At 49.5% G+C, this 512,317-nt stretch overlaps 17 protein-coding genes, 1 long non-coding RNA gene and 5 pseudogenes across 37 annotated transcripts; 15 read left to right on the forward strand and 8 right to left on the reverse strand.

Moving 5' to 3' along the window:
- Positions 1-12,291: 12,291 nt before the first annotated feature.
- Positions 12,292-181,372, forward strand: TCF20 (transcription factor 20). 4 transcript variants are annotated; one of them, XM_012741805.3, is made up of 6 exons: positions 12,292-12,353; positions 130,811-136,516; positions 163,831-163,924; positions 172,588-172,637; positions 173,741-173,867; positions 180,042-180,263. In XM_012741805.3, the coding sequence occupies exons 2-5, from the start codon at positions 130,847-130,849 to the stop codon at positions 173,822-173,824; spliced, it is 5,898 nt and encodes a 1,965-aa protein (XP_012597259.1). In that variant the 5' UTR covers positions 12,292-12,353; positions 130,811-130,846; the 3' UTR covers positions 173,825-173,867; positions 180,042-180,263. The 4 variants fall into 4 exon arrangements, with proteins under 4 accessions (XP_012597259.1, XP_012597260.1, XP_075863061.1 ...); XM_012741806.3 differs by lacking the exon at positions 12,292-12,353 and adding an exon at positions 35,364-35,503; XM_012741804.2 differs by lacking the exon at positions 12,292-12,353 and adding an exon at positions 80,316-80,605.
- Positions 181,373-186,960: 5,588 nt separating this feature from the next.
- Positions 186,961-192,279, forward strand: CYP2D8 (cytochrome P450 family 2 subfamily D member 8). The gene is made up of 9 exons (XM_012741828.3): positions 186,961-187,249; positions 188,313-188,484; positions 189,018-189,170; positions 189,258-189,418; positions 189,860-190,036; positions 190,220-190,361; positions 190,580-190,767; positions 191,772-191,913; positions 192,013-192,279. The coding sequence occupies exons 1-9, from the start codon at positions 187,061-187,063 to the stop codon at positions 192,189-192,191; spliced, it is 1,503 nt and encodes a 500-aa protein (XP_012597282.3). The 5' UTR covers positions 186,961-187,060; the 3' UTR covers positions 192,192-192,279.
- A 6,179-nt stretch (positions 192,280-198,458) lies between these two features.
- Positions 198,459-202,766, forward strand: LOC105858588 (cytochrome P450 2D17-like). The gene is made up of 9 exons (XM_076006949.1): positions 198,459-198,781; positions 199,476-199,647; positions 200,116-200,268; positions 200,358-200,518; positions 200,978-201,154; positions 201,339-201,480; positions 201,699-201,886; positions 202,274-202,415; positions 202,515-202,766. Exons 1-9 carry the CDS (start codon positions 198,593-198,595, stop codon positions 202,691-202,693), a joined length of 1,503 nt encoding a protein of 500 aa, XP_075863064.1. The 5' UTR covers positions 198,459-198,592; the 3' UTR covers positions 202,694-202,766.
- A 6,156-nt stretch (positions 202,767-208,922) lies between these two features.
- Positions 208,923-213,232, forward strand: CYP2D93 (cytochrome P450 family 2 subfamily D member 93). Its single transcript, XM_020287808.2, has 9 exons — positions 208,923-209,237; positions 209,938-210,109; positions 210,578-210,730; positions 210,819-210,979; positions 211,438-211,614; positions 211,799-211,940; positions 212,159-212,346; positions 212,740-212,881; positions 212,981-213,232. Exons 1-9 carry the CDS (start codon positions 209,049-209,051, stop codon positions 213,157-213,159), a joined length of 1,503 nt encoding a protein of 500 aa, XP_020143397.2. The 5' UTR covers positions 208,923-209,048; the 3' UTR covers positions 213,160-213,232.
- A 6,302-nt stretch (positions 213,233-219,534) lies between these two features.
- LOC142861015 (cytochrome P450 2D17-like) lies at positions 219,535-223,867 on the forward strand. Of its 2 annotated transcripts, XM_076006947.1 has the most exons (9): positions 219,535-219,835; positions 220,532-220,703; positions 221,237-221,389; positions 221,474-221,634; positions 222,077-222,253; positions 222,429-222,570; positions 222,789-222,976; positions 223,371-223,512; positions 223,611-223,867. In XM_076006947.1, the coding sequence occupies exons 1-9, from the start codon at positions 219,647-219,649 to the stop codon at positions 223,787-223,789; spliced, it is 1,503 nt and encodes a 500-aa protein (XP_075863062.1). In that variant the 5' UTR covers positions 219,535-219,646; the 3' UTR covers positions 223,790-223,867. The 2 variants fall into 2 exon arrangements, with proteins under 2 accessions (XP_075863062.1, XP_075863063.1); XM_076006948.1 differs by lacking the exon at positions 222,077-222,253.
- An 8,642-nt stretch (positions 223,868-232,509) lies between these two features.
- Positions 232,510-241,948, forward strand: NDUFA6 (NADH:ubiquinone oxidoreductase subunit A6). The gene is made up of 3 exons (XM_012741830.3): positions 232,510-232,717; positions 240,857-240,972; positions 241,751-241,948. The coding sequence occupies exons 1-3, from the start codon at positions 232,579-232,581 to the stop codon at positions 241,880-241,882; spliced, it is 387 nt and encodes a 128-aa protein (XP_012597284.1). The 5' UTR covers positions 232,510-232,578; the 3' UTR covers positions 241,883-241,948.
- Positions 241,949-245,341: 3,393 nt separating this feature from the next.
- On the reverse strand, positions 245,342-248,867 carry SMDT1 (single-pass membrane protein with aspartate rich tail 1). Of its 2 annotated transcripts, none has more exons than XM_076006956.1 (3): positions 248,531-248,867; positions 246,942-247,082; positions 245,342-245,660 (listed from the first exon to the last, which is right to left on the reverse strand). In XM_076006956.1, exons 1-2 carry the CDS (start codon positions 248,702-248,704, stop codon positions 246,945-246,947), a joined length of 312 nt encoding a protein of 103 aa, XP_075863071.1. In that variant the 5' UTR covers positions 248,705-248,867; the 3' UTR covers positions 245,342-245,660; positions 246,942-246,944. The 2 variants fall into 2 exon arrangements, with proteins under 2 accessions (XP_075863071.1, XP_012597286.1); XM_012741832.3 differs by having other exon boundaries at positions 245,342-245,603; positions 248,531-248,862.
- Positions 248,868-249,055: 188 nt separating this feature from the next.
- PHETA2 (PH domain containing endocytic trafficking adaptor 2) lies at positions 249,056-265,646 on the reverse strand. 4 transcript variants are annotated; one of them, XM_076006954.1, is made up of 6 exons: positions 262,985-263,460; positions 262,000-262,116; positions 260,822-261,156; positions 253,859-253,938; positions 252,179-252,277; positions 249,056-252,071 (listed from the first exon to the last, which is right to left on the reverse strand). In XM_076006954.1, the coding sequence occupies exon 6, from the start codon at positions 252,055-252,057 to the stop codon at positions 251,278-251,280; it is 780 nt and encodes a 259-aa protein (XP_075863069.1). In that variant the 5' UTR covers positions 252,058-252,071; positions 252,179-252,277; positions 253,859-253,938; positions 260,822-261,156; positions 262,000-262,116; positions 262,985-263,460; the 3' UTR covers positions 249,056-251,277. The 4 variants fall into 4 exon arrangements, with proteins under 4 accessions (XP_075863069.1, XP_012597292.1, XP_012597294.1 ...); XM_012741838.3 differs by lacking the exons at positions 260,822-261,156; positions 262,000-262,116 and adding an exon at positions 265,445-265,646 and having other exon boundaries at positions 262,985-263,200; XM_012741840.3 differs by lacking the exons at positions 260,822-261,156; positions 262,000-262,116 and adding an exon at positions 264,356-264,408 and having other exon boundaries at positions 262,985-263,200.
- A 10,759-nt stretch (positions 265,647-276,405) lies between these two features.
- On the forward strand, positions 276,406-284,646 carry NAGA (alpha-N-acetylgalactosaminidase). 2 transcript variants are annotated; one of them, XM_012741855.3, is made up of 10 exons: positions 276,406-276,502; positions 276,855-276,945; positions 278,065-278,200; positions 278,822-278,993; positions 279,467-279,644; positions 279,987-280,081; positions 280,822-280,983; positions 281,898-282,095; positions 283,286-283,429; positions 283,999-284,646. In XM_012741855.3, the coding sequence occupies exons 2-10, from the start codon at positions 276,930-276,932 to the stop codon at positions 284,128-284,130; spliced, it is 1,233 nt and encodes a 410-aa protein (XP_012597309.1). In that variant the 5' UTR covers positions 276,406-276,502; positions 276,855-276,929; the 3' UTR covers positions 284,131-284,646. The 2 variants fall into 2 exon arrangements, with proteins under 2 accessions (XP_012597309.1, XP_012597310.1); XM_012741856.2 differs by lacking the exon at positions 276,406-276,502 and having other exon boundaries at positions 276,539-276,945.
- Positions 284,647-284,670: 24 nt separating this feature from the next.
- LOC105858484 (large ribosomal subunit protein eL30 pseudogene) lies at positions 284,671-287,673 on the forward strand (annotated as a pseudogene).
- Positions 287,674-290,556: 2,883 nt separating this feature from the next.
- On the forward strand, positions 290,557-299,903 carry LOC142873321 (large ribosomal subunit protein uL30-like 1 pseudogene; annotated as a pseudogene).
- Positions 294,906-296,287, reverse strand: LOC105858601 (lipid droplet-associated hydrolase pseudogene; annotated as a pseudogene).
- Positions 299,904-300,121: 218 nt separating the features above from the next.
- Positions 300,122-349,073, reverse strand: WBP2NL (WBP2 N-terminal like). Of its 4 annotated transcripts, none has more exons than XM_012741859.3 (8): positions 348,990-349,073; positions 336,606-336,714; positions 336,220-336,361; positions 335,768-335,860; positions 330,580-330,684; positions 306,194-306,621; positions 301,991-302,076; positions 300,122-300,210 (listed from the first exon to the last, which is right to left on the reverse strand). In XM_012741859.3, the coding sequence occupies exons 1-6, from the start codon at positions 349,049-349,051 to the stop codon at positions 306,257-306,259; spliced, it is 876 nt and encodes a 291-aa protein (XP_012597313.1). In that variant the 5' UTR covers positions 349,052-349,073; the 3' UTR covers positions 300,122-300,210; positions 301,991-302,076; positions 306,194-306,256. The 4 variants fall into 4 exon arrangements, with proteins under 4 accessions (XP_012597313.1, XP_075863074.1, XP_020143388.1 ...); XM_076006959.1 differs by lacking the exon at positions 300,122-300,210 and adding an exon at positions 301,120-301,208; XM_020287799.2 differs by lacking the exon at positions 300,122-300,210 and adding an exon at positions 301,120-301,208 and having other exon boundaries at positions 301,991-302,119.
- On the forward strand, positions 310,511-312,070 carry LOC105855748 (spermine synthase). The gene is given in 2 exon segments (XM_012736853.2): positions 310,511-311,218; positions 311,220-312,070. Coding segments are annotated over 2 exon segments (1,101 nt in total). The 3' UTR covers positions 311,613-312,070.
- Positions 317,491-320,079, forward strand: LOC105858479 (ubiquitin-ribosomal protein eS31 fusion protein pseudogene; annotated as a pseudogene).
- A 2,587-nt stretch (positions 349,074-351,660) lies between the features above and the next one.
- SEPTIN3 (septin 3) lies at positions 351,661-373,683 on the reverse strand. 4 transcript variants are annotated; one of them, XM_012741850.3, is made up of 11 exons: positions 372,134-373,683; positions 365,395-365,586; positions 361,590-361,718; positions 361,060-361,141; positions 360,560-360,697; positions 359,188-359,305; positions 358,145-358,240; positions 355,961-356,057; positions 354,299-354,350; positions 353,905-353,998; positions 351,661-351,749 (listed from the first exon to the last, which is right to left on the reverse strand). In XM_012741850.3, exons 1-11 carry the CDS (start codon positions 373,668-373,670, stop codon positions 351,684-351,686), a joined length of 2,601 nt encoding a protein of 866 aa, XP_012597304.2. In that variant the 5' UTR covers positions 373,671-373,683; the 3' UTR covers positions 351,661-351,683. The 4 variants fall into 4 exon arrangements, with proteins under 4 accessions (XP_012597304.2, XP_012597305.2, XP_012597307.1 ...); XM_012741851.3 differs by having other exon boundaries at positions 355,961-356,060; XM_012741853.3 differs by lacking the exon at positions 372,134-373,683 and adding an exon at positions 369,644-369,945 and having other exon boundaries at positions 355,961-356,060.
- A 12,195-nt stretch (positions 373,684-385,878) lies between these two features.
- Positions 385,879-390,193, reverse strand: SMIM45 (small integral membrane protein 45). Its single transcript, XM_076006961.1, has 2 exons — positions 389,909-390,193; positions 385,879-387,126 (listed from the first exon to the last, which is right to left on the reverse strand). Exon 2 carries the CDS (start codon positions 387,110-387,112, stop codon positions 386,906-386,908), a length of 207 nt encoding a protein of 68 aa, XP_075863076.1. The 5' UTR covers positions 387,113-387,126; positions 389,909-390,193; the 3' UTR covers positions 385,879-386,905.
- LOC105858485 (V-set and immunoglobulin domain-containing protein 1 pseudogene) lies at positions 389,894-393,753 on the forward strand (annotated as a pseudogene).
- A 2,228-nt stretch (positions 393,754-395,981) lies between these two features.
- CENPM (centromere protein M) lies at positions 395,982-411,978 on the forward strand. Of its 3 annotated transcripts, XM_012741770.3 has the most exons (6): positions 395,982-396,107; positions 396,642-396,721; positions 402,877-402,969; positions 405,559-405,638; positions 406,697-406,788; positions 411,545-411,978. In XM_012741770.3, exons 1-6 carry the CDS (start codon positions 396,051-396,053, stop codon positions 411,683-411,685), a joined length of 543 nt encoding a protein of 180 aa, XP_012597224.1. In that variant the 5' UTR covers positions 395,982-396,050; the 3' UTR covers positions 411,686-411,978. The 3 variants fall into 3 exon arrangements, with proteins under 3 accessions (XP_012597224.1, XP_075863077.1, XP_012597225.1); XM_076006962.1 differs by lacking the exon at positions 406,697-406,788; XM_012741771.3 differs by lacking the exon at positions 402,877-402,969.
- LOC105858552 (uncharacterized) lies at positions 397,811-418,557 on the reverse strand. Of its 2 annotated transcripts, XR_012921365.1 has the most exons (6): positions 418,517-418,557; positions 418,175-418,296; positions 408,448-408,516; positions 407,289-407,428; positions 402,753-402,826; positions 397,811-398,080 (listed from the first exon to the last, which is right to left on the reverse strand). It is a non-coding gene; the product is annotated as an uncharacterized LOC105858552 (long non-coding RNA). The 2 variants fall into 2 exon arrangements; XR_012921366.1 differs by lacking the exon at positions 402,753-402,826 and having other exon boundaries at positions 407,273-407,428.
- An 8,478-nt stretch (positions 418,558-427,035) lies between these two features.
- TNFRSF13C (TNF receptor superfamily member 13C) lies at positions 427,036-429,089 on the forward strand. The gene is made up of 3 exons (XM_076006963.1): positions 427,036-427,236; positions 427,431-427,742; positions 428,605-429,089. The coding sequence occupies exons 1-3, from the start codon at positions 427,101-427,103 to the stop codon at positions 428,787-428,789; spliced, it is 633 nt and encodes a 210-aa protein (XP_075863078.1). The 5' UTR covers positions 427,036-427,100; the 3' UTR covers positions 428,790-429,089.
- An 8,391-nt stretch (positions 429,090-437,480) lies between these two features.
- SHISA8 (shisa family member 8) lies at positions 437,481-441,937 on the forward strand. The gene is made up of 4 exons (XM_012741774.2): positions 437,481-438,026; positions 440,389-440,522; positions 441,106-441,252; positions 441,339-441,937. Exons 1-4 carry the CDS (start codon positions 437,497-437,499, stop codon positions 441,704-441,706), a joined length of 1,179 nt encoding a protein of 392 aa, XP_012597228.1. The 5' UTR covers positions 437,481-437,496; the 3' UTR covers positions 441,707-441,937.
- Positions 441,938-444,475: 2,538 nt separating this feature from the next.
- On the reverse strand, positions 444,476-506,671 carry SREBF2 (sterol regulatory element binding transcription factor 2). Of its 2 annotated transcripts, XM_012741773.3 has the most exons (19): positions 506,434-506,671; positions 476,296-476,736; positions 475,099-475,280; positions 473,753-473,899; positions 472,661-472,882; positions 470,734-470,848; positions 470,413-470,594; positions 468,741-468,933; positions 468,025-468,206; positions 466,407-466,683; positions 463,593-463,762; positions 455,747-455,915; positions 454,056-454,173; positions 453,149-453,258; positions 451,876-452,008; positions 450,170-450,338; positions 447,827-448,012; positions 446,588-446,699; positions 444,476-446,236 (listed from the first exon to the last, which is right to left on the reverse strand). In XM_012741773.3, exons 1-19 carry the CDS (start codon positions 506,519-506,521, stop codon positions 446,016-446,018), a joined length of 3,417 nt encoding a protein of 1,138 aa, XP_012597227.2. In that variant the 5' UTR covers positions 506,522-506,671; the 3' UTR covers positions 444,476-446,015. The 2 variants fall into 2 exon arrangements, with proteins under 2 accessions (XP_012597227.2, XP_075863079.1); XM_076006964.1 differs by lacking the exon at positions 506,434-506,671 and having other exon boundaries at positions 476,552-476,681.
- Positions 506,672-512,317: the final 5,646 nt, after the last annotated feature.

The raw sequence follows: 512,317 nt of genomic DNA on the forward strand, positions 1-512,317 counted from the left end.
GCCAGGAAGAGCGTGGCGAGCAGGGGAACAGGATGTGCAGCGGCGTGGGGCCTCTTCCCGCAAAGCTGCGTCTCCCCAACCCCTCCCCCAGTGAGCAAAGAGGCAGGGAGGACGGCGGCCATGGGGTGGCCTGGGCTAATTTCAGCTCACACCGAGAAGAGCTTTCTTTCAGGGGTGCTCAAAGGTGGAGTCTCAGCAGGAGTGAGCTCCCCATCACCACTGGAGTTCAAACAACCTCCGCATGCAGGGGAGGAGAGATTAAAGAAGAGCCGCTGTTGGACTGAGCAGTCCGGGTCTCTTTGGCCTCTCCAAGCCTCAGTTTCCTTATCTGTGAAATGGAGATATTATTACCCAGCTGTCAGAGGTCCTGAAAAGCACCCAGCCCGTTTCTGGCCCACAGAAGGTGCCCAGTGCCACTTCCCCGCCCCTGGTCCTCGGAGCTTCCCCTCCAACAGTCAGGCTCCGAGGGCAGAGTGGGGAGGGGCCCTCCCACAGCCCTGCCCCTGCAGAGCAGCCCCGAGGCCCCTGCTGCCTCCTTGTCCGCAGAGGTGGAGTGTCCAGGCCCCAGGTAGGCTGGCCTCAGGCGTCTGCCTCTGGGGCTCATCTGTCAGCTGGGCTGGGTCATGGCTGGCTCCGTGAGTATTTGGGAGCTCTCGCCCCAGGCCCCCGCAGCCCCACTGACACTGGCCTCCAGGAGAGGCAGGGCTCGCTAGGTATCTCACCGCTCTCGTCACAGTCTCACCTGGCTAAGGTGCGAGCCTCCCTGCCCTTTGGAGCTTTCTGGCTCCTTGGCCAGGAAATGGCATGATGCCAGGGGCCGGTGGGATCTGTCACAGTGCTCTGGGCCATTGGTATTTGTTGGGCACCTACTCTGTGCCAGGGACTTTCCTTACACTTACTCGAATAATTCTTGAGGTACAATCTCATTTCATAGGCGAGAGAGCCGAGGCTTGGGGAGAGGAAGCAACTTGGCTTCCAGAGCCAGGGCTCTGACCCAGGGCTGTGGGACTCCAAAGTGAGTGGGCATTCTGTGTATATCCTGCCATCCCCTGGGTAGAGCGTTGGAAGGAGCACTGGCTTTAGCTCTGGAGTGTGATGGGGGACCACAGGCTGAACAGGAATGCAGATCCAGGCACAATCCTGACTCTGTCCCCATGTCTTTGCACATTCCGTTCCCCCTTCTTACCATGCTTTTCCTGGCAGACTCCTCCCTACCCTCAGTCTCTCCAGGCTTCAGTCGCTTCCTCTCAGTGAGGCAGGGCACTGTAGCAGGAAAGGATATGGTTGGGAGTCCAGCAGGCCTTTTTTCAAATCCTGCCCTGCCACCACTGAGCCTGGAGGGGAGACCAATAAGGGGAACAGTATGTGAACAGGAAACAGCATAGGCAAAGGCAGGAGGATATGAGGACCTGGGAGGGTGGAGCCAGGATCTGGGCAGAGTAGGAGGCTGTCCTCCCTGCTTCCCCTGGCCTTCTCCTTCTCCTATCCAAGCCTTCATGCCTGTGAGTCTCTGCTCCTTGGTGCCCCCTGTCAGTCCCTCCCTCAGCCACCCTCATCCATGCTGCTCCTTCCCCAGTGTTCCTGCAGCCCCGAGTGCTGCCTCCATTTGAGCAGCTGATGTCCTGCCTGCATGTGGTGGTAAGATCCTCGACTCAAATCCTGGCTCTGGCCCTTGCCTGCTGGGTAACTCCGGACGAGTTGTGTCACCTCTCTGTTCTTCATCTGCAGGATGACAGCAGCAGCTCCCAACTCAGTGCGCTCTCGGGGATTCAGTGAGGTTGTGCTTCTAAAGCAGCACACCACGCTGCCTCAGAAAGCAAGCCAGCTGGGACACACACACTCACGCACGTCATTATTGTGATTTGTGAGTCCCTTAAGGGCAGGGCCTGTGTCTGGCTCCCAGCTCATGGTAAGGCAGAATCGGGGCTCGGCGATTGCTTCTAGAATGAAAGCACAGCCTATTCTGCTCAAATGTGATTTCTAATAAAACTAGCAACAAACTCAACTAAATGTGATCATTTATTGGGTGTGTACCTTACTTTGTTTAATCCTGATGACTCTGTGACGTGGGAATTATTAGACCCATTTTACAGATAATAATTGAGGGTTAGAGAGACTAGACCACCTGAATGAAATCCAGTAAGTACTTGAGCAGTTGGGTTTTGAGCTTGGGTTTGGGTAACTTTGCTGCTCTGTGTGTTGGCCCAGACTCTGTCCTGTTATGCCCACTGTTGAATAGTCCAGACACCTTTTTCTCTCTCACGGGTAACTTTCCCCATCTCTGGGCCACCCCTCGGAGCTGCTGGGGTGAGGGAGTGTGAATGTGGGGGCCCATGAGTCATGTGCCCTATAATACACACACATGCACACACACATGCACACATACATGTACACACACGCATGTGACCCTGTGCAGCTGACAAGTTCTTCCAGGTCTCCAGAGCCACATCTGACTCTTGTCCACTCCACACGAAGTCCCTGTGAGATGCTGCCATGGGGCTGTCACCGGTCGTACATTCTTTGGTCTCATTCTCCAAGCTGCCAGCACCCATGGGGTGGGATGGGGCTCAGGATGCCCCCCCAGCACAGTGTCCCAGCCCAACGGGGTGCCAAGGGAGGAGCCAGCCAGCACTCTCTGCTCTGTCCAGTTTTGTCAGGCAGGGGTGCGTGGGGCTGGGGGGATTGGGCAAGCAACCCATAGGATCTTGCTCCTTTCTTTCTCTGTTCCTACAACCCACCAGGCCCACCCTGTCTGCCCGGCCAGGCTGGATTTGAGGCTCATGTAGGAAAGTGCGTGTGGGGAATTGAAGGAAGAGCAGGAGAAATGCAAAGTGGCAGTGGCTGGGAGTGGCCGTCAGAGGAGCCCTGGCACCTGGGCCTGCTGGAGAAGGTGGTCCTGAACCAAGTGGGGGACGGGCCGTCTGCTGTTGAACTCAACTCACTCTGGGGCCACCTGTGGCTGTGCCCGCCTGGCAGCCTCTGAGAGCCCTCAGAGGGCGCACTGGAAGCTGGGGTCAAGGGATAGAGGCAGCAATGGGGCCGGTGGGACTGCGTGGGGCCTGAGGCAGGCCAGCCCAGGAGGAGCAAGTCTGGATCCCAGAGGGGTTCATTCATTCATTCACTCATTCATTCATTCTGTACGTGTTTATGGAGCACCTAATATGAGCCCTATAGGCCGGGTACTCGGTGCTGGGAAACAGCAGTGGACAAGACGGACAAAAGCCCTGTCCTCACGGAGCTCGCATTCCAGCGGAGGGAGACAGATCAAAAACCGTAATAAGGAAGGAACATACACTGTGGTTAAGAGTAATAGTGCTAAGGAGAGGAATCAACCAGAGAAGGGGGTTGGGAGTGGATGTTTTTTCAATTATAAATAGGTGCCCAAGGAAGATCTAATTGAGAAAGTGACATCTGACCCAAGCCAGGCGTCAAGGAATAGCAGGAGGCCAGCGTGGCTGGAGGGAAGGGAAGGAGGGGACATGGTAGCAGATGAGCTGGAGAGGAAACAGGCCAGACGGTGGGGCCTCCTGGACACCCTCTTTAAAATGGTCCCTCTGGCTGCCCAGGGTAGCTTGGGGGAGGGGCAGGGCAGGACGGGGACGCAGAGGCGGCTGGCTGCTGAAAGCAACATAACAGGATTTGCTGATGGATCGGAGTGGGAGAGCCAGCGCAGAGGCATCCAGGATGACTCCAGAGAGTTCTGGCCAATTTGCTGGAAAGGCTGGCTGGACCCAGAGGCTCAGCTGAGGCCCTCAGGGAGGCTGGAAGACAGAGTGGGCTGGGACAAAGACCCCAAACCATCAGATACCCATGGCTGAGAGGGGGCTCCAATTGGAAGGCTGGGGACCCCTGCACCCCAGCAGCTTGTGGGGCCATGTGGATCACACACGGGCCCCAGAAAAGGCCATCCTCTCTGTGCTCTGGACTGGGGGCTGGGCGTAACGTGGCCATGAGCTGGCATGAACCCTGCAACGGATCCTTTCTCCTCGTTCTTCCTCCCTCCTTCCCTCCTCCCTCCTCTCTGTCCACCATCCCTCCTCTCACCCTCCCATTCTGCCTCGACTAGCGGCGAGCTGTCCCAGGCACTGGGGCTGCATCCGTGAACTCGGCAGCCAGGCTGGACATCCCCATGCCTGAGCCCGAAGCAACCTCCCCAGGGCAGGGCGTGAACCAATACAAACTCTTGATTTGCTCCAATTTAAGGACACTGGACAAGTTTGTGACTACATGTGATTTGGTTGTTAAGGAGTTTTGAGTCATTTAGAATAAAGTCACTGTCAGAAAAAACTCCTGGTCAGGCCATGTCCCCCGGTTTGGGTTCCAGAAAGGACTGGAGGAGTTGCAGGCTCCGAGGAGGCCGCCTTCCCGCTAGGCAGAGAAGGGAAAGGCTGTCCGGTGGGAGCCCGGCACGGGCAAAGGCCCTGCGTGGCCGGGGGTGGGGGGTGGGGGAGTGTGTGGAATGGGAGGGGCGTGGGGCATGGGGGGCTGCAGAGCCAAGTGTGCAGACAGTGGAGGCTCTTGTGAACCTGGTTGGAGCATCTGGACTTTGTTCAGAGAGCAGTGGGAGCCATTGAAGGTTTCTGAGCTGGAGAATGACCCACCTGTGCTGATTTTTAACTGGTGGCACCATAGAGGATGAATGAGGGCAAGTGGTCGGAGGCCAGTGAGGTGGCTGTGGCCTTGGCCAGGTAGGGAGCACTGAGACCTGCCCTTAGAAGTGGGTGTCAGGGGACTGGATGTGGAAAGGGTCACAGGGTGAGTGAATGGACCTGGTGAGTGGGGTGGCCCCACAATCAGATACCTCAGGTGACCTCATGCCAGGTGTGCTCCTCTTATAGTGCCCCACATCAGGAAATGTCCCCATCCCCACTTAGCCTTTTGCACCACCAGAACCTGGTGCCATCCTGGGCTCCCTTCCCCCCACATTGGTGCCATCTCCAAGTCACTTTGATTGTGGTTTCCAAACTCCTCCCATGTGCCCCTCCCCTCCTCCTGCACAGCCTCTGCCCCAGGCCTGGCCTGCCTCTCCCACGCCTCCAGCCTTGCACTGCCGGCCCAGCCCCTGCAGAGGAGCCGAAGGGATCCTTCTAGAACCTGAGCCGGGCATGCCACCCTCCTCATCCTCGTGGTTTCCTGAGTCTTGGTGCAGATGTCCACTCCTGCTACAGCCCACACCCCCGGTAAGTTGTGCCTCAAGCCGAGCTGCCGGTTCTGCTTCACCCCTTGGCTGAGGCTCACTGTGCTGAGACCCAGAGCGTGAGCAGGGAGGGGACAGTGTTTCAGGAAGGAGGTCTGGCCAGAGGACTGGCCTGAGGCAGGGGGAGCTGGCCGTGCAGTGCCCACAGCAGGGCACCCACTGCCTGGTACCCCCCTCCCATTGTGGTCTCATTGTCCTAGGATGGTCACTTGGGAGGGGCAGGGGCTGAGCCTGGGCAGGTGGCAGACCTGGCTCCTGGGGCCTATGGGGTACACTGGGGTGTGAGGACTTGACTTTTTAATATGGCTTTATTGAAATATAGTTTATATTCCATAAAATTCACCTTTTTAAAGTGCACAATTCATTGGTTTTTGATATATTCATAGAGTTGTGCAACCATCACCACTATCTAATTCCAGAGCATTTTAACCATCCCCAAAAGAAATCCTGTCCCCATTAGCAGCCACTCTCCATTTCCCTGGCCCCACAGCCCCTGGAAGCCACTAATCTACAACACTCTGTCTCTGTTTATTTGCCTGTTTTGGACATTTCATATGAAAGGAATCAGACAATATGTGACCTTCTGCGTCTGGCTTCTTTCACTTAGCATAATGTGTTTTTAAGATTCATCATGTAATAGCATGAATCGGCACTTAATTCCTTTTTATGACTGAATAATATTCCCTTGTATGGATACACCACATTTTGTTTATCCTTTCATCTGTTAGTGAACATTTGGGTTGTTTCCACTTTTTGGCTATCATGAATAATGCTGCTATAAACATTTGTATACCAGCTTTTGTGTGGATATATATTTTCATTCTCTTGGGTGTGTACACTTAGGTGTGGAATTGCTAAGGTAATAGAACAATTTGTTGTTTTAACCTTTTGATAAATAGCTAAGACTGTTTTCATAGCAGCTGCACCATTTTACATTCCCACAAGCAAGACACATGTATTCCAGTTTCTCCACATCTTCACCAACACTTGTTATTGCCTATCTTTTTTTTCCTTCTTTTTGAGACAGGGTCTTGCTCTGTCACCTGGGCCAGAGTGCAGTGGCATCAGTGTAGCTCACTACAGCCTCAAACTGCTGGACTCAAGCGATCCTCCTGCCTCAGTCTCCCAAGTAGCTGGGTCTAGAGGCCCACACCACTACACCCGGCTAATTTTTTCTATTTTATATAGAGATGGGGTCTCCCTCTGTTGCTCAGGGTGGTCTCAAACTCCTGGCCTCAAGCAATCCTCCCGTCTTGGCCTCCCAAAGTGCTAGGATTATGGGTGTGAGCCACTGCGCCTGGCCATGCATGTCTCTTTGGTATTCCAGTAGGGTATGAAATGGTATCTTATTGTGGTTTTGACTAGTGATGTTGAGCATCTTTTCATGTGCTTATTGGCCATTCATATATCTTCTTTCGAGAAATATCTATTGAAATCTTTATCCATTTTTAAACTGGGCTATTTGTCCTTTGATTGTTGAGCTGTAAGAGTTCTTTACATGTCTGGACACAAGTCTCTTCTCAAGGGGAGGAGCTGGGACACCAGGCCAAGGAGCCAGGCCCTGGGGCTGCCGGGGCTCCATCCTCCCCGTCCTGGGGGCTGTGGACTCAGAGGTCTCACAGAGGGGATCCAGCATCCCTGTGGAGGGTGGACACACACCCCACGAGTCACCTCCAGTTCCCTCACTTCCTCTGCCTCAACTGGCTTCAGACACCAGGGTGAGCACTTCATGGGGACAGCAGTACCACCCCTGCTCCCAGCGCCCAGGACCTGCAGCTGGTTTTCACATAAAGGAAAAGGGGAAGAGCGGATCCTTTCAGAGGTGACCACAGAGAAGCTGCCACCTGCTCCACACCCACCATGACACCACCACAGCTGCCACTGTGATAGCCCAGCCGCCTCTGCGGCCCAGAGGTCAAGCCCAAGGCTTACCCAGCAGGCTGTGGGCGGGAGGCCGGCCAGAGCAACCGCAGCCCCCTCGGGCTGGGCCCTCCCTCACCCTGCTTGTTTAAACTTTCCTGAACTTTCCATGGTTTGTAAGTTGAGCTCCTACAACTTTGAGAATCAAGGGAAATGTAAAAAAACAAACCCCAACCACAGCCACTGGCTGATTCAGCCCAGACATTTGGGGATTCTTTCTCTGTGGCTGCCCAGGGTTGGCGGCTGGGCTGGAAACACAGGAACGGCGCTTGCTGGGCCTGTCACCTGGGCCCTGGCCTCCTCCTCCCCCAGGGTGGGGGATCCCCTCATGTCATTGCTGTGCCTCTGTTGTTCACTAGCAGGCACCCCTCTGCGTGCTGGGGGCTCTGGGCCACTGCAAAGGCAGCAAGATACAGCCCCTGCCCTGGGGCACAAGGTAGAGAGTGGGAAAGGGATTTGACAATCCAGGGAGAGGGGACTCAGGAGCAGGTGGGCCCAAGGTGTGGCCCCTGGAAGCTGGGGAGGCATCTACTGGTGAGGGTGTTCTCAACTGTCCTTCTGAACTAGGACTTTGAAAGGGCAGTAAGGACATTGCCGGCAGAGACAACAGGGTGCCCAAAGGCTGGCACATCAGGAGGCCGGTTGAGGGGAGCCCACACAGGCTGAGGGCTGTTTTCTGGGGGTGAAGAGAAACGGAGGTGAGAAGCCAGTTGGGTCTGATGTTCCAGGGCCCCAAAGTGCCAACACCTCCTCCAATGTTCCTAAGTGCTAATGAGCCCCCAGGTCCCCTTCCTAGCCTTTGCCCTGCCCTCCTGCCCAACCCTTCCCCACAAGACCTCAAGACCAGGCTCTTCCACTAGCCATTCTGGGTTGAGGCAGTGTTTTTCCCCGCTTTAGTCTTTGCAGGGTTGGGCCTCTGGGCCCCGCTCCTCCCTCCCGCCGAGCCCCAGCTGGGCCTGCCACCCGCCACCTGCCACCCGCCACCTGCCACCCGCCCACGTGGAGCCCCCTCTGCCCCTGCTGGCGCGCTGCATCGGCTTTGGCAGGCTCCGGGCCCTGAGGCCTCTCTGCTCGCTGATTGCGCAGCAGCCGGTGGGCTCCGGAGCCAGAGCGAGAGATTTATTGTGGTTTTTAGGGGGCGTTTAGGAGCCGACGTGATAATGTCTGTGAACGCACTTTGTAAACTGTAACGGGGGAGTGCCGTGCACACAGAAGGGGCTGGGGCTGGGGTGGGACGGGAGCCCAGCCCCCAGCTGACATCCTGGGGCTCAGCTGGGAAGCCCCCCAGTCCTGGAGGTGGGCGGGCTGGAGAAGCCCTGCTGGGCTCTGGGGCGGGAGTCCCCGGCTGCATCTGCTGGAACAGGCCTCCCTGGGCCTGCGGGGGCCGGGGCGTCTGTGTCACCAGGCAGCTCTGGAATGAGCTGTGAGCCAGAAAATTGCCCAGGTCCCTCCCTCACCCAGGAAGCCCAGATGCACTGCAGTGACAGTGACATGCTTCCCGCTACAGAGTGACAATGACTCTGGGCCTCCTGACCCCTGCTGTGGGGCGTGGAGATAACCTGGGGCAGCATCGGGACTGGGCTGTGTCCCAGGAAGGGGAGCTGCACAGGGGCAGGGGCGCTCTGCTGTCCCATCCATCCTTCCAGCCAAGTGTTACCATTGAGAATTCTCAGTCCGTGCTTGGCACTGCTCTAGAAGCCGGGGCTACAGCAGGGATCAGCACAGACAAAAATGCCCGAACTCATGGCCCTCAGGGAAGGAGTGCGAAGCCAGACAATCCACAGGTGAAGAAAGATGATTTTAAACAATGCTCGTTACTACAGAAACGGTAAAACAGGAGGATCGCGAACTGCGGAAGCTGAGGGCTCAAGAAAAGCCTCTCTGAGGGGCCCTTGTCTCTCTCTCCAGGTGGGATCCTTCCATGCCTTCCAGAACAATCCTGGGCCCTGAGGGGCTCAGCTGGTCCCCCAGCCACCTGCCAATCACCACTACCGAGGCTTGTGGTCCAGGCAGCCTTGGGGCCCCCAGACCAGCGGACAAGGGCTGCCCTGGGTCAAGTGCTCCCCACCTGGTCACCGTTGGGGCTGTGGCCAGGGTCCCTGGCTGGACTGTCTTCACTTCATCCTAGAGCTGGTGAGAAGCAGAGGGAGGATAAGGCAGGTGCTGCTATACCCCTGTTTTACAGTTGAGGAAACCGAGGCCTGCACGGAGGGCCCCAGCTGGCAGAGGCACAGGTGAAATTTGCACAGGCAGAGGTGGAATTTGAACATAGGTCTGTCTGATTATTTTCTGAACAAAAAATCAGGCCTCTGGTCTCCTGGAGACTGCAGGAGAGTCTCCTTAGCTTGGGACTGGTTGTCTTTACAATCTCGAGAGTCATGAGAAGCAAACTGGTGCTGTTTGAGGATTACTGGTGCCAGGTGCTGTGCTAAGTACCGGACCTGAGTTATCCAATTTTAGCCCCAGCACAATGTGATAAGGTGAGAACTGTCATTGACGTTGCCATTTTGCAGACAGGGTAACTGAGGCCCGGTGAGGTTGAGTGACTGGCCCAAGGCCACACAGGGTGGGACAGTGGGGCTGGGATGTGAATGCCTCAGGGTCCACATGTTTAACTTCTTTCTGTTCCTGTCTCTCTGATTGGGGTCATAAATCTTATGATTGCCAGGTTATGCTGAGGGTTCTGCATGCATTGTCCCATGTCAGCCTCATTACACTCTCTTAAGTCATCGGTCTTCCTATGACCCTCCCCTACACTTTTTACAGATAAGGAAACTGAGGCTTCAAACAGGTGAGTCATAGCTGGGAGGTTGGGAAGTCAGGATTCAAACCCAGACCAGCTCACCCCAGAGCCCAAGTACTTCACCTCCCAGTTCTCCTTGCCAGTCTAATGTATTGTTTGTACCCCCCAAAGCCCACAGAGGCTGGGGGTGTTCCCCTGCATCGCAGATGGGCACACTGAGGCCCAGGAAGGTGTTCAGTGTGACTTGCGCGGTTGCCGGCTGTTGAGAGAGGCCTGCTCCCCTGCCCCCTCACTGAGGAGGGCACCTGGCTGGGGTGTGGTGACAAGGGGGTGGCTGAGGAAGTGGGGACAGGGTCCTGGGCGTGTCTGAGGGCTGTGCAGGGCTCCAGGGGGAAGACCAGCTCTGGGACACAGGAGCCTTCATCTCCCTCCATGACACACCTGGACTTGGCTCTGGATCCAACCCTGACGGGGGTCTTACTTCCCTTCAGGGCAGGGGCTTAGTGCCCTACTAGCCTTGTGACCTTCTCAAGGTCACCCTCTCTGAAGCTGTTTCTTCTCTGTGAAACAGGGTCCTGGTGTCTGGCCGGGTCTGCGACACAGACGCTTATTGAAACCTGCGATGTGTCTGGTGGCTGGAAAGGGGCAGCTCTTGCCTGGCTCCCCCTTGTCCTCTGCTCAGGAGGCAGCAGGATGAAGGGGTACCCCAGACACCTGCCTGGGGGGTCGGCAGAGCTGTGTGGCGGGGGGGGGGGGTGGCCTGTCTGGGCTACTCTGTTCCTCTCCCCCACCCAGGGACAGTGGCCAGCTGCTGCCCTTAGACCCGGGTTGGGGCCCTGAGGTCTGGCCATGACCTCACGGGTGCCAGAGAAGCACAGCCGGGCCCTCCCTGGCCCTCCTGGACACTGCCCTGGGTGACTGCACCTCCTGGGGGGGATTTGCTGTCAGTCTGAGGGCAGTGGCAGCAGAGGCCCAGAAGCCTTGGCAGTGGGATTAAGGTGGAGAAAAATGAAGCGTGGAAATCATTAGCTTCCTTGGTTGGCGAGAGCCGCCCTGAACGAACATTTGGGGCTTTTAAAATGAACATCAGCTGCAGGGACTGGTGCCCTGTGTCTGCCACAGCCCAGGCCGCCTTGTGGAATCCCAGTCCTGGCCCTCCTTCTTCTGTTGCTGCTCAGCCAACACTTACTGAGCACCTACTGTGGGCCAGGCCCGCAGCCAGGATGGAGGCAGACTCCAGCCAGAGAGCAGCAGCCCTGTGGCGTGAGCGCAGCCGCAGAGGCCCTGGTGCCAGCAGGGGAGGAAACTGGCTGGGCAGGGCGGGCCCCACCACCTCCTGGGGGGCTGTGGGAGCAGGGAGGGGCTGGGGGGGCAGGGCTCCCCAGAAGAGGGGCCTTAAGGGGTGGGATGGGCCCTCCACAGAGAGGGACTTGCAAGGGCACTGGGGTAGGAAAAGCTGGAGCAGGAGTGAGAACACACACGCCTCAGAGGCCAGGCAGGTGGCCTGGTGGGGACCAAGGCCAGCTGCAGGACAGTGTTCTGTCAAGAAGGCTGCCAAGCAGCAATGCATGGCGGGGGGAGGCTTCTGCCCGAGCCTCCTCTTTTCCAAACTGAGCTGATATGCGGATTTTTATGGGAAAATTCCCGATTTTTAAACGATGGGAATTAATTCTAATTAAAAACAAAAAATGCTATGGTGTCAAACCAAGCACGGCTTCGGGCTGGATTGGGCCGGTGGTGGGCCAGGAGTTTCTGATCTCCGGTGGCGGCGGTGGTAGGGGGCGTGGGGAGGCGCAGGCCGGTTAGAAGGGGGGCTCTGCGGAGGGAGGAGGTCGGGCAGGCTAGGCCGCGGGGCGGTGGGGTGTTTGCAAGGCGTGGGTGGGGCGGGCCTACCCCCGCCAGCGGCGCGGTGCGTGGGGGCTGGGCGCGGTGGGCGGGGGCTGGAGGCAGGGCCCCCCCCCCCCGCCCGGCGCGCCGCGGCCGCCCGCCGCCTCCATCCGGGCCTCTCCCCACCTCCCGCCCGCCCGCCCCCGCCCGCGCCCCTCCCCCGCCGGCGCGCACGGCTCCCGCCGCCCCTCCTCCGCCCGCCCGCCCTCCGCCCGCTCTCCCCGGCTCCCTCCCGGTCTCTCTTAAGTGCCATCGAGGGGCGCCGGGAATTGCAGCCAGTAAATCGCGTCCCACCACTCAGCAGCGGGGCCACCGCAGCGGCGCCGCCCGCGCCCGCCGGGAGCCCGCGCCGCCCGGGCGCCTCTCCAGGGCCCGCGAGGTCCGCCCCCCACCCGGCGCGGCGCTGCGCAGGGCCTGCCCCCGGGCCGGCCGGGGCGCGCGGGGCCCGCGCTGGAGGCGAGGACGCGGCGGCCGCGGGGCGCACGGCCCGGAGCGCGCGGCCCGCGCCCCCGCGCGCCCTGCCCGCGCCCGCGCCCCGCGCTCCGGAGCCCGGCCCCGCTGCCCGGGCTCTCCTGCGGGACCGATGCCGGCCCTCCGGCCGCCAGGGTAAGGGGACAGCGCGGGCGCGGCGGGGGGCGGGGGGTGGGCTCCCGCCCCGGGAACCTGGTGCCCGCCCCGCTTCTGCGTCTGGCACGTGGGGGCGTCTCAAGTTCCCTCTGGAGGCCGGACAGGTGGCGAGAACGCGGGGGTGTGATGCTCTAAGGCTGGCACTTACTGCGTGCCTACTGTGCGCCAGCCGCGACCGCTTCGTCTGAAGTGTGGGGGGTGTTTGTCCCCATTGTACAGATGAGAAGACGGAGGCTGAGAGCGGGCAAATAGCTCGCTTAGGGTCCCCAGCTAGCAAGTGGCAAGCAAGGATTTGACCCCGGGGCTGCTCGATGCTGTAGCTGGAGCTCACCCCTCCATGGTACACACAGCAACAGTGACAGTATGAATATTTCATTGTAGAAAAGAAGAAAAAAATCATCCATTGTCCCACCACCATAATGCAGCCAGTGTAAGCGTTTGGGTTTTTTATTTCGGCCTTGTTCTTTTTCCTCCTTTTCTTAAGAGTGTGTGCTTTGGAATCAGTCGGACCCTGGTTCCTTCCTGATTAGTGCCTGAATCTGAGAGGTTTTAAACAAGTCTCCTAGCTCTCTGGACTTGGGTCTCCAGCCTAGGAAAAAGGGGACACTCCCAGGGTTCCCCAGGGGAGTAGATGAGACCTAGTAGGTAGCCTTGAAGGAGGGGGAGGAGATGGGATGGTCCAGGGCCTGGAGGAAGGGACCATCCATCCAGCGGGCATTGATAGAGCACCTAGAAAGTGCAGAACCAGTGCTGGGCTGAGATGGGGGCAGCCCAGCCCATGTGCTTGCGGCAGGAGGGCTCTGTCCAGCATCCTGGCGCTGCCTAGCCCCATGCCCTGCCCTGCCAAGCCCCTTCCTCCCAGTGTCTGGCAAGGGACCAGCCCCCTGGCTTCACTTCTGCCCAAGGAAATGAACTACCTCCAGGAGGACAAGTCCAGTGCTGCTCAGAAGTTTGAACCTGGGGCCAACATTTGGGTCCTGGCCCTGCCGGCCCATGCCTGGGTTTTGTGGCCTGTTGGGCCCTTCCCAGGCTTACAAGTTTAGCATCAGGCCCAAATCCTTATCCTACCCCAGGCCTGTGACATCACTTCCACCCAGTACCCAAACTGGAGACCCCAGGCCTGTGGCCTCCCACATACCCCTACCTGCCTGTCCATCCAGTCAGCCCTGGGGTTCTGTTGGTCCTGCCCTCTTCCCTCCTTTCCCCTTCTGCCCTGGACATGCCATCCGTCCTCGGCCATGGCTGTCGGTCTGGGACACCATTGCCAAAGCTGTCTTTCTGAATGCAGCTCTGAGCTTCCAACATCCTCAGCTGTCCACGGACCTAATCTAGGCCAAACTCCTGAGCTCTCTCTTGAGGCCAGGCCTCTCCGTGGTCCCCGGGTCCACCTTTCCAGTCTCACCCCCTGGGAGGTGAGTAACCCTGACCTTAGAGCCCCTGAGGTCTGGGTCTTCCCTGCCTAAAATGGTCTCTCCCACATACATCCCCTTCTCCTGTCTTCTGACCTTCTGAGCTCCAGGACCCAGCCACCTCCCCCACTCCCTATGGCCCTCCCATACCCCACCTCCCTCTCAGGCGCCTCCCTCCCATGGGCACCCCCAGCTCTTGGCACATGCTTCCATCATGGCTCTCAGCATGGTAGGCTGCTTCCATCTTGGTCTCCCTCACCAGGCTGGGAGAGCTGGGGCCCGGGCTGATGTGTCCCCAGGGTCCAGCACTGGGCCAGGCCCAGAGTGGCCAGTGATCTTTGAGGAGTGAACGCTGGGGAGTCTGGCAGAAGTAGATGGCTCTCACAATCCCATCGGGCTGGACAGGAGCCTCCTGCCTCCAGGGGTCTCGCCTGTGAGCAGGGTGCCCTGTATTGAGGAGCCCAGGACTGGTTTTGGTCCCAAGTGCCTGCAGACCTTGACCCTCAACCTTGGCAAGTTCAGGGGGCCAAGGTCCTCTCCCATTTGGATTTGCTGGGGCAGTAATGAGGGGGAGGTGCTCAGGGGGAGGGGCCCTCTCTGCCCTGTCCCCCCGGACCCCCAGCCTCCTCTGCCCCATCAAGCCCACCCCATGTCCTCCCGGGGAACAGGGAGAGTTATGTCAGGCCCTCTGGCCGCGTGCCAGGGCTCCCCATGGAACTATAAATTGACCTGTCGGGAGAGGGAAGAGATTAATGTCGGCCATCTTCATTAGCGCGTCCCCCGGGGTGACGGCGTCTGCCCTGAGCTGGCTGATTGGAGAGGGTGTGAGTGAGTGTGGGGGTTGGGGGGCTCGCACCCACCCCCAGAAAGGCAAGGGGCAGGGGCCAGGGCCTGCGGAGAGCCACGGCCTCCTCCCACTGCTAGAAGGGCCGTCCCTCTGGCCTCTGCTCCTGGCAGCAGGCGTGCGCTTTGATGGAGGACCTGTGTGCTAATTGGGAGCAGAGATGCGCGCCCCGCAGCTCCGCGGGGCTCCCAGGCTGACACCGCCAGCTCAGCGGCATCTGCGGGGCCTTCATTAGAGGCTTTTTCCCTGACCAGAAAGGAGCCCGCTGCGGGCTGGGGGGGGCTTCTCTCCTCCCCTTCCCCCTCCCTTCCCCCTCCCCCGTCCCTTCTTTATTGCGTTGATGGAGAAGGAGGCAGCTCTGCGTGCGGAGATGATGAGGGATTGGAGGCAGCCATCTGAGTTTGAGACGTTGTGCGTCCCGATGACTCTGTGACCTTGGGTTAGGCCCTCGGCTGCTCCACATCTGAAGGTCCTTGTCCATGGAATGGGCATGGTTGCGCCCCTCTGGGTGGGGTGGGGGTGGCGGTGGGACAAGTGAGTTCATGTGCACTTGTCTTTGGAAATGAGGACTGGGCAGCGCCTGCGGCTGCCTAGGTTCAAATCCTGGTGCTGCTACCTCCTGTGAGATCTTGGGCCCTCTGCGCCTCAGTTTCCTCGTCTGGCGATGGCTGAGGTCCGGGGCTGGTCTCAGGCGGTGGGGTCCCTTTCAGCAGATGGAAGCAGAGCTTCTGTGCTGGGTGGGGGCTGCTGTGGGAAGTGATGCAGCAGCAGGTTGAGTGGCATTGGTTTGTTTCATCGTTTATTCACTCATTCATTCATTCATCCAGAATAGCCTCCTGTACCAGGGTTTTGTACCCACAGAGGTGGTTCAGAGTTGGCCTTGCCCTCTGACAGCCCCCTTGGAGAAACAGACCCAGGAACAGATGGGGACAGCCTGCATGAGCTGCTGGGACCCTTAGAAGGGAGTCTCCCTGGGCCTACGGCTATCTGGAAGGCTCTAAGGGGACCGGTGAGGTAGACATGGTGCAGCCTTTCCTTACAGACGTCGTTTGCACCAGAACCTGATATGGAGGGACCCAACTAGTCCCTGAGTTCCTGACCCACTACCCATCCCCCCCTGGGCTGTTGAACAGGGTGAGAGCGGGAGCTTTGCTGAGTGTGCAAAGACTGAGCCCCCCACCCCCCCAGGCCCACTCTCATTTCCTAGCCCTGAAGCTCTTCTGTGCATCCTGGGGTGGAGGGAGGGGGGGAGTTGACCTGATACCTGGTAGCACTGGCCTCAAGTTGGTACTCAGACTGGCTCCAGGGGCACCTGGCTGGTCAAAGGTCTGCATGAGGCTGGAGGTGGGCAGCAGCAGGCCAGGACTACCCTGTGGGATGGCTGAGAGTCACTCTCTAAGGCATGTGGTTTTGCTTTTCCAAGCCTCAGTTTCCTCATTTGTCCAACGGGGATCCCATGGTCCTAAGTGCCTAGCATACACTGCCACAGAGTAGAAGCAGATCAAGCATTGTTTTCATGGTCACTTCTATCCTTAGCTGCTTCAGCTCCTGATACAGCCCTTCCAGTAGTTTGCTGCCCAGAGAACCCTGGTTAAGTGAGGCATGGGCTTCTCTGTTGCCCTGAATCTCCCCATCAATAAGCAAGGAGGTACCAAGCACCCATCGTGCCCTGCAGAATGTTTGAACAAAAGGTGCATGGTTTTGGAATCTGAAACCCCAACTCTAAGTTTTGCTGTATAGCTGTCCAGCTGTGTGTCCTTAGACAAATCACTTAACTTCTCTGTGCCTCTGTTTTCTCACCTGGAGCTGCAATGAAATGTTGTAAACTTTAAACCACAGTGCAGATTGCGTTGACCAGTAAGTACTGGTGTGAGGACAAGCAGTAGACCAGGAGTGCAAGCCCTGGGTGGAGCTCCTGCCCCCTCCTGCCTTGCTGGGTGACTTTGGTCTAAACTCTTTGGCGGCATCTGTTAAAGGGGACTGTAGCATCTGCCTGCTTCACAGAGCTGTTCTGACAATAAAAAAGACCTGTGGTGGGAAGGACAGGGGCTGCTCGTGGGTGGTCCTCAAGGGCTGAATGCTTTCTGGAACAGCCCTGGCTGCTGAGGCATGTGACCTCCCGGGCCCCCCAGTTTCCTATCTGGAAAATGGGACCAGACACCCTGCTTGCCCTGATCCTTAAATCTCTGAGATTCTGCGTTTAATCAGAATTTTAGCCATTCTGTTTCTAATGTATCCGAATGTACTCCAGCCCAATTTAATAGGAGATGTGTTGAAATATACTGTCATCTGGACTTTGATATATAAAGATTGCCCTTTGAAAGTCACGTGTTGAGAGGCAGATGATGAAGAGGTGCCTATTGTTGCCGCCTCGTGCTGTGCCCAGCCCGTCCCGCCTGGCAGCCTCGGTCGCAGAAGCTGGCAACATGGCTGTCTGCCTCCGCCTCTCCCGAGCAGGCAGGAATCACTAACGCGTTAGCAGTTTCATTAAGCCTCTCGCCAGCCTCCCCGCCTCCCTCCTGGGCCTCCTCGGTAATTATTTTCCCAGCCCTTCCACTCGCAGCCCCTTAGCAAGCTCTTCGGGATTGGCCGAGTGGCCCCCCACAGGCCGGGCTGCTGGGACTGGGCTCTGCGGAGGGCCCCCTGGGCACCCCCCTCCTGACTTCTCCTCCTTGCCATTTAAGCTTTGTGTCCCCCTGAGGCCTCCGTGAAAATGCAGATCTGCTGCCTGCCAGGGGTGACGGTTAACCCATTACTGCACACCCAGCACGGGAGTCTCTGTGCAGCCAGCCTCCATCCAGTCGGCCGGAAAGTTTCTCAGGCCTTCTAGGGCTGTCACGGAGTGGGCGCTGGGGGCCCGGCTGTGAGGGAGACCGAATACCTTGTGCTGCAAAACTGAACATTCGGGGTGGCGGCGAGTGTCGGGGGCCGTGTGGAGACCGAGGGAGGTGTGCACAGAGGCCGGAGGGGGTCATCTTCCTGGGACTCACGTCCCCACCTCTTAGGGTGAGCCAGGCGGGTCCCAAACGCCCCATTCCCCTGCCACAGTGACTGGCTGAAAAATGAGCACATGGTCCATCTGAGCCAATCAGAGGCTTCCCTGGAGCGTTACCTTAGAACTGAGCGTGCAGGGACTGAGACCTGCACCCCAGGCCTTTGGGCGACGTGGCTCTGGTTGCTGAACCTGGAGGGTGAACGTGGGGCTGCCGGCTGCCCTCTTCCACAGCCGCGTCTAGGGGTGGGAATCCTGGATAAAGTCATCCCGTGGAGGGAGGCAGAGCCAACACGGAAGGATAGGTGACTTTATCCGGGCCACTAGATCCAGCTATGCCTGAAGCCACCCCTGGAATTTTTAGTTCTCTAAGCTGACACGTTCCCTTTTTTGCTCAAGCTGTTTCGAGTTGTGTTTCTTTCTCTTGCACATCCTCTCCCTGGATGGCCTCAGCTTTAACCAGCAGCTCTAGATGCCCCTGGAGCCCTCCAGCCAGAGGTCCTCCAGCTTAGCGGGGAGTCCTGACTGATGCAGGAGAAGAATCAGGCAGGATTTTACAAAAGAGGTGACTTTTGTTTTTTTTTTTTTTGAGACAGAGTCTCGCTTTGTTGCCCAGGCTAGAGTGAGTGCCATGGCGTCAGCCTAGCTCACAGCAACCTCAAACTCCTGGGCTCAAGCAATCCTCCTGCCTCAGCCTCCCGAGTAGCTGGGACTACAGGCATGCGCCACCATGCCCGGCTAATTTTTTCTATATATATTAGTTGGCCAATTAATTTGTTTCTATTTATAGTAGAGGCGGGGTCTCGCTCTTGCTCAGGGTGGTTTTGAACTCCTGACCTTGAGCAATCCGCCCGCCTCGGCCTCCCAGAGTGCTTGGATTACAGGCGTGAGCCACCGCGCCCGGCTAAGAGGTGACATTTTTGAGTTGGGTCCTGAAGGATGAGTAGGAGCTTGTCCAGCAGAGAAGAGGAGAAAGAGCTCCCAGGCACAGGGAACAGAGTCAAAGGCTGGGAGGTGCGAAAGCACAGAACGAGAGGGGCAGACGCCAAGTTCTTGCTGTGGCACCAGGGCTTATAAGCGGAAGTGACCGGCAGGGAGGTGGAGGGTGGAAGCTGGCGGAAGGCCGTGAATGCCAGGGGACGAGGGGTGTGGGCTGAAGGTGCTGAGGACTGTGGGAGGGACAGGCAGGGAGAGGAGGTGCCAGGGAGAAGAGAAATGGGAGGGAAGGGGCAGGGAGGCATGGTGGTGCAGGGTGGCTGTGGGGGTCGGGGAGAGGAGGAGGGAGGGCCCGACGGCAGGGGCCGCGGTTGCGAGGAAGCAGCACCCGCAGAGCCACAGGAACCCCGGGAACGTCAAATCTGACGGTGTCGTGGAGATCGGCAGTTCCTGCAGCCATTCACTGAACGGGTGTGTGGAGTACCTGCTAGTGCCATGCTCTGAGGACACAGGAGTGACCATGCACACACGGCCACTGTGTCTGCCGCTCCCAGGCTGATGACACGCAAGGCCGAAGATACCTGAAAATGGGAACAGAGTCGAGTCGGGTGCTGTGCGGTGGTGGTCAGGGTGGGGTGGACGCGTGGGCACCACAGGCCTGGGCGCTCTGGGGAGGCCTCCCCAAGAGGAGACGTTTGAGCTGAGACCTGAAGGACGGGTGTGCCAGCCGTGGGGAGAGTGGGGGAAGAGAGCGGCAGAGGCAGGTCCGAGTTCGGCCTGTCTCGGGGCGGAAAGGAGGCCAGCGTGGCCGGCTGGAGCACGGTGCATACAAGGTGCGTGTGGGCACGCAGGGGCCAGATATGGGTGCAGGAAGGGCTTGGGGCTTTATTCTCCTTGTGGTGGGGAGTCTTTAGAGGGTCTCAGGTAGGTCTGGAGGCAGAGGCAGGGGAAGGAGGGAGATGGCAGTGGGGCCAGCTGGGAGAGTCGTGTAGTGTAGGGAGGTGGGGGAGAGAGAGGGCCCCTGGGGCATGAGGTGCCAGTTGTGGAGATGGGGTGATTAGGGCAGGCCTAGGCTGAGGGACCTCTGGCTGGAGGCCTCCAGGGGCATCTGGAGCTGCTGGTTAAAGCTAAGGCCATCCAGTGGCAAGGGAAGTGGGAGCCAAGGTCCAGCCTGGGCCCTGGAGAGGGGGAAAGGGAAGATATCTGGGATGGTTTTCCCCGCCTGACCACCTGAGCCGTGCCAGGTGGGTGCAGCGTGGGGTGTGAACGCTGTTTGTTGCCCTGGACACTGGCAGTTCTTGCCGCCACCGCCGCTGCCCGCACATCCTGGCTGGAGCACGTTAAGTGAGACGGTCTGCTGCTTGCAGCCGTGCTGCCCTCTGCAGCGAGGAGCTCACCCAGGCTGCTCTGCTTTTTGGCGCCAGCTGGTTTGCTCTGCTGGAGGAGGCCGTGCTAACAGGGCCAAGGTCACAGGTTGCAGCCTGCACGGGTGGCAGGCTGGCTCCCAGACCTGTGGGTGGGTGCCGGGATAGTGCTCCTGCGCCTGTGGGGAGGGGAGGGGTCCTGGCTGGCCGCAGAGCTTGGTTGCCCACCATGGGGTGAAGGTGGGTGGGGGCCAGGCTGATCTGGGTGGGGATAGGGAGTGGTCTGAATGCTGGGGGGCCCCACCTCAGAGCTGGAACCCTGAAAGGCTTCCTGTTACCCCCTCCACGACCGGGCTGCCTCCCAGTCTCACATCCTGTGCTCCTGCCACACTCAGCAACTATACCGAGAGGTCCCCAGGGCCCTGTTATTTCTTGCCACCAGGCCTTTGCCCCTGCTGTGCCTTCTGCCTGGAACGCTTCCTCATCTCCCTGCCCCGCCACTCTCTGCTCAGGGTCAGGGGTAACAGATGCCCCCACTGTGTCCCTGTAACCCTCTGCCAGTCAGCGTTCATTCAGCAGATTTATTCAGGGAACAAGGACATTGCAGCCCTATTCTGCACGGATACGGCGCTGGGGGCAAGGTGGGAGGCACACATTTGTGAATAAAGCAGACCAGGCCCTGCCCTGGAGGAGCTCACCGCAATAGGAACGACAGTGTGTGGTGTTGGCTTATTGGCAGAGCTGTGCAGAAAAGCTGAGGGTGCTGGAGAGAGGGTGTGTTGGGGTGGGGGAGTGGTGTCAATGGAAGCAGGGTGGTCAGGGAGGCTTTTGTCTGAGACCTGAGGGAAGAGAAGCTGCCAGCCATGGGAGGTGTAGGGGTGAGTGAGAACATCCAGGTGGGGCTGTTTGCTTTCTTGTCTGTCTCCCTTACTCCTCGTGCCTAGTGGGGGCCCACACAAAGCTGGGATCTTTGCTGGGCTGAGCCGATGTGGGCAGGGCCGGGTGCCAGTGTCCCCACAGAGCCCTGATCCTAGGAGTGTAGGCAGAAGCCAAAGCCGGCTGCATTATGCGCCCAGAGACGTGCAGCTCCGGCTACTGTGTCCAGCCAGGGCCTGAGATGTGGGACGGGCACGGAGTCTTGGGCCCACAGGTCTGGGCCCTGCAGGATTCACTCTTGCTGAGCGCCAGAGTAAGGGTTCCCTGAGATGACTCGTACGAGGGGCTAAAACTCCCACCAGATGGACAGACAGACAGGGCCAAGGAGCCCTCGTTCCTGGGGTCAGACCCTGCCCCCTCACAGGCTGTGAGACCAGTCTCAGGGGCGTTACTCAGTTTGAGCCCCCGTGTCCTCACCTGTAAAGTGGGGGTGACAGTGCCCCCCTGTGAGGCTGCTCAGTGATTAAATGAGGTGACACTTAGGGTAGCACCAGGCTCAGGATAGGCGCTGGGCGTGTTGCCGTCACCGCTGTTGTCATTCTTGGCGTCTGCCGAGTGTGTAGCAGACGGGGCTGTTGTTGGTTCGGAGTCTCGTCCCTGCAGCCCTGTGCACTGCTGCCCCTCCAGCTTCTAGAGCAGCGAGTGTTTGCTGACTGGCTGAGTGAACTGGCTGCGCCAGCGAGCAGCTCCCAGGCGGTGGGGAGGACGGGGCACAGGCCAACCAGCCTGGCTTCCCCCGGGTGGGCCGACCGTGGGGATTCCAGCCATGCGTCTGCCCCCTGGCCCTTCACCGGCTGGTCCTGGGACACCAAACCTCTTGTGGCCTCCGTTGCCTGCTCTGTAAAATGGAGCCTCAGATGGTCCTGACACACAGGCGCTGTCCCCAGGGCATTGGAGAAAATGATACTAAAGGGCCCTGCACTGTCAAGGGGAATGTTATGTCGAATCGGCTTTGTCTGGCAGCTGGTCCAGGGCCTCTCGGAGCCTGTTCCCACAGGAACCTGCCTTAAGCTCCAGCCCCCGGCAGGGGCCGCCCCTTGGCCTGGGTTCCCACCGTGCTTGTGCCTGTATCCCAGTGGGCCCCTGGAGGAGCCGCCTTGGTGGGTTGGCACTGCCCCCGAGGGGAGGCCCTGGGCCAGGACTGGCACGCAGTAGGTGAGCAGGAAGGGTCTGATTCAGGGGCACCTGAAGGCCTAGCCTCGGCCTGGCTTCCGCTGCTGACCCCTGTGTGTAGCCTTGGGCAGTGAGTCGCTGACCCAGCACCTACTGTGCGCAGAGCTGGGAACAGCACACTGTGTGCTCTCAGGCTTGTGGCTGGGGGCAGGCAGGCTCGCAGGGGCCTGGGTGTGAGGGCTTTTATCCCTTTCCCCCATTTCTTCTGAGGCAAGTGGAGATCTCTGGCTCTTTACGGATAGGGACACTGAGGGCCAAAAAGGGCCGAGGTGTGAGGGAAGCCAGGTGCTTTTGTGCGTCTGTGTGACCTGCGTTCACGGCGCAGTGGCCGCCAGCCAGGCCTGTGCACAGCCTGGCACGCGCCATCCTCTCAAACCCGCCGCACACTGAGGCTGCTCCTGCCACTGTCTCTCTTTTGCAGATGCAAAAACAAAGACGAAGAGAGGCGGAGTGATGCCACCAGGCTTTTGTTCTCTTTTACTTTTTCTTGGAGGTGTAACTTAGTACAGAAAAGTGCAGACGTCCTGTGTGTACAGCTATAGATAGCTGTGTGACCTTGTCCAGATCCAGACCTGGGACGTCTCCAGTGTCCCTCCTGTCATCACCCACCTGCCTCCAGCAGCCCCCTGCCTATGCCCCTGGCATTTAACAGCAGAGGTTGGCTTCTTCTGTCTCTGCATGTCGTGTAAACGGAACCGTGTAGCATGGCTCCTTCCTGTTAGCGTGACGTCCGTCTGTGCTGCAGCTGTGTCAGAAGTTGGCAGAACTGAGATTCGAACCCTCCCGCCCACTCCCCACAGCACCCAGAGTGATTGTTCCTGCTGACAACCCTCTAGTGGCTCCTGTCACCCTCAGAACGAGACCCAGATCCTCCCCCTGGCCTGGCCTGCATCAGCTCCTGCATTCATCGCTACCTTCCAGCCCCATGCATGGACCTTTTGTCCTCAAAAGCCCTAAGCTCCTTCCTATCTCAGAGTCTTTGCACATGGGGTTCCCTCGTCAGCTTCCCTGTGCCTGGCTAATACCCTCAGGGCCCAGCCAGCGTGTCACCTCCTCCAGGGAGCCTGCTTGGACCTCCCCTGACCAGGTGGGGCCCTTCCCGTGGATGTTATCAGGCTAATTCCTGCTTTTTCTATTAAAACATTGCCCATGTCATTTGTAACTAATTATCTGTTAAGCGTCTGCTCTCCCACTAGACAGTGAACTCTGGGAGGCAGGGATGGTGTCTGCTGAGTTCACGGCTGCGTCCCCAGCACCGTGCATTGATTCATTCACTCTTCCTCCCGTCATCTGTTCATTCAGCAGATACCGAGTGCCTGGTGTGTAGCAGCATCTTGCTAATATTTGTTGAGGGAATGAGTAGATGGATGAATGAATGAAGGTCCCTCTTGCCTCTAAAGCCCATGTTCTTCTACTACATTCCACTGTCTTCGATACCTCTCTCTCAGCCTCGGTTTCCCCAGTTGTTGAATGAAGGAGCTAGACCTGCCCCTTCTGGCCGAGTTGGGGTTCTGAGGACGTGGAGCAGGTGAGCTGGCTTTGGCCGGCAGACGCCTGGGGCAGCCCAGCTGAGCAGGGAGGCGACCCCAGGCTATAGGCAGGGTTTGCCCTCACACAGCAGTGTCCGCTGGAGTGCTGGCCCCAGTGCTCGGCAAAGTGCGCTCCATGCTGGCGTTGCCAGAGCCCCCGACGCCCTGTTGGGGTGCGGGACTCCAGGCCTAGACATATCAAGGGACTGGCCAAGGCCATTCTTTTGACCCTAGCCTCAGAGCTCCAAGCTCAGCCTCCTGGGCCTTGAAGGCAGAAAAAGGGGCTGCCTGGGTGGAGGTGGCACTGGGAGTGGGGGGGTGATGGGGGCCCTGGTAGACCTGGCTTCAGGGCTGGCTTAAGCCCACATGGCTGTGTGCTTTGGCTGGATCACTTCTCCTCATGAGCTCGGTTTCTCCAGCTGGAAAAACGGGAATGACTTTTGTGATCCTCCTCTCCCCCCACCCCCCAGGCCCGCTGAGGCTCACAAGCTCTCAGGGAGCACACAGTAGGTCTCTGTGGGGCCAGCTGTTTCCAGGGCGCAGCCAGCCCGGGCCTTGGCTGGGAGCTGTGTAGCGCGAGGTGGCTCAGCGGCTGAGCGGCTTGTCAGCCTGGCGGGCGGGTGTCCTGGGGCTGGGTTTGATTAGTTCAGGTTGACAGTCGCGCTCCGCGGCACTGCCGGGAGGGGAGCCCGTGATTACCCTAATGAAGCTTGAACGCAGTTTGTCATCCAAACAGCTGGTTCGTAGCTGCGCTGCTGCCAGCTGCCCGGCTCAGCCGTGCAGCCGCATGCCCAGTGCCTAGGGCTGCCCCAGCCCCGAGCAGCCCTGCTGCCAGGGTGACCAGGGCAGGAGGCGGTAGCTCCAGATAGGCTGTGGGGCAGTCCCAGGGGAGTGGATGGGCCACCTGGGGCGGGGGGCTTGGCAGAACCTTGAACTAATGAAGCAGGGAAGCTTCTCAGGTCACTCATGGGCACCCTGTGATCCTAGACCTCAGTTTTCCCATGTATAAAGTGGGTATTGGGGATGTTACAGCTTTAAGTTTCTGATTTCAGGCTGAGATGTCACCTCCTCTGGGAATGTCTCCCAGACCCTATAGGCTGGGTCCAGGGGCCTCCACAGGCACCCACAGCCTTCAAGGCAGGCCCCTTTGCCCCCAGTGGCCCTGTGTTGTCACTGATGGTCTAGAGAGTTGGCATGTCTCATTCATTCACTCACTCACTTATTCATTTGTTCAATAAATATTTAACGAGAGCACACAGCAGTGGGCAAGTGAGTCACTGCCCTGCCTTTGTGGAGCTTGCAGTCTGATGGGGAGTCTCATAGGGCCTTGACCTCATCTTGGGGGCTGGGGGGCGCCTCCCGGAGGATGTAGCATCTGAGCCCAGAAGAGCCGGTGGGGAGAGGAGCACAGGGAAGAGTGTTGCAGGCATGGACAAAGGCCCTGAGGTGGGGGAGACGGTGTGGAGTTGGGAGGGATGTTAGGTGTCTGGACGCACTGAGGTGCTGGTGCTTCCCAGGGAAAGGGCTTGTGTCACAGCCTGTGCTGGCAAGTTCAGTGTGTTCTCCCGTCTGCCCTCTCCGGCAGCCCTGGGAGGAAGAGTCATTGCTCCTTGCTGATGATGAGGAAACTGAGGCCCTGGCGCCAGGGGCTGTCTGCCCAGCCTGGAGTGAGTCTGCAGGGCACTCAGATGAGGTGGGCGGACCTCTGGCCTCTTCCAGGGCCGAAGGCCAGTGAGGGGCCTCCACTGGATGTCTGAGTGGGTCTCTGGTCACTGTGGGCCAGGACCTGTGTTTGAACTTGGTGCCCCCTGAGTCTCCTCGTTCCACTGCCCGCCGTGCTCACAGCCTGTTTGAGGCCACTCTCTTCCTCCTGGCTTTGCTTGGGGGTGAGGCAGGCAGGGGGAGGAAGGGGCCTCACGTGGTGGGCGGTGGGCACTGGCCCACACCCAGGAGCCCCTGGCCTCCCCGACGGCCACCCCTGAGTTGCTTCCTGGTCTCCTGTGCCACCGCCCGTGGCTGGCCCACCGTCTCCACCCTCCCGCTTACCATAGTGGCCTCCTGGCCGGCATTCCAGCCTCTGTCCCCTACCGCCATCTGGTTCCCACCCCGCTTTTGTATCTTTGCTCCTTCCACCCTCTGCTGCCTGGGGCTCCCTGTGACCCCAGCGCAGAGCCCGGTGTTTACGGCCTCCCAGCCTTGACCCCCTCCTCACTTAGCCTGCGTGACCTCCTAACTCCTGAGTAACATGGCCTCTTCCCCCTGGAGACGGGAGCATGGGACCCTGTGTCCTACACGGCCCTCTGCCCTGCGGCCTTGTCCCAGAGGCTGTGTTCACGGCCGGTGCCAGACAGCAGCGCTCACCCGCACAGCTGGGCAGGCGGGAGCAGCCCTTGGCAGCAAGAGCGCCGGGGAGGAGGGATAGGTTTACGGTCTCTGCGGGAAGGGAGGAATTCCCACGGCGCCGCTCCCTCCTCATCTATTGCTGCTCCGTGTGCCTGCTGCGGCCGCCTGCCTGAAGAAGCGGTGGCTCTGGAAGAGAACTGGCTTATCTGATGCCCCTGCTTCTCTGGGGCTCTCAGAGACCCCTGTCCCTGCCCTGGCTCAGACAGGGTTGGGAAGGTGAAACTGCCGAACTGGAGGTGCAGAGCGAGTGGGGGTGGTGGGAGGCAGGTGTGGGCACAGTGGGCACCAGCAGGCCCAGGCCTGGGTCGCTTGGTACAGGCGTCTCAGGCCTCCCTAATGGTGGGCGGGGAGGCGCAGGGCGAGACCAGCCTTGGCCAGGGCTGGCGAGAGAGCACGAGATGCCTGTGGTCTGCCCCCGGCCCAGCCTGTGCCCTTTGTCCTACCCAGAGTTCCCTTCCCCGGCCGAGGCCTGAGTCAGGGGCGTCCTCCAGGGCCTGGACCGGCCTCGGCACGGGGATTTGGTGAAAGAGTGAACAGTGACGCCCCCGAAGCTGCGTTGGGCCCTAGGGGGCTGCGCTAAGCTTGTCACATGTGTCACCCCCTTGACTCCACTGTGTGAGGTAGTGTGGTCCATCTCCCATTTTGCAGATGAGGAAACTGAGACGCTGTTTAAGTGACTTGCCCAGGGCCACACCGCTGGGGAGTCAGGGGGTGGGGGGCTGGAGTTTCATCCTGGGCGCTGTGAAGCTAGAGACTCCGCTTGTAACCAAAAGATGGTTCGGACTGGGGCTGGACAGGTGAGCGGACCGCGTTCAAGGCGGGTCGTAGGCGGGAGCGTGCGTGAGGACAGGCCCGAGCGCTGCGGGACTGGGCGCCGCCCCAGTCTCAGGGCGGAGCTGCCTGCACACACCCTCAGTGGGCCTAGACCTGGGGCCGTCAAGCGACTGGATCTGAAGGCACCAGCCTGTCATCCTTGCCTCGGGGAGCTCGCCACGGCGCCCTCGGGGAGGCCGGGGCTGGTCGCTTGTTCTGGAGAGCTGGGCCCTGCGGAGGCTGTGTCCAGTCTGGCTGGGGTGAACACTCGGGCAGAACGGCTCGAGGGGTGTGGCTCTCCTGCACAGGGAGTGGCCCACGACCCCTCCGTCAGAGGCTCACAGAGGCAAAAGTAGCACAGCGGCTGAGACGAGGGCTGTGCAGACTGAGGGGGGGTCAGGGAGGCTTCCTGGGGGAGAGGCCCAGAGCTCTGATGGGAAGTTTGGGTAGGAACTAAATGCGTGGAGACCAGGAGCGGTGTGTGGCTGAGGGACAGCCTGTGCAAAGGCCCCGTGGTAGGCAGTGCCGTGCTTTTGAGGAAGTAGGAGGTGGCAGGTGCGGTTGGTGCGAGAAGAGCTGAGGGCAGGGATGTGGCACCTGAGAGCTGGTGCCCCTTGGGGAGTGGTCACATCAGGTGTCAGACTTGGACTTGAGGATTCTGTGAATCTGCAGTGTCTTCAGAACCCGGGCCTGGAAATCTCAGGGTTCACAGTGCAGCGCCCCTTCTTCCTCTGCGTGCTGCCTTGGGCAAGGAAGGCGCTGTCTCTTTACACGTTTTCCCACGTGTAAAAGGGGTTGTCCCCCTGACCAAAGCCGGGCCGTGAGGACTTGCATGTGTGTGAGGTGACCCTGGCCTGAAGGTCCCACCCCATTTCCTGGGACTCCCACTCGCCCTCTGGGCCCGTCTGCAGGTCGGAGGGGAGGCCTATGCCCTGTACCTTTGGCGACCGTCCCCTTGGCAAGTTGAGGGAAGGCAAGGTCACGGCCAAGGTCAGAGGTGCCTTCCCTCAGCAGGGTCTTTTGAGGGCCATGGCAGGTGTCCCCCCGTTCCTTCAGGACAGGTGTCTCCCCACCCGGGGTGCTGTCAGGAGGTGCGTCCGGCAGCACGCTCAGGTCCTGCGCCAGGCCGTCCCTGCGGCCCCAGCACGGGGCCAACCCCAGAGCCGGAGCCCCGGGTTGGGGTGGACCCGCTCTCCTCACACACGCGTCTCAGGAGCTGCCTGGCATACAGTGGTCGTTATGGCATGCTCATCCCTTTTCCTTCCCGAGCCGGTGCCGTGGGGCGTCGTGCCAGGCTGTGGAGACCGTCTGCACTTTCCTCGCTGGAAAAGACACTTGATAAGCACTTGCTAAAAGACTGACTGAAGGACCGGGTGGCCGCAGTGATCGCGCCCAGAGCCCCAGCTCTGGGGTCACCTGGCTGTGTGACATTGGGCAGGTTGCCGCTTCTCTGGGCGCTCCTGCAGAGGTCGGCGCCGCTCTGGCGAAGCCCCCAGAGGGAATGGACGTGGTGGCTCCTGGCCGCTCAGAAGCCTGGTGCAGACCACAGTGAGGACGGTTTACAGCTGAGGGAACCAGGACCCAGAAGGGCGAGGTGCTGGCTCAGGCGGCCGGTGAGGAAGGACGGGGCTGGGGCTGCTGCCCCTCCGGGAGGCTCTGAGTCCAGTGCTCTCGGTGGCGTTGCCCATCCTCGCCCAGAACCTGCCCTGGTTGAAGAGCAGGTGTTTGATGCACACCGCAAGGTCTGTCCGAGGTGCTGCTGGCAGAGGACCGTGTGGCGATGGTGCCGTATCCTGTGACCGCTGGGAATTTGCCGCAGGGCCCTCCCAAGAGAGTCACGATGTGGGGGAGGGGCCTTGTCACAGGTTGGCGTCACCAGAAACAGACTCTGGGGTGTCCTGCGGGGTTTATCAGGGAGTGCTCTTAGGAGCCACGGCTGCAGGGGCAGAGGGCACAGTCAGGCCGCAGCGCAGTCGAAATGGAGGCCTGGGGTGACCCCGTGGGCACTCGGGGGCCGGATGGCCCTGCAGAGCCGTTCCAGACCAAGGCAGGGGCCTCAGCCAGCCTACCCTGTGTTGACTGGTCGCTGGTGCAGCTGTGCCTGGCACTGTGTGGGGGGGGATGCCTGTGGTCCCTTGCCCTGAGCGACACAGCCCTCAGCAGCTGACACCCCTGGCAGCTGGGGAAGCCTGTGTCTCGGTCTCGAAAGGGGGTCTGAGTGGCACACAGGACAGGCGTCCTGTGACATCAACAACCCGAACAAGACAGATGCCGAATGTCAGGGAGAAGCCTGTGGCTTGCTTGCCTCGAGGACAGCAGTGACAGCAGCACCCGGCCCTCCTGTGCCTCTGACCCCAGCCCTGCGAGCTAGGGCCTCCGATTCCCACCGAGACGGCCCCCGGGGGTGCGCAGCCGCTCCAGAGCGAGTAGGTGGCAGGATCGGGCTTGCAGGCGCCGTGCCCGCACCCCACGGGTTCCGTTGCTCAGCGCAGACCCGCGCCTTGCCCCCGTGGGCCTTCTGCCCGGAGTGCCCTCCTGTGTCTGCTCGGGCCTCTGCCCCTCGGCTTCTCCTGGCGGCTCTGGCAGGGCATTCCCTGTCCTTTTAGCCTCAGGGCCCCGTCCTCAGGTTCAGGCCAGCTTTGACCCTGGTCTGGACTGTGAGCTGTTGGGTGCAAGGATGTGGCTCTCCTTTGTGTCCCGTCTGCCTGGGCCTCCTGGCATAGCGCCCAGGCCTGCGGGTGCCACACAGCTCGGGCAGAACTGAATGAGATCTCAGGCCTGCTCAGCCCACGCTGGTGAGACCTGCTGCCGAGCGTGTGGCCGGGGCTGCTGCCAGCCTGCCGCAGCGGTGCCCTCAGGGAGGAAATTGGGGTTTGCCGGGCAGGAAAGGGCGGTGTTGCTGCTGCAGTCAGGTGGCCTTGGCCCCAGGGGCCCCACCTGTCGAGGGGAGAAGAGGCTGAGGATTGGGGGCACTTCTCCTGGAGGTTTGGCTCTCGGAGCAGCCTGGACTCCCCGGGGAGGAACACCCCCTTGCCTGGCCTGCCCGGGACAGCAGGGGAGCCCAGAGCGGCTGCTGTCCCCAGTATCATGGAGGACGGCTGGGCTCAGGGTAGGGAGGGCCGGCCGGGAGGCCTGAGCGTGGGGAGGCGTCTGCAGCTGGGGCTGCCAGTGTGAGCTGTGACCCGAGCTGTGACCTCGGGGACGAGGCTGGAGACCAGGAGAGAACCCAGTACAAGGTGAGTCCTGCATTTGGCATCTGAGCCTGGGATTCTTCTGGTCTCATCGTGTCCGCAGACCTTGGGCCCTTTGCCCCCCTGGGCCTTGGTGTCCTCACCGGTCAGGTGGGGATGACGATACTCTCCGGGTTGCCGGAGACCCTGAGAGTCCGCGGCTGTGAAAGGACATTAGCAAACTGCGCGACCCAGAACAAATGGTGGAGGTTATTTTCTCAAATTGTGGAGATTATTTTCCGATACCACTGCTTCCTAGTTTCCATTTCTCTCAGCTCTTATCAGGCCTAGTGAAGTTAATTAATGTTCACTTGTTACTGGTGCGGGTTTATTCGCCCCTCCGCCCTCCCACATCGGCATTTCCCAGAGCCCTTCCCCTTCTGATAGCAGCGATAACCGCGGACGCGGCCCTGGCACCTGCTCCACGCGCACGTTGACTCATTTAATCCTCAAAGCCACCTTGAGAAGTACGTACAGTGTCATCCCATTTTACAGATGAGGAAACTGAGGCTCAGAGCTGGCAGTCTCTGCTCTGAACCACGGCGCCCACTGCTTCTCGGCTTCTCTGCGCCTCTGCTCGGGCCTGCCTTAGCAGCGTCCTCCGCCCGGTCAGCTGCTCAGATGCGCCCCCACTGTCATTCCGTGCCCTCACTTGAGCGGCCCCTCCCTCTGATGCTAATAGCCTGAATCTGGTGACCTCCGAGGGCCTCCCCGCTCCAGCCACAGTGTCCTCAGACCCAGCTGCTCCTGTCTGCTCTTGAGTGACGCAATCCTGAGCCTGGGGTGGCGAGTCTCCCACTGCTGGGAGGCACAGCTTCATTCATTCACTCACTCACTCACTCGTTCCCTCAACACGGACCACACACTCCATGCTTAGCGGACGCTCATCTGCCTCTTCCCAGCCTTTCTCAGCCCAGCGCAGGCCCCGCCTCCCTCATGAAAGTCCCTCCCCAGGGAGAGCCTGGACCCTCACTGCTGACGTTTGATCTCATGATCGAGGAAGGGGCTCGTGTGTTGCTCTGACATCCTCCAGCTGACTCTTCTCCCTCCCTCTCTGGTGGTGCTGGGAAGCCCTGTGCCAGATTTGCAGCCAGCCTCTAACAGGACCTTGTGATACGTGCTGGGACTCACTCCCCAGGGTCCTCTTGTATCTTCTATCTATCTATTTTTATTTTTTAAATTTGCTTTAGACAGGGTCTCACTCTGTCACCCTGGCTAGAGTGCAGTGTTGTCATAACAGCTCACTGCAAGCTCAAACTCCTAGAGGCTCAAGTGATCCTCCTGCCTCAGCCTCCCAAGTAGCTGGGACTACAGGTGCAAGTCATGATGCCCGCTGGCTAATTTTTCTATTTTTAGTAGAGGCATGGTCTGGCTCTTGCTCAGGCTGGTCTGGAAATCCTGACCTCAAGCAATCCTCTCGCCTCGGCCTCCGAAAGTGCTAGGATTATGGGCGTGAGCCACTTTGCATGGCCTCTCTTGTATATCTTCTGAGTGTTCACAGCTACCCCTCCAGGCCCAGAATGGGGCCTGACACACAGTCAGCCCTCAGTAAATCTTTGCTAAGTGAATGAATTCTTTATTCCATTTCCCTCACTTAAGTGCCACTGTCTGTTTTGTGTTTCCGGGGATTCTCTGTGGGTAAAAAAGGAAAACAATAACAATGGCAACATTAATAACAACAACAACTGCTTTTTTTTTTTTTTTTTAAGAGACGGGATCAAATTCTGTCACCCAGGCTGGAATGCAGTGGTGCAATCATAGCTCACTGCAGCTTCCAACTCCTGGCCTCAAGCGATCCTTCTGCCTTGGCCTCCGAAAATACTGGGATAACAGGCGTGAGCCACAGCGCCTGGTCTCATTGTTTGTTTTTACTGAGCACTTACTATGTACTGGACATAGTTCCAGATATTTTACATATTTTATTCACCTGATTGTCCCAGGCCTGTGAGGTAGGTGTTAGCCTCCCTATTTTACATGAGGAAACTGAGGCCCCAAGGTTGCAGGGCTCTGGAGTGTGGCGTTGGAATGGAAACCCAGCCAGGGAACTATAATGTAATGGTAATTATAGGAAGGAATCCATTTTGTTGAGGAGGGGACAGGAGCCCTGGAGAGCTGCCCCGTGGGTCCCGCCTTTGCGGAAGGAAGAGTGAACAGAGTGAGCTGGTCACAGGAACCTGGCGGGCAGGGTGTGGGTGGAGTGGGGGCCTGGCTCCCAGGGCTGTGGGCAGGGTCCTCCTTCGTGTCCCCAGAGGGGCTGTGTCCAGTGAGCCACATGGCCTGAGTTGCACGTCCCTGGTGCCTGTGTCCCTCATGCCCTGAAAGACCGTCCGTCTGAGGCCTCTCTCCGTCACTGGGAGGTCAGGGTGCCGTAGCCCCCGGGTCTGCCTCCAACTGAGAAGGCCTTAAATCCATGCCCAGCCCTTGCTCCTGAATTGCTTGTGTGGTTTTTACAGTTGCTTGGGGAACTGTAAGTCTGCATTGCCTGACTCCTGTGTATTTAAATTCTCAGCCATAATGTTATATTAACTCATTTTTTGCAGTTTCCTGGGAGGCTGTGTGTACATTACTGGGCGGTGGGGGAGTGGGGACGGCCGTGCCTGTGGACAAACACAGCTGTGAGTGCACCCGGCCCTGGGGGCCGAGCCGGGGCCCCCACCCCAGACAGGCGCACCGTGGGAGGCATTTCCTGCAGCCAGGTGTTCACAGTGCCTGAGTCCCCCTTTCCCCCGACCCCCCATGAAGTTTTGGATGCTGCCAAGTGGCTGATGAACTGGGAATCCCAGCTCGGGGTGGCTTTGGAACTCCAGAAAGGCCTGGGGGTCACGTGTCTATTGTTCATTTATGCACTAAGTGTATCCATGCCCTCTCAATCCCCACGTACCTACCGTATGCCCAGCCTGGATACAGCAGGAGTGCAGCTGACTGCTCCGTCCTGCAGATGATGTACCAGGGGAGCGAGACGTAACCGCATGGACAAATAAATACATAGTGCAAGCTGGGGGCTGCGACGGCCTTGAGAGGCAAGTGAAGCCAGTATGGGGCTTGCAGTGAGGGTCGAGGTAGAGGAAGGGCACCCTGGGACAGAGACCTGAGTAGGAGGGAAAGGGCTGGCTCCGAGGTAGTCATGGTAACAGTAGCCAGTCGTGACTGGCCAAGCACCAGGCCTTCCTCTGCCCGTTAACTCAGCTACATGACAAGGCCACGAGGGTCACTGTGCCCATTTCACAGATGGTGCCCAAGATCAACAACTGCTAAGTGGCAAAGCTGGCATCAAACCCAGACTATCCGACTTCACCATCCACATTTTCACTGCTTTATTCTGTGACTGTCTGGGGAAAAAGGCATATTAAGCAGGTGGAACAGACATGTAAAGGCCCGGAGGCTGGAACAAGGTTGGTGAGCCTGGGGAGTAGCCGGGAGGCCAGTGTGGCTGGGGCGGAGTGAGCAGGGGTGAGAACAGAAGAGGGGAGGGGAGAAGTCAGGCTGATTTTGAGGGCTGTGAAGAGGAGGTGGGAGCTCAGCGTGCTCCCTGGAGCTGTTCCTGAACCAAGGCGGCAGTGGGGGGGGGGTGGGAAGCAGGGGAGGGCAGAACCTCGGGGTGTGAGAGTGGGGCAGGACCCAGGGGCCCCTGTGGGTTGGGGTGAAGGGGAGAGGAACTCCGGGGAGAGTCAGGGCTGCAGGCGCCCAGGGGCTGGGGTGGGAGCGGGAATGAGACTTGCTGGGAGAGGGACTTCTCAGCTGGCTCCCTACCTGCGCTCCGTAGAGTCAGCCAGGCCTCCGGGGGGTGTGGGAAGGGCTCGGAGCTCAGCCCTGACGTTTTCTGAAGTTGTTCACTCAGTGCCTCAGTTTCTTCATCCAGAAAAGCAGGATCCCGATATTCCTGAGAGTTAGGGGTGATGGTTGTGAGGTTCCGGCACTGGCGGAAGTTTAGAACCCTGCTCTTGGAGCACTTGCTTTCTCGTTTGATTCTCTGGAGTCAAATATTGTCACTGTTTTATGGGGTGGGAACTGCAGGTCAGAAAGGGAAATGGCTGGCCCAGAGCCCCCGCCGGGTCTTCGTGTGGCCAGGCCCAGGGGTCTGTCAGCTTAGGGGAGAGAGAAGCCTGGGATTAGCTCTCCTGCCTCCCCCCACATGCACAGGGAGGGCCCCCACGGATTGGGGCTGGGGTAGCTTGAAGCACTTGGGGAGTTCAGAGCACCAGCAGGAAGGTGGCCTGACCCTCAGGACCCCCTGCCTGGAGGAGCACCCCTCCTGGCTTTCAGGCTTTCAGGCCTTCATCGTGGTGAAGGCCTTCATTATCTTACTGCCTGGAATGCCCTCCCCCACCCCCAGCCAAGTCCTCCCCATTTAAGCCTTAGCTCAGGCCAGCGCCTCCTTCAGGAAGCCTTCCCTGACTTTGCCTCTGATGGTCACATACCTTCTTGGTGTCCCTGTAGCCCTGTGCTCATCTCACTGTTGGAGTGGACCTTGCTAGACACTGTGATCTGCCCTCGCACAGCCAGCGTGGGGGGCCCTGCTTGTGGGCCGTGTCTGAGCCCCTGCCCCAGACACCCAGGGCTCCTCACAAGGCGTTGCACAGAGCAGGTGTCAGTGGGTTCTTGTGGGACAGAGCTGGACAGAACTCAGGTCAAGGGAGTGCCAGGGGCCTGAGCCTCACTGGGCAAGTGCCACCACTGGACGATCTCATGGCCCCAGGCCTCAGCTGCTGCCACACAGCCCATCGGGGCACCCCACACACAGGTGTGGAGGTGGCCAGTGTCCCCAGTATTGGGATAGCTATGAGCAGCAGGTCTGATGGCATCCCTGTGTGTGGAGGTGCCAGGAGCAGGACCAGCTGAGATAGCAGGGCCCTCACAAGCCCTGGGGTCTCACAGAGCAAGACTGGTCACCTGTGGCCTGGTGGCTTGGTCCAGAGTCATCTCATGGTCCTGATGGAGGCTTGGCCAGGCAGTGCTGGGGTCACCGGACACAGGGCCCCTGCCAGGCCTGAGCCTGCTCCCTGGAATCATCCCCAAGTGCCAATCTCTGTTCTTCCTCTTAATGAGGAAAGCTCTTCTCTCCTCCCTGCCTTCCCCCCTTCTTCCAAAATGGATTTACCGTTCCACTGCGCCGCACTCCTCCCTCCTCCTCCTCCCCTCTCTTCTCACAGGCCACCGAGGGAAGTGGAGGGTGTTATTGTATATTTTAGCCGATTGTTCCCCGTACGCCCCAGTCTCTTTGGGGTGGGGCTGGGGGGGATGGGGGAGTAAGTAAATTATATATTGAACTCCTAACTGGAGCTGAGGCCTTGTGGTTTCCATGGCAACTGGGCTGGAAATAGCTCGGCGTGACATCAGCACGGTACAGGTATAGCCAGATCCAGCCGTTCCCCAAACAAGCTGGCTCCAAGGGGAGCAAGGGATGTGCGGCTAATTAGCATATGCAAATCAGACCTGGCGAGCAGGGTGGGGCCTGGGATGCCCCAGCAGGGCCTGTGGCCATGGCCAGGGCCCCTGGCAGGTAAGCGGGCTGTGGGTGCTGGTGGGGTCAGGGCCTAGGCCGCCCTTGGCACACGCCCATGTGCTGCGGCTTGTCGGGGCCTACAGCGAGGGGCCTGGGCCGCCTGGGCCTGCCTGCCCCAGGGGGCTCTGGGAGTGTCGCCAGCAGGGCTGCCAGGGGATGGATGGGCATGCATGGCAAGGAGCCCGGTGGTTCCCTGCCCGGGCTGGAGTGGGATCTGGCTCTTCTTGGCTCACGGGTGCCTTTGAAGCCAGCTACCTAATTGGGCCCTGCTGGCTGGCTGCCATTTTTCTCTCCAGCTCTGGGAGGGCGGGAGCGCCCTGTGCCCACCTGGGCTGCTTCCTCCACCCTCCCACTCTGGGGCGTGGGAAAGGCCCTTGGAACCCCCTGCCTCCCCGCTGTTCTGCCACTGAGTCCAACACCCCTGTCCCACCCCGCCCCCAGCCAGGACGGACAAGCAGAGCCTTCATCTGTGGGTTGACACCACCCTGACCTGTGGTGCTGCCTTTGGGCCGGTCGCTTGCCTTCTCCGAGCCTCACTTTTCATGCCAGTGAAATGGGGGTATTTTCCCTGCCCATGTACCTCCCAGGGCAGTGAGGGGTTAATGGGGCGACACTTTGGAAGGGCCTGGGTGAGCTTGGTGGGCCAGACGTGTGTAAATCTAAGCTCCAGTCACCCAGCACCGCCCGTCCCCCCCAGCATATGCGCGCGCACACACATACACACTCTCTGGCGAGATTCAAGAACTTGCAGGAAATTTCTGGCCGAGGTGAAATATTGCCACCTTCATCGTGGTGATTTCCACGCAAGGGCTCTTGGCTGAGCCACTGCCAGTCAAGCTTGGGTGTGCTGTGTGGCTAGATGAGATAATTTATTCATGTCAGCGAATGTCGAGGGCGTGCCGAGTGAGAGCGAGTGTGGGGTGGTGAGTCAGACAGGGCCAAGCACGCCCAGGGGGAGGAAGACAGGCAGTGTAGCCAGTGCTCTCTGGGGGACTCGGAGTATCTGGGAAGATCGTTGAGGATGTGGGACCTTTGAGTAGTGCCTTACGGGCAAGCCAGAGTCCACTTGGCAGCGAAGGGGGCAGGGAAGGGCATTCCAGGGAGAGAAGCAAGTGGGCTCAGAGGCTCAGAGATGGGAACAGACACCTGGCCTTTGGAGGAAGGGGAACACTTGGCTGGAATGAAGTGATGGAGATGAGACCAGAAAGTTCTGGCTCCAGCAGCTTCAGAGGGGCTGGAAACCAAGGAGTTCGGATGTGATCCAGGCGGCAGCGGGAGCCATTGATGGCACTTGAGCAGGGGAGTGATATGATCAGACCCCTGCCTCAGAAAGAAGAGGTGGGCTGGAGAGGGCCCGGCACGGTGCAGCTCAGCTGGAGGTGGTAGTGGTCATGTGATGGTGTTAACAGCAGGAAAACTAGTTCTGGTCCCTGTGGGGATCCTAGAGTTCCCTCTTCCATGGGCAAAGGACCAGGAAAGATGCTTTGTCTTTGGGCCTCCATTTCCCCAACTGTCAAAGGCAGCAATGAATAGTACAACGTTATGGTGTCTGTATGTAAAGCTCTTAGTGCAATAAATGTGAGCATTTGTTCTCCTGGGCGCTGGGATCAGTGGGCAGCGCTGGGAGGAAAGGGCCACTGACTGCCACATGTACCCTGGAAGGAGGGACCGCAGAGATGGGTAGGGGTGCTGATTTCCTGCTGGGGGCCTCTGGGTGTGTTCTGGCCCTGGCGTAAGTGTGGCTTTATGTTTGGGGGGCAGGGTAATTCTGCCTGGGCTGCCCTGAGGCTCCTGGAAGTCTCACCACCATTGTCATCTAAGAGTGAGACTGGCATCCTGGCAGTGGGGCTGGGAGGGACAGGGAAGGGGCCCCTGTGTGGCCAGTGACGTTTCTGCAGCCTCAGGAACTGCTAGGAGCCAGCCAGCACCCTGGCTGCAGCCTTTTGGTCTACTTGGCCCCTGGCAGTTCCTGCAACAGGCCTTGCTCCCCGACGACGGGTACCTCGAGTTGGAGATGTGATGGCCAAGGTGATCTCTCCTTTCCTCTCCACAGACCCCGTTCCCTCCCGACTCGCAGTTTCAGAGCCCCTGCTTGGTGCCAGGGTTGGACGGGGGGCCCTGGGCACCCGGTGATGGCTAGGTGTGGCCCTGCCCTCGAGGGGCTCGTCTGCAGGACTGGAGGTGCATACATGAATAATGACCCTATCTAGGGGTCAGTGCTGGGGTGGGGTGGGTGCCAAGGGCTGTGGAAACTCCCAGGAGGCCTACCCAGCCCTGGGGTCAGGGGAGGCTTCCTGGAGCAGGGGACATTTGGGGCTGAGTCTTGATGGAAGAATTGGCCACACAGGCAGCATGGCAGCAGCGCAGCAACCAGGGGTGGGTGGTGTCGACAAGGTTTGGCTGGGGCAGCCCCCTCGCCCTCCTAGCTCCTCTAGGCCTCCTGGCTCTGACTGGTCAACCCATAGGCCAGTCAGTCTGTTTTAGTTGACTGCACGTGGCGTGCCCTGCTAGGTGGGTGAAGTGAAGGCCCTGGGAGCCCAGGGGACCTTCGGGCCTGGGCAGGGACCCCCACACTCATGCCTTCTGGATGTTGCGTGTTCACAGAGTCAGCATTTGGGGGCATCTCCTTATTGCTACTGTGACCCCAAAAACCTGCATGGCGCCTGAACACGTGGCTGGGTCACTCCCCTCTCAGAACATGCCAGGGCTCCCTGGTGCTTGGATAAAGTCTGAGCCCCTTGATGTGGCCTCTTGTCTTCATGTGTTTATCATGCTGTTCCCTCTGCCTGGATGCCTTTCCTCTCTCTTCCACCTGGCTGCCTCTGGCTTATCTGCCACTCTCTGTTGACACCTCCTCTGAGGAGTCCTCCCTGACCAGCCCCATCACTTATGTGCTGCTCACCTGGCCCCTAGGCTCCCTTCATTCATCACATTGCCTACATCTTCCTGTAGCCGCCAGCCCCTGGCCCTGCCTCTGCCACCACCCTATGGAGCAACCCGTGAGGGTGGGGGAGTCTCATTCAGTTTTGGCCCCATGGCCAGCCCAGGAGCTTGCCCAGAGGTGGAGTCAGTGAGTGTTTGTTGAGTGAATAAGTGAATGAGTGGCTGTTACTCTTGCTGCCTTTGTCCAACCCATCCCTCCTGCCTGGGCTGCCTTCGCCCTCCTCCCTTGGCCTTTGCACCTGGCCTGGATGTCACGGCTTCGGGATGCCTCTCCCCAGAGAGCCCTTCCTCTCTGAGCCTGTCCTCACCTTTGGCCCCCCCTTCCACCAGGCCCTTGGGCAGGGCCCGCCAGGGGTCCCCCCTTCCCCCAGCTCAGTGTGGGCACCTTGAGGCTCCCGCCGGCTTCTCCCACTTCCCAGTGCCTGTGGTTGGTGGTCACTGATGATGGACTGAACCGCTCCAGAACCTTCCCTCTCAGGCAGGACTGTGTCTTGCAGGAGTCTCTGGAGGTGCCCACAGCCTCGCATCTGCCCCCAGGTCTCCTCGGGCCACTCCTTGATTCCTGGGGTTTGTGAAAAATTATGTGGAAACTGGCTTTGTGTCATCAGATCCAATTTCCTTCCACCTTGTACGTTTAAAAGGAGGCACAGCCAGTTTAAAAAATCCCACTGTGGTGTGAGCTGAAGACTCCGGGCCAGGAGCGGGGGAGGTGGGTCCTGGCCCGGGCTGGGTGGAGGAGGCGTCCCATTCTGCACCCCCATTCAGCCGCCCCTCCCTCCCCGGGCAGGGGGCAGATGGGTGGGCGATGGTGCCCAGAATCCCGTGCCCCTTGCCCTTCTCGTCTGTTTGGTGAATCCCTTCTCCAGATGCTGCTCTGGAGTCCTCTCTGAATCTTTCTAGAATTATGTGCTCATTCATTCAGCCAACATTCACCGGGTGCTTGTGCTGTGCCAGCCCTGCACTGGGCTTGGGGGTACAGAGCGGATAGAAGAGGTGCAGGGCAGGGTCCCCCATTCCAGCATGGGGGAGGCAGGGCTCCCTGCTGTCCCTCCGCCCCTTGGCTCTGGCCTCCTGGGTGCAGGCCCCGCAGGCTCCTCTAGCCGCCTGGCAATTGCCAGCTCCCAGCCCTGGGAAGCAGCTGGGCCAGGTGTGGGCTGCCTGCCCGCCCGCCTGGCTGCCTGCCGCGGGAGGCGTCGCTGCCTGGGATTTGAGCTCCTCCAAGGGCCTGCGACGTGGCCGTGGGGAAATCGTTTTCTGACAACGGCCATCAATTTTGCTGAGAGCCCATCGGCGCGCTGGCAGCCTGTCCCTCGGCAGCAGCAGCTGGTCCGTGTCAAGCCCCTGGGTGTCTTCATGACAGAAGCGATTCGCATTAGGGGTCTGCCCCAGAGCACACGTCCGGAAGAGACGGATTCCGGCCAGTTCTGGATACGCACCGCGTCACCTCCAAGTTTATCTCCAGGTCCCTGGGGTGGCCATGCGAGGCACCTATCGGAAGGACAGCCCCCACAGGAGCCTGGGGGCCCTCAAGAATGGGGTTCCCTGCTGTGCCCGTATCTGCCTGGTTGCAGGCACTGTCTGGGCACGAAGGACGCAGCACTGGGCGCAGCAGATAGCCCTGCCGTTGCCCTGAGGCGAAGGACAGGAAGGAGCCAGCGTGGAGAGAGCTTGGGAAACAGCGTCCGGGCCGAGGGAGCAGCCTGCGCAAAGCACCTGCGGTGGGGCTGAGCCCCTCTGTCGATGGGTGGGAAGAATTCTGTGCAGGCTGTTTAGGGAAGTCACCAGGGCAGAGCCAGGGTCCCAGCGGGGCCCGTCAGAGGGAGGTGAGGTGGTTCTGGCAGGTGACCAGGGAGACCCCTGGAGGAGGTGGGTTGGGTGTGAGACATGATGGGGGCAGGATTTGGCCTGGGGGAGCGAGGTACGGGGGAGGGAGGCCTAGCCCTAGGGGTGGAGAATGACAGAGCACGCCAGGCTGGGCTCTGTGGGGAGGACACCATATTGGGTTGGAGGAGTCTGGGCCACCTTGGGCTCTCAGAGGCCTTTGGTGACCTCCCCTTGTTGGTGCTGTGGGATCAGCAGTATTGGGTTGAATGCTGCTGCCCACCAGGGTATTTCTGCTCACTGTAGGCCTACCAAGTGCCAGGCACTGAAGAAGCTCTCGGTGCGTTGCATGACAAGCCCACAGGTGAGCATTAGCACCTGTACTCCCACGTGGGGAAGCTGAGGCCCAGAGAGGCTGGGGGCTCGTGCAGGAGCCACAGCATGGTGACTGTGTGAGCCAGGCAGCCTGCACGGGCAGGTTGCAAGAACCCGGTTGCCCTGAACACTCCTGGACGGGGAACGGTGAACCATGCCCAGCACTCACGCCAGCTCCCCAGGCTCCAGCTGTGCTCCTCTGGGCACCTTTCCCCGGGCTATGCAGATGTGGGCATCAGGCACGTGGGGCAAGGGCACAGGGAGGTTGGAGACCAGAAGCTGGACTCCCCACACTTTTTCCCACTGCTTGGGGAATGGAGGGAGGAAGCTGTGTGAGGTTCCAGTGGCCTGCACGCCTGATTTTTCATGGAGGGATGACCATCCATATCTTCTAGACAAGCAGCCTGAGGCTGAGCAGGGGTGGGAGGTGACCAGGGCCTCAGCCCACTCCACACATGGTGGAATAGGCAATGGTGGAGGTGGCTGTGAGCATGGGCCATTGCCTTAGGCCTTGGTGTTGACAGTTTTGCAGGGAGTGTGGATTCCAGAATCCAACCTCCCCAACCCCGGTCCCCCCCTGCCCCTCCCACTTGCACAGCTCCTTTCATGGATTCCTCTGAGGCCTAGGCCCGGCTCCATCCCACCTCCTCCATAAGGTCAAGTCCAGCCAGGGAACTCCTCTGTCCTGCTGTTCCCATGAAGATCCAGTTCCCAGCAGAAGCTGGGCTAGACAAGACAGGCCCACGGCTATATGGGCTGTCCTGGTGCCAGGCAGTGGCTGTCTGACCAGTGGGAGACCAACCAGGAATTGCTTGCTTGCTCATTCATTCATTCATGATGGCACCTTCTAGGCATTGGCGATTCTCCTTGTTCTGTGGTCCCTGCATCTGGTATGTTAGCCATATGGCACATACCCTATAAATACTGCCCATCTCTACAAGGGGATTTCAAAGTCCTGGAAAGGGCCTCCCCTCCCCTCAGTGTCTTCCTCTTGTGCCTATTGCTTGTTGGCAGAAATTGTACCATTTGTGATTCATTCCTTTCGCGTAACTATTGCTCTGTCCAGCTAGAGTCTCAGTACCCCTTCCAGGAAATAGACCCTTTTGAGTCCCGGTTTCTGGGTAACCCATGTGCCAAGGCTGTCTTGAGTATACAGGGCTCTGGTGCAGGGGTTTGTGGAAGACACAGGGAGAACAGGCAGAGTCAGGAGCACAAATGGCAGATCTGTGTGCCTGCAGGGTGCCTGGGATCACACTGTTATTGCACTTACTGTAACAGCCTTGGTGTTTTTATCTGCATTTTGCAGTGGAGGGGCCTGGGGCCCCCAGCAGGTTTCCCAGCTGGGAGGGGATAGGGCCAGGGCTGGGCTCTGTGGGGCTCCTGGGCTTCTGTCCATCTGTTCGGCTTTACCTTGTTCCCGCTGGCAGCATGGATGTGTGACACTGGTGAGCCCCCTATAGGGCATCGGGCAGTCCCTCTGGTTTACAGCTGCTCAGGGAGGGCCTGATCCTCACAGCCTTTGGTACTTTTGAAAGTTGATCACATCTACAGCCTGGTTGAGCCTCAAATCACTTTCTGGGGCAAAAATGCCCCCATTTCTCTGATGAAGAAAGTGAGGCATGGAGAGCACCCACTCTACAACGCACCATGCAGTGCTCCCCAACCCCCAGAACAGGCCAGGAAGGGTCTCAGGCCTGCTCTTAGTGCCAGGAGAGGGAGCACTCAGGCAGCCCCTGCTGCCTCCCTGAGCACATGTCCCAGTCCCCAGCCCTGCTAGGACCCCTGCCCAGAGCTGCTGCAGGTCAGAGAGCTGGTGTGCGGGCCCTGTGGGGGCGGCTGCATGTGCCCCCCATTCCTGACTCACGTGTCCATCTTCCCAAGGGGAGTGACCCATGGCTGCTGCCCCGGCCAGCCCTGGGTCAGCTGTGCTGGTCCTAATTGGTCCATCCTCCAGGCTGTATATTCTTGGGTACTGATGAGCCATGGTCACTGGAGGCTCAGCCAGAAGCTGGGCTACACTCAAGAGGGGTGGGCCTGGCCTCCCTCTGCCCGCAGTCAGCGGCTCTGCCAGGGAGGAGGCACTTGGACCAGGCAGCTGCGTGCGGGCCGGGGCTGGGGTCCCGCAACGCTCTGTCAAACCACAGAGCTGCCTGCTGGGATCGACCTGCCGGGCTGGCTCCCTGTCCAGCAATTCGCAGGGTAGCCAGGGTCTGGGAACCTCTAGTTCCAGGCTCCTGGCCTGGCCACCCATTGCCTGGGAGATAAAAATCTAAGCTGCTCACCACGGCCCTTGGGCCAGTCCCTCTGCACTCCACTGCCACACAGGTCCCTGTGTTGGGTTCCAGCCACACGGGCTGCTGCTTCCTCCCACAAGCCATGCTCTTCCCTTCCTCAGGGCTTCGCCTGAATGTTCTCTTCGTGCCCTGTCTCCCAGGCCTGGCTGAAAGGCCATGTCCTCTGAGCTCACACACACAGGCTGGAGTTCTGTTCATGCCAGTGGCCTGTAGCACCGCTTACCTCTCCTGCCGAACCCGCCGGGAGTGCGTGGTGAGAGTCTCTCACTGTCCTCCCCGGGAACGTGGGCTCTGTGGCCCCAGCAACTGTTCGTCTTGTTGCCAACTGTATCCCAGCACTTGGCACATAGTAGGCCTTCAGCAAGTGTCTGATGAAGGAATATCATGTGACTATCATTGCCCTAATTAGAAACTTTCCATTTCCTACCCCGCTGGGACGAAGTCCATGTTCCTCAGTGTGGCATTCATGGCCTGCAGAGTCCAACTGAAACAATTCCCCCTGCCTGGGGTTTCCTCCTCATCTGGTGAACTCCTACGCATCCTTCAAGGCCTGAATAGACGCCACCTTTTCTGTGAAGCCTTCCTGGCTGCTCCAGGCAGGGTTGGCTGTTCTGCGCCCTGATTCGGCAGCTGCTGGGTGCTGGGGAGACGGGCGGGGAGGATGGAGAGCAGGACCAGCGTGGAGTTAGCCCCATGGACAGCAGCCTCGGGGCATCCTGAGGGTGGTGATGATGAAAGCAATTTCCCAGGCAGTTTCCTTAAGTTTTTCTTATTTCATCCTCAGCACAAGACTGTGAGGCGCTGGCATCACCCACATTCTACAGGTGAGGGCAGCAAGGTTTGGAGAGGTGACATGACTTGCAGCTCGTCCATGAGAAGCTGGACTTGAATTCGAGCTGCATTCCCTGTCACTCGCGGCCCTGCCTCGGTTGAGGGGTTGTGAGGGCTGCGGGAATGTGGAGGGCAGGCGTCGCAGAGAAGGTTTCGGAGGGAAACGTGTGAGCTGAGACTGCGAGGGGAATCACGTTTGCTGGCAAGGGGGCGCCGGGAGGAGCTGCGGCGTTGGGAATAGGAACTGTGCGGGCAGAGGTGTGGGGCGCGGAGCAGGGTTGGGGTGGCAGGAGGTGTAGATGGGGGTGGGTCTTGCATGTGTGAGGGGCTGAGTGTGGAGGCCCAGGAGCTGGGGCAGCAGGGGGGAGCTGGGAGGCTGGGGAGGGGGCTGGCCCAGGGTGCGGAGGCCCAGGACACGGGGCCCTGGTGGGGACTGGGTGATGGATTGAGGTCCTGTCATGTGGCAGCTTCCAGCTCTGTAGTCCCTTGTGCTTGCTTGTCCAGTCTCTGCTCTGTTTCCTTAGGCAGCGTCCCCTGCAGAGGGCCAGGACATGTGGGGGCTGCTGGTATTGGCCTGTGGGGAGGCCCCGGGGAGCATTTGCTGTCTCTAAATCCCTGGGGAAAGACATGACAAGGAGCCCAGTGACTGTCCCTGGGGGTTGCCGGGCCCCTCTTATCTGTCTCCTCATTTGCAGAGTGGGCATGTGATGCTGCCCCCCAGGTCAGCCGGGCCAGCCTCTGTGGCCTGTTGTCCATGCTTCTACACGGCCTCCCTGCCCGAGTGCCCTGTCAGGCTGGGCAGTCCCAGCCTGTTTCATCCTCAGCGAGGCGGGTGTTACCCACCATTTCTGCAGAGATAGAAACTGAGGCTCAGAGAGGTTAAGTAATAGCGTGTGATCACCTGGCCAGCGAGGAGAGCCAGCATTTGCACCCAGGGCTGGCCGACCCCGAGGTCCTACTCCTGCCCCTGGCCTACCCAGGCGGATCTCCCTCCCCTGTCCTCGCCTCATCTCTGCCCACCAAAAGCCAGGTCCTACTTGGAGGGACCAACTCTGTTCTGGCACGTGGGAGAGGTTCAGTGTTGATTCATTCATTCACTCATTCCCAGACATCTTGTGCTCACCAGGTACCCTTCTAGGAGCTGGGGACCCTACACAGAGGTGTAGCCCAGACTTGGGGCTTGGATTTCATGGCTTTACCCAGGATGCTTTGGGACCTTCAGTAAATTACCTCCTTGAGCCTCAGTTTCTTCATTTGTGAAATGGGGGTGACATTAGTGCCTGGCCCTGGGTGGTTGGGAGGGTTAAGTGAATCCGTGTACATAGAGTGCTGAAAGCAGTACCTGGCACCCAGTAGGCTCTCTGTGCACATCACATGTTACTGTCTGCATTCCCAGTGTTCATGGGCCCCCTTCTCCAAGCAGCACCCCCAAACCATCTAGGTGGCTGAACATCTTTCTCCTCTGAGCTCTGTCTCACTTGCTTCATGTTCCAGTGGTGGAGTCTGAGGGTCAGGCAGGTCCCCTGGATGACTGTAGGCACCTTGGGTGCTGGGGCTGCCCCCCCATGCCCCCTTCCCCCACCCCTGCTACCAGACCAGGGCTCCACACATAATAGACACTTAATACATGTTTATGGAATTGAATTAACGATAAAACGAGATAATGGCCTGGAAGGAGCCTGAGTTGTTAGGAGGGAATGCACAACGTAAAAACCAGGCATATTTTTTTAAGCAGATTAATCTGGTCTTAACTCATTCTAATAGCCTGCGCCCCTATTGGCCAAGGCCATTATAATAATATACGGCCAGGGCCGAGGAGCTGGGAGATAGCAGTGTCTCAGAGTTCGCCTTCTGGAGGATACCACGGCAGGCTGCTTCCCAGCTGTCCAAGCTGGAGCCCAGAGAACCTGAGGGACCTGCCTGGGGTCACACAGCTGGGTAGGAGAGAATATGTAGCAACCAAGGCTCAGAGAGGTCAATGTGCTTACCTTAAGAGGCACAGCCAAAGGGATGTGAGCTGGCGTGGGAGGCCTGGTCTTCGACTTGGATGGTGTGCTCAATGCCTGATGCTGGGGCCAGAACGTCCAGATTCCCATCTTAGGGGGCTGTTCACTCAGCTCCTCACCCCTGTAAATTGCCATCTTCACTTGGGAAGTCGAGTTTAGTGCCTTAGAATATAGAAACCCTAGAGGAGGAGGTACGAAGCTGGTATCAGTCATTCACTCCTTAGTCCAAATTTGTGTCCTGGTGAGGGCCAAGATCTGAGGGAGCTGGAGATCACTGGGCTATTGGAAGGAGGGAATGGTCCGGCTCCAGTCTCGGTAGGTGGGGCAGTGGAACTCCAGAGCCACCCTTCCCGGCTGTATGTGACCCTAGGCCTGAGCACAGACGGAAGGCTGGGAATTGGGACACGTGGCTTGATTGGGGAAGGAGAGGCTTAGGGTGGTGACCAGGCACGAGGGTGGTCATGTCCAGGGTGTGCTGTCGCCAGAACCAGTGTTGCCACCACATGGCTGGGGTTGGTGCCCCTTCCTGGCTCTCCCTCACCTCAGCTTTGGGCAGGTGTTGCCTTCTTGAGCTCCATTCCTGGAGGAAAATTCAGGAAAATGGCTGTGATGGCTCCAGCCCGTGGCGTGGAGGACGCTCTCGGTGAAGGCGCCCAGCACAGCCCAGGCATGGGTGAAGCTCCCTTGGTGCCGTTTGCCTGACTCTCCACCAGCCTCCTAGGAAGCCGGCGTGCGGTGCGGCTCCTGCCCTGTAACCCGCTGGGCTCCCTGGGTCACAGCGAGGCCCACTCACTGCCTCTGGATGGAGGGAAAAGGGAGTTTGTCTCCACTGGAGGCTTCCCCCATGTAGAGGTCCCTGGGAGGGGCTGCCTGAGGGGGGAGGTGTCCCTGGGGGGGGTCCCCTAGCAGTGCCCCATTGCAGGCGGATGAGGTCCTCAGTGGATGGCCCAGCCTGGCAGGACGGCTGCGGCTTTAATCAGCCATCGCGCCACTTTCCTCGGAAGGAGAAATTGCAGGTGGCAACTCATAATTTCCCAGGCTTCTCCCTTTCATTAATTTCTCCCTGCAAAATGGAGGCGTTCTGCTGGGGTGGGGAGTTGGCAGCGTGCGCTGCGCCTCCGGCCCAGCCATGCGCCAGCTTGACGTGGGGGGTGGCAGTGGGGGCCCAGGCGGCCGCCATGCCCACGCTGTTTGCCGTGCCCCTCGCAGAGGCCAGAGGTTCAGGCCGTGTGCAGATTGCCTCGCCGAGCCCCACTAGGTCCGGAAAATTGCTTGTGCCCTGCGCCTGCTGCTCCTCCGCGGTGGGTGGGGAGAGGAGGCGGGGCGGGATCCGCCAGGCCTTCGCTGCGCCCGAACAGGGGGCAGAGGTCTCCAAGGCCCCCCAGGTCCCGCTGCCCTCCAGGGCTGCCAGTGCGTGACTCCTGAGGGGCCCTTCCTGCCTCCAGTGCCAGAGGCCTCTGAGTGCCAGGCCATGGTGTCTCAGGCAGCTCCCAGCCACCGGGAGGCCGGTGGGCACACTGATGGACAGGGCTCACCGTGGGACAGGCCACGGGGCATGGAGACCAGAGCGTGGGCAGCCTGGGGAGGCCAGAGTCTGGAAGGATGGATGGGAGTTGGGTGGGAAAGAGGTCCATGATCCTGGAACAGCGTGTTCCGAGGAACAGCAACTTCGCCCATCCATTTGTCCCACAGCCATCGGTTAAGCAGCTGCTCGGGAGATCGCGGTGTGGATTACGGGGTGATCCAGGTACCCAGGGCGAGGCTCCCCTGGGGCCTGGGAGAGACTTGGCCAGATGTGCAGTTCACCGCGACCCCCGGAGTGGCCAATGTGGGGAGTGTTTGGGAGGGGGCCCAGGAGGAACGCTAGGGGTTGGGAGGGGTGGGACGGCCCCAAGTTTCCAGCCCCAGCAGGGTGACAGTGCCACTCCTTGAGGAGGGCCAGGGAGACAGGGGAGGAGGAAGATAGTCCTCACCAAGAGGAAGTGGCCAGTCACCACTCACATGAATTAGGGAATCGGGCCGGCTCCTTAACTAATTCTCACCCGCAGCCTTGGGGACCAGGAGACAGGTGGGTGAGGCAGGTCTGACATTTAGCGGCTGTGTTTACAGTGCTGGGGGCTGCATGGGGGTTCCAGCGGGTATTGTGGGCCATGAGGGCGCGGGTCTGCTGTGTGCCGAGGTCTCTGAGCCTCTCTGAACCTATTTCCTGTTTGGAAAGAGCTTGTGTGTGGAGACAAACAGACCCCAGAGGCCGGCCGCTGACAGAACCTGGGGCCGGGCTTGGCTGGAGCCCCGGGGACTCTAGTCCTCAGCCTAGAAGAGGGTCCAGGGCCCACCCCTGGCTCTCCCCTCCCCCTGGGGGAGACTGACACTGGGTTCACCTCCCCCAAGACCACCTGCTCAGCATCAGGGGCGTCCCCTGATGTCAGTCGAGCGCCCCAGTACAGAGGAGTGGACATTGGGCAGCCAGACCCCACAGCTCCTCTCCACCCTGGGCAAGTCCCCCAACTCCTCTGTGCCTCGGTTTCCCCAGCTAGAAAATGAGATGATTCTGCCCACTTCACAAGGTTGCCGTGAGACTTAAGTGTTCAGCAGAGTGCCTGCCTGGCAGAATAGGCACAGATTGGTCCCCACCACACACACCTCCCAGGACGTGGAAGTTCTCCAAGTGACACGGTACAGACACAGTGCGACAGGCTTGGGGAGCCCAGGGGATGGTGCCTAGTCCTGCTGAGTTGGGAGGGCTTGCGGGGCAGGCTGAGCTGTGTGCCTCCCCTCCCAGGCCCAGGACTCTCCCCGTGTCCTGCCCAGCCCCCAGCACCCACCCAGGAGCCTGGTCCCTCCTGCACCCAGCCCAGCCTCCGCACCTCCCATGGTCACCACCTACTGGGCTCTACCTGCCTCTCCCCCAGTCTGTGTTCTATTTATGGAGTTTCTAGGCGGGAATCTAGCACAGCTTTGATCTTTTCCGTGGAATGGGCAGCTGAAGGGGGGAGCTGGCTGTATATTTTCTCCCTTAATGGGGTATTAAGTAGACAGCCCAGATGGGGATCTCCCAGTGGGAGGGGGTGGGGCACAGCCTGCTTCATATCAGCCTGAAATATGGCCCCATCACCGCCAAACCTCAAAGGATGCTACCTTTGGGCTGGCTGGGGACCAGCTTTGATGTTCTCGCAGCACGGGCGGGGGCAGATCTTCCCTGGCACAGAAGGGCTGCAGCCTTGGCCCCAGCTGGACTGGAATGTGGTCTGCCAGGCACCTGGGAGAGAGGGGCCCCCTCCTCACTTTCTTCCCTTCCCTCTCCCCCTCCCTCCCCTCCCCTGCCTTCTTTCCCCAACCCTTTTCCTTTCCCACAGCCCTTCCTCCCTGTTCCCCCTCCCCAGTCCTCTGCCTCTCCTCCTCTCTCCTCTTCTTCCTCCTTCTCCCTTTGCCCTGAGCCATCTCCAAGCTGTGCACACCTCTGCCATCCACAGATCCATCTCCTGTCCTCCACGAGGGTCCCTCAGTGAATGCATGGAAAGGGCGCAGCTGCAGGGACCAGCGAGGGTGGGAGTATGACTTACTTTCTTACCTGACTTGCCCAGCACCTTGAAAGGTGGTTAAGCGTGGGGCCAGACAACCTGGAATTGGTTCCCGGTTTCTGTGCTTATCAGTTACTTAGATTCTCCGTGCATTCATACCCTCATCTGGGAAATGGGGGCGTGGTAATGGCTGCCTGCAGGGTGTTGTGCAGGTTAAATGAGCAAATACTGTGAAGCGCTTGGATTCCTGCCCTGTACTGAGCAACCGCTCTGAGTGTTGGCTAGGATTAGCTGTTTGTGTCTGATCTAGGGCAAGAGGCTGGACTGCTCAGCCTCAGTTTCCTCCTCTGCATAATAGCATGACTAACCCCCAGCTCATGGGGGGGAGTGGTGAGGATTAAACAAGAGCACACATTACAGCACCTGGTGCAAGGGGCACCCGATAGATGGCTGCAGTGGGAGTTCCCATGAATAATCCTACCCCCTCCCCCGTGTCTGTTAAACCCCAACTGTGTGCCAGGGCTGGGGGCTCTCCACAACCAGGTGGGGCCCCAGCCTGAATTCGTACCCAGGCAGGTAGATCATGCGTTCAGGGAAAGAGGTCGTTCCAGAGCCACAAAGTGGAGGGCCCTGTGTGACCTATGAGTGGGGTGGACTGGGGGGGGGCGGGGGGTGTGTGTCCTGGATAAGCCCTGCTGGGGCAAGGCCATGGCCAGGCCAGTTTCCTTCCTTCCTTTTTCCTTTCCACTTCTGCCTCCACCCGCCATACGAGACATGCAGGAATCCCACCAGCCGAGGACTTGGAAGCAGAGGGCCAGCCCAATCTCTGCCACTCACTGGCTGGTGACCTCCCTCAGCAAAGCCTCCTCTCCTGGCCTTGGTTTCTTCATCTGTGAAAGGGGCACGGTTAGTGGCCTCCCCGCATGGCTCGGAGGCTGGTGGGTGGGTGGCAGCTCTTTGAGCTTGGAGATCCCTGGTGAGCCTCTCACCCCAGCCCAGGCTGCCTGTGTCATCTCCGTCTCCATACCCTCAGCCCCGCCCTCAGCTGTCTGTGGCCAGGATTGAGAGTGAAGGCCACCCACTCTCTGCCACCCCCCCCCCCAAGACCTTCGGCTTTGTCCCAGAGACCGCAGACCTCAGCCTTCACCAGCCTGAGTGCCGTCTGGTGTGAGCCCTGACTCTGCCATGGGAGCCCTGGTCTCAGTTGCCCCATCTGGAGAATGGGGCTCATGATACCTAAGAGTGCCATTATTGATAGCATCAGTGAGCGGTGCCCCCCTCAACACCCCCCAGCCTGGCCCCTTTCCCTCCTGTCCTGTTAGATGCCCTTCTGGTGCTGGCTCTGCTCCGGGGTAAGGGGTGGGTCAGTGCTGTGCCGACATCATGGGGGTTCTCTCCGGGGACCCCAGTGACTCTTACACAGGGGCCTTTCCGCAGGGGCTCAGGTTGAGGGACCCGCCTGAGTTCGTCTGACTGTAGCTGGGGGCCCTGGGCCTGGAATGCAGGTCTGCCAGCCCTGAGTCTTGCTCGCACCAAGCCGTGTGGCCACCCAGCCCAGGGGCTCTGTTCACTGGAATGTTCTTCCTTGACTGGAACTGCAATCTGCCAGGGGAACGGCTGCCCATCTGCTCAGGTTCTGCCGGTTGGCAAGGAGGAAGGGAGTCCCCCTGCCCCCATGACAACCTTCAGAGAACCCAGGGCCTCAGCCAGGCCATCACACCCCACGAGCGCCTGTTCCTACGTTCGCTCCCTCGTTCCCCCCATCCCTCTCCAAGGTCCCCATTGCCCTTGAGGTACAGGTGAGAAGCTCTGTCACCCTGTGGCATGGCTCTTGGCACTTTGACTTATAAAGACCCTTCTTCCTCTCACCTCTGGGCCTCCGCTGGGAACAGTCCCCCTCCTGTTCCCACCTTGCAGGGGGATTCCTCTTTGGAGGGACCAGGTGCCTGCCTTGCCCAGTCTAGGTGCCATCACAGCCCTTACCATGTGGTGGTGTGTGTGGTGGTCATGTCTGCTGCGCCAGCCAGCATAAGGGCGGGCACCTTGTCTGTCTGGCTCACCTCTGTCGCCCTGGGGCCTGGCACAGAACAAGTGCTCAGCAAATACTTGTTGAAGGAACCAGTGATTCCAGCTCCATGTTCTGACGCCCTCAGTGAGGATCTGAGCTGACCTCTCTCCTGCTCAAACGCCTCCAGGGGTTCCCTAGTGCCCTCCAGACAAACATCCCAAGCTTCTGAGTCTGGTTTTCAAGGTTCCCCACATCTGCCTCCCACCCAGCCTTGCCTCTAGCCACCAGCAGCCATTGACACCCCAGCCTGGTGAACGCAGTTGAATTCTCTGTGCCCTACCCCGGAATTCCTTTGGGGATACCCGGTGCCGTCGCCCCGCAGAGGCAGCTGCTCTGTCCTTGCAGGTCACACTGCTCTATCCAACCGCGGAGCAGCACCGTCCCCTGCCCTGCCTTTCCGATGGGGCCAGGGCTGATGGAGGGTCTTGGGGAGTGGACAGGAGAATGAATGGTTGGGTGGATGACTGTAAGGGTGCTTGCTCCAGGTGGGTTCGGAGGCGTGGGCACTGCCCGGGGCTTGGTGAGGTCAGGGTGGAACGTGAGAGGTGGGCAGGGAGGAGGGACTGAGCAGGGTGGCAGCAGAAGGCAGACCCGGCTTAGTTCAGGTGTGAGGAATGGGGCTGAGTGGTGGGCGTGTTGGCCTGGGCTGGACGTGGTGGGAGTGGCTCTGGGACCCTCCCCTGCCACTAACCTGCCACAGCTCCCTTTCCTCAGTAGTCACAGCCTGGGTGCCTGACCCCGGGATGCTCCAGGCCAGGGAGCCTCAAGACCCCAGGTTCTAGCCCCGAGCCTTTGAGTGCCCACCTGTGACCTTGCATAAGTCCCTTCCCCTGCCTGGGCCTGTGAGACAAGTAGGGTGGAGCTCATAGAAGTGTTAGAGCCGCAGAGGTCCTGCCCCGAATCAGGGCATGCTCTATTTGGCCTATGTTGTTGTTGTTTGAGCCAATATTAAAATAGGGAAGCTTTCCCATAAAACTCCAGATTTCTGGCTTCCCGTGATAACTGGGCTGGCCCAGCCACAGGCTGTCACGACGTGGGTAGCCGGGTGGTCTTCGCTCTTGGCCACCTGCCCAGCTGCAGATCGGAGGCCCCTTCTGCTTGGACACGCTCTGTGAGGGCACACGTCCCAAAACCTGCCTCCCCATCCCCTGCCTTGAGATAAACCTGCATCCCCGCAACCCCCAGTATTCAGTCTGCCTTGTTTTAACATTCCTTCAGCAGCCCCAGGCCCAGCAGCTTCTCCCAGCAAAGGAAGGAAAGGAACCAGGCCGCACGTGACTGTGCTCTGCGGCTGGGGAAGGCTTTGATGTTGCGGTGATTTCAGCGCGCCCCTCCCCCTCCCTCCCTTCCCCCTCCTCCTCCCTCTCCTCCCCTCCCCTCCTTTCTTCCTCTGCTGCTTCCCCCTCCTCCTCCACCCCTTCTGCATTTCCCTCCCCCTTTCTCTCTTCCCCTCCTCCCCCTTCCCCTCCACTTCCTCCTCCTCCGCTGTTCTCTCCCCCTCCAGCTCCAACTACCTGCTAATTACTCCCGCTCCTGCTGATCCTTACCTGGCTCTGCGAGACCCAGGCCAGGTCACCCTAGGAGGTTGAAGTGCTGGGGGGCCTGTCGTGGAGGGAGAGGTGCCGAGGTGGGAGTTTCTGGCTGGGAGGGAAGAGTGACTGCTGAGCAAAGGGGGTTGTGCCCGCTTGGGAGCTTGGGAGGAGTGACACCGACACCCTCCACCCACGACCCCCATCCCAGGGCGTCCCTGGGTGGCTGGCCCCTGCCAGCAGTGTTTTATTCGTGAGGCCCTGGGGCCAGGGCTACCCAGTTCAGGGCTTCAGCCTTTTTGTCTAGGGCAGGAAACTGAGGCCCCAGGCATTGGAGGCTGGCTAGCAGGAGAGAGGGGGAGGGAAGAGGGCTGAGGGGGAGAGCGAGGGGAGGAACGGGAGTGGGCAGCACAGGGGGTGTGGGGGCTGGTATGTGAGCAGCTACGGGGGGAGCTGGGGCAGGACCCCCATTAGAGCCTGGGAGAGGGTTGGTCCTGGGACCTCTGGTAGGTTGCCCCTCCCCACGTTCCCCCCATGCCTTCTAAAGGCTGGGATCCTCAGGGCCACGTCCAGATCGATGGATCGATCTGGTGACCCCTCTGAGTCTGTCTCCTCCACAGAGGGCAGGCGGTGGGTGTGGAATCCCCTGGCATCTGCGTTCGCTGTCCTGGCCTGTCCCCATCCCTGAGGCTGAGAGCACACCAGTGGGTCGTCCCTCCTCTGTGTAGCCCTGGTACCCAGGGCTTCCCTGCCCTGGCCAGCTTGTCTCCCCACTGGCCTTAGGGATGGCGTGGGGAGTCCAGGACATGGGGCAGGCTGGTCCAGACTGGCCTGGGGAGGGCCCGGTGGGCCCCGTGCCATGGGGAGGGGCCGTCCCTCTGACCTGGTCCTGCTCTGCTTTCTGTGGTCTGGTTTGTCCTGCCGGACACAGCCACGAAAGGCAGGTAATTGCCCCGGTGGAGGCAGTTAGGGCAGGGTTGTGACCGCACCAGCTGGTAGGCCCACTGTGTGCCTGGCCGTTCACAGGGGATGGGAGGGTATTATCTGTCCTGCTGCCCCCTGCCCCAGCGCTCTCCCTGCTTGGACGAGGAGCCCAGGCTTGGGCTGCTGCTGCTGTGGGGTTTGGTATCGGCCCGTTTCCCGCCTTGCAGCCTTAGTGGCACTCGGAGGGGCTCTGTTGCTCTGGGTGCCCTCTCCTCAGCAACAGCTGCCGTTGAGTGCACACCCACTGGGTGCCCCAGCCAGAGTTAGGCTCTCAGGTTCACCACCCCTGTGCCGACCCTACCCCCTCTCCAGGAGGACCTCCACCCATCCAGACCTATCCGTCCCCATCCGTCCCCTCGCCCTCAGCTCCTGGATTCGTTTTTCTGGGAGCTGAGCCTTGGCTCTGAGACTGAGGGCTTGGACCTCCCCTGGGCTAGGGGACCTGCTGACAGGAGTGCCAGGAGCCCTGGGGCCCTGTTGTGTACCCTAACCAGCTGTGTGACATTGGGCAAGTCACTAGCCTTCTCTGGGCATGTGAAAATGGAGACGGTAGTAGTACTTTCTCTCTCATGGGCTTGTTTTGAGTATATTTGAGAAGATAGATGGTGGAAAGCCCCTAGCACTTCATAGAGATGTGAGCAGCTGGGCTGAGCCGTTGCCTTGGCACGCCCAGGCCCCAGCCCTGAACCCGGCACATGCTCACCCATGTCCACTCTGTGTGGGGACAGTGACACAAGCCTTGCCTTGAGCCCTTGGCACTTCCCCTCCCACCATGGGCTCAGGCGCCTCCCCAGCATCCAGGAATCACGGGCCCTGCCCGACAGGGACCCCAGCTCCTGGGAGGACAGACCTGAGCCTTTCTGTTGTGGCCTGTGGTCTGTGGGGCAAGGGAGGGGTCCACACATGTTCATCTGAAATACTTGCTCACAACTCTTTCTGGGCAGTGTTTCCTGGGTCTGCCTGATCTGGGTGTCCGGATGGGGGTTATAAAGGGGCCGCTCCTGGGGGCTGAGCCTCAAGGCTCTGGCATGGAGGGGGAACGGCCCCTCCCCAGTGCCTGGTCCCTCCAGCCCTGCCATGGAGGCCCCTCCAGCTATGCCCAGGGAGGGCGCTCAGGAGGCTGTGGGGGTGGGGGCAGGGTGGGAGAGGCCCCTCATTCCTGCAGCTGCATCAGTGTGACCACCCCCCACCCGTGTTTCAGGAACACGTCCTTTGGCCAGGCCTGGCGGGTGGCAGGCAGCGGCTCCTTGCCTGTTTTCTGTCTTCAGCCTCTGGTCAGTTCTTCAGCAAAGCCCTCTCTGATTATGCTCATTTTACAGATGGGCAATTTTCGTGCCCAAGGCCACCTGACTGGCATTGGTGTGGGTATGAGTGCTAGGCCTGCCCGAGTCCGTGGAGCACAGGGGTTGGGCCAAAGGTTCTGGCTTCCGAGTTTAAGTTGACTTCTCCAGCGTGCTGTGTGGTTCTGGGCGAGTTATCGCACCTCTCTGAGCTCATGTGCCATGTCTGGGGAGGGGCGATGATGATAGCATCTCCCTGCAGGAGTCTGGCACAGGGTGAGTGCTTGTTGAATGGCAGTTATAGTTGCTGTTTTTATTATTATTTGACTTGAAAATCTCTTGCTCCATGTGCTGCTTCCTCATTCTTGAAAAGCTGAATAAATGAGGACGGGGTCTCCTGGGTCCCCGCCCGGCAGGGTCACGTCCTGAGTTCTGCTCAGGGCTGGCATCAACAGGGCCCCTCCGTGGCTCTGGCGGTGAGGAGAAATGTGGCTCTGTCCTGGTGGCCTGGCCAGGGCCCCATTCGGGGACGGGGGTCTCAGCCCTGCCTGGCCTGCCTCCCGGCTGACAGCTCGGGCACCGTGAGCTGGCCGCCAGCCAAGCTGCTTCCTCTCCCGGCTGGCTGGCATCCCGGGCCCGGTGCCAGGGGGCCGGCTGGTGGGCAGCAGCTCGAACGCCGCAGGGCTGCGATCCCAGCCAGAAGACTCCAGGCAGGGCTGGGTGTTGGGGCCTCCAGCCGCCCCTCACGGCCCTTGGGGAGCCGGGCACAGCTGCGCCGACTCTCGGCGCCGCCCCCACGTTGGCGTCTCCGCAGGGCTGCGAAGAGCAGATTTGCAGAAGCAACAGTGGAGAGAGCCCAGCCAGGGCAGTGGGCCCAAGCGCAGAGCTGAGCCTCTGCGGCCTCCGTGGCCTCATCCTGGTGGGGCCAGCTCGTGCCCCCATGCCTTGTCTCACAGGGTCAGACGTTGAACCCGCACACCCTGAGTGGCCACGTGGCCAGGGCCTGTGCCGGGGACAAAGGTCGTGGTTTCCTGTTAGCTGAGGAAGGCCAGGGGAGGCCAGGCTGCTGCCGGGGACCATGGCTGTGGCCGTGATAATGAGACCACACCGCCAAGCACTCACTCACTTGCCAGCGCTGTGCTAAGTCCTTACAAGCATTCGCTCGCTTGGTGGCCCGACAGAACTCCCGTGAAGTGAGGACTGTTCCTGTCCCATTTTATAGATGAGCAAACAGATTCACTTGCAGCTAGTCAGTGGCCACGGCAAGGTCCCAGCCCTGAACTGCGTGGGGTGCTGGCCATGCCAGTGGACGAGGGAGGCCTGCAGGGGAGGGAGGAAGCTGCACAGGGCTCTGCCGGCACCACCCTGCGCCTCTGACAGAGGAGGCTGAGGTAGGAGTTCTAGGAAGGCTTCTCTGAAGAGGTGCCCTGCGGCCTGAAGGACCTGAGCCATGTGTGAAAATGGGAGGGAAGAGCATCCCAGGGAGGGAACAGCCAGGGCAAAGGTCCTGAGGCAGAAACAGGCCTGGCATGTTGGAAGGGCTAGAGGAAAGGCCCGGAGGGTGAGTGGGGCCGAAGGCCGGGCTGGCTCTCAGGGAGGGGGAGGCTGCATTGAGAGAGGAGTTCGGGGTTGCTGGGGCAGAGGCAGCCCCGCGCTTCACTTCAGATGGTATCTTTTCTCTCTGCCAAGGAGGGAGCGCCAGGCTAGGGTTAGGAGGCTCAGGTGCCAGGCTGTGTCACACCCTCTCCTGCTGTCCCCTCCTCACCCATGCCCCAAGTCATCTCCCTCAGTGGTAACGGGGGTTTTGTCGCAAGGTCTCTGGGTCCCTTTGCCCCACAGCTGGTGGTGTCGGGGCAGCCTCAATCCAGCCAGTGCCAGGCTGTGCTGTGTTCTGGAGCCAGCACATCTCACTGCACAGACGCCATCGAGCACTTTTGGACCTTAAGGGGGCCATGCATGTGCCCTTGGGCCCTCCATTCACCCACATCACAGGTTCCTATTTCCTGCTGCAGGCAGCTGCGTGCTCTGCCTGATGCTGGTGTAACTGGACAACCCAGGCCTGGCTGTGTGGCCCAAGCGAGCCACTACCCCCGTCTGAGCCTCACTGTCCCTGTCTGTACAGTGGGAACGTCAGCATCTCCCTTGTGGTTAGCTGTGAGGCTTACACAAGATAATCCCTGTCAAGTCCCTGCCAGGAATCTAGCCTGGCTTCCGTCAGTGGCCGCTGTTGCTAATATGAGTCCTAAATCCTTATGACCGCTGGGCCCAGCACCCTGGACAGCAACAGCCTGGCCCTGCCCTCTCCCCGAGTTGGAAGGGAGGTCCCTTTCCCAACCTGCCCGCCTGGGAGCAATGCCCGCCTGACTTCCCTGCCTCTGCCACGCTGACCCCCAGCAGCCTCCCCTGGCCTCCCTCCCACTCCTGGAGTCTTTCGTCTTCAGCACAGTCTGGTAATTAAAAACCTTCAAGGGGCTCTCTGGGAGGCCGAGGCGGGCGGATTGCTCGAGGTCAGGAGTTCGAAACCAGCCTGAGCAAAAGCGAGACCCCGTCTCTACTATAAATAGAAAGAAATTAATTGGCCAACTAATATATACAAAAAATTAGCCGGGCATGGTGGCACATGCCTGTAGTCCCAGCTACTTGGGAGGCTGAGGCAGGAGGATCCCTTGAGCCCAGGAGTTTGAGGTTGCTGTGAGCTAGGCTGACGCCACGGCACTCACTCTAGCCTGGGCAACAAAGCGAGACTCTGTCTCAAAAAAAAAAAAAAAAAAAAAAAAAAAAAAAAACCTTCAAGGGGGACTTTATTGAGTTAGCATTAGTTATTTTGTCAGGCTGGGAGAGCGAGAGAATTATCTGTCCTCGGGGAGAGGGGGCTGGGTCGGGGTCGTGGGCTGAGATTGGCAGGTGCCTGCCAGTGCAGTGCACGTGGCCTCTGTGCTCGGGTCACACAGGGCCCTGCAGGTGCAGGGGAGGTGGCCAGAGGGGAGCAGGGCTGCTGGAAGGAGGGGGTGATTCCCCACTGGGAGGCTGGCCTTGCAGGGATGTTCCACCTCCCAGGCTCTTCCTGGCTCCCGTCCTAGGGCTCCATGGGCTCCTGGCTTTCGGAACAAGCCCCTGCCAGAGCCCAAGATGGGGAGATGGGCTGAGGGGCTCTTTTCTGCATGAGCTGTCCTTGGGCTGGGCTAAGCCTCTCGCCTCCAAGGTCTGGCTCTCAGGCTGCGGTTGATTGGGTTGGTTTGCCCTGGGCTTCCTCTATACCCACCCCTTCTCATGGCTTGAAAGCGCCCCCTTCCAGAGTCAGGTAAGGCACACTTGGGATTTGGAGCTCTGTGACCTGGGGCCAGCTACCTCACTTGTCTGCCCTAAGATTCTCATTCATAAAATTGGAACAGTAGTCCCTCCCTCTCCAGGTTGTCGTGGGCAGTAAAGAAGGTATAATGTGGACTCCCTTATCGAGGAGCAGACCTGTTTTTATTCCCCTGGGTCTGTTTAGTTGCGCAGCCCTAGAGGAGCCAACATTTGCCCCTCTGTTTGCCATTCATTTTGTGACAACTCTGAATCCTGGCAGTAACCTGTAAGCTAGATGTGGTTCACTCGTGTTTCAGATGAGCAAACTGAGGCTCGGAGCAGGGAGGTGGTTTGCTGAGAGTCACAGGCAGGAGTGGAGAGGCTGGGTCCCAATCTGGGTCTTACCCTGTTCGAGGAGCTGAGAGGGCAACACTGTACACCATGGAATCTTCGGGAGAAGATGCCAAGGAAGGATGCTGGTCAGCTCCCTCCGGGACTCAGGCCTGGTCAGGAGGCCTCCTGCTGGGGGCCTGGCTCCTGGTTCGCACAGGCTTTGTGTCCTGCACCTGTCTTGCTCCAGAGCCCGGCCCTAGTCCTTGGCCTTGGTGCCCTGCCTGCAAGGCCCAGCTCCTGAGATCCACGCCCTGCCAATCCTGGCAGGCAGCGCAGAGTGGGAGAGGGGATGTGACATCTGGAGCCCAGGGTTGGGGAGAATGGAAAGAGGACACCAGCTGTGTGTCTGTGCCACTCATGCTCAGACCACATGCTCAGTAGGGCTGTCCCAGCCTGTGCCTGTCTCCTTTGTCACCGGGCCCTGTCTCCCATGTGTGGTGCTTTGCAGCTCGAAGGAACTTGTCCTCCAAGTTCCTGCCGAAACACCTCTTCTCTGGGAAGTCTTCTGGGATCTTTCCAGGCCAAGATACTGCCCACTCTCCTGGAGTCTCACAGCCCACTCTGGTTATTATTGAGACGCTGAGACAGTCCCTCCTTGAAGGCAGGGGTGAGCCCTGGTTGTGTCCCCAGTCTCAGAGTATCTGCCAGGTCCCAGCCAAATCCCAGCTCTGCCTTGGGTTCCTTGTCTGTAAAGCAAATCCAAGGCACAGAACTAGTGCTTGGGGACCATAGGGCAGGACAAGGGCAGAAAGGGCTGCTTGTGCTGTGCCCTCAGACCTGTGCCCTGGGGCCTCGGGGAGCAGGTTGCTGAATACCCAGGCCCAGACCCGGCGCCATAAGGAGAGGCCTCTCCTGCCTGTGGGAGCCGGGCGAGCCCCGCCTTTTGAAATGGAAGTCTTGACCCCACCTCGCCCTGTGAGATTATGGGCCGGGAGCCCAGCATGTGGCAGGTGCCCATGAATGTCTGTGGGTTGTCTCTAAGTCTCAGCTTCTTTATCTGAGAAGCAAGAGAGAGGCACCTGCCACTTGCCCAGGTCAGACACCTCAGGTCTGCAGGGGCAAGGGGACAGCTGGTGTCCCTCAGTCTGGACAGGAGCTGTGGTAGAGGGCTGTGGAGCCAGGGGCCTGACCTCCCTTCCTCACATCTGTGGTTTAAACTTCCATTCTCCTAATCTGTGCTGGAAAGGAATTGGGTTGCACCCCAAATCTTCACACAGCCCCCTTCCACTACTTTAGGCTGGGCCCACCTTTGTGTGTGTTCTGCTTCCCACGCAGATCTCGGGACAGGATCAGGAGACCCCTATGGCTCCAGGGTGCTACCGTCACCTAGCCTGAGCCAGCCCAGGCAGCGGGAGTCAGGGGCTAGCTCAGCTGACCTGGGTCCACACCAGCCCCGGGTCCCTGCGTCACACCAGGCCCTGCCCTGCCCACCGCGCAGTACTGCTCTCAGCCACACCCTTCCTGCTCGCTGCTGACTCCCCGTGCAGAGGCCGCCTCCAGCGCATGCTCCGCTCAGGAAACCACTCTCTTGGCAGGTGCCCAGGGGTGGCACTGGCGCTGGCACTGCTACTCCAGGGTGAGGGTCTGGATCATTGGGCTGCTTTGCCGAGGGGCAGCCTGGGGGCCTGGCCAGTCAGCTCAAGCCCTGAGGCCTGTTAAGTGGCAGCGGGCTCAGGACACTGCTCTGTCCACTGTGGTCCAGACTCTAGTGTAGAGACCCCTTCTCCTCCACGCACTGGCTTCTCAGTGACTACCTCCTCCTGGAAGCCCTTTCTACCTCCCAGGGCTGTGGAGAGGGATCCTCTCCTGGGGCTCAGGCTGGACTGTGGGCATTTTTTACCTATTTTTTCCCCCACCAGACCGTGAGCTCCTTGAGGAACATTATGCATTTCTGGACCCCTGGGCTGGGCACACAGTAGGCTCTCGATAAATGCTTGTGCTTGTTGGACAGTTGGTGGGAACTGGGAGGACCTTAAAGATCACTTTGGAGAAGACATGGGGTTCCCTCCAGAGAGGAGTGTGGAACGAGGCTGCATGGTCAAGAGGAGAGGGCCCTGGGTTCTAATTCTGTCAGCCTGGGGACTGATGCGGCTGGGCCACTTCCTTCACCTGTGCCTCAGTTTCCTTATTTGTAAGCAAGCATGTTAAAGCTGCCTTCCATGGTTGTACTGGGAATTGAACCACCAGGCTTGCTTGGAGCTCCCTGAGTACGGGTCAGTGCCTCACCCCGCCTTCTTCCCCAGGCGCGTGGTGTGAGCCCCAGAGCGGACAGCTGGGGGGCGGTCCCTCAGTGTGCACTGCAGCCGGAGCCGGTGGGCATGGGACAAGCCAGAAGCCTTCCCCGCCCGGCTTTCCCTGGGCCCTGGATATTACTGACCACACCGGGGAGAGGGTCAGAAAGGGAGGCCGGCTCCATGCACCCAGCCCGCCCCTCAACTGAGCCCCGGCTGCCTTCACCAGGGTCCCCTCTGCCACGGACATTTTTATATTTGAGTAGATGAAAGATTTTCACTCCTTTTTGTGTGTGTGGGTGTTGTTGTTGTTTTTTAGTTTTGGGGGCTAGGATTAGCTGGTCTCTGGCTGCAGGTTCCTTGAAGCTCTGCTGTGAGGAGAGGGCGTCAGAGGGCCTGTGCTGTGCCGCTGGGCCCTGATCCTCCTGCAGGTCCTGGGCGGGGGCTCAGCGGCAGGCCTGGGAGGAGAGTGGATGAGGGGTCAGGCCCTGCTGCAGGCACGAGCCCACCTCTGGCTCCCTGCCTGGCTGGGCCTGGCCCCCAGGAGGGTCGGGCCTGGCCCTGCCTCCTGCTGTCAGTCCCCTGTCCCCCGTCCCCCGGGCCGGCCTGGCTGCCCGGGCAGCAGCGGCAGTGCAGGGGCGCATGCGTGCGGCGGGAGTGAGCTGGCTGTGGAGAATTAATATTCCTGGAACATCGCCCCGGCCGCCTGCACACGCCGAGGAGAATATTACGGCGATTAGCGGTGGGAGTTCGGCCTGCACGCAATATCTGGATGGAGAATTCGGTGTGATTAATCTGGCGCTAAGTAGCAGCCTCCGGGGTCCGCAGGGCTCTGGCATGTTTGGAATGGGAAAAAAGCTTGGGAGTGCAGCGATTCTTTGGGGGGCTCTTTGGGGGTCTGCCAAGGTGGCAGCTGTGCCCGGGGCAGGCTGCAGGCTCCTGGTGGCCCTGGGTGGGCGGATCATCCCTTGTTTGTGGCCCTGGGCAGACTGCCAGCAGATAGAAGGATGTGCGGTTCAGGATCTCAGCCTGACATTCGCCCTCGGCCTTTCTGCCCCTTTAGCCTCCCGTGCTCAGTGTCCCTGCCCCGTGTTCCACTTGTAGCTTCACCGCACACTTCATGCCGCCTTTCTGGGCCTCAGTTTCCCTATCTATAAAACGGGATGCGTGATTCCTGCTCTGCCATCTCAGGGGAAAATAACCTATATTTCCCATTTTATGGAGGAGGAAACAGGCTGTGAGCATTTTGCACAGCCGGGAGTGGCACTGTAGTATGCAGATGTTGGGGATTATTGTTAGTAATTCTACTAACAACTTGATTTCAGAAGCCACCAGCTCCTCTCGCTTTGTCTCTGCTCTTTCGGCTGTTACAGATCTGGTGTTTGGAACCTTCCAGAGTGTGTTGGTGGATGTAGTAGCAGGGAGAGAGTTCTGATTATCTTACAGATTTGAATCTATGGGTCCATCTGTAAAATGGGTATAAAATACCTCATGTCCCTGAAATGGGGGCCCAAGCCAGAAAAGCTGATTCCTGTTTTAAGATCTTCATTCTGGGGATGTTTTACAGTCTAACTTAAGAGTGCTTGCTGGTGGAGGCAATATGAAACTGGTGGTGGTGTGGGTCAGGACATCTGTCTGCCTGGTCTTCCTCTCACTCCCCAGCCTCAGCCTGGCCCCTTGTCAGAGGGAAGCACTGAATGCCAAGGCTGGAAGGGAATTTCCTGATCTACCGGGTCCTGGAGAAGGAATGAGGCCTGCCCAAGGCTGCACCAAAGTGGTGATGTTGAGGGAGGAACGCAGTCTTTGGAAACAGTCAGGCCTGCATCGACCTTGGGCAAGTCTTTCTCTGAGCCTCAGTTTCCTTATCTGCAGAATGGGACAGTTGCACCAGCCTTTTGGGGTGGAACAGTGTACTGCTCTCCTAGCAGGAAAAGGTCTGGTTCTCCTGGGAGTCCCAGAGGGCTTTCGGAGGGGTGCCCAGCACAAATGACTGGCCTGCCTCCTCTTTTCCCCACGGGCTGGATTTGCTGAAAGCTCTTGTGGTGAAGGAACTCAACCATTGCACTTTTTCACTCAATTGCTTCAAGCTCTGTGGGCTGAATGTTTCCAGATCTGATTTGCAGGATTTTTTTTTTTTTTTTTTTTTTTTTTTGGCTAGTGAGGCCTCAGACCTCTATGCAACTCACCATTCTGCCCAGAAATGGATACTGGATCAATTGTCTTCACTCCCTCTTTCCCACGCAAGCGATGTAATGGCCTTTGAAAGGGGGTTGGTGTGGTTTCCCAGCAGTAGAGTTATCTGTGGTCTTGAGCAGCTAAATTTGCAGCCAGGCTTTTCAGGAGGACTGATTTTAGTGAGTCCCTGAAACAGCTGGACACAGTGCAAAGCAGCAGGGTCAGGGAGTGGCAAGTGAGGCTCTGTGGGTTTGACTTCATTCACTGCTGAATCCTTGGTGCTTACAACAGTAGGAGCTCAAATCAACACTGCTCGAATGAGTGTGTGCATGCATGTTGAGATGGATGGGTGTGTGCATGCATGATGGGATGGATAAGTGCATGCATGCATGATGGGATGGATGGGTGCGTGCATGCATGTTGGGATGGATGGGTGCATGGGATGGATAAGTGCATGCATGCATGATGGGATGGATGGGTGCATGCATGCATGCATGATGGGACGGATGGGAGCGAGCATGCATGATGGGATGGATGGGTGCGAGCATGCATGATGGGATGGATGGGTATGTGCATGCATGATGGGTTAGATACATGCTATGATGAGAAGCAGTAGAGTGTGTTGGTTAAAAGCCCAGACTCAAGCTAGACAGCCTGGAATTGAATCCTGGCTCTGCTCTTTATTGGTTGTGTGACTTTGGTAACTCAGTTCAGTTCCCTGAGCCTCAGTTTGCTCATCTGTAAAATGGACCAGATGATTCCAATCTCCCTCCTAGCTCAGTTGTTCTGGTCTCTGTGTTATTGCCCTTTATCCCCCAAAATAATGTGAACAGAGAACAGAGGCTTGGTGCTCCTTGATCCCTCCAGCTCAGCCACCAGCCTCCCAAAAACCTGTGCTCCTAAATGGAAGCAACAGGACCTCTCTACCCAAGTGTGCCTGGGAGTAACCACCTTGGAAATGTGCATTTTGCCTTTGGGGGCTGGGTGCCCATCCCCCCCCCATGCATTTGCTCCTTCCTCCCTTCCCCCAAGCAGTCCTGACCCAGCTTACACACCCCCTCCCCCAGGAAGCCTTTCCTGATGCCTCCCTGCCAGTTACACTCCCTTCTAAGCCCTTCTCTGCATCTTCTGCTCTTGGCTTGTGATCCCACCTCACCCACGCTGGATGTTTGTGAAAAGTTATTGATGTCCTCCGTCGTTCAAGGGGACTGAAGAGAACCTACCTTTATTGCACATCTACTAAGTGCCTGGCCCTGTGCTAGTAGGCACATTTGTCTTCCTTGTCTGAAATTACCCACTGAAAGTCTCAGTGAAGTAAAGAGTGTCACCTTCCAAGAGGAGAAGACTGAGGCTTGGAAAGGTTATGTTGGAGCCCAGTCTCTGATGCCGTGGAGCTCACTTCCTTCTTCCACCGCTCACAGCATCTCTCGGCCTTTGCTCTGTCCTCTGAGGCCCCTTGTGTACCCTGACCAGATATAGTAGTGACAATGGAAGCTCACTGGGATCTGGCTCCTGCTGGCAGTCCAAGAAGCTTGCATCCCTTATCTCCCATAATCTTACAACTACTCAATAAGGTATCTTATATAAGGTATCTTATCCTCATTTTATAGGTGGAGCATAGGTGGCTCAGAGAAGTTGAGTAACTTGCCCAAGGTCACACAGGAAGCAGTTGGTACAGCCAAGATCTAAAACCAGACAGCCTGATGAAGGCGCCTGCCAAATTGAATTAAAATTCTCCAATCTACTATTTCAAGCAACCTCACCTGGCCTCCTCAGTGCTTATTTCTTGAGCGTTCGCTGTGTCCAGGCCCTGTACCAAGGGTCGGAGGACAAGACAGACCCATGTCCTCAGTCAACTGGAAGCCCCACAGTGGGACGGGATGGGCAGATGAATGGGCAGGTACAGTTCTGCTGGGATCTGATGAGGGTCTACACTGTGCTGAGATCCTCCTAGGGACACTGTTGTTACTGATCCCAACTTCATATAGGGTCAGACAGCCTCAGAGGGGCCAGGTGGCTTCTCTGAGATCACGCAGTTTGAGCGCCGGGGTGGGAGGATCTGCACCCCAGCAGTGTGCCTCAGAGCCCCGCCCTCCACTTCTGCCTGCCTTCCAGGACACTGGGTATAAGCTGCAATCCGGGGGGAAACGTGGGAAGTGGCGCCTAACTTGGATATGGGGGTCAGCTTCTCAGAGGAAGTGATATCTAAGTGGACTTAGGGGAAGTGATGTTTAAGGGTCTCCACTTAGATGGGGTGGGAGTAGGGTGAGGAGAAGGTGTTCCAGGTAGAGGGAATAGCATGTCAAAGGCCCAGAGGCAAGGGAGAGGGTGTGTAGAGAACTGGATGGAGGTGTTTGTTATAGGTTTCCTCACTGGCACTTGCAGTTGCAGGCACATCTTCCCTGAATGGAAATGTATCGAGCAAGGTTTACTGAGTGCCTGGTGTGGATTCTGCACCCCCTTAAACATAGTCCCAGCCCTTGGTGGGGAGAGGAGCTGGTGAAAAGCATCGTGGGAGTCCCAAGGACCGTGGCAGGAACACTCGCTCCAGGAGCTAGGAAGGACCAAGGAGAGTGGAAGTACTTTCCAGACAGCGGGGGTGGCCTTGTGTCCTCACCTATAACCCTGACGTGCTAGACCTGGGAAAGATAAAAGGAAAAACCCAGTTGCAGGCACGTGCCAAGTTTGGGGCAGCCAGTGATCAGCAGCCCATATGCCTTGTGGCATCAGGGAAGAGGAGAAAGGTGCCACCATGGAGCTGGTGGAGAAGGGTCTGGAGGGTCCCCAGGCCAGCCTGGGGCCTTGGGCTGAAGTAAGCATGGCAGAGTGAGCAGAGGCTGGAGCACTGGAGCTTTCTGAGTGGAGGTGGGCCTGGGACGGGGAGGCCCCGCCAGGTCAAAGTTGGCTCAAGCAGCTGCAGAGTGAAGGCTCAGGCTGAGGTCATTGCAGGGCCAAGGATCTGGCCATGGTCTGGAGTCCAGGTGCTGGGCACCCAGGTCTATTTCATCCCACTGCTTCCTGGGCCTTGGTTTCCCCATCTTGACTGGGGCACTGGTGTTTACCTCTCAGGTGTTTCCTGGGAGTAAGGAGGGGAGTGTGAGGTGCCTGGTGCTTGTCTGCATATAGTAGGTGCTCAGCCCCTTGGAACTAGGGATGCTCTTTACCCTGAGGGGCAGAGCCGGGACTCCAAGCCAGTCCCCCTCTTGCTGCAGCCTCCCTGAGATGGGATTTGAGGTGCAAGGGTGGATGGGCTGCTCTGCCCTGCCCCTGCTGAAGCCCCGCTTTGTGAGTTGTCAGACCCCAGCCAGGCCTCACTGCATGGCCTACAAAGGCTTTGAAAAGCCCTGAGGCTGCCCAGCTGGCCCTTTAGGCTCTGGGCTCCTTTGCTGGCCCTGACCAGCCCTTTGCTACCACCTTTGTGACTCATGGCTTCAAATCCAAGCTCCTTTCCCTACTGCACAGCCTCAGGGATGGCCTTCCTTCTCGGAGCCTCACCAGGTAAAATGGAGCCCTCTCTGGTCTTTGTGACCACCACCCACGGTGCTGGGTGTGAGTTCTCAGCGCACAGTAGGTGCTCTGTGAATGGTCAGGGTTGCCTTTATCCCACGGTGTCCAAGAGCAGCAGTGAGCTGCAATTCTCACCGTGGTGGGCGTTCACCCCTTTTAAGCCATTCACTCTGGGGCCAATTACAAATAGACACATAATCACCCCTATCTATAGAGATAAAACATATTCTTCCGATGAGCCCGCCCCTCCTCTGCCCCCCCCCCACGCTGGCATGGGCTCTCTGCAGTTGAGGGCCACAGAGGGATCCAGTGCTCCCCTCCCTCCTCCATCCATCCCCCCTCCTCCCCGCTGCTCCTCTATCTCCACCCTGCAGAGGTGAGAGCGGCAGGGGCCGTGATGTCAGAGGCTCAGCTGATGTCACCGCCCCGGCCCTGTGACTTCACTTGCGGGCTTGGGCAGGAGGAGCCGAGAGGAGGCTGAGAGCTGGGAAACTACCCCCCTTCCTTTTCCTTCTCCCTTCCCCTTTCCCCTCCTCCCCAGCTCGGCTCAGGAGTTGTTTTCCTCCCCGGTGGTCGCGGGGCTGTCAGGGGGTCTGGGGCAAGTGCCAGGAAGGATGCCGCTGCAAAGGTAACGGTGTGCGTGCTGCCTCTCCCGCGGTCGTGAAAGTTTGCTCTGGCATGCGAGGCGTGTCCGCTGGGTGCTCCCGGTGCCGCGCTGCCCTGGCCCGAGGCTCCTGGGGGGCGGGCAGGGGCAGGGTGGGCCAGGGCAGGGCTGGCAGGGGCCTCCTGGGCGGCCTTCACTGCCTTGTCCCCATCAAAGGCCACAGCTGCTCAAGTGGCGGCTGCAGCTTTGAAACTGCCATAAAGAGCGATGGAGGGCGGGGAGCGCGGGGACGTTCAGAGCGGTGCCCGGGAGGGTGGCTGTGAGAGGAGGAGGGGCGAGGGCGCTGCTCTGAAGCAGCAGCAGCAGGGGTGTGGAGTGCAGGTCCCTGGGTCAGAGTCCCAGGGGCTGTCTTGTCCCGCGTCCCTGTCCCCCTGGTCCAGCCGCTGTGTGTGGCTGGGACCCCAGCCGGGAGGGTACAGAGGCGGCGGGGAGCGGGGGCTGGGTTCTCCCTCGCACCCCCTGGTTCCCGGGCATCTTCTCCCCCCTCCAGCAGGCCATTTGTCAGCAGTGATGCGGGACAAAGGAGGGGCAGTGGGTGGCCTGCTGCGAGTTGGGCGATGGGCACGGAGCAAGGGCTGGAGAGAAAGCCGACAATGAGAGGCAGACCGAGGGCTCTGCTCGCTCCGGCTGTCGAGGGAGCCGTCATTTTGTGTTAGCGTGTGTGTCTGAGGTGGGAGGAGGAAGAGAGAGGAGAATGACAGGAGAAGGATTATGACATTGTGTTGTCTCTGTTTGTGGTAAATGCAGATTTGGCACCAGTGGTTTCCCGGGAAAAGCAGCAGCAAGTCACCCAGGCCGAGGCCTTGGCCCAGACCCACAGAGAGAGCCCGTGTGGGGCGGGTTGGGGCTTTATTTGTTCCTCCCTTTTTTTTCTGTCTGGCGTGTGCTTCTTCCATTTGTTTTACAGTGAAACGCTGGAGACAGGCCGGCGTGGCAGGAGGAGCGGAGCCCCCTCCTCCTGGCATGCCAGCCCCTCTGCACCTTGCCCTGCAGGAGTCCCCGGCAGCTCCATCCTAGGTCTCTGCCCCCAGCCAGGGTCACGCTTGCATCGTTCACTGACCGGGGCGGCCGGAGCTCTCTCAAGGCTACTTCTGCCCACAGCTGCTCCCGTGGGCAACCAGAGAGGGAGAGCCCGGGGCCGGGGCTGAGATGGGGCCAGGACTGGGCACACCCCGGCTACAGTGCCGGCCTAGCCTGCCTGGTGGTTGGCAAAGAGCCCTACAGCCAGGGGCTGTTGGTAAAGTGTCCTGGGACTTTGACTCCTCTGACAGGTCCCTGAGGGCAGGGAGCTTGAGCCTGCCTTGGGCCAGGAAGCAGCCATAGCCCAAGGCTCTGGGCTGCCACAGTGCTCAGGCAGGTGCAGTGACATGGACACAGGTGGTTAGTGTGTCTGGAGCAGGCCTCCCCGAAGAACGCGGGGTGGGGTGGATTTTACCAGGGCCAGGCTATGGCTCAGGCCCCAGTGGGGACGGAGAGTTCTGAGCTGAGAAGCCAAGGCAGGAGTGTCTACAGGTGGAGGGGCGGGGAAGGCTGGGCCTCAGGCTATGGCCCTCCTTCTAGTCTCTCTTGCCCTGAAGCTAGTGCTTTGCCTGGACCTTACCGCCTCTTCTTTTGCCTGGTCAAGTCCTCTGGACTTGGTTCACCTCTTGCAGGCAGCCTCCCCTGCTTGGGTGGGCTTTGGGGCCTGTGCTGTGTCCACTCTGTGACCTCTCACAGCCCTGACCCACTGTGGACGTCTGGGTGCAGAGCCGGCGTGGGCATCCTTGGGTACCAGGACTTTTAAGGCAGCCCCTCTGCATCCCTGGCGCCTTCCCAGAGCTGCGCATAGAGGGGTTTGTTCCTAGAGCTCAGAGGAACAGACCCAGACTCAGGTCCCCAGGAAGTGGGACCACCAGGGTGGAACAGCCTCCCCTACCCACATCCTAGATGGTGTGATGGGCTCACTTCCTTTGGGCAGCCCCACTGCAAGGGGGTTTTCCCCATGGAGCCTGGCATGGGGGGCAAGCTGAGCCACAGCCATGGCTGCGAGGGAGGACATCTGCCGTGAGCTAGGGGCTATTTGTGAGGAGCAGCTGCCTGCCTTTACAGCCTTGGCCTTGGGGCTGAGCCAACCTGAGGGGCTGCAGGGCTCTGCTGACCCCTGGAGCTCCGTGTGCGAGATAGAAAAGGAAGGAAGAGTGGACAGGCTCTCTCCAAGGCCAAGATGTTTGGTCCATTCCAGACCCTGGGCTCAGGACCCTCTTGGGAGCACCAGGCTGGGCAGCCTACTCCACCCAGCCCAGGTCCACAGTGCCTGGAGCTGGCACTCTCCTGGCCCCTGGCAGAGACGGGAGAATCACACACATACCCCGTCCCTCCAGACACCCCCAATCTGATGGCCCCACAGGGTTGAGAGTCAGGCAGTCCTTAGTTGTAGCCTTCCTGGCCATGCAGGCTTTACAGACATGCTCTACCTGTGTGACCCTGCGCGAGTTACTTAGTCTCGCAGAGCCACAGTTTTAAAAGGCAGTGACCTAGCAGTAGTAATCCTTTCCTGAGGCTTATTATGAGGATTAAGGAGACTGCAGGTGCATCATCTGCACATAGCAGGTGCTCATTTAATGGCAGCTGTGGTTAGGAGGGAGCTGGCTATGCCAGAAACTGAGGCAAGATGAAAAAAGTTCTCCTCGGGTGAGTTCTGTTCTGATGGGGCAATCAAGAGAGGCTTCACAGAGGTGATGGCATTTGAAGGCCTTGAAGAGTGCGTAGGAGTTTGCCAGGCTAAAGCAGGGGAGGGGTGTAGAACAGAGTGTGAGAATAGAGTTTCTGGGGTGTAAGAGGCAGGTTATACTGTGTGGCTGAAGCCCACAGAAGGGAATAGGGGCCCTGTTTCCCTTGGCAGTGGGAGCCCGTTCTGGAGGAAGAACCTGACCTGATGACAGACTGGGCAGGTTCCACACCAACATCTCAGTCACTGCAAACGTGCCTTCCGCATGTGTTTACATCTTAGCACTTCAGACATTCTCCAGGATCTTGCAAAGCTGGCTTGTTCTAGCTCCTCCTAAGCCAGGCCTCTCAGGCCACTTTGTAGTGTTGGGATTCCCACATAGCCTTATATTTGACTTTAAGGACCAGCTTGGGTCTTCCTTTAACTCAGAGTCTCAGGGCTTCTAGGGCCCAGGACCAGCCCAGGCCACATTCTGAGCTGGAGCCAATGCTGCCAGGGAAGCAGTTTGGATGCCCAGTCAAGTCCCTGACTTGGATGAGGGGTCCTGGAGCAGCTTCTCCAGCCTGGGCCCGAGATGACTGGGAGCTCCTGCAAGAGGCTGAGGTGGCTAGTCCCCCAGACCCATCCGCGATGGAGCACAGAGGGGTGGTTAAGGGCTTGGGGCCAGACAGCCTGGGTTAGATCCTGTCTGTTATTTGCCAGCTGTGTGGCATTAAGCAAGTCACTTGCCCTCTGAGTCTTTGTGTTCTTGGGCAATAATAATGGCTGCATTGCAGGACTGTGGTAAAGATTTCATGAGAAATTCTCACAAAGTAGTCAACCCAGAGCCTGGATCCCAGGTATACCCAATAATTGTTAGCTTAAAAAAAGACAGCCTAGCAGAGTGAAGGCTCTGGCACCTAGTCTCTGTGGGCTAATCACTTAATTCCTTAGTTTCCCTAACTGTAAAATGGAGATGCTAATTGTGGCTGGTAATAATAGCCAGACTAAAGAGTACTTACTGTGAGTGCTCTGTTCTAATTGCCTAACCATGTATTAGCTTATTTAATACAACCTCTCCCCACTCAGAGCTACATGTGGGGGCAGGGTGGGGGCCCAGGCATCCCCGGAGACACAAGTGTGCAAGGAAGAGCCCCAGATATTTGGCATTTTCTGGATGAGGCCGAACTAAACCTCTTGGTCAGTGAGGCAAGACCAGAGGGAAGTGGATGGCTGAGTGTGAGGTGTGAAGATGAGGAAGGGCCCACCCACTACTGCAAATGGGCCTCCTGGGGTGGGACACCCCTCACACATGGCAGAGCCACCTACACACAGGGCTGTGATTCTCTTGTTGCTTTGATTTTCTTGGTTTCCATGTAGGTTGTGACTTGGGTGGTATCATCTGCCCATTGATTTTTCCAGAAAGGATGCCCCCCCATTCTGTAGTCAGCCCACAGATGAGTGACCTCTGCCTAGCCTTCCCACTGCCCCTCCTGTCCTCACCTGGTCTGAGCTAGAGGACCCAGAGGGTCTGGCAAGGTAGCAGCTCCCAGGAGGCCCCCAGAGGGCACAGGGCTGCCCAACGCCATGCAACGCACCTCCACCTCGTGCAGGGAGTGCACACGGGTGGTGTCTGCAGGGCGGGAGCGCCACATCCAGCCCACTCCTGGCTGTGTGAGGCTGATGCCAGGGAGGACCGAGCAGCTCATTACTCTCCCTCCTGCCCTCAGCACAAGCTTTGGAATCAGACAGACGGGGCTCACTCCTTGCTCTACTCTGTCTGTGCTGGGTGATCTTGGGCACCTCACTTCCCTGAGCCCGTTTGCCCGTGGGGAGAATGATGCTACCTCATGGGACACCTCATGCTGGAATAACGGAGGTGGCACTTAGGTATGCGGTCGCTGAGGCAGCGCTTGTGTGGTTGCAGCCTTTGTGCTGGGCGACGCTAATGTCCCCGTTCTATAGGTGAAAAGGCTGAGGCTCCAAGAGCTGAGGGAGCTTGCTCAAGGTCGCAGCGCCCTCTGCCCTTCCTTGCTGTTTTACACCCTCCTGCTACCACCAAAAAGGAGCCAGCAGATGATAAAGCTGGGAGTCTGGCTGGGGTGGGGTGAGCAGGACGGGGAAAGGGAACCCAGAGACCCCTGGGTGAAGAGGCTGGGGAGACACATGGTAACGCCCTGGTGACCACAGTGGTGAGGTGGTTTTCATGCAGGCCTGGTTTGCTCACAGAGGGATGTATTCATAATGGGAATAGTGTCGCCGGGTATGCGAGGACGGGGGGGGGGGGGGGGAGTGCAGGGGGCTGCATTTCTGCACATGCCATTTCTGCTCCCCCTCGCTCAGTGGGAATGTGGGGGGTGCTTACTGGCACTGCACGAGTTCGGATCCTGGCTCTGCCGTCACTAGCTGTGTGGTCTCAGGCTAATTATTTATTGCCCTGAGCCTCAGTTTCCATACTCGTAAATTGGGATAGTTCTTGTACTCAGTGTCGTGGGGATATGAGCTCGTGCAGGTAGTGTTTGGCACACAGGAAAGCTGTAGGAATGTTCTCTGTTGTTATTCTCTCAAATCAGCTCAGCCTCCCCTCGCTCCCCCAGCATTTATTTACTCAGCACCAAGCCCAGCAGCCCCTCCTGCGCCCTGGGCCCTGCCTACCGCCAGCCTCAGGGCCTGGGAGCCGAGGAAGTGGAGCTGACGCCTCTGAGAATTGGTGTGTTGGCTCCCACTGCTGGCGTGACAGACATCCTGAGGAAATATGTCAGTTTAAAATAGTTCTGAAAGAAATTTCTGGAAAACTCTCTTAACACCATGGGGGCCATCCGTAGCCTGAACTTTGGTCAGGTTCTGGTCTTGGTTTTGCCACGATTTGCTGGGGACTCTCCCTTTCCTGGGCCTCAGTTTCCTCATCTGTAAAGTGGGGAGCAGTAACTCTACCCCCCCTCTCAGAGGGCTGACTATGAGACTGCTCATGTGAAATATGCTTTGTAAACTCAAGAGCACCTTGCAGCTGTTGGGAGCTTTTGGTTCCGTTTCTGGTCATTCACAAGACGGCCACCGGCAGCTGCCTGTGCACTGTCATGCCGTGTGCTGACTCTGGGCTTGGATGTTGATGGAACAGTGGCTCTGCTCCCTGAGTTGTGGCCTCACTGAAACCCTTGCTCCTTCTAGGAGACATGCCGGTAAGTGTCTTGTCCCGTTCATTAGTTCATCCTACACATTTCTGAAGCAACTCCATGTGTTGAGCCCTGGGCTGGCTTATGGGGTGAGGCCAGAGAGCTGGTGGTCAGCCTGCTGCCGAGAGCTCAGTCTAGGAGGAGGGGATGCGAAGACTCACACCCAGATGACCAAATGACTGAGGTTCAGGGGTGACTTGACACGGAGCCAGGGCTTCGTAGAAGAGGGACAGCCACAGGGAAAGATAGCTTACAAGTGAATGTTAGCTTGTGTCTTCTGCTCGGAATCCTTCAACAGCTCCTCCTTTTGCCCTGAGATGAAGTCCCAAAGCTTCTTGTGGCCTATACCATCTTGCTGCAGCTGCATCTCCAACTTTCTCATTTCACTTAAGTTACACTGGCCTTCTTCCCCTTCCTGGATGTCTGCTTGCTCCCTCCTGCCTCAGGGCCTTTGCCACGGCACACCGCTGCCTGGAGCTCTCTTCCAGCCTCATTATGTGGCTATTTTCTATCTGTCCTTCAGGTCTCACCCCAAATGTTCTGGATCCTTAAGACTCGGGTCCCAATTATATACCTGTGCACCTGCCATATTTCTTACTAATGCATATCAGGGCTGTTATCAAATGATTATTGATTTGATGATTCTTTCTCTCTCTAATCACCCCATGGGATCATAAGCTCCATGACAATAGGGACCCATGGATCAATGCCTGTCATATGATAAGAGATCAATCAATGTTTGTTGAATGAATATATGATGAGTATTAGGGTAAGGCTTTGTGGAGGAGATGGCATTTGGGTAAGATTTGAAAGAAGGTATAATGTCCATCCGTAGGGAAGTGGGAAGGGCATTCTTGCTTTGGGGAACAGACAGGCACACAACTCATTAGGTTAGTCAGAGAGGCAGAGGAGACATAGGAGAGAAGGTTGGAAAGGTGAGCAGAGCAGAGATGAGGGTTTTGTATTCCAGGTGGATGGAAATAAACTTGAATTCTGAAGCCACTCAGGACCCACCGAAGACTTTTGATCCAGGGAGAGTCAGGTCGAAACTGGCTTTGGATAACTGTAATGAGTCTGCAGGGATAGCTGGGCCAGAAAAGAGGCTGCAGTCAAGAGGGCCAGTTGAGAGTTGGAGACTCCACAGCTCCTGCTGCTTTTTGTTCCCTGGAATCACACGTGCTTTGGCAGTTGTCCTCAAGAGCTCGCAGGGAGATACAGGGCAGTGGTGAGGAACCTCACAGGTGTGGCTGCTTCCAGAAGACAACTGCCTTGGTGGCAGAGTAGTTATTCCTAAGTCACTTGAGGGAGAGACAGAGTGGAGCATCTGTCCGCATTTCTTAGCTTCCCTTGTGAGAGGGCAGCATCCAGCTCTGCATCCTGGTGCCTTCTAAGTGGCCCAGGAATCTTGATACTGAAGGGCCAGCAGTCCATAGCAAAAGATGAGCAGAAGTATTTCCTTCCATGCCTCTGTAGGGAGGCAGTAGATATGGTCAAGAGTCAGGATTCTCAAGGACCTGAGGACAAATCCCAAATCTACCACTTGGCAGCTGTGCACCTTTGGGCATCTTCTTAGCAACTCTGGGCTTCAGTTTCTTTAGCTGTGAAATGGGGGCTGCTCTGGTGTTGTGAAGGTTAAGGTTAGGTGACACATACTAGCTCCAAGCACTGGGAACACTGAAGGCTCAGGAAGTCGTGGCCGTTATCATGGCTGCATTTTTCTCCATGGTTTGAATTCATAGCAGGAAGCTTGGGTTTCAGGCTTAAAAATGAAGAGCATGTCAACAAAACAGGATGGAACAAAGTCTTTTCCCAGCATGCCTCAGCATGTGGCACTGCCTTCCCGTGGAGCTCAAACAATGATGTGGCTAAAAGTCTTGAGCTTTCAAGCAGAAATAATCCCGATGGAAAAGGAACCTCCCTATTGTTATCCCATGATAAAACAAGGCAGGGGCTCTGTAGCCTGAGAAATTCCAGCTCTGCCCCCTCCTACCTGCTCTGTGCCTCAGTTTCCTCATATGCAAAATGAGGTAAGAATAGTACCTATTTCCTAAGGTTGTTGTGAGGATTAAGCGAGTTCATGCAGGTAAAGTGCTTTAGAATGTGCCTTTGTCACTACTATTGTTAGATCACTTCTTCTTCACTTTAACTTTTTGTAGTGCCCAGTGACTCAGTGGGGGCTCTGGAGCCAGAAGGCCGAGTTCAAATCCCAGCCCTGCCTCTGGCTAGCTGTGCGACCTGGGCAAGTCTCTTAACCTGTGTGTGAACCCATTCCGGGCTCTGTACAATGAAGATGACAGTCTTTGCCTCAGGGTTGTTGTGAGGCGTGAATGAGCACCCAGGTACAGCCTGACTCCCTGGAGGCAGATTACTCACCCCTCCCCCTACCTGTCCCAATTTGCAGATGAAGGAATTGAGACTCTGAGCCATTGGATAATTTGCTGAAGGACACATATTGGTGAGACCAGGCTTGCCCCCAACTCAATGACCTGTGCTGGCACCACCATGCTAGTGGCTGCCCAGAGAGAATCCAGGGGCAGTGAGTGTGGAGGTGGGAGTGTAGGGTGATCTGGGTGACCAGGCTGCAGGGGCTTTGTGAGTGAGCTGATATGCAGCAGCTGCTGCTTGGTCAGCAGGTTGTAGTTTTCCAGGCATGGGGTCTGAGGCCCCCAACTGCCCCCTGTGGGAGAGGCTAGCACTGACCCTATTGTCCTCTAATGTTTCTTTCCCTATATGCCTGCAGACTCTTGGACCCACCGATTTTCTATGTCCATAGCCATCTTTTTATTGTTTACTGAGTGCTGGGAAGCTTGGTGGTTAAGTGTGCAGCCTCTGAAGACCTGGGTTCAAATACTAGCCACGTGACTTGGGATAACTCTTTGCACCTCAGTGGTCCCATCTGTAAAATGGGGGGGGGGGTGATAACAGTACCAACCTCATCAGGTTGTTGCAAATATTAAATAGGATGATAAAGGCAAATCTGCACAGTGCCTGGTTCATAGTAAGCTTGGATTCCTCTAGGCTGTATCACCATGATTAACATGATTTTGGGGGACATAGTACCCCACCTGCATAGGATGCTGGAAGACCCAAGGGAAACAGAGGTCTCTCTGCCCTGCAGATGCTCATAGTCCAGTGGAACAGATGGACACATTCACAAATAGCCCACTGTGATCAATGGGAGTTCAGATGAAAGAGCTACAACTTCCACCCTGGAGGGCAGAGTAGAGGGGCAAACTTGGTGAGCAGAGGTCACCGTGAGACTCTGAAACAAATTCATGCCAAGCCTGTCACAGATAAAAAGCCTTGCAGGATCCCACCCTTGCCCAACTCTGCAGCCTCAGCCTTCCTCCCCTCACTCTCCATAGTGTACCAGCCCTCCTGGGCACAGTAGGTAGCTGTTCCCCACACCCCCTAAGTCTTGGCATTCCCTGGCCTTCCCTTAGCTTAGAGCCTTCCCTGATCTTGTCCCAGAAAGAATTGTTCTAAGCCCCCAGGCTTTGCATACAGCAGGGGCTCTATGTGGAATGGAAGTCTGCCCACAAAGGATTCCCCACTTTGCAGTTTGTGCACTCTCAGCATCCTTGTGCTTTGCACTGGGAAGGTGCCCGGCTTGGGGACAGGCTCAGTGGGATGCTGTGGGGAGTCTCCCACTCTGTTAACCAGAGCCTTTTGTACGTTGCCTCCTGGAAGACTGAGCCCTGAGTTTGTGAGCAGGAATTCTAGGCTTCACTCCTGGTGTGCCAGAGTTAGCAGGCAGCCCTTCCCAAAGAGGAAGGAGAGCTGGGGCTTGTTGAAGGATAAAGGTGAGGGCTGTACGTGTGCTCAAGAGAGCCAGCAAGTGAGAGAAAGGACATCTGCCTGCTGCTGAAGGCGCCGACACCCGGCTCACTTCGCACAAGTCACTGATCTGCTGAACAGGGCCAGTCTCCTCAATCAATCCATGCTGACAGATGGTAGCGGAATCAGTGACCTAGAGGCAGAGGCTCCATTTGTAATCCCGGAGTGGCCCAGGCGCCTGGAGGAGGGCAGAGGAGTTTGTAATAAAAGGAGTGACACAGGGTTTCCAAAAGCCATCTTTGAGCCAGAGAGGAGGGAAAGGATTAATTTTGCTTCTGGAATTGATACACTGATTCAGTTCAATAAGTATTTTTTTAGTAGACTGGTTTAGGAGAGAGGGAAAAAAAAACCTAACTGGTCTACTGTCCTTTCCTTAAAGAGCTCAAGTGTGGTAGGAAAAATATAATCCATACATTTGAGGCAACGTGAGAACAAAAGAAGATGCTAATGTGATCAAAGAGGAAAGGGAATCTAGTTATTAAGCTCCTTTCACCATGGGATCTTGGGCAGTAACTTCTCATCTCAGAGCTGCAGTCTGCTTATGTGTCATTTTGTGTCCACATCAGAACGGTAGCTGGTGTTAATGTGTGCCTAGTACTGTCCTGAATTCTTTATGCAGATCTCTTTAGATTGCTACACCACCATCTGAGTAAGGTTATAATTACGCCCATTTTACAGCTGAAGAGGCCACACAGTATAAGAGTAACTCAAATCTGTCTGTTGGCCATGACACCCATGCATGTTCTTTTTCCAAATGGCACCAAAAGGGAAAGAGACAGGCCACAGGGACAAAGAGGACTGGCTGGCCTGGTCCTAGGATTGGGGAAGTTTCTAGGTATAGGTCAAACGGGCAATGTTCCAGTAGGATCTGAAAGGGTTCCGAGAGGGCTGTAGGATCATGAGATGCAGGAGCTGACAAGAGCCTAGACTCCAGTTATCTGTCTGCATTCTTTCCCTTTTAAATGCAGTTCTGCCACAGATTGTCACCATCCTCCCAGCCCCCATGTGAGACATGAGTGAGCTAAGGAAGAAGGGGAAGAAGGGAGATATAATGGGGCAGGAGATTATAAAGAAAAGGGCTTCCTTTTTCTTCATGAATTCTCTTCAAGAAATTGAAGGTGCCCCCAATAGTATTCAGGAAGCTCCCCTCTATTCTCTCATTTTTGTCCAGAAAACATGGATCTGTGCCGAGAGTCCCTGTATCTTTCCCTTTGCTTCCCTGAACTAAGCAGAAGCCAGGCACTGGTCTTTTGAAAGTCTTGGGGCCTGAGAATTTGAAAATGAAACTCACAGTTAGAAGAACAATGGAACAGCCAGAGGGCAGGGCTTAGTAGCCTGCTCAGCTCTGCCCCGGAAGAGCCTGGCACCCTGCCTGGCATGTAGGAGGTGTTGAGGACTCAGGTCCTCAGGAATAGTCCTGACCTGCATTGCAGCAGCCCTCACTTTAAAAGATTGGACAGAAGCCAGGGGAAATCACTGCCTTCCCCAATCATATCCTCCTGCCAGGGTCCCAGAATCACCTCAGCCCCTGCCTAGGATCCTGGGCCCCTCCTTGAGTGGCCTGAGATGAGGCAAAGCATTAATGCCTCTGGCTAGGTGGGGTGAAAGGGTAAAGCCAGGCCCAGGGGAGTAGTATTCCTCAAATATACTGAAATCTGGACCCCAGGCCACACCTGGTTCCTGTCAATCTCCACCTGCTGCCTGAAGCACTTTTCCCATCCCAATTTACTTTCAAGTTGGATGTTGCTTCAGGAAAGAAAGCTACATACTCCCCTAACATCTAGGACAGATGGGAGCCTAATTTAGAATCAGCAATTTTAGCCAACATTAGGACATCTAATCCAATTCTCCTCATCAACAGGAAACTGAGGCCCAAAGTGGGGAGAGAATTTGGCCAGGTCAAAGGTCAGAGGCAGGATCACAAACACTCCAAAGCACATTCTACCCTCACTGGCCTTCTCACTAATATTTTTTGGGGGGGTTGAGGGACAGGGTCTTGTTCTGTTGCCCAGGCTAGAAGGCAGTGGCCTCATCATAGCTCACCATACCCTCAAACTCCTGGGGTCAAGGGATCCTCCCACCTCAGCCTCCTGAGTAACTGGGACTACAGGCTCATGCCACAACACCTGGCTAATTCTTTTTGCTTTTTGTAGAGACTGGGGTCTTGCTATGTTGTCCAGGCAGGTCTTAAACTCCTGGCCTCAAGTTATCCTCCTGAGTGGGGCCTCCCAGAGTGCAGGGATTACAGGCCTGAGCGACTGCACCTGGCCCTTCATACTTTTGATGGCAGTGAACCACATGGCACCAACACTCACACAGTGATGGTTCTGTAACTCAGCTTTTGTCAAGAAAACAGTCAAGCCCTTCCTTTATTCTATAAATGTATCAGATTTGCAAAGGATGCCTGGGACCAGGCTGAAGCCTTGGCACCACAAATCCTCTGCTTACCTCCAAATTAATTCTGGACCAAGGCATTGCAGCTTCTTAATGCAGCTGCAGAAATGCAACTGACATTTGTGGAGCGTCTATTTTATACGTGAGATAGGTAGGCCTCCCTCCTCATCGTTTTTTTATTGCTGAGGAAACCGAGGCTCTGAGGGAAACCGAGTCGTGCATCCAAGGACACTGGGCAGCACGGGCGCAGGCCGTGGAACCAGAGGACCAGGCCGGCTGCCCCAGGGCCCAGATGGGTCTTGGCAGGCAAGAGTCACCCCATGCCCGGCCCGACTAAAAAGGCCACCAGGAAGAGGCCCGGCCCTCGCCCACGGCTCTCGGCTCTCTGGGCTGCCAGAGGCGCGATTCTGGCGTTGGAGGCTCCAGGGAACTCCAGAAATCTCAGTGAGAGATTCCGGGCCACCAACTCCCCAGAAAGTTGGCTTGCGGCCACCCCCAAGACGGCCCCAGGCGCGGGCAGACAAGGCACTGGGCGGGCGGCGTGCTGCGCCCCGCGGCTGCCGAGAGGATCCCGCGGGACTCGGCCGCTGGCCTGGGGTCTGCGCTACCCCGGCCCAGCGCGCGCTGGCCTCGACGCCGCTGCACGCGGGTGGGCACGCGCGCGCCCGGCCCCGCCCCCTGCCGCCCCGCCCCCGCCGCGCGCACCGCCCCGCTGCGCGCCCTCCCGCCCGCCCGCGCGCTGCGGCCCGGAGCCTCCCTATTGGCCGCTCGCCGTCACCTGACGCTCTGTTATTTCCTGTGTGTTGGGAGAATGGAGAGAAAAAACCCCGAACCGAGCCGCTTTCGGCCCCTGCGAGGCGGCCGCGGCCTCCGCCAGGGGAGCCCGCCCTGAGGCGCGCCTGACTGGGGAACGAGCGCGCGGGCCGGAGCGAGCCTTGAGGGGCCGCGGCCCCGGCCCGCCCGCCGCCGGCCGGGGCGCCCGAGCTGGAGGCGGCAGAGCCACCCCCACCCCCACCCCGCACAGCGCCGCCCGCCGCCGCCGCTCCCTCCCCTCCCGCCCCCGGCGGAGGCCGAGGGACGGGGCGGAGGGCTCCAGCAGGTAACCGCCGCCCAGGCCTGAAGGGGGAGGGAAAGGGTTGGGCCTGAGGGGCTGGGGTCAGTCCAGGGTGTCCGGCCCTGGGGCCTGGGAGCAGAGGTCCTGGCCCGACCTGGGAGTATTGAGCCTCCTGGACTCCGAGCCGGGGCTTAAGGTGCTGAGGAGAATGTTCCTGCCCGGCCAGACCCAGGAGTGCGGGGCGGGGTCCTGGGCCGGACCTGGCCTAGGGGTGCCAAGGCGAAGGGGTCCGGCTTGGCGTCAGAGGGCTGAGGTGTCTCGGTCCGGCCTGGGAGTGCGGTCCTAGCTTGAGGGGCCCGAGGAGAGGTACCTGCTTGTCGCGGCCTTGGGTGCAAAGGCGGCGGGGTGTGAGCGGGGTCAATCAGCGCCGCCTGCCCCGGGGCCCTCAGCAGCCTCCGGGGGGCTGACGACGCTCTCCTCTTCGCTGCGGGCTGGAGGCAAGGCCAGCGGGGCGGAGGACCCGGCTAGTGGCGGGCGGGAGGGAGCCGCGCTGGGGCGCCCTGGAGTAGGAGCGCGTCCCAGGCCGCGGGAGGGATGGGGCCGTTTATTGCCATGTGAACACCTGAAGCCATGTGGACGCGGTTACTTCTCGCCTGTTGGAGGCGGAGGGCAGGTACCCGCTGGCAGCGCGCAAGGTCTCGGCGCGGGGAGTGGAGCACGGGACACACTTCCTGTGTGGGGCTTTCTCCCCTCCCCCGCCGCGGTGAGCCGGGCGGGGTGTGGGATACGGCGGACTCCGTGCGCGAGGGAGTGCTCGTTTGGAGACCTGAGGCGCTAACCTACTCATCCCTCGTTTTGGGAGGTGGGGGAGTGGTGTTTGACGGATCCAGCCGATTCATCTCGGGCTACGGCGGTAGGTGCAGTGTCTTCTGTGCGCTGGGATGGGAGTGGAATTTAGTGAGTTGGGGGTGGGGGGCGGTGCCAAGGAGCGGCCGCCTTCCCCGATTTGTGGGTGGGGATTGTCTGTTTTTGTGGTTGTGAATACTAGCATAGTCTGTATTCAAACCTTTAGTTTGACTTAGGGGTCAGGTCAAAATTAGGATTTTTTTCCTCTTTCATCTTGGCTTTTTTCCCCTCGAAGATGGATGGAATTTTCGAACTATTATCTCACAGGCTGATCTTTGAATGATAATTAGACCCTTATGTTAACAGCCTCAGTGAAGAGTTTTCATAAGACATCTTACAAGGGGTAGCAGCTTGGTGGATGAGAAACTGCACTGAATTCCGACCCAGGAGATCAGGAATCTACTTCCAGTTTTGCCACCAAATATGAAGCTCTGGGCAAGTTACACTTACCCTCTCAATGCTCCAATTTCCTCATGGTAAATGAGGACTCCTGCCAGGTCAAACATTACAGGAGCTTGTTTTTTTGTTTTTTTTTTGTCTCTCCCATGTTGTGCTCTCGTTTTAACTGTAGGCAACTTTCCTGAGAAATGCAGGCTCTACCTTAGCTGAGATGACTTAAAAGCCTATCCTCTAGTTTCCAGCCTCTTCCTTCTCCAATACAGCATAAAACTTGGTCAGGGTATGGTCTTCTGTGAAATTCCAGGTGCTGTTCTGTGCTTCAGAACAGACTGTATTATATTATTCTAGCCTATGTGGAATACACCTTACTTATTTATTTATTTATTTATTTATTTTGTCTTTGTGGAAGAAGTTATCAGAAAAAAGACTTCAGAGAACGTTTGACTACTTGGGAGAATGTGGGTAACTTTTTTTTTTTTTATTATTAGACAGAGTCTCACTCTGTTGCCCTGAGTAGAATGCTGCAACCTCAAATGCCTGGGCTCAACCGATCCTCCTGCCTCAGCCTCCCAAGTAGCTGGGGGCACCACAGGTGTGCACCACGATGCTGGCTAATTTTTCTATTTTTTGTCGAGACTGGTCTTGCTCTTGCTCAGGCTGGTCTCAGATTTCTGGCCTCAAGTGATCCTCCCCTCTGGCCTCCCAGAGTGCTAGGATTACAGGCCTGAGCCACCTAGCCCAGTCAATGTGGGTAACTTTTGATTAGGTCTGTGTCTGCTGCTTGGCTCAAAGGAGTTCCAACATCGTCCTCTTCCGGTAGATTATGGAGGGATCTTATTAAAAGTTCTTCCGAGGGATATTTAGCTAACTTGAAATTTCCAGCTTCAGTATTCTCAAAGTAGGAGAGTGAATAGAATGCCATAATCTCTCCTGTGAGATGGTGTGCTAGTAGAATTAACTGTCACCTCAGGGTGCACTAATTATCTGCATCCTCAGATTATTCCTTAATGGTAGCTGGATGCTCGCTCAGATGCTGAAGAACCCCAATTAATTTCACTGATTTTATGGTGTGTGAAGGCCTTCGGCCATGCTTTTGACTGGTGAGTATTTCTAGACCAACCACAGAATTTGTTTTAAATTTCTAGTACTGTGATGTTTGACAGACATGTGCCCAATGTAGTGTAATATGTCTGTCACTCTTAGGTCACTTTTTGTTCAGTCTTTTCAAACAGTTTCCAAAAGGGTCCCAGCATGGGCAGGGTGTTGTGCTCATAATATTTACTTTGGAGATGGTTTGGTTGAAGTTTTGTTGTATGTTAACATCAGGCCTTTTACATAGGTATACACTTTTATACAGCTACACAGATTATTTGAAGTTCCTGAAATAAGCATTTCTTCTATATCAGGATTTGAGTTACAACCTTGTGTTCAGTGTGGGATTTTAAAAACCCTAGTTACTCAAATTGTAAGCAGTTATCCCATTCAAAGTATATTATGCTTGTCTTGTAACTTATGAGAAAAATAGTATTATAAAACTTTTGTTCTATTGAGGTGATTTGTGTGTGTGTGTGTATTTATGTGAGAGAAGGTTGGCAAAATTGCTAAGATGTTAGGAGACATGGCTTTTAGGTTCCATAGCCTTTTAGTGGTATACTTTCTTTAACTCTATAAAATAAGATGGAATGTAGTTGAAATATCATGTCTATTTATACCAAGAAATTAGAGTTGGACTACTTCTGGTGAGTTCAGCCTACTCTTCCTGTAGATGGGAAAGGATGCTAACATTTGTATAAAAAACATGCCTTTATGCTGCACTCAGTCCAAGGCATTTTATATTATCTTAACAACATACACCCAGCAAACCTGGATCATCTTTCCTTTCCCTGAGAGGTCATAGAGCTAGTGAAAGTCAGGGTTTGGATGTGACTCCTCCCCTTGACATCAAACCCTGTACCGTACTAGGTCTGTTTACAGTTCACTTCCTGCTCAGGGCACAAAAGGGCTAGTGGTAGATGTAGCCCTGGAATCCATAGCTTCCTGTTGTGCCCCTCTTTTATTTTTTTAAAGCTGAAATCTGGATTCAGGTAAAATACTGGAAAGCATGACTTTTGTGGCTGCTTGTGCCTTTGTGAGCTTGGGGATTTTCTAAACTTTTACTTTCTCCCTACCTGGTCAGTTTTGCTAGTGTACCTGAGATTTAATCTATAAATCTTCCAAACCCAATTCTGGCATTATGACTTGAGCTGAAATATTTTGTATCAACTCAGTTATATAATACATAAGGGGCTGTTTCTTCCTGTCTGTTACTGGTTTTCAATGCACAGGAAACATAGTATGTGTGACTGCTCTCAGTTTGACCAGGTGAGACTCAAAAGATATATTTACCATCTTCCCCAGTATCCTTTAAGCACCCTTCCTCAAGGGGGAGAGTTGTAGTCAAGGCACCTTAGTATTCATTAGATCTGTCTGGGGCCGCTGACTCTGCTGCCTTTATTTTCTTTTTTTTGGAGATATAAAAAAGTAACAAAGTAAAGCCGTATTTTATTGGAATAAAATGGTACATCAGATTTACACATTTGGAATACAATATACTGAAATCAGAGCTTTCATAGTTAGAGCATAATTTGGTCACATGGCACCACATTGGGTAGTTTGATTATTGGTTAGGCTGTTGAACGTCCTTTAATACCCATGGCACCTGCAGTATGGGTGAAAAGGTTCTCATGGTAATAAACAACAATCAGTACTTTTCTGCATTATAGCTGTGTTTGCTTTGTAGGTAATGCATACAGCCCAGCAGGAAGATGAACTATAACATGAGTTATTGGTGTATCTGTGGCTTATTATCTGATGTTTCATTGTGAGGAATTAAGAAAGAGAAAACATTAGCTACTGGGGAAAATATCCTTATTGCAGTATGTAAGCTATTCTCTAGGAAAGGGTAGGAATTCATTGAACACTTGAATGTCAGGTTGATTGGAAGATTGTTTCCACATTTGAACATCACATCCCTGAATGTGGATTAAGGTCCTCCTGTGTGTTTTTTTAATTTTCATTAACAAGTGTTTATAGGCACTGTTTTAAGCATAGGAGATGCAGTGGTGGGCAAGAAAGAGCCTACTTTTAGAGACTGTAAACAGTAAGTAAATAAAAATGTTAGATAGTGATAATAGCTTGAAGGGAATAAAAAAACAATAGGATAGCGACTTGGGGGGTGCTACTTCAGAATGGTCACAAAGATATTCCCTGTTATGAAGCCTTTTCTGCCAGGAGGGCAGTTGAACTGGATCTGTGGGATGGATGAAAATGGCATTAAACTAAGTAAATAATTTGATTTAGCCTTGAACATCTTGAGAATTTAATGCAAAGGATGGAAGTGGGCTGAAGTTTTTCCTGTGTTTATATAATATCTTCATGCTTTGTGAATAGGGACCTGGTTCAAAAGAGCTTTAGGGAGATCATTAGTGGTACCTTGTGAAGGCTAAGAAAGAGGAATGTTGTCTGGTTTTTAAAAATTCATCCTGATAAAAAATGTAGAGATGTGTTATAATATTGGTGAGTGCTAGGCAATATGGGAAACATTCTTTGGTTGTGTTTATGTTACTTGGGGAGTTGGATTAGGTTGTTAGAATCATTGTACTTTGTTATTGCTTCAAATAGAGAAATCCTGAGTGACTGAGTGGAACTTGGGTGTGGGGATGTCAAGGGAAGCAAGGATAGCTCCAAGCAGAGGCTCTGGCCAGGCAGGGAACAGTGCAGGTCACACAGGCTTTGTTAACCGTAGCCAGGAGGGCTCGTCTTCTCAGTCTTTCCCAGCCAGCTGGCATCCAGCGTGCCTTCTCCCACCCTTTCCATACTCTCTGATCATAGAATTTTAGAGGTGAGAGAAACCTAAGAAGTTGCCTAGTCTAACTCTTTGGCTTTGCAACTCAAGAAAGATACCAAGAGGGTGATGACTTTTCCAAAGTTATGTAGCTTTATATTGACAGAATCAAGGGTGGAACCCTGTTCTTTGCCAGCTATACCCCATGCCCTCACCAGAGGATTGATATTTCACGGTGGCTCCCGATTGGACAAAGGAAGGAAGCTTCTGTGTGCTAGTGTATTCACTTAGTGTACCACTGTTACTTATCACACAGATGTGTATTGTCGGCTTCTTAGTCCTTACTGGTTTCTCTCCTGATTTTGTCTTGGTCCAGAAAGGATGATGGAGAAACTCTTCCTTTGCCACATTCAGTATTAGTTGTTCAGTTAGAGTGAGGCCTTTTAGATGAAGGGGGAAAGTTCTGATATGTGACTAAAATTGGTTTCTAGAATTAAAAAGTTAAGGCCCCAGAGTCATAAGTTCTTTTACCTCCAGATCTCAGTTTCAGGGAAGCCCAGATCTCACTGCTACGTTTAGAAGTGCGCTAACCATGAAGCATTGCTTTGAGAGTCTGGGGAATGGTCACTGTGCCTGGTGAGTAGGGATTCTCAAGAGAAGAGCCAAGGTATTTGCCTGGGCTTTTCCCTAACTTAGTGCTATGGCAGGCCAGTTACCTGGGGACAGATGCCATACCCTTTAGCAGTAATGTGAGAGAGAGCACTTTTGCTGTAGGAAGTCCATGTGGTGGGCTTTATGGAGGCAGCAGATCCTCCATAAAGAAAGAGGATATGTGCCCTCATTCTGGTTCCGTCCCTTAGTATGAGCGACTCTGGACATTTTGCCTGAGCTATTGGTTCCTCATCTGTCCAGTGGAGATGCAACTTCCTCTGGGCTGTTGGGAAAAGGAACTAAAGTAGGAAAAGTATTATGATGGAGTGCACTGCCTGCACGTGGTGATCAGAGAGTGGTAGCTGTCCATTAAACCAACATTCTGTGTTATGCTATGTACCAAGACACTGAACTAGAGCAGGGCTGGTTCCTGCCAATCCTGTTAATTTTATGTCCTCAAATACTGCTGAGTAGAGAAGGGCAATTAAATGGGCATCAAAAGTATGAGGGAACTACTTGGAAGGCTGTGGTGGGAAGATTGCTTGAGACCAGGAGTTTGAGACCAGCCTGGGCAACATATTAAGACCCCTGTCTCTACAAAAAATTTTTTTAAAAAGCTAGCCAGGTGTGGTGGCATACACCTATGATCACAGCTACTTGGGAGACTACAGCAGGAGGATTGCTTGGGCCCAGGAGGTCGAGGTAACAGTGAAACTATGTTTGCACCACTGCTCTCCAGCCTGGGCAATAGACTGAAATGTCCATCTCTGGGTAGAAAAAAAGAGTCTAAAACACAAAAGGGCTCTGACAAGGGGAATACAAGTTGCTGTACCAGGTGTGTAACCCTGACTTGAAAAGTCATCGGAGGCTTCTCAAAGGAGAACCACGTACCCCCTCATCAACTGGCTCATCTTGGTTGTCTCATCCCACTTTTGTGGCCTCTTCTTACCTTTCTTCTGGTGAATCATTGGCATTCTCCAGGTCCTCTTTTTTTAAAGGTATTCTCTCTTTGGGTGATTTCGGGTATCCCTAGGCTTTCATGATTGTCCATAAGCTGATGACCCCCACATTGATATCTTCTGCTAGGTCTTTTCTAGTTCCTTTGACTCCTGCTTGACACAGCCGCTTGAATATCTCACTGCTATCTTGAGCTTTATAATTCAAAAGCTGAACACTGATTCCATGTAAACTCTTTCTTCTCCATTTGTCCCCTTTTCCGTAAATGCCTCTGCCATCTACCCAATATCTCAAATCAGATTCTTCCTTTTCTCTCACCACTCTCTAATATATCACCAAGGTACTGCAAGTACTATTTCTATAGTGTGACTTCCATAATATGACACTTCTTTTACCTCTGCTACCACTACCTTCTGAGCCACCACCATCTCCAACCTGGGACACCATGATGGCCTCTTTTTGTTTTTTTTTGTTTTTTTTTGAGACAGAGTCTCACTCTGTTGCCCCGACTAGAGTGCTGTGGCATCAGCCTAGCTCACAGCAACCTCCAACTCCTGGGCTCAAGCAATCCTTCTGCCTCAGCCTCCCGAGTAGCTGGGACTACAGGCATGCATCACCATGCCCAGCTAATTTTTTGTATATATATTTTTAGATGGTCAATTACTTTCTATTTTTAGTAGAGAGGGAGTCTTGCTCAGGCTGGTTTTGAACTCCTAACCTCGAGCAATCCGCCCACCTCGGCCTCCCAGAGTGCTAGGATTACAGGTGTAAGCCACCACGCCCGGCCGTTGTTGTTTTTTTTAAATACAGGTGCTCCTCAACTTACAAAGTTAACATCCTGACAAACCTGTCATGAGTCCAAAGTACATTTAATACGCCTAACCTACTGAACATCATAGCTTAGCCTAGCCTACCTTAAAAGTGCTCAGAACACTTACATTAGCCTACAGTTGAACAAAATCAAACACGAAGCTTATTTTAGACTAAAGTGTTGAATATCACATGTAATTTATTGAATACTATACTGAAAGTGAAAAACAGCATGGTTGTATGGGTACTCAGAGTACGGTTTCTAGTGGATGAATGTGTGTCATTTTCACACCGTTGTAAAGTGAAAAGCGTAAGTTGAATCATCTTAAGCTGAGGACCGCCTGTATATGACAAACTGGAGCAGTGTAAATCCTGATGAAGAGCGAGCACAGAGGACAGTGTTAAAGATGCAGGAGAGAATGTGTTGGACTGAGGACCCTCCTTGGGCACTCAGGACCCACTGTGATCCGGGGCAATTGGCTTTGGATAGTAAGAATACCCCCATCCCAGAGGGAAGCAGAGGTGTGTAGGCAGGAAACAGGATGCATGCACACGGAGGAAATGTAAGGAGCGCTTTTCCCTGTGTGCTAAGGTCCTCTGCCAGCTGAGGGTGAAGGAAGAGGTGGAGAGTTGGAATTTTGAAGAAGCAAGAAAGATTTGAAGAAACTGCTGTGGCAAGCAGAGCTGACTATCTGAAACAAGAATTTCAGGGGTAAAGTAAAAAGTAGTTAAGATGAACTTTTTATCTCATGGAATTTTGGAGAAACTGGTCAGACCTTTGTAATTCCTTGTCTGGTTTTGGATTCTGGTAATTTGGACCCAGCATTTTATGCCTTGTGTCTGGCAGTTCTACTCCTTCCCTGTACACCTCTGCCATTCCCCTTCATTAGACCAGTGACTTGTAAATTACTCCAGAGCCTTATGTTTTATTTAACAAATACTTATATAGCTCTAACTGTGTAGGTAGGTGGCAGTGTGCTAAGTGTTGTATCAAAACATCACAATAAGGCACGGGGTGGTGGGGGACGCACATACTCTCATTCCTTTGGTGCTGGGCTGCAGAGGCATCCCGGGGCCCAGGGGGCCTGGCTGGGGCAGAAATGAGGGTCATTCTCTTCCTAACTCCAGCTACAGCAACTCATCATCTCTGTTATCTTTTGGGTATATCAGCGTAAGATTTTTGCAAAAATAATAATAATAATAATAAAAGACTTGCAAAATATTTTCAAACACCACTTCACTGGGCTCTAGGGGCCTTATAGTTAGGGCTGTGTTTTGCTTTATTTTATAACGCCACATCTGCTTTGCTGCCTGTCAGTGCATTGAAAGTGAGTGTCCCATTTTTCCTCTGAGCCTCTGCTTTGGATTGCCCTACCTTTCTCCCCTGTTTCTACCTGTGTATTACTGTTAAGGCATGTCATATATATTACAGCTAATGTAGAATGTGTCTATGTGTCTATTTCATGAGTGTGTATATTCTTAGATGACCACCATGCACTGTTAATCTTTATGTCCTCTTCACATAATAGGTATTAAATAATTTTGAATTTTGATTAATTGTATAAAACTTACAAAGTGCTCATAAGAGTAACTAAAATTGGTAAAGAATGGGGAAAATACAGAGGAAATATAAGCCAAAGAACTGAGTTAATTTAGCCTGATAAAGTACTCTATGCAGTGAGTTGAGAGTCTTGATCGCAGAGTGTGTTAAAGAGCCATTGGAAACTGTTCCTCAGCTCTAGAAAACAGCAGATGGGGTTAGATGGAGTATTAGTGGTTTGGGTGAAGAACCTGGACAACTCCTTGCCCTGTGAGGAGCATTGGGAGTTTCTCCTGCTGCAGAAGTTTAGGACAATAGAATAGACTCATTTGTGTTCAGTAATTCCTACTTGATGGCAGAAATATGGAGAAATGCCCTCAAGATTCCAGCCAAGTGACTCCTATGAACTCACCATACCCAGTGTAAATGAATCTAAACAGGTTTACCAGTACCTGTACATTAGTGAACAGGCAATAAATGAAAAGGTAAACATTGCATTGAATTTGGTGCTTCTGGTTTGTTTTGTTTTTTCCCAGTGGACATACAAGTTTAAACATAACGAGAGTGGGACTTTCATCTTCACTCAGTTGAAGAAGACCTTGCGGAAGTGGATTTAAGTTCTAGCATACTCAGTAGTAGAAATTTGAGTCGGTGTGAAGGACATCACAGCCTTCATAATTTGTCAAGTGTTTCTTTAAAAAAAAACAAAAACAACAACAACAAAACTTTGCTCCATCAGCTAGCACATGTGCTAAAAGTTGGCTTCTCCTAAACATAAGGGACACAGGCCAAATGAAGCCTATGGGAATGAAGCACATCAAAGTAAATAAATAAAAAAAAGAAAATTTCTATTTCAATTCAGCCAAGACTGCTAAGTAGATACCATGTTAGACACAAGAAAGACAAAAATAAATAAAACATCTTCCCTTTGCCTAGAGTTCAGTGTCTGTGGGAGAGTCAGGCATAGAAAATTAACATTTATCAACCCCTATAAAGGATCTATAGGGTTATGATAGTGGTGTACCCAGAGTGCTGGGGAGAACTAGGGAAGAAGCTGTTACTCCTGATTATGTATGGGAAGAATATTGGAGAAGGCTGTGGAGGAGGGGGCATCTGGATAGACTTGATGGATGGATAGGAGAGAGCCAAGTGGAAGAGTGGGGAAGGAGCATTCTAAGGAGAGGTCCTTCAGGAACCAAGGCTCAAAAGTATTGACGTGGCATATTACCTAGCAAAGCATGGGCTCTTAGGGGGCCCAGAGATGACTGGGAGGGAAAGGTCAGAAGGGAACTTGGGTCAAATAGTTCTGGGGCAGGGTGGGAATAGCTTGGTGATGGGCCTTGAACCTGGGGCTAGGGCACTTGAGTCTCATAAACACAACAAGGTTTTGTGAAGAGAGGTGTGTGATATAAGGTTGAGAGGATTGTTCTGATGTGGAGGGGTGGAAGTGGGAAGGAGACTGTGAGGGCTGGACCCACATGATGAATTGTTCATCTTTGCCTCTTCCTGTTCTGGTTTTCCTATGGCCAAAGCCGTAGTGTACTTAATGAGTAGCTGTAACATTTAGCAATTGGTTTAAATAAAATGGATTTTACAGGAAATTTTGGCATCGACCCACTTTGATTCCAAAATAGATAAAGATATTTTATCTATCGAAAGCTTTAATAGTAATACATGATATAAATAAATATTTTTATACAAATAATGTATTCTAAGTGCCAGACATTGCTCGAAACACTTTACAGATATGAAATCCATTCTTATAAGAATTATGAGGTAATGTTTTTACCTCCATTTTTCAGATGAGAAAACTGAATCACAGAAAGTTGTTGAGTGAGTCATCTAAGGTCAAGCAACTAGTAAGTGGCAGAGCTAGGATTTGAAATTGGGTAACCTGATTCTGTGCCCTTAACCTGTACCCAGTTGAATCTTGTAATTTAAATGAGTGGGAAGATAACTTGCAGGATAAGTTTGTACCAACTTTGAAGGGGAAGAGTTTGGTTTTAGATTATACAAAGAGTAGGGTGGAGCCCAAGAATTGCCTTTCTGTAGCCTACTTAAGAGAATATCAGCTGTGTAAGGGCAAAGACTTGTCTGTTGCCCATATCCCCAGTATCTATTTATAGAACAGTGCTTGGTATGTAGTTAGTGCTCGACAAATATTTTTGAGTTAATCACAAAATAGAATTTTGCTGCTAGCTCTCTAGAAATATGCCATGGAAACTTCAGTTGCTTTTTTTCCCCTTTGGTTCACTGTTTCAGATCCTTTCTGAATTAATGAGATCCATAAGTTTATTACTTGCTTGTATCTTGCTCAGCTTTCAAAAGATGTTGGCTCACTCTCTTGTTTTCTGGATTTAAAAAAAAATCAACTTCCTCCCTCCCTGTTGCCTGGGTGAGTGCAGTGGTGTCAGCCTAGCTCACAGCAACTTCAAGTGATCCCTCCTGCCTCAGCCTCCTGAATAGCTGGGACTACAGGCGCATGCCCGGCTAATTTTTCTGTTTTTAGTAGAGACTGTGGTCTCACTTGCTTTTGCTCAGGCTGGTCTCAAACTCCTCCTGAGCTCTAACGATCCTCCCACCTTGGCTACACAGAGTGATAGGATTACAGGCATGAGCCACCACGCCCAGCCTCAACTTATTTTCAGAATTCAAAATTCAGGCATTAAGATTCCAGAAAAATCTTTTTATGAAAATAAGATTTCTTTTGTTGATGCTTTTGGTTTTTCACATGCCTTTATTTAAGATGTAAACTTTGGGCCGGGCGCAGTGGCTCACACCTGTAATCCTAGCACTCTGGGAGGCCGAGGCAGGCGGATTCTTCGAGGTCAGGCGTTCGAAACCAGCCTGAACAAGAGCGAGATCCCGTCTCTACTATAAGTAGAAAGAAATTAATTGTCCAACTAATATATATAGAAAAAAATTAGCCGGGCATGGTGGCACATGCCTGTAGTCCCACCTACTTGGGAGGCTGAGGCAGGAGGATTGCTTTAGCTCAAGAGTTTGAGATTGCTGTGAGCTAGGCTGATGCCACGCCACTCACTCTAGCCTGGGCAACAAAGCAAGACTCTCTCTCAAAAAAAAAAAAGATGTAAACTTTGCAAATGTTATTAAAGAATTGGAATTGGCATCTAATTATAGTAGTTGAGATGATGTATTTCTGTAATCCTTTTTAGAGAAATTTAATAAATATTTCTCAACATACCAAGCATTATCTCTACTTTCTTTTACTTTTTTGCTAGTATTAATATTTGATACTGGCCTATCCTTTATCTGTTGAAGAAGCTTCACTGATTCTTTAGTGACTTGTTAGGGAATTATCTTCCAGGAACCTAATAATAATACAACTCAGGTAGTGTCTCTACTAATATAAAGTCACAACATTGATCATGTAGATGTCATATATCTGATTTCATTAGCAAATTAACAGCTGGTGTAGCTTCCTAAGGAAGAGGGAACTGATGTTTTCTCTCTGCCTTAGTTTATTCTAAATTAAATCATTTGGGAATAAGAAAATAGGAAATTTTTTCTCTTTCCATCTATAAATGAATAAAGATTTAGTTTTATAAACCAATCCAATATCTTGTTCCTCTTATTGACCTAATTCACCTTGTTAATCTTTTATTAAAATAAATACCTCATAATATTTAGAGTTAAATGGCCATATGAAAATACTTATTTAGTTGAAATAGTTATACATGGAAATAATTATATATGTTAAAGAAAATGTCATAGGCCGGGCACTGTGGCTCACGCCTGTAATCCTAGCACTCTGGGAGGCCAAGGCGGGTGGATCGCTCAAGGTACAGGAGTTCGAGACCAGCCTAAGCAGGAGCGAAACCCTGTCTGTACTAAAAGTAGAGAGAAATTAATTGGCCAACTAAAAATATATAGAAAAAATTAGCTGGGCGTGGTGGCGCATGCCTGTAGTCCCAGCTACATGGGAGGCTGAGGCAGAAGGATTGCTTGAGCCCAGGAGTCTGAGGTTGCTGTGAGCTAGGCTGACTCTACGGCACTGTAGCCTGGGCAACAGAGTGAGACTCTGTCTCAAAAAAAAAAAAAGAAAAAGAAAATGTCATGACTGTTAGCCTGATGTTTTAGTTAACACAGCATTTAGAACTGTTTTATGTGTAGATAAAGGTGATTCTTAATACTGTTTTACAGTATATTACCCAGATTTCTGTTTGTTGGTGGTACATCTCCCAAAGTCTTCTTGAGTGTTTGTTTCAGATGGGTTTGGGCCATAATCCTGAAAGATAGAATCCCTAATGCACAAATCCCAAAAATATGATTTTGGAAAAAATAATTTTTAAATGCTTTAAAAGACATTTACTTTTTATTTTTAAAAAGATGGTTTATTTGAGAAACATCAAAACACAACAGAACACTTCATAGGTCATCTTACACAATAAAATAGTTAATAATGTAGATATTTTTACAGGCATAAACACTCTGATATACTAACAATAGTCACACAGGTATAGCAGTTATGAACAAACTATATTCACAAAGAAATAGATCAAAAAGCAAAATGTGTATTACTATAATTGGTCACTGTGTGCACCCAGCTCTCTGTGGTCATCTGTAATGCCTAAGTCTTTTGATAAGATTGATTAAAAACCAGAATGGGTCACCACTGCATATGCAGTTACCCAAGTAGCAGAGATCTCAACATATTTTATCTTCATAGATGCATATGTGCAAAAACAGACATTGCTTCATTTATTGAGGAAGTTTTAACTTTTTTTTTTAAGAGATGGGAATCTCACTGTGTTGCCCAGTCTGGAGTGCATTGGCTATTCACAAGCATGATCATCACCCACTGCAGCCTCAAACTCCTGGCTTCAAAGTGATCCTCCTGCCTTAGCCTCTCTAGTAGTTGGGACTACAGGTATGCAACACCATGTCTGGCTGGCTTCAGTGTGTTTTCATATACACACAATGCTTATGTATGAAGTCAGCATTGTGATAATGTGTTTTCAGGGAGGAGTCAAATTTGTTAAAAAAAAAAAAAAAGGCATAAAACAAATTAGAACTCTCTAAAAATGTTTACAGGATTTACACCTCCAGTATTGGAAATGATGCAATGATTAGATACATAGTATCACATATTGGCACTATGTGTGAAGGGGCAGGAGTCACACACCATTGAGTAAGTTGGCAGGGGAGTCCCACGACCAGCCGTCTGCAAGCTGGAGACCCTGGGATTGGGATTACGGGTAGCAAGGCTCAGTTCAAGTCTGAAGTCCTCAGAACAAGGGAAGTCGATGTGTAACGTTCAATCTGAAGCTGAAAGCCTTAGGACTGTGGGGGTGGGGGTGGGGATGGGGATGGGGGCACTGGCTAGGTCCTGGAGTCCAAAGGCCAGCAAGCCTGTAGTGCTGATGTCCACGGCAGCAGATGAAAAGTCTGTGCCAGCTCTCAAAGACCAGTTTACCTTCTGTGTTCTCTCTGGGTCCCCAGCCAATTGGATGGTGCCATCAACTCTGAGGACAGATCTTCCCCACCTAGTCCAGTCAGACTCACACTCTAGTCTTCTCTGGAAACATCCTCACAGACACACCCAAAATCACGCGCCACCAGGTTTCTAGGCATTCCTTAAGCCAGTCAAGTCGACACGTAAAATTAAGTCCGCAAATCTTCCCTCTGCCTGCTTGGACCCCATACGCATCTCCTCAAATCATACTTAATTTCCAAATGAAGACAATAACAAGGTAATAATAGTTTTGCCTAACTTGATGGAACTGTCCTGTGTACAGCTGAAAGTACATAAATCCTTCTCTCAGAATTTGGCTTTCAGGATTTTAGCATTTGGGATTTAATTTTTCAGGATTGTGATTTTCAAGATTTTTTATTGTAGGTATTTTTTAAACTTTAGGGATTTTTGTCTTTTGGATTTTAACATTTAGGATTATGGCATTCAGGATTATGTCTTTTGGGATTGATTAGCACCAGTTTCAGACAATTTATGCTAAATTTTTATCTAATTTTTAGATATGACAGCAAAATAATTTGTATGTATATGTAACCACTGATCTAATAAATCAGTGGGTAACATAATCATTTATCAAGTGCCAGACACAGTGCACAGTATTTATATTCATTATTTCTCACAAAATAACCCTATAAAGTCAGTACCTTATCTATGAAATGAGGATTGAGAAACAGATTCAAGAGAGATTCAGTGATTTGGAAGCAGTCACTAAGTGATGGAGCCAGGCCTGGAATGTAGCTCTGTGTGGCTCCAAAACCTGTTTTTCCCTTTTAATATAAAAATGTATACTTCATAAAAATGCATACCACGTGGCTGCTTCTTTCTCCCCACACAGAGAGGCCTGCGCTGCCCACCTAAGCTCAGGCAGCCTCCACATTCATGCGTGCACTCTCCCTCTGACCCACTCTCTTCACAGCATTTACCTTACATTTTGGTCTTTTATCTGTTTCCTCCACAAAATGTAGTAAGCTCCATGGGAAACTTTGCCCCCTGCATCCTTGTTGCCTAAGGTAGTGCCTGGCACATGATAGGAGCTGACATATTAATTGTAAAGAATATGAACCATAAGATTGTATCAGTCCATAATATTCATTTTTAATCACTTTTGAAAGACAAACTATCATTTTTTTCCTTTCCAGTCAGCAATTTAAGTGAAGGAGTTGAAGAGGAGTACCTTGAGATGCTGAAGAACTGGTTAAGTAGGAGACAGTCAGAGGCTGTTGTAGAGGTTAGAAGTGGTTTAGATGAGCATGGGGGTATACCTGCCCAAACTGTTAAACTATAGCCTCGTGAATAGTAACCCTTCTTTCCCATTTCCTGGTCTAGTCTCTTCCTAGCTAAAATCTTCCAAAATACACTCTCATCACATCCCTCCCATTTGTGTACTGAATTAATTATTGATGCCTTGCCTTGGCATTCAGGGTTCCACAGCAGGACCCTGCCTGCTCTCCAGCCCTATCTCCCAGTTTCCCCATGTGTATCCCCTACTGCCGCTCTCTGTCCCTAGGGGTGTCTTATTTCCAGGCGTGGGTCCATCCTCACTGTTCCCATTCTCCATCTTTTGAAATCATTATCTTTCAAGCTTTTCTCAAATGTTCTTTCTTCCATGAAACCTAACATTCTCATAACTGGGTGTTTTTCTCTTGGCATTTTATAATATTCTTATGTACCTTTAATTTTCACTTTTTATTATACCTTTCTATAAACATGTTCTTGTCCTCCTTCCCCAGTCCTCTTTGAGGGCAAGATTGTGGCATTATCACTCCCTGTATCCTTTGCAATGCATTGAACACATGAAAAAAATGAATAATTTTTGAGGTAGAAAAGAACAAATGTAGAAAAAAAGACAAAATTAATAGTATCTAGTTTGGGCACAGGGAAGGCTTATCCTTAGCCACAGATTGTTTTGGTGGTCAGGAACCTTTTTGAAGAAAAGCCAGGGGGAAAAAATGTAGGTAAAGAATGAAGTAGTTGGTCTAGCGTTTTACAGTAGAAGACAAGAAACCAGATGGGGAGATGACTAGGTGAGTAGCATCATTTTCACAGTTGAGGGATGAGTCCCACAACTTGTCCTCAGGGTGTTCAGTGGTATAGTGCAGGAAACAAACAACTAAATCAGTGATAATACAATGTAAAAATTTGGGAAGGTGCTAGAAAAAACATTGGTTAATTTGAGAAAAGTGATAAGAGTAAGAGCTAATGGTTTTATAGCAAGATTGAGGTCCTGAGTAGGTAGGTGTGCAGAAAAGTTGGCATCATGCAGGAGGAGGCTGTCTTAGGGTCAAGACGTGAATTGTCCTGTCTCTCTTAAATGAGCATCACAGAAAGTGTCACAAGGATATTTTAGGGAGATGATAGTGAAAAGTTAGTTTTTAGTATTTGCACTCAGATCTTAAGGGAGAAGTGGATCAGTGTTCAAAGAAACAATGGTGAAATTAGTGTTTGAAACCCATGTAGCATCTTGTTCATCATGTGTTTACAGGGCTGAGCTTAACCTTCATGGGAATGAAGCCAGGAGTAAGGAAGATAGCCAATGAGGGAAACCGAGTAATTACTCACTCTTGGGATTCCTAGGTTCTTCTTGATTAAGATATCTTTTTGGAGATTTTTTTTTCTTTTTATTGATGTGAAATTCATATAACAGAATTAACCATATTTAAGTGAGCAGTTGGGTGGCATTTAGTACATTAACAATGCATGTACCCACAACGTCCTGTCTCATTACAAACCATTTTCATCACCCCCAAAATAAACCTGGTACCCATTAAGCAGTTAACTCCTCTTTTCCCTCTTCTCCCAGTCCTTGGCAACCACTGTTCTGCTTTCTATCTGTAGGTTTACTTATTTTGGATATTTCATATAAATGGAATCATACAACCTATGAGACCTTTCATGACTTAGCATAGTGTTTGGAGGTCCATCCACATTTTAGTGTGTATGAATACTTTGCTTGTTTTTATGGCTGAATAGTATTCTACTGTATGTATATACTACAATCTGTTTAACCATTCATTGTTCCATGGACATTGGTGTTTACAAGTCCTTTTGGCTATTTTGAATAGTGTTACTATAAATGTGTGTACATGTACTTGTTTAAATACCTATTTTCACTTATTTAGGGTATATACCTGGGAGTAGCATTACTGGGTCATAGTAATTCTATATTCAACCTTCTGAGGAATCACCAGACTTTCTCAGTGGCTGAACTATTTTATATTCTCACTAGTAGTATATGAGGGTTCCTGTTTCTTCACATCCTCACCAACACTTGTAATTTTTTGTTTTCTTTATTACAGCCATCCTAGTGAGTATGAAGTGATATCTGATTGTGGTTCTTTTTTTCTAATATAGTAACTTTTTAAAAAAATTAGTAGATTTTATTTCTTAGAGCAGTTTTAGGTTGACAGAAAAAATGAGAAGTACCTATTTATCCCTCCCCTAACCCCAACCATAGTTTCCCCTATTATTAATATCTCACATTAGTGTGGTGCATTTGCTATAATTAATGAACCAATATTGGAACCTTATCATTAACTAAAGTTCATAGTTCATGTTTGAGTTTACTTTGTTGTACATTCTGTGGGGTTTGACAAATGCATAATGTCACATACTCACCATTACAGAATCATACAGGATAGCTTGACTATCCTAAAAGTTCTCCGTGGTCTCCATCTTATTCATTCCTCCCTCTCTCCCCTTGTATTCTTGGCAACCACTTATCTTTTACTCTGTAGAGTTTTGCCTTTTCCAGAATGTCATACAGGTGGAATCGTGTAGTCTTTTCAGACTAGCTTCTTCCACTTAGTAATATGCACTTAAGGTTCTTCCATATCTTCTTGTGGTTTGTTAGCTCATATCTTTTTTCAATCACTGAATAATATTTAATTGTATAGATGTACCACGGTTTGTTTATTCATTTATCTATTGAAAGACATCTCTGTTACTTTTAACTTTTAGTAGTCACAGATAAAGTTGCCATAAACATTAATGTGCAGGTTTTTGTGTTATAAGTTTTCAACTCATTTGAGTAAATACCTGGAAGCACATTGCTGGATTATATAAGACTTAGCTTTGTAAGAAACTGACAAACTGTGTTCCAAAGTGGCTATACGCTAACTTGTGTGCGTGTGTGTGTGTGTGGTAAAAATACATAACACTACATTATATATGTAGCAATTGCCATTTTAGCCATTTTTAAGTGTACAGTTAAGTTGCATTGATTGATTACATTCAACAGTGGCCTTTAACCAACACCACTGTTTCCAAAAACCTTTTTATCAACCCAAACAAAAACCCTACCCAGTAAGCCATAACTCCCCATTCCCTCCTCCCCAAGTGCCTTACAACCTCTTATCTGCTTTCTGTCTCTATAAATTTGCATATTCTAAAATTTTCATGTAAGTGGAATCATACACTATTTGTCTTTTTATGTCTGGCTTATTTCACTTAGCATGTTTTCAGGGTTCATCGATGTTGTAGCATATACCAAATGTATCCATTTATCTATTGATGTACACTTGGGCCATTTCTACGTTTGGCCTTTTTTTTTTTTGAATGTCAACAAAGGTCAGGAGTTTAATTCACAAACTAAATTATCTGAATACAGTTACAATGAGTTATAATAAAACCAAAACTAAATAATTGAATAAGAAAAATTGACATAGCCACTGTGACTCACACCTTTAATCCTAGCACTCTGGGAGGCCAAGGTGGGAGGATTGCTTGAGGTCAGGAATTCAAGACCAGCCTGAGCAAGAGTGAGACCCTGTCTCTACTAAAAATAGAAAAATTGGCCAGGCATGGTGGCTCACACCTATAGTCCCAGCTACCATGTTTCTCCAAAAATAAGATGGGGTCTTATATTTATTTTTCCTCAAGAAGACACCCTAGGGCTTATTTTCAGGGGATGTGTTATTTTCACCTCAAAGCCTCAGCTTGCAGCACGCACAGGATGGTTGGGACCTGATAGGGAGCTGACCTTGTTGGTGGGTCTGCCGGCACCTTTCCAGTCACCTCTGGGATAGTAGCTATCATGATGAGGCAGATGAGAAGGGCTGCTCATCGTCTTTACTGCTCCGCAACAAAATGCATGGGTTGTGCAGATATACTGCATATAGCCAAGCCCATCACTAGATCTTATTTTCAGGGTAGGGCTTATATTGTGCAAATGCTTAGAAATCCTGCTAGGGCTTATTTTATGGGTAGGTCTTATTTTCAGGGAAACACGGTACCCATGAGGCTGAGGCAGAGGGATCGCTTGAGCCCAAGAGTTTGAGACGAGCCTGAGCGAGACACTGTCTCTACTAATAATAGAAAAAATTAGCTAGGTGGGATGGCACATGCCTGTAGTCCAGGCTACTTAGAAGCTGAGGCAGCAGGATCACTTGAGCCCAGGAGTTTGAGGTTGTAGTGAGCAATGATCATGCCCCTGCACTCTAGCCTGAGTGACAGAGCGAGACTCTGTCTCAAAAGAAAAATAGAAGGCCTGACGCGGTGGCTCATGCCTGTAATCCTAGCACTCTGGGAGGCCAAGGTGGGTGGATCACTCAAGGTAAGGAGTTCGAGACCAGCCTGAGCAAGAGCAAGACCCAGTCTCTACCAAAAATAGAAAGAAGTTAATTGGACAGCTAAAAATATATAGAAAAGATTAGCCAGGCGTGGTGGTGCACACCTGTAGTCCCAGCTACCCGGGAGGCTGAGGCAGAAGGATTGCTTGAGCCAAGGAGTTTGAGGTTGCTGTGAGCTAGGCTGATGCCATGGCATTCTAGCTGGAGCAACAAAGTGAGACTCTGTCTCAAAAAAAAAAAAAAAGAAGAAGAAAGAAAGAAAGAAAGAAAGGAAGGAAGGAAGGAAGGAAGGAAGGAAGGAAGGAAGGAAGGAAGGAAGGAAGGAAGGAAGGAAGGAAGGAAGGAAGAAAGGAAGAGAAAGGAAGAGAAAGGAAGAGAAAGAGAGAAAGAAAGAGAAAGAAAGAGAAAGAAAGAGAAAGAAAGAAGAAAGAAAAACTAACCTACATCTCAATATGTTAAAATTTAAGGCCGGGCGCGGTGGCTCACGCCTGTAGTCCTAGCTCTCTGGGAGGCCGAGGCGGGCGGATTGCTCGAGTTCAGGAGTTCAAAACCAGCCTGAGCAAGAGCGAGACCCTGTCTCTACTATAAATAGAAAGAAATTAATTGGCCAACTAAAAATATATACAAAAAATGAGCTGGGCATGGTGGCACATGCATGTAGTCCCAGCTACTCGGGAGGCTGAGGCAGGAGGATTGCTTGAGCCCAGGAGTTTGAGGTTCCTGTGAGCTAGGCTGATGCCATGGCACTCACTCTAGTCTGGACAACAAAGCAAGACTCTGTCTCAAAAAAAAAAAATTTAAGAAATGTACTTCCTGGTAACCACTTAGTGATAGAAAACTCTATTATAAAAATTTATCATGGGCCGGGCGCGGTGGGTCACGCCTGTAATCCTAGCACTCTGAGAGGCTGAAGCGGGTGGATTGCTCAAGGTCAGGAGTTCGAAACCATCCTGAGCAAGAGCGAGACCCCGTCTCTACTATAAATAGAAAGAAATTAATTGGCCAACTAATATATATAGAAAAAATTAGCTGGGCATGGCAGCGCATGCCTGTAGTCCCAGCTACTTGGGAGGCTGAGGCAGAAGGATTGCTTGAGCCCAAGAGTTTGAGGTTGCTGTGAGCTAGGCTGATGCCCTGGCACTCACTCTAGCCTGGGCAAAAAAGTGAGACTCTGTCTCAAAAAAAAAAAAAAAAAATCTATCATGGAGAGTCTATTATATAAATACGAAGACTACGTAAGAACCAGAAAAGAAAACCATGACATTAGTAAAAGAATAGCAAAGTAAATCCTAAAAAGGAAACAAATGGAATTGATACAGTTAAAAGCAGAAATTCCTAGAAAACAACCAAAAGATAGAAAGGAAAAGCAAAATCAAATGTCAGTTCTTTGAAAAGGATATTAAAACCAAGAAACCTCTAGTGAGACTGGATCATTCTGCAGAAGGAAGGCCCCAAAATATCAGAATTAGAAAATGTTTAAAAGAATGATAATAGAAAAGCTGCAAATATTAAAAAAGAGATGCCATTTTGTATTATGCCAATGCATTTGGAAATTTAGGAGATATAGGAAAATTCTTAGAAGTCTTATTAAAAAAGATAGAATAAAACACATAAATGTGCCACAGTGTTCTCCATGATTGAATAGTTGGCAAAAATCATTCCAAAAGAAATCCCCAGGAACACTTTGCTGGTGAAGTATGCCACACATAGAAAAAATACCTAAAAAACGCTTCCTGGGGATAGAAAAAGAGAGCATTTGGCTATTTTTGAACAGTGCTGCAATAAACATTGGCATACAAGTATCTGTTTGACTCTGTTTACATTTCTTTGGGGTATATACCTGGGGTAGAATTGCTGGTCAAATGGTAATTCTATGTTTAACCTTTTGAGGAACTGCTAAACTGTTTTCCAAAGTGGCTGCACCATTTTACGTCCCTACCAGCAGTGCATGAGAATTCTGGCTTCTTTACATCCTTGTCAACACTTTTAGTTTTCCATGTTTTGATTGTAACTCTTTTCCTAGATGTGAAGTGGTGTCTCATTGTTGTTTTGATTCCTGTTTCCTTAGTAAGTAAAGCTGTTGACATATTTTCATGTGCTTGTTGGACATTTGTGTGTTGTCTTCAGAGAAATGTATATATGTCCTTTGCCTATTTTTAAAATTTGGTTGTCTTTTTGTTGTTGAATTGTAAGAGTTCTTTATATATTCTGGATGCTAGACCCTTATCAGATGTCAGATATATGATTTGCATTATCTGGAAATTTGGAATTCTTTTCTGCTAATATCATTTGAACAAGTTAGTTTGTGAATAAGTCTTATGTGAGTTTGGACAGTAGTGGAATCCCAGGGCTAGAAGAAATTTTGATGATTTTGAAACTTGTTAGGTGCCCTTTTTTGTCTTTGTATCTTTTTTTTTTTTTTTTCCCCAGATCTCTTTGAAGCTTACACAGCTCACAGAGCGACAAGATCTGGAAAAACGAAGTTTTGAAAGCCTGTCCCAGCATACATAAAATTTTATAAGCTTCTTTATTCCTAAAACCTCAAGCAATCCTCTTGCCTCTGCTTCCCAGAGTGCTAGGATTACAGGTGTGAGCCTGGCTAGATTTTTTTTCATCCTTTATTAGTTATGGATGGGGAAAATATAAAGAAAAGGTCCTTTTTTGAGTTTCTCATGCCAGGGACTTTCAGGTGAGATTGTTGGGTATGCTTAACACAATGAAAGGAATGTAAATATGGTAACTTCTAGTTCTGGACCATTGGATAACATTTTAGTATCCCTACTGTTACTCCTACAGATGCCTTTTAGTTTTATAACTTTTTAAGTTTAACCCCCTTTCCTTTTAAATACTTCACTCTAGCATTTTTCTTTTTTCTTTTTACTTTTGTTGTGCAATGGTAGGAAGATCATTATAGTTTCTTCTAAGTGTTTGACTTTGAGCTTCTTATTTGCTGGGAGCATTATAAATTTGTCCATAGAGTAGGATCACAATAGATACATGTTTAATCATTAATAACTGATGCTGTATTTACAGAATAGGTTCATGTCATTTTTAGAAGACATTTGGGTATAACAGATAACTTACTTTGTGTTCTTCAAGCTGCTTTTTTTTTTCTTTGAGATAGGGTCTTGCTCTATTACCTGGGCTAGAGTGTAGTGGTGTCATCATAGCTCACTGCAACCTCAAACTCCTGGACTCAAGCGATCTTCCTGCCTCAGCCTCCCAAGAAGGTGGGATTACAGGCATGCGCTACCACACCTGGCTAGTTTTTTTTCTTTTTTGTTGAGAGGATGGGGGTCTCACTATGTTGCTCAGGCAGGTCTTGGACTCTCAGCCTTAAGTGATCCTCTGGCCTCAGACTCACAAGTGCTAGGATTACTGGCATGAGCCACTGTGCCTGGCATCACTAAGCTTCTTGAGTTTGTGGCTTGATATCTCTTATTTGTTCTGGAAAATTCGCAGCAGTTCTCTTAATATATTGCCTTGCTCCTATTCCCTTCTCATTCTGAGACTCTACTATATAGGGATATGTTAGATCTCACTGTATTCTTTTAGATACCTTCTCTTCTGTATTTTTTATCCTTTCTGTTTTTCATCCTGAGTAGCTTATTTTGATCCATCTTCCAGTTAACCAGTTCTCTCTTTGACTAATCTGCTTTTAATTTAAATTAAGAACTCAGTGCATGGGTTTATTATATTTTTAAGTTTTGATTGTTTTCAAATCTGCTGTGTTGCTTTTTATGGTTTCCTGTTCCCTGTTAAATTTTTCAAGGTTGGCTTACTATGTTACTAGAACATAGTAAATATAGTTTTTTTAATAATCTGGTAATGCCGGTATCTGGAATTGCTTTGGGTCTTTGTTTATAATGGTTCTTACTCATGGTGTTTTGTCTATTCATATGTTTGTGTGTTGGTATTTAAAATATTATTTCCTTTCCTTTCCTTGCCCCCCTCCCCCTCCCCTTCCCTCTCTCCCCCTCCCCCCCTCCTCTTTCCCCTTCCCCCTTTCCTTCTCCGTTGCCTGGAGTGAAGTGCAGTCACTGCATCCTCAAACCCCTGGGCTCAAGCAGTTCTGCCTCAGCCTCCTGAGTAGCTGGGACTATGGGTGCACGCCACCACACCTGGCTAATTTTCTTTTCTTTTTTTTTCTTTTTGGTAGAGACAGAAGTCTTACTGTGTTGCTCAGGCTGGTCTCAAGCTCTTGGGCTCAAGCAATCCTCCCACCTCAGCTTCCCAAAGTGCTAGGATTACAGGCGTGAGCAATCTTGCCTGGCCTTCTTTTTTTTTTTTTGAGACAGAGTCTCACTCTGTTGCCCAGGCTACAGTGCCGTAGAGTCAGCCTAGCTCACAGCAACCTCAGACTCCTGGGCTCAAGCAATCCTTCTGCCTCAGCCTCCCGAATAGCTGGTACTACAGGCATGCACCACCATGCCCAGCTAATTTTTTCTATTTATTTTTAGTTGTCCAACTAATTTCTTTCTATTTTTAGTAGAGCCGAGTCTCACTCTTGCTCAGGTTGGTCTCGAACTCCTGAGCTCAAACAATCCACCCGCCTCTGCCTCCCAGAGTGCTAGGATTATAAGTGTGAGCCACCACGCCTGGCCCTTTTTTCTTTTTTCTTTTTTTTCTTTAAACAAATTAAAGATTTGTGACAATCTTACATTGAGCACGACTATCAGCACCATTTTCCCAATAACATCTACTCACATGTTTCTGTGTCACATTTTGTTAATCCTCCCAGTTTCAAACTTTTTCATTATTATATCTGTTATGAAGATCAATGATCTTTGATATTACTTTTGTAATTGTTTTGGGGTGCCACAAGCCACGCCTGCCTAAGACAGTGAACTGATTAATGTTATGTGTGTGCTGACTGTTCCACTCCACTGTTCTCTGTCTCTCTCCCTCCACTCGGGCCTCCCTGTTCCCTGAGACACAACAGTATTAAAATCAAGCCAATTAATAACCCTGCCATGGCCTCTAAGTGTTCAAATGAAATGAGGGGTTACATGTCTCTTACATTAAATCAAAAGTTAGAAATGATTGAAGCTTAGTGAGGAAGGCATGTCAAAAGCTGAAGTAGGTTAAAAGCTAGACCTCTTGCACCAGTTATCCAAGTTGTGAATACAAAGGAAAAGTTTCTGAAGGAAATTAAAAGTACTACCATTCCAGTGAACACATGAATGATAAGAAAGCAAAACAGCCTTATTGCTGCTACGAAAAAAGTTTAAGCGGTCTAGATGGAAGATCAAACCTGCCACAACATTCCCTTTAGCCAAAGCCTAATTCAGAGCAAGACCTTAGCTCTCTTCAGTTCTATGAAGGCTGAGAGAGGTGAAAAAGCTGCAGAAGAAAAGTTTGAAGCTAGCACAGATTAGTTCATAAAATTTAAGGAAAGAAGCCATCTCCATAACATACAAGTACAAAGCGAAGCAGCAAGTTATCCAGAAGATCTAGCTAAGATCATTAAAGAAAGTGACTACACTAAAGAACAGATTTTCAGTGTAAGTGAAACAGCTTTCTATTGGAAGAAGATGCCATCTAAGATTTTCATAGCTAGAGAGGGGAACTCAGTGTCTGGCTCCAAAGGACAGGCTGACTCTCTTGTTAGGGACTAAACACCTGGTGCCTTTAAGATGCAGCCAGTGCTCATTTGCCATTCCAAAAATTCAAGGACCCTTAAGAATTATGTCAGATCTACTCTGCTTGTGCTCTGTCAGTGGACTAGCAAAGCCTGGATGATAGCATATCTTTTTACGGCATGGTTTACTGAGTATTTTAAGCCCAGTGTTGAGACCTACTGCTCAGAAAGAAAGATTCCTTTCAAAATATTACCGCTCATTGACAATGCACCTGATTACTCGAGTGCTCTAATGGAAACGTACAAAGAAATTAATGTTTTTTTCATGCCTGCTAACACAACATCTATTCTGTAGCTCATGGATCAAGGAGTCATTTTAACTATTTTGTGTGACTTGTGGTGGTCTGAGTATGCCTATGGCTGATTTTCCATAAAATGTTTTTGTCTTTTTTGGCTCTTTTATTTTTGAAATTTAGGATTGCAAATGCTGATACCCTCTCATTAGCTCCCTCTTCTCTGTGGGCTTATTTCAGAGGAACTAAAGTTAGAGTGTTTGCTAATTATTTATGCTAGTGGCCAGGGAAGGAAGAGGAACTTTTGCACTTTAGAGGCTGTCTGCCTCCAAGTGGGGCTCCAGCAGTCAGGCAGTGGTCCCTCAGTGGGGAGGGGAGGGATTGGTCTTGTGGTTCTTGCCATGTAGAATAAGAATGTGCTCTCCTGGCATTCTTGAATGTGAATTAGAGGATTAATGAGGATTTAACTCTGCTGTGATTTTTATGAATGGGCTGTAGATCCCAGTGTGTGTAAGCTTTCTTAGAGAATGACATAAAAGTTACCTGTCACAGAATGGTTCTACCAATCAGTAGTTATTTATTGTGTTTTTTAGGGTTTATTGTTTTGTTTTGTTTGTTTGACTGGTAGCCAGTCTCTTTTCCAGTTCTTTTCCTTGTTTCTTGTCTTTTGCCATTTTGTCATTGGTTCAAATTTTTACCTGGGAAAGGGAAAGAGGGTGGTAATATTAATAATGATAATTTTAATTTATCTGTACTTAGCACTTTACAAATTTATCATGGGACATTTCCTGTGAGGTGGCAAGGTTAACTACATTTTTGCAAATGAGGAAAGTGGGACGTGTGTTTTAAGTGACTTGCCTAAGTCACAGAACAAGTGGTAAAACTAGTAAGTATTTAAACTTAGTTTTCCTGATTCTAAATACAGTATTTTTCCAATGAATCACCCAGGAGAATCAATAGAAAACAAGCTTAATAGGGGAAGCAATTGTACTGTGCTAAAATAAAATTGTATTTTTGCTCATTTTGCTTACTAAAATAAAATTCTATTTCTAGATGATTTTTTAAACATACTTTTCTTGGTCTTTTTCTTCATGTCATTTAGTTTGACTGTAGGCAAGACAGGAATGCCCATTGTCTTTCTGTCCCTTAAGGAGAGAGATGTTATGTACTTTTTGGTACCGAGTAGTCCCTGCACTGTATTATATCCAAGGAGCCCCCTAGTTGAGGAGGGATAAGGAGGGTTTTATGGTTATTGCTCCTCAAATCTCTTGGGAAAGACAGGAGATAGTGGTCAGGAGTAGTTTTCTTTTGTCTCTGTCTATTATAGTTAATGTGCCACCCTTCTTGCTACAGTTATGGCTTGTCCCCACCCAGCACCCCTTTAATAAAAGGGAATGAAAACCTAAAATAGGGCTAGAGCTAAGGCCATTCATAAAGATCTTATGCTACTGAAATGATCTGCCTTTTTGTTTCTTTAACATTTTCTGACTCCAAATTAATTTGCTAATTCTTTTTTTTTTTTTTTTTTTTTTTTGAGACAGAGTCTCACTCTGTTCCCCGGGCTAGAGTGCTGTGGCGTCAGCTTAGCTCACAACAACCTCAAACTCCTGGGCTTAAGCAATCCTTCTGCCTCAGCCTCCCGAGTAGCTGGGACTACAGGCATGCACCACCACTAAGCCCGGCTAATTTTTTCTATATATTTTAGTTGGCCAATTAATTTCTTTCTATTTTTAGTAGAGAACGGGGTTTCACTCTTGCTCAGGCTAGTTTCGAACTCCTGAACTTGAGCTATCCACCTGCCTCAGCCTCCCAGAGTGCTAGGATTACAGGCATGAACCACCGTGCCCAGCCTTAATTTGCAAATTCTTGATGCTCTTCTTGGATACTTAGAGGTGACTATTTCTTCTTAGTTTAGAGTTGGATTTTTCATTTTGCAACATGTTTGAAATAATCCTTTGAACTATTTATAGGTGTGGACTTTTGCTTTTTTAGGTTTTATTTTGTTTTTTAAGTGGGAAGCTCAGTCTTTAGAAGGACATTTAGCTTATAGGTGTTTTCAACAGAACTAGAACCAACATGTTGTTCCTCATTATTTTGGAATTGTGGTGAGTTTGAGGCAACAAGTGGACATTGTAAGTGTCAACTCACCTCCAATCTTCCTGACTCTTATGTTCATTTCACAGGATTTAATCGTCCAGACAATATTCCTTCCATGCCTGCATCCCCAGCCATATGGAGAGGACCCCATAAACTGTAAAAAGGTCCATTGGCTTTTATCTGAAGTGGACTGTACCCATAGAACTCAGTTCTGCCTTTTGCTTCATTTGACAGGTTGACCTATGATGTTGGTACTTCCAATAAAATCAAGTCTAAATGCTTTGGTTGACTGCTTTTCTCATTGCTTTGCCCAAGAAGGCCAAGGACGCATTAAAATGTGTTTGTCCCATCATGTATTTCCTTTTTAAGGTTGTTGCCTGCACTTTTGTTTTATAGTATGTTATTTGTTTTGATTCAACTTCTCATAAATTCAAATGTGGTCAGTTGATGCTAAAAGAGCTCTTTGAATTTTGAACATGTCTGTTTCACTGGTTCTCTGTATCACTGGGTTTATGTATATAAACTTGAGCTATCCACCTGCCTCAGCCTCCCAGAGTGCTAGGATTACAGTGCTAGGATTATGTATATAAACCCAGTTATATAGTTTAAAAATACTAACTAAAAGTATTTTAACATTTCATTGTACTAAAGTTAAGTGCTTTCTTTCAAGGGTGAGACTTTGGAAAGTAACTAATTTTCGATACTCTTTAAAAAGCCTTAAAGAAACCTTTTGACTCACATTATTTACTTTTTTTCGAGACAGAGTCTTGCTCTGTTGCCCAGGCGTGAGTGCTGTGGCATCAGCCTAGCTCACAGCAACCTCAAACTCCTCCTAGGCACAAACAGTCCTTCTGCCTCAGTCTCCCAAGTAGCTGGCACTACAGGCATGCACCACCATGCCTGGCTAATTTTTTCTATATATGTTTTTAGTTGTCCAGCTAATTTCTTTCTATTTTTTTTAGTAGAGATGGGGTCTCGCTCTTGGTCAGGCTGGTCTGGAACTCCTGACCTCGAGCGATCCTCCCGCCCAGTCTCCTCAGAGTGCTAAGATTACAGGTGTGAACCACCAAACTCAGCTCATTATTTACATTTTTAATAGCAGTTTAAAAACTACAATAGCAGTTTAAAAACTACATTTTTAATAACAATTTAAAAACTACATCTTAAGTAGTTTTTATTCATAGAAAGTGGTGATCTGTTATGCTCAATCATTTTGTGGAAAAGGTGAAAATTAATTTGCCTCTCCTTATGCTTTAAAGAGAGGCAAGGTTGGCCGGGCGTGGTGGCTCACGCCTGTAGTCCTAGCTCTCTGGGAGGCCGAGGCGGGCGGATTGCTCGAGTTCAGGAGTTCGAAACCAGCCTGAGCAAGAGCGAGACCCCATCTCTACTATAAATGGAAAGAAATTAATTGGCCAACTAAAAATATATACAAAAAATTAGCCGGGCATGGTGGCGCATGCCTGTAGTCCCAGCTACTCGGGAGGCTGAGGCAGGAGGATCGCTTGAGCCCAGGAGTCTGAGGTTGCTGTGAGCTAGGCTGACGCCACGGCACTCACTCTAGCCTGGGCAACAAAGCAAGACTCTGTCTCAAAAAAAAAAAAAAAAGAGAGGCAAGGTTCAAAGCAGAGAATGAGGGGGGGAGGGATTATAGAAACCCTTTCTTGGTATGGATTTCTCTCATAAATGAAAACTTTTGGTCTTCATCTGTTTTCTTTACTTTTGTCAGAAGGAGAATTTATGTTGTCAACCTCATTCATCCAACATTTGAATGTTTGCTAGTACATGGCAGTAGGAGAACCAAGACCCCCACACTGTGGTGGAAATAAAAGGGTCAGTAACTCTTGATAATGCTGACCATGGTTTTTGCTGCAGGGAGATGTTAGGGGAAATGTGGCATTACACTTGAAAGATAAGTGGTATGTCAGCAAAGCTGATATTCAGATAGAAGGACCAGCTCAAACAAGGGACAGGCTGTAAATGGTGCATGCTGGGTATACTGGTAAATACATAAAACATTACTGAGAACAGTAAAGTTAGGAGCACATTCATCTGTTCTCAGTAGATTAATGAATATTGATCTCTTTTATTTTCATCTTTATGCATTTTTTGTTTGTTTAGTCATGCCTTGCTTAACAATAAGGACGTGTTCTGAGAAATGCGTCATTAGGCAGTTTCGTGGTTGTTTGAATGTCTTATGGTGTACTTACACATGCCTAGATAGTATAGCCTGCTACATACCTACACCATATGGTATAGCCTATTGCTCTTAGGCTGCAAACCTGTACAGCATGTTAGGCTACTGAATACTGTGGGCAATTGTAACACAATAGTATTTGTGCTGTACCCCCATAATATGCCAAAATAAAAAAAAATAAATAAAAAAAAATAGTATTTGTGTATCCAGATATACCTAAACATAGAAAAGGTACAGTAAAAATATGGTATGAAAGATAAATGATATACCTGTATAGGATACTTGCCATGAATGGAGCTTGTAGGCCTGGAAATTGCTCTGGATAAATCAGTGAGTGAGTGGTGAGTGACTGTGAAGGTCTAGGACATTAGAACATTACACTACTGTATACTTTATAAACACTGTACACTTAGGCTACACTAAATTTATTTAAAAATTTCTTATGTTTTCAATAATAATTTTTTTTTTTTTTTTTTTTTTTTTTGAGATAGAGTCTCACTCTGTTGCCCAGGCTAGAGTGCTGTGGCGTCAGCGTAGCTCACAGCAATCTCAAACTCCTGGGCTCAGGCGATCCTTCTGCCTCAGCCTCCCGAGTACCTGGGACTACAGCTATGCGCCACCATGCCCAGCTAATTTATATATATGTGTGTGTATGTATGTATTTTTTTTTTTTTTAGTTGTCCAACTAATTTCTTTCTATTTTTTTTTTTTTTTGAGACAGAGTCTCGCTTTCTTGCCTAGGCTAGAGTGAGTGCCATGGCGTCAGCCTAGCTCACAGCAACCTCAAACTCCTGGGCTCAAGCGATCCTCCTGCCTCACCCTCCCGAGTAGCTGGGACTACAGGCATGAGCCACCATGCCCGGCTGATTTTTATATTATATATATTAGTTGGCCAATTAATTTCTTTCTATTTTTATGGTAGAGACGGGGTCTCGCTCAGGCTGGTTTTGAACTCCTGACCTTGAGCAATCCGCCCGCCTCGGCCTCCCAGAGTGCTAGGATTACAGGCGTGAGCCACCGCGCCCGGCCTATTTTTTTTTTTTTTTTTTTGAGACAGAGTCTCACTTTTGTTGTCCAGGCTAGAGTGAGTGCCCTGGCGTCAGCCTAGCTCACAGCAACCTCAAACTCCTGGGCTCAAGCGATCCTTCTGCCTCAGCCTCCCGAGTAGCTGGGACTACAGGCATGTGCCACCATGCCCGGCTAATTTTTTTTTTTTTATATATATATCAGTTGGCCAATTAATTTCTTTCTGTTTATAGTAGAGACGGGGTCTCGCTCTTGCTCAGGCTGGTTTTGAACTCCTGACCTTGAGCAATCCGCCCGCCTCGGCCTCCCAAGAGCTAGGATTACAGGCGTGAGCCACAGCGCCCGGCCCCTATTTTTTTTTAGTAGAGACAGGGTCCTGCTCTTGCTCAGGCTGGTCTCGAACTCCTGAGCTCAAACTATCCTCCCGGCTTAGCCTTCCAGAGTGCTAGGATTACAGGCATGAGCCACCATGCCTGGCCTTCAATAATAAATTAACCTTACTGTAACTTTTTTTACTTTATAAACTTCTTTATTTTTTAAAATTTGACTCTTTGTAATAACAGCTTAAACCACACATTGTATAGCTGTACAAAAATATTTTCTTTCTTTATATCCTTTAAGTCTATAAGCTTTTTTCTTTTTCTTTTTTAAAGTTTTCTGTTGAAAACTAAGACACAAACATACACATTTCACTGTCTTCCACCCCTACATTCTGTGGTCTTCAGGGCAGTAACATGCATGGAGCTGTCATCTCCTGTAATAAGAGTGCTTGCTTCTGGACTACCTCCTGAACGACCCGCTGGAGGCTGTTTTATGGTTAACTTTTTTTTTAAGAGACAGGATCTAGATATGTTGCCTAGGCTGGCCTCAAACTCTTGGCCTCAAACAATCATCCTACCTCTACCTCCTCTGAGTAGCTGAAACTACAGGCATGCTCTACCAGCTACTGTGCCAGCTTCAGTTAACTTTTTTTATAAGTAGAATATAGAGTATATACATAAACACAGAATACATAGAAATCCATGTAGAATACATAGAGTACATAAACCAGTAATATAGTTTATTATCAAGTATTATGTACTATACATAATTGTGTGTGCTCGACTTTTATACCACTGGCTGCATAGTAAGTTTGTTTATACCAGCGTCACCACGAACATGGTAATGATGTGTTGCATTATGATGGTTATGATGTCACTAAGTGTTAAGAATTTTTCAGCACCATTATAATCTTATGTGACCACCATTGTATATTTGGTCCATTGTTGATTGAAAGCTTTTAAGCAGTGCATGCATGACTATTTGTTTTGATTGCCATTCCTCTCGCTTTAGAGGGTTTGGGAAAGGGAGAAGGCTATGTGGCATGCCTGGAAAATAAGACTGAGTAGTCTGCATGCTGTGCTAATAATTAGGAGCCAAGTGACAGTTTTAAGTGGTCAAGGGGTGAATTCATCAGACTGGTTTCAGTAAGGTGCTAAAATGTAAGTTGGATTGGGGATAAGTCTTATAGCAGGGCAAACAAGTATTTGCTTAGCACCATTAGAGGTAATCTTGTATATGTTAGACATGTTTGTTGGGCACCTTCAACGTATGGCCTAGATGGGGGCATGAGGCGTTTATACAAAGTAAGGAAGTAAGGACAGGGGACAAGGCACCAGATAGGTGTATGGATGAGAAGTGCCATTTAGGGAAGGCACAATCATCAAGTTGAGCAGTTTCCTGGAGGCTTCATTGAGGAGGCCAAATGGCCTTGAAGAATGACTCAGATTTGGGAAACATTTTTAGGAGGGGCCAAGGACACGTCAGGAGGTAGGAATGCAGGTGTTGAGTACATGGTCTGTATGGAGAGGTGGGTTTGGGTTGGCCAGTAATGAGCAGTACGGTTGGAAAGAAAAATGACCAGTGGCCTCGCCAAATGTGTTACACACTCTGTCTTGTGACCCTGATCTCACTGTATTGCAATCGTTTTCCTTTTGCAGAGTGTGAGCCTTTCAGGACAGAACAGTGTCTTAGGGCCCAGCACACAGTAAATGTTAAAACATATCAAATGATTGGATACTTATGTAATTTACAGACAGGATATTCTGCTGCCCCCTCAAACTTAGGTCTAAATTAAAATCCTAATCTCAGCTTTCTCCTTCTCCTTTTCATTCTGTGCTCAATTTAAACAGGTCACCCTCCCCACTGCTCTGAAGCTATGTGCTTGCCATCCCATAATTACGTACAGCTCTCTTGTGGTCATGCTGCATGACTCTCACCAGAATGTCACATTCACTCGGCTCTAAAGCCCCACAATGCCTTTCTTCCTTGCTCACTAACTTTCTTCATTCTCATTTTCTGGCTTCTTTTCCTCTTTCCCAATCTCTAAATGTTGGAGTGATTTGGGAATCAATCCTACTTAATCCCTAAACCAGTAACTTTGTTCAACCATACAAATGCCAGCCTAGTACAAACACATTACACCAGCATATGCACACAGACAAAACTGAAACAAAAATTTTGTAAAACAGTTCTTATATTTCATCTTACTATGAGCCATGGACTCTGTTATTTTCCATTTTACTCTTTCTTTTTTTTTTTTTTTTAAGTGCTGTTCATGACCCACTAAATTGATTTCATAGCCTGCAGTTTGAAAAAGTGCTCTGAGTGATCTCGTTTACACTTCTGGCTTTAAATACTATCTCTTTGCTAATGACCTTCCCTTTTTTATCTCCACTCCACCTTTCCCCTGAGATTCAGTCACACTAGCTGTCTACCTGATGTCTCCACCAGGATATCCAGTGAACATCTCAGATTTAAAGTGTCTGGCAAAACACTCTATTCCCTTTACCATCATCATCCCTTCACAAGGGATGCCATGTTCTCAGCTGTTCCACCAGGCATGGTGCTGAAGTGCAAGCTCCGAAGCCCACTGCCTGGCCTCAGATCCCATGACCAGCTTCAAGGCCTTGGGCAATTACTAAACTGCTCTCTGCTTCATTGTCTCCATTTTAATAAAGTGGGGTTGTTGGCTCTGTCTACCTCATGGGATTACTGTGAAGATTGAATGAATTTCTACCATTAACAAACATGGAGTGGTGACTGGCACATGACTGGTACTCAGCTAGTTAGGGATGACTGCTGCTGTTTGTCATCATTGCTGTGTTCCTCACATCCACTTCTGATCCATTAGCAATTTATGTTGGCTCTAACTTCAAAATGTGTCCTTTATTGACCACACATCACTACCTCTATCAGCAACACCCCATTCATGCATGCAGCCAGCATCCTTTACCCAAACTACCAAAATAGCTCTCCACTAACTCACTCCCCATTCTGCCCAGAGTCTGTTTTCTACAAAACAGCCAGAGCATTTGAGAACTGAAACCAGAGCCTGCCACTCTGGCTCAAAACCCTCCAAAGGCTTCTAATAAAATCCAAACTTCCCATGTGGCCCTTAACTTTTACAAGGCCCTTCACCAATACTTTCCAAACAGTACCATATGTGTGACTTGCTGATGACCTTGTTAACATGTAGAATCTGCTTCTGTAGGCCCTTGGGGCCTGAGACTCTGTATCTCTAATGAGCTTCCAGGTGACATCAGTGCTTCCCATCTGTGGGCCACAGGAGAGCGGGGCCAGTGTTGTCAAGGCCCCTTTCTGTGACTGCGTCTTCTTCTGTTGTCCCTGCACTTGGTTTTTGCCATGTCAGCTACTTTGTTCCTCTCACCAAACTCATCCCTGCCTCTGGCCTGTACTCCTCTCCCTCAGGTCTTTGCATGATCTATTCTCTCACCTCATTTGGGTTTCTGTTCATATCTCCTCTACGAGGCTGGCCTTGCCCATCCAGTCCAAATTGTACAGTTTTTCCCACACCTCTCTCTCTGTCCCCTTAGCCTCCTTTAGTTCTCTCTTTGAGCATTTCTTAGTCCCCAGTGTATGTTTATTTGTTAATTGTCTTGTCTCTATTTGAATGCTATTATATTTTCACAGGACCGGCTGTTGGAATTTTGTCAGTCTTATTCACAGCTATGTCCCCAGAACCTAAAATCAGTGCCTGGAATGTAGTATTTGCTCAAATATATATTGAGTGACAAATTATATGTGTATAGATGTGTTTCCTGTTAGACCATGGGGCTTTTGGAGTTTTTTTGGGTTTTTTTGTTGTTTTTGTTTTTTTTGCATTTCAGATGTTTAGTCTGAATCCTAACTCTGGTCCTTTCCTAGCCCCTTTCATCCTCTTTGCTTCAGCTCTTACTGATTGTTAGCTGTTGTTTCTCACGCTATTCTGCTAGGGGCTTTCTATAAATCTTTAGTTTTTCTTTTTAAAAAATTTTACATAGGTAACACATGACCATAGTCTCATTTTTACAAAATGAAACAAGTAAAAAGTCATCCCACCCTGAATTAAAGTTTTGTTATGTATCTTTCCCATCCATTTCTGGATTTACTCATTGTTTTGAAATTTACCAGTAACAGAAGAAAATATAGAGCTTGCTTCCATGATCCTAAGAGGTCTTAGCAAAACAGTACAATGTATCATTAGCCTTAACTACAGAGGCATTTCTCTTTTATGGTTAAGGAAACTGAATAATTTGCTGAAAATCTCACCTAGCAGTGAGCTGCAAAAGCCAATTCGGACTTTGAATGTGTCTGGGTTCAAAGTCTATGCACACTCTTTCCACGACTCCATGCTGCTGGGAGCCTTGGGGACTGAGACAGGAGTGATTAACTCAGTGGAAGAAGGCTCCTGAAAGAATGGGCATTTGAGCAGGTCTTCACAGAAGAGTCTGGGTTAATCATATGATGAAAGTGGGCACAGTACACTAGCATGCCAGACATAGGTAACAGCATGGGCAAAGACTTGGAGGTCTGAAACACATTTGGGGAATGGAGAGAAGTTTGGTGTCACTGGAGCAGGAGGTATGAAGTGAAGCATGAGAGGTGAAGGTGGAAATTCTGCTGGTATCAGAAGCTGAGGGGTCTTAAATTCCATGTGACCTCTAGTGTTTTCTCAAACTGGTTAAATGGGGAACCAGAATTTTGGTTTTTTTGCAAAATATGTCAAACATACAGAAAAGCTTAATAAAAGATTAATAGCACTTATGTACCTATCACTCAGATTTAATAGATGTCACAGGTAGAGCCTCCTAAACACCTTCCTCCCCTCCTACTCAGACCCACTCTTCCAGACACCATGTTTTTTTCACTTACATTGTTTATAAGATTTATCCTTGCTCATGCACACAGCTGGAGAGCTGGTTTGGAAAATTTCTATTATAAATGCAATCTATTACAGTTAAAAAAAGAAACACCACATACACAAACCTGGTCTTACAAAATCACAATTTCCCCCTCAGGCTGGTTTGCTCTCTCTCCATCAGACTGAAAGCGTATCATGGCTTTCTGGCTCAGTGCTCAAAGTACCGTATACTTTGCCTACCCCTTGGAAAACCAGCCATTTTTCCAAGAAGCCCAGGTTCTATTTAGTACAAAATGGTATGTAGAAACTCAAAATTGAATGCCATCTTGGTCCTTAGGATTAAGTGTTTTGTGATTTCTTCTAAAATTACTATGCTTTTTTGTGGTGATGTTTAGTTCTTTAATTCACTTGTAAGTTTATCGTTATGGATATTGTGAAGTGGGATCTAACACAAATATTTTTCACCCAGAAAGGTAGCGTGTTATCCTAATACCCTTTGATTTATTTTAAGTTCCATATATAGTAGGGCAAATATCTACTGACTTTTCACAGTTTTCTAAAATTTTTTGACTAGTTTTGCACATTTTTCTTAGATTTTCTTTAGATGAACTTTAGAATTAGTTTATCAAAACCTAATGGGGCCAGGCCCGGTGGCTCACGCCTGTAATCCTAGCACTCTGGGAGGCTAAGGCGGGCGGATTGCTCAAGGTCAGGAGTTCAAAACCAGCCTGAGCAAGAGTGAGACTCCGTCTCTACTATAAACAGAAAGAAATTAATTGGCCAACTAATATATATGTAGAAAAAATTAGCCGGGCATGGTGGCACATGCCTGTAGTCCCAGCTACTGGGAGGCTGAGGCAGCAGGATTGCTTGAGCCACGGAGTTTGAGGTTGCTGTGAGCTAGGCTGACGCCATGGCACTCACTCTAGCCTGGTTAACAAAGCGAGACTCTGCCTCAAAAAAAACCCCAAAAACAAAAAAAACTCTAATGGGAGGCCAGGCGCAGTGGCTCACGCCTATAATACTAGTGCTCTGGGAGGCCAAGGTGGGAGGATTGCTCAAGTTCAGGAGTTCGAAACCACCCTGAGCAAGAGTGAGACTCAGTCTCTACTAAAAATAGAAAGAAATAAATTGGCCAACTAAAAATATGTAGAAAAAAATTAGCTGGGCATAGTGGCGGATGCCTGTAGTCCCAGCTACTCAGGAGGCTGAGGCGGAAGGATTGTTGGAGCCCAGGAGTTTGAGGTTGCTGTGAGCTAGGCTGATGCCATGGCACTGTAGCCGGGGCAATAAAGTGAGACTCTGTCTCAAAAAAAAAAACAAAAACAAAAAACCTAATGGGAGCATGCCACAGCGGAGAAAGTGGTGAGCCCCATGGCCAAGGAGGTGATGGGGAGGGGTGTGAGGGACGAGACCTAAGAGCTCAGGAGTTTGGTTACATTTAGCAAGCAGGTAAGCATATATTGAGATAACAGGAGTCAGGGTTTCTTCCTGTCTTAGGAAGGAATTGCAAACGGAAAGATGGAAGGCTGCAAGGAAACCTAAGGTTTTGGATTAGAATTGGAGGTATCAGTGTGAATTCCTGGTTCTTTAACATATACACTATATATACAGAAGTAGTTATAGGTGTGGAAGTTTCATGTATGTGCATATTTTCTAGCTAGAAGCAGTGACATCCCAGCACCAGTGAGCAATCCTAGCACCTGGATCTTTGTTTCTAAATATTCTCCTCCTCTAAAAGGAATCAGGTGTTCTTAGAGAAATGTCTGGTTAATGGCTGGTTCCAGGAGTTGGGGCAGGGAAAGTATAAGATGAATCTGAAGCATCATGTGCCAGGAAGTAAGAGAATGCTGAAAGACTGGAGTGTGTCAAAAGGACACAGAAGCCAGTTTGAAGAGGTTTTTACTGGCCAAATCTAGGACAATCTGAGCATCAAATAAATGAATTAATTAATGAATGAGGAGAAAAAGGTCTGCCTACTAATAAATTTGGAAGGAATGATGGATAAAATATAGAGTGTCAACATTTGGCAATCATCGTAGAGATGATTGATTCACATGGGAGCCATCAATGGATGCTGACGGTGGCTGGATGTTTGACAAAGAGCAGGATATTGGTGTAATCTCATAATTTCTCCAACAAAATACCAATTAAAAAGAGGAAAATGGGCCGGGTGCGGTGGCTCACGCCTGTAATCCTAGCACTCTGGGAGGCCGAGGCAGGCGGATTGCTCGAGGTCAGGAGTTCGAAACCAGCCTGAGCTAGAATGAGACCCTGTCTCTACTATAAATAGAAAGAACTTAATTGGCCAACTAATATATATAGAAAAAATTAGCCGGGCATGGTGGCGCATGCCTGTAGTGCCAGCTACTCGGGAGGCTGAGGCAGCAGGATTGCTTGAGCCCAGAAGATTGAGGTTGCTGTGAGCTAGGCTGATGCCATGGCACTCACTCTAGCCTGGGCAACAAAGCAAGACTCTGTCTCAAAAAGAAAACAAAAAAAAAAGAGGAAAATGATAACTTTATAGGGACGAAACCTGGTAAACATGGGTTTGACCAGATGAATGTAGTTAATTAACGTCATCAGTGGTGGCTTGGTCTCCTTCAGTCCTTTTCCGATACGGTGCTCTAGGAAGAACACTGCACCATGTGTCTGGAGTTCCTGTCCAGAAAGCATGACCTGAGTCTGGTCGTGAGGGAGCATAGACTAGACTCAGGCTCAGGGTTATCCCACAAAATGAAAGGACCATACTCTGGCTGGGACTTGGAAGTCAGGAAAGACTGAGGAGCTATTCCAGATTAACAGACACTCATGAGACATTCCTAGTTGGAATCCTGGACCACAGAGAAAAAATACATTGTTGGAACAGTTGACAAAATTCAAATGAGGTCTGTGTATTGGATTGGTAGTGTAGTATCAATGTTGATTTCCTGATGTGGAGGCTTGTATGCTGGTTATGTAAGAGAGTGTCCTTGTTTTTGGAAATATTCACTGGTATTATTTAGGGACAGTGGGGCTCCTTTTCCTCAGCTTGCTTGCAAAGGGGTCAGGAAATGGTAGTGAATCAAATGATATAAAACAATGTCAGTTGGGGAATTTTGTTGAAAGGGATATCTGAGCACTTTGAACTATTCTTGCACTTTCCTGAACATTTGAAATAATTTCAAAAAAAATTTTAATGCCCTATCAATATTTTGACTGGAATTCTGTTAAGAGTTTTATAAACTAATATGTGGAGACTTAACCTCTTTTTTTTTTTTTTTTGAGACAGAGTCTCGCTTTGTTGCCCAGGCTAGAGTGAGTGCCATGGTATCAGCCTAGCTCACAGCAACCTCAAACTCCGTGGCTCAAGCAATCCTGCTGCCTCAGCCTCCCGAGTAGCTGGGACTACAGGCATGCGCTACCATGCCCAGCTAATTTTTTCTATATATATTAGTTGGCCAATTAATTTCTTTCTATTTATAGTAGAGACGGGGTCTCGCTCTAGCTCAGGCTGGTTTCGAACTCCTGACCTTGAGCACTCCGCCCGCCTTGGCCTCCCAGAGTGCTAAGATTACAGGCGTGAGCCACTGCGCCTGGCTGAGACTTAACCTCTTTATAATATTGGCCTTTGTTGTCTGGCTACACTGTGTGTTCTTCTGGTTCATTCTGTTTTGTTTTAAGCTCTTGGGTCCTTCAGTAAAGTTTAAAATTTTCATCATATAGATTTTGCCCACTTCTACTTTGGATTGGATCGTTGGTATCTTTAGAATTTTAATTCAAAATTATATTTGAATGAATTATAAAATGAACATCCTTCTTGCCTATAATTGGCAGCACTAATTACTTTCTGTGATTGTTTTATCTTGAAGGTTTAGAAAGTATGTATTCCTATACCCATTAAGTGAGAAAAAATATTCAATGACATATTAAAAGCCCTTAAGCTCCACAGTTAAGAAAAACCCTCACAGAGCCCCAGCTATCCCAGAGATGCCACTGGCCCACCCTTCTCCTGCCCACTTTTTGGAAACTATGTGGCCTTCTTGATCACAGATGAGGTCATCTGAAGTGATCTTGGGATGTCCATATGAATATAAGACAGGTAGCCGAGTGGAATGGGGCCCAGACTCCTTTGGTTTGGTCCAGGAGCAGATTTATGGCCCTCCCATGCAGAGTTAGAGAAGCATTCAGTTGATCAGATGCTGCAGCGTCTTGACTGTTTGAGATTATGTCTAAAAATAGGCCTACTTGTCTTGGGGTGGAATTCAGCTGGTTTTAAGCCTGATTCTGAAAAATAGCTCTGAGCCAATGATACTGTATGTACACTTGCTTGGGCACCCTGGCATCCAATATTCTCTGCATGGTGTTGGCTCCAGGTTTCCTGGAGCAGAGGTTCTGTCTGGCAAGTTCTTCCCTCTGCCTCTTGCCTCTGGGCCTCTGGGCCTCTGGGGTTTCCTGTGCCTCCCTTTCTTCAGCCCTTGGGCAGAGCAGCACTTTACTCTCAGTAGAAACAGATAAAGCAAAGATTCTGTTGAGCTAGTATAAGGGCTATAATTTTTTACAGTGATTAATTTCTACACAAATATTATAGAAATCAAAAGGGAGAAGCTACATCTATAATCCTGCCACCATGGATAGTCAAAAGGTTTTCATTTTTCCTTATTATTCTATTAGGCCCAGGACTAAGTGAATTTGTTGTTTCAAGATAGTTGTAATCATAGTACAGGTATAAGTTTATATGCTCCTATATTTGATGTTACAGAATAAGCATTTTCCATGGTGCAAGAATCTTTGCAATCATTTTTAGTGATTATGTACTATCTCTTTGAGTGGATATACCGTAATTTGTTTAATCATTTTCAAGTGATTGACAGTTTTTCCTTCTCATAGATTTCACTGAAGTGAATTTATTGATATTTTGTTTTGGTTGGTTGGTTGGTTTGAGATTTTATTACCAATTTGCTTTTCCAAAGAATTGTGATAATTTATGCTGTTTTGTTATTTTTCATACCAGCTTGAGCCTAACCTCACCAGATAGGATATCATCTCTTAAATCTTTTTAGAAAACTTAATGGTTATGAATTTATGCTCTTACTTTTTCCCTGCATATATTTGATCATGGTTGAAGGTGGATATTTCTTAACAGCTCACATGGCTGACATAAGGGTTTTGATCCTCAGAGAGCAAACTTAGATCTGCAGCATTCTGGTGGGTTTCTTTTCCTCTAGATGAGGCGTCCTCAAACTACTGCCCTCAGGCCACATGCTGCCCACCTAGGACATTTATCCGGCCCGCCAGGTGTTTTTGCCGCTGCTGCCTGTCCTCCTTAGCAGCCGACTTGTCCTGGGCCCACAGTGCTGCACTCTCCAACGGTCTGAGGGACAGTAAACTGGCACCCTGTTTAAAAAGTTTGAGGACCCCTGCTCTAGACAATGTTGCAGATTCTGTTTGAGTTGGTTCCTTAGGTTCAATTCAAGTTCCATTCTAGGCTCCCAAATAGTCAGGGGCAGGCCAGAACTCTCAGCACATCATCTAATTCTAAAGGCCTAATTATATTGAGAAAAATCTAGGCTCTGTCCATGTGTAAACAGGACATAGAATATGAAATATCAAATCAGGTCACTGGGCCAATCTATGTGCCTGATATACTTAGGAAGATCCCACATTTGTGCTCACGTAAAACAAATGGCTCAGATATATCCAGGTACTAGCAGTCAATTCTAGCAAACTTCAAAATTCCCTTCTAGAATACTTCCCAATCTGTGATAGTAGCAGCATTGTTCTGCTGCTGGTTAAAGGAAGGCTTCTGCCAAAAATATAGACTAGGTTCTGGGGTGGGCATTCCATATTCTACCTCTGTTTACTTTGACTGTTTTGCTTATTTAATTTCTCTGAGTCTCAATTTACAAAAAGAAGTACCAACACTTCTTAGGTCATGGTGAGGATTAAATACATTAACATTTATGTAAAACACCTGGTAGAGTGTGTGGCATGTGTTAGGCATGCAATAAATAAGAAATAACTACAGCTATTATAGGTCTGATGCAAGTGCCAGGATTTTCAAAAACATGGATTTAGATGCTTCTTGCTCAATTTGTGGTGCAGTGAAGGAAACGATCATGGATTTTGGAGTCAAAAGAATCAGAGTTATAGAATATCAGCTTGGATCACTTGATCCAAGGAGTTTGAGGCTACAGTGATCTATGATCATGTCATTGTACTCCAGCCTGGGCAACAGAGAGAGATTCTGTCTCTTAAAAAACAAAAAGAAAATCAGCTCCAACTTGTCCTAGAAGAGTGACTTTTGGAAAATTACATAATTTATCTGGGGTTTTCCCCCATCATTCATTAATTGAGATAATATGTAAAACCACACAGTGGCTGACACATAAAAGTTGCTTAATAAATGGTGATTATTACAGCAATAGTACACACCTTAGATACTGGTCAAAGGTAAATGCACTTTACTAAGTTTGTTTTTACTAAGCAAGGTAAAGCCAACAAATTCTCAGCTTTAAGGAAGATTTGTAGAAAAGATCATTTCAAGAGCTCTTCAGATTCTGAGGACCGCATAACCTGACATGACACAAAGGAATGTATAGACCTATGGATGCTTCAGAGAAATCTCCAAGTTGAGACCAAGTGAAAGTGAGAGAGCACAGAGGGGACTGGAAAGGCTTGTTTGAGAGGGTAGGGAGGAGCAGAAACTGTATTGGGAAGATGCCAGAGGGCTTCAAGGCCCATGAAGAGGGAAGGTTTCGAAGAAGGTGCTGGGAAAGAGAATTTCTGGAGGTGTTATTCCAGCCCAAGACAGGTGAGAGCAGTGAGGAGGATGGAGTGGGAAAAGGTAAATACAGGGAAGAGCAGTGTCATGATTAGGTGACATCATGAGTTATCAGAGAGTTAAAGTAAGAGATGAAGTTATTCTAAAACTTCTTGCTTGGGATGATTGTGGTTTTCCTTGAGGACAGAAAGTTGGGTCAATTGATGAAAGAACCACATTATCTTTCGTCATTGAAAGTGAATTGGTGACTGCCTAAAAGTAAATGTTTTGGCATCTTTATAGAAATTATTTCAGCCACAAGTGACACTGGCCAGAGTCCTTATGTGTAGAAGTGACTATCTCCCTACTACCAACTGGAGAGGGCCTGGGGCCTTGTCTCTGTGTCTGTCTCTACATGGTCATCAAAATCTTTCCTGTATGATTATTAAGTCCTACAGAGACCCTACCTCATCACTTCATCCCTAGTGTTCAGAGCCCAGCACCTGCTTGCTACTCTATTTATAATATCTTATCCAGTTTTTAACCCTGGGCATTCCTTACTTTCCTGCAGCTTAACTGTGCATTTTGTCTGACATTTCTAGGTGTTTTGTTGAGGGAGAAATTTTAGTCCCTGTTGCATGCCATATTGAGTGAAATAGAAGTCTCTTACTCCCCAAGTGATAATAGTCTACTCTGAAATCGTAAGAATACGAGAAAAACTATATCAGTCAGGGTCCCGGTAGAAAACAGATGGCACACTCAAGCTGAGTAATTTGAGGAGCACTTAATTGAATCATTCAGGAAAAGAGAAGCTTTCTATTCCAGGTATGAAGGGTTTTGATATAGGAATTGAAGCTTTGTCCAACCTTTGGAAGAACTGGATTGGAAAGGTCAAGCCAGGATGTTCCCAATCTCCAGCTGTAGCACTACAGGGTAGCTCTCCTGAGCTCTGAATCCATGTCTGCCGTAACTATGTTTCCTTTCCTCTACCTTCCAAATCTCTCTTGTGTTTCTCTTGCAAAGTCTAACCCAGAACCATTCTGGAAAAGGGTTCTGGAACAGTAGTTCATAGCTTTTGATCTACAGAGAAGAACCCAGAAAGCAGGTGATCATGGATGCTGAGTTGAGATAGCACTGCAAAAAATTAATAAAAGGACTGTTTGCAAAGAGTGAGCAGGGCTTGGGAATACCAACAGGAAACATGTAGTCTTCTCGGCTGGCAGTAGCAGGGAGTTGTTACTACCTCTTAAGTCTAAAGGGCGGAGGAGGAAGTGGTTCCTGGAGCTTGGAGAAAGTGGCTAAGTGTTCAGGTTGCCCGGTGGAGCTGCAGCCATTGGTGAAGAATTTCAGCCAGCCTTAGTAACCACAGGTGGGAGCTAGGAGAGTCAGTTCTTCTGTCTTACTTTCCTCCTGCCTCTTACCAGCCAAACTGAGCCAGAAGCCAGGGGGTAGCAGGGCCTGTCGATAGTCCCTACAATGCCCCTCCCAGGGCGTAGAGTAAGGTGGGGACGGGTAAGGAGTAGGCCTGGGGGCAAACAGTATCCGCACACAGGGGCCATGACTAGATGCATATATGTCAGTGTCTTGAGGATTTAAAGGCAAGAAAGGATTAAGGAGAAAATCAGTGTTTAAACCTGAAATGAAAGTGAACTAAGGTACTTGAAAAGATGAGAGGAAACTGTCTTGAAGACAGTTTGGAGAACTTTGAGAAGAAGAGAATGGATTGGGGAGTGGGATAATGTTTGACATGTGGAGGAAGGAAGGCCAAAGAAAGCTGAAGTTGATTTTCTGTAAGATAGCAAGCAAGATTGTTCATCCTCCAACAGGATGGAGAATGCAGCCACAGCAGGGAGACAGTGGTTGTGAGTGAGGTGAGCGTGAGTATTCTGGAACTTATAGGCCTGAAGTTCTGGACCTAGCTAGCACACCTCACAACCCTTCTAAAACCATTCAGAAAGTTAGAAATACATGGGAAAATCAGGAGAGGGAAAGTCGGGATGGAAAGTACATTGGTAAATAACTTTTTCAAAGTATGTATGCAAGTTCCTGTGGGTGACTCAATTCCTTTGGGATATCAGATTTTCTTTACTACATATTTGTATTCATTCAAACAAGGAAATTCAAGCATCTGTAGTTATTAATTACAACACTTTAGGCCAGGCGCAGTGGCTCAAGCCTGTAATCCTAGCACTCTGGGAGGCCGAGGCGGGCGGATTGCTTGAGGTCAGGAGTTTGAAACCAGCCTGAGCAAGAATGAGACCCCGTCTCTACTATAAATAGAAAGAAATTAATTGGCCAACTAGTATATATAGAAAAAATTAGCCGGGCATGGTGGCGCATGCCTGTAGTCCCAGCTACTCAGGAGGCTGAGGCAGCAGGATTGCTTGAAATTGCTGTGAGCGAGGCTGACGCCACGGCACTCACTTTAGCCTGAGCAACAAAGTGAGACTCTGTCTCAAAAAAATAATAATAATAATAATAATTACAACACTTTAAAACTAATTACATTGGCTGGGCACCGTGGCTGACACCTATAAACCCAGCACAGGGCAGGAGGATCACTTGAGGTCAGGAGTTCAAGACCAACCTGGACAACATAGTGAGACCCCATCTCTATAAAAAAAAAAAACTTAAAAAAAAATTAGCCAGGTGTGGTGATATGTGCTACTCAGGAGGCTGAGGTGGGAGGATTGCTTGAATCCAGGAGTTTGAGGCTGCAGTAAGCTGTGATCACGGCACTGCATTCCAGCCTAGGTGACAGAGTGAGACCCTGTCTCTAAATTTAAAATATATATATATAAGCCAGATATGGTGGCTCACACCTGTAATCCTAACATTCTGGAAGGCTGAGGCAGTGGAGGATCATTTGACAGGAGTTCGAGACCAGCTTGAGCAAGAGCGAGACCCCGTCTAAAAATAGAAAGAAATTAGCTGGACAACTAAAAATAAATAGAAAAAATTAGCCAGGCATGGTGGCACATGCCTATAGTCCCAGCTACTTGGGAGGCTGAGGCAGGAGGATCACTTGAGCCCAGGAGTTTGAGGTTGCTGTGAGCTAGGTGACGCCACAACACTGTAGCCCAGGCAACAGAGTGAGACTCTGTCTCAAAAAAAAAAAAAAAAAATTATAGGGCTAGGCGTGGTGGCTCACACCTGTAATCACAACACTTTGGGAGGCTTAGGCAGGAGGATCACTTGAGGCCAGAAGTTCAAGAGCAACCTAAGCAATGTAGTGAGTCCCATCTCTACAAAATTAAAAATTAAAAAATTTTTTTTAAATTATAAATGATTACACTGATGCTTTTACTAAAACAATAGGGTAATATTGGAATGATCTCTATTGTTGGCTTATTTTATATGCTAATGGTAAAATTACAAAGTCCAGGTTTACATTTTCTGTTGCTGATAAGATACTATTAATCCTTGGTTTTCCTAATTGGTTTACTTGGAGCTCCTAAAAAAGAAACTTGGAATCACTTGGTATTCAAATACTTCAATATACTAAAAATATTAGCTTGACTGGTACCCTGCAGGATTTATTTGGCTGTGGATTTTTTTTTTCTTCTAGTCCATAAAATTTAACAATAGGGAGAAGGGCATCATACAGGACAAGGAATCTACAGGAAAGGGCTGAGAACAGACCTGAGAAGGAAATGTTCCCATATCTGTTTCCCTGTTTGGAGATAGGATTCTCTCAGTCGGCAGGCAGCCTGAGGCCAGATGTGCTGATGTTTAAAGTGGTCTTTAGCTCTTGGTGGCTCCTATTTAGGAAAAATATGGTACAAGCGGCAGCATTGTTTATACACGCAGAGGCCTGATTTTATTTCCAGAAGGATTAATTAAACAACATGTAAAGTATTTATTTATAGAGAGAGCATCTCTTGAGGAAGCTTTTCATTAGTTTAAACTGCCAGATTTAGTGTTTTTTATTTAATTTAGCCCCCATTCAGCCTTGTTTTATCATCTGGAGAAGGCCATTGACACCAAGAACTAGAGTAGAAGCACATCACAAACAGGAAAAATACATGCATGGACAGAATTGTTCTTCAGAGTCCTAGAAATGATGAAGAACCAGCTGGAACAGCATGGAAATTCTTGTGAGAGGGCAGCAGAGAAGGGACTTACCCAGAAGTATTGTTGGTGGCCACGTGCTTTCAAGGCCCACCATTGGTGGGACAAGTGGCATCTGTACTGACTGTGTAGAAGAGCCTCTGAGCAGTCTGATGTTAAGAACATGGCCCATGGGGGTGGCCATGCTGGGCCCTTGGCCCTGCTGCATAGGAGCATTGTGAACTCTGCCTCCATTTCCTCATCTGTAAAATGAGGATGTTAGTATTGTGAGGATTAAATGAGTTAGTGCATGTCAAGTGCTAGAACAGTGTCATGCATTGTAATATTTAAATAGCTATTACCTGTTGCCCAACAGAGTCATTGGAACACAGAAATAACAGTCTGTTACAGAGGCTTTTTGAATAGGAGGAGAAGCAGTTTCCTTTAGATTTTCACATTATATATATGTGAATGTTTAAGATGGCTTTGGGTCATGTGACTATAATCAAATTTAATATCAAAAAAATAGACTCTTGTCTAGCTATTTTAGACTTAAGATATCTCAAGAAGTGGGTCAAGTTTGCAGAATTTGGGATTACCATCTTCTGCTATGATCCATGTTTACTTTCTGAAATCACAGTTCTCATGTGGAACCCAAGCTGGGTCTTTTCCCTTAGAACTAGACCCTGAGGATTTTACAGGCAAGGTCTTCAGCATCCTCCAGCTCTGCTTTTAGCTTGATCATACTCTGTTTTTCTCTTCCTGCAGTTCTCTGATCTTACCACCACAGTCTCTGAATATGTGAGTTCTAGTTTAGTTCTCTGAGGCTTAGTTCTTACATCATTTAATCATTCACACAGAATGCCTGCTGTGTGTTCCATACTGTTTCAATGACATGAGAATTACAGCAAAGAATAGGCAGTGTCTGCTCTTTAAGGAGTTTACATTCTAGGGGGCAGAGACAGTAAACAAGTAGCATATATTGGGAGTGAGGTGGATAAACAGGGGAGGGAGATAGGGCCAAAGTGGAGGTGTGGAATTAGCTGGTTTTAGTAGGATGGTCAGGGAATAGGTGACATTTGCCCAGAGACTGGGAGGAGGTGAGAGGCGCAAGCTGTGTGGCTATGGGGGAAAACAGGGCAAGTGAAAGCAGAGTTCCTATGTAGAAATATGGTTGACCTATTCCAGGAGCAAGAAGGCAGTGGGGCTAGAGCAGAGGATGGTAGAGGAAGAGGTCAGAGAGGTCATGGGGTGGCGGCAGGGCCTCTGAGACCAGCTTCCCAAGGAATGAGATGGGAGTACTTTGGGCTTGGAGATCATGAATCCGATTTATTGTTTAAAAGGATCGCTAACTTTCTTGCAGACAACTCCATTTTCAGCTCCCCTTGAGAGGAACTAAGGAACTGGCTTCATAAACCATTGTAGGAAAACTATCTATTAGTACCTAACTCTAGCCCATATGAGTTTCATAACTTCCTTTTTATTTTTATTTTTATTTTTTTGAGACAGTCTCGCTTTGTCACTGGGGCTAGAGTACAGTGACATCAGCCTAGCTCACAGCAACCTCCAACTCCTGGGCTAAAATGATCCTCCTACCTCAGCCTCCCAAGTAGCTGGAACTACAGGTGGGCACCACCATGCCCAGCTAGTTTTTTTCTATTTAGTAGAGACAGGGTCTTGCTCTTGCTCAGGCTGGTCTCAAACTCCTAACCTCTAGTGATCCTCCTCAGCCTCTCAGAGTGCTAGGATTATAGGCGTGAGCTACCATGCCTGGCCCATAACTTCTTTTTTAAACAATTGGTTTTAAAGTCATTTGGAGCAGTTTGGCCTTATTCTATTCATCTCTGACTCTGGTAAGGAGACAGACCCAGGCAAAAGGAAAAATAAAGGAAATTAATTGTTTAAGAGGATGATTCATTAGCAAAGGTAATGCAAAGTAGTGGCCCAATCAGATAACTTTGGGAAGCATCTGAGTCCTAGGCTTAATGAATTCTTATTTTCTTCTCTAGTTTTTGCTACACTCCAAAGTGATTGCTTCCATTTCTTCTTTCACAGTAACGGCCAGTAATAACTTTGTGAATACTAGATTGGCAAATAAAAAACCACATGGGGCTTAAAGGTTTGGGAACTTCTTGCATATCTCCAAAAAGTATCTAGAAGAATAGTCACTGCTGCTCCCTGACTTAAGTCTAGCCCTTTGTACCTGGTAATTCAGGGTGGGTGGTTGAAAGGGGTACCTGGGACAATATGTAAAGTAGAGGTTGACTCCAAAGTTTGTGTGGATGACTGCAGCATAAGGAGTCCATAGAGTGATAAGGGTTGAGTGTCCTGGGGTCACCAGTCATTACAGGTCATTGATGAGTATAGTAAACCTGCAGTAATATGCATGTGGGAATAAGGAACTGGCTTCTGTTCTCAGGCCAGCTGTTTCTTAGTGTTGGGGATGGGGATGGGCAGCCTGTGGAGTGACAGCCTCATCATTATTTGAGACTCTCAGCTCAGTGATCAGTCTAATACATCAAAGCAAAGAAATGAAAGTGGTTTTTCTCCTACCCTACCATAACTGGAATACTCATTAAAAATTACTGTCTTTCATTGATAGTAATGCATAGCCCCATATTTTAACCTAGTTGAATTTTGGGGGTTCATTTGTCTAATAATGAAGTTTTCACAGTACTGAATTTGTATACACCCAGAATGTTTCTCTTCATTCTACCACAGACTGCTACCTCACTCTTTGGGCCATTTTTCTTTGCATATTTGCATTTTCAGAAATGGACAGGATAAAAAATAAAAAGAGATGAAATTCAAACCACTCAACTTTATCTGGGTATCTGAATTATCTTATCCCTTCTAGACTATCCCTATCATCTAGACTTGATTTTATTTATGCTGAGATGCATGTCTAATGTTTTTCTTTCTTTTCTTCTATTTCTAGGAGGGCTGTTGGCCTGCTGCTGTACTGTTGAACAGTATGCAGTCCTTTCGGGAGCAAAGCAGTTACCACGGAAACCAGCAGAGCTACCCACAGGAGGTACACAGCTCATCCCGGATAGAAGAGTTCAGCCCTCGTCAGGCCCAGATGTTCCAGAATTTTGGGGGTGCAGGTGGCAGTAGTGGCGGTAGTGGCAGTGGCAGTGGTGGTGGACGACGAGGAGCAGCAGCTGCTGCTGCAGCGATGGCTAGTGAAACCTCTGGCCACCAAGGTTACCAGGGTTTCAGAAAAGAGGCTGGAGATTTTTATTACATGGCAGGCAACAAAGACCCTGTGGCTACAGGAACCCCACAACCTCCTCAGCGAAGGCCTTCTGGGCCTGTGCAGAGCTATGGACCCCCCCAGGGGAGCAGCTTTGGCAATCAGTATGGGAGTGAGGGTCATGTGGGCCAGTTTCAAGCACAGCACTCTGCTCTTGGTGGTGTGTCTCATTATCAACAGGATTACACAGGGCCTTTCTCTCCAGGGAGTGCTCAGTACCAACAGCAGGCTTCCAGCCAACAGCAGCAGCAGCAAGTACAACAGTTGAGACAACAGCTTTACCAATCCCATCAGCCTCTGCCACAAGCTTCTGGCCAGCCAGCGTCCGGCTCATCCCATCTCCAGCCAATGCAGCGGCCTTCAACTCTGCCATCCTCTGCCACTGGTTACCAGTTAAGAGTGGGTCAGTTTGGCCAACACTACCAGTCTTCTGCATCCTCCTCCTCCTCCTCCTCCTTCCCTTCACCACAACGTTTTAGCCAGTCTGGACAGAGCTATGATGGCAGTTACAGTGTGAATGCTGGATCCCAGTATGAAGGACATAATGTGGGTTCTAATGCACAGGCTTATGGCACACAATCAAATTATAGCTATCAGCCTCAATCTATGAAGAATTTTGAACAGGCAAAGATTCCACAAGGAACCCAGCAGGGGCAACAGCAGCAGCAGCAACAACAGCAACAGCAGCAACAACAACAACAACAACAACATCCCTCTCAGCATGTGATGCAGTATACCAACGCAGCCACTAAGCTGCCCCTGCAAAGCCAGGTGGGGCAGTACAGCCAGCCCGAAGTTCCTGTAAGGTCCCCCATGCAGTTTCACCAGAACTTCAGCCCTATTTCTAACCCTTCTCCAGCTGCCTCTGTGGTACAGTCTCCGAGCTGTAGCTCCACCCCATCTCCTCTAATGCAGAGTGGGGAGAACCTCCAGTGTGGACAAGGCAGTGTGCCCATGGGTTCCAGAAACAGAATTTTACAGTTAATGCCTCAACTCAGTCCAACTCCATCAATGCTGCCCAGTCCTAATTCTCATGCTGCAGGCTTCAAAGGGTTTGGACTAGAAGGAGTGCCAGAAAAGCGATTGACAGATCCTGGTTTGAGTAGTTTGAGTGCCCTGAGTACTCAAGTGGCCAATCTTCCTAATACTGTCCAGCACATGTTACTTTCTGATGCTCTGACACCTCAGAAGAAGACCTCCAAGAGGCCCTCATCTTCTAAGAAAGCAGATAGCTGCACAAACTCCGAAGGTTCCTCACAGCCTGAAGAACAACTGAAGTCCCCTATGGCAGAGTCACTGGATGGGGGCTGCTCCAGCAGTTCGGAGGACCAAGGTGAGAGAGTGCGGCAACTGAGTGGCCAGAGCACTAGCTCTGACACCACCTACAAGGGTGGAACCTCAGAGAAAGCTGGCTCCTCACCAGCACCAGGTGCTCAGAACGAACCCCCCAGACTCAGTGCCAGTCCCGCAGCAAGAGAAGAGGCTACCTCGCCAGGTGCTAAGGACACACCATCGTCATCCGAGGGGAACCCAAAAGTCAATGAGAAAACAGTTGGGGTGATTGTCTCCCGGGAAGCCATGACAAGTCGGGTAGAAAAGCCTGGTGGACAAGATAAAGGCTCCCAAGAGGATGACCCTGCAGCCACTCAAAGGCCACCTAGCAATGGTGGGGCAAAGGAAACCAGCCACACCTCACTTCCACAGCCAGAACCTCCAGGAGGAGGGGGCAAAGGAAACAAGAATGGAGATAACAACTCCAACCATAATGGAGAGGGAAATGGCCAGAGTGGCCACTCCACAGTGGGCCCTGGTTTTACAGGAAGAACTGAACCTAGCAAATCTCCTGGAAGCCTACGCTATAGTTACAAAGATAGTTTTGGGTCAGCTGTGCCACGAAATGTCAGTGGCTTTCCTCAGTATCCTACAGGGCAAGAAAAGGGGGATTTCACTGGCCATGGAGAACGAAAGGGTAGAAATGAGAAGTTCCCGAGCCTCCTTCAGGAAGTGCTTCAGGGCTACCACCACCATCCTGACCGGAGATATTCTAGGAGTGCTCAGGAGCATCAGGGGATGGCTAGTGGCCTAGAAGGAACCACAAGGCCCAATGTCTTAGTGAGTCAAACCAATGAATTAGCTAGTAGGGGCCTTCTGAACAAAAGCATTGGGTCTCTATTAGAAAACCCACACTGGGGCCCCTGGGAAAGGAAATCAAGCAGCGCAGCTCCTGAAATGAAACAGATCAATTTGGCTGACTATCCAATTCCCAGAAAGTTTGAAATAGAGCCTCAGTCATCAGCCCATGAGCCTGGGGGTTCCCTCTCTGAACGAAGATCAGTGATCTGTGATATTTCTCCACTAAGACAGATTGTCAGGGACCCGGGGGCTCACTCACTGGGACACATAGGTGCTGACACCAGAATTGGGAGGAATGAACGTCTCAATCCAAGTTTAAGTCAGTCGGTCATTCTTCCAGGTGGTTTGGTGTCCATGGAAACAAAGCTGAAATCTCAGAGTGGGCAGATAAAAGAAGAAGACTTTGAACAATCCAAATCCCAAGCTAGCTTCAACAACAAGAAATCTGGAGACCACTGCCATCCTGCTAGCATCAAGCATGAGTCTTACCGTGGCAATGCCAGCCCTGGAGCAGCAGCCCATGATTCCCTTTCAGACTACGGCCCACAAGACAGCAGACCCACACCAATGCGGCGGGTCCCTGGCAGAGTTGGTGGTCGAGAGGGCATGAGGGGTCGGTCCCCTTCTCAGTATCATGACTTTGCAGAAAAATTGAAGATGTCTCCTGGAAGGAGCAGAGGCCCGGGGGGAGACCCTCATCACATGAATCCACACATGACCTTTTCAGAGAGGGCCAACAGGAGTTCTTTACATGCTCCCTTTTCTCCTAACTCAGAAAGCCTGGCCTCTGCCTATCACACGAACACTCGGGCTCATGCTTATGGGGACCCTAATGCAGGTTTGAATTCTCAGCTCCATTATAAGAGACAGATGTACCAACAGCAGCAAGAGGAGTATAAGGACTGGAGCAGCACTTCTGCTCAGGGAGTAATTGCCGCAGCACAGCACAGGCAGGAGGGGCCACGGAAGAGCCCACGACAGCAGCAGTTTCTTGACAGAGTACGCAGCCCTCTTAAAAATGACAAAGATGGTATGATGTATGGCCCACCAGTAGGGACTTACCATGACCCCAGTGCTCAGGAGGCTGGGCGCTGCCTCATGTCCAGTGATGGTCTGCCTAACAAAGGCATGGAATTAAAGCATGGCTCCCAGAAGTTACAAGAATCTTGTTGGGATCTTTCTCGACAAACTTCTCCAGCCAAAAGCAGTGGTCCTCCAGGAATGTCCAGTCAAAAAAGGTATGGGCCACCCCATGAGACTGATGGACATGGACTAGCTGAGTCTACACAGTCATCCAAACCCAGTAATGTTATGCTACGGCTTCCAGGTCAAGAGGATCATTCTTCTCAAAACCCCTTAATCATGAGGAGGCGTGTCCGTTCTTTTATCTCTCCCATTCCCAGTAAGAGACAGTCACAAGATATAAAGAACAGCAACACTGAAGATAGGGGACGCCTCCTTCACCCATCAAAAGAAGGCACTGATAAAGCATTCAATTCCTATGCCCATCTTTCTCACAGTCAGGACATCAAGTCTATCCCTAAGAGAGATTCCTCCAAGGACCTTCCAAGTCCAGATAATAGAAACTGCCCCGCCGTTACCCTCACAGGCCCTGCTAAAACCAAAATACTGCCCCCACGGAAAGGACGGGGATTGAAATTGGAAGCTATAGTTCAGAAGATCACATCCCCAAATATTAGGAGGAGTGCATCCTCGAACAGTGCAGAGGCTGGGGGAGACACGGTTACACTTGATGATATCTTGTCTTTGAAAAGTGGTCCTCCAGAAGGTGGGAGCGTTGCTGTTCAGGATGCCGACATGGAGAAGAGAAAAGGTGAGGTAGTATCTGACCTAGTAGGTCCAACAAACCAGGAGTTGAATGTTGAGAAACCTCTTCCAAGGTCTTCAGAAGAGTGGCGTAGCGGTGGGGACGACAAAGTGAAGACAGAGACACATCCAGAAACAGTTACTACTGGAAAGGAACCCCCTGGTGTCATGACATCTGCAACCTCACAAAAGCCTGGTAGTAACCAAGGGAGACCAGATGGTTCCCTGGGTGGAACAGCACCTTTAATCTTTCCTGACTCAAAGAATGTACCTCCAGTGGGCATATTGGCCCCTGAGGCAAATCCCAAGACTGAAGAGAAAGAGAACGATACTGTTACAATTTCGCCCAAACAAGAGGGTTTCCCCCCAAAAGGATATTTCCCATCAGGAAAGAAGAAGGGTAGACCCATTGGTAGTGTGAATAAACAAAAGAAACAACAGCAGCCGCCACCTCCGCCCCCTCAGCCCCCTCAGATACCAGAAGGTTCTGCAGATGGAGAGCCAAAGCCAAAAAAACAGAGGCAAAGGAGAGAGAGAAGAAAGCCTGGGGCCCAGCCAAGGAAGCGAAAAACCAAACAAGCAGTTCCCATTGTAGAACCCCAAGAACCTGAGATCAAACTCAAGTATGCCACCCAGCCACTGGATAAAACTGATGCCAAGAATAAGTCTTTTTTCCCTTATATCCATGTAGTAAATAAGTGTGAACTTGGAGCCGTTTGTACAATCATCAATGCTGAAGAAGAAGAACAGACCAAATTAGTGAGGGGTCGGAAGGGTCAGAGGTCACTGACCCCTCCACCCAGTAGCACTGAAAGCAAGGCACTCCCAGCTTCATCCTTCATGCTGCAGGGACCTGTTGTGACAGAGTCTTCTGTTATGGGGCACCTGGTTTGCTGTCTGTGTGGCAAGTGGGCCAGTTACCGGAACATGGGTGACCTCTTTGGACCCTTTTATCCCCAGGATTATGCAGCCACTCTCCCGAAGAATCCACCTCCTAAGAGAGCCTCAGAAATGCAGAGCAAAGTGAAGGTACGGCACAAAAGTGCTTCTAACGGCTCCAAGACGGACACTGAGGAGGAAGAGGAGCAGCAGCAGAAGGAGCAGAGGAGTCTGGCCGCACACCCCAGGTTTAAGCGACGCCACCGCTCTGAAGACTGTGGTGGAGGCCCTCGGTCCCTGTCCAGGGGGCTCCCTTGTAAAAAAGCAACCACTGAGGGCAGCAGCGAAAAGACTGCTTTGGACTCAAAGCCCTCCGTGCCGACTACTTCAGAAGGTGGCCCCGAGCTGGAGTTACAAATCCCTGAACTACCTCTTGACAGCAATGAATTTTGGGTCCATGAGGGATGTATTCTCTGGGCCAATGGAATCTACCTGGTTTGTGGCAGGCTCTACGGCCTGCAGGAAGCGCTGGAAATAGCCAGAGAGATGGTGAGTAGGAGAAATCTCTTACCAGCTTGGGATTTTTGTTACTTCATTTTGATTACATTTCTTCCATCTTTTTATTCTTACATATCATATGATTATTCCTCCAAATTAAAGTCTCTAGTCGCAAATGATAGACAGAAAATGAAGTAGGTAATCTGGAAGATTTGTTTAACTGTTAACTTTCATCAATAAAACATGTCCATAAATTACAAAGTCATACATACTCGTCTGTAAAGCTTTTTAAAAAAAACAAAGGTCCCCTGCCTTACCTCCTCTCCAGCCTGATTCCCTTGCCAAGAGGCCTTCACTGTCAACAGGCAAAAAAGTTCCTTCCCCTGCCAGTTTCTTCTGTTTTTTAAGCTTTTACTGCTATTTATATTATTTATTGACCTTTTTTATCATTTTTCATTTTTTGAAATCTATAATAATCATGAAGTATACTGTAATTAATATTTCCTTTCTTTTAAAACATTTTGTTTCTCTAGGATCACTAATTCATGTTTTCATACTGCTTTTTAGTTTCTTGGGCCACATCTTTCTGATCCACACTTTCCAATTGGGCTATTTATTCCTCAAGTCTATTTGATAGCTCAATCCCTTGTGCAGCTCCTGGTCTTCATCATTTTCTTCTCTCCTTTATTGAATGTGTCCTGAATCTTGTGTCTCCCCTTTCTTAAAGTGGGCCTTCATTTAAGAGAGCTTATCATCCCTTATTGGTTTCATGAAAAAGAGTACATTGATCTTGTATATCTGAACATGTCTTTATCCCACCCTCATGCTTCATTGGGTGTCATCTGGGTATGGAATTCTAGATTTCAAATAATTTTCTCACACTGTATTGAAGTCATTGCTCCTGACTTACCTCTAGCTTCCAGTGTTGTGTTTGGGAAGACCGGAGCCAGGAGCCATTCTGATTTTTCAGTCATTTATTTGTTTCCTGTTTTTCTCCTCTGGAAAGTTTGAAGATCTTCTTGTTTTCCCTCAGGCTCTGAGATAATAAAAAAACGGTAGGTCTTGAGAAGGTCTCTTTTCTTCATTGTGCTAGCTACTCTATGAGATCTTCCCATCTGTAAACTTCACATCTTTCAGTTTAGGAAATTTGTCATGTGTTAGTTTTTTAATAATTTCCTTTCCTCTGTTTTCTCTACTATTTTGTAATTCCTGTTAATAAAGTATTATACCTCCTAGATTGATCCTCTGGCTTTTTATCTTTTTATTCTGTATTCTGTGTCTTTGTCTTTTTGTTATTATTTCTCCATGCCTTCTTCAACTTTATCACCTGACCTTCTATTTACTTTTTTTCTCTCATATTTTGAAAAGCTGCTGCTTCTCTGGATGTACTGATTTTTTAAAAATAACTAGAACCTGGTTTACAATTATTATAGTGTCTCTTGTCGAACACATTATAATGTGTTTTTTTGTAATTTAAAATCCTCTTGTCTATTTCCTATTTCTTCTTTCTTGTTAGAGGTTCTTCAAATTCCAGGTTATCCTGGTTCATCCACTTATATTTTTAGGAGAGAGATGCTAAAAACGAAAAAATGATTTGAAGCTCTGTGTTATAGTATGGGTAAGGCTTGTTGGCCTGTGGTCCTTTTTATAGAATGATAAGGTGGCCAGTTAACATCTATAGGTCTTTTTCTGAGTGTAGTTTTCCCAGAACACTCAAGATTTTCTAACTAGAGGTAAAAGCTTGGCTGCCAGCATCCTCAAAGCCAGGTAGAGAAGGAGATGGTAGGGTTGTGGGGTGAGGGTATGGTCTTATAATTCAGTGTGTAGGCTTTGACGTCCTTCCATCTGTTTGAGTGTACCTCGTGCTCCTCTGATGGGCACAGTTACTTGGTTAAATTGGGTGGGCTTGGGTATCTTAACTCTTCTTTCAGACTTGGAGCTGGTGCTCCATTTTCCAGCCCCATCTTGCACTCCCCCTTCCTGAGGCACTGGTGCCTTCCCAGGCTCTATGCCATAAGGCTGTTGGCTTTCTGGTGGCTGCTCCACCATGCTCCTCACTCTCTGCTTCCTCTGTGCACTTAATCACTCTTACCCTTCATCCATTCTGTTCCCACCTTCCAGAATTTGAATACCTCTAGTCTGTTGTTTGTCTCTTCTCTCATTCTTCATGTTCCAATGAGTTTATCCCTTTTGCGGGGGGAAGGGACCAGATGTATAGTATAAATCAGTAGTTTGCCATACTTAGTCAAATGAGAGTTTTTGTATTAATTTATATTGAAAAATATATAAATTATTTTCAATCATAGTTAATAAGGATTTTGTCAGTCAGGATCATGGTATTCTTGGATACTTCATATTAGACTCTCCCTTCCTCACACACCTCCCCCAAAACACTATATTTTATCAGTGCATTATTCCTAAAATTTATAACAGTCTGGCAAAAAAAGAACTCTAATAAAAAATACAGGGCCAGACACAATGGCTTGCACCTGTAATCTAGCACCCTGGGAGGCTGAGGTGGGAGGATAGGCAGATTACAGGTGTGAGCCACTGCCTGGCCAACAATGACATTTTAAAATGCAAACATCCTAGAGGGATATAACATTGAAGACCTTAGGTGGCGTGTGCCTGTAGTCCCAGCTACTCAGGAGACTGAGGCAAGAGGATCACTTGAGCCCAGGAGTTTGAGGTTACAGTGACTTATGATCACGCCACTGCACTCCAACCTAGGCAACACAGTGAGACTCTGTCTTTAAGGAAAAAAAAAAGAACAACAAACAGAAGACCCTAAAGAACAAAATTCTCTAAGTAGTCTAATTTAAGCATTTATTATAATCCATTAATCGTTATCTTGACTAAGTTGACTGTGTGCTTCCCAACTTTCCTCTGAAAGTTACAGTATTTAGTGGGTTTTTTTTGTTTATTTCAGCATTTAATTTTTTATCTGTAAACTTCTGGACATTCTATAGCAATAATTAGTAACCAGTTATTAGGGCATATCCTGCCCAGCAAATCTCTAGATCATGTGTCTCAATCCAAGTCTAGTACAGAGAAGGTAAAAGGCTCCCTATAATGATGCAACCACCCTATATCACAGCTAGCTCCATCCCCTTAAAGGTTGGTGAACAGCAGGCCTACCTTTTAAAATGCCTAGTCAGGAATACATGTCTGCAGAAAGTGACTGTTCAGTCTACTGTTTGTCGGATTTGATCCCAAAATCTGGAATGTTATAATTGTAACAAATACACTGAATAAGATAAATGAGTCTCTTCCCACCCTCCACAGCTTTCAATGGCTGAATGGGTAAAATAACATAGGACACTTTAGGTAATGAACACTGAAAGGACTTTTTGTTTTTTAAGATACTAGTTGCTGTCTCAGCTATTTCAAAAGTGCTTTAAATTAATTATATTATCTAAGGGATAAAAAGATGGAGAGCTTCATTTATAGCCCAAAGCTATAAAAACAGGAAGTTTGACCCTACACTGTTTCTGTATGGCAGAGGTTCTGCCACTGCCTCATCAGGGGCTGTACATTGCACCATCTCCTTTACAGGTTTCAGAACACGAGCAGTTGACCAATTTTAAATAAATCTCATATGCAGCTTTAAACTTATTTCCTTATATTGTACTCACTGTGCCAGTACCCTTAAGAATTTTTTTAACTTTTTTCCCCTGTATCCTATTCTATTTTACATCCCTCTTTAAGCTTAGAATACTAGCTTTATATTTTGAATTTACTTTTCCAAAACACTTGTTACATGTGTTTTATTCTCATAAGCCACTCAGTGAGATAGGGTGGGAGAACATACTCCATTACCCTTAGAATAAAAAATGACGTACTGGCTTTAGTGACATATGCTCAGTATAGCCCAGTGATGTGCTGAATATAAAGATGGTTTCAAAAGTTAGATTTGTGGGCTCTTTGAGTTGATGTTTTACTATGGCTGCTGCAAGATCCTTTTGTTTTATTTATCTAGCTTTTATTCTCTTTTTCTTAACGTACTCAACAAATTAAAATTACACTAACTTGCCTTCTTTTATTTAATTTGATAGATGATGTTTTAATTTGTCAAGGTTACTTTGAGTCTAGTTTTATCTTCCTGGGTTTTAGCAGATGCATTCAATTTTGGTCTAGCTTAATGAGCATGCCTGCAATCCTATCATGTAAGATAAGGCCACATATATTTCATTAGAAATCCATTTTGGCCTAAGTATTTATCAGGTGTTTTGACAAGCATAACGTTATAACAAAATAATATGAAATTCTCAAGAGACACTAGCTCCTTTCCTTTTAAGTGTCACACTACTCAGAAAATTGCTGAAAACAAATATAGAACATTCCTATATTAAAAAATGGGCTTCCGCCTGGCACAGTGGTTCATGCCTACAATCCTAGTGCTCTGAGAGGCCCAGTGGGGAGGATTGCTCGAGGCCAGGAGTTCAAGACCAGCCTCAGTGAGAGTGAGACCCCATCTCTACTAAAAATAGAAAAATTAGCTGCATGTGATGGTGTGTGCCTGTAGTTGCAGCTCCTTACTCAGGAGGCTAAGGCAGGAGGATCGATTGAGCCCAGGAGTTTGAAGTTGCAGTGAGCTATGATGACACCACTGCAGTCTAGCCTTGGAGACAGAGCAAGACCTTGTCTCAAAAAGTTGTGGGGGGTGGGGGGTGGGGCGGAGAAAGGCCTTTGATTTCTTTTCTGAGTGTGGGATGTGTGAATCCATCCATTTCTGCACATTCCCCTTTGCTTCTGTCCACCTTTGAGCTCTGTTTATTTGCCTGGGAATAATCATGTATGTGAATCCACAATGACCTCTGACATAACTGATGTTACAGAGGTAAAATTGCCTCTCAACAGGCATAGGTATAACTTGGTATGTACAAGTCACATTTGAGACATTGAGGAACACTTGCAGGGTTCTGGCAGAAGATGAGGATCTGGTGGCCATGGATCCCTTGAAGCAGCATGCCAAGTGCTGTCCTACTGGTGAGAGAGCTGGCCTTTGCCTGTTCTCTTCCCCCATCCACTGCCTATAGGAAGGTGCTTCTCCGAAATATATTCTTGCCAACCTCTTCAGAGAATTTTTTAGTCTTTTTTTTTTTTTTTTTTTGAGGCAGAGTCTTGCACTGTCACCCAGGCTAGAGTGCAGTGGCGTCATCATGCCTCACTACAGCCTCAAACTCCTGGGCTCAGTGGATCCTCCTGCCTCAATCTCCCGAGTAGCTGTGACAACAGGCACGTGTCACCACACCTGGCTAATTTTTCTAACTTTTGTAGAGGCGGGGTCTTGCTCTTGCTCAGACTGGTCTTAAACTCCTAACCTCAAGCATCTTCCCACCTTGGCCTCCCAGAGTGCTAGGATTACAAGTATGAGCTACAGCCAGTCTTTTTTTTTTTTTTAACCCAACAGTATATGTTAAAGAACTGGTTTCAGGTTAATGTTTTTTTAAATTTTTGAATTAGTGTATTAAAAATTATACTTCAGGTTTATTTTTAATACAAGTTTAAATAATATATAATTATTTCCTCTAATAAGCAGCATCCTCCTTAATTTACTTTAAATTGTGATGAAAAACATGATTTGACAAATGTAGAAGTATTAATAGATAGACTATCATATGGAAATAAAACTGCATGTTAAAACATTAAAAACAGCCAAGTCAGAGAGTAGTCTCTCTAGTTAAGTCTGTAGTAAAGCCATCATCATATGCTCTCTGAATCCCCATCTATGTGCTCCTTAAAGTTGGTAGTTTTCAAAGCCTAGCAAAACAGCCGCAATCCCCCTGAAGGCTCCCTTCACCTCTTGTTCTCTGCTCTTAACTCCAGTATCGCTTCCTAATACACACTCATACTCTGTCTCACTCTCACTGACTCACTACCACAGACACACACACACTCCCACACACCCACATGATCAGTCCTGCTCTGCACTCCTTGTCCTACCGTTTCTCTCTTCCCCTACCCCAACATTCTCTCTCTCTTCATATTCTCCTTTCCCTCCCCAGTGCCCTTTCTGGCAGTCACTTGCTCTCTGTCATTTTTGCTCCTACCTCTCTCCCTAAGGCAGACACCAAGGCCTGTTCATCTGTCCATTCCTATGACTTTCAGCATTTAGGAGAAAGTTGTATAATTATCTCATTACCTATTTTGCTTAACACTGTATGTGTATTTTGTGTGTGTGTGTGTGTATTGCTACATCATGACAACGATGTTAAACTTCTAGAGAAAGGTTTCTTTTAGGATTTTGTTTTTTCAAATTTTAAGGAATCTTAAGTGAAATTTTCAGTTTTGAATTTTTTGCATATAACAAAATACATCATGACAAATTGAAGGACTCTAATTGTACTGCAGCCTAGTTCTGGAGTTACAGTGCTGTGTGGGAACTTCCTGGATGAGCCAGTATAAGCCGCATGTCCCTAGCTGGTGCGTAGCTAGAGAAACATATGTCAAGTCTCCTGAACTGTGTGGGAAAGTGCGTGATTCATGTAGAAGGCAACACCGTGCCCTTCTCAGGTCCTGTGCAAGGGCTTTGAGTTTTCCAGGAGATATAGCTTCCATTATCCAATACTGTTAGAAAATGGAAATACCTCTTCCTCACCCAAATCCAAGGCCAATTTTGTGGGACTCTGAAGGCCTGTAGGCCAATTTCTTCCCATCTTGCCCTTTATTGCAAAGAAGTATGATAAGGGAAAATCACATCAGTTTAAAATTTGCCTTCAAAGATCTTCCTCACCTCTCTGGCTTTTGCCATTCTGCTCAACACCTATGCCGTGTGGAGGCCTGGGTGGGAGGCCTGGCGTGACACTGCTTTGTATGAATTCCAGCACTGGCCATTTCCTAGCTGGGTCACTTGCTCAAGTCACTTAACGTCTGTGCTTCATTTTCCTCATCTACGAAACAGAAAAAATGACAGCACCTACTATAAAGAGGGTTGTTTGGAACATTAAATGAGTTACTCTTTGGAAAGTGCTTAGAGAAATGTTTGGCTCATTTCAGCAGTGGAGGTGGTTTTAAAGGAAAATGTACACTGTGGGCTGGTGTCTGCCCTCAGACAGTGTCCTCACACATTCTCAGTGAAGATGTGTTCCTGTTAGTAAGCTCAGTCTGGAAGCTGTAGCTTGTATGAGAGTTCCAGCCTAATGCAGTTAGTGGATCTTCCCAGGAGTTTTCAGAACTTATTCTGAAAAATTGTCCTGCATATGAAATATTTTCTCATTTTTACTCTTGTCGGAAACTCAAGTTTGGGAGGGTGGCAAGGTATAGGGTATTTCAAGTACAGTATTAGTTTATGTCTTAAGAAATAGTATCAGCCAACATGGACACTTTCAGGAATTCTTCAAAGGAGAGAAGGCAAAAGGAAAGGAATAAAATTTGCCTTGCACATAAAGTAAAAGCATTAATAGTCGTGTGTGTTGGTAAATTTTTGATAGTGATTACTTAAAGCCAAAGTTAAGAGTCTGCCTAATAATAAAGTTGATGGGTTTTTTTTTAAGTTATACTGCACTTACAAGGGAGACCCACAATAATTAAGAATTCTGAGTTTGTGTTGTATACCCACAGAATGATTCATAGCAAATACTTTCCTACAGCACTCCACTTCCCTCCCAAAATAGTATACAAAGAATATGTGAACTCCAGAGTTGCTCTATTGTATTTGAAGGATTTAGCCTTTAATTTAGGGGCAATGCAAAACCATCAGCCATTTCTAAGCATGTAAATCACACGATCAGGTTTGTGTTTTATAAAGGAAACTCAGGAAAGAAGTAGGGAGAGATGAAAAGCAAGCAGATCAGTCTGGAGGCTGTGGGATTAATTTGTGCAAGAGCTGATAAAGGACTAAGTATCTGATGGAAAAGGGAATCAGAAGGAGGGACAGATTTGAGTAACTATTTTCAGATTCATAGTTGACAGGAATTAAACACTGATCAGTGTTGTGCAGGTAGAGAAAAGTGAAGAGGAGGAGGTCAAGGATGAAGCTCAACAAGCAAGTCAGTGGATGGAGTAGGGGGGTTGAGACACCAATGACAGATGGGGATTGAGGAAGAGAAGGAAGAAATTTAGATTTGCAGTTAACGCATAGCAGACAGAAATAAATATTAGGTGTGAAGGCAGTTCAGTCTAATACACATGTTTAGTCAGTCAACAATAGATTCTAGTATAGTATTTTTTAAAATAAAGACTGGATGATTTTTATTCAGCTTTTTTTTTTTTTTTTTTTTTTTTTTTTTGAGACAGAGTCTCGCTTTGTTGCCCAGGCTAGAGTGAGTGCCATGGCATCAACCTAGCTCACAGCAACCTCAAACTCCTGGGCTCAAGCAATCCTGCTGCCTCAGCTTCCCAAGTAGCTGGGACTAACTACAAGCATGCACCACCATGCCCGGCTAATTTTTTCTATATATATTATTTGGCCAATTAATTTCTTTCTATTTGTAGTAGAGACGGGGGTCTCACTCTTGCTCAGGCTGGTTTCGAACTCCTGACCTCCAGCAATCTGCCCGCCTCGGCCTCCCAGAGTGCTAGGATTACTGGCATGAGCCACTACACCCTGCCTTATTCAGCTTTTCAAATGTAAAACTGTTAAACTTGAAATCCAAATTGAAAGAAAATGGAGAGAAAAATAGGAAATCATGAAGTCTGTGTCACATTTTTTTAAAAAATCACATGCAGAGAACCTTGAAAAAATATCAAAGAAATTAAACTATTATAATGATTGCATAAAATACAGTTAGAGGGGGAAACAGAAGGGTTAATTTGTTGGTTTTGCTTTTAATTAATTTTCCCAAGATATCGACAACATAATAACCAAGACTGCATTTAATTACACCAAGAAAGAGCTGATATGAAACATTTTTATGGACCTAAAAACAAAGCCTGTTCACAGTAGCACCCTGTTTTCTCAGAGTTTCAGAATGCAGCTTAAGGCCTTTGAATTGAAGCTAGACAAAATGCATGCATTTTACTCTCTTGTCAAATGGCTCTGAAGTGCAGATTGTCACTCCACTCACAGGAAGTGACAGGAAAGGTGGGAAAAGACATTTTGGCTGCAGGGTCTAGATGAGGTATCTGGCCCAGTAGTGGTGGTTGAGGTTCATAGTTGTACTCCTAAGTCATGAAAAAGATGAAATACCTTTTATAAAGGCATTACATATTCTTAAGTAAAAATATTATTCATATTGTGAAACTAATGGAACTGTTAGTAAAAGAAAGTCACAATCCTGATAACCCAGCAAATTTGCCTCTTTTCTAGATTTATTCCATATGCTTATTATTTTACTAGATACAGTTATATAATAGCCCTCCGTAGCCATAAATTCCACATTTGTGGATTCAGCCAACTGAGGATCAGAAATATTGTGTTTGTACTGAACATGTACAGACTTTTTTCCTCTTGTCATTATTCCCCAAACAATACAGTATAATAGCTATTTTTGCATAGCATTTACCTTGTATTAAGTATTATAGGTAATCTAGAGATTACTTAAAGTATACAGAGCTTGTGCAGGTTATATGCAAATACTGTGCCGTTTTATATCAGGGATTGAGTATCCGTGGAGTTTGGTATCAGGGGAGGTCCTTGAACCAATCCCCCACAGATACTAGGGATGACTTTAAAGACTACTAACATATATTGAGTGATTTCTAAGCACCGTATGTGAATCATCACACTTAAACCTCAAAACAACCCTCTGTAGTGGGTCTCATGATGTTCTAGATGAGGAGACTAAGGTCCAGAGAGGAACTTGCCCAGGAGTCAAACCCAGTGAATCTCCATCATTAATTAAACTGTAGATACAATCTGGGAGTTGCTTTTTTTACTTAATTTTGTAATTTTAATTTTCATATTCTGTGAATTGTTTTGTGTTTTAATTTAATATGGGTATAATGCAATTTATCCAAGTGTCACACTTTTGGATTTTGAGGTTGTTTCCAGTTAATTTACTACTTTTTATGCAGTACTAAACATGTCTATTCTTGGACCTTTCTTGTATTTATTTATTTATTCATTTATTTATTTATGAGACAGAGTCTTACTCTGTTGCCCAGGCTAGAGTGCCGTGGTGTCAGCCTAGCTCACAGCAACCTCAAACTCCTGGGCTCAAGCAATCCTTCTGCCTCAGCCTCCCGAGTAGCTGGGACTACAGGCATGCACCACCATGCCCGGCTAATTTTTTCTATATATTTTTAGTTAGCCAATTCATTTCTTTTCTATTTTTAGTAGAGACGGGAGTCTCACTCTTGCTCAGGCTGGTTTCGAACTCCTGACCTTGAGCTATCTGCCCACCTTGGCCTCCCAGAGTGTTAGGATACAGGCCTGAGCCACCGCGCCAGGCTGTTGGACCTTTATTTAGAGAAAATTTTCCAGCTGTTGAACTGCTAGATCAAAAAGTGCAAACAGGCCGGGCGCGATGGCTCACGCCTGTAATCCTAACACTCTGGGAGGCTGAGGCGGGTGGATTGCTCAAGGTCAGGAGTTTGAGGCCAGCCTGAGCAAGAGCGAGACCGAGACCCGTCTCTACTACAAATAGAAAGAAATTAATTGGCCAACTAATATATATATAGAAAAAGTTGTCAGTAGTATCTCTTGAGCCCAGGAGTTTGAGGTTGCTGTGAGCTAGGCTGATGCCATAGCACTCAAATAAAAAAAAATACAAAAAAAAAAAAGTGCAAACATTGTTATGGTTTTTGATAAAGCACTGTCTTGTGGTTTAACCAAAAAAGGGTCATACCAATGTATGCTCATCTATAAGAACATGTAAGCCTACATTTTATTGCAACCTTGATGGCATTGGATCTTCTTATTGTTTCTTCTTTTAATTTTATTTCTTATTAGTGATATTGTTCCCTGTTAATTTTGTGTTTAATGTCCATTAATTACTAATTTGGAATTTTTTCTCCTCAATTTGTTTTCTTCTGTACATACTTTTCCTAATCTGAATAACTTTAGTTCTCTGGGAAATTCAGGTGTATAAATCCCCTTTCTTCAGAGTGCCCCTGAATGAGGGATTAGTAGTAGAGCTCTTAAAGTTTTTCGTCTATAAATTGGATGATGACAGAGGACTGTTAAGGATAAAAGTAACTCTGCTGGAGACCAAGTAGGGTGAACACTAAAGTATTCCTCGAGGCTTTTGAGTTGATATGCCCTTAAAGAAATAAATATTTTGGCTGGTATCAACCTTAGAAAGTATCCTCATATTTTGGTTTAGTGAAGATGTATTCCTGTCACTAAGCTTACTGGGTAGGAACCAAACTGAAGAGAATATTCAGCACTGTATTACCCTGTCTCAGTAAACCAGGTACAGTGGACTCGTTTTGGCCGTATGCACTTGAGCTAATGCTTAATTTCAGAATGTTGGCAGCACACTGCTATCAATTAAGGTACCTTATGAAAATAGAACTGAAGAACTGCCAGGTAAGCAGATGGACAAGACCGAGGTCAACAGAATGACAAATTTCCAACTCAAGTCTGAAGTGGTGCTAGTACCTTCTGATGGGAGTGGGATCTGGTTGCAGTGACATTTTTGAGCTTTGGAGGCATTTCATCTCTCTAACGTGTTTTACTGAGCAGCTAAGGGAAGGGTTTCTAGGGAAATGCATATTCATTTAAAAGGTCTCAGGGGGATGTTCATTGTAGCTGGCCCCTTGGAGGTGCCAGGTGGTTCCAGACTTTGAAAACTGTGAAGTTTAAATCTTGATTCATTTGGGTCAGGTGAAGGCCTCTGGTTTGCTTGGAAGTTATTCTGTTTTTTTCCATATAAAAACTAATTATAGCTGGTCTGCTAGGGTAATACTGTAGTTAATTAAGATAAACAGTAGGAAATTGACAAATGATTATTTTTGCTTGTTTCTAGGCAGAGTTTCTTATCGAAGGAATAAAAATATATTAATGCTTTGGAAAATGAAATGTATTTGTTTGCTGGCACAAGACTTTGCATACCTCCCTTCTCCTCACAGCAGGCCTGGGTATTTAATCCACTATTATTGACGAAAAGCACGTGGATTTTAAAACCAGCTCACCTGACCCCTGGTCCCTAGGCAGCCAGTACTGTTTCAGCACTCCCGTTTTACCTGTTACACCACTTAGCATTCACTCTTTAAGTGCTCTAAGTCACTCCAATAGTGGCAGGTCCAAATTCCTCATGACTGGGCAGGGCAGGCCTCTGAGGCCTTACTGACTCATCCCCTTGTCCAAGGTAAATGCAACTACTTGGTGCTTACACAGAACCACAGCATCCAGAGGTTATGGCCTCACAGTTCTGTGTCTCAACGTTCTTGTACAGGTGCTCATCTGAGCTAAGTTAGACCTGTTCTCAGTGTGACTGCCTACTTACCTGATGGTCTTCCTCACCAGATTAGCTCCCCAAGGGCTGAGTTGGTCCAGGGCCCAACCCTAGTGCCTGGCATGGGGGTGATCAGTATAGGGTGAATCTATAAGGTGGCTGGTAGGCTCTCTCTTAAAGAGATACACATAAGGAGCAATGTAATGTCTGGTAAGAGGTGGGCTTTTGGATGCCATTTAAATTATGTATTTTTAAATGTGTATAATATTGGAAGTAATTTGTGAAAATGCTGGTTAGAATTTTAATCTATGTAAAAAATTAAAGAGATGTTAAAATGTGTTTTGGTTATGAAATTGAGTGGCATTTTTTTCTATATGCTACTTTATAGTTTCAGGGGAAAAATTAAAGGATGAGAGGTGAGCAACCGGCAATAATCTTAATTCCTTATCTGTATGGTTCTTTGTGAGGCATAGCGTACCGGGGATAAGTTCTATCTTCATTACAGAGGGCATCTGTGTAAGGTTTCATTGTTCATGTCTTTTAAGTGTATGCCTTTTGGGACAAAAATGTGAGTTGACACTAGGTGAATGTAGTGCCATTTCTTGAGGCAGGAAATCTTGGAGGAAGAACAGGAGTTGTATTTTGTTTATGTTAACTCTAAGATGCCTCCCTCCTAGACATCTAAGTGCAATATAACCATTTCAGAATGAAGGAATTTCTAGTGGATAGTTTCTTGCATCTAAGAGCAGCTCCAGCTCAGTCTAGATGAGCACCTGTGTAAGTATTTTGTGGCCATGGTCTCTGGATGCTGTGGGTCTGCGTAAGCACTCAGACCTGCCACTATTGGATTGCCTTGGGGGGGTTGAAGAGTGAATGGCAAGAGAAATAGACACATCAAGATTCACACCTTCCAGCTTCCCTAAGCCTTTCCGCCCTGCCCTCTGAAACTCAAAATCCACCAAGAACACACTCTTAATTCTCCACTCTGAACAGCTTCTTCACCTGTCTCTCTCAGTGGCACTACCTCCCCTCCCCTTGCACTCCTTCCAGATGAAAGAAGAGTCATTTAGCCCACTCACTGTGGACCAGATACCCTTGAAGAGATGACTTGCTCCTTCACTGCAACACATCAGGGCAGGTTACAAGTAGAGACTGGGGGATATCATGCAGGGCAGCCATGGTGTGCTGTGGTTGTTGATAGGTATCTAACACTGCTGGTGTTTCAGCTTCACCTCCTCAACAGGCAAGGCTATTAGCAGTGCTGCCGAAACTCTTCCGTGTTAAAGAGAATCATCTCCCAGCAATGGCATCTCAGTGATTGCTGACCCAGCATTCTATTCTCCCAGACCCACCTCATCCTATCCCTCCTTTAGGGTAAAAAGAGAGTTCCATTTAAAGTCAATATGCCAACAAGATCTTGTTGCTCAGCTTTAGAAAACTCTTATGTTCAAGACCTTCCAAATTAGTTCTAGAAAACTCTAGGAAATGATCCAGCTGCACACAGACTTTCCCCATGACCCCTCAGGGAGCTCTGACATGACCAGCAAACACCAGTTGTTGCCCTCTGCTCCTTAATTTGACTTGAGAACTCTGAAATCCCTTAATCATTTATTTATATTCATATATATATTTATTTCTCCCTTCTCCCCCACCCCAAGACAGAGTCTTACTCTGTTGCCCAGGCTAGAGTGCAGTAGCATCATCATAGCTTGCTGCAACCTCAAACTCCTGGGCTCAAGTGGCTCTCCTGCCTCAGCCTCCTGAGTAGCTGGGACTACAGGCACATGCCACCACACCCAGCTGATTTTTTTTTTCTATTTTTAGTAGAGATGGAGATCTGGCTGTTGTTCAGGCTGGTCTTGAAAGTCATTGATATGTTTTTAGACAATTTTGATAATTTCGCTAATCCTATCTTCTGCTTTTTGGTTCTTTCTAATTTCACTCATGGAAGAAAACCCCTGTGATGGAACCACCTTTCCTCAATAACCACCATGCACCACCCATGTTTCCCAGAGACAAGGACCAGGGGGAGAGAGCCCAGGAGGCTCCTGGATTTACCCAGTAGATGTCTTTGATGACACTAGAGATTGTTAGCAAAGGAGAATGATTACACAATCTTGCAGATCTCATTTTATCCTTTGTCCAAACATTAGTAGGTATTGGCTTTTGGAGAACTTTAATGTTACTTAGCCTCTCAGCCCAATTGCTTAACCTGTAAAATGGGGATAATAACTGACTACCTGGTCAGGTTGGTGGATAAATGAGATCTGTCCAAACAGATCTGTCCTAACAAAATTGGAAGTGGAGGAGGAGACATACTAAAATTATTCCAGATTTCTAATCTTGGTCATATTATTTGCAAGTCTCCCTTATCTTTTCTGTTGAAGTAAGGATTAGATTCTTGTTGAATATCTTCCTACTCTGACTGTAATCTTCTAAAACAAATGAAGAATAAGATTTTCATATCCATAAAGGTCGATTGAACCAATAGTTCTTAAACTTTTTTTAGGATAAGAAACATCTGGAATGCTGCCCACACAGCCTCTGCTAAGGTGGTGCACTCAGTCTGCATTTTTAACACGAGCTTTGGATGATGCTGGTGCAGGTGACATAGAGTTACACTTTGTAAAATGCTAAAATCAGTTCATAAGCTAGTCATAGATCTAGATGCCAAAATTTTCATTCTAGATTTGGACCAAGTTTTTCCTTCCAGTACAGGGTGTCCAGGAAGAAAAGGCCCCAGATTGAGCATGACCTATGAAAGTGAGAGTGACCTGACTTGGTGCTGTGAAGGGTATGTCTTATTACATTATCACCTTATTAAGTGGCCCCCACTGAAGCCTGGATGTGAGATTGGGGGCACTGGTCTTAGGATATAGGGGCCAGTGACCCTGTATATAGTTGCATTGGCAGTAGCTTAAGTATGCCAAGACATCCTAGTGTTTTAAAGTTCCTTTCTGCACCTCCTAAATATGCCTATGTCGTCTCTCTTGTCAGGCTGTCCTTGCCCTTGAAAAACTCACCACCCTGAGGAGTAGAGTCAGACAGTCACCTGTTTGGGAAGAGGGACAGATAGTGAGGTAGAAGTGGATCTAGGCAAGAAAGGGGAACTTACAAATGCCAGTAGAAAGACCTCCACAGCCAAGTATTTGGAACAGCTTTGAAGATTTCCATTTCAGTATGATCTTCACAGATTTGAAATCTTGTTAAAGGAATCCTATTGTGGCAGACAGCAGGTTTGTCGTTTCTGCTGCTGAAACTATAAACATTTCAGTATGGGTGCCTCGTGAATAAGCAGCTTCCAGTAATTGGCTTTCTGGAAGCACAGACCCAACTCCTGAGTAGGATGAGCCATGGAGAGAAGCAGCTTATACCAAGAGTCACTTCCCGGGAGAGTAATTTCTTTAAAAAGATGCCTTTTTAGATTCAGAAAGTACAAATTGTAATCATTTCTCTTTATAAGCTAATCCACTGTTTGAGCAAAGGGTAAAATAAAAATAAGCCAGTACATGATCTTGTGCAACTTAAATTTCAATGTTTTAAACTCTTGTCTATAAGCATTTTTCATCTCTTTGTATTTAGAGAAAAAGCTGTTCTCTTTCTTCTTCACAGGCTGCTGCAGGGCTCCGGCTCCTGCTGGGTTCAGCCTTTTCTCAGGTTCTCTGCTCTTACTCAGAAAAGTGCTAATTACTGGCTTAAACCTGGTCCTGGACTCTAGCACTCTCTACTCTTCTTTTCTTCTTAAAGAGTACAAGTCCCTTTTCTTCTTAGCATGGACAAACTTCCTTAGACAAAATATATAATGTTTTCAGCAAAGTTGCACAGTTTTCTTCTGGGGCTATAAAAGAAACCCTCAGATTAGAATTATTTTAATGGAGTGTATATACCTGTGGATAAGCTAAAATATACATTGTTTCAGGGAAAAAAGCAAGTCTGCTTGCTCCCCTGAGAAACGTCATTACTGAAACCTGTGTTGTCTTTTTGAGTTATGAGAATATATATTGACATTACAACAAAGAATATGTATACATTTTGAGCAAGGGAAAAATGATTAAACCAAGCCTTCTTGAGTTATGCTTTAATAATCTAGAAGGGGGATGAAGAATAGTTTTAACTTAAATTGTGGCAAGGAGGTCGTTTTTATTTGGTAACTTGCTTTATATTGCTTGGTTTTGTCTCTGTAAATTTATTGCTGAACCTGAAAGCTGAAAACCCATGAGAATTAGAATTTGGGAATTATAGAATATTTAAGACCCACATGGCCAGGTGCAGTGGCTCACACCTGTAATCCTAGCACTCTGGGAGGCCAAGGCGGGCAGATTGCTCAAGGTTAGGAGTTCGAAACCAGCCTGAGCAAGAGCGAGACCCCGTCTCTACTATAAATAGACCTACAGACCATCCATTCCACGTGGGAGTGAAAAGTAATAGAAAATGACTAGGGATCACTACTGGTACTCATTTTTCCATTCTATTTTTATACAGTGTCTTAGGAATGGCCTAAATGTCCTTTTAAAAATACTCTTCCTTTGTTGTGAAGCATGTTCAGGTTTTTTGCAGTCATCTGTATATCGTTAAATAACAAAAGATCCCCTGACCTTTCCCCCAGCACCACTCCCTAAATCCCCCTTGTGCTGTTGAGAAAATCAAGACTTAAAGAAACTAACTTGTCCAAGCCCCTGTAGCTAGTGAGAGTGAGGGCCAGGCACGGGTCTCTCGCTTTCTCCAGGAGCAACTCTGCTGCTGTTCTGCCTCCACAGCAGCTTCTGTGATGGACAGCTGTGCTCCAGTGAAGAACTCCAAGAACTTCCTTTCTACCTCAGCTTTCTCTCTGTTTTTCTTATTTCATATTGTCTTGTCTGTTTTTAGACTGCCTATATTTTTGAGGTAGAAACCAAGAAAGATACCCCTCGGAATATAAGGAAGACACATACAGTAAATGTCATTTAAACTAAATCTTCTTTGACTGGATTTTTATTTTCTGCCCTCTGCTTTAGGAGAAACAAAATGATATGGAGAAAAGCTTGCTAGCAGAGATTTATTATAAAAAGCAAGTTCTAGGTTGTATCCTAGAGTCACTTTGATAAAGCCTAGTTTATTCTAGTATCTTACAAGGATACTCAGTATAGAATCAACTCTTAGGCAATGGGAAATAATCTAATTAAAAATGCTGAGGCATGTCCGGGCAGATTGCTCAAGGTCAGGAGTTCTTAACCAGCCTGAGCAAGAGCGAGACCCCATCTCTACTATAAAAAGAAAGAAAGAAATTGGCCAACTAATATATATAGAAAAAATTAGCCGGGCATGGTGGCGCATGCCTGTAGTCCCAGCTACTCGGGAGGCTGAGGCAGGAGGATTGCTTGAGCCCAGGAGTTTGAGGTTGCTGTGAGCTAGGCTGATCCCACGGCATGCACTCTAGCCTGGGCAACAAAGTGACACCCTGTCTCAAAAAAAAAAAAAAAAAAAAAAAATGCTGAGCCATTTACTGAAACAGGAAGATAGGTTGTTTTATAGTTTCTAGCTTTACCTTCAGTTACCTAGAAAATGTCATTTGAAATTAACTTATTCCTGACCATGCCAGTTCGGATTTTGCTATAAGTCTAAAACATTCTAATCTGTAAATAAAATGTTCCTAAGGGAAAGTTGCATTTTAGAGCAGGTGACACTTGTACTTAGCTCATCAGAATCCTGTGGTGCTAATACCCCAAGCCTCCGGTAGGGGTGGAGAGCCTGTGGCATTAGGGTCTTATGTGGCCTTCTGGATCCTTGAGTGCGGCCCTTTGAATCCAAATTTTACAGAAAAAAATCCCTTAAGTAAAGGGATTTGTTCTGTAAAGTTTAGCTTCATTCAAGGGGCCACACTTGGGGATCTGAAGGGCCACATGTAGCCTTGAGGCTGCAGGTTCCACCTCTCAGAGGGTTCCCCTTCCACCGTGCCCATTTATACCACCAGACAGCCTGGCTCACTGCAGCCTATCACAGGGCAGTCTGTCATCAAGTCCTGTCAGTTTTATGGCCAGAATATCTGAATGCAGCCTCTTGTATGCATTTCCACCAATACCTAAACTCTTCCTGTCATCCCTAACCCAGCAACAGCCTTTATTGGCCCCAGGTTCTTGCACATGGGTTCCTCACCTCTTCACAATCCTTCTCGGTTGTCTCCCGCACCCCATGTGCTTATATAACTCCACAAGGCAGTTTGTTCCCCCTTCCCCTGGGTAGCTCTTACTCATTCTTCACAACTTGGTACAAGCAACACTCCCTCAAGAATGCTTTCCTGACCTCTGTAACTAGGTTGGGGACGTTACCTCTAAGCTCTGAAGTACTGTTTGCGCCACAGTTTAGGTTTTGCTTTACTGCCATATCATTCTGTGTTCCCTGAGGGCACATACTAGGTGAACTTTGACTCCCCGTTTCAGCCCTACACATAGGCATGCGATAATAATTTGTTGAATCAATAAAAAGAAAAGATTATTATACTCTGAAGTTGATGCTACCAACTCATGAGGAAACTTAAATATTAAAAGAAAAACCACTGAGAATAAAAGGCACCTTGATCATACAGTCTCTTACAACTTTTGGAAAAAACTGAGCTGAGAAGGGCCAGACTGGCCAAGTTCTTGTTAGTTTTTGTCCAACCCCTGTTTCTACTTTCTGAACATTGCAGCTTTATGCTATGGAGTCAGGATGGACATGTTAATAAGGCAAATCAAAAGTCCCATAAACAGCTCATTAGGAAGTCAAAATGCTTTCCTTACATACAGTAGAATAACCTGGATTTCATGATTCTGTAAATAAGCACCAGCCTGGCTTTTTGTCCTTTGTTAGACAGTGGTTACCTTCACTGTACAACAGTTATACCTTGCTTTCAACTTACCTGACTTGTGAACATCTGAATTCGTAAAGCAGCAACAACAAAAAAGGTGTATATGTAATAGAATCTTTTAGAGAAAAATCCTTTCCCATTTCCATCTTAGACATATTAACCTTTCATTATTTGTTTGCTGAATGATAAAATGAACAAATCCATTGCATAAAGCTATGTGTATTCTAAATGTATTCTTTATGTGCTCATGGTTGTGGCTAAATTCTGGTGCCCTCTGTTTGGCAAATGAAGTGTAGAAAGACAAGGAAGGATAGATATTATTACTAAAGGAGAAAAATCCTTTAATCCTAAACCTTCTAACCTGATTCAGAGCATCATCACTGTAAACTATAAGACAGGCTGGCCTCACTTGTGGGTACAAAGACACGAAGAAGGGAATTAAAGCAACAGGCTTTCCTCATGGATCAAAACGGAGGCCAGGGATGTAGCTGGGAGAGGCTGCCAAAGCAGCTGCACTCAGGTATTTTGACCTTGGTCATGCTTTCTGTGCATTTTGCACCTCTCCAGGGCCAGCCACCACCCATCCCCCACTCAGCCACAGAGACACTTGTTATATTTATAATGTGATTTGAAAGGCTTTCTCAAAGAAACAGATACTTCTTGGGGTCAACAGCAGAACTACTTTTTGGTTGGGGGTTTTATGGGAGGAGAATGGGGATCTAAATGGACAATTTTATTTCAGATTATATCTGAAAGGTGACCAGATTAAAGAAAGTTTATGCGAGTATGGTGGGAAACAGATGACTGTGTCCCAAGAAGCAAAGAAGATGCGCTGTTAGGCTCTAGGTATGTTGTGGAGAACAGTACCATCAGCTGGGCCTCAAACCCCTATGGCAGTAGAGGGTCTAGAGTCAGCTACAGTAGATTATTTTAGATTATTCTAATATGAGCGGGAACAGGTTGGGAGATCTGTGGCTAGGAGCATGTGGCAGATGACCGGTGCAGGCAGCAAAGGAGTCACTGTGCCCAAGTCTGCTCACCACCTAACACACAGGGCAGTGTCTGGAGTGCAGTAGGCAAGCTGTTGGGGCACTTTTTCTTATTCTAATTATGCTCAGTGTGCCTCTTTTGGGTGGTTTTCAATGCTTTCGAACTCCTGCTAGTGTTTAATTTGTGCACAGTTGTGTGTAGCTTTAATCTCCATTTAACACCTTCCCTCCCAATGCAAAACATGTCAGAAAACTTTAAAAATAGTTCCTGTTAATCTGTATTGGTCAAGGTTAGAAGAATCTAGGGAAAATACGGTGAAAGTACTAGTAAATAGTAGCTAAGAGGTGAAGTGTCCAGAGGATTTGGCCAAGAGCTGACCATCCACACCGTTGGAGATAAACTGCTAATGAAACATACAAGAACTATAAACAACTGTGGCAGGCCCACCTAGGATCTGCTTGTTACAGGCAGTATTCCAGGAGAAAAAAAATTCATAAATCCTAACAATTATATAACTTTCTAGTTTATGAAACACTTTCACAGTTATTTCATACAACAACATTAAGAGGAAGGCAAAGCAAATATTGTTATGCCTATTTTACAGATGACAAAATTGATACAACTTTTGGCTTTCATGTATGTACTGACACCCCCAGTTTATTTCTCCATTAGCCCTGTGCTGTATCACACCTGGATAATATTTACAGTAGACCATACACATTTATTCTGAAAACCAGTCAAACCTGGAACTTGGGTCTTTAAGTACACATGATTAGGCTTTAGCTAGTTAATCACTGGCTGATGTTTCATACTGGTATCACCAGAATTCATTAAAATGCGTATTTCATGGTTTTAGTATCTAAAATTGGCACTGGAGCAGCTGTGGGACCTAAGCGCAACTTTGAAATCTGTGCACTATATGCCTTGAGTAGCATTGAAAAAAATGGACTTGAAAAGAACTGGGCATCTCTCTGGCTTTCAGAGGTTGGTTGAGAAGCCTCAGTGGTACTGGTCTCTAGTGCAGGTCCCAGAGCCTGCCTCCCAACTTTTTGTGAGAATGGCAAGCAGCAAAGTGATGAAGCCAGTTTCAGGAATTTTCATGGGAAACATAAGGAGATTGGCTAGCTCTAAGGAAGCAAAGATCAAAACATACAGGGTTATATATATATATATATATTGTTTTGGCCAATACCTTGAAGTGCTCTTGAAAGAAGATAAGATGCAGAGTTGCATCAAAGAAAGACATTCCCAGTCCCTTAAAGAGTAGCTCCTTGTATATAGGTCTGATTGCTGCCACATAGTTGGTGTACATAGCTAGGACAGCAGAGGCTTCTGTCCTAGATATAGGAGGCATTATTAAAAGGGGAAAAAATCTCTTGCTGGTGGGCAAAAATTAACACATGCCTTGTCCACATTCTCCAAGCTCTACCAGCATCAGCTTTTTAACTCATGTTGAAGAGTATCCTCATTATTTGTCTCCAAGCTCTCACATTTGTCAGACATTGAATTCATTCCATCAGCCCACATTTACAGTGTGCCTGGGGATGCAGGAATGAATCTCACAGTTTAGGGGAGATAGGTGGACATGAATAAGTAAATACTATAAGCATGAGCAAAAGTGTGTGCAGTACTGGATAAAAGTCATCCAGGACACAGTAGTAGCAAAGTGTGTGATCTACAAGGTTTGGACAGAACCAGTCATCGGTACGATAATAACATTCTGGCCCAAATACTTTGGCACTCTGAGGCTGCTGTGAGGTGCTCATTAAACAGAGTGATTATTCAGGTCGCTGTTACGTCTCATAGGAAAGAGCCTTTCTGTGAATGACAAAGCATGTAGACTTCTCCTTTGGAGCATCCCTCAAGTAAGTCTCTTAGTTGATTCAGCCCCTGTAGTTTGCCACCTCAAGTCATCAAGCCCTGCCTCTGAGACAGGGACTGGTGAAAGGTTCAGGTTGGGTGTCTGGCCGCTTTAAACATGCCCCAAAACTAATACATTTTACAATTTATTTCCCAAGTTTATAGTACCAAGAAGTGTAAGATTCTTGTCTGAGTTTCTTAAAAAGTAGTTTTTATTCCCCTCCTTGATAAATGGAAAATTCACTATTAAAAGACCATTCTGTCATCAGAAGTTTGGGCTGTTGCTTGTTTGAAAAATATACCTTAGTTTAGAAACTATGCTTGAAGCCCCTACTGTGTCTCATTTTGCATGGGAGTAGTATTGTGTGGACTTAGCTCTCCTAGGAATGAATATTGCTAAATCTGTAACAACAATGTAGTTAAACACAAAAGACATTTAGCTGTGCAGTGACTTTATTATATTGTTTACAGTATAAGAGAATGTGAGTATAAGTAGTTTCTTCAGGCAAAAAGTAAAGAATAAAAATCTAATTGGAAATGGTACAAGCCTGGGTATTGATTTTTTTGATAGAAGATAAGAACAGAGGAAAATATTATAGAGATAAGTTTTTATAGTCTATCTTCAGCACCTGGCACTTAGGAAGTACTTTCAAATGTTGGGCAGTTGAGGGAATGAAGGGGACTAAAACACATCAGAGTATGCTATGAAGAATGTTGACCTTGAGGTTCAGAAGAGAAAAGGCTGAAGTTCTAAATTCTGTTACTACCTGTGTGATCCTCTGCAGGTACCTTTGCTTTAGCCTCTATTTCTTCAACTAGAAAAAAAGGACATTGAGGACAGACCCAGAGTCCCTTCTTCAGTGATTTTGTGATGCCAAAATTTGCCTAATGAAAAGTGAGACTGGGTGCAATGGCTCATGCCTGTAATGCCAGCACTTTGGGAGGCTGAGGCAGGAGATCACTTGAGGCCAGGAGTTCAAGATCAGCCTGGGCAACACTGCAATATCATGTCTCTATAAGAAATTTTAAAATTAGCCACATGTGGTGGCACATGCCTCTAGCCCCAGCTACTTGGGAGGCTGAAGCTGGAGGATTGCTTGAGCCTCAGGAGTTTGAGGTTGCAATGAGCTATAATAACAGCACTGCACTCCATCCTGGGCAACACAGCGAGTGAGATCCTTTCTCCAAAAAGAAAGAAAGAAAAAGAAAAACAAAGAAAAGTGAGTGAAATTGTAGGTGTTTCCATGAGGGAGAAATGTGTTACCTTGAAGAATGTAAAAGGGGAATGAGCAGTCACTTCTCTTATTATGAGATTCTTGGGAAATCCCCATGTGTTAGTTTTCTATCATCATTAAAACACATTGCCACAAACTTGTTTTATCTTACAGGTTTTTTTTGTTTTTTGTTTTTTTGGGTTTTTTTTGAGACAGAGTCTCACTTTGTTGCCCAGGCTAGAGTGAGTGCTGTGGCGTCAGCCTAGCTCACAGCAACCTCAAACTCCTGGGCTCAAGCAATTCTTCTGCCTCAGCCTCCCGAGTAGCTGGGACTACAGGCATGCGCCACCATGCCCGGCTAATTTTTTCTATATATATTAGTTGGCCAATTAATTTCTTTCTATTTATAGTAGAGACGGGGTCTCACTCTTGCTCAGGCTGGTTTTGAACTCCTGACCTCGAGCAATCCGCCCACCTCGGCCTCCCAAAGAGCTAGGATTACAGGCGTGAGCCACCGCACCCGGCTATCTTACAGTTTTTGAAGGTTAGAAGTCCAACATAGGTGTCTCACTGGGCTAGATTAAAGTGTGGGCTGAGGCCAGGCGCAGTGGCTCCCACCTGTAATCCTAGCATTCTGAGAGGCCGAGGCGGGAGGATCACTCAAGGTCAGGAGTTCGAAACCAGCCTGAGCAAGAGTGAAACCCCGTCTCTACTATAAATAGAAAGAAATTAATTGGCTAAAAATACAGAGAGAAAAAATTAGCCAGGCATGGTGACACATGCCTGTAGTCCCAGCTACTCGGGAGGCTGAGGCAGAAGGATTGCTTGAGCCCAGGAGTTTGAGGTTGCTGTGAGCTAGGCTGACGCCACGGCACTCTAGCCTGGGCAACAGAGTGAGACTCTGACTCAAAAAAAAAAAAAAAAGTGTGGGCTGAGCTGCATTCCTTTTTAGAGGCTCTAGAGAAGAATGTGATTCCTTGGCTCATGACCTTCTTTAGTCTTCAAACCAGCAGCATTGCATCTCTCCTACCCTGCTCCCATCATCACATCTTTCTAAGGCCTGTGACACTGGCTCCCTCTGGGAGAGGTTCTTAGCTTTTATGAACCCACATGATTAGATTTGGCCCACCTGGATAAATCTAGCATACTCTTCCCATCTCAAGGTCCTTAACTTAATCTCATCCGAAGAATGGGTCATTTAAGGTCACAGGTTCTGGGCATTTGAATGAACATCTTTGGGAAACCATAATTCTGCCTACCACACCCCATGATCTGTAGATTGCTCTGTGGGAGATGGAAGTATAGTGGAGAAAGCACTAAATGGCTCTCAGGAAAACTGGAATCCTAGCTCAGCCAATCATTATATAATATCTCTCTGGGTCTCTTTCCTGCATCTAAAAAGTTGGGGAGTTGAATTAGACCAGTGGTTAACTTCACTTTGCATCAGCATGGACTGGAGGACTTGTTACAACACAGATTGAGGTGGGACGCAAAAGTCGGCATCGCTAACAAGTTGTCAGGTGAAGCTGATGCTGCAGGTCCAGGGACCACACTTTGAGAACCACTGAACTAAACTGCAGGGTTTTTCCTCTTTGGATGCAACATAGTAAATTAGTCGTGCTTTTTAATAGAAGCAACCATCATTATTGATGTGATTTCTTGCTTGCTGAGTTGAGGTGGGAAACAAATGGACATTGTTCAGCTCCAAGCTCCATGTCTTTTCCTCCCTCCTATAAAGTAGGGTGGTGGCAAGGTCTGCTCATGGGTGTACCTCACGAGATGATCTGTGCAGAATGTCTAGTGTGAGTCTGGCATGTGGTCATCTTCAGTCAAATTTACTTGGCACCTTTGATCCACCTTTGATCCACTTGGCACCTTTGCACCACTGTTCTAAGCCTGGACTGATGCATTTAACCCCCACAACATTTCTGTGAGGTGAGTGCTATTGTTAGTCACTTTGTTGAAGAAACAAAGGTTGGGAATTTGGCCAAGAAGGTATAGCTAAAAAGTGGTGGAGTCACTTACCAAGCAGTTATTTAAGTTCCAGAGCCCACATACTTAACCTTTATACAGCAGTGTCTCCAATAGTAGATCTCTACCTATATCAAGTAGAATATTTGACTGCAGGTTATAAAATTAAGTTGAAATGGGTTTTTTGGTGTTTTATTATTATTAATAAGTTTCCTATAACAAGTCTGGATGTGGGGTGGTCCCGGGGTCAGGTGATTTAGTGCTTGGTGGTGTCAGGGTGGGTCCAGGTCTCTCCTCCTTGTCACTCTGCCATCCTCAGCATGTTGGCTTTGTCTTCAGGACTATCCCCTTGTACTGATACAATGGCTGCCACAGATCCCACCATTCAGTCCTCACAGAGGCTGAGTGAGAAGATGGCCTTTTTGTCCCTCTTGTCCTCCCCACCCCCCTTTTTTTAAGAGATGAGGGTCTCACTATATTGCCTAGACTAGTCTCAACCTTCTAGTCTCAAGCGATCCTCCCATCTCAGCCTCCCAAGTAGCTGGGACTATAGGCGCCCACGCCACTGTGCTGACTTCTTATCCTTTTTTAAGAGGACTAAACTTTTGCAGAAAGCCCCTTTCCCAGAAGGCTTTCCTACCAGAAATGCTTGACTCACCTATTCCTAAGTGGCCACCACTAAATGAGACTCACCCTTCAGGGTGGAGAGAGTTGGGAATGCATGCCCTCTGGATGGCTGAGTCTGGCCTTGGCTCCTGGAGCAAGAAAGGTAGGCGGGCCGCTTTATTCTCTCAGATTGATGGCAACTCTTCTTTTTCCGGAAGGTGCTCTGTGACACTAATAAAAGTAGATAAAATCTAGGGCTATCAGGAATGCTGTTAATTGTCCCTGGTTTAATCTAAGCCAAGTGATCTCTCCTTTCTTAATGAGGATGTGAGGACACCCAGAAGGATCTTGGTGTTCTGAGAGGAGGGCAAAGCCCTTGAAGGACTTGCAGCCCTGTTCCTGCCCCCATTTGTCACTGGAGGGTACCAGAGGTGGTCAGCCTCAATCTAGCTCTAACCAGGAATAAGTTACTTTCCCTCTGGTGCCTTATGTATCTCATCTGTAATGTTAGGAGTACCTACCCGGTGGGGTAGTTCAGAGGACTGGCTGAGTTAGTCCATGTCGTTGCTGCGGCCCTCCTGACTCATGGTAAGCACTTGGGCTTCAGTGTTGCTGGCATTAGTGTGGTTTTCCATCTGCATCGGCGTTAGGGGGGCTTGAGCCAGTTCAAGTGTAACTGCCTAGGGAGCACTTTTATTTTTCATAGGCACAGAAACAAGTGTCTGTATCTTCCTGTTAGTCTTATCTGGGCGTGCCTCCACTACCTGAAGAGTCTGCGTCCTTCCTCAGTAGGGCCACATGCGGTTGTGTTTTACAAATATGATTGTCGTTCATAAGACACACGTTTCTTATACTGACAGGATGCGCACTCACAGCAGCCACATCACAGGGATGACAGAGATGTGCCCCACTTTAAGAAAACCTGACTATATAAGGAGGAGTGTCTCGATTACAGAAAAATGTCTCACTTAGCTAGAAATTCATGGCAGGTCTTCTAGTGCATTTAAAATAAGATTCGGGTATAAAAATAACATTTGCACACAGGAGCCCATATTTTCTGAAAGGGAAATATACTTGTATTGGGCATTTGGGGTAAGTAGATCAAAAATAAAAATAAGTCTTCTTACAAATATAAGAACTAGAAACCAGATTCTACTTTTAATTCTAAAAGATTTATATATAATTCTACTACCTTACCCTTTTCTCCTACCCCAGTTTTTCTCAGCTTAAGTAAACAGGGAAAATCTGCAGGCAGCTCACAATAGCAGTGAGGAAATGACCAGCAGAGCATGTGGGTGGGTGGACAGTAGGGACACCAGAGGCAGGGCTGGATGCCCCACCTTCTGGCGTGTTCACACATGCACTGTAGGATTGCTTTTCTCACCCTGCTGTGTTGTTCTGTTTGATTTGACAACATGTGTGAGGCTTGGCCTAAAATATTATTGGATCCCTTCCCATGGTGTGGTCAGTGAGTGGCAGTTAGAACTTGACCAGTCCATCCTGCCACCACAAATTCCTCTAACCACAGAGACACATGCTGCTGAGGTCTAACCAATGGGGACCTGGAGGAAAGGGGGGAATCTGGGATACCAATATGCCTGACTTTTTCCTTCCTTTCAGAAATGTTCCCACTGCCAGGAGGCAGGTGCCACCTTGGGCTGCTACAACAAAGGCTGCTCCTTCCGATACCATTACCCGTGTGCCATTGATGCAGGTAAGATGGGACCCCACAACTTTGTCCAGAGCATCTGAAGAGTTAACACATACAGAATCCAAAAGGCTAGGACATAACAGTTTCTCTTCCTTTTTTCCCTTCTTTATAGTTTGCTTTTTTGTGGTTGGTTGGTTGGTTGGTTGGTTGGTTGGTTGTTTGTTTGTTTGTTTGTTTGTTTGTTTGTTTGTTTTTGGTCTCTCTTGATCTTGTCCTGTATGTATTATCCTTTCTGCATTTTTTTTTTTTTGAGACAGAGTCTCGCTTTGTTGCCTAGGCTAGAGTGAGTGCCGTAGTGTCAGCCTAGCTCACAGCAACCTCAAACTCCTGGGCTCAAGCGATCCTTCTGCCTCAGCCTCCCAAGTAGCTGGGACTACAGACACGCGCCACCATGCCCGGCTGATTTTTTCTATATATATTAGTTGGCCAATTAATTTCTTTCTATTTATAGTAGAGATGGGGTCTCGCTCTTGCTCAGGCTGGTTTCAAACTCCTGACCTCGAGCAATCTGCCCGCCTCGGCCTCCCAGAGTGCTAGGATTACAGGCGTGAGCCACCGCCCCTTTCTGCATTTTGATAACAGTTTTATCTAATTTATGTATGATTCACCTATTTAACACATTGACTGCCACACTAGAAAACGAGTTTTTTTCCTTTGGGCCATGATGTTTTATTATGAAAATAGAATAAAAACTTTGAAAACAAAACGATCCTTTCTAATTTAATGAAAAATTTGTTACTTTTTATTGTTTTCTGTGTGTGAGTTATATGCAATTTGACAAATAGTTCTCGAGGCTCCCAAGGTGAAGAAATGTGAGTTACATGTCCTTCATGAGGCCCCAGGCTCAAAACTAGCATGAGTTGAATACAACTCACATGGCAGTTAATGTGTTAAATGTATAATTCAGTGGTTTTTAGTATAGTCACAGAATTATGCAACTATCACAATAGGTTTTAGAACATTTTCATCACTTCATTAAAAAACTCCTAATGGGTAGTCACCTTCCTTCCCCTCCAGACCCTAGCAGCTGCTGATCTGCTTCTATCTCTATGGATTTGACTATTCTGTACATTTCACATAAATGGAATCATACAATATGTGGCCTTTTGGGACTAGTTTCCTTTACTTTGAGTAATGTTTTTAGGGTCCATCCACTTTGTGGCATCTATCAGTACTTTGTTTTTATTGCCAAATGATATCTTTTTGTAAAGAATATACCATATTTTTGGCCGGGCGAGGTGGCTCACGCCTGTAATCCTAGCACTCTGGGAGGCCGAGGCGGGCGGATTGCTCAAGGTCAAGAGTTCGAAACCAGCCTGAGCGAGACCCCGTCTCTACCATAAAAATAGAAAGAAATTAATTGGCTAACTAATATATCTAATATAAAAAACAGCCGGGCATGGTGGCTCGTGCCTGTAGTCCCAGCTACTCGGGAGGCTGAGGCAGGAGGATCGCTTGAGCCCAGGAGTTTGAGGTTGCTGTGAGCTAGGCTGACACCACGGCACTCATTCTAGCCTAGGCAAGAAAGCGAGACTCTGTCTCAAAAAAAAAAAAAAAAAAAAAAAAGAATATACCATATTTTGTCTATCCATTTATTGGTTGATGGACATTTCGGTTGTTTCTACTTTTTGACTTTAATGAGTAATGTAGAACATTTGCATACAAGTCTTTGTGTGGATACATTTTCAGTTCTCTTGAGTATATACCTAGAAGTGGAATTGTTGGTCATGTGGTAATTCAGTTTAACTTTTTGAGGAACTGCCAGACTGTTTTCCAAAGTTAGATGCACCATTTTACATTCCCACTATCAGTGTGTGAGGATTCCAGTTTTTCCACATCCTCACTGACACTTGTTATGCCTTTTTTTTTTTAATTATAGTCATTCTAGTGAGTGTGAAATGGTATATCATTGTGGGTTTGATTTGTATTTCCTTGATAGCTAATGATGTTATGTGTTTATTGGCCATTTATCTATCTTCCTTGGAGAAGTAGCTATTCAAATCCTTTGCCCATTGTTATATTTAGTTGTCTTTTAATTGTTGAGTTTTTTAAGAATTTTTTGTAATTCTGGATATATGGCTTGCAAATATTTTTTTCTTCCATTCTGTGAGTTGTCTTTTTACTCTCTGATAGCATCCTTTGAAATAAAAAAATTTAATTTTGATGAAGTCCAGTTTATCTTTTTTTCTTTTATTGTTTATGCTTTTGGTGTCATATCAAAGAAATCATTACCTAATCCAAAATCAAAAAGATGTACACCTATGTTTTCTCCTAAGAGTTTTATAATTTTAGCTCTTACCTTTAGGTCTTTGATCCAGTTTGAATTAATTTTTGTATGTGAAGTAGGAGTCCAGATTCATTCTTTTGTATCTGGATATCCAGTTGTCCTACCACCATCTATAGAAATGACCATTCTATCCTCATTGATAATCTTGGCACCTTTGTCAGAAATTAGGCTACCATGGATGTATGGACTTATTTCTGGACTCTCCAGCACTATGCTATCTTGTTTACTATTGCTTTGTAGTAGGTTTTGAATTGGGAAGTTTGAGTTTTCCAATTTTATTTCTTTTTTTCAAAATGATTTTGACTATTCTGGGCTCCTTGCTATACCCATATGAATTTTAGAATCAGTTTATCCATTTCTGTAAAACGAAAAAAGGCTATAGACATTTTGATAGATTACATTGAGTCTGTAGATTAATTTAGGGAGTATTGTCATCTTAATAATATTATGTCTTCCAATTCATGATCATGGGATGATTTCCCATTTATGTCTTTAATTTCTTTTAACAGTTTTGTAGTTTTCATATTATAAGTTTTGCCCTTTTTTGTTAAACTTATTACTGAGTATTATATTTAGTGCTAAGTGGAATTTTTTAAATTTTTGAATTGTTCATCATGAGTATATAGAAATAAAATTGATTTTTGTATATTGATCATGTATCCTACAAATTGTTGATTGGTTCTGATAGTTTATAGCATATTTTATATACAAGATCATGTCATCTACAAATAGATACACAGTTTTACTTTTTCCTTTCCAATGTGATGCCTTTTTTTTCTTTTTCTTGCCTGATAGCCCTGACTAGTACCTCCAGCAAAATATTGGATAGAAGTGTCCAGAGCTGACATCCTTGTCTTATTCCTCATTCATTAAATATTAGCTGTGGGTATTTCATAGATGTTCTTGACACAGCTGAGGTAGTTCCCTTCTAGTCCTAGTTTGTTGAGTGTTTCTATCATGGAGGGTTGTGTATGAGTTAGAAAAAAAACATAGTATTTTTTCTACTCTCACACCACTCAACACAGTACTACACACTTCTATGACCCAGATGTGTAGGGGTTTTCCCCACACAAACCAAACAGTTCTCCAAGAGACACCAATTAGGTGTCCTACAGTTTAACTCAATTCTGATACTAACCAGAGTTAGTGAAGTAGTGCAGACTTCACAGGTTAAGGACTCAGCCCCACAAGACTACTTCCCACTTCAGATGCCAGTCTCAATGCCCAGGTGGTGACCTGTGCTTCTGAATGACCAGCTATCAGTCAGGGTTCCCAAGAACCCCTCCTCAGGCAAGAAAAAGAAAAAAAAAAGGCATCACATTGGAAAGGTACAGAGGATAATGCTTCTGCCCAAGTTGGATAAAAGTGTGTGTGTGTGCAGGTGCACGTGCGTGCTGCACATGCACTGGAGAGCAATTTGGTGGCCAGGGCACTGTTTGACCAGAGAGATAAGCAGGGAGTGAGACGTAAAGAGCCTTAAAATGTCAGCTCAGAGAATTTGGGTTTTAGTCTGTCCCATCTGCTCTCTTCCTTCCTCTAAATGTTGCCATGTTGAGTCTATTCTGTAATTTACCCAGGGTCATGGTTTGGCATATTCCATAGTACAACTGTTAAATCCTTTATTCTTAAGAGCCAACCAGTTGCCTTTTCTCATTTTCATTATACTGCCCCTAGTTAAATATCTGAATGTTTTGTTTTCTTTTTCTAGTTGAAGCTTTGTGGTTTTAAATGGGGGGTGTTTGGGGTTTTTGTTTGTTTGTTTTTGTTATTTTAAAGAGACAGGATCTCACTGTGTTGCCTAGGCTGAACTTGAATTCCTACGCTCAAGCAATCCTCCTGCCTCAGCCTCCCAAGGAGCTGGGACTACAGGCCCAGCTCTAAATGAGGATTTTTAAGTATTAAGTTTTTGATAGTTTGTTAGTTTTATCTGGGAAATACAATATATTGGCTCTCCCAGTTGGGGAAGAAGTGGTCTTCCCCACTGAGGCTCTGCTAAGAAACATAAGGGTGAGTAGGCAAGTAGGTGGCACACAGTCCCAGCCAAGCACACTCTGTGTGTGCACTGGGGCACCAGCCTTGTCAGTGACAGGTTCACAGCAGCAAGGGTCCATCTTGGAGGCCACTGTCTGCTCCCACTTACAGCCTGCCGCCTCGTACAGCTTCTCAAGGGAACTCTCTGCAATGGTAGAAATGCTCTAGCTCTGCATTCTCCAGTATGGTAATGACAAGCCAGATGTGACCATCGAGCATGTGAAATTTGTCTACTGGAACTGAGGAAATGAAATTTTTTTTTAAATTTAAACTTTGGCCATGTATAGTTAGTGGCTGAACACAGGTGTAGAGCCACCTTGATCAGGTTCAGGCAGTGTGGTTGGGATTCTTTGGAAAGGGCCATGGGGCACTGGGACATCCTCTACTCTGATGGAAGCTTGTCCAGACTGCCCCACTGGCAGGGAAGCAGGGCCTTCTTTATTAGCTAAGGGTTTATAAGTAAATGATACCTGTCACTTTTTCTTTTTGAGCCTGTGTTGGTGGCCTGCCCAGCTAAGCTAGTAATATCTCTATTTAACAGAAGTTGGTGGCCAAGTGTCTAGTGAAAGGGAGGCCCCAGGTCAGGAGTGGTGAAGGTGGGGCTTTCGGCCCTCTGGCTTCACCACCCTTACTGCTGCACACTCTGTCCTTCTGTGTGGAGAGCTGGGACCAAAGAAGCAGTTTCACAAGATGGCCATGTCTCAGGCACTGTGGTCTTTTTGTTGACCCAAATCACAATGACCCAGAGACCTGTACTCCTCTGCAGGGATGGATATCTGTATTTATTCCACACAGTCTTCTCAGGAATTCTGCTCTATATATGATATGTCTTTATATCCAGGAAAGGTGTTCATTGATTGACTTTTCTTTCTGTTCATAACAAAAATAAGTCCTTGGTTTCAAGAGTCCCTAATCTCTCTGTGGAGTAAGGAGCAGTTTAACATTTTCATCTCTGGCCTTGTCGTCAACCGCCCAGATCTTTAAAGAGCTGTTGATGTCTCAGAGAAAACTTTTATTACTGGGACGTCTCCATGGAAACAGAATCTGTTTCACGAGGCTATGTGTGGCTCCTACAGCTTCCCCCACTTGATGTTGCCTGCATTTCTGATGTCACAGTAGCTGTTTATGCTGCTTGTGTCACAGGAACAGGGTTTGGCTTCAGGTGGGGGGATACGGTAATAAGAACATGAGCTCTGGCTAAAAAAAAAAAAAAAAAGAATGTATTTAATACAATGAGCCACAGCAATTAAGGCAGAAGGAAAAAAAGGCTTTGGTAGCTCATTAATAATTCCACTGTGCATAAAGAATCTTGCCTGGAGGGGATTTTTCTTTTACTCTCATGAAGAAACACAGCTGAGAATTTCACTTTGTGCAGCTGCCCTTGCACAGCAGCATTTTAGAGCTGCTGTCTCTACTGCAGGCTTTGATCTTGCCGTGGTGGGGTTAGAGCCCTGGATGGGTCATTATGAAATGCTGTTGGTCTGGCTCCTCCCCAGAGGGCAGCTGTCTGCGTCACAGAAAATAGTCTCAGTGCCAGGAGCCCTATCATTCCCCTCCCTATGCCCCAGGAGCCTGAGCCTGCCCCTCAGCAGGGCAGAGTGGGGCTGGCAGGCTCCTGTGTCCCAGGCCCGCCTTGTGCCAATATTAGGAATGACAGCGCTGAGCCAGGTTATAGATGAGACAGTGTCTGGTGCCCGGCAAATCCAGAAGACACTAGGCCCTTCTCTTCTCAAGCTCATTGTCCTCAGGCTGAGGGTACATGGATGCTATAGATCCATATACCTCTATATATCCATCTGAACTGCTATAGAGCTTGTGAGGAGCTCAGCAAGTCTGCCTGCCTTTGGAAGTAGCCTTCTCTTCTTGGGGGTTGATGTTTATATCTGGAAGGCCTCTTGTTGACTAGGGCAACTTGTCTTTCAGAGCTTGCTTGATGATACAGTGAGCTGTGTACTTTGACCTCACCATGCAGAAGTACTGACTGGTCCCTTCAGATGGCGTAGGGCAGTGCCCAGGCCTTAAAGAAAACAAATTGGGAGACTGTGCTGGCCATGTTGGTGGGGGCCAGACGCCTCCTCAGAGTCCTCACTTCTTGCTCTTCACTCTCCCCAGTTGGGACTAGTTGGAGAAAAGGCTCCCCTGTGCCCTTGTAGGTTTCTAAGCTCTCTTGCTGTGGTTCTGACCCCTGTCAGGATTATGAAGTGCAGTTCTTGATGGTCTATGGATATATCCAAGAACAGACGAGAGCATTTGTCTGCACAGTGTTCTTGCACAGGAGGCCTTGCCAAAGGTGGATGCTGTCTCTGGCAGATTCCTTTAGGAGACTTCCATTTCCAGAAGTACCTGGCACTAGTTCCAAGTTGCCTTAAGTTGATACTCAAATTGTTTTACATCTTTTCTGCTTTTAACTCAGAGGGCATACGTTTCCTACCTTTAGATGTATTTTACTAATGGTCTGTCACAGTTGGTCGCTGTTCCATGACTATGAGGGAAACTGTGAGCCATCTATGCCTTTCCAGTGGCACCCTTTACCACTCACATGGTCCTCATTCTCATATGTATAAACCATGCAGCATAAGCATAGCCAAGCCATACACGTGCTGTGTTGTTTCTCTTTGGCCCAAAGCAGTGCTGCCAGCGCTAGGGAAGGAAGACATGCTTCCCTTGAGTTCTAGTCATGTGTGTCCTGCTGCTCATAGACTCTATGATTGGAGCAGCAGGAGTCTTGGTCACCTGTGCACTTGTACATTTTAAATTAATGTGTTTCATTTACTGCCACTAGCTGCTGCTGGGGGAGGGGTTGGAGGTTAGTGATGACTTGCTGAGCTCTTGGGCCCTGGGAGCAGAGAAGGCTGCCGCTCACTTTCTTAGATACTCAGGGACTCCAGCCAAAGACAGGTAGCAATATTCCAGGGTTGGGCAAATAGGACTTTTTTTGTTTGTTTAGGACACTGGGACCTGAAGAGTTTTTGTTTGTGTGTTCTTGTTTCCTTGCTTATTACCATTGCATTTGAAATCTGTGGGTACACAGGCTGCTAATCTGGGTCTCAGTTTAAATTTAACAAGGATAAGTACCATGGCTGCCTCCTGCCATGGTGCCTGGGAGCTCTGAGATGTGTGATCAATATTTATTAACATTCTGCCACCACGTCTTGCACCAGTGACCTGGCTTTCATTCCCCAGGAGCTGTGGTGTGCAGAGTGAACTCATTAATTAGATTTCCTTGCCCCAATCCATGCACTACCCTTGCACCATAGAGCTCGACTCACCTGGAGGCAAATTCGTCCTTGCTGTCATCGAGGATGCTGTCACCATGTTAAAAGTTGGAATGAATCATTTTTCCTCCAAGGAGTAAAAGCATCCTCATGGGATTGTACTTTCCTCCAAAGCATTTAGTACAGATTATGTGATTTATATCGGGGGGCTTCTGTTGTAGGGCAAAGGTGACAGTGGGGCTCTCAGGCCTGGGTTCTCCTGGACAGAGGAGAAGAAGTGTCTCCAGATTATAAAATGTTTTTACAATGAGTCTTTGGCTTGAGCCTGGGGAATGGAGTTAGCCTATAATTGAGGATTTAAAAAATAGCATTTGGCCGGGCACGGTGGCTCACGCCTGTAATCCTAGCACTTTGGGAGGCCGAGGCGGGCAGATTGCTCGAGGTCAGGAGTTCGAAACCAACCTGAGCAAGAGCAAGACCCTGTCTCTACTATAAATAGAAAGAAATTAATTGGCCAACTAATATATATAGAAAAAATTGGCCAGGCATGGTAGTGCATGCCTGTAGTCCCAGCTACTCGGGAGGCTGAGGCAGTAGGAGTTGAGCCCAGGAGTTTGCTTGAGCCCAGGAGTTTGAGGTTGCTGTGAGCTAGGCTGACGCCACAGCACTCACTCTAGCTTGGGCAACAAAGCAAGACTCTGTCTCAAAAAAAATTAAAAAAATAGCATTTATTAGAGATTATCTCTGATTTTTAAAATAATATGATATCATTATGAAAATACAGAAAAATTTTTTAAATTAAAATCACTTGTAATCTTACTACCCAAAGAGAATCAATATTATATATATTTTGGTAAATTATATTTCAGTCTTTTACCTGTGTGTGTATATATATATACACACACACACATTTTAATAGAATTAGTGTATTTATACAAGTGGGTAATATTCCCTTGTGTTAAGGTATCATAGTTTATTTGGGGTGTATCTAATGTTTTCCTATTAGAAATGACAATATGGGGACCTCTTTCCTCCCTGTCTGGCCTTGTCATTTCCAGCCAGAATGGCCACACCCACATCTAGCTGTGTCAGGTTGAGAAGTCTCCATCTGACTGTCTCATTCTATCTTGCAGATTGTTTGCTACATGAAGAAAACTTCTCGGTGAGGTGCCCCAAGCACAAGGTGAGTTGGGCCCCAAGAGCCTGTGTTCCCAACAGAGCTGGGGTCGAGGGTGGCTAAAAGACCTAAAAACCAGGCATTGGAAGACCTCACCCATGCCTGTCCCTACTTGTGCCAGCCAGCTCCTGGGTGCCAGCCAGCTCCTAGCCCTGGGAGGGTGGAAAGGCATGATACTGAAAAGAAACCTGTGGCAAAGGGTCAGCACCCTGAGTCATATGAGGGGGCTGGGAGAAATGAGTGTTTGGGGTGGGGGTTGTGTATTCTAAGGGAAATGAGAAGATCAAACTCGGTAAAACAACTAATTTCCACTTTTGTTTAATAGAACCCCAGTTGCAATGTTGGCATTTGGTAAGATTGGTTCTAGGCCTTCATGTATAAGCAAAGACGTTTTCCCAGACTAAAAGAAATAGAGTTGATTCCAGGGCTTTGGGGAAACTCACGTTTTCTTCCAGATAGTGATTCAGCACGAGTAACCTGCTGGTTCGCAGGGGGATGGGCTGCCTCGGCACCGCTTCCCAGTTTCTTTAAGAGGTGATCTCATAGTTGCCTCTTTTAGGAGAGGGCAGAAGATGAGGGCTGAACAGCCTGTTTGAGATACCACATGTGTGGGGAGGGGAGGATACAGAAAAGGGCCCCCAAGAAAGACTGGAATGGAGACAGCTGCCACCTGTTGTTTCCTGTGGTGGCCATACTCTCTGGCTGAGGTCACACTGACACCTGGTGGTCACTGGCCGCTCAGTCTTTGGTCTCCAACTAGGACCAGAAAGGACTACAAAGAAGTCGAGAGAGGTCTGCTCTCAAAACGCTCCTGAAAGACACTTACTTAACGCTTCTCTTAAAAAGTTATTTTCAGAAGTAGATCATAGGATGTTAGGGTGTTCTCTTCATTTTCACTGAATTTAACTGTTACTTCTAAAGCTCCCCTGTTTTAATGGCTACATTTTGCCTGAGAGAGCCTTGTCTGAATGTCTCCGGTTTGTCGGTCAGTACTGACTCTGCCTTTTCTTTCCTTTTCCATGTGCTGCTCCTGTCCCCTCTGCCCTCCCTGATTCCATGCTCTCCTCTGTCCCTCCTGTCTTGTCTCCTTTTGGCTTTGCCTGTGGCAGCCTCCCCTTCCGTGCCCTCTCCCCCCCTTGCAGAACAAGACCGCGAAAGGCAGCCTCAGCACAGAGCAGTCGGAGCGGGGGTGAGGGGGGCGTGTGCTCGTGGGAATGGAGAGGACAGCAAGCACAGGTGAGTCGGGGCCACCCGGCTCCCAGCGTCACCTGCCCGCTCTCAGCGGGTGTTGGTGCCTCTGCCCTCCTGCTTGCCCCAGGCTGCACCACCAACGTCTAGTCACATGGATTACCAGCACCAGGTGGATAAAGTGTTTTCCCGTTTGTGACTTAGCTCCCAGAATGTTCATGGGAAAGTTGTGGGGCCTTCAAAACTGCCCGCTGCTGACAGGAGTTCAGGACAGAATTGGCGAGGGGGTCCTTGTGAGTGGTGCTTCTGAAGGCAGACATCACCAGCTCCTAGGATGGACCCTCTAGGAGAGGGTGCTTCTGCCAGCAGCCCCTGCTCTTCCCTGTCTCAGAGAGGGTTTTAGCCAGAGGTCTCTTCTTTTTAATTCACTGTATTTCTGTGAAGCTTATAGTATGATTTCCTTCGAAAAACACAAAATTCTTCAGGTTTTAATATTTGAAGTACTTTTTTTCATACTACTATGAAGGATTCCTTTTCACAGAAGTACAAAGGAAAGGAAAATCCTCTCAAAGATTTAGTAGACTTTAGTATCTGATTCAGTTTTGCTCTTTAAAAAATCTCAAGAGATTGAGCTATGCTTTTGTGAGTGTGTGGGTCATAGTTGGGGCTGTCCAGCAGGTGTCTATGAAAACTTATATTACTTGGGTCTCTAGAAGCTGAGGTCTCCACTGCTGTGCATGCTCCTCTGACTGCCCTGCCTGTTGAGGGGTCTCTGAGGCATGAGGGGAAATAGGTTATGAAGAGAAGAGAAGAAAAATGAAAATGTAGCTTGTGGCACTACAGGATGGGGTAGGGAGACTAGCTGTCTCAGAGATGTCCCTTGAGGGATCATTTCTCTCAGCGGAAGGGACTCCTGCAGCGTCTGACCTACACAGCTCTGGCTGTACCAGACCTGTCCCTTAGGCAGCACCACACCCGACTGCCCTCTGTGTTCTGTGCCCTCCTCCTAGTTATAGCTGGGAGGTTTCCTCGTCTCTCTGGAATACCCAACAGTAATTTGGGGAAAAAATCTAATTCATCTCAGAATGTGGTAGTTTTCCTGCTCTGAGAAGACACTTGTTTCTTAGGTGGGTCCCAGTGCTGACTTCTGGTGATGGCCTTGTGTTCCCCACCATGTCTGGGTTTCGAGTGCTGCCTTGCTGGGGTGCTAGGGAGTGCCCTGCAGTGCTGCTGTGCTCTTTTCCTCTTCCAGGGAGTAGGTTTGGCAACAGAGGGGTCAGAACAAAGCTGGACAGGTGGCTGGGTGCCATCTTGTGTGTTCTTGGGTCACAGGAACCAAATGAGCAAATGGAGCCCTGTGGACCATCAAAGTACCGTCGCTGTTGTTCCTTCTTCACATCCCTGGCTTGCACGTGTTGCTGTGTCTGCGCAGGCTCTGCTATCTCACAGCAATGCCTCTGCCTGGCCCAGATATTGGAGTAAAGTTCGGTAGGGACCTACAAGTGTTCCCGGAACATGGACTGAAAGACTTGGCGTGGAAAGAACCATTGTGATTTAGTGCTTCTGAGTTTTGTCCTGGAATTCCAGCTTGTGTTTGAGAAAAAGGGAAAGTTTGGACCCTGGGCCTGGTGGGCAAATCTCTTGGGGATTCTGTTCATGGTCTTGTTCTTCTGCTTATTCTTGGGCCCTTCCACCTGTCGGGGCCCTCGGCTCTTGAGCAGAACAGTAAGCTCAGTGTCAGCTTCTCCTAAGGTTGAAGTATGGAGTAATTAAGCAGCTGGACCCATCATGGAGGTAGTCTCAAGTCCGTTGACGTTGGACCACTTGCCTCTTGGTGAGAAAGGATGGACTTGCTGTGTCTAATCTTGTCCATCTGAAATTGTTTTCTTCATTTGTTGTTCCCACCAGGTGGGGGCCTTTCTGGTTTCTCAGTTCAGGAGAGTTGCATTGAGGATAGTCACTGTCCTTCAGGCCCATGGTGCACCATAGGACAAGAGCCCCAGTGACTGGGGACAGAAACACACCTCTGCCCTAAAGGAGTGCTTGTCTTGGTGTCCATGCTGGGGACAGAGAGTCACCATTATTGGGTGCTCCAACAAGGCAGGGAGGAGATAGTGACATGCGTGTGTGTCTGTTTCCTGGTGCCCCACCTTCTCAGGCAAAGTGCTGTGGAAAGGGCCATGAGACCAAGGTTGGGCCACTTCATGTCTCTGTGCCTCAGTTTCTTTTCTAAAAAGAAGAATACCAATACCAACCTTGCAAGGATGCTGTTAGAAAATGTGTCTAACGTGCCAGCACAGAGACACACTGGGCACACTGGCTCACAGCCTGCAGGTCTGCTATGCCTGGCTATGCCTTGCTACTAGCAGGAGCTGGAGGGGTCAAGGCTGCAAATTGGACCCTGCAGCTGCCCTGTCTAGCAGAAGATACCCAAGGCTGAGGGTTAAAAAATGCTGCCCCTGCACCTCATGTGGGAAGTACCTGGTGCTTGTCCCTCACCAGGCCAGGAATGCCAGAGAGAAAAGGTCCTTGGACCTCCTGTCTCCTGCCCATTGCCGAGGACAAGTGTGGCAGACCTGTGGGTGCCACTCTTTGCTTGTGCTGAGATTATTGTTGTCTTGCTGGCTTCTGTGTGGCTGGTGGGCAGGGCTTTGACAACAGGACCCTATACCCAGCTCCTCTTATCACATAGTAAATAGGGGGCCTCAACGTCCCCTGCCAGGCCCTGTGATCCAGGGACAGGGAGCAGTAACCTTCATCCAGGCTGACACTCTGTCCTGGGTGCCTGGAGATGGCATCTGCCCACTCACCTTGTGCTGAACAAGACAGGGAAAGGGAGGCATAGCCTCCCTGCCCCTGGAGCTGGACATCAAGTAGTCAATCCATGTAAGAACAAGTGTCACTTTTAGAGTCCCTCTTCCCACAGGCTGGGCCAGGGGAAGCCCCAGGATTACCTATCCAGAGGAGAATGAAGCTATCTGCTTTCCTCCCCCACCAGCCCCAGCCCAGGCACGTGAGGCTCCTGCAGAGTGCCTTGCTTCCATACCATGCTGCTGCCAAAAGCCCTGCCTCAGCAGCAAGCGTAGTCTCCACCAAGCCTTCCTGCTATCCTGTCTCCTCTCTACCTCATAGGTTCTCCCCGCATTTAGAATGAAGTCCAGACTCCTAACCTTGGCCCAAAAGCCTGTGGAAGTCTCAGGCAAGGGTCTCCAGGCTCCCGGTCTCCTTCAGCTCCTCAAGGGCTGGGCTTCCTCTCTCTGGCTTTTGCACACTCAGCTCCCTGTGCCAGAAGCATTTTGCCTGCCTATCTCCGTGTGACAGGCTCCATTTCATCTTCCAGGTCTCAGCTTGAGTATCACTTTCTCAGAGAAGCTTTCCCTTTCTTAATCACTGTTGAAATTGCCTCATTCTCCCCACTCTGCAGCCAGTTCTTGGCATCCCTGCAAGTTCAGCTTGTTCACTGGATGACTGCCTGTCTCTCCACCAGGCTTTAGGCCCCTCAAAGGCAGGGACTACATGTGTCTCTGCACCGTGCTGATCTGGCCCAGAGCAGAACTCAAAGTGGTGCTGAGTGAGTCTGTGTTAAGGGATGGACGCAAGCGTCTAAGAAAGAAAGGCCTCTTGGGCCTTGATTGCAGATGCCCTAAGTCAGTACAGATTCAGAATCAGATTCACCTCCACACTCTCCCTCTCCGGGTGGGAATTACATGTCTATTTTAGAGACAAGGAAATGGGCTCCGGGCGAGTCCTGGCCAGGTCAGGTGGTGTTGAGATGGTGGATTCTTGCTGCAGTTGGGAAAGACGGGAAAGACAAGCTTGGAGTCTGATGTGGAAAGACACAAGGACTGTGTCCCAGGGTCATACTGCAGGTATAGAGGGGTATAGCCAAAAGCAGGGAGTGAGCTAGGGAGCATGGGGGTGAAACCCTGTACATGGGCAGCTGAGCATGAGGATGCCTTTGTTTAAAGGGAGTTACCCGCCTTCAGCACAGGCATGGCAGGGAGTGTGCTCCACTGTGGCTGCTACTGGGCTCCCTGCCTGGAGCACAGCTCTCTCCTCTCAGCCACATCCCATACAGGCATGCACAGTCCCTGCAGCCCAGCCAGGAGAGCTTTGCCATTTATGAGCCCCAGTCCCACCTCTAACCAGCCATGTGGCTTCGGGCCGCATGTGTCACCTCTCCAGGCTTTAGCTTTTCATCTTGGACACGGGGTTCACAGTCTCATTGCTATTATGAAATACCACCTGTAAAGCCTCTAACACAGTGCTTGGCACATAGTAATAGCTGAGAGAATTTTCCTTCCTGTTCTTCCTACTGAAGGAACAGTTTTTAAAAGGTCACTCTTGGAAAGCTGGGGTCCCATCACATTCAGGATGTGTTCGGGCCAGTTTAGTCATTGAGTCATCAGACCCTGGGGAAAGCCCATGTTGGGAAGGCTGGAAGGCAGAGCCCCAGGCTGGGGTGCTGAAGAACTTGGCACTGCCTGGGCTACGTGGCGCCCCCAGGAGGGGTGCATGGTCAGCAGCACAGACCTGGCCAGGCCTGACCCTAAGTGCCAAAGCATGCTTCATTCTGACATGGGGAGCTGGTACGGGCCTGCTGTTCCGAGTAATTAGCGAGATTGGGGTGCAGGCCCAAGACTTCCACTTGCTGGCAGAAAAAGCAAACACTGTTCTGTCCTTCCCTCCATGAACAGAGCCTGGCAGGGCGCACGTGGGCATCTGGCCTTGCTTCACACAGACATCCCACATCCCCCACAAGATGATGTCGTTCTGGTTGATTGTTGAGGTGCCCATTAGCTCAGCCCAGGTCATCACATTTACAAAGGGCCCTTGGTTCCTGGGGGTGGCATCAGAGACGACACAAGGACTGATTTTAATACTGTTTCTCTTCGCTTTCCTGGCAGCCTTAGCCTCAGGAAAACCAGAGTGAGCAGTGGAGAATCCCTGTGCCACCAAGGAGGAGGACACATGGATTGTGAGGGATGGGTGACATCTGGGGCCCACAGCCACCTTCAGAACCAGGGAGGCCACAACGTGGCCATGGATATACTGGGAATATGTCAGGATGGCTCAGCCATGGGGTCTGTCTTTACATGCGTGTGGTGACAGTGTGCTGTTTCTGTGGAGTGTCTTCCTGCTCATTGGTGTTCTCTGCCAAGCAGTCAGGAACCTCCCGGGCGAGGGTGTGTGTGCACGTGTGCTTGATAATAGCACGTTCCTCACTCCCGCAGGCCCAGCCACCTTAACTGGTCTGCATGTGAGCTTTATGGAAGCAGACAGGGATTGGTGGTGCCTGGCTTCCTGGGGTTTATTTATTGGTAGAGGGCACTAAAGAGGGCTTTGAGGAAGCAGCAAGGTGAGCCCCAGTGACAGTCTCACAAGCTGTGTGATTGGCAGAAGCACGTGAGGGGCCAGGCTGCTGCCGCTCCTGACTCCTGGTATAATTTTTCTGGACTGAATTCCTTGGAAACTATTGTGTCTGAAACCTTTGCACATGGGTAACCCTTACATGGGTTGTTGGAGTCACCTTCCTGACCTAGGCTGGAAGAGAAGAGAAGCCAGGCAGCCAGGATGGGGGGCCCTCCGGCTCCTTAGGAGCCAGGAGGATTAACATCCTCCAGCTCTGTGCCAGACTCGGAACTGAGCAGAGGCCTGTCTTCCCCTGTCCCAAGCCATGGAAAGAGTGTTCTTTGCTAAGTGTAAAAAAACTGGCTGTATCAACTGGAGGCAGATGTGCAATTGCCCTAAGAAGCTGGAGTTTGAGAAGGTCCTTCCACACATTGGCTGGATGCTCTCAACCACCTCTAAGGACCACGCCCTGCCACCAAGTGCTGAACCACAACTGCAGGGGTCCCAAGCACTGCTCACTGTGCTCTGGTGAAGCTACATGAGCTACCCCACTTGAAGTCAGGGAATCCTCTCCTGGTCTCGATTCCTTCTGTGTACTGGGAAGGCAACCATGCCCTGAGGAGCCCTCAGAGTTCAGCCCCAGCATCCTAAGTAAGGTCATTGCTGCCTTTAACCACGTTCTAGGTGCAAAGCCACATGGTGGCAACAACATTGGTCTTGGATGTGTCCCTCATCAATAGCACATCTACAGAGGGGTCTGAGCTCCAGTTCCCTGCCGAAAGCCCTATCCAAGGAGCACCACAGAATGAGCTGTTGGCAGCAGACTATGTGGAGGTTCCTGGCCCTCAGTGTCTGTTCCTTGTCTTCCAGGTGAGACTGTGGAGATGAGAAAGAAGGTGGTGTGGACACTCATGTTGGAAACGCTCCTACCTGCAGCCCCACCCTGCCCCGCCCTGCGTGCCCACCCATGCCAGCACTTCCTTCCTAAGCTCTCACATCACATTCAAACCAGTGACACCACAGGAAAGAAAGACCAAGAAGTTGGAATGGCTGTTTCCATGGACACAATCTCCATAGTGACAATGTGGGGGGAGGGGGGAGGGGTGGGTGGAGGGGGACGGGTGGGGGGAATTAAAAGGGAGGGATAAAAATATATATATATAAATCTATTTTTAGTCTGGAAAGACTTTGTTTAAATGAAAGGTGCGCTATCCCTTTTGATTCTATTTTAAAATTATCTAGTTAAGGAACTCCAAATTTCCAATGACAGTGAAAATTAAATGTGAAATTGAAGTGAACAAACCCTCATCTCATAAAGGACAGGGTGTGTGTGGCTTTGATCTTTAGTCTGTCACACACCAATTCAGAGAACACTAGACCCGGGATTGAAAGAGCAGACAAACCACACCTGAACCATCCTTTTGTCATTAATTTGTCTAAAAATGGGAAGGTTTTAGGGGGAGGGAAGTGGGGACAGTTCATGTTTTCAAGAGTGGGGGAATGATGTCTAAACACAAAAAATAAATTCTTTTCATTTCCAGAAACACTATTTATTATTTTTTTTAATTTTTATCTTTTTGGAGGGTGAAATTGGTAGGTGCCTAAGGTGTCATAGCTATGTCCTGGGTCACTATGGCTGGGAAGGACCCCAAGGGTCCCACCAAGTGTACATAGTGGCCCTGCAGCAGCAGGCAAAATCAAGGAATGACCCGCATGTGGGGCCTTCTGTCCTCAGCACATTCCAGGCAGCTGTGCCCTGACCATGGGGACCCACAGGGATAGGAGGTGGCCCAGGCCTCTGCTGCCAGCATAGGCAGTATGAGCTGTGGGCAGTGACAGGGAGGGACTGTCAGTGTGATCAGTGTGGGTTAAGCTGACCAGGAACACCCACTTAACTCTTTCCTTTTTGCTTTTATTTTTATAAAGGAAAAGGGGGCCTGTCACATAGGCAGCCCCATGCTACATGATTCTTTATTTTGTTTTGTTGTGTTTTGTTTTGTAAATTGTATAATTTTTAAATATCTGAGTTTTAGAAAAAGAAGAAAAAAGTACAAAAAAAATCTTAAGGCCTTAAGAAGGGGTTAGTGCATCTTTCAGGGGTCACTCTGCCATGGGGATAAAATAGCTGTTTCACAAACAGTTTTATTTAAAAAAACAAAAACAAAAAATCAAAAAAATAATAAACTTCATTTTAACCTTGTTTCCTTTTTTGTGTAATATAAACTGAATGTGTCTCTTCTTTCTCTCAGTCTGACTTTCAAAAGGTGTCTTTGGTGCTGCAGAGGAGGCTGCCCAGAAACCTGGTCTATCCCTTCCCAGCCTCTCAAAGGCCAGGCGGCTTGTGCAGCAGAGCCTTGACCCAAACAAAACCCAGGACTCCCCCCTGCCACTCATGGGGTGGAGGGATCTTAGGCAGTTTAGGGGGACAGTCAGATTTACTTATGTTGGTATGAGGACATATTTCCAATCAACATAAATTTTAAAGGTTATTAAAAAATAATGCAATGTTAATGGGCTTTTTTAGAGGGCAGTAATACTGAAAGAAATGTTGTGAAGTAGAAATAAGCAATTATAAATGAGTTCTCATGTGCTCATCAATTTGGGGCTGCAGAAATGGCAGATTAATTTCATTTTAATGGCTGCATCAAGTAGTGTGGTCCATTTTTCATTTCGCTTTGCCAGGATGGAGGTGTGGGTGGGTGCACTGTGTTGGCCATGGCACCACGCTCAGGCAGCTGAACAGACCTGCATAGAAATAAGGGCTTCTGAGCTGGTTGGCTTCCCGTTCTGGTCTTTGCTTGGCATCAACACAGTTAAAATGAAATTGATTTCAAGTGTCAAGAGGTAAACCACGAAACTTAAAAAATATGTATCTTGAGGAAAATATGATATTTTCCTGACAGCAAATATTGCTTCATCATTTGTCTTTTATTCTTTTGTCCCCTTTTGATTTGCTAATGATCCTTGAGTCAGGGGCATTTGTGTTTGTTCTAGGTCTTTCCTTAAACTGGCTTCAGAAATGACCTTTAACTGGGGAGTGGCATGTTGTACACCCCCTGCTCCAGCTTCCTGCCTTCTGCAGTAAGCCTCAGCTGCTCGTGTGCCTTGCTGCAATCGCAGCTTTTGAGTTCAGTGTGTGTTTGATTTTTTAATAGTGTTGTCTTTTGGTTTTTTGTGTGTTGCCCGGGCTAGAGTGCAGTGGCGCTATCATATCTCACCATAACCTCAAACTCCTGGGTTCAGGCGATCCTCCTCCCTCAGCTTCCTGAGTATCTGGGACTACAGGTGTGCAACACCACGCCCAGCTAATTTTTAAATTTTTTTGTAGAGACAGGATCTCACTATGTTGCTCACGCTGGTCTCAAACTCCTGAGCTCAAATGATCCTTCCACCTCAACCTCCCGAAGTGCTGGGATTACAGGCATGAGCCACCATTCCCAGCCATAACACTTTTTTTCGAGCAGTTTTAGGTTCACAGCAGTATTGAGCAAAAGGTACAGAGTTCCCATATTTTCCCTTCCACCACTGTTATTTGTTAGAAGTGATTAACACATTGTTATCACTCAGAGTCCATAATTTACATTGGGAGTTCATCTTGGTATTATACATTTTATGGCTTTTGACAAATGTATAAAATGACACGTATTCACTGTTATGGTATCATCCAGAATAGTTTTGCTGCCCTAAAAATTCTGTGTCCCACCTGTTCATCCCTCCCTTCCCCAGCCCCTGGCACACTGATCTTTTTACTGTCTCCATAGTTTTGCCTTTTCCAGATTGTCACATAGTTGAGATCTTGGAGTATGTAGCCTTTTCAGATTGGCTTCTTTCACTTAGTAATATGCATTTAAGGTTCTTTTCATGATTTGATAGCTCATTTTTTTCTAGTGCTGAATATTCCATTGTCTGGATGTAACAGTTTATCCATTCACCTGCCGAAGGACATCTTGGTTGCTTTCAAGTTTTGACAATTTCAAATAAAGCTGCTATAAACATCCATGTGCAGGTTTTTGTGTGGACATAAGGTCTCAACTCCTGGGTAAGTACATACCAAGAAGGGTAATGGCTGAATCGAAAGGTAAGAGTATATCTAGTTTTGTAAGAAACTGCCCAACTATCTTCCAAAGTATCTGTACAATATTGCATTCCCACCAGTAGGGAATGAGCTCCTGTTGTTCCACATTCTCATCAGCATTTGGTGGTGTCAGTTTGGCCATTGTAATAGGTGCCCCCCACCCCTTTTTTGAGACAAGGTCTCACTCTGTTGCCTGGGCTGGAATTTAGTAGCATCGTCATAGCTAACTGCAACCTCCAACTCCTGGCCTCAAGTGATCCTCCAGCCTCAGCCTCTGAATAGCTAGGACCGCAGGCAAGCACCACCACATCCTGCTGATTATTATTTTGTAGGTACAGGGTCTTGCTATGTTGCCCAGGCTGGTCTTAAACTTCCAGCCTCAAGCGATGCTTCAGCCTCAGCCTCCCAAAGTTCTGGGATTACAGGCATGAGCTACCTTTCTTGGGTGCAATTTTTTAAAAATAGTTTTTAAAAATTTTAATTGTAAAAAAAAAAACAACCATGAGGCCGGGCGCGGTGGCTCACGCCTGTAATCCTAGCTCTCTGGGAGGCCAAGGCGGGCGGATTGCTCGAGGTCAGGAGTTCAAAACCAGCCTGAGCAAGACTGAGACCCCGTCTCTACTATAAATAGAAATTAATTGGCCAACTGATTTTATATATATATATATGAATAAAATTAGCCGGGCATGGTGGCACATGCCTGTAGTCCCAGCTACTCAGGAGGCTGAGGCAGGAGGATCGCTTGAGCCCAGGAGTTTGAGGTTGCTGTGAGCTAGGCTGATGCCATAGCACTCACTCTAGCCTGGACAACAAAGCGAGACTCTGTCTCAAAAAAAAAAACAACCATGAAATTTACAGTCTTAACGGGTCAGTGGTGGTAAGTATATTCACATTGTGCAACTGGTCTCTGGAACTTTTTCATTTTGCAAAAAACTACTTCCCTGCAGGCTGTCCCTGCTCCTTGAGTTTTCCATTTGTTTCTATAGAACAGCCAGCCCTCCGTATCCACAGGTTCCACATCTGTGTGTTCAACCATGGATTGAAAATATTTGGGGGAAAAAATACAGCAGTAAAAAATAATATAAATAGGCCCAGCACAGTGGCTCCCACCTCTAATCCTAGCACTCTGGGAGGCTAAGGGAGGAGGATGGCTTCAGATCAGGAGTTCAAGACCAGCTTGCGCAATAGTGGGACCCCCATCTAGTAAAAATAGAAAAAATTAGCCAGGCATGATGGTTTGCACCTGTAGTCCCAGCTACTTAACGAGGCTGAGGCAGGAGGATTGCTTGAGCCCAGGAGTTTGAGGTTGCTGTGAGCTAGACTGATGCCTGGGCAACAGAGTAAGACTCTTATGTCTCAAAAATAAATAAAAAACCATTCAGTATCAACGGTTTACATTTTATTAGGTACTGTAAGTAAGCTAGAAATGATCTGAAGCATACAGGAGGTTATATACAAATACTGCACCATTTTACTTAAGGGTCCTGATCATCATTAGAGCCCCTGGAACCCTCACCCACCAGGATACCCGGAAACAATGACTCCCTTGCTCCCTGCCTGTGGAACTTCAGATGCCCTGCTGCTGGAAGGCCACCAACCAGGCACCCAGACTCCCTCAGCACTCTGGGTCACTGCCCACAACCTGTCCCTTAGGCAGAGCAGGGATTCCGGAGGTTTCCTCCAGATGGCACCGCTATGAGGGGGCAGGGAGGGCAGTAACAATGAGCAAAATGCTCAAACTTGCCTACCCTTCGAGTGCAGTCCCCTCCTGGCTCTGGACCAGCTGGGCGCTACACCTGCCTAACTGGTTTCTAGAATTCTCACTAACATGTTTTGGTCTGTGTACTACTGTTAACCCCAGGCTCTCTTGAAGACCAAGGGCCTAGAGCTTCCTACATATTTCTAAATGGTATCTCATGTGCCAGTGTTGCAAGGCCAGTGCACAGTGCATTTTACACTGTGACATGGGCAGTCCCACTATTTGGGACGGACAGGCTGGGTGTGTTTTTATAAAATAATAAATCCCAGGAACTTCTATACTGGTCATTAATAGAATATAATGTTGGCTGGGCGAGGTGGCTCACGCCTGTAATCCTAGCACTTTGGGAGGCCGAGGCGGGTGGATCACTCAAGGTCAGGAGTTCAAAACCAGCCTGAGCAAGATCCTGTCTCTACCAAAAACAGAAAGAAATTAATTGGCCGACTAAAAATGTATAGAAAAAATTAGCCGGGCATGGTAGTGCATGCCTGTAGTCCCAGCTACTCGAGAGGCTGAGGCAAGAGGATTGCTTGAGCCCAGGAGTTTGAGGTTGCTGTCAGCTAGGCCGACGCCACAGCAGTCTAGCCTGGGCAACAGAGTGAGACTCTGTCTCAAAAAAAAAAAAAAAAAAGTAGAATATGATGTTGAAAGAGTGTAGAGCAGTTGCTCAGAGCATGTGTTTTGGACGTGGACTCTGATCCTGCTCTGTCACTTTGACCTCATTACATAACCTCTGAGACTCAGTCTCCTCTGTGCCACAGGAATCATTATTGAAGGTTCCCCTCACTGCCCATGCTGAATTACAGGCCTCTGGCATCAGGAGGGCACTGCCATGATACAGGCCTGTCTGCACCCTTCACACCTCCATTAGGATGGCTACAGGGTAGGCCTGACACCTCAAAAAGCGAGGGGGGCCAGGTGCAATGTCATGCCCATAACCCTAGCACTCTGGGAACCAAGGCAGGATCACTTAAGGTCAGGAGTTTGAGACTATCCTGAGCAAGAGCATGACTCTGTCTCTACCAAAAATAGAAAAAATGAGCCAGGTATGGTGGGGCAAGCCTATAGTCCCAGCTACTTGTGAGGCTGAGGCAGGAGGATGTTGAGCCCAGGAGTTGGAGGTTGCAGTGAGCTATGATGATGCCACTGCACTTTAGCCAGACTGAGACCCTGTCTCAAAAAAAAACCCAAGGGGAAATAAAGGCAATTTATCAAGAGCCACCATATGAAAAGCACCCACACCAACTTGCAACCCTGCACCTTGATACTCTTGATAGTCACAAATAGAAAGCTGCTGCCATTCAGCTGAGGCCAGATGGGAGGCCACAGTTGGATCTGAGACTACCCTGGAGGATAGATGGGTCTTGCTCTCCAGGACAGTCCAGTGGCCTCAAAACTCATTCTCCTGCCTCCTGTTCTCACATTGAGTCGTCAGCCAGGCTTGCAAACCCCCAAGCTCCAGCCACCTTCTTCCCACTGCCTGTCACCCTAGTGCACAGGATGTCCCAGTGTTGCCTTAGTCCTATTGCCAGGGCCTTGCCCTGCAGTGCCTTTCAGTCCCTCAGTCTCTGCTAGCCAAAGCTTTCCTAAAACCCTTCCCAGAAAGTCCTCTTCAAGCCTGAGCAAATGTCCTCATGACCCTTGAAGCACTACTGGCTTGTCATGTTAGCTATCTGACCTTCCTACTCTTTGTCATGAGTATCTTGGAGCAGAGGCCCTCTTCTTCCAAGTCCCTGTGCACCACCAAGCACAAGTGGCACATCCAGCTTGAGTGGAGCGCTCTCTCCAGGCCTCATCAATCACCCCCCCTACCCTGGATAAGCAGCAGGGGCAGTCAGGACCTCCTAACCAGTCCCTGGCCCTGGCCCTGCCCTGGCCCTGAACCCTCTGGCAGCACAGTACATGGAATGAGTTGGCTAACTGCACAGGGCAAAGGCCAGGACAAGGGTCTTTTATACAGAAACAACACAGTGTTCGGGCACTTGGTGTGCCTAGACCTAGGTGCTTGGACTGCTGGAGTGACAGGAGTTAGTGGAGTCCAGTGGACAGGCAGCCATGGGATTGATGACAGGGGACCTGCTGGCACCCCTGGGTTTGGCCGTGGCCATCTTCCTGCTCCTGGTGGACTTCATGCACCGGCGCCCACGCTGGGCTGCACGCTACCCGCCAGGCCCCATGTCACTGCCGGGGCTGGGCAACCTGCTGCAGGTGGACTTCCAGGACGTACCCTACTGCTTTAGCCAGGTGAGGGAGGTGGTGGTGGAAGGGTGCAGGGGCCTTGGCACCCCCCCCCCCCAGCAGGAGATGTGGGTGGTGGGTAAGACACAGTCTGCATAAGGAGCTGGGCCCAGAGAGGAAGCAGGTGTGAGGGTCTCCCTGGGGAGGGCATTTGTGCAGGCCCTGAGGGACAGTCTGGATTTTCCAAAGGAAAAGGTCTGGGAGGGCAAAGGCCTAGAATTTAGGCGGGACTGGGCAGTAGGTTTGCAAGCCCGTTGGACAGCACAGAAAAGGGAAGCCCCAAGTCCCTTCTGATGAAACAGAAGGAAAGTTCTGGGGAATGGGAGGGAGGTCAGTGTCCTAGGCACCATTTAAATAAGAAAACTGGGGTGGATGGCCGGGCGCTGTGGCTCACGCCTGTAATCCTAGCTCTTGGGAGGCCGAGGCGGGCGGATTGCTCAAGGTCAGGAGTTCAAAACCAGCCTGAGCAAGAGCGAGACCCCGTCTCTACTATAAATAGAAAGAAATTAATTGGCCAACTGATATATATATAAAAAAAAAAAAATTAGCCGGGCATAGTGGCGCATGCCTGTAGTCCCAGCTACTCGGGAGGCTGAGGCAGAAGGATCACTGGAGCCCAGGAGTTTGAGGTTGCTGTGAGCTAGGCTGACGCCACGGCACTCACTCTAGCCTGGACAACAAAGCGAGACTCTGTCTCAAAAAAAAAAAAAAAAAAAAAAAAAAACTGGGGTGGAGAGAGGTGCAGGGACCCAGTTGAAATGTTTTGTTGCTGTTGGTCCATGGGCCTCAAGCTCACCTCCTTAACCCTCAGTTTCCTGATCTGTAAAATGGGATGATAATGGGCCTACTGTCAATTTCGGTCATTCTTTCGGGTCAGACATAGCTGGGTTGTTGGATGCAAACTGAGCTCCTCAAATGTAGAGAATGTGACCCCCGGATCTGGAGTGCACATTTTGTTCTTGAAATGGTGGGCTACCACAGGCCCCAGGTTCTCACAAGGCGTTATGGTGAGCCCCGAACCAGCAGCCAGGGACCCTGGCTTCATGGACGCCCCACCCTCGTCCTACAGCTGCGGCGCCGCTTCGGGGACGTGTACAGCCTGCAGCTGGCCTGGACGCCGGCGGTCGTGCTCAACGGGCTGGAGGCCGTGCGCGAGGCGCTGGTGAAGCACAACGAGGACACTGCCGACCGGCCGCCTTCGCCCTTTTACGAGCACCTAGGCTACAGGCCACACGCGGAAGGCAAGTGACCGTGGGGACTGTCGCGGCAGGAACGAATCCAGTGAGCAGGTCCCAGAGATCGCCCTGGGCGGCTCCTGACCGTGGACCAGGGACGCAGAGAAAGGCCAGCGGGTGGGTTTGGGGGCGGAGGGTGAGGGAACAGCCTGCGCGTGGGTGCGGGCCCTGTGGGCGCAGAGGGGCGGGACTTACCCAGAGGGGGCGGAGCCCCACGAGGCGCCTAGGAGACCCTGAGGCAGGGCGGACCGGAGTGGGGACTCACGGGGGCCACGCGGGGGCGTCGCACTCGGTGTGGGCGGGCGGGGCAGGTGCGGCCTCCCCGGGTGAAACCGTGGTCAGGGCGTGCAGGGCACAGCTGGGGCCCAGGCCTCCCCGACCAGGGGACAGAGAGCAGGCGACCAAAGTGGAGAAGCAAGAGCGAGACCCCGGGAGGCAGGGTCAGAGTGGGCGGGGCCACAGCCCCTCGGAGAGGAAATGGGACAGTGGGCGGGGCAGAGTATTCGGGCCACGCCCACCCTCCCCTGCCCCGCCCCCAGGGGTCATCTTGGCGCGTTACGGGCCCGCGTGGCGCGAGCAGCGGCGCTTCTCCTTGTCCACTCTGCGCTTCTTCGGTCTGGGCAAGAAGTCGCTGGAGCTGTGGGTGATCGAGGAGGCCGCCTGCCTCTGTGCCGCCTTCGCCGAACACGCTGGTAAGAGACCGGGGCAGGGGCAGGGTCGACCCGGGAGGTGGGGCCGGCCGGAGAAGAGCAGCCTCCCTGACCCGCATGCCGCCCCAGCACAGCCCTTTAGCCCCAACGCGCTGCTGAACAAAGCGGTGGGCAACGTGATCGCGTCCCTCACCTACGGGCGCCGCTTCGAGTACGACGACCAGCGCTTCCTCAGGCTAATGGAATTGGTGGAAGAGGGACTGAAGGAGGATTCCGGCTTCCTACGAGAGGTGCGGCAGGGAAGGGCTGCGGGAGTCTGTGCAGGGTGAGCTCCAGGCAGGTGCCTCCACCTACAGCTGGGCCTCCAAACATGGGTGATAGGAAAGGCCATTCCTGGAGACCCCACTGCAAGACGCAGGGCACCGAGGAGTCGGGAAATCTCAGACAAGACTAATGGAAGAGGTGCACCCATGGTCAGTAGAACCACAGAGAGGGTCAAAGAGCCCGGCCCTCCTGGGCACATTGGGAGCCAATAAGCCCATGAAATTTACATCTTAGGGTTGTCCTTGTGTCAGCCCAGGGCCAGGAGACAGTGTGGAGATTCCCATGTGGGGAGGGACCAGGTCAGTGGTGGGGACGGGCAGGTGGTGCATCAGCTCTGGAACTCGATACTGGTGCAAGTGAATACTGAGCACAGGATGGACCGAGGCCCCTTTTTGTGACTGTAACAGGTGCTGAATGCTGTCCCAATGCTCCTGAGCATCCCAGGACTGCCAGGCAAAGCTTTCCCTGCACAAAAGGCTTTCATGACTCTCCTGGATGAGCTGGTGACCGAGCACAGGATGACCCAGGACCCGGCCCAGCCACCCCGAGACCTGACTGACGCCTTCCTGGCTGAGGTGGAGAAGGTGAGGGCCACTGACAGGGACAAGGACAGGATCTACAGCTTGTGGGATCCATGAGGAGTGAGGCGAGGCCAGGCAGGATGGAGCTGGTGTACCACATTATGAGCAGGGCTGACAGGTGCAGTGTGGGGGGTCATTGGGGCCTTCCTCCTCTGCCCACTGAGCCAACCCTCTATACCTGGTCAGGCCAAGGGGACCCCCGAGAGCAGCTTCAACGATGATAACCTGCGCCTGGTGGTGGCTGACCTGTTCTCCGCTGGCATGGTGACCTCCTCGACCACGCTGGTCTGGGCCCTGCTGCTCATGATCCTGCACCCGGATGTGCAGCGTGAGCCCGGCTGCGGTCTGGTGGGGCGGCCGAGGGAGGAGAGGTACAGGCAGGGGCCCCTGAGCTTCATTCTGACACCCCAGGCCCAAGCACAGCCTGAGCCACGCTCTGTAAGAGTGACCTTCTCCTCAGGTGGCCCAGCCCCCCGCACAGGACTCAGGAGAGGGTCAGGGTCCAGATGCCGAGTTTTGACCCTTGTGGGACACTTGTCTATCCAGGCCGTGTCCAACAGGAGATTGACGAAGTGATAGGGCAGGTGCGGAGACCAGAAATGGGTGACCAGGCCCACATGCCCTACACGACTGCTGTGATTCACGAGGTGCAGCGCTTCGCGGACATTGTCCCCCTGGGTGTGCCCCACATGACGTCCCGTGACATCGAAGTGAAGGGCTTCCTCATCCCCAAGGTAGGACTGCGGCTTGGGCCAGGCTGGGAACACAGGTCACCTGTCCTAGCTACCACGGGCACAGCCTGCCCAGCCTGGGTGTGGGGTACAGAGCAGGGACAGGGCGGGCCTGACTGCTTGGACCCCCAGTCCAGTGAGGAAGACAATCCAGAACCTGTCCTAGAGAATCTGTCTCTGCAGGGGTAGGTGGTGGGGAGGGCACCCATGGGATGCATGACTCAGCCCTGCCTCTGGGTCAAAGAGTTAGGAGAAGCTCCTAAGGCCCAGGGTTCCTTGAAAGTGTTCAGTGGGACTGCAAACTAGTTCAGCCTCTGTGGAAAGCAATATGGATATATCTTAAAGAGATACAAGTAGATCTACCATTTGATCCAGCAATCCTATTACTGGGCATCTACCCAAAAGAACAAAAGTCACTCTGTGAAAAAGACACCTGCACTCGAATGTTTATAGCAGCACAGTTCACAATTGCAAAGATGTGGAAACAACCAAAGTGCCCATCAATACATGAGTGGATTAATTAAATGTGGTATATGTATACCATGGAGTACTATTCAGCTATACGAAACAACGGTGATATAGCACCTCTTGTATATTCCTGGATAGAGACGGAACCCATTCTATTAAGTGAAGTATCCCCAGAATAGAAAAATAAGCACCACATGTACTCACAAACAATTGGTATTAACTGATCAACACATAAGTGGACATATAGGAATAACATCTATCGGGTGTCTGGCAGGTAGGGGGAGAGTGGTGGGTATATACATACATAATGTGTGTGATGTGCACCAACTGGGGGATGGACACGCTTGAAGCTCTGACTCGAGGGGGGAGGGGGCAAGGGAAATATAAGTAACCTTAACATTTGTACACCAAAAATATGCTGGGGAAAAAAAAGTGTTCAGGTGAGTGCTAGGCAAGGTGTGTGCCCCATTCCTTTGGTGGCAGGGGTTGCAATATACTACACTCCCAGTTACCACTCAGGCTAGGCATCTCTTTCCCAGGGGACAACACTCTTCACCAACCTGTCATCGGTGCTGAAGGACGAGGTGATCTGGGAGAAGCCCTTCCGCTTCCACCCCGAACACTTCCTGGACTCTCAGGGCCGCTTCATGAAGCCTGAGGCCTTTATGCCCTTCTCAGCAGGTGCCTGTGCGCTGCCCCACCCCCTGCCCCCTTCCTTGGAGTCATGGGGGGGTGAAGCCCAGGACCCAGGCTCACTGATCCCCCCTTGCCCACACACAGGCCGCCGCGCGTGCCTCGGGGAGCCCCTGGCCCGCATGGAGCTCTTCCTCTTCTTCACCTGCCTCCTGCAGCGCTTCAGCTTCTCAGTGCCTCCAGGGCACCCCCGGCCCAGCGACCACGGTGTCTGTCACTTCCTGGTTACCCCCTGCCCATACCAGCTTTGTGCTGTGCCCCGCTAGAGGCCCAAACCAAGCCCCAACCTTCTCTCCACCCAGGGTCCCTGATGTCCAATAAACCAACGTGCTTTGCCCACCTTGGCCCCCTGAACACGGCTGGCTGTCATGGGGCCTCACAGCCTCTTGGGGACAGCCCAACCCGTTTAATCCATGCTGATCTGACCTTCAAGCCACATTTGACAGATGGATTTGTTGAGGTTCAGAAGATGTCAGCCAATCTCCACCTTTACCCCAACGCCCTGACTGACTCAGCTGTGTCCACACTGGTGACAAGGACTCTGTGGTCCTGCCTTATGGGGGAGGGGCCAGACTGGGCTGCCCAGAGGCGGACGTCCGGACATGGGGGGCAGAAGGCAGCACTCTGCCTGGAGAGCCACATTTCAGGCCCTGCTGGGCCCACCCGCCCACCTGCCAGCAGCCCTGCCAGCACCGTCCCGTTACCTCCCTTCACGTTTGACACCCCAAGAAGGGAGAGAAGTCCAGGAGGGCCACAAAGTGAAATGCCAGGGTTACCAGCCACGGCTGAGTCATCAGGTGCCAGAACATTCTCTGGGAAGACCTGATGCAAGCCCAGGGGTCAGCCACCTTCCAGAGCGTCTCAGTCACTCCACGATGGGAATGGCCAGCTTCCTTGACCTTCAGGGACGCTGTGTCCAGACCCTGAGCAGTGAGCAGTCACCACCCGGGGCCAGGCTGGAGCCAGCAGATGACAGTTGTCTGAGCTGCAACCCACGGCGCCATCCTCTCAGTGTCTGGGTCATGCAGGGCCCATGGGTTTGGCCGGGGCGGGGAGCCCCGTGGGCTACAGGCCTGCCCTAGGGGAAGGGGTCAACCAAGGAGCAATGTGGCACTGGGGTGGGCAGAGGAGAAGGAGATGGGGGCAGCTGAGAGGATGAGGCCCTGGCTCTAGTCCTTGTTCTGCCACTGCCCTGTGTGACTGCCGGCTCCTGCTTCCCTGTCCCGGCTTCTGTTCCCTTTCTGCCAGGGGGAAAGTTGTGCCAGAGGGCCACCCAGCCCTGTCTTCCTTCTCTGACCTCTGCGACTGACCCTTGCTGGCCTGGAGCCCTCACCAAGGCCAGAGACCACTGTCTTCCACCTCTGTGCCTACCCCCAGCATGGGCCGGTCTAGATGGGCACCTGGGCAGCGCCCTGGTTTCTAATGACCGCATGTTTCCTGAGTTCAGGGCAGACCCTCTGGGGCACTTAGGGTACAGGCTGGCACAGAACCACAGACACTCAGAGCAGAAGCCACCCCAGGGCTTCTTTTGCCAGAGGACCCCTAGAGCATCGTGACCGGTTCCCACCACCGCTTTCACAAATGCCCTCGTGACAGGGGGCTGCCCAGCTCTCAGCGCTGCAGGGACCTTAGCCTGTCCCCTGCTCCGAGTGGGAAAGCTGGCCAGGCACGAGGTGGTCTTGCTGCCGCTGAGGGGCAGGGAGTGCACATGTGGCCAGGCTGCCTTTGTCTGAGGAGACTGGGGTTGCTCGCAGGAGGCAGCGGACCTTGCAGAAGCAGCAGGACTTATTGGACACCTTTGATTCGTGGCTCTGAATCTCGGGGTTGTCACAGGCTGGGGCCCTGCTCAGCCTGAGCTTCCTCAGGAATGGGGAGACCCAGCCTCTGGACTTTTGCTCCTTGCTCTCCACGTGAGAGGCCTCTGGCAGCCACAAACAGGCATTCTCTGTGGGTACCGTGCCGCGAGGAACCTTGTCCCAGGCCAGGGATGAACTGCTCTCCTAGGCCGCCTGGGGGTCGGGCGAGCTGTGATGACAGGGCGCAGGTATGCAGGCAGCCCAGGGAGTGACCAGGCTTCCTTCAACCCCAGGAGGCTCATGGGAAGGTCAAGGCGTCCCACTGACTGGCTTTCGTCCCCCTGTATTGAGCCTGGCTTCTTCATCTTAGGCCTGAGTGTTGATGGCTGTTAGACATTTTCCTTCCTTCTTGCCTTGTCCCCGACATTGGGACAAGCTGAGAATTATCCGTGGGGCTCTCTCACAGGCCCTAGCCAGACATGCAGACCTCCAAGGCCCTGCCTGCCTGAGCAACCAGCCCCATGCAGCTGCAGGACAACACAGTAACACCCAGGCCAGTCTCCCTTCCCTTCTCTCTCAGGCTGTCTGGGACCTGCCGGGCCTCTGGCCTGCTGTCCCCTTGTGCACTCATGACGAAGGAAGAAAGCTGTGCATTTCCCCTTGGTGTGTGGATGGCGTCATAAGTGCTGGCAGCCACCCTGAATGATGAGCGGGGCTGTCTCTTGCTTTTGCAGTGTGCCCCTAACAAGCATTCCAGGGTTTATAGAAGCAAGAAGTGTCAGTTTGAAAAATTCAAGTAGCATCAAACTTCCCAACAGCGGCCCCTAAAGGGTGACATGATTAAAAACGTCTAAGGGCCCAGCTTGGTGGCTCACACCTGTAATCCTAGCACTCTGGGAGGCCAAGGCGGGAAGATTGCTTGAGCTCAGCAGTTCCAGACCAGCCTGAGCAAGAGCCAACTGCCGTCTATACTATAAATAGAATGAAATTAGCCAAACAACATAAAATAGAAAAAATTACCCCAGCACAAATGTGTGTGCCTGTAGTCCCAGCTACTCCGGAGCCTGAGGCAGGAGGATTGCTGGAGCCCAGGAGTTTGAGGTTGCTGTGAGCTATGCTGACGCCACAGCACTCTAAGCCAGGGCAAAAGAATGAGACACTGTCTATAAAAAAAAAAAAAGAAAGAAAGAAAGAAAAATGTCTTCAAACTTCCACAGGAAAAATTACATGAATGTAGAATTCAATACCCAGCCAAACTATTAGTCATGTGTGGATCACGACATTTTCAAACATTGTGGGTCTCACCAACACTCCTCAGACGGGCAGTGAGGTCTGAAAATGGCACGTCTCCAACAAGTAACCATCCACTGGAGCCACAAGAAAAGGAAAAAATCTTCAAACTCCCCTTGCAGGACTCCAGAAAGTAACCAAATCTCAACGCACATGAGTGCTTATCCAAGAAACATGGCTGTGTCTCAGAAAGAACAGCAGCCTCTGGGGTATTTTCACTTGGTCTTTTCATGTCTCCCAGTGTGCAAGTGAGAGATGGCCATGAGAAAGGACAGCCCGCTTCCAGGTGATGCCTGGCAGCAGGCAGAGGGAGCCCCTGGGGCGGGAGCATTTTCAAAGCCTCATTGCCAAGAATTGTCCCTGTTTCACCTGTGTGCAAGTTCCCAGGAGGATGCCACTTGCAGGGATGTCTGTATTTGTCCTGAGCACGTTCCTCAAGAGAGTTCAGTGACAGTAAATCAGGGCCATAGGCCGGGCGAGGTGGCTCACGCCTGTAATCCTAGCATTCTGGGAGGCCGAGGCAGTTGGACTGCTCAAGGTCAGGAGTTCAAAATGAGCCTGAGAGAGACCCCGTCTCTACTAAAAATAGAAAGAAATTAATTAACCAACTAAAAATACATAGAAAAAAATTGCCTGGGCATGGTGGTGCATGCCTGAGGTCCCAGCTACTCGGGAGGTTGAGGCAGGAGGATCGCTTGAGCCCAGAAGATTGAGGTTGCTGTGAGCCAGGCTGATGCCACAGCACTCACTCTAGTCTGGGCAACAAAGCAAGACTGTGTCTAAAAAAAAAAAAAAAAAAAAAACCTCAGGGCCATGGATGAAACCTGGAGCCACCTGAGGCAATGGATACCAGTTGGGGCAAACAGTACACAAACCCAAAGCCCTGAAAGAAGAAACTGGGGCATGAGGTGTCCATAGGCGCTTTGAGAAGCTCTGTCCCCTTCCTGGGACCGTAGGAGGCCACATACCTTCGGAAGGTGGCATGCAGCTGTGCGCATGATCAGGAAGACCCGGGCGCTGAAGCACTCACCTCTGGCTGAGCCTGAGCGCCTGCGCCAACAGGAGGTAAAGGCGAAGGGAACATTGTGAACGGCCTGGCTGGGGGCTGCCAGCGTGACCCCACAGACACAGCCCCGCGGCCAAGATGGGAGGTTTAGGGTTCAGCCATCCAAGGAAATCTCGGACAGGGCATTGCTGACCACTGAGTACACACTTCAGTGGCCACAGCTAACAAGGAATGCAGGCGTTACCGAATTATTCAGAAAAGTCACCAAGCAATGACACGACTACCATTCAACAACCACCCTGGTCAGGGAAGAGAGTCTGACTGCAGAGGTTCCACATTCGAGTATTTGGAATGTCTACTTGTTAACAAAATGTTTCGAGCTTTGCAAAGGAACAAGAAAGTTTGGCCCATACACAAGGGAAAAACTAATCAGTGGAAACCATCCCTAATGGCGAAATTACTAGACAAGACGTTAAATCAGCTCATTTAAATCTGTTCACAGAGGCCAGGCACAGGGGTCATGTGTGTAATCCTAGCACCCTGGGAGGCCGAGGAGGGAGGATCACTTCGGGTCAGGAGTTGAGACCAGCCTCAGCAAGAGGGAGACCCCACTACACCCAAAAGAGAAAAATTAGCCCGGTTTTCTGGCACACACCTGTAGTCCCAGCTACTTGGGAGGCTGAGGCAGGAGGATTGCTTGGGCCTAGGAGCTTGAGGTTGCTATGGTGATATCAGGGCAACAGAGCAAGACTCCCTCAAGAAAAAAGAAGAAGAAAGAATGAGTGAACGTGGAGATGGGTCAACTTAGAATGTCCCCTTTGAGGAACGGACAGAAGAATGAAACACCACAGTCAGAGCGTGGTGAGACACCATCAAACATTACAAGAACACACATGATGTGAGTGCCAGCAAAGACGACACATGTGAAGCACTAGAAGGAAAATTTGAAGAAATAATGGCTGAAAAGTTGCCCAAAATGAGGAAAAACATTAATGTACACATCCAAGAAGGCAGGGCGTGTTGGCTCAGGCCTATAACCCTAGCACTCTAGGAGGCTGAGGTGGACAGATAGTTTGAGCTCAGAAGTTCCAGATCAGCCTGAGCGAGAGCCAAACTCCATCTCTACTAAAAGAAAAATAGAAAGAAATTAACTGGACAAGTTAATATATATATATATTACACAGGTTTGGTGGCGCATGCCTCTCAGTTATTCAGGAGGCTGAGGCAGGAGGATTGCTTGAGCCCAGGAGCCTGAGGTTGCTGTGACCTAGGCTGATGCCACGGCACTCTAGCCTGGGCAACAGAGTGAGACTCTATCTCAATAAAAAAAAATTATATAAATCCAAGAAGGTCAAAGTCCAAGGAGGGTAAAGTCAAAGCAGTCTACACCTACCCACGCCATAAACTGTCAAAGGACAGAGAAGTCTGAAAGCAGCAGTGCCTCACAGGCAAACGTCGTCAATAACATGAACATCACATTGGTAATCAAAACCATGGAGGCCAGAAAGCAGTGGAGGACAATATCCACAGGAAGTAACTGGGATCCAGTAACTGTAGGATCCTGTGTAATCCCGGCTCTGGCTCCGCCAGTTGGCCTGTCAGGGTGACTGGGGAGCTCTGCGGACAACCATGTTGCCTCCCGATGGCCAGATTCAGACTTGGCCCAGCCAGGCCAGAGCACAGGGTTCTGGGCCCCAGCATAGCCGGATGACAGCGCTGAGACTCCCTGACAACAACCTCCAGATGGCAGAGTTCCCCCCAAGAAAACTGAGAGGCGGGACACTGTGTGCTGGGGCTGCACGTGTGTGTGTGTGTGTGTGTGTGTGTGTGTGTGTGTGTGTGTGTGTGTGTGAATACATGTGCCTTGAATCTGAGTTGGTGCTCATGTATTGTCTGAGTGTGCATGGTTTTGAGAGCGTAAATGTGTGTGCCTGTGTGTGAGCACGTGGGTAAGTATCTGGACGAGTAACAGGGTGTGTGATCCGGGTGTCTGTGCGTGTGCGTGTGCAGCATGGAGTAAAGGCACTCGCCCCTTGGTCCCTCTGAACATCACACCTCTCTAAGCCCAAGGTAGGTGCAGATGACAGGCAAGGGGGTGGAGGCCTCTCAGAAACAGGCAGGTGAGGTGGGCTAAGGACAAGGACAGGTTGTGGGGGGAGCTCATGAGCACACGATGGGGAGAGGTGGGTGGCAAGGTCCAGTCAGACCAGGGCTCTCCCAGGAGCCTGTGCAGAGCTGGGGAGTTGGAGGTGGGGAAGGGGGGCTGCTCCTCCTGCCCGACCTGCTCCAGCCCCTGCCCTTGGGTAAGCACCTGGGGACGGGAGCAGCGACAGGACCTCTGGATCCATCCTCGCAGCTACCCTGCCCTGCCCTGGCCCTGAACCCTGTGCCAGCACAATCAACACAACGAGTTGGCTCACAGCACAGGGCAAAGTCCAGCGTCACCTGCCTTCATAAGGAAACAGCACAGACTGCTTGGGCACTCAGGGTGTGCCAGGAGGCTCCTGCCTGGGCCTAGGAGCGTGGACTGCTGGAGTGACAGGAGTTACTGGAGGAGTCCAGTGGACAGGCAGCCATGGGGCTGCTGACGGGGGACCTGCTGACACCCTTGGCTTTGGCCGTGGTCATCTTCCTACTCTTGGTGGACCTCATGCACCGGCGCCCACGCTGGGCTGCACGCTACCCGCCAGGCCCCATGTCACTGCCGGGGCTGGGCAACGCGCTGCAGGTGGACTTCCAGGACATATCCCATTCCTTTGGCAAGGTGAGGGAGTTGGTGTTGGAACACAGCAGGGCCCTGGTCATCCCCCAGCAGGAGACATGCTTGGTGGGTAAAACACAGTCTGGATTAGGAGCTGGGCCCAGAAGAGGAAGCAGGTGTGAGGGGCTTTCTGTGGAGGGCATTTGTGCAGGACCTGAGGGACAGTCTGGAATTTCCAAAAGAAAAGGTCTGGGAGAGCAAAGGCCTGGAGGTGAGGCAGGACTGGGCAATAGATTTTTAAGCCCGTTGGACAGCACAGAATCTGTGGAAGCCCCAAGTCCCTTCTGATGAAACAGAGGGAACGTTCTGGGGAATGGGAAGGTCAGTGTCCTAAGCACCATGTAAATAGAAAACTGGGGTGCAGAGGTGCAGGGACCCAATTCAAATGTTTTATTGTTTTTGGTCCGTGGGCCTCAAGCTCACCTCCTTAACCCTTAGTTTCCTCATCTGTAAAATGGGATGATAATGGGCTACTGTCAATTTTGGTCATTCTTGCTAGATCATAGATACCTGGGTTGTTGGATGCAAACTGAGCTCCTCAAATGTAGAGACTGGTACCCCCAGGATCTGGAGTGCACATTTTGTCCTTGAATTGGTGGGCTACCACAGGCCCCAGGTTCTCACAAGGCGTTATGGTGAGCCCCGAACCAGCAGCCAGGGACCCTGGCTTCATGGACGCCCCACCCTCGTCCTACAGCTGCGGCGCCGCTTCGGGGACGTGTACAGCCTGCAGCTGGCCTCGGAACCGGCGGTCGTGCTCAACGGGCTGGAGGCCGTGCGCGAGGCGCTGGTGAAGCACAACGAGGACACTGCCGACCGGCCGCCTTCGTCTGTCTCTCAGCACCTGGGCCACAGGCCACACGCGGAAGGCAAGTGAGCACAGCCACTGCGCTGCGAGAACGGGGCAAACGAGCACTTCCCAGATACCGATCTGGGCGAGTGGGGACCAGACCGTGGACTAGGCACGGAGAGAAGGCCAGTGGGTGGTTGGAGAGAGCAGGGCAGGGAACAGCCTGCTTGGGGGGGAGACCCTGGGGGGGGTGGGCCAGAGGGGCGACTCACAGCGGCCACGCGGGGGCGTCGCACTCGGTGTGGGCGGGCGGGGCAGGCAGCGTCCTCCCTGGAAGGAACCGTGGTCATGGCGCGCAGGGCACAGCTGGGCCCCAGGCCTCCCCGACCCAGGGAACCCACAGCCGGCGACCAAAGTGGAGAAGCAAGAGCCGGACCCCAGAGTCAGGGTCAAGGTGGGCGGGGCCACAGCCCCTCGGAGCGGAAATGGGAAAGTGGGCGGGGCAAAGTATTCGGGCCACGCCCACCCTCCCCTGCCCCGCCCCCAGGGGTGATCATGGCGCGTTACGGGCCCGCGTGGCGCGAGCAGCGGCGCTTCTCCTTGTCCACTCTGCGCTTCTTCGGTCTGGGCAAGAAGTCGCTGGAGCTGTGGGTGATCGAGGAGGCCGCCTGCCTCTGTGCCGCCTTCGCCGAACACGCTGGTAAGAGACCGGGGCAGGGGCAGGGTCGACCCGGGAGGTGGGGCCGGGGCGGGAGAAGAGCAGCCTCCCTGACCCGCATGCCGCCCCAGCACAGCCCTTTAGCCCCAACGCGCTGCTGAACAAAGCGGTGGGCAACGTGATCGCGTCCCTCACCTACGGGCGCCGCTTCGAGTACGACGACCAGCGCTTCCTCAGGCTAATGGAATTATTGAAGGAGCGAAGTCAGCAGCACTCTGGCTACCTGATGCAGGTGTGTGTGGGGGGCGATAGGGGCTGTTGGATTCTGTGCAGAGCTAGCTCCCTGCAGGTGCCCCCACCTGCAGCTGGGCCTCCATGGAGGAGGGTTGCACACAGAGGCCAGGGAAAGGGCATTCCTGGAGAGCCCACTGCAAGAGGCAGAGCAGGGAGGAGGCAGGAAATCTCAGACAAGGCTAATAGGAGAGGTGTACCCAGGGTGGTGGGACACCAGAGAGGACAAAGGAGGCCGGGCTTCCAGGAAATATCGGGAACCAACAAGCCCATGAGATTTCCATCTTAGGGTTGTCCTTGTGTCAGCCCAGGGCCAGGAGACAGTGTGGAGACTCCCATGTGGGGAGGGACCAGGTCAATGGTGGGGACAGGCAGGTGGTGCATCCTTTGGGTTTGGAGACTGGTGCGAGTGAATGCTGAGCACAGGAGGGACCCAGACCCCGTTGTGTGACTGGCACAGGTGGTGATGGCTCTCCCAGTGCTCCTGCGCATCCCATGGCTGGCTGGCAAGGTGATCTCTGCCCAGAAGGCTTTCATGGCCCTGCTGGATGAGTTGGTGACCGAGCACAGGATGACACGGGACCCGGCCCAGCCACCCCGAGACCTGACTGACGCCTTCCTGGCCGAGGTGGAGAAGGTGAGGGCCACTGACAGAGACAAGGACAGAGGCTGCGGCTACTGGGATCCCTGAGGAGTGAGGCGAGGCCAGGCAGGATGGAGCTGGTGCACCACCCTATGAGCAAGGCTGACAGATGCAGCATGAGGGGTCATTTGGGGGCTTCCTCCTCTGCCCCCTGACCCCACCCTCTGTGCCCGGTCAGGCCAAGGGGAACCCCGAGAGCAGCTTCAACGATGATAACCTGCGCCTGGTGGTGGCTGACCTGTTCTCCGCTGGGATGGAGACCTCCTCGACCACACTGGCCTGGGCCCTGCTGCTCATGATCCTACACCCGGATGTGCAGCGTGAGCCCGGCTGCGGTCTGGTGGGGCGGCCGAGGGAGGAGAGGTACAGGCAGGGGCCCCTGAGCTTCATTCTGACACCCCAGGCCCAAGCACAGCCGGAGCCACGCTCTCTAAGAGTGACCTTCTCCTCAGGTGGCCCAGCCCCCAGCACAGGACTCAGGAGAGGGTCAGGGTCCAGCTGCCGAGTTTTGACCCTTGTGGGACACTTGTCTGTCCAGGCCGTGTCCAACAGGAGATTGACGAAGTGATAGGGCAGGTGCGGAGACCAGAAATGGGTGACCAGGCCCACATGCCCTACACGACTGCTGTGATTCACGAGGTGCAGCGCTTCGCGGACATCGTCCCCCTGGGTGTGCCCCACATGACAACCCGTGACATCGAAGTGAAGGGCTTCCTCATCCCCAAGGTAAGACTGCGGCTGGGGCCAGGCTGGGTACACAAGTCACCGTGTCGTAACTTCCACGGGGAGAGCCTGCCCAGCCTGGGTGTGGGCTGCAGAGCAGGGGCAAGGTGGGCCTATCTGCTCGGATCCCCAGTCAACTGGGGAAGACAAAGCAGAACTTGCCCCAGAGGATCTGTCTCTGCAGGGGTGGGTGGTGGGGAGGGCGCTCATGGGATGCGTGACTCAGCCCTGCCTCCGGGTCAGAGAGTTAGGAAAAGCTCCAGAGGCCCAGGGTTCCTTGATAGTGCTGGGATGAGTGCCAGGCAGAGCATGTGCCCCATTGCTTTGGTGGCAGGAGTCTGGGCGTACTATGCTCCTAGTCCCCACTCAGGCCAGGCATCTCTTTCCCAGGGGACAACACTCCTCACCAACCTGTCATCGGTGCTGAAGGACGAGGCGGTCTGGGAGAAGCCCTTCCGCTTCCACCCCGAACACTTCTTGGACTCTCAGGGTCGCTTTGTGAAGCCCGAGGCCTTCATGCCCTTCTCAGCAGGTGCCTGTGGGCTGCCCCACCCCCTGCCCTCTTCCATGGAGTCTTGGGAGGGTAGAGCCCAGGACCCAGGGACACTGATCCCCCCTTGCCCACCCACAGGCCGCCGCGCGTGCCTCGGGGAGCCCCTGGCCCGCATGGAGCTCTTCCTCTTCTTCACCTGCCTCCTGCAGCGCTTCAGCTTCTCCGTGCCTCCAGGGCACCCCCGGCCCAGCGACCACGGTGTCTGTCACTTCCTGGTTACCCCCTGCCCATACCAGCTTTGTGCTGTGCCCCGCTAGAGGCCCAAACCAAGCCCCAACCTTCTCCCCACCCAGGGGCCCTGATGTCCAATAAACCAACGTGCTTTGCCCACCTTGGCCCCCTGAACACGGCTGGCTGCCATGGGGCCTCACAGCCTCTTGGGGACAGCCCACCCCACCTTATCCATCCTGCCCCATTTGACACATGGATTTGTTGAGGTTCAGAAGATGTCAGCCAACCCCCCATGTACCCCAATGTCCTGACTGACTCAGCTGTGCCCAGTTGTGACAAGGACTCTGTGGTCCTGGCTTCTGGGGGAGGGGCCAGACTGGGCTGCCCAGAGGCGGTGGTCCGAACATGGGGGGCAGAGGGCAGCACTCTGCCTGGAGAGCCACATTTCAGGCCCTGCTGGGCCCACCTGCCAGCAGCCCTGCCAGCACCGTCCCGTTACCTCCCTTCACGTTTGACACCCCAAGAAGGGAGAGAAGTCCAGGAGGGTCACAAGGTGAAGTGCCAGGGTTACTAGCCACGGCTGAGTCATCAGGTGCCAGAACATTCTCTGGGAAGACCTGATGCAAGCCCAGGGGTCAGCCACCTTCCAGAGCGTCTCAGTCACCCCACGATGGGAATGGCCAGCTTCCTTGACCTTCAGGGACACTGTGTCCAGACCCTGAGCAGTGAGCAGTCACCACCCGGGGCCAGGCTGGAGCCAGCAGATGACAGTTGTCTGAGCTGCAACCCACGGCGCCGTCCTCTCAGTGTCTGGGTCATGCAGGGCCCACGGGTTTGGCCGGGGCGGGGAGTGAGCCCCGTGGGCTACAGGCCCGCTCTAGGGGTAGGGATCAAGTGTGGATGCATGTGGCACTGGGGTGGGCAGAGGAGAAGGAGATGGGGGCAGCTGAGAGGATGAGGCCCTGGCTCTAGTCCTTGTTCTGCCACTGCCCTGTGTGACCGCCGGCTCCTGCTTCCCTGACCCGGCTTCTGGTCCCATCTGCCAGGGGGAAAGTTATGCCAGAGGGCCACCTAGCCCTGTCTTCCTTCTCTGACCTCTGCGACTGACCCTTGCTGGCCTGGAGCCCTCACCAAGGCCAGAGACCACTGTCCTCCACCTCTGTGCCCACCCCCAGCATGGGCCGGTCTAGATGGGCACCTGGGCAGCGCCCTGGTTTCTAATGACCGCATGTTTCCTGAGTTCGGGGCAGACCCTCTGGTGCACTTAGGGTACAGGCTGGCACAGAACCAAAGACACTCAGAGCAGAAGCCACCCCAGGGCTTCTTTTGCCAGAGGACCCCTAGAGCATCGTGACAGGTTCCCACCACCGCTTTCACAAATGCCCTCGTGACAGGGGGCTGCCCAGCTCTCAGCGCTGCAGGGACCTTAGCATGTCCCCTGCTCCGAGTGGGAAAGCTGGCCGGGCACGAGGTGGTCTTGCTGCCGCTGAGGGGCAGGGAGTGCGGATGCGGCCAGGCTGCCTTTGTCTGAGGAGACTGGGGTTGCTCGCAGGAGGCAGCGGACCCTGCAGAAGCAGCAGGACTTATTGGACACCTTTGATTCGTGGCTCTGAATCTCGGGGTTGTCACAGGCTGGGGCCCTGCTCAGCCTGAGCTTCCTCAGGAGTGGGGTGACCCAGCCTCTGGACTTTTGCTCCTTGCTCTCCACGTGAGAGGCCTCTGGCAGCCACAAACAGGCATTCTCTGTGGGTACCGTGCCGCGAGGAACCTTGTCCCAGGCCAGGGATGAACTGCTCTCCTAGGCCGCCTGGGGGTCGGGCGAGCTGTGATGACAGGGCGCAGGTATGCAGGCAGCCCAGGGAGTGACCAGGCTTCCTTCAACCCCAGGAGGCTCATGGGAAGGTCAAGGCGTCCCACTGCCTGGCTTTCGTCCCCCTGTATTGAGCCTGGCTTCTTCATCTTAGGCCTGAGTGTTGATGGCTGTAAGACATTTTCCTTCCTTCTTGCCTTGTCCCCGACATCGGGAGAGCTGAGAATTATCCGTGGGGCTCTCTCACAGGCCCTAGCCAGACATGCAGACCTCCAAGGCCCTGCCTGCCTGAGCAACCAGCCCCATGCAGCTGCAGGACAACACAGTAACACCCAGGCCAGTCTCCCTTCCCTTCTCTCTCAGGCTGTCTGGGACCTGCCGGGCCTCTGGCCTGCTGTCCCCTTGTGCACTCATGACGAAAGAAGAAAGCTGTGTATTTCCCCTTGGTGTGTGGATGGCGTCATAAGTGCTGGCAGCCACCCTGAATGATGAGCGGGGCTGTCTCTTGCTTTTGCAGTGTGCCCCTAACAAGCATTCCAGGGTTTATAGAAGCAAGAAGTGTCGGTTTGAAAAATTCAAGTAGCATCAAACTTCCCAACAGCGGCCCCTAAAGGGTGACATGATTAAAAATGTTTTAGGGCTCAAGTGGTGGCTCACACCTGTAATCCTAGCACTCTAGGAGGCCAAGGCGGGAAGATTGCTTGAGCTCAGGAGTTCCAGACCAGCCTGAGCAAAAGCCAACTGCCGTCTATACAATAAATAGAATGAAATTAGCCAAACAACTCAAAATAGAAAAAATTACCCCAGCACAAATGTGTGTGCCTGTAGTCCCAGCTACTCAGGAGGCTGAGGCAGGCGGATTGCTGGAGCCCAGGAGTTTGAGGTTGCTGTGAGCTATGCTGACGCCACGGCACTCTAAGCCAGGGCAAGAGAGTGAGACACTGTCTAAAAAAAAAAGAAAGAAAGAAAGAAAGAAAAATGTCTTCAAACTTCCACAGGAAAAATGACATGAATGTAGAATTCAATACCCAGCCAAACTATTAGTCATGTGTAGATCACGACATTTTCAAACATTGTGGGTCTCACCAACACTTCTCAGACGGGCAGTGAGGTCTGAAAATGGCACGTCTCCAACAAGTAACCATCCATGGGCGCCAAGAAAAATGGACAAAATCTTCAAACTCCCCTTGCAGGACTCTAGAAAGTAACCAAATCTCAACGCACATGAGTGCTTATCCAAGAAACATGGCTGTGTCTCAGAAAGAACAGCAGCCTCTGGGGTATTTTCACTTGGTCTTTTCATGTCTCCCAGTGTGCAAGTGAGAGATGGCCATGAGAAAGGACAGCCCGCTTCCAGGTGATGCCTGGCAGCAGGCAGAGGGAGCCCCTGGGGCGGGAGCATTTTCAAAGCCTCATTGCCAAGAATTGTCCCTGTTTCACCTGTCTGCAATTTCCCGGGAGGATGCCACTTGCAGGGATGTCTGCATTTGTCCTGAGCACGTTCCTCAAGAGAGTTCAGTGACAGTAAATGAGGGCCATAGGCCGAGCGCGGTGGCTCACGCCTGTAATCCTAGCATTCTGGGAGGCTGAGGCAGGTGGACTACTCAAGGTCAGGAGTTCGAAACGAGCCTGAGAGAACCCCGTCTCTACTAAAATTAGGAAGAAATTAATTGACCAACTAAAAGTATGTATACAAAATATTAGCCGGGCACGGTGGCGCCTGCCTGTAGTCCCAGCTACTCGGGAGGCTGAGGCAGGAGGATTGCTTGAGCCCAGGAGATTGACATTGCTGTGAGCTAGGCTGATGCCACAGCACTCACTCTAGCCTGGGCAACAAAGCAAGACTCTGTCTCAAAAAAAAAAAATTAAAAAAAAATAAAATCAGGGCCATGGATGAAACCTGGAGCCACCTGAGGCAATGGATACCAGTTGGGGCAAACATTACACAAACCAAAAGCCCTGAAAGAAGAAACTGGGGCATGAGGTGTCCATAGGCGCTTTGAGAAGCTATGTCCCCTTCCTGGGACCGTAGGAGGCCACATACCTTTGGAAGGTGGCATGCAGCTGTGCGCATGATCAGGAAGACCCGGGCGCTGAAGCACTCACCTCTGGCTGAGCCTGAGCGCCTGCGCCAACAGGAGGTAAAGGCGAAGGGAACATTGTGAACGGCCTGGCTGGGGGCTGCCAGCGTGACCCCACAGACACAGCCCCGCGGCCAAGATGGGAGGTTTAGGGTTCAGCCATCCAAGGAAATCTCGGACAGGGCATTGCTGACCACTGAGTACACACTTCAGTGGCCACAGCTAACAAGGAATGCAGGCGTTACCGAATTATTCAGAAAAGTCACCAAGCAATGACATGGCTACCATTCAACAACCACCCTGGTCAGGGAAGAGAGTCTGACTGCAGAGGTGCCACGTTGGAGTATTTGGAATGTCTACTTGTTAACAAAATGTTTCGAGGCTTGCAAAGGAACAGGAAAGTTAGGCCCATACACAAGGGAAAAACTAATCAGTGGAAACCATCCCTAATGGCGAAATTACTAGACAAGACGTTAAATCAGCTCATTTAAATCTGTTCACAGAGGCCAGGCACAGGGGTCATGTGTGTAATCCTAGCACCCTGGGAGGCCGAGGAGGGAGGATCACTTCAGGTCAGGAGTTGAGACCAGCCTCAGCAAGAGGGAGACCCCATCTACACCCAAAAGAGAAAAATTAGCCCGGTTTTCTGGCACACACCTGTAGTCCCAGCTACTTGGGAGGCTGAGGCAGGAGGATTGCTTGGGCCTAGGAGCTTGAGGTTGCTATGGTGATATCAGGGCAACAGAGCAAGACTCCCTCAAGAAAAAAGAAGAAAGAATGAGTGAACGTGGAGATGGGTCAACTTAGATTGTCCCCTTTGAGGAACGGACACAAGAATGAAACACCACAGTCAGAGCGTGGTGAGACACCATCAAACATTACAAGAACACACATGATGTGAGTGCCTGTAAAGACGACACATGTGAAGCACTAGAAGGAAAATTTGAAGAAATAATGGCTGAAAAGTTGCCCCAAATGAGGAAATACATTAATGTACACATCCAAGAAGGCAGGGCGTGTTGGCTCACGCCTATAATCCTAGCACTCTAGGAGGCTGAGGCGGACAGATAGTTTGAGCTCAGAAGTTCCAGATCAGCCTGAGTGAGAGCCAAACTGCATCTCTACTAAAAGAAAAATAGAAAGAAATTAACTGGACAAGTTAATATATATATATATATTACACAGGTTTGGTGGCGCATGCCTCTCAGTTACTCAGGAGGCTGAGGCAGGAGGATCGCTTGAGCCCAGGAGCCTGAGGTTGCTGTGAGCTAGGCTGATGCCACGGCACTCTAGCCTGGGCAACAGAGTGAGACTCTATCTCAATAAAAAAAAATTATATAAATCCAGGAAGGTCAAAGTCCAAGGAGGGTAAAGTCAAAGCAGTCTACACCTACCCACGCCATAAACTGTCAAAGGACAGAGAAGTCTGAAAGCAGCAGCGCCTCACAGGCAAACGTCGTCAATAACATGAACATCAGATTGGTAATCAAAACCATGGAGGCCAGAACGCAGTGGAGGACAATATCCACAGGAAGTAACTGGGATCCAGTAACTGTGGGATCCTGTGTAATCCCGGCTCTGGCTCCGCCAGTTGGCCTGTCAGGGTGACTGGGGAGCTCTGCGGACACCTGTTGCCTCCCGATGGCCAGATTCAGACTTGGCCCAGCCAGGCCAGAGCACAGGGGTCTGGGCCCCAGCATAGCCGGGTGACGGCCTTGAGACTTCCTGACAGCAACCTCCAGATGGCAGAGTCCACCCCCCCCAGAAAACTGAGAAGTGGGACACTGTGTGCTGGGGCTGCATGTGTGTGTCTGTATGTGTGTGTGAATACATGTGCCTTGAATGTGAGTTGGTGCTCATGTATTGTCTGAGTGTGCATGGTTTTGAGAGCGTAAATGTGTGTGCCTGTGTGTGAGCACGTGGGTAAGTATCTGGACGAGTAACAGGGTGTGTGATCCGGGTGTCTGTGCGTGTGCGTGTGCAGCGTGGAGTAAAGGCACTCGCCCCTTGGTCCCTCTGAACATCACACCTCTCTAAGCCCAAGGCAGGTGCAGATGACAGGCAAGGCAATGGAGGCTTCTCAGAAACAGGCAGGTGAGGTGGGCTAAGGACAAGGACAGGTTGTGGGGGGAGCTCATGAGCACACGATGGGGAGAGGTGGGTGGCAAGGTCCAGTCAGACCAGGGCTCTCCCAGGAGCCCGTGCAGAGCTGGGGAGTTGGAGGTGGGGAAAGGGGGCTGCTCCTCCTGCCCGACCTGCTCCAGCCCCTGCCCTTGGGTAAGCACCTGGGGACGGGAGCAGCCACAAGGACCTCTGGATCCATCCTCGCAGCTACCCTGCCCTGCCCTGGCCCTGGACCCTGTGGCAGCACAGTCAACACAACGAGTTGGCTCACAGCACAGGGCAAAGTCCAGCGTCACCTGCCTTCATAAGGAAACAGCACAGACTGCTTGGGCACTCAGGGTGTGCCAGGAGGCTCCTGCCTGGGCCTAGGAGCGTGGACTGCTGGGGTGACAGGAGTTACTGGAGGAGTCCAGTGGACAGGCAGCCATGGGGCTGCTGACGGGGGACCTGCTGACACCCTTGGCTTTGGCCGTGGTCATCTTCCTACTCTTGGTGGACCTCATGCACCGGCGCCCACGCTGGGCTGCACGCTACCCGCCAGGCCCCATGTCACTGCCGGGGCTGGGCAACGCGCTGCAGGTGGACTTCCAGGACATATCCCATTCCTTTGGCAAGGTGAGGGAGGTGGTGTTGGAACACAGCAGGGGCCTGGTCATCCCCCAGCAGGAGACATGCTTGGTGGGTAAAACACAGTCTGGATTAGGAGCTGGGCCCAGAAGAGGAAGCAGATGTGAGGGTCTCCCTGGGGAGAGCATTTGTGCAGGGCCTGAGGGACAGTCTGGAATTTCCAAAAGAAAAGGTCTGGGAGAGCAAAGGCCTGGAGGTGAAGCAGGACTGGGAAATGGGTTTTTAAGACCGTTGGACAGCACAGAATCTGTGGAAGCCCCAAGTCCCTTCTGATGAAACAGAGGGAACGTTCTGGGGAATGGGAGGGAGGTCAGGGTCCTAAGCACCATGTAAATGAGAAAACTGGGGTGGAGAGAGGTGCAGGGACCCGGTTCAAATGTTTTATTGTTGTTGGTCCCTGGGCCTCAAGCTCACCTCCTTAACCCTTAGTTTCCTCATCTGTAAAATGGGATGATAATGGGCTACTGTCAATTTCGGTGATTCTTGCTAGATGATACATACCTGGGTTGTTGGATGCAAACTGAGCTCCTCAAATGTAGAGACTGGGACCCCTAGGATCTGGAGTGCACATTTTGTACTTGAATTGGTGGGCTGCCACAGGCCCCAGGTTCTCACAAGGCGTTATGGTGAGCCCCGAACCAGCAGCCAGGGACCCTGGCTTCATGGACGCCCCACCCTCGTCCTACAGCTGCGGCGCCGCTTCGGGGACGTGTACAGCCTGCAGCTGGCCTCCAAGCCGGCGGTCGTGCTCAACGGGCTGGAGGCCGTGCGCGAGGCCCTGGTGAAGCACAACGAGGACACTGCCGACCGGCCGCCTTCGTCCGTCTCTCAGCACCTGGGCCACAGGCCACACGCGGAAGGCAAGTGAGCACAGCCACTGCGCTGCGAGAACGGGGCAAACGAGCACTTCCCAGATACCGATCTGGGCGAGTGGGGACCAGACCGTGGACTAGGCACGGAGAGAAGGCCAGTGGGTGGTTGGAGAGAGCAGGGCAGGGAACAGCCTGCGTGGGGGGGGAGACCCTGGGGGGGGTGGGCCAGAGGGGCGACTCACGGCGGCCACGCGGGGGCGTCGCACCCGGTGTGGGCGGGCGGGGCAGGTGCGGCCTCCCTGGAAGGAACCGTGGTCATGGCGCGCAGGGCACAGCTGGGCCCCAGGCCTCCCCGACCCAGGGAAGCCACAGCGGGCGACCAAAGTGGAGAAGCAGGAGCCGGACCCCAGAGTCAGGGTCAAGGTGGGCGGGGCCAAAGCCCCTGGGAGCGGAAATGGGAAAGTGGGCGGGACAAGCATTCCGGGCCACGCCCACCCTCCCCTGCCCCGCCCCCAGGGGTGATCATGGCGCGTTACGGGCCCGCGTGGCGCGAGCAGCGGCGCTTCTCCTTGTCCACTCTGCGCTTCTTCGGTCTGGGCAAGAAGTCGCTGGAGCTGTGGGTGATCGAGGAGGCCGCCTGCCTCTGTGCCGCCTTCGCCGAACACGCTGGTAAGTGACCGGGGCAGGGGCAGGGGACGACCCGGGAGGTGGGGCCGGCCGGAGAAGAGCAGCCTCCCTGACCCGCATGCCGCCCCAGCACAGCCCTTTAGCCCCAACGCGCTGCTGAACAAAGCGGTGGGCAACGTGATCGCGTCCCTCACCTACGGGCGCCGCTTCGAGTACGACGACCAGCGCTTCCTCAGGCTAATGGAATTGGTGACGGAGCGAAGTCAGCAGAACTCTGGCTACCTGATGCAGGTGTGTGTGGGGTCGATAGGGGCAGCGGGAGTCTGTGCAGAGCTAGCTCCCTGCAGGTGCCTCCACCTGCAGCTGAGCCTCCATGGAGGATGGTTGCACACAGAGGCCAGGGAAAGGGCATTCCTGGAGAGCCCACTGCAAGAGACAGAGCAGGGAGGAGGCAGGAAATCTCAGACAAGGCTAATAGGAGAGGTGTACCCAGGGTGGTGGGACACCAGAGAGGGCAAAGGAGGCCGGGCTTCCAGGAAATATCGGGAACCAACAAGCCCATGAGATTTCCATCTTAGGGTGTCCTTGTGTCAGCCCAGGGCCAGGAGACAGTGTGGAGACTCCCATGTGGGGAGGGACCAGGACAATGTTGGGGACAGGCAGGTGGTGCATCCTTTTGGGTTTGGAGACTGGTGCGAGTGAATGCTGAGCACAGGAGGGACCCAGACCCCGTTGTGTGACTGGCACAGGTGGTGATGGCTCTCCCAGTGCTCCTGCGCATCCCATGGCTGGCTGGCAAGGTGATCTCTGCCCAGAAGGCTTTCATGGCCCTGCTGGATGAGCTGGTGACCGAGCACAGGATGACACGGGACCCGGCCCAGCCACCCCGAGACCTGACTGATGCCTTCCTGGCCGAGGTGGAGAAGGTGAGGGCCACTGACAGAGACAAGGACAAGGGCTGCGGCTACTGGGATCCCTAAGGAGTAAGGCGAGGCCAGGCAGGATGGAGCTGGTGCACCACCCTAGCAGCAGGGCTGACAGGTGCAGCATGGAGGGTCATTTGGGGGCTTCCTCCTCTGCCCCCTGACCCCACCCTCTCTGCCCGGTCAGGCCAAGGGGAACCCCGAGAGCAGCTTCAACGATGATAACCTGCGCCTGGTGGTGTCTGACCTGTTCTCCGCTGGGATGGAGACCTCCTCGACCACACTGGCCTGGGCCCTGCTGCTCATGATCCTGCACCCGGATGTGCAGCGTGAGCCCGGCTGCGGTCTGGTGGGGCGGCCGAGGGAGGAGAGGTACAGGCAGGGGCCCCTGAGCTTCATTCTGACACTCGAGACCCAAGCACAGCCGGAGCCACGCTCTGTAAGAGTGACCTTCTTCTCAGGTGGCCCAGCCCCCAGTACAGGACTCAGGAGAGAGTCAGGGTCCAGCTGCCGCGTTCTGACCCTTGTGGGACACTTGTCTGTCCAGGCCGTGTCCAACAGGAGATTGACGAAGTGATAGGGCAGGTGCGGAGACCAGAAATGGGTGACCAGGCCCACATGCCCTACACGACTGCTGTGATTCACGAGGTGCAGCGCTTCGCGGACATCATCCCCCTGGGGGTGCCCCACATGACGTCCCGTGACATCGAAGTGAAGGGCTTCCTCATCCCCAAGGTAGGACTGTGGCTTGGGCCAGGCTGGGAACACAGGTCACCCGTCCTAGCTTCCACGGGGAGAGCCTGCCCAGCCTGGGTGTGGGCTGCAGACAGGAGCAGGGTGGGCCTGACTGCTCGGAGCCCCAGTCCAGGGAGAAAACAAAGCAGAACTTTCCCCAGAGGTTCTGTCTCTGCAGGGGTAGGTGGTGGGGAGGGCGCCCATGGGATGCGTGACTCAGCCCTGCCTCCGGGTCAGAGAGTTAGGAGAAGCTCCAGAGGCCCAGGGTCCTTGATAGTGCTGGGATGAGTGCCAGGCAGAGCATGTGCCCCATTGGTGGCACATGCTTTGGTGGCAGGAGTCCGGGGATACTATGCTCCCAGTCACCACTCAGGCTAGGCATCTCTTTCCCAGGGGACAACACTCTTCACCAACCTGTCATCAGTGCTGAAGGACGAGGCGGTCTGGGAGAAGCCCTTCCGCTTCCACCCCGAACACTTCCTGGACTCTCAGGGCCGCTTTGTGAAGCCCGAGGCCTTCATGCCCTTCTCAGCAGGTGCCTGTGGGCTGCCCCACCCCCTGCCCCCTTCCTGGGAGTCTTGGGAGGGTGGAGCCCAGGACCCAGGCTCACTGATCCCCCCTTGCCCACACACAGGCCGCCGGGCGTGCCTCGGGGAGCCCCTGGCCCGCATGGAGCTCTTCCTCTTCTTCACCTGCCTCCTGCAGCGCTTCAGCTTCTCGGTGCCTCCAGGACACCCCCGGCCCAGCGACCACGGTGTCTGTCACTTCCTGGTTACCCCCTGCCCATACCAGCTTTGTGCTGTGCCCCGCTAGAGGCCCACACCAAGCCCCAACCTTCTCCCCACCCAGGGGCCCTGATGTCCAATAAACCAACGTGCTTTGCCCACCTTGGCCCCCTGAACACGGATGGCTGCCATGGGGCCTCACAGCCTCTTGGGGACAGCCCACCCCACCTTATCCATCCTGGCCCCATTTGACAGATGGATTTGTTGCGGTTCAGAAGATGTCAGCCAACCCCCACCTGTACCCCAACGCCCTGACTGACTCAGCTGTGCCCAGACTGGTGACAAGGACTCTGTGGTCCTGCCTTCAAGGGCAGGGGCCAGACTAGGCTGCCCAGAGGCGGCGGTCGGGACATGGGGGCAGAGGGCAGCACTCTACCTAGAGAGCCACATTTCAGACCCTGCTGGGCCAACCCGCCCACCTGCCAGCAGCCCTGCCAGCACCGTCCCGTTACCTCCCTTCACATTTGATACCCCAAGAAGGGAGAGAAGTCCAGGAGGGCCACAAAGTGAAGTGCCAGGGTTACCAGCCACGGCTGAGTCATCAGGTGCCAGAACATTCTCTGGGAAGACCTGATGCAAGCCCAGGGTCAGCCACCTTCCAGAGCGTCTCAGTCACCCCACAATGGGAATGGCCAGCTTCCTTGACCCTCAGAGACGCTGTGTCCAAGCCCTGAGCAGTGAGCAGTCACCACCGGGGCCAGGCTGGAGCCAGCAGATGACAGTTGTCTGAGCTGCAACCCACGGCGCCGTCCACCCAGTGTCTGGGTCATGCAGGGCCCACGGGTTTGGCCGGGGCGGGGAGTGAGCCCCGTGGGCTACAGGCCCGCTCTAGGGGTAGGAGTCAGTCAAGAAGCCAATTGGCACTGAGGTGGGCAGAGGAGAAGGAGATGGGGGCAGCTGAGAGGATGAGGCCCTGGCTCTAGTCCTTGTTCTGCCACTGCCCTGTGTGACTGCCAGCTCCTGCTTCCCTGTCCCGGCTTCTGTTCCCTTTCTGCCAGGGGGAAAGTTGTGCCAGAGGGCCACCCAGCCCTGTCTTCCTTCGCTGACCTCTGCAACTGACCCTTGCTGGCCTGGAGCCCTCACCAAGGCCAGAGACCGCTGTCCTCCACCTCTGTGCCCACCCCCAGCATGGGCCGGTCTACATGGGCACCTGGGCAGCGCCCTGGTTTCTAATGACCACCTGTTTCCTGAGTTCGGGGCAGACCCTCTGGGGCACTTAGGGTACAGGCTGGCACAGAACCACAGACACTCAGAGCAGAAGCCACCCCAGGGCTTCTTTAGCCAGAGGACCCCTAGAGCATCGTGACGGGTTCCCACCACCGCTTTCACAAATGCCCTCGTGACAGGGGGCTGCCCAGCTCACAGCGCTGCAGGGACCTTAGCCTGTCCCTTGCTCCGAGTGGGAAAGCTGGCCGGGCACGAGGTGGTCTTGCTGCCGCTGAGGGGCAGGGAGTGGGGATGCGGCCAGGCTGCCTTTGTCTGAGGAGACTAGGGTTGCTCGCAGGAGGCAGCGGACCCTGCAGAAGCAGCAGGACTTATTGGACACCTTTGATTCGTGGCTCTGAATCTCGGGGTTGTCACAGGCTGGGGCCCTGCTCAGCCTGAGCTTCCTCAGGAGTGGGGGACCCAGCCCCTGGGCTTTAGCTCCTTGCTCTCCACGTGAGAGGCCTCTGGCAGCCACAAACAGGCATTCTCTGTGGGTACCGTGCCGCGAGGAACCTTGTCCCAGGCCCGGGATGAACTGCTCTCCTAGGCCGCCTGGGGGTCGGGCGAGCTGTGATGACAGGGCGCAGGTATGCAGGCAGCCCAGGGAGTGACCAGGCTTCCTTCAACCCCAGGAGGCTCATGGGAATGTCAAGGCGTCCCACTGCCTGGCTTTCGTCCCCCTGTATTGATCCTGGCTTCTTCATCTTAGGCCTGAGTGTTGATGGCTGTTAGACATTTTCCTTCCTTCTTGCCTTGTCCCCGACATCGGGACAAGCTGAGAATTATCCGTGGGGCTCTCTCACAGGCCCTAGCCAGACATGCAGACCTCCAAGGCCCTGCCTGCCTGAGCAACCAGCCCCATGCAGCTGCAGGACAACACAGTAACACCCAGGCCAGTCTCCCTTCCCTTCTCTCTCAGGCTGTCTGGGACCTGCCGGGCCTCTGGCCTGCTGTCCCCTTGTGCACTCATGACGAAGGAAGAAAGCTGTGCATTTCCCCTTGGTGTGTGGATGGCGTCATAAGTGCTGGCAGCCACCCTGAATGATGAGCGGGGCTGTCTCTTGCTTTTGCAGTGTGCCCCTAACAAGCATTCCAGGGTTTATAGAAGCAAGAAGTGTCAGTTTGAAAAATTCAAGTAGCATCAAACTTCCCAACAGCGGCCCCTAAAGGGTGACATGATTAAAAACGTCTAAGGGCCCAGCTTGGTGGCTCACACCTGTAATCCTAGCACTCTGGGAGGCCAAGGCGGGAAGATTGCTTGAGCTCAGCAGTTCCAGACCAGCCTGAGCAAGAGCCAACTGCCGTCTATACTATAAATAGAATGAAATTAGCCAAACAACATAAAATAGAAAAAATTACCCCAGCACAAATGTGTGTGCCTATAGTCCCAGCTACTCCGGAGCCTGAGGCAGGAGGATTGCTGGAGCCCAGGAGTTTGAGGTTGCTGTGAGCTATGCTGACGCCACAGCACTCTAAGCCAGGGCAAAAGAATGAGACACTGTCTATAAAAAAAAAAAAGAAAGAAAGAAAGAAAAATGTCTTCAAACTTCCACAGGAAAAATTACATGAATGTAGAATTCAATACCCAGCCAAACTATTAGTCATGTGTGGATCACGACATTTTCAAACATTGTGGGTCTCACCAACACTTCTCAGACGGGCAGTGAGGTCTGAAAATGGCACGTCTCCAACAAGTAACCATCCACTGGAGCCACAAGAAAAGGAAAAAATCTTCAAACTCCCCTTGCAGGACTCCAGAAAGTAACCAAATCTCAACGCACATGAGTGCTTATCCAAGAAACATGGCTGTGTCTCAGAAAGAACAGCAGCCTCTGGGGTATTTTCACTTGGTCTTTTCATGTCTCCCAGTGTGCAAGTGAGAGATGGCCATGACAAAGGACAGCCCGCCTTCCAGGTGATGCCTGGCAGCAGGCAGAGGGAGCCCCTGGGGCGGGAGCATTTTCAAAGCCTCATTGCCAAGAATTGTCCCTGTTTCACCTGTCTGCAAGTTCCCGGGAGGATGCCACTTGCAGGGATGTCTGTATTTGTCCTGAGCACGTTCCTCAAGAGAGTTCAGTGACAGTAAATCAGGGCCATAGGCCGGGCGAGGTGGCTCACGCCTGTAATCCTAGCATTCTGGGAGGCCGAGGCAGTTGGACTGCTCAAGGTCAGGAGTTCAAAATGAGCCTGAGAGAGACCCCGTCTCTACTAAAAATAGAAAGAAATTAATTAACCAACTAAAAATACATAGAAAAAAATTGCCTGGGCATGGTGGTGCATGCCTGAGGTCCCAGCTACTCGGGAGGTTGAGGCAGGAGGATCGCTTGAGCCCAGAAGATTGAGGTTGCTGTGAGCCAGGCTGATGCCACACTACTCACTCTAGTCTGGGCAACAAAGCAAGACTGTGTCTAAAAAAAAAAAAAAAAAAAAAAAATCAGGGCCATGGATGAAACCTGGAGCCACCTGAGGCAATGGATACCAGTTGGGGCAAACAGTACACAAACCCAAAGCCCTGAAAGAAGAAACTGGGGCATGAGGTGTCCATAGGCGCTTTGAGAAGCTCTGTCCCCTTCCTGGGACCGTAGGAGGCCACATACCTTCGGAAGGTGGCATGCAGCTGTGCGCGTGATCAGGAAGACCCGGGCGCTGAAGCACTCACCTCTGGCTGAGCCTGAGCGCCTGCGCCAACAGGAGGTAAAGGCGAAGGGAACATTGTGAACGGCCTGGCTGGGGGCTGCCAGCGTGACCCCACAGACACAGCCCCGCGGCCAAGATGGGAGGTTTAGGGTTCAGCCATCCCAGGAAATCTCGGACAGGGCATTGCTGACCACTGAGTACACACTTCAGTGGCCACAGCTAACAAGGAATGCAGGCATTACAGAATTATTCAGAAAAGTCACCAAGCAATGACACGGCTACCACCAGAAAACAACAACTACCCTTGTCAGGGAAGAGAGTGACTGCAGAGGTTCCATGTTCGAGTATTTGGAATGTCTACTTGTTAACAAAATGTCTTGGCAGGGCGCGGTGGCATACCTGTAATCCTAGCACTCTAGGAGGCCTAAGTGGGCAGATTGCTAGAAGTCAGGAGTTCGAAACCAGCCTGAGCAAGAGTGAGACTCCGTCTCTGCTATAAAAAGAAAGAAATTAATTGGCCAACTAATATATATAGAAAAATTTTTTTCTTTCTATGCTATAGAAAGGAATTAATTGGCCAACTAATATATATAGAAAAAATTAGCTCGCCATGGTGGCACATGCCTGTAGTCCCACCTACTCAGGAGGCTGAGGCAGTAGGATTGCTTGAGCCCAGGAGTTTGAGTTTGCTGTTAGCTAGGCTGACGCCATGGCATTCACTCTAGCCTGGGCAACAAAGTAAGACTCTGTCTCAAAAAAAAAACAAAACAAAAAACAAACAAAAAAAAACACAAAGAAATCAAAAAGAAATGTTTTGAGAGTTTCAAAGGAACAAGAAAGTGTGGCCCATACACAAGGGAAAAACTAATCAGTCGAAACCATCCCAAATGGTAAAATTACTAGACAAAGACCTTAAATCAGCTCATTTAAATCTGTTCACAGAGACCCAGTACAGGGAATACGTGTGTAATTCTAGCACCCTCGGAGGCCAAGGTGGGAGGATCACTTCAGGTTTGGAGTTTGAGACCATCCTGAGAAGATGGAGACCCCGTCTATACCTAAAAGGAAAAAATTAGCCCGGATTTCTGGTGCGATCCTGTAGTCCCAGCTACTTTAAGGTTTAGGCATGAAGATTACTAGAGGCCAGGAGTTTGAGATTGCTATGGTGACCCCAGGGTGACAGAGCAAGACTCCCTCAAGAAAAAAAAAGAAGAAGAAAGAATCAGTGGATATGGAAATGGGTCTACTTAGATTGTCCCTTCTTGGGAACAGAAACAAGAATTAAGGACCATGGACAGACACAGCGGCGAGACACTATCAAACATACCAACACACACAATGTGAGTGCCAGGAAGGAAGGGAGACGTGAGGAACTGGAAGGAACATTTGAAGAAATAATGGCTGAAAACTTGTTCAAATTGAGGAAGACATTAATCTATACATCCAAGGAGCTCAAATCCAAGGAGGATAAAGTCAAAGCGATCTACACTGACACACGCCATAAGCTGTCAAAGGACAGAGAAGTCTGAAAGCAGCATTAAAGCAGCAGCGCCTCACGAGCAAACATTGTCAATAACATGAACATCAGATTGGTAATCAGAACCGTAGGGGCCAGAAAGCAGTGGAGGACAGCATGCCACAGGAAGTAACTGGGATCCGGTAACTGTGGGATCCTGTGTAATCCCGACTCAGCCAGCTGGCCTGTCAGGGTGACTGGGGAGCTCTGAGGACAACCATGTTGCCTCCCGACGGCCAAATTCATACTTGGCCCAGCAAGGCCAGAGCACAGGGGTCTCAGCCGCAGCATAGCCGGGTGACAGCCCTGAGACTTCCTGACAGCAACCTCCAGATGGCAGAGGTCCCCCCCCCAGAAAACTGAGAGGCGGGACACTGTGTGCTGGGGCTGCACATGTGTGTGTGTGTGTGCGTGTGTGTGTGTGTGAATACATGTGCCTTGAATGTGAGTTGGTGCTCATGTATTGTCTGAGTGTGCATGGTTTTGAGTGTGTAAATGTGTGTGCCTGTGTGTGAGCACGTGGGTAAGTATCCGGACGAGTAACAGAGTGTGTGATCCGGGTGTCTGTGCATGTGCGTGTGCGTGTGCAGCGTGGAGTAAAGGCACTCGCCCCTTGGTCCCTCTGAACATCACACCTCTCTAAGCCCAAGGCAGGTGCAGATGACAGGCAAGGGGGTGGAGGCCTCTCAGAAACAGGCAGGTGAGGTGGGCTAAGGACAAGGACAGGTTGTGGGGGGAGCTCATGAGCACACGATGGGGAGAGGTGGGTGGCAAGGTCCAGTCAGACCAGGGCTCTCCCAGGAGCCCGTGCAGAGCTGGGGAGTTGGAGGTGGGGAAGGGGGGCTGCTCCTCCTGCCCGACCTGCTCCAGCCCCTGCCCTTGGGTAAGCACCTGGGGACGGGAGCAGCCACAAGGACCTCTGGATCCATCCTCGCAGCTACCCTGCCCTGCCCTGGCCCTGGACCCTGTGGCAGCACAGTCAACACAACGAGTTGGCTCACAGCACAGGGCAAAGTCCAGCGTCACCTGCCTTCATAAGGAAACAGCACAGACTGTTTGGGCACTCAGGGTGTGCCAGGAGGCTCCTGCCTGGGCCTAGGAGCGTGGACTGCTGGAGTGACAGGAGTTACTGGAGGAGTCCAGTGGACAGGCAGCCATGGGATTGATGACAGGGGACCTGCTGGCACCCCTGGGTTTGGCCGTGGCCATCTTCCTGCTCCTGGTGGACCTCATGCACCGGCGCCCACGCTGGGCTGCACGCTACCCGCCAGGCCCCATGTCACTGCCGGGGCTGGGCAACCTGCTGCAGGTGGACTTCCAGGACGTACCCTACTGCTTTAGCCAGGTGAGGGAGGTGGTGGTGGAACGGTGCAGGGGCCTTGGCACCCCACCCCCAGCAGGAGACGTGGTGGGTAAGACACAGTCTGCATAAGGAGCTGGGCCCAGAGAGGAAGCAGGTGTGAGGGTCTCCCTGGGGAGGGCATTTGTGCAGGGCCTGAGGGACAGTCTGGATTTTCCAAAGGAAAAGGTCGGGGAGGGCAAAGGCCTAGAATTTAGGCGGGACTGGGCAGTAGGTTTGCAAGCCCGTTGGACAGCACAGAAAAGGGAAGCCCCAAGTCCCTTCTGATGAAATAGAAGGAAAGTTCTGGGGAATGGGAGGGAGGTCAGTGTCCTAGGCACCATTTAAATAAGAAAACTGGGGTGGAGAGAGGTGCAGGGACCCAGTTGAAATGTTTTGTTGCTGTTGGTCCATGGGCCTCAAGCTCACCTCCTTAACCCTCAGTTTCCTGATCTGTAAAATGGGATGATAATGGGCCTACTGTCAATTTCGGTCATTCTTTCAGGTCAGACATAGCTAAGTTGTTGGATGCAAACTGAGCTTCTCAAATGTAGAGACTGGGACCCCCAGGATCTGGAGTGCACATTTTGTCCTTGAATTGGTGGGCTACCACAGGCCCCAGGTTCTCACAAGGCGTATGGTGAGCCCCGAACCAGCAGCCAGGGACCCTGGCTTCATGGACGCCCCACCCTCGTCCTACAGCTGCGGCGCCGCTTCGGGGACGTGTACAGCCTGCAGCTGGCCTGGACGCCGGCGGTCGTGCTCAACGGGCTGGAGGCCGTGCGCGAGGCGCTGGTGAAGCACAACGAGGACACTGCCGACCGGCCGCCTTCGCCCTTTTATGAGCACCTAGGCTACAGGCCACACGCGGAAGGCAAGTGACCGTGGGGACTGTCGCGGCAGGAACGAATCCAGTGAGCAGGTCCCAGAGATCGCCCTGGGCGGCTCCTGACCGTGGACCAGGGACGCAGAGAAAGGCCAGCGGGTGGGTTTGGGGGCGGAGGGTGAGGGAACAGCCTGCGCGTGGGTGCGGGCCCTGTGGGCGCAGAGGGGCGGGACTTACCCAGAGGGGGCGGAGCCCCACGAGGCGCCTAGGAGACCGTGAGGCAGGGCGGACCGGAGTGGGGACTCACGGGGGCCACGTGGGGGCGTCGCACTCGGTGTGGGCGGGCGGGGCAGGTGCGGCCTCCCCGGGTGAAACCGTGGTCAGGGCGCGCAGGGCACAGCTGGGGCCGAGGCCTCCCCGACCAGGGGACAGAGAGCAGGCGACCAAAGTGGAGAAGCAAGAGCGAGACCCCGGGAGGCAGGGTCAGAGTGGGCGGGGCCACAGCCCCTCGGAGAGGAAGAGGGACAGTGGGCGGGGCAGAGTATTCGGGCCACGCCCACCCTCCCCTGCCCCGCCCCCAGGGGTCATCTTGGCGCGTTACGGGCCCGCGTGGCGCGAGCAGCGGCGCTTCTCCTTGTCCACTCTGCGCTTCTTCGGTCTGGGCAAGAAGTCGCTGGAGCTGTGGGTGATCGAGGAGGCCGCCTGCCTCTGTGCCGCCTTCGCCGAACACGCTGGTAAGTGACCGGGGCAGGGGAGGACCGGGGAGGTGGGGCCGGGGCGGGAGAAGAGCAGCCTCCCTGACCCGCATGCCGCCCCAGCACAGCCCTTTAGCCCCAACGCGCTGCTGAACAAAGCGGTGGGCAACGTGATCGTGTCCCTCACCTACGGGCGCCGCTTCGAGTACGACGACCAGCGCTTCCTCAGGCTAATGGAATTGGTGGAGAAGCAACATCAGCCAGAATCTGGCTACCTGATGCAGGTGCAAGGGGCGACAGGTGGTGCGGGAGTTGTGCAGTGGAAGCTCCAGGCAGGTGCCTCCACCTGCAGCTGGGCCTCCATGGAGGAGGGTTGCACACAGAGGCCTGGGAAAGGGCATTCCTGGAGAGCCCGCTGCAAGAGGCAGGTGACAGAGCAGGTGGGAAATCTCAGACAAGGCTAATGGGAGAAGTCACCCAGACACAGTGGTACCCAAGAGAGGGCAATGGAGTCTGGCCTTCTGAGCACATTGGGAGCCAACAAGTCGGTGATATTTCCATCTTAGGGTTGTCCTTGTGTCAGCCCAGAGCCAGGAGACAGTGTGGAGATTCCCATTAGGGTAGTTCTGGGTGAATGGTGGGGACAGGCAGGTGGTGCGTCCACTCTGGAGACTGGTACAGGTGAATGCAGAGCACAGGAGGGATCCAAGCCCCGTTCTGTGACAGGTGGTGATGGCTCTCCCCGTGCTCCTGCGCATCCCATGGGTTGCTGGCAAGGTCTTCTCTGCTCAGAGGGGTCTCTTGGCCAGGCTGGATGAGCTGGTGACTGAGCACAGGATGACCTGGGACCCAGCCCAGCCACCCCGAGACCTGACTGACGCCTTCCTGGCTGAGGTGGAGAAGGTGAGGGCCACTGACAGAGACAAGGACAGGGGCTGCAGCTTGAGGGTTTCCCAAGGAGTGAGGCAAGGCCAGGCAGGATGGAGCTGGTGTACCACCGTATGAGCAGGGCTGACAGGTGCAGCATGGGGGGTCATTTGGGGGCTACCTCCTGAGCCCACCCTCTCTGTCTGGTCAGGCCAAGGGGAACCCCAAAAGCAGCTTCAATGATGACAACCTGCGCCTGGTGGTGGCTGAGCTATTCTCCGCTGGCATGGTGACCTCCTCGACCACGCTGGTCTGGGCCCTGCTGCTCATGATCCTGCACCCGGATGTGCAGCGTGAGCCCGGCTGCGGTCTGGTGGGGCGGCCGAGGGAGGAGAGGTACAGGCAGGGGCCCCTGAGCTTCATTCTGACACTCGAGACCCAAGCACAGCCGGAGCCATGCTCTGTAAGAGTGACCTTTTCTTCAGGTGGCCCAGCCCCCAGCACAGGACTCAGGAGAGGGTCAGGGTCCAGCTGCCGCGTTCTGACCCTTGTGGGACACTTGTCTGTCCAGGCCGTGTCCAACAGGAGATTGACGAAGTGATAGGGCAGGTGCGGAGACCAGAAATGGGTGACCAGGCCCACATGCCCTACACGACTGCTGTGATTCACGAGGTGCAGCGCTTCGCGGACATCATTCCCATGGGTTTGCCCCACATGACGTCCCGTGACATCGAAGTGAAGGGCTTCCTCATCCCCAAGGTAGGACTGTGGCTTGGGCCAGGCTGGGAACACAGGTCACCCGTCCTAGCTTCCACGGGGAGAGCCTGCCCAGCCTGGGTGTGGGCTGCAGAGCAGGGGCAAGATGGGCCTGACTGCTCGGAGCCCCAGTCCAGGGAGAAGACAAAGCAGAACTTTCCCCAGAGGTTCTGTCTCTGCAGGGGTAGGTGGTGGGGAGGGCGCCCATGGGATGCGTGACTCAGCCCTGCCTCCGGGTCAGAGAGTTAGGAGAAGCTCCAGAGGCCCAGGGTCCTTGATAGGGCTCGGATGAGTGCCAGGCAGAGCATGTGCCCCATTGGTGGCACATGCTTTGGTGGCAGGAGTCTGGGCGTACTATGCTCCTAGTCCCCACTCAGGCCAGGCATCTCTTTCCCAGGGGACAACACTCTTCACCAACCTGTCATCAGTGCTGAAGGACGAGGCGGTCTGGGAGAAGCCCTTCCGCTTCCACCCCGAACACTTCCTGGACTCTCAGGGCCGCTTTGTGAAGCCTGAGGCCTTCATGCCCTTCTCAGCAGGTGCCTGTGGGCTGCCCCACCCCCTGCCCCCTTCCTGGGAGTCTTGGGGGGTGGAGCCCAGGACCCAGGCTCACTGATCCCCCCTTGCCCACACACAGGCCGCCGGGCGTGCCTCGGGGAGCCCCTGGCCCGCATGGAGCTCTTCCTCTTCTTCACCTGCCTCCTGCAGCGCTTCAGCTTCTCGGTGCCTCCAGGACACCCCCGGCCCAGCGACCACGGTGTCTGTCACTTCCTGGTTACCCCCTGCCCATACCAGCTTTGTGCTGTGCCCCGCTAGAGGCCCACACCAAGCCCCAACCTTCTCCCCACCCAGGGGCCCTGATGTCCAATAAACCAACATGCTTTGCCCACCTTGGCCCCCTGAACACGGATGGCTGCCATGGGGCCTCACAGCCTCTTGGGGACAGTCCACAGCACCTTATCCATCCTAGCCCTTTTGACAGATGGATTTGTTGCGGTTCAGAAGATGTCAGCCAACCCCCACCTGTACTTCAACGCCCTGACTGACTCAGCTGTGCCCAGACTCGTGACAAGGACTCTGTGGTCCTGGCTTCTGGGGCAGGGGCCAGACTGGGCTGCCCAGAGGCGGCGGTCGGGACATGGGGGCAGAGGGCAGCACTCTGCCTGGAGAGCCACATTTCAGGCCCTGCTGGGCCAACCCGCCCACCTGCCAGCAGCCCTGCCAGCGCCGTCGTTACCTCCCGTCCCATTTGACACCCTAAGAAGGGAGAGAAGTCCAGGAGGGCCACAAAGTGAAGTGCCAGGGTTACCAGCCACGGCTGAGTCATCAGGTGCCAGAACATTCTCTGGGAAGACCTGATGCAAGCCCAGGGGTCAGCCACCTTCCAGAGCGTCTCAGTCACCCCACGATGGGAATGGCCAGCTTCCTTGACCTTCTGGGACGCTGTGTCCAGCCCCTGAGCAGTGAGCAGTCACCACCGGGGCCAGGCTGGAGCCAGCAGATGACAGTTGTCTGAGCTGCAACCCACGGCGCCGTCCTCCCAGTGTCTGGGTCATGCAGGGCCCACGGGTTTGGCCGGGGCGGGGAGTGAGCCCCGTGGGCTACAGGCCTGCCCTAGGGTAGGAGTCAATCAAGGAGCCATGTGGCACTGGGGTGGGCAGAGGAAAAGGAGATGGGGGCAGCTGAGAGGATGAGGCCCTGGCTCTAGTCCTTGTTCTGCCACTGCCCTGTGTGACTGCCGGCTCCTGCTTCCCTGTCCCGGCTTCTGTTCCCTTTCTGCCAGGGGGAAAGTTGTGCCAGAGGGCCACCCAGCCCTGTCTTCCTTCTCTGACCTCTGCGACTGACCCTTGCTGGCCTGGAGCCCTCACCAAGGCCAGAGACCACTGTCCTCCACCTCTGTGCCCACCCCCAGCATGGGCCGGTCTGGATGGGCACCTGGGCAGCGCCCTGGTTTCTAATGACCACCTGTTTCCTGAGTTCAGGGCAGACCCTCTGGTGCACTTAGGGTACAGGCTGGCACAGAACCACAGACACTCAGAGCAGAAGCCACCCCAGGGCTTTTTAGCCAGAGGACCCCTAGAGCATCGTGACCGGTTCCCACCACCGCTTTCACAAATGCCCTCGTGACAGGGGGCTGCCCAGCTCTCAGCGCTGCAGGGACCTTAGCCTGTCCCCTGCTCCGAGTGGGAAAGCTGGCCGGGCACGAGGTGGTCTTGCTGCCGCTGAGGGGCAGGGAGTGGGGATGCGGCCAGGCTGCCTTTGTCTGAGGAGACTGGGGTTGCTCGCAGGAGGCAGCGGACCCTGCAGAAGCAGCAGGACTTATTGGACACCTTTGATTCGCGGCTCTGAGTCTCGGGGTTGTCACAGGCTGCGGCCCTGCTCAGCCTGAGCTTCCTCAGGAGGGGGGAGACCCAGCCCCTGGGCTTTTGCTCCTTGCTCTCCACGTGAGAGGCCTCTGGCAGCCACAAACAGGCATTCTCTGTGGGTACCGTGCCGCGAGGAACCTTGTCCCAGGCCAGGGATGAACTGCTCTCCTAGGCCGCCTGGGGGTCGGGCGAGCTGTGAATACAGTGTGGGTATGCAGGCAGGAATTACTTCAATAACATTTACATGTGAAATATCAAAGCAAACAATCACAGACAATGCATCCTATTCTATATTTGGAGGCAAAAATGAAAGGCTACAGCCACAAAGGTAGGAACCCGTAAAGATTCTTACCTGGAATCGGTGGTGAGGTGGGGCAGGGCCAAAGGCAGCTTGTGTTTTAAGTCTTGTGAAACTTCAAGCTATGCACAGTGAGTCCTCATTTAATGTCATGCATAGATTCTTGGAAACTGTGACTTTAAGGGAAACTAATTTTACCATAGGCTAACTGATATAAATAAGAGGTAAGTCCCTAATGGCATATTTGTTGTCATAAAAACATCACCGAACTCCTAAATAAAGACCAAAACACTTCTAATATTTAGCAGTGTAATAAATACAAGTTTTACATACATTTAAGAAAGATTAATAAAAACAAGATCATAATTTACGCAATTTTTTCATGAATCAGTGAGTGACTGTGGTTGTAGTGATGCAAATTGTGCGGAACACCTCCTGCCACCATGCAGTTCAAAAACAGTCACGGATATGGTGACTCACTGAGTGCTTTTGGACTGCATCCTTTATTGTCGTGCATCTGTACGATGATCATCTAACTTTGTGAGTTTTTATTTAGCAATAATTTGTATTTATCAATTCATTCATTTTCCAACCTGCTTATTCCAGTTCAGGGTCACAGGTGGCCAGAGCGTCTCCTGGCAGCTCAGGTTGCAAGGCAGGACCCAGCCCTGGATGCAGCATGCACTCTCACACAAACACACACACTCACACTGGGACAATGGAGACACACTGATTAACCTAACACGCACATCTTTGGGATGTGAGAGCACACTGGAGGACCCGGAGAAAACGCATGTAGGGGAGAACATGTGAACTCCACACAAACAGGGGCCCCACCAGTAATCGATTGTTTTTGTCATCAACATTATGATGAAGGAATGTTGGGGCCTGAGGCAAGATGGCGGCAGAGAAAAACCACCAGCCAGAGTGTCTCTGCAAGAAAGACAGATTTTAGAAGAAAGTGAAAAAAATAAACAGTCAGACAAACATACATCAGATGAGGGGCGGAAGGAAGGGTGCCTGAAACCACAGGACACTCTATGGGAAGAAGTTGTGGAAGAGAACTCGAAGGAGAAAGGCCTCTGAGAGGCGTGGAGAACAACGACAACAGTAGGTAGGGTAGTTAACTTTCCCCTTTTTTGCCTCTCGGACTGCTGGTGGCTCCTGGGCAGTTGGAGACACCTGCCAACACCAGCCTAGTCACAGCTGCTGCCAGTGAGCATGGAGCCTCTTAGTGACAGGGCTTCAGGCTCCTAGCTCCCTCGGGCACCTCCCGGCACGCAGACCTGAGCCGGTTGGCAGGTGCCATATTGCCTCATTCTCCCCTTCCCGTTCCCTACCTGCAGCTGCCGATAGAGACAATTGAGCCTCCAGGGACATCAGCAGGACATGGGACCTTTCCTTTTGGGGCCCTCCAGCAGACTGAGGGGTACTCAGACTGTGAGCCCCCTACTCTCTAGCCCTCCCAGGTGCCACTTGCCTGGTGACTCTTTGAGAGTGGGGCAAATCCCAAGATGGATAGACATCAATCCAGCTTGGGCACCCCATGGGTGACTTGAGACCAGCACTCCTCTCCCTGGCGGATTCAGAGATTGATCTCCAGAGGACAGGCCTGAAGTATACCCAGGTCTCCATCACATTGCTGTGGGGCACAGAAGGGATATTTGTGAGCGAGCCTACTGTGTGTGCCTTCAGGGGCAGAACAGCATGCTTGAGGGGCAATCCTCCTTCCACAGGAGGGCCTTGCCCACAGCTCAGGCTGCAATCCTGGGAAGGGAACCCCCTTGGCCCACATCACAGCCAGGGGAGATCCACTGGCTTGAGGTCCTGCCTCCTGGAAGAGTTTAGGCCCAGGAGAAACCACGGAATAGGGGAGAGTGGAAAGGAGCAAGGCCTTCTCCAGACTGCAGGTCTCAGACAGCCTCACCCCCACACACTTTTTCAGCTGAGTGGGGCCACGTCAGCCCCTCCTTGGCAACTTTGCCCAGGAGCACAGAATAGACCTTTAACCCCTGCTAGCAGCATTTGTTGTGCTTGAGGGCAGGCTCACCCAACCCAGCTCCACCCAGACTCTCCCCCACCTGCCCCCACTGAGGTGGAGAATAAGGACACACTTGGAAGTCCCAGAGCCCCACCTCCCACCTGAGGCACTAGAGTGCCTCTCCAGAGGAAAAAGAGCTGGTTACAGGACCCCAAAACAATACTGCAGTCTGCTCATCCCAGCAAGCGCCACTGACAGGGAGGTCATTCTGCACACACTTTAAGTGCAACTATTGACTCATCATACAAGGTATGGTCACCACCTACCACCACAAACACCACCTATTACTGGCTCAGACACTAAACATGGTGTGTCATTATTCAAATGAAAATCTAAAGATAAGAAGCAATAGCTGATCCAGATGGGAAGGAATCAACAAAAGAACTCTGGAAGTATGAAGAATCAAACAGAAATTTCCCCAAAGGAAAATACCAGCTCTTGAGCAATGGACATCAACCAAATTCAGAACACTAAAATGACAGAAGAAGAATTTGGAACATGGATTGTAAGAAAACTCAATGATATGCAAGAAAAAATGTATAACCAACATAAGGAAACCATACCTAAAAAAATCCAGGACTTGGAAGAAAAATTCACTAAAGAAATTGAAATATTAAAAAATCAAACAGAACTTCTGGAAATTAAGAATTTATTCAAGGAATTACATAACATAGTGGAAAGCCTTAAAAACAGGGTATATCAAACAGAACAAAGAATCTTAGGGATTGGAGATAACACCTTTCAATTGAATAAGTCAGTCACAAAGAGCAGAGAAATAAGAGAAAAGAGCAAAGCCTACGAGAAATGTGGGATTACATGATAAAGCCTAATGTGAGAATCATAGACATCCATGAGGGTGAAGAAGAAAATACACAAGGGTTCAATAAGCTATTTGAGGATCTAATAGAGGAAAACTTCCCAGGCCTTGCTAAAAATCTAGATATCCAGGTACAAGAAGCTCAAATGATTCCTAGGAGATTCATCGCAAACAGGAAGACACCACAACACACAATCACCAGACTGACCAAATTAACCACTGAAGAGACCATCCTATGAGCTGTAAGGTGAAAGAAGCAGGTAACCTACAAAGGAAAACCTATCAGAATAACAGCAGACTTCTCAACTGAGACCTTACAAGCAAGAAGAGACTGGGGCCCCACTCTCACTCTTCTCAAACAGAATAATGCTCAGCCTAGAATCTTGTACCCTGAAAAACTAAATTTTGTATATGAAGGAGAAATAAAGACTTTCTCAGACAAGCAAAGACTGATGGAATTCATCAAGACAAGACCTGGAGAGGAAGTACTCAAAACAATGTTACACATGGATCAGCACAATAAACTCTCACGAATGTAAAATCATTCAAAAGTCAAAGTCCAGATACCACAATGGCTCAAGAGAGAAAACAAAGCAACAAAGTTCAACTCAACAGGATGAACTGAAATTTGCCCCACTTATCAATTCTCTCAATAAATGTGAATGGCTTGAACTGCCCACTAAAGAGACATAGGCTGGCCAAATGGATAAATATTCACACGCCAAGTATTTGCTGTACTCAGAAAACACATGTAACCCAGTCTACAGGATGCATTTAGACTCAAAGTGAAGGGATGGAAAACAATATTTAAGTAAACAGAAGCCAAAAGAAAGTCAGCGTGGCAGTTCTGATTTCAGATAACTTAGTCTTCAAATCAACAAAAGTAATGAAAGACAAAGAGGGTCACTATATATTAATGAAGGGTACAATTCAACAAGAGGACATAACAATTCTAAATATTTATGCACCTAACTCAGGTGTACCCAGATTCATAATGCAAATTATACTTGATCTAAACAAAATGATAAACAGCAACATCATAATAGTTGGAGACTTCAACACCCCTCTGACAGAACAGGACAGATGCTCCAAACAGAATATAAACAAAGAAACAATAGATTTAAACAGAACTCTAGAACAAATGGGGCTAACTGACATTTATAGAACATTCTACCCCAAACCACTGAATATATGTTTTGTTGTCGTTGTTGTTGTTGCTGTTGTTGTTTTTTGAGACACAGTCTCACTCTGTTGCCCGGGCTAGAGTGCCATGGCGTCAGCCTAGCTCACAGCAATCTCAAACTCCTGGCTCAAACGATCCTCTGGCCTCAGCCTCCCAAGTAGCTGGGACTACAGGCATGTGCCACCATGTCTGGCTAATTTTTTCTATATACTGTATTTGGCCAATTAATTTTCTTTCTATTTTTAGTAGAGATGGGGCCTCGCTCTTGCTCAGGGTGGTTTCAAACTCCTGACCTTGAGCATTCTGAGCATTCTGCCTGCCTCAGCCTCCCAGAGTGCTAGGATTACAGGCATGAGCCACCGCGCCTGGCCACTATATATTTTTAGTTGTCTGGCTAATTTCTTTCTATTTTTTTAAGTAGAGACGGGGTCTCACTGTTGCTCAGGCTGGTCTTGAACTCCTGAGCTCAAATGATCCACCTCCCTCAACCTCCCAGAGTGCTAGGATTACAGGCATGAGCCACTGCGCCTGGCCACTATATATTTTTAGTTGTCTGGCTAATTTCTTTCTATTTTTTTAGTAGAGACGGGGTCTCGCTGTTGCTCAGGCTGGTCTTGAACTCCTGAGCTCAAATGATCCACCTCCCTCAGCCTCCCAGAATGCTAGGATAAACTACACTTTTGATTAGAAATCAGACATTTCATATATATATTATCTCATTTAGTCTTCCCAGTGTTGTATGGTAGTCATCATTATCCTCATTTTACAAATGTGGAAACCAAAGGTAACTTGACATATAGCTTAAAAATGGTATCTGGCCGGGCGTGGTGGCTCATACCTGTAATCCCAACACTCTGGGAGGCTGAGGTGGGTGGATCGCTCAAGGTCAGGAGTTTGAAACCAGCCTGAGCAAGAGTGAGACCCTGTCTCTATTAAAAACAGAAAGAAATTAATTGGCCAACTAAAAATACATAGAAAAAAAATTAGCCGGGTATGGTGGCACATGCCTATAGTCCCAGCTACTTGGGAAGCTGGGGCAGAAGGATTGTTTGAGCCCAGGAGTTTGAGGTTGCTGTGAGCTAGGCTGATGCCAAGGCACTCTAGCAGGGGCAACAGAGTGAGACTCTGCCTCAAAAAAAAAAAAAAAAAAAAACTGGTATCAAAGTCTGACTTTATTTATTTATTTATGAATGACATAGGTTCTTGCTCTGTAGCCCAGGTTGGAGTGCAGCGGCACCATCACCGCTCACTGTAACCTCGAACTCTTGGGCTCAAGTGATTCTCCTGTCTCAGCCTCCCAAGTAGCTAGGATTACAGGTGCACACCATGACACCCAGATATTTAAACAATTTTTTTGTAGAGATAGGTGTCTCAATATGTTGCCCAGGCTGGTATCAAACTCCTGGGCTCCAGTGATCCTCCCACCTCAGCCTCCTAAAGTGCTGGGATTATGGGCAAGAACAACTGTACCTGGCCACAGTGTGACTATAAAGCTCCAATTCTTTTTACTATGTACTACATCACCTCTACTTCTAGGGAGGTTATTTATGTTCTGCACTATTCTGTTCTTTCCCAATTTTCTAAAATCATAGATTTTAGTAAGGAAAACAGGATTTTTTTCTTTTTTTAAGGTAATGAGAGCAGGAAGGCATCATTAACTAAAATCCACTGGACTTTATACAGTTGAAAAATCATTAGAGACCATTTTTCTCCCAAGGGCTTTATTGTGATATAATTTACATACAATAAAATTTATTCTTCACCCATTTTAAGTGTACAATTCAATGAATTTTAGTATATTTTTAAAAGTTGTATACTATTTTACAAAGTAATTTTAGAGCATTTCCATCAACCTAAAAAGAAACCTTGTGCCTTTTACATTCCCAGAGCTAAACTCAGCCCTCGCCACTGGCCCTTCCTCAGTACTCAACAAAGTGTCTGTCAACTGCACTTACAGAAAAAGACCAGGCACCCTTGGCAAGAGTCAGGGCTGGGTGGTGGTGGGGGGCACCTAATCTGGCAAGTGACCTAGACTCTGCCCCACCTCAGTTTCCTCACCTGTTAAATGGGGGTGCTAACAGTACCCACCGGACCTAGGAGAGTAGACTACGTACAGTATCCTGAGCAGGCCTGTCCTGTTGTCAGCTGATATTTCTGCCCTCACACTGCTAGGCTCCCGTTGGTGTTCGGAGATAATAACCTCAGTGGGAAAATGCCAGCAAAGCAAGAGACACCCAGAATGGACAATCTAAGGCTCCTTCCAGCTTCAGAATTCTGGGCTGCTTTTCACCGAAATCAGGAATTGGGATGCAAATGTTCTTGTCTAAAAGACTGATGCTATAACCTACCTACCGGGGTTGTGGAGAAACGCCAAGGAGCTAAAGGTCAGGACAGTGCTTTGACATTTAAGCACTAAGAGCGAGCTTGGTTGATAGGCATATATATATTATCATATAGACACACTGTTGCTGCGGAAAAGGCGCCGAGGGGCCGGGCCAGCGCCACGACAGCGCAGGCGCCAATATCTGCCTCAGCCGTCGCCCCGAGGGCTCGCGGCCCGCGCGCGCGCAGGGACTGGTCAAGGAAGTTCTTCGCGGCCTCTGGGGCGCTACCCAGGAGCGCAGAGGGCGTCGGACAGCCGCTCCGCGACCCCGGCGCCAGCTCCCGGCCAGCCTAGGGCCTGAGCGCCCCCTGGCGGCACCACCGGCTTTTTAGAGCGACAGCTCGGCGGACGCACGGCCAAGGGGTGTTTCTGCAAATGAGCATGCGCAGCCTCCACCAGCTGTTCTCAACATAGGGGCGTGGCGTTCCATTTCAGCCAATGAGAAAAGACATTCGTCCCCGGGCCCCGCGCGCTGCTTGAGGAGCGGGTGAGGCTGGGGAGGTGGTTTCCTAGCAAGATGGCGTCGGGCGGCGTCAGCCGGGCTGCTGCTGCGGCCAGCATCTCTGTGAAGCCCATTTTCAGTCGAGACATGAGCGAGGCCAAGCGGAGGGTTCGCGAGCTCTACCGCGCCTGGTATCGGGAGGTGCCGAACACTGGTGAGAGGCAGCGGCGCACGTGGGGCCCCGGAGGCAGCAGCTCAAGGTCGCAGCCAGCTCGGCCCACTTTTCTCTCTCTCGGGCCGAGCTGAGGTCACTAACTTGGGCAGAGGCGACTCCGGATGCTTCAGGGAAAGAGGGTCAGCCGAGCATATGATGGGCCCGACCTGGCGGCGGTGCCGCGGGTCAGACTGGCCGTGCCCAGCATCCGTACAGCCCTCAGGCCTTTGGTCTCTTTTGTCCCCCGTAATTCTTACAGCACCCCCGGGAGGGAGGGCGGAGGACTGTCAATGACCTACTCATTTTGTAGGTGAGGCAACTGAGGCCCCAAGAGGCGAAGGGACGTGCCCAAAGCCCAGAGCTAGCCCAGGTGGATCTGGAACCCAAAGTCAACCCTGGAGTTCCAAGATATAATTACAGACGCCCACTAGGTTTTATAACCCAAGTGGCTGTAGGATTTCAGCAGTCATCCAGTTCCCACCCCGCCTCTCCTTATAGGGAAAGAAACTGGACCAGAGAAGGGAAGTGACTTCTCCCCGGGTGGTCCAGTAAGTCTAGTGGTACCTTTTCTGTTTCTTTTTTTTTTTTTTTTTGAGACAGAGTCTCGCTTTGTTGTCCAGGCTAGAGTGAGTGCTGTGGCGTCAGCCTAGCTCACAGCAACCTCACACTCCTGGGCTCGAGCAATCCTCCTGCCTCAGCCTCCCGAGTAGCTGGGACTACAGGCATGCGCCACCATGCCCGGCTAATTTTTTATATACATATCAGTTGGCCAATTAATTTCTTTCTATTTATAGTAGAGACGGGGTCTCGCTCTTGCTCAGGCTGGTTTCGAACTCCTGACCTTGAGCAATCCGCCCGCCTTGGCCTCCCAGAGAGCTAGGATTACAGGCGTGAGCCACCGCGCCTGGCCACCTTTTCTGTTTCTCCCTCCCCTCCAGTCTCCTAAACCTTGCTCCCTAGCTGGCCCTGCCTGTAGTATTTATTGAATTTCTCTCCCTGGCCCCTGTTGTTCTGCCCCCCATCACCTCGGCGCCCTTCCCTTCACTTAGATGGCATAAAACCAGTCTGTTCACCTAAAAGATTAGTATGTAAGCTCCCAGAGTGCAGAGACTGTTTTCTTATCTTGGTATCCCCCTCAGTGCTGCCCATTATACTAGATAAAAGAAAGGCTGGGGTAAATCTCATCTAAACTGTCAAGGACAGTACAAATGTCGGGGACTGTTGATATTTTGTTATTTTCTTGATTTGACTTAGTGTTTTTAACATAGACTATCATGCTAGTCTGAGAGAGAAGGTGCTTTTGAGTGAGTTGAGCAGTACAGCGTTCCTCAGGCTGCTACTTCCCTACTTGTATGTGAGAGGCAGTGGAACACGGTGCTTGGGAGCATGGACTTGTCTCCAGGCTCTGCTCTTTAATAGGTATGTGACCTTGGGCCAGTTATTTCATTTGTGCCTCTGCTTCCTCATCTGTAAAATGAAGATAATAATAGTGCCTTCTTCAGAGACTTATTTTATTAAATAGGTTAGAATATCTAAAGTGCTTAGAACAGGGTGACACTTAGTTAATACCCCTCAAATACTGGCTGCTGTGTTATTGTTATTTAAAGGGCTTACCCTAGCAGGAGTCTCCCTGCAGAACCCAGTTCTTTGCTGTGTGATTAACTGTCTACTCCACAGAGTCCTATCCTCAAGGTGACTTTTGAAAAATTGCTAATGATCAGCACTTAAACCCACCTGAAACTGGGGAAGGAGGAACTTGAATGATCTGCTGGTTTAGAGACTATATATGCCTTTTGGGAATGGGTGGAAAGTAGGGGTGTGTGTGTGGGGTGGTGACAGTAGCAAGTGGGAGGGGGTGCAGTTCAAATTCAGATGTTTAAAAACTTCAAGAATACTTCTTTGAGTGTCCAAAACCCTTCCTTGTTTCTGGTGGGAGGTATGGGGGGAAGGAGGCCAGATTCAGGAAGGGTGATTTGTGAAGGACAAAACTTAATGGCTGAGTTGAAGATGGAAACCAGGTTCGCTGGCTGTTAAGACCCAACTTCTTCTAAATTTAGAAACCCTCCCTTTCTGTGTGGACTTGCACAGATGAATGAATGAATAAATCCATAAACAACCAACCAACCCGCTCCCAGGATCTTCCCTCAAAAACTGTTTGGGAGGCCGGGCGCGATGGCTCACGCCTGTAATCCTAGCACTTTGGGAGGCCGAGGCGGGCGGATCGCTCAAGGTCAGGAGTTCAAAACCAGCCTGAGCGAGACCCCATCTCTACCAAAAATAGAAAGAAACTAATTGACCAACTAAAAAAATATATACAAAAAATTAGCCGGGCATGGTGGCGCATGCCTGTAGTCCCAGCTACTCGGGAGGCTGAGGCAGTAGGATTGCTGAGCCCAGGAGATTGAGGTTGCTGTGAGCCAGGCTGACGCCACGGCACTCTAGCCTGGGCAACAAGTGAGACTCTGTCTCAAAAAAAAAAAAAAAAAAAAAACTGTTTGGGAAGGCTGGGCGTGGTGGCTCATGCCTATAATCCTAGCACTCTGGGAGGCCGAGGTGGGCAGATCGCTCAAGGTCAGGAGTTGGAAACCAGCCTGAGCAAGAGAGAGACCCTGTCTCTACTAAAAAAAATAGAAAGAAATTAATTGGCCAACTAAAAATATATAGAAAAACTTAGCCAGGCATGGTGGTGCATGCCTGTAGTCCCACCTACTTGGGAGGCTGAGGTAAGAGGATTGCTTGAGCCCAGGAGTTTGAGGTTGCTGTGAGCTAGGCTGATGCCACAGCACTCTAGCCCAGGCAACAAAGTGAGACTCTGTCTCAAAAAAAAAAAAAAAACTGTTTGGGAAGAGAGTGCTAAGAGTCAAAAGGGTCCTGAGAGGAAGAAAAGAAGGGAGAGGGTTACAGGAGCTTAGAGAGCAGGGGAAAAGAAGGATCAAGGGGCAGTACAACCTCATGGGGAAGATCAGTGGTCTGAAGCCGGTCACTTGCTCAGGCCTGTGCTACACTGGTGTCATGGCCTCCATCACCATGACTCCCGCTGAGGAACCAAACCAAGGATTGGCAATTAGTGATAGTATTGATAACTAACATGTATTGAAATGCTTATTATATATAGCTCATCGCTATGCTAAATGCTTTACCTTGCCTTATTTTACGGTGGGGTCTGATTGTTTCCCCACTTTATAGATGATGAAACCAAGGCACAGAATCCTGTGTTAGGTCATACCATTAATAAGTAGGAGAGCCTGACTATAAAACTCTGATACCTGGCTCTTAGCTCCTGTTGTAGTGTTCCCTGAATCTCTCGGAACCCAGTTTGGCACGGGAGCAGAGGGACAGAGCTGCCTTTGAATCTCTCCTTTGAAAAAATATGAAATGCTGCCTGCTGGCCACAACAGGAAACTTTTTGTAGAAACAGTTCATTCATTTAATTTCCATTTTACTGAGTACCTCTAGTACTCCAGGGTCAATAGTAGATGTCTAGAGAGATACAAAAGTGAATAAATCACGGCCCTGCCTTCAATGGTCTTAATGGTCTAGTCAGGGAGATAGACATATACCAGATAATTAAACCCAAAGTATAATAGAGGTATGGGAAAAAAAGTGCTAAACACTTTAACAGCCAACATTTGTGTCATGTTTACTGTTTGTAAGGTGTTGTCACTTGATTTTTGACCATATTCTTGTAAAGGAATTAGGTTAGAGGTTATTTTCTATTTTTTAGATGAGAAAACAGGCTGAGGAGGCTGTATCCCAGACAAGGTTATAGTTCCTAAAGGTCTGAAGTCTGTACTCACCTCATTTGACCCCTGATCCCACAATCTTTTCCGTTACACCATGCTGCCTTCCCATTCAAGGATTGCCTAGTACCAAAGCGAATTGGAGCAAACAGCTGAGAGCTATATCAGTGTTGTCCTTCCTAATCTGTCAGAGCCTTCTGGACTCAGGAAAGCCTTAACAATAACTTTAGGAAAGCACACAGAGACTGTGGAAAAGTCACCTTCATCCAAAAGGGGCACTTCTTACCTTCCTTTTGAGCCTCAGATTTTTTCAAATTGAAATTTAAATATTCAGGATTCAAAAAATAAGCCAGGAATCTGTTAGTTGAGAAAGAACAGTTGGAATTGATTACCCCAGAGTTCAACAGCGCATTTGTTGTATGGGGCTGTCCTGTACATTGTAGGAGTTTAACACCATCCCTGGCCTCTACCTGCTAGATGCCAGTAGCACTCTCCCCATAGTTGTGACAACCAAAAATGCCTCCAGACATTACCAAATGTTCTGGGGGGCAAAATCGTCACTGGTTTGAGAACCACTAACTTAGAACAATTCAGCTAGGCTATGTCTGTTTGCCTTAGCAGCTTTCTTACAGGTGGATGGGTATGTTCAGGGTGTTGGGATGAGAGGAGGGAACCTAGGACAAATGTATGTCTCTCTGGAGACATACATACATACATACATACATACATCCTCCTACCTGGGAGGATGGCTACTTGGGGGATCTGTGACCTGCTAAAATTTTAAGCAAAACTTTGCATTTATGCACTTGAATATTTTGCTGAAGAGAAGATTCATACACCCAGTGCCCTGGTGTGTGGCTCAGGAGATCATGAGCTGGTGCTGATGGGCACCAACTCCCGTAAGTATGCCTAGAGACACTTTGGTTTTTTTTTGTTCCCAAGGTTGGGCAGGACTCTGAAATATTAATAAAAATGTAGGAGGCCAAGTGTGGTAGCTCACGCCTGTAATCCTAGCATTCTGGGAGGCTGAGGTAAGAGGATTGCTTGAGATCAGGAGTTTGAGACCAGCCTGAGCTAGAGTGAGACCCTATCTCTACTAAAAAGAGAAAGAGCCGGGCGCGGTGGCTCACGCCTGTAATCCTAGCTCTCTGGGAGGCCGAGGCGGGCGGATTGCTCAAGGTCAGGAGTTCAAAACCAGCCTGAGCAAGAGCGAGACCCCGTCTCTACTATAAATAGAAAGAAATTAATTGGCCAACTGATATGTATATAAAAAATTAGCCGGGCATGGTGGCGCATGCCTGTAGTCCCAGCTACTCGGGAGGCTGAGGCAGAAGGATCGCTCGAGCCCAGGAGTGTGAGGTTGCTGTGAGCTAGGCTGACGCCACGGCACTCACTCTAGCCTGGACAATAAAGCGAGACTCTGTCTCAAAAAAAAAAAAAAAAAAAAAAAAAGAGAAAGAAATTAGCCAGGTGGGGTGCTGCTTGCCTATAGTCCCAGCTACTTGGAAGGCTGAGGCAGAGGGTCGCTTGAGCCCAGGAGTTTGAGATTGCTGTGAGCTAGGTTGATGCCATGGCACTCTAGGGCCACAGAGCTAGACTCTGTCTCAAAAAGAAAAAAAATTCAGGAAAGGTAAGCAGGGAGATTCCTCACATTCCTTTTCTTAAAAGAGGACTGTATTATAAAATAAAAAATAGCTTGGAGTCTAGGCCCATGTTTGCCAAAGACCACTGGTATGGCCACCAAGACACCACAGTGCTCTAGGCCTCACTCCTACCAAGTGTTAAGATTCTAAATTCCAGGTTCCATGTTTGTTCACATTTGTTTTTGCATCTCTTTGTCTTACTGTCCCTTTGCTCTTTTCTGAAATTCCTAATATAATATCTTGGTGACCAGCTTTCTGGGGGAAAAACTCAAATTTATAGTGTTTGCCATTTTCCATGGCATAAATATTCCCACCATGATTGCTTTTTAGGCTATCAAAGTGAAGTCATTGAAGGCAGATTTGGAAAGCGATGTGTATAATTGGCTCTCCATGAGACCCTGTCCATGGACACTAAGTTTTTTCTAGCGTGAATGATCCTCTCTGTCCTCTCTGTTGTTAACATTTACCTATTAAGCTGGGATGCCAGTTCTCCTATTAGATTTATGCTATTGCTTATGCCCTGGTTGGATCAGAAACCTTGTTTTCTTTGCCATGTGGCACTATATTTCCCTTAGCAGATACTTTATCATAGTCACTAAGTTATGAGTGTAATTAAAGATTGAAGCTTATTGTTTTGGTTTTTTTGTTTGTTTGTTTGTTTGTTTGTTTGTTTTTAGACAGAGTCTCACTCTGTTGCCCTGGCTAGAGTGCTGTGGCATCAGCCTAGCTCACAGCAACCTCAAACTCATGGGCTCAAGCAATCCTTCGGCCTCAGCCTCCCGAGTAGCTGGGACTACAGGCATGTGCCACCCTGCTCGGCTAATTTTTTCTATATATTTTTAGTTGGCCAATTAATTTCTTTCTATTTATAGTAGAGATGGGGTCTTGCTCTTGCTCAGGCTGGTCTCAAACTCCTGTACCTTGAGCGATCCTCCCGCCTCAGCCTCCCAGAGTGCTAGGATTACAGGCGGGAGCCACCTCACCCAGCGTTGTTTGATTTTGAGACAGTCTCACTCTGTTGCCCGGGCTTAAGTGCCCGAGGCATTAGCCTAGCTCACAGCAACCTCAAACTCCTGGGCTCAAGCAATCCTTCTGCCTCAGCCTTCCGGGTAGGTGGGACCACAGGCATGTACCACCATGCCCAGCTAATTTTTTTCTATGTATTTTTAGTTGCCCCATTAATTTCTTTCTATTTTTAGTAGAGACAGGGTCTCACTCTTGCTTAGGCTGGTCTCAAACTCCTGACCTTGAGCGGATCCTCCCACCTCGCCCTCCCAGAGTGGTAGGATTACAGGCGTGAGCCACCTCGCCCCTCTGAAGCTTTATTGTTGATTAATAGAGTCACTAAATGGCCCTCATCGTTTTCAGATTTGGTTGTGATAGTTCTATAGACCAGAGTGGACATATCGCAGGAACGGGCAGCACAGTGCTCGTTCTCGCCCGTGAGCCTTGCTTATGCTGTTCCACGGCCTAGTGTGCTTCTCTTGCAGGGTCTGTATTTCACCTGCCACACAAGGCCCTGTTTGTGCTCTCATTGTCAACAGGAAATCCACTGAGAGCTGAATGTGCTAGGGGGTGGGAACACAAATGACTAATACCCTATTTTCAGAGCACATCCATATGCTTCATGTGAAGTTCCAGGTCACTGAGTCTGTGCCACTACTTTAGGCACTTACTTAATCACAGATTGCAGAATATTTTGATTTTTTGCTTACATTCATAGCTGGCTGTCCCTCCAATCGGAATTTAACACCTAGAGAAGTGAAGCTACATACTAACCTCTCTCCTTCCCCCAAGTAACATAATAATGGTATTAAATAGTAACTACTTGTTGGACTGAAGCCTTCCTTAACCTGCACAAACCCGCAACTCCAACTTCATGTGGTACTTATAGCCTAAGCCATGTCATTTTACATCAATTTCAACCCTGTCATTTTTTGCTGATTTTCCATGTAAAAATAATGCTAACATTGATTGAGAGCTTGTTCCACGTAGGGCACTGTTGTAAGCATTTTGCATTATCTCATGAGATCCTCACAACAGCTCCAAAGTTACATGTGTTATTATCATCCTCATTTCACTGATAAATAAATACACTCAGGCACAAGGAAGTTAACTTACACAGGATCATAGAAGTGATAGTAATATCCTAGCACTTTGGGAGGCCGAGGCGGGCGGATTGCTCGAGGTCAGGAGTTCGAAACCAGCCTGAGCGAGACCCTGTCTCTACCAAAAATAAAAATAAATTAATTGACCAACTAAAAATATATATACAAAAAATTAGCCGGGCATGGTGGCGCATGCCTGTAGTCCCAGCTACTCGGGAGGCTGAGGCAGTAGGATCGCTGAGCCCCGGAGATTGAGGTTGCTATGAGCCAGGCTGACGCCACGGCACTCACTCTAGCCTGGGCAACAAAGTGAGACTCTGTCTCAAAAAAAAAAAAAAAAAAAAAAAAAAAAAGAAGTGATAGTAATAGAATGGGATTTGAACCCACATTGTGCAGACTCTTGAACTATGCTATTCTGCTGTTTCAAACACACTGGTCTTGTTTCTCCCAACAAAAGGTAAGCTCCTGGAGAGCAAACACCAGGTCTCTTATTTACATCCTGAAGCACCTAGCTTAGTGTTAGGCTAATGTTTGGTGAATAGCATGAATGAGCATCCCATATGTATTCAATGAATGTCCTTAACTCTAGTTTTTAAAAACATGTTCTAACTTTATGATTTCTACCCTGAATCATGTTTTTCTTTCTAGTGCATTTATTCCAGCTAGACATCACTGTGAAACAGGGACGGGATAAAGTCCGAGAAATGTTTATGAAGAATGCCCATGTCACAGACCCCAGAGTGGTTGATCTTCTGGTCATTAAGGTAACTGACCTTCGCTGACCAATTTAAAAGATCAACCAACTTGTATAGTGCTCCTGTCTTCCCAGATGAACATTTTGTCTCCAAGTTTATTTATTTATTTTTTATTTAAAGAAAATATTTTTCCAATGGTCTAAGAAGCCAGCAGATTGTCTCCAAGTTTAAAAAGCAAGTACTGGCGCAGCACCTGCTCTGTGTTTCAAAGGAGTAGTTAACTTGGAGGTTGTCACCTGGTTAAATAGATTATAAGATTGTTCAAGGGAAAATCCTACAGTTTGCATTTGAAACTCTTCTTGAACCTCATCCCTGGAGGTTACAGCTTCACTTGGATCCCAGCTTATAGCTGGAAGAGGCAGTTAGGTTGCCTGAGTCCTGTGTAAATGGGGCCAACTCTTGGGTCTGATTGTGTCTCCCTGGCCAGTCATATTAGCAGCATGGGAGTTTCAGCATGGACCAGTAAATAACCTGGAGAAAATGTTAAGCAGAAACATAAGTTAAGCCAGTCAGGTTAGGCAGTCATAAGATAGGGGCCTGTTAACCTAGAAGTCTCTCCTCTTTGGACTAGTTAACAGAGTTAAATAATATTTGAAAGGTCTCAGAGATCATTTAGGCCAACCACCTTATTGTCCAGGTGCAGAAATGTTGTCTAGACAGAGTAATTCCTTGCCCAAGACATTCATCAAGCCGGTGCTGAGCAGAGAATAGAATCGTGGCCTTCAGGGTAGTATGCTTTTAACTGGCTTGACCGCTTTGACTGACAACCTCACCCTTACTTTTGCAGGGAAAGATGGAACTGGAAGAAACGATTAAAGTATGGAAGCAGCGGACACATGTTATGAGGTTCTTCCATGAAACAGAAGCACCAAGGCCAAAGGATTTCCTGTCCAAGTTCTATGTTGGCCACGACCCATGAAGTGGAAAGCTGTATGTTGATGTTTCATTATTTTAGAGCACAGATAAACTCATTATACGATGGTCACTTCGTGATAGAATTCTGTTGGTGAACCAGTTTTCTGCAGTCTCATTTTTTGCCTGAACAAGTGGGGTCTTGGTATACACACCACCTGTTCTTTCTTTTTTCCTGAAGTATGGTATTTGCTATAAATTAAAATGGATTCTCTTTCCCAGAGCCTTGCATGTTGGTAAACAGGAAGGAAAATGAGGCCATCTGCTCAGAAACTGTCACACTGGGTATGAAGCTGGATGATTTCTTTAGTTGTGTTTACACAGCTTTCATGACTAGACACCTTGGTTTTAGGGCACAGATTATCCAAAATTAACCAGCTCTTGCTGTCAGAGAGGGATCAGAACAGCACTAACAGGCACAGAAGTAGAGCTGACAAGATGGGCTAGTTTTCCCTGGGTTCTGGAGAAAATGGATGCTCAGTGGCCTAGCCCTTGTATTTACAATAAGCACCAGTCCTTAAAACGACATTAACTTCCTTCCAGTTAGACATCCTGCAAGGGATAGAGCTGTTCAATGTACACAGAATAGAAATATTCCTACTGTTTTTGCAAACTACTCTGGTGTAGCTCTAAGTGATAGGAGAATAAATGTCAACTCAGGTTAAAGAACTGATCTCTGTTTGCTTTGGATGGTGGTCTCCTCTGTCCCTTCCCTGGGCAGTCCAGATGCTGGGGAAAGGGGTTCAGGATCTGTAGGTATGACCATCCTGAAGGTTCCCAACCCCAGCACCCAGGATCCCTTTATTATCTTTTCACCTAAGGAACATGGGGAAAAATCTCAAACTCAGCGTTTGGTTTGTTTTGTTTTCTTTTTCTGGAGACAGAGTCTCACTCTGTTGCCATGGAGTCAGCCTAGCTCACAGCAACCTCAAACTCCTAGGCTCAAGTGATCCTCCTGCCTAAGCCTCCCGAGAGGCTGGGATTATAGGCATGCACCACCATGGCCAGGGAATCTTTTCTATTTTTAGTAGAGACGGTCTCACTCTTGCTCAGGCTGGTCTCAAATTCCTGAGCTCAAGCAATCCTCCCACCTTGGCCTCCCAGAGTGCTAGGATTAAGGTGTGAGCCACAGAGCTCAGCCTCAGTGTTTTCTCTATTTTCTTACTCAACAATCACCTAAGACTTTGTCCTGAACCCACACACAAAGCAAACAATCAATTCTGCAGCAGACACCAACTAGCTGTCCTTCACTTCAATTCTGACATTGTCTACCTAGAGATAGCATCAGTTCATGACTGCCCCCCTCTGAGACACCAGTTGCAAGTCGGAGTCTCCAGAACATCTGACAAGCTGGCTTCAAGTTGGTTCCCATAACTCCCTCTTTAGGTTCAATTCATTTACTAGAGCAGCTCACAGAACTCGGAAACACGTTTACCGGTTTCTTATAAAGGATATTACAGGCTGGATGTGGTGGCTCATGCCTATAATCCTAGCACTCTGGGAGGCCGAGACAGGTGGATCGCTCAAGGTCAGGAGTTTGAGACCAGCCTGAGCAAGAGCGAGACCCCATCTCTACTCAAATAGAAATTAATTGGCCAACTAAAAATATATATATATATATATATACAAAAAATTAGCCGGGCATGGTGGTGCATGCCTGTAGTCCCAGCTACTCAGGAGGCTGAGGCAGTAGGATCTCCTGAGCCCAAGAGATTGAGGTTGCTGTGACCCAGGCTGACGCCAGGCCACTCACTCTAGCCTGGGCAAGAAAGTGAGACCCTGTCTCAAAAAAAAAATTAAGGATATTACAAAGGATACGAAGAGATGCATAGGGCAAAGTATGGGGGAAGGAGCTTAGAGCTTCCATGCCTTCCCTGGGTGTACCACCCTCCAAAAACCTTGTGTTCAGCTATCTGGAAGCTCTCTGAATCCTGTCTTTTTATGCCTTTTATGGAAACTTCATTAGCTAGGCATGATCGAAGCATGGACAGCCATGTAGAAATGTGATTGTACAAAAAGGGAATGAGGCCGGGCGCGGTGGCTCACGCCTGTAATCCTAGCTCTCTGGGAGGCCGAGCCGGGCGGATCGTTTGAGTTCAGGAGTTCGAAACCAACCTGAGCAAGAGCGAGACCCCGTCTCTACTATAAAAATAGAAAAATTAATTGGCCAACTAATATATATAGAAAAAATTAGCCGGGCATGGTGGTGAATGCCTGTAGTCCCAGCTACTCGGGAGGCTGAGGCAGTAGGATTGCTTGAGCCCAGGAGTTTGAGGTTGCTGTGAGCTAGGCTGATGCCATGGCACTCACTCTAGCCTGGGCAACAAAGCGAGACTCTGTCTCAAAAAAAAAAAAAAAAAAAAAAAGGGAATGATATAATGGTAATAGACTGAGTAGGGAAAAGCCTTTCTGTTCAGATTCTCCTTGGGCTCTTTGTGTGGTAATTTCTTCCTTCTTCCTCTCCCATATGGGGCAGCACCCCTTCTGAAATGAAGGTCTTATGACCTACAATCAGACAAGGTAGATCAGAGAATTTCTTTAGGGCCAGCTCCAAGAAGGTAGGGGAAGATAAGAGTCTATTTTTGGCGTCTATGGCCTGTCCTGGGTAGAAAAAGGAGCAGGTGAAAGGAGGGAAGGAGGAGGAGAGAGATGCTGTTTCCTGAGGTCTGATGTGCCTCTTTTTTTATTTTTGGAGATAGAGTCTCGCTTTGTTGCCCAGGCTAGAGTGAGTGCCATGGCGTCAGCCTAGCTCATAGCAACCTCAAACTCCTGGACTCAAGCAATCCTGCTGCCTCAGCCTCCTAAGTAGCTGGGACTACAGGCATGCGTCACCATGCCCGGCTAATTTTTTCTATATATATTAGTTGGCCAATTAATTTCTTTCTATTTATAGTAGAGATGGGGTCTCACTCTTGCTTAGGCTGGTCTCGAGCTCCTGACCTTTAGCAATCTGCCCTCCTCGGCCTCCCAGAGTGCTAGGATTACAGGTGTGAGCCACCACATGGGCCCTGATGTGCCTCTTATGTGAGGAGGAAACAACATTGTAACAAAAGACTGAAACATGGGCTTTGGGAGTTATGAGCCAGGAACTGTGGATGAAAACCAACATATATATATTATAATATCACAGAACCCAAGTTTTGAAAGAATCATTCTAATAATGATAGTTAAGTAGTTGTAAGTTAACAATCAAAGTTCCTCATTCTGGGTACATGATAATAAGCCAGTATTGCTGAACATATAAAAGCTTGAGGATTTAGTGCTTTGTTAGGGAAAACAGTTTGTTGGGCTTTTGTAAATAATGAAAATAGGTCCCAGGTCCCCATAATAACCTTTGTGGATCCATAGGCACCTGATATCCTGGGTTATGAATCAAAGGTGTATGTTTCTCTGATGAAGAAGGGACAGCAGAGACAATTAACTGCAGCAACTAGAGCACGCTCATACTGAGAAACTTTAGCTGTCATTCAGTCATTCGTAGCTGATGTTTATTATGTTTATTCATATTTGGTTGCTTGTATTCTGGTGCCCAGTGGACAGCACATCTTGGGGAACCTCCCAGAGCCTGGAGATCTGGGCTATGGTCACAGACCATGCAGGAGGCTTCACTGGACTAGGGAGGCTGAGGGCTTTCCCTGAGCCCTTCTGCTGACAAGGAAGGAAGAGAGGCTGAGAGCATCACCATGTCTTCAGTTAGCACCTTCTCCATTCTGAACTTCCTCCACACCCTGGAAGAAAGGAAAGCAGCAGTAAACTGGGCAATACAGCAGTCCTCCATCCACATCCTGAAAGAGAATTCCACAGAGGAGTTTTACCAAACATGACAGGAGAAAGGCAGCTTTGAGTATGTTTGATTATGGATTCAGATATTAACAGGGCATTCACCACAGACCTGGCACTGGGGGCCCAAAGGTATAAAAAAACATGTTCCCTGCCAGCAAATAGCTCATAGTTTAGTAGAATTTTGGTGTGTGTTTAAGCACATAATATGAATTGTTTTAAGCAAAGTACTGGTCACTCAGGAAGGAGGGATGAAGGAAGACTTCAGAGACATCAAGGTTGGGTGCAATGGCTCACAACTATAATCCCAGTGCTCTGGGAGGCTGAGGCGGGAGGATCACTTGAGGATGGGAATTCAAGACCAGCCTGAGCAACATAGTGAGACCCTATCTCTACAAAAAATTAAAAAATGAGCTAGGCATGATGGTGTGCACCTGTAGTCCTAGCAAGGTGGGAGGATCACTTGAGCCCAGGAGTTCAAGGCTGCAGTGAGCTGTGATCATGCTACTACACTGTAGCCTGGGTAACAGTGCAAGATCCTGTCTCAAAAAAACATTGAAGAATGGTTGGAATTAAGACAGAAAGCACTGAAAAGGAGCCTTCCACATAGGAAGACAATGAACCAATGCTTGGGGCTGGGTAAGAAATGGTAAATATTAAGGATAGTTATGTAAGAATATGGAAAATGAGACTGGGATAAAAAGTATGATCAGATTATGGCAAACCTTGAATGCCAGGCTAAGGAGTCAGGAGCATTCTTATCTATAACAGTCATCCTGCCACACAGCATATATTAGAGCACAGGAAGTCAACACAAGATAGCTGAATGGGAAGAGGACTAGAACTCCTGGGGGAAGGATCTCTGAGCAGCATATGAACCACGCTGTGATGTCCATGTACAGGCTGTACTGCTGCAGAGCTTGGTGATTAGAGCTGACTGGGGAGGACTTGTAGTTTCTAAATTTCAATATGGAACTGTTCAAATGGTGCTGTTGGCATATTAAATTGTCAAGAAGACTTAGTATTGACTGAATGATACATCAAGGGTAACTGAAAAGGTCTGCTAGGACCCCCAACTTAGTTGAAAGAGACTCCAGTGAATGTGAAGTTACCCTCATCCAATACAGGGAAAAGGGAAAATAAAAACATTACCCGCCAAGTGGGTCAATTCATTAAAGCCTCTGCCCTGAGTGTGTAAATGCTGCTCCCTGGCCAGACTGTACACAGGTCAGATGCTCCACTCTGCTTCCTGCTCCTGGTTCATCTAGGCGTAAAGCAAATCTTACCTTTTAGTCATCATCGTCGTCATCCTCTGGGACAAAAATGTCATGTTCCTCAAGTAGAGCAGCAAAGTTCTTGCTAATGAGTGTCCCAACGTAGAGAAAGGGGATCACAATGGAGAACACGCGGAGAAGGCCGAAGGACATCTGCAGAAGGTCAGAATGGTGGCCGTGAGTTCCAGAGTCCACTTTGGCAGGACCATAGAAGGCCAGACCCTCTCATGGGCATTCCCTCCTATGGACCCCAGACCCATCATAAGCAACTTGATTTTAAAGCCCTTGGAAAAATTCAGAGCAAGGAAAATAATTAGAAAAGGAGAGAGAGTAATTGTTATGGCCACCAAAGTGAATATTGAAAACTGTAAGGCACTCTAGACATCTCAAAGTTAGGGCACAATCTGCTAATTAGTTGTAGATATCTACAAACAAGCAGGTGAGAAAGTAAGTGGTTTATGGTCAGCTCCACTTGGAGACACTAAATACAAGAAAATGGGTTACAGAAAGATGTACAGTTAAGGGATATTTTATACAGTTAATTAACAGGTTTCCTGATGCCTAAGAAATCTGATTTCACCACATTAAATTTTATAAACAGGTGTGTTTGCAAGTGGCCATATCTTTACACTATGACTATTTACATGGACTGGGGGAGTGTCAGTAAAATCTCGTCAATATTTCCTATTTTCCTGGAGTTTACAAAAGAAAAGGTTTTCAGCTGTGCCTTTTTATAAGGCCACTCTTTCCCAGCATAGACCATGCACCTTCTTTTCTTGCTTGCTGTGAAACTGCCCTGCAGTCAATTCTGTGAGTTTGCACAGGCCAAACTAGCTTGAAAAGAAATTTCTTAATTCCCACACAGCTCTGCAGTCAAAAAGCAAACTTTTGTTTGCTATAAGGGACTGTTTCCATTTTCCTTAGGAAAAACCCAAGGGTATTGAAGGCACGGGATAGCATTCGGTGGTGGATAAAAATAGGACCTGGTGGGAGTTGTACCAAGAAGCAACCTGGATGCCGGGACCTAACTCAGCTGCTAGCCTCGGATACTGACTTCACAGCTCTGGCCCTGATTGTTCCTTTGTAAAAACAGTGATTGTACTAATTTCCTGCACATCTCTCAGGACCACATATCACATGAATTAACTACCAAGTGACAACTCATAAAAAGATAAGGTCCGTCCCACATACCCTTTATTTACAAAATTCCTTCACGATTCATTATTTCATTGCATCAGCTGTATGAGGCAGAGCAGAGATTACATGACTTGTCTAAACTGGATGCACAAAGCTGAGTCTTCTGACTCCAGAGGAATAGGGCACCGCACCCCTTACGAGAAGCTACTGCAAGATGCCATCTTTCTCAGCTTTTGCCCCCATCTGTCTCCAAGCACCCTGCTCAACACCGGGTTCTAACCGACCGTTTTCTCCCACCTTTCAAAATAAGCAACATTAGCGCAAAAATTTGTCCTTGGTCCGCCTTCTAGTCTAAGGCGATCGTATGATTGGCTTCTACTTCTGTCAATCAGCGTGGGTCCACACTGCACTCCACACAGCAATTGGCCTCGGCCCCTTTACCCCGCCTCCCGGCAGACACTCACTTTCACCGGTTTGGGCAAAATGGCGCCGCTGCGGGTAACGATGACTGACCGCGACGGCACTAGGCTCTGACCTGAGGCGCCGTCATTGCCACCTTTCCTCAAGCTTGGCCCGCTCCGGAGAGCCCAGAATCGGACGGGTGCCAGTGGTAGCCAGCGAGCCACTCCGGACGCCATCTCCCAGCTCCGCCCCTCGCCTGGACACCCGGACCTCACCGCCCGACGCCGGTGCCGCCCTCAGGAAGAACGTCGCCTCCAGCCTCGCGAGGCTCTGGAGCACACGAGAAGCCCAGCCCTCACACTTGCGCAATGGCCCCAGTTCCTGCTGCGATGGGAGAGTTTGTCACCCGCCGGACGTGGTGACGTCAAGAGACCGACGCCCCAGTTCCCCGCAACTCCCGGGCTCCGGGGGCGGGGCCGTGCGGCTCGGGCGTGCAGAGGGAAGCCTCTGTCATTGTTCGCGCACCCACGGCGGCCGCGCCTGGGGGAGCAGGCTTAGGGGACTCTTGCAATAAACTTAAGGAACCGTTATGAGTAATAAAAAAACCCCTTTACTCAGTGTTACAATCGTATACAAAACACTAACAATAAAAAGATAAAAGCCGTAGTATCTGTGTATAAAATAAAGTGCAGTGGCTACCAGACTGGGAAAAAAGACGGCGGGAACAGGCCCTGGGCAGCATGCCTGAGGCCTAGCTGGGTCTTGGTCGGTGTGCCCAAGGCCCTACTAAGGGGAAGAGAGGCTTGGAAGGGGCAGCTTGTATGTGTTTGGGAAGCAACGAGGCTCTGCAACTTCCCACCAGCCACTGCCACCACATCCCTAAGGCATCAGGCTAGTCTGGCCTCTTGCCCTACCGACCCTGAACAATAGAAAAAGATGTGGCAGGCAGGGCGCGGTGGCTCACGCCTGTAATCCTAGCACTCTGGGAGGCCGAGGCGGGTGGATCGTTCAAGGTCCGGAGTTCAAAACCAGTCTGAGCAAGAGTGAGAACCTGTCTCTACTATAAAAAGAAAAATTAATTGGCCAACTAAATATATATAGAAAAAATTAGCCTGGCATGGTGGGGCATGCCTGTAGTCCCAGCTACTCGGGAGGCTGAGGCAGTAGGATTGCTTGAGCCCAGGAGTTTGAGGTTGCTGTGAGCTAGGCTGATGCCACAGCACTCTAGCCCGGGCAACAGAGTGAGACTCTGTCTCAAAAAAAAAAAAAAAAAAAAAAGAAGAAGAAGAAGAAGAAAGAAAAAGATGTGGCAGTTGACCGTAATCCCAGTGCTCTGGGAGGCCATGATGGCAGGATCACTTGAGCCCAGGAGTTCAAGACCAGCTAGGCAACATAGTGAAACCCTGTCTCTATAAAAAAGAAAAAAACAAGCCAGCCATGGTGGTAAGTGCTATCTCAAAAAAAAAAAAAAAAGAAAGAAAAAAGAAAAGAGAGAGAGAAAGAAAGAAAAACAAAACACTTGGCAGGGATTTTCTTAAGTACACCCTGGATGACAAGCAGGACTGTGAAAAGAGTTCCTAGCTGGTCTCACTAGCAGTTTCAGGAGCAGGAACACTTATGGGAGCCCAGTCAGGAGAAAAGAGTTTATCACAACGTTCTGCGAATCCTGTGTCCAAGCTCCTAGAATGCCCAGGACTGAGAACTAAAGTAACAAACTGGCTTTCCCCAGGAAGCCACACTGCCTTCCCACCTCTTCTTTAACTTCTCACTTGGCAGCTCTAGGAGCTGGCTGTTGAGGACAGAGTACAGCAGGGGTTTCTGCTGACATATAAAAGCCACCAGCCCCTCCTGGGGCTATGCCCAGCACTATCTGTTGACAGGGCAGCCATCGAGACAGGATGGGGGCGCCCCAACACCTTCTGAGCAGAATAAATCCCTTTATTGGCTGCAGGCCCTCTCCCTCCAAAGGATCCTACCTAAACTGCTGGGTGGGAATCCCATGACCAATCTTCTCACCCCTCTCAGGAAGAGCTGGGTCCCAGAAACCCCCATGAAACAATAAATCCACTTTCTCTGACAATGTCAGCCCCTCAAGTCAATACTACAGCTAACTTCCGGTATTCAAATGACACAAGACTCCCCACATTGGAAATGGTGCTATAGAATCTGGTGTGTGGGTCAAAGGTAGCGAGACCTGTGGGCATGTAACAATTCCCACTTCTGCTTCATTAACATCCCCCAAGAGAAGGGCAGTCCAGCACAGTCAGGAGACCAGCGTCTTGCTCTGTGGCTCTGAGTAAACCACCTTTCCTCTCTGTGTCTCAAGAAATAAAAAGGATGGTCTTAATGATTCCTCAGTCCCCTCCAGGTACAAGTTTGGATGTGGAACTTGGAGAATACCTATAAAGCAAGGAGAGAAACAACCCCCAAAAGCAAACTTGGTGGATCGTTCAAGGTCCGGAGTTCAAAACCAGTCTGAGCAAGAGTGAGAACCTGTCTCTACTATAAAAAGAAAAATTAATTGGCCAACTAAATATATATAGAAAAAATTAGCCTGGCATGGTGGGGCATGCCTGTAGTTCCTTCCTTTTCTCTCAAAGGGACGTTGTGAGGATCACGCAAAAAACTGGGCATCAGAGGACACAGAGAAGAGGATAATGTGATTGTACCAGGAGGTATGGCAGGGTCTTAACAGAGCTTTCTACAATTCAAAATGAGTTAACATTTAACTTTTTCAGACTGGGCTGAAAAAACACTGGCCCTGGTGTCCTGACCAGCAGGACAGGGGCAAAACTCAAAGGGCCCAGCATCAGAGCCTAACCTGTTCCTCACATCCTGCCTTGCTCCCCCGGGCCCTCTGCTGCCACCCCCGCCGCAACTCCACAATCTCCTGGCCATACCAGTTGTGGAGGGTGGAGAAGCAGGAGGTCTCAGGGGATACAGGGCTCTGCTTCCTGCCTAGGAGGAGGCTGGCAGGGCCCTGCAACTCCCACTCAGCCAACCCTCGCCCTGCTGACCTGCTGCTGCCTTCTTCAACTAAGCCCATGGGGCTGCAGTCTCTGGGGAGGGAGTGGCCATTCTCCAGGCCCAGAGACCAACAGTCAGGAGCCTGGGGCTTACAGCGGCTGGAAATGGCCTTCCAGGATGAGTGGCGATGCAAAGCTAGGCTCTGGCGGGCGTCCTGCAATTGGCTCTCCAGCTCTCGTACCACCAGGCGCATGTAGCCAAAGCTTGCCCGGGACAGCGCCTTTACCCAGGCCTCCTGGGCCGCCGGTCCATCTGCCGCCAGCAGGTGTGGGCGCACTCCAGGGGCATCAAAGCAGATGGCGAAGGCAAACTCTTCAGGAGCTGGAGCTTCAGCCAGCTCCACTGTGCAGCCCTCCAGCACCACCAGGCTCAGCGGGGCCCGGCCCTCGCGACTCTCGAAGGAGAACAGCAGGTTGCCCTTGAGAACAAACCAGCATCTTCGGCCAGTGCCACTGGGGGTAGGTGGGGTCCCTGGGCCCCCCCAAGTACGCAGGTAGCCTGTGTGGTCCGCTGGGGAGTCGCTCAGCGCATAGTGGGTTACACTCCTCTCGTTCAACTTCATGGCTCCCACAAGAACTGTGGGGTGAGAGAGGTGACATGGGATTAGAGAGGGAGGTGGCCCCTGTGGGAAAGAACATTGGCTTTGGAGGACACCTGGCCCCAGCCCTGTGGCCCCTACTCACTTGCTGTGTCCCTGAGGCTCTTAGTGTCTTCATCTGTGAAAAGGGCTGGTTGTTCCTTCCTTTTCTCTCAAAGGGACGTTGTGAGGATCACGCAAAAAACTGGGCATCAGAGGACACAGAGAAGAGGATAATGTGATTGTACCAGGAGGTATGGCAGGGTCTTAACAGAGCTTTCTACAATTCAAAGAAACAGGCCCCAGCTGGGCTGAAATGGACCCCAAACCCATAAAAAACACTGTGCTTAAATTATCCCCTAACTTGGGGGCTTCTCAGCTCCAATTCTGAGGCCAAATCTCCAGGGTTTCCATGACCCACCTGGGCCTCAACTGGCCTCTCACTTGTGTACAGCACAGTTGAATCTTGTCAACCTAAAGGCAGAAGCTCAGGCACAAAATATAGCTTTCAAGAGTTTACTTGAGTCAAAATGAGGACAGCTGCCCAGGACACACTTCCAAGCTGCCTTGGGGAAGGCTTCGTTTGGCCTTTGTTACAAGCAGCTTCTCTGTTTTGTTTTATTAGACAAAGAGTCTTGCTCTGTTACCTGAGCTAGAGTGCCATGGCATCATCATAGCTCACAGCAATCTCCAACTCCTGGGATCCAAGGATCCAACGGCCTCAGCCTCCTAAGTAGCTGGGACTACAGGTGCATGCCACCACACTTGGCCGATTTTTCTATTTTTTGTAGAAATGAGGTTTCACTCTTGCTTAGGCTGGTCTTAAACTCCTGGCCTCAAGCAGTCCTCCCGCCTCAGCCTCCCAAAGTGCTAGGACTACAGGCGTAAGCCACCACATCCTACAAGCAGGTTTTTAAAGGCAAAAAGGCCAGCCTGAGCAAGAACTGTCTCTACTAGCAAGTCTCTACTAAAAATAGAAAGAAATTAGCGGGACAACTAAAAATATATACAGAAAAAATTAGCCAGGCATGGTGGCCCATGCCTGTAGTCCCAGCTACTCAGGAGGCTGAGGCAGTAGGATCGCTTGAGCCCAGGAGTTTGAGGTTGCTGTGAGCTAGGCTGACGCCACGGCACTCTAGTCCAGGCAACAGAGTGAGACTCTGTTTCAAAAAAAAAAAAAAAGGGCAAAAAAGGACAAGGAATGGGCTATTTGACAGGGTTCTCACTGGTTTGCAGAGATAAGACTGATTAATTATTGGCTATACATTGTTGAACTTGGGATATAAACTATAGGCTGTCCAGTCCATGGCACTTTATGGCTACTTGCCATCAGTTAGCTTAAAGCCCACCTAGCAGATGGATTCAAAAGTTAATTATTTAGCTCAAGAGGAGAGTGAGACTTGACTGCTGTCATATTTCAGAGCCTCTCTGGGCCTAATAATTCAAAGGGGCTCAAATTCCTCAGACAAAAAGTTTTTCTCTTCTTTCGCAATCTGCAGTCTTCGGGGCCTGCCGTATGAGGGCTCAGATGAGCACCTGCTCTGCAAACAAGAGTGTGGCACACACACAGGGTATGGCTGAGAAGAACCAACCACAATCACTGAATGTAGATGCCCCAGGGATCATAAATGGCACCTGATGCAACTGTCCTACTAACTCATAGAAAACTAAGGCCCAGAGCAGTGAAGGGGAACTGCCTAAGGTCACACTGGCCAGTGAGAAGCAGAGCTTGTTCTCCCAATTCCCTCACACCTTCTGGGAGAAGTCTTGGTTGTGACCCACTTACCATCAGGGCTTATGGGGGAAGGCAGGGAACTTCTCTTTGGCCACACAGCTTAGCCCTTAGACGACGTGGTTCCAGGGAGCCTGCAAAAACAATTCTCAAACCCAGTCAACCCATCCTAAAGAATGAGAACTCCTCCTCCTCCTCTGGGGTCCAGTGAAACCACCTCCACAGGAAGCCTTCTTTGATTCCTGATAATCTCCCCACCCATCTACCCAGGCCAGGCACCTATAAGCATCTTAAGGGGTGGGGTGTCCTTGTCTTGGCCATTACACTCCAGACCTCAGATCCCTGTCGCTGAGGCTAGGTCAGAGATAGGTGCCCTCACAGCTTCAAGCGTTTCCCTTCTAGCACTTGTCACAGTTTCTTTGTGGGCTTTAATTGAAGTGACCTAATCCAAGAGGCCTTCCCTGATCACCAATTCTAAAGCAGCTCTGCCCACCAAGGTGGCCTGACCTAAGGTCACCTGCTCAGCAGTCAGTCCTCTCTCTTCTGGTTTTGTTTCCTTCATGCCAGGATGATGTTGTTTGTGTTTACGGCACTGTTTCTAGCCCCAGAATGTCTAGGGTGAGACTTGGCCCCCAGGGTAACCCCCTATATCCCAGCGCTGTGCAGGGCTCAGAGAGGCCCTCAGGAAGTAGTTGTGTCACCTGCCCTCCTGGAGCCTACTGGGGTGGGGTGGGGTGGGGCAGACACTGTAGGCAAACAAAATAAATAAATAATAAATCAATGAAATGACAGACAACGTAAAGGCGGTCATGATTAGGGCTATGGAGAGAAGCAGCCCAAACCAGGGGATGGGAGGAGAGGCCGTCTCAGTGTTATGGTCCGGAACGCAAGAAAAGACCACCTGAAGACTGAATTAAGCCAAATTGTGAGTCTTTATTAGCTGGCCAGCGACTACCCCTGTACTGCTGAGAGGCAGGTACAGAGAGCAGTACTAAGCCATAAAAGCAGGGAGGTTTTATACAATCCTAAGTTAGAGCTACGTGACTTCAGGCATGAGAGTTGGAACAGCGTTATACCACATTTTCCACAGCTGCAGGGTCCGAGACCAGCCAAGGACCACATCCTGTTCTCATAACAATCTTTTTTTTTGTTTTGAGACAGAGTCTCGCTTTGTTGCCCAGGCTAGAGTGAGTGCCGTAGCATCAGCCTAGCTCACAGCAACCTCAAACTCCTGGGCTCAAGCGATCCTCCTGCCTCAGCCTCCCAAGTAGCTGGGACTACAGGCATGCGCCACCATGCCCTGCTAGTTTTTTCTATATATATTAGTTGGCCAATTAATTTCTTTCTATTTATAGTAGAGACGGGGTCTCGCTCTTGCTCAGGCTGGTTTCGAACTCCTGACCTCGAGCAATCCGCCCGCCTCGGCCTCCCAGAGTGCTAGGATTACAGGCGTGAGCCACCGCGCCCAGCCCTCTCATAATAATCTTTTAAGCAAGTGGGTTCACAGAAGCAGAAGGCATTAGTCCTAGCCAAAGTACATTCTTTCACGGGTTAAGCAATCATAGTAAATTTTTAACTACACGATACTCTACACAGATTGAAACAATTAAAACAATCAGTCAAAAGTTAATGATTTTCTGTTGTCACAGGGAATAATTTCACTGTCACAACTGAAGGGCAGGCTGAGTTTTAAACTTTGAGGTCCTTTATATTCCCACTGGTTTTTCTGTGAGAATCAAATCCTTGATTCCTCATCACAGATGTGATGATAGTGAGTGCAGAGAACCATCAACTTCACACTGTGGATTCATTGTTTCACATAGGACAGAAGGCAATTAATTATACATGGGCCAATTAATAGAGCTAGTAGTAGAAGAATTAGTGGCCCTGCTATAGCCGACAAAAGAACTGTCAGCCAAGGGGACCAAGAAAAGAGATTTTCATACCAATTATTGTTTGCTGTGTAATTTTCTTCTCTTTCTCGTTACCTGTTACGTATCTGGGAGAGACTGTTCTTGATTACCCCTGAATGATTAGCACAGAAACAGCATGTTTCTCTCAGAGCTACACACAGGTCTCTCTGCTTAAGGAAAAGGAGGTCTAGGCCCATGCGGTTCTGCAAGGGAATCAACTGAGTGCTGTAAGTGACTGACAGATTTTTCTAATTCTCTGAGATCAAGATCAATTTTTTGGCTTAGAACTTTAAAATTCTGATTGCTTGTTATGAGTGCAGAAGTGCCTATTGCCGCTGATCCTGAGATTCCCAATCCTACAAGTAGAGGCACTAATACAGGTACAGCCCTTTTAACACGAAAGGGGCTGAAACTTGCAAATGTTCTCTCCCACTATCAGAATGAAAGTATGCCTGGGGAACATTTATGCACAAGAATACAGAGATCCTTTTCCTGAAAGACTATAGAAGGTCTCACCCACGGGGTAATGCCAGCTGTGCAGGCAAGCCAGGTACCTTCAGGGGCAACAAGGAGTGATCTAAGTTCAGGGTCTGTGGAATTATCTACCTTTATGACTGAGCTACAGGAGTCCCTGTTGGGAGAGCGGGCTAGAACAAAATCTGGGGGACAAATGCAAGTTCCCCCGCTCTTGTAGATACTCTAGGGTTAATTTGGGCTTTTGGCTCCATCTGCATAAATGTTGCCTCTGGGCTTCCTCAGAGGTTGAATTTTTTTTTTTTTTTTGACACAGAGTCTCACTCTGTTGCCCAGGTTAGAGTGCTGTGGTGTCAGCCTAGCTCACAATAACCTCAAACTCCTGGGCTCAAGCAATCCATCTGCCTCAGCCTCCCGAGTAGCTGGGACTACAGGCATGCACCACCATGCCCGGCTAATTTTTTCTATATATTTTTAGTTGACCAATTAATTTCTATTTTTAGTAGGGGGGGGAGGGGTCTCCCTCTTGCTCAGGCTGGTCTCGAACTCCTGATCTTGAGCAATCTGCCCACCTCAGCCTCCCAGAGTGCTAGGATTACAGGAGTGAGCCGAGGTTGAATTTTTGATATCGGTTTCTTTGAGGCGAACAGAATGGTTGGTTCCAATTCCTACCTAATAAGTGGGCTCCGGATTTAGGCAAAGCCAGCAATCCTTGGTTATGTTAGGACTAGTCTGATTTATAAAGTTATAAACAGAACTTAACAAGTTGAGTAAAGATTGTCTATGGAGAACAGGTGCAAGGTCATGAATGGGAAGGGTTGAGGCAGGCGGTGTAACTAGTGTGCTGACGGGCCATGGTAAGCTTGTGAGCTTAGGCCCAAGGTATGACTTACAGTTAGGTCCTGTGGGGTTAGATTGCCGGGCAGGGGTAAACCTCTGGATGGTAAAATGAATTCCTGGGTCATAACATCCGCCTATAGAGGCATACAGTCTAAAGCCCCAGGTTTTTCTGGAAGCCCAAGTTTGGGCATGCCATTGGTAAATTCTAATAGTTACAGGATTATATGACCCGAGTGCGGTGCAGCTATGCTTACCTCAAGTTAATGAGATATGGGAGTCTTTCTTTACCCAGGATGCAATAGTTTCACAGCCCCACTTGGCACAAGGATAATGACCTTCTGCCTGACAGTGCGGGTCCCGGTGGCTGGGCAAGCATAGTATTGATAAGTCTGTAATGCCCATTCCGTGCTTAGCGTGCGGCACCCATATGGAGATTCTGGACCTATTTCATCTTCCTCAGCCAGTTCCCTGACTCCTGCGTTTTTATAATTTTCGCCAAAGAGCCGACAGAGATCAAAATGAAGGACAGGCTGCAACAGAGAGGAATGTTGAGTGACCATGGTACCATCAATTGACTGCGTAAGCACCCACGTGTAATTTGTGGGTTAATGGGGAGTCCCAACGGCTGAGACAACTAGGACAAACCAGAGGAGTGTCAGAAAAGTCTTATCTTTAGTGGGTCCTCGGTGGGCCGGGCGACCCATTTCTTGGGAAGTTGATCGGGGGCGCTGTCTTGATCTGCAAGTGGTGGATCCAGGGACGCTTTCCGGCAACCTTTACGGCCGTTGGCGTGGTGAGGATCACTGGCAGGGGTCCAGTCCACCTGGCCTCTAAGGTAGCTGGATGGAGTTTCTTTACCCAAAGTCTTCAGGCTGCACCTGGAACGAAGCTGGTTTTACTTCTGTAAAATCCACTTCCCACTCTTCTCCCGGGGCTTGTCCCCGTAATCTCCTATTTTAACTTGCTCTTCAGTGTAGTTTAGAGAATTCGGCAGGAGCCGTTCTGGCAGAACAGGGAGAATCTGGAGAGGCCCCACTGGTTTTTGTGCGGCTTCCTTAGCTGTCAGGTCGGCAAAAGCATTTCCTCTCGCCACCAGGGAGTCAGCAGTTTGGTGTCCCTTGCAGTGGATGATGGCCACCTTCTTTGGTAACCAGATGGCTTCTAATAGAGCCAGTATTTCAGGTTTATTTTTTATCTCCTTGCCCCCTGAGGTTAAGAAGCCCCGCTCTTGGTAGAGCGCCCCACGTACATGTGCCATTGCAAACGCATATCTACTGCCCGTGTAGATGTTGACAGTCTTATTTTTTCCCCACCTCAGGGCTTGGGTTAGGGCTATGAGTTCCGCCTTCTGGGCTGAGGTCCCGTGCCCCAAGCCTTGTGCCCAAATAACACGGTCTGCAGTCACCACAGCCGCCCCTGCATACCTGACTCCTTCAGACAAGTAGCTGCTTCCGTCCGTGTACAGTTCCTCGTCAGGGTCTGACCGCGGATGATCAGTGAGATCTATCCTTAGGTTAGTAAGGGACTCCAGTATCTCATGGCAGTTATGCAGTGGCTCTGACGACTCATCATCTGGAAGCAGGGTGGCAGGTTTGAGGGAGGCTGTCTTTAAGAAGCGAATCCTGGGGGGATCTAGCAATAGCACTTGGTACTGGGTTATTTGCGAGTTGGAAAGCCATCTTTCAGGCGGGCTTTTTAGTAGAGCCTCTACCGAGTGGGGGGAAATTATACACAAGTCCTGCCCCAAAATGAGCTTGGAGGCTTCCTTTGCCAGGATGGCTGTCGCAGCAATGGCCCACAAGCAGTCTGGCCAGCCAGATGCTACAGGGTCCAGCCTCTTAGATAGGTATGCAACTGGTCTGTTGCAGGGTCCTAGCTTTTGAGTTAGGACTCCTTTAGCTATCCCTCGGGTTTCAGTAACATATAACTGGAAAGGCCTGGTCAAATCGAGCAAGGCCAGTGCAGGGGGCACTCACAAGCGCCTGTTTGAGGTTCTCGAAGGCTTTCGCCTCAATTTCAGTCCAGATCAGGGCGTCCTTCTTTCCCCTTGTGGTAGCATATAGGGGTTTTGCTATCTCAGCAAACATGGGGATCCAGAGTCTGCAGTACCCCACTGCCCCCCAAAACTCTCATACCTGTCTCTTAGTCTGGGGCTGTGGGATCTTTAGGATAGCTTCAATTCTACTGGCGGAGAGGGTTCGTTTGCCTTCCTTCAGTTCATACCCCAGGTAGGTTGCTGTCTGGGTACAAAGCTGAGCCTTTTTAGCTGAAACACAGTAGCCCAACTGAGCTAATTCTGTTAGCAAGTCCTCGGTAGCTCTTTTGCACGTGGCTTGATCCTCTGTGGCTAGGAGTAGATCATCCGCATACTGCAAGAGAATCACTTCTGGATGCTCCTGTCTAAACTGAATCAAGTCCTGGCTTAGGGCCTCACTGAACAGAGTGGGTGAGTTCTTGAAACCTTGCAGCAGTCTTGTCCAGGTCAACTGTCCAGAATACCCTCCCTCCAGGTCAGTCCATTCAAAAGCAAAGATGGGTTGACTTACCTCAGACAAGGGGAGCGAGAAGAAGGCGTCCTTCAGGTTCAATACTGTGTAGATCTGACGGTTTGGAGGCAGTTGACTCAGGAGAGTATATGGGTTAGGCACAGATGGATGGTCTCAGTCCTCTTACTGACTTCTCTGAGGTCCTATACCGGTCAATAGTCATCAGTCCCCAGTTTTTGGATGGGGACCAGAGGAGTATTCTAGGCTGACTGGCAAGGAACTAGAATATCCGCTTCCCAGAGTCTTTTAATATGAACAGCAATTCCCCTTTTTGCTTTTAAACTGATAGGGTACTGTCGAACTCGGATGGGGGTGGCTGTACTGTTAACTGTACAACAATAGGAGGTCGGTGGGAAGTCAGTCCTGGTGGATTAGTCTCTGCCCATACGCCGGGGATTTTGCTTTGGAATTCCTTAAATACGGGCTTGAGACCAGTTGTGAGGGTGCCCTGTCCATTAGTAAATATTCCTCCGACAGGGGACATGTAAGGAGAATGGTAGATGGGCCTTGATTGAATGAAAGTTCAGATGTATCCCACTGAAAGGATATAGTTGTCCGCAATTTTTGGAGCAGGTTCCTTCCCAGGAGGGGATACGGGTACTCGGGCATCACCAGGAATGAGTGAGTAATGGTACCTGCCCTGAGCTCAGTTATCCTAGTCTTTGTCCAGGGGTAAGACTTCGTTTTTCCGGTAGCTCCTTGAATTAAAGTTTTTCTTTCAGACACGGGTCCCTCGGCCCCCTGAAGGACCGAATGTGTAGCTCCAGTGTCTACCAGGAATTCTGTAGGTTTGCCCCCTACATTTAAAGTTTTGTTTTTCCAATGGCTGTGCTCTTTGCAGTGAGCACACTGGTCGGGAACTAGGTCAACTCTTCCCTTCCTATTGCCTCGGCTTGTTTTCTTGTTCCCTGAATGGTCCCTTCTTTATATTTCCCTTGTCCCGCCATAGCAGATACCAGGATCTTAGCCATTTTCTTAGACTGTACAGTTCCAGGATCATCCCTATTATTATAAATCTTCTGGGCAATTTCTACCAGTTCAGACAGCAACTTTCCCTCAAATCCTTCCAACTTCTGCAATTTTCTCCTAATATCTGGGGCCGACTGGGTGGCAAAAGCAATATTAATGGCATGTCTATTTTCTGGTGCCTCTGGGTCTATAGGGGTATGCAGGCGATAAGCTTCAAAGAAGCGTTCTAAAAACACTGCTGGGGACCCATCAAGTCCCTGTACTGTTTCGCTTACCTTAGATAGTTTAGTTGGCTTTTTAGCCACAGCCCGTATGCCCCCGAGTAGAGTCTGGCGATACCGATCAAGAGCCTCCTGACCTCGCTCTTCCTTGGGATGCCAGTCTGGACTCGTGGAAGGGAAAACATGTTGTACGCGGCCTGGATCTGTGGTAGGTTGCCCGTCAGGGCCAAGATTGCCTTAACAGCCTCTCTTTGTATACACTCTCTCTCTTCAGAAGTAAAGAGAGTCTGGAGGAGTAGCTGACAATCCTTCCAAGTGGGCTGATGAGTGAAGAAAATAGTCTCGAAGAGAGATATCAATCCCTGTGGTTTCTCAGTAAAGGACGGATTCTGGAATTTCCAATTATACAGATCACGAGTTGAAAAGGGAACATAAACCATAAATGGCTGGCGATCAGGCCCTGGTGGCGAGGGGACCTGCCTTAGAGGAAGAATGGGAGCTTCAGATGAAGAGCCCATGGATGGCCGGTAACATGAGCCCCTTCGGGTATGGGGTGGGCTCATAGGCTCTGGATCCGGTTCCGGGCATACTGGTTCGTGAGCAGAGGCATACAGGGGTGGTTCCGTCAAAAGCAGATCCTCTGCTAAATCGGTTAAAACTGGACCCGATTTTGGCTTCTCTTTGACCCCAGAAAACGGCTTGGATACAAGAAATGTACCAGCCCTGCCAGCCATTTTCTTATAGGACTGTAATCACTTGGGCTTTTCTATTAAAATGTCATTCCAAATTTGTATATAGGGGATCTGATCTGGGTGCCCTGGGTTTCCAAAAACTATGGCCTGGACTTGATTGGCGAGGGTGATTTGGGTGTTACCCTCCGGGAGCCACCCTACACCAAACGTGGGCCACTCCTGTTCACAAAACTTCTGTAAGTCAAAGGTATTAACAGTGAACCTATAGGGCTTTGCCCTCCATTGAAAGTCCTCGAAATTTCTTAAAAAGCATTCTATAGGGGAGTAAGCAACACAAGAAATGGACTGGCTCATGTTGTTGTCAGGAGAACACGAGCACACAAACACAACTGACTAATATTACTGACAGCTTAAAACTGGACCTGGAGGCGCACGCCAAGTTGTTGTTGAATATAGAGTAAATAAGTTCAATACTGGTTGGTTAATAACAAATGGCACTGACAGGAAAAGCAAGCATTAGGGCAGATATTGGGGACCCACTGAGAAGGTCCTGGATGTGGCCGGGTGGGTGTCCTGTCATGTCTCAAGTTGCGGGCTGTGTCCACGCACTGTTCCTGGAATCCCATGCAAATCACCTAAACTGGAATTCCGAGGAACCTGAAAAGGAAAATCTACAGTATATACAATGAAGTTCACATCAGCGGCAATGTTTTCCAAGGCAGGGAGACAGGTCACACGGGACTGAGGACAGAGGTCAATTACAAAAGACAAAAAGGCAATTAGTGTCGGTAGTCAGTCAGTCAGTCCACTAGGAGTCGGCACAGGTGTGGGTTTCTTTGAGACCATTCTCCATTGGTATTTTTTTTTTTTTTTTTTTTTTTGAGACAGAGTCTCGCTTTGTTGCCCAGGCTACAAAGTGAGTGCCATTGTGTCAGCCTAGCTCACAGCAACCTCAAACTCCTGGGTTCAAGCAATCCTACTGCCTCAGCCTCCCGAGGAGCTGGGACTACAGGCATGCACCACCATGCCCGGCTAATTTTTTCTATATATATTAGTTGCCCAATTAATTTCTTTCTATTTATAGTAGAGACAGGATCTCGCTCTTGCCCAGGCTGGTTTCGAACTCCTGACCTCGAGTAATCAGCCTGCCTCGGCCTCCCAGAGTGCTAGGATTACAGGTGTGAGCCACCTCGCCCAGCTTCCACTGGTCTTTATCTGACAGCAGGGCCAGCGGGAGTGGCCCTGATCAGGCTTCCATTTCTGATTGCTTTTCTCCTGATACCGGTTTGCTCTCCACTTCCTTCCTTAAACCCTACTGGCCGCAGGGGACCCCTTCAGAGTCAGGTCAAAACAACATGCAAAATTCAGACAGAACACAGACAAGACAACACTTCATAAATAAGAAAGGAAGCTAGAAAACCAGAAAACGTCTCACCCCTAGGGACCTGACCCCGGGAGTTTAGCTGCGTCCAGCCTCCCAAGGGTAAAAAGAGGGCCCACAGACAAAAACAGACCAGAAACTCACCGGTTAGCAGAACCAGAAGACTCATCCAGGGGAATTTGGTTGCTTTTAAGGTGTCAGTGGCTGGCCCGTTGTCTAGCCGTCGCCTGGGGCTGAGGAACATCTCTCAGGGGCACCCCCCTAGGCGAGGCGCTACACTCCACACGCTCTCCCTGACACTCGTGGTCACCAGGCGCTCCGTGTCAGGCACATCTCGCTGGGGCCTCCAAATGTTATGGTCTGGAACGTGAGAAAAGACCACCTGAAGACCGAATTAAGCCAAATTGAGAGTATTAGCTGGCCAGCGACTCCCCCTTGTACTGCTGAGAGGCAGGTACAGAGAGCAGTATTAAGCCATAACATCAGGGAGGTTTTATACCATCCTAAGTTAGATCTACGTGACTTCAGGCATCAGAGTTGGAACAGCATTACATCACACTTTCCACAGCTGCAGGGTCCGAGACCAGCCAAGGACCACATCCTGTTCTCATAGCAATCCTTTTTTGGATTCCAAAAAGTTTAAATTTTATTAGAAGAACATGAAAAATACATCTGTATCATGAATCCTGTCTTACTCATCAAAATATTTGGTATTTTTTTGCAAACCTGACCTCTTGTTGGAGAAGATAATCATGCTGCTGCATTTTATTACTTTTCTAAGTACTTGATTGATTAAGAAATTATGTACGTCTACTTTTGTAGATTAGCAGACGCAAAATTGAGAGCTTTTGAGTTATATAGCGGTTGTAAACCAATGGATCAAGGGGACTCGGACACCAGGAGCCAATTACCAAATTTTATTATATCCTGCGCGCAGGGGGCGTCACCCATCCATGCAAAGAGGGAGAGGCGGCCCCGAGTAAAATATACTCAGGGTTTTATACCCTAGAAACAGGCAGCTGTGTAAGCAAGCGGGAATATAGAAGCGGAACTTGGTGGTTAGTTTTTCTGAGAAATACACCTGTTGGTACTGGGGAGTACCTGTTGGTACTCTTTCCAGAGCACATCCTTTCCCTCCTCCCCCCTCCCTCAGGCCCCCACCCAGCTTTCTCTAGAAAATTTTTCACTACTGGCTAGGTTGCAACGTAGCTAGTGGCCATAAACATAGGTACAAAACCCTGTGTACTGTACACACAGGCCTTCAGTCAAAACTTATTTATTGTAGAAAAGTTTAGATATCTTAGTTTCTTGTTCACATCATTTTAAGAAGCAACAAATTAGCCATTGCACAAACTGTAAACAATAAATATCTACTACTTTTTCTTCAAAGCATTGAGATCTAATAGTTGCTAATCTCTAAGAAGAACTATACAAAATCATGATACTAAGACTTTCGATTCCGTCCTGCCTCAGGGCCCAAGGATTGTGAGTGGCCTAATAAGAAGAGAGACAAACCATCCGGGTTGTGTCCGGACTCGCTCTCTATGGTTGTCCGCTCTCCGCGCTCTATGCCTCTCTAGCCGCTCGCGCTCTATGCTCCGCGGTCGCGCGCCGCCAGCCAGCCAGCCGCCAGGGGTGCGCAGAGGGAGGCGGGGCGGAAAGGCTAGAGGTGTCTCCTCCACCCCCGGAGCCGCGGGAGACCCGAGCAAGCTCTGTGACCGCACGTCGGCCGCCAGTGGGACCGGAAACAGACCCGGCGCCCAGGGGTAGCCCTCCTTTCGCCTCCGAATCCCAGGTGAGGAGACGAAGAGCGGAATGCTGGGGACCGCCGGCTCGCGGCGGGGACGGAACGCCTTTCGGGAGCCCCTCGCTGCTCCCCCTGCGCTGTCCTCCTCCAGCAGCGCCGCCTCTGCCTTCTCGGTGAGGGTTAGTCAGGTTCCCTCCCCGCCGCCCCCTCTGGGGTCTCCTGTTTTCCTCTTTTCTGCAGCCCCCGTGGGTCCTGATAACAATCTTTTAAGCAAGCGGGTTCACAGAAGCAGAAGGCATTAGTCCTAGCCAAAGCACGTCCTTTCACGGGTTAAGCGATCATAGTAGATTTTTAGCTATACGATACTCTACACAGATTGAAACGATCAAAACAACCAGTCAGAGGTTAACGTTTTCCATTGCCACAGGGCACAGTTTTGTGTCACAACTGAAGGGCAGGCTGAGCTTTAAACTTTGGGGTCCTTTACACCAGAGGGTGGCCCGGGAAGGGGAGGCGACCACAGACGTCCGCCCGACGAGCAGCCTCACTCCACTCCGGCGCGGGGCCGGCGCTGCCTCCTCCCCCGTAGGCGTGCCGGGCCCTCCCGCCCGTGCACCGCGTCTTCCCGGATTCTTTTGTTGGAAGAGAGGCGGGCTGGGGGCGTAGGACCGCGCGGCTAGCAGAGAGCCCCAACCCGGCTGTCGCCTGAAACAGGGGTCACCTCAGCTAGGATCCCGCCGGCGCGCGCGGCAGAGCCAGGGTGCGGGCTGCTGCCTGGGTTTCCCCATCCGCGGCGGGCTCTTCCCGCCACGTCCCCGCGGTCACGCCTTCCCCGGAGCCCGCCCGGCCCCGCTCACCTCCCGCCGATGGCAGCCCAGGAGTGCAGCCCGCTGGGTGGGCTGCGGCCGCGCCCCAGCTATCCCGGTTGTAGACCCTGCGCCTCGGCCAGGGCAGCCAGGGCAGCCGACGTGGCCGCCGGAGCCCAGAGACCCCGCCCAGGAGCTTGGGTTACCGCCCCCGCCCTTTCCCGCCCAGTACTCACTAGGCCTCGGAATCCGCGAAGCCGCCTCTGGATCCACAAGGGAGAGAAACTGAGGCCCAAGAGGTCAGTGGCCTGCCTGAACCACAGAGCTGGTCGGTGCGGGTCAACCTCGAACCCAGAGACCCACCTCAGGCTATTCGCTGGCCTCGAACCCAGCCCACCGCCAGGAGAACTCAGAGTCCCTTCCCTTTGCCCTCTGGTACCCCCTCCCCACCCGTCCCACTTCTCCCCCAGAGCCAAGCCAGGCACAGCCTCGCTCTGGGCGCCTCTCAAGGGTGGGCTCCTACACAGTCCGCGAGGCCCTGAGGAGCTTTCCTGGCCACTTCACCGAGCCCCTGTGGTCAGCCGATCTTTGCCTCTGGGAATTATCCATTTCTGCTTCTGCCGCCCGCCCTGAAACCCACCCACAGCCTCCAGGCTCTGCCCGGAGTCCTCGTCGGTCCACGGCTAGGCCTGCGGCCAAGGTTGCAAGAAAGAGCAACCAAATACAAGAGGCTGTAGTTCCCCGAAGGCTCTGGAAGCCCAGGGTGAGCTCAAACATCTGCCCATGAAATTGTGGGTTCCCACCTCAGAGCCTTTGCCTTTGCAGCTCCTGCAGCCTAGGGTGGGTGCCCTTCCTTCTCACCCTCACCCCCCCACTCCTCATGGCTCCTTACATTTGAGTCTCAGCTCAGATGTCCCCTCCCTGACAATGCAATGTACAGTAGCCGCCCCTCTGAAGTAGATAGACTAAAGATGGTTCCCGTAGATCTAAAATGGAGTCAGTCTTGCTCTAACCATTAGTAAAAGGTCCAGACGGTGTGAGGAAGTTCCCAGAGGAGGGAGTCGAGGAGGCCTGTTCTCAAAAAAGAATAGAGAGGTCCTGTTCCAGGAAAGTCCCTTGTCCCTTAGTGCACCTTTCCATTGTTCACTTAACTAATAGCTAACCACAAAGTTCTGCTTCTGTGATTGCTTGCTTGCATAGCTGCCAGCCCCCCAGGGTATAAAGAAACCTCAAAGGCTTTGTTCGGGGCTGCTTCTCCCTCCTTGCATGGAGTGGTGACAGCCCCTGCACAGGTAAAAATAAACTAATTTGGCTTGTTGGATTCTGGTGTCCGAGTCCCCTTGATCTGTTGGTTTACAACACCTCCATCTCTGCCACATCCCTGGGATGTATGTCCATTTTCATCAAACGCACCACTACAGTAAACTTCTCTGCACTCAGGCTTTATTTCCTGTTTATTGTCTGTCTCCCCCCCCCCCCCCGCCCCAAATTTCATTCAATTAATGGTATAAACTATAATAAATGTTTTAGAAGGTAATAAGTGGCATGGAAAAAATAGAGCAGGGTGGAGTGTGAGAAAAGACCACCTTAGAAACCACCAGGTCTGGAGTGCAAGAAAAGACCATCTTAGAAACCAAACTGAGTCAAATTATGAGTCTTTATTTACTGGCCAGGACTACTTCTGCCATGCAGAGTGGCAGGCACAGAAAAGTAGCCATGAGCTAGGAAAAACAGCCCCCTTTAAAAGGCAAAAAAATACACTCTAAAAATCTAATTAGCAAGCACTTTTACAGAAGCAAGAGAAAGCATTAATCTTACATTTTTATCTTGTTTTAGCACTCTGGGGTGGGGGGGTGATCAGAGCCTTGAGGTGGGTTTCGTAGGAGTCACCGGCTGCAGCTAAGATTCAGCTGAGAGGACATCTCTGAAGTACCCTAATTGTGGACAACATCAATCTTAGTTGAAGTACATCCTGCATCCTGTGATCTAAGCCAGAGGACATTCCACTGGGTACATGAAGCATGTCAGGCGCCTCAGGGGTCCAGGGTGTTTCGACCCTGGACTAGCGGCTATATCTTATGGACAGTTGTGCCATGCACCACAGCCCTTCTTCTTAGTTTCTAAACTGAATTACACTAGCAGGGGCAGGATGGCAGGTGTGGAGTCAGATAAGAGTCAACTGAAAATTTCCCACTCTCCTAAGCAAGCAAGCAAGCATAATACAGAAGCTAATGGCTGGTTATTGGCTACCTGTGGGCCCTAGGCCCTAACATTCCCCACTGGTTTTTAGGAGGGATCAAATCATTAATTCTTCGTCATTTGTGTCACAAATGTGCTGATAGTGAGTTCGAAGAACCATCAGCTTAACAGCCTGAATCCTCTGCTTAACATAGGATTTCAGGCAGTTGATGATGCAAGGTCCAATTAGCAACTCGGACAGGAGAAGGATAATTGGTCCTGCTATAGCTGACAAGAGTGTTGTCAGCCACGGGGACAAGAAAATAAGTTTTTATACCAGTTATTGTTATAGTACCAGAGTGGTTAGCATAGAAGCAGCAGGTTTCACCTAGGGCTATGCAAAGGCCCGCTTGTTTCAGGAACAAGAGGTCTAGGCCTAGTTCAAACAAGCCACTAGGAGAAACCCAAGGAGTCTTTAAAAAGTCTTATCTTTAGTGGGTCCTTGGTGGGCTTGACAACCCAGACCCATTTCTTGGGAAGTTGATCCGGGGTCGCTGTCTTGATCTGCGTGTGGTGGATCCAGTGACGTGTCCCGGCAACCTTCACAACTGTCGGCGTGGAGAGGATCACTGGCAGGGTCCAGTCCACCTGGCCTCCAAGGTAGCTGGTTGGAGTTTCTTTACCCAGACAAGGTCTCCAGGTCGCACTTGCAACAAAGCCTTTTCTGGGGGAAGATTAGTCGGTCCAGGATGAGCGGCCTTCACAAGGTCCAGGGTTTTGGCACCAGACTGTAAGGCCTGCAATGACTTAAGCAGGGAATGATTATTTAATTCTGCTACTTTGTCTTCCCCCAGCATGGGGACAAGTGGGGGCGGCCGGCCGAACATGATTTCATATGGGAGTTAAGCCTTTAACATAAGGAGTGCATCTAGCCCTTAGCAAAGCAAAGGAAAGGAGGCTCACCCAGTCTCTAGTTTTAGTTTACTTAATGTTTCCTTTAATGTCCTATTCATTCTTTCCACTTGCCCTGAACTCTGAGGTCTATAAGCACAGCATAGTTTCCAATTAATTCTTTTTATTTATTTATTTATTTATTTATTTTTGAGACAGAGTCTCGCTTTCTTGCCCAGGCTAGAGTGAGTGCCGTGGCGTCAGCTTCGCTCACAGCAACCTCAGACTCCTGGGCTCAAGCAATCCTCCTGCCTCAGCCTCCCGAGTAGCTGGGACTACAGGCATGAGCCACCATGCCCGGCTGATTTTTTATATTATATATATTAGTTGGCCAATTAATTTCTTTCTATTTTTATGGTAGAGACAGGGTCTCGCTCAGGCTGGTTTTGAACTCCTGACCTTGAGCAATCCGCCCGCCTCGGCCTCCCAGAGTGCTAGGATTACAGGCGTGAGCCACCGCGCCCGGCCTCCAATTAATTCTTAATGCCTTGGTTAGTAGTTGAGTTGTTTTGGCGATAAACGCTGGGTCATTGTCAGACCCCGTTGCCAGTGGGAGGCCGAATCTGGGGATAATTTCAGTCACTAACTTCTTTACAACTACCTGCGCTGTCTCTGACTTCGTGGGAAAAGCTTCTGCCTATCCTGAGAATGTGTCGACGAATACCAGCAAGTAACGGTATCCATATTTACCCAATTTTACTTTTGTAAAGTCCACTTCCCACTGTTCCCCCGAGGCTTGTCCCCTTAACCTGGTCCCATGGGGAGGGTTAGTCCCTTTACCTGAATTGACTTGTGCACAGGTGAGACATCTCGTTACCTGCTGGGCCATCGGATGTAGCCAAGGGATGTAGTAGTCCCTCTGGAGAAGTTTGGTCAGCTTGGTGCTGCCGAGGTGGGTGCTCTGATGCACTTGCTTGATTAGGTCTCATCTTAGATGTTCAGGAACTAAGACTTTATTGTCTGGGAGGATTTTTCAACCTCCTGAATCAGTTCTAGTTTTTAGGTCTTCTCCTATTTTAACTTTCTTTTTGGTGTAGTTTGGAGAGTTTGGCAGGAGCCATTCTGGCAGAACAGTGAGAATTTGGAGAGGCCCCACTGGTTTTTATACAACTTCCTTGGCTATCATGTCACCAAAAGCATTCCCTCTCACCACTGGGGAGTCCATGGTTTGGTGTCCCTTGCAGTGGATGATAGCCACCTTTTTTGGTAACCAGATGGCTTCCAGCAGGGCCAGTATTTCAGGCTTAGTTTTTATTTCCTTGCCCCTGGAGGTTAAGAGACCCCGCTTCTGATAGAGCACCCCATGTATGTGTGCAGTGGCAAACACATATCTATTGTCTGTGTAGATGTCGACAGTCTTATTTTTTTCCCTGCCTCAGGGCTTGGGTTAAGGCTATGAGTTCCGCCTTCTGGGCTGAGGTCCTGCCCCAAGACTTGTGCCCAAATAGCCCGGTCGGTAGTCACCACAGCCGCCCCTGCATACCTGACGCCCTAGGACATGTAACTGCTCCCATCCGTGTACAGCTCTTCGTCAGGGTCTGCCACGGCTGGTCAGCGAGATCCGTCCTCAGGTTGGTCAGGGACTCCAGTATTTCAAGGCAGTCATGCAGCGGTTCCGATGGGTCATCATCCGGTAGCAAAAAGGCAGGGTTGAGGGCAGCTGTCTTCAGGAAGCGAATCCTAGGTGGGTCTAGCAATAGTATCTGACACTGGGTTACACGCCAGTTAGAAAGCCATTTTTCTGGTGGGCTTTTCAACAATGCTCCTACTGCGTGAGGGGCGACTATGTGCAAGTCCTGTCCCAATGTCAGTTTGGAGGCTTCCTTCGCCAAGATGGCTGTGGTGGCAATGGCCCGCAGGCAGCCAGGCCAGCCAGAGGCTACAGGATCTAGTCTCTTAGATAAGTAGGCTACCGGCCTGTTCCAGGGTCCTAGCTTTTGAGTCAGGACCCCTGTAGCTATTCCCCAAGTTTTAGCAACACACAACTGGAAAGGCTTGGTCAGGTCAGGTAATGCCAGTGCAGGGGTGTTTACAAGCGCCTGCTTGAGACTCTCGAAAGCTTTAGACTTGCTTTCTGTCCAGCCAAGAGCATCTCCTTTTCCCCCTGTGCTGGCATACAGGGGTTTTGCTATTTCAGCAAACTTAGGAATCCAGAGTCTACACTATCCCACTGCCCCCAGAAATTCACTTACTTGTCTCTTAGTTTGGGACTGCGGGATCTTTAAGATAGCTTCAATTCTACCAGTGGAGGGAGTCCTTTTCCCTTCTTTCAGCTCATAACCCAGGTAAGTTGCCGTCTGAGTGCACAGCTGGGCCTTTTTAGCTGAAACCGATATCCTAGCTGAGCCAGTTCTGACAGTAAGTCCTCAGTTGCTCTCTTACACATGGCCTGATCACTCATAGCTAGGAGAAGATCATCCACGTGCTGCAAGAGAGTCACTTCCGGATGTTTCTGCCTAAAGTGAACTAGGTCCTCACTTAAAGCTTCATCAAACAAAGTGGGTGAGGTCTTGAACCCCTGGGCAGTCTCATCCAAGTCAGCTGCCCCAATACCCTCCCTCCGGATCCGTCCACTCAAAAGCAAAAATAGGTTGACTTACTGCGGACAAAGGGAATGAGAAGAAAGTGTCCTGCAGATCCAGCACGGTGTAGATGCTACGGCTTGGAGGCAACAAACTCAGGAGGGTATACGGATTAGCCACGGTTGGATGGACGGTCTCAATCCTTTTGTTGACTTCTCGGAGGTCCTGTATCATCGGTAGTCATCATCTTGGCTTTTGTACCAGGAGCAGAGGAGTATTCCAGGCCAACTGGCAGGGAATTAAAATACCCACCTCCTGGAGTCTTTTAATATGCACAGCAATTCCCTTCCTTGCCTTTAAGCTGCTAGGGTACTGTCCGACCAGACCGGATGGGGGTGTTGGCACTAGTTAACTGCACAACAATAGGAGGTCGGTGGGAAGCAGTCCCGAGATTACCTTCAGCCCACATGCTGGGAAGTTTGCTCTGAAGTTCCTGCAAGTATGGGCTCCAGACCTGTTGTGGGGGTGTCCCCTCAGCTAGCAAGTATTCTTCTGACAGGGGGCAAGTAAAAAGAATGGTGGACGGTCCTTGATTAAACGAAAGTTCAGTTGTGTCCCCCTGAAATGATATAGTTGCCCATAGTTTTTGGAGTAAATCTCTTCCCAGTAAAGGATATGTGCACTCTGGCACCCCTAGGAAGGAATGAGTAATGGTGCCGGCTCCTAAGTTAGTTAGTCTAGTCTTTGTCCAGGGGTATGCCTTCATCTTCCCTGTAGCCCCCTGGATTAAGGCTGTTTCCTTGGAGACCAGCCCCTCTGCTTCTCGTAGGACTGAATGTGTAGCCCCAGTATCCACTAAAAATTCTATGGGCTTGCCCCCAGTATTCAAAGTTACCCTGGGCTCCTGGGGGCTCTTTAGAATGGAGCCCCCACCCCGTCACTCAACATTTTCCACAAGGACAGGTGTGGGCTTTCCTTCTGCCCGTGGCTGATGGGGGCATTCCCGTTTCCAATGGCTGAACTCCTTAGATAGGCACACTGCGGGGGGTGGGGGGTTGGGGGGTGTCTAGGGGGTGTCTTCTCCTTTTACTGGTCCTTGTTCCTGGTTCTTTCTTCTGGCTATGTCATGGCTCTGCCATCGCAGATACTAAGATTTTTGCCATCTTTTTAGACTGTATCGTCCCTGGATCCTCTCGGTTGTTGTAAATCTTCTGGGCAATCTCAACCAACTCAGATAGCAACTGAGTTGCTCAAACCCTTCTAACCTTTGTAACGTCTTTTGAATATCTGTGGCTGATAAGGAGTGAAGGCAATATTTACAGGGTGCCTATTTTGTGGCACCTTTGGGTCTATGGGAGTATACAGGTGATAAGCTTCTAAAAAGCATTCTAGAAATGCCGCAAGAACCTCATTCGGTCTCTGAATAGTTTCGCTTACCTTAGATAAATTAGCTGGAGAAGCCGTATGCCCCCTAAGCAGAGTCTGGCGAAAAAGTCTAGCGAAAGCAGGACAAAGATCAGGGAACCAGAGAGCAGGTCCTGAATACTGCTGAAGCTCTCCTCGGGGATGATGGGCCATGTGTATGCTCTGCTCCCGGAACTCCTTGCAAAACAAATAAAATTAGTTTCTGCTATAGAAAAGCACGACAAAGAGGAATCCTCAAGTCAGTCCTGTTTACTTGTAGACACCGGCGGGGGGGGGGGGCAGTGGAACCTTTTCTGCTGCCGCTGTCCACTGTTTTTTCTCCTGACAATAAGGGCAGCACTGCTTGCCCTGACCAGGTTCCTGTTTTGACTTATCCTGTACTTGGTTCTCTGCCCGGATTCTTATTTCTGTTCTTATGTGCCATTCAGAGAGATTTAAAATAACACAAGACAACACATGCTAGCAACCAGAAACAATTAACAAACAAAAGGATCCAAAAGTTTCAAGAGAGGCCACCCAGGGCACCTGCGCTGGATGGGGGCTGACTCAACCTTGCAGTCAAGACAGCTTCCAGAAACAAAAACCAAAAGCTCCCAGTGACATCTCACTGGACCTTGTTCCTGGGAGTTCAGCTGCGTCCAGCCTCCCAAGGGAACTCCGAGAGGGCCCACAGAACGGACAAACCAGACACCAGTGAGCTGAACCGGAAGACTTGTCCAGAGGAATTTGGTTGCTTTTTGAGGTGTCGGTGGCCAGTGATTTGTCTGGCCATCGCCCGGGGCTGAGGAACGTCTCTCAGGGCCCCCCCACAGGCACTCAACTCTGCACCGCACCTGGTCCCCGGGAACCAGTGGTCACCAAGCGCCCTGTGTCGGGCAGTCTCGCTGGGGCCTCCAAATGTTATGGTCTGGAGTGCGAGAAAAGACCACCTTAGAAACCGAATTGAGTCAAATTGTGAGTCTTTATTTACTGGCCAGGACTACTTCTGCCCTGCAGAGTGGCAGGCACAGAAAAGTAGCCATGAGCTAGGAAAAACGGCCCCTTTTTAAAGGCAAAAAGCACACTCTAAAAATCTAATTAGCAAGCACTTTTACAGAAGTGAGAGAAAGCATTAATCTTACATTTTTATCTTGTTTTAGTGCAAACGGGGGGGGGGGGAGGGGGGAGGGGGTTGGAGCCTTGAGATGGGTTTTGTAGGAGTCACCGGCTGCAGCTAAGATTCAGCCGAGAGGATGCCTCTGAAGTACCCTAATTACGAACAACATCAATCTTAGTTGAAATACATTCTGCATTCTGTGATCTAAGCCAGAGGGCATTCCACTGGGTACATGAAGCATGTCAGGGGTCCAGGGTGTTTCGACCCTGGACTAGCGGCTATATCTTATGGGCAGTTGTGCCCTTCCCCTTAGTTTCTAAACTTAATCACACTAGCAGAGGCAGGATGGCAGGTCCAGAGTCAGATAAGGGTCAGCTGAAAATTTTTTCACTCTCCTAAGCAAGCAAGCATACAGAAGCTAATGGCTGGTTATTGGCTATCTGTGGGCCCTAGGCCCTAACACAGGGTAAGAGAGATTGGGAATTGGGGGGAGGCAGTTGTAATTTTTTTTTCCCCCGAGACAGAATCTTACTCTGTTGCCTCGGCTAGAGTGCCATGACGTCAGCCTAGCTCACAGCAACCTCAAACTCCTGGGCGCAAGCAATCCTCCCACCTCAGCCTCCTGAGTATCTGGGACTACAGGCATGCACCACCGTGCCCGGCTAATTTTTAGTTACCCAATTAATTTCTATTTTTAGTAGAGACGGGTTCTTGCTCTTTGTCAGGTTGGTTTTGAACTCCTGACCTTGAGTGATCCTCCCACCTGGGTTTCGGGAGATTTTAAATAGAATGGTCAGAGTAGGCCTCACTGAGAACGTGACATTGTACAATACTTGAAGGAAAAGAGGGAGCCAGCCAGGCCAATACCCGGAGAAAGAGTATTCCAGGCAGAGGGAGCAGCCAGTGCAATGACCCTGAGCCCCACTGTGTGTGAGGACCTGCAGGGCCAGTGTGGCCAGGAGGCAGTTGGAGATCGGGGCAGAGGGTGTGGGTTGTGGCTCTGTAAATCTCTGTGGCCTGCTGATCCAGACGAGGTGAGCAGCCCTCCCAGGGTTTTCAGTGAGAGGTGACCTGAGCTCTGTTCCCAGGCCCACTCCGGCGCTGTGGAGAGCGGGGACATAAGAGGAAGCAGGAGTGAGAAGGCTGCTAGAATAACCGAGGCATGATGAGATGAGGGCGGCGAGGGAGAGGCGGCCTGGAGTGGGTGTGAAGGTAGGAGGGTGCAGGGTCTGACCAGGGATTGGCTGGGGGATGGGGAGAGAGGGACTCCAGGCTTTTGGCTCCAGCACCTGGAAAGAGAGTGACCATTACCTGGGAAAGGGAAGGTGGCAGGTGTTCACTTTGGGGCCTGTGATGTTTGAGATGCCCAGTGGTCACCCTTGTGGAGGTGTTGTTGGGGCACAGAAAAACAACACCCTAAAGTATGGCACTTTGGCGTGCTGAGAACTTTCAACCGAAGGACATGGGAAGGCCCTCAGAAGCAAAGTCTCTCTTTGCCTTTCTCCTGCCCTTCTTTCTCCATAGAAACTAGAATTCCTCTTCCCCAAGGTGGGTCACAGAAACCAGAAATGCTCCTTGAATCTCTCCTCACCTTGATTGATTGATTGATTGAGACAGAGTCTCACTCTGTTGCCCGGGCTAGAGTGCTGTGGCGTCTGCCTAGCTCACAGCAACCGCAAACTCCTGGGCTCAAGTGATCCTTCTGCCTTGGCTTCCTGAGTAGCTGGGACTACAGGCACGCGCCACCATGCCCGGCTAATTTTTTTCTATATAGTTTTAGTTGGTCAATTAATTTCTATTTTTTTTTCGTAGAGATGGGGTCTCATTCTTGTTTAGGCTGGTCTCAAACTCCTGACCTTGAGTGATCCTCCCGCCACAGCCTCCCAGAGTGCTAGGATTACAGGTGTGAGCCACCGTGCTGGGCCCTCCCCTCACCTTTATGTGTGGGAATTGGCCTCCCGGTCTCCTCTGTCTGACAACAGGGCATAGGACTCATTCTGGAAGGGGCACTGCCCACTCCCAGGAGGAAGGATCAGTACAGACCTGGCCGGGCTTCCCCACGCAGTCCATTACCACTAGACCCTTCCCTTTTGTCTAACACATTTCTATATGGCTGTTCTTTTTTCATCGAATCTAACCATAAAAATACAGTTTTCCCTGAGTCTTTGGGTCTTCATTTCTGAAGGCTCCCATGTCATGTAAAGCTCAGATGCAATAAACCTGTTTGCTGTTCTCCTGTTTACCAGTCTTTTGTTATAAGAGTGTCTACTGTGACCCTCGTGATGGATGAGGAAAAACAGTGATATTTTCCTTCCAGCCCCTACAGTGCCCAGAAGAGTGTATGGCACCTAGTAGTTTCTCAATAAATGCTTGATGGATGAATGAGGGACGGAATGCGCAGTGCCTGTGGGAGCAGTCCCTTGAGTGTCAGGTGTGGGAGGAGAGCCTCCTGATTCTTCCAGAGCTGCGTCCCCCGCCCAGCCGCCCTCCTCTCCAAGTGTCTATCATCTTCGATTGCCAGTCCGAGCGGCTGACCAGGGGCCTGGCTTCAGGACGTGCCCTCGTTCCCTGTCACAAATTCCCGGGCAGGTAGTCACTGCACAGCTAGTTACTGAGCGCCTGCAGCGCCCTGGGCGGCGCCCTCGCACTCACGGCCCCCACGGAGGTGAAAGGACCTGCCTGGGGCGCAGCGGGCCACCAACAGCCGGGCCCTCAGCCTGCCCGGCCCGCGGCGGCCTCGGGACCGGGCAGGGCGCGAGCTCCCGGGGGCGGGGCCTGGGAGGCTCTGGCGTTGGACGTCCGGGGCCCGCAGGGGGCGGGGCGCACGTTGCTAGGGGGATTCTGATAGGTTGCGCCTCAGAACGCGCCTATCCCGTGATCGCGGCGGGGGGCGGCTCGGGAGTCCGGAGCGCGCGGGGGTCTGAGCGCGTCGCTAGGGTGAGTGCGGCGGGCTGCGACTCCGCCGCTGTGGGGGGCCGGGGGCGGGAACCTGGCCCGCCGTCCCGAGTCTGATTCCGGTCCCGCGCCCCTGTTCTTCCTGGGCGTCCTCGAGCCCGTGGCTGCCCCGGCCGGGCAGAGTGCCGCCCAGCGCCGCGGAGGGCGAGGTCTGACGTCCAGGACACCTTGCTGAATGTTTCCGAGGGAAGAAACGAGCTCCGGGAAGTGATGCCTGACGACGGGGCGGGGTAGTGAGGGCGACTTGGGGACCGAGTGTGGGATCCACGGCGAAGGTTAAGGGCGGCAGGGCTAGCCAGGCAGTGTGCTCCAGTGTTTTGCTAACGTTTCTTAGCTTCCAGAGCCCACGTATACAGCTGATACAAGCAGAGCAGATCTGGGCTGATCCTCAGACGCTGAGTCCGGAGCAATGTTGCTGAAGACAGGTACCTGCACTAGCAGCGGTGGCTTTGGGAGGAGGGGTGAGGGCTACATGGAGGAAGTTCCAGCCCTGTGGTGTCTGGCCCTTCTTCCCTGATTTGGGTTTGTGGGGAGATGAGTTCCTTTATCTTATTCTTGGAGCTGGGCCGCTCCACACCCAGGAATCAGTTCCCTTTCCAAACAGGCCTCTTCCTTTCTCGACCCCTCTCCCCCAAGTGCAGAGACCCTATCTTATGTGAAAGCGGGATGTGCTGAGAACAGACCCGTAAAGTCTCTACAGTAACTTCATCTTGTAGATGAGGAAACTGAGGCCTGAGAGGAAAAGGGCTCACCTACGTAAGCTGGTTGGGTGCAGGTCCAACCTGGCGGACCTCTTAAGCCCTTCTGAGCCCCCTGTAGGGCCTGTGGTAGAGAGCAACTGGCCCCAGGCTCAGGAGACCTGGAGTATGGGCATGATGTAGAGATGGTCCCCCACTTTTACCATGGCTTGAAAGTGATACACATTCAGTAGAAACTGTCTTTCAAGTGCCCATACAACCATTGTTTCACTTTTAGTACATTCAATAAATTACATGAGATAGTCATCACTTTATTATAAAACAGGCTTTGTGTTAGAAGATTTTTGCCCAACTGTAGGCTTATGTAGGTGTTCTGAGTATGTTTAAGGCTAGGCCAAACTATGATGTTTAGTAGGTTAGGTGTATTAAATGCATTTTTGACTTGTGATATTTTCAACTTGAAATGGGTTTGTTTATCTGGATGTAACCCCACGGTAAGTCTAGGAGCATCTGTACTGTTAAGTTCTGTGTATGGGGTGGGAGGAACTGATCAGGGGCACAGGAAGGATATAACTTTAGGTGTTAGTTTTGCTAATTCCAGCACTGCTGTGACAACAGCAAGTGGGAAGCCAGAACTCAAACATGTTGCGTTGCCCAGACACTATCCTCCCACTTAGGGCTCTGCAGGAGCAAGCTGTTGCAGGGGGAGCCATTTCTATCCTATCACAGGAGTTGGGTTCTCCTATATGCAGACAGGCAGCCTCTGCAGGGCTGGGCACCATGTGGATGGGGGGGGATGAAGGCCCCGCTGTGGGAGCCACTCAGTCACACATCTACGCCCCCCAGTGTTCTTGCTGGTCCTAGTGGCCCAAGTGCTGATGCTGGACAATGGGCTCCTGCGGACGCCACCCATGGGCTGGCTGGCCTGGGAACGCTTCCGCTGCAACACGAACTGTGATGAGGACCCAAAGAACTGCATCAGGTGAGTAAGGTCTGTACCTACTGGCAAGCCCTGCCCAGGCCCTGCAAAGTGGGCCAGGAAGTAGAGGATCAGCTAAGAAATAGGACAAGGTCAGAGACCCCATCCCAGAGATTGTAGCCAGAAATAACTTGAGACATCTGACATGTATCTGTATTACCTATCTGGGGCCTCTGTGGGGACTGTCAGGCCCCAGGCAGGTCACAAGGCAGGGACCTTTTATGGACCCAGCCTCTGAGATAACTGTTAAAAGGTCAGGTCAGAGTCAGACATGGTGCTTATAATCCCAGCTAGTGAGGAGGAGGCTGAGATAGGAAGATTGCTTGAGGCCAGGAGCACAAGATCAGCCTGGGCAACATAGTGAGACCCATCGTTTAAAAAAAAAAAAAAAAAGGCCATGCATGTCCCTTGTGCTACTGCTGACCCAGTTCTGCTCCTGGGCCTGGACCACTCCTTTTACCCCAGCTTGCTTATGGCTCATGACACAATCCCTGGAGGCCATTTACACTTGTGACCTGGTGTAGTCCTCAGCAAGGTCATGGTTTTTATAGCCCAGGTACACACAGAGCTGCGGGTGAGGGCCAGGCTGGGCCACTGAGCTGCCCCATCCCTGCCCTTTGCTAGTGAGCGGCTCTTCATGGAGATGGCTGACCGGCTGGCGCAGGACGGATGGCGAGACCTGGGCTACATATACCTTAACATTGATGACTGCTGGATTGGTGGGCGTGATGCCAATGGCCGCCTGGTGCCTGATCCCAAGCGCTTCCCTCATGGCATTGCCTTCCTGGCTGACTATGTGAGCCCTAGCCCAGCCCTCAGCCTGAGGGCCAGACCATCCCTTTCACTGTATCCTGCTTAGGGCTCATTTACACAATCCCTGTGTGAGATGTCACAGTCTGGTAGAGGAAAACAGACAAATGAACGCCTACTTTTGGCCCATTGGTGGGTGGGTGAGAACCCGAAAGACATCTTATTCAGCCTCGGATTCCAGGAAGGTTCCCTGGAGGAGGCAATTCCTGAGCTGATCTCAGAGAGATAGCAGGGGGGATGGCAGAAGCAAAGGCCTAGGGGCAAGAAATGGGCTCTGGGAGATGTGTCAGTTGGAGGGAGGGGTGGGCCATAGCTGCCAGATGCCAAGCCAGCAAGCTGGGACCCTCTCCTTTGGCTGGTGGGAGCCACTGAAGGTTTTAGTGGGCCTTGGTCAGAGGTGCCTGTGAAGACGCTCCCTGAGGGTCCTGCCAGAGCCCACCATGCTCTTACCCCCGACAGGCTCACTCCCTGGGCCTGAAGCTGGGCATCTACGAGGACATAGGCAACCTGACCTGCATGGGTTACCCAGGCACCACACTGGACAAGGTGGTCCAGGACGCTTGGACCTTTGCTGAGTGGAAAGTGGACATGCTGAAGCTGGATGCCTGCTTCTCGACCGCCAAGGAACGGGCCACTGGTGAGCTCCTTGGCTGGCTGTAGTTGGTCAGGTAGATGGGGAGGGGCGGCCATGAAAGGCCCACCAGCGCCCACCTGGCTGAGCTTGGTTTCCTGTGCAGCCCCTGGGGGGTATTTCCCAATCCTCTTCACCTAGGGGCTGGGGAAATTGTGACTCCCAGGCTCTCTAAATATGAGGTGGCACTGTGGCCCACTCAGGAAGTATTTGAGGCTCTGGGTACATGGGGAGACACCTACCCTTTGGAGCCTCAGTTTCCTCACATTTGGTGGGGAAAGGTTTGGGCTGAGGCCCAAAGTGCCTTCTACACCTCCTCAGTCCTAAGAGGGGGTGGGCTTTCCCCAGGGTACCCCAAGATGGCTGCTGCCCTGAATGTCACCGGCCGCCCCATCGCCTTCTCCTGCAGCTGGCCAGCCTATGAAGGGGGCCTGCCCCCCAATGTAAGTCATTCTGCACCCTGCCCGACAGTGCTTCCCACATCCAGGCCTCCTCGCCTGCTGCGTGCCAGGCCTCAGGAGGTGGCCTTCCAGATCCAGATCTCACCACGGCTGCCCACGTGCTGATTTGTAGGTGTTTAAAGAGAGGATCATAAGTACCCCCAAAAAGGGGGGCCGGCTCAGGCAGCCCAGGGTCTTAGAGAAGGGGAGGTCCCTGTCAGGTGAGCTGAGAGAGCAGGCGTCCAAGACAGGAGAGCCACAAGTATAGCACACAGCGCCCAGCAAGGGGTCAGATACAGGGCTCTGCCGCGTGGGCTGGAGAATACACACGGCTGGTGAGGCCAGGCCGGTGAGCTCCTCATCAGAGACCCCTTGGCACACTGGATGCTAGGAGAGGGTGGGCTCAGACTTTCAGACCTGAGGGAGAAGGCTGGTGGGTGCTGGGACTTTCGCTGAGAAAACACGGGAGGCGAGTTTGCCATGGGAGGTTTGTGGGTGCACCAGCCTGGTCCCACACCATGGGTTTGACCCTGGCTGGCAGGAGAGGGCACGTAGGCTCCTAGCCCCAGCATGCACAGAGAGAGACCAGGGCCACCCCCACGAAGGTCTTCCTTGTCCCGAACATGCTGGAGGAGCCTGTTCTTCCCCACCCTTGGAGTTTCATGCTGAGCCTCCTGAGCCCGTGCGGGCCTCTGGGCGGCAGGTGTGGTTCTGGTGCTGGATCTGCCTTCCCCGACATGCAGGTGAACTACACTCGGCTGGCAGAAATCTGCAACCTCTGGCGTAACTACGACGATGTCCAGGACTCCTGGGGTAGTGTGCTCTCCATCTTGGATTGGTTTGCAGAACATCAGGACGTACTGCAGCCTGTGGCTGGCCCAGGTCACTGGAACGACCCAGACATGGTACCATCATGGAAGGGGATGTCCCTAAGCCTACTGTCCATGACAGCTCTGCTCCCCACAGCCCTGTGCACACTTCCTCCCTGGATGCTCACTGCCAGGTTCTAGGTCAGCGTTTCTGAAATGTGTCCCTGAACTGGTTGCATTAGACCCACCTTGGAAGCTTGTTTAGGATTCTGTTTCCAGGGCTCCACCCGCGACCTGTTGCATCAGAATGTTCAGGGCAGGGACTGGGAATGCCCATTGTGAACATCTCCCCAGGCAATTCTGACATTTCTTACCATGGGAGAACTTGGTCTTCAGTGAAATGTTACTCCTCTGCGGGGTGAAGATCATGACTATTCCAGGCTCTTTTGCCATTTCCCAGTGCCTGGACTGCCCTCCCCCCATCTGCCTCTGACTCCTCTCTCAGTGCTCTGTACCCATTGTCCTGCAAAGTCCACTCAGCCCTGCCCGCCCTCCACAGGCACAACTGGCTCTCACTCCTGCTTCTAGCCCTCCCTTCCGTCCGGTGGCTAGGACAGGTGGGTGGCCAGTGGCAGGTGCAGGGACTCTGTCCAGGTCTGTTCCCTACCACTGCCACCCTGGGAGCATTTCTTGACCTGCATGTCCCAGCTAATAAACTTGCTGGCAACAGGATCCCATTTGATCATCTAAACAACCTGTGATGCAGCCAGAGCATATTATTGCCCCCATGTTCTTAATGGAAAAACAAAAGCCATGCTCAGATGGAAGGTGACTTGACTGACTTGCCCCAAGGCCACACAACTGGGCATGGTGTTCATTAATCCAGGCCCCCAAATGTGTCTGTCCTTCTCCAATCCCTGTTTGCTTTTGTTTTTGCTGCAAGTTCAGGGATAGCCCCTATGCCCACCTCCCTGAAGAGGGGAGAACTGACTACTCTTCTCTGTCCCCAGCTGATCATTGGGAACTTTGGCCTCAGCTTAGACCAAGCCCGGGCACAGATGGCCTTGTGGACGATGCTGGCGGCCCCTCTCTTCATGTCCACAGACCTGCGTACTATTTCTGCTCAGAACATGGACATTCTGCAGAATCCACTCATGATCAAAATCAACCAGGACCCCTTAGGCATCCAGGGACGCAGGATTCGCAAGGTATCAGGGTGTCAGGGGAGGGAAGGGGAGGGTTAAAGAATTGGGCTCCGCTGAGAGCCAGGCAGCCAGGCTGGAGGTCACCTGGAATGCAGGAGGGAGCTGGGCCTCCTCGAGCCACCCCTCCTGGTTGCATGTGGCTGGGACTCTGCTGGGAGCTGCTCCAGCTGCTCCCCTCCTTGCTAGGTGAGAGCAGGACCAAAGAAGGACAGCTCAAGGGAGCCGGGGAGGGGAGATGTCACCACATAAGTGCGCAGGGAAACAGCACAGAACACCTGTGCTTCTGCACACACCTGTCATGCCCTGCAGTGAACTAGGGCTTCCCTCCAGAGTTTAAGGAGTTATTCTAGCCAAGGAATGCTGCTACCACTACTAGTGTCTATGATTTATTGAGTACCTACCGTGCGTCAGGCATTCTAGATACATTTTCTTAGCAAGCCAGATATTCTTTCTCTGTTTTACAAATGAGGAAACTGAAATTTTCAGAGTCTAAGTAACTTTACCCCAAGGCTACACAATCAGCACAAACAAGACTGGACTCCAAGTGTTACCCCAAAGCCTTTGCTCTTTACCAGATCCCTGACACTCTAGTAAAAAGGCATCTATATTGGCCTATTAGGAACTGGGCTGAGAAAAAAAAAAGACATCTACAGAGCTATAGAAGGCCCCAACAGAACCGGTGAGGGGGCCACTAATCCCTGCCACAGGGCAGACAGTGGAGCTGAGCCTGGAGAACTTTCTAGGGGGTGGGGCAGATGGGAATTCACCTCCAGCCCACCGTGTGCCCTCCTGGGCAGAGTCCTCGCTGCCACTGGACATTTCCCAGCAGTTCAGCATTGGCAGTTGTGTAGGCCAGACCCACTCACACGCTGTGCTGTCCCCTGCTCTGCTGTCTGTGTTTAGCCCTCTTGTCCTATGAGCTGCTGAGGCAGGGCCTCCTGCAACATTTGCCTCTGTCCCAGCACAGGGCCTGCTCAGTCGGTGAGAGTGAGTGTCCGCTGAGTCAGGGAAGGAAGGAAGGAAGGAAAAGTTAGATAAGCTGGGGTGCAGGAGGACTGTGGCCTCTTCCCTCAGCCTCTGTGTGACATGGACCTGTGGGCTGGGGGGACCCAGGATTCAGGGAGGGTTGGGAAGGGGACTTCATGGCCTGTCTGAGCAAGGGAACCCAACCAGTAGCCATCTTCTGTGCCCAGGAAAAATTCTACATTGAAGTGTTCATGAGGCCCCTGTCCAACGAGGCCAGCGCCTTGGTCTTCTTCAGCCGCAGGACAGATATGCCTTATCACTACCGCTGCTCCCTCTCGATGCTGAACTTTAATAGGTCCCTGACGTATGAGGTGAGTGCCCTCCTGCCGCAGCCAGTGGCCCAGCCTTCAGGCGTTGCTTTCCCCGGGAGGGCGCTGCAGAATCCTTGCTCACACGTGGCCTCCCTGGAGCCGTGGCTGGGGGCAGTCTGGCAGGTGCCCCTGGGGCAGCTGTCGGCACTGAGGGCTGCCGCTGGTTCCGTTCTCTACATCGGTGTTTTCAAGCTATGCAAACAGAACTGCTGTGTGTAGGCATGAGTCCCATTCATTCTATTTTTATTTTTTTATTTTAATATTTAATTTTTCTAGTAACGTGCAGTACTGCACCTGTTCATTCTAGAGCTGTACTTCTGCCCTCGTTGGTCAGCCCTTGCTGGCACACACAGTGTTTTTGGTGGGCTGGGGCCTTCTCCACTGCCTGTGCTTGGACATCTGTTGGCTTTTCCAGTGGAGAAATGACGAGAGATTTGGCCCTCCCACTTATGTAGGGAAAACTGGAGGCCTCGCACAGACAGGCTGAAGCCCAGGCTTCTGCATCCTCTGAAGGGGTCTCTGTGCAGCCATTCTCATGGTGGCACTGGTGATGTCCCTCCCCACTGCAGGCCGAGGATGTCTACTCAGGTGATGTCATCACTGGCCTCCGGGAAGAAACCGACTTCACAGTGATCATCAACCCTTCGGGGGTAGTGATGTGGTACCTGTATCCCATCAAGAACCTGGAGATGTCCCAGTAGTGATGAGCTGGGACATGTAACAGGCTGTGGCAGCACCACTGAGCCCAGACCACAGAGCCTCGGCATGCCAAGGGCAAGTGGGCAGGGTTCTCTGCTCCCAGGCCCGCTCAGAGAGTTGACCCCATCGAACCTGAAGTGCAACCTCAGGGCCAGATCCTATGCCCTGCGCAAGTGTGAATCTTCTTGGAAACTTCTCTTGGGTCAATTTCCTGTGGCTTTCCTGGCCTCTACCTCGTCTGCATGGCCCCGCAGATGTTGCTCAACAACTAGGTCAGCTTCCTAAGCTCCCATGCCCATCAGGACTCTGGCCTCTGATCGTGTTGACTCTGAAATCAGGATTTGGAATTTTTCTAATTAGGAGTAGAGAAATCTGACGTGTTATCAGGAACTCCCCTGAATCGTGTGATTGGCTTTCCTACCCAGACAAGGCCTTGCAAGCTGATACCACCTGGGAGTGAGGGTCAGAAAGGAGACCTTGGCTCCCTCAGGTCACGAATAAAGCTGTTCTTTAATCAATTAGCGTATTATGGGTCTGAGGCCATGGGCACCTTCGGTTAGGGAGCCTAGTGGTTCTACATGGGGTGCTGGTTTCAAATCGCACCTCACATGGACAATATATGGCATCTTCTGGCCCCTCATTTTCCAAAGTGACCTACAGATTATACTTCCTAGAAATGCCAGACTTGCCTCACACTGGGAAGCCATCCCTGCTCTGCCTAACATGGTGGCAGTGACAGCACAATGAGGCAGAGTAGCAATGCTCCCAGGCCCTATGGCACATCTATGCCCAGCAGTGTCCCCTGGCCCAGCACCTTAGCATGTTCTCTCTGGTGGCTCCGTCCTCACCCCCGCTTCTCTCCCTTTATTATTTTTCTCCCAACCTAGCCATAGAGGAGATTCAAATTCCCCAGCTGTGTACACAAACAAGTCCAGGGATTCTTTGTCTTAAAATCTATTTCCTCTCCTCCTGAGGAAAAAGAGCAACAAAGTGGAAGAACAACAGGTTCTTCATTTTGGCTATTTCCCAAGCACTCCTTTGGCCAAGGCCACGGGGCACCTGTCTTCCCTGGTGGCTCCTTCCCATCTGGCACGCTGGCGGCAGAGCAGGCTTGAATGTGGAGCACCCAGTGCCCAGGCCTTGCCCTGTCCTGCCCTGTGGGATCTCTTCTGGGTGGATTTCGCACACTCCCTCCCTCAGGGTTTTGAGGTCTTTGCATTTAGAGTATAGTGTAAAGAACTTACAGCTGCACACTTTATAATGCCATTTAAGATTACTGGAGCTTTGCTGGTTAAATCTAGAGTAACCAGAGAAAGCTCCTTTCCCCAGTTGATGTCTTGAGGCTGTTGAATCTGAAAGAAGAACAGAAGCTTCCCTCATCCTGGGCCTCTGTTCTTGAAGGCCTAGCACCTTGGGCATAGCTCCAGCTTTGGGTCTCAGTGTTAGTGCTGTTCAAGCCAAACAGAATAGTGTCAGGTGGGAAAACTTCTTCTCTTGACAGCTCCAGGAAAGAAGTCTTTCCCACCACCCTGGGATGTGGTGGAGTATCAGGGTTGAGACCATAGACTTGAGGCCAGGATTGAGCCTGAACTTGACCGATCAATTCCCTTGACTTTCAGGTCTTTTTTCTTTTTCTTTTTGGAGACAGGCTCTGTCACCCAGGCTGGAGTACAATGGCATGGTGTCATACCTCACTGTAACCTTAAACACCTGGGCTCAAGCAATCCTCCCACCTCAGTCTGCTGAGTAGCTGGGACTATAGGGGTACACCACCATGGCTGGCTAATCCTTTGCCATTCAAACTGAGATGGTTACCATGTTTTACTTGCTATGTAACTTGTTCTTTTGTCCTGGGGGGTGCCTGATTTATTCTGTCTTTTTGCCTTTCATTCTTTCAACACACATGCTGCCGATCTTCCAGGACATTGCTTTATTCCCTTCTACTCAAGGCCAGTTAGGAACTCAATTATTTTTTTCCAGTTCAAAGCAACCTTGCTTGGACCCAGATGTATCCCTTCTCTTTTTTTTTTTTTTTTGAGACAGAGTCTCACTTTGTTGCCCAGGCTAGAGTGAGTGCCGTGGCATTAGCCTAGCTCACAGCAACCTCAAACTCCTGGGCTCAAGCAATCCTTCTGCCTCAGCCTCCCGATTAGCTGGAACTACAGGCATGCGCCATCATGCCCAGCTAATTTTTTCTATATATTTTTAGTTGGCCAATTAATTTCTATTTTTAGTAGAGACTGGGGGGGAGGGTGTCTCGCTCTTGCTCAGGCTGGTTTCCAACTCCTGACCTTGAGTGATCCGCCCACGTCAGCCTCCCAGAGTGCTAGGATTACAGGTGTGAGCCACCGCGCCCGGCCTCTTTTCACACACACTTTTCTGACGTGTAAGCCAGAGTATTTGCAAGCAAATCTCAGAAAACCCTAAATGCCACTATGTGTCTCTAATAGGGGCTTTATATGTATTTATATAAAAATATATATATATATAAAACCTTCATGGAATTTTTCTACCAAACAAAATTTTAAAATAATGAATAATTAGTCTAATAATCAGTCAGTGTTCAGTTTTTGCCAATTGTTTCAAAAATACCTCCTTATTGTTTGTTTGAATCAAGATCCAAGCAAGGGGTTAGCAAAAAAATGGTTCAGTGAGAACCACTGAGGGTTTCCTGCCTTCGTAAAATGATGAAAAACCTGGTACATATCATCAGAATCAGCTTTCACAGAACTCTGGAAATTAACCAAAGGCTTGTAGCAACCCAAAGAGCTTTCAGTTGAGAAAAACAAATTGCAGTAAGAACAGCAAGATCTGTGGTGTTTTAATTTACCCTAGTACAAGATTTAAAATCAACTATTTTAAATACAAAGAGCTGAAAGAAATATAGGAAAGAGTAAGAATTAGGTCTCAACACAGAATAACAAAGAAGAGGCAGACATTTTTTAAAAATTCTAAAATTATAAAGTACAATAACTGAGAAAAAAAAATTTACTAGGAGGTTCAAGAGGAGATTTCACCTGGCAGAAAAAGAATCAGCAAACTTGAAGATAGGTATGTGAAATTAACCGATTTGAGGAGCAGAAACAAACAAGAATGAAGAACAATGAACAAAACCTCAAAGACTTCCTTTCTCGCTCCCTGGCCATCTTGGCAGCTGGTCTTGGTTGGGGGCCATCCCGTACACCTAAGGAAGGAAGATAGTGGCCACAAAGACAACGAAAAAGTCACTGGAGTCAACGCTAGGCTCTAACTTGTTATGAAGAGTGGAAAGTATGTGCTGGGGTACAAGTAGACTCTGAAGATGATCAGAGAAGGCAAAGTGAAATTGGTCATCCTCGCCAATAGCTGCTAGATTTGAGGAAATCTGAAATAAGAGTACTTACTATGCCATGTTAGCCAAAACTGGTGTCCATCATTACAGTGGCAATAATATTGCACTGGGCACGGCATGCAGAAAATACCGCAAAGTATGCACACTGGCTACCATTGAAGCAGGTGACTCTGGTATCATAAGAAGCAAGCCAGAACAGACTGGTGAAATGTAAATCATGCAAAATTTTTCTTTAATAAAACTTGCCAGAGCTTGATATGTAAAAAAAAAAAAAAAAGACAAAAAACCCTCAAAGACTTTGGGAAACTATCAAGTGTACTAATATACACATTAAAAGAAGAGAAAAAGAACATTTTTTTGAGACAGAATCTCACTCTGTTGCCCAGGCTAGAGTGCTGTGGCATTAGCCTAGCTCACAGCAACCTCAAACTTCTGGGCTCACGTGATCCTCCTGCCTCAGCCTCCCGAGTAGCTGGGACTACAGGCATGCACCGCCATGCCTGGCTAATTTTTTCTATATATTTTTAGTTATCCAGCTAATTTCCTTCTATTTTAAGTAGAGACGGGGTCTCGCTCTTGCTCAGACTGGTCTCGAACTCCTGAGCTCAAACGATCTGCCTGCCTCAGCCTTCCAGAATGCTAGGATTACAGGCATGAGCCACAGTGCCCAGCCAGCTCTTGCCATTCTTACTGAACATTCTACTGGAGGAGCCAGGCATAATGGCTCACGTCTGTAATCCTAGCATTCTGGGAGGCTGAGGCAGGAGGATCTCTTGAGGTCAAGAGTTCGAGACCAGCCTGAGCAAGACCCTGTCTCTACTAAAAATAGAAAAAAAATTAGCTGGGTGTGGTGGTACACACCTGTAGCCCTGCCTACTCAGGAGCCTGAGGCAAGAGGATTGCTTGAACCCAGAAATTTGAGGTTGCAGTGAGCTGTGATGATACTACTGGACTCTAGCCAGAGCAACAGAGTGAGACCCTGTCTAAAAAAAAAAAAAAGGAGTCCCAAGCAGTTCTGAGAAATTACTCCCCACCACAGTCCCTGGAGAGGCTGCATAGAGAAGGAACCCCACAAACAAAGACCTTCCAAGTGAAAGAGACGCTTTACCTCCTCCAGTTGGAACAAAGCCATCTGTACTGACTTTGGTTTGTAAAATAAATCAAGATGATTTTTCTTATTAAAAAACTGCTCAGTTTATAGAATAAGAATAATGAGATGGTGATTTAGTGTTATACACACACACACACACACACACACACACACACACACACACACACACTCTAATACCTTATCCTGGCTCCACTTAACAGCTATGCAATCTTGAGCAACCTATTTAATCTCTCTGTTCTTCCATTTCCTCCTCTGTAAAGTGGGGATGATAATAGTTCCTACCTCACAGGATTGTTGCTCAGGAATTAAATGAACTAATTTAGGTAAAGCACTTAGAATGGCACCTGAATAAGTAATTATTCAGGCTCAGGCTTTTCTACATGGTGGTTTTTACCACTAAGCCCTGAGCCCTCAGGCAGCTAAAAAGCTGTGAGAAATCACAGGCTCACCCCCTAGATGAGTCCCCACCTTTTATCCCCCACTCTAGCCCTTGAAAGGGCAGTTTTAGGTTTCCTAAACAATCAAGCAGAAAATATAGGGTTTCTATATACCTTCTCTTCTCCACTGTTTCCCCTATTATTAACATTTTAGTGTGGTAAATTTGTTATGATCGATGACAATATTGATATGTTATTACTAGCTGGAGGTTATAATCCACATTAGGGTTCACTCTTTGTGTTTTGTATCCTATGCTGTGGTCCCCAAGCCCCTGGCCATGGACTAGTACTAGTCCGGCCTGTTAAGGACTGGGCCGCAGAGTTCTGCTGCCCACCTACCATCCTCCTCGTTCGTGGAAAAATTGTCTTCCATGACACTTAGGTGGGGGGCCACACAGCAGGAAGATGGGGGGAGAGCGAGTGAAACTTCATCTGTATTTACAGCTGCTCCCCATCACTGGCATCACTGCCTGAGCTTGGCTCCTTCCCCATCCATGGAAAAATTTGGATAAACTGTCTTCCGTGAAACCGGTCCCTGGTGCCAAAAGGTTGAGGATCAGTTTTCACCAATGTGTAATGGTGTGTATCCACTGTTACAGTATCATACGGAATAGTTTCATTGTCCTAAAAATCCTTCCGTCCCTCTTTCCCCTCCTCCTCCTGGAAATCATTGATCTTTTCGCTATCTCCATAGTTTGCCTTTTCCTGAATGTCAGAGTTTAAATTGTACAGTAGGTAGCATTTTCACATTGGCCTCTTTCACTTAGCAATATGCATTTAAGATTTCTCCATATCTTTTCGTGGCTTGATAGCGCATTACTTTTTAAGCTGAATAATATTCCATTGTATAGATGTACCCCTATTTATCCACTCGCCTATTCAAGGACATCTTTGTTGCTTCCAGGTTTTGGCAATTATGAGTAAAGCAGCTATAAACATTTGAGTGCAGATTTTTTTATGGACATAGATTTTCAGCTCATTTGGGTATACAGCAAGAAGCACAATTGCTAGAACATATGGTAACAGTATAATTTAGTAAAGTGTCAAACTGTTTCCCAAAGTGGCTATACCATTTGTACTCCAATCAGCTATGAATGAGAGTTCCTGTTGCTCCAAATCCTCACCAGAATTTGGTGTTGTCACTGTTTTGAATTTTCGCCATTCCAATAGGTGTGTAATAGTATCTCAGTTTTAATTTGCAATTCTCTAATGACATATGATGTTGAGCATATTTTAATATGCTTCTTTGCCACCTGTTTATCTTCTTTAGTGATGTGTCTGTTCAGGTCTGTTATCCATTTTTTAATTAGTTTGTTTTCTTATTGTTGGTTTGTAAGAGTTCTTTCTATATTTTGGATATGAAAGGTGGCAGGATGTACCGCCCTAAAATATACCGTAAAGATTACTTTGAGCTAAAGGCAACCTGAAAAATGGCAGATGCAAGGAGGGCATTCTAATTTTCCCCTTTTCTTCCTGAAAATAGGGGATAAAAACCACCATATAAAAGAGGCCCTCCATGTACTAGGAGAAAAGAAACATTTTTCAGATCAGTAGCTGCAACACTGGAAAGATGGCGGAGCAAGAAGAAAGGAAAAGAATCCCTTTGGTTCCAGAAAATCTCCTGAAAAAGAGGAAGGCTTACCAAGCCCTCAAAGCCAGCCAGGCAAAGCAGGCACTTTTGGCAAAGAAGGAGCAGAGGAAAGGAAAAGGGCCCAGATTTAAGCGACTGGAATCGTTTCTACATGATTCCTGGCGGCAGCAATGCGACAGGGTGCGTCTCAGACGACTAGAAGTAAAACCTCATGCCTTGAAGTTGCCAGATAAACATTCCTTGGCCTTTGTTGTACGCATCCAAAGGATTAATGGGGTGAGCTCACTAGTGCAAAAGACCTTCGCGAGACTTTGCCTAAAGAAAATTTTCAGTGGTGTCTTTGTTAGCGTCACCCCGCAGAGCCTAAAATTGCTGCGTATGGTGGAACCTTATGTGACCTGGGGATTTCTAGATCTGAAGTCTGTCCAGGAACTCATCTTGAAACGTGGACAAGCCAAGGTCAAGAATATGACCATCCCTCTGACAGATAACACAGTGATTGAAGAGCACCTGGGGAAGTTTGGTGTCATTTGCTTGGAAGACCTCATTCATGAAATTGCCTTCCCGGGGAAGCATTTCCAGGAGATCTCATGGTTCTTGCGTCCTTTCCAACTCTCAGTGGCCCATCATGCTACCAAGAATAAAGTGGGCTTTCTCAAGGAGAGGGGCTCACCCGGCTATCAAGGTGAACGCATCAATCAGCTCATCCACCAGCTGAACTAGACCCAGAATATCTGAAAGCACAGTGCATTGAGATCATGTGTTTTTGAGTTTTTGAATTATGAAGTATCTTCAGAGAAGATTATTTTCACTCTCTCTTCAAAAACAAAGGGAAGAGTCAGGGAAAAGACAGTTGGTTATGCTCATGGCAGGAACCTCTCATCACAGTCAAGTTCCAAGGAAAAATTCCAGTGTTTTCCACTTTGGCTGCTGCCACCTCTGAAATCACATTCCATGGAGAAAGGAGTCCCGTTTTGTCAGATCTTCTATCCTGAGGTGTTAAACAGGTGAATAAATGACTCAAGCATGTGTATGAGGATCCCTAAGACTCCTGCAACAGTGGTCCGAGTCCAAATGCATACTTGAATCTGGGTATTCCTAGGGCTTTGTTTTGAAAAGACTTGAAATACAATTGGGAAGGAGAATACAAAAGTCAGCTGTCTCTTTGAATCCATGTTCTAAGTTTTCAGGGATGGCTTTGAGAGCTCTCAGACATGGCTGGCCCTAAGTGCATCTGGTGGCTTTTTTATCCTAGCCTGCAACCGGTTTAGTCCCTTTCTCTAGTTCAGGATTTGAGAATAAATGACCCCTTTGATGGGTACACACATATACTCAAAATTTTGCTTATAATTTGTGCACAGACTCTTCTCTCCATGGACCTTTGCACTTCATGTGAGGAAGTCCTACTTTTCCCAGGATCGGTCACCCAAGCCCTGATCTTTCTAGTCTCTGGTTCCCTTGTCTTATGGAAGAGCAAAGCTAACCAAGATAGCTTTTCCCCTTCACAGTGGCAGATTGTGTTTCTCCTTGCACTATCAAGCCTGGGAAAAGCTCACCATTTCTCCCCCTTCCCTGCCCAACCCCTCCTGGGGGTTCAGGATGGGATTTTCTGGTTTCTCTGAAGATCTTCTTCCTCCTTAAAACCAAGCTCAGGAAGGAACAAACCATTTTCTTGGTTTGGCATGGATGAACTTAGCGCTATTTGGCTTTTTAGGCATTTGGCAGGCAGCTTAATTGACCTTTTTCTTGCATATTCTGGACTCCAGAAGTATTCCCCTTTGTCCTGCTGGTACTGTGGTAGACCAGCAATAGGCTTTCTGAGGATGTTATCCTTAAAGAAGTCAGTCTGATACTGCTTGTGTTTTTTCATCAGTGTCCAATTCTAAGCAGGCCTTCACTTAGTTGCCTCAGCTTGCCATCTGAGCAATTGGTGAAGATGTGCCAGGCCTAGGTTAAATTTGGAAATAGGCTTGAAAACCAGTTTGTTCCTGGTCCTTTCAGGTCAGGTTTGCTGCAATTTTGGCTCATGGGGCCCTCAAACATAGCTGTGAAATTGAGAGGTATAACAGTGCCTTAAAATGTGCCAGGTTATGAGATAATTAATTAGGTTGGTTGGCTCCAAAGTTAACCTGTCAGCAATAGATGTTACAGATGTTATTCTTATATTTTAAAACATTGTGAAATCAGATTACTTTAAAATGATGTATGGCAAAGTCCATGGGAAAAAAGCAGTTGTGAGTATGGAAGCCTAGGGCTTAGATCCCTGCTGTCTTATACTAAATATGGGAATGGTGTTTCCATTCTTTTTTTTTTTTTTAAGTGCTGGTAAAACATTTATTTCAAAAATTCATTTGGTGTTCAGGTGATAAACATGAATTAAGAGCCAATATTGTTTTTAAGCTTTAAAAGACAAAAGTGGGACAATGAGGATTGTCAAGGAGGAAGGGAAGAAGAAAAAAAAAAATAAAAAGAAAAAAAGAAAATAAAAGACAAAAGTGAGATACAATTTTATACATGCAGACTTCTGAAATACAGAGTGATGTAGTAAAATAACAGCTAAAAGAAAAGCTATGGGCCGGGCGCGGTGGCTCACGCCTGTAATCCTAGCTCTCTGGGAGGCCGAGGCGGGCGGATTGCTCGAGGTCAGGAGTTCGAAACCAGCCTGAGCCAGAGCGAGACCCCGTCTCTACTATAAATAGAAAGAAATTAATTGGCCAACTAATATATATACAAAAAATTAGCCGGGCATGGTGGTGCATGCCTGTAGTCCCAGCTACTTGGGAGACTGAGGCAGGAGGATCATTTGAGCCCAGGAGTTTGAGGTTGCTGTGAGCTAGGCTGACGCGCGGCACTCACTCTAGCCTGGGCAACAAAGCGAGACTCTGTCTCAAAAAAAAAAAAAAAAAAAAAAAAAAAAAAAAAAAAGCTATGAATGTTACTCATTATTCCAGTAGGTATGATTTCCCCTGTCTTTGTTCATGTGCTTTGATTTAGTACTACAGAGCATCTCCTGTATGCAAGGCACTCAGGGCCACAAGTCCTAGCTTCTCGAATAGATCTCTAGAAGGCCTCCCATGCAGACTGTGACAGGACTGTGTGCAGCCCTGTGCCCCTGGCCTGCATACCTGTCGGCTCTTCCCCTCAGGCTAAGAGTACTCCTTGTCTGGAGCTTAGCTTCTCCCCTCTGAGAAGTCATTTGCTCTGATGTAGAAGCCACGCCAAAGGACAATATTCATTCAACTCTCATCACTGGGCTGGCAGCATATCAGAGCCAAATCTTTCATCAGGTGGATTTAGGTTTTGAGAGGAAGGACAACATCCCATTGTCCTTAAGGAATGATAATGCCATGAGGGATTTTCTCTAGGAGAAAATAGAATGTTTCTGATCGATCATGAACTGTCACTGCAGTCAATGTGATTTACTAATTCCTAAGGTCTCAGGACTGAGTCAATCTAGGGAAGGTAGCAATATTGTCAGGCCAGAGACCATGGTTTTTCCCCACCGGACCTCAGTGTGTCCAGAGCAGGTAAATTCACCTAACTTCATAACTTGCTTTGGTTCATTAGCACAATAATTTCTTTCCAACAAATAAAGTTAATGCAGAAATGGAGAACTGATTTATGGTAATGCTTTCGGCAATTTAAAATGCCATTTTGAAAATTATTTACTAGAAGATTTTCAGAAGAAAAGAATCATGAAGTAGCTGAGAACTCTATCCTCAGTGGTTAGCACAGTACCTGGCTCATTGCTGGTCTTCAGTAGAGTTTTATTGCAAGAATCACAGGAGCAGCAGCATGTTGGCACCTGCAAACTGAATTCAGGACAGAAGAGGAGTCTTCAGGGAGCTTATAACCTGGCAGGCTAAGGCTTAGCACAGAACTTGCTGGCTGTCCTATGGCAGGAGGCACAGTTGGGATCCTTCAACAACTCCTTGTCTGGTTAGCTGACCAGAGGAAGGTCTGGTGAGCTTTGTTCTGTCTAATGTAGGTAGATCAGAAGCGACACTGATGATCTTAACCAAGACCTGTGCAAAGTTAGTCTGGGCTGATCTTCATTTTCTGTACTAAAGGAGACCCAAGTCCACTGCCAATATCCACTGTTCACCACTTCCTGTTACTAGAACATGAGTGTATGCTTGTTGTGATCTCACACACGTCACATACCTAACCATACCCTTGACATTCACTGCTCTTTCACATTTTCTAGTAGGTATTTCATAATTTCCCCTAGTTGAGCCTATTCGACAGTGTTACTCAATTTAAATCAATTAAATTTAGATTTTCTTTTATCTGCAGGGATCCTGCCTACCAAAATAAACCATATGGTGCCACTGGGTATTCTGTGCAAACATGAGACCCTGTTTAGATCACTGTGTTCCCTGAGTCTTGGAAAAATGTGTTGTTCAACCTATGGAATGATTCATCAAGTGTGTTTACATTAGCTTGTAACCCAGGGGGCTAGGAGCCTGTAGTTTTTAAGCCAAGAGGTTCTCAATTTTTTCTTTTCTGATAAATCAAACATCAAAATTAAGCATTTACGTACTAAATATAATACACCTACTGCCTCCATGTACTGGCAGTAGGTACTTGTTTCCTTGTGTCTGGATTTATATTTTGGACAGATCATCCTTTAGCCAGTCAGCAACCATGTCCGCCATTTCCTGGTAAAAATGGATGATAAAACCATGAGGTAAATTTTTCTCACATAGTCGAATATCTCCTTCTGGAAAATCTTTCTTGATGTCTTCATAGTACTCTTTTGGACACCAATCATCAGTAGCACCGTAGTAAAATGTAAGCTTAGATAAACGTTCCTTTATGAGTTGTCTCTCTCTGCCACCTTCATCATTTCTTGGCCTCTGAGGTAGGCGGCGTTAGCAAGGCAGAAATGGTTCTAGTACATTCATCAGTGAAAATTCACTCTCCATGTTCCATCTTTGGAGGACCATTCTGATCACCAAAGACTTGATTTTCTGAGGACACAGTTTAAATAATAAGTAGCCAGCAGCATAGAGAACATACCGAAACCAGCACAAAAATGGAGTGGCAATTCTGCCTTTGGGTGACTCAGACATTCGCTCAATTGTTGGAAAGAGCAGAAAGGAGCGAATTACTGGGAGCTTAGGGGCACGCTTCAATATCTGGAGACAAAAATAGCTGCCTATTGAATGGCCAGTGAGCACAGCTTCATTTCCTTTGGCACATGAGTTCTCAGGAAAGCTACTTTGTGTTCTATCAGACCACTCAGTCCATAGATGTCCTTAATTTCTTGAGCATTTGGATCCTCTGATGTTGTAAGAAACTTCTTGTCTTTGGGGGCCATGGTATGCCCAGCATGACTGATAATCCAAATTGGAAAGCATTTGTTTGTCAAAGAATATAAAGCCTTTGCAAATGACACATAAAAGGTGGGAAAACCAGGGTTACCAGGAATAATAAAAATAAGCAGTTTAGGCCTGTTGACATTTGATCATCTAAGAGGTTAGTCCAAGGCCCACATTTTAGCACCTGGGTTTCGACTCCACACAAAATGAATTCCTCATGCACTGGAATGTCTTCCTTGAGTTCTAAGTCCATTTCTGTCTGCCTACTTGGTGGCCAGCTTTCCCTGTGGATCCAGTGTTTCCATTCTTGCCTGTGAAATGGAGCTAATACCCTCTAGCATGTCTGCCTCACATGGTGGTTAAAAGAATTGAGTAAAATAATAGTTTGTAATTTATAATTCTATATAAATAAAAGGTTATCACACACACACACACACACACACACAAAAAGAAACATTTTTCAATGGGGAGTCATGGTTGTGAGAAATCCATACAATCAGACCTTGTTAAAATAATTCTTATCTTCCTTTCACATCCCCACGTAATTTGCTTTTCCACAAATGGTTTTCCATTTTGGGGGGGAGGGTCTTCATTTCCTTATTAGAACTCCTATGCCATGTAAAACTTACATTAAATTTGTATGCTTTTTCTATTAATCTATCTTATGTCAGGTTAATTCTCAGGCCTAGCCAGGACCCTAAGAGGGGAAGAATAGAGTTTTGACTTCTCTACTGATGTTAAGTCCTTTACCAAGCAGGCATTCTCCCAGTCTGAGGAGACTGTTGTTTTTTCACTCTCTCCATCTTCCTCCCCCCCCACCAAGAGACAGGGTCTAATTGCCCAGGTTGGAGTGCAGTGTTGTGATCATAACTCATTGCAGCCTCAAACTCCTGGGTTCAAGGGATCCTCCCTCTTCAGTCTCCCAAGTAGCTGGGACTACAGGCATGTGCCACCACACCTTGCTAATTTTTAAATTTCTTTTTAGAGGCAAGGTCTCACTATGTTCTCCAGGCTGGTCTCAAAGTCCTAGGCTCCAGTGATCCTCCTGCCTCAACCTCCCAAGTCACTGGGATAATAGATGTGAGCCTCACTCTGCCCAGCATGTTTTTTCATTCTTTACAGTGTCTTTTGAAGAGCAGAGCTTTTCATTTTAAGGAATTCCAACTTATTATTTTTTCTTTAATGGATCATGCTTTTGTTGTTTCTAAAAATTCACTGCAAAAACCAAGATGTTTTCCTATGTTATCTTCTATAGCTTGATGTTTCACATTTAATTCTTTGATCTGTACTGAGTTAAATTTTGTGACAGGTATACAGTGTATGTCTAGATTTTTCTTTTTCTCCTCCCGCCCCCAACCTTTTTTTTTTTTTTTGCATGTGAATGCCTGGTTGTTCTAGCACCATTTGTTGAAAAGACTATCCCTTCTCCATTGAATTACCTTTGCTCCATTGTCAAAAATGTTGGCTGTATTTGTGTAATGTATTACTAGACTCTCTATTCTGCTTCATTGATCTACATGTCCATCCTTTTGCTGATACTACACTGTCTTGATTACTGTAGTTTTATTCCAAGTTTTTTTTTTTTTTTTTTTTTTTTTTTGAGACAGAGTCTCGCTTATTGACCAGGCTAGAGTGAGTGCCGTGGCGTCAGCCTAGCTCACAGCAACCTCAAACTCCTGGGCTCAAGCAATCCTTCTGCCTCAGCCTCCCGAGTAGCTGGGACTACAGGCATGCGCCACCATGCCCGGCTAATTTTTTTATATATATATTAGTTGGCCAATTAATTTCTTTTCTATTTATAGTAGAGACGGGGTCTCGCTCTTGCTCAGGCTGGTTTCGAACTCCTGACCTCGAGCAATCCGCCCGCCTCAGCCTCCCAGAGTGCTAGGATTACAGGCGTGAGCCACCGCGCCCGGCTTTATTCCAAGTTTTGAAGTCAGGTAGAGTCAGTCCTCAGACTTTGTTCTTCTCCTTCAGTATTACGTTGGCTATTCTGGGTCTTTTGCCTTTTCATATAAATTTTGATATCCATAAAATAACTTGCTGGAAGTTTGACTAGAATCATGCTGAATCTATTGATTAAGTTGGGAAAAACTGACATCTGGACAATATTGAGTCTTTCTGTCCATGTATATGGACTATCTCTCCATTTATTTAGATGTTTGATTTCTTTCAACAGAAAACTATTGTAGTTTTCCTCATATACTCTTGTACATATTTTGTTAGATTTATACCCAAGTATTTTATTTTTTTGGCAAATGGTATTTGGTAAATGGTATCATTTCAAATTCTAATTGTTCATTTCTGGTATATAGGAAAGCCGCTGATCTTTGTCTATTCATCTAGTATTCTGGCACTGTGCTGTAATCACTGAGTTCCAGGAAGTTTTTTTTGTTGATACTTTGGAATTTTCTACATAGACAATTATCTGTGAACAAAGTTGGTTTTATTTCTTCATTCCTAATATGTATACCTTTTGTTTCCTTTCCTGTCTTATTGCATTAGCCAGAACTTCTAGTATGATATTGAATAGCAGCAGTAAGAGGGGATATCTTATTCCTGATCTTAGCAGAAAAGCATCCAGTTTCTTACCACTAAGTTTGATGCTACCTGTAGGGTTTTGTTTTTGTCTTTCATAGAGATGTTCTTTTTTTTTTTTTTTTTTTTTTTTTTTTTGAGACAGAGTCTCACTCTGTTGTCCAGGTTAGAGTGCCGTGGTGTCAACCTGGCTCACAGCAACCTCAGACTCCTGGGCTCAAAGCAATCCTTCTGCCTCAGCCTCCCTACAGGCATGTACCACCATGCCCAGCTAATTTTTTTCTATATATTTTTAGTTGGCCAATTAATTTCTATTTTTTTTTTAGTAGAGACGGGGTCTTGCTCTTGCTCAGGCTGATTTCTAACTCCAGACCTTGAGCGATCCTCCCACCTCGGCCTCCCAGAGTGCTAGGATTACAGGTGTGAGCCACCGCGCCAGGCTTTGAGTGGATTTTTGTGAGAGGTGAGAGGTAGGGATCCAGTTTCATTCTTCTGCATGTAGCTATCCAGTTTTCCCAGTACCATTTTTTAAAAAAACAGCTTTTCCCAATTGAACAGTCTTGGCACCCTTATCAAATCATTTGAGGCTGGGCATAGTGGCTCATGCCTATAATATAGCACTTTGGGAGGCCAAGATGGGAGGGACTGCTTGAGGCCAGGAGTTTGAGACCAGCCTGTGGAACATAGTGAGACCTCATTTCTACAAAAAATACAAAAATTAGCTGGGCATTGTGTTACATATCTGTAGTCCCAGCTACTCAGGAGGATCACTTGAGCCTGGGATTTTGAGGTTGCAGTGAGGTATGATGATGCCACTGCATTGTAGCCCGGACAACAGAGCAAGACCCTATCTCAAAAAAAAAAAAAAAAAATCATTTGAACATATGAATACTTATTTCTGTGTTCTCTATCCTAGTGCATTGGTCCATATGCCTGTCTTCATGCCAGTATCATACTGTTTTGATTGCTGTAGCTTTGTGCAAAGTTCTGAAATCAGGAAATGTGAGTAGTAACCTGGGAGATAAAACTCACAAAAATGTTGGGTACCCCGTAAGAGTGGGCCACACTGAACTTTCACAATCCATCAATTACAATTTAAGTTTTCCTACCTTGGTATAGACTCCAGTGGCAGGTTTCTGTTCCTGAGCTTTTGCTCCTGGTAAGTTATGATTCACTGTATCTACCTGTCTGTCCCCAAATTATGGGCAGAAGTTTATCCTATGACTTCAATTCTCTGATTGATCAAAAATGGCTTGTTAATTTTCAATTTGTTCATCTTTTATCTTGTTAAGATGGGAGTGTTAACTTCCCAGCTCCTTATATGCCAGACCAGAAAACCCTCATCTCCTTTTTAGGAATCAAATTGTGAAGAGATAAGGACTTGCAGGTAAGGAAAATTTATTTGCACAAGGGACCAACTGATGTCCTTACAAGGTTGTGCCACATATCCAGACCAAAAGCCTTCCTGGTAGGGGCATCAAAACAATACAGGCAGGCTTCTCGATGGCTGATTAGTGGCACCCTCACTCACTTCCTCTGGAAAGAAGGACCAAACAGTAAGCAGTCACACATGGAATTGAGCAAGGAAGTGACAGGGAACCTGTGCACAGAACAAGAGTGAAGTGCATCAGCAGGCTGGCAAGGCAGTCCATGGTTGAGTCTGCCCCACCATCTCCACTCTCCAGAAGACGCTCAAGGTAAAGTTCGGGATGGATGTCGTGTTTCACTTCCAACCCCACGACTAGGTTACCTGTGCAGCAGAATAAGTTTTTGCAGTATTAATTTGGGTCTCTACATTTTACACACATATATACATGATTTTTAAGCAAGCAGCCAGGTACTGGGCAAGGAGAACCAAGTCCATGTAAAGGCAAAGGCTTTCTATTATCTTTTGTAGAAACCCAAATCCTGGGTTAGGACCAGTGCTTGAGAGGTGAAGAGGCTGCAGACCAACAGCAGAGCAGAGAGCAGAATCTGGGAGTTTGGGGTGGAACTGTGAGTTTCTCAAGGAGTATGCATTGGGGTCCTACTCCCCACCTCAAGGACAAATGGTGTATAGAGTTGGATCTCTGACATTCAGGTTCAAAGCCCACCCAAGATTCTGGGGTCACAAGGAAACAATCAAGCTCTGAGACTTGATGGGACTGTCGGGACTGGACAGTGGCTGTTTCAGAAGCCGTCTGATGAGTGGAAGGGCCTGGATACCTTTGCATATTCTTGGAATTTGGCAGGAGCCCAGCAACAAGGCAGATGATGGTGGGGGTCTTGGTAACAATTATATTTAAAGAAAACAAAAGCCCTGTGTATTTCTTGCACATATTAATCTATGAATTGAGAAAGCATACCACATGTATGTTTTCCTCCTGTTACCTTGGGGCATTTGAGCCAGGAAGGCTCTGCTCCAGCAGGCTGGTAAGCATCCACTTATCCAAGAAAAGGAGTATTTGGAGGCTTATTTTGTGGGTCAGCTACCAGATAGTACAGGACTAAAAGGCTTGCTTTCTATCCTTTTGTATTCCTAATAGGAAATAAGGAGACAGTAGACAACAGAGCACATTTTCTATATTGCAGCTATAGAATACACAGGAAGAAGAGTGGAATCTACCAGCTCAGGGAATGAGTCAAGAAGTAAGTACTCGGCCGGGCGCGGTGGCTCACGCCTGTAATCCTAGCACTCTAGGAGGCCGAGGCGGGCGGATTGCTCGAGGTTGGGAGTTCGAAACCATCCTGAGCGAGACCCCGTCTCTACTAAAAATAGAAAGAAATTAATTGACCAACTAAAAAATATATATATACAAAAAATTAGCCGGGCATGGTGGCGCATGCCTGTAGTCCCAGCTACTTGGGAGGCTGAGGCAGGAGGATCGCTTGAGCCCAGGAGTTTGAGGTTGCTGTGAGCTAGGCTGATGCCACGGCACTCACTCTAGCCAGGGCAACAAAAGTGAGACTCTGTCTCAAAAAAAAAAAAAAAAAAAAAAGAAGTAAGTACTCAAAAATGTCAATGGGGTGCTGAGGAACTCAGCAAATGAATGCTTTAAGCATGTAGCAGGCTTGGCTAAATTTGCTCTGGATTTGTCCTAGACAAAGGAAAAACCAGGTTCCTTTGAATACATAGTACTCAAAGCACTTATTACAGGAAGTACTTCTTATAGAAAGAATCTGAGTGAGTCTTTAGGGGAACACCAGACAGTGGGAGCTAACAGTAGGTGTGCCACACAGCACCACATGGGTCCAAACTGGTTCTGCTTGGTCTGTCCCTATACAGTCCTAGCCTTTGGTTGTGTTGGGGCAGTGTGTGGACCAGGTAAACAGGTACCCTTTGCAGGGGAGAACATGATGGAATTCCATCTTCAAGAGACTTGGACCTGCCTCAAATCCACATGGTACAAGTATGCATGAAGAACAAAAGATAAAGCCTAGCTTTTACCCTTTTAGAATTCTAATTCCAGAATGTTTGCTAGATAACAATTACTTAGAAAACTATTCCAGTGTGAAATAGGCCTCACCCATTGACCCCGTTTCCAACTCACCATCACATTCCCGCAGATGCTGAAAAGCTGAATGAGGGAACCTTATTCCTGGCTCTAGTTTGGAGACTCTCTTCCTCTCCTTGTCACTTTTGCCCATGTACAGTGGTTTGAAAGTGAGAAAAGAAGAAACTTTATAAGAAAAAAAAAAATCTTGTCACTTTCCTCCAAGAATTTTAGAGAAAACAGAGCCAGATCCTGTGACCTCAGTTTAAGATCCAATACGGTCTAGATTCCCTGTTTGGAACCTTTAGAAAAGGTTTACGCCTATGTTTTCCCTTTTTACTTCTTTTCTTCATGCCAGTGCTTGGGCAAAGGGCCATCCCAGCTTCCTAGACCCATGACTTTATGCTTGTAATTTCTGAGAGGAAGCAGCAGCTACTTTCTATATTATCATACATCTTCTTTAAGAAAACCTCCTATTTTCTTTAAACGATATAAAGCTCTTTTTCTTGGAATGGGAGGAAGAATGGTCTTTGACTTGTTTTCATTTTTGGAAAAAGCTTTAAGGTCTAGCATACTTCAGGATACCCAAGTTCATTCTAATATCCCATGGTTCCAGAAAATGTTTCCCAAAGTTTGTTCCGCCGAATAATAGTTTTCCCAAAATGTTTACTGAATAAAATATTCTAAGGTCAAATAATTTTGAAAATCTCTCCCTCTTGGAGATTTATGATGTTTATTACTATATTCAAAACCCTGAGAAGTAGTAAGGTAAAGAAAGCATGTTCCTTGGATTTTTCAATTACATTTGACCCAGTAACTCCCTTTTCACATAATATCCATTAATATATATACCTGACCTCCTTAGGAAAGGCCATCCTTGAGAACATAGGAGTATCTGCTTTCCTCATTTTTACAGTGAGAATCAATGACTCTTAACTGTGTTAAGGAAATCATTCAACATTTTTAAAAAAGCTCTGTACACAAATTAATTACAAAGTTGTTTATAATAACAAAACATGGAAGCAACCCAAATACCTTAAAATAGGGATTAAGGAAATACATTATTATGCAACTGTGTCAGAATATTATGTGGTCACTAAAAATATTTGAGGGGTTCTTAAAAATCTGTGGAAAAGTAAAATATCTAATGAAACACTGTATGTAGCATGGTTTCAACAACATAAAATGTGCATAGAAAATATACTAATTTAAATGTCTTCTGGATCCAGTAATATTATAGACTTAGAGCGCCTGAAACTTTCCTGCTATATAATATCTAAAAATACTTGCTATAATATTTTTAAGTTCTTCCTTTTAGGTGGCTTGATAAGCCAATGAAATTAGGAACTTGGCCAGTGTGGGAGAATGGTGAGCTCTGAAGGGGCTGAAAACCTTGAAACAGTATAGAATACTCTAGAATAGTGGTTATCAGCAAGGATGGTACTGCTCCCTGGAGGGCATTTAAGAAATAAGTGGGAGCATTTTTGGTTAGCACAATTGGAAGCCATTGCTGCCATTTAATGGGTGAAGGGTCTAGACATCCTGAAAGGTATAGGGCACTCTCTCATAACTACCAACTGTCCTATACCCCCTCAATACTTTCAAATGGATCTCTGGCCATTGATTAAGTGAAACACATGTCTATAATCATTTGAACCTAGAGCATAACCCTGTTTTACATAATTTTAATATAAACAGAAATTTCTAGGAATTCAACCACTGTGTAAATTAAGGGAAAACTAAAGTTATGTTTTACTTGGAAATTTTTCAAGGATTATTCACCATTTTGGAAAACATTACCAATGACATGGCATTCAAGTCACCAATGCAACATACCTGTATCAGCATTTCTAGTGTTTATACCTATGGTGAATCTACATATGAGAGGCAAACACTTGATTACTTCATTATGTCTTCTAGTGTACTGAAACCTGAGTATTTGTATAGTATATTAAAATATTTAAAATTTTATTATAAACTATTTCCTTATATCACATGTATGGTATTATATTAATTTGGGTTGAAATGGTATGGAATCATATGCAATTGTCTACAAATTTCATTGAAGTGGAATAAAGGAGACATAAAATATTTATCATAGATATACAAATAAACATGTTACAAAATATATAAATATGTTACAAACATAAATATAAAGGGGGGCAGTCTGATGAGGTTGAAAATCACTGTAGTATATACTACCTACAACTTGCTTTTCTCATTTAATAATAGCTCTTAGACATTTTTGCATATGTCACATTGGTATATCATAGTCTATTCATATATTTCCTATCAATGGACAAATAGGTTTTTTCTAATTTTTTGCTGTTAGAAACAATGTAATGAAATCTTTCCACATGCATTTTGTGCACATGTGTAAGTATTCTCGGGTAGATACTGAAATGTGAAATCGCTATATCAAGAGTTTTAATATTTGGGCTGGGCGCACTGGCTCGCCTCTGTAATCCTAGCACTCTGGGAGGCCGAGGAGGGCGGATTGCTCAAGGTCAGGAGGTCGAAACCAGCCTGAGCAAGAGCAAGACCCTGTCTCTACTAAAAATAGAAAGAAACTAATTGGCCAACTAAAAATATATAGAAAAAATTAGCCAGGCATGATGGCACATCCCTGTAGTCCCAGCTACTTGGGATGCTGAAGCAAAAGGATTGCTTGAGCCCAGGAGTTTGAGGTTGCTGTGAGCTAGGCTGATGCCAGGGCAACAGAGTGAGACTCTGTTTCAAAAATAAATAAATAAAAGAGTTTTCAAATTGCATTTCCCTATACTAGTTAGGTTGAACCCTTTTTTGTTTGTTTGTTTGTTTTTGAGACAGGTTCTTGTTCTGTCACCAGGCTAGAGTACAGTAGCATCATCATAGCTCACTGCAGCCACAAACTCCTAGGCTGGGCTCAAGTGATCCTCCTATCTCAGCCTCCCAAGTAGCTGGGACTATAGGTGTGAGCCACCACACCTGGCTGACATGCTATTGCCTTGGTTATTTGGCAAGTCCTGTCTTTTGTCATTTCTTTTCTTTTGAGTCTATTTGTAGTTACCCATATATTCTAATTATAAATTATTTAATACAGATATTGGAAATTACTTTCTCTTAGTCTGTTGCCTATGTTTTAACTTTTGACGTACAGAAATTTCAAAATTTTGATAGTCAAATTTGTCAACCTTTTTCTTCATTGCTTCATTGTTTTTGGCCTTCTCAAAGGCAGCTTTCTTTGCAACAACTGCATAATCCTCCATTGTATGGATGTACCATAATTTATAAAATTCTCAATATTGGAAATTTAGGTTGTTCCATCCTTCCATTAACATAAATGTTGTGAAAAACAGCTAAGTGTTCAACATGGTATTTTTAGCACATATCTTAGTGCCTTAGCAAATAGAGCATAGTAAATGTTTCTTGAATGGGAATAAGGAAGAAAGGCAGGAAACTTTTTCCATACTCACATTCAAGATGATTATTTAAAAATGTTGGCCAATGTCAACAAAATTATTGGGAATAAGCCCTACAATGATACTCTTCCTTTCAGCATGGTTAGTCAAAAGTTTACTCTGGGCCAGGCGCGGTGGCTCACGCCTGTAATCCTAGCTCTCTGGGAGGCCAAGGTGGGGGGGATTGGTCAAGGTCAGGAGTTCAAAACCAGCCTGAGCAAGAGCGAGACTCTGTATCTACTATAAATAGAAAGAAATTAATTGGCCAACTAATATATATAGAAAAAATTAGCCAGGCATGGTGGCGCATGCCTGTAGTCCCAGCTACTTGGGAGGCTGAGGTAGTAGGATTGCTTGAGCCCAGGAGTTTGAGGTTGCTGTGAGCTAGGTTAACGCCATGGCACTCACTCTAGCCTGGGCAACAAAGTGAGACTCTGTCTCAAAAAAAAAAAAAAAAAAGAGTTTACTCTGCTTCTAAAATCTAGACACACTGGGCAGGAGGATTGCCTGAAGCCAATAGTTCAAGATAACCCTGTGTAACATCTCTACAAAAAACTTAAAAATTAGCTGGGTGTAGTAGCATGCAACTGTAGTCCTAGCTACTAGGGAGGTTGAAGCCAGGAGGATTGCTTGAGCTCAGGAGTTGGAGGTTGCAGTGAGCTATAATCACACCACTTCACTCCAGCCTGGGCAACAGAGCAAGACCCTGTCTCTTAAAAATAACAAAAACACACACACAGAATTAAAGCTTCACCTTCCTCCTAAGATTGCCCTTCCAAGGGGTGGAACAACTACCTATGACAGTCCTGTGATCACATACCTGAGTCCTCCTTATCCTGACTTCAATTTTAGGATGCCTCTTTGCTTGGTGAGTCTTCAAGGTTTATATCTTAGAAGGTGGAGAATGGGCCTGAGATGAGGTAGATGGAAGAGAAGCCCCATTTTCAGGAGTCTGGGCAGCTACAGATCCAGCAGGTGGGGCTCCATATCCCATAGGTGGGGCTCTGTAGCCTGGAGGTGGGGCTCCATATCCCACAGGTGGGGCTCCATATCCCACAGGCGGGGCTCCATATCCCACAGGCGGGGCTCCATATCCCACAGGCGGGGCTCCATATCCCACAGGCGGGGCTCCATATCCCACAGGCGAGGCTCCATTTCCCACAGGCAGGCCTTCATTTCCCATAGGTGGGGCTCTGTTCTCTGGAGGCAGGGTGCCGTATCCCATGGGTGGGGCTCCATAGACAATTACTAGGAATTATAAGGAAAAAAATTTCAATTACCCTACAGTCAAGGAATATGCGAGAAGGAAAAAGAACTTTAAAAATAACACTAAAGCAGTCTGGGTGAAGTGGCTTATGCCTGTAATCCCAGCTACTGAGGTGGCTGAGGCCAGAGGATTGCTTGAGCCCAGAAATTTCAGGTCACAGTGAGCTGTGGTTGGGCCACTGCACTCCAACCTGGGTGACGGAGTGAGTGAGACCTTGTCTTTAAGAAAAAAAAAAAAAGGTTGTATAAAGACATACTATGCTAACACTAATCAAAAGAAAGAGTAGCTACATTAATCTCAGAAAAAGCAAACTAAAAAGATTTTGGAATATGGAAAATTGTTGAGGTTAAAAAGGGCATTACTTAAATAATAAAAGGGTCAATTTTTCAAGAAGACATAATCTGTAATGTGTATACATCTAGGAACAGTGTCAAAATATACAATGTAAAAACTAAAAGAGGGGCCAGTCACAGTAGCTCACGCCTGTGATCCTAGCACTCTAGAAGGCTGAGGGAGGAGGATCGCTTGAGGCTAGGGGTTCAAGACCAGCTGAGCAAGGGCCAGACCTTGTCTCTGCTAAAAGCAGAAAAAATCAGCCAGGGGTGGTGGTGCGCGCCTATAGTCTTAGCTACTTGGGAGGCTGAGGCAGGATGGTTTGAGTCCAGGAAATTGAGGTTGCAGTGAGCTATGATGATGCCACTGAAATCTAACCAGGGTGACAGAGTGAGACTCTGTCTCAAAACAAAAACTGAAAGAACTACAAGGAAAAATAGTTGAATCTAATATTATAGTTGGAGATTTCAATACCTCCCTATAAGTAATTAACAGATCCAGCAGGCAGAAAATCAATAAGGTCATAGTTGATCTAAACCATACCATCTATCAAGTTGATTTGTTAAAAATACTCTAATTTTAAAATATTCTGTTAAACAGCAGAATACACATTCTTCTTCTCAAGGTTGCATGGAACATTCACCAAGACAGACCTCATTCTGGGCCATAAAACACAAATTAACAAAGAAATGTTTAACATTTAAAAGATTAGAAATCATACAAACATGCTGTCAGACCATGACAGAACTAGTCTAGAAACCAGTAATAGAAAGACAGCTGGAAAGTCCCAGAGTAGTTGGAGATTGAACAACACACTTCTAGATAACATGTGGTTATCAAATAAGAAGTTTTGGGAGGGGGGAGGAGGAAAGGGGTGTATGCTTCCATAATGTGTGTGATGCACACCATCGGTGGTGGACTGGACACATTGGGGGGAGGGAGGGGGAGCAGGGGCAATATTTGTAACCCTAACAATATTTGTACCTCCATAATATGATGAAATAAAATAAAAATAAAAAAATTTCAACAGGAGAAATTTTAAGATATTTTAAATCAAATGAAAATTAAAATATAGCTTATCAAAAGTTGTGGGATGCAGTGAAATCCCACAAATTTATAGCATTGAATGCATATATAAGAAAAGAAGATAGATCTAAAATCAATATTCTAAACTTCCACCTTAGGAAACTAGAGAAAGAAGAACAATGTAAGACTAGTGCTAGTGGAAGAAAAATAATAAAGCAGAAAACAATGAAATAAAATTGAAAACATAGAAATAGTCAACAAACCCAAAAACTGTTTCTTTTTAAAGATCAATAAAGTAGATAAACCTCTACCGAGACTAAGAAACAGAGAAGACACAGGCTGGGCATGGTGGCTCATGCCTGTGATCTCGGTACTTTGAAAGGCCAAGGAAGAAAGATCACTTTTGAGGCAAGGAGTCTGAGACCAGCTAGTCAAACAGAGCAAAACTCGTCTCTTTAATACAAAAAAAAAAAAAAAAAAAAGCTTCTACTCTTCAAAATACATTAAGAGAATAAAAAGACAAGCCATAGACTTGCAGAAAATTTTTGCAAAATCCCTTTTGGGAAAGGATGTGTACCTAAAATACACAAAGAACTCTTACAATTCTACAAATAAGAAAACAAATGACTCAATTCAAAAATAGATGAAAGATCTGAACAGACACCTCATGAAAGAAAATATATAGATGGCAATTAAGCATATTAAAAGATGTTTAGGCCGGGCGCTGTGGCTCACGCCTGTAATCCTAGCTCTTGGGAGGCCGAGGCGGGCGGATTGCTCGAGGTCAGGAGTTCAAAACCAGCCTGAGCAAGAGCGAGACCCCGTCTCTACTATAAATAGAAAGAAATTAATTGGCCAACTGATATATATATAAAAAAATTAGCCGGGCATGGTGGCGCATGCCTGTAGTCCCAGCTACTCGGGAGGCTGAGGCAGAAGGATCACTCAAGCCCAGGAGATCGAGGTTGCTGTGAGCTAGGCTGACGCCACGGCACTCACTCTAGCCTGGACAACAAAGTGAGACTCTGTCTCAAAAAAAAAAAAAAAAAAAAAAGATGTTTAGGCCAGGCATGGTGGCTCACACCTGTAATCCTAGCACTCCGGGGCAGGAGGATTGCTTGAGATTAGGAGTTTGAAACCAGCCTGAGCAAGAGCGAGACCCTGTCTCTATTATAAATAGAAAGAATTAATTGGCCAACTAATATATATATATATATATATATATATATATATATAAAAAATTAGCCGGGCATGGTGGCACATGCCTGTAGTCCCAGCTACTCGGGAGGCTGAGGTAGAAGGATCGCTTGAGCCCAGAAGTTTGAGGTTGCTGTGAGCTAGGCTGACGCCACGGCACTCACTCTAGACTGGGCAACAAAGCAAGACTCTGTCTCAAAAAAAAAGATGCTCAATATCATATATCATAGGAATTACAAATTAAAACAATAATGAGATACCACTTAGACATGCCTATTAGAATGGCTAAAATCTAAAACACTGACAACACTAAATACTGGCAAGGATATAGAGCAACAGGAACTCTCGTTTATTGCTGGCAAGAATGCAAAATGGTACAGCCACTTGGAAGACAGTTTGGTGTTTCTTACAAAACTAAATGTACTCTTACTACATGATCTAGCAATCACACTCCTTGATATTTACCCAAATGAGTTACATCCACACACTCCTTGATATTTACCCAAATGAGTTACATCCACACAAAAAAACCTACACACAAATATTTATAGCAGCTTTATTCATAATAACCAAACATTGGAAGCATCTGAGATATCTTCAACAGGTGAATAGATAACTAAACTGTAGTATATCCATAAATGGACTGTTACTCAGTGATAAAAAGAAAGGAACCATGAAGCCACAAAGAGGCATGGAGGAACCTTACATGTATAATGCTAAGTGAAAGAAGCTGGTCTGAAAAGGCTATGTATTCTATGATTCCAACTATATAACATTCTGGAAAAGGCAAAGCTATAGAGAACATAAAAAGATCAGGGGTTGCCAGAGGTTCAAGAATAAGGGAAGGATAAATAGGTGGAACACAAGGGATTTTTAGTTAGGCCGGTGAAACTATATGATACTATATTGGTGGATGCGTGACATTATGTTCTTGACAAAGCCCATAGAACTCTACAACATAATGTAAACTATGTACATTAGTTAATAATAATGTAACAATTTTGGTTCATTATTTGTAACAGATGTACCACACTAATCCAAGATGTTAAAATACCAGAAACTCTGCATATATTTTTAGTAATATGGGAACTCTCTGTATTATTTGCTCAATTTTTATACAAATTTAAAGTTGTTCTAAAAAATAAAATAAATTTTTTTAAAACCCAAGAGCTTTACACTTATATGTAGAAGCTAAAAAAGTTATCTCACTCCCCCGGAGCAGCGCACTCCCTGCCGGCCACAGCCTGACACGCCGTGCGGCCCCAGTCTCCCGCGGTCGCCTCCCCCAGGCATGGCACAGGGTTTCCCCTCATTATGGCAGCAGCACGGCACAGCACGCTCGACTTCATGCTCAGCGCCAAAGCTGATGGCGAGACCATTCTAAAAGGCCTCCAGTCCATTTTCCAGGAGCAGGGGATGGTGGAGTCAGTGCATACCTGGCAGGACCATGGCTATTTAGCAACCTACACAAACAAAAACGGCAGCTTTGCCAATTTGAGAATTTACCCACATGGCTTGGTGTTACTGGACCTTCAGAGTTATGACAGTGATGCACAGAGCAAGGAGGAAATTGACACACTTCTGAACAAAGTTGAAGAAAGAATGAAAGAATTGAACCAGGACAGTACTGGGTGGGTGAAGCGATTACTACCCATAGTGCGAGGAGGGGCCATCGACAGATACTGGCCCACCGCTGACGGGTGCCTGGTTGAATACGACATTGATGAAGTGGTGTATGATGAAGATTCACCGTATCAGAACATTAAAATTCTACACTCAAAGCAATTTGGGAATATTCTCATCCTTAGCGGGGACGTTAATTTGGCAGAGAGTGACTTGGCGTATACCCGGGCCATCATGGGCAGTGGCAAAGAAGATTACACTGGCAAAGATGTACTGATTCTGGGACGTGGAGATGGGGGCATATTATGTGAAATAGTCAAACTGAAACCAAACATGGTCACTATGGTAGAGATTGAGCAAATGGTGATTGATGGATGTAAGAAATATATGCGAAAAAATGTGCAGTGATGTCTTAGACAATCTTAAAGGAGACTGCTATCAGGTTCTAATAGAAGACTGTATTCCAGTACTGAAGAGGTATGCCAAAGAAGGGAGAGAGTTTGATTATGGGATTAATGATTTGACGGCTGTTCCAATCTCCACGTCTCCAGAAGAAGATTCCACATGGGAGTTTCTCAGACTGATTCCTGACCTCTCCATGAAAGTATTGAAGCAGGATGGGAAATATTTCACACAGGGGAACTGTGTCAATCTGACAGAAGCCCTGTGGCTCTATGAAGAACAGCTCGGGCGCCTGTATTGTCCTGTGGAATTCTCGAAGGAGATCGTTTGTGTTCCTTCATACTTGGAATTGTGGGTATTTTACACTGTGTGGAAGAAAGTTAAGCCTTGAAAATGAATGTCCCCAATCATGTGCTGCAGATAACGTTCCTGACCTCCATATGCTGTACATGACATCGAAATGAGTCAGGCAATTGATTGTGAATTCCTTAAAGTTTTCTTTAATAATTATTTTTAATTTAAAAAAGCAAATGGGAAATGTATATTTTGATGAGCTAGGGTGTTATTTTTGTTGAAAGTCAGCTGAAGGACAGTTAGCACAGTGAAGACTGCTAAATGCACTGACCCCCTAGAATGTGATTTTTGTTTTTATTTCTGTGTGGGCTTTTATTTATTTATTTATTTATTTATTTTTTGGTAGACCTTCAATTTGGATGTTTGGAGGAATGAACATCATTGTTTTGTTCTGGAGGGAAGTTCTTGATGCTGTTTCTTTCTCCCAAATTGACTTAGACATTAAAATTTGGTGCTTATAAGAGTTAAAGACATGAATAGTAATGCTTCAATTAAAATCACAAAAGAGACAAAAAAAAGTTTATCTCATAGAAGTAGAGAGCAGAACAGTAGTTACTAGAGGTTAGGAAGGGTAGTGGAAGGGAAACAGAGGATGGTTAATGGATACAAAATAACAGCTAGATAGGAGAAATAAGTTCTAGTGTTCTATGTAGTGTTCACTATAGGGTGACTATAATTAACAACAATTTAGTGTATATTTTCAAATAGCTAGAAGGAGACAGACTTTGAGTGTTTTCAACACAAGAAATGATAAATGTTTGAGGTGGTGAATATGCTAATTAACCTGATTTGATCATATACACTGTATACATATATTGAAATATTACATTCACCCCACAAGTGTACAATTATTGTGTGTCATTTCAAATAATAAAACCAAAGGGAAAAAAATAATTGCAAAGCTTTAGATCGCCCAATTTTGTGGACTGCTTGCCCACTGTCAAGGCATAATGAGCTTTCTCGGTAGTTCTCAAACTTTTGTGATTGCAATCAACCAAGTATAGCAAGAATATATAGATTCTTCCTAATCTCCAAGCAGAAAAACCATGCAGTGTAAACAACAAAATACCATTGTACAAGCATATTTAGGGGAGATTGTTGTATATATGGTAAACAATATGTGCATTTGGTTCATGTGTGAACCACAATGCAAATGTGCCTTTAAAAGTCTTATTTAGAGGAGGATCAAGATGGCGGACGAGAAACACCGCCAGAAAGAGTGTCTCTGCAGAAAGGCAGATTCTAGCAGAAATTAGAAAAAAGAAGCAAGAAGATGAGCATACAGCGGACGAGGGCCGGAAGGAGGGGTACCTGAGACCCCGGGAGACTCCACGGGAGGAGGCTACGGAGGAGAACTGGAGGCTGAGACCACCGGAGCAGCCCGGAGACCAGCGGGAAGGGTAGGTGGATAAATCACCTTTCCCCTCCCCTGCATTTGGGACTGCTGGTGGGCTGCCCAGCGGGTGGAGAGACCTGCGGACACCAGCCCAGAGATGGCCGCCGCCAGCTAGTGGTGAGCCTGTAGCAGACACGGCACCAGACTCCCAAATCCCTCAGGGCACCTCCGAGTGCACAGACCCAAGCCGCGCGGCAGGCGCCATATTGCCTCCTCCTCCCCTCCGCCGACCCTACCCGCGGCTGCCCAGAGAGACAATACAGCCACCAGCCAGAGGCACCTCCAGGGAACAGGACCTTCCCTTTCGGGACCCTACAGCTGACTAAGGGGAACTCAGACTGTGAGCTCCCTACCCGCCAGCCCTCCCAGGTGCTGCTGGCACGGTGATCCCAGAACGGTGCCGACTCAGAGGCTGAGAGACACAGACACAGCTTGGGCTCCCTGTGGGTGAATTGGGACCAGAACTCCTCTCCCTGGTGGGGATACAGTTTGAACTCTGGGACCCAGAGGTCGGACCTGCAGACCAGATCCTGTGCACCGAGGTCTAGCATTGCCTGGGGCACAGAAGGGATATTTGTGAACAGCCCGCTGAGGTGTGTGTGCCTCCAGGGGCAGATTAGTGTCCTAGAGGGCAACCCTCCCCACAAAGGGAGGCCGTGCACCCAGGCCAGGTGGCGTTCCTGTGCAGGGAACCTCCCCGCCAGCATCACAGTCTGGGGAGGCCTGGTGGCGTGTGGTCTGGCCTGCTGGCAGAGGCCCAGGAGTAGCTGTGGAGTTGGGGAGGGTGGAAAGAAGCGAGGCCTGCTCCAGACTGCGGGTCTCAGACAGCCCCACCCCCACAAGCAGACTTTCTGGCTGAGCGGGACCATTCCAGCCCCACCCTGACAGCTTTTCCTGGAAGCAGAGAACAGAACTTTGATCCCTGCTAACGACATTGGTGGTGCCTAAGGGCAGGCTTACCCAACCCAGCTCCGCCCAGAACAAGAGCTGATAACAGGACACAAAATCAGCAGCATAGCCTGTTCCCCCAAGCAAGCGCCACCTACTGACAGGGACGGCATCCTGCACAGCCTTTTCACGGCACCCACTGACTCATTATACAGGGAGTGGTCGAATCTCACCCACAGACACCACCTAACGGCTCAGAAACTAAACAAGGCGTGTGAATACCCAAACAAAAACCTAAAGGAAAGAAACAACAACTGATCGACATGGGAAGAAATCAGCGAAGGAACTCAGGAAATATGAAGAACCAAACGGAAAACACACCCCCAAAGAGGAGCACCAGCCCCCTAGAAACGGACACCAACCCAAATCAGGCAACCAAAATGACAGAAGAGGAATTTCGTATGTGGATCATAAGAACACTCACCGAGCTGCAACAACAACTCAATAACCAACACAAAGAAACCACAAAAAACCTCCAGGATCTGGAAAAAGAAATAGACACAATGAAGAAAAGTTTAACCGAACTCCTGGAAATGAAGAATCAATTCAGGGAACTACAAAATACAGTGGAAAGTCTCAAGAACAGGGTAGATCAAACAGAAGAAAGAATCTCAGAGATTGAAGATAACACCCTCCAACTAAATAAAACCATCACAGAGATAGAGCAGAGAAACAAGAGAAAAGAGCAAAGCCTACAAGAGATGTGGGATTATGTGAAGAAACCTAATGTGAGGGTCATAGGGTTACCAGAAGGGGAAGAGGACAACACCCAAGGGTTGGACAAGCTATTTGAAGATATAATAGAGGAAAATTTCCCAGGCCTTGCTCAAAATCTCGATATACAAGTTCAAGAAGCTCAGAGGACCCCTGGGAGATTCAATGCAAACAGGAAGACGTCACGACATGCAGTCATCAGACTGACCAAAATATCAACTAAAGAGGCCCCTCTAAGAGCTGTAAGACAAAAGAAGCAAGTGACATACAAGGGAAAGCCAATTCGAATAACACCAGACTTCTCTAATGAGACTTTACAAGCAAGGAGAGACTGGGGCCCCATTCTCACTCTTCTGAAACAAAACAATGCCCACCCTAGAATCTTATTCCCTGCAAAACTAACCCTCATATATGAAGGAGAAATAAAGACATTCTCAGACAAGCAAAGTCTCAGAGAATTCACCAAGACAAGACCAGCCCTACAAGAAGTACTCAAAACAGTGTTATGCACAGAACACCACAATAAAAACTCACGAATATAAAAACAACCAAAACCCAAAGATTAAAGGCCAGATAATACAATGGCTCAAGAGAGAAATCAAAGCAACAACATCCAACCCAACAGAATGAACAGTAATCTACCTTACCTATCAGTTCTCTCAATAAATGTGAATGGCTTAAACTCTCCACTCAAGAGACATAGGCTGGCTGAATGGATAAGAAAATACAGGCCAAGTATATGCTGTCTTCAGGAAACACATCTAACCTGCAAGGATGCATATAGACTAAAAGTAAAAGGGTGGAGATCAGTATTCCAGGCAAGTGGAAGCCAAAAGAAGCCTGGCGTGGCAGTTCTAATTTCAGACGATTTAGTTTTTAAAGCAACAAAAGTAGTGAAAGACAAAGAGGGTCATTATATAATGGTGAAGGGCACACTTCAACAAGAAGAGATAACAATTTTAAATATATATGCACCCAACTTAGGTGCACCCAGTTTCATAAAGCAAACCTTACTGGATCTAAGCAAATGGATTAATAGCAACTCCATAATCACTGGAGATTTCAACACCCCACTGACGGCACAAGACAGATCCTCCAAACAGAAAATTAATAAAGAAATAATGGACTTAAACAAAACCTTGGAACAACTGGTTCTGACTGACATCTACAGGACATTCTACCCAAAATCCACTGAATATATGTTCTTCTCATCAGCTCACAGGACATTCTCTAAGACTGACCATATCCTAGGACACAAAGTAAATCTCAAGAAATTTAAAAAAATAGAAATCATACCATGTACCTTCTCAGATCACAGTGGAATAAAAGTAGCAATCAACCCTAACAGAAACACACATTTCTACACAAAAACGTGGAAATTAAACAACCTCCTACTAAATGATTACTTCATAAATGAAGAAATCAAGATGGAAATAAAAAAATTCTATACTCCTACACTGCTTGTGGGACTGCAAATTAGTTCAACCTCTGTGGAAAGCAATATGGAGATACCTTAAAGCGATACAAGTGAATCTACCATTTGATCCAGCAATCCCATTGCTTGGCATCTACCCAAAAGATCCAATGACACTCTACAAAAAAGACACCTGCACTCGAATGTTTATAGCAGCACAATTCATAATTGCAAGGCTGTGGAAACAGCTCAAGTGCCCATCAATCCAAGAATGGATTAATAAAATGTGGTATATATATACCATGGAGTACTATTCAGCTCTAAGAAACAATGGTGATATAGCACATCCTATATTTTCCTGGTTAGAGCTGGAACCCGTACTATTAAGTGAAGTTTCCCAAGAATGGAAAAACAAGCACCACATATACTCACCAGCAAATTGGTATTAACTGAACAGCACCTAAGTGGTCACATAGGTACTGGAATAATAGGGTATTGGGCAGGGGGGAGGGGGGCGGGTATATACATATATAATGAGTGAGATGTGCACCATCTGAGGGATGGTCATGCTGGAGACTCAGACTTGTGGGGGGAGGGGGAAAATGGGCATTTATTGAAACCTTAAAATCTGTACCCCCATAATATGCTGAAATAAAAATAAATAAATAAATAAATAAATAAATGAATAAATAAAAGAAAAAAAGTCTTATTTATTTATTTTAAGGCTGGTCAAGTGAAGCAGTGGGAGTGGAGAAGAAACAAAGGAATTTGTAACTGCTTGTGATCAATTAGTGAAAAGTCTAATTTTAGAAAACTATTGATGCATATATCATTATACACTGTAGGGCATTAAACTAAACTGATGAGAAAATAATATATCATAATAAATCAAGATCATTTTTTAAATTATAAATTTCAAGTAACAAACTGTTTTCATAAAATGAGAATAACAACCATTAGATGTGCACATACATGATAGTTTTGCAATTCAGCCAGACTTCATGGAAAACTACCAAATTAGAATCCCTAATAAAACCATAGCAGACTTTTGCCCCTGAGAAGATGGAGCACACACACTTTTCCCTATTCCTCCCACTAGCAACACAAAAAAAGCACAAAAACAAACAAATAAAAAAACTCTGTACATTATATATATAATGCAGACAGACTCTCAAAGGTAAAGAGAAGACAGACCAACTAGGAACCTTGGGACCCAAGGAATAACATGGTGGTGAGTTCCTGGGCCTCATATATCCCATACGTGGAGCTGAAAAGCCAGTAATCTAGAAACAACAACAGGTACAGACAAAAAAAAGTTTCCAGCAAAAGCCTATTCTCTAGTCAAAGGATTAAGAAAGGGGAAGCCTAGCAAGAAAGAACATTTAGACAATAGCTGTTCTACTCCACTCAAACACCACAGAAAAAACTGGCCCCATTCCCACCATGCCGGTAAAGGCCAAGTGGAGTGCCTATACTTTCATCAATCTAATGTGATTCTAGTTATATGTATAGAAAATATTTAACATTATTATAAATGGGGAAAGGGAAAGGGAAGTAAGATGCCTATACTTTACTTGAACTAGTAAAATGACAATACCAGAAGATATAAATAAGTTATGTATATATAATGTACAATAACTAGAGCAATAACTAAAATAGCTATAAAAAGGGATATACTCAAAACCATGATAAAAATAAAAGTGGAGGCCAGGCACAGTGGCTCACATGCCTGTAATCCTAGCACTCTGGGAGGCCGACGCAGGCGGATCACTCAAGGTCAGGAGTTCGAAACCAGCCTGAGCAAGAGTGAGACCTGCCTCTACTAAAAATAGAAAGAAATTAATTGGCCAATTAAAAATATATAGAAAAAATTGGCCGGGCATGGTGGCACATGCCTATAGTCCTGGCTACTCGGGAGGCTAAGGCAAAAGGATCACTTAAGCCCAGGTGTTTGAGGTTGCTGTGAGCTAGGCGGATGCCATGGCACTTTAGCCCGGGCAACAGAGTGAGACTCTGTCTCAAAAACAATAAATAAATAAAAAATAAATAAAAATGGAATTCTAAAAAATGTTCAAATAACACAAAGGAAAGCAGAAAAAAGGACATAGAGAAAACACAAAAAAACCAAAATAAAATGGTAGAACTAAGTCCTGACATATCAATTACATTAAATGTACATGGTCTAAATACAGCAATTAAAAGAGATTGGAAGAGTAGATTTAAAAACATGATCCAATTATATACCCTCTAACAAAAATATATATAACAAATATAACAATAAAGGTAGGCTAAAAGCAAAATGATGAAAATGGATACATCTTGAAAACATGAATGAGAGAAAAGCAGGACTGAATGTATTAATATCAGATAAAATAGACTTCAGGGCAAAGAAAATTATCAGAGACAGAGAGGGATATAATTTAATGATAAAAAAGTAAATTCACTAAGAAGACATGTATGCAATACAGGTGTAACACAAATGTATATACAACAAACAGAGCTATAAAATATGTGAAGCAAAAACTAATAGAACTGAAATGAGAAACAGACAAATCCTCAGTGATAGTTGGAAACTTCAACAATGCTGTCTCAATAATTGATACAACAACTAGACAGACAATGGGTCTGTCAGCAAGGATGTAGAAGAGATCAATGATCCCACCAACTAATACTATCTGATTGACATTTATAGAACACTCCACACACAATAGCAGAATATATATTCTTTTCAAGTGCCCACAGAACATGTATGAAGATACACCATTTCCTGGCCCATAAAACAAACCTTAAGGAACTTAAAAGGATTGAGGCCAGATGCAGTGGCTCATGCCTGTAATCCCAGCACCTTGGGAGGCCAAGGTGGGAGGGTCACTTGAGCTCAGGAGTTTGAGGCTGCAGTGAGCTATGATTGTGCAACTGTATTCCACAGCTTAGGCAACAGAGCAAGACTCTGTCTCAAAAGAAAAAAAAATGTCTATATACTAGCAACAAACATGTCGACACCAAAATTAAAAATACAATACCATTTACTATTGCTTAAAAAATAAAATATTTACTATATAGATGTAATTCTAAAAAAGTAAGTACAAGACTTGTATATTTAAAACTAAAAATGCTGATGAAAGAAATAAGAGATCTAAATAGATGGCAAGACATACTGTATCCATGGATTGGAAGACTTAACATAATGAAGATATGAAGATGTCAATTCTCCTCAATGTGATATACAGTCCCAGCAAGGCTTTTATACAGATAGACAAGATAGTTCTAAAATATATATGGAGCTGGGTGATGTGGTACATGCCTGTGATTCTAGCACTTTGGAAGGCTGAGGTGGGGGGATTATTTGAGACTAGCCTGAGCCACATAGCAAGACCTTGTTTCTACAAAAAATTTAAAAATTATCCAGGCATGGTGATGCACACCTGTAGTCTCAGCTACTCAAGAGGCTAAGGCAGGAGGATCACTTAAGTCCAGAAGTTCAAGGTTGCAGTGAGCTACAGTGATGCCACTCTACTACAGCCTGAGTGACAAAAAAAAAAAAAGAGGAAAGAAAAGAAAAGAGCTGTTTCTGATGCACCACCTGTGGTGGAACTGTCACCAGTGAAGACCATCACTCTCAAGGTTGAACCCTTGGATAGAACAGAAAATATAAAGGCTAAGATATAGGATAAGGAAGGAATTCCTCCTGGTCAGCAAAGCCTAATTTTTGCTGGCAAGCAACTGGAAAATGGATGTACTTTGACCACAACATTCAAAAGGAGTGCATCCTGTGTTGAGACTTCGTGGTGGTGCTGAGAAAACAAAGTCTTACACCACTCCCAAGAAGAATAAGCATAAGAGAAAGAAGTGTTAAGATGGCTGTCCTGAAATACTATAACGTGGATAAGAATGGCAAAAATTAGTTGCCTTCATTGGGGGTGTCCTTCATATAAATGCGGTGCTGGAATTTTTATGGCCAGCCACTTTGATAGACATTATTGTGGCAAATGTTGTCTACTTTACTGCTTCAATAAACCAGAAGACAAGTAATTCTATATGAGTTAATAAAAGACATGAACCATACAAAAAGGATAGAAAAGAAAAGAAAAATTCATAGAAGAAAATCTTCAGGATCTAGTGCTAGGCAGAGTTCTTAGATTTGACTTGAAAAGCATAATCCATAAAAGGAAAAATTGATAAATTTTCATTAAAATTAGGCTGGGTACAGCGGCTCAGGCCTATAACTCCAGCACTTTGAGAGACCAAGGCAGGAGCATCACTTGAGCCCAGGAGTTCAAGATTACAGTGAGCTATGATTGTGTTGCTGCACTCCAGTCTTCCAGTTGGAGCAACAGAGTAAAACCCTGTCTCAAATACATACATACATAAAATATTTTCATTTGTAAATGACCGTGTTAAGAGGATGAAAAGACAGGCTATGGAGTTGGAGAAAATATTTATAACCCACATATCTAGCAAAGGATTAAGATCTATAATATATAATGAAATCTCAAAACTCAATGGTGTAAAAGCCAATAACCAACAATCCATTTAGAAAATGAACACGAGACAAGAGACATTTCACTAAAGACATTTCACTATATATATAGATGGCAAATAAGTACACAAAAAGATGTTCAACATCATTAACTGTTAGGGAAATGCAAATCAACATTGCAACATTACAATGAGATATTATTAGACATCAAAATGACTAAAATAAAAATGGTGACAACACCAAATGCTGGAGAGGATGTGGAGGAACTTGATCATTCATACATTGCCGTTGCGAATGTAAAATGGTACAGCCACTGGAATATAATTGTCAGTTTCTAAAAAAATCTAAACATGCAACTACCATATAATCTAATTGTTGCAATCCTGGGTATTTATCTGAGAAATAAAAACTCACACAAAAATCTGTATATGAATGTTTATAATAGCTTATTCATAATAATCACAAAACTAGAACCAACTCCTTAAGCTATCCTTAAACTGAAGAATGGTTAAACAAATTGTATATCTATATCATGAACTAATACTCCATAATAAAAATGAAAAAATTATTGATATACACAACAACCTGGGTGAATTGCACAGAATTATGCTGAGTGAAAAAAAGCCTATCCCAAAAGGTTATACACAGTATGATGATTCCATTTATAGAACATTCTTGAAGTGGCAAAATTGTAGAAATGGAGAACAGATTAGTGATTGTTATGGGTTAAGGAGGGGAAGTAGTTGTAACTATAAAAAGGGAGGGAGGGGTGTAACTATAAAGGGAAGTGGGAGGGAAGTAGGTGTACCTATAAAAAGGCAACATGAGGGATCCTTATGATGATGGAAAGGTTCTGTATTTGGATTATAATAATGTCAATATCCTGGCTGTAACATTATACTAGAGTTCTGCAAGAGTTCCTAATAGGAAAACTGGGTAAAACATCCAAAGCATCTCTCTGAATCATTTCTTAAACTGCATGTGAATCCATAATTATCTCAAAATTAAGAGTTTAATTTTAAAAACCCTACTTCCCATAATAAGAAATCCAAAAGTAAAATTAAGAAACAATTCCATCTATAATAGCATCCAAAAGAATAAAATACCTATGAATAAATGAAACCAAGGAGGTGAAAGATTTGTTCACTGAAACCACAAAATATTACTGAAAGAAGTTAAAGATCTAAATAAATGGAAAAATCCCATGTTTATGGATTGAAAGACTTAATATAAAGATGGCACTATTCCCTAAAGTGATCTAGATTCATTGCAATCTCTATAAAAATTCCAATGGTCTTCTTCCCAGAAATGGAAAAGCTGATTCTCTCTCTTTTTTTTTTTTTTGAGAGAGAGTCTCACTTTGTTGCCCCGGCTAGAGTGCCATGGCGTCAGCCTAGCTCACAGCAACGTCAAACTCCTGGGCTCCAGCAATCCTTCTGGCTTAGCCTCCCAGTAGCTGGAACTACCTACAGACATGTGCCACCATGCCTGGCTAATTTTTTCTGTATAATTTTAGCTGTCCAATTAACTTCTTTCTATTTTTAGTAGAGACAGGGTCTCACTCTGCTCAGGCTGGTCTCAAACTCCTGAGCTCAAACGATCCACCCACCTCGGCCTCCCAGAGTGCTAGGATTACAGGCGTGAGCCACTGCACCCAGCCATGATTCTCAAAGTCATATGGAACGAGCAAGGAACCATGTATGGTCAAAACAAATATTAAGGCTGAGCACAGTGGCTCACGCCTGTTATCCTAGCACTCTGAGAGGCTGAGGAGGGCAGATTGCTCAAGGTCAGGAGTTCAAAATCAGCCTGAGCAAGAGCAAGACCCTGTCACTACTATAAACAGAAAGAAATTAATTGGCCAACTAATATACATTGAAAAAAAAATTAGCCGGGCATGGTGGCGCATGCCTGTAGTCCCAGCTACTCGGGAGGCTGAGATGGGTGGATCGTTTGAGGCAGAAGGATCGCTTGAGTCCAAGAGTTTGAGGTTGCTGTTGAGTTAGGCTGACGCCAAGGCACTCACTCTAGCCTGGGCAACAAAGTGAGACTCTGTCTCAAAAAAAAACAAATATTGAAAATGAAATACAAAATAGGAGGACTCACACTTCCCTGCTTCCAAACTTATTATAAAACTACAGTAATCAAAATAGTGTGGTACTGGCATGAGGATAGATTTAGAGACCAGTGGAACAGAATTGAGAATCCAGAAATAAACCCAAATATCTACCGGTATGACCAGCTGATTTTTGACAGATGCCAAGATTAATGGGAAAAAATAGTATCTTCAACAAAGGATTCTGGGACAACTGGATATCTGCATGCAAAAGAATGAAGTTTTTCCCTAATCTCACTCCACAGATAAAAATCAACTTGTAATCAATCTTAATATAAGAGTTTAATATAATATAAGACCTTAATATAAGAGTTAAAACTTTAAAACTGGCTGGGCACAGTGGCTCATGCCTATAATCCTAGCACTCTGGGAGGCCGAGAGGGGCGGATCACTCAAGGTCAGGAGTTCGAAACCAGCCTGAGCAAGAGCAAGACCCCATCTCTATTAAAAATAGAAAGAAATTAACTGGCCAGCTAAACATATGTAGAAAAAATTAGCCGGGCATGGTGGCACATGCCTGTAGTCCCACCTACTCAGGAGGCTGAGGCAGGAGGATCCCTTGAGCCCAGGAGTTTGAGGTTGCTATGAGCTAGGCTGATGCCATGGCATTCTACCCCGGGCAAAGAGTGAAACTCTGTCTCAAAAAGAAAAAATATTAGAAGAAAAAATATATGGATAAATCTTCATGACATTGGGTTTGGCAACAGATTCTTAAATTTTACACCAAAAGCATGAGCCACAAGAGAATAATAGGTAGCTTTAATAAAAATTAAATTTGTACATCAAATGACATTATCAACAATGTGAAAGGTAACCTTAAAATATTTGCAACTCATATCTATAAGAGTATAATATCCAGGCCGGGCGCGGTGGCTCACGCCTGTAATCCTAGCTCTCTGGGAGGCCGAGGCGGGCGGATTGCTCGAGGTCAGGAGTTCGAAACCAGCCTGAGCAAGAGCGAGACCCCGTCTCTACTATAAATAGAAAGAAATTAATTGGCCAACTAATATATACAAAAAATTAGCCGGGCATGGTGGCACATGCCTGTAGTCCCAGCTACTTGGGAGGCTGAGGCAGGAGGATCCCTTGAGCCCAGTAGTTTGAGGTTGCTGTGAGCTAGGCTGACGCCACGGCACTCACTCTAGCCTGGGCAACAAAGCGAGACTCTGTCTCAAAAAAAAAAAAAAAAAAAAAGAGTATAATATCCAGAATTTATAAGGAATGCTTACAACTGAACAACAAAAAGACAAGCAACCCAATTTAAAAATTGGCAAAAGAGGCCGGGCGCGGTGGCTCACGCCTGTAATCCTAGCTCTCTGGGAGGCCGAGGCGGGTGGATTGCTCGAGGTCGGGAGTTCGAAACCAGCCTGAGCGAGACCCCGTCTCTACTAAAAATAGAAAGAAATTAATTGACCAACTAAAAGTATATATACAAAAAATTAGCTGGGCATGGTGGCACATGCCTGTAGTCCCAGCTACTCGGGAGGCTGAGGCAGGAGGATCGCTTGAGCCCAGGAGATTGAGGTTGCTGTGAGCTAGGCTGACGCCACGGCACTCACTCTAGCCTGAGCAACAAAAGTGAGACTCTGTCTCAAAAAAAAAAAAAAAAAAAAATGAGCCAGGTACAGTAGTGTATGCCTGTAGTCCCAGCTACTCAGAAGCCTGAGGTAGGAGGATCGCTTAAACCCAGGAGTTTGAGGTTGCTGTGAGCTATGACTATGCAACTGCACTCCAACCTGGGTGACAGAGTAAGACCATGTCTCTAAAACAAACAACAAAAGAAAAACTACAATGAGATACCATTCACACCCACCACTAGGATAGTGTGTGTGTATATGTGTGTATATATATATATTTGTTTGTTTGTTTGTTTTTTGTTTTTTTTTTTTTTTTGAGACAGAGTCTCGCTTTGTTGCCCAGGCTAGAGTGAGTGCCGTGGCGTCAGCCTAGCTCACAGCAACCTCAAACTCCTGGCTCAAGCAATCCTCCTGCCTCAGCCTCCCAAGTAGCTGGGACTACAGGCATTCGCCACCATGCCCGGCTAATTTTTTGTATATATTAGTTGGCCAATTAATTTCTTTCTATTTATAGTAGAGATGGGGTCTCGCTCTTGCTCAGGCTGGTTTCGAACTCCTGACCTTGAGCAATCTGCCCGCCTCGGCCTCCCAGAGAGGTAGGATTACAGGCGTGAGCCTCCGCGCCCGGCCTGTTTGTTTATTTTGAGACAGAGTCTCACTTTGTTGCCCAGGCTAGAGTGCCATGGCATCAGTCTAGCTCACAACAATCTCAAACTCCTGGGCTCAAGGAGTCCTTCTACCTCAGCCTTCCAAGTAGCTGGGACTACAGGCATGTACCACTATGTCCGGCTAATTTTTTCTATATATTTTTAGTTGTCCAACTAATTTCTTTCTATTTTTAGTAGAGACGGGGGGGGGGGGTCTCACTCTTACTCAGGCTGGTCTTGAACTCCTGACCTCGAGCAATCCACCTGCGTAGTCCTCCTAGAGTGCTAAGATTACAGGCATGAACCACCACACCCGGCCAATATTTTTTTAAAAAAAGAAAATAACAAGTGTTGGTGAGGATGCAGAGTAAGAGGAACATTTATACTTATATAAGAATGTAAAATAGTATAGAAAACAGTTGGCAGTTCCTCAAAAAGTTAAATATAGAATTACCATATGACTCAATAATTCCACTCCTAGGTATACATCCAAAATAAATAAAAACATATGTCCACACATATATGAATGTTTATAGTAGCTATTATTAATAGTAGCCAAAAGGTGGAAACAAGCCAAATGTCCATCAATGAATAAATATATAAACAAATTGTGCTATATAAGAACAATGGAATATTATTCAGCCATAAAAAAGAAGGAAATAGTGTTACATGCTACCACTTGGAGGAACACTGAAAATGTTATCCTAAATGATATAAGCCAAACATAAAAAGTCACATATTATATGATTCCTTTTATGTGATATTCAGAATAGGTGAATCCATAAAGACAGAAAACAGATTAGAAGATACCAGGGAATGGGGGAGGGGGCAGTGGGATATAGGATGATGAAAAAGTGGGTTTTCTTTGCATTTTTTTCTTTTCTGTTTTTCCTTTTTCTTGCCTTAAGTCTATGAAGAAAAAGTTTTGAAACTAGAGAGAACTGGTGGTTGCATAACATTGTGAATATACTAAATACTACTGAATTTTACACTAAATACCACTGAATTTTAACCACTTTAAAATGGTCAATGCATGTTATGGGAATTTCACCTCAATAAAAAAATTTTAAACTCTAACAACATTTACTTTTACATTATGAACATTAGATTTTAATAACCGTTAAAAACCAAGGTAACTATTAAGGTTACAAGTAATTAGCCTTTAGTTATATATAAAACTAAAAGGCCATTGAGATGTACATCATGCTCCAAGGAAAACCCAAGAAACGGCCTATATATGTATATATTTTTTTATTTTAGTGTATTATGGGGGTACAAGTGTTAAGGTTACGTATATTGCTCATGGCCCCTTTCCCCGAGTCAGAGCCTCAAGCGTGACCATCCCCCAAACGTTGCACATCTCACTCATTGTGTTTGTATATACCCATTCCCTCTTCTCCCTCCCACCTGCCCGACACCTGATAAATGTTATTCCTATATGTCCACTGAGGTGTTGATCCATTAATACCAATTTGCTGGTGAGTACATGTGGTGCTTGTTTTTCCATTCTTCAGATACTTCACTTAGTAGAATGGGTTCCAGCTCTATCCAGGAAAATACAAGAGGTGCTATATCACCATTGTTTCTTAAAGCTGAATAGTACTCCATAGTATACATATACCACATTTTATTAATCCACTCATGAATTGATGGGCACTTGGGTTGTTTCCACAACTTTGCAATTGTGAATTGTGCTGCTATAAACATTTGAGTGCAGGTGTCTTTTTCATAAAGTGACTTTTGATCTTTTGGGTAGATGCCCAGTAGTGGAACTGCTGGATCAAATAGTAGATCTACTTGTATCGCTTTAAAGTATCTCCATACTGCTTTGCACAGAGGTTGAACTAGTTTGCAGTCCCACCAGCAGTGTAGGAGTGTTCCTATCTCTCTGGATCCACATCAACATTTATTGTTTGGGGACTTTTTGATAAACGCCATTCTCACTGGAGTTAAGTGATATCTCATTGTGGTTTTGATTTGCATTTCCCTGATGATTAGAGATATTGAGCATTTTTTCATATGTTCGTTGGCCATTATTCTGTCTTCTTTTGAGAAGTTTCCGTTCATGTCCTTTGCCCATTTTTTGATAGGGTTTGATTTTTTCTTGCTGATTTTCCTGAGTTCTAAATAGATTCTAGTTATTAGCCCTTTATCGGATGTGTAGCTTACAAAAATTTTCTCCATTCTGTGGGTTGTCTGTTTCCTCTCTTGACAGTTTCTTTGGCTGTGCAGATGCTTTTTGATTTGATCAGCTCCCATTTATTTATTTTTGTTGCTGCTGTGACTGCCTTTGGGGTCATCTTCATAAATTCTTTGTCTAGGCCAATGTCTAGAAGAGTATTTCCAATGTTTTCCTCTAGAATTCTAATAGTTTCACACCTAATGTTCAACTCTGTTACCCAGCGTGAGCTGATTTTTGTGAGAGGTGAAAGGTGTGGGTCCTGTTTCAGTCTTCTACATGTGGCTATCTAGTTTTCCCAGCACCATTTATTGAATAAGGATTCTTTTCCCCAGTGTATGTTTTTGTCTGCTTTGTTGAAGATTAGTTGGCTATATGAGGATGGTTTTATATCTGGGTTCTCTGTTCTGTTCCACTGGTCAATGTTCCTGTTCTTGTGCCAGTCATAAGCTGTTTTAATTACTATAGCCTTGTAGTATAGTTTGAAATCTGGTAAATTGATACCTCCTATTTTGTTTTTGTTGTCTAGGATTGATTTTACTATACAGGGTCTTCTCTGGTTCCATACAAAGTGTAAAACTATTTTTTCTATATCTGTGAAAAATGATGATGGTATTTTAATAGGGATTGCATTGACTCTGTAGGTCACTTTGGGTAGTATAGACATTTTAACAATGTTGATTCTGCCGACCCATGAGCATGGTATATTCTTCTACCTGTTTACATCCTCTGCTATTTCCTTCTTCAGTGTTTCATAGTTCTCCCTGTAGAGGTCTTTTACCCCCTTGGTTAAATATATTCCTAGGTAGTTTATTTTCTTTGTTGCTATTTTGAAGGAAATTGAGTCTTTGATTTGGTTCTCACTTGTACTGTTGGCATATATGAATGCCTCTGATTTCTGTGTGTTGATTTTGTATCCTGAGACTTTACCAAATTCATTTATCAGTTCAAGGAGTTTCTTGGTTGAATCCTTGGGGTTTTCTAGGTATATCATGTCATCAGCAAAGAGTGACAGTTTGATCTCTTCTGCTCCCATTTGGATGCCCTTACTTCCGCTCTCTTGTCTGATTGCTGTAGCAAGGCCTTCCACCACTATGTTGAATAGAAGTGGAGATAGTGGGCAACCTTGTCTTGTTCCAGTTCTATGTGGGAATGCTTTCAATTTTTCCCCATTCAGTATGATATTGGCTGTAGGTTTGTCATATATGGCTTATATCATTTTTAGGGAAGCCCTGTCTATGCCTATTTTGTTGAGCGTTCTTATTATAAAAGGGTGTTGAATTTTGTCAAATGCTTTTTCTGCGTCTATTGAGAGGACCATATGGTCTTTATTTTTGCTTCTGTTTATATGGTGAATTACATTTATAGATTTGCGTATGTTGAACCATCCCTGCATCCCTGGGATGAAGCCCACTTGGTTGTGATGGATTATTTTCTTGACAAGCACCTAGATTTGATTGGCTAGGATTTTGTTGAGAATTTTTGCATCTATATTCATAAGGGATATTGGTCTGTAGTTTTCTTTTTTTGTTGCATCCTTTCCTGGTTTTGGTATCAGGGTTATGTTCGCTTCATAAAATGTGTTGGGGAGGATTCCATCCTTCTCGATGTTGTGGAATAATTTTTGCAGGATAGGCACCAGTTTTTCTTTGTAGGTGTGGTAAAACTTGGGTGTGAAACCATCTGGTCCAGGACTTTTCTTTTTAGGATGTTTTTATTATTGCTGTTTCAACCTCAGTAGTTGATATTGGTCTGTTCAGGAATTCTATTTCTTCTTGGTTGAGCCCAGGGAGGCTGTGTGTTTCTAAGAAATTGTCCATTTCCTCCATGTTTTCCAGTTTGTGTGCATAAAGATTTTTGTAGTATTCATAAATTATATCTTGTATCTCTGGGGCATCAGTTGTAATTTCTCCTTTATTGTTCCTGATGGAGCTTATTAGAGATTTTTCTTTTCTGCTTTTCGTTAGTCTAGCCAATGGTGTGTCAATTTTATTTTTTCAAAGAACTAACTTTTTGTTTTATTAATCTTCCGTATAGTTTCCCTGTTGTCAATTTCGCTTAGTTCTGATTTGATCTTAATGATTTCACTTCTTCTGCTGAGTTTGGGGTCAGTCTATTCTTTTTCCAGTTCTTTGAGACGATTCATTAGGTTGTCTATTTGTGACCTTTTCAACTTTTGGATATAGGCATTTATGGAAATAAACTTTCCTCTTAGGACTGCTTTAGCTGTGTCAGGTTTTGGTAACTTGTGTCTCCTTTGTCATTTAGTTCAAAGAATCTTTTGATTTCCATCTTGATTTCCTCGTTTATGAAGTGATCATTCAGCAGAAGGTTATTTAGTTTCCATGACTTTGTGTAGAAATGAGAACTCCTGTTAGGATTGATTTCTATATTTATTCCATTATGGTCTGAAAAGATACATGGTATAATTTCTATTTTTTTAATTGTTTGAGACGTGCTTTGTGTCCTAGGATATGATCAATCTTAGAGAATGACCCATGAGCTCATGAGAAGAACATATATTCAGTGGTTTTGGGGTAGAATGTCCTGTAAATGTTAGGCCCATTTGTTCTAGAGTTTTTTAAGTCTATTATTTCTTTGTTTTCTGTTTGGAGGATCTACCCTGTGCTGTCAGTGGGGTATTAAAGTCTCTGACTATTATGGTGGTGTTGTTTATCCATTTGTTTAGATTAAGTAGAGTTTGCTTTATGAATCTGGGTGCACCACGGTTGGGTGCATATATATTTAGAATTGTTATGTCTTCTTGTTGAACTGTATCCTTCACCATTATATAGTATAGTGACCTTCTTTGTCTTTTATTACTTTTGTTAATTTAAAAACTAAGTTATCTGTAATCAGCACCACCATGCCAGCTTTCTTTTGGCTTCCGTTTGCTTGACATATTGTTCTCCAACCCCTTTACCTTTAGTCTAGCTGCATCATTTCAGGTTAGATGTGTTTCCTGAAGGCAGCAGATACTTGCCTTGTGTTTTTTTATCCATTCTGAAGGTCCTATATCTTAGAGTCTGTTGGCGGTGTTAGGAGACCTTTTGTGGCCCACCAGTAGGCAGTGGACCACATTTGAGAATTACCTCCCACAAACCTGACTCACTGGTAGTGAACAGCCATAGCTCTTAAAGGGCCCAGAGCTTGAGTTCTCAGTGGGGTTGAAGGGCACAGTACAGCATGATGGCTATGCTAGTGGGAAATGGGACGGGGGAAGTGGGCAAGAGAATATATTTCTGTTCAGGCTATAAGCAGGAAGTGACCCTTCCCACTAATAGGAGTTGCCCCAGTATGCTCTATGTTTGTATGTATCATTAAAAGTAATCCTGAAACCAAAGCCCAGTCACTTGCTGACTTGCCACTGGGTTTCAGTTTGGAAACAAAGTAATGGATTCAACCATACTCCAATTCCTCAACCTCTACTGCTTCTCCTGAGATAAGTTGAAGATAAGCCTGCAATGAATAGATCTTTGAGCTACTGGCATATTTTTCCACCTCCCAGGAAGAACCTCCCTGCCATAACTTACCTGAACAAGGTGTCTGTGGAGTGCACATATTCCCTTGACTAGTAACAAAAATTTGTATAGGGCCGAACCAGGCATTTACAGGTCTAAGTGGAACTCCTTGGGCAGCTGAGAAGACAAGTTTGACAAACAGGAAATCTTTTAATTCTTTTAAGTCAGAAGTATGGCAGTTATCAACTGAACATTTTAACAGAGTATTAACCTTACATGTGTGTCCAACAATGCTCTTGGGATACAAGATAAAAGATAAATATGACCCTTGTCTGGAACCACGTGCTTCTTTCTTTCTTTCTTTTTTTTTAGTGGTAAGCTTGAATTTTTTCCTTTTTTTTTTTTTTTTTCTCTCTTTTTCACATGCTTCTTAAGGGCAGAGATTATGTGTCATTTGTCTGTGCTTATTCCAGGTCTAGCACAGCACCTATCATAATAGATATTCAGAAAAAACTTCTGAGTGAAGATGCTATCAAGTTGGCAAGATACCCATTAAAGACCAATGTAAGGGCGGTGTGGTAAAGAAGAAAGCACTTCTGTCTGTCTACCCTCTACATCTCTCTTATAGGAACACTTGTGATGGCTTTTAGGGCCTGCCTAGATCATCCAGGGTAATCTTGCAGTCTGAAGTCTTAAATTAATTACATCCACATAGACCCTTTTTATAAATAAGGTAACCTTCCCAAGTTCCAAGGATTACAACATGGACATATCTTTGGGATCTATTATCAGCCTACCACACTGAGTCATGTGGCATGTGACCAGAAGTAACATACATAACTTTCAGGGCTGGCCTGTGAAAACTTCCCAGATGAAATCTTTATTCTCTTCTTCTCTCTGCTGGCTGTACAAAGAGGCTGTGGAAGCCATGTGTTAAAGATGGCAGAGACTCTATTATCCTGGGTCCCCAAATAACTATGGAACAAAGCCCCGTCCTGCCCCCACTGATTGGCCTTTTGGTAAGCAGTAATATCTACTGCCTTCAGTATTGATAATTTAGGGTTTATCTGTTTTGGCAGCTAGCATTATCCCAATCAATTCACTAAAAATCTAAAGTTGCCCTCTTTACACCATTACCCTCCTTTTCAATACCTTAACAGTGTCCCTTATAGTACTCCGCACAATAAATAATCACTTTATTCACTTACATGTTTGCTTATTTTGTACGTGATTCTCACTATAAGTTTAATAAAGGTGGGGGCTACATATGTCTTATTCACTGTTGTGTTCCCAATTATCTCACCTATTATTTGGCACATAATAGGTACTCAACATATATGAGTTAAAAACATAAATCAAAGAGCTTTAACATATCAACTCTGCAGAGGGTAAGGGACTCTTTCCTGGTCATAGGATCATAAAGCATGATTAGTGGTTAACTCCAGGGGCCTCACAGGAGTCTATCTCACAGCCCCGGGTTTTTGTGGGAGGGAGGACTAGGTTCCTACCTCTAAGACATGATATAATCAGAAGACCAAAAGCAGTTCCAGACATTGGGACAAGTTTATATAAGTTGTCTAAGTCCTTTTCAAGTGGCTGTGCAACTTCTCAGACCTTGAACCTAGCATTGCAGGCCAAGAAACAGATCTTAATGAGAGCCCAAAGAGGAACCCCTAAAGTTGTCTGACACTTAGCCCTAAAAAAGAAACTCTCCTCAGTACTGTGAGGCCAAAATTAAGAGTGAATTCAAGACCCAGTATACAACCATCCTGAGTTCCCCAGCCATCTGCAGTAAAGAAGTACTGGACTTCCAAGTGTCCCCAGACCCTGGGTTTGGGGACATAACTGTACTCCTCTGTCTTCCAGGATACTTTGTTATCCAATTTCAGGCTTCCAGATGTTATCTGCCCTCTGGACTACCAAAGAGCTGAGGGTTGGGTACAGCTTCTGAACTTCTTGGCCTCTCTATCTTTATCACTAAAGGTAATTGTAAAAATTTTTCTTACTCCTCAACCTCCTATAATATGGCTCTTTCACTACCCTTCTTCTCCAGCATTTTGCTGAAATCTCTCTTGTTACAATCAACAAACTCTAGTTACCACATGCAATGCTCACTTTTCAGTCTTCATTTTATCAAACATCTCAAGAGCACCTGACACAGATGATCACCCCATATCTCTTGAAACCTTCTCCTTCCTTGACTTTTGGGATAGTAAACTCACCTCCTGACTCTCCTCATTCACCTCAGTCAGCCCCCTCTCAATTTTTGTAGACCACTCATTCTCATCCCTTCTGTTAAATGTTAAGGGCCCTTGTAACTCTATCTTCTTCTTCTTTTTTTTTTTTTTTTAGACAGAGTCTCACATTGTTGCCTAGGCTAGAGTGAGTGCCGTGGTGTCAGCCTAGCTCATAGCAACCTCAAACTCGTGGGCTCAAGCAATCCTTTTGCCTCAGCCTCCTGAGTAGCTGGGACTACAGGCATGCGCCACCATGCCCAGCTGATTTTTTTCTATATATATTAGTTGGCCAATTAATTTCTTTCTATTTATAGGAGATACGGGGTCTCGCTCTTGCTCAGGCTGGTTTCGAACACCTGACCTCGAGCAATCCACCCGCCTCAGCTTCCCAGAGTGCTAGGATTACAGGTGTGAGCCACTGTGCCTGACCGTAACTCTATCTTCAATTCACTGAAGAAGCCCATCACTCACATGGCTCCAGAGACAACCTGTGTGCTAAGGATTTACCAATCAGTCTCTAGATACAGCTCATCTTTGTAGTTTCCAAGCTCCATGTCCAGTAGCCTCTAGCATCCCCATGTACCTCACCCTTAAGATGGCATATGGGTTAAGAGTGTAGGTTCAGAAGAACACAACATCATTTATGTAGTATTCCTAATAAAATGCATGACCCGAATATAATCATGAAGAAACAGAGAAACCCAAATGAAGTGACATTCTATAAAACAATAAGCCTGATTTCTTTTTAAAATGTCAGTGTTATGAAAGACAAAGGCTGAGTTCCTGATTAAAGCAGACCAAAGAAATAGGACAACTAAATTCAATGTGTGATACAGAATTAGATTCTGGATTAGAAGGGGAAAGTGCCATTAGAATTAGGAACAGTAATGGGACAATCATTTAAATTTGAATATAAACTATACATTAAATAATATTGTATTAGTGTTAAATTTTTTGAATTTGATAAGTACACAGAGGTTAGATAAGAGAATACCTTTTTTTTTTAAGACAGAGTCTCACTCTGTTGCCCGTACTAGAGTGCAGTGGCGTCAGCCTAGCTCACAGCAACCTCGAACTCCTGGGCTCAAGCAATCCTTCTGCCTCAGCCTCCCGAATAGCTGGGACTATAAGCATGCACCACCATGCCTGGCTAATTTGTTCTATATATTTTTGTTAGTTGTCCAGCTAATTTCTTTCTATTTTTAGTAGAGAAGTGGTCTCACTCTTGCTCAGGCTGGTCTGGAACTCCTGCCTCAGCCTCCCAGAGTGCTAGGATTACAGGCATGAGCCACCGCACCAGCCAAGAGAACATCCTTGTTCTTAAGAGATATACACTTGAATATTTAGAAATGAAGGAAATGATCTTTGTGACTTATTCTCAAATAGTTCAGCAAGAACAAAAGCAAAAAAAAAGGAGAGCGAGAATAATAAAAAGCAAATGTGGGAAAATGTTAATAATGAGTGAATATAGATTATGGGAGTTCATTGTAATATTCTTGCACCTTTTCCACAGATCTGATTTTTTAATAATAAAAAGTTTAAAAAGAGAAAGAGAATAGGTTTAGGGTTCAAATTCTAGCTCCATCACTTGCTGCCAATATAGTCTTGGAAAATTATATACATCACTGACTCAGTTTCCCCAGCTATAAACTGGGAATAATGATAGTACCTACATCATAATGTTTTTGTGAGGATTAAACTGAAACATGTAATGGGCTTCAACAGTATATGGTAAACATTCAATAAATGTTAGCCAGTATTATTATGTCTAAAATTTAACTAATTTCCTCTCCAACATATATTGTTGACCATGGTTTCTAGCATCATGATCCATTCAGTCTTCTAAGCTAGAAACTTTACTCTGTCCTGTGTGTCCCTAGCACTTTGTCCATGCCTTTATTACAGCATGTGCCACAAGATATGATAATATATCTGTATGTATCTGTCTCTAATAGATTGTGTTTGTCTTAACTAGATTGGAGTTGTGAGTGGAAGGCAAGGGAAAAAGAAGAAAAGCTTTCCAGACAGGATAAAATAGCACAAAGACTCAGAGATAAGAGAGAAAAAGCACAAAGAACTCCAGTTTGATTGGAATATAAAAGGTGACAGAGTGAGGGGAATGAAGTGAGGCTAGATTGAATAAAAATATATCACAAAAGGAGTATTTGTAATCTAAGTTTGGAAGAGTTCTCTGGTGCATCCATTAGATCAGTGCTATGGGACTTGACAGTACATCTCTCCTCTCATGGAAGACAAAGACTGAACCTAAGAGAAGCAAAGGCAAGGACAGAGAGAAGGAAAAAAAAAAAAAAGCCATACCAGAGGAAAAATAGCTAAGGCAACTGGGGATAGCTGACCTGAAGAAGAGATTGGTCAATGGATATGAGACCAGTATTTAAATGGACAAAAGACTATCAGGTATAATTAGTCATTTAGATGTTTGATTATAAGCTCCCACTGGATTGTAAGCTCCTTCAGGACGGGAAAGGACTAATAATCTTTGTGTTCCCAGGATGTAATATAGTAGTTGGCATATAGTAGGTATGCCCAGGAAATGCCGGCTGAATACATGTGCAAATACCAGCTGCCCGATCGCAGACGCCAGCAAACCTTGGCTAAGTAGAAGTCCTACTTCACACGCCTGTAATCCTAGCACTCTGGGAGGCCGAGGCGGGTGGATTGCTCAAGGTCAGGAGTTCAAAACCAGCCTGAGCAAGAGCAAGATCCCATCTCTACTATAAATAGAAAGAAATTAATTGGCCAACTAATATATATAGAAAAAAATCAGCCGGCCATGATGGCGCATGCCTGTAGTCCCAGCTACTTGGGAGGCTGAGGCAGAAGGATTGCTTGAACCCAGGAGTTTGAAGTTACTGTGAGCTAGGCTGATGCCACGGCACTCACTCTAGCCTGGGCAACAAAGCAAGACTCTGTCTCAAAAAAAAAAAAATCAAGAAGTCCTACTTCAATTCCACAAGCCTTAAAACCCCAAAGCACTTAATATCTTTAACATCACCACTCACCAGCAGAGGCAGCTTTGCTCATCAATTTGGCAAATGTGATTGCACCTCCTCTTATGAAGACTAGTTTAAAAATAGCCTGTCCTTCCCAGCCACCTAAGGGGAGAAATAGGACACACTCACTAAGAGACTGGTACCGCTGGCAACAGAAGAACTGCCCAAAGAAGCAACTACTTGGGAGTCCCAGATACTTGAGAGGCTGAAGTGTGAGGGCAGCTTGAGCCCAAGAGTTGGAGGATACAGTGAGCTATGATCATGCCACTGCACTCCAGCTGGGGTAACAGAGCAAGACTCTGTCTATTTAAAAAAAAAAAATGCATAGATGAATGAAGGACTGCCCAAAGCAGCAAGGTAGCTTTCATTTGAATTCCAAATGAACCAAGTCTGAATCCTAAACCTTCTAGAAGATTTTGAGGGGAAAAAAAAAAAGCATACTTCTGAGAGGGAACACTTACCATCTGGAGCTGCCTGAATAGTTCCTTTAATGTAGTTTGCAGCAAAGACTGGTTGTTCAACGGTGCAGTTCTTCATCAGGTCAAATGGCATCATAAAAGACAACATGGGATCATTGACTGAGCGGGAAGTCAAGAAAATCACCTAAGCAAGGAAAGAAACTTTGGAAAAGGAATGCAGAATTTGAGACCTATAAGAGCAAGGTCAAGGCTTCTTTGGCATCCTGGCCTAATTGAGAAACATCACTCATTTTCTTCCACTGCTCCTCAACATGGAAAATCCCAAAGTGCAAATGTTTTAAAACACTTTGAAAGTCAATGTTTAACTTCTCTCCATTTTAAGGAAAACAAATGCAGAATCAGTAGATTAAAGTAAAAGTAGCAATTACCCGGTGTGAAGTGAGAACCAATGTTCCCCTCTTAGTACCACTAAAGAGGTTGGAGCCCTCTGGTTGCTGTGGGAAGGAGAGCTCCACATCTGGAGACTGCATCAGGAGACTGGCAAAGGACAGGCAGACAGAACACAATTTAGAAGTAATATAAAATGATATACACAAAGCTCTTAGCACAGTTCTTATCTCAGGGTAAACACTCAATAAATGTTAGCTGCTGCTACTGCTACTACTACTACTACTATACTATTTTATTGAAATAAAAAGGAATGCAAGCTGGGTGTTGTGGCTCACATCTGCAATTCTAGCACTTTGGGAGGCTGAGGCAGGAAAAGCGCTTGACACCAGGAGTTCAAGGCTAGCCTGAGCAACATAGCAAGACCATTTCTACCAAAAAAGATTTAAAAATAAGCCAGGTGTGGTGGCATGCACCTGTAGTCCTAGCTACTTGGGAGTGAGATCTTGTCTCAATAAATTTTTAAAAATAATTTTAGAAAGGAATTCAAATGATCTTATTATCTGATAACACTCTTATTCTTCTCCCTCTTTATCATTGAATTTATTTGTTTTTTCTTGTCTAAGGTACATCTATTCTCAGTGTTTGTTCATTAATGCTCATGCTTCTCATGCAGTAAGTGTAAAGTACTGTGCTACTGGAAATATTTCGACTCTGGTAGAGAAGGTAAGGCATGCAGACTGTCCCAGGACCCTCTGACATGTTCCCTCAGCCTGCTGGGTTCTCTCTGCGCTCTTAAACTGGACTCATCTTATTCTCAATCATAGAATCCTGTTGAGTTTTTTCTTTCTTAATAAGTATTATAATATATATGTGTTTATTTGTTCAATGTCTTCCTTAATGATTGTTAGGGACAATGTCTGCCTTCTTTGCTACTGTAGCCCTAAAAAACAGCAGGTGCTACCAAATTATTTATTGAAACCATAAATGAGGCCAGGCATGGTAGTTCATGTCTGTAATCCAAGCACTTTAAGAGGCTGAGGCAGGAGGATCCCTTGAGGCCAGGAGTTTGAGACCTGCCAGGGCAACATAGCTAGACCCTATTTCTAGAAAAAAACTAGCCAGGCATGGTGGTACACACTTGTAGTCCCAGCTACTTGGGAGGCTGAAGTAGGAGGACAGTTTGAGCCCAAGAGTTCGAGGATACAGTGAACTATGATCATGCCACTGCACTCCAGCTTGGGTGACAAAGTGAAACTCTGTCTTAAAAAATAAAATAAAATGAAGGAAAACATGAATACAGATCATAATGCAAGCAACAGATGACATACATAATCTAAATGGTACAAAAATGTCATAGCAATTTAGTGGAAGGAGAGATTAGTTTTGGTTGAAGTAATTAGGAATGACCTCACAGAAAGTCTGCACTTTGAGCTGAGTCTTAAGTGATGAGTAGTGTGGTTCAGCAGGCAGAGGTGAGGGTAGGGGACAATTCAGATGAGGAGCAAACAGCATTAATGGAGGTGCAGCAGTAGATAATGAAAATCAAACTGAATACTTGGGAAAAGCCTATTGGTGTGGCATCATCAAAACATAGTGTGGGAATGAGAATAGGAGCAACAGAGATAAAGTTTGAAAGCCATGCTGGGACTAGAGCTTAAAGACATCATTTGACAGGCAAGGAGGAACTGTGAACTTCAGATTTCTCAGCAGGGAAGTCACATGATCAAGAAGGTGATAGTATATTGGAGAGATCAGTTTAAGAGTTCCTAAAATAGTCCTGATATAAGGTAATAAGAACCAGAGTAACAGTGTAGAAATAAAAAGGGAAGAGTTTTTAAAAACATGATGAAAATACAGGACCATCAGCAAAAACAGTGAAATAGGAAACTCCAAATGTCAGTCCAATCACAAAAGTAATGAATAAACTGGCAAAAACTGTCAGAATCAAATTAAAATTTTCAGAACTCTAGAATCTAATCAAAAGATTATAGCAACTACGAGAACATTTAAACAAGACAAAAACAGCTGAATCTCAGTAAGCGAGCTTTAACTTACCCTGGTATCATCCTCCACTGCCCACCTTGGCAGCAGCTTTGAAGACAACAATCTACATTCCAAGTATAGGTACCAAGTACTGGAGGGAGCAGAACAGACTTATTCTCAAAAATTGTGGTTGTAGGCCAGGCGCGGTGGCTCACGCCTGTAATCCTAGCACTCTGGGAGGCCAAGGCGGGAGGATTGCTCGAGGTCAGGAGTTCAAAACCAGCCTGAGCAAGAGCGAGACCCCATCTCTACTATAAATAGAAAGAAATTAATTGGCCAACTAATATATATATAGAAAAAATTAGCCGGGCATGGTGGCGCATACCTGAGTTCCAGCTACTTGGGAGGCTGAGGCAGGAGGATTGCTTGTGCCCAGGAGTTTGAGGTTGCTGTGAGCTAGGCTGATGCCATGGTACTCACTCTAGCCTGGGCAACAAAGTGAGACTCTGTCTCAAAAAAAAAAAATTGTGGTTGTTTCTTTTAACCTGTCTGGCGGCTCCTCTTAAAAGATTGGCTCAAAGGACATGACAAAGCTACCCAGGGGCATTTGTCAAAAACATTTCAAGGCATATGTATTATTTGCTATTATCTGGGGCAAGGGGTGACAGCTGGGGCAAAAAGTAGACAAATTGAAATTTGAGAGGCAAGGCTGGAGAATTAGATGCATTGAAGAGCTGGGCACGGTGGCTCACACCTGTAATCCTAGCACTCTGGGAGGCCAAGGCGGGCGGATTGCTCAAGGTCAGGAGTTCGAAACCAGCCTGAGTAAGAGTGAGACCCCATCTCTACTATAAATAGAAAGAAATTAATTGGCCAACTAATATATATAGAAAAAATTAGCCAGGCATGGTGGCGCATACCTGTAGTCCCAGCTACTCGGGAAGCTGAGGCAGAAGGATCACTTGAGCCTAGGTGTTTGAGGTTGCTGTGAGCTACGCTGAAGCCACGGCACTCTCTCTAGCCTGGGCAACAAAGTGAGATTCTGTCTCAAAAAAAAAAAAGATGCATTGAGGAATAAAGGCTATGAAAAGCTCACACATGTTCCTGGGAATCTAGAAAGCCACACGCATACTTGTCTAGGGCTGGGTTCATGCTAAACAAACAAACTAAGGAGGTCCTAAGCCTTCACCTCTGGCTGACAATGAGACTCTACACAAACAAGAAGTGAAGGCTAAGGCAGAATTGTAAACTGCCGGGCTGAGTGATAAAGGCACACACATGTTCCAACACACAAAGCCTATCTGCAAAGGCTGGGAGTTTTTTTGTTGTTGTTTCAGACATACATGGAAATTTTAGTCAGATCACTAGCTGGCGATTGAGCTGACAGATCTGAGACTTCAGTGGCCACATATGACAGAGAATATAGACTTTACAAAATTAGTCCAAAGTCATTAAACAACAGCTACAATGAGCAGCAACAATATACCCTGAGGAAGAGAGAGAATCTATTTTCCAGAGTTCCAAATTTTCACCACATTTTAATATTAAAAATATCCAATATTCAACAACAACAACAAAATCACTAGGCATACAAAAAAACAAGAAAGTATGGCCTATACACAAGAGCAAAAGAAATTAATAGAAATTGTCCCTGAGGAAGCCTAGATATTGGATTTACTAGACAATACTTTAAACAATTTTAAATATACTCAAAAATTTAAAGGAAATAATGTCTAAATAACTAAGGGAAATAATGAGAACAATATCTCACAATTGTGAGATATCAAAAAGAAAGAGAGGCCGGGCGCTGTGGCTCACGCCTGTAATCCTAGCTCTTGGGAGGCCGAGGCGGGCGGATTGCTCAAGGTCAGGAGTTCAAAACCAGCCTGAGCCAGAGCGAGACCCCGTCTCTACTATAAACAGAAAGAAATTAATTGGCCAACTGATATATATATATAAAAAAATTAGCCGGGCATAGTGGCACATGCCTGTAGTCCCAGCTACTCAGGAGGCTGAGGCAGAAGGATCACTTGAGCCCAGGAGTTTGAGGTTGCTGTGAGCTAGGCTGACGCCACGGCACTCACTCTAGCCTGGACAACAAAGTGAGACTCTGTCTCAAAAAAAAAAAAAAAAAAAGAAAGAGAAATTATAAAAAAGAATCAAATAGAAATTCTGGTAAAGACTATAATAATTGAAACGTTGGAGTCTCAATGGCAGATTTTAGCAGGCAGAAGAGAGAATTGCTGAACTTGAAGATAGATCTACCTGATTACTCACAAAGACAAAAATTACACAAAGAAAAAATAATGAAGAAAAAACAGAGTCTAAGAGATCTATGGAACAACATCAAGCATACTAATATATTAATATATATAATGGGAATTCCCAAAGGAGAGAGAGAACAGAGAATAAAGAATATTTAAAGAAATAGTGGCCAAAACCTCCCCAAATTTAATGAAAGGTATAAATCTACAATATCCAAGTTCAGCAAACTCAGACCCACAATGAGACACATTATAATCAAATTTTTGAAAGCCAAATACAGAGAATCTTGAAAGCAGCAAGTGACTCATCATACATAAGAAATCCTCAATAAGACCAGAAGTTGACTTCTCATCAGAAACCATGGCAGTCAGGAAGCAGCGGGATGATATATTCAACATACTAAAAGTAGGGGGAAAAAACCCTAACAACTCTTAACCAAGAATTCTATATCTGGCCATAACTATCTTTCCAAAACTAAGAAGAAATTAAGATATTACCAAATAAACAAAAACTGAGAGAGTTCATCAGTAGTACACTTGAAGCATAAGAAGTGCCACAGGGAGTTCTTCGGCTTGAAATTAAAAGACACTAGGCAGTAAATCAAATCCACACAAAGAAATAAAGAACATCTATAACGGTTACTACATAAGTAAATATAAAAGTCAGTATTAATGTATTTTTGGTTTGTAACTATTTTTTCCTATATGATTCAAAAGACAATGTATAAGACAATAATTATACAGCTATGATGATGAGCACACAATGTATAAAGATGCAATTTGTGACAGTAACAATATAAGAGGGAGCAGAGCTATACAGAACCAAAGTTTTTGTATACTACTGAAACCAAGTTGATATTCATCTGAATTCAATTACTACCAATTAAGAGGTTAAATGTAATCTGCAGGGCAACCACAAACAAAATAACTAAAATATACATACTAAAAGAAATGAAAAGTAAATCAAAATGGTACACTAGGAAGCATTTATTAAATAAGAAGGCAGTAACAGAGAAATTGAGCAACAAAAAAGATATAGAAGAGACTCACTTTATTTAACTTTTTTTAGAGATGGTGTCTCACTCTGTCTGTTCAGTGGTATGATCAAGTGCAGCTTCAAACTCCTGGGCTCAAGTAATCCTCTCATCTCAGACTCCTGAGTCACTAGGATTAAAGGTGTGTGTCACCACACTCAGCTCAAGGGACTCCAAAGACACAGGTTGAAAGTAAAGGCCAAGGCGTGGTGGCTTACACCTGTAATCCTAGCACTCTGGGAGGCCAAAGTGGGCTCAGGAGTTCGAGACCACCCTGAGCAAGAACTAGATCCCATCTCTACTAAAAATAGAAAAATTAGCCGGGCACAGTGGCACACACCTATAGTCCCAGCTACTCGGGAGGCTGAGGCAGGAGGATCACTTGAGCCCAGGAGTTTGAGGTTGCAGGGAGCCAAGATTACTCCACTGCACTCTAACCCAAGAGACAGAGCAAGACTGTCTCAAAAAAAAAAGTAAAAGGATGGAAAAAAATGTTTCATCAAATAGTAACTAAAAGAGATCTGGAGTGGTTATACTAATGTCAGACAAAATGACCTTAAGAAAATATTATTACAAGAGACATAGAACATTATATATAATGATAAAAAGGCCATCTACCCAAAAAGATGTAACAATTATAAACATAGGTGGACCTAATGAAAGAGCTCCAAAACATATGAAGGAAGAGCTAGCAGAATTAAAAGGAAAAATAGACAGTTAACAGTACAGATAGACTCTGACTTACAATTGTTCTACTTATGATTTTTTTGTTCTGTTTTTTGAGACACAGTCTCATTCTGTTGCCCGGGCTAGAGTGCCGTAGCTTCAGCATAGCTCACAGCAACCTCAAACTCCTGGACTCAAGCGATCCTACTGTCTCAGCCTCTGAGTAGCTAGGACTACAGGAATGTGCCACCATGCCCGGCTAATTTTTTCTATATATATATATTTTTAGTTGTCCAGATTATCTTCTATTTTTTTTAATAGAGATGGGGTCTCGCACTTGCTCAGGCTGTCTCAAACTCCTAAGCTCAAATGATGGCCCGCTTTGGCCTCCCAAAGTGCTAGGATTACAGGTATGAGCCACCGTGCCCAGCCCAACTTATGATTTTTTGACTTCACAATGGGTTTATCAGGGTAGTGAGGGCATTTTGAATTACAATATTTTTGACTTAAGATGGGTTATCACAACACAACCCCATCATAATTCGAGGAGCATCTGTAACAGTAGGAGACTTCATTAACCCACTTTCTTTTTTTCTTTTTTTGAGACAGAGTCTCACTTTGTTGTACAGGCTAGAGTGAGTGCCGTGGCGTCAGCCTCGCTCACAGCAACCTCAAACTCCTGGGCTCAAACAATCCTGCTGCCTCAGCCTCTCGAGTAGCTGAGACTACGGCCATGTGCCACCATGCCCAGCTAATTTTTTCTACATATATTAGTTGGCCAATTAATTTCTTTCTATTTATAGTAGAGACGGCGTCTTGCTCTTGCTCAGGCTGGTTTCGAATTCCTGACCTTGAGCAATCCACTTGCCTCGGCCTCCCAGAGTGCTAGGATGTTAACCCACTTTCAATAGTAGATAGAGGCCTGATGCGGTGGCTCACGCCTGTAATCCTAGCACTCTGGGAGGCCGAGACAGGTGGATTGCTCAAGGTAAGGAGTTCAAAACCAACCAGAGCCAAGAGCGAGACCCCATCTCTACTATAAATAGAAAGAAATTAATTGGCCAACTAATATATAAAAAAAATTAGCCGGGCATGGTGGCGCATGCCCGTAGTCCCAGCTACTCGGGAGGCTGAGGCAGCAGGATTGCTCAAGCCCAGGAGTTTGAGGTTGCTATGAGCTAGGCTGACGCCATGGCACTCACTCTAGCCTGGGCAACAAAGTGAGACTCTGTCTCAAAAAAAAAAAAAAAAAAATAGTAGATAGAACAACCAGACAGAAGATCAATAAGGAAAGAGAGGAACTGAACACTATAGATAGGTCTGACCTAACAGATATATACAGGACATCCCAGCCAACAATAGCAGAATACACAGTCTTCTCAAGTGCATATGGAACATCATCCAGCATAAACTACATTAGGCCACAAAACAATTCTTAACAAATTGAAGAATACTGAAATCATATAAAATATCTTTCATGATCACAATGGAATGAAACTAGAACTCAACAGCACAAGGAAAACTGCTACAAATATGTACAAATTAAATAATGCATTTTTAAATAACCCATGAGTCAGAGAAGAAATCATGAGCAAAATTAGAAAATACCTTGAGAAATATGAAAATGAAAACACAACAGACCAACTTATGGGATGTTAGATGTAGTGTTATGAGAGAAGTTTATAGCTGTAAATGTAAACATTAAAAAAACAAGAACAATCTCAAATCAACAACCTAATTTTATACTTCAAGAAACTAAAGAGCAAATTAAACCCAAAGCTAGCAGAAGGAAGGAAATAATAAAGATTAGAACAGGCTGGGCGCGGTGGCTCACACCTGTAATCCTAGCACTCTGGGAGGCCGAGGTGGGCAGATTGCTCGAGGTCAGGAGTTCGAAACCAGCCTGAGCAAGAGTGAGACCCTGTCTCTACTATAGATAGAAAGAAATTAATTGGCCAACTAATATATATAGGGGGAAAAAAAGATTAGAACACAGATAAATGAAGGAGAAAACAGAAAAAATAGGGGGGGAAAATCAAAACTGAGTTGGTTTTTTTTTTTAAAGATCAACAAAATTGACAAACTTGGCTAGATTAATGAAGACACAGAGGGAAGATTCAAATAACTAAAAGAAATGAAGTGAACTGAAAAAGGGGAAATTAAAACTGAAGCCACAGAATTACAAAGAATTATAAGAGAATACCATCTCAAAATTTATTTTTAATTAGCTGGGCATGGTGGCATGCACCAGCAACCAGAAGGCTAAGGCAGGAGAATCCCCTTTTTTTTTTTCTGAGACAGAGTTTCACTTTGTTGCCAGGGCTAGAGTGCCGTCAACCTCAAACTCCTGAGCTCAAGCGATCCTTCTGCCTCAGCCTCCCGAGTAGCTGGGACTACAGGCATGCGCCACCATGCCCGGCTAATTTTTTCTATATATATTAGTTGGCCAATTAATTTCTTTCTATTTATAGCAGAGACGGGGTCTCGCTCTTGCTCTGGTTGGTTTTGAACTCCTGACCTCGAGCAATCCACCCACCTCAGCCTCCCAGAGTGCTAGGATTACAGGCGCGAGCCACCTCGCCCGGCCTTTCTATATTTTTAGTTGGCAAATCAATTTATTTCTATTTGTAGTAGAGACGGGGTCTCACTCTTGCTCAGGCTGGTCTCAAACTCCTGACCTTGAGCGATCCACCACCTCGGCCTCCCAGAGTGCTAGGATTACAGGCGTGAGAGGAGAATCCCTTGAGACCATAAATTCAAGGATGCAGTGAGCTACAATTATACCACTGCACTCCAGCCTGGGCAACATAAATGAGACCCCATTTCTTTAAAAAAGAAAGGGGAGGAGGTAAGGACAGAAGGAGTCAAATCAGGAATACAAGGTAGATGCCTAATTTCCCCTAGAAACTCTCCCCAAATTGCCCTTAATGAGAGAAATGTTTAATGAGCAGGAACATCGCCATCATGGAGACTCTGGTAAAGCCTTCCCAGATGTTTTTCCAGCAAAGCTTTGGCTTTTTCAAAACACTTTCATAATAATAAAATTTTATTGCTGTTTGCTGCCTCCCCAGAAAGTCAACAAGGAAAACGCCTTGAGCATCTCAAAAAACTACTGCCACAACTCTTGCTCTTGAGCAATCTGCTTTTGACTAGACCACTTCTACCTCTTTTTAGCCATTGTTTTCATCGTGCTTTGTCTTCAGGATAGTACTAGTAAAGCCATGTTTCATCTCCTGTGACAATTATTTAATGAAACCCTTGAGGATCTACATCCCATTTGTTTAAAATTTCCAATGAAAGCTCTGCTCAGCTGCAGCTGAGCTGGGCACAATGGTTTTGGCACCTACCAAACGGAAAGTTTGCTGAACTTTAATTTTTCAATCAGAATTGTGTAAGCTGAACCAATTAAGATGTCTATGGTAGGCTGGGCAAGGTGGCTCATGTCTGTATTCCTAGCACTCTGGGAGGCTGAGGTGAGAGGATCGTTTGAGCTCAGGAGTTTGAGACCAGCCTGAGCAAGAGCGAGACCCCGTCTCTACTATAAATAGAAAAATTAGCCAAACAACTAAAAATAGAAAAAAAAAAAAATTAGCCGGGCATGGTGGCGCGTGCCTGTAGTCAAAGCTACCTGGGAGAAAAAAAAAAAAAAAAAAAGCTACCTGGGAGGCTGAGGCAGGAGGATTGCTTGAGCCCAGGAGTTTGAGGTTGCTGTGAACTAGGTTGACACCACAGCACTCTACCCCAGGCAAGAGAGTGAGACTCTGTCTCCAAAAAAAAAAAAAAAAGATGTCTATGGTGTTGGCCATTGTTTCTGCTGTTAATCACCATCCTCTTCAATTAGGGCACCAACAAGATGAAGTTTCCCTTGCAAATTGATGTGGATGATCTGCTGCTACAGGCTACATCTTCAACATTGTCTTTTCCCTTCTTAAAACAAGTTATCCATTTGTAAACTTGTGATTTCTTTAGAGCATTTTCCCCATAAACTTTTCATAAAGCATCAATGATTCATGATTCATAATTCTTTTTTATTTTTTGGCCCCACTGACCCATCCTTGATTTTACCATTCTTCCACCCAAGTTTCACCACAAATTTGTCGTTTGTTCTTGTTTCCATTGTGGCAGAATTCATGTTGCTCTGAAAGGGGTTTCTTTTCAAACTGGTGTCTTATCCTTCTTAGTGTCTCAAACTAGATCCTGTTTAAACATGTTGTAACAAGTTAGTACAAGTTTATTTTGATGGAAAAGAATTTTGAAATCCATGCATATTTTTTCATAATTTGCATTTTTCTGTGAACTTTTTGAAGACCCCTCATAGAACCAAACTTCTCCCTCCCAAGCTATTTCTTTTTCTTTTTTTTTGAGACAGAGTCTCGCTTTGTTGCCCAGGCTAGAGAGTGCAGTAGCGGCAACCTAGCTCGCAGCAACCTCAAACTCCTGGGCTCAAGCAATTCTACTGCCTCAGCCTCCCGAGTAGCTGGGACTACAGGTATGTGCCACCATGCCCTGCTAATTTTTTCTATATATATTAGTTGGCCAATTAATTTCTTTCTATTTATATTAGAGATGGGGTCTTGCTCTTGCTCAGGCTGGTTTTGAACTCCTGATCTCCAGCAATCCGCCTGCCTCAGCCTCCCAGAGTGCTAGGATTACAGGCGTGAACCACCTCGACCGGCCCCCAAGCTATTTCTTTACAGTAGTTTCTATGGAGGAAACCAAAGCACTAACAGGGTCTTATCTGGTAAGGAGAAAGCAGAGAAACAATCCTTTTCTTTTTTGAGGAGCAGCTACAGTAAAGGAGTTAATGCACAGTACCTAGATTCAAATCTAAACCCAAGCTCTACCATATGCACTGGCCTAATAATTTTGAGCAAATTACTTTTGTTTAAGCATTCCCACCTGTGAAATGAAGGAAACCTGTGAAATGAGGGAAATAGTACTGATCCTCATTGTAGAGTGAGTGGTTACAAGTACAGTATAAAGCTCTTAGAACAGTGTGTAGCATATTTAAATGTGCACTAAATGCTATTATTAAGTATTCAGGAGCACAGACTGGACCCCATAAAGATAATTCAAAGGACCATAAAATCAGTTTTCCTATTACAGTTAATTTTTTTAAAACATACCTCATTCACTGTCTCCAGCACACAAACAGCAAAGCAGGGAGACACACGTATAGCCCGAGTGAGAAGACACTGAAACACCAGATTATAAATGGCTTCACAGCACAGAATGACAGGTGCACAGGTCAAAGTCCTTTCAGTCACTGTGCCCTGAGATATCGCGGTCAGAGTTGCGAACAATCATCTCCTACTACCAAATTGAACGAATCAGCAGAGGTACTTCGGAACCAAGCGAGAATGTACAACCAGATTTAACGTCCTGTATAAATCTGTCAAGAAAACGTTCTGGGGGAAGGATGCATAGGAAAAAGATCTGGACATCAGCATTTGGTAATGTCTTCTTGGATCTTCCTGACAAATGCATTCAAACTGACCTGGGTGTGGTGCGCTCAGGCTCACCAGAGCACAGCATTGGGCTTGAGAGCCTCATTGCTAAGAGGGAGAAAAGGGAAATGAGGGCAAATTAGAGGAGAAAAAGAATTCAGAACTGCACAGCTGGGGAGACTGAAAATGACTGCGGGGGCAGAGGAGGGGGGAGAAGGTAGGGAAGCGGAGCGGAGGGAGGCCTCGGTGCTCGAGTGTGCCCCAGCGGTGAGGCCGGCCTCCCCGCGCCCCCCCAACCCCGGGCCCTGAGCCGGAGCCAGGCAAGAGGCAGGAGCTAGCAGCCGGCACCGCCCGCGCAAGGTGACTGGGGCAAACCCACAGCGCCGTGGGAGGCCCAGGGCGCTTCATTCCGCCCAGGCATCCCTCTTTTTTGGTCAAAATCTTGGATTGGTCCTGTCAGGAATAAAGTAAGAGCAAACATCTCGTTGGGGCGAAGAGGAAAGGGGACTTTGGAAAGTTCCGCGGGACAGGGAGAGGGGCCCCAACAGTTCGGGGTCTTTCTAGAATGATCCACACTTCACCTCCTCATCCCTCTTGTCTTCCTAACGCTCCGGACCTTGTTCCTAGGAGTCAGGGGAGGGCCGCCATCACCCTACAAAGTCACATGCCCCCAACAGCAGCCGCACCACGAGCCGGCTGAGAGGCCGACTCCTCAGGACCGCCAGTCCACCCCCACCTCGCTCCTGAGGAGACATGCGCCTTTTGCCCAGCGCCTCCGCGACGAGGCGCGCTCCCGCTCCCGCCCTCCACACCCGCGAGAGCGCGCGCTCCCGCCTGCGCGAACTCGAGATTCCCAACACTCGGGAGGAGGCGCGCTTTCAAATGTCGGAGGCGGATCTAAGCGTGCCACGCCCCCAAGGGCGGAAAAGTCCCTGATTCGCTGAGAGCTTGCGAGCCGCCAGGTCTACCCCATTCATCTCTTCCTCTCCTCCCTCCTCCGACAGCAACCTAGGCTTTCCCTCAGGCACCTTTCACCATAGGCGATGACGACCCCACGGCGGTCCTGGCTGTGGGTCTGGTTTACCGCCATCTTGCTTCGGGCCCCTTCCCACAGCCCCGCAGATGGGAAGGGGCGGGGCCAAGCCGTGGGGCGGAGGCTCTGAGGGGGAGGGCGGAGATTGTGGCGCAAGGACGCGGAGTGAGTGGGCGAGGCGTCTGGTCACGTGAGGGGGCAGTGGTCAGAGGGGCAGGCGGAGTCAGGGTTGAGACACGCCCCTGACGGGAAAGGGGCGGGTCCAGCGGATTGTCTCCGCCCCCGGAGGTTAGAGGGCTGTGGTAGGTGAGTGGCCTCATCAACCCCATCTGCCCTCCCTGCCTTCGTGACTATTATATTTCATTGAATTTAAGAGCTGTCAAGTATAAGATGCATCGTTCTTTTCGTGTACCACTGAGAAAAACGTTGCCAAATAAACTGACATGCCATCGGTTGTAAATGCATCCTGACTTCGGAAATTTTGTTTTAAAATACAATGCTTACTAGAGCAAATGAAATACCATGGCAAAAGTGTGAAGCAGTGGAACAAGCATTGAGGTCTAGTCCCGGTATCCTGTGGTGGCAGCCATGGGCAACCTTGAGCGAGGTGATTAAACTCTTTGGCTTCAGTTTCTGTATCTGTACGAAGGCATTGGGACTAGAAGAGCTCTTAGGTTTGTTCTAGCAGTGACATTTTATTTTCACTGAACTGCTTTATCATTCAAATCTCAGTTCTCTTCATCTCACTGTGATGATGATACTCCAGTTCCTGCCCTATCGTGTTATAATACTTGAATGACTCCAAGAGCCTCTTGCCTCATCTTCCATCAACTTTGACCACTCCAAACCACTTCCCACCATTCACATTGCACTCACCCTACAGAGTGTTGAGGCTCCAAACATAACTGCATCCAGGTGTCACATTAGAGAAATAATATGCAAGTGAAAGTTGCATTATTTGCTGGATACAAATGAGAGTGTGCACCTCAAGGAGAGGATTAGTTTGAGTTCAAGGAAAACACAAGCCAGTGCTTAAGTTTAAATTCTGAAAGTATTCACTGTAACATAAGCAGTTCTCTAGGCAAGATGGATCCACTCCTTTCATTGACTTGGTCCTTATGCTTCAGGAAAAAGCAAAGCTAGAAGGTTAACTGAATGAAAATAAACATCATTTTCACTGGAGACAGGCTGTGCAGAGTACAGCATCCCTCAAGATCAGGTGTGATAGCTCCATCACTCATTTCAGATATAAAACCCCAGGAAATGATGACTGGGGTCTGACTTCATGCCAGTAGAAGATGAACTGACCTCACAAAGTGTTCCCGTCTCTAACATCTGTGGCTACTTCTTACCAAGATGGTCCTGGTCTCACCCTCCACACATAGGTGAGGTGGTGTAATGGCTGATTTGGTCGAGGAGCACAAATAAGACAGGTCAAGCAGTTACTGTTCAAACAGCAATGTTTAGTTGTACAACACATAAAGTCTAGCAACATTTACAGGGCCACTTTGAGTGTCTGTTGGCTTGTTTTCAGTTGGGAAATTTAACCATAATGTCACCATAAGATTGGCTGGGACCGGTAACATTTAAGAAATGGGTCGTTCTTGCATCCCCTAGGCTTGGGCCTCTTGCTCCATCAGGACTTGGTTATAGATGAATAGCCCACAAGTCACCAGCCTTTGAGCAAGTTGTGTCCAGGTGGAGGTGGTGGTGGGGCGGGCAAGGGGGATTCTATAAAGACACAGTGTGTGGGGCAGTGGCAGCCGACATTCGCAAACATTCATGCATCTGATGGGGGCTTCGCCCTTCATTGGGTATTTTCCATTAGCCTATAGCAACCACCTGTGGCCAGGTGAATTCATTAGTCACATTAATGGGATGGGGGTGGAGATAGGAGTAGGTAGGGTATCGGGTAAGAGATCCCTCTTATTGCTAAGTGGACAGAAGGGTGCTATTTTTCTTCCTAGATTGTACATCTTATGGATTTCTGGGATTTTGTGTGTGTGTTGTTATCTTTTTAAGTTTGGGGATAAGGAAGTCAACTCTAGCAATGTCTGTCAGGGAACACCACTCCTCCTCAGTGGCTCCGTTATGGGATGGGGAGGGTATGTAACCACACTCTGGGCCACCCACAAGTGGTGATTTTTACAAAAGTGATCCTAGCCCTTGCTCCCCAACATCTGTAGTGACCCACCCTTATGAATACTTTTAAGCAATGAAGGAGACACTCTTGTCCCACACTGGGGCTCACACAGCTGATCTCAATCAATCTGACAAGCAGAAAAGTTGCTTTCTTGACCCTCTCAGGAAGCCAAGAGTAGCTCATGCAAATGAATGGACAGGAAGCAATGCCATTGCCCTTCAGGATGGTTACAAGTAGCTGGTATGGGTTTGCAAGGGCAGAAGCAGCTCTTGATGAGTTCTTTCACCCTACAGATGGGCTGGGGCCAGCTGACACAGATGATGGAAGGGGGCAGCGCTGGCAGAACTCCATTCCACTGGGAGGAGAGCAGTGGGCTGGATAAATGGAGAACGCAACTGTCCCAAAGAGGCAGCAGACCCCTCCCATCTGCTGAGGGCTGAGAGGGGCTGTGGTGGTGGGCTGGACAAGCACAGCGCTAAAAAGTGCTTGGCCCTGCAGCAGTACAGCTGAGAAGGATGGAGGGAGAAGCAGCGCTTGAAATGGCCTTCATTCAGCTGTGGGGCAGGGGGTGGCTGGCACAGGAGGAAGGACAGAGCCCAGGAGGCCTTCTCCCTGCAGGGGAGTTGAGAACGGTTGAGGTGTGGAGACCAGCAGCTGGCAGCAGACATACAAAACAGCTTCTCCGAGGGAAGCTGAAATCAAGGCTCAGGGGTGCCTGGCACCATTCTCCTATCAGCCTTTCAATGCCCACCACCCGCGCCCCTAGATCTTCCCCTGCTGGTCCCAGGTGTCCAGTCCCATGTCTCCACACAGGACTGCTCACTGGAGCAGCCAGGGATCCCCTTTCTGTTGAAATGTAGCAACCTCTGAGCTATAGCACTCCAGCTGTTCTATCTTGACAAGGGCCTACCCTGTAACTTTCTGAGCAAGAGAGAATGAGGGCTGGATTGGTAAATAAGCCTCCGGGAATGACTGAGACTGTAGCTTTTGGATCCCTGGTGATCTGATCACCCCACCTCTGTCTCCTGGTCCACTGAATCTTAGATCTTAAGTCTATATTTTTTCCTAGCACCTGAGTGATAAAGGACTGTGATTATAAATGCTGGGATTCATAGAGGACCAGTTAAACACCTAGGCTGGACCAGGAGATGGGACAGGAGGTTGTATGAGGTTATTGTAAACAGTATCACTTGGTGTTTTCCCTTTCCTAAGGCTAAATTGTTTCCCTAGCCCTGAATTTCAGCAATCTTACAGATTAGAGGAAAAGAGTAACTTATTTATACAACCAACACAGGAGATATATGCATTAATAAATACAGGGCTTCAGGGAAAGGCAAGAAGAGGTGAAATGTATGGTGGCAGGTATCACTGGGAATGTCTACAGTAGGCTGGGGGGGGATCAGGGAAAAGCAGAGAAAGACAGACATAAATGTAATTAGCTTCACAAAAGTGAGGGAGAATTGAAAAGAGGTAAAATGGAAGTCAAGTATGTATGAGACAAAGGGAGCAACAGAGAAGCAAGTTTGGAACAGAGAGAAGTCCATTGCAGGGAAGGGAGGATGTGGTCTAAAATTTGTCTCTGAAGCCAAACCACCAAGAAAGGCAAATATTGTATTTTTTCGGATACTTCTTTAGTATTAGTTCTTCTAGAACTTAATGCCACTGCAAAAGGTTCTCACTTGACCAGCACAGGTGCTTGCTTTAACCCGGCCCTGGGACCCACATACCCGCTGGGCTCCCTGTTTGCCTTGGCTTCCCACAAGTTCAGGGCCCGTTTCAGCGCTTGATTGCAGAAACTTTCTTTCCAATTCCTCTCTATGGCTCTGATTTCTCTGGTAATCTCAGTTTGTGCTGTCCCGTGCTTTTAGTTGTGATCTTATTTGAGGGTGGTCTAAAATCATTTTTGAAAGTAGACTGCACATAAATTCTAAATATAGAAATGAAGCTACTAAAGTGGATTAATCTAAAAGGCAGGAGAGAGGGAAGGAGAGGGAGAAAGAAGACGAAGCAGGAAGCAGACGCAGGCAACTGGCCCAGAAACAGAAGCCAGGTGAGTGTGGACAGCAGCAGTCTGCAATAATGACAACAGTAGTGACTCTGGGACAGTGAACACGACACAAACTGAAGGGTGGAGCTCCACTTCCTAGACACTAATTCTTTTTGCAGGAACCCAGCTCTGGCCTACTTCTCTGCTCTCCAGTCACCTTCTTGTCCCCAGGAAGCCCTAGCCTTACCCTTACTTACAGGGAAGGGTGTCCTGAACTCCCTGCTCCTCCCAGGTCTAGCTCTGCTGCTGCCTGTCCTTGGAGAGTCTCTACAGCCCCGGTCTGTGGGCAGGTTCAGAGATAAGAGTTGCCTGTGGCTTACCTGCTCCCATCATTTCTAAGTGAACCCCCCACCCCAAGACCTCTTGAGTGAAGCACACGGCCTTGTTCTGGGACACAAGGAAAGGAGACAGATAACGGACGGTCATGGAGGAACCAAACTTACAAGGGGCTTTCCAGGGAGGGCAATGAAAATAGCTCACCCCTGCATGAACACACACACAGGCGCACTCTCCCTCCCCCTCACTCACACACACACACACACACGACGTAGACAAGGTGCTCCACAAACACCAGACAGGCCTGTGGGACAGAGTTGAAAGGAAGAAGGTGGTTGGCGGTGGTATTTGGGATGTGTGTGTGTGGAGAAGTGGCTATGTGTGATGACAGAGAAGGGGTCGTCAGGGGTTACTGTTGTGGCTTTCCTCTGTGTCCACGCTCACCGGAGGGAGGCCTCCATTGTCATTGAGCCGCTTGGCCCTGTAAGTCTCATAGTGGATGTTGTGTGTCACTTCCTTGAGGTCCTGGAGGTGGGTCCTAAAGGACACAGGGTTTGAAGAAAAGGGATGCAATTAGGGGCAGGAAGATGCGGTGGCGACACATCTGAGGCTAATACATCCCTCTGATGGACACTGGACCCAATGATTGGGACCCACTCCTTGGAGCCAGTGATACTCCTACATCCCCTTCGGCTCTGAGGCCGGAGTTGGGACTGGGCAGAAAGCTCTGTCAGACAGACCTGGAGACTCAGAAAGTGAATCTGAGCAGATGGCCCCTGACCCGAAATAATTCAACTTGGCATCTGGGCTGAGCGTTTGGGGCAGGGGAACATCTTACCTGATGACAAAGTCTCGAAGCAAGGCAAACTCACAGTGGTTGAGGTTTTCCACTATGACAAAAATAAAACCAAACAAAACAGGTGGTCATTTCATTAATACAGCAACACCCAGGAGGTGAACTTCTGTTTGGAACATGGAAGCATTTCGGAGACAGCCAATGGTTATTCTGCAACCCTTCCAGAGGTTTGCTCACTTCCATGCACTGGATTTTATTCATTGAACAAATGTTTATTAAACAGCTACAATTGTCACAATGCTGTTCTAGACTCTGGAATAACAGCTAAGAGGGACTGTTATTTTTCCCATTTTACAGAAGAGAAAACTAATGCATAGGGAGTATAAGAAACTTGCCAAGGTCTAGGACATGGCTCCTACCTTTAAGGAGCTTAAAATCTGACTAGAAGAAAGTAACGCATAGAAAATTATAGTTGAGCCATCTTTAAAAAGTCATGCACTACATGATAAATCCAATTCAACATAGATTAATCACTTGCCAAGGATTGTGGGAACAGAACGAGGATTAATATATAAACCCTCTAGACTCATAATCTAATGAGTAAGACAGACATTCTCATAAATATCCAATTCAAGGCAGATGATAAGAAAATGCCATTTAAAAAACCCTACAAAGGGTCAAAGGAAAAAGAGACAATGTGAGACCATGAGATGATCTTTGGTTTTATTTTTTGGGTTTTTTTGTTGTTGTTGATTGTTTTTTTGTTTTTGAGACAGAGTCTCACTCTATTGCCCAGGCTAGAGTGCTGTGACATCAGCCTAGCACACAGCAACCTCAAACTACTGGGCTCAAGAGATCCTCTTGCCTCAGCCTCTCAAGTAGCTGGGACTACAGGCATGTGCCACCATACCCAGCTAATTGTTTTTTTTTTCTATTTTAGTTGGCTGGCCAATTTCTTTCTATTTTTAGTAGAGGCGGGAGTCTCACTCTTGCTGAGATTGGTCTCGAACTGCTGACCTCAAGCTATCTTCCCGCCTTGGCTTCCCTGAGTGCTAGAATTATAGGCATAATGCCCAGCTGATCTTTGGTTTTAGAATCAAAATATCTGAGTCTGAAATCCACGTTTCACTGTTAACAAGTTATGTGACCTTGGGCAAGGCACTTAACCTGTTCTAGACTCTGGTTTTTGTTTTTTGTTTTGTTTTTTGTTTTTTTTTTGTTTGTTTGTTTGTTTTCTGAGATGCCAGTGGCTCAGCGGCTTACATTCCTGTCCAAGAACACCTGCCCTGCTTCCCTCTTTAGGTTATCGTATTGAACGAGATCATTAATGTGATTCTTTGACAACTTCCAGAACCATCAAGAACTGCCCAAGGTCACATCCATTCATAACAACATGGAAATGGCAACATCTGAACAACCCTTCCACAGCTTGTCAGATCACATCCCCCTTCACGTGAAAACGTTTCTCTGGCTTCCCCAGTCCTTACTAAACTCCTCTAATTCGTTGAGTCAGTGCTAAATCAGTCTCATTGCTTCCTGCCTGGGTCATGTTCTCAATTAGACTGTAAGCTCCCTAAGGGCAGAATCTGGCTGGCATTCATTTTATAGCATATATTTATAGGGGCCCTGACCTACAGATGCTTAATAAATTCTCACTGGATAATTGATCAGTAGCCAGTTCTTCCAGAAGATGCATTGAATTACCTTCAATGATCCCCCAGGGAGTTTTTCTGCCGAGGACCCTCTTGCCATTCACTTGGTACTCCTTGTCACTTCCCACCACAGCGAAAGGCATGCTCTCCTGCTGTACAGGGACAGAAACACAAACCAGACACATGGGCACAGTCATCCTCCTACAACCTGAGCATCCAAGGGCAGGGCAGCATAGGGTCCTCTAGCCTTGAACCACACATTTCTGATGCTCATTTGGTAACACCTGCCTCCTGAGAACAGCACTGGCCTGGGAGTCAGAAGGTCAGGAGTCCTGGGTCCGACCCTGACTGCACCACTGCCTGGCTGGTTAACCTCAGTAAGTCAGCTTTCCTTCAACTTTAGAGCACTTCATACTTTTCACAGTGCTTTACCACACATCTTTTGTTACTGTTGTCATAGTTTTAGAGACAGGAGCTCACTGTGCTGCCCAGGCACTTCTGGGTTCAATGATACTCCTGCCTCAGCCTCCCGAGCAGCTAAGACCACAGACACACACCACTGCACCCAGCTCACATGTCTCCTTTGATTTGGAACACAGAGCTAGCTAGGATAGACCTCTCTTAATCCCACCCAAGCAACAGCCAGACTCACTGAAGCTTTACGCCATCTCCCGTGAAACCTACTGGCAGATGCCCACGCCCACTGAAATCCCAGAGGTCGAGGCCACTTTATGATATTTGGGGGTTTGTTCCCAAATCTATTTGCATGCTTTGTATATTATTATAATTAGATAAATTAACTAATATGTAAATTGAAGACACATGCATGTGGAGAGTTGCTGCTCTGAAAATTGAGTCTCGGTGCAGTAACTCACACCTGTAATCCCAATACTTTGGGAGGCTGAGGCAGGAGGATCACTTGAAGCCAGGAGTTCAAGACCAGCCTGGGCAACAGAGCAAGACCCTTCTCTAAAAAGGTTTTAAAAATTAGCTGGATGTGGTGGCACAGGCCTGTAGTCCTAGCTACTTGGGAGGCTGAGGCAGGAGGATCACTTGAGCCCAGGAGTTCCAGGCGACAGTAAGCTATGATGGTGTCACTGCACTCCAGCCCAGGCAACAGAGTGAGACCCTGTCTCCAAAAAAAATTAAGTTGAATTTTTAGGAAGAATAAAGGTGAGTTGCTTTGGCATTAAGAGTGGATTAAGAGTGGTCTCTTCTCAAGGAAGAGACCTTGGCTCTATATTAAAAGAATGTTTAATGAATGTGATATATATGTTTTAAGTTATTTTAACTTAATAACTTCATAAAGTCTTTAAACATTTACAATTTGTATACATCATTTAAAAAATTATTTCCTCATTTCAATTGACTTTTTCAATTAACTGACCAACTACCAGTCTCAGCTACATCAGATAGGGGCTTCTGATAGAGTATCCACTCTGCTTGTTTTTTAGAGACAGGGTCTCGCTCTGTTGCCCAGGCTGGAGTGCAGTGGCGTGATCATAGCTCACTGAAGCCGCACTCCTGGCCTCAAGGGATCCTCCTGCCTCGGATTCCCAAAGCATTGAGATTATGGGCGAGAGCCACCACACCTGGCCAGATTATCCACTCTTGATGGAGGAGGAGACTCAAAGACTCAAGACCAAAACAGAAAGTGATTTGTCTCAAATTACAGTGGATTAATAGAAAAGCCCAGACTAGATCCTGTGATTCTGATACGGAATCACAGAATTGCAGGAATTTAGAATTGAGAGGGCCTTAGAAATCACTCAGGCTGATGGTGTCCAAGCCAGATTCATGGAGCCTAAAGATTCCCAGTGGGGCTGCTGGGGGCTGCTGGGGGGCAGGGAAAGCATCTCTGCTTGTGTATTTTGTATATTGGAGTTCTGAAATTTAACTTTTTAGAAAGGGTGCTTTGGGTGGGGGAATCCTATAAGCCACTTACCTAGACTAACTCCTACATTTAATTGAGGGGAAACTGAGGCAGAGTCTGACTAGAGCATAGATTTTTCAGAACCCCACCCAGATGCTTTTCCTGCCTGCTGCCCCTTCCATCACCCCACACTCTGGTTTTGCCAGAGCCTGCAGGGGAAGAGGAGGGTTTTGTGGATCAGGCAAAGTGGGGCAGGGAGTATGGAAAGAGGGATAAGCCTAAGCCAGTAGACAGAGGAGGTACATAAATCCGTCCCAAGGGTGGGGGGGCATCTGTGTGATGAGCAAAGCCCCAGGCACCCACCCTGATTTTGTCATTCTCTGTCTTGTCCTCCAAATCTTCATCAAATTCCTTCTGGGGGTAGAATTCAATGCCATTTACTTCAAGCTCCTTGCGAACCTAGAGGCAGGGAGGAGACGCAAGGTAGCCAAGTGTCAGGACAGCAGAGGAGGAGTTATGTGTGCGCGAGCTGAAGTTCGAGAGACGGATCCCGCCTTCGATAATCCGCAGTCATCTCTGAACTCCAAGACCCTGGGCAGCAGGAAGGTCCTGAGTAAATGCAAGGCCCAGTTACGCGATGACCACGGCCCAGCCTGAGAAGAGAATGAGGCCAGGGCTTCAGGCCCCCCGGGTCCTCACAACCAGCCTGCTCGTCTCAGGGTGCTTAAGGCTAACATTTAGACAGCAGCACAGCTGAGTACAGATCTCACCGGGCAGTGCTCATGCGCCCTGTATGTTCCTGTGTGCAAGGAAGAGAGGCGAGGCCCTGCCCACCCCAAGCCTCTCACTCTGCCCTCTTTCAAGGTCTTCGAGGTCAGCTTAAGTCTCACCACCTCCAGGAAGCCATCCAGGACCCCTTCATGTTCTATTTGATTGCAAATGTATTAAAGGCAGCAACTATCTTTTCATTTCTCTGGAATCCCTTCCCTCCTCCAATCCTCCACCCCCAGGCATCCAGCACAAGGCTGAGCTTATAGAAGATGCCAATAAGGACCGGCTGGCAGTGGCAGCTGGCTGACTGACTAGTCTAGTCCTTCAAGCAACCTAACATTTGAGGAGTGATCCTCGTGTTCATGGTGACGTAGGTATTCAGTGGTCCCCACAGGTAGGCTTGGAGGGTGGGAAGAAAGCAGCTGGAGCCGCACCGACTCGTCTTCATCCCTGGTACCCAGATACCACCAGCCTCGGCCTCTTTGATGGCTAAATAGGGGCTTCGTGGGGAGTTGGTGGGGTAGGTGTGGCGGTGGGAGTGAAAGAAGAATGACAAGGACCAGGAGATGGCTTGGACCCAGAGGAGGGGAAGGGAGGGATGGAGACAGGAAAAGGACAAAGGGGGCCTTTCTCACCCTTTGCTTGAATTCAGACTTCTCCTCCAGGGTCATGGTGTCAGCCTTAGCAATGACAGGGATGATGTTCACAACTTTGCTGAGGTGTTTCATGAACTCGAGATCGAGAGGTCGCAAGCTGGGGCCCAGAGAAGGTGGAATGTCAGAGCCACCTTGTCCTCCCCCACCCGGCCACTGCCACCGCTCCAGGGCACCCTTGCAGAAGAGGACTGGGCTGGCCATCGGCTGAGGCCAAGAGGCTGGCAGCTCTCCTCTCTGATGTACACCCGCGGCCTCACTGTCTGCAGAGCAGTCGCGCCATTTCCCTTTCTCTTCCTCAGTTCCCACACGAATCCTGCCTCTCTTCCAGCCCCCTCACACCAACCCTCCAGGACATCTCTTCTGACCTAGGGATTTCTTTCTCCTGGGAACATCTGTGGACTGTTGGCCCCACCCATAGTTCCCTGTGTCCTGGTTGCTGGTGTGTGTCCTATTCTGCCTCTGCCCAGCCCCCACAGTTAGTCCTGCTGGCCCAACTGGGAGCCGTGTCCCTCCCCTAACCTGAGGGCCTAGCCCACCCCTGACCCCAGGCTCTGGGGGGGCCACAATCTGGCTCTCTCTTGCGACCAGGGATTCATTAAGTCAAGCTGCCTGATGGTTCACTCTGACCAGGGTCAAGGCCTAGGAAGGGACCTTTTATTGAGTCCCTGGGCCTGGCCCAGGGTTTTTGTTTCATATCCCTCCTCCCTGTGTCACTGAATACATGCTGAGTATCTGGTTCCTACAAAATTTTGGGTCTACCTTGCTTGTGTCATCCTCTCAAGCACTGATCTGGCTCAGCAGCTGGGCTTAGTAGTGAGTAATGAAACGCACACCCCGCAGGAAGGCTGCGTGCTGGCCCGCTGGGATCTCCATCCTCTGCCTGCCCCTGGCATTTCCTGCATAGGGCCCACCTGTCACTCATGACCAGAGTTCCCAGCACACTCCGCTTATGGTCACCCTTCATCTCTAGACACTTGGCTCCTCCTGCTGCGTTGGCCACCCTCCAAGTGCATATAGCTAGCTGGGTCCCACATCCCAGCAAAATAGCAGCCCAATCCAGTAGCCCTGCCCCCACCTCCTTGGCAGTTCTCTCTGCTGGCACAGTCTTGTTGTGGTGCTGGGACACCAGTGGGCAGGAGGGTGGCTGACGCTGGTCAGTTTTGACCTCCTAGCAAGAAAGTCAGACTTGCTTGCGGGAAGTCTGGGGAACCCCCGGGTCACAGGGCCATGACTATATTCCAGCCCACCTGGCCCTCCCCGGCTGAGTCAAGATATGGATTATCCAATCCAGAAGGGGACAGCTGATGCAAACCAGAGCCAGGCCGGGCAACAGGGGTGGCGCGGTACATACGAATGTCCCGTGGGGGAGATGAAGTAGAGGCAGCAGTGGACGCGAGTGTCAGGGATGCGCTTCTTCCTGGCGATGTTCACCTCCTCCTTTAGGAACTTCTCGTACTGCTCATTGATGTACTTCTCAATGGGCTCCCAGCTGAGGGGTGGGGAAAAGTAGGTGGATGCATCAGGACAGGACCTGGGAGCGCAGCTTGGGCACGCTCAGGAAGCAGTCGCTTCACACCCTTCTCATCTCCCACCTCCCCTGGTGGGTCTATGATACCTGCTGGCCGACTCTCCCTCAGCCAGCCCCCAACCCACCCCCACCATGGCTTTCATGGCTGGTTAGTAAGCAAGGGTGGAACTTCCCAGGGGATCTAACTTCTGCCTGGGCTATGAGAAGCTGCAGAGCATGGAGGAACCAATTCCTATTCATCCTCAGTGTGAATGAATCTGCAGCATGTGAAGTATCATCCTAGCAGAGTCTTTACGGTGAAAATCTCAGAGGCAGATAGATACCAGTTTTCATTGTTGATCTGGTCTCCAAAGCCGGGGGTGTCGATGACCGTCAGCTTCATTTTGACACCGCCTTCCTCTATCACTGGGGGTGGGGGTGGGTGAAAAGAAGAGGTAGCAGAAAGGTCAGTCCTGCAGCTGACCCGAGGTGCCCTGCAGCCTGCTAGCCAGGGAGACCCAGGCCTCTTCTTTTCTTCAGGACCAATTGTTGGAAAAGTTGAGTTTAGGGGTCTTTCCCACATCAACACCTTCCCTCATGCTGTTCCCTGCACCTGGAATACACGCCTTCTTTCTACCTGTCTAAATCCTACCTGTGCTTTATCGTCTAGCTTAAGTCCCGCTTCTTTGCATTCTAGCAGCCTCCCTTCCTGAACCAGCAGTCTAAGTAGTTTGCTTCATAGAGTGCAGTGCTCAATTCTGTTGTCTTAGGTTGCCCTGCATTTGCCTTACTCCCTAATAAGCCCCATTATTTCCCCTTTGTGGCAGAGGTCCCCTCTGAACATATCCCACTGGGGTCCCTGCCTGGTCCTCACCATGCCCAATAGCTTTGATCTCCACCGTCTTGGGGATCTTCTCCTCCCGGTTCCAGCTGGAGGCCTTGCGGCTCACTTGGGATTTGAAGAGCGTGTTGACCAGTGTTGACTTGCCCAGTCCACTTTGGCCTGCAGTAAAGCAGGAGGAGGAGGTAGGGAGACCCCACATCCACCTCCTGAGCCTAACAGCCCCCATGAGCTTACAGAATTCTAGAACTATGATTCAGGCCAACTGCTCCTGTGACCACTCCCTGGGGCGTGGGGAGAGCAGGCAGGTGGGAACTTCCTGCTTACTGGAGAAGGCCGTGGGGAAGCGTCAGTTGGATTCCACATTCTCTCTTTCTTGGAGCCCCAGGACTGGGAAAGGGGACAATCCCTGCATCTGTCTGGTGTAGCAGTTTTTTGTTTTTTTGGTTTGGTTTTTTGGATTAGGTTTTCACTCTTGAATAATATTAAAAGTAAAAGAGAATTGCCTTGCATTCTGATACTGCCTCATAGTGCATAATGCACATTCACATCTGTTAGCAAAGTTCACCTTTGTATCTGCCCTGTGAGTCCTGCAACAGAGCTGTCTTTATCCCTAGGTGAGATACAGGGTCCTAGAGAGACTGATGCTCTTCTAACATAAAATATGTGCAAGGCAAATAACTAATAAATGTGACACCAGTAACTTGAACCCAAAGAACCTCTTGGCTCCATATCCACTCTTAATTCTAGCATAGCAGTTTTTTAAATTGTGCTCCCAGGGCCAGGCGCAGTGGCTCAAGTCTGTAATCCTAGCACTCTGGGAGGCCGAGACAGGTGGATTGCTCAAGGTCAGGAGTTCAAAACCAGCCTGAGCAAGAGCGAGACCCCTGTCTCTACTATAAATAGAAAAAAATTAATTGGCCAACTAATATATAGAGAAAAAATTAGCCGGGCATGGTGACGCATGCCTGTAGTCCCAGCTACTCGGGAGGGTGAGGCAGCAGGATTGCTTGAGCCCAGGAGACTGGGGTTGCTGTGAGCTAGGCTGACGCCCCGGCACACTCTAGCCTGGGCAACAAAGCCAGACTCTGTCTCAAAAAAAAAAAAATTGTGCTCCCAGAAGTCCCAGTGTCCTGTGAAGATACACATAGAGAGGCCGCAGCCCCCACCTCCACTGCCTTCACTATAGCATTCTTTCCACCTGGTTTTGCAGAACTTCCACATGCAGTTCTGCAGAAGATTTCATTTCAAGGAAAAGCTCCACAGCTAAAAATTGTTTGAAAACCACTGGTGTGTGCATTCTTCTCAAACTGTAACATGCACAAGAATCCCCCAAGAAAGCCTTGCAACTGACAGCAGCATGAGAATCACCTGACCCTTTTAGGGAAGGATCTCAGGCCCCACCCCAGACCCATGATTCAGAATCTGTGTTTTAACTGGGCTTCCAGAGGAATCATATGGGCAGTAAAGTCTAAGGAATGCTGGTCTAGAGCATTCTGTGGAACATTAGAAAAAGAACCAGGCTGGCCGGGCGCGGTGGCTCATGCCTGTAATTCTAGCACTCTGGGAGGCTGAGGCGGGCAGATTGCTCAAGGTCAGGAGTTCGAAACCAACCTGAGCAAGAGTGAGACCCCGTCTCTACTAAAAATAGAAAGAAATTAATTGGCCAACTAAAAATATATAGAGAAAAAACTAGCCGGGCATGGTGGCGCATGCCTGTAGTCCCAGCTACTCAGGAGGCTGAGGCAGAAGGATTGTTTTAGCCCAGGAGTTTGAGTGCTAGGCTGACGCCATGGCACTCCAGCCAGGGCAACAGAGTGAGACTCTGTCTCAAAAAAAAGAAAAAAAAAAAAAAAGAACCAGGCTGGGGGATAAGGGCTGAGGATTCTAGACTCAACTGTGCTATTTCCCCTGAATGCCTTTGGATTAATAATGTTTGCCCCCTGGGCCTCAGCTTCCTTACTGATAGGATGGTGGGGAGAGAGGGAATAGGAAGATAGCAAGGACGACAAGGTGCCTTTCTCCTTCCAGCTGACCAGCTCATGGTGGCCACCTGGACTCTGTTAAAAAGGCTACATCTGGGCTCAGGACTGAACGTGTGCCATGACTGTCCAGCAATGTTTGTCAGGGGCACCACTAGGAAGAGAAGTGGCCCCTAGGTCTCGAATTTGCCATTCTTGGTCTGGGATGTTTTGTAAGGTCATTTGTTCATTAAGTACTCTTGAGTGCCAAGGGCTGTCCTAGAATTGGAGATACAAATGTGAACAAGATAGCATTCTTACCATCAAGGAGTCACTTTGTATGAGAGAGACCAAAACATAAGCAGACAATTACAATATGTCGTAAAACCTGCCATAAAAGAGATAACCCAGAACATTGTAACAGCATTGCAAAGGGAATCTAATCCAGTCTCTCTGCAATCAATACAAACCTCTAGGAAGATGCAACAACTAAGCTGAAACCTGAAAGATGACTTCAAGTGAGCCATGAGAAGCAGGAAGGGAGTTCTAGACAGAGGGAATAGCAAATGCAAAGGCTCAGAGGTAGGAAAGAGCATAGCAAGTCGAGAACTGTTCCTTATGAGCGAGGAGTATAATGCTAGATGGGAAGTGGTCAGAGATGAGTTGGAGAGGCAGTGCCAAGACAAATTTGGTGTTTAAACTTATCCTGAGTTTAAAGGAGAGTTACTGAAGAGTTTTGAGTAGGATGGGTGGCTTGATGAGTTTTGTAAGTTGGAAAGATTATTCAATCACTGGTGGACAATGGATTGGAGAGAAAAGGAGACAGAGAACTAGTAGGGTCAGTGCCACTCCAAAATGTGGCCTGTACCCAACCTTCCAGGGTCCATGAACCATCTGCTACCAGCTTGTACCAGGGGTAAATCAACTATGTCACCAAGCACACTGTTTAGTTCAGCTGATTTTTTTTTAATTTTTATTTTTTTTATTTTTTAATCCCCTGGCATCAGCAAAACTAGTCAGGGGCCAGGAACTGGGGACAGACTATACATCCATCATTTCTGATGTCCTTTTCACAGCTCCCCTTCTCCCCAGCTATTGTCCATCTACTTGTGGATGGCACAGCTGATGTTTTTTATAGCAAGACTTTCCAGATGATTTTCACCCTGCCCCAAGCTCCACCTGAGCTTATCTTGCTGCAGGTCAGCACTCTGAGCTGCACGGTGTCGGGTGGCCAAGGCAATCCAGGTGAGAGACCTAGCTCGGCTTAGGGTGGCAGCAGGAGAGATGGAGGGAAGTGTGCAGATGTAAGAGATATTGACGAGATAAAATGGACAGGACTCGATGATTGATTAAATTGGAGGATAAAGGAAGAGGAGGAAAGAAGGATGATGCCCAGAACCCTGATTCAGGACGGAGGCAACACCTCACTGAGATGGGGCAAAGGTCCTTCCTGCTCTTACATTCCGTGATGCTGCTCAGTAACCAAATCCCTAGAAATTCTCTCGGAGTTCTAAAGCACTACAAAAGATAAAAAATAAGACTACCCTTCATCCCATCTGCCCACCAGCTCTTAGAAATAGAGAAGGGCACTGATGCTTCCCCAGTGTCCCAAACCTGAAAGCAGGAGCGGGCAAAGCAGCCTGCATGCACCCAGCTGGTGGTGGGGCCGGGCGGGCCGTGCACCCAAAGCTCCCACCCCGGGTCAGCTGGTCTTGAGGGGAGAAGGGGGTCGGGCCTTTGCGATCAGCATGGTGAAACGCTCCCTTCCAGGAAAAGCTCATCCTAGAGAAGCCAGCACTGAGGCCGTTCTGGGGAAAGAAATGCGATCCTCCGTGCTGCCCACCACAGGCCTCCAGTGACCCCACAGCTCTCCATACCCACGACCATGATGTTGAAGTCGAAGCCGGTCTTCATGGTCTTCTTGCGCATCTGCTCGATGATGGTGTCGATGCCGATGTAGCCCAGCAAGTTGGAGTTGATGCTGACGGGCTTCATGGGCACTGCCGGCTTAGGCCTGGGCTCAGGCACCAGCTCTGACATGGCTGCGTCCGTCCTGGTCTCTGGGAACCCTGCAAAGCCAAGGTGGGAGGGTTCGGAGGGGCGGGCAGGAGGAGAGCAGAGGTCATGTGGAAGCCACAGTATTTTTCTCTTGACACAGAATCATATGGAGCCGGGACTGGACCTTAATGTCATCCAGTCCAGGTCCCTCATTTCACAGACGCACAGACTGAGGCCTAGAGGAGAAAGGACTCGCCTAAGAACGGGGAGCAGATCAGTCAGATGCAAAATCTGGACCAGTACCAGGCTGTCCAGTTGCTGCGCCAAAACACCACACCTGTGTGTCTAACTGGGGTTTCTCCACCCTGGCACCGCTGACATTTGGATAAATCCTACTTGTGCGGGTGCTGGCCAGTGCATGGAGGATGTTTGGTGGCATCTCTGGCCTCTACTAGATACCAGTCATAGGCCCCCAGTTGTGACAACCCAAAATGTCTCAAGACGGTACCAAATGTCCCGTAGTGGGGCAACATCACCCCGATTGAGAGCCACTAGTCTAAGAAATGTCTGGGGTTATTCAGCCCTCAGTCCTGCTCCGCAAAGAAAGGGCAAAGACGCTTTAAAATCCTGGACTGATCTACTGACTGTCACTGACTACTCCAGCTGCTTCATCTGTTAGAAGCAAACAGGGCGACCTTCTCTGCAGAGTGCATATCAACTCCCACTTCCCAGCCTCGGTGCACCCCTGCAAAGTAGCGGTGTGTGTACCTCAGACCCCCTCCCACAGTTGTGAATCTGTGGGACCAGGGGCCAGAGGGGAGGAGATGAGAACCGGATGAGAGCTGTCACTTGCCTAAGATACACAGTGTGCTCCTGGAATGCTGGGTGGCAGAAGAAAGGAGAGGCTGAGGACCCAGGCCCTCCCAGGGAGGAAAGGCAGGTGTCCCCCTGGGTCTGGCAGAAATCTTTGGGTTTCCTTTTCAGGCCACTGCCCGCCAGGGAAGGCTGCAGGAGAGAGCAACTCCATTTCCCCGTCCATAGAATGAGTAGGGGGAAAGAGCCTGGCTCTGCCACTCATCAACTTTGTGGACTCGGAAGGCCACTTGCCCCTGTGAGCCTGCTTCCTCCTCTGTAAAATGCTAGGATCATGACTAGGGCTGTGGTGAGCACTACACAATGATGCTTAGGAACACTGAGCGCCACCCTCACAGTCCCAGACCCTCCTGCCCCTGCCCCTTTCAAGTCCCCCGGCTGGCCTGGAGGGGAATGAAACAACGCATGTGAAAGCACTTGTCGAAGGGAGGCGCCCCACACGCTAATCACACAAGCAGCATTATTAGACTCCATGCTCTCTCGAGGATGCCCTCCAGCTCTGCCGTTCTAGAATCCTATGGTTCACAACTACAGCTCTGCAAGCCTCAGCCTTACAGGGATGCCTGATGGAGCAGCAGATGGGCAGGAGGGAGAGGGGACAAGAGTGCTCCCTCCCACCCCTAAACCCAGGAGAATGCCCTTGTCCCCCCACCACCTGGTCCATCCACCAGTACTGGCAAGACCCTCTCTCCCGCTGGGAAACTGTTCTTTCCTTTGTCACTCTCAGGCACAGCCAAATCTCACAAAGCCTCGGGACCTCCCCAGGGCCTGGTGTGGCTATCTATCTCTTGCTTCCCAAGAAGCTGCTGCCAGCCAGGAGGCTCCAGACGGCAGCAAGATTGGCTCAGCCCTGCAGCAGCTGACTCTCAGCAGCCTGCCCCTGCTCCTCCACTCTTGCACGTGGCTCACAGCCCTGCTCGGTACACCTGCACTGGGGCCACTGCCCCATTTTCCCTCCCCAGCTGCTCTGGCGGGCTGGCCGTCTGCATGGGCCTCAGGCCTCTATAGCGGAGCCCATGTGGGCTCCACCCCTGTGTTGTGGATAGATGTACCTGGGCTGGGGCTGGGGAAAGTGAGTCTGGTATTTATTTATTTAGGGTTTTGTAAGTATTCTCATAAAGTGTGTGTCCTCAGCATGGCCTGCTCAGCCCTGGCCTGTTAACTGCAGCGTCCTAAAAGAGCACCCCCAAAAGACAGACCCTGATTGAGAGAGAAGGCCTACCAGGTGCCCAAGCCACTTCTAGGGGCTGCAGCAAGCCTGCCGCAGGTCCAGGACATGGTGGCTCTCACTTTCATTCTTCTAGTGAGCACATACGAGCCCCCATTGTGTGCACTATACAGAGCACCTGCTGGCAAGTCAGCGCCCTCTCGACTACATGCCAATTACATGTCAGTCACATGCTGGTGACAGCCACCCATCAGTCACAAGTACTAGGAACATGCTGCAGCTCACTGTGCCCCCTCCAACCCCTGGCTGAGTCCCACTCCGGCTTCACCCTTCAGCTCCAGGGCTGCCCCAGGAAGGGCTCTGCCCTCCTGTCTCATGGGATGCCTCAGCCCCCTGTGGGCACACCGGTACTCATCACACTCACTCACTCATTCATTCCATCCCATCCAGTCCATTGCATACGCTGTCAAATGGGGGCCCACTCCAGCCAAGCCCCGGACTAAATGCCAAGGACACTTTTGTACTCCAGACAAGGTCGTGGCCCCCGAGGACCCACTGTCTGGCAAGGGAGCCTGACAAGTACACGAAGACCTCTAGAGCACAGGACAAATGCTGCCCTGGAGCTGGATTCTGCAGCTCCCCTGGTCCTACCGTGCTAACTCAGATGGGCAGCTGACCCAGGCTTGAGTCCTGGCTGGGTGACCTCTGTGAGCCTCAGTTTTCTCCTCAGAAAAGTGGGGGTGGTACCCACCTTGCTAGGTGGCTGTGAAGGTGATACAAAACCATGGACATAAACTGCCTGGCACTGCATATGTGCAGGTCCCCACCCTTCTTTAGGGCAGGGGCTGTGTCTTATTGCTTTCTGTGCCCCAAGGTATCTAGCATACCACAGGCACTCAGCATTGGATGGACAAATGAAAGCCCCAGGGTGAAGCAGCTGTCACCTCAAAGCCACCACCTTTCTTTTCCCTCAGATGCTTCTCCCTGTGCAGAGCAGCCGACCCCTGCCCAGCAAATGGCTGGCCACAGTCTGCGGTTAAGAGAGCTCCTCCCTCCCCCCTCCCGCAGCAGAGAGTGGGGAAGAGCTCAGGATGGAGTCACAGCAGGATGCAGCACAAGCATGCCACCCTGGCTAGATGGTCCTTAGTGCCCCCACTAAGCTCCCAGCTCTCCCACGGTCCCTGAAGAAGAGGGGATCTGTCTGCAGCACCCTCTGCCAGGAGCTGCAGACCCCATGGGTGCTCCAGGGAGAGGCACTATCCACCTGACTCAGCCCTGGTGGAGTCCCCCACAGAAACAGCGCCCCATTCCCATGCTGAGCAAGGACCCTCACGCTTTCTTTTACAGGCAAATGAATGGCTTTGTCTTTGTCTGGCCCAGGGACCCCACCCCTCTATTGAGAAGGTGGCAGTTGGGGGAGGGGACCTTTCCAAAATAGCACCTGCCACCCAGGCTTAGTGCTGACCCCCTCTTCCTTCTCTCCTGAGCTGGGGATCTTCCCCAGCCCCCAGCAGCCTTCGGGACCCCACCTCCGCCCGCAGAGACACTTCCAGTCCACCCGGGCTCCAGGCCTGGGCTCTTGGAAAGGGAATCACAAAAGATATTAGCCTTTCCCCATTCGCAGGAGCAAAGGACACCCCCTTCCCCCATCCCAGTCCTCTGGAGGCCAGCAGGTTCCCTTGGAGACCACCAGCTGGTGCCTGTCTCAGCGTGTGCCTGCGGGAGGAGGGGAAGAGGGGATTTTGTCAGCACTCAGGTCTCTCGCCTGGCGGTACGTGGCCCTGGGACCTGTGCCTGGCGTATGTGTATGTGCACCTCTCGGTGGATTCCAGCGTAAGGCTTTGTATGCGCATCTGGGGTGCATGTCCGTGGGTCCCTGTATCTCCCCGCGTCCGGTGTGTGCCTTTCTCCAAGATGTTATCTCTCGAGGTATATGGCACCGTGTGTGCGTGTGTCCATACATATGTCACCGCGCGTGGGCTGCTCGGCGCAGCACCCCTCCCCCTGGTAGCACCTCCCGCCGCGCTTGCCCTGGCCACAGCCTCCTCCTGCCGGGTGCCGCCGGCCCGGCCGGCCGGCCGCCCTACCTTTGGACATGAATCCTCCTTTGTCTCTGTTCCTCCGGGAAGATGCTCAGGGCGCGGGGTTGCAAGGCTCAGCGGGGCGCGGGCTCCCGCGGGCCGAGCGGCCCCTGCAGCCGGGCCTCGCCCCTCGGCGCTCTCCGCCCACCCGCCCGGCCCGCGGCCCCGCCGCGCCGCCCCTGCGCCCCGCGCCGCCGCGCCCGCCCGGGACTTCGCCTCGGCTCGCTCGGCGCCGCGCTGCTCCTGTCCGCGCGCACCGATGCCGCCGCCGCCGCCAGCCGCCGCCGCCGCTGCCACCCGCACCACGTGACCCGTGCGCCAGCCGAGCCGCCGAGGGCCCCTCCCCCTCCCGCGGCGCCCGCGCCCGCACACGGGAGCCGGCTCTAGGTCTCGGCTGCGGGCGGCCCAGCAGGCGCGCGGGACGCTGTGTCTGCGGGCTCCGGGTGCCCAAAAGGTGTCCGCATCTCAGACTGGGCCCCTTACCCGCTGGGCTGGGCGAGTGGGAAGCGCAGGGGACCAGTGACAGCTGCCCGCGGCCGTGAGCGCGCGTGAGTCACGCGGTGGTGGGATGCTGCGCTGGATCCCCGCCGTCCTGCCCAGGCCCCGCGCCTGCCGAGCCCTGAGTCGGGGCCGGGTTCCAGGCGCTGCTCCGGGGTGATGAGCCCTATAACCTTGGGCTAGTCAGGAACTCCCCTCAGCCTCAATGTATCCATCAGAACAATCTTTCCCACATTCAGTGGACATTAACCGACAGCACATTGCCAGGCCTTGGGGCACAGGGATGAGGATGGCCATCCCGGCCATCAGAGGTTCTGGGTCTAGTGGAGGAAACAGGAAGCTGGACTGTCCTAGTGCAGGGGGCTGGGGTTTGCACAGGGTGTTGTGGGTGCAGGCGGGTGGGCACCCTGGGGAGAGAGGGGTTGTGAAGACTTTTTGGAGAAGGTGCAGGCGGAGATGGGAAAGCCAGGGCAGGCAGGAGGGAAGAAGGAAAGGGCATCCTGCACAGAGGTGAGGAGGCCCAGAGGTGAGAGCTACACGGTGCTGGTGGTGCACCCAGAGCTCTTGGGTGCAGCTGAAGCAGAGAAAATTCCAGACAGGTACATAGAGCCAAGAGGCTGGAGAAGTCCGCAGCCTTGTAAGCTAGGCTGGAGAGCTGGACTTTAAGGGAAGGTAGTGGTGAGTCATCGAGGAATATTAAGCCCAAAGTGCTGCCATCCAGGATGTGAGCCTGGTGGCAGCTGTGTGGAGGGGAGGGGGTGGCCTCACAGGGGCAGAAGAATGGAGAGGAGGGGACAGACTGCCATACAGCTGGATGAGCTTGCGAGAGAAAGACGAGGGAAAGGAGGACACCCAGGTTTCTAGTCACAGGGTAGAAGGTGGGCACTGCTTGCAGCTGAGGGAGTGAGGTCAAGGAGGCAGGTGGCAGTTCACAAAGGAAAGGGAGGGCTGTCTCTGGACATGCGCAGGAGATGTCTGTGTAGAGGAGTCCAGCAGGCGTTGGCTGTACCTGTCCACCTTTCAGGAGAGAGGGCTAGGGGAACGTGGAGGGAGAGCTGAGGTTGCACAGGGAGACCAGAGTGGGGTCGAGGTCCCCTGTCTCAGTGCGCAGAGCAGCATAACAAGGGATCCAGCAGCCCAAAGACCCAATTCAGGCACTGGGCTGGATGCTGTCTGTGTACCTTTCCAGACCCAGAATCTCCAAGCCTTTGAAATGCTGGGAATAAGCTGCCCTATGCAGAATTCCAGGATCTGGGTTCCAATCAGCTTCCTGCCACCAGCCAGCTTTGGTGTGACTTTAGGCATGTCACAAACTCTGAGACCAAATGAACTTCCAGCCCTTGTGTTGACCTGTTTATCGTTCTATGTAGGACTTCCATATATATTAGTACAAGTCTCCAACCTACCTTTCAGGACAGGGCTGAGGGTGAAGGGCCAAGGAAGAGACTTCCAGGTAAGGCTCCTTTTAACCAATAGATAGATACCTTCCTAAAGGCCGAGTATGGATGGAGTTAGAAGGTCTCTGGTGCAGGCATTATCTCCTGCTCAGAGGAGCACTGCGGTGGCGAGTACTGTTAGTCAAATCACCGCTTGCTCAAGCACTGGTTGGTATTTTCACATAGGAGGTTTGCCTTAAAAGCTGGCCTCACCTACTGATCACCTGGGTATTCCTGCTCTTCAGGAAACAAAGAAACAACTTGGGAGATGCTAAAGGGAGGACTCAGCGTAATCACTGCTCCACAAGTTACCCAGTAAACTTTCCTTCTGATGGCTTCCCTCAGCCCGATAGCTCACTAGCAAATTAGGACCCAGCTCAGGGTACATCCCCTATGTTCATCTCCTCAACACCTATTCCTTTTTCCCAAAAAACCCATTCAACACTGACCTTAGAGTCCTCCCTCCCTTTCCCAATTCTCCAAGCATGACCCACTTCCAGGCTCATGCGCCCCCCGCCCTCCAGCAGCCCAGTGCACCCCCAGCCAGGCTCTCTGCATTTACCTTTGGATTCTCTGGCCAGGTCCAGTGTGGCAGGCTCCGTGGCTTGGTCTGGGGCAGCATCTGCTACAGGGTGGTCCGGGGCTGGGACTGTGCTTCTGCTTGACGTCACCAGGGGGGTAGCAATATCCAATGTGGTCAGGTCCTTAACCCTGTCCAGTGGAGTCTCCCCAGTGGCTGGGTCTGGGGTGGCTGACACAACTGAACTCATAGCTGTGCCCAGCCTGCTTATATCCAAACCAAGAGAATCCATAGCTGTGCCCAGCTTGGCTCTATTTGCTCCCGCCAAAGCCATGGCTGTTTCCAACCTGCTTGTGCCCACCGTAGCTATGGTTGTGCCCAACTTGACTGGCTCTGGTATTGCCAGATCCATGGCTGTGCCCCCTGAAGTCATATCTGGCTTGGTTGTACCTGCTGTAGTCAAGTTCATGGCTTTGCCTAATTTGGTTGTACCCGCTGTAGCCATGGTTTTGCCCAGTTTGTCTGGGTCTGAGGTTGTCAAATCCATGATCATGCCTGACTTGGTTGTCCCTACTGTAGTCAAATTCTTGGTTGTGCCAGCTGTAGACAAGTTCATGGCTTTGCCTGATTTGGCTGTGCCTGCTGTAGATGAGTCCGTGGCCATGCCCAGCTTGGTTTTCAGAGCAGGGAACTCTGTGCCTGTGTCCAATCTGGGTGTGTTTGGTGTGGCCAAATTGGTAGCCAAGCTAGGTCTGTTGGTGGCCACTGTGGTTAAATATCTGGCTGTATCTGTCCTTGTGTCCACAGCAGTCAAGTTCATAATGGCATTGGCCCTTTGGGGACGCACCCGGGGTCTGGGGATACCCCTGGACCGGGTCTTGCCTCTTGCTGAAGGAGCTCTGGTAGGCATGTGGGCAGTCACTGGGACAGGGCGCCCCTGACCTGCCGGGTCTGGCCCTGCAAGGACTGGCTCACTCTGGGCTAACCGGGATTGGAAAGGTAAAGCCAAGTGTGAACTCACCAGGGGCTTCTCCACTGTGGGCATCCTGCTGGGTGTGGCCAGACGTGGGTTCCCTGGGCCCTCGGAGTGGACTCTGACCCCTGTCATTAGGGTCACAGGTAGTGATCCTGAAGCACACAGCCTCCTTCCTTCGTGGGAAGCAGCCTTCCTTCCTGGGGTGGGCAACTCTTCCCAGTGAGAAAGCAGGGGCTCCAGGGGCCGAGTCTGGCTGTTCTGACGGAGTGTTAAGGAGATGGAGCTGAGCTTCCTGGGCACAAGGCTGTTGGCAGGCAGGGGGCTCAGGGAAGCTCCTGGGACAATGCCAATCTCCTGCGGGGGTACACTCTGGGCCCTGGCTCCAGGGCCTGGTCGGCTGGAAGTCTGTGGGATATGGCTTTGGGGGAAGGCATCCAGATGCACCGTCTTCCTGAGGACAGGGATGAGGGGGGACACTCCCCCAGGGAGCCTTGAGGGGCGGGTAGAGCACCCCAGCATGTGACTGTGGGAGAAGGAGGTTCCAGGGCCTGGGCCCCCGTGCGGCTGCATCTCTGGAGGAGCAGGAGCAAAGCTGTGGTCCATCCAGGCCGAGTTTCTGTCCCTGAGGCAATAACAGAGAGAAAGGGCCAGGCGAGGGTGAGTTGCTCAGGCCTGCATGTCTCAGCCTCCCTTCCAGACCAGCAGCTAGCACTGCCACGTCTGAAGGGGCCTTGTTTTGGGGACTGTCCGGTCTCCCTGGAGGAGTACATGTGTGTCTTCCTCTAGTCCTCCTACAGCTCCTATCTGCTGCAGGCCCACACGTATCTCACACCCCAGCCGGCCCCCACGTGCAGGGCTCTGGTGTGTGCCAAGAACTGGCTGCCCCGGCCCAGGAAACTCAGGCGGGGCTTACCTCTCCCCTGCCTCAGCCTGAGCATGGCCCCTCTCCCTGTGGACAGCTCTGTGGAGGTCACATGTGTGTTGAGGGACTCTGGAGGAGGGCAGCGGTCACTGGTGACCCATCTGCCTCTCTCTTCCAAAAGGAGCCAAAGGGCTCTGGTTCCCATCCACAGCAGCCGAAACAGGAATTCAGGCATCCAGGTAGGAGGCCAAGAGATGACCAGTTTGGCTTGAGAACAGGGTCTGGACCCAGGGCTCCTGCCCGGAGCCAGGAAAGAGCCCTGGGATGGGCTGGTGCTGGAGCCAGAGTCAGAGCCAGAGCTGAGCATGCCCTGGAGAAGGCGAGGTGGGAAGAGAAGTAATGAATGTTCACAAGAGATTGTCCAGTGAGCAAGCCACAGTCCCTGCCCTTGAAGAGCCTGCGGTCTCTGGGTGCAGGGCAAGGAAGTAGGCAGGGCCATGCCAAGGTAAGCATTAGGGGTGGGCATTAGCTCCATATCTGGTGCCAAAGGAAGGAGGCTGGGCCTGAGGTTGGGCTATTCATGCAGAGGGCCCAAAAGGGAGAGAGTGAGGCATCTTTCTGGAGATCCAGCATGGGCGTCCTATTCTGTATCTGGGGCTGAGGAGGGAGACAAGGGTTAGGTGAGCTGGGGATGAAGCCAGGTGACAATGATGCTCAGCCCTTGGAAGATGACACAGTCAGATCTGCAGGAGGGAACAGTTACTCAGGGTCAGTGTGACAGAGGGATCAGAGAGGAACAGAGGCAAGGAGGCAAGGAGAGCCATGAGGATGTAGCTGAAAGCTCCATGGGCCGTGGAGGTGGGTGGGCTGGGCTGGGGCAGGCTGCATGGCACAGGGGAACCTGGGGGCAGGGAGGGGGTGCAGGGGGTGATGTTGAGGATGCTGCTCAGAACTCTGTGGTCTGAGTAGATGGGCCATCCCCTGAGGTGGGCTCCAGGGCCCCCAGATGGCCAGCTCGTGCCCACTGTGGGCTCCAACTCACCCTCTGGTACAAAGTGGCCTCAGTTGCTTTCAGCACAGCAGGCTGGGACATGCTGCTTGGGGGACCAGGCCAGGGCTGGCGGGAGGGTAAGTTCTGAACATAAGGGGCTCGTGGGGTAGGGAGTGATCTTATAGCCAGGTCCCTAAGGTCTGGAGCAGGCACAGGGAAGGCAGGACACCAGAGGGATCTTCATCACTCTTCATGATTCCTTACCAGTTCCCCCTTCATCTCTTTACAGCCACATATTTGTACCCAAGACTGTCCCAGCCTCAATCCTTCCCACCCGGCATAGCCCTGCAGCCTTACTCTCCTGCCCACTCATTCATAACTGCGGACACCTGGGTGCGTACGCACTTACTCTGCACTTAGCCACAAACACACAAACATCCACCCTCAGTGTGCACACCCACATGCAGAGAGCAGGCCAGAGGACAGGGATTCTGAGACTGATTTGTTCTACTGTCCGCAGATCCCCATCCCCTCTCTGAGTCCCCACCCCTCCCTGGAAAGTACCTATCCTTCACCCCCACACACACGTATACCCACCTACCTTGATCAGAGGACAAGAGGCATCCAACGAGTCTGGAAAGCCGAGGCAAGGGCAGACCCCTCACCTCCTCTGTGCCCAGACTCTGGCCATGGGGCCTGGCTCAGGGGCCTGGTCCCTCTGTTCCCCTCATGGGCTTCCCACTCAGCCTCTAGGCCACCCTCCCCAGGTACAGGGCCTGGCTTCTCTCCTGACCTGTCCCAACAGTTACATCCCAGCAGCTAGGCTGGGCTGGGCTCTGGGGCAGGGAGGGGCCGGCTTCTCAGGAGTGGGCGTCAGTGAATGGCTACTCTGAGCCTCTGGAATCCTGAAGGGCCATGGGAGGCTGGGAACGGCCAGTGCTGGGCCTGGACTCAAGGCCCCTGGCAGGGGGGTGGGGGAGCCCTGCAGCCTGCCCTCCCCGAACCTGCCCTCCCTGGGTAGATGTCTCCAGTAAGAACAGGGATACTCCAAACGTGGCCGCACCCTGGGGGTCTCAGCACCAGCCTTACTTCTGCTTGCCCTCTGCACACCCCATGCCTTGTGTAGTTCCGTGCCCATGCTGCCTGCCCACCGGGCCTTCCCTCAAGCAAGCCAGAGCTCCTGCCAGCTAGTTCTTTCCCCTTCAACGGCCCCTGCTTGCTCCAGCTGGTCCCCGTACTGAGACCCTGAGGGAGTGAAGATGACCCACCCCTGGGCCTACCCTTGAGGATAGCCGCAAAGCCACCTAGTCTGGCTCTGGCAGATAATAATCATGGCAACGAGAACAGCTACCATTTACTGAGCACTTGCTATGGTACATGCCAAGCGCCGTGCCAGGGCGGGGCGGCGCTCACAGTGTGCTCGGCAGGACGGGTGTGTACACAGATGCTTACGGTAGCTACCCCACAGCAGTGACGGTGTGCCGCCTCCACACTCGCCCCGAGTCAGGAACTAGGCTAAGCATTCTCCTGGTATCTCCGTTAACCTTCACCTTGTCACCTGAGTTTTGGTGATGAGAACATCTCAGCCCATACAACGCTATGTCTGGTCCAGTTTCCTGCGTGTCGCTCTCTTTAGCGAGTGAGCTCTCTGGAGCCGCAATGGCCAATAGAACTTTCTGTGATAATGGAAATGTTCTATATCTGTGCTGTCCAATACAATAGCCACTAGCCACAGATAGCTACTGAGCACTGAAGATGTGGCTACAGTGACCGAAGAACTGCATTTTACATTTTATTTCATTTTAATTTGTGACTACCATATTAGCTCAGTTCTGAAGGGACAAGATTTTATTCTTCTCTGGGTCCTAGGGCCTGAGGAAAGAATCAGCCTCAGCAGGTTTCTGTAGAATGAATGAATGAATAAAATGGTTGAATGGTGAGTGTATGGGCCTGGGACCCTTCCTTCTTCTTATCCCTTCTCTTCCCTTCCAGCTTTAGGTTTTCAAACTTGGCTGAGCTCTGGTTACCAGGGCAACCTGCTGGAAGTCCTAGTGGGTGGGGGAGGGGACCTGTCTGGATTCTCTCTGCTCCCTCCTTGCTTTGAGGCCCTGAGGACCAGCCTGACTCAGGGAAGAAAAGAAGAGGCCAAGAAAGGAGATGGCACAGTTCAGCCCGGAGAGACTGGGTAGAGGGCCTTACTGGGCCCAGCCCACTGGATGACATCATCTCCGTGAGACAGAACTGAAGTCAGGGGCCCTAGCTGCTCTCCCCACTTTGCCCAACAACTCAGATTACTTGCCCTTCTGAGACTCGGTTGCCTTTTCTTTTTCTTTCTTTTGATACAGAGTCTCACTGTTGCCCTGGCTAGAGTGCAGTGGTGTCAGCCTAGCTCACAGCAACCTCACTCCTGGGTTCAAGGCGATCCTTCTGCCTCAGCCTCCCAAGTAGCTGGGACTACAGGCATGCGCCACCATGCCTGGCTAATTTTTTCTATATATATTTTTAGTTAGCCAATTAATTTCTTTCTATTTTTAGTAGAGACGGGCGGTCTCGCTCTTGCTCAGGCTGGTTTCGAACTCCTGACTCGAGCAATCCGCCCACCTCAGCCTCCCAGAGTGCTAGGATTACAGGCGTGAGCCACCGCTCCCGGCTTCAGTTGCCTTTTCAAATAGAGATCAAATGCCCCTGTGTGGTCTCTTCTAGCTTGAAGATCTAGAGCACCTCCATCTTTCTCCCTGCCAAGCTGTGTGGGGCTTGAGAGCAAGGCCTGAGTGTTGTTCAGCTCTCTGTTCCTCCTGCGCATCTTCTGCTCCCTCCAGTGTTGAGGGGTTTGGAGGACACCGCCTACCCAGTATCTACAAGCCTGTGTTCACCTGACATCTAGTGGCCCAAAGTGACAATGACCTCCTCGTGTCTATACACTGTTCTTTCCCACCAAAGGAAAGACTGATAGGCCTGGAAGTGGCCTCAGAGGACAGAGACCTGCACTGAAGCACAAAATCATTGTGGTGGCCTCCTAGACAAGTGGCATAGGCTCTGGAGTCTTTCCAACCTGACTTTGTCACAGCTGTGTGATTTTAACAAGTCACTATATCTCTCTGAGCTCCAGTTTCATCTGTAAAACAGAGATTATGTCAGTCAGGATGGGTTAAGTTATGCTGCAGTAACCAACCATTCCAAAATCCCAGTGGCTTATAATAACAAAGGTGATTTCTCATTCAAGCCTCATGTCCACTGTAATTTGGGTCAGCTAAGGTTCTGCTCCCTGCTATCTTCACTCTGGGACCCAGGCTGATGGAGCAGCTGCCTTCCAGGGCCTTGTTCGTCACTGTGGTAGAAGGAAGGAGAGAGTGATAAATCGTGGACTAGCTATTAAATGCTATGGCCTGTACTAACTTCTAATTACAACTAATTGGCTGGAATTAGTTGTATGGCCCTATCCATCACAAGGAGGCAGAGAGGTATAATGGTACCACGTGCAGAGAGCTGGAGAGCCAGAAATATCTGGTGAACAGCATAGAGGCCCCCCGGCATGGTTGCTGTAAAAACGCGATGAGAAGTTGCTAGAGCAGGAGCAGCCATGCAATGAGCTCAATCCATGTTAGCCATTAAAAGTGCTGCCTTGGAATTCTGATTTGCTTTTTTATTTACCCTCCATGATTTCTTCTGACTTCCTCATCAGTTCCAGCTGTTTACAGCTGCACAGACAGAGAGGAAATGGACTATGGACTTGCCAGGGTTCACACAGAGAACCAGTAGCTGGACCTTCAGGTCTCCGGACTCCAAATTCTGAGCTCCTCCCACCTGACGGTGGAGGGAGAGAAGCTCTGCCTACTGGGCTTCTCTGTGAGGGTTGTTGACTGAGACTGTGACAGTCTTTTGAGAGATCCCACAGCCTGTGCCCAGAGCTGTTCTCTCGGCCTTCCCAAGCCTTCCTGCTCAGCCAGAGCGGAGAGTCGAGGGGGTGGAACAATGAGGAGTCTGTGCCGCGCTCGGGGGCTGGAGTCCGAACATTGCAGCCATTCCTACGCAGGGACCCTGCACATTCCCGCCTCCTGTCCTCCTGTTCTGGGCCAAACCCAGACACGCTTGTCCTTCCCCGTCCTGACAGCTCTCAGATGGTGAGAAAGCTCCCAGGACTCTGCAAAACCTCCCAAAGCATTTTAAAAACCTGCACACAGCCCAACCCCCAGGAAGCCTCTAAGCCTCTCTAAAATCTTGGTCTCTAAGCAAACAGGCAACCCCTGGCAAGACTTCCAAAGAGACTGGCCTCATTCACCCAACAAGCAAGCTTTCAAGGAGGCCCTGCCCTGTGCCAAGCAGGCTGCGGGTGGAGCTGAGAAGATGCAGTCACTTCTCTCCACTGATATGTGAACAAAATCACAAGATTAGGGCTGTAATAGGGAAAGCTGCTGGTGGGGTCAGGGAAGGCTTCCTGGAGGAGGTGGCAACTGGAAGATCATCAGGTTCTCTCCCTGGGTCTAAACCTTACTTAAAAATTCACTTTCTGGCCGGGCGCGGTGGCTCACGCCTGTAATCCTAGCACTCTGGGAGGCCGAGGCAGGCGGATTGCTCAAGGTCAGGAGTTCGAAACCAGCCTGAGTGAGACCCCGTCTCTACTAAAAATAGAAAGAAATTAATTGACCAACTAAAAATATATTTACAAAAAATTAGCCGGGCATGGTGGCGCATGCCTGTAGTCCCAGCTACTCGGGAGGCTGAGGCAGAAGGATCGCTGAGCCCAGGAGATTGAGGTTGCTGTGAGCCAGGCTGACGCCACGGCACTCACTCTAGCCTGGGCAACAAAGTGAGACTCTGTCTCAAAAAAAAAAAAAAAAGTCACTTTCTGATTGTTCAATCTCCCCTCCCACCACTTGCTCGCTAGCGTTCTGTGCTTCACCCACACCACTCACAGTCTCAAAAAGGACGGTTCTCTCTGGCCTCCAGGGCTCTGCATTTGCAGGCCTCTTCTCCCTTTACAGGGCGAACTCTTATTCAGCCTTCAGAACCCAGATTAGTAGTCACATCTTCCAGGGAGCCTTCCTTGACAACCCCCTTCCCCAAGAGTAAGGAGCTTCTTCAGGTCTGTTTTTGGTTTCCCATACATCCTTCTCTTGCTGCAGTTATAGTTTTATAATTTATCTGTTTACACATCTCTCTGCCCTACCAGTTTGTGAGCTCTTTTTTTTTAAAAGCCAGTCAAATTTAGCAGTGGGGAGTTGAATACCAACTTTAGTGACACTAATGTTAGTAAGTTCTGCTAGCCCACTACCATCAGACCAGCCTGTGAGCTTTAATTCAGGGACTACCTCTTTGCATTGTTGGTGCCAGGCCTAGTGCCAGGCCAGGGCAGTACTTAGCATGCCTCTGTGGCATTCACGAGGATAGCTATGTCATACACAGCATGCAAACAGTGATTTCTCCCCACCTTTGACATTTGCCCCCACCCAGTGGGCTGGCAGGGCAGGAGTGATATGACACTAAACAGGTCTCTACAGAGAACCTGACATGAGCTGAGCACAATGCCGGGCACTGGCAGGGGACACTTATGTGGGCTTTAATCATCTGTGATGCTCAGTGCCTGGCACACAAAAATGTTTGGTGGATTCAGTTGTGCTTCTGAGAGCTCAGGAAAATTGCTCAAGGATGAGCAATTTAAATTAACACTTTTGTACAATTTATTATTATCAGGCCCTGACCTCAAGTTGCTCCTAATCCAGTCATCTGGCATGCCCTGGCAGATGGAAAAACCCTGCTTCCATGGGCAGTGGCCTGTTTCTGTAGGCTCTGCCATATGGGTCAACCTCCCCTCCCCCACTGCATTGCTTTTACTGTCCCATTTGAGACATTTCTTTTTTTTGAGACAGAGTCTCACTGTTGCCTGGGCTAGAATGCTATGGCATTGGCCTAGCTCACAGCAATCTGAAACTCCTGGGCTCAAGCAATCCTTCTGCCTCAGCCTCCCAAGTAGCTGGGACTACAGGCATGCGTCACCATGCCCGGCTAATTATTTCCATATATGTTTTTAGTTGTGTGGCTAATTTCTTTCTATTTTTAGTAGAGACAGGGTCTCACTCTTGCTCAGGCTGGTCTTAAACTCCTAAACTCAAACAATCCACCCACCTTGGCCTCCTAGAGTGATGGGATTACAGGTGTGAGCCACTGTGCCCAGCCCCTGAGACATTTCTTTTTAGTATTTAGAACCAGAAAATTTATCTTTTATGAAGAGTTAATCTCTCCCTTCTATCACATAACAAGCATAAAATTATCTCTTTGTGTTTCCCTTTTCCCTCTGGCTGCCAGGAAGCTCAGAGACAAGTAATAATAACAATATTACAGTATGAGTCAGAGTAAGATTATTTCCTTCTCACTCCCATATATGTGGCTCCTTCAGCTGAAACCCTCTTGGGTCCTTTATGGGAAGACCAGGTGTAAATAAATAAATCAAAAGAGAAGACCAGGTTTGAAAACTCAGGGATTGGGTGTGAATCCCTCACCCTCCCTGAGCCCCAGATTCCTTGTCAGCAGCCCAGGGTGGGGAACCTTGGTGCAGCCAGCCCTTGGGTGGAGGCAGCTCTCCTGTGAGGAGGGTTGGCCAGCCACTTGGAGGCCTTGGGCAGGGTCATAGTCAACACCCTCCCTACCAGGGCTGTGAAGCTCATAATCACAAACACGTTCACACTTCAGATTCTATGTGGCTAGAAATTTTATTTTTAAGGAGTCAGAAAAGAAGATTCTAGTGTGAAATCTCCTGACTTGTAAATGTTGGCAACTAATTTGCATTTTTTCAAAACAGTGTTGGAGACGTGCCAAACTTGGTGCAGCAGCCAGATGCAGCCTGAGGCCCTCCCCGGCTCAGCCAGTCAAGCCTCATCTACCTCCAAAAGGGTCTGTTGGTGCGGTCGGGCTGTAGGTGGGGGAGAGGTTTACATAATTTCTTCTGAAACCTGCACAACATCCCAAAACAGCTGCCTTGTTCTGAGATGACCCAAGCCCAGGTCATGTTGACCAGTCCAGGTGGGCCCTGACCCAAGCTGGACCACACATAGGACACTGCCCCAGCCTTGGTCACTTGACCTAAGATGAGCCAATGAATCCCTCCCCTGAGATACGTGCACCTAAGGCAGAGCGAGGGCGGCAGGGCTGTAGGATAGAAAACTTGCCAGCAGTTGACTGTTATGTTTTCCATGATGGACGTATGAGGGTCGTGGCTAAAATGTGGGCACACCCGGGTGTGGTGGCTCACGCCTGTAATCCTAGCACTCCGAGGGAGGCCCAGGAGGGTGGATTGTTCAAGGTCAGGAATTCAAGACCAGTCTGAGCAAGAGCGAGACGCTGTCTCTACTAAAACAGAAAGAAATTAATTGGCCAACTAAAAATACATAGAAAAAATTAGCCAGGCATGGTGGCACATGCCTGTAGTGCCAGCTACTCAGGAGGCTGAGGCAGGAGGATTGCTTGAGCTTAGGAGTTGGAGGATGCTGTGAGCTAGGCTGACGCCACACCAATCTAGCCTGGGCAATAGAGTGAGACTCTGTCTCAATAAAAAAAAATAAATAAATAAAAGTGGGCACACAGAAACAGGAATAAAAAGTGGCGAAAGAATCCTAAGGGGGCCTGGGTGCCCTTAGGTTACAGGTGGCTCACACCTGTAATCTTAGCACTCTGGGAGGCCAAGGCAGGTGGATCGTTTGAGCTCAGGAATTCAAGACCCGCCTGAGCAAGAGTGAGATCCCATCTCTACCAAAACTAGAAAAAATTCAAGACCCGCCTGAGCAAGAGTGAGATCCCATCTCTACCAAAACTAGAAAAAATTCAAGACCCTAGGCCGGGCGCTGTGGCTCACGCCTGTAATCCTAGCTCTTGGGAGGCCGAGGCGGGCGGATTGCTCAAGGTCAGGAGTTCGAAACCAGCCTGAGCAAGAGCGAGACCCCGTCTCTACTATAAACAGAAAGAAATTAATTGGCCAACTGATATATATATAAAAAAAAAAAAAATTAGCCGGGCATAGTGGCGCATGCCTGTAGTCCCAGCTACTCGGGAGGCTGAGGCAGAAGGATCACTCGAGCCCAGGAGTTTGAGGTTGCTGTGAGCTAGGCTGACGCCACGGCACTCACTCTAGCCTGGACAACAAAGTGAGACTCTGTCTCAAAAAAAAAAAAAAAAAAAAAAAAAAATTCAAGACCCGCCTGAGCAAGAGTGAGATCCCATCTCTACCAAAACTAGAAAAAATGAGCCGGGCATGGGACGCATGCCTGTAGTCCCAGTTACTCGAGAAGCTGAGGCAGGAGGACGGCTTGAGCTCAAGAGTTTGAGGTTGCTGTGAGCTAGGCTAATGCCAGGGCACTCTAGCAGAAGGAACAGAGTGAGACTCTGTCTCGAAAAAAAAAAAAAAAAAAAGAATCCTGAGGGGGTCTGTATACCTGACTCTAGCTGTCCTGAGCCCTTGCTACCTTCCTGTCTTAAAGGGCCAAACATCCCAGTGTCCTCATGGTACCCAACCTTGTTGCCCAAAGTAGGCAAGTAGGGTTTCTGTGCCTTGGATCATGCCAACTTGATGTACATGGGCCCTTTCCAGTCCAGTCTCTGATCACGGCTGGGGACCAGTTTTCCAAGAAACAGGGGCAGCACTAAGCTTCTAGTCCTGGCCCACACCCCTACTCACCAAGAAACTGAGGCATTGTGCAGCTAGTCACCCAGTGAGTGGTGTTGGTCCCCTCCCATTCTTGCATGGGGTGATCTGAAAGGCAGTGGAAGGGCCCTACCCTCTAATGGGTCCTTAGAGAACCCACTCAACTGCCCACCCACTTCCACCACATCCTGCCTTCCCAAGCCGTCCACACTCAGAGCCCCAACTCACAGGCTCACCAAACTCTGTGGGTTCGGTCGGGTCCACCCTCCTGCCTCACACTTCCAGTCCCAAACCCGGGTGGCAGTTGCAGCTTGGGTAGCCCTAGGTGTATCGCTTCTCCTCTCCAAGCTTGTTTCCTCCTGTACAAAACAATGGCCTCAACACCTCGTGTTTTCTCACCCAGCATCCTTACCCCTTCCTTGGGTAACAGCCACTACCTACTCCCACCACCCTCAGTGCACGCGATCTGCAGAGCTGACTCCGTCCTGTCTCCAGGGGTGGGTACAAGAGCAGCCTGGCCAATCAGGGCACCCCATGCCCTGAGCAATTCGCCTTGGAGCCAATGGGAGTCCACCCTGAGCTCACTAACTCTAAGTGCTGAAGCTGTGTCACCTGGGCCTGTCTGGGCCACCTTATGCCCGCGTGGAGAGAGTCTGCCTAAAGACAAAAGCAACACAAAGGACTGAGGGATACACAGAGAGAGAAAGACGGAGACATGGAGTGTCCCGGCGACATCCTCCAGCCCTCGGGTCCAGCCGAGCCTGAGTCCAGAAGCAAACTCCTTTATTTCAGCTGTTCTCAGTTTGGTCTCTGTCACTTGTGGCTGGAGGAGCCCTGGGTGGTAGTGAGGGGAAGGCGATGCTGGCCGGGCAGCCACCTGGTGTGGGAAGGGGCGTGGGGAAGTTTCTGAGAGGTGCAAAATGCTCTGCTGGGTGAGAGGTCAGGGTGGTGAGGGCTGGACCTAGGGTGAGGCAAGAGAGGTGCCTGGGGCACAAAATTTAAGAAAGTGGTGTGACCCTGAAGTGCCTCTCTGGCCTCACCCTAGTCCTAGCTCTGCAAAACAGCTCATGCAGTCCCTGGGTTTGCCCGTGGAGGAAGAGCCCCCGCCCCATTCCTCAAGGTGAGGGAAGATGTTCCCCTCCCTCACTCCCAAGATGGGGCACACGCAAGACCCGTGGTCTAGAGTCAGGAGATCCGGTCCAAATCTCAGCCCACTGCCCTGTGACCTCTGGCAAATCCCCACTAAAAGAAAATGGTAGCTGTCTCCATGTGTTTTCCCCCCTTTAAAGGGGGTGGGCTTTTTAAATGGACACAAGGCCACCTCCAGCTAGAGGCCGTATTTCCCTGCTGCCCTAGCAGCTAGGGGTAGCCATGCGACTAAGTATTGACTAGCGGGGAAGTGATGGGTGCAGACATCAGGACGTGTCCCTCAAGGGAAGGAGCACGACTTGCACCCTCCATCCACGCTGCTGCTCAGGATGCAGACGAGCCACCTGGGGTCATGCCAACCAGGGCGACATCCCAGGCACGGCACAGCAACAAGAGGGCAGCACCCTGAGTGGAACGGGCCACCAAGCCAGCTCTGGACAACCTCTCTGTGAGCAGATCCATGAGAAAGGAATAAACTTCTATTTGGTTTAAGATTCTGTTGTTTTGCATCTCGGTTGGTACCTAAATTTATCTCCTTACTGGTACTTTACCTCAGAGATTTGATTGTCATTTTTGATTGTCCTAATGGGAGGGCGTGAGTGCTAAGACCAGGGATACTAAACATTTTTTTTTTTTTTTTTTTGAGACAGAGTCTCACTTTGTTGCTCAGGCTAGAATGAGTGCTGGGGCTTCAGCCTAGCTCACAGCAACCTCAATCTCCTGGGCTCAAGCGACCCTTCTGCCTCAGCCTCCTGAGTAGCTGGGACTACAGGCATGTGCCACCATGCCCAGCTGATTTTTTGTATATATATTTTTAGTTGGTCAATTAATTTCTTTCTATTTTTAGTAGAGACGGGGTCTTGCTCAGGCTGGTTTGAACTCCTGACCTTGAGCGATCCTCCCGCCTCGGCCTCCCAGAGTGCTAGGATTACAGGTGTGAGCCACCGCGCCCGGCCTGATACTAAACATCCTACAACACACAGGACAGCCCCCCACAACCAAAATGATCCAGTCCAAAATGTCAATACCACTGATGTTGAGAAACCCTGCTGTCACTTCTCTGAGATGCAATGTTCCTGTCCCTGAAATGGGGACTATTGAGCCATCATATTTTTCATGAGGACCCAGCAAGTGACCGACATGATCTTACTTTCAGGAAAGGAGACAGTCCTACAAAGATAGTCATGAAGTCTTTATTATTGCAGATAAATTAAGATGGAAGCCCAGTGGGGGAGAGTGAGGCAGGTTGCCAATCTATGTCCAGTGTGAGGCAATTAAGGTTCACACAGGAGGAGGCTCCAGGGTGGGCCTGGGGGTTTGGAGGGGCCTGGCTCAGTGGGGGCTGGGCTTGGCCTTGGAAGTATGGCACAGGGCAGGCAGGGAGGGCAGGAGCTCCGCCGCTGGCCACCTCAGCCCAGGGGAAGGGGAAGGGGTAGGAGAGTCCTGCAGATGGAGGAGGCTGGGACCTGCTGCAGACAGCCCTCACTGCCCATGGAGCTCGCCCATCCCCACCACCTCCTGCCCTGCCTGGGGCTCCCATTCTCTCTCTCACACACATCTCCTCCCCATGGCTGCCCACTCCCCCCAACACACACACACTCTCTCCTCCTCACCCCTCCCCTCCCCTATAGTCTCACCCCTCTGCACACCCCCACACCCTCACAGGTTCCAAGCCTGAGCCCAGAAGGGTGGGGTGGGTCTGGACCAAGCTGACACCTCTCCAACTGGGGCCCCTTCCTTGGGTCACCTTTGAAGCCTGCCACAGGAAGCTGCGGGGCTGGTGCCACTAGGTAGAGTGGGAGCTGAGTGTAACAGGCATTCCGTGGGGACATGGGGTAGCCAGAGGCTCAGGACAGGAAGGGGCAGCTGTACCTGATTCCGGGTGGAAGGGCAGAGTGCTGGGTGGCACAAAGGCACTGGGAGCCAGGAGAGGATGTTCCCTGAGCTGGGATGGTGGGTGTGGGGTGAGTTGGCCTGACACGAAGAGCAAGCCCTGGGCCAGCAGCAGCAATTCATCAAAGCACCCAGGGGCCCACCTCCACAGCTAGGGTCCTCTCAGAGCACTGGGGGCCTCTGCTAGGAGGGCCCGGGCTGCAGGGGGATGTCCTGGAGGACCGAGAAGAGGTCGTTCTCCCTCTGCCTCCAGGCTGGGCGGCTGGGAAAGGGCGCCCGGTGCCCGCCGCCCGCTACCCCCACACGGAGGCTCAGACCTCAGGGCCGCCGAAGGCCAGGTTGTCCCGCACCATCAGTGTCTTGCGGAGGTCACGGTCCACCAGGGGGCGCTGCATGCGCCACTTGTGCGCCTCCTGCAGGCCGGGTTCGAAGTAGTAGATGCAGGCGCCGAAGCCCACCAGGATGAGGACAGAGATGACCAGGTAGACAGGCACGAACCAGTCCAGGAAGTGCGGCATCGCGGTGGCCTTGGCTGCGGAGACACAGGTCGTGAGGGCCAGCGGAGGTGCCCCTTGTCCCACCCACCCAGAGGGAGACCTGCAGGCTTCACAGAGCTAAAGGCCTAAGAATCACTTTCCAGATGGGGAGATGGAAGCCCAGGAGATTGGGGCGCTGGGCAGTGGCTGATCAGGACCAAGTGGTGACTCAGCAGCCCAGGCCTCCTGACCAACACAGAGCTGTCCCCATCACCTGGAGACATTCAGCTTCCTACTCACCTTTTAAGAAGGAGACTTACAGCCAAGAGCCACTCTGGCTCAGTCTCTCCAGTGTGAGTGCCCTCAGGCAAGTTGCCTAACCTCTGTGGGCCTCAGCTTCCTCCCCTGTGGGAGGGGAAAGGAACACAGCCTCTACACAGGTCCCAGTGAGGGTTCAATGAGGTGACGAATCCCTGGATGGGCCTGTGCAGGGCACTCAGTAAAGGACAGGCTGGGCAATAACTCTTCTGCTTGCCCGGTGCCCCTGAGCCACCAAGCCCAGCCCTGACTGTGCAGTTGTTGTGGCTGCCACTTCCAGTGCTGTCCCCACCAACTGCCCCACCAAGTTGAGTGAGTCCCCAGCCACCTACACACACTCGCCAAGTGTGGCGCAGTGAAAGTGTAGTGAACAAACACCCATCACAGGGGACCTGGTTGATCAATAGAGTCTACACAAGCCCCATTTCATAAGCATAAGGACATGAACATTAGCACCAAAAAATTGGAGCAACAGAACTTTGAGGTTGCAGTGAGCTATGATGATGCCACTGTACTCTAGCCCGGGCAATAGAGCAAGACCTAGCTCCAAAAATTAAATAAATAAATTGGGCAAGATACGCAGAGCCTTGGCTTCTACATCTATAAAACAGGAATAACAGTACCTAGGCTGTAGGGCTTATGTGACTGCTGAATGAGTTATTTTATGTAAAATGCTCAGAACCAGTGTGTGGAACATAACAACTGCTACATAGCAAGTTTGTTCTTATTCTCTGAGCCTCAGTGTCCTTATCTGTAAAATAGGCATAGAAATAGGACCCACCTCCTAAGGGCACTGTGAATTTTTCCCAAGACAATGCCTAAAGACCATTTCACTCCAGGCTGCCTGGCACAGAACCAACCAAACACTAGCTATTGTTATTTCCAGTGAACCAGAGGCGGAGAAAGCAGGAGAGTGAAAGGTAGTAGGTGTAAGGTGTTTCACAAATGTCACTTACACCCAGAGTCCTTAGAACTGCCCAAATGTGCCCCCCTATATGCTCCCCATCAACCTCACCAGCCTCACGTCCCACCCTATGTGCCATCAACTGCTTGTCAGTCACCTAAGTGTACCTGCACGTTATACAGTTCCTATCTTTGCATATGCTTTCATTGTCCCTGGAACATTCTTTGCATTGTTGTTCACTTGGCAAACTCCTATTCATACTTCAAAAGCCAGATCATCTCCTACAGGGATAGGATGATGCAGGACCAATTTAACCCACCCCCAAACCTTCCCTAGATATTAGAAAGGGGAAAGGTGAGGAGCCCACTTCTGCTTGCCTGGCAGGTTAGGGTTAGGGTTAGACCTCATGGCAGGCCAGCCTTGCCCCCTGCTCCAGATGAGTGGGTCCCTGGCCACCTGCACACACTGTCCAATGTGGTAGCACTGTCCACATCTTACAGATGAAGAAACTGAGGCCTAGGCAGTTTTACTAACTTTCTGTGGGTTACCCAACTGGGAAGTGGCAGAGCTAGACCCCAAACTCCAGTGATGTCCTGAGGCTAGAGTCCTCCAGGGGAGGGAAAGACACTTGAGCAAGATGAAATGAGCAGAGACCCATTTGCTTCTGTGGAGGGAAACAGGAACGGATGGAATGAACTCCAGGGCGGGTTGGAGAGAAGCCCTAGCTCCTCTGGCTTCTGTCTCCAAGCCCCAGCTTCTCCTGTCCCCCTACGCCCAGGTGAGTCTGTGAGGTGAGCTATGACCCCAAGGAGAGGAGAGATGCTGCTTCCTGGTCCTGCACCCATACAGAGCCCCTCCCCTGCCCCCCAAGGTCCCCATTGGCTGTTTTGAGGCACAATGTCTCAAGGTGCCCTGTCTGCAGAGGAATAATATGAAGAGTGCATTAATTGTCCAAATCAGGGCTAGCGCAGCTGAGCAGGGGTACATGTATATGCCCCAGCACCCTCCCAACCATCTGCCTTTCTGGAGAGCCAAAGAGAGAGAAATCAGGATTGCCTGGTGCTGGCAGGGTTGGTGGAGGTGGGGAAGGGGGACCTCAGGCAGGAAGGGTGGTTCAAACTGGCTTGACCAAGGCCAAGGTGATTTGTGCCCCCTCCCCAGGCCCAGCCAGGATCCCAGTTTCTTTCCAGCTTAAACATGAGAATACAGGACTGGGGCAAAACAGAAGCCATTTCAGCTGCAATGTTGTGGGTTACGGAGCAGAGTTCAGGGTCCCCCAACTTCTCCAGCCCCGTGTATAAAATCCCAGGGATTCTAGGGAAGAATGAGGACCCCCAGACTTTTTTCTGACTTCTCAGGAGATTGGCCTTGGTGAAGAAGCAAAACACTCACTGGCCTTCTGTGTGACCTTGGACCATTCCTCACTCTCTGTGGGCCTCAGGGTCCCTGTGCACAGTGACAGGGTGGGGATGAGGGTTACCAGATGATCCATAAGGAATTTTCCAACCCCATTTCAGCCAAGGTCTTATCCAGGACAGTTTAAGGGTAGCAAAGCCCCTCTCCCTGCCTCCCAAGCCATTGGCACCACTTGGTGCCCCCGCATGCCGCAGACCCACCTCACGCCTGCAGATGCCTGTTCCAGGGACTCCGTGCTGAGCACACCACGTCAGCCTGAGCAGCTCAGCGTTGGCCCATGGACTCAGTCGCAGCTGCTATCATCCCCAGAGACACTGCCATCTGCGCTGCCCTGGGTGCAGGAGGCAGAGATAGGGCGAGACCAATGCCCCTCACGGGAGATGGAGCTTCTCAGATCCAGTGGCCCTGATTGGGCCAGGAGGGGGCAGTCCTGGGCTGGCTCAGCACCCTCGTACCTCTCCCTGCCCATGAGACCTTTCCCTCTACCCCCCACACTCCCCCACTCTCAGGATGGCAGGAGGTGGGACCTGTCTCAGCCAATCGGCAGCTTGGCAGAGCAAGGGCTTTATCCTCTGTTGCCCTGGCAACCAGCCTTCTCTTCTGGATCCCTCATACTGTGCACGTGGTCCAGCAGATGACAGGGAGGGCAGGGTTGGGGGATGCGGGGAGGGAGAGAGTCACCCAGCAGGCCACTGGGCCCCAAGCCTGGTGGGCCTAGGAGGAGAGGACCCCAGCTGATAACTGGGAGGGTTTGGCGGTTTGCCGTTTGGGAGCAGGGAGAGATCGGGGTCCCTGGCAAGTAGATGGGGACACAGAAGCAGTGGCCAGTAGAGCCAATGAGGGTCATATGTTATAGAGGGAAGAACCAAGACTGAGGCTGAGAGTCTGGACGCATTGGCTCAATATAGCATTTACTATGCGCCAGACATTGTCTTCAGTGCTTTATTTATGTTAACTCGTTTAATCCTCAGCCAAGGAAACACAGCAAGAAAGTAGCAATGCCAGAGTCAGAGCCCTAGCCTGGCCTTCAGGCCCCTGACAAAGGGCTGCCCCTCCCCATTCTGCCTCAGCCGCCCTGTGGCTCCCCTGACTAAGGTACAGCCAGCACAGGCACCAAGCACCCCCACAAGGTCATGGCCCCACAGGTCACTTCCTGCAGTCCTCCCAGCTGGGTTGCTGGTGACAGCCCATTTTGGGATGAGCTACTACTGCTCAGAGAGGTGAAGCTGCTTGCCTTGTCCTTCTAGGTCACTCAGCTTCCCAGTGACTAAGCTGGAATTCAAAGCCACGGGATGGGGCTGGGAAGTCGGGGGTCCACCTCCCAAGCCTGGATCCTCCCCACCCCCTGTCCAATAGACAGAGCGTCTGCCAGGTGTTGGGTGCCCAGCCAGCCTTCCATAAACAGCAGTGGTTATTGTCGCAGGAGGAGAGAGTAGCCCAAGGGGCCCGCAGGGCAGGGAAGAGGCCTCCCTGGGGAGTCCATTCCCAGAAACCTGAAAACAGGTAGGTGGGAAAGGCTCTGTCTGGGTGAGGTAGGTTTAGGACCCTACGTCCCCTAACCCACAGATACCTTGCCAGCTCTGGGACCACCTGGAGGCTCTGCAAGTATGGCGGGTCCTTTTCTACATACGTGGGGCAGGGAAAGTGATTTTGAATTCACAGAGGGACTTTATTTGTATTGAGGTATAAGGTACATACAGCAAAACACACAATCTTAAGTGACAAATTTATACCTTTGTATACACCTGTGCATCCACCAGCCATATCAAGGTAGATGCCTCCATCACCCCAGAGAGTTCTCTCCTGTCTCATGTCAACCAATGCTCCCTCACCAAAGGCACCCTCTGACCTGACTTCCCTAACCACAGATTAGTTTTGCTCGTACTTGGGTTTCATATCAATGGAGTCGTACAATGTGCACTCTTTTGTGTCTGGTTTCTGTTGCTCAGCAGAATGCTTTTGAAATCCATTTGTTTATCTGTTCACCACAGAAGGACATTTGGGCTGTTTCCAGTAGGGGCTATTATGAGCAAAGATGCCAAAGTGCTTGTAAGAGTTTGGGGTGGGAAAGCAGAGAAGAGTTGAGAGAAGAATTACAAAGGGGCAGGAGGAAACATTTGGAAGTGATAGATGTTCAGTATCTTGATTGCGATGGTGGCTTCTTACGTATGTCAAAACTTATCAAATTGTATACTTTAAATATGTACAGTTTATTATATGTCAATTATACCTCAACAAATCTGTTAAAAAAAGTGTGATCAGTGGCCTGCAGGTGTTGTTTTAGCCATTGATTCTCTATTCATACAAAGCTTATGGGAAGCTCAATATATAACAGAGATAAAGCCAGATTTGCATCTGTAAAATGGTGGGGTGGGGTGGAGTTACTGGACACCATCCACTCAGATTCCAGAGTCCCTCATGGTGCCCCAAGGCATCTCCTAGGGCTCCACAGAAGCCAGTTAGAAAAACATGGGCTCAGACAGCGGGCTTCCACAGGCGAGGCAGGGCCCCAGCAGCGCGCACCCACCGCGGCCCCCAGCCGGCCCACCGCAGCACCGGCCTGGGGGGATGCAGCGCAGCAGCGAGGCGACGAGCGGCCCCGTCCAGGCACCGGACGGTTGTTCCCTGTCAATCCAGCTCTCTTTGCTGAGTTCCAGACCCTTCTAACCATCTGCCTGTGGTTCATCACTGGTTGGATTTCGGAGGTCAGCTCAGTGTGGTGCAAGTGACCGTCCCAGACAGTTTCGTGAAGGTGACTGTTGGATCTGATGTCACTCTCCTCTGCCTCTCCACCACCACTGCGGCTTCCCTAGATGGGCTTTCCATCCAGTGGTCTTTATCCCGTGAGGAGGAGTTGGAGCCAATTTCCCCCCGTGCCTCAGTGCCGAGGGTATGGAGGAAAAGGCAGTCAGTCAGTGTCTAAAAATGGCCCATGCAAGAGACGCCCGGGGAAGAGGTAGCTGGACCTCTCGGGTCTGCTATTCTGAAGGTGGACAAGGCACAGCCATCGGGCGATTTAAAGACCCCGTTATACGGTCCAACGCTCCAGGTAATGCGTCTGTCACTATTTCACACGTCCAGCCAGTGGAGAGTGGAGTTTACATTTGTGATGTTAACAACCCCCAGACTTTGATGGCAAAAACCAGGGCACCCTCAACGTCAACGTGTTAGTCAAACCTTCTAAGCCCTTTTGTAGCATTCAAGGAAGACCAGCGATCGACCATACCATCTCTCTTTCTTGCCTGTCTGCACTTGGAACGCCTTCCCCTGTGTACTACTGGTATAAACTCGAAGGAAGCAACATCATACCAGTGAAAGCAAACCCAGCCACCGGGACTTTGGTTATTGGAAATCTGACAAATTTTGAGCAAGGTTATTACCAGCGTACCGCTATCAACAGCCTCGGCAACAACAGTTCCTGCGAAATCGATCTAACTTCTTCACATCGAGAAGTTATAATCATCATTGTGGCCTTGGTAGGTTCACTGGTAGGTGTTGCCATCATCACCTCTGTTGTGTGCTTCGCAAGGAACAAGGCAAAGGCAAAAGAGAGGAAGAGAAATTCTAAGGCCGTCACGGAACTTGAACCAATGACAAAGAAAAGTGCAGAGGGTGAAGCAGTGCCAGCAGAAGACGCCGTCCAACTAGAAGCAACTTTACCACCTTCCACTCACGAATGACACTGCCACCATTCAGGAACCAGACCATGAGCCTATCCAACATCCAGGGCCTGCCCCAGAGCCTGCCACAGGGCCTGCCCCAGGACCAGAGCCTATTCCTGTACCTGAGCTTGCGATCGAGCTGGAGCCAGAGCCAGCACCTGGGATCGTAGTTGAGCCTCTCTGTGATGAGGAGAAGGGAGTGGTTAAGGCGTAGGCTGGGGGCCCAAGTACATCATCCATCACTAAGAAACCCATTACTGGCATTTGGAATTCAGTCGACCTAACCAGTCCCCACCTCCTCCCTCTATGTTGACCAACCCTTCTCTAATAAGGTGCTCATTACTACTATGAATCCAGAATAAACAGGCCAACTACTGAATCAATGCAAGGGTTCCTGCTTTACCAGTATAGAGTACTTTATAATTTTACTAACATGTAAGCCTAACAAATGACAAGGCAAGTGATTTCTAACTTAGTTGAAAGTGTTTTGCAACAGTACTCATGTTGTATTTCAGAAAATCTTATTTCTCTAGTTTTATTAAGAGCTACTCTTCATTATGTTCCACATGCACATATTGACAAGGTGGCATTAATTAGATTCAATATTATTTCTAGCATTAGTTGTCAGAGCTTCCCTATTCATTTTTATATTGATCACTAAGAAAGTAATTCACCAGCATTATCTCACAGATTGGGAAAAATTTCTCCAAGAATAACAGAGGAGAGTGTGTACAGGGTACATATTAATTGGTCCATGGCATTTAAAACCAGGTCTTGTAATTAATGCTACATCCATCATGTTAGATTTTCCAAGAAATCACCCTGGTATCCAATATCTGAGCCTAGCAAAATTTTTAAATAACCCGATTTTTAAATGTCAAATAATGTGTAGACAAACATTACCATTTAGCTTTGAATGAGCTATTAGGTTATCACTATGTCTGATGCTATCTACTTTGAAGAGCACACTAGGAAAGTGTTCTAAATGAACACTTGTGATCTATTTTAGATGATCTTAACTGATTATTTAAATAATCTGTTTTACTGTTGGTACATTCAAACATTAATATGGAAATATCAGTCTTGTATAAATGCTAAATATTAACTCAAATGCATTAATATCACTTCTTCCCCTGTTAAAAAGCTTTTTGTGATCATATTTCACTCGCATCCCACCTTGAGGAAATTTATAGGTAGACTTACCTTTTCACTTGTGAAATCAATCGTATTTTAATCTTTAAGGCTCAATAAATAATACTCAATAAAATCTCAAAAAAAAAAAAAAAACAAAAACAAAAACATGGGCCCAGAAGTCTCTGATGGCCCTGCCAGCTCTAGGAGTTCAGGAGGTAAGACCCTCCAGGCCTGGGTCTGGCTCCCGGTCAAGCCCTACCCATTATCACAGGATGGATCCTACACACAGCTAGTGTCTTCCCCACTACCCACATGACAAGCACCAACTCACCTTTGGCATCTTAGCCAATGATCACCTCCCCAGTGAAGTGCAGCGTGGGCTCCCAGGGACACTTAAGGCACCTTCATCTGCTGCTCCCCAGCTGGCTCTCACCTGCTGCAGTGCCTTTGCTTTTCACTGTCTGCCCAGCTGCCACTGGTAACTCCCAGAAGCAGGATGACCCCTCTGGTGCCTGGGTCCTCAGCGCCCAGCAGGAGGCCTGGCCCGGGGGAGGCAGAGACTCAGCACAAGTTGATCAATGGGTCTCAGCTTAGCCCCTCCTGGGAAGTCCTGACCAGGTCCAAAGTCCTTCCATGGCCCACTACTCTCTAAGGGCTCATCTCCTGGCCCTCAGTCACCCCTCTAGCCTCACCTCCCCCCAATTTCTCCGCACTCCAACTGCCTAAGCCATTGGCCTCCTTGTGATTCCTCAGAAGTGCCAGGAGTGCTCCCCCCTCAGGGCCTTTCCACTTGCAGTTTCTTCTGTACGAACTCTCTCCTTCCTTATACTTAATGGGATCCTCTCTCACTGAATTCAGGCATCTGCTCAAATGACACCTTCTCGGGAGAGGCCTGCCCTGACCTAAAGTAGCTTCTTCCCACCTATCACTTCCCCTGCCCACTTTACTTTATCTTTGTAGTGCTTCCTACTACCTGACTTTCAGGAAGTCCCCTCCACACCCCAGGCCGTGAAGAAGAGGAGTCAAGAACTACCCCAAGGTTCTGTTCTGAGCAGCTGCAAGGACAGAGTCAGCTGACATGGGGGAAGACATAGGAGGGGCGGGTCTGGAAGGAACTAAGAGTGCTGTGAATGTCCAGGCCAGGTGGCTCACGCCTGTAGTCTCAGCTGCATAGGAGGCTGAGGCGGGAGGATCGCTTGAGCCCAGGAATTGAAGGCCAGCCTGGGCAACACAGCCAGACCCCGACTCTAAAGCAAACAAAAAAGAGAGTACTATATATAAATGAGTGTGAATGAACAAAAGTGAACAAATGAATCATTGAGAACTTTCTTTCCCTGAAAGTGTGGAACAAAAGGCCTGTACAGCGCCTTACGTTCCTTGGGTCAGTACTGCAAAGCCCTCTCAGAAAAGGAGGTAGCGGTTCCTTTAAGAGAACCCGTTAAGCCCCGCCCATAGGGGGGCCACGTGCCCTAAGCTGAGCGCTGGGGGCGGAGTCGGGGCGGTTTGAAAGTCTGGCGCGGGAGCGGCGGTTCGGCTTGCCACTGGGATGTCGGTGTTGAGGCCACTGGACAAGTTGCCCGGCCTGAACACGGCCACCATCTTGGTAGGTGCCAGCGGCTCAGCTTCCCCGCCCGCCCGTCCCCTGCTGCGCCTCGGTGGCCTGGCTTCTGCGCTTTCTGAGACACTGGCGCGCTGTTCTGGTGGGGCCCAGCTCGACCCCGCCCACTTGCCAATCAGAAGCTGGGAAAGAGTTCGCTGCGCACCTATTGGCGGATGTGTCACTCAGCTTCGGAGAGCGGCTACTCCTATTGGTTCAGAGCGTGGCTCCCGCCCACATCCTTCCCTCAAGCCAGGACTTGGTTTTCCCGCGTCCCAGGGTCTGGGCTCCACTAGAGGCCGGTCGGTCCGCGGGAGGGTTGGAGGAGTAATAATAAGTGCAGTGGCAACAGGCCTGGAGCAGGTCCAAACTTCGGGCCTCAACCCAAGCCTCCTCGCGGGGGTCCTTTTCTCGAAGAAATGGCGTCCTCCAGGCTCCCTTGTGGCGGTGGCCTGATCTCCCTGGGAGATCAAAGTGCCAGGCCCTCCTGAAGGGGTGCTGTGCCCAGGTGTCAACTGGTCGCTTTCTCTCTCTGGGCAGCTGGTGGGCGCGGAGGATGCTCTTCTGCAGCTGCTAGCGGACTCGATGCTCAAGGAGGACTGCGTCTCCCAGCTGAAGGTGTAAGTAACTGCAGCTGTGGCCTGAACTCTGGCATGGGCCTGAGGGACAAGGAAAGCGGCTGCCAGGGGCTCGGGGCGCAGGGGGTGCCTGATGGCTAACTCCTACATCTTAGCCATCTGCCCTTGCTGAACCTGCCCGTCATCCTGTCCCAGAACTGGCTCCTTCTCCCCTTAATTCAGATGTGCAGACCTTAGGACACCCTTGGGCACCCCATCTAAGGTAGCCTCCATCACTCTGTGTCACCACACATATTCTGTTTTCCTCATAGCGCTTGTTGCCATAAGAAATTACCTGTCCAGCCATTGTTTTACTTTGCCCAGTCTGCCACCCCCTGAAGGGACTTATCAGCCCCTTCAGTGCAGAGATTTTGGCCCTTGTTCACTGGTGAATCCCCAGTGCCTTGAGCAATAACTGGCACAAAATAGATGCTCAATTAATAATTGTTAAATTAATCTGGTTAATTCAAGATTCAAAAAGGCTTTTGAAAGGAGAGGTTACCGGAAGTGTCTAGAGGTAGTAAAAGTGGAAGGCAAGAATTCCCCAGTAAATATGGTAAAGACAAGCTCTTCTTTCTCCCAAACTTAGTGAAATGAATTGGAAAATAGCAAAAATCAGCAAAAAATTGGCAGCAAAAAATTTTGGTATGGTTTACCTGCTAACCCTACTCCAATGACAAAATTCTGAGAATTCTTTAGTACCTCCCCAAATTTGGAGAAAAGATAACTAAAGAAGTACATTTTGCTTTTCTTTTTCTGACTGGTAAGGTAGTAGAAAGAGCTGCCATTTCAGCTAGGTGACTGAGTATGTGGGGGTGTCATTCTCCTTGATAGAAAGATAGGCCCAGGAGTCCATGTTGAAAGAGAACGATCCAAATCCAGAGTGTATTTCCTCCGTGGACATTGGAATGCCCTTACTAGGTAGAATAAACATTGGTACGGCACTTTAAAGAACCTCTGATAAGGGAGTATAATTTTTGCCCCCAAAATAAAGACTGTTCATTGGTCTCTCTGTCCTCCATCCACCTTACCAGGCTCACAGGCTACAGAACATCAAACACAACCAACAATTTCAAACCCATAGCTCAGAAATGGGAAAGGATTAAAAAATGCATTTAATTAGTGTCAGGGTAAGTGGGAAATGTGGACAGAATTGCCTACACTGAACAAAAACAAGATACAAAGAAGTGTCATAGGAACCATTGCAAAAAAAAGGGCAAGTCACATTGCATACAAAAATCTAAGGAAAAACCCACTCTAGAAAAAGAAGAAATGCTCCTCTTTCAGTGTTCTGTTTTGGGGAAGTCCCAGGACAGCATAGAAAAACCTTCCTCCTTCTTTAACGACATCTGTACATGTCAGCTGTAAAGAAAAAAAAAATAAGAAAGAATAATAATATTAAATAAATTTTTTTTTTTTTTTTTTTGAGACAGAGTCTCACTTTGTTGCCCAGGCTAGAGTGAGTGCTGTGGCATCAGCCTAGCTCACAGCAACCTCAAACTCCTAGGCTCAAGCAATTCTCCTGCCTCAGCCTCCCAAGTAGCTGGGACTACAAGCATGCGCCACCATGCCCAGCTAATTTTTTCTATATATATTAGTTGGCCAATTAATTTCTTTCTATTTATAGTAGAGACGGGGTCTCACTCTTGCTCAGGATGGTTTCGAACTCCTGACCTCGAGCAATCTGCCCGCCTCGGCCTCCTAGAGTGCTAGGATTACAGGCGTGAGCCACCGCGCCCGGCCTAAATAAAAAATTTAACGAAAGGAAAAATCTCTCTTCAAAATGAGAGGCAGGCAAGAGACCAAAGAGTGACTTAGACAAGTCCAGCTTGATGAGTTAGTTGAGTTTAATAGAGGTTACTTGCAAGGGTTACTTGATGAGCAGCACAGAAATTTCTTCCACAGGAGCTTTCTTGCATGCAAAATCCACATCTGTCCACCCTTTGGTGTTGCCTTAAATCTCTTCCCCATGAGTAATGCAAAGTTTTTACGTTGTTTCTTTGATTGTTCATGGTGAAACAAATAATGCAGGCACCCTACCATTATCATGCTGTCATGCAACATGATATTACAATATTCCACGAGACAGGGATTTTAGTATTGCAGTTAGCTAAAGGGTACTATTGGACAACGAAAGCAGCTCTAAAGCAGTCAGGGCGAGTTGGAGCCGAGTGTTCAAGGTGGTAGTTGTGACTTTATAACAACTTTGTTGAGCACTCAAGGCTAGTACAGCACACAGTGTTTCTGTTATGTGGTGGGAAACTTGTATTTTTCTCTCATCTGTATATTGAAAAATTTAATAAGAACATGAATTTCAAAAAGAAACATTCAGCTGGGTGCGGTGGCTCAGGCCTGTAATCCTAGCACTCTGGGAGGCGGAGGTGGGCGGGTTGCTCGAGGTCAGGAGTTCGAAACCAGGCTGAGCAAGAGCGAGACCCCGTCTCTACTATAAATAGAAAGAAATTAATTGGCTAACTAATATATATAGAAAAAATTAGCCGGGCATGATGGCACATGCCTGTAATCCCAGCTACTCGGAAGGCTGAGGCAGTAGGATTGCTTGAGCCCAGGAGATTGAGGTTGCTATGAGCTAGGCTGACGCCATGGCACTCACTCTAGCCTGGGCAACAAAGCCAGACTGTGTCTCAAAAAAAACAAAAAGAAACATTCAAAGACCACATGATAAAACAACAGAGGAAAAGGGAGGTTGCAGAGCTAAGGGTAAAAAAGGAGTACCCAAAATACTACCATTTGAGATCTGTCTAATAAATGCATAGAAACAGGATCAGAGTGGATGTGGTTGAAAACTTTTTAAAAAGTATTTACAAAAAGAAAGATTTGAGAAATTATAGTGAAGGTGTTCAAAGATATAATAGAAGAAAACTTCCCTGGAATGAATGAATGAAAAGTTGAATTTTTCCATTAAAAAGGGTATATATATCTTGTTTGAGGAAATATGGTAACAGAACACTTGATGTCAAGTTGTATCCTAGTTAAGTTATTGAACTTAAAGGGTAAATAATGTTTCAGGCTTTTAAACAGGAAAAGCAAATCACCCATATCATTATGTGTTCATTCTATTGCCAAATATTTCTCTCTCTCTCTCTCTCTCTCAGAGAGAGAGAGAGAGAGAGAGAGAAATAAACTCTCTATGAAGTAGTAGCACATGGCAAGAATCAGGATTGTACTTTTTTGGCCCCTTGCGGTTGTGTGGGGCCATGTGACTAGTTCTGGCCAATGAGTTGTGAGCAAAAATGATTATCTCTTCACTACTGAAGCATTTAATTGCCAGAGAAAGACACCATCCCCCCAATCCAGGGTCCTTTGCCTCTCCCATGGAGATCAGCAGTGTTACGGAGTGGCAGTTTTATCAGCCTGGGTCCAGAATTATAGTTAGAACAAAATATAAATGTATATCATAATAATAATGATGGAATGCACATTTATGAGTCTTGTCAAAATGGTAGGATGAAGTATAGAGAATCCAATATAGAGAAAATTGAAACATAGTTTAGGCTGGGGCATGGTGGCTCACTGTAATCCTAGCACTCTGGGAGGCTGAGGCAGGTGAATTGCTCAAGGTCAGGAGTTAGAAACCAGCCTGAGCAACATCGAGACCCCGTCTCTACTATAAATAGAAATAAATTAATTGCCCAACTAATATATTTATACATACAAAAAAAAAATTAGCCGGGCATGGTGGCACATGCCTGTAGTCCTAGCTACTCAGGAGGCTGAGGCAGGAGGATTGCTTGAGCCCAGGAGTTTGAGGTTGCTGTGAGCTAGGCTGACGCTATGGTACTCACTCTAGCCTGAGCAACAAAGCGAGACTCTATCTCAAAAAAAAAAAAAAGAAAGAAAGAAAGAAACATAGTTTAAAAATATGCCAACTTCTTAATTTTTTTCATAATCTTTTTAAAATTGGGCCCATTTACAAAATAATCTCTGTGATTAAAAAAAGTTTATCCAAAGTTCATCTATTTATTTAGTTCAACTTATTTTGCTTCTATTCCATTCAAATTAAATTAATACTATTATCCTATTTTTAGATTATATTCTATTCTCTGAATATGTATACATTATGTACATGAAGAGATGTTTAGAAAAATGTTGGCACTTGTCTTCTGGACTGCAGTGTGGACGGGATGGCTGTCATCTGTGGGCTGTGAGTGTGACGGCTGCATACCAGTCTTGCAAGCAGAAATACAGAAGCAGCCTAGTCCCTGCAAACGCTGCCCTAACTCAGGGCTGCTGCCTACCTGCACTTGTTATTACGTGATATATAGCTTGTTTAAGCCACGGTTGGTTGGGTTTTTGTTGCATGCAGTCTAATGTAACCCTTAACTGACGGCAGTCAGAATTCAGTTAAATTCAACATTGATCACTTATAATGTGCGAGGTACTGTGCTGGGTTTGGCAATGCAAAGATAAGGAAGATATAATCCACTACTTCAAAAAATTTGCAATCAGGCCGAGGCGGGAGGATGGCTCAAGGTCAGGAGTTTGAGACCAGCCTGAGCAAGAGCGAGACCCCATCTTTACTATAAATAGAAAGAAATTAATTGGTCAACTAAAAATATGTAGGAAAATTTAGCTGGGCATGGTGGCACATGCCTGTAGTCCCAGCTACCTTGGAGGCTGAGGCAGAAGGATTGCTTGAACCCAGGAGTTTGAGGTTGCTATGAGCTAGGATGATGCCATGGCATTCTAGCCTGGGCAACAGAGTGAGACCCTGTCTCAAAAAAAAAAAAAAAAAATTACAATCAAGTGCATGAGAGAAGAGTTGTTATATTTTAAAGTGGAAGTTTGTTTAAAGTGTTATGGGATCAAAGTCATTATCAATATTAACAAGGACATGAGCATACTGGGGAAAATTACATGGAATTTATCTCCTTAGTGTATTCTCACTTTATCATACATGTACATGTGAGTGAATCCCATTAACACACAGAATATTCACAATTCATATTCTTGATTCATTCTGCCAAATCATGAAGTCATAGTTATTTTATCCCCCTGTAAGTACCACTTTACATTTGCATATTTTCTCTGATGGGGTCAGAGGTCCTCCTTGTTTCCTACGTAAATTTCTCAAACCTTTGTCAATTCCTTATACACAAGAGAAACCCCAAGAAGTCCATGGAAAAATAAACTCAGTCTCAAAGAGCAGTACTAACAAAGGACAGTTTGGTCTGAAGCACACCCTGAGGTGAATGCCAAGGTACTGTAGTAGCAGCATTTTAACCAATGGTAGCATCTACTTCAGCAACTGTTGTCTCCAACTGTCTCCCTAATTTTCTGTGACCCACTCCCTCTGAGTCTGTCATTCTTTCCCTCTGCTTCACTCCCCAGCATCCCTTTTTAGTTGCCTGGATGATATCAAATGCTCTCAGGTTCTTATACTCCACTTTTCTTTCTCTCTCTCTCTCTCTCTCTCTCTCTCTCTCTCTCTCTCTCTCTCTCTCTCTCTCTCTCTCTCATTATGAATTAAGAATAAAAACATTTTTTTAAAAAATGTTATAATACTAATAGAAGTAATTTCTAGGTGACTGGATTTTTTGGGGGGATATAGGTTGGTTTTTTTTTAAACTTTTGTGGGTTTTGTACTTTTTGATAGTTCTTGAATTATAATCTGGTGGAAAGGGAAATGAGTAATGGCAATATGTGGAAATGGGCAACAGCAAAGTATTCAAGAAAAGCCTTCAGGTAGGTATTTGATAACCAGAGACCAAGTCCAGATGAGAATGACTTGCCCACGATCACATAGCTGGAAATTGACAGAGCTGGGACTTGAGCCCGCATCTGTCTCATGCCAAAGGAGTTCAATCTTAGCCCTTAAACTTCACCTTCCAGCACCTCCTCTTCTAAGCCAGGTCTCCCTCCCAGCATGCAGTGTAGCTTGTTAGCCCCATGCCATCTTATATCCAGATCTCCCGCTTGCCACGGTGGTTACTAAACAGATCCCCTTTCTGGCAAAGGGAATCAAACAGGAGTGATCTGGATATGACTGGCTCTGTCCTTCCTCTGTACTCACCCAGGGAGTCTTGGCCACAGGAGTCTTGGTCAGGCAAATAGGTGAGGAGCCCTTGATAGCTTCTTGAACAGTCACTGTGAGGGGGGTGCATATATGTTTAGTCTTGCAATTTCTTGTTTTTCAGCCACTTGGCAAGGTCCCTCCCATTGCCCGCCAATGTGAATCGGCCCAGAATTGACCTGATCGTGTTTGTGGTTAACCTTCACAGCAAATACAGGTGAGAGCCAGAGGACAGGGGCTGTCAGGGCTTAGGCAGACCTGGCTTGAGAGTGTGCTGGAACAGTGACCTCACTTGTGAAGGGAAGGGGAAGAGGCTAGGAGAGGCTGCCTGGGGTCAGCCTACAGGGTGGGGAAGGAGGAGCCAGTGGTTAGCGCACAGTGTTTAAAAGACACTATCTGTTTGTTTAGCTAATGCTTTCTGAGGCCCACTGTGTACACTTGACAGCAGGCACACAGATGAATGAAATGGTCCCCTTGTCTTCAGTGTGCTCCTAGTTCACTTGGGGAGGAGGCTGGACTTTTGAACAGACAATTACAGTATCTGGAATATGTAATGTAAAGTGAGGAAGCACTGGGATATGGGAGCCCAAACCAGACCTCTGATGGCCAGGAGGAATTAAGTGTGGGAGATCAGGGTAGATGTTCCAGTAGAGGTAACATCTAAATCAACACTTGAGGCTGGGTGTAGTGGCTCATGCCTGTAATCTTAGCACTTTGGGAGGCCAAGGTAAGAGGATCACTTGAGGCCAGGAGTTTGAGATCAGCCTGGGCAGCATAGCAAGATCTTGTTGCCACAAAAAATAAAAGTTAGCCAGATGTGGTGCGTGCCTGTAGTCTCAAGCTACTTAGGAGGCTGAGGCAGGAGGATCTCTTGAACCCAAGAGTTTGAGGTTCCAGTGAGCTGTGATGACGCCACTTCACTCCAGCCTGCGCAACAGTGAGACCTTATCTCAAAGAAAACCACCTGAAAGATGGGTTACCTAGGTAAAGATGGGAGTGAGTTCCTCCTGGGGGTTGTTGACTGAGGCTAGGGCGGGCGCAAGGTCCAGCACGGAGACCAAGACAAACACCTAGTTATGTGGTGGGGGTTAAAGGCTGTGGTGGATGGCCGGGCGCTGTGGCTCACGCCTGTAATCCTAGCTCTTGGGAGGCCGAGGCGGGCGGATTGCTCAAGGTCAGGAGTTCAAAACCAGCCTGAGCAAGAGCGAGACCCCGTCTCTACTATAAATAGAAAGAAATTAATTGGCCAACTGATATATATATAAAAAATTAGCCGGGCATAGTGGCGCATGCCTGTAGTCCCAGCTACTCGGGAGGCTGAGGCAGAAGGATCACTGGAGCCCAGGAGTTTGAGGTTGCTGTGAGCTAGGCTGACGCCACGGCACTCACTCTAGCCTGGACAACAAAGCGAGACTCTGTCTCAAAAAAAAAAAAAAAAAAAAAAGGCTGTGGTGGAAATACCTAGGAACCCAGCAGTGTGGAGATACCAGGTACAGGTAGCATCAGGACTGGTTGGAACTAGTCAGCAGGGCGTTAGGCTGTAGTAGGACTGAGAAGGAGCGGAGATCTGCCACGATTGCCACAGGATAAGATCTGTTTTTCTCAGCAGATCTGTTGCTCTTTGAGTGAGGCCTCTCTGTTCACTGAAAGGGACACTGACCTGGTCTTTGGAGAGATCCTGCCCTGCAGCCACCCTTAGGGGAAGGATCATTGTTGCTATTGGCCTCAGGCTGAAACCTTGGCTTGGGCCACCTGACCAAGGTGTCTTTTTTGGCAGGAGACATCAGATTCCTTCATTTGTCCCTGGACACCAGTGAATGATAGCCTCAGCCCAGGAGGTCAGAGCTCCTTGTTTGGAGGGAAAAGAGCATTTTCATACAATTGTATGACTAAATCATTTTAAAAGACACATATTGTGACCTAGCCATTCACTTCTAGGATCTGTCCTACAGAAATATTTGCTTGAATGTGCAAGAGTACTTGTCAAAGAATGTTCATGCTGCATTCTTTGTAATAATGAAAAACTGGAGACCACTTAATGCTTATCACTGGGAAAATAGACTATGATATGCTGTGTAGTCATTCTGAAGAAGGTAACAGATTTCTATGTACTGGTAAGGAGTTTGATGATATGTGGGACCCAAACAGATGCTTATACATACCACTGTCTATTCTATTTGCATATGAAAAAAATTCTAGAGAAATTACACCTCAAACTGTTGGCAGCAGTTTCCTCTGGGAAATCAGGAGTAAAGGGTGTTGCTGAGAGAGTGGGACTTTAATTTTTACATATACCATTTGATTTTACAAGCACGAGTCACTTTATAATTAAAAGTAATTTTATTTTTTTGTTTGTTTTCATTTATATGTTTTAGAGACAAGGTCTCAACCTGTTACCCAGACTGCAGTGCAGTGGCCATATCTCAGTGTAACCTCGAATTCCTGGGCTCAAGCAATCCTCTGCCTCAGCTTCCCAGGTAGCTGGGACTTACAAGCATGTGCCACCACACCCGGCTAATTTTTAAATTTTTTGTAGAGATGGGTCTCACTATGTTGCCTAGGCTGGTCTCGAACTCTTGACCTCAAGCGATCCTCCCACCTCAGCCTTCGAAAGCACTGGGATTACTGGCATGGGCCACTGCGCCTAAAAGTAGTTTTTTAAAAAATTAAAGGATAAAGTACTTCTCCTGTCCCCTTCCTCTTATTCACTGGCCTGTCTAGGATCAGAGAAACAGGAGTTTCTGCTTTTTCTGTCATAAAGTTTTCTCTTGTGGTTTGTTTTCTCTCTCTGGCCTGGCCACAACAGCCTCCAGAACACAGAGGAGTCCCTGCGCCATGTGGACAGCAGCTTTTTCTTGGGGAAGGTGTGCTTCCTCGCCACAGGTGGTAAGTATGTCCCTCACCTGCCACTGCCCACCCTCAACCAAGGGAAAACTGTGGCAGTTGTAGACTCCTTGCTGAGACAGCCTAGGGGATGGAAAGAGCATGTACTTTGGAATCTGACCTGTTGTCGTCTTGCTAAAAGTGAATCGGAACAGATAATTCTGCTGTTGCTTAGAGTTGCCTAGTGGCTCCCTGTAGCTTTCAGAGGAAAATCCAAACTCCTCTAAAGACTTTTGCAGTTTGCAGTTTGGCCCCTGCCTTCTTATCTAGTCTATTACTCTCTTATTCTTTGAGTCAGCTTATAGTTCTCTGAAAAAGTCCTGCAGTTCCTGAGGCTTTGTAATATTAACAGTGGAAATAACAATGGCTAACTTTTATTGAGTTCTCACCGTGAGCCAGCCACTGCTTGTAGTTGCTTTGTTTTTTATGTCATATTAATCTTTGAGGTAGGTATGATTATCTCAGTTTTTATAGCTGAGGAAACTGATCATGAGATTAACTTGCCCAAGGCCCCCATAGCCAAAAAGTGGTAGAGCTGAGGTGCACACCTAGATAGTCCTACTCCAGGGCCTGTCCTCTTAATGATTACTGTATGGCTTCTCTCAAATACTTTTTTCCTCTTCTTTTCTTGCTAACTCCTACGAAAACCTCAAAACTCAGCTCCAGAAAAACAAAACAAAACAAAACAAAACTCAGCTCCAGTGTCACCTTTGGCACCAATGACATGTCCGGCCTGTCTGCCTCCCCAGCTTAAGTGTCAGCTCCTTGCGAGGAGGGCCTGGCACAATAAGCATTGGTGAATAAATGAAGGCCAGGTAGTTTCTGGGTATCTACTCATTGGCTCTCTAGAATAACCCAGTGAGGTAGGAGCTATTATTATCCTCATGGTCTAATTTGATAGTCTTAACTACCCAGAAAACAAGGTAGAACAGGATTGTCACCCATTGACTAGAAAGAAACTGAGACCCAGAGAGGGAAAGTGAATTACGTTGTCCAGCGCTTACTGGATTACAGCCATGAAGGAAGAGATTACAGCTGTCACTCTCATGGCTTCCTTGCAGCTGGGCAGGAGAACCACTGCATCATTCACCGGCACACCGTTGTGAAGCTGGCCCACACCTACCAAAGCCCTCTGCTCTTCTGTGACTTAGAGGTGAGGACACTGATCACAGTGGCTTATGTCACACTCAAGTCCAGGGGAAGTGCAAGGGGAAGGGGCAGTCAGCTCACAGCGCGCATGTCAGGAAGGCTTACTGAAGAATCATCAAGTAGCCAAGTGAGGTGGCTGCTGACGTGAAGTGCAACACGAGATCCTGCTTTGAATCCCAGCTGTTTAGCTCACTGGCTGTGACCTTGGGCAGGTTACCTTAAGCTTTGGAGTACATACATGCAAAGTGGGGGTCATCTTGAATGCCTCTTACATGCCAAGCTCTATCATTTGTTGCCCTGCTTTTTCTTTTGCTTGTTTCTCTGTACTTATAACTAAGTCCTATATATGTATTTGTGGATCCTTGTTAATATCTTACTCTCCTACTGGGGTGTAAGTGCTTGTGAGGCCAGGTGTCATGTCTGTCTCATTAACCAGTGCATCCTTTTGTTCTCCTGGCAGCAATAAGAATGTATGACATTGTCCTTACCTCCCTGGATACAGACCTTGTCCAGTCCCAGCCCAGGCCAGGGCACCCAGCAGGCAGTACGGCTGTTTGTCGGGTGGGTAGGTAGATGGCTGGATGGATACATGTGGTGTTGGTCCTGCCCATACTAGTTTTCTTGGTGTTTCTCACAAGGTGAGCCTAACCATAGGGAGACAAAGCAGATGTCCATTTTGCTGACATGTTTTACTCTTCAGCCTCTTTTTATGCATGATGAATCCTGATGATTTTTTGCTAAAGAGTCCTTAGCAGGAGTTGATGTGCCCCACCTGGGAGGAGTGCTGAGGGATCTCATGGCCTAAGCTGCCCCACCCATGCATGAGGCCTGCTCAGTTGCTTTGGAAATCTGTTTATTGGTTTTGAGGTTCATTTTGAAGCTTGTGTTTCTGCTCTGTTCTGGGTCTTGCACCTATTCCCAAAGGCAAAGTGGTAATGCAGAAGGGTCAACATGTGATCCTTCCCCACCGTCTAGCTCAGCAGTTCTTATTCTGGGGTCAGTGGAGCCCTCTGGTCTGAGGGCAGAATTCAGGGGATCTGTGAACTTGGATGAGGAAATAAATTACTTCTTTTTTTTCTACTGCTTTCTAAGTGAAATTGAGCATTATGAATGTAGAAAAGAGATGTCAGTAGTATTAGCAGAGTCTATGACTGTTACCAATAGAAATGGCAAAAAGCCAGGTGTGTTGCCTCACGCCTGTAATCCCAGCACTTTGGGAGGCTGAGGTGGGAGGATCTCTTGAGGCCAGAAGTTTGAGGCTACAGCCTGGGCAACATAGTGAGACACTCTCTACAAAAAACAAAAATTTAGCTGGACGTGGTGGCGTGCGCCTATAGTCCTAACTACTCGGAAGGCTGAGGCAGAGGATCGCTTGAGCCCAGAAATCTGAGGCTGCAGTAAGCTGTGATTGCACCACTGCTCTCCAGCTTGGGTGACAGAGTGAGACTCTGTCTCTAAGAAATAAAAAAAAGAAATAGCAAATGTTTTTATATCACATCAGGATTGGTCACATCTCATCACTACTTCAATGTGACAGTAGTCGTTAGACCTGCCCCTAGATCGATGCATTGATAAAGATACACATACTCCTCTATCACATGTTTGTTTTTCATGTTTGATAACTATTTTTAGAACCCCTGACTAGATCAATGCTCTGACTCACATGGATGGGACCCTGAGGCCTGGGCACTCCTGACATGCCTGCCCCTGCCAGGCTTTCTTCACGAGAAACCTGTGAGGAAACAAGAATAGAGAGAAGCAGCTAGTAAGTAAGCAGTAGAGCCAGTCGGTTGGTATGCAGCTGCCTCTCTTGTCATACATAGCCTGGTGACAGTGTGGCTTTGAACAAGTCACTTTGCCCCTGCAGAGCTTTAGTTTTCTCATCTCTAAAGGGGAATCACAACCCTTGCGCCACAGCCCAGGCGTAGGTGTTGCAGTTCTGTCTGTGGCCATGAGGTGGCAGGCCATACCAGGTTAGGTTCTCTTCTAGCCTGAGAAGTCTCAAGAAAGGTGTCCGTAGGGAGCAGGAGGCCCAGCCTGTTTCCAGCCAGCCGCAGGGGCTGCAGAAATGCATGCCCAGGACGTAGACCCACGTCCCTTAAATGAAGCACCCAGTGTTTGGACCATCATCGCTCCTCATGCTTGTGTTGTCCTTTTCAGAGCACACTTTTCTGCATAATTGAGTTGGAGCCTCGCCACATCTTGAGGCCTTTGCGTAGCAGGAATTATCACCCCCGTTTACAGATGAGGAAACACACTTGGGAGTGTGTGATTCACCCAGTGAAGTAATTACCTAGGTCTGCTAGTAGAGCTCCGTGCTGGTCCCTGGGAACACACATGAGTCAGATACTGGCCCTTCCCTCGTGGAATCTCCGGAGATAGACAGATATGTAATATATGCAACAGCAGAAGGGTTTGCTGGGCTTTAGAAACACGACCGTAGAATTAAGTCATTTCTTCCTATACATCATGGGCAAAGTCGTGATTGTGCTCAGACTTGGGTTTTTGGGCCATGTCTCTAGAGTGATGTGTGGATTGGAGGAGGCCTGGCCAGAGGCAGGAGGCAGGTTGTGGAGCCTGAGCTAGAGCAGCAGCAGCTTGAAGATAGAATTTGGGGGCAAAAGCCACAAGACTTAGAGTGAGAAGATTTATTCAACAAATACTTCTTGAATGTCTGCAGTGTGCCAAGCACTGTTCTAGACACTAGGACCATAGCAACAAGCAAAACAGTCAAAAATCCTGGCTCCATTGTAGTTGAGGAAACAAATAAGGTAAACAAGTAGAATGCATAATGTGTTAGAAAATGGGGATGTGACATGTCGGGTGGTAGAAAAGGGGCAAGATTTAGATAGGGTGACCTGGGAGGCTTTACTACAACTGTGACTTTTAAATAAAGACTTGAAGTAGGAGGGTGAGCCATGGAGATGCCCAGGGGAAGAGTGCACTCAGCAGGAGAAACAGCGAGTGGAAAGCCCCTGAGTTTGGCACTTGCCTGGGGAGTTCAGGGTCCAGCAGGGAGGCCTGGGTGCCTGGAACACAGCAGCAAAGGGCAGAGTGGTGGCAGATGAGTCAGAGGAAAAAAGGAATAGTGGGACCAGGTGGGCAGAGCTGTGTGGGCTGAAGTAAAGGCTGTGGCTTTTACTCCAAGTAAAACAGGAGCTGCTGGAGGGTTTGGGGCCAGTGAGGAATGTGCCCTGACTTGGGTTTTAAATGGATCCCTCTGACTGCCAGGAGGAGAGTAGACTAAAGGGAGGCAAGGGCAGAAATAGGGGACAGTTCTGGAGGCTCTTTCTAGAAGACTTAAGAGTGGCCTGGGCTGGGCGCGGTGGCACACACCTGTAATCCTAGCACTCTGGGAGGCCGAGGTGGGAGAATCACTCAAGGTCAGGAGTTCGAAACCATCCTGAGCAAGAGCAAGGCCCTGTCTCTACTAAAAATAGAAATTAATTGGCCAACTAAAAATATATAGAAAAAATTAGCCAGGCATGGTGGCGCATGCCTGTAGTCCCAGCTACTCAAGAGGCTGAGGCAGAAGGATTGTTTGAGCCCAGGAGTTTGAGGTGAGCTAGGCTGACGCCACGGCACTCTAGCGAGGGCAGCACAATAAGACTCTGTCTCCAAAAAAAAAAAAGAAGAGTGGCCTGGACTTGGTGATGGCCAGGGAAGAGGGAGATGGTATGTTCTCCAACACTGGCTATTTCTAGGGAAGAGCCAGCAGAACATGGTGATGGCCAAGATGTGAGACATGAGAGGAAGAAGAGTCCACAATGGCTCTGAAGTTTTGGCCAGACTGGCTGGAGGGATGGAGTTGCCCTTGGCTGAGATGGGAAGACCATAGGCTTAGCAGGTTTGCGGGTACTCCAGGGGCTCTGTTTGGAGCATGTTAAGATAAAGGTGTCTATTAGGCATTGAAGTGGAGAAATCTAGTCAGCAGCTGCATGTGTGTGTCCAACATTCAGAGCAATGATCTGGAGATGTAATTTGGGTGTCATCAGCAATTAGATGGTTTTAAAACCACAGAACTGGATGAGCGCACCCAGGCGTTGAGTGTGGGAGAACAGAGCTAAGGACCAAGCCCTGCAGCCCCAGCATTTAGATCTCAGGCAGAGAGGAGGGAGCAGCCAGTGGGGTGGAAGGAAACCTGCGTGAGTCTCCTGGGAGCCAGGCAGAAAAAGCATTTCAGAGAGGGAATGAGTGGCTGTGTCACGTTCTGCTGAACAGTCCTGTTGTCCCTGCCTAACCCCACCTCCCATAGGCCTACTAGCTCTTCAAAAGCCCTGAGGAAGGAGCTCCTTTGGGTCGAGACCTCCTTACCCGTGGTAAGGGCCACTCTCTTTCCTTCCTCCTTCCCACCCCCGCAAGGGTCTTTCTCAGATCCTGGGTAAGTGAGCCTGTGGGGCCTGTGCCGCCTGGGACTGCCTGGCTCACAGCCCAGCTCTGCAGTCGCTAACTGTGTGTCCCCGCATGGTTTACTTGGCCCAGCCAACTTTGTTTGCTAAGCCTTCATTTCCTCTTAAGCAGGGGGTCACAGTCTCTGGGCATCTCTGGAGGTTGTTTGACGGATCGTGTGAGCTGAGGTGGCTGGAGGCTGCTTTGGGAGGTGTGGCATGAGCAAGGGCATGGCTGTGATAGGCGGTAGTGCCATGAGCTGCCCTGGGCTTTCATCTCCAGCTAGAATGGCCCCTGCAGCTCCTCCCAGTAGGGGAGCGGGGCTGGCCACTCCATCCTGTCTCACTGCTGTTCTCCGCTCTTCCCTGCAGGTGGAAGGCTTCCGAGCCACCATGGCGCAGCGCCTGGTACGCATGCTGCAGATCTGCGCTGGCCACATGCCCGGTGTCTCAGCCCTGAATCTGCTGTCCCTGCTGAGGAGCTCTGAGAGCCCCTCCCTTGAGGACCTATGAGGGCCACTGGCCCCTGGGCTGCCCCTCCTCACAGCCTGGTGCCAGCTCCATAAACGTTTGCTGTTGGTGAAGACCAGTCAGGGCTCAACAGGCGCTGGTCACCAGCCGGTGGTCTTGCAGGCTCCAGCAGGGAGTGCTGGGCAGGGTGGGGGGAGCCCAGCTGGTGGCACTGCAGCCCCCGCCACACGCACGCCTGCGGAGCCCTGTGTCTATAACTATCTGACACATCGCATCTCCACTTAAGATTTCATTTGAACAAAGGGTCCGTGGCTTAAAGAAAAGTTTGAAAATCACTGGTCTCCTCTACCACTTGGACGTTGCGGGTGAGGAAACTGGCTCGGGACGAGTAAGAGTGGGCGAGCAGGGAGCACGGACTCCTGAGCCCAGTGTGACTCACAACCTGGTCTGCTGTTACAGAGCCTCGCGTTGCCTCTCGGAGCTTCAGTTTCCCCAGGCGTAAACGAAGATGGTTCTGCTCGTTGTGAGGGTCCAGTGAAACGACTGGTGAAGAGCCTGAGGCCGTGTGACTCCCTGCGCTTGTTTGTGTGTTTGCGACTTGCATAATGCAGTGTGTTGGCGCCTTGCACGGTGCCAGGCAGGCACCCAGTGAACAGTCACTATTTGAAATCACACAGAGCAGAGTTCAAAAACTGGTGCAAATTGGGAATTTACACCAGTTTTTGCAGAAGCTTCAGAAGTTTACGAAGTGAGAGAGCACTGGAGGGCTGGGTTTTGGGTTGGTGGTGAGAGACTGTGTGGCGATGATTGCTTTCCTTCTTTGAGTCTGATGGGAAATTTATAGAAGTGTTGAAAGCAGACGCCAGGAATCCCATCAGCCAGGTCAAGGCTCCGTGCCACTGTGCGGAGGCGGGCTCGGCATGTGAGGGGTCTGGTGGGAGAGACCCAGGAACAGCCAGGTCCTGACTCCCTCGGAGCATAGCAGTGCCCTCGGCACCCCCATGCTGCCGGAGCCTGGGCCTGCCCTCCACCTCAGGCCTCAGGATGGTCCCTGCTTGAAGCCCTGGGCAGTGCCAGCACCGCAGGGCTCTGCCTTGGCGTCACCACCACAGCCAGGGGGTGTGCTCTTGGCTGAGGGTGGGCCGACTGATGCCTCCTTGTAGGTGTCATGGGGATGGGGCCCTGTCTGCCTCCCTTCCGCAGGTACCTTCCAGAGCGCAGCCCGGGGCCCCGCCCCTAGTGCTCAGCAGGGGTTTGTAGACACCTGGCTGGCTGCGGCAGCCCCATGGGCCCCGCTGAGGACCTCAGCTGCATGGATTCCGGTTGAGGCCCCACATGTCATCTGACATTTGCAGGGCACTTTATGCTTCACAGAGCTCTTCTCACACAGCAGTAGCTCCTGTCGCCGCCTGGCAGACCTGTGAGGTTGATGATGTTTCCCCATTTCACAGTTCATGACACTGAGACCACTGTCATCAGTGGTGTATCCTCAGTCACACAGCTAATTGGTGGCAGAACCAGCCCTGGCCCTCTGCTTTCCAGTTGTCTTCCTGTGTGTCTAATTGTTGAGTAAAGGTCTGGGCATCTCCACCGGGCAGGCCCCGAGCTGGGAACACAGAAGGTGGAGACGGGCTTTGCACCTGAGAGAGCAGCAGTCTACAAGCGCAGTCTCTTAAAGCCGTGGTCCTCGGCATGGGACCACCGGGACGCAGTTAGCACTATGGGGAGGGCTCAGGAGTAGCAGGTAGGCAAAGAGCAGAGGCCTCACCACAGGAGGGGGACAGGGACAGGTGTGGTCATGAGCAGGCCTTTGGCTAGTAGCAAGGAACTCCCTTGGGCATTTGGTCAGGGTGGAAGGATGAGGCTGGCAGAGAGAGGTGGAGGTTTGTGTTGGTCCCTTAAGGGGTGGGTGGTAGCAGAGGTCCAGAGAATGCCAGCCCTCCCAGAGTGCACAGGGCTTCTAGAAACAGACATTATCTCCGTTCCCCTCAGTATCCTGGGCCACAAAGGGTGGGGCCTTACAGGCGGGTGGGCGGTAGGGTAGGTCTTTGGGAGGCTGGAGTGTGGTGTCTGTGCAGGGGAGGGGGGCAGTGTGGATACAGCCTGCCACCTCCTCTGGGCCTGTCACTTTCCTGGAGACAAAGGGAGGCCTTCCCCTCACCCCTCACTCCCCAGCCAGCATGGGGCACACCTCTCTCTCCCAGGTCCCTGTGCCACATTTTCTTTGCCACCTGGTACCATTTAACAAGAGAAGCGGCATCACATTCTCCAGCCAAGGATCTGGGAGCCTTCCAAGCGCTGGGGGAACATGATGCCGTCACTGCTGCCAGCTCCCAGCCGAGCTTGGCAGGGGCCCTAGAACCAAGAGGCCGCCCTCTGGGGTTGGGGGCTGGCCTGCCCCTGATCACAGAGCTCAGCAGAGCTGAGCCACACTTCAGTGGCAGTCAGGTGCCCTCTCAGACTTGCTGTCCCTGGAAGGCTAGGGGTGGGTGGCAGGCAGTGTGTTGCTGCACACCATCTGGAGGCCAGTGACAGTGTCCGGGAGGATGTGACTGAGGGCAGTGATGGAAGGCCAGTCTATGCCTGATGAGTGCCTGGAGTTGGTGCCTGGCACGGTGGCGGGCGCAGGGAGACGGGAGAGGCCAGGCTTAGCTGCTTACTGAAGACATGACCTTTGGCAGGTCACTTGCCCTCGAGGAGCCGCACAGACCCTTGTCTATAGAATGGGGTCAGGCCAGCTAATGCCTTTCTCCCCAGCTGACAGTGATGAAGCCATTATTTTACATATTTTTTTTTTTTTGAGACAGAGTCTCACTTTGTTGCCCAGGCTAGAGTGAGTGCTGTGGCGTCAGCCTAGCTCTCAGCAACCTCAAACTCTTGGGCTCAAGCAATCTTCCTGCCTCAGCCTCCCAAGTAGCTGGGACTACAGGCATGCACCACCATGCCCGGCTAATTTTTTCTATATATATTAGTTGGCCAATTAATTTCTTTCCATTTATAGTAGAGACGGGGTCTCGCTCTTGCTCAGGCTGGTTTTGAACTCTTTTTTTTTTTTTTTGAGACAGAGTCTCACTTTGTTGCCCAGGCTAGAGTGAGTGCCGTGGCGTCAGCCTGGCTCACAGCAACCTCAATCTCCGGGGCTCAGCGATCCTACTGCCTCAGCCTCCCGAGTAGCTGGGACTACAAGCATGCGCCACCATGCCCGGCTAATTTTTTGTATATATATTTTTAGTTAGTCAATTAATTTATTTCTATTTTTGGTAGAGACGGGGTCTCACTCAGGCTGGTTTCGAACTCCTGACCTTGAGCAATCCGCCCGCCTCGGCCTCCCAAAGTGCTAGGATTACAGGCGTGAGCCACCGCGCCCGGCCTGGTTTTGAACTCTTGACCTCAAGCAATCCGCCTGCCTCTGCCTCCCAGAGTGCTAAGATTACAGGCGTGAGCCACCACGCCTGGCCAAGAAGCCATTATTTTAAACATAAAGCTTTTTTTTCTTTTTAATTATTTCATTTTTTCTTTAAAGTATACCATGAGGTCTAACCCAGGTAAATATAAAGCTTTAAGCAGAAGTAAAACCTCTCAGAGTGGTCATGGTCATAAGGTGGTCACATTGGGGGCTGTTCCTGAAGGTCTGAGTGGGGGGCGTGACCCTTCAGCTGGGCCTGGAAGCCACTGGGTCCCTGTGCTCATGAGCCTGCAGGAAGGTGGTGTCTGGGTCCCCGCTGTTTGTATGGGGTGTCAGGCTCTCAGGGGAAGGGCTTGCTCAGGTTCACAGGTTCATTTGTGCCCGCCCAGGCACCTGGGTGTGGGCAGCCCCTGGGCCCACCCAGGGAGCTCACATTCTCTGTAGAAGGTGGTCTGGGCCCAGGTGTTTGCCCCAGTCGGGTGGTATTTCCCATCGCTGCCAAGGAGGTAGGGCCTTCCTAGCAAGGAGGGGGCTCTGCAACATGGCCCCCATGTCTCCTACACCCCCTAGTGAGCAGAGACAACAGCCTGGCCACAGAGGGGAAGTGGTAGTGCAGTGGGAAAGGACCCAGCCTTTGAGTCCCACCAACTTGGGGTCTGTGGCCAGCTTGCATTGTGACGAGGAGCAGCCCACTTCCCTCTGTGTGCCCCACTGCCTGTTCCACCCTTGCCCTTGTGAGGCTCAGAGAGGGCTGCTGGTTGTGCTCAGAGCTGGGGTGGGCCAGATGAGCCTGGAGGGTTCTTGAACACAGAGCCCTGCCACGGCCTGCCCCGTGGCCCACACACACCCATGGGTGCTGGGCCAGGCCTGCTGGCAGGGCTCTGGCACAAAGGGCCTTTTTCCAGAAGGAACCTGTGGCTTAGCCCCTTCTCTGCACTCTCCCCTGGGGCCAGAAGGATACAGGCAGAGAGTGGTTGTAAAAGGACTTCTCACAGACCCTGTGGATCAAGGGAGTCAAGTGGGGGGTGTGGCCAGGCCCTGCACACTCAAAATCTGTGAGTCCCATCTGAGTATGACACTGAGGACCAGCTCCAGAGGGGCGGGCAGTCCCCAGTGCCCTTGAGCACACAGGAGGCCCCCCTCTCACATCAGGGGGGATGCAGAAGGCATTTGGGAGACCCCCGGGAGCTAATGTTTGGTACTGCCTGGTTTGACTACACAACTGCCCTACAAGGCCGGGCGTGGTGGTGCCTGTAGTCCCAGTTACTAGGGAGGCTGAGGTAGGAGGATCACTTGAGCCCAGGAGTTCGAGGCTGCAGTGAGCTATGATGATACCACTGCATTCCAGCCTGGGTGACAGAGCCAGACCCTGTCTCTGAAAAAAATTTAAAAAAGAAAAGCTGCCCTGCAAGGCCAGGCCCCGGAGGTCCCCGAGCACTTGGTCCTCCTATAGTTAGCATGGCCATAGCCCAGCCTCCTTTGAGGGAGCACAGACTCCTTGAGGGCTAGACCTGACCACCACCACCCCACCTGCCACCCACTGCAGACACAGGACCCCAGAGGAGAGTTTGGGGCTGAGGGACGACCTGGCTTGTCTCTTTCCTCCTGTTTGCTTTCCTCCTGTGTAAAGTTAAGCACACATCCACTCCCCCACAAGGTTGAGGCAAGGAGTGCAGGGCCAGGCATTGCACCCCACCTTCCTGGTCACTGCTGTTCCCTGGGCCTTGTCTGCTCCTTCCAGACATCCTTGGGGATTGCCCTCGCCTCTGTCCCCTCTCTGTTCAAGGCCTGCATCTCACCAGGCCTTCTATGACTCCCCTGTTTAAAGTCATACCCCCTAACTCCTTGGCATCCTTTTCTGGATTTTTCTCCCCAGCACTTCTTATCTTCACCTATTATATTGTTTCCTATTAGTCTCTGGTTCCCTGCTGTTTTGGCAGAACCTAAAACACTGCTTGGTATATAGTAGGTGCTCAGTATTTGATGTCTGACCAGAGGTGTTTGCACATGGGGTTGGCCGGTGCATTCATTCGCACAGGACCCAAAGCCTGCAGGAGGCCCAGAGCCAGCAGGCTTCTCATCCCTCCCATGTGGTGCCCTGAGTGAGGCCCAGGGGGCTCCCTGCTCCTCTCCCTCCTCCCCACCCTGGCCTTGCAGCCTCCCTCCATGCACCTGCTGGCCCTAGGAAGTGGGGGCTCTCCTCCCTGTGGCTGAAGGACTGCAGTCTCCTTTGTAACCTCACTTGAGGTCCTGTGTCCCCCATCACAGGGCTATGTTGAGAGAATGGCTGGGCCTGTCCCGGGCCCAGGACCCCTGTGGAGTACGTGAGCTTGTGCGTGTGTGTGCGTGCGTGTGTGCGTGTGTGTGTGGGTGTGTAAGGAGGCTGCGAATGGAGCCTTGGTGGGAGGCTCAGGCAAGGATGTGTGACTGCTTCTTGGGAGGGCACGACCTGCCCTTGCCTAGCCTGGGTTCCATGGGAAAAGGGCGGGAGGCTCCCAGGCCTCTGGCTCTGGCCTCGCCGGGCTTTGCAGTGACTCCCCAGCCACTGCCGCCCTTTCCTAGTGTCCAGAGGCCTGACACTGTGTCCTTCCTCCTGTCCATGGCGAGGAGCGCTTTCTGGCAGTGTCCTGGTTTGTCAGAGCTAAGTACATAAGAAGGGCAAAGACAATCTCTACAATTAGGGATCTGGCCATGTCACAAAACAAGGTGGAACCAACAAAGCTGACCAGAAGCACCCTAGGCCGAGCCCACAGGGCATTTCACACCATCTGACCCCATTTATGAAACACCAAAAAACCTCTTTCTGTATGTACATACGCAAGAACAGAGAGGCACAAGGCGAGTCTGGAACGAAAGTCTCCAGAGTGAAAACAGGCTCCCTTGGGGGTGGACGAGGAAATGCCTGTTCTTACTTGTAGACCTCGGTGTTATTTGAGGATTTTTTCACAACGATGTGTTCAGGTATTACTGGCATAATTACAACTAAAACTAATTTTGATCCTAGCACTCCGGGAGGCTGAGATAGGAGGATTGTTTGAGCTCAGGAGTTCAAGACCAGCCTGACCAAGAGCGACACCCCGTCTCTACTAAGAATAGAAAAACTAGCCAGGCATGGTGGCACGCACCTGTGGTCCCAGCTACTCGGGAGGCTGAGGCAGGAGGATGGCTTGAGCCCAGGAGTTTGAGGTTGCTGTGAGCTAGGCTGATGCCACGGCACTCTAACCCGGGCAACACAGTGAGACTCTGTCTAAAAAAAAAGACAAAAACAAAAACTAAGTTTGAAGTAGAGTTCATCTCAGGCCATAAGCAGTTTCACGTCCAGATCTAGGGGGATGGCCTCTTTGCCCCCAGGGACTGCCCCAAATGACACTGTGCTTGCCCCATAGACAAGGAGCATCCTCACTTCCCCCACCCTGTCCCTGAAGCATGAAGGGCACAGGCCGCGCTTCACAGCCGTGGACACAGACCCCATCCAGGTCCCCTCCTATCCGCTGGGTCATCCTGAGAGGTCTCCTTGCCCCTCAAAGCCTCTGTTTCCTCATCTGAAAAACAAGTGTCATAATAGGACCTGCATCAGAGTTATTATGAGGGTTTTGGGGGGAATTTGGGGAGCAAAGATCAAGGGAGACTCCCTTCTCCCTGAGGACCCCAAATTAATCATCTTTTTAAGCAAAGTAGTCTGTGAATGAAAAGTTGAGAACGCTAAGAGGCAGATTCAGTTAGAAGGGATTTTCAGCAACAAAGTCCCATATTTTCTACTCAAGAATACATTGAGGCCATGACCTCAAATTATTTAAAATAAAAACTATTAAAGGAGGCCGGGCACGCTGGTTCATGCCTGTAATCCTAGCACTCTGGGAGGCCGAGGCGGGAGGATCATTTGAGGTCAGGAGTTTGACACCAGCCTGACCAAGAGCGACACCCCGTCTCTACTAAGAATAGAAAAACTAGCCAGGCATGGTGGCACGCACCTGTGGTCCCAGCTACTCGGGAGGCTGAGGCAGGAGGATTGCTTGAGCCCAGGAGTTTGAGGTTGCTGTGAGCTAGGCTGATGCCACGGCTCTCTGGCCTGGGCAACAGAGTGAGACTCTGTTTCAAAGAAAAAAAAGAAGAGGAAACATTTTCATATTAGCCACTTGAATGAGGGTGTTAGTTAGCTTACTTGCTGTCTTCAGGAGGCGCCTCTTGAACCTGAGGTTCTGAGGAACCTGAGGTCCTCTGTGGGTTGGCAGGAGCATGCTGACTCCTCTGTGCCAGCCTGTGGGGACTCATGAGAAGCAAGTTTAATCCTAGACAAATGTTCCCAACTCACAATTCTCTACAATTTACCAGCTATAGGGAACATAGCATTTTTTTTTTAGACCTGCCCCTGTTGGATTATATGCAGGTGAAATCTCCAATCTGTGTTTTGTTTTGCTGCCCATCGCTGAATGGCATGTCCTATGAAATAGGAACCTTGGTCGCTATCAATCCTTTAAAACCCCTTAGGTAACATAAGAGCAAAAACAAAAATACGAAGGGCAAGGTTGCAAAATTAACTTATCTATAAGGTGCTGAGAATCTTTTTATACAAAACATAACCACTTGAGTCTAAGGATTTGGAGACTTTTGTTATCAGAATGTCTCCTGTGATCTCTTCAGAGAATCAACAATGTTTTAAACAAAAAGCTTATATATCATGTCTAGTTCTGATAATGACAGGAAAAGGAAGCTTATAGGTAGCTAAACATTCATCTAGTAATAAACTTATATTAATTTAAATAGAAGCAAAATTATTAAATGAGTCTTTTTTTTTTTTTTTTTTTTTTTAAAGACATCACAAATCATGAAATTAAATGAGTCTTAATGTCTCTGAATACAGGCCTGGTCCCTTATTTCACGAAAGCAGTTTAGTTTCATTTTTATCCTTTCCTGGGTCTGAAAACAGGATTTCAGTTAACTTGAGTTTGGTGTTACATACCCATAAGGCAAAGCCCTATAACCTAACAGCACTAGGGTTAGTTATGAATATTTGACACGGCCTTGACCTGATTTTAGGACGCCCAGCAAAGATGTTAAAAGGCCCAAAACACCCAGTCAAAACAGAATCACATGCCACTATAAGATAATAGCAATTCACCCAACCAAGAGTGATAACCAAAAATACTTGAAAGGCAGCACATAAAGTCACATGGTTGCAAAACCCTCAACTTTTTCAAGTTTAGTTTTTTTCTAAGCAATCAAAACCTAATAAGGATGACATAGGAACCATACTGACAAAACACAAGTCTCTGTTTCTCAGGCCACTTACCAAGAGGTAAAGAAAAACCCTCTGTAGAGTGATTTTTTTCTCTTTCTTATGGGAAACTCATTCAGACAACTTTAAAGTCAAACTTGATGAAAAGGGTACTTAAGTAGACACAGGAAGAGTGTCCAGGCCATGAGTATACAGTATATTAGAGGAATGTGAACAAGAGAAATTACCACCTTGAGTAGAGGAACGAATGACCCTTAGTAACACATGAAAAGTGTTCTGAACACATTGAACAATTCAGATATATCAAGAAAAGTGAGAATATAATGAAGTTATACTAGAGGAAAACATGGCTTTTAAGATAAAGCATTTTACTGTCAGGCCATAACAATAGACAGAACCAGAGGGGGAAAAGTTACAGGAGCCAGTGATAGAAGGTTAAAGGGGAGAGTTACCATGCCAGCCCTTTCAAGGGGAGAAACAGCTGAAAGCAGCTAGACATAGCAAACGTTGAACTTTTGAGATATAAATCTAAGTTTCAAAGGAAGCAGATTATAGAATTAGAATTGAAACATTTTATGGTTTCATTAAGAGCAAATCAGTATTTCAAGAAAATCTTGTGAATTTAACCAAAACTTTTCTCCTTTAATTATAGCCAACTTAACCACACACAAAATTCTTTCATAAATTCCCCTTCACAAACCCCATCACAAACTACACAGACCACCTACGACATGCTTGAAGTTTCTTTTTTTTTTTGTCCTAAGTTTCCCTTTTCCCAAATAACCAGCCATTCCATTTTAGTACAGAAATTTACCACACAAGATCCTTTCCCACACAAAACCCTTCCCTCTCTGTTCAACTTTTCTTACCAAAAATACATTTCCATACTTGTAGCTTTTTACTTCTCTTTTTCCACCTTACTAGTTACCTTCTAACTTGCCTTTATTTTCCCTCTAAATCCAAACTTTAAATCAACCTCCAAACAACCTCTGAATTATAAAAAATTACATATTTTATTTTGAATAACAACATACTCTATGCTCTTTCACAACACGGCCTATTCCTTGGTACATCTCATATATAGAATCGCAGGCATCGACCAGAATTCCTACTTTTATTTTTTTTATTTTTTTTTTTCTTTTCTTGAATGTTCTTCTGCAGAAAGAATTCCTACTTTTAGTAAGCATAAATTTTAGCAATGGCTGGTCGAGGTAGCTTGTGCCTGTAATCCTAGCAGTCTGGGAGACTGAGGCAGAAGGATTGCTTGAGCTCAGGAGTTTGAGCCCAGCCGGAGCAAGAGCAAGATCCCATCTCTACAAAAAATAGAAAAATTAGCCAGGCATGGTGGCAATCACTTGTAGTCCAAGCTACTCAGAGGCTGAGGCAGGAGGATTGCTTGAGCCCAGGAGTTTGATGTTATAATGAGCTATGATCATGCCACGGCACTCTAGCCCAGGCAACAGTGTGAGACTCTGTCTCAAAAAATAAAATAAAAAATTATAGAAAAAATCTAAGAAGTGGGAAATTTTTAATTGTCTGTTATAAGCATCTACTTTATATTGCTCTAATTTATTATTTTAGTAGTTTACTTAGATTTTAGTTATTATTTTAAGTTATTTTTTGTTAACCATTTTTATAGCCTGTGAATATTAGATGTTCACCTCCATAAGACTCTTAAACACAAGGGTATATGTTTTTGGCAATAACTCAGAAGATTTAGTTATTTTTATTAAACCATCAATATTAAATTAGTCTTATTTATCAAAAATTTGTTAAATAGCCTGGGCGAGGTGGCTCACACCTGTAATCCTAGCACTCTGGGAGGCCGAGGTGGGAGGATCACTCAAGGTCAGGAGTTCAAAACCAGCCTGAGCAAGAACGAGACCCCTGTCTCTACAGAAAAAAAAAAAATAGAAAGAAATTAATTGACCAACTAAAAATATATATAGAAAAAATTAGCCAGGCACGGTGGTGCATGCCTGTAGTCCCAGCTACTCTGGAGGCTGAGGCAGAAGGATTGCTTGAGCCCAGGAGTTTGAGGTTGCTGTGAGCTAGGCTGACGCCACGCCACGACACTCTAGCCTGGGCAACACAGTGAGACTCTGTCTCAAAAAAAAAAAAAAAAAAGCCGGGCGCGGTGGCTCACGCCTGTAATCCTAGCTCTCTGGGAGGCCGAGGCGGGCGGATTGCCGAGGTCAGGAGTTCGGAGTTCGAAACCAGCCTGAGCAAGAGCGAGACCCCGTCTCTACTATAAAATAGAAGGAAATTAATTGGCCAACTAATATATATACAAAAAATTAGCCGGGCATGGTGGCGAATGCCTGTAGTCCCAGCTACTTGGGAGGCTGAGGCAGGAGGATTGCTTGAGCCAGGAGTTTGAGGTTGCTGTGAGCTAGGCTGACGCCACGGCACTCACTCTAGCCTAGGCAACAAAGCGAGACTCTGTCTCAAAAAAAAAAAAAAATTAAAAAAAAATTTGCTAAATTTACATGAACTTGAAAATAATTTAGACTTATTTACTTAATTTACATATAACATAATACATGTGCATATACAAAAACACATTTAAACATATATACATATACATACACAAAAATCTAATATTTTTTTCTACCTCTAAATCCAGCTGTGATATAACACCATAAACTCACCAGTCTGCAAAAGGTGGCTGAAATCCTGTGCTGGAGAGCTGATAGAACCCCCTCAGAGTTGGGGGGTTGAGGAGGCTCCATTGTGGAGCACAGGCCTCTGATGGGGGCTAAAAGAGGATCTAGGATGTCTGGCACAGTTTCTCAGGACCTGGGATAGAGAGCCATAATAACCTGTGCATAAGGAATTTCTACCCTTTTTCCTTCCTTTTTATAGAATAAGTCCAATCCTAAAATTGTGTTATAGTTTAAAGAACCATTTTTGGGCCAGGGTTCCTGGTCTCCACATTGGTATTAGGGCCAGGCAGTATTGCAATAGAAAATAAGCTTCTTTCTTTTTAGACCTTCTAAATTAAATTTATCCCAGCTATTGAGGAGGCATCCTAGGGGGAATCCTTTGGGATGCTTGTCTCCATTTCTGAACACGATTTCTGTTGGACACGGGGCTTCCCTAAGCCTGGCGAAGAACTGATATTTTGTCTCTCAGAATCCCACCTCCCCTTTTCTTCTAAGAAAGTCAACAAGGCAATATAGTCGCCAAACCTTGCAAGGTCAAGATCAGCATAATTTGAGAAAGCACCAAGGCCAGAGGGTAAAAAATAGATCTGTGCAGAAGAACGGAGGCTGTGTCCTCTAGGATAAGGAACACAGCAAAATAAATGTAGCAAGACACAGATTACAGAATTAGGGATGAAAGTAGGTGTCCCTAAGGGGCCTGTTTTAGCACTTTAACTTGGGGCCACTGAAACAGTATCTCTGGCATCCCAGAGTCACCACAATAGGGGATCTCTATTTAACAAAAAGAAAAGAATTGCCAAATGAGCAGGAAAAATTACCTGTTTTACAAAGAATGGAAACAATCACCCAAATAGCTAAAGCAAAAAGTGTAATCACGGCTAATGAAATAATGACAGACATGCATTTATGCACTAAGACCAAAACAGGTCAGTGAGTGACAATCCAAAACACAGAAGAGATGGAAAAGGAAAGACAAAAGCAGACAGTGAATTGTTGGACTCCTGCTCAGTTGGATTCCCAAGGCCGGAGTCACCCAGTATTCATCAAGTACTTCAATCTGCATGGCGTGGAGATTAAAACTCCTGCCACGCCATTACCGTTACTGGGGAAGTCGTAGTTAGATGGATGGAGTAAGTTTATGTCCTTTAATTCAAAGGAAAGTCTCGGCCAGGCGTGGCTGCTCATGCCTGTTAATCCTAGGTCTCTGGGAGGCTGATCACTTGAGTGATCTGTTGTCTCACTGTTGTGAGACCCTGTCTCTACTAAAAAGAAAAAAAAATACATAAAACAGAAAGCAAGTCTTGAGAACAGAGTCAGAAAGAGATGGAAATGAAAGAATCTGACACTTTAGAAGACAAGAAGACGGAAAAGAAACCAAACTAGACAAAGGCAGACTTATTGGTCCCTGGGGTTCTGGATAGTGCCATGGTTTTAATTTGGGGTCTGGGTGGGGGTGTCCCTTCATCACATCTGAGTTGCCACAAAGATTACACAGGAAAGAGACTCCCAGTGCTGGGAATCACTTGAAGTCCAAGTGGGTCCTTGGCTTTGCGCAAGAAGGAATTCCCAAGCGAGCCATTGGTATAAAGTGAGAGCAAGTTTTATTCAGAAACTACAGAAAGTCTACTCCACAGGCAGGGAGAGGCTGGCGCTTCCCGTGGAGAACTGGCACTGCGGTCCTTGGGCCCCTCTGTTTAAGCAACGGCTCAATTATAGTGTAAGCAAGGGGGGATATTCATGGCATTTCCCTAGAATTAGGGTGACACTCTCCTTTTGACTAAATATGATCAAATGGGAAGCCTCATGGCGTCAGGTGCATGGTGGGAGTGGAAACACTGTCACGGTAACGAGGTGTATAATGAAGCTGTGAGGTCAACAGGGGGTCCATTTCTGCGCCATCTTGGTTCTAACTGGTTGGAACTTGTCCTGCCTCCATCTTGTTTTGATCAGGGTAGTTTGAAACTTTGAGACATCCTGACTCAGTTTAATAATGTCTGCACAATTAAGCTATGCCTAAAGCAGTGCCTAAAGCAGTGCCTGCCAGTGCAATGTCTCAGTGGTACATCTCTCCCCTCTTCCTTGGGACCCTCAAGGCAGCTCCTCTAGTCTCTGCAGGGGTCAGTGGCTGGCGATTCTCACTCTCTGCTAGGAGACGGAGACCTGGCAGGCTGGCGCACTCGCCCTCATTGTAACCTGTGTAAATTATCCCCACCCCAGCCCCATTGGGCCACCCACTCCCTGGATTCCCACAAACCTCAACCTGCCCAAACATCTGGCAAAAAAGCTAAATGAGGTTCCTGGTACACAGTGAGTCCTGCAGCCCCAACAACAGCAGGTAATAACAATAGCACCAAAATCGACAGGGGTATGGGTGTGGGAGGCAGGGTTGTGGTCCAGTCTTCTGGCCTTGCCCCCACCCCACTGTCACATAGAAGGGCCTTCCTTGTCCTGGCTCCTCTCCAAGCTCCTGGCTCCCCCCCACCATACACCCACACTCACGCCCACACCCACACCCCAGACCCACTTCTCCTTTGCAGCTGCTCACCGCCTACACCTTCCTGCCATGGAGTCACTGGCCCGTGGGTAGGGGATGGAGAAGCAATGGGCCAGGGCCACTGAGAGCTGGCCCACTGGGGTTCTATGGGAGTCCTCGGGTCTTTCAAGCCAGAAACCTGGGGGACAGCCTCCCTCTCCTCACTCCATGGCTAGCTACTGCATCATGTGCTGCCTGGCCCATAGTGCCAGCCACCTTGCCACTCCAGTCACCCCATCCAGTCTCCAGCTCTGTAGTAGCCAGAGGGCCCTTGTGAGCACTGCTCAGAGGGAATCTCTCCCCTACTCAAACACCTCCTCACTGCAGGCCTCACTCCTCTGCCCTCCCAGCATCCCCTGAGGCAGTGGCCATGTCTGTCCCCAGAGCACGCTCCCTGTGCATCCTTCACCTCTCCAAGCCTTGGCCCATGCCATTCCCTCTACCTGGAGTATTTCTCACTCCCTCTGCCCCCGAGCTCCCTCCTGGCCCCTAGGCAGTTGCTTCTTCCTCAGTGCTCTGTTTCCCCCCAGCCCAGAGTGCTTAGGGGTCTGTAAATCCCACCAGCAAGCCCATAACCCTGAGCTCCTGCTGAACTGTGTCTCCCTGAGGGCCTCGCCAGCCCTTGCCCCTGGGGAGGAAGCAGCATGTGCTGAGGAGGGTCAGAGAGCCTGTGTGTGTGTGTGTGTGTGTGTGTGTGTATGTATCAGTCTGAGAGATGGGGGAGAGGCAGATGGGGGAACCAAAGCCTGGGGAGGACAGACAGACGAGGGACCTCAGTGAGACTCAGAGGTGAGCTGGCCAGGACACACACAGCCCTAGAGAAAAGGAGTCAGGGTGAGCAAGACTCTCTCCATTCTAGCCATAGTTTCCTCCCTAATATGCAGATCTTACTGACACTCCCTGCTCAAAGCCCTGTGTGGCTCCCTAGTGTCCTCCAGCCCAGAGTCCAAGCTCCCTGAGGCTCCAGTCAAGGCCCCAGCCTGGCCCTCTGGTCCCAGCACTCCCTGGACTTGCTGTTTGGGCCTTCAAGCCTTTGCTCACACTCCACCCTCCCTCCACCTGGCAAACACCTCTCACCATCCAGGATGACCTATGCTGGTCCCTACTGTGAGGCATTGTCCTGTGGGACTCCTCTGGGTGGACCCTCTGGGCCTGGTACAAGGTAAGGTGGTCACTCAGAAGTGTTTGATGTCACCAGCTCTGTCTGGGAGGAGCAGGACTCCCCAGAGGAGGAGGCAGGTGGGCTTGCAGGGAGATGGTGGGGGAGCATGGGGGCCACAGACTGCCTCTGTGATTTTGAGCAGGGGAGGCCACTCAGAGGTCTGTGTCCTGCCCAGGGACCCATCCTCTTCGTGGCCCAAGAGCAGGCTCTGGTCTGACCCCAGCCTGGCCTAGGGCCCACCCAGCTGGCGGCTGGGGGTCACGGTTGAGTGGTTGAATGGAGTAACCACTGAGAGAAAGAGAAAGAGGTCTGGGGTGGGGGCCCTGGGCTTGGCTGAGAGTGGTCCCACCCCGCGGGGCGGAGCGGAGGGCGCGGCCCCTCCCGGTTTCCTCCGCGAGGGCAGCGGAGCCCAACTCGGAGCTCGGTCCCCGCGGAGTGAGGCCGCATCAGCACCATGAGGCGAGGGGCCAGGAGGCCGAGGGGCAGGGACGGGCCCCCTCCCACGCCCTGCGACCCGGCCCAGTGCTTCGACCTGCTGGTCCGCCACTGCGTGAGCTGCAAGCTCCTCCGCACGCCGCAGCCGAGACCGGGTAAGAGCGACGCGCGCTGACGCGTGGCCTCGGGCAGCCCTCGGGGAGGACGGCGGGCCTGCCGCGGCCCCCAGCCGGCCCGCCCCAGACCCGGCGGGTTGATGGGACCCGTGGGCCGGGCCAGGACGGGGCCCTCACCGCCGCCTCTGCTCTCTCCCCTCGTGTCCGCCTCTCCCGCTGTCCCTCCCTCCCAGCCTCGCCTCCCTCCGCCCCACCCCGTCCCCGCGCGTCCCTCCCGGCGGCCCCGCGCCCTCCCTCCCTGTCCCCGCCGCCCGCAGCAGGGGCGAGCAGCGCGGCGCCCGGGACGGCGCTGCAGCCGCAGGAGTCGGTGGGCGCGGGCGCCGGGCCCGAGGCGGCGCTGCCCCCGCCCGGGCTGCTCTTCGGCGCCCCCGCGCTGCTGGGGCTGGTGCTCGTGCTGGCGCTGGCCCTGGTGGGCCTGGTGAGCTGGAGGCGCCGGCGGCTTCGAGGGACGGCCTCGCCGGCGGGCCCAGATGGAGGCCAGCACGGTGAGTCTCATCTGGGGAACCAAGGGGCACCTCGGACGCGCGGGGCCACACGGCCTGGGGGGGCCGTCTAGGGGAGACTTGGCCCTTGGGGGTGGGGGTCTGAACCGAGAGACAGGGCTGTGTGGCCTGCGTGTAGGAGAGTGTGCCCTGAGGAGCTCAGGCTGAGCGGGGAGACGCCCCTAGTCTAAGTGAGGGACACAGCACTGCCCTCCCAGACCCCAGGCGGGGAGGGACAGCACTGGGAAGTCCCGTCTGAGGGAGAGTCTGTCCTGCACTTTGGGATTCTGAGGGAGCTGGTCCCAGAGTAAATCCCTGTGGGATGGCCAGGCTGGGCCCCAGCTCCTATCCCTCAGGCAGTACTTCCCGCCTTTTTTTTTTTTTTTTTTTTTGAGACAGAGTCTCACTCTGTTGCCTGGGCGTGAGTGCCTTGGCATCAGCCTAGCTCACAGCAACCTCAGACTCCTAGGCTCAATGCGATCCTTCTGTCTCAGCCTCCGGAGTAGCTGGGACTGCAGGCATGCACCACCATGCCCAGCTAATTTTTTCTATATATTTTTTAGTTAGCCAGTTAATTTCTTTCTATTTTTAGTAGAAACGAGGTCTCCCTCTTGCTCAGGCTGGTTTTGAACTCCTGACCTCGAGTGATCCTCCCGCCTCAGCCTCCCAGAGTGCTAGCATTACAGGTGTGAGCCACCAAGACTGGCCCTGTACTTTCCATCTTGCCTGTGCTCTGTGCCACTCCTCCCTCCCACAGACGGGTCCCATCGCGTGGGGCTGCCCCCTCTGGGGAAGTTTCTAGAACAGGCAATGGAGGAAGGTTGTGGCCCAATACTGACCTTCCCTTCCCCACCCCCTGCCCCAGAGACCCTGGACAACGTCATCATCCTGTCCCCGGGAATCCTTGATGCCACAGCTCCTGTCTGGCCTCCACCCAGGGAAGAAGACCCAGGCACCACCCCACCCGGCCATAGCGTACCTGTGCCAGCCACAGAGCTGGGCTCCACTGAACTGGTGACCACCAAGACTGCCGGCCCTGAGCAACAATAGCAATGGAGGGGCAGGAGGTGGTCCCTGCCCTCCTCTGGACCCCCAGCCAGGGGCTTGGAAGTTGAATTTGGCTCTTCCCTCCAGCACCCAACTGCCCTTTTCCAGGGAGTCAGGCTGCCCCAGCTAAACTCTGCGGCACCACAGACACTACAAACCACAGCATTTAGCCAGCATGCAGTTGTTTGGTGTGTTAGTTTTTAGCTTAAGACTATACTGTCTTTGACAGCCCTTGAAGGTTGTATCTGAGCTTCTGTGCTTTTGAATGACTGGGGCACTATGAGTAAGAGATTTTTCTTTTAACGTGGGGAAGGCACTGTTAAGCCAAAATGAATCTGAAAAAAAGACCAAGTAGGAGGATGCTTAATTTATACCTGGGTATTGTATTTCTTTAATACTTGCTCTTAGAGCTGTCCTGCTTTTAAACCTATGCACGTGGCAGCAATGAGTAACCAGTTCATGGATTTGCTTGCTTTGGGACTCAGTACAAGATTATTTTAGGAAATAATTGAGGCCGGGCGTGGTGGCTCACGCCTGTAATGCTAGCACTCTGGGAGGCCAAGGCGGGAGGATTGCTCGAGGTCAGGAGTTCGAAACCAGCCCAAGCAAGAGCGAGACCCCATCTCTACTATAAATAGAAAGAAATTAATTGGCCAACTAATATATATAGAAAAAATTAGCCGGGCATGGTGGTGCATGCCTGTAGTCCCAGCTACTTGAGAGGCTGAGGCAGGAGGATTGCTTGAGCCCAGGAGTTTGAAGTTGCTGTGAGCTAGGCTGACGCCACGGCACTCACTCTAGCCTGGGCAACAAAGTAAGACTCTGTCTCAAAAAAAAAAAACCAAGAAATAATCGAGGAGAAAAAAAGAATCGTGCCAAATTGTACTGATTCTTAGGTATCTGTATCCCAGGGACAACCCTGAGATTGGCCCAATCTGCTACAATTTAAGATGCCATTTTGACCTCAGTGGCAGCTTCTGGAGGCACAGGTCTGCACGTGGGAGGAAATCTACAGCCTCTGGGGCTGAACTCCAAACTTAAGCTGAAGGAACACACTGGCAGGCAGCTCTCTCAGGCACCACCCAGGGTCCCAGTTTCGTCTGAGGCACAGCGCACTCAGCCGTACACAGGGCAGGGATGGGACCTACAGGAGGCTCCTTCATACAGAGGCTAGGGCAGGCCTGTGGCCTTGAATCAGGTAGATCTGAGATCCTTTGAATTTCTTTCTCTCTATGGCCAGTCCTCCTGAAGCACTGGACCCTAAATGCTGGGCTCGGTTGGCCGTTCTGTGCCAGCCCCTAGGGTCACCCACCGACCCAGAGAAAAATAGGGGCTTGGATGCCAAGTTCTCCTCCTGCCCTGTGGCCCCCAGAGAAGCTGCTCTTCTCACAGCGGTGCTCCTTGCTCTGGGATCTGGAGCCAAAACTGTCTGTTCCCAGTCCTGGACCACACTGTGCACTCAGTCAGCCATTGCCTCCTGCCTGCCCTCCCACACTGGGTCAGAACCTCCTGACCTGGACTCTGCCCTGGACTGCTTCCTTGGAATTTATCATACTTTAGTGCCTTTGGAAGGAGCACTGGACTAGGAGTCAGAAGATGGCGTTCTCAGTACTGTTTTTCCCACATAGGGCCTTGGCCATGTTCTGTTCCATGCATCAGATGTTTCTGCCTGCATCTCCATGAACTGCCACCAGAACTATGTAGCAGACCCCTTGCCCTTCCTGCCTAACCCTTTCCCAGTTGAGAAGACAATGGCGTCCCCGGAACCTGGACACTCACATCCAGGTCTCTGCCCAGCTACTTGTTCCTTGAACTCACCTCAGATGCCCCTACCCTCAGGGAGACAGGAGACTGGCTGAGGTCAGGTGGCAAGCAGTAGGCAGGGGTGGGGGTTAGGCCCAGATGGGCCCCGCCATCCACTCCTTCATCTGGGCTGGGGAAGTCTGATCTGTTCCTGGCCAGCCCACCTCCCACCCCGCCTTCTCCACTCCGTCCAGGGGCTAGGCCCAGAAGGTGAAAAGGGTGGGTGAAACCCCTCTGGGGCCCAGACATGCAAGCCTTTGGCACTTCTCTGTCTCAGCTGGCCTCTCCAGCTGGTATGGAGTTTCCCCTCTGATCTCAGTTTCTTCTGAAAAATAGGGGGTTGGATGCCAAGTTCTCCTCCTGCCCTGTGGCCCCCAGAGAAGAAAGACCGGAAGAAACCTTAGGGAGTTCTCACAGATATATACATTTCCCAGATGAGGAAACTGAGGCCCAGAATGGGAGAGGACTTGGTGTCATTGTCATCTAGCAAATAACAGATGGGAAGTTCCTTGGGGTGCAAACCAGGACAGACCAGTGGATGGCAGGCAAGGAGGGGTGTGGTGTCTCCCTTCCCCTGGAAAAGGGCCCCGAGGCCCAGGTAATAGAGAACAATGTTGTGTCCTCTGTCCTAGGCGTTATACTTTCGAAGGAGCCTTCACCTTCAATACTCATTGGTCTTCATAACAGCTCTTGGAGGAGTGGGGTGGGTGTTTGTGTTTGCTTAAAAATATTTTTTATTAAAAAAAAAAATAAAGATAGGCATTTTGTAAACAATCTGGGAAGTTCAGGACAGTAATCCATGGTGGCGTCATGGAGAAATGACTCATATCCAGCAACACCAGCCCCCTGCGTCGTGATGTATTTTTCTACGTAATTGTAACCATTATGTCCAGGCAAAGTCATATCTTTTTTTTTGAGACAGTCTCACTTTGTTGTGCAGGCTAGAGTGAGTGCCGTGGCGTCAGCCTAGCTCACAGCAACCTCAAACTCCTGGGCTCAAGTGATCCTGCTGCCTCAGCCTCCCGAGTGGCTAGGACTACAGGCATGCACCACCATGCCCGGCTAATTTTTTCTATATATATATTAGTTGGCCAATTAATTTCTTTCTATTTATAGTAGAGATGAGGTCTCGCTCTTGCTCGGGCTGGTTTTGAACTCCTGACCTCGAGCAATCCGCCCGCCTGGGCCTCCCAGAGTGCTAGGATTACAGGCCTGAGCCACCGCGCCCGGCCAAAAGTCGTATCTTGACTATTGTATTTAGTAAATTTTTCTCTCTGTAAGCACTCACAATGAGGTTTTCAATATTGGTAAAGTTTTCCATTTGAGCATTCGGTTATTTTCAGTTTTTGCTGCTGTGACTGAGGCTCTTTGCATGTGGCTCTGTTTCCCAGGAGGGTGCTTGCACCAAAGGCCTTGACCTTTTTAAAGGCGCCCATTGGTCCAATCGCTTTCCTGAAAATCTGCACCATTTCACAGTGGTTGTGGCTTACGCCAGGGATGGAGGCCAGGCCCCGCTTCTTAGTTTTATCGCTACTCAAAAGATTTTTCTCCCCAACAGGTCTCTTTTTGCAGTAAGCGGGATCTCAGATAGACTCGAAGGACAGCTTGTTGGGGTGGGAACTGGCCTAGCCTGTGTTTCTGGCCAGTTTTTCCTGAAGGAGGGTCTGGTTTCCACCAGGTCCCCAGGGTCCCCGGCAGGTGGGGGCGGGGCTGGCTGAAGTCTCGGTTCCTCCTGGCGCTTCCTGCGGCCCCTTTCACTTCCTGCCTGGCAGTCCCAGGCTGAGGGCTCAGGGTGGGGGTGGGGAGGTCCAGCTGGTGAGGCCCGGGAGGAAGGCCTGACCCTCACCTCCCTCTTTCTCAGCAGGGATGGCCACACAGCACTATCCCTAGAAGCTGGAGGCATCGCTCTGGGCCTCTCTTTCCACATGCAAAATGGGGCTCTTGGGGGCCACCCAGCTGCCCTTGGAGTTTGAAGAGGTCATGCGGCATGTAGGGACAGGGCGATCCCTGCCAGGGCCAGGGAATGCCCGGGGCAGGGAGGCGGGAAAAGGCCTGGTCCTGACCCGCGGATGGGGCTGCGGTAGGGACTCTGCCCAGAATCATGCGGCGAGCCGGGGAGGAGCCGCGAGGAAACAGATGCCCGTGTTCCAGCCCGTGCGCCTTCCTCCTGGACTGTGCGGGGCGCCGCAGCGGTGGTGGCGGGGTGGGGAGGAACCAAGGGTCCCGGGGCCCCTGAGGATCTCCGCTCCTCTAAGCTGCAGAGAATTTGTCATCCAGCCCCGAATACAGGACAGTCCAGCGGCTCTGGGGCAGGCGGAAGTCTATATGCGCGGCTCCTGCGGTCGGCCCGGCTGGTGGCACCTTGACCTCGGGCCGCCGGGTGGTGGAGGGTATTCCGGGACGCAGAGGGTGGGGCCAGGGCGAGCGGCGCGGCGGAGGGACGGGGTCAAGGAGAGAGGTTGCAGGCAGGGGGCGGGGCCAGGCCGAGGGGCGAGGAAAGAGGGAGGGACCGGATGCGGGGCGAGACCAAGGCCAAGGGTGCCCACTTCTAGCTCCCGACCTCTGCGTCCGCGCGGGGTCCCAGTCCTCACGCGCGTCCCAAGGCCCAAGCCAGGAGTGCCCCGGACGTGGGCCACCGACCCGTCTTTAGGGCGAGGTGTAGGGCGGGGCCTCTGCCTTTCGCTGACCTCGGAGTCGTGCCCCAGGAGCAGCCGGGCTGGTCGGGAGGGTGGGCCTGCCAGGTGGGCGCGCCGTGTGGCCTCCGCGGAGACCTGTCCTGTGTTCCCGCGCCACGGTCTTGGTGGCTAGCTCCGGGTTTGCACGTTCTCTGGGGTCTTTGGCGGGTCCTGAAGGGGGAGACTTATTGGGGAGGGGTCAGGCAGAGCCATTACCTGTGGCGTGTGGAGTGAGGCTCCCCAAGGCAGGTCAGGGTGCGGGCCGGGGACGGATGCATGGGGGTTGGGACCGGGAACTGAGCCCCAGCTCCCAGCCCCCCAATCTCGCCGCTCCCTCGAGACCTCGGGAGCCCGGGTGCCCCCTCCCTCCCACGGGCAGCTGGAGCCTGAGTCACCGAGCTGCCTCTCAGGAGACAAAAGCAGTCATGGGCCTTCCTTCCAGACCCCTCCTGGTGCCAGCAGTGGCACTAGCAGGGAGTCCAGCGTCCTGAGAATCTCTTTCTTGGGTCATTCCCCGTCATGGAGGATATGGTCGTGAAATGAGCTTAGGAATGAGGCCTTTGAAGCTTGTGGATGGCATCCTCCACGGTCACAATCACCATCCTTTCTGCCCGCAGTGGATACAGCGTCCTCTCACCAGGACGCACGTCCCTGGGGGCTTCTCCCTGTCGCCCTGCCAGAGAGATGCCGGTAGCGCATCTTGCCGGTGAGAAAACTGAGACCTAGAAAGGTCGACTGGGGAGCAGGAATTCCAGCCTGGTCAGTCTGGCTCCAAAGTGAAGGATAAATGGAAGCTTTCAGCTGAGGGGCTGGAAAGGCAGGATTGGGGTGTGCCCCGTGAGCCGGTAGGGGGCGCTTCCCGGAGCTCTGGGCGGTCCCTCCAGCTCCTCTCTGGGTTAGTACTGAACTGGCCAGAAAGGAGGTCTGGGGCTGACAGCGCAGGTTCCAGGCCAGACCCTGCCCTTCCTGGCTGTGTGCCAGTCACAGCAAGTCATTTCCCCTCTCTGGGTCTTGAGTTTCTAGGAAAACCCAAACCCTCTCCCCCAGACAGGGTAGGGCTAGGCAGAGCTGACAGACCGGACACCCACCACCTAAAATGGGGACACAGGCCCAGCGCAAGCTTTCCTTAATGTCCACAACCTCTTGCAACCCGCAGCCTTCCACAGCCAGGCCTGCGCACCAGGCAGGGGCTTGACATTGAGGGAAGGACTTGTGTGCAAGGTGCACCTACCCTGACATGTGTGTGTGCACGCTTGCCCACGGTGCAGGGGAAGTCCTCATAGTCACACAGTAGCCCAGACATGCACCCCCCGATCTGGAGCACACGCAGACTCCCGCACACTCAAGCAAGCTGCCAGCAGGGGGGTGGGGGAGGGGGCGGGTGCCCTTCAGGCGCAAGGATTCAGCTTGCTGCAGATGCCAGGGGTTATTTTAAGCCTGGATCAATGGATGATTTTTGGTGACACAGGCTTGGGGGGCAGGAAGAAGAGATAAGAGGTGGGTGCCCCAGAGCCTTGCCGTGGTGAGAAGCCCTGGGATCCAGGCAAAGGGGTCAGTCCTCGGCTGGGCTGCACCATCCCTAGATCCCTGGCCCAACACATGGCCTGGCATCTGGGGGCAGGTCAGCTGAATGGACTGTCAGATCCAGGACTCGCCAGTCATCAGGGCTGTGTTTGCAGTTACCCTCTCCTGCTCCCCGCCCCCCAAGGCCAGGTGTTCACATGGAGAGGGCAATGAGTGCCTCACATGCCCAGTAGATGTGGGTACCTCGGGCGCTGGCTGACTACTGAATCAGACTGGGATGCAGAGGAAGCCCTGTGTGTGTGAGGGGGGATTGGGGGTTGGACATCATCCCCCGGGAGTGGAGCAGGGGCTGGAATCCAGCTCCTTCATTGGACAAATGGCTGTCACTAGGGACATATTTGCAGGGCCTGAAGGGAGTCAACATGGGGTCTTAGTTGAGTAGAGTGCCCGGTGCCAAGACAGTGGGGGCAAGAAGGGGCCCAGGAGGGGCTGTAACCCAGGGGAGAGCATTGGGAGACTTGCTGTGGACCCAGAAGGGACCCTATCTAGAATGAGGCCACAGTTCCAAGGGGCAGAGACAAGTGCCCAAAATGGGTGTGAAAGGTGAGGAGAAGTGGCCCCCCTCAGGGCCCTGTGACCTGGAGGGCAGCTTGCCAGCCAGTGGTGCCACTGATTCCATTTCTAGGAATGCCCCTCAAGGAAGCAGAGAAGGACGCTCCAGAAAGAATAGCTACCAATTTCTGAGAATGACAAACTAAAAGTTTAAGGACAGCAAAAAGTAAACTAAAAACCAGTTACAAAACAGCATGTAAAGTGTGACATAGTTTAGTGTGGTTGCCTCTGGGGATGGGATTAAACCGGTTTCATTTAATTCTTTTGCTCGTCTGTTTTTTTCTTCTCCCAAAGTTGTAATAAGCCGTCTGTGATGGGGGAAGGGAGGGCCTTCTGGGCTGCACGGGCAGCGAGTGAGTGTGTGGGGGGCGGCAGGATGTCTTTGGCCAGGGCGCAAAGAGACACTCTGAGGGGGGAGGGCACTGTTGGAAGGTCACCCCCTCCTCGTGTCTTAGCCCCCTAATACCTGAAATTGGCCTGTCAGCCCCTCCTGTCGGGACAGGACTTGATCCTCCTTAAAATGTAAATCCTTCCTCTTGGTCCCTCACCTCCTCCACTTGTCTAAGCTGATCCAGCCTGTGAGTGATGGGGAAGGAGGGCGACGTGGAGGGGAGCAGGAAGGACCCTAGGGAGCTCCAGTTCTTCCCCTGGCAGAAACGAGAGACTAGAGGCGTCTCCTCCCTCCCTCCCTTCCCGCGCTGAGGGAGGCCTACGCTGTGCTGGGCACGGGGTGAAGTGGTCGCCGGTCCTTTCCCTGCTCGTGTTCCCATCAGGACATGAGAGGTGCCACACTGACCCCTGCCTCCTGGAGGGGGCGGATTATGAATCTGCCCTCCAGAAAGAGTTTTGATGTTAAAATGAGAAACTGAGGCGAGAAGCCGCAGCACCGTCACATTCTCTAGTTAAACTCGCCTTGGAAAACAGGACTGGGCCGTGCTGCGGGCCAGGGCCGGGCTCTCTACCAGTCCCCGCCTTCCCCAGGTCGTGGAGGGACCGCTGGGTCCCGCGGGGGGCGGGTGGGCCGGGGCTAGCCTCGTCTCCTCCCCCGCACACCTGGGGAGGGGAGCAGATCCTCGGAGGGCCGTGCCCATCGCCCCGGCGGTGCCCGGCCCCCAGCCCGGCGTTCAGGAGGTTCCTGAACCGAGGGTCACGCCCTGAGGTAAACCCTGAGCCCCGGGCGGCGCGGAGACCCAGCCCTGCCCTCTGCGGCGGCGGCGCCGCTGGGGCTTTCCTTCCCGTGTGACAGGTGCGGAAACCGAGGGGAAGGGGCCGCCTCACGTCATGACCAGCATGGACGACAGGGACGGGAGGAGACCGGAGGGGCACTGACCATCCCGGGGCTATTCCGGGCGGCTTTGACCTCCGCGCCGCGGTCGGTCGCCGCACCTGAAAAACAGGGACGCTCCGGGCGCGGGCCCCCTGTCCGAGCTATCAGTCCCGGGAGCCTTAAGCAGGTGCCCCTCGAGCGCCCTGTTCCTAGGACTGTTTTGGGGAGGGCTTTGGAGAGGGTCCCCGATGGGGCGCCGGCTGCGCGGGCCCTCCGCGCCCCCTCCCGCCCCTGGCGGCGGCCGCGCTCCTCCCCCGGCTCTGCCTCCCGCCGCCCGCCCTCCTTCCCGCGCTCGCTCCCCCGCCCGCCGAGCCCGCGCCGAGCCCGAGCCGGAGCCGGAGCCGGAGCCGGAGCCCGAGCGCGGGCAGCACGGAGCGGGCGGCGGGAGGCGGGGGAGTCGGGCGGCCAGCGGCCCCCGCTAGGCCCAGGACCCGCACCCCGCCGGGCCGGGAGAAGCGGGACCGCGCGCAGGGCAGGACTCGCCGCCCAGCCCGGGGGTCAGTCCAGGTGCGCACCGGCCGGCCCGGGTCCGAGGTGAGCCCCGGCGGAGGACGCGCCTACCGGAGGGGCGGCCTCCCGAGCTCCGGACCGAGCGCACCCGGGACTGGGGGCCCAGAGGGGGCCGACGGCCGGCCGGGGAGGCGTCCCCAGGGAGCCAGCGCCCGGGCGGCGGGGCCGGCGCGGTCCCTGAGGGCGCGGAGGAGCGGGGCCGGAGGGAGCCGCGGCGCGGGGCCATGCGCGGGGCGCAGTAGCAGGAGGCGCCGGCCGGATGGCGGGGGCCGAAGCGCGGGGGCTGCGCGGTGGCAGCCGTCCGCCCGGGCTCCGGCTTGCGCTCGCGCTCCGGCTGGCGCTGCTGCTGGCGCGGCCGCCGTCGGGCCGAGCGGGCGCCCCCGAGGCGCAGGGGCCGGCGGCGCCCGGCACCGCAGCCCCGGCCGGGGGCGACCGCTGCCGCGGCTACTACGACGTGATGGGCCAGTGGGACCCGCCCTTCAACTGCAGCTCGGGCGCCTACAGCTTCTGCTGCGGCACGTGCGGCTACCGCTTCTGCTGCCACGACGGGCCGCGGCGCCTCGACCAGAGCCGCTGCTCCAACTACGACACGCCGGCCTGGGTGCAGACTGGCCGGCCGCCCGCCCGCGCTCGCGACGCCGCCGCGCCCCGGGACCCGGGCCGCGAGCGCAGCCACACGGCCGTCTACGCGGTGTGTGGCGTTGCCGCGCTGCTGGTGCTGGCAGGCATCGGGGCGCGTCTGGGCCTGGAGAGGGCGCACAGCCCACGCGCGCGGCGCACGGTGACCAGGTGAGCGTGCCGACTGGCCCCGAACCCCGCTTGGACGCCCCGACGCCCTCTCCCCGCCGCGCCCCTCCATCCTTCCCGCCCCTCTTGAAGCGCTGGTCCTCTCAACAGGCCCCTTCTCTTGATCTTTCCTCCGTGTGTCCCCCTAGCCCCCACTTGATGAGGGAGACACCGGATACCGCCCCGACTCCCCTTGACCTTATGGTCTGTGCTGGGCGCTGGGCGGCTCCAGCCTCGCCTCGCAGAGGGCTGCGAGCCTCGGGTAAAGGGCACGAGGTCAGCGCCAGGGGACTGGGCGCGCTGGCCAGGCAGGGGTCAGAGCTGATGTAGTACTTGGTGTCTTGGGTGGAGAGCAGGGAAGGGGCACTTGGCTCTCTCCTGCCCTCCCTGCCATCTCTTCGGTGACCCCAGAGCTGTGACTCCGGCCTGACCTTCCTTGCCTGGGTTCCAGAGGGCCTCCCCTATCGCCCACTGCATAGCCAGGCGCAGGTCAGGGTCTCTGTCCGCACAGGGAACAGCGTCCAGCGCTGCCAAGGCCAGCGCAGGTGCTAGCTGCATTCTCAGCCTGGTGTGAAATGGGGTCTATAGGACCCAGGTCACCTTCCTCAGCCACAATGGGGACTCTCAGATTCTGTGTCCAGACCTGGAACTCCCACCTATCTACCACACTCATGCACTCACACCCCCCAGTAATTCCCTCATCCTGGGGCCTGTGCCCTCCTCATCCTCCAGGTCCCAGCACCCTTTGGGCAGGTGGGCTGCTGACACCACAGGTGACAGGCTTGTACTTAGAAGTGACAATGGAGAGAAACCCCCACAGCAGGGTGGGCCAAATGTGGACGCTTCCCCCTCCTGGGCCCCAGGGCAGGGATGAGGCCTTCCTCGGCCCTGTGGCAGCCCTCACCCCAGACCACTTAGCCTCCGCCCTCAGCCACTGCCCGCCTCCATGACGCGGAGCCTCTTGGCTTGGGTCCTGGGTATTGCAGGGGACAGTAGCAGGGGCACCATGAGGGACCCCTTTTGGGTCCCTCATGCTGGGTGGGTGAGGGTAGCATCGGGGAGGCCTGAATATGTCCTTGACCAGGGTGGGGCAGTGGGAACTGAGGGTCACTACAATGTAGGAGGTGGCTGGGGCAGGCCAGTTGACACACTGGTCTGCGTGCGACGGGAAGCAGGTTTGGTGATGCCTCAGGAAGAGCGGAGCCCACCCCTGATGTACTGCATGGCCTGGGCGGGTCCCTGCCCCTTTCTGGGCTCCCTTTTCCCCTCTGGGGAGACCAGGAACAGGGCTGGGACTCCTGTGTGGGTGTTTTCTGAACCCCTGCCCTCACCCTAAGTCTCACACTTAATTCTGTCACGGGGCTGACGGCCAGGGAAGGCTTTTCAGAGGGCTCAGAGGGGCCGCTGGAGGGTTCACTCGCAGGCCGGAGGCATGACGGTCACTCATGTTTGGGAGGGCTGGGCTGGTGGCGCTTGTCTAGAGTTGAGACCACAGAGGGGAGCCGCTGAGGAGTGAGCAGGGCAGGAGCATCAGTTCAGGCAGGTGCCAGGACACTTTCAGACCCTGCCACGTGGCAGCCAAACCTCAGCCACCCCTGGTGTCCTACCTCCAGGATGCCTCTTCATGAATCAGCCACTGGAGGCCCCAGCCCAGAAGGAGGGTCAGGCTGAGCAGGAGAAAATCATGGGTTCTGGGTGCTGAAGGCAGCTGGGCTTAATAGACATTGTCACATTATCACAGCTGGGTGGGGGCTGGGTGGGGCTGGGTACCCAGGGAGGCAGCTGCCCAAGGTCACACAGCCTTGGGGTGCTGGGCTGCCACCAGGGATCTCCTGCCCGCCTCCCCCACCCCCACCCCAATCCGTCATCATCATGCTTGTGCTGGCAGCTATGTCACTGCACCCAGCGGAAGCCCTTGCTGCAGGAGGGGAGCTGGGTGGGCACTGGGGACGGGGGACTCCGGGGGACTTGAGGAACGACAGGAGTTGTATGGGAGGAGATGGAGGAAAGGGTGTCGTGGGCAGGGCTGTGTTGGGAGAAGAGGCTGTGCTGGGGAGGCTCTTGAGAGTGGACTGCAGGAAGGGGAGGGAAGGGGAGCCTCTGGAAAACAAGGTGGCCCTGGTTACATGTGGCCCAGTAGAGTTTCCTGGCCTGCTCTGGGATGTGGCATTCTTGGGGCCACAGGTGAGGCTGACGGGTTGTGCCTGGGAGGGAGGCTAGACGTGTGAGGTCTATGAAGAGAGAAAGGAGGCACAGAGAGGTTGAAAGAACTGCCCAGGGCCACACGGTGAGAGTGTCATGGCTGTAGCTGGGGCTGGCCTTTGTTAGGCTGAGGGGGCCACCCATCACCACTCTGTCCCCACAGGACACTGACAGAACTTCTGAAGCAGCCAGGCCCGCAGGAACCCCTGCCTCCACCTCTGGGCCCAGCCCTGGGTAGCTGCGTCCAGGTGCAGATGGGAGACGGCCTCCCCCAGGGCTCCCCCCACAGCAGCACAGGTGAGCAGGTGGCCATGGCGCTGTTGCCCCCAAAGGAGCGAGGGTAGGGGCGTGCTCAGGCTGGGCAGGGGAGGCTCTGAGCTGTTTCCCAAACAGAAATGAGCTGCTTCCTCTGTGGGTGTGTGAGGGGCCCTCCCCTCTGTCCCTCGGTCCTGCCACCTTGAGTCTCGGGGGCTGTGTTTTGTGAGGAGTCCCAGACGCGGTTCTGCCGGCCAGGGCTCTGGAGCCTCGTTCTCCGTCCCTGGCTTGGAGGCAGAGCTCGGCAGCCCCCCCCCTCGCTTTCCCGCCTGAGTCTGTCCCTCAGACGTCCCATCTCGGCGGGAGCAGGTCGCGGGACTCAGCGCCTGCTCAAGCCGGGAGCCCTTCACCAGGGCGCACCCGCAGGGCAGGCTGCCACGGGGCGCGGTGCTGGGAGCCAGGCCCTGCTCCAGGCGGGGAGGTCCTGCCCTGAGGACAGGCTGTCTCTCCCAGAGAGCCCACCCGGGGTCCCGCTGGGCTGCCCTGAGAGGGCTGCAGGTGCCGGCGCGGGCCGAGTGCCCGGGTCGGCGGCGGGGCCGGCCTACTGACCCCTCCTGCCCTCCAGACAAGAAACGCCTCAACAACGCGGCCCTGGCGTCGGCCACCCCAGGGCCCCCGCGCGTCCCCCGGCTGCAGGGCGGCGGCAGCAGGACGCTGCAGCCCGACTACGCCAAGTACGCCACGGTCAAGGCCGCCGCGCTCAAGGCCGCAGGTGAGTGCGCCCGGGTGTCCGCGCTCCTCCACCGCGAGGCTCGAGGCTCGGGGCGCCCCGAGCCTGACCCCACCCTGTCCCCGCAGAGGCCGCCCCGCAGGACTTCTATCAGCGCTTCCCCGCCCCCGAGCCGGTCCCGCGGGCCCCGCGGCCGCCAGACGACCTGCCCGCCTGCCCCTGGGCGCCGCCCGGCTACGCGCCCCCCGCCGGTCCCGCCGTGCCCGGCCACTATGCCGCCTGGACCGCAGGTCGTCCGGCCCGGCCCGCCCCCCGCGGCCACCTGGTGGCGCAGGCGTCCCCGGCGCCCCGGCGGCCAGGCCACGTGCCCCGGCGCCAGTTCAGCGTGGAGAAGCTGCCCGAGGCCTTTGGCCCACAGCCCCCCAGCCTTTACGGCAGCGCGGGCCGCGGTCCCCGGCACCTGAGCACCAACAGCAAAGCCGAGGTCACCGTGTGAAGCGGAGCCCTGTCCTCCCGAGGCACGGGGAGAGGGGGCCAGCTCTTCCTTCTGCACCGGCTGGACGGCGCCCGTGGAGCCTGCAGGGCCCGGGTTCCTGGTGTAAATTAACCCCGTTCTGTGGTTCCCACCCCTGAGAATAAAGGAGCCCCAGCTTGGCTGGGAGAGGCACTGATGGCGGCATTGGTCATTGACTGGACAGACGGCCGTGCCGGCAGAGGGCACAGCGTGTGCAAACGCAGAGGACTGCTCTGGGCAAACGAGCCGGGAGCCAGCGAGAGGCGGCTGGGGAGAGTGGCCAGGGTTGCCTGCCAGGCTGAATGCCCACACTAGTGGGTGCCAGGGGACAGCCAGCAGTTACACTCAGCCATCTTCTGGCCCAGGCACAGGGAGAGGGCTGTTGGCCTGAGCCCTTCTGGGGGCCCACGCCCTCTGGTGGAGGCGACCCTCCAGCGGGTCACCCACTCTACAGCTTGAGCTGGCTGAACCTGATCCTCACTGACATGGTCTGGCTGTGGGCCGGCCCCTGGCCTGCAGGCTGCTTGGCCGGATTGGCCCAGGGCCACCCCCCTAATGGGTGCGGGCCGTGTGGACATCTGGTGCCCAGGATGCGGGGGCCTCCTCCCAGGAGCTGCTCTGAGGGCAAGGGGGTGGGAATGCTGGAGCAGGAGCTGGCAGTGCCCCTCTGGGTGCCCCGCCACACGCCCGGCACTGCTGGCATGCCTTCCTGCAGGGAGGGCTCCTGGTGCCTGGCTGTGGCCAAGGCATCGCCAGCAGCCTTTGTGCAACTTCCAGAGTCCCTCTGTGCCAGGTACTGTTGGGGGAGATTGGGGAGGCTGGGCTATGGCCAGTGGAGGTGTGTGACCTCAACAAAGCCACCCAGTTAGGTCTGTTTCCCGCCTGAGTCCCCTAGGTGTGGTATAGTGTTTTAATAACAATGGCCACCTGTTGCCCTTACTTAGTCCTCACAAAAGCCCCATGGGGCGATTTTTACAGATGAGGAAATTCAGGTTTTGAGACCTAAGTAACTTGCCCAAGGTCACCCAGCTGTCTCACAGGTTAGGGCCCTCTGGTGTTACAGAGAATTTGGGTGAATGGCAGGCAGGGGCAGTCTGGGGTGGGGGTCTGCCCCCAGGGTGTGAAGTCTGGGACCTTCTTCCTGCTGGCTGGGCTGCCCTGAGGCCCCCACACCCATCAGATCCGGCCAGCTCCTCACCCGTCAAGGGTCCTGCCTGCAGTGAGGGGCCCCAAGGCTTGTGGGGAGAAAGCTCACTGTTGCAGCTGCTGGGGGTGGTGTGTGCCCCTGGCCCTGTCCCACAGCTGCATAGGGCGGGGGGAGGGGGTGGGTGCTGAGTCACCGAGCCTGCCAAGACTCACAAAAGGATCAGGGTTCCTGGGCACATCGGCCACCCACGCCACCTACCCTGAGTGACGCAGGCCCTGGCTGGGCTGCGTTGGAGGTGGGCAAAACCCCTCTGCTCATTCTCCATCGCCCTGTAGCCAGGCTAAGGCCATGGGCAGTGGCATCACTGAAAAGCTGATGTTGTAACTGTGGACAGGACCAGCTGCAGCCTGCTGTTACCGAAAACTCAGCACTTGTCCTCCACACAGCATCAGAAGAATGAGAACAAGCAGTTCAAGGAGAAGGAAAGAGAAGTTATTACTTTGCTGGCAAAGGAGGAAAAATGGTAGATCTTCTTGTCCCAAAATCCAAATTTCCTGAACATTAGCAGAAATACAGAGCTTTTAAAGGGAGGGCCTCTCAGTTCTACTGTGGTTAACTATTATTCTAATCTCCCATTTTAGCAAAGACAAAGCCCCACCTGAGCCCACCTGGGGGCTGGTGTCTGCCTGGGTTGGCTGAGATTTTTCCCCAGAAAGCGCAGGGAAAGTTTTAAAGAGAAAATATTTTTGCTGTTCCCCCCCACCCCCAGGTCCTTCCCTGTGACAGTGACTGCCCTTCAGAGAAGCATGTGGCTCAGAGCTTGAGGGACTGTTACTCAGCCGGGTGGGTAGGGCTGAGCCATGGACTGTGCATGTCAGTCTCCAGCTTGTTCCTACCCAGGTGGCACTCCCAACTCCACCCGTGACAAGGCCCAACACTCCCGTCCCAACCTTGTGGTGTCCCCCCATCCCTCCACACGTGTCTTAAGCCAAGCCTGGCCTCTGACCCGCCTCCCAAGGCACTTACAGTAAACTGGCACTGTGTGCCATGTCACTTAAACCCAGCCAGTGGGGACTTCAGTCCAAGGCAGAGATCAGCCTCCCCATTCTGCACATGGAGTGGAGGCTGAGATGCCAGGTCCCACCCAGGGTGACCCAGCTGGGAAATCCAGTTCCTGCACTTGGATCTGACTTGTGGGCCTGGGAACCTCCTCAGGGGGTCACTGCCTTCAGAGAAGGAAAAATTAAGGAGTGGCCCACCTGATAGAGATTTAGCACCCTGAATCTCAAAGAATTGTTGCTGTCAGCCGAGCCACCAGCATCACATCCGAGAAATAAGACGGAACCTGGAAACGGCAACCTCTGACCCCAGAAGCACCACCAGCAGCCCTTTTACCCCAGGCCTTCACTCAGCCCTGGAGTAGGCGCCAGACACTGGGAGGGGCCAGGTGCACTGGTGGGCAAAGGCCGGTCAGACTGAAGCCAGGGGCCTCTCAGCAGCGAGGGAGGGGCGGGCTCAGCCCCCGGCGCATTGCAGGCCAAGTCACACAGCCGCGTGGCTGGTCGCCATAGCAGGCACGCTACAGACCCTCACACACCTCGAGCTGGGTGGTACCAATCTGTGTTTATTGAAGAACCTATGTCCTGGGACACGGTGAATGATTCAACATCAAGGAAGCCATAGGTGTATCCCCCTTTTCAGTGAAAACCACCCCTTCCCACCCTCAACAATAACAAGAAAAGGCACAGTATATACACAAGACACGTGGGCTGGGCAGGGTCCATAAATTACAGTGAGTGGGGGCAGGGGCAGGAGAAAGGAAGCAGGTGGGGTCCGAGCACACCCCAGGGCAGGCCCAGGGCGAGGCCAACCCATCCCAGCCTGCACTCTGCATGGGGGGGGGTTCTCTGCTGTGTGCACCCCCGTCTGCACTGGGGCCCTGGCCCCCTCTGCTCCAACCAGCCCAAGATGAGAAGCACAGGGTCTCAGTCTCAGGAGCCCTGGGGAGAAACAGCCTTGGGTAGGCACCATGCCAGGGGATCCAAAAAAGTGGGACCACTTTTTCTCCTAGGACCCCCATCAAGATAGGGACCTCCTTCCCAGTGCCCACTATGACAAGGGCATGTTGCTGGGGAGGGTTGAGGGCTGGTCTCTGCCACCCTGGCTTGTTTTCAGGTAAAGGGTTAAGGATAAAAATATACAAGTGCTCCTTGAATTACAATGTTACATCCTGACAAACCCATCATAAATGGAAAATATCATAAGTCGAAAATGCATTTAATACCCCGATAAACCAACCCATCATAAAGTCTTAAAATTGTAAGTTGAACCATGGTAAGTCGGAGACAGTCTATACCACAGAGGTAAGAGCTGGGGGAGAGGTAGGAGGGAACCAAGAAACCACGTGGAAGGCCCCGGGCCCCAGTCCCAAGGGGTGGCTTCATCTCTCCCTGCCCCTGGCCTACCCTGAGCTGGGGCTGGCCGCCTAGGAGGTAGGGGAGTGGGAAGGAACAGGACAATTAAATAAGATACCATTTATTTTTAAAAAATTAAAAAATAATGCCGACATTATTTCATCTGTCCCCAGGCCTGTCCCCTGCCTCCCACCCACCCACCTCCCTGGGCCGGGCTCCCCTCCTTCCCTGGCCATCCCGTGTAACTGAGAGAGAACGACTGGCTTAGCGAGGCGTGGGGAGGGACGCAGACGCGGGGATGTATAAAAACATTCGTATAAAAAGGGGGGAGGGCACAGCAGGCACAGTCCTGAGGGCAAATCGCTCTCTAGTGCTCAGAGCCCCACGTCCCAGAGAGAAAGCCAGATAAAAAATGAGGAAGCAAAAAGGCGAGAGATGTTCAGGGAGAGAGAAACTCAGGAGGGCTGGAGGCAGAGGCTGTCTCTCCAGTGAGGGGACCCGAATTCCTGCCCTGCTGTCTTTGCTCTCAGGCCCACCAGGCCCTGGACCACGGGCATCTAGTGATAGCAGCTCTAAGGGCCTCCGCCCAGGGGCCTGCTGGCCTGAAGTGGTCCAAAAGCCTTGGCAGGTGACAGCTCAGAAGACAAGGCATTGTCCCCACAGCTCTTGGGGGAGGATCGTGGGGGAGAGCGACACACAGAGGTGGAGGGCAGTGGGCTGAGCCCGGTGGTCAGGAGGCAGCAATGGCGGTGCCGCCACCCAGCTTGACAATCATCTGCTGGCAGTCGTTGCAGGAGCGCCGGTCACCCACCTTCTCCAGGGTGCGGGCGGCCTCGGCCAGCAGCACAGCCCGCTGGCCCGGGGAGGAGAGGAAAGAGAGGGGAAGGTGGCGGCAGGCCAGCAGGATGGCGGTGGCCCGCTCTCGCTGGCCAGGCCAGGCATCCAGCTCTCCTGTGGGAAGGATGAGATACGTGTTGGAACCGAGAGCCCCTGACGAGGCTGAGGCCGGTGCTGTTCTGCAGGCGCGACCTAGATCACTGATTTAACCCTCACACCCACCCGGAGGTGGGCACGGCGGCCCTCTCTAGTTCACCCCGGTGACCTTGGTGGCATCCCACGGCTGGTCTGCAGTCTGGCTCCAGAGCCCACCTCCGGCCCTCCTTCGTGGTCATAGCTGGGTCCCTTGCAACTAACACCCACGCCACGTCCACAAGCCACCAAAGCCAGCCTCAGGCTTCCTCCATAGTTAAGGAGGTGAGCGGTGCGCTTGAGCGCCCCCTGCAGTCCGGGGCGGGGCCTCACCGTGCTTGGCGCTCTGAGCCGTGCGCCTCCGCAGACTGTGCTCCAGCAGCTGGTGGGTGCGGGTGGGGCTGGCTCCCGCCATTAGGCGCACGGTGGCTTCGTGGAGGAACACCTGGGGAGGCGCAGAGGAGACATCGGTCAAGCCCCAAGTCCCCGCCTGTACATGCCCCAGTGGGTGCCTCTCCCTGAGCCACCTCATTGCCACATGTGGGTACCCCTCCCTCCCACTGCCCTACTTTGCTCACCCCAGGAAAGCAGCCTCCGTTGTCCCCTACTGTGACCCTGAGCCACACCAGAGACCTGGATGGGCAGCAGGAATGGGGAACAAAGCACAGGCCACTGGCAGGGACAGGAGGAAGGGGAAGACAGAGGTGGCGAAGGCAAAGGGCCCTGTGGCACTGTGACGAGGAGGGCCCTGCCACACCCTCTGGGTTCCCAGACAAGCAGCCTGGTGAAGCCTCAAGGCCGTGGAGGCTGTCTCCAGTTTGAAAAAAGGACAGGAGAGGGGGACAGAGAGGTGAGGGATGGCTGGGCTGGCACCAGAGAGGCCCGGTGCCCTGTTTCCTTCCGTTTCTTCAGAAAGAAACAGAGTCCAGAGGTTTGCAGGTCACAGGGTGCAGCTCTTAGGCAATAAGAACCACTGCCTGTCACTGACACTTCCGTGTCTCCTCAAACTGTTAGAAAATGACTCAGGTAGAAATATGTTGAGTACATTACTCTAATTAGCAATAAAAATTAAACAAAAAAGGAAATGGTTTGAGTCCAACAAGCCCAGTCACACAACTGCTCTCAAATGCTAGCTCAGACCCTGTGGTCACGGCCACGGGAGAGTCACCCAGCAGAACTGAAGCCCCCGGTGGCTCAAAAAAAACAGTGAATTTCCCTTTAAATGGGGTTCCAGGGAGACCTGTCACTCTGCCAACCAGTTATGAATAACGTCAGAGTGGAGCTCTGGACACAGCCAGGAGCCCCTGACTCACTGCCACCCCTTGGCGCCTCCCATGCAGCACTTGACTGGGGAGCCGCGGCTCGTGCTGGGCTGTCCTCGGCGGGCAGAGCATGGCCCGTTCCCGTGCGCTTCAGGGCCAGGCACACAACGGTCACTCAACCAGCGTGCACAGGTCAGATGGCTGGCCTTAGGGCCAACTCCACGACCACATGCTGGTGCCTGTGCTGGGTTCTGGGGCTCAGGCCCCACAGACCCCGATCTGTCCCTCCCACCAGCCGGCTGGGCCTCACCTTTCGGTACGCGGGGCGGAAGCTGTGCGCCAGCCTGCGGAGGCTGCCCAGGTCCCGCTGGAAGCCAGCTAGCTCAGCGCCTGACGCGTGGTAGGTCTCGCCCAGGGCCTGGCTGGCGCCCGCCTGCTTTTGCCAGAGTGCTGTCCGTAGCGACAACAGCAGGTCACAGGTGAGCAGCTGGACCACCTGTGAGGGGAGCCAGGACAGAGAAGACAGGTGACCCGCCTATCCCAGAGGCAGGGACCCCAGCACCTACCAGGCCCTCCCCCAGCCCGCCACCCAGAAGTTCCAGGAGGCAGCGGCGGCCCGAGTCTGGAAAACACTCCGCAAGGAGCGAGAGCGGCTGAAGGGGAGCCAGTCCTTTCCGTCATCCTAGGAGGAGACTGTTCTCTCACTCTGGATTGAGAAAGTGAAGCCTCTCACAGGGCTACTGGCGTGTGTAGGGGACACAGCACAGGCAGGTGGCTGGGGCAGGAATAAAAACCCTTGTGGTCTGGAGGCACAGGTTCCTCCACCTCACGGGAGCCTTGCCATGGCCAGCCTGGAGGCTGAGACACCCACAAGATTCCCCAAGGAAGAGCCTGAGGGGTGGCATGGCCTGCAGGGGCGAGGGGGAGGGAGAGACAGGTGTCCAAGAGCGCAGAACCAGAGAGGTTTAGTGCTTGGGTATGTAACTCATCGACCTGGGTTCAATCTCAGCTTTGCCACTTACTGGCTACATGTCCCTGGCACAGGACTTAATCTCTCTGAGACCCCGTTTTCTTCATCCAAAAAGTGGGCGTGGCATCCCAGGGCTGTCTGTTGTGTATGAGATAGCACTGTGAGTGCACACGATGCCACACAAGTGTCAGCCACGTGTACTCTCTGCTCACTACCTACGAGGCTGGGCTGCCCACGTGGCTCCCGGTGGCACCATGTGGAGCAGGGGGAGCAGCGAGTCCTTCCTGAGACGGCTGCGAGCAGTCCCCCAGCTCACATGGACCCCAGGCCGAGCCTCGTCTCACCCAGTTTGGCTCTTTTTTTCTCCCAAGGCCCCGGACATGGGAAGTCATGGTGCTGTCCAGACCCTGGCCTGTGCCAGCAAGGCCCTGACCCTTGGCCATGCTGTCTTCTGGATGCTGTCACACAGAACACAGGGACATGGATGGGGACAGCTGGCACTTCTCAGATGCGAGTGCTGGAAGAGCCCCCCCCCCCCCCCCCCGGGCACCAGAGCAGCAGGCCTGGCTGGATCTTGTCCTCTGAGGGCCGCCAGGCAACACAGGGTTTCCTAGGGTCACTCTCCTACCACAGAGCTGCTACCTAGGCACCCTAGCCCCAAGGGTGTCCACGAACCTCTCTCTCTTCCCCCAAACTTAGCCTAAACTATTTGGTTTTCTTATGAAGACAAACACGAGAGACTGACAGAAAGCCCAACAGAGAAAGTGAGATGGGCCTCCGCTTCCTGCCTCTGGTCTTGGCCCCTTCTTGTGCACTGCCTCTCTCTGTAGGGGCTGGCACGCTGTCCTGGGTCCACTCCGGTGCCCAGGCCCACTAAGAACCTCTAGCTTAAAGTGCCGGCCTGGCCAGCTGAGACAAAACCCCAGTGAGTGGCTCCGAGTCTGACCCTCCAGGACTCCCCTCATTCCTCCCTCCATGGAGTTAAGCCACGTATTCCCCAGGAACAGGTGATGCTCCACTTCCAGCTGTGAGCCCTCCCCCTTTTCCCAGGGTGGCTGTGCTTTGGGACCCAAGTGTGGCAGCACTGCCCTCCAACAGGACCTTTTCCCGGAGGGATGGGGCCTTGGGCAAGGACATGGAGGGCAGCCTCTCGCGGGCCGGGCAGGCCTCTGGGATGCACTGTGGAAACACTGCATGGGTACTGAGAACATGCAATGCAACTACAATGCACCGCAGCTGCCCGCTGGGAGGTGGGAGACTGGCCGTGGGGGCGCCCAGGGCAGTCAGCTGGCTCCGTGCGTGTGTACGTGTGTGTGTGTGTGTGGCTGGGTATGGAGGGACCCACGCAGAGGCCGGCCTGCAGGGGACTGGGGAGTCGGGCAAACTGCCTGGAGCAAATGCCAGGCTCTGGCCAGCGGTGGCTCACCAGGGCTGACAGCCTGTGGACCAGAGGGATCTAGGACTCGGGGAGCTTACGAAACGTACGGGTGGAAATACACTTCAGAGAACAAAAAAGGGATCTACCTGGGCTAGTGGGCCATACTTTTGGGAAAGGGGGCTGTGAGCCTGGTTCCTCTGTCTCCTAGACAGCCCCACATGCTGGGTCTGCTTGAGGCAGGAGGGAGAGTTCTTGCAGACCAGAGCTGAGCACCTTCTAGAGGGGCCGACTAAACCCTGACTCACGTGGTTAAGGGTGGGGTCAGAGGTGGCCCCGCTGACGTTGAGGCTGCTCCACAGGTGGCTGCTGGCTCTCTCGCAATGGCAGAAGGCGCTCTGCTGCCCATCTGGCTTCCCAGAGAGTGAGGCGTGCATGGCTCTGCAGGTGTGGAGCACAGCCTTCACCAGGGGGCTCCTGCAGCAGCGACAGGGAGGTGGGAGGCGGGTCAGTGTGTGCCAGCTGTGTACCAGGTAGAGGGGCCCAAGCCAGTGACCGCCACACCCCACACTGCTGTGACACGTGGGCCTGCTGACTGCAATGCTGCCACGATGCTTTCAGGTCACTGGCCCTGGGTCAGGGCCAGCTCCCGACCCCATAGCACCCCCTCATTCAGTGCAGGACGCGATTAGAGACCCAAGCTCAAGCACCAGGACTGCCACTAAGAAGCTACCCCAAATGGTCATTCCAACATCTGTGCCTCAGTTCAAGTGGCCACAATATTGTTTGCTACTAACTATGGTGACATGATGTGTTGGCCCTATTATTTGTCCCTGTTCTCTAAGGGATGGACCATTTCCCCACAAGTCTGGTGTTAAACTCTCTGGAGAAGCTTAGCTTCTTTTCAGGTGGGGCTGCGGAGGGTTCCCAGAGCATCATTGTTCCCACAAAGCAAAGGACCCAGGAGTAATCAAATCCAGAGCTGGCAATGCCTGCTGGGGCATCTTAGCTGTCTGCTGCAGCTCTGCTGCTCAGCAGTGAGACGACTTTATACAACTTACCTGCCCAGCCTCAGTTTCCTCAGAAGGGCAGACAGGGAGACACACGCAGGTGGAGTGCTAACACCGGGCTGGCGCAGGTGTGTGCTTACTAGTTGGGGGGCCCGAAAATGGAGCCACTTAATGCAATCAGGGTGTTAGATCAACTTTAGGGGACACAGGGCTTCAAACCTGCTTGCACTACTTCTCTCGGCTCCTTTCTGTGTTCCTGGTGAAGAGTCTGCTCAATGGGAAATGCTACAGCCTTGGCTCTCAGGATAGGACCTTGTGGGTCCTTTTTGCCTTGGAGCATTTTACAGTTTCTCTCAGGAACACTCAGATCCAGTAGGAAACAGCCAGGGCTTAGCAGGCGGGGCTGCCCGTCACTAAGGGCCAAATGCTCCCGAGACACAGACGTGAATCTCCAAAGAGGAATGTCAAGAGCTCTCTGGTTATGCCATGTGCTGAAGGCTATTTTAGTTACAGGACAAGGGTGCCAGGGCTGATGGTGGGGGTGGAGGGTGGCTGGAAGGAAACTGATAAAATGCTGGCACACGGCAGGAGCCTCGGGTGCACACAAGCTCCAGGGGAAACACGGGTCTCCCTACACTGCCCACGAGGCACGAGCACACTGCCTGCCTCCGCCATGATGCTTCCAAATTTGCCAGGAGCCACAGGGCTCTCTGTCTCTCCCTTTTAGCCCGTGGCGCCGCCAAGGCTGCAGGGAGGAGGCCTGGAGGCAGTGCTGACAGCTGCTGGGATGGCTGTGGTGCCGGGCAGAGCAGACACTTACACAGAGGACACGATGGCCCAGCCTGGGTTCTTGTGGTGCCCTCGTCCCCCTTTTCTGGCTCCCCATCTGTCACGCAGCCCTGAGCCTTCACCCCAACCCACCCACCACGGCCAGCTCTCTCCCGTGAAGTCAGATACGATTGCCCTGCAGAGGAGCAAGGGAGCAGCCAAGGAGGATTACGCACTCAGTCACTTCCAGGGCCTTGGGGACACGCTCTACTTTGGTAAAATGAGAGCGCACAGCTGCGTCGTCTCCCTGAAGCCAGCTGATGGCCACGGTGATTGCAGACGTCCACCAGCGACAGATGACATCTGGACCTAGAGGGGGACAGCACCACACATACTCCAGCACCCAGACACAGACCTGTGGTGCTTAGCAGCTGGTGGCACCTTCTTGCTAAGTAGTAGGTGGCATCTTCACCGTCTGGCGACGGGCTGGGGCCTCTGGGTTCCCTTTCCCACGTTCCTGGTGGGAGCATCGGCCAGCACGATCTTTTGGATGAGTTTGACAATATGTACCAGAGCCTTAAAAATGTTCCCTCTTGTTAACCTAGTAATCCCATTTTTGACAGTCCACAACAATGAAATTGGCTTAAATAGAGAAAAAAGTTTAACAGAGATGTTCATTGTAGTGTTACTTTATTCTTAACCTAAACTTCCAATAGCCGTAAAGTACGGTGTCTTCAAAGTACCTATCTGTAACAGGCTCATGTTAGAATATTTTAAGTCTTTTCCTCTCTCAGCCTTAGTTTTCTCAACTGAAAAATGATGTGCGCTCACAAAACCAGTGGGGATGGTCATGTAAGAAAAAAGGCCTGAGAGCACATGCTCTTCCAAACTCTGAAATGAAGCAAGGCCACAAGGTCAGTGGTCACAGTGGGGTGGCTGCTCTTCTGGGGTCTTCCCTCCTGAGGGAGAGCGGCCAGAAAGTACCTTGGTCCCCCAGCTCCCCGAGTGGCCTCGGAAGCCCAAGAGCTGGCAGCTGATGTGCTGTCAGCCCTCGGCAGTTCCGGCCCAGGCGTCAGTTCAGCCCGGGGGCTGCGCTACGACACGGAGGCAGTGGGGAGCGGGGGGAGGCCTGGTGAAGAGTCCGTCCAGCAGAAGGTGTGAGAACTCAGAGCAGCCTCAGAGGCCACTGCACCTCTGAGAGGCGAGTCCCCACCATCCCTGGGGCCTGGACTGCTTGGGGCCTGTTCTCCTGGGCGTTTGAGAAGGGTCCTGACCGAGGAAGACGTGCACTCACTCTTTGTCCCGCTTGTCTGAGAACCAGCACTTCCAGCCCCTAGAACGCTGCCCAGGCTGGGTAACTGTGGGGGGTGGGGGGGCTGCAGGCATGAACCTGGGATCCAGAGACGATGCCTGAGCACACACTCACATAACTCTGGACCCCGGCAGCAAAGGAGGGGGAGGGACCGGCTTACGCACGCCCAAGACCTGGGGCTGCCCACAGATGCTCACCAAGGGCTGACTTGAGCACGGAGCTGCTGGAGAGCGGGGGGGTCACGATCCCCACAGAGTCCACAAAAGAATGAAGTAATTTCAGGTACTCCAGAGCCCTGGAGAATTCACTAGAAAGAAAAGAAAGGGCCCCTTGAACATCAAAACACACACACGAGTACCACACTGATGGTCTAGCTGTTCAGCCCTCCAGCCCTGAGACCCGACGGCCATTTCCAGCCCCTTCTCTCCCCTCCCCCCAGGCCTGCCATGGCAGTCTCTGGGTTGTCACCGACACTCTTCCCCCTACTGGGGGGCCAGCCTTTCTCTATCATCCCCCACCAACTAATCCCAGCTCCTCCCCTCAAGGCCCAATTCCAATGTCATCCCCTCCCAGAAATTTTCTGCTCTCCCAGGCAGAACTGGCCACTCCCTCCCTCCTCTAGTGCACGCCAATCAGGACCCGGGCCCTGAGTGACAGTGACTCTGGCACCCTCCTGCCTCGCAGGTCTTGCTCTGTGAAGGAGAAACTGTGCTTGGGAACTATGTAAAGTGCTAAAAGTTGCTTGGCACACTCAGCAAGGGGCTAGGTCCCCAGGGTGTCGCCTGCCTTCTGCCGAGCCCTCCACCTTCCTTCCCCTCTCAGCAGGCCACTGCTCTCCACCCCAAGAAGCACCATCAAATTCTGGACTCGCTCCAAGTACTGACTGTGTTTGGAGAAAGGATTTGTAAAAAGGGACATACTTGGTCTAAGAGAAAGGGCCAGGTCGGCACTCACACAGGGCTCTCATTTTTGAGAAATACAAAGGGATCATTCGATCTCCTGGCCCACTTGACACAGGGCTTGTTTCCATCTGGGAGTGCAGACCCTGAGCTGCCTGGGCAGACAGGCCCCGAGAGGCGGGGGAGACTGGCCTGGGGACTTTACCAGCTGTCTTCTTCTGGGTCTCCAGCCTTCCTCTTGGCCTGGGGTTTCACCAAGGACTCCACAGCTCGCTCCAGCAGGTTTTTGCAGAAGGCCTGGTGGACCTGGGCAATGGGGTCAGCTGTAGAAGGGACAGGCAAGGAGATGAGTTAAATGGGCTTTATTTATGAGCCCATTTTGTCTTTGTGGAGAAAACAGAGGACAGGGAGAGAAACCCAAGAAACAGCTATGCCCTGTACCTGGGGGTCAGATTCCCAACCAAGTTCCACAAGTACCACGCACAGGCAGAGGTTGGGGCAGCGTGTTCATCCCAGACTGAAGGGCCCACGACTGTGCAGTTCTGGATTCGCAGGGAGGTGGGGGGCGGGGTGAATGGAGGGAGCTGTGTGTCCTGGCACACTGCTCAGCACTTCACGGGTGGGAGCTGTGAGATGGTGCCCACGAGCCTGGGCAGAAAGCAGGAAGCAGAAAGGTGGACAGCCGCCCCACGTCTCAGAGGCTGCCTCTTCTCCTTGTAGCTTAAGGGGAACAGCTAGCCAAGGAGAAAAAGGTGGTGGCTGCTGCCATATTCATGACAATGAAGAACCTGCTCCTGTTCTTCCAGAGCCTTGTTATGGAATCTGCGACCAGCAATGACCTGGCCAAGCCGATTAAACAAGGGGCCTTGTCATGCTTGCAGCCACTGACTTTCACCAGCAAATCCCCTTCCTTGCCGGCTCAAACCATGGCAGCACCAGCCTTTTCTCTCCCCTCATATGTGGCCCTGCCTCGATCTGACCACGAGGAAGAGGAACACGTATGGACATATTCTGGGTGAAAAGGCCAAGAGCCGGACGCTGCAAGCGGTGACCAAGCCGGTGGGAAGTCTGTGTTTAGCCAGCAGGGCTGGGGTGGGAAGACTGAGGATTGCTGGATTGCTTTTGCGTTCACATTTTACTTTTTGGTGTTGCACACAATTCTTATGTTGAGCAATAAAGTTGTTATTTAAAAAAGAAAAGGACAACAGACATCCCTAACGTTTGCCATACACTCCTGTACCTGCAGAGCCTCACTCTCCCCACAGACGACTCTCAATTCAAAGAGGGCGAAAGTACAGCAGAAAGCAGGAAGCCACTGAATGCTCAAGGTCTAAGTCAACCTCGACTGGCCTCTACCGCTCCAAGGCCTGGCAATCGACTCTAATCACTATCAACTGCCAGGGACAGAAAGCCAGCGCCTCCTTCAGATGCCTGGAGCCCCATCCCTGTCACCATGCTGAGCACTTGATGACCGCCTGCCACCTACTGTTCCCTAACTGCTCCATACATGTCTGTCTGCTCTCCCAGTTGGACCAGAAGACCGGAGGCCAGGAAACAGCAAGCCCCACACATCCTTTGTGTCTCCAAAGAGCCAAGAACAAGGGCTGAGAGTACAGTTGGTGCCTAATCACAATTTATTACCGTGTGGCACTGTGATGCAAGGACCGTGGGCTCTGAATGTCAGCGAGCAGAGCTGCAAACCCAGCCAAGTTGCCGACAGTCTCTGCTCAGGTCTGTGACCTTAGGCAAGTTACTCAACTTTCCTGAGCCTCAGTTAAAACAAACAAACAGATTAACCAAGACTGAGACAACCTGTATCTCCACATGCCGTAACCCTGCAGTATCAGGGGCTCCCATGGTTTCTCCAGTTCTGCATGTTTGCGAGGGTGTTCTCACCTGGGTTCCTCTGGGCACAGTACAGACTCTCCTTGGCGGCCGACTTCACTGACCAGCTCCGCTCCATGAAAAACTTCTGGCCCAGGGGGTGGCAGAGCCAGCGCAGGGAGTCAGGGACAGCACTGCGTTCGGCGCCACACAGGCTCTGGGCTCGACTGAGGAAGTAGCTCTGTGGAAGGACAAGGACCAGTGGTGACACCAAGGCGGTGGAATGCTGGCTGCAGCCACTGTGGGGCCGTTGGAAAGCGGTGGAGGCCAGCTTGCGGGGAGCGCAGGGAGAGATCAGTTGAGGGTCAGGCCCTCAGTGGACCCCTCCACTGAAGCCAGGGCCAGCGCTCCAGTGGCACCTGCCAGGCTTGGTAACCAGGTCCAAGCCCCAGCAGGGTACATGGGGGGCTCCTGCTGTGTCCTGTCTTGGGGCTGGGGCTGCCCCACCCTACTGGAATCAAGTCCTTACCCTGCCGGCATTCAATCCGCAGGGCGAGTGGGGAGAGGGGAGCTATCTGCAAGGTGCCCCGTGCTGCACCTTGCCCTCAGCCCCCCGAGTGCCAAGCTAGGCAGCCCCGTTGATCCTAGGGGGACTTCTGCCCATCTGTCATTGTAATTACATATCTTTTAGAGTATTTTTAGGCAAAACTGTATTCTGCTTTGACCAGTTTTTCATCTCTTTTACCTCTGAGCATAGAGTGTACAACACTGTCCAGCACACAGCCAGCAGTCAGGATCACACCAGATAGCCTGGAGCAAAGGGGACCCACACAGGCGTGCGTGTGCACGTGTGTGGGTGAGACGCCCTCCCCACAGAGCTGGCCCAGCAGGGGAGCCCCTACAGAAACCCCAATGGCCGCCGCATGAGCACCAGCCTGCAAGGAGAGACCAAGAGGGGGCTTTGCAGCCTCTTTGCCAGACAATTCAAAGAGCTGGGGCCCAGTTTCCAGGTCCCTTCTCCACCTGCCAGGATAACATCCTTCCAGGGCCCCAGGGACAATGCTGCCTATCGCATGTTTTCAGGAGGTCTGTCACTTTTTGAATCAGGATATCTTCACTCTAACACCCACAATTGCCAGCCCATATTCAAAATGAGCCAATATGAATAAGGAACCGAGGAGAGACAGACGGCGCGGGAGCCCGGGGGAGGGGCAGCTGGGCCAAGGCCCGTGGACCTCGACCTTCACACTTCAGCCCCTGCCTCCACAATGAGGGCAGCCGTTTCACGGTCTGGTTCAATCTGATGGTTCTGACCTTTACTGGGCTCAAAGTAGCCATCAGCTAATGTAACAGCTTCAGAAGACTTGAATGCCAGGGTCAGAAATAGCACTGCCAAAGCGCCACTCAAGGACACAGATGGAGGAGACCCTCTCTCCAGGGGCACCTGGAGACAGCTGCCTGGATCCGAGAGAAAACAACCTGGCCAAAGTGCTCTACAGACATGCACTCACGCTGTCCTGGCAGCTTCTGGGACAAGCCGGGGCACTTCACTTGCATTTCAAACACAGGGCCAGTGCACTAAAGTCTTCCCCCTTTGCTGACTAGCCTGGAGGAAAGGACACTGGAGAACACGTGTACACAACCGCCTGACCTGCCAGCCTTCCACAAAGCACTTGCTGAACCTGAGTTGGTCTCTGGCAAGGGTGGGAGAGCAGCCACTGAGGAGCCAGAGGCTGGGGGTGGGGGTGGGGTGGGCAGTGTGATTCCAGGGCTGCTTTGATGTCTCAGAACCTTCTAGCAAACAGTTGGCTCCAACTCTCTCTCCAGGAAAGGAAAACCTGCTCCACGTGACTGATCCGCAAGGGAGTCTGATGGTTGCTCCAGGGGAAACAGAAGCAGAAACAAAGCCTAGTACAGGTCATGTGGCAAGAAGACTCCAGAGAGGCCAATGAGGAAATCATTAAGTTAAAATACATTTTTAACACTCTAGGAGGCCCAGGCGGGTGGACTGCTCCAGGTCAGGAGTTCGAAACCAGCCTGAGCAAGAGCGAGACCCCGTCTCTACTATAAATAGAAAGAAATTAATTGGCCAACTAACATATATAGAAAAAATTAGCCGGGCATAGTGGCGCATGCCTGTAGTCCCAACTACTCGGGAGGCTGAGGCAGCAGGACTGCTTGAGCCCAGGAGTTTGAGGTTGCTGTGAGCTCACTCTAGCCTGGGCAACACAGTGAGACTCTGTCTCAAAAAAAAAAAAAACCGGCCGGGCGTGGTGGCTCACGCCTGTAATCCTAGCACTTTGGGAGGCCGAGGCGGGCGGATTGCTCAAGGTCAGGAGTTCAAAACCAGCCTGAGCGAGACCTCGTCTCTACCAAAAATAGAAATAAATTAATTGACCAACTGAAAATATATATACAAAAAAATTAGCCGGGCATGGTGGCGCATGCCTGTAGTCCCAGCTACTCGGGAGGCTGAGGCAGAAGGATCACTGAGCCCCGGAGATTGAGGTTGCTGTGAGCCAGGCTAATGCCACGGCACTCACTCTAGCCTGGGCAACAAAGTGAGACTCTGTCTCAAAAAAAACAAAAAACAAAAACAAACAAACAAAAAATACATTTTTAAGATTAATTCTTAGAAAAGAAAAACTTTTAGTTGTAGCAAATCTCAATGGTTGGGGGATATCTTTACACCACAGAGTGGAGAAAAAAATAAGTATAAAACTTTTTAAAGATAAAAAAAATAAAATGGTTAGAGGGCTTGAATTTAGTGGTTTAAGCTTACAAGAAATATAAATCCTGGGACACAGACATCCACAGTATGGTTTCGGTAAGGGAAATTGAGAAAATAACTTTTGTTACTTTTTAAATTCTTTTTGGCATTATAGTCCTATAATAATTTTCCTGAAAAAAATTTTCCTAAATTTTACAGACACCATCCAGAATTCTCCCAAGCTGGGGCTTGGAACCTCTCGCCTACAACTCATCTGTTAATTGTCTGATGTGAGAGAGGCTGTGGCAGAAGCCCCAGAACTGTTACAGATCCTACAGCCAGCCAGTCCCAACTCCAGGTCAGGTCCCCCAACATCGGTCTAACCCTACAGTCCTCAAATCGTGTGCCAAGGTACCTGAAGCACCAAATCGAGCACTCAGGGGAGCCACAGGCTGTTTTTAATTCCTGATGAAAACAGCAATGCTCACATCAGGTAGACACTGTGTAAACTAGATGGAGACGGTTTGCAGCCTCAGCGTGAGATCACACTACGTTCCTTTGAATGATGTCCTGTCTTTGTAAGGCTGAATTTTCGGAGGCTGTTGTGATAAAAAGTACTGTGTGAAAGTCAACGTGGAAAAGGAAAGCATAGCCAATTTGATTCCCAAGCTTGAGGAGCTGTGCAGTGCTCAGTAGGCATGTGCATCCCATCTTAGTAAATCATCACAGTTATAAAGAATCAAAACTAGCCTGGGCGCTGTGGCTCACGCCTGTAATCTTAGCACTCTGGGAGGCCGAGGCGGGCGGATCATTTGAGCTCAGGAGTTCGAGACCAGCCTGAGCAAGAGCGAGACCTTGTCTCTACTATAAATAGAAAGAAATTAGCCAAACAACTAAAAACAGAAAAAATTAGCCGGGCATGGTGGTGCATGCCTGTAGTCCCAGCTACTCAGGAGGCTGAGGCAGGAGGATCGCTTGAGCCCAGGAGTTTGAGGTTGCTGTGAGCTAGGCTCACATCACGGCACTCTAGCCCAGGGTGAGACTCTGTGTGAGTCTGGAAGGAAGACAAAGCTTTTTTTTTTTTTTTTTTTTTTTGAGACAGAGTCTCGCTTTGTTGTCCAGGCTAGAGTGAGTGCCGTGGCGTCAGCCTAGCTCACAGCAACCTCAAACTCCTGGGCTTGAGCGATCCTTCTGCCTCAGCCTCCCGAGTAGTGGGACTACAGGCATGCGCCACCATGCCCGGCTAATTTTTTTTATATATATATCAGTTGGCCAATTAATTTCTGTCTATTTATAGTAGAGACGGGGTCTCGCTCTTGCTCAGGCTGGTTTCGAACTCCTGACCTTGAGCAATCCGCCCGCCTCGGCCTCCCAAGAGCTAGGATTACAGGCGTGAGCCACAGCGCCCGGCCTAGTTTTTTTTTTTTTTTTTGAGACAGAGTCTCACTCTGGGAGGCCAAGGCTGGAGGATTGCTTAAGGCCAGGAGATTGAGATCAGCCTGAATGAGACCTCATCTCTACAAAAACTAGAGAAATTAGCTGGGTGTGGCGCATGCCTGTAGTCCTAGCTACTTGGGAAGCTGAGGCCATATTATTAAAATTTCAAATATTTGTATCTTTTGAACCAGCATCACCATGTCTAGAGATTTAGTCTGAGGAAGCTCTTACTGGTGAAGCGCAGCATTGTTTGTCACAGCAAATACCAGAAATAACCCAAATGTCCGCCAGCAGCATCAAGTACCTCTGTAGAATAAAGAGGCTACAAAGAAAAATATCCAAGATTTATCCTTAGGTTGAAAAAAGCAAGTGGCAAACAGGGTTTATGGCTGTGGGCAGGGGGTGAGCTGCCTGGGGGTGGGAGGGAAGCTTCAGCTGTATTTAAAGGTACCCCCATCGCTTGTATCTCCACACAAGCTCCACCTGTCAGAAACGTGATCCCAAAACTGCCCCCACGCCTCAGTCTGTGGAAAAATTACCTTCCATGAAACCGGTCCCTGGTGCCAAAAAGGTTGGGGACCACTGACTTATGGATAATCACATTAAATGAATTATAATGTATTAATATATACCTTAGCATGTGCAGGAAAAACTCTGAGGAGATATACATTGAATTGTCCATGCTTGTTAGGCATACCAAGCATTTTTGTTGGGTTCGGGAGGGTGGGTACACGGGAGGGACAATTTTAAGGCGACCAGCTGGTCCTCAGCTGCCACACACATGCCTTCCTCAAATGGGCTCTCAGAGTCCCTTTCAAAGGGTAGTTGTGTCCTAGCAATAAGGACAACTAAACCCTACTAGGGCTTTGAGCTGACAAGATGATCCTAAAATTAATATGGGGAGGAAAGGAGGGAAAAACCAGTCACTAAAGCTGGAGGACCAACACGTCCAGACATCACAACATACGAGAACACACAGGCAGGAGGGTCGTATGGTGGTGGAGCAATGGAACAGACTACGGAGTTCACAAGCAGACCCAACACCCAGACACGTGATTTATTAAAAAAGGCATCATTTAGGGCAGTAGGGGGATGGAAGGACAGTTTTTTTTTTTTTTTTTAATAACAGGTTCTGAGGCGGGCAGACATCCACATGGAAAAAAGTGGATCTTGCACTACCACCTCCAACTCATACAGAAATCAATTCCAGGTGGATTAGATACCTGTGTGTGAAGAGTAAAAAATAAAGCTCCTTGCAGACAACATAGGAGGACATCTTCATGGCTTTGAGGTATGGCAAAGATTTATTGAAGAGGGTACAAAATCTCTTAACTGTAAAGGAAAGACTAATAATCCAGATTTTGCTAAAACTAAGAACTTGTGCTATCAGTAGACACCATTAAGAGAGAGAATAGGCAAGCCACAGGGTAGAAGATATCTGAAAAGCATATACCTAACAAAGGATTGTCTCCAGAATAAAGAACTCCTCTAATCAATGAGAAGACAGATACCCCAAATAAGAGGTAAGATTTGAACAGGGTTTCACAGAAGAGACTATCCAAATTGCTAAAAACATGGAAAGGTGCTCAGTGTCATTAATAACCTGGGGAATACAAACGAAAACTACAATGAGACATGGTAGAAGGGCTAAACAAAAAATTGGCATCAGCATGTGTTTGGGAGGAGACTCCTGTATACTGCTGGTGGGGTGAAAATCGGTGCAATCACTTTTCTTTTTTTTTAAGGCTGGTCAAGTGGAGCAGTGGGAGTGGAGAAGGAACAAAGGAATCTGTAGCTGGTTGTGATCAATTAGTTGCAAACACCACTGCACTCAGACCAACCTGTGCAATCACTTTGGAAACACGCATAACCTCTGACCCTGCAAAGTCATTCCTAAAACTGCAGTTGCATGTTCACTGAAAAATGTGTACAGGGAGATTCACAGCAGCACTCTTCATGATAACCAAAACCAGAAAGCAACTATAAGTACATGTACAATAAGTCTAGTCATACAATGAAATACTATAAAGCAACGAGAATGAAAAATCTCCTTCCTTCCTTCTTTATCATCTATGACAGCCCCCCTCCTCAATAACACGCCCAGCCCCGGGATACCCCCTCCTCAGTAACACGCCCAGCCCCGGGACACCCCCTCCTCAGTAACACGCCCAGCCCCGGGACAACCCCCTCCTCAGTAACACATCCAGCCCCGGGACACCCCCTCCTCAGTAACACACCCAGCCCCGGGACACCCCCTCCTCAGTAACACACCCAGCCCCGGGACACCCCCTCCTCAGTAACACGCCCAGCCCCGGGACACCCCCTCCTCAGTAACACGCCCAGCCACATCTAACCCACATCTAACCCCTTCTTTCCTCCCTCCCTCCCTCCTTCCCTTCCTTCCTAGTTAATTTTTCTGTTTTTTGTTGAAATGGGGTCTCGCTCTTACTCAGGCTGGTCTCTCCTGACCTCAAGCAACCCTCCCACCTTGGCCTCCAAGAGGCTAGGACTACATGTACAATAGTAGCCACCACGCCTGCCCATTTTCTATTTCTTGATCTGTGTGGTTATTATGTGGCTGAGTTCAGTTTGTGAAAATTCATCAAGGTTTATATGAAAACATGCATTTTTCTGTACATGGGTTGTATTTTCATAAAATAAATGTCTTCGAAACACTTACTGTGGGCATAGAAATTATGAGCGTGATGACATCAGCCCAAGGCACTAAAACAAACAAACCAAACAGGGGAGAGCCCTTGCCAATGCTTCCTCCTCTCAGCCTAGATTCAGCCTTCCCAGAAAGCCCATCTTGGCTTCCCCTAACACCACCTAGGGCTGATTCCCTGCCGGCCCACACGCTCCCTGAGGACAGGGCAAACGCCCTGTGCGGACTGGGTGCTCAGTCATGTCTGCTGAATGAATCAATCTAAGGTCACAGAAAGTGGGCTGAGACACAGAAAGCACATTGGGCTTCCCCGTGCCCTTTGTCACCTAGACTAGTGTGATACACCTCAGGAAACATATCAGTGTCACCACCGGGCAAGTTCCTATTCATTCTCAGCTCCTCACTAAGGTGAGACACGATAATTCCGTTTTCAACTTATCTGATGTATCCAGCAGTCTACCCAAAGTGGGGCATTGAGCACAACAGGCCTGTTTCTGCTAGGGTAGGAGAAAGCCCGAGGTCAGAGATGCTGCGAGCTGACTGATAACAAGGACCAGGATTATCCAGTTGTGAATGCCCAGGGCTGGCTCCCGGCCAGGCACGTGGGAGGCGCTTGATCACCACAGCCCCTGCTCTGGGTCTGACCGGATCTCCTTGCAGATGGGCACCGTTTTTCATTTCTGGATTCACAGTGCTGTGATCAACACAGGTGCCCAATAAATACCTTTTGGGTGAATAAAAGAACCAAGAGACATAACCAAGAGATCCCAAGCATTTTTATGACACTTGTAGAGCAGTAGACTTGCATATTAACCACCCACCCCCCCTACAGCTCTGTGTCACTGAACCAATTTTCTTACCCCAGGGCACTAAAATGTCCTGCCTGTAAGGCTTATGCCTAAAAAGGCCACAAAGGAAGGGATTTTGGTCTGTTTCATTCCCTGCTTGAAGCACTGATGCAATGAGCAAATGAATGAATGCCTACCTCTCCAGGTGGTCAGCACCTGAGGGTGGGGCCCACACCTACTTCGGCATGTCAGCGGCTGGCTGGGGAGAGTGCTTAGGGAAGGGCTTAGGTTTGCAGAAGGAAACAGAAGGGTACTTACAGCCAGGAAGCCCAGCTTGCCCCCACACCAGGTCTTCAGCCCCATGGCAGCAGTCAGGTGGATCTCAACCAGCGTGCTCGGCGGGATTTTCTCCTCTGCACATTCAGCCAGGTTCACAGCACACAAAGCCATGTGCACGTCAGAACAGGCGGATCCTGCAGGAAGCTTCCCTAGGTGGGGCAGAAACAGACACTAACATTGACAGATCCCCCACACCTTTCCCCGAAGAGTAACAGTGGAACCAGAGGAGAAACTAGGTGAGCTTTGTGACCACACAGGTCTTGGGTGGGATGCCAGGCTCTGTGACTTAACAGCGTGTGTTCATGTCTACCTCTCAGGGTGGCTGGGGACATGGTACCCTTGTATACAATGAGAGGCATCAAGATTACAGTTACTGTACAGGACTCAGAAGCACGCAGCGCAACATTTCCCAAAACAGTGTCAACAACATGGGCCACATTCTGCTATACAATTCTGTGTCTCCAAATGTTTCAATAGAGATAAGGCAAAAAAATCTTTTAAAAACCAATTTGAATTTATTTTCACTAGAAGACCCCCCACAATATATAAGTGCACACATCTTTAAGAGAGAAGTAACATAAAACTGAGCAATGTCAGTTGGACACAACTTAGGTTAGTAGGTGGAAGGGCAGAAAAGGCTTACTATGGCCTCCCCTACAAGAGCTGAACCACAGCTCATCTGGGCGTACCCCTGAAGTCAAGGGACAAAGTCCCAGGCACAGGCCTGACTGTGGCTCTCCTGAGGCTTTTATACTGCTTGCTTTGGTCCTCACTATAGGGGCTGGGAGGCGGCAAGGACAAGCCATCTCCTTGCCTTAGGAAGTACCAAGGTCCAGATGGTGGCAAAATCGGGCTTCCCAAGCTCACTCAGCCCTCATCCTACTGGGCCACCCTGCCTCCCTGGGAGACTTCAGCTCCTCCAATCATTCTGTACTGGCCTGAGCTGTCTCCTCCGGGAGGCACCAAGCTCTTGCCTTCAGGGGGAGGGAGGGGCAAGGGCAGTGTGGAACCACACTGTATTCATTTCTGTCCCCTCAGTGTCTCAGACAGGTAGTGCTCAGTGAGGGTGGAGGGAACGAGTGAGGTGAAGCTTCCCAGCTAGAATTCTCCAGAACTTGACAGCAAGGAGGACAGTCTCCTGATCAGAGAGAGACCTAGGTATGGGCTTGTTCTGTTCCAGGGGCAGAGAGAGGGAGTGGACAAGAAAAAAAGCAGGAGAAATTTACAAATAGGAACCTTCTGCTACACTCTCCCCTGAGCCCAAGCGTTAAAACTGCACAGCTGGCCCCACTGTCTCATCTCCTGCTCACTCCATCGCTGGTGCCCACACTGCTCCACTGCTGGCAGCCACGGGGGCATTTCCAACACCTTCCAGTCTCCACATAATATTGCTATGTTCTGGTGCCCACCTTCCTGGACATCTGAGCATCATGGCTCCCCTCAACCCTCCCTGTCTTGCTCCTCCCAACACTGAGCCTCTCAGATTCTCCTTGGACCTCTACAGCTGCTCCTCTCTGGCAGCCTCTGCCCGAGTCCTCATCCTCTATCTGCTCATTACATGTGAGTGCTCTTCCAGATGTCCCCGAGGGTCCCCTTTTCAGCACATACAGTCTCATCAGTTCCCTTGGTTTTACTAACTCTTTTCTGGGCTGCGGACTCTGCATGGCTAGCTGCCTACTGAGCATCTCCCCTCTGTCTCACAGGCAAGTGCAAAAGGGAACTCATCTTTTCCCTGGCAAGTTGCTCTTCCTCCTGATTTCTTCACCTCTGTTGATGGTCCCACAGTTCACCCAAACTCCCAAGCAAGAAACCAGTGAGCCATGCTCGCCAGCTATCCATCACATCCAATGACTTACCAAGTCCAGTCAATTCTACCTTCTAATTTCCTCATCTGTCCTTCCAGAGTCTAGCATCAGCTACATCAGCTTCTGTTTGGCCTCAACTCCAGCCTTAATCCTCTCAGATCCATTCTCTATCTGCCATCAGAGTGAATCTTCTAAAGTTCAGGAGCATAAACCTGATCATATGCTCTTCACCAGATCCTACTGATACACTACAGATCCCCAGCCTGGCATCCACATCCTTCACGGTACAGGTACCGCCTTGCCCCCTTGGGCCCCGCATCCTATCACCCTCTCCTTGCTCGGCTCACTCCATGACTATTGATGTATTAGTCCGAGAGCCACCCCAAGTGGGGATCCTTTGGTGGAACATCCCTCTGCCTAGAAGGCAGATCTCCTGCAGAGCTGATGATCTTTGAGCATCCTCCATGCAAAGCCACTCCTTTACCCGGCCAGAAAGCCTTTCTTGACATTCTACTCAATAGGTACCCCTCTCAATGAAAATATGTTTCTTCTGCTGAGTCTAATACACTCACACTGAACTATTATTCATTTGCTGACCTGTCTGCCTTTCCATTACAACAGGAGTTTATTGAAAGAAATAAATGATCATATTTCATTGACTCTAAGATGCCATCAATTTTCAGTCTGTCCATTAAGTATCAGTAAGAAAAAACACTGCCAACTAATCCATAATGTGCCATTGGTTGCAGGACACATCCCAAGCATAGAGATTTTACTGTGAAAAAAAATGTGCATTTTAGAATTGATGAAACACAGTAACGAGTTATCTTTACAGTAATGAGTACAGGTAGAAGGCTGGTCTAACCACTCTAAAAGAGCAATGTAAAGGGGGCTTCAACTAGGGTGGAGAACTGGTAAATCAAGCCACAGAAGAGAAACAGCATGGGGTCCCTCGCAGAGAGCCAGACGGCGGCAGACGCCCCTTCACCTGTGATGTGCAGCTGGTGCAGCCGGTGATAGGCCAGGGCTGCATCCCGGGCGCTGGTCTTAGCTTCGTCCTCAAAGCCCGCTGCGGTGGCTGGGGTGGCCCGCCAGCGCTGGAAGACTTTCTTGAGCAGCCAGCGCACCAGGCGTAGCTTCTGCAGGCTGTAGCGGATCACGTTCCAGGAGAGGCTGCAGGCCAGGTCCAGGCGGGAGGTGGGCAGGGCCCGGCCCAGAACTGACAGGCAGGTTTGTAGGTTGGCAGCAGCAGCTGCAAAATCTCCCTACAAAATAGCAAGAGGGTATTATGGTCACTAGCCTTGCTGTGGCCTTTTTGTTTTGATAGACTTCTTCTCTACCCCACCCCATAATCAGAAAAATACACGCCCATTATAGAAACCTGGGAAACTTCAGAAAGCTACAAAAAATAAAAAGACACCACCTATAATCTCATCCCCTGCAAAGAATCACTGCTGACATTTTGAGGTATTTCCTTCCAGCCTTTTTACTAAATTGGGATTGCACTGTATTCTTTCTTTAAGCAAATGTTGGTCAGAGTTCGTCATGGTAGCTTTTGTACATAAGATAGTCACACAGATTTAGCTGAATTCCATGGTCCTTTAGACTTTTAGGGTCTCAAATTTGGTCCCCAGAGGCCAGCAGCAGCAGCCCTTGGGGGTGTGTTAGAAATGCAAATACTTGGGCCTCACCCCAGACCCAATGAATCAGAACCACTGGGATTAGAGCCCTCTAGATGATTCTTATGCCTGTTAAAGTCTGAGAACCATGCTTTTGGGTAAGTTCACAGCTAAACTACCCTAGCCTAAGATCTAGAAGAACAACTCTTTGTCACCTGAGAAGGTCTAATGGAGACTCCATGGTACTTATTAAAGATCTCTCTCTCTCTCTGTCATTACTGGGGACGAGAAGACTCAGGCTATACAGTCTTAGGAAACTGAAGCAAATTCTCCTCTTTTCCCCTATTATATAGCTGGTACAATATCTGTGCTTTGCGTCTCATATTACTCCAGGAGCAGACCAGGGAAGAGTGGGTAAAGATCTTCCAGAGGGACAACCCCTACAGTGGGGGCTATATCTTTTCAGCTAAGAGAAGCACTTGTATTTAGACTCAAAAGAGGCAGCTTTCCCTGAGGCTGGCTGTTTCCAAGGCCCAGTCTTTGGCTCCCACCCCTTCTGACTCAACACCCAATCAATTCTCCCCTAGCACCCTGTCCCGGCAGGCATGCGTCCTCCCCAACACTCTGGTCCTGCCCCTCCTTAGCCCCCATGGCCTGCCTCCTGGTCGCTGCCCACTGTCTAGGGTCTCTCCCACCATTTCTAAGCGACAGATCCCCTCCGTCAGAACTCATCTCTTCTGCCCCAAACCCCACAGCACCTTATTCTTCCTCTGTCACACTGGAGAAGGCAGATCATTTTGTGTCCGTGGAACTACCTACACACAGGCGGCCTCTCTGCTGCCCACGCCTGTTGGGGAGCAGGGCCCTTCTTTCTCTCCGGCATCGCCAGCACCCACCCCGGGACCTTATCCACGCTGAATTCAGCACAAGCTGCTCAGTTACTGGCCACACTGTGGGGGGAAGGGAAGGGCGGATGGCAGAACTCACCCTGGCGAGGTCCAGGTCTGCCTGCTTCCGGTGTCTCCAGAAGGTGACGGAGGAGCGTGAGTGCAGCCGGATCACCGGCTCCCCGTGGACCAGCAGCTTCACGAAGACGCTCAGGACAATCACGCTGTTCACCAGCCATAAGAGCAGAGTCGGCACCATCCAGTCAAACCAGCCCCCAGAACCTAGAGGGGCGCGTCACAGCTGAGCTTGCCAGGAAGGGCCTCGTGGGGCAGCCAGGCACCTGACTGACCCCAGCCTTGTGCCATCAGAGAAACTTCTGCCTTATTTTCAGAAGAAAAGGCAGATAATTCTATAACCTAAATAGGAGCCCTGTGGCCCTTGTCATTATAGAGCTGAGTGCCACAAAAATCTTTGTTAGCCAGAAAAGGTTAGGACACTGGTTTTGCAACTCAGGTAAAAACATCACATCCTCCTTCAAATAGCTACCACCCCTCTACCCCTCTCCCACCCCGGGGCATTTATAGCAGCGTGGGCGCCTGATTTGTTTTGCTTGCTCTAACTGAACTTGGGTTTGCCTTGTTATTTCCCGAATGCAACTTACGCCAGTCCCTTTCAGAAGCAAGCAGGGAGCTCCCTATAAAAGAAAAGGCCTCTACACCTGGCAGACGCACCAAGCAGTTTGTACACAGGACCCTCCCTCCTCTTGCCACAGCAGTAGACCCATGCCCAGGTGGCACGAGGGGCTCTCCACCTACCTGACTCGAATGACAGTACACTGCGGCCAGAGCCTGAGTATGTGTGCTGGTCGGAGTCGTGGGACCCTCCCCATTGCAGCAGGGAAGTCAGGGGGTTAAAGGAGAGGCACAGGAAGGTGAGGACACACAGCAGAATTCGAGAGCGGTCCACCATGCCCAGCGCTACGGGAGGAGAGTCCGGCTCATCTTTGACCTTCAAAACAGTGCCTCAAGGTTGGAATGAAACCATGTGGGATTTTACAGCACTTTACATATATACATCAGGAAACAGACTGTGAGATTTAAATTCAAGACCATTTATGAAGGTAAGAATAAAGCCAGGTGGCAAGTAAGAAGTCTACAATTCATAAACTGCTGCTCAAACATTAGAACATTTGCCCTCTTGCTGGCTGAGAAAAATACATGTTCCAAAGAACAAAGGCAGAAGAGATTTCCTTTTAAAATAGAGCTTTATCACAAAAGAGAACACACTGTTGCTGTATAATTCCAGAATAGGCGAAACAAATCTAAAGCGACAGGAAGCTGATGAATCAGTAGTTGTCTGAGGCTGGAGAGGGGCGTGTGAACTACCTGCAAAGGTGCATGAAGGCACTTTTGGGGATGATGGAAATGTTCCACAGCTTGCATAGTGACAGTTGCATAGCAGTGTACATTATGTTAAAACTCCTGGTACTATACATTTAAAATAGGTGTATTTTACTGCATTTAAACTATACCTCAATAAAGTAGATTAAATACTGTACTTTGGTGTGGATCTAACGGATTTCTCTTGATCTAAAATTGTAACATTGTCTCCACCCCCATCCCTACCACACCTCATTTTACAGAAGGAGGAAGGGAGGGAGGGAAGAAGGATGGAGTTGGATTTCACCCCCAAGCCCCAATGTATATATGACTCCTTTTCAATATTTTAAAACTATTTAAATATTTTTCCTGATGACTCAGAAGCCTAGCTAATTCAATTGGTATGTCAAATGGCCTGTTATGTTACTAAACAGAATCACAGTCATAAAATATTTCAAAAACAGAGCTTCCTTAGCAAAATTAAGTATATGATGCAATAAACACTTAGTCGAAAACAAACACCAGAAGCAAACTTTGTGCTTTCAGAGTCAGAAACTGCCAATGTCAAAATACAGTATAGAACCCAGAGATCTCCACAGGTTTCCAGGAAGATCATTAGGCTCAGAGACTCTTTTAACCAATTCCATTAAACTACAATTGCCAGGGGCTTTCTTTAACAATTAGAGGTCCTCAGTTGAAATGTTATCTGTTAGACTGCAAATGGTAATCATTTTCCAAAAGAGGACCCAGAGGCAGCCTCATCCTGAACCTCCCCGAGTGGTCTTACCAGGACCAGCACAGGCAGAGGGAGGTAATGAGGCGTCTCCAGCAACTCCCAGGCCCTCAGACAGCTGCTGCGCGTCCCAGTTCTGGATCTGGCACCCATTCCTCTCTGAGGGGGCCTTTCCCCTCCCCGCCAAATCCCCCACAGCCCCAGTCAGTTTTCTCCTTCTTTGCTCTCCAGAAGCTGGCTAATTTCACAAAATTCCTATTCCTCTCCAGCCTAGGTCCTCTGAACACCTGGCCTGGGACCCTCTCTGTAGCCTTCCCCCTACTTTCTTAGGAGAAGCAGAGATTTCAGGGATCAGGGGATTTCGAAAGCTCATACCTTTGCATCATCCAACAGAGGGCTTCCTGGCTCAGAGTCAATGGAGTACGGGGAGAAGCCAGCCTGGGACCCTGAGTCAGAGGCCGGGGGGGACATCAGAAGGACATTCTGATTAAAATCCTCAATCTTCAGGTCCACCTCATTGTCCACCAGACTGCCTAGGTCGATGCCTTTCAGGAGCTCTGCAAAGAAAACCCCACCTGGTAAAGATGATCTCCTTTCACAAAGCTTCAGCTGAGCAGGGGCTGGGCTGGGCAAGGCCTTGTACTGTTGCCCAGCACGTCTCGGTCTAAGAACCCTTCTCTAAATGAGCACACTTACTGTTTTTCTGATTTGCCAGCTTCAGCACCATGTTCTCCTGGCGCAGTTTGTGATTGACTTGCTGCAAGTATTTGATGTAGTCAATGGCTTTCCTCAGAACGCCAGACTTGTGCATCTGGGAAGATGAGTGAAACACAGTGAGCCCAGTGCAGGTGTACGGTGAAGATAGCAGAGCCCAGGACTCGTGGGTTGACAGCACGGCTCTGGGCTAGGAGATGTGGGGTTCAGATGCTGGCGCCCCGACTGATGCTGTGCTACCCCAGGACAAGTTACTCCACACCTATGAACCTCTCTCTCCTCCTTCTCAACATAGGGATAGGGACAGTATGTGAATCACAGGCTTGCAGTGAAGAGTAAATGAGGTAGTAAGTATAAAGAACTTAGCACTGAGCCCAGCACATAGCTGACAATAAATAAATATTAGCTATATTATTCCTACTCTTTTTTTTATTTCAGCATATTACGGGGATACAAATGTTTAGGTTACATATTTTTTTTTTTTTTTTTTGAGACAGAGTCTCACTTTTGTTGTCCAGGCTAGAGTGAGTGCCGTGGCGTCAGCCTAGCTCACAGCAACCTCAAACTCCTGGGCTTGAGTGATCCTTCTGCCTCAGCCTCCCAAGTAGCTGGGACTACAGGCATGCGCCACCATGCCCGGCTAATTTTTTTTTATATATATATCAGTTGGCCAATTAATTTCTTTCTATTTATAGTAGAGACGGGGTCTCGCTCTTGCTCAGGCTGGTTTTGAACTCCTGACCTTGAGCAATCCGCCCGCCTCGGCCTCCCAAGAGCTAGGATTACAGGCGTGAGCCACAGCGCTCGGCCATATATTTTTTTTTTTTGAGACAGAGTCTCACTTTGTTGCCCAGGCTAGAGTGCGTGCCGTGGCGTCAGCCTAGCTCACAGCAACCTCAAACTCCTGGGCTCGAGTGATCCTTCTGCCTCAGCCTCCCGAGTAGCTGGGACTACAGGCATGCACCACTATGCCCGGCTAATTTTTTTTTATATATATATCAGTTGGCCAATTAATTTCTTTCTGTTTATAGTAGAGACGGGGTCTCGCTCTTGCTCAGGCTGGTTTTGAACTCCTGACCTTGAGCAATCCGCCCGCCTCGGCCTCCCAAGAGCTAGGATTACAGGCGTGAGCCACAGCGCCTGGCCCTAGGTTACATATATTGCCTTTGCCCAACCTGAGTCAGAGCTTCAAGCATGTCCGTCCCCCCCCCCACTTCTGTTAATAATCCTAAACAAACTTTAAGGAAAACAAGGGACAAAAACCCAGAGCACTGCTGGACACTTATCTTAAGTAAAGGAATATATTTTTACTTAAGGTATATACCTTTCAGATTTGTAGCCAACAAATGAAACTTTCTTTCAAAATAGGGCTAAAGGTGAACAGTTAATAGGTAAAAAAACAAAAATACTTGCCAGAAGATACATTTATTGAAACACCAGAAACATTTGAAAAATCAATTTCATCTATTTGCTGTTGGCTAAAGACCTCATCTCTATTATTTTACTCTTCCCTAAAAGGTAAAAATAATTGCTACCCACCCTAAACAGCTAAAAACATGCCAGCAATGCTATCAGCTGACTCCTAGGCACACAAGAGGCCTATACCTGGCCACTGAGTAGTGGCAGGCCTCTCTCTGTGCCTCTGAGCCTAGGGTCCCCCATCACTGCAGAGCACAGTGGAAGGAATCAAAGGTCCCAGTGGGCCACTGCCTTTTCAACCCTTAGCAGTCTTCTTATGTTGATTAATATTTTATAATCTTGACAAACACCAAGATACTTTATAAGAAAGTACCTCTAACTCGTTCTTGTTTTCACTTGGCTTGGGCTTGGGACTTACCTAAATTCTCTAGGCAAAGACAGGTAGAGGGGAGATGGCGGGGCATGAAATACCATTTTGCTTGGCACCCACCTTGGCATCTGTCCCCATGACCAGGTCTTTTAATTCAATGATTTTGTCATTGATGGAGGAACGGTATCGTTTCTCAATGATATTGTGTGTTGTCCGCCTTTCTCCTTCTTTGGGGGGCTCAAGCTGCTTGACTCCCCCAGGTACCTGCTTAATGGGCACTTTCTCTTGCCCCATCATCACGGGCATTGTGGTCAGAATGGTCCCGTTGCTGCCCACCAGGGTCTAGAACAGGCACAGGCATGGAGAGGAATTATACTTTCGTTAGTCTGCATAAAGCAACCTCACCACACAAACCCACTAGCCACTGGCACATGGCATCACCTGGCAAGGCTTCAGGAGGTCTGAGACTCTTCATTGGTTAATTAAGTCAGGCTCCAAGAAGCCTCAGGAGCCACAGGACCTCAGTTACTACCTTCCTTTCAGAATCACTGTCAATAAATCACACTACAAAAGGATTAACGTGGCTAAATACGTTTTAACCTTTGATCTCAGTATGCCAGAAACAAGTCATCCATTCTGCTTTGCTGTCAAACTGTTAGCCACCTCTGAATCCATACACAGTGAGCCACACCAAGTTGGCACCAGACAAAACTTTCTCCTGGTATATGACACATTTTTTCCCTCCCAAATGACAATTAAACAAATTACTGCATTTCTTTCTACAATTTGGGCATCAAAAAGCTCAAGGGCAGAACTGACACTCTCAATCAGAGCCATTTGATTAAATAAATGGGCCAAACACAGAGGTTTCCTCCTTTTATTCCTCATCTCTGCTTTTCCCTCTTTTTGTTTCTATTTTTTCTAATTTTAATTTTATTTTCTTCAATAAATGGCCTCAATATTTAAATGGCCAATAAATAAACACAAAGGTCATTAGTCATCAATAAATAATTCACACATAACAAAACCCACAAATCTTAAATTTAAAGCTTGATAAATTTTATATATGTATACGGTATGCGTAACCACTCAGACCGAGAGAGTGCCAATTGCCACCTCTACCAGGTCAGGACGTGCCCCCGTGTCTCTGAAGCCTAATACCTCCAAGAATGAGGGTGGAGGGAGGAGGGCAGGGGAGAAGGGAGCTCTTACTGGTACTTGAAGGGCGGCCGTCTGGATAGGGGTGGTGAGGGCAGTAAGGGCTGGGTTCTGGACTGCAGCCATGACAGGGCTGCCATCTGTCTTCAGTGTGGTCAAAACAAGGGAATCTGTCTTGATGATCTGGGGTTGGACTAGAACCTGGATGAAGAAGGAAGAAAAGGAAAAGGAAGGTATCATTATTTTTCTATTTTGCATTTGTTTCTCACTGCACAGACTCTCCAAGAATGAATGAGAAAATAATTTTTATAAAAATGAGAATAAAAAATATCAGGAAATCTCAGAAGATACTTCAAAAGCTGGCTATTTTGTACAGCCTGAATACTGGGTTCAGGGGAAGAAGGAAGGGCTAAAGAGGTTCCTGGGTTTTAAGGCTGAAAGGTTTCTAGGAGGGCAGTACTAGGGGCCCAGCAGGGGCAGAGCAGAGATGGGTGGGGAGGATGGAGGGGAGAGAGTTCTGACTTTGACAGACTCAGGAAAGCCAAAAACATAGCTGAGAAGCAAAATTAATAACTCTTAGATTTGTTTTAAAGATAAATTACTTTGCTGGCTGGGCTGAGTGGCTCACGCCTATAATCCTAGCACTCTGGGAGGCCAAGGTAGGAGAATTGCTCAAGGTCAGGAGTTCAAAACCAGCCTGAGCAAGAGTGAGACCCTGTCTCTACTAAAAATAGAAAGAAATTAATTGGCCAACTAAAATATATATATATATAAAAAATTAGCCAGGCATGGTGGCACATGCCTGTAGTCCCAGCTACTCAGGAGGCTAAGGCAGAAGGATCGCTTGAGCCCAGGAGTTTGAGGTTGCTGTGAGCTAGGATGACACCACGGCACTCTAGCCCAGGCAACACAGTGAGACTCTGTCTCAAAAAAAAAAAAAAAAAAAAAGAAAATTACTTTGTTAGTAAGAAAATATGGTCCACTGTGATACATGACAAAAAGACATTTTTCTGATTATAAAAATTATACATGTACCCTCTCAAAAGTAATACAATGTTCAGCATCCATAGCAAAAAACACAGAAAACAGAAAATTATAAAGAAGAAAAGCATCTGGGAGATACCAATTTGGTGCATTTCTTTCTAGTTTTACACCCACTGCATGTGTAAACGAGTGACTACCCCAGGCTTTACTGAGTGCACGTGAGTGTCAGTGTCGATCTGCAGATGTGGGCTCAGCCAGGTGTCTACATGCGCTCACAGGTGCATCCTGGGGCCCTACAAGCTGCTTGCTCTGGGTCTCCCCTCGCTGGTCCTTCTTAGTACGTAGACCACATCTTCAGCCAAGGACCAGTCGACAGCCCCAACTGGTACATCCTTGAATCCCGTCCAGCCACCTACCGGGACCTGCTGCACCTGGGGCGCGGCAACCGTCTGCACCGTGGCTGGGGCAAGGGTCTGCAGTGTGCCATTGGCCGTTTGTGTCAGCACCCGCTGGGCCTGTACCGTCTGTACCTGCTGCTGGATGGTGACTGGCTGTACCTGGGAGGATGTCACCAGGCTTTGGACTTGAGGCTGAAGGACTTGGTTAGAAGAGGAGAAAAAAGTCACATGGATGAAGAATGCATTCTGTCACTGTAGCTGCAGCAATAACCTGAGGATGGAGTATCTCATAATGATTCCAACTGCCCACCTGCTGCTGAAGAAGATGTGCACAGCCATTTACAAGCTGGTTTAGATAACAAGAACATGCCATAAGGGCTGCATCAATTTCTGAGAGAACGAGTACAAATTGTTTCATTACGCTGGGTGCTGGGGTGGAGGTAAGGGAAGCTAATGGGCAAATGACTGCATCCAGCAACGGAGTTAACAGATGTGGGGAATCAACAACTCCCTGGGGCTTCATTTCCTCCCGTCCTTCTTGGATGGAAAGTGTACTTTGGCATGACTGTCTTGGCTTTTTGCCTTTATACCCACCCCACTCCCCCAAATTCTTGAACTCCCTAAAGAACTGTCAGATTCTTTACAATTCAGAGCAATACTAATACCACACAGGGCTCCCCACAGAGTCAGAGGGAAATCTGGTGAAAAGGCACTGGGGCACAGCACATCACGGAAACAACACGCCACCTTCATTCACTCATTCATTCACGCAGCACATACTGAGGGTCGACTGCCTGCTACTTGGAGATGCAGCACCTATATTAAAAGTCACGTTCATCTCCACAGGCATTTGCTGAATGGATGGTCCTCAACCTGTGGGTGCTGAGATCTGACTACTGCCTAGGCAAGTTTTAAGCCTAATTTTATTCAAGCCTCCACCACTAGATACTAGGATGGCCCTGTGCCTACCATGCTTGTTGGATTTTTTGAGCAAGTTTCTCTGAAGCAGGCACAATAGATATTAAGGTATTTGAAGAAGCAGAATGTGAAATGTTCCTGCACCAGTTCTTACTGCCAGTTACTAGAAACTCATTCAGACAGGACCATATTGGTATATCTGTCATCCCCAAAAAGGACACAAAGATTTAGTGTCTGCAAACTGGCCCATAAACTTTGGAACCAACCAATCACTACCACATCTGCCTTCTGAATCACCTTGAAAGCTGGTAGCTGCATTCTGGTATATTAAAGGCTGCTGGATGATCCTTGTCTGAGGAGCGGTGCTGAATGTCGGGGTGATCATTACTGTCTGTTGCTGCAGCTGAGCTGGAGGTTGAGGCTGGGGCTGGGGGCGGGGCTGAAGGATAGGAGTTGCCCTCGGTGGGGTAGGAACTGAGGTGGCAGGGACCTTGACCTGCAGGGCTGGAGCCTGGGGGGAAGCAGCTGAGGAAGAGAATGAAGGTAATGGGACCTGGCTGAATGACCGCTGCATCAAGGGGTCCACGGCTGCCGTGCCACTGCTGCCTCTGCCATTGCTGCTGCCGCTGCTGCCACCGCCACCACCGCTGCCACTACTGCCGGGAAAGGAGCTACACAGCTGCTCTGAAAACAAGTCTGGGAACTCTCCCACTTGATTACTGACAAACTGTAGCATCTCTGTGAAGAAAAGAAAAGAAATTTTGTTGCCATCCAAAATATTAACTTTCAAACTTGCTTAAGAGACTAAGGCATGAAAACCCAATGGCTTTCCTAAATCCACAGCAGAAATAGGTCAGGAAACCCTTATACCTCCTTCTTATGTGGGGATCACCAGGGCCAAATTGGCTGACCAAGGCACCCGAGACAACAGGACAGGGCTTCGTGTGTTTGATGTCTTCTCCTTTCCTCACCCCCACCTCCAGGCCCTTTTTACCCATTTCCCTGATTGCTTTTATCAATCATAATAGCAACTACCTCTGTCCAAGGTGGGTGTTGCTTTGTGCAGGGTATTGTGGGTCCTCTTGTACAGGTGGAGGCACTGAGGCAGTAGGCATAGTCACTGTCTTAAGGCTTTGGAGTGCAAGGAAGTGTGAGGCCACCTCTGGTCTCAGCACTGCCAGACCCTAACTCTCTCTAACCCCTTTCCTCACCACAGGCAGGCTCTGGACCTCATCTCCACGCTGAGCAAAGCCCTGGCACTGCTGTTGCCCTCAGAAACACTCAGGGATGATGAAGTTGATGGCCCCTAAGTCATGGACTTTTAGGGGTAGAAAGGATGGAAAGATCATACATGAAGTCCAGAACAGGGAAACATCTTGACCAAGGTCTCATAGCTTGTCAGGGACCAGCCAGGGTTAGAACCAGTTCTCTGCCTCCCAGCTGTGTGTTCTTCTACTGCACCACAGTGCACTACCAGGAGGTCAAGGCACAGCAACCCAGCCCTGCGCTGGGCGCCATGCTCTGCAGGGCCCACTCTGGCCCTCCTCCCTCCTCCCTTGGTTGTGCACCTTCCCTCTGCACAAGGAGTCTACGGGGCCAAGGGGATGTGTCCACCTGGAGACATCACTTTCTAGATCATGTTCTAAGTACCTGGGACCCTTAAATTCTCAGTCTTTAGAAGCAAGTCTGCTTCCAGGGCCTCTTCCTTGGTCCATCTTCCCACAGGCTTGCCAAAACCCTGCTTAATCTGCAAGCAGCAACTCATCCCTCATAAGCCCTTCTCCTCTTCATATGGTTGGTCCCTATTAGGAGTCAGGGGCCTCAGCTTTGTCCCAGATATTTTCAGACATACAGTTCTTTATGTTGTTCACTTCCCTCCCCCTTTCCTCTCTCCATACAGCCCCAAGAAGCTTTTGCTTGTTCTTGAACTGTAGTCTCTCCTTTCCAAACCCTCAAGGCCATATGATGCTCTGATTTGGACACCAAAGCAACAGAAACCATCACCACCACCACTACCTGGCACTATCTCCATCTATTCCCCCCAAACCTTCAGCAGCATGTCCTTCCCAGGTCTCTGATACTGTGTGTGCCTACGTGCGCAGGAGAGCGAGGGTCTGGGGTATGAAGAGGTGGCATGTCGGATAAGCAGAAAGCTGCCAGAGTTTCTACTGTGGCTTCCATATGCGATAATTGGAGCTTAGCATTTCAATTTCACCACCTTAAGTGTTCAGTCAGTTAAACCTGCTGGGCAAAATAGTATCTCACCTGACAAAATTCCTACATAGTCGTACTAGTATTTACCAACACCTTGACACTCAGTTCTGTCCTCATTCAGCTCACTATATGCAGGAGGGAGAAATGGGCAGACTGCCACAGATCCTGCAACTTGTACCAACCAGTTCCAACTCCCTGTACATGGTTAAACCAAGAAATTTCCTCAAACTCAGCACAAGACTTAAAACACAATTTAGTGCTGACACATTCCAAGCACCAGATTATAAGATGCTTTGAGAAAATGATTAAGAGAAACCTAATAATTTGTTGAGCCTTCCAGAATTCCCATAAAATCTCAACTCTTTGGGAAATTAACAGAGGTGAGTCAGAAGAATATCACTCATTGGCTGCCTATTTTCCTCCATGGAAAACTAAGGAGGACAGAAGGCCAGGGTGGCCTGGTAGATGGGCACAGGATTTGGTGCCACATGAGCCTGGGTGTGAGTCTTAGGAGGCCCACCTAACACACTGACTGACACACTAGAAGAAAAATATCTTCTTTGGGGCCATGGTGTTTTATTAGGAAAATAGAATAAAAACTTTGAAAACAAAACAATCCTTTCTAATGTAATGAAAAATTTGTTATTTTTTATTCTTTTCTGTGCATGAGTTATATACAACTTGAAAAACAGTTCTCGTGCCTCCCAAGGTGAAGAGACGTGTGAGTTACATATGCTTCATGAGGCCCCCGGCCTCAAAATCAAAAATTGGCGTGAGTTAAAAGCAACTCACATGGCAGTTAATGTGCTTATCATCTGTGTGAGTGTGGGCACATTACTTCTGTCTTTGTCTTGATTTCTTCACTACAAAAGGCTGCTTTGAGAATATACACTTGGTCTCTTTGCTTTGAGGATTAATAAGATAATTTATGCAAAGTGCTTGGGAGACCCTTATACAGGCCCCTCTTAGTGGTACTTCCAGAGCCTCCACCACACAGGCATGTGGGTCTGCTGATCTCATCTCATCGAGCGCTCTCGAAACCCTTCTGTGGGGAAGACATGGGCTGGTGTGGTGAAGTAAGCTGCAAAGGTCACAAAACTTAGTTCACAAAGCAGGTTAAGAGTGTGTAGGCAGATGGAATGCGACTGCTTAAATTAAAAAAACAAAAAAAACCCGTTCAACCCACACACAAAAAGCTCCAGTGGAGCCATCTCCAGTCAGCCAGGCAGCCAGGAGTTGGGCTAAGTGGCACAGAGGGGCCATTAAGACAAGCATTTGCAGGAAGGAGTGACAGGAAGAGGCTCTCGGAGCCCCTCCTCCAGCAGGGCACACAGGGCCTCCCTGAGCCCCCATCTGTTCTGCAGCGCCAGGGAAGAGGAAGCCTGGACAAGCAGGGAGCAGTTATGCTCTGTAATTCTGAGCTACCCCCCACCCACCCCCACCATGGGAGGGAGGCTTGGGAGAAGGCACAGGTTTTATGGAGCTTTGAAAATGAAGTTCTAGTTCCTGCTGCAGCCTGCAGAGCCCAGAGCCAGAGACAGGCCTCCCAGGAGCTGGGCTGGCACACTCAAGCTCATCTTGCTTCCCTGCTCCTGTTTCAGCTGCTGCTTAAACTTAGGGCTAGGCTGGGCACGGTGGCTCATGCCTGTAATCCTGGCACTCTGGGAGGCCAAGGTGGAGGATCATTCGAGATCAGGAGTTCGAGACCAGCCTGAGCAAGGGTGAGACAACCCCCCCATCTCTACTAAAAATAGAAAGAAATTAGCTGGACAACTAAAAATATGTAGAAAAAATTAGCCAAGCATGGTGGGGCATGCCTGTAGCCCCAGCTACTCGGGAGGCTGAGGCAGGAGGATCGCCTGAGCCCAGGTGTTTGAGGTTGGTGTGAGCTAGGCTGATGCCACAGCACTCTAGCCCGGGCAATGGAGTGAGACTCTGTCTCAAAAAAAAAAAAAAAAAAAACCAACAAAAAACTTAGGGCTAAATTGCTTAACAAAGCAGGTGGGGCCCCAAGAAACGACATCTAGGTTCTGGTCTCTAAAAGCAAGTAACCAAAATTAGAGGCTCCAGTTGTCATCCTTACATTGCAAGCAGCCCTGTGTTTGGGATCATCCAAAGAGATTCCAAGTTCACATGCACTTTATGGAGCATATGGCCTAGAGGTATCATAAATCACACCCCAGCTCAGCCTGTGGCATCTTCTTGAGAGCAAGTTAACCTGAAATATGATTAGATTAATTCTAGTCTGGAATAAAGACTCTAAAGCTCCCAAATGGGGTAACAATTTCTCCAAACTGCACAATCAATAATCCTTTAATAGGCATTTGTTACCTAGCCGCATTAGGTGCCAAGAGAACTAGTTTAAAAAGGACATTTGTTCTTTTTTTTTTTTTTTTTCTGAGAGTTTTGCTATGTTGCTCAGGCTAGAGTGCCATGGTGTCAGCCTAGCTCACAGCAACCTCAAACTCCTGGGCTCAAGCGATCCTTCTGCCTCAGCCTCTTGAGTAGCTGGGACTATAGGCATGCGCCACCATGCCCCACTAATTTCTTTCTATTTTTAGTAGAGACGGGGTCTCACTCTTGCTCAGGCTGGTCTCAAACTCCTGACCTCAAGCCATCCTCCCACCTTGGCCTCCCAGAGTGCTAGGATTACAGGCCTGAGCCACTTCACCCAGCCCGTTTATTCTTATACTTTGTATTTATTATGTACCTTGTGTCAGACAATCTTTCAATATATTTTTTAAAAAATCATAAAATTAGCTGGGCAAGGTAGCTCACTCTTGTAATCCTAGCACCCTGGGAGGCTGAGGCCAGGAGTTTGGGCAACAGCAAGACCCTGTCTCTAAAAAAAAAAAAATTAGAAAAATAGAAAAATTAACAGGGCATGGTGGCGTGCACCTATAGAGTACCAGCTACTTGGGAGGCTGAGGCAGGAGGATCGCTTGAGCCCAGGAGTTTGAGGTTGCAGTGAGTTGTGATGACACCACTGCACTCTAGCTGGAGTAACAGAGTGAGACCCTGTCTCAACAAAACAAAACAAACAAAAAAAACCCATAAAAGTAATATATTCACCACCTTCCAGATTTCTTCCTATACAAGGCTTGCCTGTACACACAAGCATGCACATGTGTGCAAACAGTTTTACAAAGGTGGTATCTTAGTTCCCTTTGCTTAATAAAACATGAAAAGCCCTCAGTGTCAACCATTATGGACATAACACCATCCTTTTTAAGAGTGTCATGGTTCTGTATTATATGACATTGTATTGTATTGGAGCACTAGAATTGGTTTAACCACTCAATGATGATGGATAGTTGCTTTCCATTTTAACACATTATTAACAACTCTTACAAAAATCTTTTTCCACTTATCTATTTTCTTAGGATAAATTTCTAGAAGTTGGCTGGGTCAAAGGCCAGGCATATGTGCTTTGGAAGGGTTTTAACAATTTATGCTCCCGCTAGCATTTCCCCACATCCATTTCTGTCAATCTGACAGTGGAAAAAACCGACATGGAATTGTTATGTCTTGCATGAGTGAGTGCTAAATGAGGCTGAAGTCTCTTTTTTAAATCCCAATTTTACTGACCATTTGTATTTCTTCCTTTGTAAATTGCCCGCTCTTGACCTTTATTCATTTTTCCATTGGGCTATATTTTGTCTCTTTACTGATTTGAAAAACTTTCAGATATTATGGTGTTTGTTCTTTCTTACATGTTTGCGAATACTTCCCCTACTTTGTTATTTGTCTTTGAATTTGTTCAGGAAAAAAAAGAATGACATAGTGATCAAGAGTCACCTTATCCTAGCCTTGTAATCTGGGGCAAGTTTTACCTTGCTGAGCTGAGGTTTTCTCACCTGTAAAATGTAGCTAACAATTATAGCTAACTCAGGCGCTGTTGAGGTAACTCACGTGACATCTGTAGTATGGTGTCTAGCACTCAGTATGAGCTCGTACGTGTTATTCGTGGTTTGGTTTTTTTGACATCTTTGCTTTAATTCATTTCAAAAATGTGAATATGCTCCAATGTGTGATATATCAGGCAACAACCAAGCATAATATGAATTTGCTTATGCATGAGAGAAATACTAAAAAATGCAGAACATCATCCTCAGCTGAAATGAGCCATATAGGAATGTACAAGATGTGTGCATGCCACACACATGCACCTCAAACGGCCTCATCAGGTCACTGCATGTGTTAAGAACGACACCCATCCACACTGGTGCCAGAACTTCCCACTGGACTTCAGAGAGCCCCCCTTCCACCACTTCACAGTAACTCCCAAGATGTAACTCACTTTCATAAGCAAATTTCAGGACTTTTTCAAGGCACAGAAACTTATTTATTGTGGTATTTATATATTTCTTAATCACTTATCTGTAAAACTGTGTGACTGTTTTTTTTTATTAGGTTCTCTTTTTTTTTTTTTTTAAATAATAAGCCCTTTTTCTGCTCCTTTTTGGGTCACATATGAAGTTTTTTTTGTTCTGTTTTGGGACAGAGTCTTACTCTGTTGTCCTGAGTAGAGTGCCGTGGAGTCAACCTAGCTCATGCCAACCTCAAACACCTGGGCTCAAGTGATCCTCCTGCCTCAGTCTCTTAAGTAGCTGGGACTATAGGTGCACACCACGATGCTCAGCTAATTTTTCTATTTTTGGTAGAGATGGGGTTTCGCTCTTACTCAGGCTGGTCTTGAACTCCTGAGCTCAAGCCATCCTCCCACCTAGGCCTCCAGGAGCACTAGGATTATAGGCATGAGCCACTGCACCTGGCCTACCCATGAAGTTTTTGATTGTTGTGACCCTTAACCCTCACTTCCCCATAAACCCTATGTTTTTTATTGCACAATTTTGTATAGCACAGTGATTTTTAGGAACATACATGCTGCATTATAACAGAACTGACCACACACAAATTTTAATATTGTATAATGAATTTATATGGTTTTTGTGTTATACTTAAAAAATCCCTCACCCCAAGATTATAAGGATAGTTTCTCTCCTAAACTTTCTACTCATATTGCCCCCAATCTTTCTCAGATAGGGTCTCACTCTGTCACCCTGGCTAGAGTATAGTGGCGTTATCACAGCTTACTGCAACCTCAAACTCCTGGGCTCCAGCAATCCTCCCAAGGTGCTGGGACTACAGGCACGTGCAACCACACCTGGCTAATTTTTCTATTTTTTTTTTTTTTTTTTTGTAGAGACGGGGTCTTGCTCTTGCTCAGGCTGGTCTCCAACTCCTGGCCTCAAGCTATCCTTCCATCTCGGCCTCCCAAAGTGCTGGGATTACAGTGTGAGCCACCACTCATGCCTGCTTTTTATTTTATCTTTCAAATTAGAACGCTCCGGCCAGGCGTGGTGGTTCACGCCTGTAATCTTAGCACTCTGGGAGGCCAAGGTGGGAGGATCATTTGAGCTCAGTAGTTCAAGATCAGCCATCTCTACTAAAAAAATAGAAATTAGCTAGACAACTAAAATAAATAAATAAACCTATCTATCCATCCATCCATCCTATCTATCCATTTTAAAAAAAATTAGCGGGGCATGGTGGTAGATGCCTGTAGTCCCAGCTACTCAGGAGGCTGAGGCAGGAGGATTGCTTGAGTCCAGGAGATTGAGGTTGCTGTGAGCTAGGCTGATGCCACGGCACTCTAGCCCAGGCAACAGAGTAAGACTCTGTTTCAAAAAAAAAAAAAAAAAAAAAAAAAAAAGAACTGTCCAACAAGCACAAGAATATAGAAGTAAACATGGTATGTGATGTGTGTAGGTCACTGGAAATGAACCACAACCAGTGAAAGAGAGGGAGGTAAACACAAAATCTATTAATACTTCCCAACAAGTACTCTGCTTGAGCATATAAAAAGTCTTTCACATTGATGAGCTTATCTCCCCATCTATGAGTGATGTTTTTTCTAACAATTAAAAAAAAAATCAAATGTAGACGAGTATAGCTGAGGGTCAGTTGTGATATAACTTTTCATTTCTCCACCATTCGGCTATTTGTGATCACCACTGCTTTCTCCAGCACCTACAGTATCAGTTACCCCCACTCCAGTCGCCCAGAGGGGCAGGTGAGGACCTGGGCTTTGCCAACCACAGCCTTCAACCTAGAAGCCCTGAAATGTAAGCAATAACTTAAGGAACAAAGGGGCAGTTTCAACAGGTAAATTGCCATCTAAAATTGCTCCACTCAAAACACCAGGGGACACAACAGAGCACAGGGATAGCATCATGTACTTCAAGGGGATTCTGGGTCACCTTCCCGGGAAAAGGGAGTCTGGAGGAGGTGTTGAATGACACAGGATGGCAAACTGGTGACTCAGGCATCCTATATTTTAAGTAACGGGTGAGTGAACTCTTTTTCCTGACAAAGAAACCACAAAGGAAAATTGGGTGGGGAGGTGGATCTTGTGTTTTGTAACATACACAAATGTGTCATATATTCCTTTGCATATACCAAATAGTACATGATAAAACAAAACAATTAGGTATTAGGAGAAAAAGAAATAAAAAAGGGAACCCAAATAAATTGTCAACTGGTCTTCTGGTCTGCTCCCTGGGGCTCTCTCTCCCCCACCTCCCATGGCAGCCCCAAGGGGACCCAACTCTGCAGAAAAAAGAAAAGTGGAGGAAGAGAATAAAGAGAATTCCAGGCTTCTCTGGTCCACCGCACAGGGGACCTGAGCCCACTCTCATAGCGTCAACCAGGAGAGCAACCTGCAGCACCACCTTCAACTGCTCCTTCTTCCCTCTGCCACATAGTCACTCTGAATTCCGATCGGGTCTCAACCCGTACATCACAGATTTATCCTTCACTCGGCTACCACACTCTGGATTCCAACCATAGCCTCCTACCCAGTGACAGCCATCATCTTTGAGTATCTTGTTGGTTTTTAAATCACATCAAATTTCTTAAATACAGGCTTCAAAGCTTCCTATATTGTTCCCTTCTATGCCAAGGGTTTTACCTCTCACCCACCTTAGTTCATCATCCACCCTGGAAAAACACTTCCTTTTCTGTGCATGCCTTTGGGGGTGCGGTGGGGCAATCTCTTTGAACGTGTCTGCCACGCCTCGCCTTTCCTACTTGTGACAACCCTCTTCCTTTTTTCAAACTCTGACTGTCATAATTCCACTTCAAAACTACTTACAATTATTTTTACCAAGGACTCTTTTCTACTTCAGTTCCAGCCATCTTTTAGCTCTTGAACCCAATTATGTTTTGTTAAGGAAAATTATCTAAAACTTGAAAATAAGGTTAAAAAAAAAAAAGTTCTACGCCCCCTTTAAAGTTAATACTAGAGCACAGCCTTGCCTGCCTGCCTAAAGGTCATCTGATGCTCTATGCAAAAATAACCTTGTTTGACTTTCTATTTACTACTGATTAGGGCCCCATTCTATAAAGTTATATGTTAACTTTCAGAAAATCGGTAAGATTTCCGGCTGGTAGAAAAGATAAGATTTTGTTTTAATTGTACTGCAGGGCATTAACCAGTTTTGCATCTGAATTTGCAATCTTATTCCTGCATTCTCTTTTCTGCTGTGTAAATATCAGTTTCTTACATTCTCCTTTGATCCAGCTTTGTTATCCTGTTAGTTTCCTCATTAATAATGTTAAGAAATTTTTGAGCTGTGCTCATGCCATATTAATGTAAGAGTATGTTTTTAACTTTTTTAAAGTTTTACTTTGCCACATTACATATAGTAAGTTATATTCTTAAAATGCTGCTGGGTGCAGTGGTGCACGCCTATAATCCCAGCTACTAAGGGGACTGAGGCGGGAGGATTGCTTGAGCCCAGGAACTCAAGGTCAGCCTGGGCAACATAGCCAGAGCCCATCTCTAAATAAATAAATAAAATGCTTTTCTTGTGTCTTGTGCTCTACAAGTGCATGGACAAAATCTTCTACTTCCGTGTACCTCTCAAAGCACCGAGCACCCTGGTGCTAAAAAACCAAAAACTTTGTACCCACTCACTGAAATACTCTCCACAGCAACTTTCATGTAACCTATAAAAATGTCGATCCTGTTTTCTGAACCTGAAACTGGAAGGAACATATCGCCTCAAAATAGAACAAGATATTTAAAAAATTTAGACTATTTTGGAAATTCTGACTCAATCGATGTAATTTCTACAAAGCTTTCACTTTTGGGGAAGTAAGTATGTAAATATGAAAGGATTTCAATATGTTGAGTACCCACTGTGTACCAGGCCACATAGATGATAAATCAGTTCCTGACATCAAGGAGTTAGTGAAAGTATCATCATATGGTCTGTGGAGTCTGTCACGGCATACATATATGTCTACAAGACACTAAAGAGGACACAGGGGACATGATAAAATCACAGACTCCAGCAGTTGAATAGCTCCCCTTGAAGGAGCTGGAATGAAGGCTGATCTGGATGCAGAGTGTATTCTACGCCAGGGAACCTCACGAGCCCGGGCAGGGAGGTAGAGCTTCACAGTGGGCTGTAGAAGAGAATGGGTGGCAGGCAGGCTGGGCAGGTCATTAGGGACCAAAGCACAAAGGGTCCTGCAACTCCTGGTAGTAAACTTGGGCATTTTCCTCAATAAAAATTAAGGAAAATTGACATCAAGTTGTCCAACAATGCTCTAAAAGGAGAGAGCCCCTCCAACCTAGTAATTGCTCATTTTGATTTGTAGGAGGAAGCTGATGCCCTGCCCAGAGCCCCGTAACATCATGAACTAACTATGAATCATTCTGGGCCAGGCGCAGTGGCTCATACCTATAATCCCAGCACTTTCGGAGGGCGAGGCAGGAGGAGTTTGAGACTAGCTTGGGCAACACAGACCCTGCCGCTACAAAATATAGAACAATTAGCCAGGACTACAGGTGTGTGCCTGTAGTCCCAGCTACTTGGGAGGCTGAGGCAGGAGGACTGCTTGGACCTAGGAGTTTGAGGTTGCAATGAGGTATGATGATACCACTGTACTCCAGCCTTAGTGACAGAGCGGGACCCTGTCCTCCCCTACCCCAAAATAGAATCATTATAAGCAAAAACAGAGGTAGAATCTGAATTGAGAGCAAATACAGAACGGCTAAAACAAAAAGTCAGATAACTTCGTCAACTGATGAGTAAAATTTTCTGAAAATTAGTTAAAGAAGCATTCTGGTTATGCATATGGTTCTAAAAAATGATCAACACTGGGAAATAGGCTACCTCCTAGGGACTATACAAAGAAAGGATTTCAGCTTAAAGTTGAGAGAGGAGGGAAAAAAAAGAAAAGAGAAAGAAAGGGTGACAAGGAATCATATTTAGGGAAAATAGCAGGATGTCCAGAAGCTAAACTGAGACCTTTTTTACAAGGTCAAACTGAATGGGTATTTCACGTTTATATTCAAAGGGAGACTGGGAGCAATGGCTCATGCCTGTAATCCTAGCACTTTATAATCCTAGCACTTTGGGAGGCCAAGGTGGGTGGACTGTGCCAGGAGTTTGAGATCAGCTTGACCAACAGAGCGAGATCTGGTCTCTACAAAAAATATGACTTGAACCTGGGTAATAGGCCAGGACCCTATGTCTGTCTCTCTTTCTCTCTTTGACTTTATATATAAATATATATATAGGGTGTGGATCCAGTAATGTAATTAATTGCCATGCTATCTTTGTAAAATTAATTTCCTTGAGACTCAGTTTCCTTACTTACAAATATGAGAATAAACTCTGATGGATATATATTAATATAATATATAGGAATATGTCAAGCATGTAATAAAATGCATTTGATTCTTTCAGGTGTTTTGTTTTTTTTTTTTCCTCCTTATTTTTCTCCCTCCTGCAATGGGTCTCCATAGTATTTTAAAACAATTTTTTAGGCCGGGCTCATGCCTGTAATCCTAGCAGTCTGAGAGGCCAAGGGCGGAGGATCGCTCGAGGCCAGGAGTTCAACACCAGCCTGAGCAAGAGCGAGATCCCATCTCTACTAAAAATAGAAAGAAATTAGCTGGACAACTAAAAATATATATAGAAAAAATTAGCCAGGCATGGTGGTGCATGCCTGTAGTACTACCAGCTACTTGAGAGGCTGAGGCAGGAATGGATTGCTTGAGCCCAGGAGTTTGAGGTTCCTGTGAGGTAGGCTGACGCCACATCACTCTAGCCCAGGCAAGACTCTGTCTCAAAATAAATAAATAAATAAATAAATATTTTTTTTAGGAACAGTGTCTCACTGTGTTGCCCAGGATGGTCTCCAGCTCCTAGGCTCAAGCAATTCTCCTCCCATGTAGCTGGGACTCTTCCCAAGCTTTATTGTTAAAAAATAAATTTAAAAAAGGAATTCAGATTTAGAATTTAGATTTCAATAAATTTTTGAATAAAAGCCAATGGTCATTCAAGAAAACAAAGACAACCAGTTTAAAAAAAAAGCCAATGGTCACATTTTTGACATTTAAAAGCAAAACTACCTCAGTAACAAAGCTAATAATCTGGCCTAGCGTGGTGGCTCATGCCTATAATCCTAGCACTCTGGGAGGCCGAGGCAGGAGGATCACTCAAGGTCAGGAGTTCAAGACCAGCCTGAGCAAGATCGAGACCCTGTCTCTACTATAAATAGAAAGAAATTAACTGGCCAACTAAAAATATATAGAGAAAAAAATTAGCTAGGCATGGTGGCACACGTCTGTAGTCCCAGCTACTTGGGAGGCTGAGGCAGAAGGATTGTTTGAGCCCAGGAGTTTGAGGTTGCTGTCGGTGAGGCTAATGCCACGGCACTCTAGCGAGGGCAACAAAGTGAAAGACTGCCTCAAAAAAAAAAAAATTCATATTTTATTTAAATGTATGGAGGTGATTACAACTGAAATTAAATTCATTTATATTGATTCCATGTGGCCAACATACCAACAGCTACCACCGACATGTACTTAGTACTTTACATTAACCCTGAGACCATATGATTCTGTTTTATAAGTGAGGAAACTGACGTTCAAAGAAATTAGATAATTTGCCCCAATTCCCCACATAAAGTACAAAATGGCTGAGCTGAGATTCAAATTTAGATCTGTAATTAGGTTTGTCTGAGTCTCTCTCCTCTACCCATATTTCCCTCATTCCAATACAAACATTTCTTAGATTTTACATTTATATTTGTTATAACTTGAGAGAAAGCTGTAAGATAGACCTGGAGTAATAATAAAGGAAAATTTGGGGGTGACTATAGAGGGGTGTTTAGGTAATCCATCTCATTACTTTCAGTATTAATTTCAATGCTAATGGAAGATCAATTTAAGAGTAAGCATGTATGTTAACTGACCCACCAAGAGGAAGGGGAAGAGATACTTTTGCCTTGCTATATTTTACAAGTATACCTTCTCACTCAAATTATTAAATTATTCTCCAAATGAGACCTTCTGGCTGGACGAGATGCACTTTTCTAGAACAGTTTCTCTTTAAATAAAGAACGAAGCAATAAAAGACACATCCCTTAAGACATTCACTTAAAAAACATTAACTGAGATCCTACTATGTACCAGATACAAAAATAAATGCCTTTAAGAGGCACATATATTCTGGTGGAGAAACCCTGTGTGAACATCTGCTGGGACTGGGTGCAAAGTGTTAGGATAAAAAGAGGTGGGTGGTGCAAGAGGAATCTGTTGGAATCTTGCTTAAAAAGCTGTTGTTGGTCGGTATGGTGGCTCATACTGGTAATCCCAACACTTTGGGAGGACAAGGTAGGATTGCTTAAGGCCAGGTAGTTGAGACCAGCCTGGGCAACACACACACACACACACACACACACACACACACACACATACACACACACACACACACACAGAGCTGTTGCTGTTTTTTTATTGCTATTTACCTCATGTCTGAGTACATGTGTGTATTTATATACAAAGTTTAAATGTGATTTTCTTTTTTGAGACAGAGTCTCACTTTGTTGCTCAGGCTAGAGTGAGTGCCGTGGAGTCAGCCTAGCTCACAGCAACCTCAATATCCTGGGCTCAAGCAATCCTGCTGCCTCAGCCTCCCGAATAGCTGGGACTACAGGAATGCGCCACCATGCCTGGCTAATTTTTTGTATATATATTTTTTTAGTTGGTCAATTAGTTTCTTTCTATTTTTAGTAGAGATAGGGTCTCACTCAGGCTGGTTTCGAACTCCTGACCTTGAGCGATCCACTCGCCTCGGCTTCCCATTAAATGTGATTTTTTAAAGTGAAAAATAACTTCATCAGCACCATCGCTCCATTGTTTTTGCTTCTAACACCTTGCTAGGCACTTTCAAACATATTGTGTTACATAATCTTCAAAATCACCTACTCTGTAAGGTAGCTGTTTCAAACACTTAGGGAAAAAACACTTAGGATAGTGAATGGCACATAAGTCTTGAAAAGTGCTATTTGGGGGTAGTTAGCTGTTATAAAACAAGTCCAAGTCCAAAGGGGGGAGGGTGACCAGCACGCGATCTCAGGCAGGTAGGTGAGTGAAGGGCAGAGTTAGGAGCCTTTCTCCCTCCTCCAAGCCCTCTGCTCTTTGCTCAAGCACCATGCTCCAAAAGTCACCTCAAACCATGACAGTGAGGTGCTTCCTCTCAGGAGTTCCTCATTGGGGTTGCCCCACCCCAAGTTAGGCTCTAGAATGCTGCAGTCAACAACCCAGCCCCCACCCATGCAAGGCCCCACCCAGCCAGGGACTCTAATTCTTACTTAATGCTAAATTAGAGGTGGCAGATTCTTGATACCCACATTGGAAAAGCTGTCCATCTTATTCCATTTATTATTTTGAACTGCTTGCTCTTAGAAAGAGGTCAAGGGTAGACTCTGAGAACAATCAAGAAGAAAAAGCCCACGTCAGTTAGTAATAATGGTAATAATAAACAGCATAGGAATTGTTAACATTTACTGAGCTCTTACTATGTCAGCAATTACATTAAACACTTTACATAGATTTCTTCGTTTATTCTCCACAAAACTGTGAGGTAGATGCCATTATCGTCTCTTACAAATAAGGAAAATGAGGTCCAGAGAGGCTAAGTATAACTCGTCCAATGTCACACAGTCAGCAGGCAGTAGACCTGGGATGTAAAGCCAAGCTCCTAGCCACCACACAACGCGCATGCTTTGGTTCTATTACCGCAGGGATATCACCAAACAGAGCCTGGCTTTGGGCAGGTGTTCAGTAAGTGCTTCATTCACGAATGAATAGAGTGAACGAGCTTGGGGCCAAGCTCAGAAAGGCACGAATGTGTCATCCCAGGTCTTTCTTGTATTTCCCAACTCTCTTGTCTGCTCCCACCCTGGCATCACACTGTTCTCTTTCACTCTCTTAAAACAAGAGACTGAAAGTTGAGCAAGACTCCAAGGAACCAATCCTGCGTGATCCTGTTCTGCAAGACAAGGCCCTTGCAAGTTACAATGACAGGGTGCCCCTATCAACAAAGTCAGGCACAAGCCACTTCACCTGTCTTCCTGGAGTCAGAGTCACAAAGCAGGAGACCTCAATCTTTTTCAGTCCTTAAACCATTCAGGCAAAAGACCTCAACAACCCATCATCCTACTCTTCCATTCATTACTATACTTCCAAATCTAAGACTAAGGAGAAAAATAATACTTACAAAGCAGGTTATTAAATCAGGCAACACCGCGTATGCTGTGTCCCACGTGCTGGGAGCTGGAGGATCCTAAATGCCTTGCGTCCAACCCAGCACAGAGCAAGGACTGAAAAGTATTGGTCTTCTTCCCACCTCTCCATCTCACAGAGAAACTCAACCAACTCCATAAACTGTGACAAGGGTGAGAAGAGACAAGTGCCTCACAAAGAAAGTGCTATCAGAGAGTAGAGAAAGGACTGATCCAAGCAGGCAGTGAAAGCTGAGCTTAAAGGATGAAAAGTTTTATAAGGTAAAGAGAAGGGTATCCCAGACAAAGGAAAGAGCTGGAACAAAACCACAGCATCAGGAGATGCCCTGCAAGCTGCTGCAGCAGGGAGAGCATGCGGCAAAGCAGAGAGATGGAGCTGCCTATAGTTAAACTGTGAAAAGCCTTACTGCCACCAAAGACATTTCAGAGGTGAGGAGAGGCACAGAAAACCTAGTGGACATTTGCCACTTGTGTTTCATTAGTTCGTCATCAGACTCAACCCTCCCATGAGCACCCTGATTCCTTTGGAGGATCCGGCGCACAGTCTTGTAGGGAGGTAAGGCTTCCTGCTCTGATGAACGCACACTCCCATCAAAAGTGTGACTTTTTTTTTTTTTGAGACAGAGTCTCGCTTTGTTGCCCAGGCTACAGTGAGTGCCGTGGCATCAGCCTAGCTCACAGCAACCTCAAACTCCTGGGCTTAAGCAATCCTCCTGCCTCAGCCTCCTGAGTAGCTGGGACTACAGGCATGTGCCACCATGCCCGGCTAACTTTTTCTATATATATTGGTTGGCCAATTAATTTCTTTGTATTTATAGTAGAGGCGGGGTCTCGCTCTTGCTCAGGCTGGTTTCGAACTCCTGACTTCGAGCATTCCTCCCGCCTCGGCCTCCCAGAGTGCTAGGGTTACAGGCGTGAGCCACTGCGCCTGGCCAAGAATGTGACTCTTGAGGGAATGATCCAGAAAATCAGGAACGATATATAGATCATCAAGGTGGTGGGATCCTAACAAGGAGCCACCCTTGTCTCTGGCCCATTTTCCAAATCTGGTCCTCCAGTTTTTCTGGTCACCACCCTTCCAGTAAACTCCTTTTCTGTTCAAGCTAGCTAGAAGCAGCTTCTGTGGCTTATCACCAACAATCCTGACTGACAAAGAACACACTGAAGCAAGGAGGCACCTGACCAAAAGCTGTGCTGGAGGAAGATAACACAGTTATCAACAGTGTAGTATGCAAAAAATCCAAACACCCAAGCACCAGCACTGGTCAAGCCCTTCAAATAGGCTGTTCACTCGGCCTGGACACGGTTCCTCTCTCCGTCCACCCCCGCATCCTTTAGACTTCAGCTTATAAGGTACCTCCCCGAGAAGTGCTCTCTGATCCTGCCGCCTCCACTGGTTAGGCGCCCCTGTTGGATAACGTCCTAGACCGTCTAGATTCAGATCTTTGGGGGCATACCCTGGGAGTTCACAGACACATTCAAGTTTAAGAACCTCTTACTATACACCCTGGCCACACTGATTCACTAGTTCCCAGAACATGCCAAACGATTCCCAACATTGGTCCAATTCTATTAAATATTTAAATGAACATCCTGCCCTTTCATTTACCTTGTAAAACCCTATTCACTCCCTCTTCACAACTCAGCCCAAATGCCAAAGTGCCTGTGAAGATTCTCCTAATTCCTTTCCTTAGTGCTCCAAGAATTTGGAGTTGTTCCTCTGTTATGGCCTCTGCTGCACTTTTCTTTGTATGATGGCTGGATGTTTAAATGTGAGCTCCCTGAAAATAGGAACCATTTCATTCATCTTTAAAACCCTCTAGCACTATGCCATGAACATAGTGGATTCATATTTGTGCTGAGATGGATCGAAGCAATGATTTTTTTTTTTTAATTTAAAAACAACTTCTGACCAGAGAAAGGGCTCCTCAACAGACAGGCTTCCAGAGTCAGGGCATCTCGCACCTCACTCTCACCGGGCAGGGAGGAGTATGGGATCCCACACCAGAAGACCCAAGTTCAACTTCACTTCTTCAGCAAAGGAAATTTCAGGCAAATCATTTTATTTCTCTCAGTGCCTTTATCTGTGCCTATGGAAATGGACATAAAAATCAGGCACCGATCTCACAGCACTGTTAGGAAGACAAACGTATCAGAAGGATTTATGTGAAGCACAGGGCTTCCGAGGGCCTGAGCTGGGCAGACATCAGTTTAGCAAGGCAGCTCCACATGTGGTGCAGCAGCTCAGAGTTTCATCACTGTTCCAAACCAGAACCTGAACCCAACAGACCTGTTCCACGGACAGATGGAGGAGCAAGATTGTGACATTTAGACTCATATTCATTAGCCATTCTCAAGGCCTAAGATATGCAGAAAGAGCTCTGTTTTCCAATTTGCAAGTCCTTCAATGGTTTAGGATTAGTTTCTAAAACAGAAGTTCCCCGGGGAGCCTTACCTTGAGGCCCAGGCTCTGGGATCCTGCTACTCTTTAAAAAATTCCATCATGTCAACAAAATTTAACCCTTCAGTCTTGTGGTCCAGAAGTGGAACACTTTACACAGCACTCTGTGACTACTCCTCTGTGTCCTGCCCACCACACCTACAAAAGCCCTTTCAAAAGGGAAAAATAAACATTCTAAAACCGTATTCTAAAAAAAGACCCCTTGGTCCTAAATCAACTTGCAAATTGATGTTCATTCAGTTCCTCATTCATTCTCACATAGAGACAGAAGAGTGCTTAAGTTTACTTAATTCTTGTAGCACTTATGATGTACATATCCCCAATACCCACCCTACAGAGGAAACTGAAGCTCAGAAAAGTGCTGTGGGACCAAGAAGTCACTTTAAGTACCCAGCACAGAGCAGAAACCTCTTGGTAAACACGTATGTCAGTCATACGTCACTTAACAATGGGGATATGTTCTGAGAATAGTGTTGTTACACGACTTCATGGACGTGTAAACATCATAGGGTGTACTAACACACACCTAGATGGTATAGCCTACTACAAACCTAGGCTAAATGGCATAGCCTATTGCTCCCAGGCTACACATCTGTACAGCAAGTTACTGTACTGAATACTGTAGGCAACTGTAACACAATGTTTAGCATTTTTGTATCTAAATTTATCTACACATGGGAAAGGTACAGTAAAAATAAGGTATAAAAGACAAAAAATGGTACACCTGTATTAGACATGTCCCATGACTTGCAGGACGAAGTTGCTCTGGGTGAGTCAGTGCGGGAGTGGTGAGTGAATGTGAAGGCCTAGGATATTACTGTACAACTACTGCAGACTTTGTCAATACTGTACACTTAGGCTATACTACATTCATAAAAAAAATTTTTCTTTCTTCAACAATAAGTTAACCTTAGTTTACCATAACTTTTATATTTGATAAACTTAATTTTTTAAAAATGCTTTGACTCAAATGTTTGGCTTAAAACACAAGTACATTGTACAGGTACATAAAAATATTTTCTTTCTTTATATCTTTATTTTATAAGCTATTTTCTACTTTTAAAATTTTTTATTTTTTAAACTTTTTTTATATCTTAGTTTTGTTGAAAACTAAGACGCAAACACACACATTAGCCTAGGCCTATACAGGGTCAGGATCTTCAATATCACTGTCTTCTACCTCCACACTTGTCAGGGTCAATAACAAGCATGGGAGGCCAGGTGCAGTGGCTCATGTCTGTAATCCTAGCACTCTGGGAGGCCGAGGCGGGAGGATTGCTCAAGGTCAGGAGTTCGAGACTAGCCAAAGCAAGAGCGAGACCCCATCTCTACTAAAAATAGAAAGAAATTAATTGGCCAACTAATATATATAGAAAAAATTAGCAGGGCATGGTGGTGCATGCCTGTAGTCCCAGCTACTTGGGAGGCCGAGGCAGCAGGATTGCTTGAGCCCAGGAGTTTGAGGTTGCTGTGAGCTAGGTTGATGCCATGACACTTACTCTAGCCTGGGCAACAAAGCGAGACTCTGTCTCAAAAATAAAATAAAATAAAATAAAATAAAATAAAATAAAATAACAAGCATGGCGCTGTGATCTCCTATGATAACAATGCCTTCTTCTGCATATCTCCTGAAGGACCTGCCTGAGGCTGTTCTACAATAAATTTTTTTTATAACTAGAGAAGCATACTCTAAAATAATAATAAATTGCCATGTAGTCGCTGTTAAATAAAAATAAAATAAAATAACGATAAAAATATAGTATATTAGGTGCATAAACCAGTAACACAGCCATTTATTATCAGGTACTTTGAACTGTACATAATTGTGTGCTATACCTTTCTATGACTGGCAGCGCAGGTTTGTTTACCCCAGCATCACCACAAACATGTGAATAATGTGCTCACTATTACATTATGACAGCTACAACCTCATATAGGGAATAGGAATTTTTCAGCCCCATTATAATCTTATAGGATTCACCATTGTATATGTGGTCCATTGTTGACTGAAACATCATCAGGTGGTGCATGACTGTATATGCATATAAAAAGAATTAAACACAATAGAAAACAACTATCTCAAGCTGAGTGTCCAGCCCTGTCAGAGAAATAAACAGAAAGCCCCCAACTAGCTCAGAAAAACTACCATGATTGATTTTTAAAAACCCAAATCAAAGTATTCTGAGAAATGAGGCTATTCATAACAAAAGGGCATTTCCTAAAATATCTGCAGATTTTGGTGAAAGGTGGTCTTAAGAGAATTACAGTGAAATGAAGCAACTTCTAGAATACTATGAGTGATGGAAAGCCCCAAAGAATTTTTATGTGACAATGCAATGAAATTTGTGGGCAGCAAGGGCTGCTACCCTGAAACTATGTGAAAGAAAATTCAGACAGGAACAGAGTTCCAAAGAAACAATATAAAATAAGAAACCATTCTCCCAGTGCCCCGAAGCAAAGGACTGAAAATAAGGAGCTGCTGTATGTACCTTAGAGAGCAATTTTAAAAGTAAAGAGAGCAGGCAAACCAGATGAAGGATCACTCCAAGAAATTCAAAGCAGAGAAGTGTGAGACAATCCCAACCACCAGGGTCCTAGGCAAGCAAAGAGGACATCTGAGGCACTGGAAGGGATGGCTCAGGAAGTTGGTCATCACCCACTGACTGTCCAGTGGTCCTGAGTCCAGAGAAGTCGAGTGAGGAGCCAAGAGGCCAGGGCAGAGGGGTCTGCATATGTGCAGCGTTGGGGGTGGGAGTGGTGTGAGCTCTACACTGGCAAAAGTATGGCAAAGAGATAGGCAGAATAAAGAGTCCCAACTGGACTGTGCCTAGAAGCTATGGGGAAACAGGCCCTTTCCTACACACTGGTGAAGGTATAAAGTGGAACCACCACTATGGACAGCAGTTTGGCAGTATCTAACAAAACTACAAATACATGCAGAGCCAGAAGAGAATGTTAGTTCCTGCCCCTTCCTTTTATATTTTATCTCACGGGATTCTTGCAACATCTGTGACTGAGAGAGCACCATCCTCACTTTGACCCAACAATCCCACTTCTGGTAATTTCTTCTCTTTACATGAAGACTCCTCTCCAAGAAAAATACTCATCAACTAACTCCAAAGTGACTGGTTCCTAAGTGTTCAGAGCAACAGTGCTCATGTTAAAGAAAAATTGCAAACAATGAAAATGTTCAACAGGTACATGGGTATGTAAGTGTTTGCCTACTGGATGGATTCATTACATTAGATTATATGGCCACCATACCTCAACTATTTCAACGTATACCAACCTGTATGTGAAAATGTTAGGATGTTTGTGTACATCAACAAAGTTCAGACAACAATGTAGAAGGACATGAACAAATTTGATATTCAGATAGTTCTAACTGAATATAGTTGCTTAAGAATTTTCTTTTTCAATTACAAATTTGAGGAGAGAAAAGATGTAGTTGAGAAAGAAGCAAAAATATACTTTTTAAAAAATGCTGGACGGGCGCAGTGGCTCACGCCTGTAATCCTAGTACTCTGGGAGGCCAAGGCAGGAGGATTGCTCAAGTTCAGGAGTTCAAAACCAGCCTGAGCAAGAGTGAGACCCCGTCTCTACTATAAATAGAAAGAAATTAATTGGCCAACTAAAAAAATATAGAAAAAATTAGCCGGGCATGGAGGTGCATGCCTGTAGTCCCAGCTACTTGGGAGGCTGAGGCAGAAGGATCGCTTGAGCCCAGGAGTTTGAGGTTGCTGTGAGCTAGGCTGACGCCACGGTACTCACTCTAGCCTGGGCAACAAAGTGAGACTCTGTCTCAAAAAAAAAAAAAAAAAAAAAAAAGGCATGAGGCTGGGGCCTGTAATCCTAGCACTCTGGGTGGATGAGGCGGGAGGATCGCAGGAGGTCAGGAGTTTGAGACCAGCCTGAGCAAGAGCGAGACCCCCGTCTCGACTAAAATTAGAAAGATATTGGCTGGACAACTAAAAATACATAGAAAAAATTAGCCAGGCATGGTGGCGCATGCCTGTAGTCCCAGCTACTGGGGAGGCTGAGGCAGAAGGATCGCTTGAGCCCAGGAGTTGGAGGTGTTGGAGGTTGCTGACACCATGGCACTCTAGCCTGGGCAACAGGGTGAGACTCTATCTCCAAAAAAAAAAACAAAAAAACCATTGTTCGATGAAAGGGAGGCAGCACTCAAGAACGTTAGGCCAAAGGCCTGGGTGTGAATGCAGAGAATGTTTGTTAAGGGAGAGGCCAAAAAAACAGAGGAAGGAGGAAAAACCCAAGGGGACTTTGGTTTGGTGGTCTGAGTAACCCCATAAAGTAGGTCCCAGGATATGTGACTGGATGAGACCAGGAGCTAAAAATGGATGGAAAATAAATAAGCTCTGGACAACAAAAGCTTTCAACCAAACATTAGTGACAGTGATATACACTCAAGTGTCAACAAAGCTATGTCTTTAAAAAGGTATACACAGAGTAAAAAGTAGACCTGTGTTTCACCTCACTGAGCAGTTTTTCTAAAGCACCACTCACTGCAGAAACGTGAAGTCAGTTTCTATCCCTTCTCCTCACCTCTACCTCCCAGTGGTGCTGCCCACAATCATCCCCGAGCTCATGCCTAGCTCACCCAGTTGGCCACTCCACCCTTCTCAATGACGTGAATAACCAAACTGAACGGGAAGTGCTTTCCTTTCCTCATCAGACACACCTTCACAGAGTACTATTCAGTGCCAGGTACTGACAGGGTTCCTTGCCAAAGATGAAACTGGGTATTTGCAGGGAGAAGGAAGCCAGAAGAGGTCCAAGACAGTGCCATGGAAAGGCTCAGGAACTGAAAGCTGCTCTGCAGGGTGGGTACAGAGTGGGCTACCAGCAGGAGGCCTGCATGAATGCAGGTATCGGACACAGCTCTCCAGAGACCCACTAGGTAGGGACAGTGACTGACAGCCCAGTCATATCAAGGAACATCGTCATGGAATCCAGAACACCAAGGATTGGAACACCATGGAACACCAGAACAGCAAGATCCTAAAATATTCCAGAAGAGAAAACAGGTCACACGCGAAGGATCAAGATTCAAAATGGTATCAGATGAGAAGATGATCAGGTACTGCCTTCAAAATTATGATATAAAACTATGTTCAACCGAAAGTTCCAAACTCAGCCAGGCTATGAAATTGGGGTGAGGTCAGAGTAAAGGTATTTTTAGACAGGTAAGGCCTCAAAAATTTACCTCCAAGTATTCTTTCTTAAGAAGTTACTAGAGATTGTGCTCCATCAAAACCAGGGAATAAAGAACCAAGAACTAGGAAACAGGAGCTTCACCGTCACCCCAGGGTTATGGTTAGGGGCTGTCCCAAGGAGGGAAGCATACCTCCACTTACCTTGGTAAACAATCACCATCAGATGGGGCAAAAAGAGGGAGGGCTCCAGGAAAAAAGAGAACTGATCACCACACTAATTTAGGGCTGAGTTAGTTATAGGAACATAGAAACCAAGCGAGTGAATAAATGGAGCTGTTATAAGCCCTTGGAAAACACAAACAACAGCAAAAAACGTAGAAGATCTACCCAAGAGAAATGAACACCTATGTCCACACAGAAGCTTGTACACAAATGGTCACAGCTGCTTCATTCATAATAGCCAAAGAGTGGAAACAGCCCACATGTCCATCAACTGTTGGGTGGATAAACAAAATGTGATGTAGCTGTACAATAGAACATTACACTGTGACATGCATGGACCTGGACAACATACTGCTAAGAAGTCACATGTTGTCTGATGACATTTATGAAATGTTCAGAATAGGCAAACTCATAAAGACAGAAAGCAGATTAGCTCATGGAAAAAATTCTTCAACCTCCAAACAGAACAGCTGCCTCTACTTGCCCAGCTCCCACTTCACTTCTGACTCCTTCCCAGTTTATCTAGCCTTCGACCCCCTCACCTGACTGCTCTGTTAAAGGTCAATCACTTAATTACTAAATCCTATGACTTTCATGGCTCTGTCATCTTTGCTGTCCTGTCTCCATCATTCACTGACCACTACTTGATTTCGAACTCCTGACCTCGAGCAATCCGCCCGCCTCGGCCTCCCAGAGAGCTAGGATTACAGGCGTGAGCCACCGCGCCCAGCTACTGACCACTACTTGAAAAGCTCACTTCCTCTTAGTTTATTACACTTTCCTCACCTCAAACCTCTCAGTTCTCTTCTCTCATCTTTATCCTCAACTCATCAACAGTGACTACTCAATCTCCATCGGTTTTGAACTTCTGAGTATCTGGCCTCTCGTTTCCTACTACATCACACCCAGGCACCTCAGTTTCAGCCCATTTAAGAAAAATTTTCAGGGCCAGGTGCCATGGCTCATGCCTGTAATCCTAGCACTCTGAGAGGCCGAGGTGGGAGGATCACTCAAGGTCAGGAGTTCAAAACCAGCCTGAGCAAGAGCGAGACCCCGTTTCTACTATAAATAGAAAGAAATTAATTGGCCTACTAAAAATATATAGAAAAAAATTAGCTGGGCATGGTGGCACATGCCTGTAGTCCCAGCTACTCGGGAGGCTGAGGCAGAAGGATTGCTTGAGCCCAGGAGTTTGAGGTTGCTGTGAGCTAGGCTGATGCCACAGCACTCTAGGCCGGCCAACAGAGTGAGACTCTGTCTCAAAAAAAAAAAGAAAGAAAGAAAAGAAAAATTTTCATTATCTCCCCAAACTAGCCCTTCCTGCAGGCTTCTGAACTCTCCCAGTGCCCCAGGCTCAAAGCCTTAATGGGATCTTAGAATTCTGCCCCTGTTCTGCCTTCAGAGTCATGCCTTCAGAGTCATGCCTTCACTAAGGACCAGTCCTGTCATGCCCAGGATTTTTCTTTTTTTAAAGAGATGGAGTTCTCTGTCGCCCAGGCTGGTATGCAGTGGTGTCCTCATAACTCACTGCAGCCTCCAAGTCCTCTGCTCAAGCAATCCCCCTATTTCAGCCTTCTGGCACGCATCACTATGCCCAGCTAACTTTTTATTTTTATATTTTTAGAGACAGAGTCTTGCTAGGTTGCCCAGGCTAGTCTTGAACTCCTGGTCTCAAGTGATCCTCTTGCATCAGCATGTAGTAGCTTGGACTACAGGCACATCCCACCATATCCAACTAATTGTTCTATTTTTTGTAGAGAAAATATAGCTACTGCCCAGGCTGGTCTCAAACTCCTGGCCTCAACCGATCCTCCAGCCTCAGCCTCCCAAAGTGCTAGGATTACATGTGTGAGCCACAGCGCCCAGCCCGTTCCTTTTAAGTATCATCATCTCACACCCAGATGGCTGCAGTTTCCTAATTGGTCTCCCTGCCTCCAATCTTCCTTGCCTATCACCACAGTTGAATTTTCTTAAAACCCGTGATTAATATGTTCTCTCCTTACAGGGAGCACAGTTTGGCTCTAATTCACCCCTCAGATTCCTTATACACTGTGTATTTCAAGAAATCTCTAGTAATCTTTCATTTCTAGAGGAGGCTTGGTGCAACTCCTTCCACATGCTTGTCATGTTGCTCCTGCCACCCATCCTTTTGGGTTCAGCAAAAAGTTCACCTCTATGACTGTGCCTTTCCTGATCCCAGTGGAAGAGGATCCTACCTCTCTGCCCTTCCAGAAGACCTGGTGTATAACAGCGCATGAAGTTCTTTCTCAAAGTACAGACATACAACACAAAGGATGTGGTATAGCTATTCTATCACAAGAGACCTGGGGACCTGGGACAGTAGAACATTCTGCAGCAGAACAAGGCCCTGGAGATCAACTAGCAACACCTGGGAACCTATAGTATATTTTTTAAAAAATTGAGCCAACATATAAAAATCTGGAGATTTCACATAAAATCCAGACTTGGCCATTTTTTGAAAAGGAGATGCTGATGATACCTCTTCCAAAAGGCCTCCCTGGACAACCAAGTCTAAAGTAGGTGACCTCAGTCACTCTTTGTAATATGGCTCAATTTTATTTTTTTTGCAGTGCCCCACGAAAGTTGTTCATTTACTTTATTTAACTTGTATTTCCTCAAGAAGTTAAGCTTCCATCCTAGCACTCTGGGAGGCCAACGCAGGTGGATTGTTTTGAGCTCAGGAATTCAAGACCAACCTGACCAAGAATGAGATTCCGTCTCTACCAAAAATAGAAAGAAAAAAAAAATTAGCCAGGCATGATGGTGCATGCCTGTAGTCCCAGCTTCTTAGGAGGCTGAAGCAGAAGGATCGCTTGAGCCCAGGAGTCTGAGGTTGCTGTGAGCTAGGCTGACGCCACAGCACTCTAGCCGGGGCAACAGAGTGAGATTCTCTCAAAAAACCAAACCAAACCAAACAAACAAATGAAAAACAGAAGTTAAGCTTCCTGAGAGAGAGGAAACCTTGTCTGCCTTGTTCAAAGTTGTCCTCAGCACTTTGTCCATTATGAGGGTACTTAGAAGCCACTCAAGAGATGTGCTGAAGGAGTGAATCAGATGGATCTGGCTTCCTTGAGCCCATACCCACTAAGGGTACCAATGGACCAGAGCAGAGTAGACTTTGTGCAACCAAGGCTTCCTGCCTGCCTGCCCCTCCTGGAGGCAGGCATGAACTCTCTAGGTTTCAAGTACCCCTTATCCCCACCATACGCATACAAAGAAACTAAACGTACTCACACTCACTATCTCTCCCCTTCCTCACCTGACTGGCTCCTAGAAGAATCTAAGCCAGGGGTCCTCAAACTTTTTAAACAGGGGGCCAGTTCACTGTCCCTCAGACTGTTGGAGGGCCGGACTATAGTTTTAAAAAAAACTATGAACAAATTCCTGTGCACACCGCACATATCTTATTTTGAAGTACAAAAACAAACAGGCAAAAACACCCGCATGTGGCCCGCCAGCTGTAGTTTGAGGATGCCTGATCTAAGCTGACTACCCTTGATCTATTCCAACCCCAAACCATATCCAGTGCAACTTAGTATCCTGCCCAGCCTAAGATCACTGGATTCATTCAGGCATTCCACAGATATTTAGTGGGCATCCTCACTGTGCCAGGCACTGTTCTATGTGCACAGAATTCAGTATGAACAAAACAAAGGTCCCTGCCCTCATGGAGCTAACATTCAGTAAAGGGAACAGATGGGTGAGTATCAAGTATCTGCGGAGATCACTGAACTTCAGCCTGCCTAACCCTTCTTGTCCTCTGAGGCCTGGCCAGGTCAAGAGCTCCCTCCTTGGTGTGGTCTTTCTGATAAGTCAGACTTTACCAGGCTACCCTCACGGCTGCCTTTCACTTACTGCCTGTACAATTGTGAGCTGTTCTATACTAGCATTACAGTTTGTTATTCATGTCAAGCTCCACAAGGCTATAAAACTCTCCTTCCTATCCTCATTGTTCCTTACAGCTCAGAAACCACAGCCAGCACTTGAATACCTGTTGATCAGCTGAACATCAAACCCAGCCCCCAGGTCTCTTGTGACAGAATAGTCACACTACTTCCTTCTGTGGTATATAATTGTATTTTTTTTTTTTAGAGTCTTACTCTGTTGCCCAGGCTAGAGTGAGTGCCGTAGCGTCAGCCTAGCTCACAGCAACCTCAAACTCCTGGGCTCAAGCAATCCTCCAGCCTCAGCCTCCCAAGTAGCTGGGACTACAGCCATTTGCTATCATGCCCGGCTAATTTTTTTCTATATATTTTTTAGTTGGCCAATTAATTTCTTTCTATTTTTAGTAGAGATGGGGACTCGCTCTTGCTCAGGCTGGTTTTGAACTCCTGACCTTGAGTGATCCTCCCGCCTCAGCCTCCCAGAGCTCTGTTTCTGTTCTACTCGTATCTTTGTTCTTATTCCGATACCACGCTAATTTATTTCTATGGTTTTGTGGCATATCTTAATATATGGTAGGGCAAGTTCTTCCTCTTTGCTCTATCGATTCACGGGCCTTTTGTAATTTCCTTTCCAGATCTCCCAGTTATATCTCCAGACAAGACACAGAAAAAGGAATATCATAGCCACTTGAACTGTAAGTGAGAGAAGGGAACTTCACAGCCTTTTAATCACATCTCAATCTGGGTTCTTGAAGAGACCTTCTGTTCCTTCCCAATTAGTATTTGTCCGATTTTTGCAATTACATCCTTTAGAAATCATCCCAAATAGAAATGTGTGCTCATTCTATGATATAAAGTTGTTTTTGAGCCACCTCGCCCGGCCTAGAACTGTATTTTGAGAAACAGCCTTGTGTACTATCATAAGCCAGGTCTTCTGGAAGAGCAGAGAGATGGGATCCTCTTCCACAGGGACCTAACCTGGTATGGGGACCTGTGAACACACTGAATCACTGTGGTAGTTTCCAGAGTATACATTTTATTTAGCAATGAGGATAAAGTTAGTACTAATCACTAAGTGATTTAACACATTACAAATTAAGAATAAGGAATCGATTATGGAATAGGAATGTAAAATGCTCATGAATTTTGTTTTGTGCCCTTGCCAGTAGGCAGTTTGGACATATAGCATGTCTTACCGGCTGCGTAATCTTTGGTAAGTTAATGAACCACCCTGGCCCTCAGTTTCAGCATCTGTGAGAGGGAGATGATTAGTGTAACAGTCCTTTTTATCAGATAGGGTTGTTACAGGGATTGAGAACATCAATGTGTATGGGTGCTTAACATAGGGCCTGGCACAGAAGTTCTCTAACACATTAGCTGCCCTTGTTATGTTTCAAGAACCCCTGTACCACCTACCCATTTGTTAACCCATCTCTGTATTTAGAAGAACTTAGCAAAGAGTCTGTAGTTGGAAGTGGGGCTTCAATTAAGGGTCTTACCATACTGCCACGATAACCAAAATGCAAAGCAAAGACAAACCAAGGGGAGAAATATTACAAAAGCAAAATGGGAAAATGGCAAATGGATCCTATTCAATTAGTGGCTGTCATTTATCTCTTCCCCCCGAAGAGAATCTTCTGCTACCTCTTTCTTCATCTTCACAATGGGAATTTAGCCATCATACATGCCTGCTAGGTTATAGTGAGATCCTGGACATGAAAGCATTTTGTAAAGTGACAAGCACAATCCATCTGAGTTACTGCTTAAGAGCATGGGTTCTGGACTCTCCAAGGTGAAACAAATCAACATCTCCTGGCCTCAGTTTCTTTAATTACCATATTAAAATAGGGGTAATATCTATCTCTCAGGATTGTTGTGAAGAATAAGTGAAATAATACAAACTATTTGGGGCCTAGAACATCAGATCTCAACTACTGAGAGTTATTAAGATTACTAGCTTATTCACTGGACTTTTCATCCCCCAAAGGTGGGGTGCAAAGAAACCAATACTGGCTCAGGAACCAGGAGAACTGGGATCTGTAACCAGCTGGGTGACCCTGGGAAAGTCACTGACTCTCTCCAACCCTTGGTTCCCGTGGTCGCAAAATGAGAGCATTTTAAGAGGATCCCTGGGCTCCTACCAGCTCTTCCACTCCACTGTTAAGACCGCTGGAACAAAGGCCACCCGCTCCCCAGCCTGTACCCGAGGGGCAACAACTCAAAATTCCTTCTGCTCAATTTCCTTTGCAGTGTGACAGCAGGAGCGCCCAGGTCTCCATCCTGGAGAGATGCGTTCACACTCCGCCGCCACCGCTCGGTTCATCAGCAACCTGCTTCTGCAGCAGCTGCCCAGAGTTTCCCAGAGCGCCTGGCGATCGGGCTGTCCGTCAATCCCGGGAAGACCAGGGGTGGGGGCCGCAGAGACTGGGGGCTGGGTACCGGGAATCCCAAAGCCGCTCCTGCGGCCGGGCAGGGAGTGACAGGTGCGACCCGCGGCCGCGGGCTGCAGGAGAGCGGGACGACGGGTAGCGCGTGTGGGCGCGCGAGGGAGGCGGCGGCCGCGCGCGCTCTCCCCAGGCCGCTCCCCGCACTTCGGGACCCGCCACTCTCTCCCCACTTTCGGCCCCGCTGCGCCCCAGATCCCACCGACCGGCGCGGAGCGGCCGGGACAGGCTCACACTCGCAGCGCCGGAAGGGTCGGGGACCACCGGGGCGACCACGCGCGCGGGGTTCTTCCCGCGCGAGCCGGTGCTGTCTGGGGGTGGGCGCACGCGCACCCGCGCGCACCGCCGTAACCCCTTCCTCCCCGCGCGCCCCCCGTACTCCCACGCACCCACCCACCACTCACCGTCGATGTCCCCCAGGGTCAGCTCGTCGCCCAGCTCGGTGAGGGTCTCCATGGTCTCCATACCGACCAGCTCGCCGCTCTCGTCCATCGCCCGGCCCAGCGCAGAGGCCCCCCTGCCGTCCCGCTCAGGGAGACGCGGGGGCGGTGCTGCCGCCACCGCCCATGACACCCGACAGCCTCCGCCCGGTACCGCCTCACCGGCCCGAGCCAGCCGCCGCCATGTTTGCGCTGCGCCCCGGCGCCGCGCGGAAGGGGCGGGGCGGGATTCCCCACCCCAGCCCTCGCCCTTGCGGCCCCGCCCCCAGGCCGCGCGCCCCCTTGTTTGTTGTCAATGGGACCAGGCTCGTCTCAGCCAATCAGCGCGCGGAGCAGCGCGTGGGGTGATGGCGCGTCATCGATCAGCAGCTCAGATTTGCATAGCGAGGCCCCTCCCCCCGCGGTCTCAGAGCGAATGCGTAGAGTAGCCGCCGGGTCCTCTGCCCAACCTTCTCATACTTGATTAAGGGAGCCGCTCCCTTTTCCGTTGGATCTGCTCCACAAGCAAGTCCGTCCCCTGGCGTGGGACTGAAGGGTTAACAGGCCACCCTCCACCCGCGACAGCCGGCCGCCTCCGGCTCGGGCTGTGAGCGCATTACGTCATCTTCCCAGCTGCCTCCCCCGCCCGGCACGCCACAGAAAGCGGGTGGAATCAAACCCGGCCCCCCCAACACTGGGGGACTGGAGGAAGGAGCCCAGGTCATCTAAGTCACGCTCCGCCCAGCCCCCTTACACAAAAGGAAACTGAGGCGTGACTGGGGCCGCGAGTTGTGCAAGGGCAGTCAGCGTTTTACAACTTCCGCGACTTTGCACCAGCCGCGGCCACGCGCTTACTCCAGTGGTGCTCAATCCGTGGCACCTCAGAAGCTTTAAAACAGCGCCAGTGCCCTCGCCCACCGCCGGCCTCCTGAGGTGGAGCCTGTGCATGAGTATTTTGAAAAATTCCGCGGGAAATTCTGACGCAATGCCACCCACGGATTCCCACTCCTTCCAGCACCTCCTGCCCCATCTTGCAGCTGGTCACGTTGTAAACAAACGTGCAAACTTCTAGGAATTTATCCCAAGGAATAAAATTACAAGCGCTGAAAGAAGTGCTGAAGTATGCATATGCAAAGTGGTCTTCTGTAACTAGGAAAAACTGAGAGGCCCAATAAGGCAATGAATAAATTACATCCGTATGATAAAATACCACGACATCATCATAAATTATGCACTTAGGTCGGGTGGCATAGCTTTATGCCTGTAACCCCAGCACTTTGGGAGGCTGAGGCAGGATTGCTTGAGGTCAGGAGTTTGAGACTAGTCTGAGTAACATAGCAAGACTTCATCTCTATGAAAAATAGAAAAATGAGCCAGGCTGTGGTGGTGCCTGCGTGTAGTCCCAGATACTTGGGAGGCTGAGTCAGGAGAATTGCTTGAGCCTAGGAAGGAGTTTGAGGTTGCAGCCACTACATTCTAGTCTGGGCCACAGATCAAGACCTTGTCTCAAAAAAACAAAAACATGCACATAAGTATATATATTTATTGACAAGAAAAGGTTTTCACAATTATCTTGATATAAAGAAAAAGTAAGTTTCCTGCCAGTTTGTGAGAAGCAGCTGTTACTTAGCGGTCATGACTTAAGAGCACACAGGCTGTGTGGAGTTGGACACATGGATCCCTTAATTCGCTGTGTGACCTAGGGCTGATCAAGTAAATGTTCTGAGTCTCACTTCAGTCATCTCCAAAATGGGGATATAATAGTATCCCTTATAGTTGTGAAGATTAAATGAGATCATTTCATTCATTTTACAATATTTATTGAACATCTCTGTGGCAGGCAAACAGATCCTGCCCTCTGAGAGCTTCCAGTCTAGCAAAAAAAACACCCCAAACCCACCAGACATTAAACATAAAAATAAATAAGAGATGATGGTACAAATGATTAAGGAAAAGTAATGGATGTGAAACTAATAAGGGACCTGACTTGTGATGTCAGGGAGACTCTGAAGAAGTGACATTTAAGATGAAACCTGAAATTATGTATGAAGAAAGAACTGCATCTGGTATAGCTGATGGAACAAATGACAGGGACAAAGGCCTTGAGGCAAGAGCTGCTGCCAGCAGCACTTGGCATGAGTTCTGGCATATACTAAGTGCCAGTACAAGGTAGCTATTGTAATTGAAAAAACAAGGATCTATGTGCTCACCTGAAGGGTGAAAAGGATGGAAGGCCCAACAGCTGGTTGTCACTTGTGATTATGGGAGTGGTAGGATTTGGGGTAAGTTTTACTTTTTGGCATTTCGATATTGTTTAAATTACTTTTTATAATGAACATGTAATACCTAATGAGAAATGAAGTCGTTTTACATTTTGGGAAAACAAGACAGGAATGTTCTTTTCATTGTTTACACATAGGAGAGAGTTGGTATAGACTACACTAGTCTCACCCTGAAAGAAACAGAAAACCGAACCCTGTTTTGGACCCAGCCCTGGGCTGGAAGGTACCATCTTCAGCTGTGCCTTTCAGTGGCTCTCACAGGGCTCCTCATATTGGTGTGTGACTGTCTCCTAGCATGGCAGGATGCAGCAACAGCTCCCACAGGACTCACTTTGGCTCAGTGCCAGCCCCCCCCCCCCAGCCTCAGTAACCTGCAGAGGGCTGCCATAAGCACCAGAGGCCAGGAAGGCAGGCAAAGCACTTCCCACTCTGCAGCTGTTCCCACGGTTCCCAACTGAATCTGCCCAGAGGCCATGGTACATGGCCAGGTGGCCTAAGGGGGCACAAATAAAGGCTCCGTAGAAATGGTAGAAGAATGGTAGCTACGCTGGACCTGAACCTCAGCAAAACACTGATATTTTCCCTCTGGCCCCGGATTCCACTTAACTGAACATCTCTTCCAGGTGGCACCTTAGGAGGACAGAGGCTGGCTCTGAGGGGTGGAGTGGCCTTTGACAAAATCATTCCTTAGCACCTGGGCACTTCATCTGAAAAGGGACAGATTGGACTAGGTGACCATTATGTTTAGACATCTACCATGTATTGGGTACCTACAGGTCATAGGAGAGACCTTTACATATGATTTTCACTTACTTCCTCTTGACACCTGTCCTGTCAGGCTTTTGCTCACAGTGCCTGTCCCCTTCTCCCTTTTCCCCCAGTCTTTCAGGACTCAGTTCAGATATCACTTCCTCCAGGAAGCCTTCCAGCTGGATTAACCAAGAGCATGTATCACACTGTTTGAAACAGAGGTGGGATTAAAAGGTGGGTAATAACAAGTTTGGTTTTGGATAAACAGAAACAGGCAATGAAAGTTTCCAGATGGCGACAGGGCAGGTGTCCTTAGCTTTGAGGTCTTAGATGGTATGGCTGCCCAAGAAAAGAGCAGAGAGAGACAGCCCTAAAACAACTTCATTTGAACAGGAACAGATAAGGAAAGAGGAACCAGGAAGAGATAGAGCAGGCTCAGACTGAGGGCAAAGAATCAGGACAAAACTGGATCATCTCAAGAAGAAAGAGTTGTCAATAGCATCTCTCTGAGGACAATGACTGGGGAGGGCAGAGGAAGATGTGGGGTTGGGATGAGGAGGAAGACAGGCTGTGGACTAGGGAGGTTTTGCCCCCAGGGGACATCTGGCAATGTCTGGAAACATTTTTGGTTGTCATAACTGGGGGGTTGCTCCTGGTGTCTAGCAGGTAGAGGCCAGGGTTGCTGCTAAATATCATACCACACACAGGACAGCCCTCCTCACACACTCAACAAAGAATTATCTGGCCCCAAATGTCAACAGTGGCACTGTTGGGAAACTATGCCTTAAAGCTGTGGTCCCCTATCCCCTGGGTTGCAGATACCCAGCCTGTTAGGGACCTGGCTGCAGAGCTCCCACCACCACGTCAATGGAAAAACTGTCTTCCATGAAACTTGGGTGGGAAGGAACCACACAGCATGAAGTGAGTGGTGGCAAGAACAAAGCTTCATCTGTATTTATAGCAGCTCCCCATCACTGCCCAAGCTGACTCTCCCCTACCCAGCAATCCTGCCCATGGAAAAATTGTCATCCATGAAATCGGTCCCTGGTGCCAAAAGGGTTGGGGACTGCTGCCTTAAAGGATATTGGGGAGCTCCCAGAGTCTCCAAAGTTGCCATAGATCAGGCATAGAAGCTCAGCAGACAGGAACAATGTCTAAGATCCACTGAAAACATCACTGTTGCCACCACTGGGCATTCCTGGCACTGGTCTCTGGACTAGCCTCTAGAACTACCACTCCACTGCTGCCCAGGGTACCTGTGACCACTACTGCCACCAGCACAACTCCCATACAGAGTGGGTAAGTCCAGGTGGTGGGGCTGAATCCCAGCTGCCAGGGGAGGCTGGACACACAAGTGCCCTAGGACCTTTGCAGCTGAAGCGGGTGCAGGCCCTGCCTGCAGTAAGGCTCAGAAGGGGGACTTCCCAGAACAAGTGACCCTAACAATAGTGGCAGCAAAGGGAAGGTGAGAGGGGACAAGCAGAGTGGTTCTATTTCTTTGAAGGGAGCCCATCTGAGGTAGAAAGGACAGGATCAACTAAGATGGAGAGAAGCTGAAGGTGTAGCGGGAAGAGTCCAGGAGGAAGGAGGTACCAGATGGGGCAGACAAGAAGGCAGAAAAGACTAGGCCCTCTCTGTGGCTCTGCATACAGTGGGCACTCATTAAATCTACAGGATGAATGAAGACCCATCAAAGAAGGGCACCTATCACTGAGAAGTCACTTAATTCCAGGTACCTTCTGCCTGTAAACAGGCACTTATCCTTTCAACCTGGGCATTCTGAGATGGGGGACCCAAGCATCTGGGGAAGTGCCTGGTTCTGATGACAACTGCCAGCAAGAGACAGCCTGTGCTAGTCCCAAATTGCCCAGGACTTCCCACCACACTAGGCTGCCTCCCTCATTGCTCTGCTTCAAAGTATAAAAATCCTGCTAATGACAAAGCCCCTTGAAGTCATTCAGTAGGACACCCAGCCAAAGCTGGAACCACTCTGCACTGTCCTGAGGTATCCTTTAACCTCCCTGCCACCCCAAGAAAGCTAGGCCCACTGCCAAGCAGGCCTGGTTCTTAGAAAGTTTTCCTCCAGTTAAGTGGGGAGGCTAATCACCTCCCCCCCCTTGCTGAGTCAGCAACCAAAAAATGCCTCTCCAACACGAAGGACAGGAAGAGGCTGGGGGCTGGTCCTGACCCCCAGCTCCAGCCGCTGGCACCAGGACAGGTTAAACTGCTGATCCAGTGAATCTGACCGTTTGCCGTGGTACAGCCCTTTAGTTCACAAACTCCAGTGTCCACCATCTCATGTGATCCTCACAGAAATGTGGCTGGGGTCACACAGCGCGGGGGACAGTGGGGAGGGCTGGGGGTGGAACCCAGGTTTGTCAGGTCACTCCTGCCACCTGCCCCTGCCTCCACTGCCCAGTGAAGGGGACCAGACTCCACTGCACAGTGAAGGGGACCAGGTGGCTTGTGGGCAGTTCTGATGGGAAAACTTCTCCAACCCTCCTCCCAGCTCTCTTCCAGCTGCTTCTTGTCCCTTGACTTCTGAGTAACTGATGGGATGCAGGATATTCTGGGCCCTTCCATGAAACCTCCCTAAAGCCAGGCTTCTCTTTGCTGCCCTGACCCCATAGAGAAGCCAGCCTCAGAAAAACAGGGTAGGGCTGGGCAGGGGATTCAGACACTATCAAATTCATTTTGCCAATGAAGCCACAGCACAGGAAAGGGAAGGGAAGGGGTGGGCCAACTAGTCTGATGGGCTAAGACTCAGGTATTGCCTGGGCTCTGTGGACCTAGGATGGTTGTGTGTCTGTTCCTTTAAGAGGCAGACTCTGGCTAGG

Source organism: Microcebus murinus, chromosome 10, assembly GCF_040939455.1.
Source record: "Microcebus murinus isolate Inina chromosome 10, M.murinus_Inina_mat1.0, whole genome shotgun sequence".
NCBI lineage: Eukaryota > Metazoa > Chordata > Mammalia > Primates > Cheirogaleidae > Microcebus > Microcebus murinus.

Excerpts from the sequence above, each read along its gene's own strand:
- TCF20 (XM_012741805.3), top strand. The coding sequence starts at position 130,847 with ATGCAGTCCTTTCGGGAGCAAAGCAGTTACCACGGAAACCAGCAGAGC. Across the intron at positions 136,517-163,830 it reads TGGAAATAGCCAGAGAGATG|AAATGTTCCCACTGCCAGGA; the intron begins GTGAGTAGGAGA and ends CCTTCCTTTCAG. Across the intron at positions 163,925-172,587 it reads CCCGTGTGCCATTGATGCAG|ATTGTTTGCTACATGAAGAA; the intron begins GTAAGATGGGAC and ends TCTATCTTGCAG.
- NAGA (XM_012741855.3), top strand. Across the intron at positions 278,994-279,466 it reads TTGCCTTCCTGGCTGACTAT|GCTCACTCCCTGGGCCTGAA; the intron begins GTGAGCCCTAGC and ends TACCCCCGACAG. Across the intron at positions 279,645-279,986 it reads CGCCAAGGAACGGGCCACTG|GGTACCCCAAGATGGCTGCT; the intron begins GTGAGCTCCTTG and ends GGCTTTCCCCAG.
- SMDT1 (XM_076006956.1), bottom strand. The coding sequence starts at position 248,704 with ATGGCGTCCGGAGTGGCTCGCTGGCTACCACTGGCACCCGTCCGATTC. Across the intron at positions 247,083-248,530 it reads TTTTGCCCAAACCGGTGAAA|ATGTCCTTCGGCCTTCTCCG; the intron begins GTGAGTGTCTGC and ends GACCTTCTGCAG.
- LOC105858588 (XM_076006949.1), top strand. The coding sequence starts at position 198,593 with ATGGGGCTGCTGACGGGGGACCTGCTGACACCCTTGGCTTTGGCCGTG. Across the intron at positions 198,782-199,475 it reads TATCCCATTCCTTTGGCAAG|CTGCGGCGCCGCTTCGGGGA; the intron begins GTGAGGGAGTTG and ends CTCGTCCTACAG. Across the intron at positions 199,648-200,115 it reads CCACAGGCCACACGCGGAAG|GGGTGATCATGGCGCGTTAC; the intron begins GCAAGTGAGCAC and ends CCCCGCCCCCAG.
- SMIM45 (XM_076006961.1), bottom strand. The coding sequence starts at position 387,112 with ATGCCGCACTTCCTGGACTGGTTCGTGCCTGTCTACCTGGTCATCTCT.
- CENPM (XM_012741770.3), top strand. The coding sequence starts at position 396,051 with ATGTCGGTGTTGAGGCCACTGGACAAGTTGCCCGGCCTGAACACGGCC. Across the intron at positions 396,108-396,641 it reads TGAACACGGCCACCATCTTG|CTGGTGGGCGCGGAGGATGC; the intron begins GTAGGTGCCAGC and ends CTCTCTGGGCAG. Across the intron at positions 402,970-405,558 it reads AACCTTCACAGCAAATACAG|CCTCCAGAACACAGAGGAGT; the intron begins GTGAGAGCCAGA and ends TGGCCACAACAG.
- SEPTIN3 (XM_012741851.3), bottom strand. The coding sequence starts at position 373,670 with ATGGACCACAGCTTTGCTCCTGCTCCTCCAGAGATGCAGCCGCACGGG. Across the intron at positions 361,142-361,589 it reads GATCAAAGCTATTGGGCATG|TGATAGAGGAAGGCGGTGTC; the intron begins GTGAGGACCAGG and ends CCCCACCCCCAG. Across the intron at positions 360,698-361,059 it reads CAGATCAACAATGAAAACTG|CTGGGAGCCCATTGAGAAGT; the intron begins GTATCTATCTGC and ends CCCACCCCTCAG.
- PHETA2 (XM_012741838.3), bottom strand. The coding sequence starts at position 252,057 with ATGAAGTTGAACGAGAGGAGTGTAACCCACTATGCGCTGAGCGACTCC.
- CYP2D93 (XM_020287808.2), top strand. The coding sequence starts at position 209,049 with ATGGGGCTGCTGACGGGGGACCTGCTGACACCCTTGGCTTTGGCCGTG. Across the intron at positions 211,615-211,798 it reads TCCTGGCCGAGGTGGAGAAG|GCCAAGGGGAACCCCGAGAG; the intron begins GTGAGGGCCACT and ends CTGCCCGGTCAG. Across the intron at positions 211,941-212,158 it reads CCTGCACCCGGATGTGCAGC|GCCGTGTCCAACAGGAGATT; the intron begins GTGAGCCCGGCT and ends TTGTCTGTCCAG.
- TNFRSF13C (XM_076006963.1), top strand. The coding sequence starts at position 427,101 with ATGAGGCGAGGGGCCAGGAGGCCGAGGGGCAGGGACGGGCCCCCTCCC. Across the intron at positions 427,237-427,430 it reads CACGCCGCAGCCGAGACCGG|CCTCGCCTCCCTCCGCCCCA; the intron begins GTAAGAGCGACG and ends CCTCCCTCCCAG. Across the intron at positions 427,743-428,604 it reads CCCAGATGGAGGCCAGCACG|AGACCCTGGACAACGTCATC; the intron begins GTGAGTCTCATC and ends CCCCTGCCCCAG.
- NDUFA6 (XM_012741830.3), top strand. The coding sequence starts at position 232,579 with ATGGCGTCGGGCGGCGTCAGCCGGGCTGCTGCTGCGGCCAGCATCTCT. Across the intron at positions 232,718-240,856 it reads TCGGGAGGTGCCGAACACTG|TGCATTTATTCCAGCTAGAC; the intron begins GTGAGAGGCAGC and ends TTTTCTTTCTAG. Across the intron at positions 240,973-241,750 it reads TTGATCTTCTGGTCATTAAG|GGAAAGATGGAACTGGAAGA; the intron begins GTAACTGACCTT and ends TTACTTTTGCAG.
- CYP2D8 (XM_012741828.3), top strand. The coding sequence starts at position 187,061 with ATGGGATTGATGACAGGGGACCTGCTGGCACCCCTGGGTTTGGCCGTG. Across the intron at positions 188,485-189,017 it reads CTACAGGCCACACGCGGAAG|GGGTCATCTTGGCGCGTTAC; the intron begins GCAAGTGACCGT and ends CCCCGCCCCCAG. Across the intron at positions 190,037-190,219 it reads TCCTGGCTGAGGTGGAGAAG|GCCAAGGGGACCCCCGAGAG; the intron begins GTGAGGGCCACT and ends ATACCTGGTCAG.
- WBP2NL (XM_012741859.3), bottom strand. The coding sequence starts at position 349,051 with ATGGCGGTAAACCAGACCCACAGCCAGGACCGCCGTGGGGTCGTCATC. Across the intron at positions 335,861-336,219 it reads TATTCAGGCAGCTCCAGATG|GTGGCTGGGAAGGACAGGCT; the intron begins GTAAGTGTTCCC and ends TTCTCCCCTTAG. Across the intron at positions 306,622-330,579 it reads TCCACAGACACCTTGTTCAG|TAATTGTCTATGGAGCCCCA; the intron begins GTAAGTTATGGC and ends TATAATTCCTAG.
- SREBF2 (XM_012741773.3), bottom strand. The coding sequence starts at position 506,521 with ATGGACGAGAGCGGCGAGCTGGTCGGTATGGAGACCATGGAGACCCTC. Across the intron at positions 472,883-473,752 it reads CGGCCGCCCTTCAAGTACCA|ACCCTGGTGGGCAGCAACGG; the intron begins GTAAGAGCTCCC and ends TGCCTGTTCTAG. Across the intron at positions 455,916-463,592 it reads GCAAGCTGGGCTTCCTGGCT|AGCTACTTCCTCAGTCGAGC; the intron begins GTAAGTACCCTT and ends GTCCTTCCACAG.
- SHISA8 (XM_012741774.2), top strand. The coding sequence starts at position 437,497 with ATGGCGGGGGCCGAAGCGCGGGGGCTGCGCGGTGGCAGCCGTCCGCCC. Across the intron at positions 438,027-440,388 it reads GCGCGGCGCACGGTGACCAG|GACACTGACAGAACTTCTGA; the intron begins GTGAGCGTGCCG and ends CTGTCCCCACAG. Across the intron at positions 440,523-441,105 it reads CTCCCCCCACAGCAGCACAG|ACAAGAAACGCCTCAACAAC; the intron begins GTGAGCAGGTGG and ends CCTGCCCTCCAG.
- LOC142861015 (XM_076006947.1), top strand. The coding sequence starts at position 219,647 with ATGGGATTGATGACAGGGGACCTGCTGGCACCCCTGGGTTTGGCCGTG. Across the intron at positions 222,254-222,428 it reads TCCTGGCTGAGGTGGAGAAG|GCCAAGGGGAACCCCAAAAG; the intron begins GTGAGGGCCACT and ends CTGTCTGGTCAG. Across the intron at positions 222,571-222,788 it reads CCTGCACCCGGATGTGCAGC|GCCGTGTCCAACAGGAGATT; the intron begins GTGAGCCCGGCT and ends TTGTCTGTCCAG.